General features: G+C 38.4%; 1 protein-coding gene and 1 pseudogene across 1 annotated transcript; both read left to right on the top strand.

Moving 5' to 3' along the window:
• The first annotated feature begins 51,644 nt into the window (after nucleotides 1-51,644).
• Nucleotides 51,645-500,035, top strand: PLXDC2 (plexin domain containing 2). Its single transcript, XM_019460620.2, is given in 16 exon segments — nucleotides 51,645-51,758; nucleotides 52,173-52,955; nucleotides 222,372-222,583; nucleotides 281,857-281,949; nucleotides 281,951-282,004; nucleotides 300,140-300,209; nucleotides 366,969-367,091; nucleotides 374,478-374,596; nucleotides 389,451-389,550; nucleotides 402,110-402,205; nucleotides 402,395-402,476; nucleotides 428,380-428,440; nucleotides 436,862-437,012; nucleotides 437,980-438,018; nucleotides 459,876-460,036; nucleotides 496,465-500,035. Coding segments are annotated over 15 exon segments (1,590 nt in total). The 5' UTR covers nucleotides 51,645-51,758; nucleotides 52,173-52,843; the 3' UTR covers nucleotides 496,582-500,035.
• On the top strand, nucleotides 344,347-349,055 carry LOC109273663 (phosphoglycerate kinase 1-like; annotated as a pseudogene).
• Nucleotides 500,036-538,994: the final 38,959 nt, after the last annotated feature.

Raw genomic sequence — 538,994 nt, 5'->3', positions numbered from 1 at the left:
CCCTCAGTTTGTTCTCAGTTTTTAACAGTCTCTTATGCTTTGGCTCTCTCCCACTCTAACCTTTTTTTTTTTTTCCTTCCCCTCCCCCATGGGTTTCTGTTAAGTTTCTCAGGATCCACATAAGAGTGAAACCATATGGTATCTGTCTTTCTCTGTATGGCTTATTTCACTTAGCATCACACTCTCCAGTTTATTTCTTTAAGGTTTATTTTGAGAGAGACCACACACAGGTGCACGCAAGTGGGGGAGGGGAAGAGAGAGAGAGAGAGAGAGAGAGAGAGAGAGAGAGAGAGAGAGAATCCCAAGCAGGCTCTACACTGTCAGCACAGGGCCTAATGCTGGGCTCAAACTCACAAAACATGAGATCATGACCTGAGCCCAAAGTCCCATGTTTAACCAACTAAGGCACCCAGGCCCCCTGAAAATTTCTTTTTGAATAGAAAACACCTGGGAAATATTTATTTTCTTTGTGAATTAACACATAGAAAGTCATACTGAATGATGTATGGACGCTCCTGGTTTGAACACTTTTCTTTTTGGCCAGGAGGGACTTCTTTTCCTCATTTCGAGTGGGTTTTTGAAACACGGTGCAGCTTTAGAGTGGAGGGTGCCACGAACGTGAGCCTGCCACGTGCACAGAAACAAGAGGAGCTTGTGGAACCTCCTGGCCCGATTGGTACCCTCAACTCCCTGTGGCCGCAGCCGCTGGAAGGGGCCAATCGGACCTCCAAACAAGCTCAGACCCACATCTGTCTTTCCTCTCACGTACAACCGTGTGCCCGAAAAAAATCTGAAATTACCATCACACATGATCACAGAGTAGGCTCCCCTCGGCGTCTTTTGACCTAAGAGCCGTTCTGGCTGTGTTTCCATCCATCCAGGCGCAGGGCCTCGCCAGGTGCGTCTGCGGCTGCTGGCCCGGCCTTCACTCGGGTATCCCCTCTGCCACCTTCTTCTGGAGTCCCGCGGTTAGTGGCAAGCACTGGGGTGTTCTCGGAGGAGCCCCGCGTCCCTGCTCTCCGGCATGCTCTCTGGGCGGCCCTTCTCCACTCAGAGCACAGCCAGCAAGGGCAGCGGGCCGAGATGGGCTTCGGCTTCCAGAGAAGGAAAATGGGGAAGAAGGCGAAAGGAACGACCGTGAGCCCTAGGCCTCCAGCCACGGAGGCGGAAGTGACCCAGGGCGGCGCAGGCACGGCCAGCCTAGATGGCGCCCGCGGCGTGAGGAACCGGAAGCACCACGTGCGCACGCAGCGCGGAGTCCCGCCCTCGGCCGAGGCGTCGCCTTCCTCAGCGCAGCTGGGAGCCGCAGGGTCAGCTTCGCACCTGCAAACGCCGTGTTGCACAGCTCCTCGGAGCTGGCGCCGGACGAGGACAGCCACCTCAGGGTGGCTTGCGCTGGGTGTCCAAAGCGGTGAGACGGCAAGCTCCTCCCGCTCCCTCGCGGCAGATCCGGGACAGGGGACCATGTCTTGGTGTGGCCTAGGCCCGGACGATGGTTGAGAGGGGCAGGCCAATCCCAAGTAGTCACCTGCATTATGTAGTGGGTGGCCTCCACGCCCTTGCAGAAGTCCTGCTGGAGCCGATCGTTCACCTGTTGCCGTAGACACCTGTCCACGTGTCCTCTCGTCCCAGGAGCCTGATCCGTGGTCTGCCTGGCTCGCCGGTGTCCCTACCTGGCTGGTGTCCTGAGCGCTGCTGTCTCCGCTCCTGCCGGCACCTGCGTCTGGACCCCAGTTAAGTATGCAATACAACCTATAACCTTGGTTCAAGCCTTGAGACATTGTGTTGGTGCTTTCCATGTAAATATAGTGATAGCTGTATGGTCTGAGGAAGTTGGTGTAGGGAAAGGTGGCTAATGTTACTAATGTGGCAAATAAGTGAATATTTAAAAACATGATAAGCAGAAATTTTAAAATGCGTCAGCTCAATATTCTGCGGGAAAAGCCTGCAGTTCAAGTATCTTGTCTAATTGATACACACATAACCAGCAACATTTGCTACATGTTGCAGCTCCTACAAAGTTCCACTCTAAAATTCTCATTGAAATTGAAGGATAATTTTGTTCTTTCCAGTTATGTTATTGTTACTGCTGCTGTTGTCTGATTAAGTGGCTACAATTATGTGCTTCAAACACCAAAAAGCATTGAAAGGTATATAGTGAGGGGACACCTGGGTGGTTCGGTCGTTGAGTCTCTGGCTGGGCTCAGGTCGTGATCTCATGGTTTGTGAGTTCCAGCCCCACATCGAGCTTTCTGCTGTCAGCCTGTGTCAGCGCAGAGCCGGCTTCAGATCCTCTCTGTCCCCCTCTCTCTGCCTCTGCTCTGCTTGTACTCTCTCAAAAAAAAAAACAAAAAAAAACCAAAAAAGACATATAAGTGAGAAGTTCTGTCCCATCTCTGTCCCCAAAACAGCCAAGTCACCCCTCTCTCCCATCTTCGCAGTCCCATTCACTCCCCCCAACACAAGTAACCACCATTATTGATGCCAGCTTTAAACACTTACATAAAATAATTAGAATTTGAACATTTAGTCACTTGTAGGATAGACATGATGAAGTTTTTTGTTAATTCAGAGAAGTTAATTACAGAAGAAAAGTCCCTAGAAAAGTGGGGGAAGGAAAGGGATGTAGGAGCAAGTCAAAGGACCAAATCTTGGTTAGAGCCATCACCTTTAACAAATTCTTCTCAGAGAAGAAATTATGGCACTTCACGTTGTGTGTGACTACTGCTGTCGTTTTTATTTTTACAAGGAAAATTCAAAACACTCTGAAAATTGATGGCATTGGGTTTATGCACTGTCAATTTCACATTGTAAAAATTTCTCACAGGAAGTAATGTCAGAATTCTGTCACCACCTTTTTTAGTTTGTAGACAAGGAAACAAGTAGCTCATTGGCATTTATGAATCTTCTAAAGTTTTTATTCCTTTGCTTCCAATAAATGAATATTATAAATTCTAAATAAATAGTTACATGATAAATTTGGTCACCTCTGTAAGCTAGGAATAATCAATATAATTTAAATATCCTGACTGACAATTATAAAAATGTATTTGTTTAATGAAAGTAATAATCATGTATCAAGAAAGATTCGATATTAATAAATCAATGTAAAAAAAATTTTCAGATTTTGGGAGGGGATAAAGTAAGTAAATATAAATTGCAATACTCTTCAGTTCCTAGAAAGACCTATTTATATTATTTTATTGACTGAGTCATTGTCAATACCCAAAACCAGTGTTTCTTATTCTGCTCAGAGACGATTTATTTATATCTACCCCCACATCGACCACAGAGCCTAGCACATAGTAGGTACCAAATGAATTTTTGCTAGGAGACCAATTATATATATCACAAAATTATTTTTATTTGATATTTAATATCATCCAGTGCTTTAAGGGGTTTTAGTACAGAGATACCATTTGTTTACTGTATGAAATTAATCCAAAATGGAAAACGTTATAGTGATTTTTTTCAGTTTCATATTCCATTAAGTACATAATGCAATTAGAAAACTACAAAAACAAGCAATTAATACCATTGCCAGAATGAGTTCATTCCATAGAGCACTCTGTGTTTCTTAGTTTGAGATTTTTTTCACAGGAGAGTGGGGAATGGATGGATCGTGGGCACACTGCAACGTACTTGCCCAAACTTTTCTTGTGCTTTCTAATTCTCCTTAAAACTTTTGTTTTTTTTTCATGTTGCTGCATCTGGCCTTCATCACTAAAAATCACTGCCATGATTACCAATTAAAACTCCGTGTCTTGTCTTCACTGCCATCCAGTTCGTACCCTGTCTTTACTATCCAGCCGAAGTCCTCCCTCCGGCAGTCCTTCCCTCCAGCACTCAGCTTGCAGCAAACTCTCCTCTGAACTCACTCACCGTACAGGTGCCGTTCTTTATATCTTGACATTGTTGGCTAAGTTTTCCGTGCACACACTGGACCATTCTGGTTAGACTGATTAGCAGAGTGAAAACAATCACAGAGGTGTTCAACCTTGTTTTGTATGAAACTGGAAACTGAGGCCCATCCAGAGAGATTAAGCGGATAGCCCAAATTCATAGCCCTACACAGCAGGAATGAAAACATCTCGTTTCCCATTGCTTCTGCTTTGTTTTGCATACCTAGTGAATATGGGTCTTTGCGTGTATCTTCATGCCCATGTGCTAAGCATGGTGCCTTGTATATATTACATTCTGGGGTTTTCATTGTTTTGTTGTAGTCTTGATATCAAACATGCATCCCACTATAGATTTTAAAAATACTTGCTCAATGATTTGATAGAGAGATGTTTGTGCTAATGCACTCCCCCGTGATGAACACATAGTTGTTTTTTTCAAGGCTCTTTGGCAACCGTCTATCTATATATTTTGACAGTTTCACCACGACTCATTCATTTGAGGAAACAAATTCTGTGTCAAAACAGATAGAAATGGGGCAAGAAGCTTAGAAAATTGATACAATTTACAATTTTTTAAAACAGAATGAGGTGCATTTTTATAACCCCATGCCATCCCTCTCTACCACACACAGCAGAAGAACTGGAGATATATACACTCACACTGTCTTAAAACTGTAGCACAAGTAAACGCATACAAAAGCACCTGGAGTATATGGGGAACAGGGGGAAAGGTAAGGGATACTGGCAAAAAAAAAGAGTTCACTGCTCTACAATAAAGTTATTTATTTGAATCTGTATCAAAAAAAAAAAAAGTGTTTCCTTTTAAATATTCACAAGATGTTCTGACATTTTGAGCCACAAAGGGAGATCTTTAACAGATGCTGGGCCAGAGACAGGACATCTACCCTCACACCTGCCCTTCACCCTCCACTAGTAGCACATTCTTTCAGTAATGCATAACTGAGGAGAGTATTGTGTCCCAAGTGCTAAAAAACAGATTGCCGAAATTCCCGTTTGCCACTACCTTTAATGAAAGTCAAACTTCATTAAGTCTAGACACTTTGCAGTTCCCTCCTAATGAGGCATTTTTTTTTCCTACCACAACTCTTAAACCTGAAGTCTTTGGCAAAGTTGCATGGGAGAGTCAGGAACTCAAGCAGATAGCTACCGAGGTTGGATCTTAACCCCATAGCTACCAATGAAAGGCTTGAGGCATCTGCCATCACCTAGGCAGGGGATGGGAGGGTGCACAGAAGAGATGGTCTAAGTGTGACAAAAACGTTAAAACTTATGCAAGTTGCTACAGCAATGTCAGACTCTGAATGTGTGCCCCAGTTTCCCTCCACTGGTCTCACCTGTGCCTCATTCTCACTCTTCGTCTGGGCGGCTTTCATACTGCCTGATCTCAAGGCATTACCATCAGCCTTACAATTTATTTGTCTCCTTTCACATGGTTTTTGGGTAGAATCTTATGACCGAGGTTTCCATTTCTTTTTCCACTCTCTGTGCACAAGACAGAGTTGAAATTGCTTCCATGCTAGTAGAATATCTGCCTTAAAGACCAGGAAATAATGGAGAAAGCCTTTTTGGATACTGAATCTTGCACATTCAAGCCCCACAGCAGCCCTAGTTTCCAGTGCAATGCTTGCTTGTGTCTTTGAGCTTGTCCTACTATCTTGCTTACACGGTAGTAGTAATAATAATAATGATGGTAATTAACATGTATTGAGGACTTTCTAAAAGCTAGATACTAAGCATATACTTTTTTACATATATTAACTGATTAACCCCTGTGTTAGTCAGCGTCCTCCAGGTATATACCTCCTATTGGTTCTGTTTCATAGTATGTGTATTATGAAAAAAACAGATCATGTGATTTTGAAGTCTGAGAAGTCCCATAATGTGCTGTCTGCAAGCTAGAGACCCAGGGAAATCAGTGATGTAATTCATTTTGAGTCCAAAGGCCTGAGATACAGGGGAGCTGGTAGTATGAATCCCAGTCTGAGGGCAGGAAAAGATGAGATCCCAAGAAAAGGGACAAATCCTTCCTTCTTCTGTCTTTCGTTCTGTTCAGGCCCTCAGTGGATTGGATGATGCCCACACACATTAAGAAGTGCAGTCTACTGAGCTCACCAATCCCAATGCTAATCTCATCCAGAAATATCCCCACAGGCATTCCCAACAATAGTGTTTAATCTTGGCACCCTGTTTCAAGATTCAAACTCAGTCTGTCTCTAGAGAATGTACTCTGAGCCGTGAGACTTAGCTGCCTCTTACAGTGTGCATTTTGTGATAGTAATGATAATAAATGACAATATATTTTTAAATGAGTTTAATTGATGCTCTAACATACATCATTTACACTCTCTCTCCTGGTTCCTCTGAATAGCAGCACGCTCATGGAGATGGCTGCCTGGAGCTGGAAGAATGGGCTGTAGCTATGGAGCGTTAGGTTTTCTTGTTAAATCTCAGGCATTTATCTATTAACAATCTCTATATATTTGAATATAAAGTAGTATTACAATCTGAGTCTACTCCAAAGTCTATCTGGAGTTCTTCCTTCTCCCTCAACATGATACTATACAAGGGAATCCACTTTTTACCTACAAGTAGAAAACCTGAAATTTGATTATAGGAAAAGAGCATAATAATGCAAACTTGTTTTTTTCCCCTTCCCTTTGAACTTCATCTTTCCTATGGAGACAAAAGATTATTAGAAAACTTTTTTTGTTTCATGTGTAAAACTTACTGGCTTTCATATTTCATAAATTTGAATCTTCTGAATTTTTATGGCTTGGTAGTTCTTAGGGAAGTGCTTACTTTTGTGTTTGTTTTTCTGAGAGAATTTAGAAGGAAATACTTTAATTTGTTATTTGTCACGCTTTCTAAGCGTTTTAATTTATTCTTTAGACCCCATTATTGTAAAGTTGGAAGCCTTATTATTTTAGGGACATATTTAAGTTTCTCTATTTTTCTTTCTTGGCACCTTCTAACCTTCCAGAGTTAACTTTAATACTCCATTCCTGAAATTCAGTGAAAAGTATTTAATTCTTGGTTATCCCCTCTAAAAACCAATTTAGTAACCAAATACACATATTTTCACTTCCACTACCTCATTTATCTGGAATTGTCAGGGAAAAAATAATCAGAATAAGAAAATTCCCAGAAACTTTAAGCTTTCTAATTTAAATATTTAGATTTTGAAAAATATATGTGATTGACAAATATTTTCTTGCTTTAAGAAAGATCTGTGAATCACAGTCTAACCATTTTGGGTTTCTTAGTTTCAGTAAAGAGAAATATTATGGAGTGCTGAAATAATATGACTAATAATACAACTGTGATCTCATTGATAAGACTCCTCCTTCTCACCTTAAATTCAACAAAATGTATTCAACAAACTTATTTAATGAACACCTGTAATATTGGATCCTATATAAGTTGCTACAATTGCAGAAATGAATAAGATAATTCATGTAAATATCACTCAGATCAAAACATCACCAGCACTCAGAAATATCCCTTATGGTTTTTTTCCAATCATTAGCCTTGCCTTCTTCCCAAAGGTAACTAATCTTTTGACTTCTTGTGTCTTTTTGTTCAACATTATTTGTGACATTTATTCATTTTGTCGAATTTTACAACAGTTTCCATTGTAAAGTATTGGATATAGGGACATATCAAAAATTATTTATCTGTTTTACCATTCATGGATATTTTTGGTTTGGAGTTACGTGAGTAATGCTTCTCTGATCATTCTTGGATATACCTCTTGGTAAACATATATATACATTTTTGCTAGGTATGTGCCTAAGAATAGAAACACCATATATGAGGATAAATGGATGCTTAACTTTAATACAAATTGCCAATGAGCATTCCAAAGTTTCTGTATTAATTTATTATCCCACCAACATAGCGATTTCTGTTGTTCCACATCTTCTCTAACATTTAGAATTGTCATCTGAAATTGTATATATTCTATTGTATAACTCATGAGGTTTTCATTTGTATTTGCCTGATGAGTAGAGGTTAAGACCTCTGGCTATAAATTTTGGCCATTCAGTTACTCTCTTATAGTTTATTTTATTTTATTTTATTTCATTTCATTTTATTTTATATTTTTTAGAGAGAGCAAGAGAGCAAAAGAGAGAAAGTAAGTTAGGCAGGAGCAGAGAGAGAGGGAGAGAATTTCAAGCAGGCTTCATGCCCAGCACAGACTCAATCTCACAACCGTGAGATCATGACCTGAACTGAAATCAAGAGTTGGATGCTTAACTTACTGACCCACCAGGTGCCCTTATTTTTCTTTTCTCTTTTCTCTTATAGTTCTTAATCAGATTTATTACTAAATGTTCTATTGGGTTGCCAGACTCTTATTGGTTTGTAAAAAATTCTTTAAGTATTTTTCATTAGAAACTCATTGTTGGATACATATGTTGCAAATGCTTTTCTCCACTGTCTCACTCTTAGTAGTCTTTGGATGAACAAAAATTTCTAATTTTAATGTGTTCCTTTTTATCAGTCTTTTTCTTTATAACCAATGATTTTTGTATCTGATTTAGGAAATATATTCATACCCAATGTTACGAAGATTTTCTCCTGTGTAGTCTTTTAGAATCTCATTGTTTTATATTTAGATCTTGAATCCACCATTTTTATTTTTTTGTGAGATGAGTGAAGTAGGGGTTACATTTTTATTTTCCATTTTGCCTATGCATTTATGGACAAAAACACCTTTTTCCACAGCTCTGCAGTGTTACTTTTGTCATTAGCTATTGAATTATGTCTTCATGTAACAACATCAATTAACACCAGGGAAATACTAGTAAGCCCAAGAAAGCAAGTTGCATTAGAAGATAAAGACTGTGAATTTGTTTAAATATAGATTAAAGCTTGTTGTGAATAAGTGATAAACAGTAACTTGTTTGGGGTTACGACTCTGATGAATCTATAAAGAAAGTGAAGGTAGTAATAAAATATTCAGGACTGGGTTAATTCAGAGCGGGGATAGAGAGGGGTAGTATTAATAGGGGGCAAAAAGGAGACTTTAAAAGATGTCCTAAGTATTCATTTTATCACGATTATTTCCATACATTACCAATGCTAATAAATAGTTTCATTATCTCTTTAATATTTGAGGGAAAAAATTAAACAGTGATTGGCTAATTACCCAAGGGCAACTATACAGTTACAGTTGCAGCTTCTCTCTCTGGCAGCTAGGTCCCTCTTCATCCTTCTTCATGCTCTGCCCTTTAGGATTCTCCTTAGTTTCTTATAGCTTAGCTGTACATTTAAGAAGGTGTTTGTTATGCTTTGTTTAGCATTTCCAAGTTTTTTGTTGAGAGGCTTTGTAAGATTTGGGTGTTTCCACATTGCAAGAAACTACAGCCCTCCCATCACTCCTTCTCCCTCTCTCCACTACCCCATCCCATTGCAGCTGTTCTTGTCAAAGATGAAATGTCTTCCACATTAGCCAGTCTTAAAGATATTTTCTTTCTTTCCATTCAGTACATTTGACAACTTCCTGTATCTTGGTGTATCTTCTTTGCTGATACGAAACCACAATTTCTAAATTCTTATACTACTTTGCTGAACTCCTTTTATTAGCCTCATTCCCTGCCTCCTCCTCTTGTGCTCCTACTTCAGTGTCAGGAGACCCAGTGCTCAATGCTGGACTCTTTTTTCTATCTACGCTTTTTTCCTACAAGATCTCATCAGTCCCATTGCTTTAACTTGCCCAGTGTTTTCTAAATTTACATCTTCCACCTTTGTTTCCATTTTAGGATAAGATTTCTATATCCAGTTGCTTTACTTGACATCCTATCTGAGTGTCTATAATAGACCTCTCAAATTAGCGTTTTATTTATTTATTAAAATGTTTGTTTATTTTTATTTATTTATTTAGACAGAAAAAAATGTGTTCACAGGGGAGAGACAGAGGGAGAGAGAGAGAATCCCAAGCAGCTTTCATACTGTCAGGGCAGAGCCCAGTACAGGCCTTGATCCCATGAAATAAGCATGCGATAATGACCTGAGCTGAAACCAAGAGTCAGACGCTTAGCTGACCCAGCTATCCAGGTGCCCCTCAAATTAGCATTTTAAAACATCGTTCTTGATTTTCTTCATCTCTCTTCCTTAAGCCATTTGGTATCAGTGGGTCTGAATTTAGCTGCAAGTAAAATATATATATATATATATATATATATATATATATATATATATATATGTATGTATGTATATATATATATGTATATATATCTATATATAACTATCTATATATTTATATATAGATAGCTATATATAGATATATATACATATATATATATAACTATATATGTTATATGTAACTATATGTAGCTATATGTGTGTGTGTGTGTGTGTATATATATATATATATATATATATATATATATAGTTTCTCTTATATGGTGAAGGTCTGCATTCAGAGATATTATGAAGTCTCCTTGGTCATCAGGTTTCTTTTTATGTTTCTGATTCACTGTCTTAGCGGGTGCTTCCATCTGTCAGATCACTTCAGTATCCATGGTTGTCTTGGCATGCTGCCCATCCTGCCAAAGTTTCAGGAGGGAAGTCGGGAAAGATAACAGGGTGAAAAGGGCACATCACTCAGATTGAAGCAACCTTTCCAAACTCTTACACGATATTTCCAAATATATCCCTTTGGCCAAAGGGCACACACCTAGCTACAGGGAAGGTAATGGAAAAATGTAGCTGGACCTGTTTCCATCATTAATAAAATTTGAATTGTGTTACCAAGAAAGAAGGGAAAATTGGTACTTTGTGGCAAGTAGAGGTTTCCTACTCACTATTTTTCTTTTAATCCTTGCCATCTCAGTAAATAGTACTATCATCCATCTGTCTATTCAAATAAAAACCCTAGGACCATTCATGATTCCTTCCCGAGTCCTATCTGTCAGATAGTCCTCTTAGTTCTATTATCAAAGTATCATCTTGAATCTATCATCTTTTCTCCTTCTTTTCTTCTGCTCGCTTAATATAAACCATTCTCATTGCTTGGGTAGATATATTATTGCAGGGGCCTCCTGTAGGCTTTTCTTCTGCCAGTTTGGATCCCCTGTCATCCTTATAGCAGCCAACCTGCCTGAGCATCCTATGTTCTTACCCTCTGTTCACCTTTTCTAGCCACAAAGTTTCATACACATCAAGTTCTTTCCACTTCCGACCTTTGTGCCACCTCCTTCTACCTGTTTCAGGTTTTGTTTGTTTGTTTTCTCTATGGTCTGTCTCCCACCACTGAAACATAGGCATCATGAAAACAGTGCCTTGTTGGAACTCCCCCCCACCCACCCCGTTTCACTCACACCTGGAATAGGATCTGCCTAAACCCTGGTAGTGCTCAATATTGTTGAATGAACAAGTGCACCTCTTATTTGTGAGGCTATGAGGGTTTTTTTTTATTATTTCTTATTATGGTTTATACTATATTTTGAATATTCTGTATCAAACATGGATTGCTTCTGAATGTTAAAAAATTTCTTTTAGTGACACCATTAAATAATTTGTAATATATAATTATGAAGTCCGAAGTTAAATAGTTAAAGTCTACTAATATTTTGCACCAGCACTTATAAAATGTAAGAAATGAGCTAGGAACGTCAGGTAGCAAACAAATTAGGCATTCATTGTAACCTCAAGGAGTTCACAATCCAAAATGGGAACTAGAGAAAACTACATTTTCTGTATTTTAGCCCAGACTTTGGTAAGCATTAACAAAGATACATAAATTAGATGTGAGTTACTACTATAAATGCTATATAATCTGCCCCCACACTTTATACAGCTAGTATATTATACTAGATATAATCATGACCTTCCATGTAGTTGCTGTATAGACCAATTCATGTGGTCACTTTTTCTCACAGTAAAAAGTTCCTTCCATCCCGATTCACCTTTTTTGTTAGTACTTACACCAAGAGCAAATCCAAAACCAAAAAATACCCAAATAACCCACAAAAAAGCAAACAAAGCAATTAATAAAGGAAACCACCCTCTCTGAAGCAAGTTTCCAAGCATTTCTGCCATTACTGTGCAGTTATTGAGGAAGTTCCTTTCCAACACTCCGTCTAATTTAGGGATTCTACTTAGCTTACTTCAGAGAAAGTGAGCAGTAAGTGATGTATGCTGATTAATCTGCCTGTTTACAAGGTAGCAGCCTCAGTAAAAGACACCTTTAGAAAATCAAAGCAAAAAAACTTTAAGGACTCCACAGTGCTCTAAAGATAAGGTATAGGTGAATTCAACAAGGAAACAGTTAATAGCTCTAGTTTATCTGAAAGAATAAATGCTTCATGATATTGAAAGATGTTTAGTAAGCTGTTTATTTATAAGAACCAAGACTAATATCATATTAAGCATTGCAAAATTTAGTAATGTTATGGTGCTATTTTAAATTAGCTTTGATGATTCTTTCATCTTTTATTTTCCTAGTTACTTCTTGACAGGTATTTGTAGCTACAGTTTTATTAATATGAAGCATTCTCAGAATTCTAGGTATAAACTACTTAATAATAATAGATTCCATTTATTGTGAAACACTGTACAATGCAGAGATTAGAATATAGTTAATATCTTATTCTTCCTATATCCTTTATAAAGCCTGATTCTGGTTGGGTGCTTCTTAAGTAGTTAATACATATTTGTTTATTCCACTGTAATGTTGAGAAAATGCTGTATTGAGAACTATAAATAAAATGTTATCTTAACTCTCACTTATTAGATGGAATAACCTGTTTGGTTTACGTAGACTATATAACTGCTAAGGTTTCCCCAGGTGTAGATCCTTTAGTTTTCTAAGGAAACGAAGGAAAGTTTCTAAGGAAACTTTCTTCTTTCCCTCCCTCTCTCCCTTCCTTCCCACTTCCTTCTTTCCTTCCTTTCTTTGTCTATGAGCACATTCTCCTATTTTTAGATATATTCATCCATTCAACAAGTATTTGTTGAGTGCCTACTGCTAGTATACCAGCCATTGTTCCTTACTGGGATTCAACAGTGAAGGAGATAAGAACAAGCAGTGAACAACCAAGTCTTTGCATTCTTGTGGACTTCAGAGTTTGTAGTCCCTTGAGGGGAGACTGCTTCCTCATTCGTATGTTCTTCCATGGTGCCTGGAGGAGGGCATTTACTCTGTTGATAACTTCATGGCAAAAACAACAACAACACCAAAAAAAAAAACCAAAAAAACAAAAACCACCTTAATGAATGTAGAAAAGAAAGGAAAGAAGGAAAGAGAGATGAAGTGAACTTTTGACCCCTTCAGATTTGAAAAAGCAGCCCTGTCCTTGATGAATTATAATTAAAGGAACACTGGATGGCCTCAGAGAGATTAAACCAAGAGGACAAAGGGTAGGTGATCAGAGGCAGTTTGTTTTTTCACTTGTTCATCGTTCTTCTATAGAAATTTCATCATCACAAATTACACATCAGCATCCCTAACAGCCTTTCTGTTATAGGCTGTTATAACAGCCTTATAGAATAGGCTGAATAACAGCCTATTCTGAATTTAGACCTTCATGATCAGCTGACAAACATTTCAAGCTGTCACAAAAAGGAACTCTTCTTAGGCCATAGTTTAATTTCAGTAACATCACCATTTATGTACAACAGTATTTGTAATTATTTTAATATCATTGCATTTTGTCCTTATCACTTTATGAAAAATATGAAAACCGGAAACAAATGTGCTGGCTCAGCTGACAAGAAGTACGACTCTTATAAACCTAATTAATAGGTTTTAGATAACAGTTTTAAAAAATCACATTATAACCAGATTCTCATGAGATTTAAGCAAGTCTACTATGAGTCTGATTGCCAAATTAAAGCAAAAAAAAAAAAAAAAAATTAAGAGTGTTTATGTAATGTTGGAATTTTACCATTTAAAATTAGATCTAACAAAAAAGAGGTAGTTTTTTCCCTGCTTAAACTCTCTGGGAAGGCAAACTCACTATGTTTAATTGTTATTTGAGTACTGCACATGAGACTTTTGATACCCTTTTTTCAGAAATGCATTAGGTATGAAAGTAACCTACAAATGGGGGTATCTGGTAGCTAGTTGGTTGTGATAGTCTCACTTCTCACCAAAAGTATCCCTCCCCTTTATCTCTTTCTTTTCTTTTTTTTTTCTCTCACCTTTATTGTTCCTCTCTGCTTTTTTTTTTTTTCCTCACTCATACGTTAGGCCTGCTAGTGACACCTAAAGGTGCCCTCAGGCAATGCACACCTGTGGGTAGAGCCAGAGGACCTAGAGTGGGTTGACATCTGCTGTGGACCGTAAATATTCAGAGATTCTGGAACCTGTATGCTTTTTCTCCCATTTGTAGTAAGCTCCAGCGACTTGAGATTTGTTAACCTTAGATATAGCCTGACTAGCATAACATGGCATCCTGGGAAATGTGTATGTGTGCTTAAAAATTTGTTCATCCACATAACCTTGTGCTAGTTTCTTCGCTACATAGAAAGTCAGTTTCCTCATTTATAAAATGTGCAGATGATCAATCAGTATCATTGTGAAAATTGTGAAGACTTATGTTACATGAAGCATCTGGCATATAGCAGACATTCAATAGGTATTGTTATACTAGTTATAATGTATTGGAGCAAATTACTGTTGTGCTTAAAACATGGATACAGTCTAATGAAAGTAAACGTTCTCCCTTCAAAACACCTTAAAAATTAAAAGCAAGAATAACTTCCTTTCCATATTTTTTCCTGGTCCTTAAGAAAGCATTAATCAGTTTCTAAGTGTACAACAATGGAGTCTTGGGAATCTGTGACAATTACTCAAATAATTAAAACAATGAGTAAGTTAATTATTAAAGCACAGCTCTTTCTTAAAAGTAAGGCACCTGCGTGGCTCAGTCGATTGAACATCCGACTCTCGATTTTGTCTCAGGTCATGATCCCAGGGTCGTGAGATTGAGCCCCAAGTCCAGCTCTGTGCTGAGCATGGAGACTGCTTGGGATTCTCGCTCTCCATCTCCCTCAGCCCCTCTTCCCCACTCGTGCTCTCTCTCTCTTCTCTGTCGCTCTCTCTCTCTCTCTCTCAAACAAAAAAAAAGTAAAACAATGTATATTATACTGTATGTTAGCTAATTAGAGTTTAAATAAGAACTTTAAAAGAATAAGACAATGAACAAGATATTTATAGATTTTCTTATAATCCAAAGATTAAAATTGGTACTGACTCGTGACTACTCTTATTATCTTTACTTGGTGAAACAAGAAAACTCCCCAGAAATAGTAAGATTCAAAGGACTTCTATCTGAAAATGAAACAACAATTAGTATTGAATGCCCACTTCTTTCATTTACCTAGCACTGTAAAAACCTTTAAATATTCCAGGGAACACAAAGGGTAACTGTTAAAATGAACAAAATCCAACAGTCAAGGGAAGAATGTAGATCTTTTCATTTCTTTGTTATACATACTTACCGCTTTCTTCAATATATTTTTTCTCTCCCCAAAATTGTCTTCTCCTGTGTCTCAGATAATGACTTATTTCCCCAGTGTATCAAAACTCTCTCTCAACTTTTGTTTTCATCCTCCCTCATGACTTTTCTTTTTTTCATTTGTAGTCAATCTGTTGGTTCTACACTGTAAGATATGTCCTAAGCCTAGTACCAATATTGTCAATCAGATAAAATATGGGTTCTGAAAAGCAAATCCTATGCATGCAAACCATTGATCATTTAAAAAGCAATGGACAGGTAGAGAAAAATCAGTCTGCCCCAGGATTTCTTTCACAAAGGTGATGGATTAGATCTTCAGTAATGAGTAGAGTAAGAAGCAAAGATGCAATAAGAGGTTGGATGTAAATTTTGGGAAAAGTTAATGACAAGAGCAAAGAAAAGCAGAAAAAATAACAGGTTTTGGCACAAAGAACAAGTAGTCAAGTTTCAGGGCTACTGGGAGAAGAGCCTAGGAAGATGGTCAATCCTAAGGATAGCATTGAATGCAGTCTAAGGAGGCTCAGCTGTAGTGAAGGTTTCTGAGATGGGAACGAGCATAAATTCTCCAAGAAATTACCATAGCAATAGAGTGGAGAAGAATTGTAGGAAGAACTATCATTATTAATACTTGCAAATAACCCAGGCCCAAGATTTTATGTGCCCCAAATATGAAATTCATAAAATGGGAAACAATGTTAGTGATAGAATGGAAGGAAGAGGAAAGCAAAAATGTGAGGTCAGAGACACAAAAACTTCTCAAACTAGGGGGCCATGGGGAATGGTGTTGACATTAATAGGGATAGTGAAATCAGAAAGAGGAGCTTAAGGGTGGGAAAGGGAGGTGATAAGGGCAGTCTGAGTCCTATTGATGCTGAGACATCAACAGAGTAACCAAGTGGAACTACAGACCTTGGGAGAGTTGTGGTACAAAAAGTATGTAAACTTACATTTTCTTTTAGTGAACATGAGCTTCTTAGAGTCGTATGGTTTCGCCATTGTGAAAATTACAGTAAAGGTGAGAGTGAAGCAAGAAACAGGTGGGGGACATGGATCTTTATTATCAAAAATCATTAAATACAGAGTCAGCATCAAAGTGAGAAATTCTTGCTTTAGCACTAGAGTTAGAATTTGTGAATACCTCTAACTTAAAGCATTTGTATTCCCCACATAGGAGAACAGTGGCTGCTTAGGGTATCTTTAAAGAAAGGCCAGCTAAAAATCAGCACTCAATATTTGTTGAGTGGATGCATGTTTGTGTTTATTTTAAGGTCGGATAATTGATCGAGGAGAAAAAAAGGAATTTCATGGCCCCCTATTTTCCTTTTCTTTTTTTAAGTTTATTTATTTTTGAGAGAGAGAGGGAGCATGAGCAGGGGACGAGCAGAGAGGGAGAGAGATAGAAAAAGCTAAAGCAGGCTCCACACTGTGAGAACAGAGCCCAGCATGGGGTTCTATCTCACGAAGTGTGAAATCATGACCTGAGCCATAATCAAGAGTCAGATGCTTAACCGACAGCCACCCAGGAGCCCCTCATGACCCCCTAATTTCTTTCCTTTTTTATTGTGGTAAAATATACATAATCTAAAATTTACCACTTTAATCATTTTTAAAAGTACCATTCCATGGCATTTATTACATTCACAGTATTGTACAATCATCACTATTTCCAGAACATTTTTATCACCCCAAACAGAAACTCTATACTGATTAGCCCCCCATTATTCCCTCTTCCCAGCCTCTGATAACCTCAAATCTGCTTTCTGTTTCTATGGATTTGTCTGTTCTGGATATTTCATATCAGTGGAATCATATAATCACACAATAGTGTATTTTCTTTTTTATTTTATCATGGTAAGAATACTTGACATGAGATCTGTCCTCTTAACAAATTTTGTGTGTATAATACAGTATTGTTGACTAAAGTTACAATGTTGTACAGCAGATCTCTAGAGCTTACTCATCTTCCTTAACTGAAACTTTGTGCCTGTTAGTTAATAACTTCCCATTTCTTCTTAGCCCCTGATAATCACCATCCCAGTCTTTGATTTTATGAATTCAGCTATTTTAGTTACCTCATATAAGTGGAATTATGCAATAGCTGTCTTTATGTATCTCATGACATCCCATTTTCTAAAAAAAGGTAATCTGAAAAAAAGGAGGGGGGAGAACATTTTAGTTATACTTAAGCTGAGAACACTTAACCAAGCATTTAATATCTCTGATAGAAAATAATATGGTATTTCTAGTTACTGTAGCGGTTATAACATGCCTCCATATTGTTACATTTTTACAACCCTCCTGTGAAGTAGGTCAGAAGTAATTATCTGCATATCATAGATGAAGTGATGCTCAGAGATACTGAGTGGCTTATTCTGGGACACATTACTAATAAATTACTCTCAGGTCTCAGATTTCTTTATTGAAACTAGAAAATAAGGAAAAAACAAAAACAAACATGAATAATCATGGTCAGTTATTTAGACGATATCAATGATTGAGTTTAAAAGTTGTGGACTTGAGCATTTGTGTTTTCAAGCAAGATATAATTTCTTTTTTTTTTAAATATAATTTATTGTCAAATTGGCTAACATACAGTGTGTAAAGTGTGCTCTTGGTTTTTGGGGTAGGTTTCCATGGTTCATCACTTACATACAACACGCAGTGCTCATTCCAACAGGTGCCCTCCTCAGTGCCCATCACCCATTTTCTCCTCTCCCCAAACCCGTCATCCACCCTCAGTTTATTCTCTGTATTTAAGAGTCTCTTATGGTTTGCCTCCCTCGCTCTCTGTTTGTAACTATTTTTTTCCCCTTCTCTTCCCCCATGGTCTTAAGTTTCTCAAGATCCACATACAAATGAAAACATACGATATCTGTCCTTCCCTGAATGACTTATTTCACTCAGCATAATACCTTCCAGTTCCATCCACATTGCTGCAAATGGCATGATTTCATTCTTTCTTGTTGCCAAGTAGTTTTCCATTGTATATATAAACCACATCTTCTTTATCTATTTTCAGTTGATGGACATTTAGGCTCTTTCCATAATTTGGCTACTGTTGAAAGCACTGCTATAAACATTGGGGTATATGTGCCCCTATGCATCAGCACTCCTGTGTGCTTTGGATAAATTCCTAGTAGTGCTATTGCTGGGTCATAGCGTAGTTCTGTTTTTAATTTTTTTGAGGAACCTCCGCACTTGTTTCCAGAGCGGCTACACCAGTTTGCATTCCCACCAATAATGCAAGAGGGTTCCCGTTTTTCCACAACCTTGTCAGCATCTGTAGTTTCCTGATTTGTTCATTTTAGCCACTCTGACCAGTGTGAGGTGGTATCTCAGTGTGGTTTTGATTTGTATTTCCCTGATGATGAGTGATGTTGAGCATCTTTTCATGTGTCTATTGGCCATCTGGATGTCTTCTTTGGAAAAGTGTCTAAATTCATCACTTCTGCTTATTTTTTCACTGGATTATTTGTTTTTTGGGTGTTGAGTTTGGTAAGTTCTTTATAGATTTTGGATACTAGCCCTTTATCTGATATGTCATTTGCAAATATCTTTTCCCATTCCGTCGGTTGCCTTTTAGTTTTGTTGGTTGTTTCCTTTGCAGTGCAGAAGCTTTTTATCTTGATGAAGTTGCAATAGTTCATTTTTGCTTTTAATTCCCTTGCTTTTGGAGATGTGTCGAGTAAGAAATTGCTGTGGCTGAGGTCAAAGAGGTTGTTGCCTGCCTTCTCCTCTAGGGTTTTGATGGTTTCTTGTCTCACAGTTAGGTCTTTCATCCATTTTGAGTTTATAAGCAAGATATAATTTCTGTATAAAACTGTAAAATATCACTACATAAAAAAGTTAAAATGAATTTATCTGATGAGTATTTAACTGTCCCTTATTTAATAACACTATTGTTATTGCCTTGGGAGTGTAATTAGAAAATACCTATATATGAAGATACTAAAATTATAGTTGATGATAGAATGAGTCAGAATTTACCAACATTTCAAAAATATAGGTGCCTTCTCAAATCTTATTTTTTAAAAGTCCTCAATAATATTTTTTTTAAAAAAGAGTAATTTTCATGGAAAAAAGTACATAAAATAATGGACACCCTTTAAGATTTCATAGTTTTCAAATGTCTGATGTGGTTTAGAGGAGATACTGATACTTGCTTATATTTTCTCACAAAATGTGAAGGGAATGTCTTGGTGAGTATTTTAAACCAAGAGGACATGACTGGCTGTAGTAACCATAGTGTTGAATTTCTTCAAATTTTGCTTTTTAGTGAATCTTTAAAACATAGTATTCTTTGATACCTACACTTGGCAACTTGAATAAGACATTGATTGCAATACAAAAAATTAAAACCAAGTAGAACAGCACATTAAATTCTTTGGTCTTTGTTAATCTCATCTGTGGGAAGCCTGATGGTTGAGATCAGAAAGTTGGAAAGTTGCATGACAATCATTCAGGGTATTCTGGCCCTGCACTCTCTGATTTAAAGAAATTTTGGGAGGTGCCTGGGGTGGTTCAGTGGGTTAAGTGTCCGACTCTTAAATTTGGCTCAGGTCATGATCTCATGGTCATGGGTTCGAGTCCCATGTTGAGCCCTGTGCTGACAGCGTGGAGCTTGCTTGGGATCCTCCCTCCCTCTCCACCCCTCCCCCACTCTCTCACTCTCTCTCAAAGTAAATTTTAAAAGATACTAACCTTTAAAGAAATTTTGGAATGATGCAGCGTCAGCCTTTTTCTTCTAAAATTTAACTGTATTTGATATATAGAAATGAATGGCAAAGTGTGAATCAGCTGGTTTAAACCTTTTGCTTACTAATGATTTATTTCCCTGCTTTGCTTGACTTCTAAAGACAGCTGCTATCTGTGTGGTGTGTGGAAAAACACATGAAAAAATCCCAACCTAAAGTCACCTGATAAGTGTCAGGACTTATGTAACTTACTAAAGGATGCACTTCAGACAGAGGTTTATACTTATGCAGTTTAAATATGATAGTCCATAAGAACATATTTTTTGAAAACGGCTAATTCACTTTGTAGTCAATTCTACCTCAATATGTGAATATATCTGATAAGTAAGATATATATATATATATCTGATAAGTAAGATATATATATATCTGATAAGTAAGATATATATATATCTGATAAGTAAGATATATATATACGTATATATAAAATATGTGTGTCTCTGTGTATGTGTGTGTGTGTGTGTGTGTGTAAAATAATGTAATGTTAAAGAGACTATTCTCCCACTGGTTTATTCTGTGACACTTAGACAGATTACCATGTTGTTTTTTGTTTGTTTTTGGTGGAACCATCAATTAGCAACTACATCCATTAAAATTAATCTCCAAAACATCAGTAAAACAATATCCAGTAATTGGGACAGAAGTATAGGAGTGGTAAGGGTGGTGATGGTTTGTAAAGAAAGCAAGGCTAATTAATAATTTCCAGTCTTACCACTTCCCATCAAGTGTTTTCTTCTCTCGGTCAACGTGGAGACTTGGGCAGAGTAGATTTTGATAGACAACTTGAAATCAATTCCAGTAAAGGAGAAATTCTCTGTCGAGTTTATTCATGTGGCCCCTCAGGACTTAAGACAGAACCTGGCATGTAGTAGGATCTTATCACTCATTCAGCAGTTATTTACTGAGTGCTTACTGTGTGCCACACAGTATTCAAGGAAATGAAAATACATCATTGAACAAAGCATGCAACATTCCTTGTCCCTTGGAATTTATATTTCAGTCGGGGATATGGAAATACAAGCTTTAAAAAAAATATATAGAGGGGCGCCTGGGTGGCTCAGTCAGTAAAGCAGCTGACTTCGGCTCAGGTCACGATCTCAAGGTCCATGAGTTCGAGCCCCGCGTCAGGCTCTGTGCTGACAGCTCAGAGCCTGGAGCCTGTTTCAGATTCTGTGTCTCCCTCTCTCTGACCCTCCCCCGTTCATGCTCTGTCTGTCTCTGTCTCAAAAATAAATAAACGTTAAAAAAAATAAAAATTAAAAAATTAAAAAAAATATATAGAATACCAAAAGGTGTTGTGCTATGGAAAAATAACAGAAGAGGATTAGGAGCATAGAAATGGGTGGCCAGGGTAGGCCTCAGTGAGCAGATATGAAGAAATGGGGGTATGAGCCAAATGAGTATCTAGGAGAAGTGTATTCTAGGCAGGGGAAACCACAGGTGAAAAAGTCCTGAGATGGGGATGAGGCTAGTGTTTTGGAGAAACAATAAGGGGACTGACCAAATAAAAGTGTAGTTTGTTTAAATAGGTCACATTAGAGGGAGCACATGGTGTAGGGCTATGGAGGTCACCCAAAGAGATGAATTAAATGGGGGAAAACAGACAGTGCAGGGTTTTAAGCAAAGGAGAAATGCAATCTGGTTTATGTTTTAAACAGATCACTGGCTGTTTTGCTGAGACTAGATGAAGGTGAGGGTAGAAGCAGGGAGGCATGTGAGGAGACTGCTGGAATTATTCAGGCAAGAGATGATGGTTTAGATCAGTCTGTGAAAGCAGTGAGTTCATGTATCCACCCATTCCTTTTACAAATCACAGTGGATGGTATTTTGTTCCAGGCACTGTTCTAAACACTTTAAATATTCACACGCTCGTATTTGCTTACAAAATGTGTTAGGCTGAATACCAACCAACCCCCCTCACCCCCCGCCGGCCATTGAAGGGTGCCCACATCCTAATCCCCAGAACCTGTGAATATGTTACTTTACATGGCAAAAGCGGCCTTGCAGATGTGGTTAATTTAATGCACCTGGAGATGGGGACGTTCTCCTGGGTATTTCTAGTGGGCACAGTGTAACCACAAGGATCTTTCTAAGAGGGAGACGTGAGGGTCAGAGTCCGTGGTAGGAGAAGTGAGGATGGAAACAAAAGGTTGGGGTGATGTGAGCAAAGGGCCAAGAGGCAGCACATGCAGTAGCCTCTAAAAGCTGAAAAAGGCAAGGAAAAGTATTCTCCCCAGAAAGAATTCAGCCCCACTGACATCTTCATTTTTCCCAGTGAGGTCTATTTCAGACTTGCAGTCTCCAGAATTGTTCGATAATAAATTTGTGTTATTTTAAGCCGCTAAGTCAGTGGTGATTTTTTATAGTGGCAATAGGGAACTAGTATAGAAAATAAGATTTCCAAATAAATACATAATAATCGTGTTAATCTACTCTAATTTACTTAGCCATTCCTGTATTCAAATTTTAGATTGTTTCCAATTTTCCCTATTACAGATATTGCAGGAGAGAGTATCATTAAGAATAAATCTTAATATGCACTTCTGATAATTTTCATAGGTTTGGAAATTGACTACTATGGTGATAGATTTTTATATTTAAAAGTACAGAGAAAGTAAAGAGAATCATACAACACTGTATTCATACACCAAGATGGTGTAGCACTGGTGTTTTATATGTTAAAATGAATGAAATATAAGTGGTAGAGATTAGTTACCCTTTAATCACCCTTGTCATCCTGCATCCCCACCCCCATCTCTTCTAGGACAAAGAGTGACAAATACAAAATGATTCACAAATGTGTGAATCATCCTTGCACACAGCTGTGTTAATCTTATGTGTACTGTTCCAATTTTAGTGTGTGTGTATGTATGTATGTATGTATGCATATATTGATAAACCAAGCACTGGGATTTTCTTCTTTCAAGAAAAACTTGAAGACGCATAGCCACAGTTATAATTATAGCTTGTTTATTACAATAACACTTTGGGACTTAGCAATATGTGAATCTTCTTGATTTTCTGTTTATTTTACCTTACATTCAAAGTATTAAAATATAAGTTAAACATATGAAATCCTCAGATGATGCACGTACAAGCCATTACTAATTTTGTCACAGTTCCCAAATTAGTCAAATTGGCTTGTGTTCTGAACTGGGAAGAAAAGGGTATTGTTTCCCTTACTGTAACTCTACTGTTTTGTTAGGGTGTCCCAGTGGCTACTTTACAATCCAGTTTGAGAATAGGTCTCTTTGTCAAGCCTGGTCATAATTTGGGCAAACCCTCTACTTAAACGGAACACAACTCAGTTGTGAGGATGAAGATTCATTCTTATTGTAAGATATCACAAAACTAGAAGTTTGACTTAATAGACCCACCAAATAAAAAAATGTCTCAAATAAAAGATACTTTTAAGGTCTGTAATTTTTAATAGCTTTTACATTCCAAATTGTATGTATGATGTTGTCAGCTTTTATTGAAACAATCATTTTGATTTATTTTGAAGAGCAATTCTTTCACCCTGGCCAATGTAAAAATATTCTCACACTTAAGTTTTTACATAATAGAAATTATATAATATAAGAACCACAAAGTAAGAAATACATCATTGGAATGGTACACATTTGGCATTAATCTCTATAAAATATCAAATAAGCAAAAAAAAAATTAGTAAGGCTAAAGTGGTTTTTGTGCAACACTAGAAACACAAAATACTTACTTTATTTCTTATAGTTCACAATAAAACCAGTAAGTACTATCTTTTCAGATAAAGATATGAACAATGTGGTTTCTTAACAACTTCACTAATAAAAATTTTTAAGAGTCAAAATGAATAATAGCTAAATAGATGTCTGTTTGTCTACATGCTATACATATACACGCAGTGAGAGATTTTATTTGTAATTAAGAGGGTAATCTTTTTGCTAGACAGAAATTATATTTCTCTTTAAAATAATTAAAACATATGAATAATGGCCTGCCCCATATAGATATTTTCTGTTTATGCTGATCAATGAAACAAGAGGGAGAAAAGTTCCCACAAATATCTCTAAAAAGCCCTGAAAGTGAAACTATTGTTTTAGAATTAAAAGGATTTAAGCTCTGACTGATAACCAACCAAGGAGGGGCAATTAAATGAGAAGGGCTTGTCCTCAACTTGGCTGTTACTTTCTAAATTCTGAATTACGACACCTCATTATATAAATGAAGTTAATCTTAGAGGAATGTGCTTTATAGTTAATTTTTAATTTATGCTTCTTTCTCATCTGACTAATAAAACTGACTTCAGAAATTTAGATGCTAGAGAAGATCTTTTAAAAAATATATCATGTATTATTATAATATAAAGGTACAATTTCTTTTTTTTCTTTTAAGCTTACTGTTTGCACGAACAATTGACAGGTAGTAAAAAAATGCATTTATATACACATGTACGATGAAAGGGATGTTTACTGTCATCCCTTGCTCTAGGCCAATGTTCTCCAAGTGCGGTGTCAGGGTAACTTGCTTCACTCAATCACCTGAAAGGCTTCTTAAAGAATGAATTTCCGCCATTCCACCCCAACTCACGTTCATTGAATCAACTCAGCAGGCAGAGGCATGGATCAGAAATTTGTGTACACACCCAGCATACTTGACGATACTGATAGAGTTCAAGGAGAGATCTCAAAGCAACACTGCTTTAGGAGCTAATGTCACATTTTTCTAACGTTTATTCTATAGATCTTTATTTTTTAATGTTTGTTTATTTATTTATTTATAATATTTATTTAGTTTTGAGACAGAGAGAGACAGAACGCAAGCAGGGGAGGGACACAGAGAGAGGGAGACACAGAATCCGAAGCAGGCTCCAGAATCTGAGCTGTCAGCGCAGAGCCCTGTGTGGGGCTCGAACTCTCTAACGCGAGATCCTGACCTGAGCCAAAATCAGAGGCTTAACTGACTGAGCCACCCAGGTGCCCCATACTCTATAGATCTTTAAAGTACACTTTCATATAATGTCAGTTGTGTGTCTATCGTATATTTTGTGGGTATCAATTTTAAACTGAGGATTGACAATTTGTGGAACTACCTATAATGATGATGATAATTACGGATTTTTAAGTACCACTAAATGAGCCCAATTCCTACTTTGATCATTAGGCCAATCCAAGCCACTCAATTGTTGACTGCTGTAATTTGAGTGACCACTGGGTTAGTCATTATGCAACACTGATATTATTTTCTTCTTTATTTCATGACTTCCTTTGATAAACAAGAACCTTATTCTTTTCCCATGAAAATTCTGATATGACCCTTTCCAGTGTGTGCCAGCTGTGCCCCAGTGAAGGATCATGACCTTTTTTTGTATTCCAGTTGGCAGAGAAGATGTTACTTCTGTAGTTTGTATTTTTAAAAGTAGATTTTCTTCGCTTCCCCAATACAGAATTACAACATTATTTTTTCTGCCATTACAGCCTTCTTTCTTCAAATATCCCTTAGTCTCGCAAGAAATAATAATAAGCTCATCCTATTGAGAATTACATTTATATAAAATACTATCAGCTTAGAATACAGATATTGATTCAAGTTGCAATTATTAATCTTGGGCCCAGTTTTACAGTTCACAAGATTGACTCCACAAGTCATGAGGCTAGTTGATGATGCTAGGACTTTGGGGTATCAATTGGAAGAGAGAAAGAGAAAAAAATACCATATTGTTGTAACTTCATGACTATCTTTAATGATGTTTTCTCTGTATATCTTTTTGTCCTTTACCTGGAATCATTCTTTGGTGCCATTTCCAGAAACTCGCTGTATACTGTTTCACATGTCAGTCACCCATGGGCACCATTTGCTAATGTGTATGTGTCTACCTAAACCACGATCCATCCTCATATCTTCTTAAGATCTTCTGAGTCTTTAAAATGCAACCTCTCGATTTTTACCTTTCACTTTACTTCTCTTCACTGAGGCATGAGTTCTTCTATTCCTCTACCTCCACACATTTTCTGGGTCCGTGTTTAGATATTGCCAACCTAATTATCATGTATCCTGTGTACTGCCAAACACACATTTCTGGTGTGGATTTTGATCTTGGTTGACCTTCATTGGGTAAGTTGAAGAGTTAATCCTCCATCCCCATAAAGTATATCTCTTTACTTGCCATGTTGCACAAAACACAAAATTTGTTTGGTCTTTTCAGGGTTAATATAAAACATTCCTTAGTCCATAAAAGAAGGAAAAATAAGCAGCTACTATAATCATCCAAATCCAATACATTAGAAAATTCTTACTCCTAAGTGTCACAGGATTTAAGGTTTATGGAATATTTACAAACTATGTAATGATAATATAGCATAACATTTATTATGGGGGGGGGCTGGTTATTTTAACGAAGGTCCCAAATAGAAATAGAAATCCAAAATTTAAACACCTGATGAAAAGATACAGGAAGCATGAAGGATAAGAAATAGAAAAATGAACTGACACTAAAATGAAACTAAAATGCTATTATAAAATTTAATATAAGAAAGTCACTGAAATATTTTCAAAGTGACATATCAGGAAGAGAAAGGAGCAAATAGCTAAAACCAGTGAGGCAGTACCAGAAAACCAATAAGAGAAAAATCTTCCTAAAAATGATGGATGATTTAATCAGGACAACTAGAATTAAATCAGAAGAAGAGAACACACACAGGTAGTAAAATATGTTGGACCAAATTCTGTAGAGCTGGGAAAAAAATGGTTTATTGGATTCTTTAATAATAAATGGAATCTTCTAAGTATTAAAAGGAATTAATAGACTTTTCCAGTTGTGTGCAAAAAGCATTCGTTAACAATAGCACATTAGCATTCATTAAAAAAATTTTTTTTTGATGCTCTAAGAGTTTCTAAAGCTTCCATTTGCTTTTCACTACACAAACTATACTGTGATTTCTCTGTCATTTTAAGTAGGTCATAAAATACCTGAATTTGAATGTTCCATCATTCTTTTTTTTGCAGAATTTCGATAAACACTGCATATTTCAGTGAATCGGCCACAATTAAATAATACTAATGTTCTATCACAAAAATACAGTGACAACAAAACCTATATATTTGAAAGTAACTTACTGTGACAAACTCAGCAGAAATCTGTTGGAAATCTCAAAGTGGACAATACTTAGAGATTACTTTGGTTGCTCTTGTTGTTTATAGTTAAAGTATTTATTAAATCACTGTACTATTATGCCATGAGGCTCTCTGAAACACCCTTCACCCTAAAGTTCTGGTTATTAATAGTCTGCTCTTGGATAGGCATTCAATATATAATACTAATGCTTGTTATGTTTTTCTTTTGACAATCTTTTTTTTCTTTTTTAATAAATACAATTTCAATTGTATAATGAAAAAAAAAAGGTATTTTATACCGTCCTGGCAATTTATTTATGATATTAACATACTTCACAATATATATGCTGTAGGAATATTTTTTTCTAGATTAAAATTTTAAAATGACATGCTTGGACCTTTCGAACACAATGCCTTCTCACCAGGATTTTGCATCTTCCTCTCTTGAAAGATGCTGGCTACATCTACCTGGTTGTAAAACATGGTGGAAGGAATCCTCTACCCAATTTGACCATACCGTCTTCATCAGTCCTATTTGAAACCTATTTGAAACTTCTTTTCCATTAAAATGGGGATTGCCCACTAGATTACTTGAACTAATTTCCTATATATTTGTCTCCTAATCCTCTTCCAGTATGATGGTATCTATCGAATATTTAACAGAGCAAGAAGGAATAAAAATATACTGTCTTTAACTTTTGAAATTTTAGTTCAGATCTGCTGAGGATCGCATGTGAAGTGAATATGATCTCTTAAAAAATAGTGGCTTTACTTTCATTCTGACCAAAAAAGGGCAGCTACTGGTTGACATTAGCTTATTTATGTGGGTGTGTAGAAACTCGCTGGAGCCATCAAGTTTCAGTTGACTGAGTGTACAGCTGAAAAGAGTTTTCACCACACCCTTTCTTGACTTCTCAAGCTTTTACATCACATTGCATGAGCAATCCTGCCTCTAACATATGTTGATTTTAATCAATCAAATCCCGGGAGGTTTGGCCTTCGTTCCTCAGTAAAGGTGGCAGTAGTTGTGATAACCCATTAACACTTCTTAAATTTAGCGCATACTTGTATTATGAATTTTTTTTCCTAATTGTAATAAAGTGTTTATAGTAAACCAACCTTATGATATTTTCTTGTTGAAGAATAAAAGAAAAGAGAGGCTAGAAATGGAAATAGAGTCTCTAGAAAGAAAAAAATAGTAATGTTTTAGGAAGCAAAACAGAGCTTCAGGGGGAAACCAGATAGCCAGGAAAATTCTGAAACATGTCATTGGAAACCTAGGTTAGAATAAAAGATACAACCGGACTAACAGGATACAGAACAAAACATGCTTATTGCAAAATAGGTGCCAAACAGGATATATTATCAAGTTGTCCTTAAGACTTCTGGTGTGCGTTTTGTGAATCTTAATGTTGAGAATAATTACAGATTTTTACATAGAGTATATTAACCTGAAACAAACAAAAAACAGGTAAAAGTTGCATTTCAGCCAGCAAATCAGTATTGCATCCATATCCAGCCGAATAGATGAAAATTCCATTTTTTCTACATAGTAGCCATACAGATCTGGTATCATAACACGTGAATGTCTCTTAAGAGGTTTATATTCAGTGTGATTTTTAACTTGCTGATGGTAATTTTCTTTTTTTTCCAACTGAGTTTTTGACTGTGTATATAGACTTATTATATGTCCTTGTTGAAATAATCTCCAATATCTGTGAGCAATGAATGGATTAAAAAAGTGGCGTGTGTGTGTATATATGTACACAAACACGTATATATTAGAATATATATATTCACAATAAAATTATTCCGCTTTAAGAAGAATGAAATTCTGACACATGCTACAATATGGATGAACTTTCAATACAGTATGCTAAGTGAAATAAGCCAGATGTAAAAGAACATATACTGTATGATTCCACTTCAGTGAGGTGCCTAGTACAGGCAGATTTGTAAGACAAAAAATAGAATAGTGGTCACTAGAAGTTGTAGGGAAGGAAGAGTGGGAATTATTGTTGAATAGATTCAGAGTTCCAGTTTGGGATGATGAAAAAGTTCTGGATATAAATAGCAGTATTGACTGTACAACAGTGTGAACGTACTTAATGCCACTGATTCATACGTTGAAAAAGGGTTAATATGGGAATTGTATGTTACATATGTATCTTACCACAGTTTTTAAAAAAAGGAGTTTGACACCTTGAAGAATCTTGAGCGCATTTGAGATTTTAAAGCCATTTCAAGGACCTGGTGAGATCCAACTGGGAAACGCGTGCAGAAACACAAAACAATGGGCCGAAGTCCACAACAGTTAGCGTTAAAATAGCTACGATCTAATAAATTTGATCATTTTAATGAAAATTTGCATGTAAAGAAACACCTATCTCAAATATTCAGAATCCTGTATTGTGCTCTTTATCTGTTCACTTGTTGAAACTGGAGTAGGAAAAGATTTTTATTTGCTAAAAAAGATACTTTCAGAAAAAGCCAAGTGGAAAAATAAAATTTATAAATTTAGTTCAATTATATGCTGGGATGTCTAATAACAAATAAGTTAAGTTCCGTGCATGTAGTTTATTTCTCTTTTAAGGATTGAAAGTGAACAACTAATTAAAAAATATGCAAGGGGGGCTAAGCAGTAGATGGCAAAGCTGCGTAGTACGGGAGCAGACTCCATGAGGCCGCTGAGTTTAAAGATAGGAACATTTAGCACTGTGATACACATAAGATTTTTTAAAGCAAAGTATAGTAAAGGTAAGAGAAAATCAGTGTATTTTGTAAATCTCTTAACAAGCTTTCTCAAATAAAAATACATAAGTGTAATCCCATTCTCCTTTCCCACATTTTAAAAGAATTCACTTACTTAAAATTTAAATCAGGTATTTTAGACTTTACATAATATTCTGTGATATTTAATTTCTTTCAGATTTATTTATTTATAACCCTTCATGATCTCAGACATCTTTAGACTATTGTAAAATGTGCAGAGGTGGATATCAGCAGACACAGTGGAGTAAAGACCTCCAAAAATTTGCTCTTCCATAATAGCAACTGCTACAATTACCAGAAGAATCTTTTTAGAATTCTGAAAATTAACTAAAGGTTTGCAGCAATTAGAGAGTGTCTATTCAAGAAAAAATGGTTGAATCTCAACAAGAACAGTACAGTTTTTTGGCGTTTTATCTTGCTTTAGTGTGATCCCCAGCTCTCTAGCTCAGTGGTAGCCATGAAAAATAACAGTCTGCATTCCCAGCACAGGAATGGATGAGTAAATATAGCCGGATCTCTTTCAAAGCCTCATTTCCCAAGAACTTGTATTATCTTATCTGTCTAAAGGGTCCCTGGGAGACTGACTTACAAGGCTGACTTGGGAGACACACTCTGTACTAAAAGCCTTCTCCCTTGTGGCACTGTAGAGGGTGGGTAAAGGAGCATTTATCAGAAACAATTACAGGCAAGGGTTTTACCATTACAGCTGTCTGGGAAGATTGATAACTGTTGGGACAAACCATAGACTAACCAAAAATCTTAAAAAGGAAAACTGGAAAATGATATATCTATAGTGGTTTCATAAAACTCCAACATATTCCTGGGAATCTAGAAGGCCAAATGCATATGTAGAACTGTGTGCCTGCTGAGGAGAGTCCTTACCAGGCTATAACTGCTCACCTTTGGCTGAACATAAGGGCATGAACAAGCAGGAAATGAAGACTTGAGATGGAATTGTAAACTGCCCTGGCTAGGTTTGAAGGCATACAACAGGCACATAGAGCCACTCAGCAAAAAATGAGAGCATTTTTGGTTCCATTTGTTTAAATGTATCTCTGTTCAATCATTAGCCATCCCTGGGCTGAGTAAAGACTTAAGTGGTCACACATGACAGAGAATACAGATTTATGGAATTAATTCAGGAAAATTACTAACCAAATAATAGCTATATAAAAATAGCAACAACAAACCCTGGGGAGGGTAGATATCTTAATTTACAGAGTTGTCACAATAGATTATTTAAAAATCAGGTTGTAGCAGCAAAAAAAAAATACGAGACATGCCAAGAAGCAAGAAAATAGTCCATGCGTAGATTAAAAAGCAATCAATAAAATCAATATATTAGGAAGCTCAAATGTTTATTTTACTAGATGAATACTTTAAATCAGGTATTTTAAATATGTTCAAAGAGCTAAAGGAAAAGTGGTAAAATGGTAAAAGTTAAAGAGATAATTTAAAAACACCAAGTGAGGGCACCTGGATGGCTGTCAGTTAAGCATTGAACTTCAGCTCAGGCCATGATCTCACAGTTCATGAGTTTGAGCCCCACATCTGGCTCTGTGCTGACAACTCAGAGCCTGGAGCCTGCTTTGGGTTCTGTGTCTCCCTCTTTCTCTCCCCTTTCCCCACTTGGGTTCTGTCTGTCTCTCAAAAATAAATAAACATTAAAGAAATAATAATAATAAATGAAAGCACTAAGGGCTAGAAGGGAAACCCCATAAAGTTGTCAATAGATTTATTAGCAGAAACTTTGCTGGTCAGAAGGGAATGGCATGACATACTTCAAATGCTAAACCGAACGAAAAAAAACTTCCAACCAAGAATTCACTACCAGGGTTCTTGGGTGGTGTCTGACTCTTGATTTCAGCTCAGGTTATGTCTCAAAGTTTGTGAGACTGAACCTCTCATCAGGCTCTGCACTGACAGCACAGAGCCTGCTTAGGATTCTTTCTCTCCCTCTGTCTGCCCTCCCCTGCTTGTGTGCACATTCACATGTTCTCTCTTTCTCTCTCTCTCAAAAAATAAAAAAACATTAAAAAAAAAAAAGAATTCACTATTTGGCAAGGTTATCACTTAGAACTCAAGGGGAGATTAAAAGTTTTCCAAATAAGCAAAAACTATAGTAGTTCATCACCCCTAAACCAGCGTTACAAGAAATGTTTAAGGTACTTTTTTTCAACCAGAAGTAAAAGTCATTAATTAATAACAAGAAAACATAGGAAAGTAAAAATCTCACTGGCGAAGATAAATATAGTAAGATCAGCCACTTATAGAGAAAATATGAAGGTTAAAAGACAATAGTAAGCAGTAAGATCAGCCACTTACAGAGAAAGTATGAAGGTTAAAAGACAATAGTAGTAAAGTTGACTAAGACTATAACAATTACTGAAGAGATACATAAAATAAAAACATGTAAAATGTGACATCAGAAATACAGTATGTGGGGTCTAAAAATGTACGTTTTAATGGGTTCAAATTAAATCCCTGTCAACTAAAGTTGACCTACACACACACACACACACACATATGCATGCATGTGTGTATAGGATGCTGTACACTAACCTCCTAGTTAACCACAAAGCAACAACTTTAATTAATATACAAAAGAAAATGAGAAAGAAAACGATAACACCAAAGGAAGCCATCAAAACACAAGGGAAGAGAGAAAAGAAGAAAGGAAAGAGAGCAACTAAAAAAACAGCTCCAAAACAACAAAATGGCAGTAAGTACAAAACTATCAAGAATTATTTGAAATGTAAAGGGAGTAAATTCTCCAATCAAAAGACAGAGTGGCTAAATGGATTAAAAAACATGACTCATCTATATGTTGCCTCCAAGAGACTCACTTTAGAAGTAAGGACACATACTTGCACACTGAAAGTGAAGGGATGGAGAAATTTATACCATGCAAGTGGAAGTGAAAAGAAAGACAGTATAGCTATACTCATATCAGAGAAAATAGACTTTAAAACAAACACCGTACTAAAATTTTCTCATTACATAATGAGAAAAGAGTCCAGCCAGAAGATACAACATTTACAAATATATGTGCACCACACATAGGAGAACCAAAATATATAAAGCAAATTCTAACAGACTTAAAGGGAGAAATTGGCAGCTATAAAATAATAGCAAGGTAATTTAACACAATATTTACATCACTGAATAGATCATCCAGACAGAAAATCAATGGGGAACATCAACTTTAAATGACACATTAAGCCAGATAGATTTAATAGATAATTTAATAGATACATAAAGAACATTCCATTCAAAAGGAACAAAATACATACTCTTCTTAAGTGTGCATGGAACATTCTAACCATAATGGTAAGAAAGTAGAAATTACAAGAAAACAGGAAAAAAAAAAACACAAAAATGTGGAAATTAAACAACATGCTACTGAACAATTCAGTCATCAAGGAAATGAAAGGAGAAATAAAAAAATTCCTAGAGACAAATAAAAACAAATAGAGTGTACCACATCCAAGGGATATAGCAAAAATGGTTCTAAGAGGGAAGTTCATAGCAATTCAGGCCTACCTCCAGAAACAAACAAACAAGATAAAAAGTAGGCCATTTAATGTTACACTGAAAGGAACTCCAAAAAGAAGAACAAACAGAGTCTAAAGTTAGAAGAAGAATGGAAATCAAGATCAGAGCAGAAATAAATGAAGGACAGACTAAAAAGAAAATTGAAAAAAATCAATGAAACTAAGAGCTAGTTCTTTGAAGATACAAAGTTGACAAATCTTTAGCTAGACTCATCAAGAAATAAAAAGGACTTAAATAAAATCAGAAATGAAAGAGAAGTCACAACTGCCACCAAACAAATACCAAGGATCATTATAAATTACTATGATGAATTATATGCCAACAAATTGGACAATCTAGAAGAAATGGATAAATTCCTAGATGCATACAATCTTTGAAGACTGAATCATGAAGAAATATAAAATCTAAATAGGCCAATTTCTACTAAGCAGAATGAATCAGTAATGAAAAATCTCTCGACAAACAGAAGTTCAGAACCGTATGGTTTCCGTGGTTAATTTGTCAAACATTCAAAGATTGAATACCTATCCCTCTCAAATTCTTCTAAAAAATTGAAGAGGAGGGAATGCTTCCAAACTCATTTTACAAGGCCAACATTACCCTGTTACACAGAGAAGAACACTACAAAAAAAATAAAAGATACAGAACAATATCATTTATTAGCATTGATGTAAAAATCCTCAAAGAGAATTCGCAAAGGCTATTCAATAATACAGTAAAATAATCATATACCCATATCAACTGGTATTCATTCCAGGGATGCAAACGTAGTTCAACATCTGAAAAACAACATAATGTGCCACGTTAACAAAATGAAGGCTAAAAATGAAGAGATCATCTCAATAGATACAGAAAAAAACATTTGACAAAATTCAACATCCATTTATGATAAAAACTCTCAACAAAGGGGGTATAAAGGCAATGTACCTCAACATAATAAAGGACATATTTGACAGACTCACAGCTGACACCACACTTTATGGTGAAAAACTGAAAGCTTTTCCTCTAAAATCAAGAATAAGATAAGGTTGCCCACTCTTGCCGTTTTTACCCAACATACTACTCTAGGTCCTAGCCACAGCAATAAGGAAAGAAAAAGAAATAAAAATCTTCCAAGTTGGAAAGGAAGAAGTAGAACTGTCACTAATTGTAAATGAAATGGTACTATATATATAGAAAACCCTAAAGTCCTGCCAAAAACCTGTTAAAATTAATAAATTCAGTTAAGTTGCATGACATAAAATCAATATGTGAAATCTGTGGTGTTTCTATACACTAATAATGAACTATCAAACAGAAGTGAAGAAAACAATCCCATTTACAGTTGCATCAAACAGAATATATAAGCATACATTTATTTTTTTTAATTTTTTTTAACGTTTATTTATTTTTGAGACAGAGAGAGACAGAGCATGAACTGGGGAGGAGCAAAGAGAGAGGGAGACACAGAATCTGAAACAGGCTCTAGGCTCTGAGCTGTCAGCACAGAGCCCGACATGGGGCTTGAACTCACGGACCGTGAGATCATGACCTGAGCCGAAGTCTGATGCCCAACCGACCAAGCCACCCAGGTGCCCCTATAAGCATACATTTAAACAAGGAAGTGAAAGACCTGTACCCTGAAAACTATAAGGTACTGATGAAAGAAACTAAAGAAGATGCAAATGAATAGAAGATATTCCATGTTCATGGATTAGAAGAATCAATATTGTTAAAATGTTCATACTACCCAAAACCTTCTGGAGATTCAGTGGCAGTTCCTATCAAAATTCCAACAGGATTTTTCACAAAAGTAGAACAACTAATTCTGAAATTTGTATAGAACCACAAAAGTTCCTGGATAGACAAAGCATTCTTTTTTTTTTAATTTTTTTAATGTTTATTTATTTTTGAGAGAGAGAGAGAGAGACAGAGCACGAACAGGGGAGGACCAGAGAGAGAGGGAGACACAGAATCCGAAATAGGCTTCAGGCTCCGAGCTGTTAGCACAGAGCCTGACACGGGGCTCGAACTCAAAACCGTGAGATCATGACCTGAGCCTGACACGGGGCTCGAACTCAGAACCGTTAGATCATGACCTGAGCCGAAGCCAGACGCTCAATTGACTGAGCCACCCAGATGCCCCTAGACAAAGCATTCTTGAGAAAGAAGAACAAAACTGGTAGTATGACCATCACCCTCCCTCATCAAAATATATTACAAAGCTACAGTAATCAAAACAATGTAGTATTGGCATGAAAACCAACATACAGATCAATGGACTAGAATGGAGAACCCAGAAAATATGCCTGTATATAAATCTGTATGTGTGTGTGTGTGTGTGTGTGTGTGTGTGTGTGTGTGTGTCTGTGTGTGTGTGTATATACATATGTATATACATACGTATGTATAGAACATGTAGATAGAACATGTAGAACATATGTATATACACACACACACAGACACACACACACACACACACACACACACATATGGACAAATAATTTACAACAGAGGAACCTAAGAACATACAATGGAGAAAAGACAGTGTCTTGAATAAATGGTGTTGGGAAAAACTGGACAGCCACATAAAAATTAATGAAAGTAGACCATTGTCTTACACTATAAACAAAAATTAACACAAAATTGAAGACTGTAAAACTGAAACCTTAAAATTACTAGAAGAAAAGATGTAGGTGGTAAACTCTTTTGAGGATGGTCTTAGTTATATTTTTGTGAATCTGACCTAAAGGCATGGAAACAAAACAGAAATAAACAATGGAACTGCATCAAACTAAAAGTCTTATGCACAATGTAGGAAACCATCATCAAATTGCGAAGGCAACCTACTGAATAGAAGAAGATATTTGCAAATGATATATCCAATAATATCCAAAATATATAAAGAACACATACAACTCAACAATAAAAACCCAAATAACTCAATTGAAAAATGTGCACAGGATCTAGACATTTTTCCAAAGAAGACATACAGATGACCAAAAGGCACATGAAAAGATGTTCAACATCACTAATTATTAGAGGAATCCAAATCAAAACCACAATGAGATACCATCTTACACCTGTTAGAATAACTATTATCAAAAAGACAAGGAATAACAAATGTTGGAGAGAATGTGAAGAAATGCAAACCCTCGTACATTCTTGTTGGAAATGTAAGTTGATGTAGCTTCTCTGAAAACTAGTGTGAAGGTTCCTCAAAAAATTGAGAATAGATCTACCATATGATCAAGCTATTCCACTTCTGGATTTTTATCCAAAGAATATGAAAACACTAATCTGAAAAGATATGGGCTCCCCTATGTTTACTGCAGCATTATTTATAAGCAAGATATGGAAACAACTGAAGTGCCCATCCACAGATGAATGGATAACGAGGAAGTGAGATACACAAACACACAATGGAACACTACTCAGCCATAAAGAAGAATGTAATTTTGCCATTTGTGACAACATGGATAGAACTTGAATGTATAATGCAAAGTGAAATAACTCAAAGGCAAATAGCATGTTGTTTCATTCATGTGGAATTTAAGAAAACAAATGAAAATCAAATGAACAAATAAACACTACTTAGTATGTGTCTACAGCCAGTCCCTGCCACTACACAGTGGCTCCCACAGCTGGCCCTCACAGCCCACCATGTGCATGTCACCAACTCCAGGCAACATTATTGCCTGCTAGTCCCCAGTTACTGGAACTAGAGGTGCTTCTGAGGACTCCAGTAGCCTTTGCTGCTAATGGGAACCTCCACAGCTCTCAACAGGGATCCTGCTTTATCAATGCTGTGGACCACAGTGGTCTGAGCCAACAAATCATCGCACACTCACCTCTGGATCCAAAGCTATCATGTGCACCTGCACTTGGTGCTCTACACCACTAAACCAAGGGTCACAGCATACTCCAGCATGCTCCCCATCCACGGGTGAAGATATTTCCTTACCAAAGTTATTCCCTGAAATCTGAAAGAGGTGAATGCTTCTTCATATGCACAGATACCTATGCAAGGCTAGAGGAACCACAAAGACGTGACACCACCAAATGAATGGAATAAACTTGTAGTAACTGACCCCAAAGAAATGGAGATATACAAATTGCCAACAAATAAGTCAAAGTAATCGTGTTAACGCTGCCCAAAGGGCTATAGGAAACCACAAATAAACAACTTAACAAAATCGGGAAATTGATAGAAGGACACAGTGAGAAGTTCAACAAAGAAATAGAAAATAAAGCAAGCAAAAAAATTTTATAATAAAGAATACAATGACTAAAGAATTCAGTAGGGAGCTACAACAGACTGAATCAAGCAGAAGAAAGAATCAGTGAACTCCAAAAGAGATCATTTGAAATTATTGTGTTTGAGGATCAAAAAGACAAAAGCATGAAAAAGAATGAAGAAAGCTTCTGGGACTTATAGGGCACTGATAAGAGAAACAATCTATGCATTATTGGAGATCCAAAAGAGGAAGAGAGGGAGAGAGAAAAAGGCAGAAAGCTTATTTAAAGAAATAATGGCTGGATGACTCAGTCAATTAGATAACTGACTTTGGTTCAGGTCATGATCTGATGGTTGTGAGTTAGAGCCCTGTGTTGGGCTCTGTGCTGACAGCTCAGAGCATGGAGCCTGCTTCGGATTCTTTGTCTCCCCCTCTCTCTGCCCCTCCCCTGTTCACACTCTGTCTCTCTCTCGCTCAAAAATTAATATTACAAAAATTAAATTTAAAAAAAAGAAATAATGGCTGAGAATTTATCAATCTGAGATTTGCACGTTCGAGTTCATGAAGCTCATAGATCCCCAAGTAAATTAAAGAGATCTTCTCAAAAACACATTATAATCAAACTGCCAAAAATCAAAGAAAGAGAATCTTAAATGGAGCAACAGAAGTTTGTCACTTACAAGAGAACCAACTCTGTGAAGCTATCAGAGAGTTTCTCAGCAGAAACCATACAGGTCAGGAGTGACTGGGATAATATATTCAAAGTGCTGAAAAGAAAAATGTGCCAACCAGTAATATCTGGAAAAGCTGTCCTTCAGAAATGAAGGTGAGATAAAAGCTTTCCAAGACAAATACAAGCTGAAGGAGTTCATCACCCCTAGACTGGTCTTAAAAGAAAGGCTGAAAGGAATTATTCAAGCTAAAATGAAAGAATACTAATTAGTAACATGAAAATGAGTGTAAGTAGAAAACATACTGGTAAAGCATATAGTCAAATTCAAAATGTGCACTCCAATGTTGTAATATGGGGGTGTGTTAATCACTTAACTCTAGCATAAAGATTATAAGAGGTATGTATTAAAAATAGCTACATCTACAATTATTAATGGATATACAATATAAAAATGTAAATTTTGTGACATGAAAACATAAAATATGGTGGATGGAGTAAAAGAGCAATTATTGAACATGATCTAAGTTGTTAGAAGCTTAAAACACAGTTATGTTTATAAAATGTTTTATGTAAGCTTCTGGGTAACCATAAAGCAAATACCTACAGTAGATATATGCAAGATAAAGAGGAAGCAATCATTATCTACCACTGCAGAAAATCATCAAATCACAAAGAAAGACAAGAAAAGAAGAAAGGAATTACAAATCAGCCAGAAAACAAGATGGTATAGTAAGTCCTTACATATTAGTATTTACTCTAAATGTAAATGGATTTGTTGAATTCTCCAATCAAAAAGTATAGAATGGATCAGTGTATAAAAACACAAAAGCCAACTGTATGCTGCCTACAAAAGAGTCACTTCAGATTAAGGATAAACATAGGCTCAAAGTAAAAGGATAGACAAAGATATTCCATGGAAATGGAAAGTTTAAAAGAGCAGAGATGCATATATCATATCAGACAAAAATTGTTTAATTAAAAATTACAATAGAATATAATCGTAGAGAGGCAAATTCATCAAGTGGATATAACAGTTGTATATACGGATATACACCATGTTAGAACACCTAAATATATTAAGCAAATACTAACAAATCTGAAGGGAGAAACAGATAACAATACAATAACAATAGGGGACTTCAGTATTCACTTTCAACAGTGGATAGATCAGACAGAATAAAGAAATAATGGACTTGAACTATACTGTAGATCAAATGAACCTAACAGGTAGAGGATAATTCTTACAATAGAAGCAAAATATACATTCCTCTCAAGCACACATGGAACATTCTCTAGATGAGATGATGTGTTAGGTCACAAAACAGGTCCCAGTATATTTTTAAAGACTGAGATTATGCTAAGTATCTTTTCCAATCACATGATAAGAAACTAGAAATCAATAATAGGCAGACAATGGGAAAGTTAGCAATTATGAGGAAATTAAACAATGCACTACTGAAAAACCAATAGTCAAAGAAGAAATAAAAAAGGAAATCAAAAAATATCTGAAGATGGAAACACAACAGATCAAAACTGATGGGATGCAGCAAAAACCATTTTAAGAGGGAAATTTTGTGATAAATCCCTATATGAAGAAAAAAATTTAAATAATCTAACTTTATACCTTGAGGAAATATAAAAAGAAGACCAAAGTTAGCCAAAAAAGGTAACAAAGATCAGAGCAAAAATAAGTGAACTAAAGAATAGAAAAAAAAATTGAAAAGGGCATTGAAACTAAGAGCTCTTTTAAAAAAAAAAATAATAACGAAACTGACAAACCTTTAACCAGACTCACCAAAAAATAAGAGAGGACTCAAAAAAAAATTAGAAAAAAAGAGGAGCCATTACAATTGATAGCACAAGAATACAAAAGATCATACTGGACTACTATGAGCAATTATATGTCAATAAATTTAACAGTCCAGAAGAAATGGATATATCCCAACAAACATATAACTTAGCAAGTCTAAATCATGAAGAAATAGAAAATCTAAATAGATCAATAAGTAAAGAGATTTAATCAGTAATCAAGAACTTTGCAACAACAACCACCAAAAAAAAAAAAACCAAAACAAAAAAAACAAAAAACCCAGGACCAGATGGCTTCATGGGTGAATTCCATGGGTGAACACCAATTATTTGCAAACTCTTCCAAAAATTGAAGAATAGGGAATACTCCCAAACTCATGTTAAGAGGCTTGACTTTCCCTGATAACAAAGGCAGGTAAACATACTGCAAGAAAAGAAACTACAGACAATATCCCAGATGAATATAGATGCAAAAATTCTCAACAAAATATTACCAAATTGAATTCAACAACATATTAAAAGGAACATGTACTATGATCAAGTGGGATTTATCCCTGGGATGCAAGGTTGTTTACAATATGCAAATCAATAAATACAGTATACCACATTAATAGAATGGAAGGTAACAATCAGATGATCATCTCAATAGATGCAGAAATAGCATTTGACAAAATTCAACATTTTTTTAAAGGCAAATTTCATGTTTTGATTTTTGTTTTTTGTTTTTTGTTTTTGTTTTTTGAAAGAGAGCCCAGCACAGAGCCTGACATGAGGCTGGATCTCAAGACTGTGAGATCATGATTTGAGCCAAAATCACAAGACCGATGCTTAACTGACTTAACCACGCAGGCACCCCAACATTCTTTCATAATAATAACTCAGTAAGTGTATATAGAAGAAACATAACTCAACATAATAAAGTTCATACACAATAAGCCCATAGCTAACATCATACTCAATGATGAAAAATTGACAGCTTTTCCTCTAAGATCGGGAACGAGACAATGGTGCCCACTTTCAGAACTTCTATTCAACCTAGTACTGGAAGTCCTAAGAGAAATTAGGCAAGGAAAAGAAGTAAAAGACATCCAAACCATAAAGGAAGAAGTAAAATTGTCTCTGGCATAATCTTGCATATAGAAAATTGCAAAGATTCCACCAAAAAAACTGTTAGAACTAATAAACAAATTCAGTAAAGTTTCAAGATACAAAATCAACATATGATTGATATCCTTTTCTATATATCCTTTTCTATATACTTATGATACTTCTATATACTTATGATAAACTATCTGTAAAAGATAAATTTGGAAAATAGGGACACCTGTTTGGCTCAGTTGGTTAAGCATACAACTTCAGGTCAGGTCATGATCTCAGTTCGTGGGTTTCAGCCCTTCATCAGGCTCTGTGCTGACAGCTCAGAGCCTGGAGCCTGCTTTGGATTCTGTGTCTCCCCCTCTGCCTCTCTCCGGCTTGCACTCTCTGTCTCTTTATGTCTCTCTCTCCCCAAAATAAATAAACATTAAAAAAAAAATTTAAGCCATTTACAGTAGAGTCAAAAACAATAAAATAGCAATAAATCAAATGTCTGAAAACTATGACATGAATGAAAGAAATTGAAGAAACTACAAATAAGTGGAAAGATACCCTGTGTTTATGGTTCAGAAGAGTTAACATTTAAAAAGTCCATACTAGGGACATCTGGCATCTGGGTGGCTCAGTAGGTTAAATATCTGACTTTGGCTCAGGTCATGATCTCATGGTTTGTGAGTTCGTGAGCAAAGAGCCCCATGCCAGGCTCTGTGCTGACAGGTCAGAGCCTGGAGCCTGCTTCGGATTCTGTGTCTCCCTCTCTCTCTGCACCTCCCCCCTACTCTTTCAAAAATCAAAAAACATTTTAAAAATGTTTAAATAAAAAATAAAATAAAGTTTAAAAAATAAATAAAAAGTCCATACTACCCAAAGCCATCTGTGGGTTCCACATAAAATTCCAATGGCATTTTTCACAGAAATAGAAAAAACAATCCTAAAATTCAGATGGAACCACAAAAGGCCCCATGTTTCCACAGCAATTGTAAGAAAGAACAAAGCTGGAGGCATCATACTTCCTGATTTTAGACTATATTACAAAGCTATAGTCATCAAAACAGTATTGCATTGGCATTAAAACAGACACATAAACCAGTGGAACACAACTGATACTCAGAAATAAACCTGCACATGTATGGTCAACTAGTATTTGACAAATGATCCAAGAAGACTCAACGAAAAAAAAGACAGTCTTTTTAATGAATGGTGCTAGAAAAATTGGATATTCGTAGCAAAGAATGAAACTAGTTACCTATCTTACAAACAATAACTCGATATGGATTGAAGAATTAAATGTAAGACCTGAAACTATAAAACTCCAAGAAAACATAGGGAAAAATCTTCTTGATACTGGTCTTGACAATGATGTTTTTGGAAATGATACCTAAAGCACAAGCAACAAAATAATAATAAAAAAAATTGACAAGCGGGACTCCATTAAAGGAAAAAGCTTCTGTGCAGTGAAAGATATGATCAACAAAATGAAAAGGCAACCTATATAATGGGAGAAAGTACTTGCAAGTCATATATCTGATAAGGAGTTAATATCCAAAATATTTAAGGGACGTATACAATTTATTAGCAAAAAAAAAAAAGGCAAAACAAAAATAAATAATGAGATTAAAATGGACAAAGGTTTTGAGTAGATATTTTCTCTAAGAAGACATAGATGGCCAACAGTTGCATGAATAGGTGCTGAGCATCACTAATGATCAGGGAAATGCAAATTAAAACCATAAGATGTCCCTTCATACTTGTATGAAAGGCATTTATCAAAATGGTAAATGATAAGTATTGGCTAGGATATGGAGAAAATGGAATGAAATCCTTGTGCAGTGTTGATGAGAATATATATTAGAATACCCATTAGGAAAACAGTATGGAGGCTTCTTAAAATATTAAATAGAAAACTACCATATGATCCTGCAATTCCACTTCTGGATATATATCCAAAGGAAATGAAATCAAGATCTTCAAGGGGTATCTATACCCCCATGTTAATTGCAGCATTATTCACAATGGCCAAGATATAGTAACAACCTAAATGTCTGTCAATAAATGGATGAATAAAGGAAATGTGTATGTACACACACACACACACACACACACACACACACACACACACACACTGGAATATCATACAGCCTTAAGAAGAAAATCTTATCATTTGCAACAACATAGATGAAACTTGAGGGCATTATGCTAAGTGATAAAAGTGATAGAAGTCAGAGAATAATACAAATAATGTATGATTCTGCTTATTTGTGGAATTTTAAAAGTCAAACTCGTGAAACAGAGTAGAGTGGTCATTGCCAAGAACTGAGGGTTAGGTGAAATGAGGAAGATACTAATCATTGGGTATGACATACCCAACATTTCTCAGTATATTCTTAGATCATCACACTGTACATCTTAAATTTACACAATGTTATATGTCAGTATATCTCAATAAGCTGAAAAAATACCAAAAATCAATTATCTAACTTTCTACCATAGGAAATTAGAGAAAGAAAGTACGTTAAACCCAAAGGAAACAGAATGAAGTAAATAATAAATATTAGAAGGAAATAAATGAAAAAATATTAAATGTAGAGAAAAATAGAGAAAATCAACAAAACCAAAAGTTTCTTTTTTGATGATCAAAATTGACAAACCTTTAGCTCCATTGACCAGTAATAAAAGATTTGTTACTAATATCAGTAATGAAAAAGTGGACATTACCACCCAACTTACAGAAGTAATTTTAATTTTATTTTTTTAATTTACATCCAAATTAGTTAGCATATAGTGCAACAATGATTTCAGGAGTAGATTCCTTAATGCCCCTTACCCATTTAGCCCATCCCCCCTCCCACAACCCCTCTAGTAACCCTTGTTTGTTCTCCATATTTAAGAGTCTCTTCTGTTTTGTCCCCCTCCCTGTTTTTATATTATGTTTGCTTCCCTTCCCTTATGAACATTGAATTATTAATCAAAATAACTTTACACAAAGAAAAACCCAGACTCAGGTAGCTTCATTGGTGCAATCAACCAAGTGTTTCAAAACTTAATAACACTTCTTCAAACTTTGTGAAAAATAGGAGAGGGAGAACTTCCTAACTCATTCTATGAGTTCATTTTTTTCCTGATACTAAATGAGAAAAAGACCACACAAAACAAAGAAAATACAGACCAATATCCCTTAGGAATATGGTTACAATAATCCTCAAAATACTAGAAAATTGATTACAGAGTCTTAGTAAAAGTAGTATATCTCATTACTAAGTGGAATTTATCTCATGAATGCAAGGTTTGTTCAACTTACAAAAAGTAAGCAATGTTATACCAATAGAACAAAGGGAACAAATGCATAGTCATATCAACAAATATAGAAAAAGGAATTTGACAAAATCTAGGACCTATTCATAATAAAAGAAAGACTGGAATAGAAGGTATCTTGCTCAACCTGATGAAGGGCATCAATGAACAACCTGCAATTAGCATAACATATACTGGTGAAAGAATTAAAGCTTTCTCTCTAAGATTAAAAACAAGACAAGGTGCCCACTCAACATTTCTACTCCATATTCTGGAGATTCTAGCCTGGGTAACTAGGCAAGAAAATAAAAGGCATTCATTTGGGAAAGGAAGATGTCAAACTATATTTGCTGATAGAATGATATTACATGTAGAAAACTATAAAAAAATATACACACATTAAAAAAAACTATTAGAGCTAATTAATGAGTTCAGCAAGGTTGGTTGCAGGATAAAGAAACAATAAGCAAGTATCATTTCTATTGCTATATACTAGCTGTTATTGGCTGAATTGTATCCCCTCCCTCAATGCATATGTTGAAATACTAATCCCCATATTTCAGAATGTGACTATATTTGGAGATAGGTCCTTTAAAAAGGATATTAATGTTAAAATGAGGCCTGGAGGGTAGGCCTTTATCCAGTTTTTTTTTTTTTTAAGATTTTATTTTTAAATAATCTCGACACCTTAAGAGGACTCTAACTTATACCTGGAGATAAGAGTCACACGCTCTACTGACTGAGCCAGCAGGGCACCCCTGGCCCTTATCCAATCCAACTAGTGTCTTCATAAGAAGAGGGTATTTGGACACACAGAGAGAAACTAGGGATGTACTTGCATGGACCAAAGACCACATGAGGGTACGGAACATGGCTAGCTGCAAGCCAAGGAGAGAGAGGCCTGAGAGAAAATGAAACCTGCTGACATGTTGATCTTGGACTTCTCATTTCCAGAACTGTGAGGAAATCAATTTATGTTGTTTGAGCCACCCAGTCTGTAGCAATTTTGTTTTGGCTGCCTGGGAAACTAATATACTAGCCATGAACACTTTAGAAGTGAAATTAAGAAAACAATGTCATTCATAATAGTAGCAAAAATAATGAAACACTTGGGAATAAGTATAGCAAATAAGTGCAAGGTCAAATACACTGAAACTTCAGAACAATTTTGAAAGAGGGGAAAAACATCCCATGTAAATGGATTACAAGATTTGATATTGTCAAAATGGCAGTTGTCTCCAAATTAATTTACAGATTAAATGTAATCCCTACTAGAATTCCAACTACCATTTTTGCACAGTAACCAAAACAGTTTGGTACTGGCACTAGGCTAGGCATATAGATTAATGGGATAGAATTGAGAGTCAAGATACAAACTCCACGTATTTATGGCCAGCCGATTTTCAACAATGATGCCAAGTTCATTCAATGAGAAAACAATACCCTTGTCAACAAATAGCTGAGGCAATTATTTACCCATATTCAAAAGAATAATTTTAGCCCCCTTCCTTACACTGTATACAAATATGTAATCAGGATGATCAAAGACCTTAATGTAAGAGCTGGAGCAAATTGTAATAATATTACAAATTGTACTATACAATAGTCCCTACAAATTGCAATAATAGTACCTGGATGTTCATAGCATCATTCATAACATCCATAAAGTGGGAACAGATCAAATATTCATCAACTGATGTATATAAAAAAGTCATAGATCCCTTCAGTGGAATATTATTTGGCATTAAAAAGGAAGAGAGTACTGATACAGGTTACAACATGGATGAACCTTGAAACCATGCTAAGTGAAGGAAGTGAGACACAAAAGGCCACATATTATAGATTCCATTTAAGTGAAATGTTTAGAATAGGAAGATCCATCGAGTCAGAGAGAAAGTTAGTGGTTGCCAAGCGTTGTGGAGGAAATGAGAACAGGGAGTGACTGCTAATGGGTATGATTTTTTTTTGGGCGGGGGGGGTGAGGAAAATGTTCTGGAATTAGATGGTTGCTTTGATTTCGTAATGTGATTATACGAAAAACCTCTGTAACTTTAAAAGGGTTAATCTTTTTTTTTTTTTTTTTTTGATAGAGAGAGAGAGAGTGCAAGCAGGGGAGAGGCAGAAGGAGAGAGAGAATCTCAAGCAGGCTCCATGCTTAGCGCTGAGCCCTACGCAAGTCTTGATCTCAGGACTGTGAGATCATGCACTCAACTGAAATCAAGAGTCAGATGTAACTGACTGGGCTACCCAGTCACCCCTAAAAGGGTTAATCTTAAATTATGTGAATTACATATCGATAAAAATTCATATAGTAAAAATGAAAATAAAAAGAGATAATTTATAGGACAGGAAGACAAGATGAATGCAAGATAAGTAAAGGAAATGCAGAACAAAGCATCAGGACTGAAGATCAGAGGTCGGTCCTGGCCACGTGTGGTGTTGAGCATTCCAGCAGCAGACACAACAGCCTTGTCAACTGTTCTGGAGCGATATAGCCTCCACCAGGGGCTCCACAGAAGCACAACTGCTGGTGGGGCTGACCCTTGGGAGACAGATTTCCTGTACTTCAGACACTTTTATCAGTTCAGAAAACTCTGGATAGTGTATACGGCTAACAACGAAGTCCACAACAGTCCACATTTTCAGAACTTTTCCACGTGCTCCATTATTACACATTGTGCAAAATATTCTTTAACATGTTCATTCCATTTGTTAATTCACTAAGTGCTTGCTGAACACTTGCCCATTTTTCCTTTTTTGAAAAATGCAGGATTTTAACTTATCCTTGAGTACAGTTGAGGAATGAAAAAGGTATATGTTTCTATTACACATTATTGCTATTTAAAAAGAAATGCTCCTTTCTTTTTAAGTAAGATGATGCTCCTACTTTTTAATACTTATTTTTAATAATCCCATTTTAGTAGTTCCTTTTCTACTATTACAAATTGCATATTTTTGTATTTTGCTATTTACTGATTAAGAACACTTTAGCTTATTTACTTTAGAAGGAAGACAGTATAAACATGAATGAAATTTTAATGCAGTATGTTGTTTCATTATGAATGAGCAAAATGTAATTGTGTTGTTAATTTCATCTAAATAGTAAATGTAGTATTGATATGAGGAGAAAGGGCATTAAGTATTCTTTCATGTTAAATGTTTCTATAAAAAAAGTGATACTAGCTGTTAGGTGATTTTTTTAATGCTCATTTGATCCAGAAACACTCTATTCACAAAATTTTTACTTAAAACTACAAAAGAGAAAAAAGCTGAAATATCCATCAACAGTATAATGTAATTCTGGTTGATTCTGAGAGCAGAAGTCAGCCAAGGTGAACAAATGAGTCTTGTAATTTTGTATCAGAGATCAAAAAAAATAGCCCTATCAAATGAGAAGGGAGAGGAAATGCCATAGACCTAGGGGAAAAGGTTATAATATTAGCTTAGGACTCAGTAAAAGCAATCCACTGATAGCAATTTCCCTTTATCTGACTGACTTGTAGAAAATTTTAACAGATCTTATTAAAATGGACAAAAACTATTTCCTGAAATAACAATAAAAAATATATTGTAATAAATGGTAGGTACTCTACAGCCTAAGCTGCATCTTGTTTTTTTTCCAAGGAAGCATGATATTTTCTTGAGTATCTCGTTAGCCAAGTTTCAATTTAGGACAGGTCCTTGGAAACATAGCAAGATTAGAGTTGGAGGTAGGATGAGATGGGTAATTGTAATCGCCTTTATACAGATAGTACGGCCCTTGGAATGTGAAAAAATCTTCCTGAAGGTTGGTATAAATGAAGGGTTGCAAACAGATTTGAAATCTATACAGACATTAGCTTGGGTCTGCTTAAAGTTCTATGTTGCTGACAATGATTCTGATATATGATCTTAAGATTTTAAAGAAGAGTGTTCTATGAATTCCAGATCTTTGTCATGGACAAAGAACTCAAGTATTACTCCTTTAAGATTCCTGATTCATTTGTTCCTTGAGAGGTTAGCTAACATTAAGCTAGTGAGTAAAAAAACAGCAATTCAGGTCTTGTATCTATAGTAAATAGAAATGAGCCTCACTCATTAGAACTCCTCTTTCAAGTCAGGTGGAAAAGGAACCTTTCTTCACAAAGACACCTTAATTTGTCTCCATGAAGTTGAAATAGACAATAATACTGTGGTGAAACGTATGCTGCAAACTGAAATCATTTAGGCCACAAAATACGCTGCTTTTAATTAGCCAGGATTGTATGAGGACAGTCAACTTTTTCCATTTAACTCTGAATGACTGTCCTACAGTTTATTTATTTTTGCTTGTTATAATGTAAAGGTTATATATATATATTTATATATATATATTTATATATATATACACACATATATATATATACACACACACATATATATGTGTATATATATATTATTATTAGTTGGTTATATATAGAGAGAGAGATATTATCAGTTGATATCTAAAGCAGAACATCTAATCCTACATTTGTTACAATAATATTTTTTCTTAATTCAGGGCATTAAAATATCATGCATCGTTGAGTTTTGCTTACCTATATCTTCTCCCATACCTAAGTATTTTCTGTATGGGTGGCTGTTTATAATAAAATCATATGAGTAAAATGAAACAATTAAACAGCACCAATGATAGACAAACACATAAAAAACCTTTGCACACTCACTCTGAATTACCACTTGGCTTCCTTTCAGTTTTTGGCATCAAACTTCCATTTAAGGTATACAGCTTTAATCAGGAGGAGAAAGCATTGATGACAACAAAGAACAAGAAAATAAACACTCCTAATTTGCATACATAATGAAGAATAAAAGGAACAAAATGATACTAGGGAGAGATAGGATTTTGTTCTCAAAAAAAAAAAAAAAAAAAAAAAAGGAGGCACCCCCCCCCCTTTTTTTTAATCAACTGTGGAAGTAAAGGGAAATATCCCAGACTAAAAAGAAGTCATGCTTTCCTGAGATGGCTCCTGGTAGGTTTCTTATAATTTTGCACGTAATGGGAATTGGAGTTGTGCAGAACATTTTAGGAAGCTTTCCACATGGATTTATGAAATAATGAGCTCACTAGGGATGCAGATAAAAAACTCAACATCAATTAAATAAGAACCAAATTTTGATTAGAAAATTGTTTTCCAACTTAATGTTAAACAGATAAGTATCTCAGGTACTCAAATTTTGTTGTAATGTTGCATAGAACTTACAAACTCTCAGTTAAGCAGAAATGAAAGAACCAGATTTCTTAAGTACGGTGAGGAAATCAAGTTGTGAGAAAACTCAGGAGAGAGCAAGGGTCTTGGCATAATAAAGTGTGTATGCACAACATGTTTATGTGTGTGTGTGTGTACATATATATTTCTGATATAAATAGCAAACTGAATATTGGATTATGAAAAACATGTTACACCTCCTGTTTCCCTTCTCACTAGCTAAGTAGCCATCAGAGAGCCATTCTTTTTGTATCAAATTAGCAGAGTAGTTTAATTATCCCGACCCACTTCCAGTGGGTTTTGTGACAAAATTAAGGCGTGTCAGTCTTAGAAATGAAATTGCCAGTTATTTAACCAGCAAAGACAAGTTTATTTAGAAATAGTAGAGGAACTGTGGTTTGGGACATGCTTGCTATGACAAACCATAGGCAAGTCTGAAGAACAAAGGAGAAGGGCTTGCCTTTGGAGAGGACAAGAGGGATTTGGTTGTTTTGAAGGAAGGGTTATTGGAGGAGAGGAAGAGTTCAGGGTTGCAGCTCCTCATTGGCTGAGTGGTGGTGGTTTTTCTTCTAGGTTATTTCTGGGCAAGGAGAAAATCTTCCTTATCCTCCTAGGGTAAGTAAAGTAAGCTTCTGACTGCTGGGGTATGTGAAGTAGGCTGCAAAAGTGATATGTGGTGAGAACCCTTGCCTTCATCGCCTCTGACTCCATTTTGAATTAGGTTGCTTTTGTTCATTTTCACAGGTGCTCATTAATAGCATCCATAAACTTTTCAGAGCATGGAATAGGGTGGGCAAGAATAGACTGAAAGACTTTTGAATTTAAGAACACTGATGCAAGCTCTCCACTGATTCAGGACTTCCTCCCTCTCCTGTCTCTCTTAAGAGACATAAAGTCATGTACTTTGCACAGGCACTGTTTTCAATTCTTTAAGTTTATAGTAATAACTCATTGAGTTCAATACGACCTTATAAGGGCATTACCACAATTCTCCCCATTTGATGGATGAGGAACTGAGGCACTATGAGAGTAATTGCGAAGAGGCTTGGCCATTTAGTGGGAGGAGGTGTTATTCCAATCCAGGCAATCTGGGTCAAGAATCTGTATTTTTAACCAAAATGCTTTTCCACTTTTCTTTGTATTTGTCCCTTTAAAATGAGGTTAAGCGAAGTAAGATGTAAATTAGCCAGAGGGCTGGGAAGGGTTAAGGCTGAAGCACATCCTGGAGCTGAAAAAACAAAAACCAAACTAGCGAGCGAATGCCTGTTAAAAGCCCCCGTAGGAAATTCAATGGGCCTCCTGTTTCTTTAAACTCTCGCTTTCCCTCCGGCGGACACTTTACAAAGCAGCAGCGGCAGCGGGACCACGCTGTCGCGCGCTACCTTCCTCCTCCGGTCTCGCGGGTCTGGGGTCCGAAGGGGTTTTTCGGGGTCAGTAGCAGAACTCACTCGGGTTTGCTTTCTTCACACCCCAACTGCTACAAACGTCCTCCCGGGAATGGCGAACTGTAATTAACCCTTTAGCGCCCAGGGAGATCCCGCCAGCGTCTGGTGTCTGCTGGGTACCGTGCGGGGGGCTAAGACCCTCCGCAGCCCCGCGCGAAGGAGGCCTGGAGGCCAGGTGGGCGAAGGCGCCGCTGGTGTGGCTGCAAAGGGCAAGAGCCGATTGCAGGATGGCGCCCCGGCGGCGCGGAGGTGCAGCGGGGCGCTGGGCTCCTAGCTCGCTCGCCTTTCTCGCCTTCTCTCCCGACTCTCCCGGCAGTAGGCTGCTGGGGGCGCGCAGGGCTGGAGTTGCCTTCTCACTCCCCCTTGCTTTTCTCCTCCGGCTTAATCTCTCGGCGACTTTACTGCCAGCCCCGAGGAAAGTGCAGCCATTGGACAGGTCGGTGCTAGCTGCTGGTTTCGGGGAGGAAGGTGGGAGAAGCCTGAAGGAGCGAGGGGGAGGGAGGAGGGAGGAGGGAGGAGGGTGCAGCGGCAGATCTGGCAAATTGCAAGCTGCCTTCCCTCCCCAAAGTGTGGAGCAGAAGCGCGGGGGAGCTCGGCGGCGGCGGCGGCGCCTCCTCCGCCACCAAACTCCCGGGGCTCGGCGGGGCTTGTGGCCACCTCCTCCTTAGCCAGGAGGAACCCTTTCCCGATAGGTTTTGGCCTGACTCCCCCGCCCCCCATTTCTTTCTTCTTCCTCTTCCTCCCCCTCCCCTTCTTTTTCTTTTCTTTTTTTTTTTTTTTTTTTTTTTTCTTCTTTTTCTTCTGTCTCTCTCTCTCTCTCTTTTTTTTTTTTTCTGGCTTCGGACCTTAGACTGCTGCAGCCTGAGCCTTCACTGGGCTCAGCTCTTTAGAGCTGCCCATCCCTCTGGCTGCGAGAAAGGACGCGCGCCCTGCGTAGGGCGAAGAAAAGAAGAAAAACTTGTCGGAGGGGTTTCGCCAGCCCACATTAACCCCCTTCCCGCAAACCCAAACCTCCCGCCAGGGCCATCCCAACACTGGGGAAAGTTCCTTGTGAGCCGACAGCCCTCTTGGATTTGGAGGAGGCAGCCGCGCTGGCTGTGGAATTAGATCTATTTTGAACCCAGTGGAGCATATCGCGGGGGCTCGGAAGTCACTGTCTGCGCGCACCCGGGTGGCGCTGCCTGTGCGGAACCGAGAGTTTGCGAGCCCCGGCTGCAAGTGGCCTTTCCTCCCCGCCGTTGGTGTCCTGTGTCTGGGGTGAGGGCTGCGAGTGTTGTGGCAAGTTGCGAAGAGAGACCCGGAGGTCCGGAGAGGACTGCACTCCCCCTCGCTCTCCCTTCCTCTTCCCAGCTCCCGAGTGTGAAATCCCATCGAAATTTACAAAGGCCTCCAGGTTCAGCCAGACCGGTCCGCAGCGCTTGGCCCCAGCGTCCCCATCGTCCCGATTCCCACTCCGAGCCTCCAAGCACCCGGCGCCTGGGAAGGACTGGCGGGGAGGGGGAGGGAGGTCTCGGCGGCGGCATGGCGAGGTTCCCGAGGGCAGACCTGGCCGCTGCAGGAGTTGTGTTACTTTGCCACTTTTTAATGGACCGTTTTCAGTTCACTGAAGGGGAGCCTGGAAACCAAATCAATGGTAAGATGCACTTTAGCTTGTTGATTTTTTTGCGCAACTGAAGATTTCGCTGGCACTCCCCCCTCCATTCTCAACCCACCCCCCACCTCATCTGTCTGCCCTTGGGAAAGTTATTGCAATTGCTTTTGGGTAAACTTGGGCTTTCCGAATGGGGAGGAGGGGGTTGGTTAGAGAAGGGGACTGGAGGTTTTCTTGAGGATTTCGGGCTTCCTTCACCTGAGCGACAGGGGGTGGTACTGTCTCCCCAAGTCGCCCAGAGAGGGCTCTGGTGTGTAAGAGCAAACCTTCTGTAGATACCTTTCCCAGAACTGGCATCTCTGGGAAGTCTCCTCTCTGGCTCCTCCTGCTTCTCTGCTGCCGCGATAAACTAAGCGAGTGCGTGATGGGGGCCGTGGGTGGGGGACGTAGTGGCAGCTGGGGATTGCAGGGTTCCCCCCAGCTGTAGAAAATTTCCTGTGGCCGCACCTTTCTACCCCACGCGATCCCCACCTTAGTTCCCTTTCGCAGTCTGGGCTCGAACGGGCTCTGGAAGCGGGGCGGGGTAGGTGCGGCGCGGCGCCGAGGACGGGAGGAGGTGGCAGAAATGGGGTGGGCGCGCCTCTGGAGACCAATGCCTGCCCCCATTGTCCTCCACCGGCCGCCTTCGCAGACAGGCCTGAACGCGTCCGGGGTTCGTCCAAGCGCCCTGACATTGCCCCCGCGCGGAGACCCGGCCTTCGCATCTACCCTGTGGTGGCTCCGGGTCGTTGCTAGCCAGGTTCGCGTCCAGCCGGGAGCCGCGCCCCCGGGGCCAGCGCGGAGCCGGCGTAGCAACACCCTGCCGGCGACCCGCTGGCTCTCGCAGGCTGGGAGCTAAGCCGGGGTTTCAGGTGCCTCCCGCGACCCTGCCCTCTGAGTACTGGGTGCCTGCTCACCCTTTCTGCCCCTCAGGAAGAAGGTGAAGAAGCAGGCAGAGAGAACCTTGGCAGAAATTTGTGAACTCGGGTTAGACTTGGGAGAGGAGGTGAAATGAACAAAATACACTTGGAGAAAAAAAGAAAACACAAACTTTCTGATGAGCGTAATCGACATTTTGTTTTGTTTTAATTCTGAAGTCTGGGGTGGTGGTGGTGGTGGTGGTAAGCGATTCCTCAGAAAGTATACATGTGTCCGCAAATGTCAAGCATGAAAGTCGCAGGTGGAAGCTTACCGAGGTCACCTGGGGATTCCAAGTGAGGTGAATCTTGGAGAAAGTCCTTGAATGAAATTCACCAATCTGAGACCTAGAAATCAGCTAAAAACACTGTCTCTGCCCCTGGTGTAAATTCTTATAGAGAACGCACAGAATCTGACTCTGCGCTCCAATTTATGATTGGAGGGGTGTGTGGGATGGGAGGAGGGGGCAACATGATGACAACGCTTTTAAAACTGTGAAACACTTTAAAACCCCAATTTTCTTCATGTTGATTTGTCTTGGTCACATACAGTTTTGTTCTGCATAGATGGACATAGCTTGTTCTTTACTAGGTACGTCAGTAGATTATCTTGTTTAATACATTTCATTGGTTGGAAAAAAAAAACACTAAGACTTTTACCCTATGATATTGATATGGTATGGCCACATTCATGAAATAAGTAAATGCTTAAAGAAAACAATTCATCCCAAAGGAGGTTAGAGAGACGTGTATGCCAAAATGGATTCCAAAGTTGTTTATTTGAAATTTCTGTAAATAATGCATTTACAGAAGAGGAAAAAAAAGATCAGCAGATGTTTATTTTTTCCGAACTTCTTTCATTAATGGTATGTTACTGAGAAAAGAATATGTATACATTTCTAAGTTATCAAATTGAGGATGAGTGAACATTCACTCTGCAATTGGCCAGATAATTAAAAGCTGTGGGGATTATAAAATACCTAAATTGCCCAACATAAATGTACAGGTATTGTAAACTAATTATAAACTAGTACCTGTGGTGGAAAATTACTCTAGAAACCCATATTTTTATAGGATTGAGTAAAAAATGAATAGTTTTAAATTTCTTGGTAAGTGTTTTGGAGATGTATTGCAAACTGAAGTGGCTTCTTTACTGGATATCAGTCTACATACAGTTTTTGAGTAATCTTGGAGTTAAATGGTTATATTTTCTTTCCTATAAATACAATATAGCAATGAAATAGAAGAAAAAATAATTTCCTTTGTAAACATGCTAAAATATCACTGTGGGAAAAATTTTAAAGAGCCCAACAGTCTTGAAATTTGCCATGTAGCAATCAGGATTTTTTATCACAGACATTTTGGCACAGGAGAAAAAAATCTGATTTCATAACAGGGACATTTAATTATGTATTACTTTAGAAAATGCTGCAGTTGATTTTATTGCCGCCAGAGGGCAGAGGAACTGCTAATTTCTCCTATTCCCATTCTTTCCCAAATCTCTCAGATTAATGATCTTCAATACTTTGTTTTTCCTATGCGCAGTATGTTTTGGACATTTCAGCTTACCACACGTAAATGAGTGGCAATTTATAATAATTAGTGTTTATTTCCCATGTTCATTGAAATTAACTTTTCATTCAACATTTATATAGCACCTTCTACATGTAAAGATCTATACTTAAAAAAAATTTTTTTTAATGTTTATTTACTTTTGAGAGACAGAGAGAGACAGACCATGAGTGGGAGAGGGGTAGAGAGAGAGGGAGACACAGAATCTGAAGCAGGCTCCACGCTCTGAGCTGTCAGCCCAGAGCCCAATGCTGAGCTCAAACCCACGAATGGCGAGATCATGACCTGAGCCGAGGTCAGACACAACCAACTGAGCCACCCAGGCGCCCCATAAAGATCTATACTTTGAATACATTCTTGTGGTGCATTTGTACAGTGGAAAAATTCAAATACCTTCTTTTGTATCAATGCTGGAGGTTTTTAGCAAATTATTGTGGAATTCTCAACAGCATAGCTTTCAAATCTCTCTCTTACAGTGAAAAGCTCATTATGTAATGAATTTATCTTTAGGATTGAATGTAATCTACACATAGATGAAAAGTATATGCCATACTAAATAGTTTTTATCAACACCAATATTTAGAGAAAAATAAACTTAGAATAATTCTAAACTCTAGAAATCGGAAATCTTCTTTGTATTGTTATACATTTGTTCCTATATCCTATAGTGAAAAACAGTTTATTAACCGTGTCAAAGGAGAAAGATGTGTTAATGTCTTGAAGATTTCTAAAATGTAAATAGGGAAAAAAGGCCTAAAATTATGGAGTTATTTTGGCCTGGTTATTACTCTTAAATGGGACTTAATGCAACAAGGAAGTTCAATACCACTATATACAGAGCAAAAATAGTTTAGGACTCCAGAGAACTTTTGCTATTTAAACTTTCTAATATTGCTATGTACTGGAGGGAAATAGTTTATTTTTAGCAAGTCATTTACATTTATTTTAGTTGTTTCTCTAGTGGGATATTTTTCTATTATTTTCTGCTTTCGTTGGAGTTAAAAGACTTAGTTTGAAATGTTACTAACTTGTGGAGTTTGGTATGAGAGTATCTCTGTTGAGACATACTGTCATTAGTATATCTGTTTGCATATATACTGGAAGAGAAAATTATAAGAGAAGGTTAATCAAGTGAATATCCTCTATAAAGTACACCTGGGTCAGATTAATGAACAAATGGTAGGTTGACTTTTATTTTATTTTATTTTACTTTATTTTATTTTATTTTATTTTATTTTATTTTATTTTATTTTGGGAGGGGGAGGGGTAGAGAGAATGGGAGAGAGAGAATCCCAAGCAGGCTCCTCACTATTAGGGCAGAGACTGATGCGGGGCTCAAACTCACAAACTGCAAGATCATGACTTGAGCCAAAATCAAGAGTTGACACTTAACCGACTGAGCCACCCAAGAGCTCTAGGTTGATTTTTAATAAATCAGTGACTCGTGTTTCCATACAAAATTTTTTAAAACACAAAATGTGAGAGTTTTTTTTTTCTTTTAGAGAACAGATACAAATTGAAGCCTAAGGATGGATAAGATTTTTAGTTCATGGATGTCTGCACAGAGATTTGAAATTATTATAAGTAGGACAGTTTATGCATTTGTTAAGTTTGATCTTCAGAAACAGATTTTTATCAAGTAGAAAGTACTTGAGTAAAACTTAGTAACAGAAGATACTAATTTGCTCCAAACAGGCTTCTTCTCTGCCTGCAGAGAAGTAGACAACGTCGATTCTTTTCAATTAGTTTTGTCCCTGTTTTTTTGCTTCCTAAAAGATATTTCCTGTTGTAGAAGCAGAATATTTATGAAGATTAGTGAGTTGATCAGCAGCTGTGATCATGAGATCTGAAGTCTTGAGCGGTTTCCTACCACATTAAATACTGTCTCTTCACCATGGCCTCCAAGATCATTATCATGTGGCCTGGACCTACTGTTTCAGCTCTCCCTTCCCACCCCGTTTCTGAACACTCTCCCCAGTTGAGGCTCCTTGATCTCCCCTGAGTAGGTGCTGTGTTACTACCTCTTTTCCTTTCCTCCTTCACCTTCTTCCCTCATGCGTCTCCATTGGTCCATCTGCTTTTTCTTACAGGCTTTTATCTCAAGTGACACAGTTCACAAAAGGATGTGCCATCTCAGAACCCTCGGGAACTTCTGTGCCTTTTTAAAGGCACTCGTTTGTTTGAATCTGCTTGATATTGGAAGAGTTGTTTCCCTCCATTCCATTTCTGTATCTCTTTCATATACTTTCTTACACCATAGATCGTGTTCTGTAGGGTCATGGTCCGTTCACTTCTGAATCCCCCAAGGCATCTCCCACACAGGCATGCAATAAATAGCTGTTGAACTGACCGGACTGAATGGAATGGTAGTTCAAGGTGGACTGTTGGTTTGAATGTCACCTTGGGAGACTTCGGAAAAGTACTTGTTTACCCTGTTTATGACTTTTTCCACCAATAAGTTGGAAATGAATATACAGACAGGTTTTGCAGAACTGATCGTTTAAAACAAGAGAGTAGGATCCAGGGGTCTGCTGAACTGTCATAATGCTTGTGGTGGATAATATTTACCTTAAACCTTCTATTAATAGAACTTTTAAGAAGTTCATTCTGTCATTCAATTATACTTCTGGTTTCTGAATGAATTTTTACTCATGTTCTTAACCTAACACCTTTAAATACAATACGTGCGTTTGTGTATATGTGTGCACATATGTGTGCATATATATATGAAAATGTATATGCCTATATGTACATATAGACATATAATGGTGATGTATTTTCGGCAGAGATGAACACTATTAAATAATTTAACAGGTTTAGTTCGTTGTGAAATTACTCTTGAATTGTGCTCAGGCCTCATGCCATTAACCTACACTGAAGGAGGCCTTTGAAGAAAACAAAGTAAAAATAAATAAATTAATTAAAAAACTAAAAATAAATAAATAAGAAAATAAATAAATAAAGTGATCTTATAAAACGTGTTGTGGTGGTGGTTTTGGGGGTGTTGGTGGCACCATGCAGTGCATTTTGCAGTGTCTGCTCCCCCAGTAGGTGAGGGCAGTGAGAGAGAGAGAGAGAGAGAGAGAGAGAGAGAGAGAGAGAGAGAGAAAGGAGAGAAATCTTGTATCTTAATAACAGACAGAGTTGTTCTTCCGAATTAGGTTGTTTCTATTTTCTGGACATGATGCATAGTGACCAGATGCATTACCTTTTAAAATCTGGTTACCTGAAAGCTCAGAGCACAATTTGTAGCTTCCCTCCAACAAGTATATATACTTTCTGGGCTTCACTTTTTTGTGGACTAGTTTACCATCTTGTCTTTCATACTCCTTTTTTAAAAATAATATTTATTTATTTATTTATTTTGAGAGAGGGAAAGAGAGAGAGAGAGCGTGAGAGCCCATGGGGGGGGGGTGGGAGGGCAGAGAGAGGGAAAGAGAGAGAGAGAGAGCGTGAGAGCCCATGGTGGGGGGGAGGGCAGAGAGAGGGACAGAGAGAGAGACAGAGAGAGAGAGAGAGAGAGAGAGAGAGGCTCAGCCCTGTCAGCACAGAGCCCAACATGGGGCTCAAACTGTGAGATCATGCCCTGAGCCAAAATCAAGAGTCAGATGCTTAACTGACTGCGCCACCCAGGCGACCCGTTCTCTTTCCTACCCTTCTTTATTTTTGTCCAACTTTACTCACTTAAAATCTCGTCTTGTCTTGGTTTCAGAGATGGGAAATAAGTAAATAAAAAGTAATCGCCGCACTATGTAAAGCTGTATATTACTAAGTTGCTTTTCAGCTTTCTTTTAATCTGACTAATTCCAGGCCTCTGCCTTTATCCCAAGCACATTTTCTCAAAGCTTTAATTATCTCTTTACAGTACTGCGCTCTGAGAAGTCTTTCTTCTTCACTAGGGTTCGCACGGGATGTCTTCCCTCACTATCCTTCAGACAATGATTCTGTTCAACTGAGGAAGTTCCTGAAGAACGACAGACTAAGTACTGATGGCTTTTATTAAGCCGGTTTCTCCCCCTCTTTCTTGTGTCACGTATTTGCCTGGTCAAATTAGCACAATAATATCTGAGCGAAGAACAGAATATAAAATATTCTACATTATGTGGTACCCGGACTTTGAACTCATTTTGTATTTGTTCTTTGGCAGGTTCTTATTTGCCCTCGTGAATTAAACAGGTGGTGAGATACAGCGTGATGGTACAGATTTGGGTATTTAAATAGAATCTGAGCTCTCCGCAGGGACCTGTTCGGAATTAGTATAGCCTGTTAAAGACTGCAGATCTGAATATGCAGTTGGATTATGTGGCCTTCTTTGAAATCTAGATTTGTAATCCCTTTCTCCTGAGGTCATCCAAACAGATGCGAGCACGGGTAGCTCTCCTCTTCTAAATTAAAATCGGGCGATAGTCACTGCTTCTGCTTCAGACGTTAGAGTAGAGAACGGCCTGTGGCTTTGCTGAGAGGGTCATAAAGGCAAGGATTGCAGGATGACTTCCGTTTTACTTTTCTGGAGTCTTTTTGCTGAGTTCCTCCCTCTCCTCACCTATTATTTTTCACTAATTAATTGGAAAGTTTTCCTAGAATTCATATTGCTCAAGGTCTCATCCTGTAGGTAAGGTGCTTAGCTCACCAAGGCTTTGAGAATACAGAAAGAATGTCAAGAATTTGCCCTGTGGATAAACTGCATAAAAATCAGAATATTTAAAAGTCAATTTTCTACATACTCCCTGGAGTGGTCAGTGATAGGAGAAGTGTAAATAAAGCTGGCATATTTTCTTTAAGCATGAGGCTTGGTAAGTACATCCTTATTTATTTCCATAAGGATGATGTTTTCTTTGGTCCACTTGGAATCTGGAATATTCAGCAGGCACTGACATTTTTTTAGGTAGTAGTTTTTGAGTTAACACAGTTGTTAATTTTGTACATGGATCTGTTGGTAATGGTAGCTCCCGACTTTTTCTCTCTGAAACCATAATCCGAACATCCAATAAAATGATGATTTCCCTAAACCCTAAAAAAGAAGCAAGATAGAGGCAGAACTTATCACTTTAGAATATGAAATTCACAAATAATCATGATTTTCAAGTTGTGAAATGGTCTTCTAGGGTGTATTTCTATTATGCATATTTGCTTAATTCTCTCCCGAAACTGACCATAGCTGGCACTGACACAACAAATCTGATTGCTTAACTGGTAAGTTGTTCATTTGTTTGGTCAAAAGAGCCCACTGACCTTACTGCAGGCGCAGGGGGAGCAAGTCCAGTATTGTACTTGACTTCTTTTGGCTGCACCGTCCCCCTCCTCCTTCTGCTGTCCGTTTCCTTCAGTACATCTCTGAAAGCTGCACTGTGAGATACTCATGGAAAAGTGTATGTGAAATGACTTTTGGTATACTGAATCATATTCTTACTGCATATGGATTCTTACTCTTTAAAGGAATCCTGTCCTGGGGCGCCTGGGTGCCTCAGCTGGTTGAGCACTGAGTTTGGCTCAGGTCATGATCTCACAGTCCATGAGTTCAAGTCCCATGTCAGGCTCTGTGCTGACAGCTCGGAGCCTGGAGCCTGCTTCAGATCCTGTGTCTCCCTCTCTGTCTGCTTCTCCCCAACTCGTGCTCTGTCTCCCTCTGTCTCAAAAATAAACATTAAAAAATAAAATAAAATAAACATTAAAAAATTAAAAACACATAAAGGAATTCTGCCCTGAGCTTTTGATTAAAAAGAAAAGCAACCTCTTAATTATTTTGCTATTCCATAGTTTTATGTTTAAAATTAAAGTATACTGTATATACGTACTTGAACTATGAAAAACTGAAAAGCAAAAACTGAATGATGAAACATAGCAGTATGTATTTGCATTTTTGTTCTTTGGTTCTTGTTTGTTTGGAGTGGGACTAGAAAGAGTCATTTGAAGTTATTTGTTCACACAATAAAAGTTTATTTTAATACCGATTTGAAAACTCTGGATGCCCTGTAAAAATAGAGTTGACTTTTTTGGGGCGCCTGGGTGGCTCAGTCGGTTGTGTCCGGCTTCAGCTCAGGTCATGATCTTGCCCTCCATGAGCTGGAGCCCTGTGCCAGCTCCGTGCTGACAGCTGAGTGCCTGGAGCCTGCGTCAGATTCTGTGTCTCCCTCTCTCTCTGCCCCTCCCCCGCTCAATTCTCCCCCGCTTGTTAGTGTTCCACTTATAGAGATGTTGGTGTCTCTCAAAAATAAATAAATAAATGTTAAAAAAATTAAAAAGAAATAAAGTTGACTTTTGTTTTAAAAAATATCATTTCATATTAGTTTGAAAGCATTCTCGCTGTACTTACAAAGATACTGCTTGATGTTTTATTTTCATAGCTTATTGAACATCATAGGATATCATATCTTGGGTGATGTATATTTGTATCTGTTTTGATTTATAACTTGTGTTTTAAATTTTTGCATAGTTTTAAAAATGTCTTTTATTCAGATTAAATTTCTTTAATTCAAATTAAATGAATTTTATGAAAGCATTTCATTTAACATGAAGTATGTGTTAAAATATTTCCTATATCAGAATATTGTGGTAACATCTGTTAATACTGCAAGACTTGCAAAATACTGATGAATGTGTTGTAAAAAAATTTGGGTTGAGGCTGAATTGTGTAATAAGTCATCACTTTGATATAATAATAATAACATCATCACTTGCTGTTTTGTACACATGCATTTGTGTTGGTCCTGATTTTTCCATAATTGATTTATCCAGTCTTCCAGCTATTTCCCCACCATTGATTTGTCCATCTTCCATCAATCAGTGCAGGCAATCAATCAGAGAAATTTTGAACAAGCCTGCTACCCATATCCTTACATACATCTGTCTTCATGTTCATATGCAGGGGTTACTCAGCTTATACTTAAAGATATAATTCTGGGTTATTTGGCTTACGGATGTTGTACTATGAAAGATAGTGCCTAGGACAAGCCCTACTAGACCGTCCAAGATTAAGTACTTCAAAGATGAAGGCTGGGATGGGGGGACCCCTGATAATTATCTCTGTGTGGATATCACAGGATGTTAATTACTTTAGCTTTATAATAAGTACATCTGGCTGGGCCAACCTGTCCTTCTTGTTTTTGATCTTCAGAAGTGTCATGGGTATTCTAGAAGACTCTTGGCATTTCCACTATCTATTTGGAATAAACTTTTCAGTTTTCATTAAATCCTCTGTTGGACTTTGTTTGAAATCACATTAAATCTCAGTCATTTAGTAAAGATTTCGATTTCTAAACAACTTGGAGACGATGTAATTTCTTTACTACAACATGTAAAAGCCAGAACAAGTACCCTGGCACCTCCTAACGAATTGTTAATAGTGACTATTTGGCAGTTATCTTTTTTAGTTGAAACAAAGTCCTTAGATGGAGGGCTAGTGCTGTTTTCCTGATCGCATCATGAAGCTAATGGTACATTCTAATTGTTTCTTAGGAAATCCAGGTAGAAACGATAGGTTAATTGAAATAAAGAGTTCAATTGAGGGAAAGAATGTTAATTCCTAACTTCTTGGAAACTACTACAAACGAAGGGTAAACACTAGGCAAATAATATGTGAAAATTGTGACATTTTCACAGTGTCCCTTTCCGTAACCCATCTCTAGACCAGCAGAGCAGTTACAGGCAAGACTGTAGGTTTGCTCCTTCCTAAGAAACAGCTCTGATGAGAATGGTAAAAGCCCCTGCATTTAGGATTCTCCTTAATGTTTGCTCTTTAGCTAATTAATATCAATTTCATGGGAGATTTACATCGAAAGAAAGTGCACTTTACAAATTACTACCATTTAAAGATAATAGATTTATGATTTTATTTAGACTACAGGCGTTTATAAATTAAGTGGTTGAAATTTGCTGGAGTTGAAAATCCTAACCGCATCTCTACCTCAGCACAGTTTAAAACTGGCTGTTGCTCTGCACTCATGCGTACTGGCCTGGATATTTGTTAATCAGGAGTCAACTGACAAGGCAGGCAGTCTGTTTTATTTCTTTGTTATTTAGCCTTCATTATCTTTTTAACATCTGTTGTTCATTTTAGATATTTTTAAAAACAAGCAATGATTCAAAGTCATCCTGCAGATTATAGTCTCATTGTCTGGACATTGCAAAACAGCTTGATGCAGGAAGTCAGACTTGTGCAATGTCAGTTTTCTCCAACTGTTTTTAGGAGAGTGGTTTGTAAAGTAGGCACAGCCAATAAGAAGCTAATTTTTCTAAAACTAAGCACTGATGTCTGACTCCAGACTGCCTTTCTCCATTCCCTAGTTCCATTATTCTGGCTCCGGCAGGCCACCATTTTTCCTAGCCTACTTTACTTCAACAGCTTCACTCCTTGCCTCCAAAATTGTCCTGCTGGAATCCATTCTTCATTCCACAGCCTGAAAGCTCTTTCTAAAATGCAAATCTGGCTATGCCACTCCTCTGTTGAAAATGCTTTCCTGCCTTCCTACTGCTCTCACACCAGAGGCAAGGTCTTCGATTATTTTGTCCTGGCTTCCCTCCCTGGGTTCAAATTTATCACTTCCTGCCTCCTGCTCACCAATTTCCCAACACTCTATCCCCTCGGAAAATTGCACATGCCTTTCCTTCTTGGAGCACACTTTCCTCCTTTCCTTGGCTATTTGCCCTTCAGGTCTCGTACTGGATTTGATTTTTGGCACATCGAATAATTTTCTTTTAGTGTTTGTTTGCCAGCTCCTAGTTTGAGACAAATGCCTCGCCAAAGTGCACTCTACACGTCCTCATGATATCACTTATCATCAATAGTGTGGTCCTGTCTGCATTTGACTGTAAGCTGCCCGAGGTGAAAGGCCATACGTGACTGATCACCACCGAATCACTAGCTCCAAGATTAGGAAGTCCTCCTTGAAAATTTGTTCAACAAAAGAATCTTGTTAGTGTTCCACTTATAGGATATACTGTATTTGTTTGGATTTATTACTCAGGCAAAGAATTTTGTTCCTACCTTGTTTCTCCATATTTCTTTGGGAAGAATTTCTAAATCATAATTTAACATGCCTCAGATTTACATATCAATGAGTAAAATATGTACAAGCCAGAGACTGAGTGACTTCAGCATAAAGGAACTTATGCATTTATGAAGAATTGAGAGTTTGTTTACAAATGATAGTGTAGGGATGATCTAGTCATTTATTAAGCTAGGGAGAACAGATACTTTAATGATGATACTTTTAGTTAATTATACTTATTAATTAATACTTTAATTATTTATAAACCAGCAACTTGATTTTTTTTTGAAAAAAATATTAAAACTGGTTCATTTGCCTTTCTGGAGGGAATCCCATAGTTTAAAAGAAACATATGGTTAAACAATGAATGAAATCAAAATTAGAGATTGAACCGTGAAATTTGCATAAACAGCTTTCCAGCTATCTCAGAGCTGAAGATGCAAAGTAGGAAATACTCTCTAAGATTAGATATTTGAAAGATTTCCAAATACAAATCACTGGGCAGCCTTTTAAATATTTTTTCAACAAAAGGGTCTAAGATATCTCTTAATTCTGGACTCAGTAATGTGAGTTAACTCCTTTCAAGTTTCCAAATGGGATCCACTTGGTGAAGTTTACGTCGGTTTTGGTCAGCATCCTTTGTGTTCTCTACAAGTTATATTTGCTATTCTCCAGGCACATTTTCATTACCTTTGTCTATTTTATTTTTTTTCTAGAAACATGTCCAAAGTTCTTTCTGTATTCCATACTAGTTTTATGGTGTGAACAACTGATATTTTCTACTCAATGTCTCTTTCCCCTTTCTACTGGAAAGCACCTTACCATCATTTAGGAATGTCCTCTCTGACTCTTCTGGGGTTCTCCTTGGAGCTTCTATCATAGGTGTCTTGCTCCCCCAAGACAGTTCATCACCTGTTCAGGTGAGTACTCGTTGTACCCATATGTCATGGACATCAAGTCAGTCAACCCTCCCTTTTAGTCAAGGGAAAAAGTCAAGGCCTTCAGTAATCTGGTCCTGGCTTACCTCTCCAGGTTCACACTGATCACTTCTGTTTTTGTTTCTGTTTTGTTTTTAAACACCCCTGGGGGTTGCTGCATTGGGAAGATAAAAGTCTAAAGCCATGTGTAGGCAGTCTTAGATTTCCCAATAGCATGAACCAGAAAATTCCAGTTTTTGAGTTGAAGTTGGTTACTTGCCCCTGAAAAGTGTTAGTAAATATGTATTTTTAAAAATTATGTTGCTATTTGAATAGTTATTTGATGGGTGACTATTTCTCCCACTAAACTGTAAACTCCGTGAGGGTTGGAACCATGCTTCCCTTTCCTTTTTTTTTTTCTTGGCAATCTCATATTGCTTGGTGTATCATAGAAGGCACTCAAGACATATGTGTTAAATGAATTTTCAGCATAAGCTCATTTGGTGGAGTGCCATCTCGGTAACTATTAAAAATAATTCAAGTCTCAGACATCAGGTGGAAGGTTGTGACTGTAATAGTTTCTTCAAGTTGGTTTTCTCAGGTATATTTTGTTCCTCTCTCATTTTGCACATTAAATTCTCTTACCTGGATCTTATTTTTGTAATCTTTCTGTGTGTTTTATTTTGTGTCTTTCATTTGCCCTGTACTTCTTATTATTTTATTTTGTTGTGGTTGTAGATAAACTTTCCAGGCAATAGAGAAGAGGAAGCCTTAACTATTTAATGGGTGACACATCATAGCTTTTGTTAGTCCATTAATCTGTACCTAGAATTAAGAGGCAAAAAAAGAAAAACAAAACAAAAACATTAAGTAGGCAATAGCTGATCTACAGCCAATACTTATTTAATTTTTACTTAATACTTTTTTATTGGGATTTTCCAGACCATTAAGAATTTTGAAATATGGGGCACCTGGGTGGCTCAGTTGGTTGGGCGTCCAACTTCGGCTCAGGTCATGATCTCACGGTCCGTGAGTTCAAGCCCCACATCAGGCTCTGGGCTGACAGCTCAGAGCCTGGAGCCTGTTTCGGATTCTGTGTCTCCCTCTCTCTGACCCTCCCCTGCTCATGCTCTGTCTCTCTCTGTCTCAAAAATGAATAAATGTTAAAAAAAAAAATAAAAAAAAAAGAATTTTGAAATAAAACAAAAATAGTAAAACTACCTTTCAGACATAGCACTCAGTGCATGGTAGGTTTTCAATTTAAATATTCTTGCCTAACTTATTGAGTAGAGCCCACTAATATCTGCTTTACTTCTAATGAAGGCATTGACTCATTCATCCGTTCATTCATCCAATAAGTAATCAATAATTTTTTTAATGTGTGGGAGGATTATATTGATGCCTCTGGTAAAAGTAAAATAGGCTCTTATATGTTAATTGGAAACCTAGCCCTTCTAAATCATATTCTTTATACCTAAGTTGGGGACCACCATATCCCCACTTAAGTGTGATGTGTGCTTAAAATATATGACATTTTCATAGGACGATTTGAAATCTCTTTATAAAGTTCACATCCCCTAATTTTCAGATTAGTTCAGCTGTTCTTCCAATGGGAAAATTTCAGTTGGAGGATGTTTTTCATTCAATCAATTTTATTTCATAGTTCACTGTTTTAGGTAAAAATAAAACATGGTTTCTATACTTCAGGAAGGTGATCTGCAGGGGAAGACGAGCACACACATAGCATGAGTCATGTGGGATGACTGTGATAGGCATGAGCATAACAAGGGGACAAACCAGTGCCTGATCTACCCTGGAGCAGCAAAGCCAGAGGAGGGCTCGGAGGATGGAGGTGGGGGACAGGCTCTGGGAAAGACATCATTCCCTTGCCTTTTAGTTCTTAGAGGATGCTTCTGATGCCAGGAAAGCTTGGGTCCAAACCATGGCTTTGCCATTTATCAGTTGGATGACTGTACAAGAATATTAACTGTTGAAACCTCCTTTCTTCATTTGTAATAAGGGAATAAAATTAGCCGTCTACTCCAGTCATAATGACTGGCAAAGAATTTCTGTTCTCTAATGATTTGGTAAGGTTACCATAGAAATATAAAGAAGTATGGAAGCAGTAAATTGAGAGACGAATGTAAACAAGAGTAAAAAAAAGGAAGGCAGAGCGAGGCAAGAATTCTCTGCAGCATAGTGAGCAGCCTGAGGAGGCTTTCACTAATAGTTTTAAAATATTAATTATTGGGGTACCCATGTTTCAAACTGCCAGAGATAATATCATATCATCTTTGGTTTAGTAACCATCACGGGCATTACTACTGATGCAGGTTTATGAAAAAATACAGCCAGTTAGCATTTTTGACGGCCGTGTGAACATTAAATGGCACACAGGCTGCACCTCCGACAGGCTTCGACTTGCATGACTAGGTTTTGGAATGCAAAGCATTGCTATTTTTCAGAAGCCTCCCCCTCACTCCATGATAGCCTAGGGCACGATTTGGATTTGAAGAACATTATTCCAATAAAACATGCATTAAAAGAACACTCAAAGAATTTATTTTTAACAAACTTATGTTGTGTAAAATGAGATGAAGCTCCCCAAAACAGTTTTCCCTTCTGGGCCTGGCCTGAGGACACAAAACAAAATTCTGCTGTGTCATCTACACCGACACAAGAAAACAATACTTTGACCTTATTCATATACTTGCTTCTAGGAATAAATAAGCTGCTATATGAGATTACACAATTCCCTTGGACGACAAGTTAACTTTTTTGCATGATGATGTTCTATTTATAGAGAGGCCCCAAATGCTACCTGTGTCTTAGTGAATTTATCTGAAAAAGTAAGCAATATATGTGTAAGAGCAAGACAGCTATTCTAAGATTTCATCAGTGAATGGGAGATAAGAAATGTCCAAAGAAGAAATGAATGGAAGTCTTTAAAAATCTAGAGTCCTCTGAGTATGTCATACTTAGTATTTTTTTTTCTTGCAGCTATACAGAGGTCACTGGTGGTTTAGTTGAGGCCAGGCCTGTGTATACGGGCTATAGAGGTGGATGCTTTCATGGTGTTACTGGAGAGCAATGGAACAACTCTTTGTTCATGTACTATGCCTCCTACGTTGATGTGTTAGTGGTTGTTAGCTTAGAGTCATGTTTTGTGTTTAGATAGTATATCTTGGGAAATGTCAGTATCCAAAGGAAGGACCATGGTCACCCACATCCTTTCTATTTGCAACCTACTTAGAATGGGTGTAGTAAATAGATAGTTACAGTGTTCCTGCTCAGACTAGGACAGACATGGTCCCTGGTTAGACCAAGAACAGCAAGAAGTCACTCAGTGTGTGTGTGTGTGTGTGTGTGTGTGTGTGTGTGTGTGTGCGCGTGCATGTGAGTGTGAAGGTGTGTGAAGGTATAGGGTTTATAGATGCAGAGCAACAGGAATACCAAATAGGGGCTGGGAGAGAATAAAGAGAAAGGTAAACCAATGTTCATTTTGTCTCCATATGTGTGTAGTGGATAGTGCTTAGGGTACCATTTTAATACCGTTTTGCCCATTTTTTGCTAATGCTATCAGAAATGAATATTATTTTTCAAGATATCCCCATTATCCAATTGTATTAATTCCTAAACTAGAAGAAACTGACTTACTCTATCGTTGTCTCAAGATGACAGGACTGAATCAAATTAAAATTAATATGCCAGATGTTGGAGTTGATGGTGAAGTTTAGTTCTCAGAAGAATTATTTGTTTGATGAACATTTACTAGATATATTCTATGTGCCAAACATTGTGCTGTAAAGATAAAAAATAAAGACCTTGCCAGGTAGGGGTTACTGTGCAGTATTGAAAATAGGAAATTAACTATTTGCTAAGAGAATGTGTGTGTGTGTGTGTGTGTGTGTGTGTGTGCACGCGTGTGCGCGCACACGCATTTAACAGAGAAAGTTGAGACTAGAGGGTCAGGGAAGACTTCCTGGAGAAGTTTGTTTCAGTCTTGCTTTGAAGTATATGTGAGCACTAGGAGGGTGGAGAAGGTGGGTACCCATTCCAAACAGAGAACAACTTGGAAGCAGAAAACCGTGCACTCTTTGGGTAAATGTGGTTGCCTGTGGGGAAAGGATAATAGCAAGACTAAGAAAGGGCTCATCTACCATAGAAAGATGTTGGTCTCAGTCATGAAAGTGTCAGCTGGCCAGTGACAGATTTTTGTCAGCTGAATAACAGACTCAGGTCTTTTAGAAAGGTCTCTATTGTTGGTATGAAGAGTGCCTAGGAAAGGGCAGACCTGGAGACTGCTGGATTTAGAAACTGCTGGATTAATAAAAATGGAAAGTGAGGAAGGCTTCCAATGAGGGGAGAAGTTTTCAGGTGCATTAGGGAATAGGAAAATGGGTTCAGCTTTAAACATGTTGAGCGTTGAAATGCTTTGGGGCATCACGGTAGAGAGATCAGCTCTACCACGTGTAGGTCTTGGATGAGACTAAGATGTTGAATCATCAGTATGTAAGTGGTGGTGGAAGCCAGACAAGAAACATGGAGAAATAGGAGTAGAAGGTGAAGATCACAGTCCTAGAGAGTGGTCTGGGAAGAATAAGTGGAGGAAGGAGCCCAGGGGGGAGAATGAGAAGGGGCAACATGGAGAGGGCGGGGAAGCCAAATCACTGGAATTGGCAAGGAGGGGTCATCTGGGAATTTAGTACGAGTGGTTTGGGTGGGTGAATGGGGGTCACTTGGTGCCAGATTTCAGTAGGATAAGTGGTAAAGGTGAGTGGAGGAAGTGGGGATACCGACAAAACTAAAATCTTAAAACAAAAACAAAAACATGGCTGGGAAAGAAGTGATGGGGAGGAAGTAGCCAGAGGGGAGCACGGGGACAAGGGAGAGTTATTCTAGAGTTGGGGATTTGAGCCTGCCCATAGGTATGAGGGAAGCAGCTGGTAGATAGACAGGCCCACTGAGAGTAGAAGTGTGCTATAAATATAATATACTATGTTAGAATTGTTGTCTTTGGTAAGATGATCATAGTTCTTCCAAAGTCCAACTTGACTCAAGGACCCTTTTATTTTATCAGATGTAAGAAGGTTGCTGCTATATCTAATAAAAATTTAATGAAGGCTTAGATGATATCACATCTATGTAACCTGAAGTTGTTAAATCTGTGAAATCTCTCAAATAAGATAAAGACAAAAAGAATTTCGTCTTAAGAAGCAGCAGCAGAAAAAAATGAATGTTTCCTTTATTTTATCAGTTAAATGTGGGCTATAAGACAGTTGAAGCAAGATAAATAATAGCTGTATTATAGAAAAGGGTATTTAAAGCAATTTGTTAAGTTTCAGGCATTTTAAAAATTTTAAGCCAACATCATACCCTGAAGGAAAAGGAGTAATGACTTCATTGTTCTTTTAACAACAGGGAGACCAGGAATCAAATGCATAAGGTGAGGAAAGAGGGATGTTCTTTTTCACTGTAGTTAATTTTTGTGGCTGTTTTCAAGGTGAATTTTTATAGTGATTGAAACCGTGCTTGGCATATAGCAGGCACTCAATAAATATTTGTGAGCAAATCTAACAGTTATTTGTATATAAGAAACCGAGGAAGGAAGGGTCAAAAAAATTTTTTTTCATAAAAACTTTGAAACTCCAGGAGCCTGGGTGACTCAGTTGGTTGAGCATTGACTCTTGATTTCGGCTCAGGTTATGATCTCACAGTTTGTGAGATCAAGCCCTGCATGGGGCTCTGCGCTGACAGTGTGGAGCCTGCTTGAGATCCTCTCCCTCCCTCCGTCCCTGTCCCTCCCCAGCCTGTGTGCACTCTTTCTCTCTCAAAACAAATAAATAAACTTAAAAAAAAAAAAAACTTGGGACCTCTCTTCTCAGTAAGAAATGCCAAACTCTTATAAAAGAGGTATTTATTTTCGTCCATAATTGCCTTCAAGGTGAGTAGGAGTTTTTATCAACAGTTGCTTTATAAAATTGTTAGAAGAGTTTAAAAGGAGTGATTATTATCATCTGTAATATGCTACCCAGCAAGACATTCCTGACCAGTTTGAAGTTAAAAAAAAAAAAAAAAAAATCAGGCTTATGCAAATTTGAAATTAAAAGAAAGAAATGAGAACAAAAGTTAAAACCAAAAAATCCTTCTTATCTGTAGGCTATCTTTCAGGATAGATTATAAGTTTGTTTTTCTTAGTCATTGGAACTTTGTTCCATGTCCTCAGCGTGTGTGTGTGTGTGTGTGTGTGTGTGTGTGTGTGTGTGTGTGTGTGTGTGTGTTTGGAGATGGAGGAAGGGAGATAGGAAATGAATGAATGGGGAAGAAAGTTAAAGATAAAAACGGCGTGGTTTAGGTCAAGTTCTGATAATTTAATGATATTTATAGACACACCATAAGGTAGTTAGTTTGTGTTTTCTTAAATTATCTGTCTTTAATTTTGTAATGTATTGCAAAGGCCAAAAACAACAAAATGCAGAATTAATGAAAATCGTTTTATAAGACATGCAGAAATGCTAATGTGGAGTATAAATATGCATCCATCTACAGTGATACTTCAGTTTATAACTGAGCTTGTTAGGTCATTTATCATTGTTTGTCTATGTAAACTGCTTTGTCATATGCTTTCCTATAAATTAGAAACATAGGTCTCTTTGTTTTTGTTTAGTTTATTTCTTGTTCAATTAAGACTCTTAATATTTAAACAGATAAGATATTAGTAAAAATATCACCATCATAAAAACATTCAGTTTTTGTATCACTTGCATTTTGGTGAAAAAGAAGAAAATAATAGTGATAATTCCATGAATTTATGTGACATTTACTTAGTAAAACTTTTAGGCTCTCAATACTCACTTGTTTGTCTACAATAGATTATGTTATGCTTTATTTATGTGGGAAAGAATTAAAATCGCACCAGTTTTGGATATTTTACGTGTTATTTTATAACTTCAACTCTGTAGTGTTTTCCAGCATGTAATAATAAATGCAGTATTTAACCTATGTGATCAAGTGTATTTATGTCCCAATAAAAAAGATCAGTTTGTTAGTCTCCTTAACTTAAGGGAAGTCTTGAAACAATTTTGAAAAGTGTAAGATAAATTTAAGTCAAATACTTAATCTTATAGGGCAAAGATTGAAATATTGTACTAATATAAAACAACTCATGGTGACTTCCAGCTTGTGGCCTCCATGACTACCAGAAAGTCCTCTGTGAGGTCTTGTCACATTTTTTTGCCTTTTTTTTTTTTAGTTTCTGCATGTATTGTGAGCACCTGTTAATCTGGTAATCACTTGTACGTTTCATTTTTTATTTGTTATCTTTGTAAGTCTTGTCTCTCAGGTGACTACGCACCATTTTGAAAGAAGGGACACAGGCATTGGGTCCAATTGACCCAATTGACCTACTTGACCCAATGCAAGTCAATACCTGTGTACTGATTTACATTTTTTTTTACCCTGGAAGATAAGCATCTCAGTGTTCTTTCGTTTTCAACATTGGCCATTTTGGGGCCAAGAGTTCATTGCGGGCTGGTGGTTTGCCCTTCGCGTTATGCCTGTCGGGTCCCATCCTACCACATGCTGGTCTGGGTTACAGATGGAAGTCACCAGTGGTGATTAGTGGTAGTGGAAACTTGTGAATCTGACAAACGTGGGTCTGAAATCAGCTCCCCCCCCCTTCTTTGGGCTGTCATTTGAGCACCTGCTTCATTGTTCTTAGTTTCTTTAAATGATAACACCAAAGAGTTATTGCAAGATATAAATGTATAGTGTATGCAGACTGCTAACTTTTGATAAAACCCACAACTACAATAATAACATCAATAATGATCACATCTAACCTCTAATAAGAGAAACCAACTTGGAACTAGCTTAATCAAAGCAAGGAATTGGGGAGAAGCCTCACAGAACCCATGGAGAACAATGTGACCAGGCCACAGGGATAGAGAGTCTCAGAGATTCTCTCCATCTGTCTTTTCTGCACCTGTCTGTGTCTCTCTAGGCAGCCTTGCTCGGCTTCGCTGGTCCACATAGCTGGACACACAGTGAATAGCCTCTTCAGGCCTCAGCCACTCCAAAATGGGTTGGCCTGATACATTCCTAATCTAGAATTCAAAAGTTCTGGGAAAGGACTGCATTGTACCCCTCAACCATGACACTGTGGCCAGGAGACCAGGTTCCATGAAACCTTATCTTTGCATGGTAAAAATTGAATCACGGTGCTCCCTCACTGAAAGACTCCCAGTGCCTTTCCATTAGTATAAATATAAAATCTCATCTCTTTTCCATGGCTTGTTAGCCCTGTATGTGCAGGCGCCTGCCTACCTCTTTGATCTTATCACAGAAGATGAGTATTTATTGTTTACTTCCTCTCAGCAGAATATGCTCCCCACTCAGGCCCTCCTTCTGTGTCCTTCTTGTTAGTCAGGTTTCTCAGTTCAAAAGTCATCTTTCCCTAACGGCTTTGCTGACTACTCGATAGACAGTAGCCACTTTTTGAAATTACCTACCCCTCCCCCCCCAAAAAAAAGACATTTGTTTCTTTATCTTTCCACATATTATCCCTCCATTACCACTGCTGGATCCTTTGCTCATGGCTTGGCACACAACAGGTTCTCAACTATTTGTTAGAGGAATGCTCTCTTCTTGCAAACATACAGATGGACATAGGCTGGGATTAGTGGCAGCTCCATTTACAGAAGGAAGAGCAGTGATGAGTAGGTAAAATGAAGGGGTCACTACATGCATGTATGTCTACAAAACATTTCACCATATAATACCTTAATCTCCGTACTGATCCATTGACTTGCCTCCCCCTTTTTATTGTAGTAAACAAACATAACATAAAATTTACCATCTTAATCATTTTTAGGTGAACAGTTCAATAGTATTAAATACATTTGTAATGCACACGCATCACCACCATCCATCTCTATAACCCTTTTCATCTTTTCCAACTGAAACTCTATAGCCGTTAAACACTAATTCCCTGTCCCCCTCCTCCCAGCCCCCGACAACCACCATTCTACTTTCTGCCTCTATGATTTTGACTAAGAACCCCATGTGGGTGGAATCATACAATGTTCGTTTTTGTCTTTTTGTAACTGGCTGATTTCACTTATGATGACGTCCTCAATCCCTTCAGGTTGTAGCACGTGTCAGAATTTCCTTCCTTTTTGTATATATAGTTGACATGTTGCTTTTCATTCATCCATCAATGGACACTCGGGTTGCCTTTCACATTTTAGCTGTTGTATATAATGCTGCTATGAACACTTTTATCAATAAGAGAAAAGAAGTTAGGAGATGAAGAGACTTGTCTAAGGTGACACAGATAGTGAGAGCAGGTTGTGAACCTGTGATTCCTACTATGCCACAGACAATTATGTAGTGAACTTTCTCTCTAACGTTTTCCAATTATTTATATAAGTGTGTATCTTGACTCAAGAATTCTAATTTTCTTGATTTTCTGTACTCTTAGGTAAACTTTCTATAATTATTATACTGTATTAGTGTTGTAAAACCAATAACTTGTACCATTTACTTGAAAATTTTCTATTCAGGAACATGGGTATTTTTGGTTCCAAAGGAGTCTTCCAATAAAGAGGTTTAGTCATGACACCAATTGAAATTATATTCATTAAGAATACGGGTTGTCTTGGGTTAGTATTGAGTAAAATTAATTGGTAAAAAACATTTTTCGCGTACAATTTTTACTTTGTAAATTTAGTAGTTGCAAATTTAGTAGTTGCTTGGCTGACCCTTCACAGCTAGGATGGATAGCAAAAAAACAAAAGGCTCTAGAACATATGAAAGTCTTCCATTAGTCTTGGAGGTATTTTAACTATTAACTACATAATTCAGCTTTATGCATGTTGGCGTTTAACACTGGTGATGCTTTTGTTTCATTGTTGTTCTGTTTTAGAATTAAAGAGTGTAGGTGCAGCCTCCTCAAAAAGCTCCATTAGAATTATATTTAAAGATCTGGCTTAGGTTTTCTTCCTAGTCCCATGAATTATTGCTTCTGTGATCTTGCTAATGTAGCTCCACCTGCAATTTCTTGGTTTTCTTCTCTGTAAAATCACAATAATAATGTTCACCAAGTTATTTTGTTATTTGTGAGGGTTAAAATATAAAATATGGAAAATCCTTAGAACTCTGGTGTATAGAAAGTGTTCATTAATGATAGATTTTACGGAAATTGGATGGATGTTCACATGTATTATGGTACTCTTCCAAATGTGGACTTTGACTCTCCTGTTACACGTCGAATATGCATTAGCATTTGATGATGACAAAAGTTGAACTGGTACTCACTGGTACTGAAACTCACCTGGTTTCATTTACTTAAAAATAGCCATTTAGATCTTCAAGAAGTCTAAAATGTCAGAGAGTTTGAGTAGGCTAGGCAGTAGAGGGTTTTTTGTTTGTTTGTTGGATTTCTTTTTTTTAACAATTTTTGATGTAACAAGAATAATTGAAAAAAAACCAGGAAGTTTCTATGACTTTCAGAGGTCAAAACACTGGGTGTAGTGGCAGGATCAGACCTAGAATGCTCTTTCCATTTTATGGTTATTAAGTTAAATTTAGCATTATAGCTTATCAAATTCACAGTTCCAAGACATAGTACCCTGAATAGTTAGCTTTGATAATAAAAATGTAAATAGAAACACAATTTATTAACAAATTGCACTTCATTATGCCTTGAGCAACAATCTATACATTTTATCCCCTGCAGTTTCATAAAGAACCTTCTCATTTATATAGAAACATAAAAAAAATATTGAAAATAAATTACTATGAGAAGAGGTTAAGAGCTTCTTAAGGTTAAGAAGTGGAATCCACATTACTGTACTATACACATATATAGATGTATATATGTAATAAATATTATATTACATGGCTAAAGATAATTTGGTGAGGAGGATATATAAGTATCATATAATTTCATTTTTATTTTGGTGAAGCATCGAACATTACTGATTAGATATATACTATTCATGTCATTGCTATTATCAAAGAACTGATTATGACAGGGAAACAGATGTCAGAAAGCAATTACACTAATAACAACATGATTACTGCTGCCAATTTAATTCTAGAAGCCTGTCTAGCATCCTTATGAAGCAAAGAATAAAATTCTCAGCTATATAGAATAGGCACTGATCTGTTTCCCTTACCCATCACAATTTAAAAGAAAATGTGCATTCAGACAGTTTTGATTAGATGTATCACATAACAACATCAGCTTTTGAATCCTTCTCTAAATCTTACATCTTTTTCAAAGTAATTTAATTACTTTTCAAAGCTTAGCTTCAGAGATGGAGACCTTTTGTAAAAAGATCTGTTCATATTTATTTGACCATGATCATGTTTGGAATGTGTGCATTAAAGTAAAGAATAAGTCCACGCTCATTCTTTATTATTCAGGTTACATAGTTTCTACCTTATTACTCAGTGTCTCTTTTTGTTTTCTACATTTTCTCACCAAATTACAGTGTGTTAATCTTTTAACATTTTGTGGTTTTCTTTATTTTTTCCAAGTTATAAAGGCAGTTCCTGTTAATTACTAGATATTTTAGAAAATATAAAGCAGTATACAGAAGAAGAATCTTGCCCATCACTCATTGGTCAGAAATAACCATTATTAGAATTTGGTGTGTTTCTTTGTTTTGTTTTTAAAAATCCCTACCTGTTGTCTTTGTTGCATCTATTCTGGCTCAACCACTTACTAACTGTAACAAGAAGTTAGACCTCTGTGCCTTCCTTTCCTCATTTATAAAATGAGGATAATAACAACCGCCATCTCATAGAGTGACTTTGAGGAATAAATGAGTCAATTCATGATTAGTGGAATGCTGGGCACATAGGAACATCTTAATAAATGCTAACGATTGGTGTTCCATATTGACTATTTATATCTTCTTTGCTTTTACTACTATAGCAGTGTGTACATTATAAAGGAGGAAGAAAATAGAAATGACAAGGAACACAGCACCCCAGCGGATGGTCTGCTCTGCCCCACACTGGAGACCCCTTTAGATAGGAAGTGAAAATGTAGGACAAGGATAAATGGTAATGTTTACAGGTATCTTTGACTGTATTTACTTGGAGGTTTCAGATTTGGAGTAGGACTCCAAAGTTATTTGTGAAACTTGGTACTCTGTGAGTACTTTCTATGTTTTTACTGAATGGAGATAAGATTTAAGGATGCCTTAATGTTTAATTTAAAGCCTCTAAAATAATCAGTGGTGTATGTATAGTGACAGATTTAAATGCTGGGATTATTTTCTCAGGGTTTAACCAAACGTACCGACTTGCCACTTCCACTTTTTTCTTCATAACAAGTTTCCTGACGACTACAGAACCCAATATCTTGTCCTCGCTTGATTTCTCCGCTACTCTACCTACTTGAACCTTGATCACTCAACCACCTTATTCTTCTACATGTCTATGTCACAGCATATTGAACGTCTTTAATAAATAGCACTCATGCTGGCTTTAGCTCAAATGATCTAAACCCCACAGCCTAGAGATGATCAGTGAAATCTAACTTACAAAAAGCTCTTCTCTTCATTAGGCAAGGTGAATTTGAAGGTAGTTAAATATGTTATGAATTTAAAAGAAGGTCATAGGTCCAAACTTGTGGCTAGTTTTTTTTTTTCCCCTCACTTATGGGTAAATGAGCGTCTTCCTCATAGTTGTTCATTCTTCATAATGTATACCATAAATGTGCCCTTTCTTTTTCTCTGGATAAGGTCTTTTTGCCATCTGATATCATGTTTATATTGTCTAATGTAATAGAAATAAGCCTGATGGAAGTATTTTTTTTAAGCAGAGCAGAACTGAGATGTGTCTATTGATTGTTAGCAGAGAGAGTTTCTCTAAATACCTTGACTTAAAAAAAAAAAGTTTTTATTCTGTATTATACATGCCCCCTTTAAGCAATGCTTTCTACTTATATTACTTTTTTTCTATAAAACTCACTGAACTTTTAATATCTACACAATGATGTATTATTTTTGCTATAAGGGTATTGATGTGCCACCAATGTTGTTTTAAATCCTATTTAAGCACAATTAACCTATTTATGAATACTGTTTGAAAATAAAATGTTCATGAGGCAAACATGATTTTCTTTGCTGTATTTAAATTTTTGTAATGTTTATTTATTTTTGAGAGAGAGAGAGAGAGATGGAGCACAAGCAGGGGAAGGACAGGGAGAGAGGGAGACACAGAGTCTGAAGCCGGCTCCAGACTCTGAGCTGTCAGCACAGAGCCCTTCATGGGGCTCAAAATCACAAACCATGAGATCATGACCTGAGCTGAAATCTGAGGCTTAATCTACTGAGCCACCCAGGCGCCCCGCTTTGCTGTATTTAAAAGGATAACAAATGCTTTTGAATAACTTGTTACATTTTATGTCTGTTTTTATGCTTCATAATGTAAAGCTAGCATAGTCATTTGATAATTATTCCATACTGTATTTGCACATTCTGTATTTGCAACATTTCTACTGGATTTTCAGAGCGTCAGCCCCTGTTATGTCCAGCAATGTCTCCATAAGAACTCCGTCCGTGGGTATCACTGGGAACTTCTTCCTAAGATATTTTCTAGTGAAGAGATGATCAAGGAGAGAAAGATAAAAATTAGGAAACAAAAGTGGGAAACTGGGGGGAAAAGATAATTGAAGAATGGATAAGGCAGAATGACAGTATATTTCTATGTGTAGAAGACAGTAGTCCCAAAATCAATTACCTCAGTTTCTCAATTCTGGTGTCATTTATGACATGACTGTGAAGAGTAAAAGCATAATTTATTTAGGAACAAATCTGATTCTTAGTGCTGAGACTGGATTTCACATCATAGCTTATTTCATAAATTTGCTCTTGACCCAATATTTTCTATCCTGTGGATAGAGAAATTCCAGTCCAAATTACTAACAGAAAAAGCCAAATTAACCTGTTTATTTTCATGAGTGCTAACGGAAGTCTATACGTAACTAATAGTAGCTATTGATACGGCTTTAACTCAAGTGACTAACCACGAAACGACCGACACTCACAAGTAGGGGAGTATCTTGCTTCCCAAAGGCCATAACTAGGTGGGATTTTCTAAAGCTGTTTGGCTATCACATTTGATTACATTTTATAGTATCATTTATTATATCCCAAATTCACAGAGTTCCAGATGGACATCAGAACTAGGCGTATAAGCCCACTTGTTTTCTTTCAGTTTCTAACTGTACCAGAAAGTGTCTTGCTTTGGTTGATTCTGGTTATTCATCTCGTATGTGTGATAGGTACTTGCTGGGACCCAATACAAGTCATTTCTTAGTGAGGTGACCAGTCTTAGATTGGTTTTTGTGCTGAGTCTTACACTCTCAACGTGGGGGGCAAGTCAGTTAACTTCTCTGTTCATCACCTCTCCTGGCTGTGTAAGTCCAGTTCTGGATTTCTCACCAGGTGTGCTGTAACACAAAGCTCTCACAGGTGTGCTGACAAATAGGAATAAGTGTGTAGGATTTTTTTTTTTTTTTGCCACACCTTTGGAGAGGCAATTACGGTGACTTTCTGTCAGATGAAATGTTAAACTGAGCTGTGTAGAGTAGCGACAATTTATTGTAAGCAGGAGGTAAAGTGTAATTTTAAGCCCATGCCAAGGGAAGAACAGGTGTTGGCTCCAACCCGTGGGGACTCCATTCCCGCATGCCAGTCACCCAGCAAAACACTGCAGTAAACAATTCTCTGCAGTCAGTAGTGCCACATCAAGGTGACCACATCAGTGGTGCTCCATCTATGTAATTCCCTCAAGTCCATTCTCTTCTTTCCAAACTCCTCCCCCCCCCCCCCACTACCCCCGACCACGCCAAAGATTTACAAAGCTGCACTAGATTTTATGAGCCAGCCTTCTCACTTCTTGCTTGGTACCTCCAATGTAGTCATGGCAACCACCCTAATGAGTAAATATAAACCTGATGTTTGTGCCAAAGGTGAGTAATTTGGCTCTGGGTAGTGGCAGGAAAGCTATTTGGGGGCCAGGGGAAGAGGAGGAGAAAATGAAAGGACAAGAATGTTAATTATCTTTCTAATTTCCTTATGATTTGATATTTTTACCGGAGAAGGAGGTAAGAGAGGAAAGAGGAAGAAGGGCTTGATGAAGTTAATGAATCTAGAAAAAAGCAAGAAGAAAGTTAAGTCTTACTGATGGGTTCTGAATCAGCTTCTCCTGGAGTCTTTCGGCTTTTGAAAGGACGGTGTCAGTGATTCATTCTGTCTCTTCATCTTGTTTTGCACATAAAATAGCTTCTGTCTCTTTATAGGGATAAGCCCCTTCTGTAAACAATATTTTGTCCAGAAATATAACAGAGTTTTTTGGTTGGGTTCATAATAAGCCCTGAATCACAGACTTCCTTTATCTCCCCATACTTTTCTTGGAGGGTTTGAAATCGGTTACCCCTCAGGGAGCCAATGCTGAGATACACAATGTGGGGAAAAGGGAAGTGCTGGGAAAACTCTCCGAGGCCAAGACCTCCAGGCACATAATTGACTCTGCTCAAGTGGCCATTTGAGAAGTGTGACAAGCCTCGCCACAAAAAGAATTTCTTGCTTATTTTGTTGCATTCTGGTTCAAGCCCTTACCAAAAATAATAAAGCGTTTTATAGTGTTTTGCACCAGGTATTTGAATGTGCACGCTTTCTATTTGGCCTGATGGTGGAAAAGTCCAGATTACTCCACATAGTTGATTTTCATGGGTGGCAGAAACTATTCTGAGTAACTACTGTAAATATATAGGCACAAACCCCAGGAATTCAGGAGGACCCATTTGGGTCTTCACGCAGGCCCGTACAACATATATTGAGAATCACTGATTCAAGTCATTTCCTCTGCTGGAAAGTGCCTACCTGACCTGCAAGTCTTACCTCAGTGGTGCTCAGAGTTGAGGGGCAGGAGCATCACCTGAGCACTTATCAGAGGGACAGAGTCTCAGTTCCACCCCAGATCTACTGAGTCACAAACTCTGGGGGTGGCGCCCGGCAGTCTGTGAATGACCCAGCCCTCCAGGGGATTTTCATACACACTGAAGTTTGAGAATCACTGCCTAAACTGATTTTTGCCTTTATGACCGCACTCGCATTTTCTAATAGTCCCAAACTCAACTTACTTCAGTCCAACACGGACTGTAGCTAACATCCATTGTGCTCCACATTTATCACAGATTGTGCCAAGCAGTGTTCTTGGAGCAACCCGATAGCCTAGATTCTCTAATTAGCTTCGCTTTAAAGGTGGAGGAATGGGTGCTTGTGGGAATGCACTTTCCCAAGGTTACGCAGTTAGTAAATAGCAGGGGCTAGCATCCAGACTGCGTAAGTCTTAACATCCGTGCACCTAACCACACGACTATGCCTCTAATATATGTATTGAATACAAGGCAGTTGAATACTTGGGTTAGAATAAAATAGCCCCAGACCCAGTGTTATCCCATTCTATGTTGGAAATTAATCTGTCTTCGCTAACTTCCTCTGTGCATGCTGTTTCATCTAGAAGACACTGCTTTCCTTCTCCCTCCATCCAATTCTGTGGCTGCAGGCAAAATCCAACTCAAGACACACTTACTTCTTGGAAGCGTTGCCTAATTTTCCTTGAAAAATGGATCATTTCTTCAGGAATTTGCCCTCAGTTCTTGTGGTCGTCTTCCGTCGTCCGGCAGAGTGGTGGTTTTGCACTGTTCGCATGCCTCCTACTTGGATTCACCCCAAATAAATGGTACATTCTTCCAAGAGAAGAACTGTATCTTTTACTGGTGACTTTTCTCAGTTTCCCAGCAGGGCTCTGTGCCCAGTAGCCAACCAGCAAGGCTTGCTGAATAACAAGGATATTTCTAAAATCTCTTCATCCTTGACTAAAATTCTCAGGTGGATGGGAGAGGGAGAGAAGCCCACCTGAAACATGCGAGGGAAATGGCTGAAATGGATTAAAAGTACTCAGTAAATGTACCAGAAGTGGGGACCTTTGCTTTTGTTTTTAACTTAAATTTCCAAACATCTTCAGTGCAGATTAAGAGGGATTTCAGATAAGGTGCCCACTAGGATTGCCTCCATCCTTCCTTTCACCATTGCCCCCGCGGGCTCTTCTTTTTAGCTGCGCTTGAATTTACTGAAGTGATTCTGTTTGCCTCCGAGGCTTCTGAATGAGAGGATGGCAGGCAGACTTTTTAATGAAATCATTCTTCATCCCATGAAAAGAACCTTTCAGAAAAGACAATTTCATTTCATTGCTATAATCTTAATCAGTGGTACAAAGGTTTTAGACTTTAAGTGGGAATTAAGATTTTATCATATGAAGAAGGAATCCCTACTAATACCCTATGAAATGCTCTTGACATTCCATTTGATCCTTCATAGCCATGCATTGATTTAAATAGAGTCATCTGTGGAATTTATAACAAATCGTTTTTCAACCCATGCAAACCTATGTATAGTATGTTAAATGAAAAATGGTGTTTTTATTACAAAAGAAGCATGTTTATCATAGATTAAAAAAACAATGAAATCATCAAAATGCATTTTTCTTTCCCAAGTGGCACACTTTTCAATATATATTGTAAATGAGCTTACATGTATGCAAGGAAATATCCTCTCCCCCATTTCTCTCTCCTTCTCCCTCTCTCTCTCACACACACAGAGTTGTCAAGTTTTTTAATGAAAACCTAGTTCTACAAAATGAAGTCTGATAGGATATGCTACCTGTTTATATGTGTTATCCTATTCCAATAGGCTGGATAGATTATTGTGAAGTTCAAGATACACAAAATGAAATATGTACTTGCTAGGAGGGGAAAGTACAGGAGAATATAATAAATATATAGTAACAAGTAATTAACAAATTCATTAATAAATAGAAATTTTCCAGCTTTCTGCCCTAAAAGGAGGTCTGTTTTCACTTGTGGTATGGGCACTGGGTACCACCCAGATGGGGCAGTTTTGGGGGTATCGGGTGTAGTTCTCTAAGTTGCACCCCCTACTCTCTGAATTATTTTAGAGTAATTTGATAGACCTGAGGTCATTGTCAGTAACTGCTACCCTACTTCAGCAGCCTCTAAACAAAGCAAGGGGGAGGAGGATTCTGCTTGGTGCTAACCTCATTGCTCAACTTCACTGACAATAATTGCTTTCCTTGTCAATTTTCTTGCACTGTATAGTTAAATTAGAAGCATCCCTTATCTTACCTAGAAGAAAACTGCACCTGCCTAGCTGACAGATATTTTTTTAGACACACACATGCTCTTTGAATAAGGAAAAATTGAATATGTATTTTCCCCCACAGTAATTTTGACTACATAATACTAATTCTTCCTTTAGTAAGTCTCTCTACTTTGACATTTCCAGTGAGAAGTCAGCTGAGTTGTTTCTGGGTGCTGTGTCCTAAAATTTTTGAAGCTCTACGCTTTTATGGGTCATTCTAATTAAGGGGCAAAATACAAAGCAAATTTGCTGAAGAGATTAATATCTTATGGATGTTTAATCATGAAAGACCAGTTTAATCGGTTCCTACACTACCACTACTTACACACCCATACTGAGAGATTCTAAAGCAAATAATCTGCATTCGAATTACTATCTGTTAAATTCTCTAGAAGAGCCACCAAAATATGCATTTTAAATAAAACAAACTGTATACTGCACTTTAGGGAAGACATGAATTTTAATGCGTTTTTGAGTAGCTGATAAGCAAGCAAATAATGGCTTACTCAGAATTCTCCAATGGCAAGCAGAGATCCTAGAGGTAAATGAAAAGTGGATTCTGTCCTAAAGCTCACAGTGCTTTACCATTGGATCTAGAGGAGGGTTATCTTGTTCCGGGACAGAATACCCTGCATATCGTTCAACTTGGTTTAACAAACTTTTGGTGAGTGCTTGTAACATACCAAGCATTAAAATATGTAACTCCAAAAGAGTTAAAGAATAGTAAGATCTAGTTCTTATTTTTGAAAGTACTTAAAAATAAAGGATTTCACAATAAATGGACACAGATAGACATATTAACAAGATATTTTAATGACATCAATAAGGATGTTAATGAATAACAGAATTTTCACAGTGCTGTGTTTTGGGACATCCTTGGGGAGCAATTATTCTTGCCAGGAATGGTCATATCCCAAACAAAGGACTGGTTTTCTCTTGCTTCTTTGTCGTCATCCATAAGGGTAATCTAACATCATAGTCTAGAGCCTTTCCTGTAATAATAGCTCCACACATGGTTGCTCCATTGACCTACATTAAAGTGTTGTTAAGTTCTTGGAAGTTATAGGGGCGCCTGGGTGGCTCAGTCGGTTGGGCGTCCAACTTCAGCTGAGGTCACGATCTCGAGGTCCATGAGTTCAAGCCCCGCATCGGGCTCTGGGCTGATGGCTCAGAGCCTGGAGCCTGTTTCTGATTCTGTGTCTCCCTCTCTCTCTCTGCCCCTCCCCCGTTCATGCTCTGTCTCTCTCTGTCCCCAAAATAAATAAACGTTAAAAAAAAAAAATTAAAAAAAAAAAGTTCTTGGAATTTATAGTTTGTTTGTTTGTTTGTTTGTTTCCAGGAGTGGTCACACTTACAATTGGTACTCATTGACAAAGGTTTTAATTACCATCACCCACCTCTCCTAACCTGTCTTAGCTCCCCAGTTGTCCCTTTTCCTCAGTGACTGCTCGCTTATGACTGAGAAACAGTCTGGCGCATATGACCAAGAGAAAGAGCTAGAATAGCCCATGTTTTCATTCAGCCCTTTTCCTGAAAGTCAAGTTAGACATGCGTGAAATGGCAGATGATGATGATAGCAGCAATGCACTGGGGTGATTTCAGTGAAAACATAGCCCAATATTTAAATTTAGGTAAAAGAGGAAGGATTGAATCAGGCTATCAAAAGGAAATCTAGAGCCTTGTTACTCAAAGTGTGGTTCCTGAACTAGGAGCATCAGATTCACTTGGAAGCGTTTTAGAAATGTGAAACCTCCCGAGACCTACTGAGCCAGAATCTGCCTTGTAAAAAGGTTCTCTTGTGTTTGCTCAGCACATTAACCTTTGAGAAGGACTGGTTTAGATACAGTGATAGAGAGGATAAATCATTTGAAAAATGAGAAATACAAATGGATTCTAGAAATGAAAGGGGGTATTTTTGGCTATCCTGATACTGTTACATTTCATAGTCCATCTAAAGTTCGTTGATTCTAGAAGATATAATGTGCAAGTGGTGGGTAATCAAGATATCAGAACACGCATTCAGTAAAATAGACAGTATTTGGCCTTTGTACCCTCCAGGTAATGAAACTCTGTGTGTTTTATGGGGAAATTGTTATTTTGTTTAGTCCACAGAATAGTGCATATCACAGGGCCCTTCTAAGGTTGGTAAAAGACCATGAGTCAGTTATTAAGCAAAAGAATCTGATTGTTAAAAATATTTTTTTGATCTCTTCACATTGTTGTGATGCTTCTAACTCTTAGGCTGGCACACTGAAATAAGCAGTGTAATCATCACTAGGCTGAGAGTGAAAATACTTCTTATTAATTTTATAGATACGAACTAATCAGAGTAATTAGAATCTTGGACACAATTCAAGAAAGCCATTTATTTAAACTACTCTGTACTGTATTCTTTCAAGTGTTCGATAAAGGCTACAGATACAGTAAATAAAAAACTAAATAAAGGCTATAGTTTTCAAGGCTAATGGAATGTACAAGATACCCAGTGCAGAAGTATTTGTTATATGAGCCCATAGAATGTAAGGTGGGTAATGCCCTACTTTTGTTCTTGGGTTATGTGTTGTGTTTCACAAGAAGCAATACTGGTTATATCTACATTGTTTAATTAATAAGAACTGCAGAGTATGGACATTGACAGTAATCAGATTTCATCCCTTTGCCATAAGTTCACCCTCTGTTTCTCCTCCTCCTCCTCCTTCTCTTTTCCCTTTTTCTTTTTAGTTTCTCTCTTAGTTCAGGGTCTGTAGAACATTCAGCTTGAGGTATTTTTTTTTTAATTATTACTTTTTGGGGACGTGAAATCCTTGGAAAGCAAGAGTGAAGGCAAAAGGAAAGTGAGGAATGAAGGCAAGAAGGGCAACAAAAAGTGCTATTGAACTGGCCACAGTTTCACAGGAAAACATTGCTGGATGCTTGGTCCCAGAAGTTGTCTCCCGAGAAGTTGTATGACACTACGACACCTTGAACAGATACTTATCTGGATCAGTTTATGCCCTGGTTTCTCTCATCTTTTGTCTTCCTGTCATTAAGACTTGCCCCAAAGGGCTTTGACTCCTCTGCACTTGGCCCCTCTGAATGGCCTCTGTAGAAGCCAGCATCTCCTTGGGTCTGGCTGGGTCAGATCTGTGCACCGGAGATGTTGTGACTGTCACCATGGTGGGCTCAGTGGATGGAAGCCTGACCCTATATCCCTGGGAAGCTGAGTCTCTATCTGTGACCACGAGCGACAAGCCACTGTAGCAAGAGCTGGGTGCTTTACACCATTGGACAGACAAGAATCGCTGGGGACTGCTCTGGCCTGAATCCAGATAAGTGACTGAAGCCTGGGAAATCAGTGGACATCATGTAAACTGTGTTCAGCACAGTCTCTACATAATTGACTAAAATGATAGCATCTTGAAAGAAAATACCCATTTGTCTTTCCACAACAATCAAACTAGCCTAAAGTACAGTGGCCAAAAGGCTTAGACATGTTGTTTTTAATATAAATCAATGGCTATCAACCCAGGGCAGTTGTGCCTCCCAGGGGACCTATGGAAATGTCTAGAGACATTTTGAGTTGTTGTAACTTGAGGGACGCTAGTGGCAACTAGTGTGGGTAGAGGCCAAGGATGCCGCTCAACATCCTAGAATATATATAACTTCATATAGCACAACAAAGAATTATCCAGCCCAAAATGTCTTGCTTGAGAAATGCCGATATAGGTGAAGGACCTAGTTCTTTGTGATAGGGTTGATTTAATTTTTTTAAGTAATTGAAGTAAAATTCTCAGTTCCTGTTCCTCGCACACTGGTTGGGACTAGCCTAGTCTGGCCTTCCAAAAGCTCTCGTATCTTTGGGTATAATCTGTACCCAGGGCAAAAGGGGCCCCCAGAAACTCCAGAGAATGCTGCTGGAGAGTGCCAGGGACAAATTTCACCCATTTAGAAACTCATCCTTAGCCAACTCTTGAGTGGTAAAGAGAGGTTAAACTGTGATCTTTACTTCCTCCTCTTTTGTTGTACATTTTTATGACCACTGTACTCCAGGCCAAGAATCTGGACTGTAATTTTTAAGTCTCTAGAGTTCTGATAGTTTGTAGTATAAGCATGCATCTGTGAGTCTAAACACCATTTACAACAGTTTTCCATTGGGAAGGAAAGTGTACTATGTTACAAACATATGTACCATTGGAATACTACTCATGATGCATAAATTGAGGCCTTGGGACATTAGTTTAAAATATTAATTTAGCATTCATTTAAAATGGTTTTATCAGTCTAGCATTCATTTAAATGTTTTTACATATTGCAGTTTGAAGAAATCTCTTTAAAAACCACTTGTTGTTATTGTGAATAGATTCAACTATAATGGAGCTAAAATGTAAACTATATAAGGGCAGGGATCTTTGTTTTATTTGTAGATATATACAACAAGCCTAGAATTGTGCCTGGTGCACATAGCAAATATTTGTTGAATATAATTTTCCATCCATGGTAGTAGAACTGACAATATTTAGGAGAGGAATATACAAGTACACAAGTAATTAAAACTCAAATACCATATATTTTCCCCTCTTTGTCTGAGTTAATATAACAGACTCAGGAGGCTCATTAAAGTCTGGTTTCATTTCAAATTATTGTTAACTATTGGCTTTTGAAGTTCAGTTCTCTACTTTTTTCTTCTTAGATATTTATATTTATGGAATCAAGCAGATCTGAATTTGAGTCCTGGTTTTGTGTCTTAAAACTGTGTAACTGTAAGAAGTTCATCTGAATTCTCAAAGACTTAGTTTCCTCTTTTGTAAAACCTACAGTATTAAATGAGATGATATAATGGGCTTCATTTAGTTCCTGTCCTAACCCAAGTACTCAGAATTGTTAGCTGTTATTAATATTGTATGCCATCTAAAAATTGGGTATATCAGATTTTATTATTTGATGATATTTTGTCAATTTACTATATTTAGCATTAGTAGCACCATCTTTTTTTGTGAACTGTTTATTTTTCACAAATGTTTCATGTACTTTTGTGGATTTTTCTTCTTTGGTAGAAATATGCCTTTGACTCTTAAACTAGAGTTTACTTTTGGCTCTTTAGAATGATAATGCTATATACTAAAACATATAAAATAGACTAATACACTAAAAGATAATAAAGATATTACACACACACACACACACACACACACACACACACACACACACAGTGTGTCCACATCTTACAGTTAAACAGGGTTTGATAGATACTATTATCTGCCTACTTGATGATCTGTGATGAACTTGCACCAGATTTGGGCGTTGGCAGCTTTGTCCACAAAGTTCACACAGAGTTCGAGAACCATTGGTCAGTCACTGTAGGCTCAGCGAGAACTAGAGCTTTGTGCCAAGATTTCATGCTCATTTCATCTCTTTATATCCTCATGTCTCCTGACTGTCTGACAGCTCAACTTTGGCAGTCACATGCTTTGCCTGCTTTCGTCCTACCAAAAATGAACTGTTTGTAGGCATGAATTTTCGAAAAGGAGAAATCAAAACATCTTGTATTTGCAATTCTGACAGTTTTTATTTATTTTCCCTTACTTCTTATCTCAGTATTATTCTTAAATACCTTATTTGATTGCATTATGCTGTGGTGATGAGGATAAAGAAAAAACTAATCGCTGAAATCATTTCCTTGTTAACAATCATCAAGAAAGGGAGACCTAGGTGGTTCAGTCAGTTAAGCTTCTGACTTTGGCTCAGGTCATGATCTCATGGTTTGTGAGTTCAAGCCCTGCATCAGGTTCTCTGCTGTTGGCACAGAGCCTGCTTGGGATCCTCTGTTCCCTGTCTTTACCCCTCCCCACTGGTCCTCTCTCTCTCTCAATAAACTTTTAAAAAAATCATCAGGAAAAAAAAATGTGTGCAAAATAGGACTGAATTTCTACTGTGGCTAACTTTTTTTTTTTAGGAGCAAAAATAATAGTTATGATTTATTAAGTATTTTGGTATATGAGAGACATTAGGGCATGCACTTTACATGGATTATTTCATTAAACTCTCACAACAAGCTGTAAGTACCTAATTTACAGTGGAGGGAACTAAAGCATCCAGAAATTAAGTTACTTGCCCAAACTCCTACAACTTGCAAGTTACAGAGCCAGGCAGACCCATACTAGAATAGGAAGTGATTTTGTTATTTCAGTTTTCTGCACTGTAATTAAAATTACACAGTTCTTGTATTGCAACAACAGGAGAAAACAAAATTGGCTAAAGTCTCAGTGTGTGTCTTTCACTCAACTTCTCTTCTTCAGACCTATGAACTATCCACTTCTTAAAGTCTGCATTAATATTAAAATTGCAAACTGCACCACAATTTAATGGATCAGATAATTCATTAATTAGAACTTAATAGGAGTTAATCACTTATGTTTTTGCACTTTACTAAGGATCATTCCTTTACTGAAATATTCTTCTCAACACTTCAGAAGATATCTCGGAACAGTACAGACAGATAAGTCTCCTTTTCTTTAGTAGAAGTAGAGAATTGTCTATTCTAGTGACAATTGTCTGAAGAGTTCATTTTCAGACCATTATTCTTCCAATCTGGAAAGAGGTTATTCATGGCTAGTGACTTTGAAGAAGCATGTCACATCACGACTCAGACTTCAAACCAACTAAGATATTAGAGATATTGTACTTTAATTATATGTTTGTTCTCCATTCCTTCAGTGGTCAGGCAGACTTATGTTCTGAAGTATTATTACATAGGCCAAATAATACCCACAGGAATAGAAGTATAGAGGTAGTGTGTACCAGGGCACCTGGGGGACTCAGTCGGTTAAACATCCAACTCTGATTTGGGCTCAGGTCATGATGTCGCAGGTTGTGGGATCGGGCCCCATGTCAGACTCTGTGCTGACATTCAGTATGGAGGTGGCTTGGGATTCTCTCCCTTTCCCCGCTCACATACTCTCTCTCAAGGTAAATAAGTAAACATTAAAAATATAGCTTAGGGGTGTCTAGGTGGCTCAGTCTGTTAAGCATCCGACTCTTGATTTTAGCTCAGATCATGATCTCATGGTTCAGTTCGTGGGATCAAGCCCCATATTGGGCTCCGTGCTGACAGCACAGAGCCTGCTTTGGATTCTCTCTCTCTCCCTCTCTCTCTGTTCCTCCCCCTCTCTCTGTTCCTCCCCCTGCTCATGCTCTCTCTCTCTCTCAAAATAAGTAAACATAAATAAATAAGTAACCTAAAGAAAGAAGTATTGTTTACTGAATTTTTAACGAATTAATGAATTCATGGCCAATGGATTTATTATTCGAATATTTAAAATCACTTTTTTCCCCCTCTCTCTACAGAATTCAGAATTTGGGTATTTTGAATATATTTGTTGGAGAGGAGTCAGCTAATGGGTACATTTCCTTTTTTTTTTTTTTTAGAATTTTTTCTCAACGTTTATTTATTTTTCAGACAGAAAGAGACAGAGCATGAACGGGGGAGGGTCAGAGAGAGAGGGAGACACAGAATCTGAAACAGGCTCCAGGCTCTGAGCACTCAGCACAGAGCCCGACACGGTGCTCAAACTCACGGACCGCGAGATCGTGACCTGAGCCGAAGTCGGACGCTTAACCAACCGAGCCACCCAGGCGCCCCATTTTTTTTTTTTTTAGAATTTTTTTTTAATGGGTAAATTTCTTTTTTTTTTAATTTTTTTTTTAACGTTTATTTATTTTTGAGACAGAGAGACAGAGCATGAACGGGGGAGGGTCACAGAGAGAAGGAGACACAGAATCTGAAACAGGCTCCGGGCTCTGAGCACTCAGCACAGAGCCCGACGCGGGGCTCGAACTCACGGACTGCGAGATCGTGACCTGAGCTGAAGTCGGACGCTTAACCAACCGAGCCACCCAGGCGCCCCATTTTTTTTTTTTTAGAATTTTTTTTTAATGGGTACATTTCTTATTGGGCTTACCTGTTCTTGGACTTTCAACATGATCTTGAAATTGCAAATTATTGTCCCTCCTTCTCTTTGCCTTTATTCCTGCTCCCTTGGGAGCTATACTGAGACAAGTCAGTCCACCAGCCAGCTGGCCCCTTGGAGGAATATATGCCAACATGGAGTGAGAATAGAAGGCATAAGTAGTGGAAACAGCTTAGAGCTGCTTATTTCTGGGGGAAATTTTTCAAGCAGAAGACTCCCCAGTGGTGGCCCTGGTCCCCAAATCATCTTTCTTTGTCACTCGCTCTTCCCATGCTACTTCATCAGACAGGAACCTGTACCATGTACGTCATCTGCTGTCACCCACTTCACCGTAGGCTCCTGGGATGGGCCAGGTATTTTTTCAGGTGACATCTGCAGTGCTTGATGGAGTGTCAAGACAAAATAGATTGTCAGTAAATGCTTGTTGAGTAAATGAAGCAATGAGTTCTCAAAAGTCACTCATTTTTACTTTAGGATCGTAATTGCTTACACCAAATTAGACATTTATTTAAATTAGCAGTCATTACCTTATAAAAATATAAATACCTTTGATAAGATCAGGTGCTCTCAGGTGGCAGCTGAGAATTGGGGATGAATTAATTTAGATTTCTCTCTTCTTGAAGTTGAAATTAGATGTGCTGAAGAAATACGAATTTTGATTGAGCATGGAGGTACCAGGGGAGATCTTGGGAAGAAGGAAAGTGAAGAGTTTTGGGGATAGAGTATATTTTGGATTGTAGAGTAGTCCATAGGGGGAGAGGAACCCCCCCCAAAAAAAAACGCATCACAATGGCAATACAAGCCATTAGGAAGGAAGAGAGAAGGGTAAAGAAAGTTCTGAAGGATACCAAAGAGAAATTGCAAGTGGGCCCAAGAATTAGCATAAAATGATTTTACATCTTTCTCTTCCTTTCATTGCTGACTTTTTTTTTTTAATTTTTTTTAGATGTTTATTTTTGAGAGAGAAAGAGACAGAGCATGAGTGAGGGAGGGGCAGAGAGAGAGGGAGACACAGAATACGAAGCAGGCTCCAGGCTCTGAGCTGTCAGCACAGAGCCTGATGTGGGGTTTGAACCCACGAACTGTGAGATCATGACCTGAGCCGAAGCCGGTTGTTTAACCAACTGAGCCACCTAGGTGCCCCGCTAATGTTTTTCTTATTCCTAAGACTTACATTTTAGGCCGTACCACCATTAGTATTGTATTTCAGACATATTATGGGTCAAACAAGTTGTAGTGGGTTGACCTAGGGACCTATTACCATTAAAATCTTTCCATAAGGAAAATGCCAAGGATTTGCCTCAGAACTTTAAGGAATCTTAGAAATCTTCCAACTCAATGGATTTTTCACTGAGTTTAGATTCAGAAACTTTCTAAAAAAGGAAATCTTACTCTGAGGTGAAATGAATCACACAGATAAAAGTTGGAGATGATTATGCTACCAGCTCAGCATGTCTCCCTTCCCTCTCTTTTTCCTTCAAGGTGGTCTGGCCTCTACCAAGAGCTTGGGCTTTGCAGCGAATTTGTAGTCATCGATCTAATCACTTACGCTTGTTGACTGCTGAAGGGAATCCAGTGACATTTAGAAAGTTGGCAAAATAAGTTAAGAGCAGACCACATCTAGCCACCCATGCACTGTGCTTGCTATGGCACCAAGATTCTCTAGCAGTCAGAACACCTGGCACAATGTCTAAGACAGTACCTGATGAAGAAAAGACAGTAAATACATGTGGAATGAGTGGGAAAAAGCAAATGAATGAGGGCAGAACTAGAGATTAGAAGGGTATCTAAGTATGTGGTATTCTGGCTTCATATTTTTAAGGTTATTTATTTATTTTGAGAGAGAGAGAGAGTGGGGGAGCAGCAGAGAGAAAGAGAGAGAGAGAGAATTCCAAGCAGGCTCTATGTGGGGTCCTATATGGGGCTTGATCTCATGAACTGGGAGATCATGGCCTGAGTGGAAATCAAGAGTCAGATGCTTAATCTACTGAGCCGCTCAGGCGCCCCCTGGCTTCTTCTGAAAATAGTTTGGGAATGGCCTGTGCTTGGGAAATAAGCCAATGGAGAACTGCTCAAAAGTGACATTTTATGATTTTCTGAGGACACCTTTCTGTCTAGTCAAGATCTCTCTCTCCATTGGGAGAAACAAATTTCCATAAGGGTAGAGATCATGCCTGTTTTGTCCACCATTAATAACTACTCTGCCCATGCTTAAGAGCGCGTGGCACAGACCAGATGATCAATCAGTGTTTGTTGAATACACTAGATCCTTCCATCTGTGTGATTTAGTGTGCTTGAAATGAAATGTATTCCCTTCAGTGTTTCTGGTATTGGTTAGAGGCATCAAATGTGTATGCACTCTTCAGTGCCAGAATAAATGAGTCAGTTTAATCGAATCTATTTCACTCCCCTTGTGCAACCACCTGCCTGGCAAAGTCTGATCATTTTACCTTCTTGTTATCTGTTAAATGTGTTCCATTCTTCCTGGCCCCCAAGATGCACCCTAAGTGGAGGACCTTTGAGTGTCTTTTCCGGACTATTTATGTTTCACAATAGCCTCTTCACAGCTCTGCTTCTTTCGGGCCCGTCATCTTGCTCTCTTTCTCTTCTTGCCTGATTGGTCTTTCCACAAGTGAAATCTCTATTTGCCACTTCCTTGCTTAAATCACTAAGGTCTCCCTGGTTGCTGTGAGATTGTTTGAAGCCTTAATTAAAGCATTCAGGTAGCCTTTTTTAGCCTCATTTCATGCCACACCATTCTCAACTTCCCTTAAATTACCTTGTATTTGCTCAATGCACTATCCTCTCGCATATACATTTCCTGTGTTTTTTATCTATGGTGCCCTTCTGCCCCTCTTTCCTGCTTTGCAGTTTCTTACTCATCTTTTAAGCCTCAGTCCAAATGTCCTTTTTTTTTTTTTTAACTTTCGTACGACCCCCCTACCCCCCAGTTCCAGCTCAGTTAGAACTGGAGCACATCTCTTATAAGTCTTCTGAATTCTAAGATAAATTGGCTTCATGCTAACATCTCCATTGGATGATGGACTTAACAGCAGACACTCGTCCTTACCTACCTGGAAGCTACATCAATAGTTCAGTCTTTCACCCTGAGAACATTTTATGTGTTGGTTACTCACATTGATTAGTAAGTGGTATTTATTTAAAACTCCTGCAGAAGTGTTAGGGCCATTTTCTTCAACTCTAAATATAGGAGATGGTATTAAATGATGATATTTATTTATTTTTTTTTAATTTTTTTTTTTTTTCAACGTTTATTTATTTTTGGGACAGAGAGAGACAGAGCATGAACGGGGGAGGGACAGAGAGAGAGGGAGACACAGAATCGGAAACAGGCTCCAGGCTCTGAGCCATCAGCCCAGAGCCTGACGCGGGGCTCGAACTCACGGACCGTGAGATCGTGACCTGGCTGAAGTCGGACGCTTAACCGACTGCGCCACCCAGGCGCCCCTAAATGATGATATTTAAAGATACTCAACCCTAAATATGGGAGATGATAACGATGTTCCAAATGTCTACCTACCCCTTTATAGAATTTATAGTGGCAAGGTGTTAATAATGACTGTGATAATACAGAACATAGCCTTCCTTAAGGAAATTTAAAGCTCAAGTATTATAATTCAACTAGTTTTAATTAAATGGCTTTAACTCTTTGTCTTCTTTACAAAGCTATGGGATTCCTTTTTGACTAGTATTTATGTAGTATTTATTTAGCATTAAATATATAGTAATTACATATATAAACATACGGTATATATACTGGATATTTAGACTTAGAATTTTAGGTGGCACTATATTGTGGCGGCTCAGACATAGTGCTTTTTGCATAAAATAGGAAATTACACAAGTAGTCTCGCTCAATCCGGAAGCAAAGATTTTATGCAGCTAGTATTTGTTAAGCCATATTATTTATTAAATGTTTACTATTTTCCAGGCACTGGAAATTCTGTAGTTAACTAAAGAGTTACAATAATGATAGCCAAGTGTCACAATAAGGATATCAAAAGATTCCTGGGAAGGAAGAACAAAAGGGTTCTTTTCATTTGCGTCTTCTTCAAGTTGAAGAATTTGAATTGGCTCATTAGTCATGAATGCGAAGGTTTAGTTGCTTTAATGTATTGTTATTAAAGGCACTTCTAATACCCACACTACACAACACCTACCCTTTGGTAACCCACTTTTCTTTTCAACACTGAACCTCCCAATTAAGGAAAATGGAAGCCAGTACTGTAGGATCTATTTACATCTTCCCAAGGGCTAGCCCAAGTTTCTCAGACTTACTGTAGGTTTGTATCCGTTTTCTCACTGCCACTAGTCCCTGGGGCCCTGATCTCTTATTCCTTCAGAATCTGAAAGTGAGAGACGTGAGCTGTATGAAGCTCTAACTCCATTTAAATCTGCTTTGAGGAACGGCAGAAGTAGGTTGAAGTAGGTAGTGAAGAGTTTCCTATCATCCACTGAAATGGCAACGGTTTTATAGTAACTCTCTTCTGGTTTTCTTTTTAAGTGACGTGAACAAAGTAACAAATCAGAGCCTTTCTTTTCCACTTCTGGCTTTCGAGAATAAGAAAAGGTGATTTTGATCTCTGAGATCTAAAAATGAACTCACCTTGCTCACGTTTGAGTCTTCATGTCGGATTTCAATTTTTAATGGCGGCTGAGAAGCTAAAGATGTGAAGAGTTATGCTATTATGTTTCGGACCCTTTTCCCCCAGGTTTTGTTTAGATGAATCTTGGATCTTGGGTAGCTGTTCATATAGAAGTTGTATTGACGAGGACATCCGCACAGACCCTGGTTCAAAACAATATTCAGTGGTGGGAATTGTTCAGAAGCAGCTGCCAGCTGACGTTACATTATAGAAGTTTTTGCAGGGCTGGTACCTGCATGCACACACGTTTTGCATTTGCTGCTTATCAGCTGACAGCGGGGCTGCTTAGAAATTCTATGTAATGTTATCGGGGCAGCCGGTCCGGGAGGACATCCTCGGTGGCAGATGAGCACCCCTGCCCCACCTGAAATAGCCCTGGAGAAGACCAGTGTATCTTGCAGCAGTTAATTGTTTCTAGGCTGTTTTCTAAGGATTAAGTCAATAATGGCATTTTTGGTTTTGTTTTCTCTTTCAAAGTATAACTGAGTTAACGATTCAGTATCTGAAAGGAACAAGAAATATATCCCGTGGTTTAATTAGGTTTTATATTAAAAATTGATAAGCATTTAGAAAAATTGCGTTCAAGGTGCTAGGCTATATGTTGGATGAGAAAGAAAGGGAAACAATTGATTTTTGTGGAAGATACAGACCAACCATACTTTCAAAATATGTTTTTGATCTCAGAGGGAAAGAATATCGGGCTTGTTAAATATGTGATTTCGGTGTGATAACTCATGAAACACGTGTTGGATTTCTGACCAATTCAAACTGATTATCCACATGTAATATACATTATATTGTGAAGAGAGGGACCAAAATAAACGAATTGGAACAAAATGCCATTTGTGATGAAACCGGATAGCTCTTTTTTATTTGAACATGAGAAAGAATTGTTTCATCTGATTTATCATGGTTTTTGTTTCTTATGCTAAAACAAGCACCTATCTGGCATGAAGTCTTGGGTGAAATCTAGAAATAGCACTTGCAAAGCCTTCTTGGTATCTTGATTTCGACTTGATTTTGCCTACTGATTTCACCGTATCTTCTTTAAGAACATTCGAAGTAAAAATCACTATATATTTTAGTTGCTGAAATTTATCATAAAGTTTTGTTATTTATGGATATATTATTTATTTGATTGATTTGATATGGTGTTGTTTTTACTTTCATTCATAATTGTAAACTCTGCCATAGGACCATGTGTTTAATGTCACCTTGACTCGTTATGAGGCTGCTGCTCACGATTATGTCTTGTCTTACACTCTAGCAGAAAATTCTATTCCAACTAGAGTCCAACTAGTTTCTATTCCAACTGATGCCAGACCAATAGCATTTTCCCCCAAAGACAAAGTTATATTTTTGCTTTAACATCCTTACAGTGCATGCCAATTGCCATTTTCTATTAAGCCTCCTCCCCTTTGTAGCAATGTCTACAGCGTAAATAATTTGAAAATCAAAAAAAACAGAACAATTTTAAAGAGTACTCTTTATCAAAATAATACTGCCTTTCTGTTAAGGCTGAACACTCCAACGAAAGTGCTAATGAAATGTTGATTTTTAGAAAAGTGGGAAAAGTGAACTCTCCATGAGAATTAGGTAATTCACTTAATTATACACACAGCCATCATTCATTGACCAGCTTTAATATGTTTTGTGCTAAGCAGTGGAGATGGGTGGATAAGTAAGATGTAGACACCTTAAAGAGAGGACAGATAAGTGAAATGAGCAAACAAGGCAAGAGGGTTTTTTTGTTTGTTTTCAGGAGAGTAGGACAAGAGCTCAGAAAGGAATTCACATAAGGCTGCCCTCACATATGAGAGACACCTAAAATTTACTTGAAGGGTGAGTCAAGAGGGGCTTCCTGAAGGAGGTGACACTACTCCCAAGTTCCAAAGGTAGATGAAAGTTGGAGAAGCCGGGAGAGGCATTCTTGGCAGCTGACTTAATAATGCCCAGGGGACACAGAGAGGATAATGGCCTAAGAAAAAGACTATATAGTTCAACACGGCCAGAGGAGATCGTAGAGAAGGAATCTAGGGTTGAGACCAGTTTTTAGATCATTTCTTTGCTGTACTCTCCTTGGACACAATGAAGATAAAGCAGGGGGCGGGGAGGAAAGTGGATGTAAATTATTTCAGGGATTCCCTGAAAGCTGGAACATCTCTGGAAATCTCAGAGCTCTTTACCCATGGTCAAAGTTAAACCCACACAACCAAAAGAGTCCTCTCCTGGGTTCTCTTTGCTGCAGGGCGCTTGGTTATATACTTCAGGTTAAGCTCTTGTGCTTTCTTTCTGAGCATAAGAATTCAGAAGACTGATGGAAAACCTTACCTCTTTTTTTCTTCTTGTGATATGTATTTTTCTATTTCACACAGGTAGAACTGAGTTGTGCTTTACTTTGCCAATTTAGAGAAAGCTTTTGCATGTCCAGGAGGTCCTGCCTTCTCATCATTTGGACTGAACAGACCAAAAGTTGTCCTCACTCTGGTTTTGTGTTTTTGACGCTTTCTTTTATCATTATCATTTATTTTGCTACTTCCTTGCCATTTATCATCCCAAAATACGTTGGGGAGGAAAAACATCCCTAACTTACCTCCAAATACCATAATATTTCTGCGGAAGTGCTAATTGAGGGTTGTTACTTCTGTTTCAGCCTTGGTAATCTCAGGAAGCTCTACAAAGAATTGCATCTTAGGAAAAATGGAATATGTAGAAAGAACAAACCATGATGGCATCGTAGGCATAAATCAGGCTTTCACAGTTGCTTACCACCTTTCTTTTAAGCCTTCTCTGACACAGTTTTAACTTACATTTAACAGACACATGATGAACACCTACACGTTGAAACCCTCAAGCCCTCCCTTGCTTTCCTAACTGGCATCGGGCATCTATTACCACCCTGCTGGTTATTGTGATTTGAGCCAGAGCAAAGATGCTTTCGCTCCCCTGCCAGCTGCATGCATTCACACCTTTATCCTTGTTTATACCTCATTGGCAGTGAGAAAAGGAATCATTGCAATGAACACATTGCAATGAAAACATTCCTAAGTTTTGTAGTCTTTTGGCTCTTTGGGTGTTTAAAATAAGAGGAAATTAGGTGAAATTTCCTGGATGAAAACTGGGTAGAAAGATAATCATCTACACAGGCTCAGGTTATTCTAAACTGTGGGAATAATGACCAGGATGAAGATAGGAAAATCCCAGAAAAAAAAAAAAATACAGTTAGTATCTGTAAATCTGTCCCTGAGAAACCAAAATGGGTGGTCATATGCAATTTGGTTGTTGCCAATATTAGTAAATAGAATTCTATTACAATCTGTAAACGTTATCATTAAAAACTAATAGAAGGTCTCAATTACTTTTAAACTTATCATCTGTAAATGTGCTCCATTTAGAAATTAAAACTGGTATTTGGGAACTTGAGAACCTTCTCAAGTATAATTGGTGGTTTTACATGCAGATTTGGAATCTTATTTAAATTATCTTCATGTGCATAAAATCAACAAAGAGGCATGGTACTGAGGATTTCCTCACAACTTTTCACCAACTGTTGACACATTCTCAAAAATAAAAGGCAACATCTTATAGAAACTGTGTTTGTTCTGCATTTAATGTATAGTCTACCCATTTTCTGACTATAACGTTTACTTCAAAAGGAAGTTTCAAATTGCACCATTAAAAGAAAATATACAACCATTATTATTATTTTATTCATATTGAGTTAAGTAATTGCTCAGTGAGTAGGTAAAGTGTACTTACTGCTAATAAAAATTCCGTTGACTTATGCAAAAGTCTCCCTTTTATTTAGTGAAACACCTTCATTATCATTGAAGTAATTTTTCTAGGGTTTTTATTTATCAGCCAACACTTTTTTTTTTTTTAACCTGGACACTGTAGTCTTCTTCAAATATTATTTTAAAACATAGTAATTGTGTAGAAACCACCAGGATAAAGCATACTTGTTATTAATTCACAAATTTGAATAAGAACCTCTAAGTCTTTATTAAAATATGTAAGATATTTTTTGTCTTTAAAAAATTGTTTCTTTTGACATTTGAGTACACTTTTTGATAATTTTAATTAAATATATGCTACCTTCTGCCCTATCATACAGATTATTACAAAAAGATTAGAATAATTTAATATAGGCATTTGAGTCTAAGAACTCAGTGTTCAAAAGTTGGCTGTGCCCCTTTCTACCTTTAGTAGCTATGAACAAGTTAGTTTAATTTCCTTAAACCTACACTCCTCTCATTTATATAAAACTTAATTATTATATTACAGGATTCTTGACAGGATGAAATGAGAATAAACACAATATGGCTAATTATTATTATATCACTTGTGAATGTTTAATGTTAAGTTTAAATGCTTAATGTTGCATTGATTTTATATTGACTAGCATTCATTTGTATTTAATCATAATATTTAATTTTTATTTTTTAATGTAATAGCAACATATTATATTTTTTATTATGCTAGAATCATATTTCTATTGTTAGGAAAACAAGTAAAAATATAGTTTAAAATTCATTTTGGGGGAATATGCAATAATGCAACCGTCACCAAAATATCTAATAAGCCGTCATGAGCATACCCCTTGGTGTTAAGTTTTATAAAAGCATTCTTGGTGATTTTAGTCATCTCTCAAAAGATGAAGTGATCAAAGGTAAGTGAAATACACATGATTTTTACGTACAGGTAATTTCTGCTGAGAGACTGCCATCAGAGGAACAGTGGGAGGAAAGGCTGCAGACTCAGAGATAGAGAGGAAGGATGGCTCAACAAAGTTTTGCACAAATAAGGCAAAGGAAACGAACCCGGGGTCTTATTTCGAAGGACTACTATAAAATTATTTAAGTTAATGAGATGCTGTGGAATAGGACAAAAATTCAGAAAAGATAGATAGGAAGGGATAGAAATACATTTCATAAGGGAAAGGTTGGACTATGAGAGGATGAACGTAAAAGCATGGCGTCTGTTATTTTATCTCTAAATATGGTGGAAGGTGGTAAAATTAACCAAAATGCTGTGCATAAACTGCTTAGGACATTTCCTGACACTAGAAAGTACTGAATGAAGATCTGCTGCAATCACTACTGCCCTCATTACTGTTATTACCACGACTGCTTCAGCTTCTACTTCTATGACCACTGCTAGGATGTTACTCTACCACACTGGTTAGGTGTCCAGGTCAGATGAGGAGGGAAAATCTGTCGCACATCATTTATTTGCTGCTTACCGTGCGCTGGATTCTATGTTAAATGCCCTTTATGCGTTTCTCATGTCATATATGCAGCATCCCAGCCAGGCAGGTTCTGTTGTCTCCTTTGTATAGGTAAACAAACCCAGATTTAATTTGAATTGCCCAAGATGAGAGCTGGGATTTGAACCCAGGCAGCCCGGCTGCCGAGCACCAGTAGGAAACTGATTTAATGCGTTTTTACGGTGAGGGATTGGAAATAGGATAGAAGGGCAGGTGGAAATCCCCTTGACAGGTGGAACATCATAGATTTTAATATCCTAAAGAAAGGGAGGACAGCAAGGCAAGGGAGAATGATAGCACCATTTTTTCTTGTTAAAGACCTAGGACCTGATGCAGAAAATAGCCCACGTATGTGGCAAAAAGATTCATGAAGACGTTGTCATGCTTTTAAGTACATTATGTTGGCATGCAGACATATCATACCTTCAAACCCTCCAGCAATCACAGGATAAATAAAGGTACGAGAGTGACAAATTTTATTTATTACAACTTAGTTCTTCTTGGAATCTTTGAACTAAAATTGTCTAACATTCAGATACAATCTTATCAGTGAGGACTGTCTTGCCGTTTCCCAGTTAACTGTGTATGCTGCCCTCTCAGTATTCTATTCTTGCTCTGTTTTCCCCTCCCATGACACTTGCCCTCTAGCATACATATAACTGACTTCTGCCATGTTAACTGTATGTCACCTTACGCATTGTTAACAATATGTCACCTTCCTTTCATGTAAGTGCTATGAAGGCAGGAATTTCTGCCCGTTTTATTCACTCCTCTATCTGCACGGCCTGGATTCCTGCCTAGTACCTATTAGTACCTATTAATAAATATTTGTTGAGTGAGTAGCAGTCACCTTTTCAGGGGCAGCAAGGCCCAAATGCTCATCTAGAACAATGAGTGACTTATTTCCCTTTAGAAGAAGCTGATGAGTTATTTTTCTTCAGAAAATCCAGTTGGCTTGAGAAGGAGTTTCTGGGACCATTAGCCATAAAATAGCCCTGAAACCGAATGAAGGCATCTGCGAAGGCAGCTCAGATCAGGTGGGGGAAAAAATCGCAGAATATAGCCAAGGCAACTTCATCCCCAAGGTGAAATTCAATCCCATAATGGTGAGCGCCCAGATGTAAAGAAAACGTGAAAAGGAGGTGTGGGAGGCCACAAAGAAGATACCACTAACCCCCAGAATGGTGACAGCCCCGTTAAAGAATGTAATAGGACAGAGGAACACCTAACCCTGGCGGGAACAGGAATCAGGACCAGGAATTTGTGGCCTTATAAAAAGAGTCAGGCCAGCAGAGTGGGTGTCAGTCTTTAGGTCTTTTGTCATAAGAACACCCTGTACTTATTTCTCTGTTTTTTTTGTGTGTGTGTTTTTTCCCTGAAATGGCTAGTAAAACTCCCTGAGAATTTTTGACATTGGTTTAGCTCAACTAATGGAGGCAAGCGTCTCAGCCGCACCTAGACAAATGTGGTTTGGAGTGCTGGAATGCTCCGAAGGGAGGGGGGTGGCAGCTGTTGGGCTTTGAGAAACAGGGTGGAGGGAGGTGGAGGGGGTGCTGGGAAGAGAGTTAGGAGTAAGGTGGGGGTAGTTGGGGGTGGGGAAATGTGTGTGATCCCTCAGCAATGAGGGTCTGTGGCCATAGGACACAGATTTTCTCTGGGCTACGTCAACCCAAATGTAAAGAACTTCATTTCGTTGCACCCTGAGAAATGCTTTTCAAGTCTCCCCGGGTCTACTTGAAGGTCACCAGTATTCGGCAAAGAGTCTAGGACTGTTTTGTTAACTCCCTTCTTCCACATGTCTAATCTTTCTGCTGATTCAAATGATTGCACAAACTCCTCACAGAACATTTTGGCTGTTTACATGACACCAAAGAATTGTTTTGACAGAAAACCTCCTCATACAGCAAAAGGGTGGGTACTGGTTCAACACAAGGGTGTTCATGCAGTGTTTTTCTCGTGTGTGCCAGAATGCCTGACAGTTCGGTGCTAATGTTTGTCCATGGAGTTCCCAGAGTTCTTTGCTCTAGTGATTTAAGATGGAGTGAGCCAGGAGAAGTGTCGGGAGCGATAAGGGACTGTTGCCGACTCTGTGCTCATTGCACGGCACGCCGAGCACAGAGCATATGATTGTTTGTTTTTTTGTTTTGTAGAAAATCTTTCTAACTTGGAAGTAATGTGGATCTAATGCTCCTTCCCAGCGTTGGAGAATCACTTTTTAATCCAGTGATTTCCAAAGCATGACTAGCAATTAATCGGAATGATTCTGGAATTGACCAAAGACGTTTATTTTTTTAAAAAAAAACTCTCATAATATAAACAACATATAATCTCCTCTTTTATTAAACAATGTAAGAAATTCCGTTTCATTTCCTCGTTGTCACCAAGTTCTGTTTCTACCGCAAAATGGGATTAAATGGGTTTGTGGGAGCCCAGCAGTGTTCAGTACCGCCTCAAACGGTGTGGCGTCGGGAAAAGTTTGAGAGACAGTAATTGGAACCTATTTTCAGTTCCTATGAGGACACGTCGTAAAACATCTATCAGTCCTTTTCTTAATTATGGTACCAGCGGTAGGGCACTCGTATAAAACTTTTCTTGCCTATGATAAGTTTATCCCAGTAAATAGCTGGCCAGCAGGGTTCAACACGTAAACATGAATCAAGTAAACAAATTTCTTTTCAACCATCAAATCTCCTCCTAACTCATTAGTATCGAGGGAGGCAGCTCACTTTTTCAGAAATGTAAGGAGTCTTACTCTGTTCAACACGAACACATCAATCACGGTCTCTTTCCTGCTCTCCTTGTCTCCTCAACCTCGGACAGCCATTGACTCTTGAACGTATTCAAAATGAACACTCGGTAACTTGTAGAAACTGCAGAGGTAGACCCCCTGCCCTCAGTGGATTGTACCTCTAGGAGAGGGATAAGTAAAGCACATAACATTCAGATCACGAGGTGCGATGTGCCAAGTCCTGGCAGGTGCAGAAAAGGGAGTTTCCTTTTCGGGGAGCAAGGCTCCTTGAAGGAAGTACTGTTTGAATTAGGCCATCACATTGGATGTGATGTTAGCAGGCTGAGATGGAAGCCTGAGGTTTTCCAGGTTAAAGGATTACAAGGCTAGAAAAGCAGAGTGCTTGTCAAGGGGAGAGGGGGAAGGCTGGCTCTTCGGTGACTGGAGTTAGGGGATTTGTCAGAGGTGAGGCGGGGAGTGTTCCTTAGAACCTGCTCTTGGAGCCAAGATACGGAATTTAAATTCTCTATGATCTGGGGAAGCAACTGTCAGAAACGCTGTGGAGGAAATTGCCTCGTGGGGTAGATGATTGGTCTAAATGACCTCTCGGACACCTTCTACCCGTATCTCCCTTTGAGCCAATCCTATTTTTCTAATGAAACTTTTCAGACTGAATGTCCAAAAATTAAATGAGAATGCCAGAGCTCTTTCCAGGTGTTCCATATTATAAGCTCAGCCTTGATGTTCTTTTCTGGGATTCGACATGAAAGGTGGTGCAAAAGGGAGAAAGCGTGTGCCACTTCAGTTAAGTTTAGAAAATGTGGCAGTGATAGAGAAAAAAATGTAGGAAAGAAATGCCGAATGTAGTCAATGGCTCGCTTTTTCTGAGGTTTATTCATTCATTGTGTCACGAAAAATAAATTAGTGAAAGTTGCATTTAAACATCATGGAGATAGGAGGATAAAATGTTCTCTTTTTTTATTATTCAAAAGGAATAACCAGAGAGACTATAAAAAGATGAAAAGGGATAATGTTGGTTTTTAGAAATATCTTTAAGCAGTAAATTTAAATAACCAAGTTAAGCATAAGCCAGCTAACAACATTGGTAAGTAATAGTCATAGGGAATTTGTCAAGGAAATGAAGAATAAGTGCAGTGAAAACAGAGGTGCTGGGGTGCCTGGCTGGCTCAGTCGTTTGAGCGTCCGACTTCAGCTCAGGTCGTGATCTCATGGTCTGTGAGTTCGAGCCCCGCGTCGGGCTCTGTGCTGACAGCTTAGAGCCTGGAGCCTGCTTCAGTTTCTGTGTGTGTCCCTCTCTCTCTCTCTCTGCCCATCCCCCACTTACGCTCTGCTCTCTCAAAATAGGAATAAACGTTAAATTTTTTTTTAATCTTCTAAAAAAAAAAACAAACAAACGAGAGGTCCCGTATAGGGGTGTGTGTGCGCGTGTGCACACGCACGGGCACAAACTGATCAATGTTCAGTCTTTTCCCAGAATGCTGAGCTGAGTGCAAATAGGATCTAGAGATCTTGCTGTGAATGTCTGGTTTACAGGGAAGATGGAAATACAAGTTAATGTAATTAGTTTAACTTTTGTAAGAAATCAACAGCAAAATTCCTGTTGAAATTCAACCTCAACTATGTAGTTTCCTTTCAAGATAAAATGAAATTTGAGTTTGTCTGAGAATCCGAGAGGTGAGAGATTTGTCAGCTCTCTCTAATTCAATGTCATATAAAATATGGGACATTTTGATTAGAGAGAAAAGCTCAGCATGTTGATTTTCTTGATATATGCAAAAACACTCAATGCAAATGCACTTCTGAAATTTTTGTAACCTTTTGCCTTAGGGGGGAAAAAACCAAACTCGTAGCAGCATTTTCCTGTAGCATTTTCTTCAGACGAACTCTACAAAATTAGAAGACAATCAGTGGTAGTGATTATGTGTCCAAACACTGGTCCCTGATTTATCCTTCCCCAGTTTTTATTTCAAGTCTTATTTGCATCACGGTTCTGGGAGAATGGTAAAGGAACCAGAGGGAAAAACATAGGTTAGGAGGGAGAGATTGGGGATTACAGAGTAAAAGTTTTTTTTTTCCATTTGTGGCCAAATGAGAGTTTTGCTAACTTCGAAAGATTATTTGGAAACCAGTAAGAAAAACGTGTGCATCAAGATTTGAAAATCTCTGTAGAAACTACATATCTTCCCCAGCTTGAATGTAGCAAACCGCATACAAAACTGTGATTTCTGATTTCTTAACCAACATTGTGTGATAGGTGTTATTTCCTCTATAAAAGGAGACAACTTAAAAAGCCAGTTCTTTAATAGGAAACAAAGCATCACTAAATCTGAATAGTTAATGACAGAATCCCTCTTGTTTCTAGTTAGAGGAACAACACATAATCAGGGTTGTTGTTTTTTTTTTCTCGCTTAATTCCATAATGTTTCTCAGATTCTCGATTATCATATTGTCTAATAGTAGATAGAAACATTTATGCTTCTAACAACTGTTAACCGTTGTCGAGTTAAATATTGTTATCTTTTGTCTAGGTTGAAGTTGTTAAACTCAGATTTTTCATCCGGGATATAACATAGCAGTTACTTAAAAAAAACCTCACACAAAAACACGTCTGGTCTTTTGATAATTTAATTAGTATTAACCGTAGATTGCCCAAATTGAAAGAAACCTACACAACAGGTGATCCTATGTAAAATGCAAATTCAGTTGAGGATATGAAGATGACCTCAAAAGTGGAGTCCCACTAAACATAAATTGATAAAATTACATTAGTGATATTCTGATTAAAACTCTTTATTTTATAGATGATTGAAATAAGGAAGAGACAGAGACAGAGACAGAGAGAGAGGAAGAAACGGAGAAAGGTTAAATGACTTCTCCAGTGTCTACATATAGTCAGTAGCAAACTGAGACTAGACCGAGTTTTCCTGGGTCACCATTATTTTTATTACATTGCACTCAAATCCAACTCTATAGGTTGCCTTTTTGCCTGCAAACCCCATTCGCCATTTCTTCCAGAGTTATACAATTTTTATTTGGGCACACAGCTACCTCGTGAGTGATGAGTTTTTTTCTCACCCACTTACATATCTTGGTGTGGCCATGTGACCAGGTTTTCATCAGTCATAGAGTAGAAATGGTATTTGCAAAACCTGCATCATCACCTAAAAAAACATCGCTTCCCCTCCTTGTGGGTGAAAATGGAGATACGGTAATCAGCTTCAACTACAAAGTTAAGGACCCTACCCTAGTGCAGCAATAAAGTGGAAGGTATCTGGTTCACTGGATGACCTCATGGAGCAAAACCACTCGCTCATCCTTGACTGCTACCCGGCTCTGGAAACATTTATAAACCCACAACTCCACTGAGTCACCGTACTTTGGCCTTTGTTACAACAATCGTAAAAATTTAGCTTATTCCCTATTACAACATATAGCCTTGATATGTTTTCCTTCCTCTTCCTGGGTCTTCAGCATGAGTTAGCGTCAATGGAAGAATGTGTTCTACTTAACATAATGCCAGCAAATACCTTGAGTGGCTGGGGAGTGGACCTAAAGCCACTCTGAGTAGTGTTCCTACCACAGACACCACTCAGATCAACCTCACCTTTTGGGAAGATGCGCTGGAGACTATGGGTGGCAAAGACCTTTAGAGTGGGGCAGAGCCAGAGAAAAATTTGTCAAATGGTTGAAATAACTTAGAATTACTGCCTTATAAGTTCTAAACTTTATACTTAAAGAAAGCTTGACTGCAAGAAATGTAAATCTAAATATTTGGAAAATATTATATGAGCATCACATGTACTTTTCACCAGACTCTTGACATTTTATTCTTTCTGGCCATATCTCACATCAGAACAGAAGACTGGAATTCTACTACTTGCCCACTTTAAAAATGTTTTTGAATTTTTATTTACATCTTAAGTTAAATGGTTTTTAAATTCGCCTAAATTATTTAACTTTATAAATGCTCTTTCCTCCCTCTTACGTTAAAAAAAAGTATATGTTCTTCAAAAAGGGTACAGACATTTAAAAAACTTCGAGGATTGCATATTGCATCAATAATTACTGTTGAATCAAGTTTAAGTAGAATAATTTTTCTGAGAATGATAGAATTCCCAAGGAAAATCTTTAGATAACTACAGTGCTCAGGTCTAGGCAAACTCCTTTAACATATAATGTGCTCATTGGCATTTGGATAATTTAATTCATCAGTAGCTGTCCTTATGCCCAATACTTAATTGAAACTAAATGACTTAAGTTCTTTCTGATTTATTAATTGCACTACATAGTTTCACAGCTCAATGTGTTTTTATTGCCAAAGCAAATTATTTTGTGTCTTTTTTTCTGCTAGTATTTCTCGCCTTTAAATTACCCAATCATCTCCTATATGTTATAGAGCATATGTAACATGAACTCTGGCCTTTTCTGGGTGTATACTCTTATGAAATGGCACTCATTAGACATTTTGGTTTTCTCTCAGAATTAACAGCAAACTTGAATCATAGCATGGGGAAGCTAGAGCAGAGGGTTTCTCTCCCACGAATATAGAGGATATTTCCTTTTTATCTTACTGTCTAATCTTAAACTTTTTAGCTTCCTATGCTACTGCCATAGGTGTGCTGACTGGTCTTTAAAGTGAGTGAGCTATTCTTATCTCTGCCCATAGTATTAGCCAATGCCTCACTGCAGAATCTGTTGATCCAAATTTCTTAGGCACTTGTAATGAAATAAAAAGTAAGATCCCTTTGTTTAGGGGATTAAAGCTAGGTGAGAACAGCTAATTGGAACTCAGAGAATTACAACTTTGCAGAATACCAATAAAAATAAAATGCAAAGTAAGCATGATTACACTTGAAATATTTAAAATAGCCTCACATTAGCATTGATGACCCATGAAATACTATGTGGGTATTGTAGCACTGGGCTTCTAGAATGTACTCAGGAAGGAATTGCTGAGTGATTGGCAATTTTTTATTCATCTAGGATATTTAGATGCCCTTCTGTATAAATTCAAGCAATCCATGAGTTTTAAAGCTGAGATATTGTGTATAATATATAGTATATATTGTAAATCATTCTGTTATTTATTTGGTGAATTTTAATTGCCCATAATATGCTAGACACTTTACCAGATGCTTGCATTTTAACAAATATAGATGTTTAATGATTTATATATGAAACGTGTTACTGTTTGGAACTTTCTTTTTTCATTAAGCTCTTTTAGTATTGTGCAGTGTCTGTTGGTATTCAGAAAGCCACTGCTGCAGTGAAAGTGTTTAGATACCATGTTATTTATAAGCTCTGAAAAACACTCCCTCGGTTGTGAGTAAAACATGGTCTTTTGCTTGAAAGAGAATAAAACTAAATTATGCACTTATTGGATGACTTATACCACGTCTGTGTTCCAAAAACTGTTTAGGGACAGAGCAGTCACACCTGATCTGGGGATGCAGGTAAAGAGGAGGGTAAAGGGTAGGACAAATAGAATAGAACACCGAGAAGTAAACACTTCAGAAGCTGGAGTGTGTTCTAGGAATGCAGAGGGAGCCCGAGACAGCACTCCTGGTTGGAGAAATTACAACATCTTCATGGTCGAAATGCCAAGTGAAGGGTCGCCCTGGAAGAGTATCTGTCTCCCGGGAAGAGGTGGCACATGGGATGAGTAGAAGTGGAAAGAAAGTTCTAATGCTGTTAAGTACAAGAAGTGCTCAGTGCCCATTTTGAGGGTAGGGAGAGCATTATCAGAAGTATAGTTCTGGGAAATTGTGAGGTGTATTTGACAGATGACAGTTCAGAGTTGCTGGGCTATGGTATAGATACAGGGGAAAGGGGGCTTCTGGGAAGATGAGTCACTCCACGGCCATGTTACAGGAGAGCTTGCATTTCAAGCTGAGGAGGTTATACTTACTTCAGTAGGCAATGGGAATCCATTGAAGGCGTAAGATCAGGACCATGCAGGAAGGATTAATTTAGCTGCCTTTTAGAGGAGACATTGAGATATGAAGAAAGTAAAGGTGGGACATCGATTTGGAGTTTATTATGGGTAATACAGGTGACAAGTAGATAATGCGAGACCTAGCTCTGATTTTTACTGCCAGTGAATTGACTTAGTAAACGACCATTTTGAATATTTAGAAACCCCTAATCTAGGGGTTTTTTCCTTTCATTCTGTTGTGCTGTTGAAAAATTAAAAAAAAAATCTTCTCATGGTGAGTTTTGAAACAAATTTTAATTGCTTTGATTTACGTGGACTGAAATTATTCTGGAATACTAAAACCATCCTGCATATGACAGCACAGCATGAGGTAACACTTTAGACCATAACTTAAGGTTACGATGTATAGGCATGGGTCAAAACATGCAGAATACAGTGTGATAATAAGTACTTGAAACTGGGGTGACCACTTTTTGAAGTACATTCATGAATAATTTTTTGGTATTCTGTGGTATCACATGGTCAACTTGAATAGTGACTTTTAAAACATCCTTTTCTATTTAGAGTAAGTGATAAAAGTATTCACTGGTATGTTTATTCTTAAAAATGTGTTACTGATATTTGTAATGTTGTTTACAAGCTGTTAGCCAGAGGAGGGGGTGTTTCGGAATTCTCTATGAATAAAGCTTCCAGTGCTTTTCATGAATGGTCTTTTTTCAGCCTCTCCGATCTTGACTCAAATTATTCTCTTTTTAGACCTTATGTCCCATCCAGTTCATACTAAATTAATACCTTAATGTTTCTGTATTATTACATGCTGTTGTTGCCCCTGGAATGTTGTCTGTTTTTTTTTTTTTTCTTTCCAATTTCTGCTTCTTCAACAACCTTTTAAAATACTGTGAAAATCAGGGAAAATGATTTTTTTTTTAAAAAATAACTTACAGGTTTATAGTTTTTTGGAGTGTTCAAAACTCGTTTCTATCAATGATCTGATTTTAATTTTCATAACAGTCTTATGAGATCCAGAACACTTATTAACACAGGAATAATTTAACATGAAGTTGTGCTCAATTGAGCCTTGAACTTGCCTAAGTTTTTGAATGAATTGGGTGTTTTTTCCAGTATCCTAGAAACTCCCGTTTCTTATGCTTCTGGGCCTGACATAGAAGATGATCATTTATTTTAAGATGTAGTTTTTCATGTTCTCACCCAGGTCTCCTTCACATTGTGAGTTTTTTGTTTTGTTTTTTTTTTTTTTACTCTTAGGCTGAGGCAAATTACAAAAATAGTTTTACTGAATGAGTAACTGTGAGGCAACTTTACAACTTAGTGAAATACCCACCAGATTTACTGATCAAACATCATCTATGTGACACGAGATAACACACTTTTAATAGAATTTTTCTACTATTTGACAAGTCGTTTTACCATCCCGTATATATTTGGGAAGCCTGCTCTGACTTGCTTGAAAAGGCAGATATGACAACAAAAAACTTGACAATCCATTGCATTATTGATACCAAGAAGAGGGTTAAAGAACTTTAGTATTTGATTACTGTGCTAAATAAAATGGTTTATATATTTCTCAATTATTGAAACTGCCAATAAGTTCAGATAAACTTTTCTGGTTTTGTGTTGTGGAAGGCATTGTAATTTATTAACAATTTTAAATTATTGTGTCATTACCTTCTATATATTTTTATAGCTTATTATTATATAGGTTTAAATATTTACATTTTACAAATTCTCAGTGTTATTCTGACTGGACAGAAAAAAATGCGTAGCTTCACTTAATGTTCAGTTGCTTCTTTATACAATCATCTTACGCTGTTAGACATCTATTTGGGCAAGGATTTGACTGCTGGTTCTAGTTCAAGTTGGTCTGTTAAAATTTTACATGTTTTAATTAAAGTTGATATTGAGTGCCCACTAAGTACATAGTTAAGTGACTAGTGGACTTCTTTCTGATGGCTTCTTAATTATGGAACTCTGGTTCACACTGAAGCAATTTGAATGCTTTATAATAAGGTTTGGGAGGGGCGCCTGGGTGGCTCAGTCGGTTAAGCGTTCAACTTTGGCTGAGGTCATGATCTCACAGTTTATGAGTTCGAGTCTCGCATCGGGCTCTGTGCTGTCAGCTCGGAGCCTGGAGCCTGCTTCAGATTCTGTGTCTCCCTCTCTCTCTGCCCCTCTCCTGCTCATGCTGTCTGCCTCTGTCTCTCAAAAGTAAATAAAACGGTAAAAAAAAAAAAAATTATAATAAGGTTTGGGATAACGCAAATTCAGAGTTACTTGCTTTTCCTCACAAGATCTTTTTAAAAAAAAATTTAAAAATGTTTTATTTATTTTTGAGAGAAAGGAAGGGAGAGAGAGGGGGGGAGATGGGGGAGGGGCAGAGAGAGAGGGAGACACAGAATCCAAGGCAGGTTCCAGGCTCTGAGCTGTCAGCACAGAGCCCGATGTGGAGCTCAAACCCATGGACCATGAGATCATGACCTGAGCCAAAGTCAGACTTAACTGACTGAGCCACCCAAGCGCCCCTCCTCACAAGATCTTAAAATTTTCATTTACATTTATTTCCAGTACAACTTCACACAGTAAACATCAGTTCATTATCCTACAGTAGGGATGTTAACCTGAAAATAGCAATAAAGACTAAGGGATCAGGGAATTTGCATCCTATAATTAAAGCAAACAAGCCCAGAAGGTCAATATCAGGATTTTAAAAATCCCCATTTAGGCTAATAATGGGAAGATGGACGAAGAGGTTAGTCAAGCTTTGGAGAAATCAGATGGTCAACTAGAGATCCAGGACCTAAATTTCAACACTGCCGTGTTTTCAGTACTGCTGTCCTGCTTCCATAAATAGATGTCATGAAGCAACGTGGGAGAGCTATCTCAATGAATCAAATCTAAAAGTGTGAAAGGTTTATAAGGACAAGTATGAAATTCTGCATGTGGATTCAAAGAAACAACTGTGAACGAATGGATGAGATGTAGATAAACAGTAGCATGTGTCAAAAAGATTTGTTTAAAGCAACCTCAAATATTAGTCAACACCCTGACAAAACCAGCCAAGATTATGCCTTGACCAGCCGTTAAAAGAAGCACATAATTAAGAACAAATAAAGTGAGAACCCCATTTGGTTGCTTGAGCTCCAGCCCTGATTTCTTTGTTCATCTTATACTTCAAAGGAACTACATTTTATTAAGGAAAAAAAAGCAATAAAAAGTTAAGAATGTAGGGCTTATAGGGAATGATGAGAAAAATGGAAGGTACTTAGTAGGCTGTGAGAAACCCTCACTGAGCATGATAGGTGGTGTCAGAACTTGACCTTCTTTTCAATGTATTTAGTCAGACATATTTTGTTCACATTTAAAATCCAAAGCAAGAAACTCAAAACTGAAAATTATATATATTTTTCCTATTTTACTTATGTGTAACTTCTTTATGTTCTATATGAGTATGTAATGGTTTCTCTCAAAGGGCTGGTCAGTTTCCATGAAGAGGAAGAAAGGAATGCTGAGAACACATGTCTCCTTTTCTTTTCTTCTGGAATATTGCAGTAGTTTAAACGGTGCTGCCTACGATCAGTATTGTGGCTTCTCTTTTCCTCCAATGCCCTCCCCTCCCTTTCCCTCCCCTTCCCTCCCCTCCCATTCCCTCCCCTTCCTTCCCCTCCCCTCCCCTCCCCTTCCCTCCCCTCCCCTCCCCTCCCCTCCCTTTCCCTCCCCTTTCCTCTCCTCCCTTCCCCTCCCCTCCCCTCCCCTCCCCTCCCCTCCCCTCCCATTCCCTCCCCTTCCATCCCCTCCCCTCCCCTCCCCTCCCCTCCCCTCCCCTCCCCTCCCCTCCCCTTCCTTTCCCTTACCCTTCCCTTCCCTTCTTCTCTCTCAATATCTCTCTGTCTCTGTCTCTTGCTTTTAAATTTCAGACTTGAAAACAATCTTAAAGACTAAGAGAATAAAGAAAATTAAAAAGCAGTTCAGTCATTTGGCCTCAACGTCTGTGCTTCTCAGTCATCCAGCTTCCCCACCTCAAACACGTTCATGATGCAGAAACTCATCTTTAATTTATTTAGACCAGTGATGCTCAAATATTTCTGTCTCAGGATCCTTTGAAGATTTTAAGAGTCATTGAGAACCCTAGTAGTATGTTTATTGTGAGTTATATCTCTTAATATTTACTGTATTAGAAATTAAAAATAAATTAAAAATAGTTACATGATACTTTATTCTTAAATAATATATAAACCCATTACATGTTTATATAAGTTGCATTTTTTTCTGAAAAAATAGCATATATCTGACAAAAAAAAAAAAACAATGAGAAGAGAAGCAATACGTTTCCCATTTTTGAAAATCTCTTCAGTATTCAGCTTAACAGGAGATGGCCAGATCTGCATATCTGCTTCTGTATTCAGTTTCTTACGCTATCACGCACAATGTATAACCTCTGGAAGATTCTTCTGTGGACTTAGGAGAACATGAGTGTGAAAAGACAAATAGGGTATCAATATTATTATAAAATAATTTTAACTTCATGCCCTCCCCCCCCCACCCCACCGAAGGGTCTCAGGAACACCTATAGGTCCCCAGAACACACTCCTAGGAAAAACACTACTTTAGATATTAGGCATATACTTTTTAATTTTTTTTTAATTTTGTCTCTTCGGTAGTTACAGATAATGTGTTCATTCTAGTCTGGATCATTGGCATTCAGTGAAACTCTTCTCATCAGAGAAGCCAGTGATTGAATCTTGAAAACTAATTATGTGAGTGAAAGTTTGGCTCAAGAGTGAGGAGGCTACCTAAAAAGTGTGTGTGTGAGTGCATGCGTGTGCACACACATGTGTGCTCACAGGTGTATGCGGTACGGATGACCTACAAATGCATTTCCTATTCATCAGTAGATAATGAAGTTGTGCAGACCACTCAAAAACAACAATGATATCAAGGACGGTCAAGGCCTTTGTCTTGGATGTAAAAGTGTTAAAACTTCTTCAGGTCATTTGACACAAAAGTAAAAATAAAATAGACTATTGCTTGAAATAGGGTAGACAGCTTTTTATAATTACACAGACAACATCAGCAGGATGTAAGTCATTTAAAGATGACATTAGCGCTGCGCCAGCCAAAGAAAGGAAGAAAACAAGGTTTTGAATTACTTCCGCGCGTCCCACGTTCTGCCTTGAGAAATTGTTCAGTAGCCCTTGAGGTGCAGTCTGTGGAGGGGCGTACGTATCCCCAGCTTCCGCCCGGGCGAGGTTCCTTGGCATCCCACCTGTGAGAAAGTATTCATGGGCTCGCTATAATCTAAGCATTCACCTTGGAGGACTTTCCTTCTACCTTTATTTTCCTCTACATTTTGTAACAAACTAGCAGACTGAGTAAGCAGCTTTGCCAAGAAAATGATTAAGAGAGGACTGCTTAATAAATATCTCTTGAACTGAATTGACCAAAGGGGTATGAATTTCACTCCCTGAGAATCCTGGGAGTATTACAATTATTGGGAAATCATTCCCTTGGATCTAGGATTTGGCATAAATTACAGATTTTATTTTTCAGGCCAAGTCCTTTTTTTCTTTTTCTTTCTGATTATTGATCTCCAGCAAACTGTAGGGCAGCTGTCAAAATAATGATTAAAAAAAAAAAAAAAAAAAGAGGAGTGGATTACCTGCAGCAGAGTGCAACGAATTGGGTTAAGACCTGTTATTATTAGGTTGGTATCTAGAGGTCCATTGAGAGAGAGTAGCCTGTGGAGATTAGGAGAAGAGCAGGCCGGGTGGCAATCGTGTAAGCAGAGCATGGTAGTGGGGCGCAGACAGTTCCCGTCGGGGAAGTTCAGTCCAGACTGAGGGACACATCCCATCAGGCAGATGGTACAGAGGCGCAGACAGGGCTGGAGACCACACTTGCACGGATCCGGGTGGCCAAGTGACAGGCATCTGAGAAGCGTGTCAGATGACAGAGTTTGCCCTAGGCCTGGCCGTACCTCGGGGAAATGGGGAGGGGGGAGTGAAATCAATGAAAAGCTCAATGCCGAAGGTGCCACGAAAGAGGGACACCTGCCGCAAATCGAGCAAGATGCTGTATCACCTGAACAAGGGCCGGGGTTTTGATGGTGCCAGGCAAAGGAATCGCAGACTCCGATGACAGTAATTAAACGCTCTGGAGTAATTTGACATAAATCTTTTTTCTAAGTTTAGCCCATGCTTTGAACTTAACATTCTGCAGACATTGGTAGGGGAAAAAAAAAAATAACCATCTAGCTCTGGGAAACATTTTTATGAAAATATCATAGAGCCCGAATTTGGACTCTGCTTTTCTGGAAAGGTGTTTCAGCACTAGTGTTCATCTTTCTCTTACTTCATGACTTTAAAGACATTTATAAGATGCCTAAGATAAGATCCATTTGAAATTTTGTGGAAGTGGTACCTCCCCTGCCTTTTGGGTATATTTAAATTTATATGGTGGCAAACTCTGTTGATTCTTTCCATTGCCAGTTATTTTTATTTCTCTTAATGCCCATAACACTCCTGCCACACATTAACTCATTCAAGCCTCTTGGGCGCCTCCAAATATACCAATGTGCCATTCATTAAATGATTCATTAATTGTTTTCAAACCACTGGGGTCTCATTTAATAACTTGCTGGAACCTGCAATTAAATGGTGTCCCAGTGCCCTCAAAATATCTCCTCGTTTAATGACTCGGGCACTCTTGAAAAGGGAGTTTATTAAGTGACCACAACTATGCCAGCCTTCGAAAGTAAACCGAATTGCTTTTCTTCGTTGCTTTCTTTTCCTATATGTCTTGCTAAGGCACCAACTAAAAATACCTTTTGATTCACTCAAAGCTTGTCATTTTGCAATTTCAAGACCTCACGCATTTCTCAGCCTTAATTTTAGACATCTATGGGCAGGAAGATCATAGACCAAGACAGATCCCATACCTGGTGCTCAGAGATGGGCTCTGTGCCACTGTCAGCCGGTAGTCAGTCTAATCCAGATTATGTATGGCGGGCGCTGGTCAAAGCCTAGATATCTATGTTCTCTCTGCATTCTCACAAAACTGCTGTGGGTTGCACATTGTATGTTAGCTTGGATTTTATAAATGAAGCAGTCGAGGCTTAGAGTAGTTCCAGGTAGAGCACGTGGTGGGGCTGGCTTCCTAACAGAGTCAGTCACCACTCCTTCACATTTCCGGGACCTGTGTCATTCGTGCAGTCGTCCGGTTCAATCCACTCCTCGTCGAATTTATTAATGCCCACTGTGTGACAAGTGTGAGAGTTTACTGAAAGTGAAGGGCAGGGTGTCTATTATTCCAAACTTGGGGACAAGCACTGGGCTTTCTCTAATTCCTTTAAACTTTATAATCATGATGGAGAGCTGTTTTGTTTTTTTTTTTAATGTAGGATTGCTAAGTGCCACTTTTTAAATTCAACTATGTACAAGCATATAACACAGATTTATTTAATAGAGGTCAGTGTCCTCATACAGTTAGATGTGGGTGAACGTATGTAAAACTATTGTTAAGTATTTCTCTCACTTACTCTGATAATCTCCAACATCTATCTACCCTGTTAGAGAAGTCTAAAATGTAGTTAGCCACTTGTCAACGTCCTCCTGCTGGTAACACACGTTTTCCTGCTTTTCTCTAGGCTTTCCTCCTTTCTGACTTTCTCACTATTTTTTTTTTTCATTTTTTGCATCTGTAGGGTCCAACCTCTGTTCTCGTTTCTTTCTCACCATTCTGCCATGCCTTCTTCCAGCTAAAGGGATTTAGAATATAGCACAACATGCCTTATCCTCCTTTAAAAACAATACTGGGTAGTTAGTATTTCTGTTATCTTTGTGGTAATAAAACTGCAATGTTATGAGAGGTCTGTGTGTCGCCGTGTACGTAAAAGCACACTGTTTCTCAGTTTCCAGTTTTTCTCGTCCTGACTTAACATGTACTCACACCTGGGTTTTCAGTTCCTCCCCTCGCACTTCTCTTTCCTTTTCTCCTTTCTCCTGTGTCTCTTCCACAGACTTCCATAATTACCATTCACACCTGTTAAATCGCCTTATAGTCTTTTGAATGGCGTAGCCAGAGCCTGACATGGGAAATATTATTTTCTGAACTGTGCTCTCTCCCCAAGTACCTACCTGCAGGCTTTGTAAGATGAACACCACAGGGTCCCGACCTCTGCCTCCTGCTTAAAAGCTCCCTGCATCTTCCCTCCCTAGAAATTAGACCTAATTTTAGACCTGCTGCCTTTGGGAGGTTGGTCACCTCTGGGGTGATTTTAAAGCTAGGCATGATTGAGGAAACCTTTTTTTTTTTTTCTCTTCTAGATTAATTCCATTTGGTTGTTATAACTTATTTTTGAAGTAAAACTCAAGTCTAATAACACAAAGAATTGGTTTTACCTTCAAGGTCTGAACAAAGTAAACGCCAAATGATATTACATGTGAAATTGCTTCTTTGATTTAAAAAATTGGATTTCCATTTTCACAGAATAAGTGAAGAGATCCTTACTGAAACAAAAAAAGTAGCATGACTTCGTTCTCTTGTTAGATTATTCTGTCTTAATGAATTTGCTTGTTTAGCGCGGGGCAAAAAGGGACCCCTACAAAGAGACGCTCCCTTTTGTTAAAGAAAAACCCTTCCTTTTGTTACAGTTTGTTAGAACTATAGAATGTTAATTCAGTGGAAAGAAAATTTCAGCTCACATTAATATTTACTGTATGAGTTATATGCCCCAGCACATAGTAGGTACTTGATAAGTATTTACTAAATAATAATAATAGCTAATACTTAAATATTTCTTTTACTTTGTTCCAGCCACACTGTAAATTAATCCTCAAAATGACCTGAACAGGTATGTGCTATTGTTTCAGAGTTACAGATGAGGATGTGTGTAGAGTGAGGTTAAGAGACTTGACTTGTCCATAGTCCCTCAGCAGTAAAAAGTTAGCTGAGATTCAAACCCAGGAAGTCTGGCTCCCAAGATTTGTTCCTCTTCCCATTATGTACATTGCCATCTCAGGACAGATAAAGGGCCTGCCTGTTCATGACGTCACATGCCAAGGGTGCTTGTTGAAATAATTCTACTTGTGGAAATTTCAGAGGTAAACTTACAACCACAACTCCAGTCAAAGTTGCTGGGTGCTATGTACATAATTAGTCCTTCACAGGATTATTGATTACTATGATTTTGTACTTCAAGCTATTCCTTCCTGGTACCTCATCTTTGGCCATAAAAGCTCAATCCTTTGGTAAGAACTCAATCTAAAGGAAAGATAGCTTCTATAAAAAAAGAGAGACTACTTGTACTTTGAAATTGCTTCCACTGTCTCCCCCAAAACTGCCTCCGCATTTGATGGTCAATTCATGCAGCGTTAAGTTTTGATGTTCTCTCGTATGACTACACAGCGGTGTCTCGATAAGGATTGTTTAATTCCAAATACGACTCCTGGTATAGAGAACAAGCTAAGACCCAACTAAGGCTGACAGCAGGAGGAGACTTTCTTCCTCATCAGTGACTTAGTTGAAATGCCTTTTGCCATTGTAATGATTCAGTATTGTCATCACAAGAAGAAGAGTCATCCAAGGCAGGTCAATTGTATAGATATTTAGAGATCTAGGTTTATTTTATCTTAAATACTCAGGGCTTGGCTCTGACCTTTATCAAGGAAGGGTAATAATCCTATTTCTAGGGGGCTGACCTGCATATTCCTATTTTACTAATCAGTTTATGCAGGCTATCAGGACTTCTAGGTGTGGGGAATTGATTTGATGTAGGACCCACAATGGTTACAGTTTTGACAAGTACACACTTTGCCAGGAGTCTGGTGTGCTTGTGATTGAAAACTGCATATGTATCCATAGAAAAGCCTATCGTTATGCTGAATCTTAAGTCCCACTGAATACTTCCAAGCCTGAATATATATCAGAAATGTCTAATATTCTTGAAGTTTGTTGTAGGAAGCCCTAAATAGCATTGGCGGTGGGGGGGGGAGGGGAAGTACCATATTCTGGTATTTCATCAGTAGAAATAGTTGATGACTTATAATAAAGTGATCTGTGGGCCACTTAATTTTTTATGTAGCAAATGCAAATACCTACATTTTTATAATGCTCATCCTCAAAGTCCTAAATGCTTCTAGAAAACCATCTAATATAAATAAATTGAAGGAAGTGTTCCTTTCTTCAAGAATGGCCATAAACTCCATCTGATGATTCTAAGTCTTGCTTTAAATCAGGTAGACGATCTGAGCAAAATGATCTATGACCCACATAATAATGGTTTCCTTTGAGAAGAAGCAATTCTTCTGAAATTAAGAGTAATGCTTTGGAAGTGTATAGAGTAAATAGCTGAAAATAATCTTAGAGACAAAACCCCTTCCCAGAAGTGTTTCCTTTCTTGACGCCTCATATGTGAACTGTAAAGAAGAAACTTGAATATTAATGAATAGGATTTAGTAAATGACTTGAATGGTCAAGGGTCAGCCGTGCTAGGAGGTCAACCCCTTTGAATCCACACTAGTGCCCAGGGGTCAGAAGTGGTGGGATTCCATTCCTTAAAGGGAGACAAGGTCAGAGGAGCACCGACGCCTCCAGATCCCACAGGGAGACAAAGCCCCTTCTGTAGGAGAAACTAGCCCGGGCACAGCACCACAGCCTACAGCCAGGACTTGAGAAATCTTCTGGGGGGAGGCGAAAGGTACCTTTTGATGAAAAATGTAATTTCTGAGGTGGCTCTGAAGTGCCCAAGATCTGAGAATCCCTGGGAAACCAAAGGACTGCTACTTTCCATTTTATAGCACAATCCTAAGAAGTTAATTTGCTCCCCAAACCTTTCCATGACATAATGAGAAATTCTCTGATGTGTCATAGTCCCATGAATCAGAGATTTCATTTGAATCAACCACTTTCCAGTTTCCACAATTCACATGTTCCTTAGAGGGCAAAGTGGCGGGGGGATGGTTCAGGGCCTTCATTTGTCCATATCTTCTTACAGAGCCTCTTAATTAGATTACTTTTCTTAACAACGAGGGGAAGTCATGAGTCTGGGGAATCATATTGTCTTTAGAAGGACAATGATATTTCTCCTTCTCAATAAGTACAAGACTTGTCTTATTTAGAAATCCTCTGTATCCCAGAATGGCACAGCTCTACTGTTTCTTTCTGTCACGTCTCTTTCATGACTCTCTTTTTTAGTATTATCAAGAGAAAATTTGGAAAGTACTTGAGCATAAATATATCCTTCTTACTGTATTAAAAACTTTTTAACCTGTTTATTTTTTTAGAATATTCTGTAGTGATTTTTTTAGAAGTCATCTAGCCCATTCCAATCACTTTCATGGATGAATAAACTGATCCCCTGAAAAATTAAATGATTTGTCTAAGGTTACACAGTTAGTAGCAGAGTTAGGAATAGATGTTGGGTCCTAATTGATGTCCCTAATTTGAATATTTATGGTTCTATGTCCCTAATTAGAATATGTGTGTTATATATGATCATTTTCATATGCAGTAATATATATGCAATATAATTCATCATGAAATAATCTGTAATATAATAATATGACATTAAAGTAGGAGGATGAGCTGGGAGCTTTGTTTTTGCAAAATTGAAACTTCTTCTATCATTTACCATGTGTTTCTTTTTCTGTAATCAGTGAAAATGAAGAAATACTTGCCTCTCCATAACATCAAACTCATTAAATAAATGATTTTATCTTGACTACTGCATAGTCTAAAGTTCTATTTATGATTTTTTTCAGAAATAAAAATAAATAGCATTATTCCCATATAGACCAGTGCCTTGAAACTTTGCCTGGAATCATTTACCCAATAAGTACAAAGAACAGGGTAGATAGCTCAAACTGGACATCAAGAAGTTTACATATAAAATAAAAATTATCAACTTTTGTTATGGTTATAGAAACATAACTTCTTTTCTTGCTCACTTAAAAATATTGCTACAATATCATATCTGGAAGTATTAAAATAGGTCTAAAATTACACCTATGTCTTACGAGCTCAACTGGTAGAACATTAACAGCTACAACAAAATTTAACAGCAACAGGAAAAACAGACTTTAACTTGGGGGTTAGTACTTAGGGCTTGCAAACCGATGTCCCTTTGCCTCTATGTTGCAGACTTGTCTGGGACAGAAAAGGATGAGGAAGTCTCCTTCTCAGGGTAGGCTGAGAGCTATTCCAAGTCAGATCACTGCACTTACCAAACCTCAGAGTATTTCCTCTTCGCATTTGACCCAGAACAGTTTTTTTGCATATAGCAGATGTTCACCAAACTCATGTTAAATTAAAGCATGAATGATTGAGCCAAACAAGTACCTGTGAGGTAGCCACTGTGCTAACTTCTGTATACAAAGTCCTTACCCTCAGGAATTTTACCCTCTTTTTTTTTTTTTTTGCACCTTGTCTGTGCTACAAAACAGAAACAGAAGGAAAACTTAAAAGATGCCCCATTTAACCACATGCAGAATTCACTCAGGCTTCACAAGGAGGAAGCGAACTTGGGTTTTTTCTTTTGTTTTGCTCTCCTTCCTCTACTCCTCTGCTTTTCCTTCTCACTCTGGAGAGCCTCCCCTAGTCTCCGTTGAAACCTCTCAGGCCAGTTGTTTCTCTGAAGTTTGCTCTTAAAGTTATTGCTTATAATTTTTGTGTTACGCTTATGGAAGATTTGCACGCTTCACTGATACATTAAGTACTTCAGGGATAAGAGTAAGTTAGCATAATGTCTAATTTCTTTCCAACCAGATAGTTTATATAGATCAAACAACCTGTTTGTCCTCAGTCTGCTGCTAGAACTGCTGATGTTCTGGTAGTTAAACATCCCGGCCTTTAAAGTACCAACTGCTGCCTAATTAAACCATCATTTCTACAGAATAAATGCAGGATTTTTGATTGTACATATTACACAGGAATAAATACTCAGGAACCATCACAAGTAGCCTCAAAAAAGAACCTTGTAAGGCCAGGCTACCACGATCAACGTATAGAAAGGAGCAATACTTTGCTAGTAGTTGTAGATAGATAAATATATTTAGTATGAAAGTATCACTGAACTCTTATTATTGGGGAAAAAGTTGCATTTTTTTTAAATCTGAAAAAATTAAACTTCACATAGCTGCCAAATAGCAGTAACACTAAAATAGTAGAATACTAAATTAGTGCTGTGTAAGAACACAGTGTTTATTAGGTATGTTAGATTTCTTTAAAACCTGCATTCATGATATAGAATATTTTAATAAAATCAATATTTTTATTGTAATCTGTGGCTCACCTATTCTGATTTTGATTTTATATCTTTATATTTATTGAGCCAAGAACTTCTAATTATTTGACCTTTTGTTATATTCTCTTAGATAGTTAGAGCATAATTTTATTCAAAGTCTTTTAGATGCATCTTGATGGGAAAAAAGATACAGATATAAAAATATGAACTATATCACACTTCCTAGGGATTTCAACTTGGCCACAATAAAATTGTTTTTCTATGTCACACTGACCTTGAATGATTGTTTCCAAGGCACATAGCAAATGGGATTTCATTTACCGACTTACTTACTTAAATATCTGTATCGTTTCACAAAGGGCTTGGAAAGTATGCAATTAGATTGAAGTACAAATAGATAAAAATGAGAATTAGAGGAAATATGGAGAACAAAATGACAGATTTTACACTGTACGATCTGTAGGAGGTACAGGGTGCAAAGTGGTACACTGGAATGACAATTTATGAACTACGTATTACTTAATAATCATTTAGTTGAGACTTTGGTTCTGACCTTTCTGATGACTAAAGCAAAAAAGGGAAATAAGCAGTTACATGATTCACAATATCCATTAGGAAAATGCAGGGCATTTCTTTAAAAGAAACAAACTCTTCTTAGATAAGTAAGAGGAGGAAAAAAAAAGATGAAATGGTTGGTGTGCCATTGTCTTCAGGTAAGGGTATAGAGGATGAAACTCTCTAAAATATCTGTATAGATTCAGGATTTCTATGGTAGGATCTGTCAATGTAAGCCAAGGATATATGCCATTAGGAAAATATTTTAAAATTTAAGGAAGTAAGAATCCTAGATTTGAGGTAACATCTTTGAAATCTATAGATCAGCTCTCAAGTCTCCATTCCAGCTGGTGTCCTGTAGAATAGGAATATCCTTCTGTGAGAAATATTAGCCAGTCGGAGTGCCTGGGTGGCTCAGTCATTTAAGGGTTCGACTTGAGCTCAGGTCATGATCTCACAGTTTGTGAGTTTGAGCCCCAGGTCAGGCTGTGTGCTGACAGCTCAGAGCCTGGAGCCTGCTTCAGATTCTATGTCTCCCTCTCTCTGTGCCCCACCCCCACTCACGCTCTGTCTCTCAAAAATAAATTAAAAAATGTTAAAAAAATTAAAAATAAGGAAATATTAGCCAGTCTGTTTTCTCTCCTCCTCAGTTTCATTCAGATATAAATGACATATAACATGTCAATGTTATAGGTGTTGATTTGATACACTTCAATGTTGCAAAACAATTACCACCATAGCATTAGCTAACACCTTATCAAATCACATACTTACCATTTTTGTGTGTGTTGAGAACACTTAAGATCTACTCGCTTAGCAACTTTCAAAAATGTAATATAGTATTATTAACTACAGCCACCATGCTATACATTAGATCCATAGAACTGAAGTTTATACCCTTTAACCAAAATCTCCCCATTGACCTACCCCCAGCTCCTGGTGACCACCCTTCTACTCTCCGTTTTCATGAGTTTGGCTTTTTTAGATTCCACATATAAGTAATATCATGTAATATTTGTCTTTCTCTATTTCACTTATTATGTTGCCCTCAAGCGCCATCCATGTTGTCGCATATGGCAGGATTTACTTTTTTTTTTCTCATGGCTGAATAGTATTCCACTGTGTATGTATGCACATATATGTCTGTATGTATATAGGAATATACACATCCTAGGATACGTATACATATATAGGAATATACATATCATATCCTTTTTATCTATTCATCTGTTGGTGGATATGGATACTTAGGTTGTTTCCATATCCTGACTATTCTGAGTAACGATTCAATAAACACGGGAGTGCAGATATAGCATCAAAATTCTGTCTCATTTTCTTTGAATATCCTACCCAGAAGTGGAATTGCTGGATCATATAGTAGTTCTGTTTTTAATTTTTTAAGGAACCTCCATACTGTATTCCATAGTGGCTGTACAAATTTACATCCTCATCGAAAATATGCAGCCGTTCCCTTTTCTCCAGATCCTTTCCAACACTTGTTATATTTTTGATAATAACCATTCCAATAGGTACAAAGCAAAGTAAAGCAGAGAAAGATACCAAAGTGTGTGTGTGTGTGTGTGTGTGTGTGTGTGTGTGTGCGCGCGCGCGTTGAAATGTAGGTTTTGTTATTACTCAAGTATAGTGAGGCCAACAGACTTGGAGACAAGTGCCATTAAAAAGATAGTTTGCTGTAGATTCCAAGAGCAGGGGCCATGCCGTGCCACACAAGGCTACGTGGGCAAGCACCAGGTTCAGTTGGGAAGCAGGTGGAGTGAAGGAAAAACATGAGCAAAAACCTTTATTGCAGTTTTCATGAGAACAGACAGGCAAGGCGGAGCAAATGGGTTTAGGATTGGATAGTTGGAATGATGTCAGAGAGCAATAAGGCATACTCTCCCTTATTGTCTGGTATGTGGCACTGGGGACAATTGAGGCAGGTGTATATTCTCTGAGCATCAGAGCCAGAAAGAGGACATTGTTAGGGGTATGAGCTCTGGATTGGTTGGCTGGCAGATGAAAGGTGTGCTCACAGACCAGTAGCTCACTATCTCTGGGAATGGGCCATCCCTGGGAGGGGCAGTCCCTCCAGTGTCAGCAAATGCTACCTCCAGATGTCAAAGCACCAAAAATACGGAAAATAAAAGACTTACTTAATACAGTGTGTATGTGCGTGTTGCTGCTCTTTGAAGTTGGATGGTTAGAGAAGATTTCACACGCAGAGTGACATTTAGGCCAAGGCTCTAAAGAGACTATAGAATGAGCCACATGGATGTCTGGGCTCCAAGCAGATAGAACAATAAATACAAATATCTTGAGCCAGAGGCATGCCTGGTGTTTCCGGGGAACAGTGCAGAGACCTGTGTGGCTGGAGCATAATCAGTGAGTGGAAAATGTGGACATGAGTTCAGGAATCTAGAGCAAATAGGAGAGATCACACTGGCGTGGTGTCCACTGTAAGGACTTGTACTCAGGGTGGGATGGGACCATCGGAGTGTTTTGAGCAGAGGGGTAACAGGATCTGGTTCATATTTGGGCACGATCATTCTGGCTGCTGTGATGAGAACGAACTACAATGGGGGGAAGTTCACAGCGGGGAGCTTAATTAAGAGGTGATTGCAATAATCCTGATGAGTTATGGTGACTGGGGCCCAGTAAAGATTGTGAAAGTTGGTCAGGTTCTGGGTCTGTTTCGAAGGTGGAGCCAACATGATTTTCTGAAGATTAGATAAAATGTGAGAAGTCAGAGAGCCAGGGTAAAACAGGCCCCCACTAGGCTATGTGCACCTTTGTACAAATAAGGAAATAGACTCTCTCATGGACATTACAATCCTGGATATCATAGTTTGATGGCAGGTACATGCATGAGTTGGATTTCAATCCAAGCTCACTTGATCTTCTTGACAAAGTATATTTGGCAGTGAACGGACTTCACAGTTATATATGGTAGCCTGTCTATCACCTATTAGACAATTCTTATATTTTTTCTTCCCTTCCATTCCCTTCCTTTCCCTGCCTTTCCCTTTCCTTCCTTCTCGTCCCTTCCTTTCCTTTCTCCCTTTCTCCTTCTCTCCTTTCCCGCTTTCTTTTCTTCTCTTTTCTTTTTTCTTCTCTTTTCTTTTTTCTTCTCTTTTTTCTTTTCCTTTCCTTTCTTTTCTTTTCTTTTTTCTTTTCTTTTTTTCTTTCTTTTCTTTCTTTCTTTCTTTCTTTCTTTCTTTCTTTCTTTCTTTCTTTCTTTCTTTCTTTCTTTCTTTCTTTCTTCTGTCTTCTTTTTCTCAGTAAGGAAGCACGCATCCAACTCAGTAATTGAAATTGGTCAATCAAAGAGACGGCAGCATGCCATTTTAGGAAAGGTTTACTGTAGCATGTTCACTTTTTTGCCCCATGGAAATGTGTTTATTAAATTTTCCTTTAATTTTCAAGAACAAGAATTTTATTTTCATGGGAGCTGAAAGATGAAGGTCTCATCTTAAATGGTAGTGATACTCTACACTCTCATTTCCTTTAAGGATATAGCTATTTCTACGTCCAATGAGTACTTTAAAAAATGAAACCTGTATCCACCCGTCTCTTATTTCTAGAAGTCATCATTGACCATTCTATTGTCTTCTCCAAGATATTTCAATCTCTTTATATGACGTCCTCACCATCTCCCCATCTTCACAGCACACTGACAATCAACAGGATAACATGGGAACATGGAGAGAGATGGTGTTCTGGCAATAAAATTATGAAAAGGCAATGTGAAAATGGATGAGGTCAGCGATCTGCAAAACAACTACAAAGTAACCTTACCCAGGCAGCAACATGTAAATATGATTAGGGAGGTCATGGAATGTTAATGCAACCTCTAGAATATAGATAACACGCTTAACTATATTAGCTTTCTGAAAGCTGTGGGTTAGGCAGAGACATTGACATTTTTAATGGCAAATGTTTCAGTAGAAAATGGGTGATCAGTTTACTCCAGTGCTCTTCAAATATTTTTCTTGTATATCCCTCAAAAAGAAAATTGGAAACCTATTTATTTTCTCTCTCATCTTAAAGTTGACATCGAAAACATCTTATCATAAACTTCAATTGCTGCTGTTGCAAAAGAAACAATTTCTGGCTATAAAAGTATTACATCACTCTAAAATGAACCCAGTATAAACAAAAATACCATAGCAATCTGTAATTTACCATTATTTATTTAAAAAAAAACAATATTTTATAAGTCATATGTTTTACATGGTTCTTTTTACCCTTAAAATCATATTTCCATTATAATGCCCCCCAAAAATTAGCCCAACATAATGTATTTTAAAATCTTTTACTGATCTATTTATCATAAATTTTGTAATACATATATCTACATAAATTGAAATAACATTTAAAAAATTTTTTCTGGGGGCTCTTGGGTAGCTCAGTCACGTGAGCATCCAACTCTTGATTTTGGCTCAGGTCATGATCCCAGGGTTGTGGGATTGAGTTCCACATTGGGTTCTGTGCTGAACCTACTGCTTTAGATTCTTTCTCTCTCTCCCTCTGCCCCTCCCCTACTCACGCTCTCTCTCTTGCTCTAAAAAAAAAAAAAAAAAAAAAATTCTGTGACTATAATTCTCAATATGTTGAATTATTTCTGTCTGGACTGAATTATCACTGCAATGGTTAGGATTACCTAATTGATCAAAATGTCATAAGTGCATTCTATATTATGATAAACAATTATTAAACATAAAAGGCAAAATACTTAAAATGCATCACTAAAAGAGGTGTTAGGAGCCGTGACCAAAGAAGCTCTCGGACACAGGGATTTGTAAATGTTCTTTGCTTGGTGCTTATGGGGTTTTAGCAGTATAAGAAATGCACCACAGGAAGATTTTGATGACTGAAAGATGTTTTCAAGTAGATCAATTGCAAAACATGATAAATATGGAAGTTTAGAATCAAGATGTCAAGCATTTGTGTTCCCTCAAGGGTACATATAACCCAATTTAAAGAATACGGATCTAGAGTAACTGCTAATTACCTGGCAATGTGTCTTATACATATTAGCTCATTTCTTCTTCACAGTAGTCATTAAGACTACATCAGATTTTTGACCGTAGCTCTTTCCGCATTTCCAGAGAAGGGGATGTTTTAAAGAGCCAACACTGAAAGTGCTACCTCAACAGTGGGGAAAATAGCTCTGTCTTTCTTTGCTGAATGTTATTATATTAAGAATATCTATTTTGTCTCTCTTGATCACTAAGCAACTTTTCACTTATAATTATGCCAACAAATAAAGTTCCCTTCAAGGAAAGAATCCACCATGACTATTTCCAATAATGCATGTAAGTAAAAACATTGGTATTCTGATTTGTACATCAACCTATCATAAATTTGCATAGTGTAAGTTACTGCTCCGTAACCTAGTTTTTATGGGTAAGAACTGAAGCTCTGAACCTACGAATAAGGTGGCCCAGCCTCATCAAAGCTGAAAACCCCTGAATCAAAACCTCCAGGGTGCTAGTAAGTATTGTATGGCAAAATTTTTACATACACACTCATGTGGATGAAATCATGAAGCTAATTTAATTTCCCCATTTAGATTCATTTTTATCTGGTCCACGCTAGTCTTTCCTTTTGATTCATAGAAAAGCTAGAGTTTATTCCAGATTCCTACCACCTCAGCATTATAGTATCCCCATACACGTTAGCAAGAAGAAAGAGATTAACAAAGCTTGTAGAAGCCAGCATATATTTTTACCAAAATGACAAATCAAACTTAAAAACAGCTTGGTAAGAGATTTACAGGCATGACCAGATGTCCATAGCAGAATAGAATAGAGTATGACCAACAGATCTATTGGCTCTGATTTACTCACTCTTAATTACTTGATTTTTCACTCATTAGTTTATTCACACCAGTTATTCATTCATTAATAAACTCTTCTGGGGTCAAGCAATATTCAGTATACTAAATTTATCAAGAGGAATTCCTGCTTTGGGAAACTTGCTCTCTCATGGTTAGAGGAATAAATAGCTGTAAGTCATTGCAAAATGGATGGTGATAATGATGACAAAAGATTCACTGTAAGCCAGACACTGTTCATGAGCCTGCAAAGCTGAAATTCTTTAAGTGCTATAAAATGTCTATGTTAAGCATAGCTCTAGAGAACTCAGTAGGAGTTCTCATATTATGCTGTCCTTTTTAGTTAGGATCGGGGAATCCTAATCCCACTCTTTTTAGGAATATTCAGTGAAGAAGGTAAAATAAGTGTGTGTGTTCATGTCAGTCAGCCACACACAAACATTCACAGGGCTTGAGTGGTACAGAGCAACATTACGATCTCTGTAGACCCAGTCGTGGAACAGCAGATCTTTGTAGACCCAATCGTGGAACAGCAGCATCTTTGACACAAGAAAACCCCAGGGATAAGAGCATGAGTGATTTAGTAAGCTGTCCATTTATGTGTAGAGTTGCCTGCAGGTTTGATGTATTTGTACTTTCAAACTTCTTTCACCTTTGGAAATTAATTATACATTGTCAAGGGTGTGATGATGATGATGATGATGATGATGATGATGATGATGTTAAAAACAATGGCATTTATATGACACGTGATATGTGTGCCCTGTATTTACTAAGCCTTTTATTTTTTTTAATATTTTTCTTTCTTTCTCTTTTTTTTTTTAATCTGAGAGAGAGAGAGAGAGAGAGAGAGAGAGAGCGAGCATATGTGTGTGAGCTGGGGAGAGGGGCAGAAAGAGGGAGAGAGAATCTCAAGTAGGCTTCATGCTTAGCAAGGAACCGACATGCGGCTCAATCTCACGACCTTGGGAATATGATCTGAGCTGAAATCAAGAGTCGGATGCTTAACTGACTGAACCTTTTAAATGGATTAGCTCGTTTGATCTTCCTAACAATGCAATGAAGTAGATACCATTATTTAATCCACTGTCCAGATAAGGAAAATGAGTCAGAGAATCTGTCTGAGTTTATGGATTAGGATGCCTTCTGCTAAATAATAAAGGACTAGGTCCTCCCAGCAAAGCCCTGACAACCACCTTTCCCCTTTACGTCATCTGAAACTTTGACAGTGATCACTTTACAAGTTGCCGTGGGTTTTTTCTTTGGAGGGTGTTGTTGGGTAGGGGTGCAGGAAAGCTGAGGAGCTGCAGCCAAAGGGAGAAGTCAGCACATGCCGGCCTCTGTCCTTACCTGCCATCGTCATCCCAGAACTGCCTGCAACCACCTGCACTCCTTATCATCCCTCAAAACGCTGGCCCTCCCTCCTGTCCAGGAAACAGGCTGCAGGGATGGCCCGGCGTTTAATCTTTATCAACCCCCAACCGTGACATTTGAAAATATGTGCAGATTATCTGGGGCGTTTGCTTGAAAATAAAACCAAAGATATGAGAGGAATCACTGAACTTTTAGATCATTTTGACAGAGTAAAAATTAAAGTTGTGTCTGTCGAGTGGAATAAAGATTGAAAGATTACTCTTCTACATATATTTCACCTATACACGTTTTAACATAGACATTCTCAAATCCATTCTCACTTAACTTTAATACATGATGCCTCCTTTAACTCTATAAACATTTTAACATTTGCTCTGGCATAATTTTAAATAGAACCTTTTTAACCGTGTCATTCAGATTCTCTAAGGTTATTGTTTTGCCCTGCAAAATGTTTCTTATATCTTACCCTATATTTGAGTCCATTTGTTTGTGACAGTAAAAACTATAATGTCAGCCTCAGTAAAGCCTTTTGTTAAACATCCAAAGCATTGGGAGTTGTTAGATTTATGGATTCACAGACAGTAAGAGCCTGGGGGATCTTTGAGGTCATCTCGTTTCACCTCGTAGTTAGAAAATCAGAGATTCAGAGAAGTGAAATAATGTCCCCGCTGAAGTCAGGGCAATTGGTGGCTAAGTCAGGTAGAACCCATACTTTTGTCTCCACTTGAGAGCTTTTCCTATCATGCCAAGAAACACATGATCTTCTCTACTTTTAGTTCATTAAGGAACAAAAGCATTTTATCAATGAGCTATGTTACAATGTATTTTGGGCTGCAGATCGGTATTTTAAATAATTTCATGCAAATATGGTGAATAAACAGATACATAATATTCCAGAATACTATGTTTCATGTATGCAAATTCTGTTTCTCTGGCTTTGAAATTTCTGTCTGCTGCATCTCAAAATATTTCCCTGCAGCTATTTCCTCTTTTTAGTCTCCACTCTATCTAGGTTTATTACTTGTGTCATTTTCCCCCGACTTAAGTTTATTTTTCTCAAACTGATTCCACATGTTACTTTCAATCACAGCATCTCAAGACTTTAGATGAACGGCCCTGAAGCATTTCCCTTGTTTGACATTCTACAAGAGTTTCAGTCTGAGCGTACAGAGGCAGTAAAGCTGAGATGTGAACGCTTTGTCTTAGCTTTGCCTATTTTTTCCATAAACTAACAGAGATTTAAAAATAAGCAAACAAAAACTTGTTTTATTCTTTGTCTGTAACTATAGACTTTTTACAAGCTCATCTTGAAATCAAGTTAATCAAATGGGCAGAAATCGATCTGGGTTCTCCCCCTTTAAACATTCTTGCAAATTGTCTAACCTTATCACAGCTGGAATTTGGCTATAACATGAAAAAAATGGAACTTTAGGTGTGAATATAAAATTATTTATCAAAAATCTCTGATGCATGTGAGCAAAGAGCTAATTACAGCCTTAGTCACCTTATGATACATATGGCTTTGATATCATAACATTTTTTCAGAGTCAAATTCAGTGGCTGTAGCCAACAGGAGTAATGATGTTAGTAACATCTGTTGATAACAGATATTAGTAACCTCTATTTCCTTTGCTCCTTTTAAAGGCCTATGTTCTACTTATTTTTAGAACAATCATATTTAACATCGTGATTAATTTTGAAAAATGCCACGAATTGTTTTAGAAGTTAGTGATGTATAAAGTCTTAGAACATAAAAGTAGACACACGACAGCCAAGATGAAAAAAATAAATAAATTTATGAACTAATTAGCTCTTTCTCAATCTAGACAATGGGTTTTCCTTCTGATAAACATCTTACGCTCTGATTACATTTTAAAAATTGCGAGTTCTTTTAACTATATAGTATAGAAAACCAGGAGCTAGAGCAATGTTCACATGGAATGCTTCCCTACCACAGCTTCAGTATCTAAAATGTATCTTTAATAACTGTGTTTTCTGAAGCTTTGACCTGAGAGAACTTTGATATCCAACTCTCACAAGTTTTCAGAGTATGTGAATGTTTTTGAATCCAGTGACACATAATGAATTGAATCTCCATGAAAACCATATGAACATCTGTTTTATTCATATTAATACATTTACAACTTCAAACTTCATATTAGGTTATTTGAAATGTTATGTTTTGATTCATTTATTGTCAATTATCATTTAGTAACTCATCTGTTGCTGAGTCATTTCCTAAAATTAAGTTAAAATTTAATTAGTATGAATTTGTAAATTTATTTGCTTCACTTTTTTTTGAGAGACAGAGAGAGAGAGGGCATGATCAGGGGAGGGGCAGATGGGGAGAGAGAGAGAGAAAAAAAAGAGAGAGAGAGAAAGAGAGAGAGAGAGGGAGAGAGAGAATCTTAAGCAGGCTCTACACTCAGTCTCATGACTGTGAGATCGTGATCTGAGCTGAAATGAAGAGTTGGTCGTTTAACCAACTGAGCTACACAGGCGCTCCTGCTTTATTCTATTCTTTTGATTGATTATGATGGATAAAAATAATAGTCCTGCTTTTTGGGATGCTGTGAAGTCACCTATCGGTTGCAAGTGGTAGTATACCTTTGGCAGAGTACATTTTCTTTTTTTTTTTTTTTTAATCTTTTCTAGTGTCTTTTGGAATGTTAAGTTCTGGCCTAGACCATTCAGTCCGCAAATAGAGAAGTTAATTTTAACTAAAGCTTTTTATTTTAATTCTATCCAAATCACCTGAGTTAGAGGTGAACACGCACGTGCGCACGCACACACACACACACACACACACACACACACACACACACACAGTGAGGAGCATTATGCTTAAAAGCAAAAGGTAAGACCTTCCATTCTCCACAAAAAAAGGAAGATACAGCATATACATAGAAACTTCAAAGAAAAATAGAAAGAGAGATGGGGGGAGAGAGAGAGAGAAAATACAACAAATGAGATTACTTGAGTAATCATTTTTTTGTTCTCTTTTTTATAATGTTTCTTATTTTGCATAATATTAAATAATAATTGTATGGTCTCATTTATCTCTCCCATTCCTTATCTTTCTTTACTATTTTAAGTCTGAGAAGAAAAAGCAGGTGAAAATATATAAGCATCCGGATTCCACTCCATTACTATTCACAATCATTGTATTTTCCAACAGATTTTCCATTAATTCACGAATCATTACCAAATGAGCTCTAAAGTTAACTGGAATCTATTTTTCTAAGATCTTTATTCATTTACCAGGATATTTTTTTCCTTGTAAAGAATCACAGCAAAAGGTCGTGGTCTGCAAATAATAGTAATGACCAATTATGAGGAAAACATAATTACGTAAAGAGTTGAAAAGTCAAGATTACTTTGAGGAGTTCTTGTTTCCATTTTCAGCTTTTAGGCCAAAACATTTATAGTGTAGTGGAGGGAAAAGAGCTTGGTACTTTTATGTAATGACCTCATTTATGTCCTTGACATAATCCTATGACGTAAGCATTATTAGCCCTCTACCTCCTCTTTTTTTTGAGACGGGAACATTGAAGCTTAGAGAAACTTACAGACTGATGATGCCCAAGGTCACCAGTATTAAGTGCTATAGTCAATGTCTGTCACCATATACTTATTACTTAAAACCAGATACTCTTTTATGACTTCTTAAAGTTTTGACACTTTTATTATTATATAATGTTGCTTTCTGTTCCTGGTAATTTTCTTTGGTCTGAAATCTAATTTATGTGATATTACACCTTTCTTTTGGTTGGCGTTTTCATTGTACATCTTGAATTTCGTCCTACCTATATCAGTATAGTAGAAATGAGTTTCTCATAGACATCATATAGTTGAGTCCCTCTGCCAATCCCTGTCCTTTAATTAGTATAATTAGAACACTTACATTTAATGCAATTGTTGATATTCTGTTAGATATTTTTTTTTCTGTCTGGTTTCTTTGATTATTGATTCTTTTCCTGTATTCCTATGGTTTACTTAAACATTTTCTAGTCGTTTTTTTTGTTTGTTTTATTAGTGTTTTTGAGTCTACCTTTTTGTATTTTTTACTGGTTGTTCTAGTAATTCTGCAACACTTCTGAAATTTATTCACAGTCTAATATCAATATTTTGCCACTTATAGTGAAATGTAGGATTTCTACCCTCATTTAGCCTCATTTACCCACCCCATTTTATAATTTGGTTTTTTTTTTACATGTCTTCTTGATGTATCCTGAGAACTACATTAAAAATATTATAATTTTGAGGTACCTGGGTGGATCACTCAGTTAAGTGTTCAACTCTTGATTTCAGCTCAGGTCATGATCTCACAGTTCATGGTTTCAACGCCCACATCAGGCTCTGCTCTGACAGCGTGGAGCCTGCTCGGGATTCTCTCTCTCCTTCTTCCTCTGCCCCTCCCCTGCTTGTGCTCTATCTCTCTCTCAAAAAAAAATTAACTTTAAAAACTATTATAATTTTGTTTTCAACCATTTAACATCATTTTTACAACACAGAATAAGAGTTGTAGTATATTGTATTTACCCATCTATTTACCTAGTTCTATAGTTCTTCCTTTACTCTGATGTTCCAAGTTTCTTTCTGTTGTCGTTTCCTCTGTTTGTCGAACTTCTTTCAACAGTTCTTTTAAGTCAGGTCAATGAGTCGTTCTTTATGTCTCAGGGTCCCCAGAAAGTCTTCCATCTGTTTTCTACCTTTCAGAATTTTCTGCTGCTCATTTCATTTATTTCATCCCGGGCTTTAGGTGTGATAAGGGGGGAGATGTGCTTCTCCATGTTTCCAGAATGGAACCCCCACCCCGCCCCCCCGCCCATACTCACTTAAGTACAACTGGTAAAATCAAAAAACAGCTGCCGGTAGCCTCAACAGCATGCATAGGAATAGAGAGCTCGTTTTCCTCTTTGCTCTCGCTCACAGTCTAGAGTTTAACAGCCAGCTGGTCCTTACGTGTTCACCTCTCACATCCTGAAACACAGTGCATCTGGCTTGCAAATGCTCCATGGGTGAAAATGTGAGCTGTGTCAAAGCAGATAAAATGTTGAGGGGGAAAATAGGTAGAGGAACTTTTTCCTTTGTTTTCTTTTCAAAATATTTATGGATGGATGACAGTTGGAAGTTGGGAAAATACTCCAGGAAATATTGCAGCAGAAGCAATAGCTAACAGTTATTTACAGGCACAAGGCCAAGTTATTTAGTATTTTAAATTGTATGGTGCTCTATGGACTGACTGCTCTTAGTATCTCCATTTAAGAGACGTGAAAGTTGAGGCTCAGAGATGAATCTCACAGAGCTCACACAGCGATACAGCTGCAGTGAATTCAGACTTCCCTTCAAAGAGCAGTGGACTCGAAATAAATCTGTGAAGTAGCTGGCATATATTCAGTGCTTAAAAATGAGAATTATAGTCATAATTATTATTTTGCAGTTTACATGATTAGTTGATCTAAGCAGATTCCTGATTTTCTAGCAGCGAAGCTGGAGCACAAAATCCCATGTGTATACAGAACACACGAGTATTTTCCAGCAACATCGGTTAAAGATAGCCTTTTGGCCATTCAAAAACAGGGATATTTAGCAATAATAAAAGTACCGCCCAAAGAATCTGAAGACCTTTCTTCTTTATGAAAGGCTCACCGGCAGGAGTGGCTGTTGACTGATTTTCGTCACCTAAGTTAGCATCCTGGTACTTCAAATGTGTCAACTCTTCTCAAAAATTGTGCAGTCTGTTCGGACGGGCTTGACTTAATTGGACTCCAGCTTTATATTACAGAGAGTGACACAGGCTTTGGGGTTAGCAGTGCCCGTGGGAAAGAGCCCTTGCACAGACTCGGCTGCCCTGAGCATTGCTCTGCCTCTGGCCAGAGAAACTGCGGAACCGGAACTCACACACTGCTGTGACAAAATTAAAGGATGTTTTATGTTCTTGGTGGTCTGCAGTTTGGTCTAAGTTCAGCCAGGCCTTCTTATCAACTTAACCAACTGAAGTGTAGCTCCATTATAATTTAGATCCATTCTGAGGTTGATCACCAAAAATATTATAGAAACTTAGATTATGCTTCATACTCATCACATTTTATGAATCTCCTTTGAATTTTGGATGGAGACACTCTCAAATGGTTTTTCGGTTCTTTAAAATGTCTGGTTCAGTTCAGCTTCAATCTTTTCAGCGGTGGAGAAGCACATGCAGTTTCTAGTTGCTAAATGCACATGTTCAATCTGAATTTCAATAACTGTCCTTTTAAGATGAGGCTGTTTGTGTTTCCTCACATCAATAAGAAAGGGATTCAGACAATTTGGGTCTCTTAGAGACCTTTAATTCTCCCAAGTCCCTGATCTGTGTCAACAGCTGAGTAAACTTTTTGACGGGTATTTAAAACCTACTCATCTGAATACATGGCAATAAAATAAATTAAATGCCTATATTCGGCTTCCACTTCTTCAGCTTCCCCTGAATAGCTCGTAAACTTGGAGAGACGGATAACAAAGAAAACACAATCCGGATCAGTTTTCCCTTAGATTAAAGCAGTGAACCTGATTTGCCAAATTCACAGCACATCTCCTCCTGGTGAACTGAGAAAAGTTGGGTATGCCATGTTTCTCTTTGGGCTTAAATGAACTAGTGAGACATTTTCCCCCTTTTGTTTGCAGGCTATCCATTACTAGAATCAGCCCTTTCGGATTTCCGTCTATGCTTTTGCACTCCATGTCAACCATTGGCTAATTTGTGTATGGTAGCTCTGCAGAGGCCATCTTCTTGCCAGAAATGTCAAGGTCAAACCCGGGGTTTAGATGAACTGCACTAGGCAGTGCCCCTTTCGTGTAGCCCTTCATTTTACCAAAGATGAGAATAGTCTACGAGAGATCAAGACAGCTGCTATGTCTGAAATAAGGCAGAGCCAGGAACTTCTGTCCTGGTTCCAGAATAGAATGTAACTAACCTGGGTCGTGGCGATCGAAAACAAGCTTTGCAGAGGAGGTGGGTTTTCTGATAAACCTAAGTGGCGAGAAGCACACGCATAGGTAGAGTTCAAGGGCTCCATAGTCTCCTCGTAAGGAAATCTGGGAAATGAAGGTGGCGGAAATTATGAGAAACCTAGATGGGCCTGGAGGACCACGAGCGTACTAATATTTTCTAATATCACATATATTCCACATAAGTTGTGCAAAGTGATGGCATCTTTTAATTAAAGTAAGTTTTGGGCTATCATGTGTTTAAGAACAACAAGATATAGAGGTTTGTCTTGGCCTGAGTAGGGGTTGGGATGGTTGAAAAAATGTGGGAAAGAGCATATTAAAGAAAAGTAATACATAAACACAGGCATTGATTTCCCATTCTCCAATATCAACCTTCCTGGAGGATAAGTACCAAGTAAATTGGTCATGATAGCTTTTCTTACCTCAGACAACAAATACAGCTTTCCTAAAGGGCATATGTAAGGGTGACTTCCCTTTCAGTGTAACATTTCTGCTCAGTGTAACATTTCTGCTAAGCATTTCTAGGTCAATAAGTTATTAGATCGTGTATGAGGTGCAAGTCGAGTTGCAGGACATATAAGCATCATTAACTCAAGTGTAAATGTGGATTACTGTATCTGAGGGTCCTTTGAGTATTTCTCACAGGAAACGGTCTCGACAGTTACTGAACACATTTGATGTGTTAATACAGACTATGAAGTGCAATGGGAATCGTGTAAACTTAAAAATAAACTTAGTACATTTGTACATGTAAGGTATTTACTATATGACATTGTGGCTATAAATTATGGAGAAATGCGCAGAGAGGGTCTCTCTCTGTAAATGGCTTCTGATCGTTCCTAATAGTGTGTGGTTTGAAAACAGCTTTCTAGCCAATGCAATATGCAGGATTCTTATCCAAAGAAGTGAAAATAAAAATCTATCTTATAGGCACTTCACTTTTAATTGCTAATGCATTTGCATTTACAGTGTCATGCTCATTTTCATTTGCACAAAAACCTTATTAAAAAAGGACATTATCTTGCATGTAGACGCTTGCTAAAAAGAGTGCGGCTTGCTGGCAGAGAATATTCTAAACTGCCAATCTCATTGGGAGCCTGCTGTAAAAACATCTGCAGCTTGGAAGAATTGGAGACTGCTAATAACAGTGACTATAATTAATAGTTAATTGTTTTAAGGAAAGCAATTAACAAATGGAGCTGATACTTAATCTCTCCAATTAAAAACAAGAAGCAAAAAGAATTCAGAAAAAAGAAGCAGTGTATATTGCATCCACTGTTGTTTCTTACGGAGATGGTTGTTCTTTACATTTTCTTTTTGAAATGTACTTGCAGCTGATAGTGGTGATTTGGGCTCGCAAGACCTGGTTTATTTTACCTTTCTCTTCAGCCTTTTATTGCTAAAGCCTGCACTTTGGTTAGTAGGTGTTCGAATTCGATCTTGTATTCCACTCTAGACACTACCTTTTAATATTGACATTAGCAAATTGGAGGTAAGCAGCTAGGGTAGTGAGGTCCATGGTGTAGGGGACTGTAAAAAACAGCAGCGTGTGGTCTGCAGAAGAGATTAGGCACAGACATGCTTACTACTAACTTCCAGTACTTGAAAGGCTATATGTTATTTATGTATTTTTGAAAGACTATTTTTTAAAAGTCAGAGGGGTATTGCATAGTTAGCAAAAGCTAATTTTAGGACCAACAGATTAAAGGGAGAAAATAACTTGCCATTTTTACCTACCCCCAGACGCTTAAATAATTTCATAACAGTTAACATCCCCACATAGCAGTAAGTGACTGGAGCTGAAAGTTGCTATCACTTCACCAATTTTACATGCTTTCTTCGTCCGTTCAGACTGCCGTAACAGAAATACCGTGAACTCGTGGTTGAAACAGCAAACTCATTTCCTATAGTTCTAGAGGTTGGGAACTCTGAGATCAAGGCACGGGCAAATTCAGTGTCTGATGAGGGCAGCTCCCTGTCGTATGGCCATCTTCTTGTCGTATCCCCACATGATGGAAACAGAGCTAACTAGCTCTCTGGGCTCTTTTTATAAGGGGACTGATCCCATTCATGAGAGTGCCATTGTCATCACTTAATTACCTCCCCCAAACCTCACTTCACAAATACCATCGCATTGGGATTAGAATTTCAATATATGAATTTTGGGTAGACAGAAACATTCAGTCCACGACAGACAGGACATGTATCTCTTGTTCTTTCTACTCCTTGCCGGTGCCTGTCACTGAGGCACAGTGCCAGTGACTGTTCATCATTGTGCATGCGTCCTGGTTTCATTACATGTGCCACACTATACTCTCTAATGGTGCTTGTTAAGTCCCTACAGGCACTCGAGTTTTGTCTTCTGACCTCTGAGGTCTCTTCTAGTACCTGGCATTATGATGCTTAATGCTTCAAAATGACTAGCCAGAGTCTATTTATTTGTATTTTGTTTAAGTGAGTATTTTGCTCAATTAACTTATATTTGTATGATTTTTTTAGAAACAGAACTTTTTGCGTTTAAAGTTTTTTTTTTTAATTTATTTTGAGAGAGACAGAGAGAGAGAGAGAGAGAGAGAGAGAGGCAAAGGAGCAGAGGGAGGAGAGAGAGAATTCCAAGCAGGCTCCGCACTATCATCGCAGAGCCCGACGTGGGACTCGAGGTCACAAACTGTGAGATCATGACCTGAGCCAAAACTCGAGAGTTGAATGCTTAACCGACCGAGCCACCAGGCACCACTAAAAACAGACCTTTTTGGTTTCATAATTTAAAAAGCATGATTTTGGGGTGCCTGTGTGGCTCAGTCGGTTAAGCATCCGACTTTGGCTCAGGTCATGATCTCGCAGTTCGTGGGTTCGAACCCCAAGTCCGGCTCTCGGCTGACAGCTCAGAGCCTGGAGCCTGTTTCGGATTCTGTGTCTCCCTCTCTCTCTGACCCTCCCCTGTTCATGTTCTGTCTCTCTCTGTCTCAAAAATAAATAAACGTTAAAAAAAATTTTAAGGCATGATTTGGGATATAGCCTTTTATAAAATCACCTTAATTTTTATGAGCTAGAATGGAGAAGACAGAGCCATACTACGTCACTAAAACAATGAATGAGTATAGAGTATATACAACTTTATAGATGTTTCAGAGGGGTAGTTTCATCTCTGTCGACTGTCTTCCTCATAACTCTGTCATGAGAGCCTCCCCCACAGAAAGCTGTGACACTGACTTGGGGACTTGGAGAGCACTCCAAGAGGACACGATTCTCGCTTTCATAGAGCATATATTCTGAGACAGTCGACTTGAGCCATGCATTATATGTAAGTGGAAAAAACAAAGGTTGATATGTTAATTTTAGCATTCTTTTCCCACTAAGGTCTCCATTATGTATTATTTGCCTCTCTTCTTTAAGCTGTGGCTCTAGCTTAATGGGGACGAGGGGCTAGTTGGGTGGTCTGTGCTAGACCCAGAGGCACTAGCCAAGGGAGGCAAGGGACTGAAACCCAGCCTGCATTCTGCATGCCAAGCCCATGCCAAGCCCAATACCCCAGGGCCGCTCGAGAAAACTGACTCTCAGTGCCCCACCCAGAGGACACCTGATTCCCATTTACAGGAAGGTGCTCTCCAGGCTAGTGGAAGCCCTGAAGCTGGATTTGCACCTCTGCCTACTGCAAATTGAGGGACAGTTTGCCAGTGTGGTTTACAGCCCATCCTAATTCATCCTTTTGTTGGGCTGTACCTTGAGGGTTATGTATGTGTTCTGGAATGGAGAGGAAATTAGACACACATCAGTGGTAACTGTTCACTTGGCATTTTTTGAAGCCCTGGTCCTAGGGATCCAGAGGGAAGAGCTGTTGCTGGCTGTGAGACTCCCCTCTACTAGTCATTATTCAGGTTGACTTAAGAGTACTCAGTTTGAATGCGTCCTGCTGTATCTACTTTATGGCTTAATGGTGTGGGACGGGTCTTAGCGAAGAAGAGGGATGAACGATTGACACATCAGAGAACACGAACGAGATTAGCTTAGAGATTTGAATGGCAAAATGCAGCTAGTGAGTCTAAAACTAAAACATGTTTTTAAACCTCATAAAGTTAGTCTGAAGTGCCAGAAATTCCCATTTTGGACTGGCTTCAAGGCAACGAAAGCTCAGACACTGACTCATCGAACTATTTCCTTACTAACATACATGGTACCAAACATTTTTGAGAGTTGAAAAAATAACTGAACTGTTGTTCAAATCCTTTGAGCCTCTTAAATACAAAGCTCTCTTAACCTCTTAATTTTGAGACTTTGGGGATGTCGAAGGAAGTCTGATCACTAATACACGTCTTTATTGTCGTTGTTTATTTGTAACTCATCCAAATGTTATTTGGCCAAGGGTGCTTATATTTAAAACTCTTTTGAATCATTTTATAAGCTGTTCAGTGCTTTACTTCTTTAGACCAGGAAGTTGCAAATTGCCAGCATTAAACAGAAAGTAATGTTATTGAGTGCTAGCTTTCTTTAGAAAGAATAAGCTTTCCTGAATTTTCTAACAGATATATTTCACTGATAATCCACCCCTAAATATCATGTTAACAGTTGAAATTTCTCTGAGGCGTACTGTCAGAAAAGTCTGGCCTAACTAGAACAGTGTCAATTCAAATTACCCTAACAAAATATGAATACATTTATATTCAACACAATAGAAGAGTTTCTAGAGGAATTCTATAAGAGAAAAAATAATTAAAAGTTTTATATAATCTTTTTTAGGTTGATATAATGGTACGCTCAAGGCTTGGCATCATTGTACATATTTATTAAATGGAACAATTCTCATTTGATAGAGGTGGAAAAAGTGTTTTACCGAAGTGATACACAAAGGCAAGTAAAGATAACTTGTAAAAAATTCATGGCAGTCAATGGAAGATGAGAGGGGAAAAAAGACTGAACAAGCCTTATCTTTGCTGTCCCTTGAAAAAACTGATTTTTTCCCCTAGCAAAAATTGAAATGTGAATACCGCTCTAGTTTCGTATAAAATAAAGCTGTTAATAGTCAGCTGATCCCGCTAGTTAGTTATCAATACATAATTTATCCATTTCCCTCAAATTTTCTGTACAAGCAGGCAACTATGTTGACATTCCAGATACATAGAGGCCTCTGATTCCTTCAGAGCGGCATGTAATATTGGCCAGTAATGTTCCTCATCTATTGGTAGGAGAAAGCATTGAAACAGTAATGGAGAACGATCTCTCAGAGTAGCAAGGTGATTGGCGTGCTTCTGAATAGAATTTTTTTTTTTTTTGAAAAATGGCTTTTAATCACCAGACCTGTTTTTAATCTTCAGGTAGTCTGTGTTATAAATCATTTAGAGGAGACGAAAAGATGACAGAAAACTTGTGCCCGTGTTTCATTTTCTGTATCAAGGAATGGATTTTGGTGAAAAGATTCAACTTCTTGGCGGCTTAATTTCTGCATTTATGGCATAGGCATTGGTGCCCATGAGTGCACTTGAAGCACGCGTTAGGAGCTGGCGCTGATAAACGGTACTGCACTTCCCAGGTGGCGGACGTAGTGTCCTAGTGCCCATTTCATTACTGTCTATAGAGATACCATAACGGCTTGTTCCCTATGACAGTGAAGGTGCATTTCTTATCTATTACCTCTCTATGCTTTTTTGGGGAGGTTGACAGAAAATGGATTCAAAATCAGGGCCAAGTTAAAGGTCTGCAAACTGCTACTGTATAGAATATAAATTTGTGGACCTGCTCTAGACAGCACAGTTAACTCACTTAACTTCCAGCAGTGACACCAGTGAGCTGTATTTAACATCAGAGCGCCCGAGAAGGTCACCCAGGTCCTGCAGGAAAGTCTGCCAAACTTACTCCAGCTCAGCTGGAACCACAAGGAAGCTGAAGGCATGGAGTACTCAAGTGGCCCCTGCCCACCAGTGAACTTACAACCTGGGGGTACATTGCAGGATTCAAACAATTGGCTTTTGAATGGGCCTCATGTGGACAGTCTGATAGACATACTAACAGACTTGCAAAATATTAAGGAAGTTGCCGTGAGTGATTTTTCACTTCAATGTATATGATGACGGAAGGGCATGCAGACCTTTGCCTGTTATGTTGTTTGAAATCTAATGGCATCTGCATCAAGCATGTTGGAAAATAAGGACAGTGTCTGAGTGTCTAATCATGGAGTTTTATGCAAAATTATATTTTACTGAGCCAGCCTGCATTTTGCACAACCTGTTCCCCACCTGCCGTGAGAAAATGCAGTGGCACGGGTGGGGGAGGAAGGTACTTGAAGTCACAGACCGACGAGTCAACTTTTCTGTTCGGGATCTGCCCGTTGCAAACCAGGCTTTCATCAGCCTCTGTAGGAAGGTGGTTAGGTGAGGAGTAACACTCACCCAGCTGGAGTTGCCCGCTGTTTTCCACACAACGCGGGCAGTGAGAAAGCATACAGCTATGAAGTTTTCCAGTGACTGTCTCATGCCAGACTTTGTCGCCTAAACAGTACCCTCATTATACCTATTGCTGGAATTAGAGAGGACATTTCATGCATTCACATGAGTGCCCTAAGCAAAACACGTGAGGGAGGTAGAGCTGGTGTTCTCCCTTATTTTTCAAGATCGGATGGATATGAGTAAATATAGAAACTTTGGAGGGTAAAAGAGATGACACAGAGCACAGCCCTGCCTGGCAGGTTTATACCGGAAGTGAATTTGGAGAAGCAAAATTGCCGGTTACATAACTCTCTCCATAAATTATGAGGCTGTGACTTTATACTAATCCCAAAGTAGCAAATAAAAACAAGAAAAAGAATGACTTTTGACTCCTGCTCAGCCAAGAATCCAGGTGAGGTTATGTCTCCATTTCAAGGGACCAGTGTCCCCACTCCAGCTTAGTCTTATGGGATTTATAGTTCTGCACTGAGACGGTGGCAGCAAATGAGAAAAATAGTTAATGGATACAATTGCCTTGTTAACTGTGTATTTGCTTCAAGAAGAGTAAACAGCCCACATGCAGGCTTCTATCACCTGTCATGTTATAATGTCAGAAAAGCACCCGGAGGAGTAGAGGGGAAAGGGTTGTTCACTAGAGAGGCATCTGCAGGCAGAAATCTGCATGACTGCTGCCCTGTGTTCTCGTGGCTGGGAAATAACATAGGCAATGACAGGAAAAGACTGATGGGACCACTTTCTCAACAATCTAAGATGGGGGGAAATGGGCAAAGGCAGAATTGCTTTTCATGTTTTCCCGTTGTTGTCATATTGTGGGGGAGAAGGTAATGAGAGTGGGGATCCAAATGTCAGTCTTGCTTAACGTACGTCCTTCCCCATCCCCAACGCTGCCTTTGAGAACTGTGGTCTGTGGAAGGCCTTCACGTGGAACGAGAGAGCGTGTAGTGCGTGGACTTGTTCAGAGTTACTGACATGAGACCTGTTATGTGGCATACCAATGAGACAGGACGATTACTTGAATGTCCATCAACACCAGTGAGAGCCCTTGACATCTTGATCACTGCCTCATTTATTAAGATAGACTTGGGAAGTTTATAGGTAGCTCCTGACCTAAGGAGTCTTCTGCAATTTGGATAATGATTGTTTTCCTGGCTCTTTTCTATCTCTTTCCTTGTCGCCATCTCTGCCGCTCGAGCCTCGGGCACATCAGCCTTTCCTCTCTGCCCTTCTCCAATTTGCCACAAAGCTGATGTTCCTGACGAAATTCACTCATGTTTATTCATTTATTCGGTAGTTATTCAATTTGTTTTGAGTGCCTACCACATTCCAGGTGCCCTGCTAGAATTCTGAGAATAAAAAGGACTAAAGAAAAGATAAACCTCACCTGGAGAAAGAACACACGAGGCACTAGACCATAGTAAAACAGGATAGGTTATGGACCACGTGCACTTTTATTAAAGCTTTTACAGAAATTGCTTTTTATTTAGCAGACAATCTCTGTATTACAAAATTTAGAAAAACAGGTAAGTAAGCAGAAGAAAATAAGGAGCACTCCCACTCATTAACAGTGTGGGGGGCCCTCAGGAGACCGTCTTAAGATGAAGTGTGTGGTGACCTTGCTGTGGGAGGGAGAGAGGAGAACAGTATGGGGTTTTGCAGGTTTTATTGTATAGATAACTCTGGCCCTACCTTCCATCCTGAAGTGATTCAGCTTTGGTGGTCAGAAGGGGACCACTCTCTAGGCGGTAATAGTTTTCTACCAGAGAACCTGAGGGACCAGAGCCCTGGATTTATACTCAACCCCGATTTCTATCTTGGAGAATTAGCCTACACTTTAAGTGGTTCTAAAAATGCCTTCTGTGCATGGAATAATTAAGTTCTGTTTCAGCAATGTGAAAGATTAAGCAGACTGGCTGAAGGAACCTGTATTTCTTTGTGGACATTTGTTTTCACCTTTTAACAACTGACAATTTTTTTTTAACAGGAGTCTCTTTAAAAATCATGTTCTAAAGTTCCCCTAAATCTGTGTCTTTCTGACTTTGAAGCTATTTGTACATAAATACAGACTTGTGATCAGCATTCCTTCTCTTGGGCAGAATCAGAGTATAAATAATGGCTAGCGCCTAGTTATGGGTCAGGAAGAATAAAATAAGACAAATCTGCTTTTCCATCCAGGCACTCTGAAATACTAATAGCAGAAACTGCCTGTTGGTTAAATGTTCTGAAAAAAAAAAGGATAGAACGGCTTTAGCTACTGCTCTTCTGAAATCACTGTGGCCTAAGTTTTTTGGGTAGTTGGTCCGCTTGGAGAATCCAGAAGGAAAATTTCTGCAGTATCCTGAAGGATGTGTTCTTTGGACATTGGTTAGTGCTCATAAAGGAACACATTTTCATTTCTTCCCACCCACCCCGAGGACTTCATTTCCCAACACATTTTTTCCTTGGTTTTTCAGTAAAATTTAAGTCCCCCAAATTCCCTTAATGTATTTACATTTCAGAAAGCTTACTCTTTTTAGGTCCAAATTCTGAAATATTATGTGGGAAGACTGTTTCATTAAGAAACTGGCTGAAATCAGTTTTTAAAATGGGGATGATATATCTCAGTTGGAATAGAACTTCAGGAACAAACATCTACTGATTTAGAGAAGGGCAGAACTTTTCTTTAAAAAAAAAAAAGAAAACAAAACAGCTGGGATTTTTTTTTTCTGCTTGAGCTCTCTGCAAACCCCTAATAAGGTCTTTAGCTCTGTGATCTTAGCATAATTCATGGTTGTCAAGAGGAATATTTGCCGACTTGGAGGATATGTTGACTCTTATCAATGAAATGCAGTGAAACTGATAGTTGTACTCAGATTTTTTTTTTTCCCCAATTTGGAGCACATTGGACCCGTGCCAAATACATAGTATGCCTGGGGAAAGGAGTGGCTTCCCAATAAGCAGAGATGTATACTGATTTTGTACAACGTGTCAGCTACATTTGGGAAGACTGCTAAACAAGCGAGAACAGACGCGTTGCAGAAAGCAAAAGGAGAGCTGGTCCCTGTGTTTAACGAAAGATGGGATGTGTGGCTGCCAGTGCTGTCTTCCCCAGGTGTCAGAAACCCCGCGGGAAGGAAGCTTGTCTGGTCTGTCCAGATGCCCCTGTTTGTGTCGATGAAGGGCAGAGAAGGAGAAAGGGTCTCAGGGATCCCGTTCCCCTCTCGAGCTCGACCTGGGCCTTCCTTCAGCACCCACCATTGCAAGCTTCCCTTCCGTACTTCTCTCTGAATGCTGGGAATCGCCCCTGATTTGCCTGAGGCCCGGGCTGTGAGCCAAGGTGGATTTGATGACTGTCCTTAAGCTTCAGCCAAACAGCTGTTTTACAGGTGCACATTGTTCAGCAATTCACAGTTAGTGTATTATTGAAGAGGTGTGAGTAAATCATTTAAAAATATTTTTTAAATGCTCTGGTGGGCCTGCTCGTTAAAGGAATCCCACAGCAAATCTTTTTTGAAGGGGAGGAATCTCTTTGTGACGTTGGTAACTATCAGCCCCCCCTAGGTTTGGCTTTGTAGGATAGATTTAACGTGGGCTAAGCTACATTTTCAGGCCGTTAGCCCCTGCAGAGGTCCAAGTTGAGCTTCACCAGCTTGCTGAGCAATTGTTGTGCTACCCACCCGTCAGGAGGGTCAGAGGGATTGGCAGGAGGAGAAGGCAGATTGTGGGTCTGACTTCTGACTCTTTTCCTGACGTTCAGGGCCCTTTCAGGCTTTCCTGCATGTTCCCTACTTCTGTGAATGAACCTTGATGAAGTGCCCCCTACACACAAAAGGACTAGGGCTTTGAGGGTGACGAATTCAGGAAATATACTTCATGCATTTAATTCAAACAGGAAATACCTTCTTTAATTTGGGAAGTTTGGGTCCATGAATGTGTATTTAAATTAGATAATGAAACCTAATAAAGAACTAAAAGCAAAAACAAAAACTTCCTGCCTGAAGAACTTCCATGGCTATACGAACAGAGTTTTGATGCTATGTATCACATGCTAGTCACATAACCTGGCGGTCCCGGCGGGTCCCCAGGCACCATCCCTCCCTGCTGCCCTGCATCGTGGCAACATGCTTTTTGCTATTTTTTTCATATTATTTTTTTAATTTTAATTTTAATTTTTTTTTCTTTTTTCTTTTTTAAATTTACCTCCAAGTTAATTAGCATATAGTCCAACAATGATTTCGGGAGTAGATTCCTTAATTCCCCTTACCCATTTAGCCCACCCCCCCCCCCACAACCCCTCCAGGAACCCTCCGTTTGTTCTCCATATTTAAGAGCCTCTTATGTTTTGTCCCCCTCCCAGTTTTTACATTAGTTTTGCTTCCTTTCCCTTGTGTTCATCTGCTCTATGTCTTAAAGTCCTCATATGAGTGAAGTCATATGATATTTGTCTTTCTCTGACTGACTAATTTCGCTTATCATAATACCCTCTAGTTCCTTGCCAGTTGCAACTACGTGGATGGAACTAGACGGTATTATGCTTTTTGCCATTTTAATAAAAATTTTGACAAAGTAATAGATACCAGCTCAATTGTTGGTATTATGCTTACTCCTCATGTATTATTTGTTTTCCCCAACGTTTTTACTAAGGGTCTATTTGTCCCCCCCACTCATTTTTTATTTCTCTTGTCTTCCCACTCGCTTGATTTTTTTTCTCGTAGTACATAGGCATTTTGAACACTTCTTACCTTCTAGTCTTTATTTCCCCCATCCAAGTACGAACCAGGCCCAACCCTGCTTAGCTCCTGAGATCAGTGGAGATCAAGCATGTTCAGGGTAGTAGGGCGCAGGCTTTCTCGCCCTCTTTCCATACCAAGACTGTGTGCAATCAGCCCACTTGAGTTGTTGGAGTGGCTCTTCTGGCAAGGTTCCAAAACCTTTTGACAAATACTAACATAAACATGCACTTTCAAAGACTTGTTTTCAACTCCATTTATTTTTATGTTTGCCTCGCTGTATGGCATTTTATGATTTCCTTTCATTTTTGGTACTCTGCTTTACAATTATGTTTCCTTCTGCACAATGAGACACCAACCACATGTGCTGTCAATTGAAGGAGACCAAAAGCTAGCTTTCCACATGAAATGACTTTTAAGTAAATTGTAATCTTTTGATAGATGACCCCCATATCTCATATTGGAGGTTTTAGTTGCGAAGCTTGAAGTCAGAATGTCATGGAAACAAAAAACACATTCTTTCGGAACATGTTTGAATACCAGCCTCTCCAAACCAAATATTCTTTTGAACTCATTGTGCTCTGCTTAGGTAATCCATCACATCTGAGATAGGCAGAATCAAGCCCATGACTCTGGGTCAAGTGGAAAATGATTCGGAGAGGCGCAAGAGGGGTTTTGGCCTATTCATTTCGTTGCCTTTTGCATCTGTCCTTTTATCTCGGACCCCCTCACTGCCACACATACAACTTCCTTTTGCCAAAGAGGGCCCACGTAATATTTTGACAGATTAAGGAAGAAAATCACTGTAAACCGAACCACAGCCGTAATGAGCATGCACTGTAATTTGCTAGATCTGGGTTGGATGTGGGCTAAGCCACTTGATGGTTGCGAGATCTTAGACGAATAAGTCGATCCATATCAAATCCAAGTTCCTCTGCAGCAAACGGGACCTGGTACCAGCCGCACGTGTGTGTGCTTATGACCGGTAGCATAGTTTCCGGCCCAAAGTGAGTGCTCACAGCGTGAGCATACCTGTTGTGATAATGGTGTTGGTCACCTTCAGGGAAAGCAAAGATATACCCCAGTCGGAGTCCTGACCTGACTGTGCTTCACTTCCCCACTCACATTCAGTTGCAGTTCGCTTGGGTGTTTCGGTGCCAAAAGGATCATCAGCACAAGTTCTACTACTCTTTCCATGCTGGGGTACAGTTGGCGCAAAAGAGAGGTACGGTGTGCTGGTTTAACAGTGTTTTCTGTCCAAAGCAGCGTATAACTAGTTTGCTTTCTGGACCGTTTCTTCGGGGGGCTCTAGGAGTTTATACAAGAGCTACGATTCAGGTCTTCATCCAGACCTAAAGGGTGCTCTACTCCTTTTGTGATTCACGTACTGAATCGAAGCAGGCCTTACAGTGACTTCTTCACTAAAAAACACCCCAGGGAAACACCTGTTGTGTATCTGAGGAGACCTGTTGACTGCTGGAGCCAGTAGTATTTCTGCATCAGTGAGTGTTGGCCTCACCAGTGCCCCAGGGCTGGCCCCTTTCCAGAAAAAGGAAATATACTCCCATCGAAGATTTAGTTGAAAAAGAAATCATGATTATGCTCGACAAATCATTGACTGTGCGCGAGCCTTTGAGCCTTTTCTCATCTTCTGTATGCACTGCATGGTCTGGGCCTGTCTCAGAGTTGGCGGGTGGTAGGTGCGGCCAGTGGGAACCCAATGCCCTTTGACAAGAGTGATGGCCTCCCCACATGCTTTACGAGCATCCCCGTGCTCCTGTGCGTTACCATTAGGAAACAGGCTGGCCAGCTGCTAAAGCCAGAACTGCACACTGTCCTGACAGCTGACAGGTGGTGTGGGCCCGGAGCTTAAAGGAGCATCCTCTCCCATCTGGAAGGTTGCCATGCCGGGACCTGGCACGTGGAAGAGCCCAAGGCGATGTGAGCTCCAGCTCCTCTCGTTTCATCTTAGAGAAAAACAGAGGCTCTGAGAGTTGGTTGGAGGAGATGCCTGTGGGCAGGAACCATACCTCGGAGTTCAGGTTCGGTGATGGCGGCTTCCTCATTGGCTCCAGTACCCACTTCTGGACTTCGGCCATGGATGGTTAGCAGCAGCCACACATCTCTTAGTCTCAGCCCAGTCACCTCACAGAACGTTAAAATTGATAGGCTTGGCCTGCCTCCCATTTTTTTTTTTGAGTCCTGTCCATGATATTCACAGAGGTGAAGAGTCACCCCCACAAAGATGTGCAGTATACCCATAAACACCCGGAATGTCATAAATGACATTCAAAGGAATTAATACTCTGAAAACACATTTAAGAACAGTGGAGTTATAACCACGGAAACTATGCCAACACAGCAAAGATGGAGAAAGATTAGTACAAGTCATCAGAAGGCAAGTTTTGGTGAGAACCACACCCAGTAGATAGATCCTGTCACTGCTGTTACTGATCTATATCTATAGAATTCATCAGCACTTGCTGTAAATCAAACAGATATGTCCTAGTGCTAGTCCGAGTAAACAAAGAAAAAGTTAAAAATCACTGGTAAACAGAATTTTAAGATTTGCTCTCAGAATATCTTGTTCTTCCTTGGACAAACTTTTTAATGTGTTGATATATAATTGCATATAGAAAAACGTGTAAATCCTAATCGTAAGCAAGAGATATTTTCGCTGGCTAACCAGCATCCTGATGAAGAAACAGAACATTCCTGGTACCCCAGAACTCTCCTGTCCTCTCTCTGGTCACTTTCCCTCACCTCACCTCTCTCGAGATCTTTGACTCTGACTTCTAATAGCATAGATCACTTCTGTCTCTTTTACACTTTTTATCAGGGGTTGGGCAAATATTTTCTATAAAGGATCAGATAGTAAATATTTAGGCTCGGGTGGTCAGAGAGTCTCTGTTTCAGCTATTCAGCTCTGCCACAGGAGTGCCGAAGTAGCCATAGACAATACATCAATATATGGACATGGCTGCGTTGCAATAAAGCTTTATTTACAAAAACAGATGCTGGCTAAATTTGGCCCATGGCTGGCTGGATTTGCTGACCTCTGCTTTATATAATGCCTGACATCATGTTTGGGAGATTATCTGGCAGTACACTGGGACAGGCTCACTGGCCCTCACGTGAGGATCAACTGTACACATCTCTTACCAACTCTGCATTCAGGGACTTCTTGTTGGTAGCTTGAAATGGTCCGTGGTGGAGTAGTTGCCCCGTGGAAATTGGCAAATGCTACAATCATGCGCCTCACCCCCACTCCCCAACCCATTTGCCTTGGAACGTGACAGAATTGGGTCCCAGTGGCAATTCACTTAATTCCTAGCCACTGTTTCTTCATCTGTAATGGGGACATTGAAACACCCAGAGATAATGTATATAGCATGTTTAGCAGGGTAGCTATTATGTAAATATTCCATTCCAACACAATGATCATATTCTAGAGTATTCCATGTATATTGCCAGATATTGAGAGCTCATCTTAACATTTTTTTTTTACTTTTTAATTTTGGATCTTTGTTATTCTTACTGACGTTGGAAATGTCTCTAGCATTTGCTCCCTGCTCTCCAATTACACTGAGACTTACACCTGATTCTCAATTTTTCATGCCTAGAATTGCTCAATTATCCTCTGGTCCTCCACATCTTCAGTCTATCCTCCCTGTCATCAGGATTATCTTTTCCCAAATGTGACATGTATCTGCTTGTGGGGCAAGTTAATAATCCCCAGCGCCCAGAAATCAAACCTTCATCCTTGAGCAAGCCATTCATGATCCTGATTCCACATCATTGTGTCTCCAGACCTTCTGCCTGTTCTGCCCTATGCTCGGAATATGCCAAGGCCTCTGGCCGTGCTGATGACCCCGCACAGCTTCTCCCCATGTTGACTGTGCTGAATCCATAAGGGCCAGTGTACGTGACCCCTCCTCACTCTCCATCCTTCCCTAATCCTTGCCTGCAGGCTTACCCACAGTGCGATGAATTATTTCCTCATGTATGCCGCCCATGGTTCTTTGAGCTGAACATTTATTATAATACATATCACTTTATAATCAGTTGTTTTTATATCCATCTCTCCTATTAAGTTGTAAGTTCCATGAGGATACAGGCTATATTTTTCATCCTACCATAATATATCAGTTAGGATACCAGTAGATTGCTGAAATGTAAGAAAAACAAGGAAACATGAAGAAGTTAATGAGGTGGCTTTACTTCAGTAATTCCATTGGACGATCTCTGGGCAGACGCATGTAAGTAGAATTTCTCTCTGGATGAGGAAGGGCTCCTGGTCGATTTGACATGTAAGAAAGAGGCAATGGCCACTCCTCAGTAACAGTTCCATCTGTAGAACACCTTTGGGAGAGCTTTTATTGTGGCGTCGTTGCGGTTTTGTGGGATGCCGGTGATAACTGTGGCTTTAGGCACAGTGTAACCAGTAGCTAACACATTTTCCTTCAGCCTTGGATGCCTTTTACATTTGACTGCTCAGTGGTTAGAAGAACTCAAACTCCCTATAGGCATGGCGGCATGGCTAGCCGTCCTGATTTGCAAATCCCATACCCGTACTTACAACACTGCGATCCATTATGTATAGCAAATGTTGCTTATCTTATGTTGCCATATGCCAGTAGCACAGTAGGGAAGCTTGAGGCTCAAATTCAGGCAAAGGCATTAAATGGTTCCTAGGGCAGAGACTCTCACAAGCAAGAGTTTCAGTTACCTGGTACTAAAGGAAGATACATTTGGAAAAAGAGTGAGACCGAGTTGTGGATGTCCTTGGAATAAAACTTCAGAGATGGGCCTCTTGGGTAGCCATCCAGAAGTAAATGCAAGTTGATTATCAGGGGAGTGTTGTAACTGAGTTGGGTCATGGAAAGATTAAACTGGCAGTTGTATCCATAATAAATTAGAATAGAAAAAAAACACACACAGAATTCAGACATTCTGTGAGAAGTCCTTTGCAATTGTCCTGATAATAGAAAAGTAATGATGACCCTAAGTGGGGCAGTGGCAGTGAGAACACAACAGTGTAGTAGGGTTCTCCAGAGAAACAGAGCAAATAAGAAACACACACACACACACACACACACACACACACACACACACACACATGGAGGGAGGGAGAGAGAGAGAGAGAATTTCCATGAAGGAAAAGGAATTGGCTTACATGAGTGTGGAGGCCCAAAAGTTCCATAGCCTGCCCTCTGCAAGCTGGAGCACAGGACAGCTGGTGATGTAATTCATCCAAGTCTGAAAGCCCTAGATCTGGGATCTCTGATAAACCTCCAGCTCAAGAAGAGAGATTAGAAATTTACCTTTCCTTTGCCTTTTTGTTCTGTTTGGACACTCAGTGGATTAAATAATGCCCCACCGAAGTTGGTGAGGACACATCTTGACTCATGCTACTGATTCAAATGCTAATCTCTTCCAGAAGCATACTCACAGACACACCCAGAAACAATGTTTTACCAGCTGTCTGGGCATCCCTTAGCCCAATCAAGTTGACACATAAAATTAAGCATCACAAGTAGGAAGTGAGGAGAGAATGGATATGAAAAATATAACTGAGATAGACTTCGCTGAATTTCAGAGCCGGTCGAGTATAACTGGCAAAGGAGAAATAACTTCAAAGAGCAGAATCAAAAAAGATGTCAAGTTTTCACGCTCTAATGGCTGAGAATGTTCAAATGAACTAAAGATAAAAAGGTGCAAATTTGTTGAATAATACAAATTAACCAATTAGTGCATCTGAGCATCCTGTCTGGGATTATGTGTGTTGGGAACTTTATAAATTAATGAGGTGAAACAGCCATTTTTCAGCTGAGATGGAATAGTGTAAAGCGATATCCCTAACCTGGGATCCAGGTTAGGATTGGGGCAATAGATTGCCCCCCATCCAGAAGTGAAGGACCATGTATAGAAGATATTTTAAAAGAAGGAATCCCAGAGAGTTAAGGGCAACCCTGAGTCAGAGAATTTTCTCAATGATAGTTAAATTCCATCAAATTAACATTTGGGGACATGGTTTTCCCAAGATGAAACATACGCATAACCGCAGCTTCAGGACTTACCTAGTGACCCTTTAAAACTCTCATTTCCTGCTTGAGTGTGAGATTGTATAACTTGGAAAGCTCACAAAAAAAGGTTTAAAGGGGTTAAAGATTTAAATTTTTGTCCTCACCATTATTGTCTTTGTAGAAAATGTCACATGATGATATGTGGGATGTAGAAAGCAATACAGTAGCTGAAAAAGACCCAATATTTATAGGGTTCTACTAGAACATTCTGTTGGGCAAAATGTGACAAATGTGGCACAAATGGCAGAAAATGTGAATGTTTTTCAGCCGTGAAGGAAATTCTGTTTTTCCAACTGTAACTTCTAAAATCTGGAAGATGTTCATTTGGGCTTGGAATGCTAAGACGGGGAGAGAACTGCATTGGTATAGTTGACATTTTATGTAACATGTACACTTCTAGATATCTGTTCAAGTTGGTTGCTTTAATAAAATTAAATTTTAATAATTTTCAGTAGTTAGAATTTAGATGATTCAATACAGTCATGTAAAAGATTCTCAGGAGCAGAGGGTTTTATCATTAAACTAATTCCTGTCGTGAAAATGGGAGGTTGAAAAATAACGTGGTTTGATATCATACTAATAACTACATTCTGGGCGGATCTACTTCATATAAAGGTGATTTGTGGGGCTCCTGGGTGGCTCAGTCCGTTAAGTGTCAGACTTCGGCTCAGGTCACGATCTCACAGCTCGTGGGTTCCAGCCCTGCGTTGGGCTCTGTGCTGACAGCACTGAGCCTGGAACCTGCTTCAGAATCTGTGTGTGTCTCTCCCTCTGCCCCTCTCCCACCCGTTCCCACTCTAAATAAATAAATAAATACGTAAACAAACAAATATTAAAAATTTATAAGGTGATTGGTACCAAGATGCCTCGACTCTGGAAATACATATTTTAGTAAAATTTTAAGCCATTTGCAACTACGTGGATGGAACTGGAGGATATTATGCTAAGTGAAATTAGTCAGAGAAAGACAAAAATCATATTATTTCACTCATATGAGGACTTTAAGAGACAACACAGCTGAACATAAGGGAAGGGAAATAAAAATAATATAAAAACAGGGAGGGGGACAAACAGAGGAGACTCATAAATATGGAGAACAAACTGAGGGTTGCTGGAGGGGTTGTGGGAGGGGGGCTGGGCTAAATGGGTAAGGGGCATTAAGGAATCTACTCCTGAAATCATTGCTTCACTATATACTAACTAATTTGGATGTAAATTTTAAAAACTGAAAAAATACAGTGAAATTACAAAAAAATAAAAAAATAAAAATGCTTGGAGGTTATGAACTTTAAATGTACATGAATATTCAAAATTACATAGATTTAAAGAAATTATTTGTATGATTTATCCCTCTAAAAAATGTGAATGTTGGCTTCAATTAATTAAATAGTAATGGAATAAGTATTTTTTTTCTTTTTTTCAAAGTTTATTTATTTTGAGAGAGAGAGACAAAGAGAGAGAGAGAGAGATAATCCCAGAGCCTGATATTGGGGCTCAAACTGATGAACTGTGAGATCATGACCCGAGATGAGATCAAGAGTCAGACACTTAACCGACTGAGCCACCCAGGTGCCCCAAGCACTTTTTTTTTCTTACTTGAATTTTCTAACCCAGGTAATTCCCTCATTGTGTACTTTACTTCGGTAGGTACGTACATTTCTTTCTTTTGGAAGTTTATTTAATCGTTGGGGAAAAGAGTCTTTTGAATTTTGCACCATTTCTAAAATAGCTTGTTGAAAATAATTGCATTTTCATTGTATAGTTGCCTTTTTTTTTTCCTTCTTAGGTCTTACTAGTATTTAAACATGTGTGGAAGAAGGAAAGAGTACCTCTGTTGGTTTGGTCTCCTCCTCCAGTCTCTTATTCTCCCTCATAATTGCCGTCTTAAGTTTGAGAAATTATATTGAGCCTCAAACTTACTGTTTTTTTTTTTTTTGATTCTGTGATTAACTTCACTGCATTTCATCATCTGTAGAGATAGGATAATAATATCTCTGAACAAGATTTATAAACCACAGTTTTGAGTTCTTGGTCTGAAATATGGAAAAGAATCATTTTGCTTCCTTGAATAATAAATAAAAAATATGTCTAGTATTCTTAAAATTTTATAAAAGAATTTATAAAAAAATGATAAGAGGACATGTTGGTACTTTTGAAATTTAACAAGAATTTATGAGACAGAGAGGCATTAGAATTCAGTACTTTATAGGAAGCAATTCTGTCAAACAATAGTTGTTAATACTTCTTTAAATTCTCACACTTCTAAATGTTGACTATTTTTTTAAGTTTTATTTTATTTTGAGAGAGAGACAGAAACAGTGCCAGTGGAGGAGGGGCAGAGAGAGGGGAAGAGAACAAAAATCCCAAGCAGTCTCCGTGCTGTCAGCACAGAGCCTGATGTGTGGCTCGAACCCACAAAGTCGCAAGATCAAGACCTGAGCCAAAACCAAGGGTCTGGTGCTTAACCGACTGAGCTACTAGGCGCCCCAATGTTGACTATTTCTAATCTGTGATATATATGGGGTGTTGTGTATACTTAATGCTTACAAAAATTATCATGTTGTGGATTCAGGAGCTGGTTTCACACTATGAAATAGAGTATTAATATAATTTTACTTGTAGACCTGAAGAATTTCAGATCAATGACAGTTCAGTTCTCTAATTTTATATGCAAATAAACTAATAAAAACAAAATCAAATAGGATTTGATCGAATTTACAAAGCTATGCAGTGAGAGAACAGGACTCTTGATCCCTAGTAGGATGTCCTTGCCCTTGCTTTATTTTATTTAAAAAATAAATGCTCTTGGGGCACCTCGGTGGCTCAGTTGGTTAAGTGTCTGACTCTTGGTTTCGGCTCAGGTCATAATCTTGCAGTTTGTGAGTTTGAGCCCTGCATCAAGCTCTGTGCTAACAGCTTGGAGCCTGCTTGGGATTCTTTCTCTCTCCCTCTCTCTCTGCCTCTCTGTCTCTCTGTCTCTCTCTCAAAATGAACAACAACAAAAAAGATTTTAAAAAATAAATGCTCCTGATTCCTAGATATGTGAACTTCCAAAGACGCTTCCCAGAGAAAGTAAGTTTCAAAGTAACTGGATTTATACAGGCTATATTGCATGTGTCTGCTATGCTTTCCCTGTGTAGAGATAATGTGTTCTTATCAAGGTGTTACCTCTGTTCTGGGATGGTCCACCAAAGTATCTGACTCTGAACTGTAGCTGTGGGCACCCATCCGACGGTTTGTACAGGGTGGGCCTGCCCTCACTGCTGCACGGACCACAGGTTGGCCCCTGGACAGAGGTGAGCCAATCGGAGCCATTCCCCCTGGAATTGTGAATTGTGACAGAAAGTGGATTTCATATTATTGGACTTTCCCGGTGAATGCACGTGCCATTGGTGGCATCGTGTAATTCTTGGAGCAGAAGCTGCTTGGAGGACAGAAAGGAAATAATGGGCAGAAACTTTCGTCAAAGCCTTACTCGCTTCTCAGTTCTGGGTTCTAGTCATTCCAGAGAACCAGCTGTATTAGATTATGTAACACAGTACTGAATCTTTACCAGAAATTCCTTTTTTAAAAATCTTCTCTTAAGCCAGCTCAAATGGGAGTCGTACTTGAAATTAAATGATCCCTAACCCATGTTTATCCTTTTAAACATCTTCACAGAAGAAAGAATGCCTTTCCTGACAATGAAAATTACAGAGCTTTATCTTTCATGAAATTTCATGAAAATACACATGGCAACTATGGGTTCATTATCTTAGATTCTCTTTTACCTTTCTTTCTCTCCCCCTGCTCTGACTCTTTAACTTTAGATTCCCCTAACATTTATTGCATACTCATTGTGTGCCACGCCTTGTGTTCTACGTAGGTCTTCTTATTTTATCTCAACCAAATATATATACTTTATCTTAAATAAGAAAAGGTACACCTATCCTTTCAACAGGCCTTTTCTGCATTGTGTTTTTTTTTTCCCAGCCTTTGACATTTAGAAAAATAAGAACTTTGGTTTTAGAGTAGAGTTTTCAAAGTGATTGAAGAGTTGGATACAAAAAACATAAAGCCCTGGTGTTATTTATCTGGAACCAAGAGGAAGATTTAATAACTATCCACAGTCACTGTTTCGTAAAGATGGTAGTAATTTTGCAACCATCCTCTATCTTTTCCAAAGGCCAGAGAAAGAAAAAATGGGCTCAAACTGAAATATTAGAAGTGCTGTTGAAAAGGAAAGATTGTCCAGATGGTAAAAGCTGTTGAATATCATTTGGTGTGCTAAGTAGCATTATACAACACCTTCTGCCCTGCCTTAAAAAAGCAGGATATTCTCTTGTTTGCTATTTTGTGGTTGTTTCTCCTAATAATTCTGAGTACTATCTTATGGAGTTTGCATTAAATGATTCCATAAATTTCCCTTATGATAGGCAAATTCTGTAGTTTCTGCATACTATTTACATGACTCAGAACATTTCTCATTAACCTAATTGGGTTCTCCAAAATTACTACAAAGAAAAGTCTAATCTATTTTTTTTTCAGATCCAGTTCAATGTATATCATAGAGTTTCATCCTCAGTTAACTAAACATTAATTTAAATATTTATAGGAGAAAAGCCAAGGCAACCAGTGCTTATTTGTAATAACAAGGAGAAGCATATTATGAATGATTACATCCCCAGTTAATTCAAAAACAGTATTTTACTGATTAATTATAGTCTTTCTACCTTAAAAAGCCTCGTTTTCATACTGTTACCTACAGATACTGTAACAATTTTGAGTTGGCTTCTTTTCCATACTTATGCCCTCACTTGAAGTAGAGTTGCTAAAAATCAGGGTATAGCTTGAAAACTTCCAGAAAAAGGAAGCTGCAGCTGACGAATGGAGTCACTCCACAATTACATATTTAACCACCGAATAACACAGAATTAGCCCTGCTTTGCTGCCTGTTTATTTAATAGGGTATTTTTCTTACTTGCAGGTGTTTTGTAATAATAGGATCTTTTTCAATATAAGCATGCATCTTTACACTAATGGCTGTTGAATTTAAGCATTTCCCTAATGTTCCATACAATCTACTTTACATGTTAGACAAATACTGTAAGCCTCTAATGCTCAGGAATTCTCTGTCTTTGCCACCTTTCTCCCAGAAACAAGACAACAGAGAGCTCACTTCTCCCTTTTGCCAGGGCAATAAATTCTTTAACAGAGCAGCCGTTGCACAAGATCTAGTCCATACAGTGGTTTACTGCATAAGTATTGCCATACGCTGTTGGCATAGCATTCGTTTACTGGTCAGGATCTATTAAAGCAAAAAATTGCTATGCTTTCTAGAATATTAGACCCAACAAAGCTCCCGGTGTCCCTGGGCTTTCTTCCTAGCCTTTGCTGAATGTTTCCCCTCTTCCTGGTACAGTACCGTGTAAAGTAATTCTTAAAGTAGCACAAGTATTATCTGGTCCTTTTAGAGCTATGAAATCCAATCGACCCATCCTGAGAAAATGAGTTATTTCAGTGACTTGTTTACTTGAAAGAGCAGGTAGTAATAAAGGTGATTTGTGTTTCTTTCTGGAGGAGATAGACTTTTGCTGTGCTTTGTTCACTGGAACAATCATTTACCATATTTGATAGAATGCAGCCTCTGTACCACTATAATGGCTGGATGTTAACTCTTAACAATTTTCCTCTGAAAACTTGTGGGCCCTTTTCAACTTTCTAGTAGCTGTTTTGCAGAAGTCGCTACATAGTAAATATGATAGTGACTTGAAGGATTTCAGGTTATAATTATAAAATAAATATTATTCTCATAAACCTGAAATCGGTATGATGTGCTTTCCAGCAAGTGTAGAGAAAAAATTTTTCCAGATAGAATTTCTTTTGAGGGATTTCCTTGTAAGCCGGTAGTAATAAATATCCTCTAGAGAAATAGAGAAATGATGGTATAATTCCACTGAAAAGCCATCACGTCTTTTTTATGTATTTTAAAGAGATGGAAATAAGGTCTAGATTAAGAATCTGTTTTTCCCCAACTTCTGACATGAAACCTTCAAAATATACATTAATCCACATGAACATGCCAGCTATTATGTATTTGAAATATGTATTTTTGGTAACTACTGTGGTTGTCAAATTTTCATTTAAAAAAAGATACTTCTATTTAGATTGTTGTGTGTCGTAGTGAACTTAATATTCATATTACTCATCAGATGCATGAATATATCTGCTCTTGTTTACTCTTTTAGGGCTTCCTCTGCTGACCTACTAACTGTACCATGAGGCTCAGTACTGGGGAGCCTGTGTTTCTGTCAATGTCCTGTGTGGCTAACAAGGGAATTGGATGCAACTATTTACAAAATCTTGCTGTGCTTGTAACAGATTGAAGTCATGCAGTTGCACTGGTGATTAGGCCTTATCCCCGTTCTGCAAACCTTCAATTTGTTTGGAAGTGGCTGCCATATTGGCAACACTCAGCGACCGTCAGCCTTGCCAAGGCCATGCTGGCCTGGATTCAGTTCCCTTAGCCTTGGTCTTTTCTTCTTTCTTACATAGCCCTGATGGAACTGGAGGATGGCTTTTGCCTTGCGGTTCTAGTGAAATCCTTGGCTATGCGCGGTTTGTTTTGCGATCTGTATTGTCTTCAGGTCCGTCTGACTTGCAAAGGACTCCACAGTTTCCCTGTCATGTGCTTCACGAGAACACTCATATGTTTAGAGTCAATTCAGTTGCACATTGATATCGATGAACTAACTGAGTCTTAGGGAGTGAGAAAAGCCTGTATCTAACCCCAACAAACCATCTTCAGTCAGAGTGACGAAGCTTCTAATTCATTCCAATCAGATATGAAAGATTTATATTATGCCGTTGAGTTGAAAAAGGTTTCCAGAGGACTGGAAATGTATTTTTACACCAGCTTTCAAACCCTGTGTTATAATTTTGGACAAGACCATGAAAGAGAACAATCATTCAAATTGGACCTAATACTGTCTGGCACTCAAATTCATTCCACCCATTGACGGAGGATAAGCATTGGATCGGGCAGAATGCTTTCAATTTTGAAAAGACTGTCAGCATCATCATGAATTGGTTGTGGCATATTAGGGAATTTTCTCAAGACAGTTCAGCTGAATCTGCTGGTTCGTAACTGAATCCCCTGCTTCCAATCACCCCACTCTTCAATTAATTCTATATATCACTGCCTGAGTGAGTTAACTTCTAAATGTAGTTCTAATAATGTGGGCTTGTGGGGAGGGAGCCTTCTCTTTGCTTACATTTAGAAACTCTAAATTCATTCATATTCAGTGCTTTCTATAACTTTCCTTTCCAGCTTGAGCTTCTACTCTATCCCTTTGCTGTTCTAGACAGATTTAATATCTTGTTTGGGATAAGCAGAATACTCCTCTCCTCCCAGATATCTACACCCTTTTCTCCACAAACTGTGACAAAGTTATGTCTTGTGGCTAGGGAGAAGTAAGTTTGCAGAAGGAATTAAATATTAAGTTTGCTAATCAGCAGCCTTAAGGTGGGAAGATTATCAGGGATTAGTCCGATGTGCTCAGCGTCATCTGAAGGGTGTTTATAAGTGAAAGAGGGAGGCAGGAGCGCAAGAGTCCGGAGAGATTTGAAGATGCTAGCCAGACTGCTGGCTTTGAAGATGGAGAAGGGTGTCCTGAGCCAAGGAATGCAAGTGACCTCTAGAAGCTGGAAAGGGCAAAGAAAGGAATTATCCCCTAGAGACTCCAGAAGGAATGCAGCCCCCCAGAAACTTCCATCTTAGCCCAGTGACACTCATTTTGAACTTCTGACCTCCAGAACTCGACGATAATAAATTTGTGTTGTTTCAGCCACTGTGTTTGTGGTACTCTGTTTCAGCGGCGATGGAAAACAAACACACTGTCATGTAGCGCAGTAGTTAATGAAAACAGACTCTGAACCCAGATTACAAGGCTCGAATCCTGACTCGGAAACTAGCTCTGTGTCCCTGGGCAAGTTCCTTGAAGTTTTCCATGACTTGGCTCTCTTCCTGTACTCACTGATGCTTCTGAAAACTAGGTATCGGCCTTCTCCAGAAACATTTTGTGCTTCACTGCTACCACGCTTTGCTAATGTTATGTACATAATTCTTCCAGGAAAATATTTACCTATCCTATTGAATCTCACACTAATGTTGTCTCTTTCCCCCAAACTTTCTGCACTCCCCTCGGGTGATTTGTGTCTCTCTCTCGTATCTGGTGCAACTCTAGTGTTTTGTTTTACATCGAGTTGTAACTTTTGCTGTAGTTAGTTGCATTTACTTTATTATCACCATTAATATTAAAAATTCCTGGGGTGCCTGGGTGGCTCAGTCGGTCGAGCGGCCGACTTCAGCTCAGGTCATGATCTTGCGGTCTGTGAGTTCGAGCCCCACATTGGGCTCTGTGCTGACAGCTCAGAGCCTGGAGCCTGTTTCGGGTTCTGTGTCTCCCTCTCTCTGACCCTCCCCCATTCATGCTCTGTCTCTCTCTGTCTCAAAAATAAATAAACGTTAAAAAAAAAATTAAAAATTCCTTCAAAGGATGGATGGGATTTACTCATATTTACTCATATATTTGCTCATATTTCTTGGGATCTAGAAAAGCACATTATTTGTCATAGATGTCCCTATATCTTTGTGGAGTCCTTTGAACTTAACTATTGACATGAGTCTTATGAAATTAAGAGTCTGGTATGGTATTTTATGTCAGAGGCTATATTACCCATTTTAATAATTAAATGATATCATGTTCTTTGTAGGCACTTAAAAATGCTAAAGGTTGAAATGGTTAAATAAGCTTACTCAAAAACTTCTTGTGAAATGAATTTTAAGTTCACAACTGATAATTTGTGATACATTTCTTCACCAAATTAGCACCCAAAGGTATCTTTTGCATGTGTTACATAGTGAAGGGTTCAAATATTCAGTATCTTATTTATCAGGGCCTAGAGTGAGGATACATATTAACAGAAATCCCTTCTCTTTCCTATTGTCCAGATGTCCTATGGCATCTGCTGAGGCCATTTCTCAAATTCCAGCGAAGGGAAAATGGGAAACAAAATCAACAAGCGTCTTAAAAGCAAGCAGGTAGAAGATGGAGTCGCAGAATGATTTTCTCTGTGTCAGGAGTAATAGAAAGAACGCAGCGTCCTCAAAGAAGACTGAATTCGATGTCCCATTCTACTTGAAACTCTGTGACCAACCATTGCTAGGTCCCCTTCCCCATTTATGACCAGTAGTTTTCTCTATGAATTATGCTTGATTGTTTCAATGGAAAACTGTGGTTGGAATCAGAAAAATGATGTCATTGTGTGGTAGTTAAATGAATTCCCTGAGCTCTAGAGAAAAACAGACCTGAAAGCACATTTCAGCTTTGTCAGTGAAGGACTTTCCAAGGCTTTAAGCCTTGCTTCACCTCTCCTAACTTCTCTTTTCTTACCTAAAGATGTTAATTATAAAAGAATTTACTTAAAAAGTAATAGATACTATTATTTCAGACATTCTGCTGCCTATCTCTTTTGTATTTTTCTTTTTTTAATGTTTATTTGTTTATTTTGAGAGACAGAGAGAGCGCGCTGAGCAGAAAGGGAGACAGAGGGGGAGGGGCAGAAAGAGGGAGAGAGAGAAAACCCCAAGCAGGTTTCTGCGCTGTCAGTGCAGAGCCTGATGGGGGGCTCAGAGTCATGAACCGTGAGATCATGACCTGAGCCAAAATCAGGAGTTAGATGCTTAACTGACTGAGCCATCCAGGCACCCCTCTTTTGTATTTTTAAAATAATAAAACGTTGCATTATTATTTAGTAAAGTATAATATGCATGTTATATATCTACCTTATAAAGCTGTTTGTCTCGTATCGAATATACACTGCTATATTCATTCTTAAACAGTGTGAATTTGTGCAGGAGCATTCTGTCAAAAAACTAGTTCTTTGGGTGTTTGAAGGATAGCTGAAAATTTGACTTTAATAGTCAAGTGGGCCTATTCTGATATGCAGAAATGAAAGAATTGACAGCTGTTCTGCATGATCATTTTTCCAGTGCTTGTCAGAGCAGAGGTGCCTGAATATCTTCATGAGTGCGTGAGGTTAGATGCAGAGGAAAACTAAAACAATTAATAGGAACAGTAGGGGGTAAATCAGAGATGCACCTTTAACCTCAGTTGAAATGTGGTAAATGAGATTAACGTTTCACAGTACTATTTACGAGGATAAAATAACGGGAATGGTACTTATATTAGGATGTGAAAAGAATCTTCATTTCTTAATATATGCTGATTTACTGTGTGACTAATAGAAAATGACAATTCAATTTGATACTAGAGGCTTTTTCTGTAAGTGGGTCCACATACACATTAGACTACTAAATAGAATCTTGGTAAATAGATAAATTTCACTTTCTGCAGTTATAGAACACATGAATGGAAGAATGAGTATATATATCAATATACGTGTCCCGTTGGCCATAGCCTAATGATATCATTTAAGGATCATTAACTGAGTCATAGAAGATGTATTGATAATGTTAACCATGTTCAGTAGGCAGAAACATTATTTATAACTCAACTTGTGGGGACCAAAGTGAGAAATTGAAGGAGAAATTCTTTAAAGTGGTATTTGCATCCTTCCTTCCCTCCCTCCTTCCTTCCTTCTTTCTTTCCTAACACGTATCTGTTGAAAGCCTCCTATATGTTAAGTACTGGGGAAATATAGTGATCAAAACAGGCAAAAAATTTTGCCCTCATGCAGTTTACCTCGTAAGATAATCTATTAGACAAATAAGAGACAGATAAATAAACGAGACAAAAAAGAAAGTAAGTAGTATCTTAAAGAGTAATCTGTCCTATGGGTGAGGCAAAGGACAAGTCAAGTAGGGAAGAGAAATTAAGCACTTGGACAGAGTATGGAAATTTTAGATCAGATGAGCAGCGAAAGTGACTTTGAAAGACCTGAAGAAAGCTCGGGTTATGTGGGGAAGCGCACTTCAGGAAGAGGAAATGGCAAGTACAGAAGCTTGAGGCAACAGAGTGCGTCTAGCCTATTCAAGAAATGCAAGACGCGGGGCGCCTGGGTGGTCCAGTCCTTTGAGAAACCGACTTCCGCTCAGGTCATGATCTCACGGTTTGTGAGTTCCAGCCCCACGTCGGGCTCTGTGCTGACAGCTCGGAGCCTGGAGCCTGCTTCAGATTCTGTGTCTTTCCATCTCTCAGCCCCTCCCCTGCTCATGCTCTGTCTCTCTCGGCCTCAGAAATAAATATTAAAAAAAATTAAAAAAAAATGCCAGATGCTAGTGTGGCTGGGGCAGAGTGAATGAGGGACACAGCAGCAGCCATAACAGCGGGGACACTGGCATTGCTCTGAAGGGGTCTTCCAGGAGAATTTTGTAATAAGGCATTTTTCTGAGTGAGCCCGGAGCCTCTGGAGGATTTATAGCAGACGAGTGACATAAATGACTGGAGTTTTGTGTGTTTGTTTGTTTCATCGATTATTTTGGTGATGTATTAACGGGAGATTAATGAGAGACAACGTTGAAAAGCAAGGAAACTGGCTAGGAGGCTGAGTGCTCTAATTTTAAATATAAGCTTAAAAGTAAAGGGGGAAAAAACCCAAGAGTTGAATTAAAAACTTGTCAGAAGGCAAAAGCCAAATTTCTAAAATTTTTTGTCTGAATATTAGGAATATCTTGAACTTAACCTCTTCTATATATCCAGATGGCTCTACGATCCTGTGCCTCCTTGCCAACAGCCTTGATCTGAACTTATGGAACATGCTTTCGTGTATCCCATCTTGACTTATTCAGATACCCCACAAACAGGGAAAATGGGGGTAGCACCCTTCTAATATTTTCACTGTGAATCTGGAAAAACAAGTGGACTCTTCCCTGAAGACTTACTAACTTCCCTGAAGTTAGTAAGTGGTAAAAATCATTGGAAACACTACTCAGACTGAAGTCTTGTTGCTGTGGCATGTACCTCGTACAGTCTCTATCAGAATCCCACACACCTGCAGTTTTTAAACGATTTTACTATAGACGAGAAAGAGACTGCCTCAAAACTGAATACAGATGAGTGTATGCTAAATATGTACTGCCTATGTAAGAACGGATCTCTCTTATAGACTAACTCAGTGACTCAGAACCAGGTTCACAATCGCGTGGCTTCATTAAGAACGAAACGTCTCTGTAACCAGTTCTTTTCAAAAATACCTTTTGAAGGCATAGTATTAGTACCTGGCATATATTAAATGCCCCATAAATTTTTGTTGAATGAGTGACTCTTTAACAAGACCTTCAGCCTTTATAGCAAAATAAGAATCTTTACCTGCGCATACTGCCCTGTTAGAACAAGCCTTATTATGATTTCTCAAAATGTATGCACCGTATAGTGATAACTTTTTTTAGTTAGGCTTTGGGGCATTAGTCTGCTGAATTTGCTGGTGTATGATATTACAAGGGGAGATTTAACTTTACCCTGGACACAAGTGCTTCAGAGGTCACAATCTAATACTTATTGAATATTTGCGCCAAATTTAGAAATTGCCAGTTTTAGCTAATTGTAGACAGTATGAGAGACAAATGATAATTTATGCTCCTTTTACTCTCTATTATAGTTAAACTGAAATTAAACACACACACACACACACTCACACACACACACACACACACAGCCAATTTCTTTGTGGTTTATCCAATTCAGAGAACTTGGGAGCCAGTAGTGAAAGCACCCCTAAACTTTTACTGCCTTGAGTTTTGTCTCCACTACAATATCCTTGATGAAGGAGGAGGCTGAACAGATCAATGAGTATAACACAAACTTTGACTAATGAGCTAGAGTTTTTGCTGAGGATTTATATCTTATTTTAAAATACACGTGATTTGGGGGCCCCTTGTGTGGCTCAGTGGGTTGAGCGTCCGACTTTGGCTCAGGTCATGATCTCACGGCTCATGGTTTCGAGACCCACGTTGGGCTCTGTGCTGACAGCTCAGAGCCCGGAGCCTGCTTCAGATTCTGTGTGTCTCTCTCTGCCCCATCCCGGCTCATGCTCTGTCTCTCTAAAAAATTAATAAAGATTAGAAAGCAAACAAATAAATAAACAAACACATGTGATTTTAAATTCTAGTCAATAATAGATGATATTTTAAAAATCTTGTTTCTAGTCCATCTTTGACAGAAAAAATATATCATACTCTAGGTTTCTCGTATGGCTTTAAGTAACTTCTGCTGCTAGGGATTGGAGCCTAGTTTGTTTGATATTCTCTTTAGTATCAGATTCTGATTCAAACAGAAGAATTTATGAGTCACAAGTGGACATATCTATAAACTCGAGTGTCCAGCAGACCTCAGCCTGCTTGGGTACTTCACAGCAGCTGTTGTTTGGACCATAAAGTGGGTTATTTATTAAGCCAGCCTTTCCACCAGCTGACTGACTGCTAATTTTCCAGGAAATGACACTGATTTCTTATGATCCTAATATAAGTAATGATAATCAACTACCTAAATTTACTCAACTTTTATTGAATAAATACAATATGGATTCTCCCACAGGAGCTCAAAACCAAACCAAAAACTGTTCAGCTCAAATTAAACAATCTTTGGCTGTATGAAACTAATGGGAGTTGAAATACAGGAAATTCTGTTTAGCAGGCAAAAACCCAGAGGATTCCAGACTGAAAGCATCGCCTCCATGTTTGACTCGGAGAACATAGAGGGAAATGTTCACTATATGACTTTCTGTTTCTATTGATGGGGTTGAAAGGACCTGTGTGGGTGTGCACCTATTAGAAAAGCAGCTATCTTGGAAAAATACTGAGTGGTAAGTAAATTCTGTAGAGGAATTGGCTAGTTGTCACTTGCTTCAGATTTTCCAGGAGGGGAACAGGACTGAGACATAGGGGCAAATTTTAAACAGATTAACCTGTTCTTGTCTGTCCTAATGAGGGTGGGCTAAAGGAAATGCATGATCAATATGAAAATCCAGGTAGAGCCAGATGAGGACCCTTGGCCTGAATCATCTGCATGGGTTTAAGGCAGAAAGATCCTTCTACACTGTGAACAGAAACATCACTGGAACTTACAGAAGGATGAGAGTGGTCTTAGGTCACGCCAGAGAGTCAGTGATCAGCTTATTCAAGACCTTGAAGGCCAATGGGAAACCACTGAAAAATGTCAAGGGTGAATGGAAGTGACAGAATAACAGCATCAGATTTACATTTTTAACAACTTTTATTTGAGAAAGAGAGCGGCAGAGGGAAAGCAAGAGATAATCTTAAGCAGGCTCCACGCTCAGGGTGGAGTTGGATGCGGGACACAATACCATGGCCTGGGATCACGACCTGAGCTGGAAACAAGAGTCAGAAGCTCCATGGACTGAGCCACCCAGGTGCCCCAGATTTACATTTTTAAACATTTAGACTACTGTGTAGGAAATGAATTTTAGGGAGATAGCTGTGAGAAAAGAGATGGAGATTGTTACGGGCAGCTCAGGCCAGGGTGTTGGTGATTTGGACAAAGGCTGTGGAATGGAGAAGGAGAGAAGTGAAAGCATTTGAGATCTATATCGGGGGCAGAACTTGCTGCAACATTAAGTGTGTGTGCTTGTGGGTGTGTGAGTGTGAGTGCATGTACCCCGGGCACTTAGGGGTGAAGGGTGTGCAGCGAAATGGAGGTTGAGGCAGCAGGAGAAATCAAGGATAAATTCTATTTTTTGATTTGAACAATAAAACAAGGAACAGGTCTGTCAAAAATACCAAGCTTGTTTACAGCTGGACCAAAGTTCAATCGTATAGCAATCTAAAAGTGTTAGCATGAAAATGGATTCCTCTGGATTTGGTTTAAAATGGCAAGATTGGAAGGGGAAAAGATATTTCAAATTTCAATTTCAGAACTGTCAATCTTGTATCTTTCTTGAACACCAAAGTTATTTTTCTTAAAGGACTTTATAATCATCATGCTCTAAATAATCGCTAAGAGTGACTTAAAATTTTTATTAGAAGTCATCCTTGATATAGAATGAAAAGAAAGCAGCCTATTTTTTTTCTTTTAAATATGAAAGCAAATGCACTTTGTGTTGTTGATGGAATGATGTTCTTACAAGCCTTGGTGATTGTCTTTTAATTTCAAGGAGTCCAGAAAAGAAAGCTAATAACTTTGAGAAGTGTAGGAGGGGTGATAGAAGCATGCATTTAAATCATATTAAAAGCTTGCTGTGAGTCTTTAGAAGCTTAGTAATTTATAGCAACTGATATAAATCCAGATGACTCCGATGAAAAATGGACAGAATAGGTAGGCATTGAAACAGGCAGAGATTATAATAATTTTAAGAAAGCACAATTGATTCAGTTAAGCAAAATATGTGGGTTTATCTTTGAAAGCAATTCTTTGAAGATAGTTAATAAAAAGTATACCGAGCCTTGCATATTGACCCGTTTTCTTCATTAGCCCCTTTACACTACTTCCTGAAGGCAAAACTTGGTCTGTTTTTATCCTTTATTACTCTTACTAACATTTTTCTTTAATGTTTAAATATTTTTGAGAGAGAAAGAGAGAGCACTAGTGGGGGAGGAGCAGAGAGGGAGGGAGACACAGAATCCGAAGCAGTCTCCAGGCTCTGAGCTGTCAGCACAGAGGCCAACGCGGGCCCGAACTCAAAAACTGTGAGATCATGACCTGAGCCAAAGTCGAATGCTTAACCGACTGAGCCACCCAGGTGCCCCCTTACTAACATTTTGAATGAAATTTTCCTTTAAGCCAATCTTTAACAACAGGCAGCTAAGGTAATTGTAAATGCTATTTGAGGGGAACACCTAGGAGCAAACATGTAGCACACTATATCCATTCAGACGTTTCATGATTTGTATCCTGTAGAATGGAATAATTTATTACTTACACTTGACATCTGATTTCTGATGGTCCATCTGTATTCTGTATTATCTAGATAGGACTTCGTTAGCAAGAACAAAAACATCATATGAGCTTTAATTCAGTTTTCACAATAAAACTTCCTTTACATGGATTTATTTAAAATTTAACTTAAAGAAATTAGCTTAGAATGACTGAAAAACTGTCACTTGGGAATTCTGTTTGGGTTATTTATTTCTGTAACTCAAGCATGTTATTCAATACAGATTGCTGTCATAGAGAACATGTAGGCATTATAAAGTTGTTTCAAACTATTTATATTAAGTTGGATATAAGATTGAAAAATATGTTTCTGTCACAATTTACGCAGTCAGAAAATTCTCAGGTCTGCTGATTTTGGCCTCCTTAAGGGGTAGGTCACTTAAAGGATGCCCTCAGTGATCACCCTGTTCTCCTATCCCTTCCTATCCCATAAACTATCCCATTAACTGCCTTCAGGACACTTTTCCTAAAGCAAATGCATGATTATGTTGTCTCTCAGAAATCTCTTATTCTCCACTACCAACTCGATCAAGCCCAGATGGGGGTCTAGGTGGGCGTTCTCTGCAGTGATATTCTGTAATTACTTCTCATTCTTCCCTTTCTTGATTTCATAGCAAGCTGAACTACACCCCCCACCAAGTAACGACCCCCAGCCCATCCCCAAGGAATCCATAGATCCTACTCATTTTCTACTATGTGCCTTGCTTCTCCCGCCACCAGGACCCAGGGTTAGAGAGAGAAAACCTAGGATTCCTATCACCCGGACGACTGCCTTCAGGTTGAGTGAAACATTAACTACTTTTTCGCTTTTGTTTCTTCATCTGTAGAAGGTAATACAAATATATGATTATTTGGGGGACTAAATGAAATAAAAATACAAAATGCACAATGCCTGGTATGCAGTGGGTGCTGATTAATAAAAATCATTTCCCCTCCTGTTTTAACTCCCAACCGTTTTCTCTTGTCACACTGGAAGTAATCCCACTTTGTTTGAGCTGCCCTAGTATTTTTTTTTTTTTAATTTTTATAATTTTCTATTAGAATAATTATTGAGCATGTCAACTCTATTAGTCTGTAAATTGCTTGAAACTATGAATGCCTTGTTTGTTTTCATCATCTCCACAGCACCAAAGAATAAAATCCTTTTTACATGAAAATAAATATTTATTGACTGGAAGGAGAAGTGAATGAATGCTGAGTGATACCCTCAGAGGGGCTCTAAGCACTTGAATATTCTTTTTTTTTTAATGTTTATTTATTTATTTTGAGAGAGAGAAAGCCTGCACAAGCATCAGAGGGGCAGAGAGAGAGAGAGGCAGAATCCCAAGCAGTCTCCGCACTGTCAGCACAGAACCCCCATGTGGGGCTCCATCTTACTAACCGTGAGATCATGACCTGAGCCTAATTCCAGAGTTGGATGCTTAGTCAACTGAGCCACCCAGGTGCCCCTTGAAACAAATATTCTTAAAAGCAATGCAAAATATCTCAATCATTTTTATACTGACTACATATTAAAATGATAACATTTTGGATATGTTGGATCTAATAAATTATATTATTAAAATTAATTTACCTTGTTTCTTTTTACCTTGAAAGGCACCTTTAAGAAAATTTGCAGTTTCAGGTATAGCTCCCATTTTATTTCTCTTGTGCAACACTGTCCTTGAATCTCTGTTCACGTTGCTCAGTGAACACGTCAGCTGTGAAACAAGCCCATTGACTTGGGGATTTACCAATTGCTGATTGATAATAGACATTAGCTACTTTATTACCTAGATTAATAGGTAAATGATGAACAGATGTGCAGGCAAAAGGACAAAAAGATGATGTCAGCCTCACACACTTATGTATTCCCCTCATCTAGCACATTCTCTGTCAATTAAGAATTCTTCTGTGCGTGTTCTGCATACTAGAATAACCTAGTTAAATTATAGTTTTGATCATAATTTATATATATAATTTATAATTTAATTATAAATAAACATTTTGATAAGTTTCACCCTAGTATATAGACCTACTTCAATTCTGTAACATCTGTGACTAGAGACATGCCTTACATCCATATCTTGTTTTCATTTTTTTCCCAGTGTAAGAGATTTTTAAAAATAAAGTGACCGCATGAAAGGATATCAGAGATATTCTTTCCATCCCCTTTTTGTTGGTACGCACTAAGCATGTGATTGAAAGTTTGCCAGTGGAACATTTATTTATATTTTAAGGTCTCTTTCAAACGGGGTTACCCTCACAAATCTTCAATTTATTTTTTTTATCCTTTCAAAAGTTATGCTCATATGGGTTTGCAATACCCACTAGTGGAAAAGCATAGAATAAACTCTTCTTTATTTTTTTTGTTTCATTTTCATGAAACGAGTTGGTGACTAGAGCTTTCCCTTAGATAACCACACTCCTCCTCGTTCTAACATGATAATCATAGCTGCTGGCATTTCTCTCTAGGCTGAGTTTTTGTTATTCATGTATATGTACAAACTCAGCCTTTTCCTCTTTTTTAGGATACATTTAGAAGGTAAAAAAAAAAAAAGGCTACAATTACTTTTCAATTGGAAATGTTTACTTATTACACTATATCATTCACATTTTGAATACCCCTAAATTATTATTTGAACTCTAGAAAGATCCACTTAACTTCTTAACAGAACTTATTCCTCCAAATTGGCAAGGTCTCAAATGACTATTGAAATAAAAACGGTTTTCCTGGGACTGAATTCTTTTATACCCTTTCCTTTTGTTTTAATTTCTCTTGCTTTCTAAGATGAAGTTTACATCATTGATTTCATCTTTTTTTTTTTTAAATCAGCATTTAAAGCTATAAATTTCCCTCTGTGTTAACTGCGTTTCATAAATTTTGGCATTCTGTTTTCATCACCATACAATTTAAAACATTTCAGATTCCCCTTGAGATTTCTTCTTAGACCCCTGAGATATTTGATTTCTGAATTAATTCAGTTGTGGTCAAAGAATATATACCACATGATTTAATTTCTGAAATTTTTAAGATTTTTTTATATCCAGCAGATAGTATGTCTTGAATAACCCATGTGTATTTGAAAAGTATATATATTCTGCAGTTGCTAATGTAGGGTTATTTAATTGTCAATTAAGTTGGCGTAATAAGTTTATTCAGATCTTTCATGATATTGATGTGTGTCCAGTTTTTCTAAACAATATTAAAAGAAGGATACTAAAAGTCTACCTATGATTCTAGATTTTTTTTCTCCCAGTTCTGTCATTTTTTTAACTTCATATATTTCCAAGCTTGTTTATTTGGGACATATACATTTAGGATTGTTGTATCTTCTGAATGAATTGGCCATATTATCATTAAGCAGTTGTTTCCATTTACTCCTGATTATACTCCCAAGGCCTGAAATCAGTTTTGTCTGACAGTGAAATAGCTACAACAAATTAGTGTTTGTATAGTGTATCCTTATGAGTCCTTTTACTTTTCAGTCATCTGTGTTTGTATATGTAAAGAGTGTCTCCTGTAGACATCATATCATTGACTCTTGCCTCTCTTATCTAATCTGACAATCTGCCTTTTAATTTTAAGATTTATATATTTAAAATTAATGCAGTTATTAATATGGTTGGCTAGAGTCTACCTTCTTGCTAGTGTTCTCTATGTCCCATCTGCTCTATAGTCCCATGAATCTTCTGCCTTCTTTCATATTAAGTATTATTTTTAGCATTCTATTTTGCATGCTGTGGCATGTGGTTTTCTTAGCTAGTCCTCTTTGTTTGCTCTTAGCTATTCTTCTTTATTCATTCTTTTATCGGTTCTATGAATTACAATATGCAGTCATAACTTGTCAAAGCCTACGTAGAATTATTTGAATGACTATTATATTACCTTAGATATAAATACCTTACAATAACATACATTTTATATTTCCCCTTCCCTCTTTGTGCTATTGTCGTCATATATTTTATTTCTTAATGTGTTATAAAACTCATAATACCTTATTATTTCTCTTTAACTATAAATTGTCTTTTAAAGAAATTAAGCAAGGAGAAAAAATTCTTAGTGTCTCAGGTATCCTTCTTCTTTCTTTCATGTAGATCTGAGTTTCTATCTAGGATCATTTTGTAGTTCTACATGTATCCATTTCTCTCAGCTTTCATTTATCTGAAAATGTCTTTATACGGCCTAATTTTTGCTTTAGCTAGAGTATTCTGATGGAGCATCTTGGCTGGGTTTTCCCCCTTTTCATTGAAGATGTTGCTGCATTATCTTCTGATTTTCAGTTTGTGATGGTGCCACTCATTCTTACCATTGTCCCCATGTGAGTGATTTGACTTTTGTTTTCTCTTCTCTGTTTTGAAGCTTTTCTTTGTAATATTTGGTATTCAACAATTGGGCTCTCATGTGTCTGGATGTGATTTTCTTTGGATTTGAGGAAACGCATTGGTACACTTTTCTCACTTTTCCTCTTTGCAGCCTTAGAATGAGTGACTCCAGAAACACATTCAAGACCTAGGAAGAAACTCTGCCACCAACAACATGTATTATTTACGCCTTCATTGATGAATGCAACTAATGCTTATTGAGCGCTCACCATCTGCTAGGCCCTGTTCTTGCTGCCTGGAATACAATGGACACGACAGGCAAAAATTCCTGCTTTTTTAGAGCTTACATTTCTAGTGTAGAGGCTGGAGGTTTGGGGAGACAGGCAACAAAGAACAAAGGGAACACATGAATGTTTTTATAAATTGCAAATCAATAAGGAAGCATGCACTTAGGAAAACAGGCAAAGGGGGACCCTGGGTGGCTCAGTCAGCTGAGCCTCGGACTTGGGACTTCGGCCCAGGTCAGATCTCACGGTTCATGAGTTCGAGCCCCATGTCGTGCTCTGTGCTGACAGCTCAGAGCCTGAAGACTGTTTTGGATTCTGTGTCTCCTTCTCTCTCTGTCCCTCCTCAGCTTGCGTGGGGGAAAAGAAAAGAAAAACAGGCCAGGGAGCACAGGGCATGAAGCCTGGGGAGAGCCGCAGCAGGGGTGAAGACTATTTATGGTATTACATTAATGTGTTCGGGCTTGGCATTGTTTGAAAGGTGAACATTTAAGCTTATTCTGAAGGACAATACAAAAGCTTGACCTGTGGCTGTTCAGAGAATGAGCATTCCAGGCAGAGAGAACGTAATTAGTTTTCAAATCTGCAGCATCCACTATGTTTTTGTGATCTATTTACCATTTCTTACTTTTGTTATTCATTTAAAAAATTTATTAGATTTCTGATTCGAGTCAGTTACTGTGCTAAGTGGCGGAAATCCAAATATGAGTTAAGAAAGAGTTCTTGCTTTCAAGTTTATCATGAGTTCAAAGACCTTCAGGTTCCTAAACGGTGGCGGATTGTGTGTGGTGTCCTAGCATAAGACAACGGAGGATGAAAACAAGCGGTGTGTTCCCCACACAAAGGCATCCCAGTTCATCTCATTGAGGCACCGTCCTGGACAAACAAAACGTATCTGTAATTCCGTTGCTTCCAGCTGGCTGCCAGTTTGTGACCTTTCCAGAAATGGGCACGTTCAGAAACCTGGTACCGTATAACATGAGTGTGTGATAGAGATCTGGGTACAGTGGGGACACAGCGGATACCGATGAGAGGAACTGGGAAAAGCTTACCGGGGTGCAGTGCCCCAAATGCAGAAAGGCGATTTGTTGGCTATTCCTAACAGGCTCCCCCGCTCCTGTGCGTGCTTAAAATTGTCAAACTGTGTTTTCGGGTGATGAAGTTAAATGAGCTAATCAGCAGTTCCTAGGTCCCTATTTCTTAAAGGGCTTGGTATACTTTTCATAAATTCTCAGAAACAGAACATAGCAACACAAAAAGGTATTGTGCATGGGGCACCTGGGTGGCTCAGTGGGTTAAGCATCTGACACGGCTCAGGTCTTGATCTCATAGTTCGTGGGTTCGAGCCCTGCATTGGGCTCTGAGCTGACAGCTCAGAGCCTGGAGCCTGCTTAGGATTCGGTGTCTTCTGTTCTCTCTGCCCCTCCTCCCGCCCCCCACTCTCTCAAAATTAAATAAAAACATTAAAAAAATGTATTGTAAACAGCTTCTCCTTGTTCCCTAAGTTATATGCCATTAAGCCTCTCTCATTGAAAATATTCTTTAATTTTAAGTACTTTTCAGCAGTTTTCCTCTTGGCTTTTCTGTCTTCCCTCATAGCAATGGACTTCTTTTCTGCTGTAGAAACATCTCCTCTTTGCTGAGGCCAAGTCCCATTGCTGGAGTGTGTAGCTCTCCTGGGTTGTCTTTCAAACCCCAGAATTTTATTCTGAAAACACTTTAATATTATAACTCAGAGTTAACACTAGGGGAAAGTGTGCATGTGTAAAATGCTCAAAGTCCGAGGACTCTAGAGTCATGAATATGGTAAAAAATTAGAATAGAATACTTAACAGCTCTTAAAGTGTATATGAGCTGTAAGTGGTGACGCTTCATATAAATTGCAGGATCCTGTCCCTCATGGCGCATTTTGAGGGTATCTAGAGTGACATGATTTCGTTAGTACTCATATTTTTATCATCAGGTTACTCCTATTTTGTAGTGCAGATAGTGAAACCTTACGAAATACTAGTAATTAAGAGGAACTACTGGGAACAATCCTCTCTAATTAAAGAGCAGTTTTAGATCTCTGTCTACTCTTTGGACACTTGTATTCTTTATAAAATATCAGCATGAATACCTCTTTATCTCATAGGGCAAGTCAATATATGAAATTCACCAATTTGGATATTTTACGAATCATGAAAAAGAGAACTATGCTTCATTGAAAATCGGAACTTAAGGAACTCACAAGCAAACTCGAACGAATTGAGTTCTATCTCTGGTTCTAGTCTTTCAAGTAGGACTATGTGGAAATGGATTTCAGAGCAGATAGGGTCCAGTACTGATACATGTCACTTTTTAAGAGGGATATCGAGCTCCTTATCATTTGTTGTTGACTGTAAACATGGTAAATGCTCATTGTAAGAACACGTAAAATATAGAAAGTATAACACATACAAGTGAAAAGACTTGTCTATTTGATACTTTGAGGTAGCCATTTTTAATATTTCCATACACAAATATCCAAACAGCTTTTCACATATACATTTAGATTACATTGTATTCCAAAATTTGCATTGATTGTGCATGGGTTGTTGTTTTTTTTGTTTTGTTTTGTTTTTTTTTTTTTTTTGGCTCAATACTATGCTGGAAATACCTTGTTTCCATCTCAACACATGGAATTATGAGTTTTATGGTAGCATCATATTACATGAAATTCTTGCATATGAAATATGTAACCACAACCCTAATAATGGAAATGTACATTGTTTCCCAGTTTTTGATACAAATGACATGGTGATAAAGTCACTTGTGCACTCCTCTTTGTGCATTGATCTGATTTGCTCTTGAGTAAAAATTCTACAGATGGCCTTGCTGGATCAAGGGTATGAGTAAATATTCATATATATTACCAAACTATCTTCAGGAAAGTCATACCAGTTTATATTATGTTTACATTGCCTACCAATATAAGCCTAGTCTTTGCTATGAAATGTAGTGGGACAATAAGATTTTTTTTAAGAGGTTGAGTGATATGTAATTTTGGTACTTGTTCTCTATATTACGTGGTACCAGAAAGACTAGCAACTATACATACGTTTTTCTGATCGTTATCTACTGGAGATCAAATATTTGGACTATTTTGTTTAGATTGTCTTACTTAGATTATAACATTCTTGTTAGCTCAGCTCTTAACTAGAAGTCCAACTTGTTTTTTATTAGACCTAGTATCTTGGATTAACACATATGCTTATTAAATGACAATTATTGTTTCTGTGTACATTGCTGGTTTGTCATGTAGAAAAGATCAGACAAGGTTAAGCATCCACTTCCTTATCATCTGAAGGTGTAATCAACCTTGATTTTACAGCAAAAGTCTCCTGTTATACAATTCCTGTCTGAGACAGACATGGACGACTAATTTCACGGCATCGTTCACGCTTACCCCATGTTATTGTGGAGAGTTGTTGTTGGACTTCTCCTGAACCAAGACAGAGTTCCTGATCATTCCCTATGTGCTTATTTCTATGAGCAATAAAACCTAAAGACTTAAAATAAATCATTACAACCTATGCACTATACTGTCCTTTGACATCTAAACACATAAATCAGAAGGCTGACGTATCTTCTTTGGCTATTCAGTAAAGTATCTGGTAAAGCCAAGTCTCTCTGTCACCAGACTCGTCTCTTTCTAAATTTAATTGGAATTGTATGTGTAATATTATTGGCCAGGGCATTTAGGATTTAGTACATCTTCTCCAAGGCAGTGATGTAGCCCAGTACTTGAAGTTAGTTCCACAGCTGCCTTTTGTGTTTTGCCCAGAATTTATTCTGGGGAGGGGAGATTTTTTGTTTGTTTGTTTTGTTTTCCAATTAGGTAGAGACAATAGATAATCCAAAAAACAAATTGTGTTTAACTCTAGACCAGACAAATATCACATAAAAATTTTGTTGTTGTTGTTTTTCAAGTTAAGCTCCCAAACTGGCCTGTAGACCTTGTACCTTGAAGTATTCCAAGTTGCCAAGGCATATAATCTTGTGGCCAACAGAGGAAATTTTGAATACTCTGCAGCTGCTATGCAGACCATTGAACCACTTCTTGTGGCCGGTTGCAGACAATTTTCTTATGAGAAGTGGAACTAAAAGCAGAGTAGTTGCTTTTCTTTCTGATCCCTGAACAAGGGGAAGAAATTAACCTAAATCTGGACCTTAGCCATCATCCCATTGAACCCTCATTTTATAAATGAAGAAATGAATCCAGAGATGTCAAGCAGGTTACCCAGGATTATCATCCATTCCATAAAAAGCACTCAGCTATCCATCCTATGGGCCCTTTTTTTTCTTACAAAATTATTGAATGATTTTTTAAGGCAGGGATAACAAAGATACCTGAAATGATAATCTCGGTGTTTCTGAGAAACACATTTCTAATAAAAAAAAGAAAATGAAGTCCAAGAACTTGTTATTAGAAATGATTGAATGGAAGTCTTATCCAACTTTGCCTTTTGATAAAAAGCTGCTAAAAACCAATTCATCGATGAAAGGAAAACAACGAGCATTAGAGTGATTTCCTCATAACTGTGAGTCTATTTGGTTCCTTTGTTAGCGAGGACCTTGTCTAGACTTTCATTAAATTTATGGTATCCGTGAGTTAGAGTTCACATCTTAATTTATGAACCTTGAAAAGGCTTGTACCCTTGGTGCTTACTGAAATTAAATTTAGTAATATTCATATCTGAAACGTACCACGGTGTAGAGTGAATCGCAAAAGTCTTAATTTAGATTAATCATTCTAAACCTAAGCCAGACACAAGCTGGGACCTATATATCTCTTATAAAACTCTCTCCTGAGGGGTACCAGGTTTCTTTAGAATACAAAGCATCCGATAAACCAAATAGAACGTGATAGACTAGACCTGCATATCTGGAAGATTTAGCAAGAGTTCGTTCAATACCTTCACCTCCAATTCTGTGACCTATAGAAATACAGAGCTGTTGCTAGGACTTCTGAAAATTTTTTGTGTCTCTAGCTTTTAGCGTTTGACTTCCTGCATCTTTTCCGTGTACTGTGCTATGTGGTGTAGATAAGAAAATCAGCACCGTCCTTGGGTCTCCACCACATGCCACTTAAACAAAACATACTGATTTTCCTCCTACTTTTTGTAGAAGAGGAGTTCTGGAGAAGGGATTTGTACAGCAGCAGCGAAAACTGGCCACTGGAAGAGAGGTCATGTCTGCTGTGTCTTTTGGGCACTCCCAGCTACGTAGTATTCGTAAGGGTGATGATCTAGCTAGCTTCTCTCTCCCTTCCTTCCCTATTCTGTCCACTAGTCTCTTGAATTCTTTTCTCCAAGAAGGTAGAACACTCCTTTCCTAATACTCTAAAGTTGAATGGTATCCAACTCCCAAGAACAGGCGCTCATACCTTTGAACACTTCAGATATTTTTCTAAGCGGACAATTCCCTTCTACTGTTTGACCAAGGAATTGTGATGCCAGAGCACACATTTTCCCCCACCACATTGCAATAAAAATTTTATATTAAACTATGAGAGCTACACAAGGTCTATTTGCATGGGGTATGACCAACTTAGTCCTCCTCATATGCCGTTTTGCATAATCAATTGAAGAACAAATCATCAATGTATGCAGCTCGCTGACCATAAAGACTAAAGAATATAAAATCGACGAAGGCTTGAGTGGGCCAGTTATTTTTGTGCCTTAGAAAGCTGAGCAGCGGTAAGCTACTTGCCCTGAGCTGTGATATCTCATCTTAAATTGTACAGCTATATTGCTAGGCAGTTCTGGAAGCTGCTGGTTATGACTGTACAGCATGGCATTGTGTTTGAACTCACTTAGCTGTTGTTAGCAGGATGTTCCCTGTTTGTTTTTACAACACAGTTCCGCAGCATTTGTGGATAGTACTTCTGAATTTCCTTGCACACTGGTGAAGAACCTTATAGCGAATGATTACTTTTGAGTTTTATGGATTGTTAAAACTCAATAGCAGCAATGTATACCATATAAGCTCATGATTTTCAAGAACAAAATACAAACCATTCATTCTCACCGAGTGGGTCAACAAGGGCGTTAGCAATCCCACCAAACGGGATAGTGATACACTGATGTCCAATGTTAGGTCACAACTGGACTGTTACGGAGCTCCAAGCACATTTGAATGTGTGCAACTTGAAAACCCCCTGTTCTTAGCATTCTGTTAGGTTTCCGATGCATGTACGGTCTTTAAAGAAACCTCAGGAGAGAAGAAATATTAGCAAAATCTCACATATTAAAAGTCAGATGACAGAAATCCTTGTCATCTGACGTGATTAGTTCTGGAATTTGTGAGATAAGTGAGGTTAACTTCCCCCAAGTTATGGAAGAAATCAAAGCCAACTCTGGCAATGTGGGTATTTATCTAAAGGAGTCAAATGGCATTGATGCCCAGGGCCAGCAGTTGATGTTCAGGTGGTACATTAAACACAGAGAGGTCTTGGAGGAATGTTTGCTCTGGGAAGCACTGCAGGGACTTATGAAAGGTGTCCTTTTGATTCCTCGATTTGTGAGTTGAAGCTCGATTGCTTTGCATCGGTGCCGTCTTTACTCTGCTAGGAAGCTCCTCGAAAGGATAATATATCGTCCCTTGTATCATGCACTTGCTAACAGGCAGCTGTCTACAAATTTAAAGGACCATTTCTATTGTGGCGATCGCCGCACACTGGAACAGAGAACCTGCTCTGATTATCACCTCCGCTACACCTTTTTTCAAGGCAATTGGTACTGAACACGTTGTGTGAAAATGAGATGACTTTTGTGCGACTAGTTATTTGTTTGTTTAAATGTAGAAAGAAAGAAATTGTTTTTTATTTCCTGCCATAAAGCTGAAAGTCGGTAGACATTTTTGTAGCGGAAATACTTGTTTCTGGAAATAAAGGGATGGACGCTGCAAGTGAGATCGTGTTGCATTTAAAGCACTTAGGTGTTTTCATGCCCAAACATTTTTCTCTGGAGAGCTTATGGAGAAAAGGAATAGATTCAGGATCATTTGATTGAAACAGGGATTCTATTATCTATAATAGTAATATGATAAAATAGTGGCCAAAATAAATTTGGGGGTAGGGCCCCAAACTGAATTTCATTCAAGGCAACAAAGAGCCTGCAGACTTTTGATGTGCCCAGTTAATGCTGTTTCTTTAACTGATAAGGACAGCAAAGGGAGGCTGTTCATTCAGGGAATGTTTACTGACCCTGACTATGGGCCAGACACTGTGGCAGCTACTGATGATATAGACCTGACCAAGCTAGATGCAGTCTGTGCCCTCATGTGTCCTATGTGTCAATCGGCCTTTGTGTAAATTAGAATTTACCCCAATATATCTTTTATATCTAGGCCAGTGTTTCTCAAGCTTTATCGAGATCAGAATGACCTGTAGGGCTTTTTAAGCCACAGATTGCTGGGCTCTATACCTAGATTTATTCATTTTTCCAGATTTATTGAGTTACAGTTGGCAAGTAAAATTGTAAGATCTTTAAAGTATATGACATGATGGTTTGATATACATGTTATTGTGAAAGGATCTCTCCCATCAAGTTAATTAACACATCCATCACCTCCCATATTTGCCTTTTTTTGAGAACATATAAATTCTACTTTCTTTGCAAGTTTCGATTATACAATAGTATTATCAACTATAGTTTGATTCAGTGGCTCTAAGGTGAGTCCCAAGAATTTGCATTTCTAACAGGTGCCCAGGTGATGCTGCTAGTCTGGGACCACATTTCAAGAACCACAGCTCTAAATGGTCAGGAACTGCTTAACTGTGAGTGACGATAGGTGTGAGTATTAAATGACAGGTCACATAAGTCACTGAATAAACGCTATCACAAAAGAGTCTCTGTTCCAGTAAACTTCAAAAAGTGTGTTATTTTGTGTGCCCAGCATCACTGTGGCATTAAGGAAAAAACATTGATAAATTTTTAATTTAGCTTTTATGATATACCTTAGCTAAATAATTAACCAAATTGGGCAGTTCTTGATTAGACATTTAAAAATGTTTTTTGGTGAACAAAAGGAGAGCAAGCTATAGACGACGAACTGCAGATTTAAATATTGAGAAGTATGGTGTCTAATTTATGCTCGATTGTGATGGACTGTTAATAAGCCATTTGCTTATATGATTTATTCATATTCTAGGGCGTTCATTTTTAACTTTTCTTGTCATTTTCACTGAAATATCTTCAGCTATCTTTAGTTGTGCATTGTTTTAACATTTTTCTCTCTCATGATTGTATAATAGATGATGGCTCAGAGCCCTCCCCTCCCCTTTCTCTGGGAGACCTCTTTATACCAATTCTTCTGTACTGTGTGTTGGTAACTCCCCTCATACAGCAGGTCTGCAATAATACAGAGATAAATATTACAGGGAAGGTATTTTATAGCACATTCTTCTCCGCTGAAATCAGAAGTAACACACCATACACCCTATGAGTGTGTGATCACTTTTCATTACTGTTATTTCCATCTGACATTTGATGCACTTGACCCAAGGACACAGGTTTCAAGGGATAATATGGGAAATATCTGAAGAGCCCTTTTGATTGTCACCGATTAGAGCCAAGCTTCTGTTTCTTTCGGTTTTAGGTTGTGTCTGGAGTCAGAAAACCAGTTTAATCTCTGGTTCTTCGGGAAGGTGGTGGTAGTTTTTCACTTTCCACAGACAGTGACTCTAAAACTAGGCGTGTGTTACATGCAGAAATGGTACGTTCATTATGGAGACTATGGCAAGTAGCAAATCTTTACTGCCAAAATAATACCAGTTATAAGCAACGGTGTGCCAGTAAATCTTTAACAGCCGGCTCTCTGAGGAATGAAAATAGCCCTGATTTCTAGCATTTGCTTTTATCTTTGGTGTAAAGACTCCCACCATGGCCAGTTTTAAGCTACCAACTGGACGTCACTGAAGACGGAAGTTGGCAAGAGATGTGTAAGGTTGTTTCCGAGGAGCTGGCTTCAGCACATGAGAGGCTTACAGCTTTATTGTTTGTTTTCAGATGAGTGAGCATAGTGATAAGAAGGAAGAGGATCCTCAGGTTTTCTTTTGAATTTTTTTTAGTGTTTATTTTTGAGAGAGACAGAGACAGAATGCGAGTGGGTTAGGGGCAGAGAGAGAGAGGGAGACACAGAATCCAAAGCGGGCTCCAGGCTCCGAGCTGTCAGCACAGAGCCCGACGTGGGGCTCGAACTCACAGACCGCGAGATCACGACCTGAGCCAGTCGGACGCTCAAGGGACTGAGCCGTCCAGGCACCCTCTCAGGTTTTCAATATCAGTCCTTTATGTGAGCAAAAAATGTTCCAGTGTGGGAACCGTTTCCAAATTACTTAGCTTCTCACTTCCATAGAATGTATTAAATGGCTTGCCATCTTTCATCCCCATAGAAGTAACTCAGAAAGTCTAAGGGGGCAATACACCAAAAGCAGTTAAAACTCATCACTGAAGGGAAAATAAAGAAACACACCGCATCCTGGTAATGTCTTTGTAACAAAGCCTCTGAGTTGTGGGTTTTGTGCTAGGTGCTTCCCCACCCCCCCACTCCCCATCCCCTGCCGACACAGTGCTGCACACCGTGATTGCCATCGTGATTGCCATCGTGATCACTCTGCATTGCGCCATCATTTGTTTGCATGTCTTTCTACCCCACTAGACTTGAGCTTCTTGAGGACAGGCACCACTTCTTTCTCATTATCTCCAAACCTTCGCGTAGTGCTTAGTCAACCATGAGCACTTGTAAGTGGGTTCTGTGCCTCCATGGAAGACAGCTCTCAAGGGTCCTCCTAGCTCCATAGCTCCTCCTGGGATCAGCCCAGGCCTCTGTTGTAAGTGCATTTCAATTGAATTTCTACCTCCACTTTATTCTTCTCTCCTCTCTCTTTTAGTGTCATTTCCAAGAGCATGCTACCATCAGCCCCCTGTGTGCAAATGTCTAGTTCAAACACTTACTATGTAAGTTTTTGAATATTGCAAATGAAAGATTTGGTCACTCTTCCACAATAGTGCGTTTCAGAGCAACAGTAAATAATTTGCATTTATTCAAAACGGCGTCATTTTGCTTGAGGGTGCTATTAAACTAGATGATCCATTAGATTATTTAACTCCTAAAAGTGTCTCTGCCACTCTCCTTAAAACATGACCTGATTTAGCTGTGATTAGTGCAACAGAGTTTCAAGATAGAGTACAAACTCTTTTGAAAAGGAATTCTACCGCAATCATAAAGTCCCCCAGACAATTCTGTAAAATTGGGAGACTGTTGTTCAACTTTTTTTGTAGTATCACTGAAACTGTAGATATGTGTGCCTCTCACGTAGTCAGGCATATTGTACTCACATTTTTATCACCGTAATTCTTTAGTACATCGACTGGGATTCCCTCAGTACAAGCAATCCCCACATGTCTTGGGTATCACATGGCCAGGACAACATGACGTCTTCGTCTTGAATAATAAAGTCATGTCTGTAGTACCAGCAAATCCCCTGGCCTAGGTGAAACAGAGGAGCGAGGAAGCCTAACGTTGCATATTCTTGTACTCCACAGGTCCCCAAGAGCACAATAGATTTCTCTGCAAAATATGTTGTTGCTGTTGCTGTTGTTGTTGTTGTTATTGTCTAACACAATTAAATGAAAGCGTCTAAATGTATGGGTCTCAGAAATCAGGATGATTAACTTCAGATTCTTCAGCATGCCCCAGAACAGCTGTTATTAACCCTGGGTTTGTGTGCCCTAGTTTCGGAATGAAGTTCCTATTTAATTATATCCCAGTAGTCTTCAAATGGATTTGCAATGCCCTTCTTACTAATAAGATTCCATTTTCAATTCTAGAAGATGCTTCTTTTAGGTACCAGTAAAATGAAACAAGTGACCTTCAACAGTTTTCTTGAAGTAAAGAAAACTAGGATAGGCTGTTAGGATCGCATTGGGACCACTGTGATTACAAGTCAGAGAACCACGTAACTGCAGGTACTAAAAAACAGCATAGACTTTAAACCAGAACTAAGTAATAGAGCTATCTATCTCTCTGTTTGTACATATATTGATAGCTAGGTCTATGTAGGTCTATGATATTGAAGTAAATACGTATTATAATCATTCAGAACATACTTTTTTTACCTTTTTGGGTGGAGAGACAGAAGAGAATATCAGACTTCTTCTGTTTTATGTTTACGTATTACATTTACACTCAGGAGAAACATGAGCTTAATTTATGACATCCTCTTGTCTCGTGAATTTAGCATATAGCTTTGCTCTTACTGGTCACCTTTCCCTTCCTTCCATTTCCCTTCCCTTGGTCTTTTTTGAAATCTATTGAATGAAAAGTAAGACATTAGCACTCAAGTCCGGTCACATTGGGCCTGAAACTTTCCCAACTCGGTGGAGCTGGACTCCCAGAGAAGAGAACAATTGGTATTCACGTTTTTCCCAGCATAGGCTAGCCTGGAATGTGGAGGCAATATTGGGGGAAATGGCTCTGAGGACCGAGCAATGCAATTGTGGCAGCTGGTGCTGGGGTAGCTGTACCCACAGCCACATTCCGGAGCTCTGAATGGCCTGTTCGGACATAAATCCCAGTCTGTCTTCCTCGGTGCTAACAGATGGCAACCTCATGGCAAAACTTATTTTATGGCACAGATTTTATATGCCTTTGGATCAGCCAACCTTGTGTGAAATGTGACTGTCACAACACCATCGCATCCCTTACCTCCAAAAAGCAAACGCTTACACACACACACACACACACACACACACACACACACACACACGCTTTAAAAAGAAATAAAAAATAAAAGGCAAAAACTTCTTTTTTACACATATGTTTTCGTATGATGTGTATAACATCACTTTTTTCTATTAACTGTTCCATTCTAGATTTTGTTGAGGTAGCAAACTCACAAATGAGCTTGTTGACCAAAAATTAGCAACTTAGGGAACCAATACATCAAGCCTCCCGTATTTTGAAAAGACATGTCCAGAATCCAGAAGATGAAAAGATGGCAGTGATATCAGAGATAAGCTAAAAGAAAAGATATTAGTTGAATTATGTCTGGATGAACTCAGAAAAATATGGGAATTTGAAAAGACAAATAAATAAATGAACAAAATATGCTCAGAATACTGTATTCAATTATTTTGGCTTTGACCCATGAAAACCACTTAATTTATTTCCTGCATTCCTTACTGATAAGAAATTCCATGCGCAAAAGGTAGAAAAAGCATATTAAGAGAAAATGATAATGGTAATAATAAACATTATTAGAAGAAATAAGATATGTGGAAATATGTGAAAAACGTATTTAACTGCTTAAAATTAATTCGACTCCAGGCACACAAGAGTGACATTTCAGTGCACTGAAAAAAATTGCAGATAACACCTCACTCGTGTGTACCTAGAATCTTGACCTAATTTTAGGTAGCTAGGCAGCAGAGCTTTGATAATACAACTTACAGAGAGGGAAGATCTTGCTTTCTTTCTTAAAGAGGGCAGGGAACCCACACAAGTAAAAACATGGAGCAAGATGTATCAAAAGTAAATATACTATTAGGCTATATTGACAGTTTGGTTTCCGGAAAAATCAAAACCGCATCCCAGTTAAAACTGTTGTTTGGTATTGTGTTCATTTTCAGAGAAAGATTTTACGCCGGCATTGATAGACCATCTTTGATTTCTAACAACTAAAATGACAAGGAAAAGGGAACAAATATCATGTGAATTAGCTAAAGAACTTGGAATATTTAGCCTAGGAAAACTTGATCTTTCTTGATGGCTGTTCCAAACATTTGAAAGACTGTCGTAGCCGAAAGTTCAGAGTCATCTCTGTCACTCCAGTGGCAGAACAAGCAGCCAGTTGAAGTCACACGTAAACGGGTCTCCGTTCAATATAAGGAAGGGTTTCATAAGATAGCCAGCTATTTAAAGTAGAAATGGACTGCTTTGCGAGATAGAAAGCGTGTTCAAATGGAAGGCGAAGTCAATCACTTGGATTTATAATGGAAAGAATTGCTGTCTTACATGAGACATTAGGTATGATGACCTCACATCTCCCTTGTTTCTAAAATTCTGTGTTTGGTTTGGAGGAGACTGTCGCCCAGGCCGTGTTCAGCAGCTATGTAGGGCTGTGATATTTGAACAATCCAGTTGATTTGGGGCATATTGTTTTTGTATATTACAGACGATGGCAGAATAAGGGAAAAGCTAAAATAATGCCTTTCAGTAATGTGGATGGTATTCTTTACAAACTATTGATTAAGAACCAGCATCACTGCAACAGATGGCAGAGCCCAGTGTTAGACCAGTAAGCTCTGTCAGGGTGAGGCTGCCAATCCAAAAATTGGAAACAGGTGGCAAAAGTTCCCTGGGGCACTTGGCATCTGTAAGTAATCAGTTACTGTAAAAGCCCTGGTCAGACACAAATTAGCTTCATTGCTGATGACATTTTTAATAGCCAGAGGACCTCACAGCTTTATTTAATTGGAATTGTAATATACTATATACATATAGCTGATCACCTTTGACAATTGTGTGGTTCTCTTTCACTTTGTTAGCCTAAGTTGCACTATTCCGTACATTTTATTTGGGTACTGCAAAAGGGTCATAAACACACGATGGAGGGCAAGATACACTTATTTGTCTACACTGCTTCAGTGTTTCTCTGTTGCATTTTCTCTGGTTCTTCCACTCATCCATAACCAACCCTTAAAGAGAAATCAAATACATCTGTACTTGGTTTCTATTCAGTGGAAATTAAATCCCACAAAAACCAAACCGTGGTTTGAACTGAAAATGCTCATTTCTAAAGTATGTTACTGGCCTTCCTGACATTTTATTCCACTGCCCTCCTGCCCCTTCCTGATGGATTGGAAGTGAGTTAAAATTTATTATTGGCGGAATTGATAGATAAGGGACAGACGAAGACTGAAATTGCTAATACTGTCCAAAATGTGTACTTTCCAAGTCTTGGGTATTATACTTCAAAGCTTCTTTGGAAAATGTGGTGGAGAGTGAGAATTTAGTGAAAAGCCCAGACTGTTCAGTTTGGAGAGAAATGAATAGTTTGGAGTCCGTTAAGCATGTCATGGGAGCATTTCTGTAGATTCCTGTAGGTCATTGGCCAGTGTTTCAGTTAATAAGGTGAGATAATTTCTCTTCTGATTATACTGTGCATAATTTGTCAGAAAAGCATTCACTTTGTTGAAACAGTGAGTTATTATACTAAAATAATTGAGGCTGGCCATAAGACAGGATACAGATAAATATGAGAAAACAGCAGAATGTTTCAAAACAGCTTGTTTTTGAAAAATAGATGTCTCGAAAAATAGGGACAATGTACTGCCTATGATCCAGCAGTCTATCTACCTGTACTTTTTTGTTTGTTTTATCCATAGTAGTATGGAAAAGTCTAAGGCCAAGGACTGCTGTAAAGAGTGATTAATTTTTAATCTCTGAAAATAGGAGATGGAGTTGGTAGAATCCAGATCTTACCCCGATAGTTGAACGTTATGCTGCTTCTATCCCCCATTCTCTTCCCACCCCAGAAACAACTCCACAGGTTGTATTGTTTCTTCCTAGGCATTGATCTGTTATCCAAAATGAAGAAAACATTTTGCATCGTTGGCTTTGGTCAAGCCCTTAGTTTGCATTTTATTAGTTTATTCAGGTAATGAATGGCTGATTTATTGTTTGGGAACAACTTTCTGCTCATGATGGTATTCATACCTTTTATGCATCAACTATCTACCTAATCAGAAGCCTGGTTCTTGTTAAAATTTAGCAACGGTAAACTGCTTGGCAGATTACAATGGCATTTCCAAGACAGTTCATATGAGGCAAATAGACTCAAGAAATAGCGAATGCCTTTGTGTTGCGTATAACTGTAATGGGAACGTAAGCCTTCTGTTTACAGCGAAAACTCTATGGAATAACCTCATGTAATGCTGTATGTTTCAGAGCGGTTTCTAACTGTAAAGCCCGTGTAATAACCTTCTCTATTTCTAGTGAAGACATTACTTGGGCTTATTCTTTTGATTTAGGCGACAGTCATGGCATTCTTCCATTGGTTACATTGCGTAAACATGAAGACATATTTTAGAGCCTCTTGACTAGGAAATTCTTAAACCCTCTGGTATGGCTTGGCAGCCCCCAGGGATACTACCACAGTTCGCGAAGAGATTTCTGGAGAATAACGTACAACCTGCAGGCACCTGCAAGTGAGCAAGCCTAGTATCCCACTGGTGCCCTTGAATAGTCCTGAAGGAGCCCCAAAGAATCTAGACCAGACAAGGTCCTACCATGGGAGTCTCACTCTGAGCTTCATTCCAACATCACAGAAGGATTTGTCAGAAGTTGGCTTGGACTTAAAAAGTATAAAATCCCTTGGATGTGTTGGGATTAAAACAAGCAGCTGTTCCCAGCATCTTGAAGTTATTCACTTCTCCTTTCTTTCTGCCTTATAAGATTTTTAGGTTTACGTGATTTTTTAAAAAATATGGTTAATTTATAGTAGAGCTGATTTTTTATTATTTTATAGATTGTAAACTTGTTAAATTATACAGATGAACTGATCCTTTTTGCATTCCGCTGCTTACCTGTTATTTCCCTTTTCAAGTAGTTATTAGAGAATAAGAGGACTGGATAGATAAACCGGTATTTTAAGATGCTGATCATTATGTGATGAATGCATTGTTTTGAGAGGTAAAAGTCACTGGCTAAAGCCACGTTTTAAATTACCTGTATATTTGGGTCCATCAACATTCTCAGTTCCGTTATCGTGCATAAGTGTGAAAGTACCAGAGGCTGCTTAGTGTTTCAACCTGACAATCAGGGCCACTGTGCCCTAAATCAGAGGTAAGGAGTAAATGGGGCTATACTCTTGGACACAAAAAAGGCAAATTGCATAGCCCAGTGAGATGGCAGCCTGCCAAGGGGCTGAATGTAAAGGCAGAGGTCGGTGTGCTCAGAATTCTGGAATGAAGGAAAATGAACACACCCTGGGCAGAAGAAATACATCTGGGCTTTTCTACATTCAGTGGCTTATTAGGTAACTGTGTGTTGTCCTAGATGTCTTCTTGACCTGTGTTTTTCTCATGCATTCATCTCTTAGCAAACATTTATTAAACTCCTTTTAGTGCAGGAATGTTTAATGTTTAATGCAGGAATGCTGGGATCATAGGGAGAAAAGATGGCATTAGCTGTGATGTAAGTCAGCATATGTTAGTTGCTGTAACCAAACAGAGAAAGGTCTTGTTGAATGTGAAATCAAGCGAAGCTTCATGAACTAGGGCTTAAAGAATAGTGCAGATACGGGAGACATTCCAACAGGAGTGAGCGGCATGAGCTAGGCACAGAGGTAGGCAGGTACAAGGATGACAGGGGGTGTGGGGGAACAGTTCAGAGCTAGCGGAAGTTTTTGATCAGGTCCTCTGACTCTGTCATGATCTATCTGGTAAGACTGCACAAGGGATACTGGATTGAGGAGGAATGGACACAGGGGCACAGTTAAGCTGGTAGGATGCAGAAAAGATACACCAAAAGCTTGAACTATAGCATTAAAAGTGAAATGAAAACGAGCAGCACTTCATTGATCAGCAGGAGGAAATTGAGCTAATTAATGTTCTCTAGATGCTATTTTTTGCGCTAGTGAAACAAATACATTTAAAATATCTCTACTCTTTATCTACCTGGAATGGATAATCAGAATCAAGAAAAAACGTTGGGAATGTTAGGGAAATTAGTATTTTTGCTAAAGGAAAACCCTGTAAGTATGATTTCTTTAACTTTTGTATGATGGGGGCAATGCAGGAACTCTGTCCATTCAAAGGTAAAAAAGTTATATTGGGCGCTTGCGTCCTTAATTGTCAATTTTAACTATTTGATTCCTAATAAGCTGTGCCTATGGTTAATTTCTACATTTTTGTGGACATATTGCCATTTGCTATTGATACAGATATTTCAATTGTCTAAATATACTTCAGGAGTTGAAAATACCGTAGTATCCCCTTGCCCTTGGTTTCACTTACCATGGTTTCGGTTACCCCCAGTCCACCAGGGTCCAGAAGCAGATGACCCTCCTTCTGACATATTGTCTGAAGGTCAGCAATTTCCTAATGCTGTGTCACAATGCCTACATCATTCATTCACTTCATTTCATTATGTAGGCATTCTGTCATCTCACATCATCATCATCAGAAGAGTGAGCAGAGCACAACATGGTATTTTGAGAAAGAGAGAGAAACCACACTCACGTAACTTTTAGTGTAGTATATTGTTATAATTCTATTTTATTATTACTTATTGCTGTTAGTCTTTTACTGTGCCTAATTTATAAATTCAACTTTATCTTAGGTATGTATGCGCAGGAAAAACGTAGTGTATATAGGGTTCAGTACTATCCGTGGTTTCAGGTATCCACTGAGGGTCTTGGAACACATTCCCTCCAGGTAAGCGGGGACTACTGTGTACACGATCCTTTCTCTTTAGAGGGAACTCAGCCCGTTATTATTATATTGCCAATGCAGTCGTTACCTCAATGTCCTCATTATTGTAAAGGAACATAGTAGGCATCTAAGGATATTGCTCAAAAGACATCATGCTTCTCAATTTCAAGTGAGAAATTTCTAATTTCTGCTTAGAACCTCGAATCAGTAAGTAGAAATTTACAACCAAATTGCTTTCATGGGTCCTATCAAGTCAAAGGGCATCGGCTTCAGATTTACCTTTAGAGAAACACCAGTTTTGCTGGTACAGAATTAAGCTGTAATGGAATTTTCCCTCTGATGATGAATTACCAGTCTGAGAGGAAGTGGTTTGGGAATGGTGGCCCATCAGCCAGAAAGCCCCAAGAACAACCATTAATAAGCACTCTTTGGTTGAACACCTATCATTATGGGGACTGAGCTCCCTGGGAGGGCGCCATTCTGCCTCCATCTGACATGCAGAACAGTCAGTAAGAGAATGAATGAAAATGTATTTAAGAAACTGCCAAAAATGGATTGAGGTAGTCTTCATTTGGAATAAAGAATAAATAACCAAAATTAGAACATTTTGTTTTCTCAAGGGAGTTTTATAGGTTCAACTAAAGAATCATTATAGTTTCTTTGATTAACTCGTAGAAGGTAAGACCTATGACTTTTATATATAATATTTTAAATATTAAAATATTTCCTATTTTCGTATAATGTCTTATGTATAACATCTTAAAGCATTTTAATTTTTGAGAGTCTAAAAAGGAGGAAAGCAAGATTGATAGAAGGCATCAGTGGGGCAGCAGGAGTTTGGCTTTTGAAGTTGTTTTTGGGAAGTCAGAGAATGGTTCAAAATATCTAGATTATGAGTCTGTTCCTTTCAGTAGAATTTCTTATGTCACATTTCCATCAGGAAGTAGGTAAGTGGCCAATTTCTCATGTAGTTCCACAGTTCTCAACAAAATCAACTTACTACTGGATCTTCATTGCACCACGAGATATAAATTGTTAGTTCCCCAACCAGCCAGTGGTTTCTGTGGCTCCGGGAGGGCTGTCAGCCAGTCTATGGGCTGCAAAGTTGGCGACCAAGCAACATTAACATGGAAACCTAACGTGGCTTAAAAGCCATACTTCACATGCTGATGGCAGTTGGACCCCTGACTTGAGAAAGAAAGGAAAAATAGATTTTATTGGCACTTCACTATGTCAGTAAGTGAAGTCAAGAGTCAGACTGTTTGTGGGGAGGAAAACTTCCACAAGGAATGTAGCAAAGAAACAGATGAGCACACGATGAGGGGGACTTCATTTCCAAGTCTTATGGTTTTCTAGTTAGCAATAAATGTCATATTAATGTCTCTTAGCAACTTGTAAACTTCATGAGGACAGGGCCTGGGTCTGGTTTTACTCATTATTATACCCTGGAGAACCTAGTCGGCACACAATAGATTTTTGTTAAATGAATGAGTGAACAATTATCTAAACTTTTGTGACGGTTATTGTGTTTAATACATAATTATGCCAGTTTAAATAATGAAACAATGAAATGCTCTAGTCCCGATGCCTAAAGGCAACTTGAGGGACCTGGAAAAAGGTCATAATTCTGAGTCTCTCAGGTTCTTCATGATTAAAATAAGTATGCTAGACTAATTGTTGTTATTCTTTCTGTTTTCATAAGAAAAGTAGTGGGGACACACAGTTTAAAGAGTTGGAAAACCATCATTTTTTTTTCCACAGCCTGTTATTTCCCACTTTCCAGAGATCAGTTTCACTTCTTTTTAACTGTTTCTCTTGATATTTATCTGCACATCTCTAAGTCATGTGCTGATAGTGATAGCTCTGCTTTTTCCATCTTAATAATTCTCTCTTAAAATACAGTGGATGTGTAAGTGATCTCAGCCCCCATACGTCTCATCCCACCAGCTTCCCAATATTAACATTATTAGAACTATGAGAGCACTTTCCAGAGCTGAGATGTGTCATATGGTTATAATTCCCTTCATCTCTCTTTCAAGTCAGATCTTTTGTTTCACGAATTCTTCATCTCACTTTTCCCTGATTTACTGTCTGAGGTTGGCACAGTATATAGGCCAGTAGTTCCTGGAAAAGAATGCTGGGGAGGTGCACCTGGGTGGCTCAATTGGTTAAGTGTCTAACTCTTGATCTCATCTCAGGTCATGGTCTCACGGTTGGTGAGATCGAGCTTTGCGTTGGGCTCTGCGCTGAAAGCATGGAGCTTGCTTGGGATTCTCTCTCTCTCTCTCTCTCTCTCTCTCTCTCTCTCCCTCTCTCTGTACCCTGCCATGGCTTGTACATGTGCGCCGCCCCCCCAAATAAATAAATAAACTTTAAAAAAGAATGCTAGGGAAGTAGATTTTTGAATCTTCGCATAGATTAAGTGTTCTACTGTCATGCAAAATTGACTGCATTTATTCATTTTCCTTCACAATTTTGAAGGTGTTGGTGTTTTGTCTTCTAGTTTCTCATAGAATGTTCAAAGATTTCAAGATGATGTGTCCAGATGTAGATATATTCCTTTCCATTGCATTCAGTGGGTTCTGTCGATCCGAAAACTCATCAATTCTGGCAAGCTTCCTTAACTGATTAATTTAATATTTCTCTCCTCTCCATTTTACCTGTTCTTTCTTTCTGGAGTTCTTGTTGTTGAGATATGGAGTCTTCTAGAATAGTATTGCTTTTCCTTATTTTTCCATTTGTTTTTTTTTTTAATTTTGCTCATTGTTTCCCTCAATGTTCTCTTGGAAAGCCTTCTTTTCTTCTTAATATCAAAATTTGCATTTCTGAGATCTCTTTCTTTTCTTCTGATTAAAAACAGAAAGAAAGAAAAAAAACCTATTCTTATTTCATGGGTGAAGGATAGTCTTTGATCTTCTGAGGGTATCAATGATAGTGTTCATCTTATTGCTCTCCTTCAAGTTCCCTTTATCTATTTGGTTTCACTCTTTTATATTAGAGTCATTCCTCAGATATCTCAAAGCCTTTCGCCCATATTATAGAGTAGGTGCTCTAAGATTGACATTTACTTTAGGTTGTTCTGGCTAGGAATTTGTTGTCGTTGTTGTTGTTGTTGTTGTTGTTGTTGTTGTTGTTGAAAAATCTCCAGTCTAAGTCTCTGTCAGTCTTTTGTGTCGGTCAGATTCTAGAACTTACTACTAAAAGTGTGAGCCATGAACAACAGCATCCACATCACTTGGAAGCTTGTTAGTTTTAGCACCTCTGGCTTCTACCCCAAAGCTGTTGATTAGAATCTAGTGTTTGTCAGGATGCCTCAGAGAATAATCTCCCATTCATCTACTTTGAAACTCTAACCTGGACATCAGCATTCTAGGAGGCTAGTGGATGATGGGACAGAGGGCAGGTATTACCACATTCAGAATATAACCTTTGAAAATAAATAATCTCTTGATTACAGGGCAGCACCCCTGCTTTCTTCCTTGCCTGATGTCCTACTCAATGTGGGCTGCCATAACAAAATATCATAGACTGAGTGATCTAAACAACAAATGTTTATCAGAGTTCTGGAGGCTGGGAAGTTCAAGTTCAAGGTACTGCCAGATTCAGCATCATCTGTCTTCCCGGTTTTCAGATGGCCATCTTCTTGCCATCATAGAAAGAGAGATCTCCTGCCTCTTTCTCTTTTTATAAAGGCATTAATCCCACTTATAAGGGCATTAACCCCATGTATAAAGGCCTTACCCTCATGACCTAATCTAATCCTAATTACCTACTGAAGGCCACATCTCCAAATACCATCACATTTGGGATTAAGTCTTCAACATATGAATTTTGTGGGGATGCAGATATCCAGTGTATAGCACCTGGTGTCTCCCCTGTTTTTTTACCCTTTCCAGACTGTTAGCCTCTAGCTTTTTGCTAAGGTGAGCAGATCATCTGACTGCCTAGGTACTTCTTAATCCTCCTCAGTTTTCTGCCCTACCCCTGCTCCTACTTCCTCATGTAGCTGGTAGGTCCCATTTCTGAGTAAATCAGCCTTCTATTTTTCTGACAGCTCACGTTGTGCTGTTCTTCCTTTCTCTTCCATATTGTCTGTTTTACGGGCTTATGGTATTAAAATATCCCAACACTTTGATTTTAGTGGGTTTTACAGTAAGAGCAGAAGCAGATGGCCAGATGCAACTTACCATCTCTAACCAGAAGTGGATTAATCTTTCAAGTTCTTCTGGTTCTCAAATTTTATGCCTCAATTTCTCTATTATGTTTATACACTAATTATTTGCTCATTTACTTGCTTCATTGTAATTTATCTGGACCCCACTGTTTAAAAAAATCTGAGCTTTTTCATTTACGGTTGCTTCATATGAGCAGCAAAATGTGGGATGTTAGAAAGGATTTATTTGGGTAGAAATCTTTATATATCCTTTTTTTTTTTGAAAAAAAACTAAACTTCTGTCTATAGAAAAGCTATAGTGCTTAAGTTTAACTACAACCTAATTCTGAGTATTAAAATTAAAAGCACCAGCAGAATTCAGTGTTACTTGAGGGTCTTAGAGTTTCAGAAGCAGAGCAACCTCATGTGCAATTTTTTGCTAGTTCCCCCGTCACTAGTTACTTGACATTGGAACAAGATTTTAAATAAAGTGCTATCAATCAATCCAAATTCCAGATAAAGCTTAGCACTTCAAAACTTTTGATTACAGTTGGACCCACTATTTGGTGAATAATAATGTAAATTGGAGGTGTAATAGGCAAGTGAATTATTGCAATGGTGGGTCCGTGACCACTCTGCAAGGTATCAATTACAATAGATAAGTTTCCATAATTATTGTTTCTTCTATCTATGGAAATGACTGAACAAGATCATAGTAATATTAACGAGCATTACTTCCGAGTTTTTTTTCATATGTGTGTGTGAGTGTGAATGCATGTTTGCAGGTAGAACAGGAACAACATGAACTGCTTCTTGGCAGAAGTTCTCCAGGTCGGCAGTCCTCTGGGCTGGAGATTCTTGGTACACTTTAACATATTAATCAGTGTGAGAGTTAACTTGGTTTAACCAAACCTTTCTAAACTTTATAAGCTCTGGGACTTTTTTTTTTTTTTTTTTTTTTTTCCCTTGTTCTCCTCCTTCTCCTCCTTCTCCTTTCTTCTTTCTTCTTTTTCTTCCTCTTTCCTCCCTCCCCCTTACTTTTCCTCCTCCCCCTCTTCCCCCTCCTCTCCTCCTCTTCCCCCTCCTCTCCTCCTCCTCCTCCTTCTCCTCCTCTTCCTTCTTCTTCTTCCTCCTCTTCCTCCTTCTGCATAACATTTTAACAAATATCCCCATAGAAGCAAAGAAGGTGGATTGTAAAACCAATTATGTATCTTCTGAGCCTAGTTCAGTATTTGGCACCATACTCGGTAAATCATTTCAGGGGCGCCTGGGTGGTTCAATCGGTTAGGCGTCCAACTTCGGCTCAGGTCATGATCTCACAGCTTGTGAGTTCGAGCCCCGCGTTGGGCTCTGCACTGACAGCTCAGAGCCTGAAACCTGCTTCTCATTCTGTGTCTCCCTCTCTCTCTGCCCCTCCCCCACTTGTGCTCTGTCTCTCTCTGTCTCTCAAAAATGAATAAATGTAAAAATAAATAAATAAATACTTTCAAAATAATCTGACTCAACTTGGATAAATTATGCTTCTTCCTTTTATCAGCACTTTTTAAGCCAAGTCTTCAAATTATTACCTGCGTTGCTAGAGATTTTATTTTCCTCCCTGGTTTAGATTCTGTGAAGGTACCACTTATCCAGGTTGCTTTGCAATTAGGATTAGTTAAGTTCCTAAAGATGTCACAGGGTCAGCTGCTTTTTTCCACCTCCTAAAATAAACTTGCCCCTGGCATATTCACAGTGGAGAAATGGCTAAGCCTAGACAATCCAGATTGATCTAGGAGCTTGGCAGTTGATTCAATTTCAAATCAAATCTTTATCACTGAAAATCTCTCTTAAAAAAGTTTCCTTTTCTTGGTAAGTCGTATATGCTGGGTGTATGTGAAGTAAAATCAAAGTATCGAAAGTGTTTTTCAAATTCTCTTTGATGATTTTTGTAGTGCCTCGGGCTTTTATTTCAATTAGATTTTGCTAAACAGTGGACACACAGCATAGACGAGGTGAGACTGAATGTCAATTTGATGGCCTATCTTTGCATTTTTTAATAACAAAATGATTGTGTTTTATTTTATGCTTAAATGAATGGATCTTTGTAGTGGATATATCTAGTTGAAGTTATAGATACTGACATGTTTTAGCAAGTTGTGGTTGAGATGAACCTTATATCCTCTGTATCCCTCACAGAAACTAACTACATGCTAAACACAAAAGTACAGGATGAGTGACACTCGTTGATAAGTCTAGTGTCTTAGTCTGCTCAAGCTACTATAACAAAATACCACAGACCGCATGGCTTCAACAACAGAAATTTATTTTCTTACAGTTCTGGAGGCTAGAAGACCATGATCAAATTGCTGGCAAATTCAGATTCTGGTGAGAGCTCTATTCCTGGCTTATAGACAGCCACCTTCTTACTGTGTCCTCAGATCTCTCTTCTTATAAGGACACTAATCCTATTAAATTGGTCCTTACCTTGATGACCTCATTTAAGCTTAATGACTTCCTCAGAGACTCTTTCTCCAAACACGGCCACACCAGAAGTTAGGGCTTCCACATAAGAAATTTGGAGGGACACAAACATTCAGTCCATAACATCTGGTTTTATGAAATTTGTTGTATTTATCATTTTGAGTTGGTCTTGATTAACTTACTAAGCGTAAATTCTAAAGCTTTTGAGGAAAATCATCAGTTTTATTTTGCTGATTTTAATAGGGAGGAAGGACACCTAAGGATTTTGATGGGAATGAACATTATATGAAGTATAAGAAAGACTACTGTGCCATTTCCTATTCTTAGCTGTTTCTCCTAAAATATAATGTGACTGACCTTCAATCAAAGATCCTCAGCAGTGCTGTATGTTTAGGGGTGTGTGTGTGTGTGTGTGTGTGTGTGTGTGTGTGTGTTTGTGAGTGTGTGTGTGTTTTAAATTGAATTTTAAACTTTTTTTTAGTTTATTGAAGAGTACTGTATTTTGAACAATTTAGTGTTTGCCTTTTCCAATCCATATTTCACATTGGAGGTCTTAAAGATGATGTAGTTGGCATAGACATTTACAGACGAAGAAACTGATGGTGTGAGAGAAGAGGTGTGAGTCCTGACACATTTGTCTGTGGGACACGCTTTTTCCTTTTGTCAATTTATGTAATTTGAGATGCACTTGAAACTTGAACTTCATTGGGTTGCAGTTAATTTCATAGGTGAAATTATTCTAAGCCTGATGTGTCAGAGACCTCTACCAAGAGAAATCTGGGACTCGTGCTGGCATTAAACCTTTTCTCTCAGTAAGTTTACCCAGAATCTGGAAGCACCTTTGCACCACCTAATGCGTTGAGGTGGGGTTTCACAGAATAACGGGTGGGTGTCAACTTTATTTCCCCGCAGCGGCTAATTCAGCAGGGCTCTTTTTGCAGGTTTGTAGCCAACTCATTGTACACGGTAGCTATCCATGTAAACACAAAGTTTGATATTATGCAACCCATCAAGTAAGGGATTGTTTCAAATTAGCATGACATTGATAGTGAGGACCCACAGCAAAATTAAAGAGCTCAAGGTTGCTCTTAGGACTTTCTGGAGGTGAAACCCTAGCCTTGATTCATTGTAAAGCCCTCCTCTAATAATTAACCATCCATAAACTCCTGAGCCTCCTTCCCTTTGAGCTGGGTCAGTTAGGTGAAAAAAAATGCATGTGAAAATACTGCAGCTCTTTGACAAAGAGTGACATAGAAACCTGGAGTGGTGTTATCATCACTCCAAAACACATGGTATTCTCCACTCCTGACTGTGCAGAAGACACTGCAATTTGACTTTGGTTTATACAACGGACTTTTCTCTGCACAGAGTAAATGCATTCATTTTCCTAGAACTAATTTTTGTAAAATCTTCTTAAAAATCAGAGAGTCATCTAAGGTAATACTTCAGAATCTTTTTTGATGAAACAACGACACTTCTCAGGACTAATTTTAATCCTGGAGTCCCTGATTGGTGGTTCATGGCTGATTTATGATAGACACATTCAGAATCATCCTTCCATTCTGTTAGCCGTGTACCGGTGCATGATTGCAGTATGCTGGTTCAGTCATGACCTTCACAATAGCTTTTCTTCATGGATACCACAGATTCCTTACCTTAGCTAAAGGATGCACTGCTTTTTGCAACACAATCCAGTAATACAAACGACAGCAATGCCTGTCTAATTTTATTTTATTTATTTGTTGATCTCATGTTGTTAGGAGGACAGAATTGATCTGTTTTTATATAGGATTGGGGACTGACTTCTTATATCACTTAGAAATGGAAATCTTGGTCATTAGCTACATTTTTTATGAATAACAGCAAGACTTTTTTTGGAAATAGATATATTTGGGGCCACAGCACAATGGAGCAGGAGGCACAGAGATTTCCTGTATATTCTTGCGCCCAAACATGCATACCCTGCCTTACTGTCAACATCCTCCACCAGTGTGATACATTTGTTAAAACTGATTAACCTACATTGATAAATCTTACCACCCAAAGTCCGTAGTTTATGTTAAGAGTCATTGTTGATGTTGCATGGCTCTGGACAAATACATAATGGCGTGTATCTATCATTATAGTATCAAACAGAGTAATTGCACTGCCCTAAAAATTCCCTGTGCTCTGCCTATATGTCCCTCCCTATTCTCTAATCCTTGGCAACCTCTGATCCTTTTGCTGTCTCCCTAGTTTTGCCTTTTCAAGAATGCTAAATAGTGGGAATCACAGTATGCAGCCTTTTCAGATCGGCTTCCTTTACTTAGTAATATGCATTTAAGTTTTCTCCATATCTTTTCAGGGCTTGATAACTCATGTTGTTTCAGGGCTGCACAATACTCCATTGTCTGGATATACCACCCCTTATCCATTAACTTCCTGAAGGACATCTTGGTTTTTTGGGTTTTTTTTAACTTTTATTTATTTTTTTTTTTTTGAGATGCTTCTTTAGCATCTAGTAGCAGGTTTTTACATTTAAAAAAAGCAATAAAAATTGGCTTCTTTATGGGACACCTGAGTGCCTCAGTGGGTTGAGCGTCTGGCTTCGGCTCAGGCCACGATCTTATGGTTCCTGAGTTTGAGCCTCACATCAGGCTTGCCGTTGTCAGCCTGTCAGTGCAGAGCCCGCTTTGAGTCCTGTGTCCTCCTCTCTCTGCCCCTCCCCTGCTTGCACTCGCCCAAAATAAATTAGTACTTTAAAAAATTTTATCTTCTCTGTTACTATTGGTAGAAGCAAGACAGAGGATTGTAAGGAAATAAACTAAGTAAACTTCATTCTACATGGACGTCATTTATATTGCAGAGGGGAGATTGAATCATTATACAGTATTCTTAATATCCATGCTATGGAACAAAGAACAGGAGACCTAGAAATCAATTTATCTCTCTGAATAATGAATCTGCTAAAATTTCAGGGTATTATTAGAAAAACTTCCTATCAGAGCATGCTTTTTTATTCCACTTGTATGTGCTTTAGCATATTTTTAAATCTAGAATTATTTATATTACATTTAATGATATCAATTCTCTTCTATGTAACCTATCTCTTCCACTTAATCTCCCACTTAATCAATAATAAGAAAATTTCAAATCTTCACTCTTCACTTAGTAAATCACTTGATATGAGTATCAGTGGTAGATTCTATAGCAATCAGGCCTGCAGTGGGTAATTGCTGAGTTCCATTCCTTTTTCTAAATGAATCTAGCCAAACCAGGAAAGAGGACACACTATTTATCTTGTAAACAACAAAAAGAGAGGGAAGAAGTTTTCTTCAACTGCATCAATACGCAGTTGCACTGGTATGTGTGGCTTTCTAATGTTCTTCATTCTTGTTTGTGTTGTTTTGGAGGACAGACGGCCGCTTGACTTTTTTGAAGGTCAAAACTGGGTGGAGAAATTGGCTCCTGGACTAGCACAGTGTACTGAAGGCAGGGCAGACATTAAGCCTTTTTAATGTAAAAGCGACCCTTTTAGGCAATGATTTTAGGCAGTTCCAAGGACAGCTAAAACCCAGTGGATTAAAATATTTATGCAGCTCTGTTTCTTTCTGCCTCCCATTTCTACACGGCTTCTCCTGTGATTCCTATTCTTTTCCAGAGTTCAAGGTTTAACCTAGTTCTCCAGAGCCTCGTTGTTCAAAATACGGTCCACAGACCAGCGACAGAATCCCAGGCTCCATCATGGACATAGAATCAGGATCTGCATTTTAACCTCCCCCTCTTGAATTTTGTGCCTGTTTGAGAAGCAATTATAGGTTTTCCTGAGTACCTTGTTTGCCCATCACTCCAATGAGTAATTCCAATATTCAAAATAGAAAAGACAATCGTCAATTATAGGGTAAAATATCAGTACAAATTTGTCACTGTTGTGTGTGTCTAGCAATTTGCCATAAAACTGTGTCTTCTTGTGCATTGACAAAGCAAGAAAGAGTAGAAGGTACTGCTTTGAGATTCGGGTGAGTATAATTCAAATTCCAAAAATAATTCAGGTTCCCATTATCCCTAATTCCCATTATGTACCCGTATCTCAAGGCTCACCATTGCTGGTTGTGAGGCATATGGACACCACAGTGAAAGGTCTGGTATTGAGGTGGGGATACTTATGAAAGGCATGAATATTGGCCTGACAGGTACTAGGATAATGACCCTGAATGGTCCAGTTAGCCTCAGTGCGGGAACAGAAAATTAACCTGACCTCTGAAGACCCAGGCCCAGGTGTCAGCCAACTAATGACTGGCAGTAGAATTTTAGACCATGCACTGTGCCCACTTGTGATTGGATTTCTTCACTCATAAAACTGGAACAGTAATAGTGCCTTCCGTAAGTCCAGGGCTATTGTGAAAAATAAAGTAGGTAGTAGAAAGCACTTGTCAAAGTTATGCAGGCAGATAAGGAATTAAAACAAGGTTCCAAATATTTGAACAAATATTTTCCATTTCAGAGTAGAATCAGAACCAATATCCACGGACTACTTTATGTTTTCCTTCATGTTTCACACATAACTTTGGAAGGTGGCCCAAAAGTATGAACATGTGACCTTTCAGTCCAGAGACACAGAAGAAATAGAATTCCGCAGGGTTTTACTGACAGCAGTGTTTCTCTGAGTATGGTTCTCTGATCTACCTGCCTCAGAATCCCCCAGGATCTTTGTGAAGGGATGCGATGTGAGGACTCTTCAGGAGCATTCCGTGATTCTGTTGCGTTCTGAAGTTTGAGAAGCTAGTCTGAGTGGATGTTTGCTGTTAATGTTAGGAAAAATACAGAAATTTATTAAAGTTCAACTTAAAGCCTTTTGCTTTTACAACAGCTATCTGTAAATGTCTCCCATTCATATTTATTCTTATAAAAAGAAATACATCTGCCTTTTTTTTCTTCTGAGATGGTGTTGTTCATTCATTCATTCCACAAAGATTTGGTGAGCATCTTCTAGAACGGTGAAGATCTATGATCTGTCCAGGAAACTAACTTCATAACTATTTGCATTCCTAGTTATTAGGCCAGTGAATACATTGAAAACAATCTTTGGTTAGACTTCTGGTAGAAATGTAAATTTCCTATGAAGTTTCTGTATATGGACAGTAAGACACTCTAAACTTCTTGTCTTTGATTTTAACTTAACCCAAAACTGTGTTTCTCTCTACCTACTGGAATACTAAATAAAAAGAGTTGAGGGCAGAATAAATCGAGTTACTTTCTTCTCCTTATGCCACACTTTCACGTATGGAATTTAAGTGTACAGTCGATCCTTGAACAATGCAGAAGTTAGGGGCATCGACACTGCTTTTATAGCCCAAAATCCCCGAATTGCTTTTTACTCCCCCAAAACTTAACTACCGATATCTTCTTGTTGACCAGAAGCCTTGTTGATAACAAACACTTGATTAACACATATATTGTATATAATGTGTATTATATACTGTATTCTTACGATAAAGTAAGCATAAAAAGTGAGAATAAAAAGTTAAAATCATAAGGAAAATACATGTATAGCACTATACTGCAAAAAGTCTACATCTAAGTGGACCCATTCGGTTTAAACCCAGTTCAAACTTTTTCTTCAAAAGCCAACTATTCTACTGTAGTGGAGATTATTGAAGTGAATTATAGTAGAGATTGTTTGTTTTCCTATTTTCATGTATATTGATGATGTTACATGTGGAAAATGCACAGTCAAATATTTCATGTGTCTCACTAAATACATGAAATGGGAAATTGATGACTCTGGACAGGTAAATTGTTAGTCACCTGTCAACCTAATTACTAATTTTTCTTCTCACAGTCCACTCTTTTTGCTAAGAGCTCATAGGAATTGGTCAACCCCTTACTGAATGAACATCATTAGTCTTTCTATATGATAACTGAACATCTTCAGAATAAAAACATCCACTTTTTTTTTACTGTTATCAGTTTAGCCAAAGGGTATGAAAATGTATCTTAGACTCCTAGAAACCATTATTAAGAGCATAGTGGAGGTGATCTTTTAAAAACATGTGTTAGATCATGCTCTCCCCTGGTTAAGCCTTTCCAATGCCTTTCCAACTCTCTCAGACTAAAATCCAACTTCCTTACACTCTGCAAGGCTTATACCTCAGCCTTCTCTCCGTCTACCCTGCCTAGGCTGCCTCTACTCCAGACACACTGGTCCCCCTTCCAATTTTCCAGTAGGGTGCTCATACTTGCCTGGGCCTTTATTCTGGCTGCTGTTTCTATGTACCACTGGAAAGCCTTTGGAAAGTTTGAAGCTAGAAGTTCACATGATCTGATTTTGAATAAATGAATGAATAAAAGCCTTTACAATGAATTGAAGAGAAAGCACTTTTATTTTTTCCTCAAACAAGAACCTAGATAGGCATTTTGTAGAATGCTTTGGAATGTTTTAAATGTCTGATACTGGTAAATGTATTGCAGACTGGTGCTAGATCTTTCTAATTGTACCCACAATGAGTTTAAATATGGTAGATTTAGGATTAGCATTCTCGGTGTGGACCTGAATTTAAGCTTAGAAACAGAAATTTACATATAAATAGAAAATTAAATCAGTTTTCTAAACAGGTATTTTTGAAAATCCAATAACAGGTTAACAAATTTAAGGTTTATACAAACACAGAGAATATTTTTGACTTAATTTTAATTAAGCTTCATGAAGTATTTGATTGATAAGTGAGAAAGGAAGAAAGCATTCTCTTGGCATTCTAAACAGCATGGAAGGATATTGATGGCTTTAAAAAAATAATCCCGGACTGCCTGTTTGTTACCTAGCCAAGTAATTCATAGCAAAAGGCAGGTGAAAACACTTCACTCTAGAACAGCATGTCATGAGATGTGAGACATTATGTAAAGTTAAAACGAGAACAAGCTGATCTGTTTTCTTCTCTTTATTCACATGTCATTCTTTAGAAGTAATAGACTCGAAAGTTCGCCTCAGAGCATTTTGCTCTTCCTCTGGGAAATGTGAAAGAAAATTTTGTGTGTAGAATAAAAACATGTTAATGTGTGTTAATTTATTCTTGTAAACATGCAGGAGTCTTCAGTTTGAGTGGGACTGGAGTTCAAGTCAAATTGTGATTTCTGTATGTAAATGTTAGAAGTGCTCATGGGTAGTTATCACCAATTTTTGAAGTGGGAAGTGGTTGAAGGTGAAAAAAATTATATATCTTATAGCTCATAGATATATAAAATTATATATTTATAACTCTCTCTCTCTCTCTCTCTATATATATATATATATATAGTTCATAGATATCTCTCAGTTTTCTCTTTTCAAGTACTACCATTCTTGGGTTTATAGTAATTGAATTATGAAAGGAGTAAAGCCATTATGATGGTTTCAATAATGAGTGGAAGGTTAAGACCTTTTTGCCCAGAGAGCATAGAAAACGGTCCTAGATGGAGACATGTGGTAAATCACAGCAGATCACACCTTCACAGAATAAATAACCACGTGTCACTTTATCTGCAAAGGGATTCTCCCCACTTTAACCAACTCCCCAACTAATTTTTATACAACGTTGCGGCCATTCTCCTAAATACCTCCGATTAAGACCTCTTTGCTTTCTTTTTACCTCTGCTAGTTTGTCAGAAGGCTTGTCTGGCTTTTCAGAGTGATGTGTTCACCAAAACATATTTTTATGCCAACTTCATACCCTTAGTACCATAGCCCCTTCCTTCCTTTTGGTGTCCAGGGTGCCATAAAGACATGTTTGGCTTCAATTTGATTGAAATGTTTAAATATTAAGGTACATGGGCCTCCTTCTTTATTCTATTGTAGGTTGATTCTCTGGGATTTGATGTTATATTATTTTTATTTGTCTTGATTTTTTTGTTAACAGAAAATAAGGGGAAGAACTAGAATTGTAACTTTCATCTTATATTTTATTCCTTTCCCCCAGCTCTATCTTGTTTAAAATTTAGATTCCCATCATCAAATGATCACACTTTCTCTCCTCATGGCCTTTATTAATGATGAATAAGTTTATTGCTTTTGTTCTTGGTTTGGAAGCTACCCCCCCCCCATTTATGGAGTATGTTTCCCAAAGACAAATGCTAAACATAAAGATACAGGAAACCATGTTTGTTGAGTTTTAAACTGTACAAAAGCAACTGAGCAACGTACTGCTCTCATATCTCAGGGAAAGTTGTATCAATTTCAACAAAGTTGTTTCTGACAGATTTATATGATAAATGAGTTCCTGAAAATTGCGTATAGATTTTTTTTCTAAACAATTCTTTAAGTTAAAAAAAGTTCCATATCCCACAGAAAAGATTCGAATAAGATAATCAAGACTAGAAACACAGGAAAGAATATTGACTCATTAGCAATCAAAATTAAAAGGAGATTCCATTTTTTTAAATCTACCAAGTAAAAAAAGAATTGGGGGGTAGGGGGGATATCGTTAAGTTATTGAGAAAACATGGGATACCCGTCTTCATGTCCTGCTGGTGCGTGTGTAAACTGGTAACAATCTGAGTGCCAGGGAGTCCAAATCCCTCTTTCAAAAATTGTTCCAGAGAAAAGAAATGAGGATGATGTAGCCTTTAGTATCAACGTGAAAGTTCAACAATTGAGGATTTGCTTATGGTAGGCATTAATTTTTAATTAAATTTAGTATACAGTCAAGAACGTGGGAAAATATTCTGTAGTGCTGAAGTAAATAAGCTATACACAGGTAGACACACACATACACACGCAAACACACTTTCTGGTACAAAGACACAAGGAGACCTGCAGAGAAATACCCAGGAGGGATATTCACTAAGGCGGTAACTCTGCCTCTTGCACCTAGAACAGAAGGGTAGATATTTAAATTTTTTTCCTATTTTCTGTTGAATGATTTAAATTTTCATATTAGATGAAAGGTAATATTTTACTTTAATAATATTTTAAAGTCGTTCAGGTTATTCACTCTTTTTTAGGAACAATGATTTTATTGTTATAAAATGGGGGACGCTTACTATAAGGAAATTGTATAACTTCTATCATTTATGGATTACTTTTTCTGAACCGGAACAAGTTTTCGTAAATCCATGTTTTCAGACATTGCATATGTGTAAATAAAGGAAAGAATGCTTATCTTAGTATTGTTGTGAGCACTAGTGAATACGCACAACGTAATTTTTCACAATACCCCAGTGAGTAGCATTTGCCCAATAGTGGAAGTTTTAGGTTTTTAATTATGTTATGCAATTCAGATTTTTTTTTGGTTGTGTACTAAAGCCGGCACACCCGTAGAAGGGAGGTTTTACATGAATGTATATTACAGTAAGTACTTAAAGCAGAGACTTTTGCAATTTGTCTGTATGGGTAAAAAAATCAGTTACTAAAAGATAAATTCAAGGAAACGAGAGAATGAACAATTGCATTCTAAAAGTCGCAGTTGCTACTAATTAATCTCTAAGCGACTGAAGGGTTGCTTCGGATTCTGTCTCACTTTGGTAGCTTAAATCCTCAACTGTGGTTTGTATATTTTAGGAATCTATCACAGAAATTTAAATCTAATTTTAGTACAGTTTTCACTGTCTTACTTTTCTTTTTAATGTAATTTTGTTGATTGTGGTTTATTTACAATGTTAGTTAAATTGCGTAATCAGCATAAATATATGCAATCATGCAATTTAATTAGGGAACGTTATTTAGGAAAGTAATGACAAAATCCAGACATTCATAACATTTTAGAAATTCTTGAGAACTTTCTTTTAAAATGGTTGCTTGAATGAATGGTAGTTTCGATTCAAATTTAAGTATTTCTCTTTTTCAAAACAAGTGAAAAAAAATCTTGTCAAAATCAGTGAGCAAAATATCATGTTGAAAGTATGATACAGTGTGTGAAAGACCAAAATATCTTAACTAAATTTATACTAATGGTCGAACTTTCAATTTCCCATCATGTTCTCAGCTTTTGATGTAGTTTCCCATTTTTGTGACAGAGGGTCTTTGGAATATGATTTTTTTTAAGTAAAAATCATAGGTTTATATGGAGAAATACATTTTTTTCTATCTCAAGACAGTTCACCTCCAATACTAGTTTGAGTTCATCGTAAGGGGGGCCTGGATAAGTGGAAGAATTATGCAAGTCATTGGCTAGTAAATACTCAAAAAGTACTTCATGAAGGATATACATCTTTGTGTATAAAACATTTCATATTTAAGTATAAATAAGTGTCAGTTTTGTTTAAAGAATTATATACTTTCTGTTGTAACTAATATTTATGAATCCTTACTTCACAAAGCCTTTGCTATTCAGAAGCATAAATCTTTTTCCTGTGACTTTTTTTGAGAGAACTTTTTTGTAAAGTTGTTTGGAGATTTCAAAGCTAAGTAGTTTTGCCCACTGCTTTATGGCCCTAAGGTAGTATAAAGGTATATTTCATTAAATATATGAATCCAATGTGAGAAACAGAATAATGGGAAGATTCTTTTCTCTTACTGTATTAATCTATCTGAAAATTTTAAAGGATTTTGGCGTTATAGTGTTGTAACACTGATGTTTTATTTGATGAAGTTCATATATAGAAAAAGAGGTTAGGAAAGTATAGGAAATTGCACAGAGTTTGGCAGGGATGCTTTAAGTTTTCTCAAGAAATACCCCAACATAGCTAAGTATTCAAGGATAAAAATTTACCCAGAGAAATGAAATTGTCTTAAGCAAGAGCCGCCATGATGGAAAATGCCGGGTCACCACTCCAACTATGCCATGACCCTGGGCCGTTTTAGTGAACAGTAACAGAAAGGAACACAAGGATGAAGAAAGGCATGACACCTTTCCTTGACAAGCTCATGGTTGTTTGTAGAGAAATGGCATTTAATCAATAATGACAACGAGAAGAACACGGCAATAGGTTTGGGTAAAGCTCTATGAGAGCACTTTAAAATAACTCTCCCTGAGAAACTTATATATTGGTAGTGATGAAAGACTTCACCAAGTCAGCATATTTGGATTTGACCTTCAGAAAGCAGAGATTTAGGTTTTGTCTCCCTCCCTATAGAAGTAAAAGGACAAATTTAAAAAAACTTGCTGCTTCTGTCCTGTATAGCACAGAAAAAAGTACTGGTAATATTATAATGTATTTCTTTCTCATTTTTTCCTTTTGTGTATTTGTATATATATATTTTTTCTTTTTTTACCTAGTTCAAATCATACTACATATAGTTTTTTATACTTGTTCATAAATCCCTTCTTGCATTTCAGAATATTTCCAGAGTATTAAATCCTAGAAAACTTTTGCTACAGATTATAAATTTGCCAATATGAAATTTTGATTAAAATTAGAATCTCCCAATAATAGAGTACAATACTTCAGAAAAATTCTCTATGGAATACTGACAAGTACAATTTACAATAAATCTTTGTGAATGTAGTATATTAAAGAATTGTGTTGAATTTCTCTTTTTATTATTTTTATTATTTATTTTTTCTTATTTATTTCTTTAGAGAGTGAGAGAGAGTGTGAATGAGGGAGAGAGAAGAGAGAGAGATTCTTAAGCAGGGTCTATGCTTAGCATGGAGCCATACACAGGGCCTAATTCTAGGACGCTGGGATCGTGACCTGAGCCAAAATCAAGAGTTAGATGAGCAACCCAGGCGCCCAGAATTTCTGTTTTTATGATGTTAAGTACTTGAGCATTTATTAGTGTTTACATTTCCTTTGCTGTGAGTTATCTATTTATGACATTTTTATTTTTTTGAGGACTAATCTTTTAAAAAATTATTAGGTTAGATTTATTTGTATATATTCAGATAAACCATACATGATTGCCATTTTATAGATCAAAACATTGAATAGATGTGCACATAGTATTAACCTCGATATGTGCTATTGATGTTTTGTTCTGCTGGCCTTTTAAATTTATATAAAACTGAAAGAAGACTTTTCTTTTTCTGTCTGACATTAAGTGGCTGTCTATCGTGTTTGTGTTTTGTGTAATAACTGAGTCTCAAAGTTGAATACATTAAATCTGTATTTTGTTTACCCCATATTTTCAACCCTCGCACAAAACAGGGAGCCCCAAAATATAGATTTTGTGGTTGTATGTTTCACTTTTTATCTAGGAATGGTATTCAACACTTAACAACTAATGTGTGGTTAGTCCTAATGGGAACAAACCACACCTTAGGGCTGAACCCAGATCTGGTGTTTATTCCTTACTTGTTGGATTAAATTGAAAGCATTTCTCATTATTTTGGGGGCAAGTTGTTAGTTTGTCCTGGTTAAACTTTATAATCATTCAAATTTCAGAAAAATACTGCTGGGTTTGAGTCTAAGAATATGGAATGCCTTACACTAACTAAAGTCATCTTTTTTTTTAATTTTTATTTATTTTTGAGTGAGACACACACACACACACACACACACACACACACACACACACACACACAGAGTGCAAGCAGGGGAGGAGCAGAGAGAGAGGGAGACACAGAATCTGAAGCAGTCTCCAGGCTCTGAGCTGTCAGTACAGAGCCCAACGCGGGCCCGAACTCAAAAACTGTGAGATCATGACCTGAGCCAAAGTCAGACACTTAACCGACTGAGCCACCCACGCGCCCTAAAGTCATCTTTTAATAAAAATGCAGGCCCGCAGTAACTTTATATTTATAACCTTTGGGCTACAACTTTAAAAAAAATAAACAATAAAGATAATTTTGTTATCTTTATAACAATTGCGTTATTGACCACTTACCCAAGTCCACACAAACGTCTAGAGAGCATTTAACCTATAGAAATTTGGGACCATGTTGAAAATGGTGTGATTTGATATAAATCAGATGAAACTTAAAAGACCGTATGATAGAAATGCATACATTGCCTGTCATCTGTCATCATTGGCTAAGTCAGCCTGTGTTCTGGGCTCAACATTGGGCCGTTATGGATTCTGACCCCACAAACTGAATATGGTCGGATGACTGTATGCAGTGAGATTAAGTGTATCAGACATCTGGCAGCCATAATTTAATCGAAGACCCTCAGTGATTTGGGCCCTAGGCATTTGGATGTAATGTTTGACACTGGGCACCATTATCCCAATCGATTCCATCTGGCCTGGTCTGGCTCAAAAGACTCAATTTTTTTTTTTTTTTTTTTTTTTAAGAGAAGCTATTGGCCATGACTAGTCCTTGTTTACAGAATTTCCCATCTCCCTTGGCTGATAGAGTTACACTTTTCATGCACTGAGGCTTAGCTTTTTAGTGCAGAGCCCTGATTTTAAAACCAGCCATTCTGAATATAGGCAGCAAGGGTAGTTTAGGACGGCTGATGATAAACGGAAGTGTTAAGGTATTTTTACCAAATAGTTTTACTTTTTTACTGTGCTATAGAGACTCTAAAGTCTCGTAATACATGAATTTTCACAACTTAAGTAGTAAATTGGAAAACAAATGCAGACTATTTAATATATGATGGCAAATAGACTAAAACATGTTAACAAGATACTTGGCCAGCCAGTAGATGATAGGGTTTTTTAAATTATTATTATTTATTTTATTTTATTAATTTTTTTTTCAGATGACCAGATCTTTATAGCTGGGAAGGACCAGAAAGGCTATAAAACTTCCCCCTTTCATTTCACAGATAGTAGGAGGTCACAGGTCACATACCTAAAATTTCCATGTGGTTTCTGGGTTCATGATGTTGTGTTTTCTACAGAAGATCTCAGGGACTTCATTAAAAGATAGATTCTCAGATTTAATTAAATGCTATTTACTCTGTTTATAGATTATTTATAAATGATTGTGGTTCTTGTGGAAATGAGTTTATTTTCTAAATCTGATAGATTTATCTGAAACATCAGTGGAAGACCCAAGTTCTTTGATAATCATCTTTTTTATTACAAAATAGGAGGTTAGCAACCCGGTAAAACACGTGTGAAGTCTACTTGAAGGAATTCAGTTTTTCTTTTCAATTTCTCCTAAGCAGTTAATAGGAAATCCTCAAATAACCAAAAAAAAAAAAAAAAAAAAAAAATCAATGATTCATTTTCAAGTAGGTCCCAACCTTTCAAGATATAATGAAAATATAATTAATATTAGTGTGCTATTACTTCCTGCTCCTTTTTTTTCTTTAACATTGGTTCATTTCCTCCCTTTTGCAGTCAACCTGATGGGATGCCATATTCCTTTTTTGCTTTCAGGTGCTAAATTTTTTATGGATTTTTGCTTTTTTAAACAGCACATTTTGTCTCATTCATTTTGTTCCCCCTTTTAGATTGTTTCTTTGTGTCATGTCATCAGGGTTCGTGACAGATTGCTAAATTGAGCCCCCAAAAGATTAATCAGGGGCAGATTAGATCATTGTTAAGACCAAGTCTCGGGATTCAGTTCTGTTTACTTTCCTAGTCTATCACTTACCACCTCATATGCGTCAATTTTCTCTTATGTAACACAGTTTACAATAACGGTATGTGCCAAATACATTAATGTATGCAGACGTGTAGAACAGTACATAGTACTCAACTAATCCTAAATGAAAGTTAGTTATTATTATCAATATTACTCCTATTACTATTAATTCATTATTAGAAGCCATGCATAAACACCTCTTTTGTAACTGCTAACAAAGTTTTATTCTTTGTACTTATTTTTAACCCTTTAGTAAATATGTAGCCTTACCTTAAACTTGTCCTAAATATTACTGGTGATTGTTCATAAAACTGAGAATGGTTTCCATAGGATACCCTTTTTATGTATAAAATTAAAATTTTTGATTATTTTACTTAATAATAAAATTAGAAAACTATTAATGCCTCAAACTTCTAGAGTCATTCTCAACCTGTTTTCCTCTTTTAACTTAAAATTGTCCTTGTTTCATCTAATTCATAATTTTTCAGTCTCACTGGAAATGCCCAAATGACTGCATTTTTCAAAGACAGGTGTTGTATTTCTCACTGAGTTCATTAACCGTAAAGGACCAAGATGATAAACTGCAACCCTAGTGTTGCCGAACATCACCTAACTGACCAGTGAGCTATTTCTGAGTCCAACTCATATCACATAAATGAAGTTTGTCTGTTTGGATTTGTTTTCCCAGGGTTTTCTCCTTCTTCCACCCTTCGCTCTGGCTACTCAGAAAGGTGGTTAAAATCTTAAGAAGTTAGCTAAGAGATTACACATAAAATCTTTTAAGTCATTGTCTCAGATGAGTAGCAACTTGGTCAATCCTTCATTTACTTATTCATTCATTTGTTATTCAGAAGATTTTGGATACTTGTTATATGTCAGTGCCAGTGCTTATGATGACAGGACAAAAAAAATGTAAATATGATAGAGTCTCTGATCTGAAACATCTCAGTGTTGGGAGTCTCTTAGGCCACCCCAGCTTTGGCCATATGCTAGGAGAACTCATAACTCCCAGCATATATTTGTATTTATGGCTGTGATTTATTACAGCAAAAAGATACAAACCAAAATCCACAAAGGGAAAAGGCACTTGGGGCAATGTCTGGGGAACCCGGGGCAACTTTCCAAGAGCCCTCCCCAGCAGGAACACATAGGACACAATTAATTTTTCAAGCAACAAGCCGTGATGACACCTGTAAAATATCATCAACCAAGAAGTTCATTAGAAACTCAGCGCCCAGTGTTTTTACTGGGAGCTGTTCAAATATCCACCTTCTGTCTAGCATGTACCAAGATTCCAGACTTCCAGAAGGAAGGCAGGTGTTCATCATAAACCATATTATTTGCCCAAACAGTTTAGCTATGGTGAGCCACTCTTATCTGTTAGAGAATAGCAGGAACCCTCCCTAAATCTAAGTTTCCGGACACCAGCCAACAGCCAGCCTTGCAAACAGCATTTTCTAAGGATAGCTGTCCCAGGCTTGCTGTGTTAACTCTTTTCTGAACAACTATACAATTATACATTCAAGTGGGATAGGCAAAAGTGTGTTTGAAGAGTCAGGTAAAAAGACTCTGCCTGGGGGAGTCAAGGGAAGCTTCATTTTTATCTATCTATCTATCTATCTATCTATCTCTCTATCTATCTCTCTATCTATTTAGAGTGTGCACATGCACACATAAGCTGGGTAAGGGGAGAGAGAGAGAAGGATAGAGAGAATCCCAAGCAGTCTCCACACTCAGCACAGAGCCCGATGTAGGGCTCAGTCTCACAACAGTGAGATCATGATCTGAGCCGAGATCAAGAGTCAGATGCTTAACCAACTGACCCACACAGGTGCCCCAAGGGAAGCTTCATTTAACAAGAGAATATTTGAGGTGGATCTTCAAGGAATTGTGAGATTGCCCAAAGTCTGGGATGAAAAGGGGTTTTCTTCCATGCAAAGGTAACTATACTTCTTGCAAGTAAAGAGATTGTTGAAAAATTCTACATGGTCCTAGCCTAGGGCATGATGGGGGCGGAGTGCAAATAGAGGGGAGGGTGATTGGAACAAAAGCATGGAGTGTTTATAGTTTTGTGGGTGGTAATGAGTCATTAGCGGTTTTAAGCCAAAGAGGGAAGTGAGTAACTTTGAAAGGTACCTCTGGTAGCAGATAGAGAAGATTGGAGAAGAAAGAGTTTGAAGACAGTAAGACCAGACTGGAGGCAAGAGGTGATGAGTACATACCCTAAGGCATGTATGTTGGGACTAGAGCATGGAGCAGTGGTTCTCATCCAAGGGGGCTCAAATAATCATGTGGGAGGCTTAAAAAGACTCTGATGTCTAGGGGCTACTCAAATGCTTTAATGTCTCTCAACATATCTTGCAACATTGTGAATGCTTTCACTTCTCACTTTCACTTCTGTAGCTGTCTTATTCTGTAATGCTGTCAGTCAAAACCTCAAATCCACTATGTCACGGGTTCATTAGTGGACATAACCATGGATATAACCATTTATATAGAATTTCCTCTTTACTTCCACAATAAATGAGATGCAAAGCCATATAAAGGGGTCTACCTCAGCCAGATAATTTTATCTATTTTCACATGAATCTAGTCATCAAATCTGTTTGCAGTGAACAGTCTTCATGTTTCTGCAGAGGATTCACAGGGGTTCACTTGTAAAGTGTAGATCAAAATGCTTATCAAAAGGCACAGGCAGACCTCGATTACATAAGATGCATGTCAATTTATGTAGTTACTTCTTGGTCGTTTGACATGTATTGTGTATATGATCTGTATGCAAGACATACAACATACGGTTAAGGATGTTTTCAAAGTATAACTATTGGCTAAATGTAAGCTATTTTAATAAAATCATTCAGATGAGACCTAACTATAAACATATCCAGCTCAGCACAGTTTTCTTACCTTTTGTTTTTATTTTATTTTAAATTATTTCACAGTATATGATGGCACAAAAGGGACTTACATGGTTTGCAAAGAATGATAGGAGGATACACATGAGTTTCTTGTTTTTACTCTCGGATTAACTAGACATTATTGGCTTTCATAGTAACGTTAATTTGGAATGTAATGAAGTTCCTTCTTCAGTGATAGTTTATCTGCTATTTTAATTGAATAAAATATCTCAAGAATGTGTTGATTAATTTATGTATTGTCTATATATATATATACATATATACACACACATACACATACACAGAAATATGTCTGTAAGCTTTCTCTCATATCCAAAAGAGAGTCTTTAGATATATTTAATATTTCCATGAGCCATGTGATTAACAATCATAGCAAGTTATGTTGGAGAAAATTATCTTTGAAAGTTTTCCATCAGTGGCTTAATTAACATACAGTGGGCAGAAAGCAAACAATCTGCTGAGCCAGACTACTCAAAGATCCCTCCTGTTGCTTTTGTTTTCACTACAGCTGGGAAGGGGAAAATTATATTACATATATCCCTGTATCTTGCTTCTGAATGATTCGTTTTGGTGATGATTTAAAGAATAATTTAAAATATTTTTATGAGTTTGAAAGCAAATGAAGTGCCCAGGAATAATTTACAATGTAGATGACCATGCTGTGGTTTTGCCAATTTTTCTCGGTCTTTATTTCTATAAAATATTCATTCTTGACTTGTTTTATCTTGTCTAAAAAATAATTCTGAAATGGGATCAAAATCTAAGCCAATTTCATACTCCAGTCTTGATGAACCATGTAGGACTGAATTAGGAGCATATAGGAATGTTTCCTCTTAGTATTCATAACATCACCAGAGAAAAAGAATTAGGTCTAAAATAACAACCGAAAGAAAATTCACAGTAGCCAAGCCCTAAAGCTCACAAATTTTCTTATTAAAAAAACCCCTCAGTGCCTTCCTTAGATCCTGTTTAGTCTTTGTAAATACGAGAGCTAGCAAGTAATTGAGTGATAGGTTTGCAAAGTTGAAGGTAGCAAATTCTAGGAGGAGCGAGCGTGTCCATAATGGAGGCAAACCACTCCGCAGCTGTAATAGCTGTTAACGTGACCATGAAGCAAGAGAATAAAAATGGTAAAACATCGCTAACATTTGGGGGGGGGGGGGCGGAAACCCCACCACAACCCCACAGCTGTCTAGGGACTTACTTTGTGAGTACTAGAGTCAGCATAATGTTTGTCTTATACAGGAGGCCTCCCTGTCTGTTCAATTTACCTTCCCCAGTAACCCTTCTAAAGCATTACTTATGAAACTATGAAAACACTATGAAAAGAATTTGACATATTAATCAAACATGCCAAACTTCAACTTATGTAGTGTTAAAAGATAAACTGAGGCATATTAAAAATTTCAAGAGTTTACCTGAGCAAAGATCAATTCTAGTCTGGCAGCACTGAGCCAGAAATGGGAGCACTCTGAGGACAGGAGAGGGGAAAGACTTTTATGGGAAAAAAGGCAGACACAAAGCAAGAAAACTATTTGATTGGCTTAAGCATTTACCTGATTCAGAAAAGCCTAGTTGGCTGTGTGAGACTGGTTGTCCTTAGGTTTCAATTTCTTTTCCTGCAGGCCTTTATAGGCTTAGGTATGGGCTTGCTTGGGAAGGCTGTTAAGTCACAGAACTAATGATCTTTTTCTTTTAGTCAATTTAACAGTGGAGAATATGGGTTTTATCACCCCTAAGCTTTGAAGTTCCTTTCCATTTGTTCTCTAGGGTAAGAAGGTAGGGAAAAATGAGAGAGGGGCTCAAGGAAGTTGAGAAATAGACTTTCTATGCAGACAGCCCTCCAATGTTAGTTATTTTGTCTCTCACTGCCCTGTGCCAGGATCACAGGGGCTAGTGTGATGTTCCTGGCCTCCAGGCATCATGGGAAGTACCATTTTTTTGTCTTGTGTTATCAATCTCTGGAAAGGTAGTGATAACATTAATATCAAGCAATTAATATCAAACAGTAGTACCCATTTGAAAGAAACCAAGAGTTGTTTTGAAATTCTGTCTTGAAGATTTTAATAAAGATTAATTCTTTGAAGTTTTAGGTAGACTTCCCGATTTACATTTTAGAGGACGGAAAAACCTCTGCTTGGAGCTCTTCCCTTTGTGTGATTGTTTTAAAAGCCATTTTTATATCCAGGAGCATGTAATCCATTAACTGCATTGAATTTACCACATTTCTTATCTGGATTGACATTCTAACAAGAATCTTGTATAGATTTTCAGTTGTTCTGATATGATTATTTGTATTCAGATAGCCACCACCTTTAGTGCAAGACAAACACACATCTCTAAAATTAACCTAAGTGTTGGGCCAGCAGGTCTTAGCTGGTTGTTATAAAACTGTATTGCTTAGTTTTGTTGTATGCTGACTCATATATTTTTGGTAATGAGGCAGAATATATAAAATACAGCAAATAAAATTGCTTTATGTAGCTTTGCCTAGAACCATAGGTCTTAGAGCCTGACACATCGTCAGGAAAAGCTGTCTGCCTTTACAGGTAAGGTAGTTTCATTCCCATTTAAAATATAGGGCAACCAAAGCACGGAGTTTTGTAAATTATGCTGGACCCCATATCCAGCAAACCTAACAAAGAATTCCACCCCAGGTCTTTTGAATCCTTGTTCAGTATTTCTTCCATTACTTAATTCTGCCTGGTCCAATCATTTTTGTTCCAAAGAGACTGTTAACAGCTCATTTATCCATCAGTCAGTCAGTCATCAACATTTTTATTGAGCACAGTTCAATGGCCAGCGGGACAACAATGTTAAAAAAGAAACATTTTATATGGTGATGATGACAATACTCATTAGCCATAGTGATTGAACATTTACTGTGAGTTGGCGGGCGGGGGCGGGGGGGACCCATGATCAGCCCTTTGTGTACCTGAGATTTTTCAGCCTTACAACAGTTCTGTGAATTGTGCATGGTGCTACATTTTTCTAGCTCTTGGGTTCCTATATGTGGAGCTCTTGGCCACTTCTGTCTTCACCGTTCTTTTAAGCTCATATTGCATGGGCCCATGAAAAAGTCTAAATTACCAACACTATGGTGGTAATATGGTGGTATTTCTCTCTGGGCTGTATCTGCCAAAGCATCAAGCAGTGGGAGATCTTTTAAGTTCACGGTGAAACCAAAGAATATCCTTTCTGTCTAGAAGAATTATTAGCACCTTTCTGAGTTGAAAGGGAAATGTGTTAGACCATTTGTGTGTGATCAGTAGTGGTAGCCTTAACTTAGTTATTAGAGTTCTAAGTAGCTGATACAGTAGCGTAATAAGTCACATTAAATACATTTTGGTTTCACACTCAGATATCACCTCACGCCATTCAGAGTGGCTAAAATGAACAAATCAGGAGACTATACATGCTGGAGAGGATGTGGAGAAACAGGAACCCTCTTGCACTGTTGGTGGGAATGCAAATTGGTGCAGCCACTCTGGAAAACAGTGTGGAGGTTCCTCAAAAAATTAAAAATAGACCTACCCTATGACCCAGCAATAGCACTGCTAGGAATTTACCCAAGGGATACAGGAGTACTGATGCATAGGGGCACTTGTACCCCAATGTTTATAGCAGCACTCTCAACAATAGCCAAATTATGGAAAGAGCCTAAATGTCCATCCACTGATGAATGGATAAAGAAATTGTGGTTTATATACACAATGGAGTACTACATGGCAATGAGAAAGAACGAAATATGGCCCTTTGTAGCAACGTGGATGGAACTGGAGAGTGTTACGCTAAGTGAAATAAGCCATACAGAGAAAGACAGATACCATATGTGTTCACTCTTATGTGGATCCTGAGAAACTTAACAGAAACCCATGGGGGAGGGGAAGGGAAAATAAAAAAAAGGAGGTTAGAGTGGGAGAGAGCCAAAGCATAAGAGACTCTTGAAAACTGAGAACAAACTGAGGGTTGATGGGGGGTGGGAGGGAGGGGAGGGTGGGGGATGGGTATTGAGGAGGGCACCTTTTGGGATGAGCGCTGGGTGTTGTATGGAAACCAATTTGACAATAAATTTCAGATATTGGAAAAAAAATACATTTTGGTTTCTTGGAATGTTCTCATATTGAGGGCAACATCACAACTATAATTAAATCACTGCTCTCTTAGCCCTTTTTGAACCTGTATCCTGCCAGTTATAAAGGCTGTCAATTCATATCTTTGGGTAATAGTTGTGTAGAAGAAGCCTGTTCTTCTTGGTCAGAAACCGAATTTCCCATACTTGCGATATACCTTCCCCTGCTGACCCACTGAAATGAAAGACTAGGAGTAATGATTAAATCTTATTTTCCCTCCTGTAGTAGCAGGATGAGCGGGGTCAGCAAGGCCAGTCCCTGCAGATGGCTTTAAAATACCTTTGTGATTTGGTCTCTTTGCCTTCCCATCCATTTCTCTAAGTGCCTATCACTGTCATCCTTCACCACCCTGACAAGAGTCCAAGGTGAGATCAGCACAAATGAACAAGAGCCTTTGTGATGCCTCCTGTGGGTGTTGCTTATTAAGTGAGGTGGGCAATGAACCAAATCTGACTTGTGAGCAACAAAGCAGGTTAGCACATTTACACAAAGATCATTCCATATATTATTTAACACATTCAAATACATTGTTGTCTCCTTGCTGCCCAGCAAAACTTGTGTGAAGGGAATATAAACTCACAAGTTAATAACGTCTGATTTTTATTTTCAAGTGTGCTAACAATCACTAGGTTTCATTCCTTTGTTTGGATTGTAGCTTATTTTCTCAGGACAACTAGAGATTGTTTATGAAGCGTGTGTGTGCAGAGGGCGGTGAGGGAAGAGAATAAAATGCATTGCTTTAGGGCTGCACATCTGTTTTAGGGACTCTGCTGGATCTGCACATTAACCATTGTCATGACTTATGGCGTGTTTTAAAATTGCATTCTACACAGAGATGTTCATACCAACTCAAAATATTACAATTAAACAGATTCCGCTGTTATGAGTTAGTTTCCTATTTTCATGACTAGCAGACTTATTCTTCTGCTCTGTTAGCGAGCATGTATATGAGGCATAGCAAGTGGCAACTCATCATTGTATTTCTTGTTCAAACAGATTGGCAATATCAAGTTGCTCAGGTCTTCCCACAAACAGAACAGGAAGTTGATGTGGACACGCATGCATTCAGCCACCGGTGGAAAAGGAGCTTGGATTCCCTCAAGGCAGTAGACTCGAACCGAGCGAGCATGGGCCAAGACTCCCCAGAGCCCAGAGGCTTCACAGACCTGCTACTGGATGATGGGCAGGACAACACCACCCAGATTGAGGTAGGTAACTAATCTGGGCAACTGAAATGGATTGGTGCGTGTATTTCCTGTAAGGCACCCAACTCCCACGTATGTATAGACTGGCCCTTCAGCTCAGTCCAGAGCCTCGGGACTTTTTGTAAGGATCAGTTTAACTCATCCATAAATAATCAGTTGATATTTACTAATTCAGGAATAAATAATTGTAACGACATTAAATAAGTAAATACATCATAGCTAAGCCATTTATTTAGTCACAGATGTATTCATTTACTCTAGAAACAGACAAATATTAGCTTGATGTGGTGATGACCGTGAGGAAACACAAAGGAACACGATACAGCCCCTGCCTGCAAGGAAGTCACTGTGTAACCAGATCATCTCTAGGCTATGTGATACGTACGAGAAAAATACAGGCTATAGCATGGCAAGGAGGAGGGAGAGATCACCTGGTTAGGATTGGGGAATGCACCACTGTCAAAGAGGCTTAGCCTGGGAGAGGGCATTTAAGCAGGGGCTTGGCAAGTTGAGAGGAGCTCACCAGGTTGATACCCTGCCTGGAGTAAGAAAGGAGATTCCTGGCAGAGTGAATTGCCTTTTCAATGGCTAAGTCTTAGAACAGTAGGACATGCTTGAAGAGTCTCATAGAGTGACCAGCTGTCCCATTCTACCCAGGACTAAGGGGTTTCCTGGAGTCTAGCACTTTCAGTGCTGAAAACAAGACAGTTCTGGGCGAACTGGAATGGTCGGTCACTCGATGACTGTAAGCAATTCTTTGTTATGGTTGGAGTTATGGAGTGGAATGAGGGTGGTTGGAGTTGGGTTGGATGAGTATGGAAGTTTGCTGAGGGTACATTTTAGGCAGTCTGTAGTGTTGCCCAGAGGCCGCAAGTGTAGTATTACGTTGTTTAAGTTTCTATTGTCCTTACATTGCAAATCACAAAATAGGATCCTGTTAGTCCACCAGATCGAACAAAAACAAAGAGGTCAATCTTATGGAAATAAGCAAAAACCACCCAAACAAGAATGGAGGCTGTTTATTCAGTTTGCCCTAGCAAGAGTCAGCTTCCATCACTTCCCTTTGGTAGAGACTCAAAAGCAGGCAGGGGATTGGGAAAGTTTCTCCTTTAAAAAAAAGAGGAGGCTTCAGGTATGCTCTGATTGGAAGTTGTTGGCATGGAGAAGCTGGAGGTGGGTTAATTAGAAGCAGAGCATCTCGGGCGATCGATTTGGGGACCGTATTTGGGTTTTACCGAGTTAGACCTAGAGACAAAAGATAGGAAAGCTGTCAGTTATTCACCAAGTCCTGATCATTCTGGGCTGAGTGCTGCTGAGGTTGTTTCCCTGGACTGGTTTCTGCAGAGGTTGGGGGTAAGAGTTCTGTTGTCATCCATGGTCTGGCCATCGTCTGTTTGTGTATGCTCTCTCAAACTGTAGTTGTAGTTCTATTTTCTCCTAGGTGACCAGTTCCTACTTTTTAGGAACCAAACAGCATTCTTTTTACGGCCCTGAAACACTCATTATTTAGGAAAAGAACTCCACTTCCTGAAACAGACACTACATAGTTCTCCAAATAGTTATCAAGGCATCATGTTGTTCCTGCATAGCGAGAGGAATCTTCAGAAGATCTGAAGCACAGGTCGTTGGGATTCTGTGTATGTGAGAAGGCCAGCAATTTTCAAAACCCCTCTCCATCTCCTTGGCTAGCATGTGACTCTGGTGGTCCCTGACTGCCCCAGCCAGGCCCCTCAATAGGCAACAGAGGATGTGCCAGGAGCAGGAGTCATATAATATCCGTAAGAGGCTATTCTGACTCCTGCAGAGTGCCTGCTATTTTGGCAACAGTGTTGTTATAGCAACTCGCAGAGGGCAACATAATTCTTCCCTGAGCACTCTTTAGCTGGGGTGCGACCTAAAGAAAGGAGAGTTGCACAGAAGCAGAGGTGTTTACTCTCTGTCCAGAACTGGTAGCCTACTGAGATTCAAAGAGGAGAACACGCATTCCTAGAACTCTGTGATCTCTAGGCAGGATGCTGAATCTTCTTAATCATTTGTAAAAGCGAAAATCCCTTTGCTCAGGGATGTATTAACACTCCTCAGAATATAGTCCCGATTGTTACTATACCCATGATTTTGTTATTCAGCCAGTTTTTCTCTTTTCTGCCTTAACAGGGAGATCACATAATGTCAATGGTTTTGAGTCAGTTAAAAAAAAAAAAAAAGGAGGCAGGATAGTGCAGGTGCAGAGAGGTATATGCTGGATAATCACTCGGTGCTAAGTTCTGCCAGGCACAAACAGTATGGATATCATCTTGCCTGGTCCTGACATCAGCCTAGTGTGATTTGTGTCTCCAGGTTCACTGGGTAATCTCAGTGACTTTTACATGTGGGCAATTTCAGATTTAGGTTTGGTATTTTTCCTAAGCTCTTCCATTAATGAATAAAGGTATTTAAACCTGGGCCTGCCCAACTCCCCAGATTTATCGTTTCTGCTTGACTTCGCTTCCTCTAATACGAGGAAAAGTAAATGGTACTTTGATTATGTAATGATTTTGGACAATGGCAGCACCCGAATATTGATGTGAAAGTAATTTGGGGGTTTCAGTCTGGCTGGAAAGGGACTTCTCTTGAAGCTAGATTTCATAACAAGATGACCGCTTTTATTTTTTAAGGGTTTATTTATTCTGATGCCGTTCTGAGGATGATGGAGATTATTGGGGACTCAAGTCCCATAAGTCACTCCTTGGCACACTACCTCTAGTTCTGGAAACAAAAGCCTACATCTGAAACTTCTCTGCAAAATTTATTTATTCTGGCCCTTGAAATGGCATTTTTGAACATTGTTGTGTCTCTTTTAGGGAAAATATTTTTGCCTGATTGAGTTAAACAGAAATAAGGAAGAAAGGAACCAAATGGTTGTGGAGTGGCTACTCTGTGCCGGGCATTATGACAAGGTCTTTCTTAGGAATAAACATTTTGATTTATGTCGCTTAATACAAGCAATGAGCATGAAAGACTACGTGTGCTTTTCCCTTTAGATGCTTCCAAAGTTGATGTCAAGAATCTGAATGGTTTTGTCCCAGAGCCCTGACTGTAGCAGTGGCTGTTAAAATGATCTGTATCCCTGTGAGACTTAAACCACCCAGAATGGCATTCGAGCACATGTCCCCCACTTCTGCCATCGTCTAGACTTGATATCCCACTTTCACCAAAGACAAAAACAAAAGACAATAGCATACTTACTATTCTGGCACAGATTCATTCAGAAATAAACAAAGGCTGTTATTTTTTAAACTTGGTGACAGTATATTTTCTGGCTCTGCACAAGAACAGATAATAGAGGGACTGTAAAACTTAGTATCTCAATTACAGAATTCTTCCAGTAGAAATTTCTTGTTGTTGTCATCATTTTCTTTCTTTTTTTTTTTTAATATCCCCCTCATGAAGATATAAAGATGTTTTGAAACTGATTATATTTCCTGATGAGTGAGTAGGAACTCAACAGTTGGCAAATGCCTCTGTTGGTCTGTTGATTTATGAAAGACCTTTCTTCTTGTACTTTCTCTGTTCATGTGGACATATGACCACGTGGCCAGGTAAGAACAATGCCTTCTTACGATTGGTACGTATTAAAAGCAGTCGCTCGTGTGCTACTTTTTGTAATTACTTTGGGAATATAAGGCTTCCAAGCCTTTCAGGTAAGGTTGAATTCCGTTCATGATTCAACTTTGTTCGAGCAGCATTCAGTGAATCCCATGACCCCAGGGACAGGTGCATGGACAAGCAGCACATAAGTCTTCACCTTGTTGCTGGCTGTTTTTCCTCTTGGCTGGCACAGAGCTCTTGAAGCATCAGTGGCATTATGGAATGGGGAGGCCCTGAGCAGTGAGAATTATTGATCTTCCTGAAGATCAGATTCGTCAGCTGACTCCTTGTAATGGTGCTGGTAATCTATAGTTCTTCGCCTTTAAAGAAATCCGACACAGATTCTTTTCTAATACCCTGTACCTGAACCACACATGTAGTTTTTATCACTAATTTACATGCGGTATTTTGAGCTTCACATTCCCTCTCTTGGGACAATGAAAATGTTTCTGGAAAGGGTTGTCAAGGGTGATTTTTTTTTTCCTTGCCTTGATTCACAAGCACTGGGATGACTTAAAGAAGGGGATAGTTACAAATAGGAATTATGGATCCTATAACTCCACAATCCAAACCGACTCAGAAATTGTGAGCCAGTCCGCTGCCTCTCGGGTGTTGCGTGTGTGGCTGGACCACAGGCCACCCTTTGAGTTGCAGACAGTTAGACCACAAAGCGGACTTAGCTGTTAGTTTTGAAGATGTAAATGTTCTGCAAAGCCTCAGATTAAATTGTGCCGCCTACCAGCAGCATGTCTTGCGGATTTCTCATTTTGGTACCAAGTTCAAAGTTGCAGGCATATCCAGCAGTTGTATCATCTGTTCACATTAAAGCTCCTATCTGAGGAAGGTACAGTTGAGAATGGTCAGCAAATGTGTGTGATGAATATGGCTAAAACTCAGAGGCCACCTGTTTTTCTCCAAAATGCATATGTGGAAAATCTTTCTGATCTTCATCGATAGCACATGTCAAATTGTGTCTGCACCTTCCGTTTACCGATTTTATAACAGGTTTCTCTAAAAAGTTAGCAATTGCTAACTGCTGCACACAAGGCTATTATATGTGTTCTAATATTTTATTGCAGTCCATAACTAAGCAATCTACTTGAAAGGAAAGAAGTTGCTGGCAGGTACTTAATCTTGCTTGGGGTTGCTTTGATGATTGTTTTACGTAGAAACAGGCAAATTCTGTAATGCCCCATGTGGGCAGAATCTTCCTGGTATCTGTGCAACATAGAGAATACATCAGAATATTCTGGGATAATGAAAATCTGACTGCTTGTGTGTCTCAAGTCTAAGTAAGCTGTCTCCGTTTCAGAGGCCTGGCAATCACAATAATGAATATAAATACAGGGTAATAATAAGACACATCATCCCATTTCACAGAAATAGAATAATGACAATTTGCAGAATACTGCCACGCTCATTCTTTCCTCGGGCCGCTTTCCACTCAGTGAACTCAGAGAAGATAATAAATACTTATACATGTGAAGAATGTGATAGTGCAGATTTGTGACATTTTCCAAAAGAAAGAAAAGTGCCACCTGCGATTGAATAGCTATGCTACTATATTTATTATGGATGTGAAAAGCTGTTGTAGATTTTTTTTTTAAGGAGGCATTTCCATTTTAGGGGGTCTGAACTTGCAGAGGCTTCAGTATGTGGTTGTAGAATCAAAAGCTGTGTGAAGGAAGTACTAAGATTAATCCTGGAGAAGCACACTTATTTGACTCAAGAGTGAATTGAAATTTTCCAAATGCCCTGTCGGTGTCAGATTTGGTTCCTCAGGAAATGAGAAAGAAAGCATTGTGAGCGTGTGTGATTGAAAAGGAGAAGTACTGAATAAGTTAATCAGCACCCAGAGGGAGACCCTTATTCCGTAGAGAGTCGGGACTAATGTAAAGACAAGGTGACATCCGAACCATGTGAGGAAGAGAGAGTTAGACAGTAGCCAAGTATCAAGATATTTCTAGACAGAGTTTTGCACGGATAGGCAGGGGCAAGGATCTAAACTCCCTTCTAGACTGTGTGTCTTAATCTGTGCAGGCCGCTAGAGCAAAACTACCACTGACTGGGCAGCTGAAACAACGAACATTCGTTTCTCACAGTTCTGCAGACTGGAAAGTCCAAAATCAAGTTGCTGGCAGGTCTGATGAGAGCCCACTTCCTCGTTCATAGAGAGCTCTCTTTCTGCCCTGTCCTCACATGCCTGATGGGGTTAGAAAGCTCTCTAGGGTCTTTTTTATAAGGGCCCTAATCTCCATTCATGAGAACTCCACCTTAAGGATCTAATCACGCCCCAAAGGCCACCCCTCCTCATGCCATCACATTGGCGATTGGCTATCAACATATGAATTTGGGGGGCGGGGAGGACACAAATGTTCAGTCCATAACACTATGCCAAGGAACTGCATCCAAAAGCCCAAATCTGGGGGGTGGAAAGATGAATTACATCTAGATGAGAATTGTTGCGAGGTAAGATGAGATAGCCATTAGAGGAGAGTTATGGGTGAAGGTAAGAATTTCAGAAATACTTAGATTTCTAATCATTAACCACTGTGACCAAAGCCTTGCCCCACCTTCTGGTACTCCCTTGACTCTGAGAGTCAGTTGTGGGTCCCTGTCATTCCCTTCCCTGAGGGTGACCTGTTACACCCTTGCCACCACCCCCCTCCTTTGGGCTGGAATTGGCCTCAGGTCTTCAACTCTGTGTTGCCAAAGGTTGTATGCTAACTGACAACAAAATCTATTTTAATTCCTTCTGTTTTGGTAATAGGCACAAACACCTAGCAGTAAACTTCTGATTTAATCCCATTCGGATTCTTCTGGAATATTGACAAGGATTTTTAGTCTTCCAAGAAGAACATGCACTGGAAATAGTAGATCAGGCAGAATTCACCTGCAATTATCGCTCATCCTCTTAAAAGATGATGAGGATTAAAATATAGCATCATAGATCTCGCTCAATTATAGATTATTCTTAGCTTGACATGCCAGCTCTTTATCGAAACAAGAATGAAAAAAGAGCCATAGCTGTCCTTCAAAGAGCTCCATAAGGAATAACTGAATTATCTCTATGATGCTTCACTGTTAGCTAATTGAGTTTATTTGCAGTCATGGCATGGAAATAGTCTTTGGAGTGATACACACAGATTGTAAAATTATTAAGTGTGATAGTCATATAATTTATTTTCAGAACAAGAATTATGTTTTAGAGTGAATAATATTCTTGTGATCTTCATTTACAAAGAACAATACCATACTTACCCTCCCCCCCGCCAAACCCCTTAGGTTAACTAAAAAAAATATTGCAGTTTTTCCTACCTCATTTTCTATTCATGAGGACCCTGCCATATCTTCTGCCTTTCTTTGTATTATCTAGGGCAGTAAGGGAGACTCCTAATAGAGGGAACACCAGGTAACTGTTTAGCAGTTGAAATTTTATTGTATCATCTTGCAATCATATTTTTCCTCTTTATCCAGAAGAACTTCCCATGGGACGTTTAAAATACACTTTTGTGAAAATCATTATTTCAACATCAAAAATCATAGTACTGCTTAATGTCATAGGTCTAGATCTTTATCCAGATTGATTTTTAAAAATCATGCTGAAAAAACAGATGAATTGTTTTTGGTAGTCCAGAATGTGTCCAGTCTTTACATGTTGAGCAAAGGGCTCAAGGTGAAGGAGCCAGTGACCACTAAGTATGGGCTGGCAGTCAGGATCAGCAAAGCCAACAGATGCGTGAGTCCCCTGTTCTCTGGGCAGCCCATGGAGAAGTATCCCACCGTGGGACAGTGCTCCAGGCAGGGCTGGGTCCCATTTGCTTTTCCTCTTTATTGGACAAGCATGAGAGGGCATTGCACAGAGGAAATAAATACTCAAAGATCAAGCACAAGCAGTCCTGGCTTACCTGCCAGCTATTTAGGAAGAGCCGGGACCCAGGCTGGGGTTGCCAGGTGCAGTGGAGGATTGAGTTCAGGTTGAGCCCATCTCCTTGCAGGGCGTATAGCCTATCTCCTCAGCTATGTAGCTTCTGGGCAACAAAGAGACAACTTCTGGGGTCATTCACTGGACAGTCCCATTTTATATTAATGGATTATGTCTTAAGGACTAGGTTTTTTTTTCTGTGATTTTTTTTCAGAATCAGAAACAATAATAAAGTAATTGTATCTCCAAGATTAAATAGGTCCAAGTTGGCACAGACATGTCAACAACATGATTTTTTATGACTACATCTGGGGAAGTACTGGGGCCACTGCTTCTTCCCAGGAAGACATGTAGCTTAATGAATCTGCCAGCCTCTGTGATGGAAACTTACTTAATTTTTAGAAATACTAATCCCAGTTATATACACTAAATCACACCAAGTCTTTGCCATTTATTTTACCTAACAAATTAATATGCACTTTACAATGTAGCACCAATGCATTGGAAAAATAAAGACTATAGGTCTTGGGTAAACAATGACGTTCTGTAACTTTATGTGATACCCGTAAGTTTCGGTGGACCTTTGTCAAAGATATCTCATGGGTCTTTGCCAAATATTGTGACTCAGATGGAAACAATGTCACATATAAACATTATACATAATCAACCATTGCAAATATAGGAGGCACTGGGGCACCTGGGTGGCTTAGTTGGTTGAGTGTCTGACTCTTGATTTCAGCTCAGGTCATGATCCCCGAGTCATGGAATCAAGCCCTGCATCGAGCTCTGCACTGAGCTTGGAGGTTGCTTAAGATTCTCTCTCTCCCTCAGCCCCTCTCCCCTGCTCATACTTTCTCTCTTTCTCTAAAATGTAAAAAAAGAACAAATATGGGAGACACTTAAAAATTTTCTGACTGTTACAACTTAGGGTATGAAAAATTCCTTTTTTTTTATTTTTTAGCAATAATGTATAATACACTTTGCTAAGTATTCAAGAGACTTTTACTTCACCTTGCATTTCTGAAGTAGTTTTAAGACAGAGAAGGGCCTCTTTTTAACAAAGCATGCCTGTGTATATTCATATTCATTGCTTTTTGCATTTGTCATAAAGAAATTTGCTAATGTGGCACTCTATACTCTATTAAGGAATGCATCAAATATATGAAGGTCCTTTTAAGAAAGGGTGGTTAGCATTCAGAATGAAAAGAGGCTGCTTTAATTTTCTTTTTGTGTATCCCTGAAAGAAAACCTTTCTGTTCATGCCCCAGCGATGCATAGATGTCTGGATCTGCCTAGAAACAAGAGAGGAAACAAAGCCCTTGGGAACAGTTGGTTTGAGCTATTTTCTATATGGTATTTCAAGCCTGAGCTCTTAAATTGAAATAATAGTTTGGAATCCATGGCACTAAATTGAATGAATGGATTAAACACTGCTGAAATTATTTCTCTTTTAGAAGTAATTTCTAGCTCTTTTGTAAACGTCATGTATTTACCCAATCCCCAGCTAAAAAAGCAAAGCTAGGGGAAACACTAACATTCACCTTTTAGACAATCTATCTATCTATCTATCTATCTATCTATTTCCATTATTTTGGATTCTCAGTACTGATCCCATTTGGGACCAACAGGATTTGAAAGAAAAACTTGCAAAGTAAGATTCTGTATGTTTAAGTTAAACATTCACTTAGTCACAGCATCTTTCATTAAGGGGGTCTTTTAGGTACTTCCAAAACTAAAAGTATCTCATCTGGTGATGGGATTTTCTGCCTAGAAAATGTAATGCTAGTAACGCTTCCTAAATTTTTAGGGTTTCATGAATTCTAGCCTGGAAAATTTTATAATTTTCAAAGATGAATTCAATGATTTGTGATTATCAGAGTTCTCTTCTCTAATAACATTTTAGTTTCTGATATTCTAGGTTAGACTCTGCACAGTGTTCGTATTTGAATGCAAATTTTTATTTGTTCTATCACTTAAAAATAGCATAGAGTAAAGTATTGTTTAAAATTTCACGTTCTGGGGCCACCTGGCTGGCTCAGTCAGTAGAGCATACAACTCTTGATCTCGGGGTTGTGGGTTTGAGCCCCATGTTAGGGGTAGAGATTACTTAAAAATAAATTTTTTTTTTATAGTTCACATTTTTATTTTTATTTTATTTTTATTTATTTATTTATTTTTATTTATTTTTTTCAATATATGAAGTTTATTGTCAAATTGGTTTCCATACAACACTAAAATATTTTTTTTTAATTTCATGTTCTGAAAATTTTTACAAAGAACATTAACAAATCTTCCCAAAGAACTTAAAAAACAGGGGACATCTGGATGGCTCAGTTGGTTGAGCATCCGACTTTGGCTCAGGTCATGATCTCATGGTTTGTGAGTTTGAGTCAGCACAGAGCCTGCTTTGGATCCTCTGTCCCCCTCTCTCTCTACCCATCCCCCACTCTCTCAAAAATGAATAAACACTTAAAAAAAAAGAACTTAAAAAAACAGTGAATCTGTCCATTATAAAAAGTATTATACAACAATCTCTTATCTTAACAATGAATTAGTAGCAATTATTTTCTCTTTCTTAAATACCAATGGAACAAAGAATGACTTGTGGTCTTTCTCTGTCCATTGAGTAGTAAGATATCTCTTTATTATTTTTACAAGTGAATGGGATTAATCTTTACCAGAATAGAAGAGTGTCCTATTCAAATAGGAAAAATGCAATCCAAAGAATAAGAAAACAACTTTATGAATTTGTTTAGAAATGTGCCAGATCCGGGGCGCCTGGGTGGCTCAGTCGTTTAAGCGTCCGACTTCAGCTCAGGTCATGATCTCACAGTCTGTGGGTTCAAGCCCTGTGTCGGGCTCTGTACTGACAGCTCAGAGCCTGGAGCCTGCTTCAGATTCTGTATCTCCTTCTCTCTCTGCCCCTCCCCTGCTCATGCTCTGTCTCTCTCTGTCTCAAAAATTAATAAAAACATTAAAAAAAAAAAGAAATGTGCCAGATCAAAATAATAATTCCCATTAGAAATTTTTCTCACAAAATATTTAGACAAAGCTTTGTATATACACTGGTCCTCAAAAACCTTGTGGAAAGTAGTGTTTTTGCTTGAAACCTAAGAAAATAATCAATACATTCAAGAGCCCTCCCTTCCCTCCTGCCAACAGCCCATCAAACAGGAGTCGGCTTATGGATGACTTAAGACAACTACAGTTCAGGTATTCGTTGGTCCACAAAGAACTGAACTGGAGGGGTGCCTGGGTGACTCAGTGGGTTAAGCATCCAACTTTGGCTCAGGTCACGTTCTTGCAGTTTGTGGGTTCCAGCCCCACATCGGGCTCAATGCTGACAGCTCAGAGCCGGGAGCGTGCTTTGGATTCTGTGCCTCTCTCTCTCTCTCTGCCCCTTCCCCACTCGTGCTCTGTCTCTCTCTGTCTCTCAAAAGTAAATAAAAACATTAAAAAAGTTAAAAGAACTGAACTGAACTGGAAATCAGTCTCACTTTTGCCATGATGGTCAAAACGTTATTTTGCCTCATTGAATAGGTTTGCTTGGTCTGAGCAGATGTAGAACGTATTTGACATGCATTGTTTAAGCGTTTTTTTTTGTCGCTGAACAATCATAACTGCCATTTGAAGGATTTTTTTTTAATTTTGCTTTGTTAAGGTGTATTTCTTACTTTGTTATTAAAAAAAAAAGAATGTGATATATTCTTCATACAACCAAAGTCATTTGCATAAAAGGACAAAAGAAAAAAAATTCTGCATTTTTATGTTCTTAGGAAAAATGTTTAACCAACTTCAAAGGTAATTATTTTTTTAAGTTAGTGAACACTTGTGAATACAAATTAGAGTAAATGGTAAATGACTGTGGGACTGTCCTTCCTGATTTCCTATTGACTTCTTAAATGTTGGTCATAAAGAGTCTAGGAAGAGGAAATGATTTCCTGCTTTGAAACAGTCCCTGAAACAAAGCAACGAGTAAGTTGACAGCATGGAAGCAAAATCTGGGACAAACATTAATTTTCTCACTTTGTTCCTTTTTATTCTAGCAGTGCTTTCTACTTCGTGATCTTCTGTCTGCTCAATAGCCACTACACCAATGTATCATTGTCTTTCTTTGATCTGTAGTTGCGAAATTAAAATTGAAGAATTTGACATCGTAGGTAGTAGTTTTAAAATTCCGTACGTGTAGGCAAGGTTGCTATACAGTGGAGATTTTTTAAAAGCTTATGAGTAGACATTTTGGTAATTTGTAAATGTATGTTATTTGTGTTATCTATGCATGTTTGTGCGTATGTGCATGTAGACATATGTGTATGCACATCATTCCTAATCATGGTAAGTAAAAGTCACCCTCTGTGGGGGAAAATGAAGGGTGGCTTGAATAGCTCCCTTCTACCTTACACTTATATACTTTAATTAAGTGTCTTATTTTCCGGAGCAATACAGCTAGCATGTTTTTTCGTGGTCACAATAAAAATTAAACAGCTACCTGGAGGACTGGCCAACATTACCTTTTGCTTCAGTGAATACTTTAAATATGCTCTTTATTTTTTAAATGTTTGTTTGTTTGTTTAGAGAATGAGCTGGGGAGGGGCAGATAGAGAGGGAGAGAGAATCCCAAGCAGGTTCCATGCTATCAGTGCAGAGCCTGATGAGGGGCTTGAACTCACAAACCATGCGTTCATGACCTGAACCCGATCAAGAGTTGGATGCTTATCTGACTGAGCCACTCAGGCATCCCTAAAAACACTCTTTAGATTATCCCTTGGAAGATTAGGGGAAACAGTAGAAGAAATCAAAGCATAATGAGTTTTTCTAAATAATAGGGATCAGAAATTATGAAAAATGGAAAGGAGATATGATGGTAGGCTTAAGATAATGGGGCAGCTCAAACGGGACTCTCCATTTCTCTCTTTCCTCACGGACCCCTCTCAGCACATGCACATAGACCTTTATGAGGCTTGTTCCTTGGTTTGTTTCAATCACTGGGTCCCTCTTCTTCCTTAGTGGCAAAGCTGCCATCTCAACCAAGTATTTCTCTTGACCAGAAACTCACATACTGCTAACAGCTTGTGTAGTCTAAATCCATCCTCCCATGTCTCCATTCCTGCAAGGCCATGGGAGAGGGATAAAGTAAATTTTCTTCTAGAATAAGTGCAAAGGCCTCTCTATTTAAAGCAAAGTTTGGCAAATGGAACTCTGTGGATATTTTTCCAAACCCTAAAGGCATGAAATGACCAGACTATTTCAAAAGACTCAGACTAGAGAAGCCTACCTCAGATGACAATCTCTGTAGCAGATGAGACAATGCTGAATCTTATTTTGATGTTCATAAAGCATTCATTGATCTGAAGCAGATTTTTTTTTTGGATGCAGGAAGAGTGGTATTTAAGTGAGGGTTAAACATAAAATCCAGAGAAGATGGAAAGATTGTACTTCCTTTTTGACCAAGAAAACCAAGACTCACTTGAGGCTGGGACCATAAGCAAGACAGAATGTGACAAGGGCTAGAACTAGATTACCAGCTAGTAGATTACCAGATATTTGTGTTGGCCATCTGCACAATAAAATGAGTAGTCAAGCGGGGTGTGCAATTATAGTTTGTCCACTGGGATTCTTTGCACAGCAGTAAATTTGTTTTTGCACCGAAATGGTCTGAGTGCCATTTTTCTTCTGCAGAAGAAGAGATGAAGAATGAAGGAAAGAAAGGTGGTTAAAGAGGTGCAGAGAAAGTATATATCCCATGGCCGTGGTGAGGAACCTCTTTTCCCCCAGGCACAGTCATAGGCACAGGGACACATCCTTCGTCACCTATCTGGAAAGGGTGCTTGTTTCCACTGGAGTCCCTGATGGGAGCTCATGCTACTACCTATGCAAATGTTCTCCCTCATCCCTGAACCCGTATTTTTGAGGAATTACAGATGTGAGTCTGTCCGCAGACAAAATCATAGTAAGAGACAGCAGTGCTCGTGTTAGCAGTGTCACTCCCTACAGAGTTCTGGAGTGGAGCAAACGACGCCACAGTGGTTTGCCAAGGCGCAAGGGTTTCCTTGCAGAAAAAGTATCCTCTGGGCTTTAACAAGCCTCTGCAGCTTCTGCTCCTTCTCCAGTCATTTTGCTTCTAATGTGGCTGTTTCTATCCACCTTACTGCCTTTCTCTCCGCTTCCTCTCTCAGACAACCACAAATTGAAATGCTGCAAAAGCACCCATTCCTGCATACAGAGACAGAGAGACAGAGACAGAGAACAGAAATGCACTTTACTGCTTTCTGTCCAGACCACTGACGATAGAAAACCTGAAGCCACGCTGTGAATCTACCCACCCTGGGTGCAAATAGGACTTTTTCAGTTGACAGCAGGCATTAATAGTGCTTCCAGGTAGGCAGAGGCCATGGGCATCTAAGGAGAAAAAAGGGGGATAAGGTTCATGAAAACACTGGACCCTCCCGGGTTGTGTACCCACTTACTCCTTGGTGAATCATCCAGGGCCCCATTTCCCCATAGAGCAATCATGTCTTAACTTCCTGAAGGGAATCAAGAGAGACAGATTTCCAAGTTCCCCTGTGATGTGATCAATCTGGAATTTCTCTTTCCATTTTCCTGATGGATTATATATCTGCCTACTTCTAACATGAAGTAATCGAATTACGTTGTTAAAAATGGCTGTATAAACCATTTGGTTTTGTTTGATTACTTCCTTTCATTCCCATAGATTTCCTCCAAACAGAATTCCATATAGTAAAGATTTCACTTCCTAATTTATTAGCACACTCCAAATTTGTTTTCCTGTGATTCTACTAAAATTGCCTTGCTTGGGTTCTGAGTGTTCTGACAATTCAGTCCCATATTTAAAGATAATCATGGGGGGCGCCTGGGTGGCTCAGTCAGTTAAGCAGCCGACTTCAGCTCAGGTCACGATCTCGCGGTCCGTGAGTTCGAGCCCCGCGTCGGGCTCTGGGCTGACGGCTCAGAGCCTGGAGCCTGCTTCCGATTCTGTGTCTCCCTCTCTCTCTGCTCCTCCCCCGTTCATGCTCTGTCTCTCTCTGTCTCAAAAATAAATAAAACGTTAAAAATAAAATAAAATAAAATGAAGATAATCATGGGATGTAGATTCAATTGGCAAGATCTGATCCTTGGGGTCATGCCAGCAATAGTCCAAGTGTTAAAAAAAAAAAATCAATGGCACATGTGGCATGATTTATTGCAAGGGAATTTCTTCTTGGATGTAGAAAATGGTGGGACATGGGGACTGTGGCAGACCAGAATGAGAACACCTGGCTGATGAGGTAGCTACTACCCAGCAGCAGCTGACTGGGGCCGTGCTGGAACATGGGCACAGGACGGCCGATCTTTTAGTTTCTCAAGACATATCAAAACACTTAAATGTTGACTATTCTTTAATTTTTTTTTATCTTAATCCCTTGTGGACTAATACAGTGATGACAAAATAAATATGTCTATGGGCCCATCTATCCAATGGACCACCAAATGCTGTTGCTGGCATACCCCCAACAAATGACTAATCAGATTCTTAATTGATACAAACTTACCACGTGGTCTCTCAGAAGGCCATTTTATTTCCAAGCCCTGAGAGGCTCCTCATTGGTGCCTTCATGTGTATCTCATAGGCAGCATACGATATGTTGAGTTGAATTCAGTCAGATGTAATATGATTCTAGGTTATGTATTCCAGATATCTTCTGTCCTCCTTTTCCTCTATACTCACTTTAGGTAAATAAGATCCAAGTGGACAACTTCTTCTCGCTTCCATTGGAAACAAGTTCCTGAAAACAATAAGTGGAAGATGGTTTTAGAGGTCTTGCCTTCACTGGCTGTTTTGAAGGAAGTTTCCAAGATTATTTTCTTGTTCCTCAAAAATATTACAGTGTGCAGAGTCGCTGTCATGAGAAATCTCTGGCTTATTTGTGATTGATCCAATATTCTATGTTTCAAAAGCATTCGGGCATAATGAGGAAAACTTCTACATATTCTGTTAATTTCATGTAAATATTGTTTTTTAAACTATCGACATTTCTTCAGATAATTATTTTGTGGTTGTTTCCCTTGGAAGACTGACACATTTTTTTTAATTACAATTTTTTTCTTCCAAATTTTTATTTAAATTTTAGTTAGTTAAGGACTGAAACACTTTAGACTTACCGGCAAAAGAAATTTAGAAAATCAAAGTGATTTAAGACACTGGCAAAAGATTCAACTTTTAATAAGACAGAAGTGTGGTCCGGTCTGTGTCTAACCAGCTTACTAAAAACAATAAATAACAAATGGGCTAAACTGTGTGATCCTATGATCACCATGTATTCAATAGTAATGAGTATGTGTTTGTGTATGTATATATTTGTGTATGTATATATATATATATGTGTGTGTGTGTGTGTGTGTGAAAATTAGGAATGTTTATGGCTACTGTGTATATATATACATACTGTGTAATGTTTATGTCTACTGTGTGTGTATATATATATATACACATATATACATATACATATATATACACATATATATACATACACAGTAGCCACAAACATTATATATTATATAATAAATAGATATAGATATAATAAATATATAATATATATAACATAATATATACATAATATATATACATACACAGTAGACATAAACATATATTATATATTTATTATATATTTATTATATATAATATATATTTATATACATACACAGTAACCATAAACATTCCTAATTTTCACATAGATTTGGAAGGAAAAAAAAAAAGAATGAAACTCAACCAAATAACTGTTTGAAGAGCAAACTTTTAGTCTGAGAACCTTGTATCTCTTTTTAATTTTATAGCAGTTCCTATATATATAAACAAAATATTTGCTTCAAAGGTATGATGAAGTAACTGGGTGCAGCCTCGATTGTTGGCAGAGCCAGGATAAGGACCCCTCTCTCCCGTTTCTGGCTCCTGAGGCCAGCTAGCCCTTTCCTCTGTACCACCATGCTGCAGCTCGCTCTCTCGATCCCTGATACCTGATACTTAGTGCTGTGGACTGAACTGTGCCTCCCTGTTGAAGCCCTAACTCCCAACGTGACTGTGTTTGGAGATGGGGCCTTGACGGAGATAATTAAGTTTAAATGAGGGTGAGGTCTTAATCTTATAGGATTGTCGACCTTATAAGAAAAGAGAGAGAGCGTGCACACTCTTTCTCCTTGTACACACACCAAGGAAAGCCTATATGAGGACTCAGTGAGAAGGTGGCTGTTGGCAAACCAGGGAGAGGGTTCTCATCAGAATGTGATTATGCTGGCGCCCTGACCTCAGATTTCCAGCCTCTAGAGCTATGATTCAAGCCATGCAGTCTATGCTATTTAGTTATGGCAGCCCAAATGGACAAAGACACCTAGTGTACATGGAGAGGTACCAGATTACATGACACTTTCTGTAAGACCTCCTCATGAAGTTTCCAATATTGAACACCTGACCTTCTGATCTGAGCTAGGCTACCCCGTTAAGAAGAATCCTAATCCTCGTTTATGTGACTGGCTGCATGGATCCTCATAGCACATCTCATGTTACATCCTCTTTCCACTCGTTTCCTCATAGACACATTTGTCAGTGAATTTGTGATCGTTTCTCCCTTGAAGAAGAGTAGCCGTTTCAACTTATGAAACTAACCTTTGTCTTCTTCATTCATATGGACTCCCTCTTTGTGGCACTTGAGTGATTCCTCAACCACTTTTTTGTATGCGTCTCTCTGCTTATGGTCTATGGTTTCTAAACAGTATTTTCTTAATGACCTGAAAGTTTTGGCTATACTATTTCAGAAATGGAATTGTATGGCTAAATTCTTTACCTCTCTCCCACATTTTCCATGCGTGGACAGAACCGCTCACAACTGCACACATCCTTCAGTAAACATTAATGCCTGTTAAGAAAATTAAACCTCAGTTAATGATGCTTTTTTCCTTGCACCCCAGATAACCTTAATTAGAATAAGATGTTACATAAGGTAAATAGTGGCCTAAGAGTCTTGACCTAAATAAATGAGTGCAAGCCAGAGATAGAATGTATACTGGAAAGACGGTGACTACAAAAGAAGAAAATCCAGAGTTTTTTTTATAAAGTTCAGATTGATTTCAGGTTATTTCCTATCTGAATAGCAAATTGTTTATTTAGTCACCAGTTACTTCGGAAGTTTTTTTGTTTTTTGTTTTTTTTTTAATATAGCTAAACCAATCATAGTTTAAGTATAGCTAAAGATAATTCAAATAATCTGAGATATTATAAAATGCATTTCTTATCCAAATACATGAATCTTATCTATGGTATTCTAACAGCCGTTGCTCAAAGTCTTTCAATGGGAATTTGACCCTGTCTTAAGAGCGAAAATTTTATCTTTAACATCTTAATTTCTTATAGTGTTTTTTTTTTTCATCCTTAGCCAACTGTTTTGTTCCCAGAATATTCATTCATGTATCTTCATTCTGACTTCTGCATGCAGTAAGGCCAGTTTTTTTGTTATCCAGGGTTCTCTTCCCCATTCATTTCTCACATGACTTGACCTGCAGACCTCAACCATTTAGATCTTTCTACTCTGGCCACATTTTATTTATTTGATGTATTGTTAAAATGCTGAAATCACAATTGTACTCAGTAAAAATTCATCACAGAACTATTGTGTATCGAGTAGTGGACTAGCAAAGATTCCTCAAATTAATATTGAGTAAGCAGTATAAATGTATTGATACTATATAAATTTATTAATTGATGTTTCAGAATACAAGATAAAAAATAAGGTTCCTAGATTTCATCCATCCATTTTTTAAAATATTTTTTAAAATATTTAATCAGTGATATGATTTTTTTAGTAAATAAAGCAGATATGGACCATGACCTTTTACAGCTTAAAACCTAGTGGGGTAGATAGAAATAAAGTAATACGTAACTCTAGAATCATAAATTTGAAGGCGTAAGTGTATGCAGAGATAAGGGTTATTAGATGGGAGTGAAGGCCTTCTAACATAAGATATTTGGGGAAAACTTCTCCAAAGAGGTGAAATTTATGTTGAGACATTAATGGTGGAGCCCGCAGGATGGAACATTCAGGGTAGGAAACAGAGTATTTCGAGAAGGCAGCGAACATGGAGAAGGTAGACAGATTCCAGGAACTGAGGAAAGGCCAAGATGCCAAGGTGGGTGGACAGAGAAAGTAGCACAAGAAGAAAGGAGCCTGTGGCTGAAGTCAGAGCCCAGAAGTCTTTAAAAACTATGTGAAATAGCTTGTATTTCTTTGGGGCCTAATGTACTCCGTGGGCATTATTTGTTCTACGGATAGCTTGATCCCCAAGGGACCAAGAAGCTGCTTTTTGGAATAAGGATTAGAAGATCAGAAACATGCCAACAAACATCAACACCCCTGCACCCCTGCTTAGAGTGCTGGCCACAGCTCTCTGTGCCTGCACAATAGCCCGTTAGCACTCATGGGCAACCATCATGACCTTAGGAGTTCCTCAGAGCCCTGTCCCAAGAAGAAGAAATGGGAAGCACGTGCACATACTCATTTGCTAGATGTAGTATTACCATTTTCAGGGTTGGGGGAGGGAGAGTTTTGACTTTGAACATGGAAACCTTGTAACTTCCCTAGAGACCTTGTGAATACAACATTTTGTCAGAGTATAAGAAATTCTCTAGGCTTTATTTAGCTCAGCAATTTTGCCACCAACACTTTTGATTGCAGATATTCTAAGACACCTTAAAAGGGGAAGACTTAAAAAAACACTGTGGCAGTGACCTCTAGAGTTTGGGTATCATCATAAAATCAAACTGGAAAAAAAGGGACACAGTGTTTTCATTTGATAAGTAATGGCACTTAAAAATCCATGTTATCTAAAATCCCTATCATTTCAGAAAAAGAAATCATTAAAAAGAAATAGAATATGATGTTAGAATACAGGCTAGGTGAATAACTGAATGTATCTTTTAAAGAATTCACCAAGTTAGCCTTATTTTTTTTTCGCATGTTACTCTTTGAAAACTACATATTATCAATTCTTTACTATGAATCTACAATATTTTTCTATATTAGAAATGCCTTGATAATTAGCCAAACAATGTTAATTTGTGGTAGGCACTTTTATAACTGTATTTAAAAGATCATCCTGCCAGAGACTTCCGGGGAGATGGCAGAATGGGAGGACCCAAGGCTCACCTCTGGATACAACTAGGTAACACTGACATGAATGTAAATAACCCAGAAAATGACCCAAAGACTGGAAGAATAAACTCCGCAACTAAATGCAGGGGAAGAGGCCCCATCAGAGAGGGTATGAAGGGCAGAGTAGCAGTCAGGAATTAAATGAACTCCCAGGACTATCTGCGGGCAGGAAGGACACCATGGCATTGAGAGGGGAGAGAAAAAAAAACCCATACCAGGGAGCCCTCATGGGGAAGATGAATCCCCATAGCATTCGACTTTGAAAAGCAGAGGGGCTCAATTTCATAAATTCTTACAACCAGCAGGACTTAAAAACCCGGAATTAAAAAAAAATCAGCAGGGTCAGCTTTGGGGGAGAGCCGGTGAATGGGTGAGAAGAAACTGAGTCCTGGCACTTAAGAAACAGCACAACAAATAGCTCCCCTGAGATACAGCATAGAAACAGCAGTTTGAAAGACACGTGGAGCATATGGGAAGGAGAGTTCTTTACTAATCTCAGAGTGTATCCAGGAGGCACAGATCTCACTGGGGAACTTCTCCAGGAACAAAGGACCTGGCAGGAGCCATATCTCACTCCCATCCTACCCCCCACCCACCCCCAGTACTCCCACCCCAGCATTAACATAGGGCCACCTGCAGGACTCCCTACCTAACTTGGTATTACGGCTACCCCACTCTCCTACACCGCGCTTCTGCCAATCCACCTTTCTGGACAGCCTGCCTCCGTCTGGGCACTGCAGGGACCCTCACACAGAGGAATGGCAGCACTCAAAGGTTGCTAGTGCCTCCACCCTGCCCCACTGCCTGCCTCCCACACTGTGCTTCCGTGGCTCTGCCCTCTCCAGTATGCCAGACCCATACAGGGTAGGGCCACAGGCCTGGCAGTGGGCAGGCAGCCCCTGCCCAGGGTGGCCACTACCGCTCCAAAGTGATTCCTGCCCCAGAGAGAGGGAAATATAAACACACACACCAGTCAGATGGAGGGCCCAGTACTGGGCTAGAAACAGACAGCTGGTCTCACAGCAGGCCCTCCCCACCCATGAAAGCCTCTGAGGGGACAACACAGAGAAAGCAGCCTACACTTCAGTGCTATTGCATCTCAGCAAGTGCCTCAAATGCCTCATCTGGCTCAACTCGAGCCAAGGGCGTCCCCAGACTGGCCCACTAACAGCACAGGGAGCAAACACTGCCCACAACAGGTAAAGAGAGCCACTGTGTGTGACCGGACTGAAGGAAAAAGCAGCTCAGCCGCAACAGCAGGGTGTGAACATCACACAGAGGAGACACCAAGGAAGTGCCAGGGTTTGGGGGAACAGGGGACACTGCCCTGCAGGGCACTACAGGGCCTCTTCTTCATAAGGCCATTACTTTCAAGTGCAGGAGAAGCAGATGACTTTCCTAACACAGAAAAAGACACATAAGGAGACAGAGGAATATGCCTCAAATGAAAGAACAAAACAAAACCACACCAAGAGACCTAAGTGAAACAGAGATAATTGCCTGATAGGGAATTTAAACTAATGGTCCTAAGGTATTCACTGGACTTGAGAAAACAGTGGAGGACCTCAGTGAGACTCCTAATAATGATATAAAAAAGAACTAATCAGAGATGAAGAACATAATACGTGAAACTTAAACTACATGAGGTGGAATTGATAGTACACTGGGTGAATCAGAAGAATCAATCAGTGACCTGGAGGACAGACTAATGGAAAGTAATTAAGCTGAGCAGGTGAGAGAAAAAAATTATGCAAATGAGAATAGACTTTGAGCCATCAAGGACACCATCAAGCATAATAACATTCACATTAGAGGGATCCCAGAAGGAAAAGAGAAAAAGTGGGGGGGGCAGTCAATTTATTCAAAGAAAAAATAGCTGCAAACTTCCCAAATCTGGGGAAGGAAACAGAAATCTACATCCAGGGAGCACAGAGAGCCCCAAGAAAATCTAGGGAGGTCCACACCAAGACACATAGTAATGAAGATTGCCAAAAAGTAGTGATAAAGAGAAAAATGTTCAAGTGGAAAGAGAAAAGAAAACAATTATGTACAAGGGAAACCCCATAAGGCTATCAGCTTATTTTTTAGCAGAAACTTTGTAGGCCAGCGTGAGTGCCATTATATATTCAAAGTTCTGAAAAGAAAAAGATCTGTACCCAAGAGTACTCTATCCATCAAGGCTACCATTCAGTATAGAAGGAGAGAGAAAGAGTTTCCCAGGCAAACTAAAGATAAAGGAAATCATGACCACTAAACCAATCCCTAAATAAGGACTCTTTAAGTGGAAAGGAAAGACCATAAGCAAGAGTAAGGAAAGTAGGAAGTACAAAAATAGGAAAAATAAGCCTGTCTGTAAAAATCAGTCAAGGAACTCACAGAATAAAAGGATGTACACTATGACACTGTATACCTAAAATGTGGGGAGGAGAAGAGTAAAGAATAGGTCCAAACATAAACAACCGTTAACTTAATATAGACTGCTATGTGCAGAAAAAGCCTGAATGGTAACCATAAATCAAAAACCAATTATAGATATGAAAAAAAGAAAGGAATCCAAATATATCACTAAAGTATATCAATTAATCATGAGAGAAGAGAGCAAGAGAAGGAAGAAATGGAGAAAAACTACAAAAAGAAGCTTTAAACAAGTAAAAAAATAGCAATAGATGCATACCTATCAATAATTACTTGAACGTAAAGGGACTGAATCCTCCAATCAAAAGACATTGGGGTGATGAAATGGATTTAAAGAAATAGAAAAAAAGCAAGATATTTCTATCTGTTGCCTATAAGAGACTCACATCAAAACTAAAGACACATGAACATTGAAAGTGAAAGGATGGAGAAATATTTATCATGCAAATGGATGTGAAAAGAAAACCAGGGTAGCAATACTTGTATCAGACAGAATAGACTTTAAAACAAAGACTGAAACAAGACACAAAGGACTCTCTATAATCATTAAGGGAACAGTCCAACAGACAACATTGCAATTATAAAAATTTATGTACCCAACATAGGAACACCCAAATACTTAAAGCAGCTAATTACAAATATAAAGGAACTAATCAATAATATTACAATGATAATAGGAGACTTTTGCACCCCACTTACATCAATGGACAGATCATCCAAACAGAAAATCAATGAGGAAACAGTAGCTTTGAATGACACATTGAGCCAGATGAATTTAACAGATGTATTCAGAACATTCCAAACTAAAACGGCAGAATACACATTTTTTTAAGTACACTTGGAACATTCTCCAGAAGGGATCACATATTGGGCTATAAAACAAGCCTCAACAAATTCAAAAGATCAAAGTCATTCTATGCATCTTTTCTGAACACAATGCTATGAAACTACAAATCAACACCAAGACAAATCTGAAAAGAGCACAAATGCATGGGTGTTAAATAACAAGCTACTACAAAATGAGTGGTCAACCAAGAAATCAAAAAGGAAATTTTTAAAAATGCATGGAGACAAATGAAAATGAAACTGGAATGGTCCAAAATATTTGGGATGCAGCAAAAGTGATTCTAAGAAGGAAGTTTCTAGCAAAACAGCCCTACTTCAAGAAGGAAGAAAAATCTCAATTGAACAACTAACCTTACAATCTAACAAACTAACCTTACAACAATCTCAATTAACCTTACACCTAAATGATCTAGAAAAAGAAAAACAAAATCCAAAAGGAATAGAAGGAAGGAACTAATAGACAGGAATAAACAAAATAGAAACTAAACCAAAAACAAAACAAAAACAACAACAACAACCAAAAAAAACCCAAACAACAATAAAATACATTAATGGAACCAGGAGGTGGTTCTTTGGAAAGACCATCAGAATCAATATATCCTTAGCCAGATTAATTTAAAAAAAAAAGGTGGGGGGACTCAAATAAAATCAGAAATGAAAGAGGAGAGACAACAGCTGACACCACAGAAAGACAAAGAGTTATAAGAGAACATCATGAAAAATTACATGCCAAAAAACTGTGCAATGTAGCAGAAATGGATACATTTCTAGAAACATATAACCTCCCAAAATTGAATCAGAAATAAATAGTATATTTAAACAAAGTAATTACCAGCAGTGAACTTGAATTAGTAATCAAAAAACTCTCAACAAACGAAAGTCCAAGAACAGACAGGTTCACAGATGAATTCTACCAAACATTTAAAGAAAAGTTAATACTGGGGTGCCTGAGTGGCTCAGTTGGTTGAGTGTCCGATTTTTGGTTTTGGCTCAATTCATGATCCCAGGGTCATAGGATCAAGCCCCACATCACGCACTGTGCTGAGTGTGGAGCCTGCTTAAGATTCTCTCCCTCTCTGCTCACTCTCTCTGTCTCTCTGAAAATTAAAAGAAGAAGAAGAAGAAGGAGGAGGAGGAGGAGGAGGAGGAGGAGGAGGAGGAGGAGAAGAAGGGGTAATACCTATTCTTCTCAAAATATTCCAAAAAAGAAGAGGTAGGAAAACTTCCAAATTCATTCTATGACACTACAAAAAAAAAAAATAGAACTACAACAGATATCTCTGATCAACGTAGATGATAAATCCTCAAAAAATAATAGCAAACCAAATCTAATAACACATTAAAAAAAACATTTACCAAGATCAAGTGGGATTTATTCCCAGAATGTAAGAATGGTTCAATATTTGCAACTCTACCAATGTGATATATCACATCAATAAGAGAAAGGATAAAAACAATATGATCATTTCAATAAATGTAGAAAGAGCATTTGACAAAGTGCAATATCCATTCATGATAAAAGCTCTCAACAAAATAGGTTTAGGGGGAATGTACCTCAACATTATAAAGACCATAATAAAGACCATAATAAAAAACACAACTAAAGTCATACTCAGTGGTGAAAAATTGACAGCTTTCCCTCTAAGATCAGGAAGAAGACAAGGATATCTATTCTCATCACTTATTCAACATAGTGCTGGAAGTCCTAGCTACAGCAGTCAGACAAGAAAAAGAAATAAAAGGCATCCTGATTGGTAAGGACGAAGTAAAACATTCACTATTTGCAGATGGTATACTATATGTAGAAAACCCTAAATACTTCATCAAAAAACTGTTAGAACTGATAACTGAATTCAGTAAGGTTGCAGGATATAAAATCATTGTACAGAAATCCATTGCATTTCAATACATTACTGATGACGCACAGAAAGAGAAATTAAGAAAACAATCCCATTTACAAATGCACCAAAAATAATAAAATGCCTAGGAATAAACTTAACCAACAAGGTAAAAGACCTATACTCTAAAAAGTATAAAATATTGATCAAAGAAATTGAACATGGCACAAACAAATGGAAAGACATTCCATGCTCATGGATTGGTAGAACAAATATCGTTTAAAACAATCTATAGATTGCTACATAGCAGTCTACAGGTTTAATGCAATTTCTATGAAAATACCAACAGCATTTTTCACAGAACTAGAACAAATAATCCTAAACTATAGCCGATACAATCTTGACAAAGAAAAACAGAGCTAGAGGTATCACCATTCCAGATTTCAAGCTGTACTATAAACCTGTAGTCATCAAAAAAGTATGGTACTGGCACAAAAATAAACACATAGATCAATAGAACAAGATAGAAAGCCCCAAAACAAAGCCACAGTTATAGCCACCAAAGAGGCAAGAAAGAATATGCAGTAGGAAAAAGGAGTCTGTTCAAATGGTGTTAGAAAAATTGGACAGCAACATGCAAGAAAATGAAACGGGGCTGCTTTCTTACAACATACCCAAGTATAAACTCGAAATGGATTAAAGACCTAAATGTGATATCTGAAACCATAAAAATCCTAAAAGAGAGCATAGGCAATAATTTCTCTGACATCAGCCATAGCAACATTTTTCTCGGTATGTGTCCTTAGGCAAGGAAAATAAAAGCAAAAATATGCAATTAAAACTACATCAAAATAAAAAGCGCTTGCCCAGTGAAGGAAGCAATCAGCAAAACTGAAAGGCAGCCTAGGGAATTGGGAGAAGATGTTTGCAAATGGCATATCCAATAAAGAGTTATTATCTAAATTATATAAAGAATTAATACAACTCAACACCCCAAAAACAAATAATCCAATCAAAATGGGCAGAAGACAAGAACAGACATTTCTCCAAGAAGATATACAGATGGCCAAAAGGCACACAAAAAGATGCTCAACATCACTCAGCATCAGGGAAATGCAAATCGAAACTATAATGAGATATCACCTCATACCTATCAGAATGGTTAAAATCACAAACATAAGAAACAACAAATTTTGGCAAAGGTGTGGAGAGAAAGGAACCTTTGTGCACTATTGGTGGAAATGCAAACTGGTGCAGGCGCAGTGGGAAATGATGTGGAGGTTCCTCAAAAATTAAAAATAGAACACCCTTATAATCCAGTAATTGCACTACTGAGTATTTACCCAAAGAATACAAAAACACTAATTTGAAAGGATATATGCACTGATATGTTTATTGCAGCATTATTCCCAACAGCCAAATTATGAAAACAGCCTACATTTTCATCTGTGAATGGTGTGTGTGAATGTGTGTGTATGAAGGGTGTGTGTGTGTGTGTGTGTGTGTGTGCGTGCGCGCGCATGATAGAATATTATTCAGCCATAAAAAAGAATGAAATCTTGCCATTTTCAATGATGTGGATGGAGCTAGACAGTATTATTCTAAGCGAAATAAATCAGCTAGAAAAAGACAAATACCAAATGATTTCATTCATATATATATGGAATTTCAGAAACAAAACAAACGAACAAAGGGAAAAAAGAGACAAGCCAAGAAGCAGACTCAACTGTATAGAGAAAAACTATGGAACCCAGAGGGAATGTGGGTGTGGGGGATGGGTGAGTTAGGTGAAAGGGATTAAGGAGCCTACTTATGATGAGCACTGAGTAATGTATAGAACTGTTGAATCACTATGTCATACACCAGAATCTAATATAACACTGTATGTTTACTAGAATTAAAATAACAAACTTAATAACATTTAAATAAAAATAAAAGATTAGCTTATGAACGATTTAATTGCTTAATAATATATTCGGGTGGAAATGACCACTTTTAGTTTTCAAGGCAATCTGTTTTGCATCCTCGGCTTTAAATTATGCCTCTGATTCCTCTACATGATTTGCAAAACGTTGGCATTGTTTTTGCAGTAACAGTCTCTAGGCCATCGTGACTTCTATAAAATCTATGCCACATCAGGGTACCAAATATATGTTGGATATGGGAACCTATGTCATACATATTGGACTGATTACCCATAAATCATCAAGTCAGAATAATCTAGTGCAAAGACAGGATGGAAGTTTGAATTTTACACTAAGTGTCACAGAACATTGATGCCTGTTCTCACTCGTCTGATTCTAAGGAATAGTATTACATTCCTTGCTCTCTCAGTGAGCATGCAAAATTTTTTTCTCATCTTTTCCTCCCTTTTCTTCATCCTTAATCTCTGGGATAATAGTGTTTCTTCCAGAGGAAAACCCAAGAATAACTTGACGTACACTATCTTTATTTTTTTACCTAGGTTGATTTTAATGTTTTCACCATTTAGCAGTCGTCTGAATTGTATCCATAAATTAGCTGAATTCATTTTATTAAGTGGTGACTGTTCTAAGCAACTTTTATTTACGTTACAGATCAGTGAAGAGCAGAGGAAATCCATGAGCAAATGGAAATTCTCTGTGTATGCAAGTATTTGAATATATATATATATATATATATATATATATATATAATTATAATGTAAGAACATTCAGTTAAGAGTTGCTGTCCTGGTTTCTTTTGAACTTTTCATTTGAGGTATACAAGTAAGCTAAGGGGCCCCTGGGTATGTTATTAATACAATCACTTAATGCCTATGTCTCCCACTAGACCATCAACTGCATAAATGCAGGAACTGTGTCTTTTTTGTTTACTGTGTACTTTTAAAAATGAAGTTCTCCTGAATAAATGTTTTCAGTGTCCTAATATCAAAGGGAAAGATACTTAATCTAAAAAGGCAGCTGGTTGATACTTGAACCGCTAACACCTGGAAACAGAAGAAGGCTTATTCTCTGTAAGTGTCCACCCCAGGCTATCAAAAAACAAGAAAAACAAGAGTGAACTGGTCAAGTCAGTCACATGACTCGTCTTTTGAAAGGAAAGAAAAAAATAAGTGAAATGATATTTCAGGAAAATGGTTCAATTTGTGGTTCTTTGTGGATCAAGCATAATGATTAAAAGTGCGCAAAGTTAAATTTCTCAAAGCTAAATCTAACCTCTCTACAGATCACTGTTTATAATTAGTATTGTATTTGAGTATCGTCACACTCAACTTACAATGTGTAATTGTTAAACAATTTGAATGTTTATACAGAGCCTTACAGACTGACTAATGATCTCTACAATTGTGTTGATATTTCAGAAAGATGCAACACATCCCTTGCACTTATTTATTTATTTATTTATTTATTTATTTATTTATTTATTTATTTATTTGTCTGTTTGTTTTTGAGAGAGAGCACAAGCAGGGGATAGGCAGAGAGAGAGGAAGAGAGAGAGAAGCCCAAGCAGGCTCCACATTGTTAGCACAGAGCCAGATGGAGGGCTCAAACTCACAAACCATGAGATCATGACCTGAGCCAAAATCAAGAGTCAGACGCTTAACTGACTGAGCCACCCAGGCACCCCTCCCTTGCACTTTTGATGTTGCTTTATCTTGACATTTGCTTTGAAGCTGGTATGCGTAGTGGGGATAAACATGTAACATTTTACATCAAATTAATGCAGCAGAAATATGGTGTGAGAATTCAAAATTTATGCTATTTGGGATAATAGGTACAAATACAATCTATGAAACATTCAGAAAACATCAAAGAAATTTTCCAGGCCTGATATCCATTGAGAAAGAGAAATCTGGGGCGCCTGGGTGGCTCAGTCGGTTGAGGGTCTGACTTCAGCTCAGGTCATGATCTCACGGTTCATGGGTTCTAGCTCCACATCGGGCTCTGGACAGCTTGGAGCCTGGAGTCTGCTTTGGATTCTGTGTCTCTCTCTCTGCCCTTCCCCTGCTTGTGCTCTCTCTCTCCCTCTCTCTCTCAAAAATAAATAAACACTAAAAAAAAAAAAAAAAAAAAAAAAAAAGAAAAGAAAAAAATTAAGAAAGAGAAATCTGGACCCAGCCTTCCTTACTGAGATTGAACTAGAACCGTAAGGGTCACCGTTTCAAAACCAGATGAAGGACTGTTTATTATTCCTACACTTGTCTGGAATATAATAAACCTTGCCGTTTGTGGTTTGGAAACATTTAAAGAAGTGAAATTCTTAAACTTTGATAATCCCTCTAAGGAGATGTGGAAATTTTATGTATTTCTAAGATCTTAGTTTGGGCATGATTGTGTCAATATAGAACGTGTTCAGTTGCAAATTGGAAATTTCAGCTAGTGTGGTGATATTTGCTCTTGCTCTGTGATTCGCAGATTTGTCTGCATAATGAGATCCCATTCTGCACCCCAGCCCAGATTCTAACTTAATTGGCCTGGAGTATGATCTGAGGAATTTTTAAAAGATGTCTTGGTGATTCTAATGTACAGGCAAGTTTGGGAACCATTGCTGCCGTTTAGAGGCATTAGTTACCTCGTGGCATCGTCCTACTCTGAGCATTTATTTAAGTATTCTGTGAGGGAAAGATAGAAACACATGTGTTATTTGAATATTGGAGGCCTTCTCACTCTGGCTGCCCCTAAGGCCTTGTTTCTGTGACCATTGGTATGCACTGTGTGGAAACAAATGATATTTATTTTCTTCTATTTGTTCTTTGCATTTTTTTAAGTTTTGATTTTAATTCCAGTCAGTTAACATACAGTGTTATATTAGTTTCAGCTGTACAATATAGTAAGTCAACAATTCCATACATCACCCTGTGTTCATCACAAGTATACTCATTAATCCCCACCACCTGTGTAACCCCATCCCCCCTCCCTCCCCCACCTCTGGTAACTATCAGTTTATTCTCTATAATTAAGAGTCTGTTTCTTGATTTGTCTTTCTCACTCCTTTTCCCCCCCTTTGCTTGTTTGTTTTCTTTCTTAAATTCCCCATACGAGTGAAACCATATGGTATTTGTCTTTCTCTGACTGCTTTATTTCATTTAGCATTATACTTTCTGGCTCCATCCATGTCATTGCAAAAGGCAAGATTTCATTTTTTATGCCTGAGTAATATTCCACTGTATATGTATACCACCTCTTTATCCATTTGTCTATCGACAGACACTTCGGCTGCTTCCCTAGCTTGGCTATGGTAGATAATGCTACAATAAACAGAGGAGTGGATATATCCTTTCGAATTAGTGTTTTGTATTCTTTGGGTAAATACCCAGTGGTGTGATTGCTGGATCGTAGGCTAGTTCTATTTTTGACTTTTTGGGGAACCTCCATACTGTTTTCCACGGTGGCTGCCCAAGTTTGTATTCCCACCAACAGTGCAAGAGTGTTCCTTTTTCACCACATTCTCAACAACACTTGGTTCTGTCTTTGTGATTTTAACCATTCTGACAGGTGTGAGATGATACCTCATAATAGTTTTGATTTGCATTTCCTTGATGGTAAGTGATGATGAACGTATGTCCATTGGCCATGTGGATGTCTTCTTGGAGAAATGTCTGTGCTTGTCTTCTGCCCATCTTTTAATTGGATTATCTGTTCTTTGGGTGTTGAGTTGTATAAGTTTTTTATGTATTTTGGATACTAACCCTTTATCAGATATGTCATTCGGAACTATTCTCTCCCGTTCCATAGGTTCCCTTTTAGTTTTGTCGATTGTTTCATTCCCTGTTATTTTGATGTAGTCTCAATTGTTTATTTTTGCTTTTGTTTCCCTTACCTCAGGAGATATATCTAGAAATAAGTTGCTATGGTTGATGTCAAAGAGATTACTGCCCATTTTCTCTTCTATGGTTTCAGGTCTTACATTTAGGTCTTTCATCCATTTTGAATTTATTTTTGTGCATGGTGCAATAAAATGGTCCAGTTTCATTCTTCTGTATGTTGCTGTCCACTTTTCCCAACACCATTTGTTGAAGAGACTTTTTCCCAGTGGATATTCTTTCCTGTTTGAAGATTAATTGACCGTATAGTTGTGGGTTTATTTCTGGGTTTTCTATTCTGTTCTATTGATCTATATGTCTATTTTTGTTCGTTTCAGTACCATACCTTTTTGATTACTACAGCTTTTTAAAAGACATTTTTTTAACATTTATTTATTATTGAGAGACAGAGTGTGAGCAGGGGAGGGGCAGAGAGAGAGGGAGAGACAGAATCCGAAGCAGCTTCAGGCTCCAAGCTGTCAGCACAGAGCCCAACGTGAGGCTCGAACTCACAAACAAACCACTATTATGACCTGAGCCGAAGTTGGATGCTTAACCGACTGAGCCACCCAGGAGCCCCTAATTACTACAGCTTTTTAATATAGCTTTAAATCTGGAACTGTGATGCCTCTAGCTTTGCTTTTCTTTTCCAAGATTGCTTTGGCTATCCAGGATCTTTTGTGGTTCCAAAAAAGAACCATAATTTGTTTGATACAAACCTTAGGATTGTTTGTTCTAGTTCTGTGAAAAATGCTGTTGGTATTTTCATAGAGACTGCATTAAATGTGTAGATTGCTTTAGGTGGTGTAGATATTTAAAAATATTTGTTCTTCTAATCTATGAGTCCATGAGCATGAAATGTCTTTCCATTTGTGTCATCTTCAATTTCTCTCATCAGTGTTTTCTACTTTTCAGAATATAGGTCTTTCACTTCTTTGGTTAGATTTATTGCTAAGTATCTTATTATTTTTGGTGTAGTTGTAAATGGGATTGTTTTCTTAATTTCTCTTTCTGTTGCTTCATAATTGGTGTATAGATATGCAATGGATTTCTGTTCATTGATTTTGTATCCTGTGACCTTATTCATTTATCAGTTCCGGTAGGTTTTTTGGTGGCATCTTTAGGGTTTTCTACATATAGTATCATGTCATCTGCCAACAGTGAAAGTTTTACTTCTTCTTTACCAATTTGGATGCCTTTTGTTTCTTTCATTGTCTGACTGCTTTTTCTTTACCATCTAAAATGACCTGTAGATATGCCAAGTTCTGCTTTTAAAATGTTAACTGGCAACCATTACCCTGAACTTACCAGGTGGTCCCAGTCATCCTGACTTCTGATGCTTCAGTCATGTTTGAGTGTTCTTTTCCTTCCTGAGATCTGGCAGCTTTCCCACAACAGCCTCTTTCACTTTTCTTCTTAGTAACCCAGTTAGGGCTGTATGCTTTCATTCTTGACTATTGCAATTGTTTTTAAACTGTTGTCTGATTTTTATCTCTCCCTTCTCCAATCCAGCCTATTTTCTAGATTCTTCCTTCTAAATCCACACTTCATCCATTACTTCCAAGGCTCATTTCGCACAGAATTAAGTTTAGACTTTCAAGGGTTTGTGCCATCTAAGTCCTACATATCTAACTGTACTCACTTCACATTACTCCCCAATATGTGTGTGTTGTTCTAGTTAGTTTCTATAATATCCCATATTTTTTTTTGTTTTTCTTGCTCATTCCCCTTTGCTTAGACCAGTCCCTCTGACTAAAATCACCCTTCCTAAGTTCCAAATTATTTTCCAAGGTCCAGATTAAATACTGTTTGTATGAACACCCCCTTTTTGTTTTAAATTTTTAATGTTTATTTATTTTTGAGACAGGGAGAGAGACAGAGCATGGGGGGTGGGGGCAGAGAGAGAGGGAGACACAGAATCCGAAGCAGGCTCCAGGCTCTGAGCTGTCAGCATAGAGCCCACTGAGGGGCTTGAACTCAAAGACCATGAGATCATGACCTGAGCCGGAGTTGGATGCTTAACCAACTGAGCCACCCAGGCTCCCTGCCCCCACTTTTTATTAATCACTAAAACTAAATGAGATTTTTCTACTTCTTATAAGATTTAAAGGACTGATTTTACCATTAGGACAGTAGTCACCTTATACTGATTTGGAATAGAGAAATTTGAGTACCTGCATTATCTCACTCTGTTGCAGGTTTCTGGAGAATGAGGACTATATCATAAACATCTTTTTGCCCTTCACAGCACTTGGCTCAAGGCCTCCTCTATACATAATCATTATATCATAAATACTTGTTAGCTTGAATGACTGACACCTAAAAGAAATAGTTGTAAATAAATAGGCCATTTTACAGCATCTTCCTACATTAGACTCTATGTTCTCTTGAATATTTGACCTGCATATATTTTTCTTGGTGTCTTACCAGCTAGTTCTCAGGAAAGTGAGAAGCTAAGAACACTGATTTCTTGTCCCCTGTGTGATGTTGTAAGACAGCAGCAAAAAAAAAGGAAAACATGCTGCTCAGTCTGCACTGAAATAAAATCTCTTCTAGCTGTCCTGTAATTTTATTGCAAGATATAAATGCCAGCTTTATAGGTCTGAAAGGGAATCTTTCTGCAAAGTCAGCAAAACCAAATTGTGAAAAGATTTGTTTGAATCTAGCATTGGTAATTTTAAAACAAAGCTATTCAACGGACTGTGCTTTTTCTCTTTTTTGTTTCTTTATTTTTAATGACTCATGAAACTGTGCAGCTTATCTCTCTTTGCTCTGCCCTTGTTTGACCTCTGTATCAGTTACATGGAGTTATGTGAGTTGGCAACAAGATTTTCCTTCTTTTAAGATGTGATCCTAGAGTTTATTATTCGAAATGGACTTTTAAATTCTTATTTTGAAACCAGTAGGAAGATTTTCATTGTTGAAAGCACTTCTCTGCCACAATCCCTATCAAAATAACACCAGCATTCTTCACAGAGCTAGAAAAAACAACCCTAAAATTTGTATAGAACCAGAAAAGACCTGAATGGCCAAAACAATCTTGAAAAAGAAAACCGAAGCTGGAGGCATCACACTTCCGGACTTTAAGCTGTATTTCAAAGCTGTAATTATCAAGACAGTATGGTACTGGCACAAAAACAGCCACTCAGATCAATGGGACAGAATAGAGAACCCAGAAGTGGACCCACAAACATATGGCCAACTGATTTTTGACAAAGCAGGGAAGAATATCCAATGGAATAAAGACAGTCTTTTAAGGAAATGGTTCTGGGAAAACTGGACGTGACATGCAAGAAAATGAACCTGGACCACTGTCTTACACCATACACAAAAATAAACGCAAAATGGATGAAAGACCTAAATGTAAAACAGGAAGCCATCAAAATCCTAGGGGAGAAAGCAGACAAAAACCTTTTTGACCTCGGCTGCAGCAACTTCTAACTTAACATGTCTCCAGAGGCAAGGGAAACAAAAGCAAAAATGAACCATTGGGACCTCATCAAAATAAAAAGCTTCTGCACAGCAAATGAAACAATCAGCAAAACTAAAAGGCAATGGACGGAATGGGAGAAGATATTTGCAAATGACCTATCAGATAAAGGGTTAGTATCCAAAATCTATAAAGAACTTATCAAACTCAACACCCAAAAAACAATCCAGTGAAGAAATGGGCAAAAGACATGAATAGACACTTCAAAGAAGACATCCAGATGGCGAACAGACACATGAAAAATTGCTCCACAGCACTCACCATCAGGGAAATACAAATCAAAACCACAATGAGATATCACCTCACACCTGTCAGAATGGCTAACATTAACAACTCAGGCAACAACAGATGTTGGCGAGGATGCGGAGAAAGAGGATCTCTTTTGCACTGCTGGTGGGAATGCAAACTTGTGCAGCCGCTCTGGAAAACAGTATGGAGGTTCCTCAAAAAATTAAAAATAGAACTACTCTACGACCTAGCAATTGCACTGCTAAGTACTTACCCAAGGGATACAGGTGTGCTATTTCAAAGGGGCACATGCACCCCCATGTTTATAGCAGCACTGTCAACAATAGCCCAAGTATGGAAAGAGCCCAAATGTCCATTGGTAAATAAATAAAGAAGATGTGGTATATATATATATATGTGTGTGTGTGTGTGTGTGTGTGTGTGTGTGTGTGTGTGTATGTGTGTGTGTGTATGCAATGGAGTATTACTCAGCAATCGAAAAGAATGAAATCTTGCCATTTGCAACTATGTGAATGGAACTGGAGGGTATTATGCTAAGTGAATTAGTCAGGAAAAGACAAATATCTTATGACTTCACTCATATGAGGACTTTAAGAAACAGAACAGATGAACACAAGGGAAGGGAATCAAAAAGAATATAAAAGCAGGGAGGGGGACAAAACATAAGAGACTCTTAAAAATAGAGAACAATACGAGGGATGCTGGAGGGGTTATGGGAGGGGGGATGGGCTAAATAGGTAAGGGGCATTAAGGAATCTACTCCTGAAATCATTGTTGCACTGTATGCTAACTAACTTGGATGTAAATTAAACAATAAATAAATTTTTTAAAAAAGTACTTCTCTGCCAAATGAAAGCCCCTTTAGATGAATAAAATGGAAGCTACTCAATGTTATTGTCAAAATACACAGTAGATATGGCGCAGTATCTCCTGGGGAGCAGAGTAGAACCATAGTTACACTTAGCCAAACAGCTCAACCATTCAGGAACAGAAAATTGTGATGGCCTAGTGGGTTAAAAAAGGCCAAAAATTCCCACAGTTCCTTCTATAGAAGACACAGGATCTTTTCACCCCTTGATTGCAGGCAATGCCTTGTGACTTGTTCTGACCAAAAGAACAAGATGGAAGTGATGTTGTTTCACTTTTAAGGAATGCCTCTAGAGGTCTTGCAGCTGCTGCCTTTCCCCTCTTAGATTCTGTTACTTTGAAGAAGCCCAATCTAGGCCCCTTGAGAATGAGTCAGCACATGGAGATAAAGGCCCTGAACATGTGACCAACAACATCTGGAACCAGCCAGCCCCCAGCCAACATGCCAGTTGGCACAAACCAGCAGTGAACCCAGCTGACACCGTGTAGAACAGAAGCAGTGCCCAGCTGAGCCCAATCTACCTCAACAGACTCCTGAACAAATGGATAGTTGTTTCAACCCATGAAGTTTGGGGTTGTTATCCACCGGTAGATTACTGATAGAAGTGGCTGGGTGTTTTTGTAACAGAGTTCAAAAATTTCAAGAAGAGTAAACTAAAAAGTAAACAAAATATACTTATGAATAAATTGGATGGGCGTGTGTATGATCTGCCACTTTTTTTTTTTTCTGTTAAGGAGGATCTACGACTGTGACATCTTTTCTAGGACTGATAAGGCCAAAGAAACTAGCCTTGCAAAATACAACGAAGCTCTAACACAAATAAACATGTATTGAATGTCTATCATGCACCAGCCAATGCCTAATTCTTAGAATATAGAGATTAACCCCGGAGAACATAGAGATTAACCCCCCGGGCAGGGGGGAGGGTTAAAAGGTGGGAGGGATGATAAATAAAAAGTCTGATTTAAAAAAGTGTTATAAAGGAAATTACAACAGACTAAGAAATAAAGCATGACAGAATAGGGGAGAACCATTCCAGCTGCATAAAACAGCAGGTGCATAGTATGATTTAGGAGCACATTGGCATATTCATGGGATACCAAGAAAGCCAGTGTGATTGGGGTGGAATGTGATGGCGAAAATGAAGTTGAAGAGATGGCTGTGTCAAAAGCAGTGTGTTGGTAAGGACTTTGAATTTTGTTCTGAGTGCAATGAGAAGTCTTAGAGCAGGAGAGTGATTTGATCAGATTTCTGCTTATTTAAAAGGATTACTTCAAAAAGGATTGCTCCCAGGGCACTTAGGTGGCTCAGTTAAGCAAAGCATCAGATCCTTGATTTCAGCTTACATCATGATCTCACAGTTGTGGGAGGGAGCCCATATCAATCGGGCTTTGTGCTGAGCACAGAGCCTGCTTGGGATTCTCTCTTTCCCTCTTTCTCTGTTCCTTCCCACTCATGCTCTTTCTCTCTCTCTCTCTCTCAAAAAAAAAAAAAAAAAAAAAGTAAATAAAAATAATAAAACAAAAAATAAAAAGGATTACTCCCCGCTGTAGAGAACCTGGGACCAGTGAGAGAGCTATTACAGAAGACCTGAGAAGGAGCTTCAGGAAAACATTTCAGCCAAATGTAATTTTTTTGAGGTTCTAAAATATTTGATATCTAAATCGTATTGTGGAAGTAGAAAAACATAGAATTTGGAGTCACATACAACTGTTTTTATATTCCTTGGATTTTTCTGATGCCTGGCAACCTACTTGGTATTTCTGAACTTTAGCTTCTTTATAATTCAGGGAGTTGTTGTAAGGATTCAATGTGTATGTAGATTACGTGCCAGTCTGAGAATTTGGAATATCATATGTGTTAACTACACTTATTAACCAGTTATCATAAATATGTGATTAACTATTTGCTTATTTTATTTTTTATTTTTTATTTATTTTGGGGGGGTAATCATCAATGGTTGTCCTGTTTTACATGGGTTCTTGTACATGGCAGTGACCAATCATTTAATTTGAGATTGAGAATATTTAACAAATTTTGAGGAGTTTTTTGTGATGAAATACACATTAACACAGAATCTACCATTAGGATCATTTTGAAGTGTACAGTTCTGTGACATTGAGTATGTTCACACTGTTGTGCAACCGTCATCACCATCCACCCCCAGAACTTTTTCTTTTTTTTTCAATATATGAAATTTATTGTCAGATTGGTTTCCATACAACACCCAGTGCTCATCCCAAAAGGTGCCCTCCTAAATACCCATCACCCACCCCCACCTCCCTCCCACCCCCCATCAACTCTCAGTTTGTTCTCAGTTTTTAAGAGTCTCTTATGCTTTGGCTCTCTTCCACTCTAACCTCTTTTTTTTTCCTTCCCCTCCCCCATGGGTTTCTATTAAGTTTCTCAGGATCCACATAAGAGTGAAACCATATGGTATCTGTCTTTCTCTGTATGGCTTATTTCACTTAGCATCACACTCTCCAGTTCCATCCACGTTGCTACAAAGGACCATAATTCATTCTTTCTCATTGCCACATAGTACTCCATTGTGTATATAAACCACAATCTCTTTATCCATTCATCAGTTGATGGACATTTAGGCTCTTTCCATAATTTGGCTGTTGTTGAGAGTGCTGCTATAAACGTTAGGGTACAGGAGCCCCTATGCATCAGTACTCCTGTATCCCTTGGGTAAATTCCTAGCAGTGCTATTGCTGGGTCATACAGTAGGTCTATTTTTAATTTTTTGAGGAACCTCCATACTGTTTTCCAGAGTGGCTGCACCAATTTGCATTCCCACCAACAGTGCAAGAGGGTTCCCGTTTCTCCACATCCTCTCCAGCATCTATAGTCTCCTGATCGGTTCATTTTGGCCACTCTGACTGGCGTGAGGTGATATCTGAGTGTGGTTTTGATTTGTATTTCCCTGATGAGCGACGTTGAGCATCTTTTCATGTGCCTGTTGGCCATCCGGATGTCTTCTTTAGAGAAGTGTCTATTCATGTTTTCTGCCCATTTCTTCACTGGGTTATTTGTTTTTCGGGTGTGGAGTTTGATGAGCTCTTTATAGATTTTGGATACTAGCCCTTTGTCCGATATGTCATTTGCAAATATCTTTTCCCCTTCCATTGGTTGCCTTTTAGTTTTGTTGATTGTTTCCTTTGCTGTACAGAAGCTTTTTATCCTCATGAGGTCCCAGTAGTTCATTTTTGCTTTTAATTCCCTTGCCTTTGGGGACGTGTCAAGTAAGAAATTTCTACGACTGAGGTCAGAGAGGTCTTTTCCTGCTTTGTCCTCTAGGGTTTTGATGGTTTCCTGTCTCACATTCAGGTCCTTTATCCATTTTGAGTTTATTTTTGTGAATGGTGTGAGAAAGTGGTCTAGTTTCAACCTTCTGCATGTTGCTGTCCAGTTCTCCCAGCACCATTTGTTAAAGAGACTGTCTTTTTTCCATTGGATGTTCTTTCCTGCTTTGTCAAAGATTAGTTGGCCACACGTTTGTGGGTCTAGTTCTGGGGTTTCTTTTCTATTCCATTGGTCTATGTGTCTGTTTTTGTGCCAATACCATGCTGTCTTGATGATTACAGCTTTGTAGTAGAGGCTAAAGTCTGGGATTGTGATGCCTCCTGCTTTGGTCTTCTTCAAAATTACTTTGGCTATTTGGGGCCTTTTGTGGTTCCATATGAATTTTAGGATTGCTTGTTCTAGCTTTGAGAAGAAAGCTGGTACAATTTTGATTGGGATTGCATTGAATGTGTAGATAGCTTTGGGTAGTATTGACATTTTGACAATATTTATTCTTCCAATCCATGAGCACGGAAATTTTTTCCATTTCTTTATATCTTCTTCAATTTCCTTCATAAGCTTTCTATAGTTTTCAGCATACAGATCTTTTACATCTTTGGTTAGATTTATCCCTAGGTATTTTATGCTTCTTGGTGCAATTGTGAATGGGATCAGTTTCTTTATTTTTCTTTCTGTTGCTTCATTATTAGTGTATAAGAATGCAACTGATTTCTGTACATTGATTTTGTATCCTGCAACTTTGCTAAATTCATGTATCAGTTCTAGCAGACTTTTGGTGGAGTCTATCGGATTTTCCATGTATAATATCATGTCATCTGCAAAAAGCAAAAGCTTGACTTCATCTTTGCCAATTTTGATGCCTTTGATTTCCTTTTGTTGTCTGATTGCTGATGCTAGAACTTCCAACGCTATGTTAAATAACAGCGGTGAGAGTGGACATCCCTGTCGTGTTCCTGATCTCAGGGAAAAAGCTCTCAGTTTTTTCCCCACTGAGGATGATGTTAGCTGTGGGCTTTTCATAAATGGCTTTTACGATGTGTAAGTATGTTCCTTCTATCCCGACTTTCTCAAGGGTTTTTATTAAGAAAGGATGCTGAATTTTGTCAAATGCTTTTTCTACATCGATTGACAGGATCATATGGTTCTTATCTTTTCTTTTATTAATTTGATGCATCACATTGATTGATTTGCGAATGTTGAACCAGCCCTGCATCCCAGGAATGAATCCCACTTGATCATGGTGAATAATTCTTTTTATATGCTGTTGAATTCGATTTGCTAGTATCTTATTGAGAATTTTTGCATCCATATTCATCAGGGATATTGGCCTGTAGTTCTCTTTTTTTACTGGGTCTCTGTCTGGTTTAGGAATCAAAGTAATACTGGCTTCATAGAATGAGTCTGGAAGTTTTCCTTCCCTTTCTATTTCTTGGAATAGCTTGAGAAGGATAGGTATTATCTCTGCTTTAAACGTCTGGTAGAACTCCCCTGGGAAGCCATCTGGTCCTGGACTCTTATTTGTTGGGAGATTTTTGATAACCGATTCAATTTCTTCGCTGGTGATGGGTCTGTTCAAGCTTTCTATTTCCTCCTGATTGAGTTTTGGAAGAGTGTGGGTGTTTAGGAATTTGTCCATTTCTTCCAAGTTGTCCAGTTTGTTGGCATATAATTTTTCATAGTATTCCCTGATAATTGTTTGTATCTCTGAGGGATTGGTTGTAATAATTCCATTTTCATTCATGATTTTATCTATTTGGGTCATCTCCCTTTTCTTTTTGAGAAGCCTGGCTAGAGGTTTGTCAATTTTGTTTATTTTTTCAAAAAACCAACTCTTGGTTTCATTGATCTGCTCTACCGTTTTTTTAGATTCTATATTGTTTATTTCTGCTCTGATCTTTATTATTTCTCTTCTTCTGCTGGGTTTAGGCTGCCTTTGCTGTTCTGCTTCTATTTCCTTTAGGTGTGCTGTTAGATTTTGTATTTGGGATTTTTCTTGTTTCTTGAGATAGGCCTGGATTGCAATGTATTTTCCTCTCAGGACTGCCTTCGCTGCATCCGGAAGCATTTGGATTGTTGTATTTTCATTTTCGTTTGTTTCCATATATTTTTTAATTTCTTCTCTAATTGCCTGGTTGACCCACTCATTCTTTAGTAGGGTGTTCTTTAACCTCCACGCTTGTGGAGGTTTTCCAGACTTTTTCCTGTGGTTGATTTCAAGCTTCATAGCATTGTGGTCCGAAAGTATGCATGGTATGATCTCAATTCTTGTATATTTATGAAGGGCTGTTTTGTGACCCAGTATGTGATCTATCTTGGAGAATGTTCCATGTGCACTCAAGAAGAAAGTATATTCTGTTGCTTTGGGATGCAGAGTTCTAAATATATCTGTCAAGTCCATCTGATCCAATGTATCATTCAGGGCCCTTGTTTCTTTATTGACCATGTGTCTAGATGATCTATCCATTTCTGTAAGTGGAGTGTTAAAGTTCCCTGCAATTACCACATTCTTATCAATAAGGTTGCTTATGTTTGTGAGTATTGTTTTATATATTTGGGGGCTTCTTTATTCGGCATATAGACATTTATAATTGTTAGCTCTTCCTGATGGATAGACCCTGTAATTATTATATAATGCCCTTCTTCATCTCTTGTTACAACCTTTAATTTAAGGTCTAGTTTGTCTGATATAAGTATGGCTACTCCAGCTTTCTTTTGACTTCCAGTAGCATGATAAATAGGTCTCCATCCCCTCACTTTCAATCTGAAGGTGTCCTCAGGTCTAAAGTGAGTCTCTTGTTGACAGCAAATAGATGGGTCTTGTTTTTTTTTTTTTTTCCATTCTGATACCCTATGTGTTTCGGTTGGCGCATTTAGTCCATTTATGTTCAGTGTTATTATAGAAATATATGGGTTTAGAGTCATTGTGATGTCCGTAGGTTTCATGCTTGTAGCGATGTCTCTGGTACTTTGTCTCACAGGATCCCCCTTAGGATCTCTTGTAGGGCTGGTTTAGTGGTGACGAATTCCTTCAGTTTTTGTTTGTTTGGGAAGACCTTTATCTCTCCTTCTCTTCCAAATGACAGACTTCCTGGATAGAGGATTCTCGGCTGCATATTTTTTCTGTTCATCACATTGAAGATTTCCTGCCATTCTTTTCCGGCCTGCCAAGTTTCAGTAGAGAGAGCTGTCACGAGTCTTATCGGTATCCCTTTATATGTTAGAGCACGTTTACCCCTAGCTGCTTTCAGAATTTTCTCTTTATCCTTGTATTTTGCCAGTTTCGCTATGATATGTCGTGCAGAAGATCGATTCAAGTTATGTCTGAAGGGAGTTCTCTGTGCCTCTTGGATCTCAATGCCTTTTTCCTTCCCCAGATCCGGGAAGTTCTCAGCTATTATTTCTTCAAGTACACCTTCAGCACCTTTCCCTCTCTCTTCCTCCTCTGGAATACCAATTATGCGTGGATTATTTGTCTTTAGTGCATCACTTAGTTCTCTAATTTTCCCCTCATACTCCTGGATTTTTTTATCTCTCGTTTTCTCAGCTTCTTCTTTTTCCATAATTTTATCTTCCAGTTCACCTATTCTCTCCTCTGCCTCTTCAATCCGAGCTGTGGTCGTCTCCATTTTATTTTGCAGCTCATTAATGGCATTTTTTAGCTTCTCCTGGCTGTTCCTTAGTCCCTTGATCTCTGTAGCAATAGATTCTCTGCTGTCCTCTATACTGTTTTCAAGCCCAGCGATTAATTTTATGACTATTATTCTAAATTCACTTTCTGTTATATTGTTTAAATCGTTTTTGATCAGTTCATTAGCTGTCATTATTTCTTGGACATTCTTTTGAGGGGAATTCTTCCGTTTGGCCATTTTGGATAGTCCCTGGAGTGGTGCAGAACTGCAGGGCACTTCCCCTGTGCTGTCTTGAATAAATTGTGTTGGTGGGTGGGGCCGCAGTCAGACCTGATGTCTGCCCCCAGCCCACCGCTGGGCCGCAGTCAGATTAGCGTGTACCTTCTCTTCCCCTTTCCTAGGGGCCGGATTCACTGTGGGGTGGCATGGCCCGTCTGGGCTACTTGCACACTGCCAGACTTGTGGTGCTGGGGATCTGGCGTATTAGCTGGGGCAATTCGGCAAGGTGCACAGGGGCAGGAGGGGCAGGCTCAGCTCCTTTTCCTTCGGAGATCAGCTTCGGGAGGGGCCCTGCTGCACCGGGAGGGAGTCAGACCCGCCGCCGGAAGGATGGATCCGCAGGAGCACAGCGTTGGGTGTTTGCGCGGAGCGAGCAAGTTCCCTGGCAGGAACTGGTTCCCTTTGGGATTTTGGCTGGGGGATGGGCGAGGGAGATGGCGCTAGCGAGCTCTTTGTTCCCCACCAAGCTGAGCTCTGTCGTCCAGGCTCAACAACTCTCCCTCCTGTTGTCCTCCAGCCCTCCCGTTCTCCCAGCAGAGCTGTTAGCTTATAACCTACCAGATGTCAAGTCCCGCTTGCTGTGGGAACACACTCTGTCCAGCCCCTCCGCTTTTGCCAGCCAGACTTAGGGGCTCTGCTTGGCCGGTGGGCCACCCCTCTGCCCCAGCTCCCTCCCTCCAGTCCGTGTAGCTGCACCACCTCGCCACCCTTCCTACCCTCTTCCGTGGGCCTCTTGTCTGCTCCTGGCTCCAGAGACTCCGTTCTGCTAGGCTTCTGGTGGTTTTCTGGGTTACTTAGGCAGGTGTAGGTGGAATCTAAGTGACCAGCAAGACGTGCGGTGAGCCCAGCGTCCTCCTACGCAGCCATCTTCCTGATATCCTATTTGCTTATTTTAAAGAAAAGGATTAAGGGGCACCTGGGTAACTCAGTTAAGCATCTGTCTCTTAATTTTGGCTCAGGTCACAATCTAATGGTTCATTGGATCAAGCCCCACATCCAGCTTTGCACTGTCCATGCGAACCTGCCACAAAATAAATCAATACACATTAAAAAAAAAAAAAAAGGACCAACTACAAAAAAAACAGTGATACGTGGCAAGGATAGAACAAATGAATTCATGGAAAGAATATGTGGGAATCTAATTCAATATTAGATGTTTGTTCAAGCTTACTGAAAATACCTCTTCATAAGGGCAGCTGAAAGAAAGGGACCTTTTTTCCCCTTCATTTTAGCACTTCAATTATATCCATTTATTCATAGTTTACTAAATAACATCGCCTCTTTCCATGCTTTATTGGATTTGTAGAGTATGTTCGCCACAGGTCAAACAAGCATAGATTTGTATTTTTTTTTAATCAGTTTGCTTTAAAGTGATATTTTCTCCTAATTTCCATTCTTTTTTCCGCATATTAATTTTCCCCTAAAACGCGTACCAGAAACTTTGGAAGTGAGAAGAACTAAACTAATATGAACCTTGTTATAAATTATTTAGAGAAAAGATTTTATTGTGGAAGATGCAAAAATTATGATGAGGACTTGTTTTGAAGCACATAAATAAGTAGAGACATTGTCACGACTTACCTGTAAATTATTTCACCATTTCTAGGTTTAAAAATCATTGCCAAAAATAATATGCCCTTTTTAACCTGTCCTCCCTTAGGTTTTTTATAATGCAATTCCAATATTCCAATGACATATATATATATATGAAATTATATATGATATATAATTATTGTAATTATATACATAATTTCATTTTAGATGTAGTTACCAATCCCTTTAGTTAGATAATTAATAAAATTGGGTACTAGATTTGCTATTACAAGTAGTAGCATTCTCATAAACTTGGGTTAGGTTAAATTCTCAGTGTTTCTCTTTACCAGCATAACATGATATAAGCTATTAATAGTGAAATTAATTTTCTCGATTGCTGTACTTTCTACGCTCATCCTGTTGGAGACATATTTTGATAATAGCAATGGTATGCTTAGAGGCAAGACAGTTCTACAAAATTCTGTTAAAAACAGAGGGCTTTTTTGTTCAGAACGTCACTTATTTGTGAAAATTGTTCTACAATATTGGAGGCTACAGAACATTGCCTTCTCTGCTAATTATGGACAAGATGATCTCTGATATTTGAGGAGAATTCATATTTCAATGAATGTTGAAGCATAAAAACACAGAATGTCTAATGTTTATTTCATTGTTGTTATCTGGGATATTTATAACAATCAAACAAAATACATAAGAAGTTAGGGGGAAAAAAAAGACTGGAGAAAGGTTTCATTCTTTGATATTAAAGTAGTATTAATATGAAAAAAAAACCCTGGTTGATTAAAAGTATATTAAAACCTGTCATTTGAAATACCAGACTGCATAATTTTGGGATAGTAACAGTTACCTTAGAAATGAGAATATTGGTGAACCAGTTACCAGTTGATAGGAAGCAACCATCCAGATTTTCCACAGATGTTGGTATATGAAAATTCTCAACTGAGTTATAATTTTTTAAAGTTGCTCCCGAGTAAATTTTTCTATAATTCTTTTGAAATGATACATAGTCTACTGTTTCTCAGGTTTTTTCCCCCTAAGAAACAGGCCAAAGCAGAGAACTGTGTGGATTTTCCAAAAGTCCTTCTATATTAGAAAGTTTGAATGGCAATTTTTGATGAGTACTAGAGAATGACATGAATTTTCAAAGGTAATAAATCTAGGGCTGTTTTAGAGATCCAGAATTAATAAAGGAACTACCTGTGTGTGCTATGGACTGAATTGTGTCCTGCTGAAATTCGTATGTTGAAGCCTTAACCCCCATGTGACTGTATTTGGAGACAGATAATTAAGATTAATGAGGCCATAAGGGTGGGGCCCTAATCCTTGAGATTATTGTCTTTATAAGAGGAGACACAGGGAAAATTTCTGTCTCTGCCATGTGAGGACATAGTGAGAAGGTGACTGTGCATAAGCCAAGAAGAGAACCCCCACCCAAAACCAAATCAGCCAGAACATTGATCTTGTTCTTCCAGCTGTGAAAAATATTTTTTGTTATGTAAGCCACCAAGTCTATGATATTTTGTTAGAGCAACCTAAGCTGACTAGGATAGTACGTGTATAGTTCCTGAGTTCTGGCCCAGTCACAGATGCTAAATCTAGAAAGGAAATTTTCACCCTTTTAAATTATGATGGTCTTTTTTGATTATTAGAACATTTTGAGGCCCTCCACACCATTGTTGTTGGTTCTTTCCAGCTGATTAAAAAAAACATACACCATACCAAGAATTACAGGGTATTTGGTAACACTGTAAAATGATCACACATTTTTACCCATCACAATCATCTTGTGTATTTGAAAAATATATGTGTGCAAGACCATACATAAAAAAATGTATGCAAGACCTGTGATTGATTCACTTTGCATGGATGACACACACACAGTGTCCCTAGGGATTCTTACATCACCTGCAACGGGTCTATGAATTTGCCTTCAATCTTAGAGCTAGTTACAACTTATCAACAAGGAGGATTAAGTACCTATTGAAATGGTACCAGTGCTAACTATATAACTAGCTACCTATACTGGCTCTTCAAACTGCACGCTTTTTTGTGAATATCATATAAGGCAAAGAGTCTTCTGACCCACACCTAGCAATTGCTTCCTATTTGCCTGTGGCTATAGGATTTCAGAACCTTAGTTGAAAGGCACTTTGAGAGACACCTTGTTTAACTTTCTTTAACAAAAAAAGCTTACTTATTATTTTGGAAGGGGGGGTAGGGACAAGGGAGAGGGACAGAGAGAGGGAGAGAACCCAGGCAGGCACTGTGCTGTCAGATACCACACGGGGCTCCGTCCCACCAACCACGAGATCATGACCTGAGTCGAAATCAAGAGTCAGGTCCTTAACCTACTGAGCCACCCAGGCATCCCTTGTTTAACTCCTTCTTACACAGAATAAAGCCCGGAACTTCGAGTGGCTGTTTAGGGGCAGAAACTGTACTTCAACCCAAATCTCCTTTGGGCTACATTGTTTTAATGCTAATTTGTGCATTTAAATAGACACTTATACATTCATACACATTTTAAATCTTTTTTTTTCAATCACACATATTTTGCTAGATTTTCAGAGCCCTTGGTGAGGTCTTGTAAGTTGGTGATGCATCTCTTTAGTGGCCACTGTTGGATTGGGGACCACGTGCTTGTATTTATAAAAGATGTTAATAATTCACACAAAACTGCCCCAAGCTCTCTTCTCTAGCCTCTTTGTTCTGACCACACTAAGCCTGGGAATAGTCTCCCAGGATCATTCTTGCAAAGGGTTTAAAATTTTCTATCAGAGGCAGATGAAAGTGTACTATATTCAGGAGGAAAATATGTTCTGCTTCATTTAATAAATACATCAACACGAACACACGCCACCACATCTCAAAACACCTGGAGATCTAGGTAATCGTTTAATTGAATTGTAGACTCCTGATGTTGTTATTATTTTGAAAGATCACAAATAAGGGTGTTGTGTATCCTTGGCTATACAGGTTACCTTTCTCTCCATAGCACGAGAAATGATCTTGTGCGTGTGAGAAATTGTTACTGGGAAAACAGAAACTGTTTAATTACAGACATATTGCCAGAATTCCGTATTATATGTCTTGCACAATAATCTGACCTCACACTCTACTAAGTAATCTTGCAGTTTTGGGGGTCACTTCACAAAAGTCTTGTGAAGAATTGATAAAATAAACCATGCCTATAAAGAGTCATAGACAAGAGATTGCTTAGGGGGATGGACCATGCTGCAAATAGACCAAGTAGGTAAAAATCCTTGCAGAAATGAAGGTAGGTGCAGAAGATGTGCATAATGAGAATCGGGGCAATAATCTGATATAATCAACAGGAGATACAGGAATTGATTTTTGTTCTTCTGACACTATGACAGTAAATTGAATTGTATTCCATGCAATTGTTCTTAGTATCTGAAGAGGGGATTGCTATAGTATATGCTGCTGTATATTGAAGGGTCTCTGAAGATAGTATGTAATTGTTCCTATCATGCTGAAATGATGTGGGGCTAATTTAATACCCCTTTATAAATTCAGTTCATAGGCTTTTCGATTGTATTTAAATATATTGGTCTGATTCGATTCTTTGGCAACCCAGTGAAAAAAAGTGATATACTTTCATTTGTTTTTTGTTAAGAGATACTCCTATAACTTAAGTACCTGCCCACACCTCACACCCTGTAGATCACCTTCTAATTAATGTAATTGGGAAAGGTGGGGGTTCAGGTAGGATTTTTATCTCACATCTCTTTCCATGTGGTCTATTCTATGTCTCATAACATCCTCAACGTTCCAGGACTAACTGGTAACCCCCTCTCATTTCACTGGATAGCTTCTTCAGGTCCAGAATGCTTGTCCTACTCCCTAATTTTACCTCTGGCAAAAGAGGACTTGTGTGTGCAGAGAAGTTCACAGTTTCAATCCGCTGTAATGAACAGAATACATGATAGCCTTCACTAAGTGACAGAACTCACTAGTAGCTGAGCTGGTGAGAACCAGAGATCAAATCACCTGCCTACAAGTTTAACGTCTTAGACCACACCACTTTTCCCTTTCCCACAGTTCTTCTTTGTCACAATGTAACTGTGTCTCCAGCCTGCTATGTCTTTCTGATATCCTTGAAAACATGTCCTAGAAATAAGCCCACAGATTACACTAGGATATAGCTAAAAGGAAAACATGAGCGACTCTTTAAATGTCTCTCATAGAATTCCAGACATTATTGGGGTACCTGGGTGGCTCAGTTGGGTAAGCGTCTGACTCTTGGTTTCAGCTCAGGTCATGATCTCACGGTTCATGAGTTCAAGCCCCACATGGAGCTCTGTGCTGACAGCGTGGAGCCTGCTTGGGAATCTATGTCTAGCTCTCTCTGCTCCTCCCCTGCTCGCTCACTCACTCACTCTCTCAAAGTAAATAAATAAACTTTAAATTTTTTTTAAAGAATTGTAGACATTACCAAGATCTAGCAGTGCTGTTGAATAATTCTTTAGCATTATCTCCCATACATTCTATCACAATGTTTCTCATGACGAATATGTTGTACATTATACATATGAAACAATTGACTTCTGCATAAATGAATGAACAAAGAGAGATGATTTAGCCATGCTTCTATAAAGTGCTTACAACATAAAATCATTTCCTAGATTCAAACTGTAAGTATCTCTCGCTCAAAATTTAGTAGAAATGAATATTTTCGTTTCTTTTAGTGCTAATTTCATTTACAGTAAGTAGAGAAAAAGATTGCACTCTACATCAATTAGGTTACTGAAGCCAGTATTTTAAAAGAAAAGGTTTAATGGAAATTTATATATCAACTATTTCACAAAGCAATTTTAAGTTATTGACCTTGGAGCTCTACGTTGAATGTGGGTGTCTGATTTACAGTATGTTAAAGGAGTCTTCCTTAAGCACTTTTCAGAGCACCTATCATACTAATTCTATACTAACTGTGGTCTTGTGTCTGTTGTATATATATTGGTGATTTAATTCTGGGAATCAATAATTGATACTTTCAAGCATCTTCACATATTTTTTTAGTGCTTTATGTGGAGACAAAGAAAATAAAGTGGTCATATATAATGTTTATCCTAAAAATTTCAAGTAATACAGTTAAGGGAAAAGAAACTTCCCCAAATCTCATCACCTAGAGGTAACCAATTGGTATATGGTAAATATCTTTTATACTTCTGTGTGTGTGTGTGTGTGTGTGTGTGTGTGTGTGTGTGTGTGTGTGTATGTGTGTGTAACCAGAGAGGATAGAGAGATAGGAGATTAGAGGTATATATTTATATTTAGATGGATGCAATTTTGTAAAATTGAGATTGCACTGCATTGTATTTCAGGAAAATAATGAATTTAACTTTGTATCTGCTGTCCTTTGGCAACATGCATGCCATGTGTAGGCCACTAGTTTCAGACTTTTGCATTAAAAGTTCTCTTAAAATTAAAAATTTGGATAAAAAATTTAAAATTTGGGCTTATTATTTTTAGAACTATATTTCTGTCCTCTAGATTTATGTATCTATTACCTGGCATGAAATATGATTATTGACTGTTTTTGTATTTTCATGATTCATATCATCTATATTCTGACTTATAACCATAATAATGAAATTGTCTTATTTCCCTTAATGCAATTTCCGTTGAGTAGGTGCTCACCATCAGTATGTTTACGAGAGCTTCTCCATTCCTGTGACCATGTTTGAGTCACCCCTTGATTGTATAATTAGGTACTACATTTTAAGAAAGTCTCATTTATGGTATTTCCTCTCTGTATTTTTACCTATGAAAAATATGTGGATGTCAGGGTGATCTGGCTGTGACATCTGTCACCTCATTAATTGCCAGGGTTGATTCGGCTCATCTGGCTGGCGAAGCAGGTGTCCCCTTCCTCCCTTAGCGCTCCATGTGAGTCCCTCCTGAAGCTGCATCGTAGGTGGAAGAGGATGACCTTCCCCGGTAGATGAGGAATGTATTGCAGTCAAGGGTATACAAGTAGCTGTGTGCTCTGCTAGAACCTTCAAACAAGCTCTCAAGGTCCGCTTGTAAGAGAACGTACAGCAGTCAAGTTTCCAAGATTCCAGACACATCTTTAAAAAAAAAGAAAGATAGAAAGCAAGAAAACATATGTTTGTTGCCTTTATATTTATATTATAGATTTGTTGGGCAAAAACTTCTTGAGTCGTAACTTTCTTCTACTTGGTGATTGTGTAGACCTTGTTTCCACTGGATCTCATGGAGAAGTATCAGACTATCAAAGCTTTTTTTCCTCCTTATGGAGGAAGAAATCCCTTATGGATAAGTTGGTTTGTCTTTCCAAATGTCTGTGAGACTTCTTCATTTTTTGATTTTTTTTAAAAAATGTATTGAGGTATAATTGACATACAATATTATATTAGTGTCAGATGTACAACATAGTGATCCACCATATGGGTATACATTGTGCAGTGATCACCACAATGAATCTAGTTATCATCTGTTGCCATACAAAGTTAACACAGTATTATTCATGGGACTGTATCCTAATGATGAACATCACATCACAGTGACTTACCTATTTTATAACTGGAAGTTTATATTTCTGGATTTCCTTCATCCATTTTGCACCTCAACCCTCTGGCAACCACCAATCTGTTCCCTGTATCTGTGGCTCTGACTTTTTATTTTGTTTTTTTAGATTTCTCTTATAGGTGGACTACTTGACTTAATTTCACTTAGCATTAGCCCTCAAGATGCACCCATGCTGTCACAAATGGCAAGATTGCATTGTGGGTTGTTGTTGTTTTGTTTTGTTTTGTTTTGTTTTGACTTTTTACTGCTCTATCTGGGTGAGTTCCATTGCTTTGCTTCCAGCTTGCTGATCCATCCCTCAGCTCGCTCCAGTCTGTTGTTGAACCTCTCCATTTTTCTAGTATATCTTTCAGTTCGCTTATTGTATTCTTCAGCTCTATGCTTTCTGTTTGATACTTTCTTACATTTTCTGTCTCTTTGTCGAAGTTCTCACTGTGTTCATCCATTCTTCTTTGGAGTTCAGCGGGCAACTTTATGATCATTACTTTGAATTCTTTATCTACTTGGTAAAGAAATCTTTGTATCATTAAGGTCTTTTCCCAAGGGTTTTGCCTTTTTCTTTCATTCACAACATATTTCTCTGCTCCCTCATTTTCCTTGACTCTCTGTGTTTGTTTCTCTGGATTAGAAACAGAAACTCCTAGTTTCTAGTAGTAGTGAAACAGCTACTTCTCTCAGTCTGAAGGAGTGGCCTTGTGTAGATGATGAATCTTCTTGTTCAAACTTGTCCTAGATCTTGGTGGTTTCTTGATTCTTTGTGATTTTCTAACCCCCCTGATTTATTCTTGGTATGTCCCTGATTTTCAGAGTGTGCCAAGATCCATCAGCATTCCAAGGTGGAGGGATCTCATTTAGCACTTAGTTTCAGGCTGGAAACAAGAAAGCAGACCCTCTGGTAGCAGTTTTTACAGTATAAATACTTATGGTCCTGTGGGGCCATTATCATAACCCCTGCTGGCCTCCAAGCCAGGGGATCTGGAGGTGTCCTCTGGGTGACAGTTGCAAAACTTGGGGCTCCAGATGAGTATGTAAACTCTGTTCTGTTGAGCTGAGCTGTAGTGAGGCCGGAAGGGGGGTGGGTGTGCAAGTATGCTGGCTCCCTGCTTACATCCTTTGGGGGCACCTCCTCAGCTTCCAAATGTGTGCGAAACCCAAAGCCTATTTCTCAGGCTGAAGCTCTGGACTAAGTTAAATAGGCCTTTTTCACAGGACGACTGGGTTACGGTGGCCTGAGAAGAACTCAGGAACTATCCTTCTGATTCTTACCTTCCCTGGGGAGCCAGGCAGTTAAAGGCGGGGGGGGGGGGGGGGGGGGGGGGGGGGCGGGGTCCTTGTGTGGATTGCATACACCCACTAGCTTTAGCTAGGCAGCTAGAGGGTGTAGGGTCTTCATAAAGATAGCAGAGAAAATGTCTTGACTGCACACACCTGTGGGCTTGAGGAATGCAACAGGAGAGTTCTCTGTCCGTGTGTGTGTGCGCGCGCGCGTGTGTGTGTGTGCGTGCGCGCGCACGTCTGCCAGCTTTAGGTCGGGAGTGGCAGAATGCCGTGACCACTCAGGCTCACCAACCCTAGCCAGGGAGCGGGGTGGGGGGTAAAGTACTGCAACTGCCCACGCTCTCAGACTTTGGTTAGGGAGCTGGAGAATGCTACGACCACTCGCCCTCCCCTGCCCCAACCGTGGAACAAGGGGGCCCTGCCACCAGCTGCCCTCTCCGGCCTCAGCAAGATAGTACCACCACCACTCACCCCCGCCTGCCTTGGCAAGCGGTCAGGAGGCTGCCAAGTTTGAGCTCACCTACCTGTGCTAGCCGGGTAAGTGGAGATGGCATCCCCCAGTGCCTCCATCTCCAGGGAGAGAGAGTTTCACCTGTCCGCCTACTACAGCAGCTGCCTTGGCTTAGTCAGTCATTCCGCCTATTACAGCAGGTGTTTGTATGTATGAAGTTGTATTTTTGCAGCAGATGCTTTTAGATTAGCAAATGAATTTCACATATAGTCCAGGTGCTTTCCAAATTGCTTTTATTTATTTATTTTTTCCTAGTCAGTCTGGAGGCAAGTGAGACTTAACTCAAACCTTTTAAAAAGGGAATCTCAGTTTCCTATAGCACTTTGGGCCCCTTGGACATCAGCACTCTTGGTTCTCAAGCCAGATATTTTAGGGGCTCATTTCTCTGGTGCCGATCCCAGGGGTGTCTGGGCGCCTAATGTGGGTCACCAACTCCTTGCTCCTCCAGGACAGGCGCCCAGCAGGTGAGACCTTTCCCTGTTGTGTGTCCTCACACCCGGGGTGGGATTTTGGTGAGACCACGTCTCTGTTCCTCCAGCCCATCCCAATGTGGTATTTTATCCTTTATTGCAGAAAAGCAGCTCACCTAGTTTGCAGATCTTTTTCAGAGGGAAATGATTCATATGTTGTAGATTGGTGTGTCCCTGAGGAGGTGAGTATGGGATCTCCCTACACCGCCATTTGTGCAAGTCCCTGCTGCCCCTCACCAGGAAATTTCTTAATATTCAAAATTCTATTGTATCTTTTCTTGGGACATGATATATAGATTCTAGTCTTCGTTACCTCAGAATAATTGTTCTCCTAATACATGAAAAAAAAAAAAAACTTTTCAGGCGCCTGGGTGGCTCAGTCAGTTTAGCCTCCGACTCTGCCTCAGGTCATGATCTCACGGTTGGTGAGTTCAAGCCCTGTGTCAGGCTCTCTGCTGTCAACACAGAGTCCACTTCAGATCCTCTGTACCAAAAATACATAAACATGAAAATAAATAAATAAAATACATTTCTGTGTCTTTACATGTATGTGTGTGTGTGTATATACATGTAATGTATGTATATATCATATATATGATCTTTTTCTATAGTTTATATGATGTATCCTAGATACTTATTTTCTTCGTCCTTTCCATTTCATTTGTGTGCACGTCTCAAGACTGTTTTCTATGCCCTAAATAGGAATTTTGTCATGCGTATTCCGTTCTTATTGCAGCTAATAAATTCATCTCCATAATTATTTCCCTGAGTGCTATCAGCTCACTGTTTTTCTTATTTTATTATTGTACCATATTCTTTTAGCTTCTTGTATGAACATTAATTTTTTAGATCCTAGAGAACTATATTTTAACTCTGGTTTTAAGGAATGTAATATACACAAATAATATTTTAAAATACTACTTTTAAACCTTTATAAGCATTATGTGGTCCTTGAGAACTCATGTTATGTGACAAGGTAATATATTTGCTATATATTAACACTTGGTAAGAACCATTCACATTATATTCCTTTATTCATTATGAAACAGTCTTTGGGAGGCAACCAATTGATTTGACGCTAAATACCTAAGAACTTTGATTATATATTTCAAGTGACTAGCACAGTGATGTTCATACAATCTATTCCTTTTTTTTTTTTTAAGTTCTCAGTGGAATAAATTTAGAATTCCAATGCTGTTACTGCATAAGACAGGGTGAGGCACCCATAAAAATTATCCATCATAAAACCAACGTAACATCAATAATAGAAGAGAAGACAACATTTGGGTTAGAATTGTGTAAGCTGATGGATGCAGAATGGTTAGGTACAGACATGATGATTTTTCCCTCTGTATTTTTGGTGTTTGTCCTTTGTTTACGGCTGCACATTTGCAGGCATATTTGAGAAACATGGATTTATAGGATTTATAGCTACCTACTGTGCCATCCACTTTCAGTAACAGTTGGTTTCCTAAATGAATTGGCAAGTAGGCATATCACAGTAGTGTTTTGTTTTATTTTCTATGGTGTTAGTATAGTTTGCTTTCGAGCAGAAAAGGGAAATCTTTGTGCCTGAAGTGGCTTTTGACAACTCTTTAAGTACCATTACTCCTATAAAGGACAAGATGTGGTTTGAATAATTTAGTAGTGCTAAAATGTCACATTTTTAGAACATCTATTTTATGGCTTTCCTTGAAAAATCGAGCCAAACACCTCTCCCTGGAATTTATAAACTCGTGCCTCTAAATTCCTAGGTAAACCATAAATTGTCTTCCTCTTTGAATGAAAGTTGCCATGACAACTTGGCAAGCATGGGCTATAGAAGTCTAACATCAAACTCTAGTCTTTAGTTTTTCAGTACTTTCAAAGATGTGATATTATCTTGAGAAGCTCTGGTTTAAGTAAAAATGAACATTATTTTCAGTTAGACATATCAGTGATTGTAATTAGACAAAAATCATGTATATTTTTGCAGATAATCCATTATTTAAGTATAATGATATCCTTTACCTTATAAGTCTATTTCTTGATTAACTATAGAGATTTAGGGGTTAAGGGAAATACCAAAATCATTTTAGATATGTTGATTGCAACAATTATATTGAGCTCAAAACCGAAAGTATGTAATTTTAAAGAGAATATCTATTTGGTATTTATATGGTAATATGGTAATTTGGCTGCATGATAGACTCTATTACATCATTCACCTAAAGATCACATCTCTGTGTTGCTAAACTCTTTATAATAATACAAAAAATAGGGAGAAAAATTGAAAGTTTTATTTGAACTTATTGTTTTTTTCAAAATGCCCCTTATATGTGATTCATGGAAAAATTAAATGAATCATTATCATTTGTAATTCAGACTTGATGATTTCCGGCAGTTTAGGTACAAGTTTCCATTCCTACTGTATAATTAGCTAGAATACCAGAATTGAAAACATGTTTGTTATCAAGATCTATAAATCTGTAGATGAGACTGCCTTATTCAATGTTGCGTAAGTCTCTTGAAAGTTACCAAAACATGTTTGTCAGGTAGGATTCTTTTGGTTGACAATAATCCAACTGAAGGTGGTTTTTTTTTGATGTTTGTTTATTTAATTGTTTGTTTATTTTAAATTCAAGTTAGTTAACATACAGTGTTGTTTTAGCTTCAGTAGAACCCAGTAATTCATCTCTTACATATGACACCCAGTGAGCAATCTAGCAAGTGCCCTCCTTGATGCCCTTTACCCATTTAACCCATCCCCCCACCAGTTCTCTTCCAGCAACCCTAAGTTTGTTCTCTGTATTTAAGAGTCTTTGGTTTCCCTCCCTCTCTGTTTTTATCTTATTTTTCCTTCCCTTCCCCTATGTTCATCTGTTGTGTTTCTCGTATTCCACATATGAGTGAAATCATATGATACCTGTCTTTCTCTGACTTATTTCACTTAGCATAATACCCTGCAGTTCCATCCATGTTGTTGTAAATGGCAAGATTTCATTCTTTTTCATCCCTGAGTGGTATTCTATTATGTCTATATACCACATCTTCTTTATCCATTCATCAGTTGATAGACATTTGGGCTCTATCCATAATTTGGCTGTTGTTGATAGCACTGCTATAAACATTGGGGTGCATGTGTCCCTTTGATTCAGCATTTCTGTGTCCTTTGGATAAATTCCTAGTAGTGCAGTTGCTGGGTCTTAGGGTGGTTTTATTTAATATTTTGAGGAGCCTCCATATTGTTACCCAGAGTGGCTACACCAGTTTGCATTCCCACCAACAGTGCAAAAGGGTTCCCCTTTCTCCACATCCTCGCCAATATCTGTTGTCTCCTGAGTTCTTCGTTTTCGCCACTCTGACAGGTGTAATGTATCTCATCGTGGTTTTGATTTGCATTTCCCTAATGATAAGTGATGTCGAGCATCTTTTCATGTGTCTGTTAGCCATCTGGATGTTAGCCTTAAACAGACACTTTTTCTTTAGAAAAAGTGTCTATTTAAGGGGATTTGACAATTAAAAAATTTAATGGTTCAGCTAAGTGTACAAGCCCAGAATGCGCTAGATGCACTTGATCTGGCTTCTTTTCTTTCCTTTCCTTCTCTCTTCTCTTCTCATCTCTTCTCTTTTCTTTTCTTTTTTCTTTTTTTTTATTTTTTTCAGAGATAATGGCTCTGTTTCTATCCATGTTTGCTTTGCCTTCAGGCAGGGTTTCTTCATGGTAGCAAATGGTGGCACAGTAGTCATAGGTCTCATACCTACATATCTCAGCAATCACAATAAGGGCAGTTATCTCCTCTTTACCTGAATTCCTACATGTCTCATGAATTGGTTCCTTTTAGGTTGTGTGCTTCCGGTGCCCCCCAGCTACTGTGGCCAGTAACAATGACATGGGCAGAATGGCTTGTGCCCAATGTCATGGAGGGTACCCGCCACAAAGCTTCTGGTAGTGAAGCACCAGACAGTAGGAAGGAGTTCTACATGTGACGAAGACACAACCAAATGCTCGTTACCTCCTAGAACCCAGGCAGTCGGTGTCATAATGTTCTGGAAAGGAGTGCTAGAAAACCACTAGGATATGAAATCTCTCTTGGGCTGCATGAAATCTTATTCATGCTTCTTTCTTTGTATCTCCTTTTTTTCCTCCTTTCTCTAAAGAACTTTTTTTTATCTTTCATCAGGGTTGTACCCATAATTTGTATCTGATACCCAGAGTTCAATTGGAGGTTGGACGTTTACCTAGTATTTTTTCTTTTATCTTACTGTTAACATTTCATCACTGTTATCAAGATTTATATCTAAGGTCATATTTTTTCTTTTGGTCATGGGACAAAATCTATTTAGAATGCTGCATAGGAAATTCCTTTCCTTTATGTAGTCAGTTTTATATATTTCTAGCCTGATGACTTGAAAGGTACATGGAATTGTTTTCACTAGATTTCAAGAATAATCGTATTTTATTCAATTAGCACTTCAGTAACAAATGCATTAGACAAAATTCACATTCTAAACTTTATGATTCAAATCACATACACTGTATTTGGCAAACATTATTCTTACATTCCTACATACATTCTTACAAACATTATCCTTACATTCGTACAAACATTCATCAGACATGAATGTTTTTAAATTTATTTTACCTAGCAGACTCCTCAAATCGATAAGCACAATTATATTTTATGTTTAGAAAAAATTAACTGCAGTCCAAGTTAGTCGAGAATCATATGATTTTTCTGGGTTTTCCTCAGTAAAATTGCCTTTTAAAACATGTAAATCTCTTCATTCAGTGAGAGCACAAAAATTAAAGGTTTTGTGACAGGCACCATTGTGATAATCAATAGTGAGAATTCAAATAAAAGTAGAATTTAATAACCCAAATTATAGGGGAAAAATGTATTATTTCCATTTCTGGGATCATTAACTGAAAGCAGGTCTTCATATAAAGACCTCGTTTTAAAGAAGAGAAGTTTGGGTTTGTTGTCACTCAATAGTAATTATAGTTCAGGTTTTCAGTAAATAGCTCCAAAAGTGACATTTTGTTTGGGCAGCAATTAGATCCCTACAATTACTGTGGTAAAAAGACTATTGTAAACAGAATGTATATTTTTCTCTGTGTTTTATTTATTTAACAATTTCCTCTAAAGAGGTTTATTTTATTTATTTTTAAATCTAATTCACTTCCTTTAGAGGTTATTTAACTCCTCTGGCTATTTTGAAGAATAGTAATATTTCTAGTTGCATAATATCATTTTTGTTTGATTTTTAAAGAATTTTAGGGACAGTATCTCTAGGGTTTTGTGGGGTTTTTTTCTCCTTTTGAGAGCTTTTTTTTTTTTTCTTTTTAATGGAACTCTGTGTATAATGCTGGCAATTATATACATTGGGTATTAGTGACTTAAATGCTTTTTTTTTCCCAGCCTGATTGAGATAGAATTTATATAGAACATTGTATACGTTTAAAGTGTACATCCTGTTGGGGCGCCTGGGTGGCTCAGTTGGTTAAGCAGCCGACTTTGGCTCAGGTCATGATCTCACGGTCCGTGAGTTCGAGCCCCGCGTCAGGCTCTGTGCTGACAGCTCAGAGCCTGGAGCCTGTTTCAGATTCTGTGTCTCCCTCTCTCTTTGCTCCTCCCCAGTTCATGCTCTGTCTCTCTCTGTCTCAAAAAAAAATATGCTCTGTCTCTCTCTGTCTCAAAAAAAAATAAAATAAACGTTTTAAAAAAATTTTTTTTTAAATAAATAAAGTGTACATCCTGTTGATTTGGTGTACTATATACTGCAAAATGATTACTCCATAGCATTAGCTAACACCTCCATCACATCACATAATTACCATTTTATTTTTCGTGGTGAGAGATCTATTCTCTTAGCTACCCTGAAAGTATATAATACAGTATTGTTAACTACAGTCACCATGCTGTGGATTACATCCCCAGAACGTATTTGTCTTATAACTGGAAATTTGTACTCTTTAGCCAACACCCCCCACCCCACAGCCCCTGGTACCACCATTGTCCTCTGTTTTTCTATGAGTTCAGCTACTTTACTGTATTGTATTGTATTGTATTGTATTTTTATTTTATATCTGTCTATTTATTTAGAGAGCACAAAAACCTGTGTGAGTCCAGGGGAAGGTTGGTGGGAAGGGCGAGGGGGGCAGAAGAAGAGGGAGAGAGAGAATCTTAAGCAGGCCCCGTGCCCAGTTTAGAGCCCCATGCGGGTCTGGATCTCACAACTGTGAGATCATGACCTAAGCTGAAATCAAGAGTCAGTCACTTAACTGACTAAGCCACTCAGGCACCCTGAGTTCACCTCTTTAAGATTCTGCATATATGTGAGAACAGACAGTATTTGTCTTTCTCTGTCGCGTTTCTTTCACTTGGCGTAATGCCTTCAAGTTTCTTCCATGCTATCTCTGTTCTTGATGTGCATTATTCTTTTATTACAGGAGGACACAGATCACAATTACTATATATCTCGGATATATGGTCCCTCCGATTCAGCCAGCCGGAATTTGTGGGTGAACATAGACCAGATGGAAAAAAGACAAAGTGAAGATCCATGGAATTTTGTCCAATACTCACCGGCAAGCTGCGGTAAGTGCTTTGACATTTTGAGTTTCCCTTTTCTCTGCTATGAAAAAATTTTTGCTTTAATTGGCATATAAATGTTGTTTGTTATGATCACTTTCTACTATTTAGTTCTGCAATTGCAATTTAGATTCATAATTGAATATAAGGTATTATAGAAAGTGAAGAAGAATTATTTTGAGAAGCCACTATCAATTTATTAATTAATTAAATTAACCATTAATTTCTGTAGTAAGATAATGAATTGAATATTCAAAGTTGAGATTGCTCTTGGATGATTTTGTTTTCTTTTAATCTATGCATTTAGAGAGCATTTACAAATTTTTAATGTTTATATTTTGAGAGTGAGACAGAGACAGAGCATGAGTGTGGGAGGGGTAGAGAAAGAGGGAGACACAGAATCCGGACCAGACTCCAGGCTCCAAGCTGTCAGCACAGAGCCTGACACGGGGCTGGAACCCACGAACCATGAGATTATGACCTGAGCCGAAGTCGGCCGCTAAACCGACTCAGTCACCCAGGCCTCCCGGAGAACATTTTTTAAAAAGTCACATGAATTTGGCATCTGCCATTTTGCATGGGTTTATTACTTTCTTGGTCTGAAAAGATATTTCACCAGAAACGTTTATGATTCAGATAACCAAATTAGGTATCTCAGTGAAAAAGTTTGATATAAAGGGCAAAAAAAAATAAATCTGGAAGTCTCCGAACATGTTTCAGCCTGAGTTTATCCTTTACCAGCGTTGGCTCCTTAAACAAGTAATGTAACTTGTAACGAGGTGTAGTTTCTGTATAGTGGGGATGACAGGATATCAATTCAGGCCTCACTTACCTTCCTTGGTCAGTGCTATCCTATTGTACCTGTCAGGCTGAATGCTTACATGGATTAGCTTTTCAATCTTCACAATAACCCTATGATTTAAATATGCTTGCCATCCAGGTGTTGTGGATGAGAGAACTGAGTAAGGGGAAAAATCAAATAAGCTGCCTAGAGGCCTCCAGCTACCACTAAGTGATGAAACTCAGCTGTTAGCCGAGGCAGCCAAGCCCACACTCACAATGTGTCTGTAAAGTATACCCCACTTGGTTCCAGCAGTTTTTGATAGTCATTTTTCTCATAAATACCTGATTTAACATTTAGTGAAAAGTTATTTAGTTTTGCTATCACAGATAATACCAGTGATCTTACCATCAGTGAACTCATGTATTTTTCAGTTTGATATGACAAAGGGAAAACACAACTTTAACCTTTCAAATGTTATGACCATTACTGACTTAACAATAGAACTAACAGACGGGGCACTTGGGTGGCTCAGTCGTTTAAGCGTCCGACTTCAGCTCAGGTCATGATCTCACCGTCCGTGAGTTCGAGCCCCACTTCGGGCTCTGTGCTGACAGCTCGGAGTCTGGAGCTTGCTTCAGATTTGGTGTCCCTCTCTCCTTCTGCTCCTCCTCTGCTCGTGCTCTGTCTCTCCTCTCAAAAATAAATAAACATTAAAGAAGACAATTTCAAAAAGAAAGAGAGAGAACTGACGGAGCCAATGACTTTAGAGATATAAAGTGGCACTGATTTGATGGTTATATCAAAATTTGGGGCCAAAATCCTTCATTGTATATGTGTAGACTTTCCTATTTTAAGAGAACAACTGCTAACAGCTAAAATGGAATTAATTATAACTCACCATGAGATTATTCACTGAATTGTCCACGTAGAACGCACGTGGTCTGAGGCTGAGAGGCAAGCAAAGTCCCCATCTCCGCTGATGATGAATTCCATCATCCCTTTTCTTTTCCATATTCAGGCAACCCCAGACAAAATGACAGATTCAGAAATGATTCCCTGTTGGGTTTAGAACAAGATTTTCAAAGAGAAAATGAGAAAGTTTTAGATTAGGACAATGTCTATCAGAAATGTCTTGCATTTGACAATCTGCTCACAATATTGCAGTACCTAATACGCTTTGTAAAAGTTCAAATGTAGGGTGCATCCAATTGAAGTTTCCATAAATTGGCCCAGTTCTGCTGTCAGCCACAACGGATGAAATCTCTAGGCAGACAAAGAAGGTCATCGGTTAAAGTGTTAGCGGATTTCTGCTTACTCACTTTCCTTTGCTGTGCTCTCCCGAAAGTGCGGCCGCTCATGTGTCTTGTCTTGCCTTGAAGAATATTTTTTCTCGTTGGAGTAGGGTTCTCTTGGTTACCGTGTGACCTCAATTCTCTGATTAGTCTCAAGATAAATCATGATGCTGTAATGGTCCATTTTTCTTCCTGTTAGTGTGGGGGTGACACTCGGCTTTCGACACCAAGCACAAAATCGTGAGCTTCAGCTTGGAAACTTATCTGGTATTCCATGCTCAGATTTTTAAATATGTATCACTGGTAGAAACACTTATTATTTCAGCTCTGTCATTGTCACAGTCTGTTTGTTTGTTTTGGTTTTTAACAGGAATTTTAGGGGCGCCTGGGTGGCTTCATTGGTTAAGCATCTGACTTCAGCTCAGGTCATGATCTCACGGCTTGTGTGCGTTCAAGCCCCATGTCAGGCTCTGTGTTGACAGCTCAGAGCCTGGAGCCTACTTCAGATTCTGTGCCTCCCTCCCTCTCTCCCTCTCCCTCTCTCTCTCGCAAAAATAAACATTAAAAAATTAAAAAGAAAACAACAAGAATTTTAGCTATCACCAAACATTTCTTAGAGTTAGAAATCGGTCCTGTACCCATTTTCCTGTCATTATCAACAGAACACACACACACACACACACACACACACACACCCCTAGGTCCACACTTCCCTTTACAACAATAGAATTAATAATATATCTTAGTCTCCTTTTTCTTTCCTGGAAAAATTTGCCACATAGAGTCCTTCATTTAAGTAAGTCTTATGTCTAGGAACTTATAAATTTAGTTAATAGGTTACTTTTAAAAATATTTTTCTACATACGTTCTTGCTTTCTTAAGTGTGATGGTTAAGTATTAGTCTGAGATTTCCAAATTTTAAAGAGTGACTCGTGTTTAAAACTTTCCTCAGTTGGCCTCCCCACCTTTCCAATCTTGCCTGATTTGCTCCATTTCTGTTATGCCTTCCTGGGGGTAGAATCAGGTTTGGGGGGATGGGGCTCAATACTGTCCATAAACATTCTCCCTCCTACCCCCACACCACCCAGGCACCAAAGTACAGCTACTCTCTCCCTTGATGTTACTGAGAGGCTTTAGCAGAAGGGGAAATGGCAAATGGGAAAGAACACATTCACTTTATTAATCAGGCTCGTTGATGTCATAATCTTCATGATCCTTGATGCAAAGCTCTCTGGTAATTTAGTTGGAAACAGGACTTAAATTTAAGCCCTAAGGGAAGAGGGAGATTCTCAAATCTTATCACCAAATAATGTAGTTTTCATGCCCAAGAGCATGCATTCTGTCAACAAATCAGACAAAAAAGAGAAAAGATATATGTGGCTAGGGGCATACTAAGGGCATTTGGCTAACTAACCCAGCTCTAGATAAGCAGGAGTTGAGTGAGAAAGCTAGAAGATTCGGTTTTCCTAGAGATGCACCTTCCCTCCTCCTTCCAGCTGCCTCAGAACTGTGCAGAGAAAGATAAAAAGCAGTGTCTGACTTGGAAGCATGATTTTTTAAAGAAATATTTTCCCTCCACCACCATCATTTATAAATGCAGTCTAAACAGCATGTTGGAATCTTACATTAATATTCTAGTAAGAGGAAGAGAGTAGAATTGGAGTAGGAGTTTTCCCTTTACTCCTATCCACAAAAATATCTTATAATTTCAGGGCAGAGGAAAACTTAGAAATCATTTACCTCACATGTCGAAACACACTGATTTCTTTTCCCTTCTCATATATGGGTCATGTGGAAGCCATACACATTAGTATTTATATTATGTATGTATACTACAATTTGATTATAGTCTCCCCGTTATCCTTTTAGGTTTAAATAACATTTCTTAAATCATTATTGCAAAAAAAGCAGATGTTAAAACCTAGTTTTAACTTTGACAGATTAAAGGAAAGAGCATGTTTTCTTAGACAAAGGAAAGTGAAAAATTTGTATAAGTCCCTACCATATGGCATGCAATGAGCCAGACGCTTTATATTCAAATACTGATACTTATTTGGATATTTTTGTCCTTTCTTCAAAGTCACACAGTTGTCAGACTGCAGATCTAGAAGCTTCTGACTATAAACCTAGGAACAAGTCTGGATTTATTTCTTCTCCTCTGTGTGGACCTTCAAACTCCACAGTTTTGATATTTTCTTCTATATTTCTATATCCATATTACTTAATATATTGCTTGGGCACAAAGTTTGATTCAATAGCCAGTCAAATTAAAACTATTTTGCTTTCTGAAACCACAGTTTATGAAATTCTGATTCACAGCTTCTAGAGAAGTACCACTGTCCTGGTGGAAGGAAACCAGGGTTAGAAGTCATGAAACCTTGGCTCCAAAACTCATTTTCTTGGTTTTTGGCCTCTCTGTGCCTCAATTTTATAACCTGGAAGAAAGGGGGAAAAATGCCTGCCTTGACTATCCTCTAGTGCTGTTTTGAGACTAAAAATGAAATGGATATGAAAGGACATTGAAAATATCAAATAAAAATGAGATTGTAAGGCAGTGCTATTTGAGAATCTTTATTCTTTATAACAAAAAATAACCCCCAAATAAGTTAATTCCCAAGTGATCTCTAAGAGTCTCCGATAGACAGATATGTATCTATATATTTATATCTATATTGTAACCCCTCCCCTCTTTTTTTTTTTTTTGGCCAAGAAGACACCAGTGTGCTTTTGGCCAGACATAAACACACTCTTAGCTTAAAAAAAAAAAAATCTATATGTTGGTAGGAAGATTGATACTTTATATAAGAAACCCCAGCAACATGAAATGAAATTCTGTTCCCTCTCTATCATAATGCAGGTAAGGTTTTTTGTGAGATTTGTATGTTTTTTGATGTGGTCTTTTTTTTTTTTTTTTTTAATTTTAAAAATCGGGCTGTTCTTGGTGGAGATCCTCAGACTATGTGAATATACACAGAAACCTTCATTTAAAAACTTAAGTCTTCTGGGGTTTGTTTGTTTGTTTTTTCCAAGAAAATAACATCATTTCAGCTAACACCTCCATAGGTCTCCTGTTGGCATAATGCTGATGTTGGCAGGCTGAATGTGAATGTCCGTGGTGACAGCTTGGTTTCTGGCCTCTCTGTGCCTCGTTTTCTCATTCTGCACAATTTCTTTTTTTTCCTGTGCATCAGAAAACCTGTTGATAAGTGATTTTTCTAAATGATTAACTCAAAAGTCTACTTAATTTGCTATCTAGGTCAGGCTACTCTCTAGACTACACATTTTTGCCTCAGGTCTGTTCACACCTTAACTAACAGTTAAGTTGTTTTTATTTATTTTTACTTTGGCTGCTTGAATACACTTGCCGCTCTAGCGTTTGAATTGCTCCGTTTCAGCCAAGACATTTACAGTTTATCAACTTGGCCTTATTTGCCTTTGTTCTTAGGATTTTCCTCTAGTTTAATAACAGACTAGGATGAGTTTTGTCTGCATGAGTCTTTCTAACTAAATTTTTAGGTTTAATTAGTTGATTTTACTATTATTATTATTTACTTAAGTCACTTATCTTTGAGACTAATTCTCTCTGTCCTGAAGAAAGTATTAGTCGAGGGCCCTTACGGAAAATAAGGGCATGGTGAGGTGCCCGGGTGGCCCAGACAGTTAAGTGTCAGACTCTTGATTTTGGCTCAGGTCATGATCTCATGGTTCATGGGATCGAGCCTGGTGTCTCCCTCTGTCCTGACAGCACAGATCCTGCTTGGGATTCTCTCTCCCCCTCTCTCTCTGCCTTTCCCCTGCTTGTGTGCACGCATGCACGTGCTCTTTCTCTCTCTCTCTCTCTCAAAATAAACATGTTTTTAAAAACAGAAAATGAAGACATCTCTCTGTTCCATTCCACAAAACTAACATGAGATTAGAGTAAATGAGTTCTGTTCCTCTGTATCCCAGGGAAATGAGCTGGTCCGCCTGCCTTAAAGCCAGTAAATAAATACATGTAAAGATCTATTCCTTCTCCAGCTGATGGTTGTAATGGTACAGATTAAGCATTCCTCACCTAATGTGCTGAGTTTAGTAAACTCCTTTTACTTATATCATCATCTAAACAGATGTATAGTAGTGATTATTTAAGATACCCTTGAGACCCTTCCTGAATCTAGGAACGACCTCAGACATAGAAGCGATGTTGGAGAGTTTTAAGATAGTTTTATGAAGCCCACAGTGATCAGTTTTCATGTGTATAACAAGACTTCGTTTTCCAAATCAAGAACATTTTTTTTAATCACACGTGATTTTATTCTATTTCAGTTCAATTTCATCTTATTTCTCCATGTTGTGTCTTTAGTGGACGGGCACCATTATTTCTATAAAATTAGAGTCATAGGGGGTAACCTTAATTTCATCATCTGTTACCAATGATGGCTGTAAAATATTCTAGATAAAGGAATCTCTGCCCAGCTTTCAAAGTCACAAGTGAGGTAAACACTTGAGGCTTCTGTGAAATCTTAGAAGATTTCATTCACATTAGCCTTTTACAATCATAAAGCTATAAAAATGGGATCCCACAGCCATATCTCAGATGGGATAAATAATTTCATTTACTCGTGTTTTCTAGATTCTCTTCTCCAACCTATTTTTGATCATCTTTTCTGAGATCTCTCCGTGAGTCCATGAAGACTTAATAACAGTTAACTTTAGAAAAATGACCACAAAACATATTCTCACCCTGAAGTTATAAAATGATAAAGCTTTCACATGACTCTTTTGCAGGGAAATATTTTGTAACACTGAAAACTTAGCAAAATGTAAATGGAATGGAATCCTCTTTAAGAGAGAACACAACTAAAAGCAAAGAGACTTAATTCTTGTGAAAAATCTTGAAGTACAGAAGATAAAAGATAAAAGACATTTGGGGATTGGGATTGCTTGGACAAGCTAGTATGTTAGTATCTTTTAAAAATATTGGTTATACCAATTTTTGTTACCTTTCTTTTTGTCTATTTCTTCTTACCAAAATATAGCCTATTGGTTACTAGGGAAAACAGTCAAATCTCACATGGTTTGTTCATAAATTATCATCCTGTTAGAACTGCTGCTGTGCCTGGGTTTCCAGCCTCAGAAAGCTGGTGTCTCTTTCTTTAGTGGAGGTTGTCGGTTAAAATGCCAGTGGGACTAGAAGCGAACCACCTGTAGCCACTCTCAATTGGTGATGAATCGCCAGGAATTTCTTATTATGAAGCAGCCGCCTGAGAAAAAATGTCAAGTAAGCTTCACTGCTGATAAATGGGGCAAGAGTTAGCCACCGGAATCCTGATACCCTGCAGAGTAGGCTGTAGAGATTGGTAGGTTTTCCTATGGGAGCAGCTCTTAGGAGCTGCGTTGGGAGGGCATACATTTTCACACAGCTTTTGAAAAATCCAGAAGTTGCCAAATGTGACCAATTATTAAAAATTGGTGAGTCTGCATAAACAGTATGGAGGGTTTTTTGCATTATTTTTGTAACCTCAATTTGAAGTTATTTCCAAATAAAAACTTAAAAAAGAGAAATTAACCAAGAAAGGTGAAACGTTAAAATTGAACTTGGCCTAAATTTCAATTTCACCCCGTCATCAAGTTTTGAATTACTCTCCTGATGAACTTGGCCTTCACTGAATTCCAGATCTGAACATATCAGTCAAAAGGCAGCTCGATAACGTGTTTAGATATGCAGACTTAGAAACAGGCTACCTGGATTTGGGTCCCCCACCTTTGCGAACTACAACCTGGGTGACTTTGAGTGTGTTATTTGCTCTGCCATCTCTTTTCTCATCTGTAAAACGGGAAGGATAATTGTACCTACCTTCTCAGGTTGTCGTTAGTATTACACGATTTAACATTTGTGCAATGCTTAACTCCGTGGCGTCCATTCCATTAATATTAACAGTCACCATGCAAACATTTAACTTTTTTAGTTATTTTCCACTGACGGGGAAGAAGGGAAGACAGTGTTTTTCCTTCCCTGCCCCGTTGGAAGATCACCAGTCAAGGACTTAACAGAAGAGTGTCCTTGCCCTCAGGCGTACTGTGGCCACAAATCATTGCTTGGGTCCTGGCTAGTAGGTACCTCTGGGCTTCAACTCCTGAAATGGAAATTTCCAGGCCAAGTAACTGTTACCAGGTGAAGTGAGACGATGTTATCCAGAATGAAGTCTGTATACCCTTTTAACACATTTCACACTTGCCAAACTTTCCTTACAGCAATGGTCTTAGTGTTTCAAAGACCATGATGTGACATCGAGACTTGCTGTTCAAAGTGGGGTCCCTGGGGCAGTATCAGCAGCCCTGGGAGCTTGTTAGAAATGCAGAATTTCCACCCCTTTACCCCCAGACCTACAGAATCAGAATCTCTATTTTCTTTTTTAATTTGAGAGAGAGAGCGAGAGAGAGAGAGCACGGGAGCGCACACACTTAAAAGCAGAGTGGGACGGGGCAGAGAGAGAGAGGGAGAGAGGGGATCTTATGCAGAGTCCAAGCTCAGCATGGACACGACATGGGGCTGCATCTCACAACCCTGAGACCATGACCTGAGCCGAAATCAAGAGCTGGACGCTCATCTGACTGAGCCACCCAGGCGCCCCCAGAATCTGTATTTTAACGAGAAGCCTCGGTGATTATCATGTACACTTCAGCGTGAGAAGCCTGGCAGAATCCACTGCCTTGCTTGTAGAATAGCGTGAAAAATCCAGAAGTGGCTTCTGGTTCTCACCCTCCACCCACCTACCCTCCAAAGGCTTCTTTATAAAACCCTGTTATTTTTTTTCTCTGTGCCCTTCAACAGTGTTCCTCCACACCCGGCCGGAATGGTAAATATTCCCACAAACTAATTTGAATAATTCTCAAAATGTGCAAATACAGGCAAGCAACTGTAAGCCACGTGTTTGCTGGAAACCATGAAATGTGAGAGGTCAAAAGGTATGGTGATAGTTCACTTAACCCCAGTTCATCTGAATGAGTATCAGGTAACTGCACAATGATTACATTTTGTTTCCTAGCATGTGAACGGTCCCGTGCAGCGCATCATTCAATGTGCAGGGTTAATTTTAAATTCTTGGTCCTGTTACCAAAAAAGTACTGAAGCAGTTAGAATTTCCAACTCAGAAAATCAATTCAATTGATGGGCTTTATTCCTAAAAGGAATAGCCCGGCTCTTGTCCGTGTATTTACGTATTGATTAGCCCCTTCTCGTGAACATTGTGATCTTTTAATTAGGCTTCCAGTGTTTTTAGTCACTGGATTAACGACCCGTGTCCCATCCACTCCTCCAAGGGTGTGAGAGTTGGTTAAAATTCCATTTTTATTAAAAAAAAAAATTCTCCGTGGGGGAAAAAAAACATTGTGAGTTATACTGCCCACGGCAGCTACTTTATTTCTGAAATACACTCAGCTCACTTACGGTTTTGAAGCCAGATTTTCCTTTAGGGGATATCAAAGAAGTTTGTATTGCTGTTGCGTCCATGTATATCCCTCTCCGTTGCCCGTTTCTTCCTTTCATGTTTGCTGTTTGTGGAAGCCTGTCCTTTTACATGTTTCTGTTTCTATAGCTACATACGTGCATACGTATGGGGTCCTGTTTATACCACTCTCCTGTCCTTTAGTTTATATTACTTCTTATATTATTGTGTAAGGAGATCGATTTCAGTTAAATAGGTGAATAAACCAGTTAACAGCCAATTACCATTGAGAACTGTAAAAAAGAAAGCAAAGGTTCTGTAAGTTAAGAAAACTGGCCCCTGGATCCCTCCTTGGAGGGTAAGAAATGGATGCACCTAAACCCCAAATGTGCAAAAAAAAACAAACAAACAAACAAACAAAAAACAGTGGAGTCCAGGCTGTGCCCATCTGGTGAGAGGGCACCTGCATGGCTCCATCAGGCTTCAGTGGCTTGTGGCTCAGCGTGGCTCTGCCCAGCACTGCTCCATCATCCGGGCCCAGCACTTTCATCTGAGAAGACTGTACCTTCTTCAGATTTTCTCTTTTTTTTTTTTTTTTTATGGCTTTGGCCTCATGCATCTGGGAGCCTTCTGACTACGTCTTATTATGACTACATTTTAAAGGAAATTATTGTCTACTAAGAACAAAAACATGAATGACTGACAGTATTAAGGGTCCCAGAGAGAAAACACAGTTATGGAAAGTCTGATAACAGGTAGGAAAAGAAGCACCTGCTATAAAAGAAGGGAGATAGTATGATATAGTGGTCAAAACTCAAGAGATGTGGAGTCAAACATTTGTGGATTGAAATTCTGGCTCTGTTATTTCTAGTAGTTTCAACTTATTACTTGTTTTTGTTTGTTTGTTTTTGTAAAGGTTCTTTTTAATTTCAGGCTTATTTAATGGGGGGTGCCTGGGTGGCTCAGTCAGTTAAGCTTCTGGCTTTGGCTCAGGTCATGATCTTGCGGTCTATGGGTTTGACCCCCACACTGGGCTCTGTGCTGACAGCTGGAGCTGAGCCAGCTCTGAGCCTGGAACCTGCTTTGGATTCTCTCTCTCCCTCTCTCTGTTCCTCACCCACTCATGCTCTCTCTCTCTCTCTCTCTCTCTCTCTCTCTCAAAAATAAATAAATATAAAAAAAAAACTTTCAAGAAATGTTGAAAGAGTTCCCATATAGCTTTCCTCAGTGTTAACACCTTATATGCTTGTGGTACAATTGTTGATAACAAGAAGTCAACACGGGTACTGTACTCTTAACCAGTGTAAGGCCTCGTTCATATTGGTTGATTGTCCCAAACCATCCATTTTTCTTATTCAGAATCCGGTCTATGACCTACATCGCATGCATTTGTCCAGTCTCCTAGCCTCCTTCAATCTATGACATTTCCTCAGTCTTTGTCGTTCATGAACTTGATACTTTTAAAGGGTATTGGATAGTTATTTCATACAATGTCTCTGATTTGGTGTTTGTCTGCTATTTCTTCCGTGTTTTAACACAGGTCTCTGTTTTCAGACCAAATTACTTTTTGTGGCATTACAGAAATGGCATTCTGTCCTTACTTGTGCATCATATCAGAAAGTACATGATGTCACTATGCCTGGCTTCTGGTGATGTTAACTATGATCACCTGCTTCAGGGGATGCCTTCTAGAATCTTCTCCTTCACTATAAAGATACTGTGTTTCCTTTTATAATTATCAAATATCTTCCTTCAAGACACTTCCTGACTATGCAAGTTTCCTGTTTCTTATCTTACTTTTGCCTTCTAATGTTACCATGCATACTTGCTAAATATAGGCAAAAATACTTAGCAGAACATCTAATATATTAAATGCTAACTGCATTTTCCTACCAACAGTAAATATAGTAGTTATGATTATTTCAATATAACAGAAATGAGGGCATCATAACATTGCTCAGAAACATATTATTGAATTGTGGTATAATTCTATTAGTAAAGCAATTTGCCTTCATTGATGTTAAACACAACACATATTACATCACTTCCAACTATTAGGAATCAAATAGGGAGCCATTTTTCTTTAGGAAACTAGTTTTAAGGAACTCTTGCTATGCTAGACACCTTCATGTGCATAAGGTAATATTCACTATCATTGACTAAATGCTTATGAAGATCCACATGTTATTTGGTCATTCAATCTGTGTAATACGGTTTAAAGAAATGTCTCTTTTTTAAAAAAAGAATTTTTTAATGTTTTTTTTTATTTTGAGAGAGAGGGAGAGAGAGAGTGCACGCACACATGCATGTGCAGGGGAGAGGCAGAGAAAGAGGGAGAGAGAGAATCCCAAGAAGGCTCTGTGCTATCAGTGCAGAGGTCCACGTGGGCCTCGATCTCATGAACCCTGAGATCATGACCTGATCCAAAATCAAGAGTCAGACGCTTAACTGACGGAGCCACCCAGGCACCCCGAAAGAAATGTCTTGACTACAGATGAGCAAACTATGGCTTACATTGGTGACATGATGAAATCACACAGCTACTAAGTTCCAAAGCTGGGACATCATTTCAAGTCTCTGACTCCAAAACCATGCTAGATCATTAAAACTTAGGAAAGAACCATTGAAAATTTAAAAATAAAGCTTCATCTGGTTCCATTAAAGGAAGATTCTAAAATGTGTATCAGGTGGTTAATAAAGAACTAAGACTGCAGTAATCTCTTCTAAATATTTATAAGTGAGTGAGTTTTATGTTTACCTTATCCAGGTTCAAGAAAGTTACTCAATTGTTTTGTGCGTTCTCGAAGAACATATCACATCTCAATTAAGATATTAAGTTTATTTATAATTACTATAAAAAAGTTATCCTAATAAGAATGATTATTCAATCATTTTATTTATGAGAGATATAAATCTTATTGGAAATGAAATCGTGTATTCAGGTATTCTAGAAGAAAGTCAGTATCACTAGAAATATCCATGTAAATTAAGCAAAATACTTTTTCTTCAATTTTTCAGTTACTCTCGAAGTTAACGCTTAGCATAAATAAACACACTGAAAATATGTCTTAAGATTTATTTCATGTACTTTTGGAAATATTTTTAGAAAAAGTAATGCAGATCTCATTTTTCCAATAATAATGATAATATCCCATGAATTTGAGAGACCCAAGGTAGAAATATGTGCCCCTCAAACATAATATTGTTTAAATGATTAAAAATAGAATGTTAAGGGGCACCTTGGTGGCCAACTCTTGATATCAGCTCAGGTCGTGATCTCACAGCCTTGAGATTGAGCCCCACAATGGGCTCCATTTTAGCATGGAGCCTGCTTGGGATTCACTCTCACTCCCTCTGCCTCTCCCCCACCCACATGCTCGTTTTCTCTCTCTCAAAATAAATAAATAAACATTTAAAAAATAGAATGTTGAAATATGTGGATAGAAATTAATGATCAATTAATGAATTCATTCTTGCATAAATGAATAGTCCCTAAATTCTTTGGACCATTTCCTATCATGAACTCATGAAATTAGCAATTACTTAAAGTTTAGTTACTACTGATTTTCTTGCCACAAGCTTTTCATCAGGATTATGTCTTAAACAAATGACATAAAGACTTGGGGGAACCGGAAAAATGTAGCTTTATTACCGTACATAAGAAGCTGTCTTCAAACAAAAAGTTTTTATTAACAACATTTTAAAAAGTAGCTTTTAGAATTATAAGTGTGCCCACTCCATATTCTTAATTTGTATTAGGTTTCTGTCTTCAAGGTCTTACCGGCATTGACAAATTAATTTATCATTGTAATACCACTGAGAAATAGGCAAGCAAGTTAAACTGGAATAGTGTTTACTTAGGATTACAATTCCTCTGTTATTTAAAAAGAGTTAGCAGAGATCACAATAATTAGTCTGAAAACAGATAGCAATAGGCATAAGAACAATATGTAAAAGAGGCAACAAGAAGTGCCTTGGAAATCTGAGAGGATAGCCCTAATGGAGCCTGATGGTCTGTTCCCAAGAGTATTTTCATAGGGCATGTTGTAGGAGGGCATGATGTGGTTTTAAAGGTCACAGTCATACATGGCTGTACCTGCCATAAATCTGCACCCAACTGTCTGGATTCTCTTCATATACTTCTACAGACTCTTCAAAGAATGTTCCGTTAATTTATCCTTCCCCAGATGAAGAAGTCGTATGCCATTTGTCTGTCTCGAAATTACCATTTCTCCTTTCAGATAATTCACTCCTTTCCACAGAGTGTAAGAAGGTAGCCAATTCAGTTGATTCCAGGTGTGTTGCCCATGCTCTTGAAATTTTCACTTCTAAGCTTTTATTTTGTATTTTGCCCAGACTGTTAATTTAGTTCTGTGACAAGTTTCCCAAACCCTTACCCCTTTTACATGGAATATCTCTTAAGGGTTGAGATCCAAGATAGGATAATGCTCAGGGTCTGGTAACTACACCAGGGTTTCAATGTTATGCTTGCTTTTGTTTACAGTGACTTTGTGACAAATTCCAGGGTTCTGGTTAGCCTTTCTGGTTGCAGAAGTGTCCCTTGTTGCATATTCAACTTGGGGTCATTCTTATTTATTTTTTATTATGTAAAGAATCCTTAAGTCATTAATCTTCTCACACCTAACCAAAATAGCTCTTTATCTCAATTGATGGCACAATAGTCCACTAGTCACCCCGCTAGAAACCTGTCCTCTTCCTAGACTATCCTCCCTCACTCCCGATTTAAATGTCCTTCCAATAATCATAAAGTCCTTTCAGTTTTGCTTTCTTTCTTTTTTTTTAATGTTTATTTTTGAGAGAGACAGAGACAGAGCGTGAGTAGGGGAGGGGCAGAGAGAGAGGGAGACACAAAATCAGAAACAGGCTCCAGGCTCTGAGCTGTGGGCACAGAGCCCCACACGAGGCTCGAACCCGGAAACCACGAGATCATGACCTGAGCCAAAGTCAGACGCCCAACCGACTGAGCCACCCAGGCTTCACTTTCTACCCCTATTTTGACCTATCGCTTCTGCTTCCATGCCTTAAGGTCTCATCTGGCTAACTTCCGTTTGTCATTTTAAAAGAGTTTCAGTGACATCTCCTCTGGGTTAGGTCGCCTGTCTTGGGCCTTACTCTGCCCCTGCCTAGCCCTATTGTTTATCCTTAGGTGATGTTCTCCTGCACCACTTTGTGAACTCCTCAAAGGAAGGAATGGGTAGGACCTATTGACTGTTGTATCCTCAGCCTCTGATTTAGGGACTGGTATATATAAGGTGCTAAATAAATGTTGTCAACTGGATGAACGAATAAATAAAACTTTTCTTCAGTGACCCGCATGCCTGTTTTATATACCACACTGAGGAAAAATAATGATCTAATTACCCAGGGGTAATGATATTGAATATATAATCATTTAGTGTCAAGGCACTCCCTGAAAACAAACAAACAAACAAATAAACAAAAACCACAAAGCACTCCCTGGGGGAAGAAAAAGCACTCTATAAAATTCCAGAGCTTTTGTTTTTCCTGTTTATGTTTTAATATTTTTCAGTTATGTGTTTTAAGGAGGGATAATCATAATTTTCAAAAACTTGCCTTTATGTATGACTTCTCATCGCTTTGTTTTAACATCTCAGTAATTAAGAGCATTGCCATCGCTGTCCACCACATGTGGGTTCAAATTCCAGTTTTCCTCTTAAGCTGTTCTTAACCACTCTGACACTAAGTTAGTTTCACTTTGATGCAGTTACTGTCTGAATCTTATGCAGTTGCTTTATGTGAGTCTGTATATGTAGAGAATGCTAGGTAGGATATCGTAAGAAGGCATACCTTGAGCTAAGAAGTCAAAGTAGGAGTTTCTGCGGATGTGACCTAGCTAGTCCCTGTTGATGCTTTGTCCCATATCCCTCTGCCTCCTTGAGTTCACCTGAAACCATGGAGGGCAGTTCTAATATACCAGCAACTTACCAGCTCAAGTGCTGTGTCTCTTCTTTCTGTCTGAAGGCACAAGCACAGGGAGTCTGGGGGAGGAGGGGAATTAACCTCCAGTCGGTAGGAGATGGGAGTTAATGGATAAATGTCCCAGCCTCCTGACATCCAATGAGAAGATTCTAAGGCATGTTTTCCTTCTTGTTTCTCAGAGGCTCTCCAAGAGGAGAACTAGCTATAACAGTAACATACCTAGAAGTGTATCTACTACTGATTGCTCTTTTCCTTGTCTGGCTTTTCCCACTTTCTGGAGCAAATACTTCCTGATTACTTTCCAAACAAACCATCTGCCCCTAAATCCTTATGTCAGAGTTGGTATTTGGGGTGCCAATCAAACTAAGCCAAGGCTTAAAGAATATGGAAGCCATGGCCAACCAAGTTTGAAAGACTGTGACAGTCATAAGCGACAGCTTGTAGCAGTACCAGAACCAACGCTTAAAGGTGGGAGGTTCAAGGGAACTAAAAGAAAGCTCTAGAAGACTTGCTGGAGCAGAAAATGTGAAGGGAAAATTGTGAGGTAGCAGGGGCCAGTTAGTGTTGGGCCTTAGAACATATTGTCACCATTTTGACATGATTTCAGAGAGGGTTGGATCTGGATTGAATGATTTCAAGTGGGGGAGTGATGTGCTAGATAATATGGAGAATGACTTCTAGGGGAATTGGAGCCAAGCCTAGGAGGAAATTTTTAGGAACCTACATTTGGAAAGTATTATCCACAGAGAAATGGTGGATTTCACCGTTATTGAGAAGGTGGCATCTTTCTAAATTTGCATTGCTATCCCTTCAGTGTCCGTGAAGCGGTCATGGTGGTAACTGGGGTAAACTGGTCCTTTACACAGGGAAGCATTTCAATCATTGATACTGTTCTTCAGAATAATATATTAACAAAATTTCCTTGAGAATGTCTTTATTTCTCAAGAAAAGTCAAACTTACATATGTGTGTGTCTCATTCTTCTTTTAAAAATATTGAAATGTGTGGTTGCAGAGACACTAATATCCTATTCCTCTGGTTCATCTTTGGGAGAGTAATTGATAGCATTTGTGAGTAATACATATTTAAACCAAACTCCTATTCTGGAAGTAAGGGTTCCGAAGGGTGATGAATTTTACCAGTTTGCTCATGAGCATGGAAATAAATTACAACGATGAAGAACAATATACCACAGCAAGCGCCTTTATAAAATTATTTTGGATGTCTTTTATGAGATACCCAATTTTGCCATTGGAAGCTTTTATTTTAGGGTTATTAGTAACCACTCATTTCAGTTAGTGCCGTGAAAATGGGTTTTGTTGTTCCCATCAGTCAGCATAAAATAAAAATGGTGATAAACCCTCTCGGAAGATGCAGCTTTCATTACAAAGGAGGGAATGAAAACCTAATTGAAAGTTACTGTAAATTTTGAATCATTAATTTCATGCCAAATAAGTCATTAGAAATCTCTGATGGATGTAAAAACGCGATCATTTGCAAAATTGGAATGAGCAAAATTCAATCTAGATATACTTCTCTATTTTTTTTTAATTTGTATATTGGGAGAGCTGTAATATAGACTGTTGAATTTCAACATGAAAACCTTTTGCTGTAGGTAATTGGTGCGTGCTTTTGGGCTCTAAACCAGGTAATTAATTTCTTTCTGGCACCTTTTATTTCAGTTGGTCATTTTTGTTATAACTCACTTTTTTCTTGCTTCTTGCCTAATAATAATATATCTGGTTTGTATCACTTCAAACATATGAAAAATCTAAGGTTTTTTGTTTTGCTTTGTTGTGTTTTGTTTTTATTTTACTGTATATATTATATATATTTATTATATAAATTATATGTGTATTTAATATATAAATATATGATATAAAATATAAATACATATTTTATAAATAATACAATAATAAGTAAAACTACATATATATGTATGTATATATGGTCCCTTTTTTCGAACAAAGAGGGGTGAAATTTATGAGCTTTCTTCTTAAGTCTCTCCAGTTTTCTTCTAAAGTAGTTAAGTAGGCAAAGTAGTTCTCCAATAAGCAGCATTTTTTATTCTTTGACTCTGTGCTTTGTAAAGTGGACATAATATACCAAATACAGAGAGTTTATCGCACCAAAAATAAAAATATCTGCAGGTCTAGATCAGAGTGCAAGCTATCTTGTTACATGAAACTGCCTTTCATTATGAAATGTACAGAAGACAAATTGAATACATAATTACATAAAATAAATTTTTTGCTGCCTTATTCAGTGAAACTTGATAGATGACATGTTCTACTGTGTTGGAAAAAACTAATCAAACTAAAAATAGAATCCTAAAATTAATTGCTCACCATGATGACTGAACTGATTCTCAGTGGACGACTAAGAGAATTGGAGAGAATAGCCTGAATCACAGTTGAAAGTTCCAGATTCTTTTTGTAAGCGAAGAACAGACCAATAGACCATCACAGTCAACTTTTTTCTTCTCACATACTTCGAACACTTAATTACCAGAGAAAAGAAATCCTTTATTACCACCAGGGATTCAAGGTCGAACAGTCAACTACAATAATAGTAGTTCAAAGTAGAAGCATCATTTTTTTTTTAACTGGAAGGCTTTCATTTTACATTTACGATTATGTACATTATTGATTTTCTTTTCTGGTTGTTGTTCCTTGCAGAGAGTGAATCTGTCCTTCGATTTCCCATTTTATGGCCATTTCCTACGTGAAATCACTGTGGCAACTGGGGGTAAGTGTTTTTCTACCCATCCACCCTAAATAATCTACAGTTTCACTATAGTTATTTTCAATTTACATTTCAAGAGGAACATTTATTGGGAAAACCATTGCCTTCTATCACAAAGTCATGGGTGTAAATCAAATCTAAGAAAGAGTATAGCTATTGGAAAAACTTCAGCAGAAAAAAAAGGTGGAGTTATAATTTTCAGCTTAGATTCATCTGTTTTCTTTATACTTTTTTTTTTCCTTCTTTTTCCTTCTATGTTTTAATTCATCTTTGGTAATATGGTAAGACTGCATAAATGGGAACAGACCTAGAAAAGAAAAAGGTGTTTAAGGAACCTGCTGCGGTATTTTTCTTTCTTTTAATGTATGTAATTGATTAATATAAGTATGTATACACACATCCTCATTATATTACCTTTAATTATTTGCCCCCCCCCCACTCTTTAATACCACCTATGTTGACTGGCAACTAATTTAAATTTTAAAAGTAAACACTGAGATTCAGTTGGGATTCTTTTAGTTTTATTTTTCTGCACAACCTTTGGATATTAGTATAGAGATTAGCAATACTCTTGAAAGGCAATTATCGTTTTTTTAGTATATCCCAGAAGTCAGAAAAATTTAATCCTTGAGTGCTACTAGCAGAGATAAGCAAAAGGCCAGAGAATATCCCTGTGTTCTGAGGGAAAAACATAAACATGGAAGCGTAAGTCAAGAAATAAGTTAAAAGAAAACCAGAGGTGGAATGGAGTCTACATACAGAGCACCCAAGTCTAATGCACCTTGTACAGGAGTCCCTTTCCTTCACCAGGTTTCATTATTGATCTTCTGAATGGTAAGGAAGTCATGTGGATCACTCGTGCCACATTTTAATATAAAATTTAGAAGATACATAGGATTCAGAATAAGACTTATAATCAGAAATATCAACAAACAAACAAAAGTTTTTGAGCACCTACTCTGAACAATGGGAAATAAAGCTATGTCTGCCTTGGGATTATATAGCCTAGGGGACTATTAGAGTGAAGCAGAATGTGGGGGTTCCTTAGAAAATACATATGATGAAATATGGGTTTCCAGGGATGACAAAGCTGAGCCATCTGTGAAAGTCCAGTAAGACTTTATAGAAAAATTGCTGTTTGTGATATTTCTTAAATGATGTCTCAGTTTCTGTGGTTGTGTAGGGAAGGAAGGGTAGGTCCCACGGAAGAACACCTTGAGTAAATACACAGAAGAAGAAATGGGTAAGGTGTATGTAGGATAGCAAATAATTGAGTTTGAGAGAAGCTGGGAGTAGATTTACAAAAAAAAATGTGGCATATTAAGAAGAGAAAGGTAGATTGGGACAATTTTATATATTGCCTCAAGAGTCTATGTGAGTCATTAGTCCTTAATTAGTAAGTAATAAGCTTTAAGAAGCTGAACCCAGACGTTTGTATAATGCCTTCAAGTGTAAAAAGACTGGGGTTGCTATGTATAATTGGAAGAATACTGCAATAGTTTGTGTGGCACATATTGAGAGCTTTGGCAAGCCTGTGGCTTTTTCAAATCAAGGGAGAGAAATGATGCTGTCAGCAGAAATCACAAACTCAAGCAGAAGAGCTGGTTTTAGGGAACGCCAATGGCTTCAGTTCTGACACTATTAAATTTTGTGTAAAGAAAGGACTAAATATAAGCAAAATTCCCACAAGGACCATGTCTTTTTGAGCTTGCCATGCATTTCTGTGCTAGTATGATGCATGGCACTTAATAGACATTTAATTAATGTGTTGAAGGATTGAGAGAAAAGGAAAAAGGTAAAAATGAAAGATGGCCCCTGACACTATGAATTACATCATGCTTCCTAGCATCTTTGAAGTATGATATGAACATGGCTATTTTATAAGCTGGACATTAAGCACATTTTCTAACATCTGAATTTTAAAAAGTGTTCCACTGAATTTTAAACAGTGAATTATTAATCACGTTTGTTCAAAATCTGTACACACGGTGGGAAAAATACGGACCCCTTTGATTTTCAGCTGCTCAAATTGTTTTATCTTTAAAAGTCATGTCGGTGATTCAGCCAATATGAACTAAGATTTCCCTTAGCTGAGTTGGTAGGAAAGAAACCCAAACAAATAGCTATGTCATCTTTACTGCTTCAAAGTACCAATTTCCTTTGAAAAGATCCTCAAGATAAGTGAAAAATCTGGTATCTTAAATGATCTCCATCTTCTTTGAAGAAAGCACTAATGTAAAGAAACATTTTTTTTCTCTCTACTTAAAACATGCTAGCCTCGAACTTCCACATATAAATCTACACCCTGTTTAGAGAGGCATAACTGAGATAATTTAGACACTCACCTGGGTTTCTTCAAAACAAAACAAGAATCTCCTGTAAAAGTTTTTGACTAAATAAAAAGCTTGTTTGTGCGTTTATTGTTTATTTATTCAGTCACTATTGATTGAACCCCTACTGTGTGAAAGGCACAGGATGTGATATTTCACTGTATCCAGAGAAGGGTAAAATATGGATCCTGCTCAGGATCTTAGAATCTAAGAAGAGGAAGGAGCGGGGGGCGCCTGGGTGGCTCAGTCGGTTGAGAACCGACTTGGCTCAGGTCATGATCTCATAGTTTGTGAGCTCGAGCCCCGCATCGGGCTCTGTGCTGACAGCTCAGAGCCTGGAGCCTGTTTCAGACTCTGTCTCTCTCTCTCTCTCTGCTCCTCCCCTGCTCGTGCTCTGTCTCTCCGTCTCTCTGTCCCTCTCTCTCAAAAATAAATAAACATTAAAAAAATTTATTTTAAGAAGAGGAAGGAGTATATAACTAAGCTTCAGAGGACGATGACTCTAAATACTGGAGGGGCAGAAGGTTGCTCCCAGGCCATTCCCATTGGGCCAGTCAAGAACGGGTTTGTCACACTGCCCTTGAGGGAAGGTAGAATTTTAGTAGGCAGAGAGGCAGGTTGAAAAAAACACGGGGAGGGAAGGGGCATTCCAGACAAAGGGATGCTGAACTAAGGGACAGTGCTGAACCTGTAGCCAATATATCTGGAGGACTGTCACGTACATCTGTTTATCCCGATTGGAGGGTTGGAGTTAAAGTCTAGTGAGGGGAGATGAGAAGAGTGATGTGAAATACCTTGAATAGTATCGATTTGATGATATCCAGCAAGTATCAGGGTTTTCTGAGTAGAGAACAGATCTGGCCTGTGCTGGCCGTGGAGAGCAGGGTAAGGCGAGGGCGGCCAAGGCGAAGAAAGCAATTAGCAGCAGGGCTTTTGGTATTTCTGCATGGATCGTGGCGCCTTAACCAAGGTGTGTGCAGTGAAGAAGGAGAGACAGAGTCAGTGCAGGACACATCGCTGAGCTCTTCAATCACCGTGGTTGCAAAGGTTTCCAGGCCACAGGATCCATTAGGATGCGGCGAGTAAAGCTACGAACCTCTTAACGGGGGACTTCTGAACCACAGACTTTTGATGGGTGCCGTCTGTGATTGACTAGGTGTGATAGGCAGGTGGACCCTCCTGACAAATGCTCGTCACATTAGAAATCTTGAAAAGTTATTACCCATGAATGGCTTGGGAGAAAAATTGAAACCACGGGTGAGGTTAAATCCAGTTGACCGCAGACCATTCTAAATAGACCCGGGACTGGGATTTTTTAAAGAGGGACGCATAGGTGTCTGTGAAACAGAAATGAATATTCTATCGACTGTCAGTTCTCCTCAACTGTATCTACAGATGTCTCTTGAACCTGTTTTTACATTGGATTTGGGAAAAAGAAAGCGAAATGTTAAAGTGGATATTTTAAGGTACAATCTCCTTCATTCCTACTACGCTGTTTTCCCGTTTCCCATGCCTCCTTAAAATGCAGCCCCCGCCCCTCTTCTCTCTCGCTGTTCACATAGACCCAAATTTCTTTACGACCGAAATGAGCTTAAAGATGTCTTGTGTCATTGCTAAGATCAACACCATTTCAAAACAGAAAATGGTTTAACAATACAGACATATATATAATTTATTGTGACCCGTCTTTGTATTTAAATATACATATTTCATCATGAATAAACTTAAGTTTCAAGCAAAAAATGTAAACAAAAACTTAAGCTTTGACCATTCATTTATAAATTATAAAAATGAATCTTTGTTTATTAGGCATTTTAATTTTCAAAAGCTTCAGTCATCCATACAAATAACGCACAAAGTGAATTAGAAACACCATCTTATTTTCTGGTTCACTGGTAACAGAATCTGAAAGCATCCATTTATCTTTCTATTTCAAAAATACTCCAGAATATAAATATTTCAGGCATTAAAAAACTAGTGTTTTGTGCATCTCATAAAAATATTTCCATTAATGGCGCCACTAAGCTGTGGTGTTGGCACATATCACACTGCCTTCATTTTCTCTCTAATACTCTAATTGGTTATTTTTTATTATTGGGCTACTAAGGTGATATTTTAAGTGTTTCAAAAAGCAGATTTAAGTATGGCGATTTGATTTTTAATTCCTGTGACCACCACTTATAATGACATTTTTTTCATGAGCCCATCATGGGAACCCAAAACTACGATGAGAGAAAAGGCAGGGGTGGGTAAGAGGTACTTTAAATAACAGGAAAGAGAAGGGTTGACAATATCCAGACATTTCGGGCCCCAGAATTTAAGTATGTAGACAGATGCCGGTTCATAATTAAAATTGTGTGTGGAATTGCCGACAGTTGCACATGAGATCAGGAACCAAAGATGATATAAATTTAAAAGACAATGATGAATATGTATTACTTACCTTGACTGAATGAAGGATTTGCCCTCCCTTTCCTTCTACATGAATTTCTAATTGGAGATTCAATTCAAAAAAAATGTTTAGAATTTTTTCTCAGGGTACGAAACAGTTGTATTCACACATCTTTCTTTTTCCAGTTTTTTTGGATATTAACTGACATGCAGCACTGTTTAAGTGGAAGGTGTTGAATTTTAGATCTATTTTATTTCATTTGCCGTATGGTAACTAATAAGATATAAAATTTTCATTATGTAATCAGTGTTTAATATACAAAAAATCAGTGCATGGCAGTAAAAAAGTCAAAAGGCAAAAGTAAAATATATATCTTCCTTCTTTCCCTGCCTCCTACTCCACCTGTTCCCTTCCCACAAAAAAACTGCTCAAATTTAGACTAATTTCTTAAATTTGGTCTATAATCATTTGGGTGGGTTTTTTTTTCACTTTTAAGTACCCAATAAAAGAGGTTTAACATGAAAATGTAGTGCAAATTGTTTTGATTAGGTTTTCCGGAAGTATATTAGCAAATCTTCCAGCTTCTTTTTTGTTCTCGCTTTCAAATAGTAATATTTTAATTGCAGTCCTAAGTAATATTTCATGCGTTTTAGAGGGACTTGATTAATAACAGTTATAAAAGCTTTTCTAAGACTGGAAGAGAGTTAGTTATTACTCATGATGATCGATTTATAAATACCAACCCCATCGTCTTTCAAATATATAACCTCAGAGGACAGAACAGAATGCATCTATTAACTTTCTGAATCTAGCAAAAAAGTCAATGTGGAGTTATTTGCCTTTTAGTATTATTATTACTATTGTTATTATTATTAAGAGAAAGCAGAAGTTATGGGTTTCTGGAGATGTGATGCATGGAGGGAAAGTACTGAAAGGATGGATGCTGGACAAAAGTAAATCCATCCCATATGATTCATTAATTTAAAGTAACAAACAAGGGCTCAAGGGATTCTGAACAGAAAGATAAGTTTCGTGGTGTCTGCTTTGCTGTATCTAAATGATTTTCTGTGAAATACCTCAGAAAACCTGAGCGAGTTCATCTCAGCAGCCCTCCTAGATGATTGACTCTTCCCCATGCTGTCTAGTGTCCAAACGTAGATGCAGCAGATGCACCAACATTACATTTCTTTTCCCTGTGGCTTGATGAATTGCATGCTCTGAAGCTGTTCTGTTTCTCCTATGCATCAACACGTCACACGTCATTAGCACTGGCTTCTTGGGACTGAGGGTAAGTGTGGTTGGAGATTAGAGCCTTAGGAGATCCGGAGAGAGACCACCCAGGAGATAGACTTGAGTCAATAGCAATGAGTAAGAGAAATACGAGAGGCAGAAATATGGGTAGAACAAAGGAAGAAAATTATAGAAAAACAAAAAGGAGAGGACCATCGATGCGTGATGCTGAAGTCATGATTGCAGACAGGAATCTGGAAGGTTGATCAGCCAGGATGAAAGTGTGGGTGAAAAGCACATTCTCCAGGTTTAGCGCCTTCTTTTGCCATAACGGTCACAGAGGAGTCCACACATCACTACTGCTTAGACATTCACTTAGGAACATTTGCCTCTGGAAAAAAGCATCATGTATCCTCTCGGGGATCCAGACTTTATTTGAAACATTGGCAACAAATATTTTGCTTGCATCCTGTCCTAGTCACTGCATCAATAATTCAGAAAAATAACAATATTGCACAGATGCTCAAATAGATCACCCAGTTGAAAACACACGGAGTCTAGGTAACTAATTAATAAAGTCGCAGTATACAGCAGCTGCTCCATTGTCCAATCCTGGTAAGGAAGGGGAAAAAATAATGAGCAATGTGGGACTAACTTTGGACTCCAGCCATTTCAGGAATAAATTCAAAAGAGCTCCCTTAATTCCTCCTGAAGCCAGCAATTGAAATTCAGGTTTTTTTGGAGAAACAATCTGGCATCTAGGTTAAGATAAATGTATTTGAACCAGAATGTATAGGTTCATAAGTCAAACTAGTGATAGCTATTGTGATCTTTAGCAAATTCCTTTTTCTCTCTTGCCTCAGTTTTCCAGTCTGTAAAATAGCATAATAAAAGTACCTAGTTCAGAAATAATTTTGTTCAAGATTAACTAATAATACGTTATCAATACCTATTTCATAGAAAATGGTACAGTAATAGCATATATCATTATTATTATTATTATTGTCATTATTATTATTGCTATGCCTTTTTATATGTAACTTTTCTCTTTTATCCTTTACAAAATACCTCCTCTGTAAAGCTGTGCTTGCTTGTTAAAGTAGTTTGTTGTTTTCCTTGATGACGTTATCCATAGCTCAGAGGGTGTTCAGGAACCTAACTTGTCATTATCTCTAACAGCTCCTTTTAAAGGTTGGCTCACCCATTCATGAGTGGGAGGTATAATAGGATCTTGATGACTTGGGATGTACTCTTTATCAGCGTAGGTATATCTGTCACCTCTAACTGCAGTACAGAATCTCCTCTAAAGACACTCTGTGACTCTGAGTGTCTGAAAGGCTCACAAAATGTAGCCATTTTGGAAGGCAAGGTAGAAGAATCTTGAAATGTTCCTCCAATTGTGGTATGATAGGCAGTAACTGGATAACAGGTATTATTATAATCAGCAGGCCACATGCTTTTTAATCTACCCTTTGTATAACAAGAATGTTAAGGACAGATCATCAAAGCATAAAGTTAGCTATGGGTAACTGATGGTTTTGCTAATTGCTAATATTGCAACTTGAAAATGTATTGAAGACCCACCCACAAATGCAAAATTAAATATTTGTTTAAATTTATGTGTGATGTGTTGCCTTTGAGTTAGGAAACAGATTCCTTTATGTGTGCCTGTTCTTTCAATGCCAATCTTTATTTTTTTAGGATCCTTCCTTATTTTTTAATACTTTACAGAAAAACAGTAGATATAATGTGAAAACGGCTCAGAACTTTGTTCTCACTTCAACTGATGCAGCTGTAAGGCTGAAACATAGTATTAAAAATAATAATTCTAAATGTTTTGTTGGCTATTTCTGATGGGGTTATGGTGAGTTAAGATTACATTGTTGGTCTGACTAGCTGGAGGGCTACAGAGATATTTTCATTTAATCTGCTTGGATTATTGTTCAAATGAGAGGTTTCTGCTGAAAGCAAAGAAGATTAAAAAAAACACCTTTTAATTGGTTTATTATCAATTTTAACAGCTACTTTAAAAAGCAAGCATCATTTTAGTTAATAACTTGCAGAGAAAAATCCATAGTACTTTTAGATTACTCTAGAAAAAATAGAAAATTAGGAGAATTTGGAACAACTAGATTTTGCAAAAAAAGATATATTACATAAATGTTAAAGAGTAAAAACCCTTTAATTTTTTTAATTGTGGTAAAATATACATAGCATAAGATTTACCATTTATGGGTTTACTCTTTATGAATTTTTGTCATTGGGCTCAGCTCTGACATTTTGTTTTTCTCCTGGTTCTTTTTTTTTTCTTTGTTTAAAATGGTAATTCTTTAAGTAACTTATCAATTTGCCTCCAAAATGCATTCAAGGGGGCACCTGGGTGGCTTAGTCGGTTAAGTGTCCAGATCTTGGTTTCAGCTCAGATCATGATCTCATGGTTTTCTGAGTTCAAGTCCTGTGTCAGGCTCTGTGCTACCAGCCTGCTTGGGATTCTCTGTCTCCCTCTCTGTGCCCCTTTCCACTCGTGCTGTCTCTGTTTCTCTCAAAATAAATAAATTTTTAAAAAATGCATTCAAAGCACAGCTACTCCCCAAAGCTTGACACCAGTGCACTCTTGTACACAGTATTTACTCTTCTCACTTTTGACCTTTCTGGTTCTCAATAATTAGAGATTCTCTTGGAGAAGTTTTTAAAGCTATTTCTTTAGCATTAGATAAAATTGAATAAAACCAATTATATAATAAAACTGATTATATAATCCTAACCACTATTCAGTTTAAAAAAATAAGACATTTATGTAACTAAAATTTAAAGTGACAAGACTGTGTGTTAACATGGAAAGAACACTTAGTGATAACCAAGATATAAAATTTTAATCACATACAATAGTATTTATTTTAAAACACCATGTAAATAAATCAGAAGGGAAGGTAATGCTGGTTGTTCTGTAATGGTGGCAGTAAGAGTGGCTATTTTTCTGTTTCCTAGTTTCCAAATGTTAAATTGAAAATTAAAGTATAAAATTAAATTATTTCAATTCTTATATTTATTTTTGTAAAAAGTACTTAGGAGGGAGCATCTGGGTGGCTCAGTCGGTTAAGTGGCCGACTCTTGATTTCAGCTCAGTACACGATCTCACATTTCATGAGTTCGAGCCCTGCTCGCAGCCTGGAGCCTGCATGGGATTCTCTCTTTCCCTGTCTCTACCCCTCCTACTCTCTCTCTCTTTCAAAATAACTACATAAACTTTACAAAAAAAGTACATAGGAGTCTGATTTCTTTTCAATGTAAATGGCTACCAATTTAACACTATTTATTTTTTTTTATTTCTCCCACTGATATACAATGCTACTTACACGCTAAACTCTATTATTTTCCATAGGATTTGAAATATATTATGCAGATTAAACTGATTTATTCTATCAGAAATATAAAATACACTAGAAGAAAACTGGAAAGAATTACTTTGTAATTCTGAAATTGGGAGCGCTTTACTAAGAATAGTACAAAACCCAGAAACCATAAACTAAAATAGTAATATAACTACATATGTTAAAATTTGCATATATTAAAAACTCATGGCATTTAAACATCAACAATTAAGAAAAAGGAAATAACAACCTAGGAAAATATTTGCAACACACCTGACATTCGATGGGTATTTTCCTTAATATATAAAGACGTAGTGTAAGGAAAAGATAAATATGGAAACTAAGCAGTGAGCAAGTGACAGAGGCAGGTTATTAAAAAGGAATTATAGGAACTTCTGATTTTAGCTCCCCATTATAAAGATCTTAGAAGTTGTTACTACTAATCTAACAACAAGAAAAAGCTACACAGGCTGAAAATCAATAACTTTCATTGGACCCAATAGAGAGCTGAGATTACAGGACAAATCACCATCCCCATCTGGAGAGATAAGTGTATCCAGGGATTATAGTGGGTATCTGATTACCTAGAGCAGAAGCCACTGGCACTACAAATTGGTAATAACACCTAAATGGTAATTTCCAGAGTTGAAGTGTGGATTAGCCTAAAAGTAAGGAATTCTTGGAGTCTGCAGTCTTAGGGGCGCTATTCAGCTTCTATGGGCTTGACCTCTAGGAGCCCTATCTGGTTCTGAGAGTGAAAATCTGAAAAGCGTCCCCTCATGGCTCTTTTGGGAGAGAGGAAGAGGAATCATAATAAAATACATGCAGAACTTTCTCCAAAACAAAGGCCTAATCTTCAGGGGAAGATTGTTTTGCTAGGGCCTTAGCCTAGCTAGAGGACACTTATTTTTCCCACTAGGGCTGCCTGGAACCTTCCTGCCTCACATAAGGGAAAATAAAAATACATGGTCAACATGAGTCAGGGTTTCCAGGAAATAGACTGGGAATGCTACAGCCTACAGCAGGAGGCAGGAGAAAATGATTCCACTAGAAACACGCTTTGAAGGTCACAGCCCAAAGACATAGGCCCATTAAAAACTGAGAAACTTCTAAAATGGAAACATGAAGGGGCATCTGGTGGCTCAGTAGGTTAAGCACCCAACTTAGGCTCAGGTCCTGATGGCTCAGTCCATGGGTTTAAACCCCACGTTGGGCTCTGTGCTGACAGCTCAGAACTATCTTCCTCTTTGGATTCTGTGTCTCCCTCTCTCTCTGCTCTACCCGCCCCCCCATGTGCTATCTCTCCAAAGTGAATAAACGTTAAAACAACTGTTATTAAAAAAAAAAAGGAAATATGAAGAAAAAAAAGAATGGGAAAAAAAATCAAACATCCAAGAACTGTGGGACAATAATGTAAAGCTGTAACATATACGTCATTGTAATCTCAAAGGAGAAGAAAGAGAGCATAAAAGAAATATTTAAAGTAAAAATGGCGAACAACTTCCCAAAATCAATGGCAGTCATCAAACCAGGAACTCTGCAAACACCGTCCAGGAAAACAAACAAATAAAATAACATACCTAGGCATATAATTTTAAACTGAAAAATAAATAAATAAGTAAGTAAATAAATAAATAAATAGGAAAATCTTGAAAGAAGCCAGAGAAAAACCACACCCTACTTCAGAAGACCCAATCAGTACCCCTCAAAACTGACGTGGTCATCAAGATCAAAGGAAAGTCTGAGAAACTCTCACAGTCAAAGGAGCCTAAGGAGACATGACAACAAAATGTAACATGATGTCCTAGATGGGAATCTGGAACAGAAAAAGGACACGATGTAAACACTAAGCAAATCTGAGTATGTTTACTTAATAATTTTGGTGGTTAAGCACGTATCATGGTTTCATTGATTTTGGACAAAGATACCATATGAATAGGTGATGATGATATGGGGAATAGTATGTTCAGTTTATTTATGGACTGTGCATTACCTTCGCAACTTTTCTCTAAATCTACACCTATCTTAAAGTAAAAAGTTTAGGGGCGCCTGGGTGGCTCAGTCGGTCAAGCGTCTGGCTTTTGATTTCAACTCAGGTCAGGATCTCCCAGTCATGGGATTCAGCCCTGTGTCAGGCTCCATGCTGAGCGTGAAGCCTGCTTGGGATTCTTTCTCTCCCTCTGCCCCTCTCCCCTTCTCATGCTCTTTTTCTCTCTCTCTAAAATAAAAACAAAATAAATTAAGTTAAATTCAATTAAAATTTCATTTTTAAAAAAGGAAATGCACGTGGCTGTTAAACATGGAACAGCATGTAATCTCACTCCCAATAAGAGAGATGCAAAGTAAAACTATGATAATATATTATAATTTCCACTCCTGTGGATTGAAGAGATTTTAAAAGAGCAAGTTAGATAAATCAGAAACACTTTTTAGGGTATGGAGAAAAAGATACCCTCAAGTGTTGCTGGTGTTATTATCTATTAAAATATAAAATGTATACCTGACATTGTCATTTTCTATTTCTAAAAATGTATCCTGTAGGTGCACTCCCACATGTGTGAACTAATGTATAAGGAAATCTATCGCTAAAGTTTGGAAACAACCTGAATATCCACCCGTAAAGATGTTCAGGTTAGGCACAGGTAATCTAAATGATTATGTGCCCACAGAATGGAATATCATGGAGTCTTTAAATAGAGTGAGTTATTCTCTGTGACTTAGTGAAAAAAGCAAGGTGAAGAACAGTGTCACACGATATATGTACGTGTATGCATGCATACGTTTACAGGTATGTATTTATGCACACATAAACTACCTCTGAAATGATTTGGAAGAACATATATATGCTTTCAAGTGCGTAGAAAAATCTGGAAGGACATACAAAAAACTGTTAATAGTATCGATTCTTAGAAGAATTGGTGAGGAATGTCTGGGTGGCTGTTGGTTGAGCATCCGACTCTTGATTTCAGCTGAGGTCATGATCCAGGGGTCATGGGTTTAAACCCTGTATCAGGTTCGCACTGAGCGTGGAGCCTGCTTGAGATTCTCTCTCTCTCTCTCTCTCTCTCTCTCTCTCTCTCTCTCTCCCTCTCCCTCTCCCTCTCCCTCTCCCTCTCCCTCTCCCCCCCTCCTGCCTCTCTCCCCCCCTCCTGCCTCTCTCCCCAGATGGCACACTCTTTCTCTCTCTCAAAATAAATAAGTAAACTTAAAAAAAGAATATTTGTTTAAATTGTTTATTGAAGGATTTAGTAATGCCATCCTAAAAACAGAAACCGCAACTCTAGATTAATATCTAACATTCCTGAGAATAAACCTGAGTTAATATCAAGTTGCTGAATGTGGCAGTGAAAGAGGGGCAGAAAAGGATATTAGTGATTTTTGGTTTAAATGCTACAGTAATATTAAGAATAGTAGATATCCCAGTCTAATTAATCAACACATTTGTATGTTATTGGCAGCTATCTAGTTAATAATGTAATAATTAGAAGCTGGAAACAAATTCTTGGGTATTTCCAAGGAGAACTAGGAAAATGTAAGTGGTTTGCACCTGTTGTCATAAGCCTTGCAGATTTGGCAGCAAGAAATTCTGGGGTTTTGAGAGCAGACCAGTGAGAGAGGGTAAGTGAATTAGAAATGAGTAAAGCCAGAACCAGTGGCATTCCTCGCTGTGTGGCCCGGGACACTTTTATATCGGGATGTTCTTATGGACCAAACATCTGTGTCTCCCAAAACTTATATGTTGAAGCTCTAACCCCTAGAGTGGTTATATGTGGAGGTGGGTCTCTAAGGAAGTAATTAAGATTAAATTGTGGTCATAAAGGAGGGCCCTGGTCCAATGGGATTAGTGCCCTTATAAGAAAAGGTACCAGAGAGCTCATTTTCTCCCTGGGCACATTCAGAGGAAAGACCATGTGAGGACTTACTGGGAAGGTGGCTGTCTGCAAGCCAGGAAAAAAAGCCCTCAATAGAGACCAAACCCTGCTGGAACCTTGATCTTGGACGTTCCAGCCTCCAGAACTATGAGAAAATTAATTTCTGTTGTATAAGCCACCCAGTCTATGGTATTTTTTTTATGTCAGCTTGAGCCAACTCATACAGATGTCCAAAGGGCTTAGTGACTTTGGGCTTCAAACTCGGCAGGAGTCAACTCCAGAAATACAAATTTTCTGGAACAATGTGATTCGTTCTTGGCAATGTCCTAATTCTGAGTAACCTGTCTGTTAGCCAAACTATAAGAAGCAGGAGCCAGCCTCTGGGAAGCAGAAGCTTGGCTGGGTTTCAGGATTGGCTACATCAGGGTGGTAGAATGAGAAGGGCCAGTAATATGTTCTTGAAGCCAAAGCAGAGAGGCATTCTCATTAACCGAGACATTGTGGAAGGTGGGTAGGTGGCTGCTTCTCAGTGAAGGCATAGTGTCAGGGACTAGTGCAGGCCAGAAGGGATGAATTCCAGACCACAAGATTTCTCAAAAAGGACAGGCATACGTGACAACAGACAGCTGTTGGCTACTTTCAGTAGATACACTATTGCAGAGAAGGAAGGACCAGCCTCGTGGAACAAATGGCAAATACCTCAATCTAGTATGCAGTCAAGAATGCGTAGAAGGAGGGATTTCAAGACCAGCTCTGGAAGGTGCTGAGGAAGGCAGTGGTGCAAGTGAGGAATTACATTAGTTCTGGGTCTGTGAAAGTATCTCTGTTGAGAAACAGGTGACATTTTAAATATTGTCCAAGTGGCTTCCTTATTTCAGGGTATTCCTTGGCCAAGAAAGAGCTTGTCTGTTCTATGTAGACACAGAATATTTAAACGATTTGCCTTTTCTATGCACGTCCAGATGGCACACCTTTCCGGTCAAAGGCAAAAGCGTGCCTTTCTTCTTCCTCAAGAGGTGATGGGCTGTCCGTACAATGGCTGATCCCGCAGCATTTCTCATGCAGTTTGCCACCATGAGTACCAGGCTCTCTCGCCTGTTGGAGGAGGGAGGGAAGCCGTTACTCAATTCTGTTTAAAAAAAAAAGTCTTATTTTCACGAACTAAACTGGAATCGTGTTTTTCAACATTTCATGCCTGGCCGGGGGGTGCCGCTGAACTGGTGAAATGTTGGAATGAGTAGCAGACTGCCTCGGAATTACCTGGAGTGTTTCTTATACACGTGGATATCTGGTCCCTGCGTCAGACCTGTGTACATGGGCCAATGGAGAATTTCCATGTAGGAGGGGCAAAGCGTCAACCACCTGCTTGGAAGATGAGGGCACGGGAGGGATGAGCCTAGTTAAGGGTCTTTAGGCTGAGATTGCAAGTATGCACACCGTTTTTGCATTTCAATGTTCACACTGCTTCATTCTAATAAAAATAGCAGCAGTTTCAAACATTTCACATTTCAAAATGCATGTAAGATTTTTATTTTAATTTTTTAAGGTTTATTTGTTTATTTTGAGAGACAGACAGTACAGCGGGGGGTCAGAGAGAGAGAGAGAGAGAGGAAGAGGGAGAGAATCCCAAGCAGGCTCCCCACTGTCAGCACAGAGCCCAAAGCAGGGCTCAAACCCATGAAATTGTGAGATAGTGACCTGAGCTGAAACTAACAGTCAAATGCTTAGCCAACTGAGCCACCCAGGCACCCCTAAGATTTGTATTTTAATTAATTATCATCTTACAGGTTAGACAAGGCAAAGCTGATGTGGATGCTGGGGACTAAAAGCCCCATCCCCAGCCACTGCTAGGCACCCACATTTCCTACTAGATTAGGCTTTGTGTCAGCAGGACCCAGAAATCCTCCCAAGTGATTCTCATATTTATTACGCCTGCTAAGGGGACGATACACATTTTAAGAAACACACTGCCTTTATGTAATATCTGGTCTGTGGAGACTCTAGAGTAAAAATGAACTTGCAAAGATCTTTCTATTTGCACCATGGAGAAAGCAATTAGAGGTTTTAGGCATAAATTCAACTACAGCTGCCTATAAACCATAAGAGGAAAAAAAAGTCACTACTCATCCCTAGGTAGCGGCTCTAATTATTTTCTTGTAATAGTTTGACAGGTCAGGATTTAGACTACTGAGCACAGTGTTGCCTTTACAAAGCCCAATGTCACCTCTGTTTTGTGTCTGTCTTCTAGAGTTTTTCACTGGGGACGTGTACTTTTTCTCCCTTTTCTTGTGGTCTGGCAGTATGTAGAGATAGCGCCTGATGTCTTTCATTAACTTTTCCCCAAATCTGTGCTCTAAACTATAATGTGATTTATCCCCCCTACGCATTCTTTTTTTTTTTTCTTTTTTAATGTTGTTTTCTTTTGGAAAGAAGGGATTTCTGCATAGTCTCATCAGGATTTTCCCAATGCAAAACAAAGCACAGGTTGCGGTCTCCCCTCAGCAGGGTGCAAATGCAAAATTTTGGATAGCCACTTCAAGTTAACATTATAGTCAGATGCTATGTGGATTAGATCTCAGAAAGGGCATAGCAGAGAAGACTTTATTTTTTCCCTTTCTCAAGATAGGATTCCATGAGACCCTATCTGTTACCACCACCTCATTCAAATAAGTCATTCTGAAAGTGAACAACATTTGTAGGAGTTCCTTGAAAAAGCGAGCCTACGGCACACCAGAGCTACAGGCAGAGAAGGCGTATAAATGCCAGTCTGAATAACCACCGCGCCACTTTCACTTGGCTTATATTAAAAGCAATGGCTTTTCTAAGATTGAAGTGTTCTGTACGAGAGCCTTTTGTACCCTAAATGCAAGGCAAAGGGGCATATTAAAAAAAAAACAGTTCTTCTAAATTTTAAAGGACAGGGAATAAATTCATAATGAAGAAGGAACTTTGTGAGTCCCCGTGGTGGAAAGGCAGAAATAAGAAAGAAAAGATATCAAAAAATATCATTATCGGGGTCTGGATTTTATGACATATCGATCTATTTTGGGTTGTTAGTTCATCTGTGCATGGCTTAGCCTTTCTGACGGGAGTCAAAGCTGCTTCCTTTTGACCCACCCTATAGGGGCCAGCATGGACCCCAGCATTTTATCTGGGAACCACCTATTAGATTTGTAGACCCCCCATCGCTTCTCGGCCTTTTGGCTAAGATCAAGTGTAGATTTGTAGACCCCACCCTCAAGCCGCATGCTTCGACTTGAGGAAGATGTCTTCCTATGTGCTGCTCGGCTTGAAGATATTGAGAATCTACCTATAACTCACATCGTTTAAGATAATTTATTCACAGTAAACACAACACGAAAATGTTCGGTTTGCTGAATCATTTTTAAAATTTTCGCCAAGGTGTCCATTTCCATGTAGTAAAGTACAATCCGTTATCTTCATTCCATTTGCCTTAGCCAGAGGGTGGCTTCAACCCATAAAAACTGATGTTGTCCAGTGAGATAGTCATTTGTTGAGCTACACGTGTAAAACCCTGAATGATCATGCAGTCACCGGGACTTTCTAACCTCAAGTGATTTTTCTTCCCCAGTGCATACCGTTTAAGTATCTTGACCTTGATACTTGGCAGTTGGACATCCTATGCCTGATAAAGAGCCACTCAGTAGCAATGAGAAAGTAGTATCTTAACCTAATGAAGTAGATAATTTAAAACTCAGAGAAGTATATTTACAGTTTGCTTTAAAACAAAAATAAGTAGTGGACATCTAGAAGCAGCATTTTTGTTATTGGACCATGTGTTTTATTTCATTAATATCCTTTTGTTAATGATTTTTTTACTACCTCTGACATAACTGTTGGTTATGGCATTTGGTTACACCACCCTTCCTGTGCCTTAACTCGAATGCTAATGAATTGCATTTTAGCCTGTATAAAATGAAAGAAATGGAATATATAAATCCCCATAGTATAGGCTCTGTAAATCATTATTCCTTTTTTTTTATTATTTTCAAAAAGTGATCTAAACAGCAATGGGTCAAAGAGTGAAAATTTGAATACTTCATAGCACCGAGGACCTAGGCGGTCTGGAAGTGTTTCAAATCTACTTTAACTCTGTTTCTGACAAGTGGTCCCTAAGTGTAGATTAAAGATTTCTCCTAATGCTGCACTTTCTGAGCCAATGCTTACTTTATATAGCTGCAATGAAGGAGCTAAATGTTTCCAATACGTATTAAATTCATTTTCAGTGAAAAATCCCAAGGCAAATGAGAATTTATAGCCTTGTGTTTAAGAAGAAAGTGAAATTATGAGTGAGGGAGATCTTTTTCTGGGTTGAAAAGAATTATTGAGGTTCAACCTTTCAGCGAACCTGTTGTCAGTACTAGCTATTTTTTCTACTTCTCCTGCCCGCAGTTCCCTTCTTATGGCAAGGAACCATGCTGGACATGATTGGTAAAGCAGACTAAAATGGGTGATCTCTGTCTCCAGGAGAGCTGGAGGTATACAATATACCTGTATAGGAATATTATGGTATGCCTATAGTGGACCATTCATATTTACCACATGGTAGACGTCAGAATATGTTCATTAATGGTGCAATGTCTATAGAGTAATATGGCCTCCGTTCCAGTCCTGCCTCTGCAAGGGATTCTCTGTCCCCCACTCCTCGGCCTCTCTCTCTCTTTCTTTTTTTCTCTCTCTCTCACAAAAATAAAACATTAAACAATTTTTTTAAAGAGTTTTGTACCTTCCTCTCTTCGTTTTCTTATCTGTAAACTGGCTATTTCAGTAGCACCTACCATACAAATTGTTGTGAGAATTAAATATTATGATACATATGAAATGCATAGACTAGTCCTTGGCAAATACTAAACACTCGGTAAAGGTTAGCTGCTTTTTATAGTTGCTAAGGAATATTCCACAATTCATCTGTTTCCCATAGAGATACAGTGAAGGCCCAGGTTTCAAAAACAAACAAACAATTTCTACCAAATGTATTGTGAGTGGATTTGTGGAAGAGGTAGGATTGGATTTGAAGCTTGAAGGGAGAAGAGGATTTGGGTGAGCTGAGAAGCTGGAAAAGTGAATTGCAGGCAGAGGAAGTAGAAAGTCAGGTACCATGTTTGTGACACGGATGGAGGGCGATGAGTGGTCCAGTGACTTGGGCAGAAGACACCTGGAGATAAGATCAAGAAGGTAGGTGAGAAATACTACATGTAAATGTCTTTGGTGTGAGGAAGGGGTGGAGTTTAACTTGTTAACCACTAAGGCGGGGTCACTGAAGATTTGGGGGAGGAAATGGTTATGATTATTTCTTTGTTTGCATTGTGAAAGGCACATAGAAAACTGTGCCCCGGTCATCATTTCCACTGTCTGGTTAATATACAACGGGAGTTAAATTGAGCCAACACAGAAAACTGGAAATGAGGAGATGGAGTGAGGGGGATAGTGCATTGTCAGAACTATCACACTTAATAGTTAATTAAGAGTGAAGAGAGAGCCCAGGAGAGAATAGCAGTTAACTGGTAGAAGAAAAACAGGATAAATAGCACTCTGATGCATTTTGTGAGCGTCCCACCTTTCAATGGTCTCCATCTTGACTTGGTAACGATACAAGGGCCCTGTATCCATTGTTTTCTTTTTTTTTTCCAAGACCCTTTGCATGTGGGTAAGGAAGAGGGAAGCCTGAAGTTCCTCCGACTTGCGCACCCTGTAAACCATGAGGTTTGTGTAGTAGTGTTGCTGTGGGCACAGCTGAGCCTTAGGGAAGTTGGCTCACCGCAGTTGCAGCCAACCCTTCACCACTGGGTAGACCAGCTGACCTAAGTGCTGGGTGCCCGGTGCCCACAGACGTAACTGGTGGTTCCGTTCCCATTCTTATATCACTTTTTTGGAATATGGCAAGAGAATTAAATAGCAAACAGGAAAAAAAAAAGTCCATATATATATTCTGGATATCGGGTTATTGTTTAAAGTTCTGGCATGATTTCTACCAAAATCAAGTCACAAGAGCTATTTAGCACAAGAAATAAAACAAAAGGCAAAACTGACATCATGGTTAGGTTCACCAACAAAATCTGAGATGACAACAGAGGGTGAGAAAGCCAAACTCCAAGCAAGAAGTGGTCCCGGGCAGTCATGAGCAGAATGAGTGTATCAAATGGAAGGGAAAATACAGAGGAAGATGTGTTGTGCAGTTCTCCTATTTCCATGCTGTAAAGACCATCAGGTGTATGCATTTACCCTTGCTTTGCCATCTGGATACCTTCTTCTCACTGGCTCACCCTCCCTTGTGCTACATCAATGTGATATTTAAACAATAATTAATGCCTTGATAGAGTTACTCATTAATAAGGTAAACACAAAGTCAGAAAAGGTCCTGAAATTCTGGAGTTGTGGATTTTCTTGAATATAATACCTGTGAACATTCCAGAAACATTATATACATGCTACATGTTGAAAACAGAGTGATTTCAATGTAAATTGTCACTACTTAGCTATTTTATTGGAAACCCTAGAAAATAATTCCCTCCAAAACAGATTCTAACAGGTAAAGTTTCACCACATGTTAACATTAGTTGAAAAAGCATACCTTTAAACAATATTGGGAGTATCATGAGTCTGGTATTCCAGCTGTACAGTTTCTTTTTTATATTTTTATTTTTTAACGTTTATTTATATTTGAGGGGGGGCAGGAGGGGCAGAGAGAGGGGAAGACACAGAATCCGAAGCAGGCTCCAGGCTCTGAGCTGTCAGCACAGAGCCCGATGTGGGGCTTGAACCCACCAACCGTGAGATCATGACCTGAGCTGAAGTCAGTCACTCAACCGACTGAGCCACCCAGGTGTCCCCAGTCGTACAATTTCTAATATGAGGAATTTTGGGACACCTGGGTGCTCAGTCGATTAAGCTTTTGACTTCGGCTCAGGTCATGATCTCATGGGTGGTGGGTTCGAGCCCTACATCGGGCTCTGTGCTGACAGCTCGGATCCTGGAGCCTGCTTCGGATTCTGTGTCTCCCCTTCTCTCTCTGCTTCTCCCCTGCCCATGCTCTGTCTCTCTCTGTCTCTCCAAAATAAATAAACGTTAAAAAAAAATCTAATACAGAAGAATTTTTTCTGAGAATACTCAATCAAATGTCTAATGAATAAAACTTCAGACATGGTATCCTGAGGCAATAGGTAATAAATCATTCTGCTCCCGGGGATGCAGTCAGGATGAATGTATCCTTGTGAACTTCATCTTTGTCGGTTCCTCTGTGATTTGAAACATCAGTGTACAGATATGTCCAACCCAGAAGCTTCCGGGGCTTCTATGGACACACATATCCATCAGCATTCTGAGCATCTCTGTGTTGAGTCTCCACAGGAACCTTAAGGCAGTGCTGAATTCAACACCCCACACCCCGTCCTCAACCCCAGAGCCCCCCTCCCCCTGTGTTCCCTGCCTCCGGGAACTGAACACCACCTACTACTTTGTCCAGATATGAAATCTTGCTGTCCTTCTTAACTTCTCTCTTCTCACTAACTCTCGTCACATCCAGTAATTACCAAGTCTTGGACAATTGTACTTTTTAAACTTTCTCTAGTGCAACAACTTTTCCACATATTCTCTGTCTTCACTTCTGCCCTCCCTTCCCACACTGAGGTTTCAGCCATTCTTAAATACTTCTGGGTGCCAATAACCTGGTCCCCTTATCTCAGACCATTAAATGCTTCTCCTTCTCAGGTCCTTTATCTGCCTTATCCCTGCTGGTCCTTCAGGTCTCAGCTTGATGCGCTTCTTCACAGAAGCCATCGCTGACCACCAAGACTGAGATCAGGGTTCCTCCACTGGTTCCTCCACTGGTTCCATACCTGCTCCTTGCCTCATACTATGGAGCATTTATTCCTCCGTCCTGCAATCGCCTGCCTTTCTCCTCCACTCCCCTCCAAGCCCCTGAGGGTATAGCTGTCAGCCCAGCACCTAGGCCAGTAACTGTCATAGTAAAGACCATTAATAAGTATTTGCTGAACAAATGCATGAACTAACGTTGTAGCTCCAACCGCAATCTTAGATAAATATTGACCAAGCAAAACTTAACATCTATTATATTCTAGGGAATTTAACACATGGATAATTTAATGAATGCTTTTCTATGAATAGATGTCTGTTCAGATTGTAGTTCTGTAATACACTATGGATGCAATATATGTGATTGAGGAGCAGTGCTTTTAGCTTTAAAATTAAGCCTCAAATTGATCTAATGATAGAAATCAAAACATGTTTAAGCTCTATCCAAAAGTCAACTGTTCATAATCGGTAACATCTCAGTTAATGGTTGAATTTTTGTCTGTTGACTTTGAAAATAAAGATTCCAATGTACTTAGATAAATATTTTTTTATAAAAATTCTATAGTATTAACAGTGCTTGATGCATAGTATAGTAAGTGCTCAATAAATATTGGTTGAATGGCAATGACTAGAAAGGTATTAGAAACTTAGAAAGATGTTTAAAATGCTTATGAGGTACTCAAATTTGGAAATCGGTTTTGTATACAGTCTCACAGAAGTTGATTGTTGACAAGGAGGTCGGGAAGTGAGTGTCTCAGGTTTTTTTAAAGAAACATTTAATATCTGTGGTAGGATGAAGTATGACCACCCAAATATCAGTTTCTAATTACTTAGAACCAGCAAATGTTACCTTATAAGGGAAAAAGATGTCTTTGCAGTTGTGATTAAGTTAAGGTTCTTAATAGGGAAATTATCCTGGATTTATCAGGATGGGCCCTAAATGCAATCACAAGTATCTTATAAGAAGAAGGTAGAAGGGGATTTCATAGACAGAAGAAGCTGACAATATGACTACAGAGGCAGAGGCTAGAGTGATGTGGCCACAAGTCAAGGAATGTTGGAGCCACCAGGAGCTGGCGGAGGCAAGGAGCAGATTCTCCCCTTGAGCCCCCAGAAGGAGCACAACCCTGCCGGCACCTTTATTTCAGCCCAACAAAATTGATTTAAGAGTTGGGCTTCCGGAGCTGTGTAAGAACAAATTTCTGTTGTTTTTAAGCCATTGAGTTTGTTACAGCAGCTTTAGGAAATTAATACAATGTCCATGTGATCATTCCTTATTATAATGTATAAACTTGAGATTATAGCTACGTGACTGAAACAAATAAATCTAGAAATAAAATAGATATTTCATTGGGTTAAGCTTCCGTGTATAGAACAATTTCATGCATAAAAAGAAATAATCATATTTATTCTGGTTTCCTCATCCTTCCTCATTCTTTTTTTTAAAAATGTTTATTTATTTATTTGGAGAGAGGAAGAGAGAGAATCCCAAGCAGGCTCTGCACCAACAGTGCAGACGGGCTCAATCTCATGAACCATGAGATCATGACCTGAGCTGAAATCCAGAGGCGGATGATTAACCGACAGAACCCACCAGGTGCCCCCCTCATTCTTTACATTAGACTATAATTAAGGAGAATGTAAGAGCATATTGGTAGATTATAGAATGTGAATCTAATCTGTTCCTTTGAGTGTATGTCTTGTTTCCAAAACATTTTTATAGGCAAATTAGATTTTCATAGAGGATTCATCACCCTTGTTAAATGTCATATGAGCTTTGGTTCCCTCAACACTGTTGCTCATAGGCATGATATTTATGTTTTATTTATGTATTTTTAAATGTTTTATTTATTTTTGAGAGTGAGAGAGAGAGTGAGAAAACGACCAGGGGAGGGGCAGAAAGAGAGGGGGATAGAATCCAAAGAAAGCTCCAGGCTCTGAGCTGTCAGCACAGAGCTCGACATGGGGCTCAAACTTGTGAACCATGAGATAATGACCTGAGCCAAAGTCAGAAGCTTAACCGACTGAGCCACCCAGGCGCCCCTTAACCTGTTTTATTTTTGGAAAACACATTTATCTCCTAATTATGAAATGAAATCTGTGAAATGCATAAGAGAACATAACTTAAACAATAAACTCTGCTTTTAAATTCAAGTGAAGCTATTATGTAAATACTGGCTTATTCTGCTCCCCCCCCCCCACATTAACTGGAAACAGCAAAAATGGCATGAACAGACATTTATATTCTGTTATACATGGAGAAGACATGTGTATACATGAATATACTTGGAGAAAACCTCAAAACAGTGCAAATAATTTACGGAATATTGATCTATCTATTAAATCTTCTTTAAAGGAAGTCTTCATCTGTTGCTTAATTAACCACTGGATTTTTAACGGAAGGAAAGGAACATAGTATCCTGTGCACTCATGAAAACTATTTTGATATGGTTTAAAAGATTGAGATCATCCTCAGCATCAGTTTGTGCGAATTACTACAGACAGAAGTTTTATGAATTATTTCTTTAATTCTGACATATCCCGAGACACAGACAGTAAGCAGTCTACCCAAGGCTGCACAGAGAGATTTAGCTAAGACTGAAACTCACATGGGTTTAATTTTCTGTCCAGTGTTAGACCAGGATTTCTACTACATTTCTGTCAAGGATTGTGCCTTCAAAGTGATTCAAGAAATCCTGTGACTGGAAATGATGAAGGACTTGGGCTGCCTTACAACTGGGATTCCTTTTCTGCCCTCATCAAAGTGCAGTAGCATTGTTTCCATAGGAAGTTGCCGAGGCTCTGATGTGGTTTTATGTGCATACTATCTTAGGGTGGTAGAGGGTTTATCTGTAAAAGCCAGTGAGATCTTGAGCTTTTTTTTTCCTTTTGTTTCCATTCCTTTTCTGTCTAAAAGAGGAATGTTATTACCTATTACCTCAGGATACCATCGCTGAAGGATAGATATTTGATTGAATATTCTAGGAAAAAACCCTTCATATTAGAAATTGTGCAATTGGGATACCATACTCCTAATACTCTTAATATTGCTTAAAGGTACGCTTTTTCAACTAATTTTGACATGTGGTGAACGTTAATGGTAAGGATATATTTTGTGAGGGAGTTATTTTCCAGGGCTTCCTATAAAATAGCTAAGTACGGAATGATTGCTTAGCTCAAAGCCATATTGTATTTGGCACGTAACGTGTATAATGCTTATGGAATATTCACATTTACTATCTGTAAGAAAATGTCACAACTTCAGAAGTTCAGGACCTTCTCTAATTTCATTTTTACCTTGTGAACGAATTGCATTTATTCAAGAAACATTTGCTAAGTGACAATTACAAGTACGGCTAGGAGGTGTGGTAAGAGGGGGTGCCAGCCTTGTAGAACAATGCCATCTAATGGAACAATGGCACTCACAAATGTGAGCATATATGTAATTAAAAATGTTCTAGTAGTTAGTTACATAAAAAGTGAAATAAATAGGCAAAATTAATTTCACCATATATATACAGTATATTAACATTTCAATACACAATCAATATTTCAATTATTAATAATTTGTTTCATTTTTTGGCCATCAGTCTTCACAGTCCAGTGTGTATTTTTTGCATGTAGCGTATCTCAATTCAGACCAGCCACATTTTATATGCTCAGATGTTACACTGTGTGGCTCATCCTACCTTATTGGACAGTGTAGGTATAGAGATTTGCAATTTACTGGATGCAATAGGTTCAGTAGAATTTGTGTATTTCTAGGGATATTTACAAAGTGAGATGGGAACACAAAGTGGGAAACAAGGGATTCACTTGGATAAAGAGGAAAGTGATCAAGCAAATCTTTTTTTAAAGTTGCAGATAGGAGCAATCTAAAAAACAAAAACAAAACAAAAAAAAAAAAGGTATGAGAGCTATGAGAGCACACCAGCAATAGAAAGGAGAGAGATCAGGCATGAGTAGGTATCTTCCAGATTTCAAATAATTTGGTGATTAGTAGAGTATTAGGTACACCAGGGGAGGGGAAGGTGAAGAGAAGGCAGTGGAAAAAAGAATGTGTAGAAAGTAGGTTTCAGATGGAATTGTTAAAAATCCCTCTGCGCTCTAACAAGGAGTTATGGACATTGTCACACAATCTAGTGCCACTGGATTGTTAGGAGTTATGAGATGTTCATTAAGATCAGTTGACTTATAAAAAAGGTTGCGTGGTCAAATAAGTTTGTGTAACATTGGATTAAATACAGATAAATTTATTTCCTCTAAGAATTTTCAGTCCTTATGATATTGTTTATTAAAATTCATAATGGAGGGGCGCCTGGGTGGCGCAGTCGGTTAAGCGTCCGACTTCAGCCAGGTCACGATCTCGCGGTCCATGAGTTCGAGCCCCGCGTCAGGCTCTGGGCTGATGGCTCGGAGCCTGGAGCCTGTTTCTGATTCTGTGTCTCCCTCTCTCTCTGCCCCTCCCCCGTTCATGCTCTGTCTCTCTCTGTCCCCAAAATAAATAAAAAACGTTGAAAAAAAAATTTAAAAATAAATAAATAAATAAAATAAAATAAAATAAAATTCATAATGGAGATATGTAGTTTTTCCCTAATTAATTTGACCATTGAAATCTTTTTTTTTTTTTTTTCCCCAAGGACCGTCTTGCCCAACCAATGTTCTCTGGAAAATTTGGCAAATGCTGATTTAAGTAGAGTCTCAGCTGGGATAAAAGGAGAACACTGTGTGACATTTCAAAAGTCTTTCCACTCACTTTCTTGTCTTAATTAGTATCTGACTTGTGGGTAACCAATCCCTCCATGCACATTTCAGTTTTGATTCAATGATTTTGCATACCCCCCTTTTTTGATCAGGACTAGAGAAATCAGTTGTGGAATTATTACCTCATATAACAACCTCACCATGGAAGGAAATGATATTATAGGGGGAAATTGGGATGAAAAAGAACCTTCCTCCCCCCCCCCCAAAAAAAAAGGAAAAGAAAGGAAAGGAGAAGAGAAGGAAGGGGAGGGGAAGAGATCCAGGAGAAGGAAGAGCTGGGAAGAAGGAAGGACAGGATGGCAGGAGTGAGGAATGGAGAAGAGGGATAGGAAGGGAGGAGAAGAGATTAGAAGCAAGGAATTTGATTTCAGTTTTGACAGAAGAAAGCAAATGAAGAAAACAGACTCCGTAGTCAGGGGAAGGAGAAGGAGGCACAGTGCCCAGATTTTAAGGGAGGAGATAGTTTTAAGACAAATGTGGTGCCCAACAGTGCCAGATGGGGTAGAGAATCAGGCAGGAGAAATCTTCATGCCATGAGGACTCCAAGCTTACGTTCTGTAAGCATTGATAGTCTCTGAGGCTAAGTAATTATTTTGTATGTTTGATTACAGAGATTTCTTTTGTAATTATAAAACTTGAAAGTTCATGCCAATTTATGGATATATGTGTTGGGGAAAGGGACTCAGGAAAAAAGTGTTAAGTGATGAATATAAAATCATTACAAGCATTGGACAAGCAGTGTGCGCTCTCTAAAGGTAGGGTCTAACTATTTGTTTCATGCGTGAAGAAAGAGGCATTTAACTTCCTTCTTAGATTTCTCTGAGCAAGATTTTGAGAAGCGCAGTTCTGCAGGTTTTTCACTTGGCTGTTTTTCCGACCTCCCTAGTCATTTCTGTCTGGTAATCTGCAGATTGCCTTCTTGTTGTGCCCTGGGAATAGAGTTCTCATGGGCCCACTGAGAGAGATCAGTGCTCTGAATTGATCCAGGAGCATTTGTCTCCCGTGAATAAGTAATTTAGAGTTGAGAGCATATTTCACACAGCCAAAGGTAAGAGACGTCTTATTTCACCAAGAAAGAGGTCATTTGAAGCAGGAGACACAGAGACTGTGCTTAAGGTAATTATGTGGACCAGGTGGTCTTCACAGCTAGGGCTGACTTTGATGAAAGAGAGATCATAGTCTGAAAATAGCCCGTGTCATGTTGAGTTCTGGAGGGAAAAAAGGAAAAATTTAATAACCGGCTTTGAAGTGAATACCAATATTCTGTCATCCCTCACTTATTTTCCATGGCAGATTAAAGATACTATTACTATTTTCACCTTGTTTCTGTAGGAAAATTAAGAGCCCTGCTCTTTTTCCATTTCCTTAATTTATTCCTGAAAAACTTGTCCCAGTTATGCCTTTTGGGTTGAGCATGAATCTATTTGTTTTCACCTACAAATTTCTTTTTCTAAACTTAAGGTTATAGTTGAAAAAAAATGCTGAATCTAGAGCTAGCAGAGTATCAGTAATTTATCTTGTGTGGCCAGATCCACTTTTGAAAATGCCCAGGCAGTGTCTGCAGAAGTCAGGGGCACTGGGTTATAGATGTCTATGGATCCTATAAAGATTTGCTCACATCTGGGGTAGCACCTTGCTGAAAATACATTCTTTCCTTGAAGTGGAAATATGGGAAGAGTTCATTCATTGTTTCACAAATTATTTTTTAAATAATGTTCTTCTAAAAGTAGAAGAATATTCTAGAATATTCTAAAAGAAGAATATATTCTAAAATATATTATTTTAAAAGTGTAATATATTACTTAGTATATATTATACACACACATAGTCATAGTATAGTCAAGGTGGCCTACATAAAACCTCACTTTCCTATCTGTATTAGTTTCCTTTGACTAAGGAAACTAACGGAGCACAAACAGGGTAGCTTAAAACAACAGAGATTTGTTCTCTCAGGATGCTGTTCTGGAAGTCAGGAGTTGGCGATTAGTATCACTAAGCCCAAAATCAGTGTTGGCAGGGCCTTGCTCCTTAGGCAGGCTCTAAAGGAGAATATGTTCCTTGTATCTTCCTGTCTGAATTGCTTGGCGAGTGAGCACAGCATTCTAATCTTCAAGGCCAGTATATTCTAATCTCTCTCTGCTCTATCCTTGTATCATTTTCTCCTATGTATATGTGTCTAATCTCCTAATCTCCTGGCACTTCCTTGTTTTATGGATTCATGTGATTGCATTTAGGGCCTACCCATACGGTGCAGGATAATCTCCCCACCTCAAGATCCTTAACAGCTAAGGATCTGCAGAGACCCCTATGTGCCACATAAGGTGACATTCAAATGTTCCGGAGATTAGAACATGGCTATATTTGGGAGGTGGGGCATTTTTCAGCCTCTGGCACTACTGAATACACATTCCCATTTCCTTCCCCACTAAGTGGTTTTGTTGAAGACATCATTGTTCCCATAAGATGTAGGCGATGATTTATGATGCATCTAAACCAAGATATGGCGGTCTGTCTCTACATGCTGTGTAGCTCTAGATGGCCCTGGAATCCAGTTCTGGCAAATGAGGTGGAAGGAAAAATCACTTTGGCAATCAGTTTTCAGAAAGGGGCTTCAGTGAAGACTCAGTGGACGAAACATGACTAAACTATTTCTGGCCCCATTTTCTAACTTGAAATCCCATATGATTCCTTTTTTCTAAGGTAGCAGTTTGTGATCGTGAGGCCGAGAGCCAATAAGGAGGGGAAAAAAGCAAATCTAAAGATGGGAAGTTTGAAAGATCATTATTAAGCAGCTGAAACAATGCCAACCACTTCCCATTCCAGTCTTCTTGATGGGTAAAAATGTAGAAATAAATACATAAATAAATAAACCAGTATTTGTTTAAGCCATGAGTAGTCAGATTTTCAGTTATTGCAGCCAAAAGCATCCCTGACTGTTACGTTCTGAAATGTTTGGAAAATAATGAGGAGCATGAAAAAAAAAATAAAAGCCACTGTTAATATCCACGCCCAGAAATCATCACTGTTCACATTTTGTAGTATATTCTCCCAGCCATATCAAAGGGATCCGGCAGTGTGTACTGTCTTAGAAATTGCTTTGCGTGATCTAATTATGTGACGACTACTTTGCCATGGCACTAAATGTTAGCTCACAAGACTGGTGGCCCATCATTTTGATAAACCGCAATTACATAACCTTCACCAAAAATGTATTTAAAAATTAAAAATGGAACATCTGAGTGTTGCATTTCTAGTCTATTTCTCACAGACCCCCAAAAGAATGTTTCAAGGTTTGTTTTTCATTATTGTTGTTGTTGTTTAGTGTTTCTTTGTTTAGTAATAAAATAGAAAATGAGCATGGACAGCAATATAAGAAAAACAGTGCTAAGTAGTTTGAGTGAAGAAGGCGTCTGAGCCAGAAGAAAATGTTGCCATTTTCACAGTATTTCATCTCCCACTTGAAGAGATCTGAGGGGAGATGAAATCTAGTTAGATTTGACTGAGGGAGTGACTGTGTTGCTAAGGGCATTCTCTTAATTATGTTTGATAGGAATCTTCTCCTTTGTTTTACTATTTTCTTTTAGTTATACATTCTCAAGTGTAGTGTTTCTTTTAACCAAAATAGCTTTTATAGAAAAGGTAACACAGCATAGCTGTGATATTATAAGCCTTGAAATATAAAACCAGTATGTAAGACTGATGCAAAAGAAAAATAAAACACTTCTTACGTTAGCTATTCAAAAAATGAATTAATTGAAAACACGAATCTAACCGCTAATTCTCTGTCACAAAACTTATACGAGGGATCTGAGCCAGTAGCTTCAAGAAGACAAACAAAAAGCTTATCTCTTTCTCGTCGCTAGGAAGAAGTACACAGTAAGGACACGCTAAGCAAGCGAATCTCATTCTAGCAAAGGCTGACTATCCATGGAAATATCACCACTTGTGAAGAACCATAAGTAGCGGTGGGAGAAAGTGTTGAAGGATTTCTGGTGAAACCAATGATTCACACAGGAAAAATCTAATCCTGTTCTTTCTCACTAAACCCTTAGTCTGCATGTAGGAGTTTCTAATGAAGTTTTTATAAATTTGTAATCCCGCTCGTATTTTCCATTTGTAAGATGTATAGAGGGGGAGGTGTGATCGCGAAAGGAAATAGTAGGTTTCCATAGCAACGTAACAGACAATCCATAACATGGAGATGATGGGATACAAACCTCTTCTTCCTCCAAAGTAAGGGGTGGAAGTAAACACTGTGTAGTTATCAGCCAACTGCAGACATTTTGTGGGACTCTGAAGATACTTAATTTAATTCAGAGCTGCCGCTCAGTTGCTCAGGACATGTCATTCCTGTTACTATTCTCTCCCTCTCCCTAGTGTCACAGTTGATAACTGCTAGCAAACACAGGTGACAGAGAGGAGGGAGTGGGGTCTTTTGACTGGTGAAATAATTCTGCCAATAATTTGTTGCACTTTAAATTTTGATTTTTGATTCGATCTGTTGGTCTCAAAACTGTTCATCACGAGAACCCAGTTTTTGCAGGGCACTCATCTGTATTGAGATAAGGGTTGCCTGCTATGTATTGGAGCCCAAATGATATCCCCGTGGGCTGGAAGGAAAAAGGACCTAAACAAGATATGAATTGTATTGGCAATTACACGGCAATCACTATATCATCTTGCATGTTGCCCTCACTTGCTGGTTTAGTAAATTCAATTTGAACTTGTTATCATTAAGGTCTCAAGGCATTGGCCAGCAGCTGCAATCCATCTACTTTAACTTTTTTTTCTGCAGTGATGGAAATAAGTCACAGGAAAAATGGCGATATCAAGTATTAATGGCATCTAGTGATTTCTAAAAATGGCATATGGGGATAATATAATATGTTCAACCGTCTGAGAGGACGGGGAGCAATATTGTGACTTACAAGAAATGACCAAATATATATTTCTCGTATGTATTTTTGGTCTTCATCCATGATTTCTGGCGCATAGCTCCTAAAACCCTTGGAATTTCCTGCCATAAGGGAGATAAAGAAAGCTTTTGTTGTGTTAATGAGGCAAGTTTCCAAAGCCTTTAGGTAAGAATGGCAGTTGGTTGCCAGGAAGGAGGACAGACCAAGTTATGAGAGGGTTGGCACTTTCAGTCCCAGCCCCAGACCTCCGGGGAAGGGAGAGGGGCTGGAGATTGAATCAGACAATGGCCACCGACTTAGTCAATCATGACCGTGTAATGAAGCCTTTTAAAAAAACCCAAAAGGACTGGATTCAGAGAGCTTCTGGGTTAGTGACCAGGTAGAGAAGCAGGGAGAGTGGTGCACCCGGAGAGGACATAGAAGCTCCACGCCCCTTCCTCATTCCTTGCTTTACGCATCTCTTGATCTAAGTGTTGATTCATACCCTTTATCATATCCTTTGACAAACTGGTAAATGTAAGTCACTTTTCCCTAAATCTGTAAGCAACTCTAGCAAATTGATTAAACCTAAGGAGGAGGTTGTTGGAGCCTCAAAACTGTAGCCCGTGGGTCAGAGCGAAGGTAGCAGCCTGGGGATTGCAATTGATCTAGTGGGTGGGGAGGGTCAGCCTTGTGGGACTGAACTCTTATAACCTGTGGAATCTGATGTTATTTCTGGGTAGATAGTGTCAGAATTGAGTTGCATCTTGGACATTCTGCTGGTGTCTAAGAATTGCTTGGTGTAGTGTGGGGGAGGATCCCCCCACATTGGAACTGGGTCTGAGAACCCCTAAAAGATGGGGTAACACTGATCTACTCATACACACTCTTCTAAGGCAAAGTGAAAATGCGTGGCTCGCATTTTGGTTCAGTGAAGGCTGTGTCACAAGTTTTGTGTTACTTCTAAGTCAACAGAGGAAAGATTGAATTATCAGCCTAAAAACAAACTCCTGCCAACCATCAATCAGTCATGTTATTTTTTAGATTTAGACTCCCGAAGAACCTACACTCAGAATCAGTCCTTTCTTGCCTAACCTCCTGAAGTTTCCCACTTATATATATAGAATTATATATACATAGAATTATAAAGAATTATATACAAAGAATATATATAAAGAATTATATATATATGTATACATATATAATTTTTTTTTAAGTTTACTTATTTTGAGAGAAAGAGAGTGCAGAGGAGGAGCAGAGAGAGAGAGGGGAAGAGATAATCCCAGGCAGGCTGCACACTGTCAGCACAGATCCCGTGCAGGGCTCAAACTCACAAACCGTGAGATTATGACCTGAGCCAAAACCAAGAGTCAGATGCTTAACCTCCTGAGCCACCCAGACACCCCTCCCACTTTCTTCTCAACCACCGTTACCTACTTCAGACCTCACAAATTGTGAAAATGTTGGTTTCACTCAGTTTCCTGCCTTAGTCACTATGCTATTTCCTTTTTTCTTCTCCTAAAAATGTTTTTGATTGATGCCTTATTGAAAAGCCCTTAATGTTCTTACTCTGCTTTCTAGGCTTATCATTACCAAAATGGAAGTGTTCAAGTAGTTGCCAACAGCTTACATAATTATTAACTGACCTTAATTCTCCTGGACCTTTTTGTGGCATAGGGCTCTACTGGTCATCACCTCCTCATGAAGCATTTTCTTCCCTTGTATTCTAGTAAATAACAATATCTTGATTTGTTACCAGTCTTTTAAGAGATCCTTATCTGATGCACTTTGGTCACCATTTCTTCTGCCATTCTGTGTACATAAGCATGCCCCACCATGTGACTCCGAACTGCTCATTTTTTAGATTTCACAAATTCTCCGTCGGTATCCAGATCTGCATTCTGTGTTCCATATCGTTACTAAACATCAAACCTAAACCTCATCCTATATCTATATTTTATTTTTATATGGATAACTCAGTGTTCCCTAAAATGCTGTACATTTGGTTTGGGTAATGATCACCACCTCTCTGGGAGTGATTGAATACTCTTCCCCAGCTTTCCTCTTTCTCTGTTGCACAGCCCTTACCTTAAGCTACAATTATTATTTATTTATACTGTCCTTCAAGCTCATAAATCTAATCACTCTTCTATTTATTAAAGAGTTATCCATCTGTCTTACTCTGTTGCCATAATGGAAGGTTTCTGGATATGTTTTGAAGGTACTGCTGATAACATTCAGGATAACATTTCCTGATGAATTGGGTAAAGGATATGAGGAAAAGAGAAACGTCAAAGGTGATTTTTAAGTATTTGGGCTTGAGCAATTGAGTGCATAGTAGTGTTATTTATTGCACGGTAGAACACTAGGGAAGAACAAGATTAAGGGGATTCTATTTTAGTCAAAGTATGTTGGAGATCCCTATGTAACATTCAACTGGAGATGTAATATAAGGAGTTAAGATTTCAGAGTCCAAATTTCAGAGGGAAAATGGAGGTTGGAGATAGAAGTTTAGGAGGGATCACCTTCTACAGCCACGGGACAGGTTGAGAGGCCCTAGGATTGTTCTCATAGACAGAGAAGGGGTCCCACACTCAGGTGTGGACTATGTCAATATTGGCAAGGCAGGAAGGAGGAGCATGCCTCAGAAGAGGCTGAGGAACAACAACCAGTGAGGTGGGAACAAAACCAACAAGAAGATTATCAACTGCATGGAGTGTTTTCCAGAGTTTGAGCAAGATGAGGACTAACAAGTTACCCTCAGGGCCATCTTACCCACTGGGGACAGGAGGCACAGTACCTAGGTCCCATGATATCGTAGGGCACATGGAATGTTTGAATTTCATTTTTTTTTCAATTAGAAGAAAAAAAATATGAATATAGTAACAATGAATATGTAATACTGGACCTGGACTAGGTTATGTTGGTTTTTGTAACAACACAGTCATAAAACAATTTTTAATGCTTTAATGAAAAAAGAGGGCCCTGGAAGTTCTTGACGTGGGTCAAGCATTAGCCAGGCAGTGTGGACCTCACTGCTTACACTGATAAGGACAGCTTTGAAGGAGTCCTGGGAACAGACACCTGATTGGTGGTTGGAGTTGGAGAGGAAGGGGAATGTGAAGATGGGAGATGGCATTTTTAACAAACCTTTGAAATAATTTTGTACAAGGGTGCAGAGAAGTAGGATCCCACCTGGAAGAGATGTGGAACCAAAGGAAGAGTGTGTTTTATTTTGTGGGTCGTGGAGTCAGAGGAGGCATGTGTCTGCATGTGTGTGTGTGTACACGCATGTGTGTGCATGAAAACTGGGAAGATATATCTTAGAATGTCTAACGGAAGGAGCAGAGTCCTTCAGGGCAGAAAGTGCCCAGTTGGAATGGTTGGCCTCTCAGACGGAAGCCAGTTCATCCTGATGGCTTCTGCTCCTTCAGTGAAATAAAAAGTAAAGTCACCAGCTGAGAGTGACAAGTTCCGAGCAGGGGGAGGGCAATTTGAGAAGAGGACAAAATATGCAATAGTCGCTTTTATGTTGAGACGATGGATTGTCTAGGGAAATGTAATAGGATTTCTGAGGGAGAAAGAATGGAACAAAGTTGAAAATGTTAACAACAGTAGTTATCTCAGGGTAGTAGAATCAAATTTGATTTTTATTTACTTTTTTTATAATTTTGTTTTCAAAGTCTTACACTGAAGTGCTTTTGTTGCTTTAAACAGCTATTAAAATACTAATAAAAAATACTCAACAGCCTTCCTATCCCTTATATCTTGCTTTAGTTCCTATTTGCTGTAGGAATTTTTTGGACCAGTTTCCTATAGGAATTTTTCCTGGACCAACTCCAGCTCCTTGTTAAAATTCCCTAAAGAGTTAGTCTCCAGTGTATGATGCTGTTCTGTCATGTATATTGTTATATGTCATTTTATCTGCTTTCTGTATGAACATTTAATTTTCCTAATGAAATTATCAACTTCTTACTGCCGGCAACTAGGTCCCATATGAGTATTTCTTAGTTTTAATGAATCAGTTTACACAAATGCCTTACATATGAATCTCTGGGTAGACTCTCCTTCTCCTGTACTATGGCAAAGCCTGCTTTCTTCTTGTAGGCCACATGATCTCCAACCTGTCCTGAGTCAGATGAATTTTTCATTCCCCTTCTTCCAAATGCACTGCAGCTTTTGTTGAGGGCATGAGCTCCATACTTGGAGAGTAAATGAGGAGCAGGTGAGAGAGAACACTTTGCCAGTTCATATGCTCACTCTCCTTCCTCACCTCCACCCCGTGGCACTCCTTCATGTGTTTCAGTGTACGTAGATAAGAGCAAAGACAAGCACCATATTCTTCTGGGTCAAAGTCAACTCTCAGTGTTGAAGACAGTGGGTAATAAGTTGTTCTACAGTCTAAAGAGAGACCAAAGTATGAGAGAGCTTGTATAAGGAAGATTCTGATTCATTAGAGAGAAGGGTCTTCAGAAAACTGAGGAGAGTATAAACCATGTAATGTTCCTCCTTCGCCATGGACTCGAACTGAAGAAGTCTAAGGGGGAGGCTGTAAAGTAGCTTGCAGGGGGAGTGAGGACAAAGGGCAAATGTGATATATGGCAACAGTCACATTGTTCCCATTGTTCAGTAGATGCCAAGAAGGCTAGCCCAGCTCGAGTTACTTATCAACACCCTCCCTCCTGGAACAAGGTGTGTGCAGCACAAAAAGTCTGTGGGCTTACCACTGAGAACCAGACGTGGGGAAGTGGGGAAGTGGCAGGGGAGTGTCGACCCAAGAGTGCTTCCCTCAAGTCAGAATGGCAGTGGGAGAGAGCCCAGGAGGAGGGGGTGGAACTTTCTGAAAAATCTGTAAATTCACCTCATGGATTTTGATACCTGCCATGACATCATGCCTGCCTAATACCCAAGAGAGAGATCCAAGGAAAACTAGCTAATTGTAAAGAAGCCTCAGTTCCTTGTTCTTCCGTGTCTTGCTTCTGTTGACCACAGGAGCCAAGCAGCCAGAGGGGTGGGGGTAAAAGGGCAGGCCACCTGCACTCTGGGTCCATGAGCCTCGGGTCCAATCTAAGCTTGGATGGGGAGGGATTACCTTTAAACTGGCTTTAAACCAGATGAGGTAGAGACCTTCGGTTCTTAAGTCTGCACCCTAATACCTAAAAAATGGTGCTACTCATTAATACCTGCAATGATACAGCATGTTCCCAAGATGTCAAGGAAAAAGAGAAGAGATTCAGTAGGGTGAGTTTGAAGGCTGGCTGCGGTGGGAAACAAATCAAGCTGTATCCTCTAGGGTCAGCCCCTTTAGTTGACCAGCAAGTAGCAAGTAATCGTGGTGGTGAGAGAAACAGTGGTCATCATGGTAGTTACTGCAGGAGTAACAGTGGTGATAGACTGTTCCCAGAATGCCTGCTAGGCACCAGTCTTTATGTTAGGGGCTTTAGGTGTATTATCTCTAATCTTTACTACAAACTAGCAGTGTGGCTGTTCTGCTGCCAACAAGCATAGGAGGAAACTGACCCTCATGGAGTGAATAAGTCGGGGTCACACAGGCAGCAATAAAAACATGAAGTTAAAGAAACATAATTAATCGGGAGGAGAACAGTGTGCATCTGCAGCAATCACTTCTCTTTGTGCAGTCCTCCTGCCTTCTCACTGTCCTAAGAGCTTCCAGGTCCTATTGATTCTGGGCACTCCCACTACCTGACCTTGGGAATAAGATGATCCTTATGTTCCACTTCAGCCTCCACCAACCTTTTATTGGTATATGGAGAAACGAGCATTCTTTCTGTACTAGTCCTACTTCATTCTGTTCTAGAAATGTTGCACACGCAGCAAATATTTGTGCCACATAAATCGATATCCTATTTTTAGGTTGGCCTGCACACATGAACTACAATGTTTAATGTCATTTCCAGAGGAAAACATGTCCTCAGCCTCAGCTGGAATGATTCACAATTAATCTTAACATTGTTGACTTCAAATGAATATTATGATAAGCATGATTATCCACATTGATGACAGGAATCAATGAAATGTGTATTAAAGAAGCAAATATTTGTGGTCATTATTTAGTTTCCAGATGCATTGTGCAGTTCAGTTCAATTTTCTCCAAGCAATTGGCAGGGATGCCTGAGGGATGCTGAGTGGCAGGGAAATCCAGGGCTGTGAGAATTCACAAGGTAGATCACCATGAGCAAAAGACATGACTGCAGTGTCTTCCACATCCCCCCTTCGACCCCCTACACACAACAACCCGTCTCTTTCTGGCATTCCTGAGCAAGTCAGGGAAATAGGGAATATAACTGTGTAGGCGCTGGTAAAGTCAAACAACCAGATCTCCCAATGCCCCATTCTTTATCTGTCTAGTTAGCTTTGCTATCACCATAGTTGGGCATCGCATTAATCATCATTAAGAACCTTCTGAGAAAGAGCCTGGTGCTCTGTGAAATCATGGCATTCGGAGGCAGATTCAGTTCAGATCCCTGACCTGCTCTTGAGTGATGTGACCTGGGACATCATTTACTTCATCTCCACAAATTGATTTGCTCATTTCAATTTTAGGATGTTAAATTATACAATAATTGATGAGTTAAACCCATGAAAAGTATGGTTATTTAAAATGCATTGTTGGCCTTGAATAGTTTAAAATATTCATTAATTCCACAAACATTTCTTGAGGGCTATTTTATATCAGACACTAAACTAAACATCAGACACAGATAAATAAAGCACAGTTCCTGCCTTTAAGGAATCATAATGTTATATTCAGAAACTGGATGACCAGTGGCTTTGTTGACTCAGTTTACTTCTATGGCACCAAGAATTTCCTTCAGTCTTATTTTTTGCAAAATTAATTTGTCAGTTGATGACCTCACACAAGTTTAACATGTGACCATGTTGATCATATGACTAGTAGGTTGAATTAGAAGAAAATAGAATGTCTGAGTGGACAGGGTAATTGCTGCCATGAAGCCTGGTAATTTTCTTCCAATGTAGAGGCAAAAGTCAGAGTGAGACCTTATTAAATGATAATGTGAACAAACTGAGTCACGAGCCAAACCACAGAGTTTGTAATAGTTTGAGAAGAAAGATAGAAGCAGAAATAAGTACCTGAGAGGTGACATCTAAACTTCTGTTTTGGGGCGCCTGGGTGGCTCAGTCGGTTAAGCATCTGACTTCGGCTCAGGTCACGATCTCGCGGTCCGTGAGTTCGAGCCCCGCGTCGGGCTCTGTGCTGACAGCTCAGAGCCTGGAGCCTGTTTTAGATTCTGTGTCTCCCTCTCTCTCTGACCCTCCCCCATTCATGCTGTCTCTCTCTGTCTCAAAAATAAATAAACATTAAAAAAAAAAAAACCTTCTGTTTTGTTTTTCATTTTAATCAGGATAAGATTAAATCTACCTTTGTGAAACACTGACCTAAGAATAGCCATGTGCCATGGTCTTCCTTCACTGTCATAGTTAAGGTCCTAAAACTGCTCTTGGAAGAGTTACTGTGTAAAGGTGACTTTCAAAAGTCTTTCTGATGGACAGAAGCCACTTTGGGAAAGAGGTCATTCTGTGTAGGGTATTTTGAGTGTTAGAGTTTGTTCTGTTTAGAGTGTTTTGGCTGTTGTTGTTTGGATTCCTATCCTCAGAATAGAAATTATTTCAAGATATTTACCTCTTAGGAGTAAGAATGTATATTTCTCAGAAAGAAAATAATTTCACCAGGGAATATGAACAAAAGGAGGAAAATTCAACAAATTAATCTAGGAGATTATTCCTAAAGAAATTATCTTTAGTAATTCTTTTAGATTAATCTTTTTACTAGATTTCATAAATGGTTTTAGGTACAAGTTAATACTTTGCAATTCTCCTTATCAGACTTCTTAGATCCCTATTCTCTATACTTATATATCTTCCTCAGACTTTGAAATGTAGGAAATAAATTTTTGATATTATCCTAGAAATTCACTGAAGTAAACCTTTATCTTATCTGTGTTTCATCTGTTTGCTTAAAGAATTTAATTTGGGGTCTTATTTCATAATCAAGAGGAGGGCATAATTCAGGGTCTAGAAAAATCTCTTTAGGACAAAAGCTGATTGTTACACAAGTTTCTCTGATTGATCTTTCTCAAAATGGACAGATTACTTCTTATTACCAATAACCATTGAATGAAAAATTGGTGAGTATAGCAGGTTAACATCAGCCGTGAGTATTCCTCGATCCTTTGGCCCTGCCCCTTCCCCTGGAATGTGATGTTTCCCACAGTGTATTCTGTAGGGCTCAGAGACAGTCAGCAATTTTTTTTAAGTTTATTTATTTTATTTTGAGAGAGAGCGTGGGGGAGAGGCAGACAGAGGGAGAGAGAGAGAGAGAGAGGATCCCAAGCAGGCTCTGCGCTGCCAGCACAGAGTCTGATGCGGGGCTCAATGTCACATACCGCTAGATCATGACCTGAACCGAAACCAAGAGTTGGATGCATAAATGACTGGGCGATTCAGGTACCCTGACACTCAGCAATTTTAAAAAATTGGATCCCTGCTCAAATAAATTTAGGCATTACCATTTACCAAATTTTCCTCTTGGGAATTTACATCAGATTAAAAACTCTAAGGCACCCTGCGGTTTTTAGGAAAAGTTGTTGTAGAATGAATTAATATAGAGCATTGGGGGGGGGGGGGGGGCGGGGAATCAAAGCAATGAGGACAGGTATAATAGTCCTATGTTTCTCTCATTCTCTCTTCAGTGTCCCGTGCACTGGACACAGTTCATACATAATATGTGAGGGAAAGAAGGAAGATGTTAGTGGCAATTAAGAAAATCTCTGTGTGATAGATCAAACAAAATCATATAATGGTAAGAAAGTATTCATACCAGTTCATCAGTGTTTGAGAAGTTTGAGTTTAGGCTAGTATCACTATTAAAATTGGAGGAAACCTCATTATCACCTTTTTTTTTTTTTTTACTACAAGTTATATCATTTGATAGGTTCCCGAATTATCATTCATCCTCAGTCTTCTAATCTTATTTCCTTTAGAGCTTCCCAAGTATATGACTCATCCTAAAGCAAGCTACAGATATTTAATGAATACAACATGAGGAGTTGGGAGATAGTCACCCATGAAACTGTCAATGCAATCAAAGCCATAAACATATCCATCACCTAAAGTTTCCTCTCACTCATTCATTCGTTTGTTCATTCTTTGTTTTTTTTCTTTTTTTCTTTAATGGCAAGAAGACTGAATGGAAGATCTACCCTATTGGCAAAATTTCAAGTATACAATATGGTATTTTTTACCCCAGTTTTTTTTAATGTTTATTTTTGAGAGAAAGAGAGAGAGTGAGAGAGAGCAAGCGCACAAGCAGGAGAGGGGTAGAGACAGAGGAGGACAGAGGATCTGAAGCGGGTTTTATGCTGACAGCAGAGAGCCCAATGCAGGGCTCGAACTCATGAACCATGAGCTCCTGACCTGAGCCAAAGTCGGACACTTAACCGACTGAGCCACTCAGGCGCCCCTACCCTGGTTTTGTTGACACATAATTGGCATAAGGCAATTATTGGCATATGGCATCGTGTATGTTTAAGATTTTACCTTACATATATTGTAAAATGATCACCGCAATAAGTTCAGAGATCAAAACAAAACAAAACAAAAGATGAAAAGAAAAACAAAAGGTTTTCCTTGTGATGAGAAGTCTTAGGATTTACTCTCTAAACACCTTTCAAATAGACAATAGACAAGCATATAACTACAGTCATATTTTATATTACATCCCTAGTACTTATTTATCTTTTTAAAAATATGTGTTATTGAAGTATGGTTGGCATACGGTATCCCATTTATTTCAGGTGCACAACACAGTGATTCAACAATTCTCTACATTGTTCGGTGCTCACCATGACAAATCTAGTCACCATCTGTCACCATACAATGTTATTACAATATTAATTATATTCCCTGGACCACGCTTTTCATCTCTGTGATTTATTTTCTAACTGAAAGTTTGTACCTTTTAATCCCCTTCACCTATTTCTCCCATTCCCCACACCCCCCTCCCCTCTGGCAACCCCAGTTTTTTCTCTGTAGACAATATAGTATTTTTAACCATAAGCCCTATGTTAAAATAGGCCCTGTGTTAAAATACAGTAGATCTCCAGAACCTGTTTTGTTTTATTGTTTTGTTTTGTTTTTAGAAAGATTCATTGGTTATCAAGTTTGTGATAGATGCAAAGTTCAGATCACAGGTGGATAAAAAAAAATGCTGAGGGGTAAAAAAAAAAAGTCTGAGGGGTTTTTAAGATTTTTGTAATGCAATCATGAGGAAGTTCTATGTATTGAGGATTTCTTGTGTTTGTTTATGTATATACAAAGGAGGAAAAGCTTGATCAGAACTGAAATCAGAAATCATCTTGATCGTTTTCTGGTGGACAAAAAGAAAAATTTGAACCTTTCCTAACCCTGGAACAATAAATTACCTAGTTTAAAAAAAAAAAAAAAAGAGGAATTCCCATCTATGATGACTAACCCCTACCCTCAGGGATGTTACAATATTTACATTTGTTTGTCTTTATGAAATAGAATATCATATTCTCCCAAATTTCTGCTTACACTAGATAATCTTACTATTATAATATGTTTCAGTCTTCTGTTTCCAGGATGTACTTAGCAATAGCTATTGAGTTTTGGGCATTGTGTCAATGACAATGTGTCATCATTTTTTATAATGCATTATTTTTATAAAGTACAATGTTGCTGCCTTCAGTGTGAGTCACTGCCATGTAGTGGTTTTAAATGTTCCATACAAATTGACAACTTGAGCATATTGGCTATTGTTATTCCTTGAGTGAAGAAGCAGCTTCTTGGGGAGCCTGGATGGTTCTGTCAGTTAAGCGTTCAACTCTTGATTTCGGCACAGGTCATGATTTCACAGTTAATGAGGTCGAGCCCCACATCAGGCTCTGTACCGACAGTGTGGACCCTGCTTGGGATTTCTCTATCTCCCTCATGCTCTAAATCAGTCTCTCAAAATAAATAAACATTAAAAAAAAAGAGCTGGATGCTTAACCAACTGAGCCACCCAGGCACCCCTCAATGGAGAATATTTAAATATATTTTTAAAATACTACTCTAATTAGGAAATGATCCTAGAGTAATAAATCTTTAGAACTCGGAAGATCCTTAACTAGTCAATGTAATGCCAATGCATGGAAAGTAAGCTCCCAGAGGGCAGGAGCCTCTCCATCTTTTCATTGCTGTATCTGGTCCCCCAAAACAGCATCTGACCTGAGTCAACCCTCAGATTGCCACGAGGGGCGGGGTGGGGGATGAACGAACTATGCAAAGCACAGTTTTCTTTTCCAAGCAGTCATAGAAGTGTAGCAAATGCTGAGTCTGAACCTTTCTCTCCTCAAAGGGAAATTCGTATGTCTAGGAAAGGAAACAAATATATATATGGTATATATACTTGGTATATATTTTTGGTACTATGTTTGATATATTTATACCAAATATATACCAATATATATGTAAATATATACCAAAAATATCCTCAGTCTGTGGGAAAATTGAAAACTTACATGAAAGTTCAAAGGAATACGAGACATCTGCCTAGCAGGGATGGAGATCGTTGAGGAAGAAGTGTTTACCATAAAGCTGGAGAACGTGCAGCTCTGACAGGTGTAGTTTATGCAGAAGAAGGGCTCTCCAGGAGGGGGTACAAAGATGAAAGAAACTGAAAAACGATGCAGGGAGACCTGACCTTGCCTACCCTGGAGTGAAAACTGGACGGATAAATTAGCGCTGGGTCAAGGAGGGCAGTAGAATGACAGACCATGCCACTTAGAAGTGTTTTACTATCACCTTGCAGCGTAAATCCGTTCTCTCTCCTGTGATCTTTATCATAAGCAATAAGAGAGAATGGCCTGATCAGAAATATCCGTTCTATTCCTTCACCTCAGTGGTGGCATTCATACCATAAACTCTTCCTCTTTTGAGATCATCACCCCTGTGGATTTCTGCAACAACATCTCACCTGGTGTATTTCCTTCCCTGGCCTCCTGTGCACCTTCCCATGCTCAGGCTCCTCCACCCTGAAGGCTGGCTCCAGCATGCCTGTCCCTGGCCTTCCTCTGCACACCGCCCACTGGAACACCCAGCCTGTCATCCTGCTTCCACACCGCTGGCTGCTGGAATTTCCATATTGAGTCCTCATTGTCTTTCCTCCTAAATCTTCCTCCCATGTTCATCAATCTGTACATGTTTCTTCCAGTTTTGCAGAATCTACGTTTTTTTTTAGGTACCTTTGTTTTGTTTTGTTTTTCCTGTTCTATCAGCTCTGTTCATCTTTCCCCCCACAGACCCGGTTTCTTTGCATTCTCACTGCCAACAGTCAGGTTCCATATCGCCTCACACCTGGTTGTTCCTGTCACCTCTGGCTCCTCACTGGGCTCCTTGTATGCTGTCATTCCCTCACCAGGGAGTCTGATTCTACCAGAACTAAAGTAAAATGTATTTTTATTCCTCTCCCTTGTTAGAAGGTGGAGGGTCCGTAATGTATCCTCCAGACTGAGAAGGCACTTTAAGACTGAGAACAGAGCAAGCCATTCCATTTCATTTTCACAGAGTTTTATTCAGGGTAACCTGCTGATAGGGGCATAAGGGGAATCAGGCAGGCAGATGATCCAGGCAGTATGTGGTTATTCTCCAAAGCTATTCTCCACTTCATCTGGACTCCAGTCCCCGGCTTTTGTAAAGCCAGGGGCATGGTGGTGTGGTCACCATCTGCACACCAGAGGGTCTCTACTAGTTATCTAAAGTGGAGTCTTTTGTGCACCACTTTAGGGAAGATCAGAACGAGCCTTCCTGCATTCTGGTCAGGATGTACATTAACCTCCACAGGGCCTGGAACACGTAGCCCCAAGGGGGAAGTCACTGTGTGGGCACGAACGGGGCGGAGGACCAAAGATGGAGTCAACGTTGTTCGCACTCCTACATCCCTCCTCTTAGTTACACAATAGAAATCAGTGAAAATTTGCAGAGAGCCAGTTATGTGCCACACAGAGCAGTAGGCAGAGGAAACAATGATCAATGCATTCCCTGCCGCAGGGGAACATTCAGTTTAGTGTGGGTGATAGACATAAACCTAAGTTACTCACAATGGAACAAGTAATAAAATGCCTTAAAATTCTTTCTGTCATTTTCTGTTACCCTCACATAAGTTTATTCATTTTAGACTTGATAGTAAATTCTTCATGACATTTTAAAAAGAAATTTATTATCAGATTGCTTTAAAAAATGGAATTAATTCTTTTACTTAAACCAGCAATTGATATTATGTTGTTTTGTAATTTGAAAGATAAATTTCTTTATTCAGTGTTAAATTTTTTAAAACAATTGCCTTGTGATTCAGAAAAAAAAATATATTTCACTTGGACTGTAGATATTCTCCAAATAAACTATACACACTTATAAACTAACATCTGGTTTAGTTTATTTTAAAAGCTAAACCAAAAATGTCAAAGTGAGATGTTTGTTTTGTCAATAAATGTTGTAAAGAATCAGACTGTAGTCATTGTAAGAAGGACAAATTTACTTCATTTTTAAAATTGGTTAAGAATGATTTAAACATTAGTGTTATTAGCTTAAAATAGACTATTAAAACTCTCAGACGTTTTATGATAGCCCCATGGTAAGCACAAAAATAAAACACATAGAAAATACACAACAGAAAAAGAGAAAGGAAACAAAATATACCATTACAAAATCAATGAAATACAAAGCGGATAGCGAGACAAGAAAAGATGGACAAAAGAGCTACAGGATAGACTGAAAATAATTAACAAAATAGAAATAGTAAGTCCTTCTCTGTCAATAATTACTATAAATGTAAATGGATTAAACTCCCCAATCAGAACGCTTAGAGTGACTGAATGGATTTAAAAAATCCAGCTACCTGCTATCTACAAGAAACTCATTTTAGATTTAAGGATACACGTAAAGGGATGGAAAAATATATTCCATATAATTGGTAACCAAAAGAGAACAGGGACAGCTATATTTATATCAGACAAACTACACCATAAGTCAAAACTGTCACAAGACACAAAGGACATTATATCATGATAAAAGAGCCAACACAGTAGGAAGATATAACCAGTATTAAAAAAAAAATCTGCACCCAACATCAGAGCTCCTAAATATGTAAAACAAACATTGACAAATTTAAGGAGAAATAGACAGCAGTTCAATAATAGTAGAGACTTTAATACTCCACATTCAATAATGGAAGTAGCATCCAGACAGAAAATCAATAAAGAAATAGTATACTTAAATAACACCGTACACCAAATGAACCTAACAGACATATACAGAATACCCTACCCAACAGCAGCAGAACACACAGTCTTCTTAAGAAAATTGCACATGGAACATTCTCCAGGATAGATCGTATATTGGGCCACAAAAGAAGTCTTAATGTATTTTAAAAGACTGAAATCATATTGAACATATTTACCAACCACTGTAGGATGAAACTAGAAATTAATAGTAAGAAGGAAAACTGGAAAATTCACCGATATGTGGACTTTAAAAAACACACTCTCAGACAACTAATGGGCCAAACAAAAAGATCCAAGGGAAATTGCACAATATCTTGAGGCAAATGAAAACAAAGACACAACATACCAAAACTATTGGATGTAGCAAAAGCAATAGTAAGAGGGAAGTTTATAATTCTAAGCACCTACATTAAAAAAGAAGATCTCAAATAAACTAACTTTACATCTCAAGGGACTAGGAAAATCACAAGCTAAACTCAAAGTTATCAGAAGGAAGGGTATAATAAAGATTAGGGCAGAAATAAAATTGAGACCAGAGAAACAATAGTGATATCAACATAGCTAAGAAGTGATTTTTGAAAGAGTAGAAAAAATGACAAACTTTAGACTAACTAGAAAAAATAGAGAAATGATTCAAATAAATAAAATCAGAAATGAAGGAAATATTAAAATTGATGTCACAGAAATAAACAGGATCATAAGAAATTACTGTGAACAATTCTATGCCAAGAAATTGGATAACATAGAAGAAATGGATAAATTCGTAGAAACATGAACCCTACCAAGGCTAAATCATGAAGGAATAGAAAATCTGAACATATCTATAATTAGTAAGAAAATTGAATCACTGGGGTGCCTGGGTGGCTCGGTTGGTTAAGTGTCCAACTTCGGCTCAGGTCATGATCTCACGGTTCATGAGTTTGAGTCCCGTGTTGGGCTCTGTGCTGACAGCTCAGAGCCTGGAGCCTGCTTCCGATTCTGTGTCTCCCTCTCTCTCTGTCCTTCCCCCACTCACACTGTCTCTCTCTGTCTCTCAAAAAATGAATAAATGTTTAAAACAATTAACAACCACAAAAAAAGAAAATTGATTCAGTAATCAAAAAAAAAAAAAACTCACAGCACAGAAAAAGATCGTATATCTTCATGGGTGAACGCTACTAAAGATTTTAGAATTAACACTAATCCTTCTCAATCTCTTCCAAAATATGGAAAAAGGAGGGAATACTTCCAAACTTATTCTGTAAGTCCAGCATTACCATGATATCAAAGCCAAAACAAAGACATTACTAGAAAAGAAAAATACAGAAAATTATTCCTGATTAGCACAATACTAGCAAACAAACACATGAAAAGAAGCACAAACCATTGCCAAATGGAATTTATCCCTCAGATGGAAGGATGCTTCAGTATATGAAAATCAGTTAATGTGATTCACCACATTTCCTATCCAGGGCTGTTTGGCAAGAAAAAGTAATAAAAAGCATCCAAATGGGAAAGACAGAAATAAAATTATCTCTGTTTGCAGATGACATAATTTTATATGTTGAAAACCTTAAGGATCACACGCACACACACACACACACACACACACACACACACACACACACACAAAAGTGTTAGAATAAATGAATTGAGTAAAGTTGCAGAAGATAAAGTTGACATACAAATATAAGTAAAGTTTCTAGACACTAATACCAAATTATCTGAAAAGATAACCAGAGGGAGGAAAACCTCTGCTATTTATATTTATATATTGTTATTATTATTATTTACATATATATCCATATTTATTTATCTACGTATAATAGCATTGGAAAGAAAAAAATAAGTTTAGCAATAAATTTACCCAAAGAGGTGAAAGACTTGTATACTAAAATCTATAAAACACTGGTGAGAGAAACTGAAGAAGACACAAATAAATGGAAAGACGCCATGTGTTCATGTATCGGAAGACTTCATGTTTTTTAAATGTCCATACTAGTGGCCCAGGACACTCTGCATTCCGCATGTATCTCGAGAGCACGTCAGACACCTTCTTCTCCACCCCTTAAGCTCTGTCAGCGTCATTGCCACTGTATTGCCAAGATGTTGCTTTCTAACAGGCTGACTCTGGACGAGCTGGATGTGAAGGGGAAGTAGATAGTCATGAGGGTGGACTTTAACGTCCCTATGAGGAACCAGATAAGAACTAACCAGCGAATCAAGGCTGCCATCCCAAGCATCCAATTCTGCTTGGACAATGGAGCTAAGTCAGTTGTTCTTATGAGCCATCTGGGCTGGCATGAAGGTGTCCCCCTGCCTGACAAGTACTCTTTGGAGCCAGGCGTTACAGCACTCCGATCTCTGCTGGGCAGAGATGTTTTGTTCTTGAGGGACTATGCAGGCCCAGAAGTGGAGGAAGCTTGGGCTGACCCAGCTGCTGGGTCTGTCATCCTGCTGGAGAACCTCCACCTCCATGTGGAGAAAGAAGGGAAGGGAAAAGATGCTTCTGGGAATAAGGTTAAAGCTGAGCCAGCCAAAATAGAAGCCTTCAAAGCTTCACTTTCCAAGCTAGGGCGTCTATGTCAACGATGCTTTGGCACGACTCACTGAGCCCACAGCACCATGGTGGGAGTCAGTATGCCACAGAAGGCCAGACATTTCTTGAGGAAGAAGGAGCCGAGCCATTTTGCAAGGCCTTGGAGAGCACAGACTGATCCTTCCTGGTCCTCCTGGGAAGAGCTAAAGTCGCAGACAATATCCACATGATCAGCAATATACTGGACAAAGTCAATGAGATGATTATTGGTGGTGGAATGGCTTTTACTTTCCTTAAGGTGCTCAACAACATGGAGATTGGCACTTCTCTGTTGATGAAGAGGGAGGCAAGATCAGCAAAGTCCTCATCTCTAAAGCTGAGAAGAACAGTGTGAAAATCACCTTGCCTGTTGACTTTGTCACTGCTGAGAAGTTTGATGAGAATGCCAAGACTGGCCAAGCCACTGTAGCCTCTGGCACACCTACTGGTGGGATGGGCTTGGACCTTGGTCCTGAGAGGATCAAGAAGTATGCTGAGGCAGTTCTTCAGGCTGAGCAGATTGTGTGGAGTGGACCTGTGGGCATATTTGAATGGGAAGCTTTTGGCCAAGGAACCAAAGCCTTCATAGATGAGGTGGTGAAAGCCGCTTTCAGGAGATGCATCCCCATCCTAGGAGGTGGAGACACTGCCCCTTACTGGGCCAAATGGAACACAGAGGATAAAGTCAGCCATGTGAGCACTGGGGGTGGTGCCAGTTTAGAGCTCCCGGAAGGCAAAGTCCTTCCTGGGGTGGATGCTGTCAGAAGTGTTTAATACTTTCCTGCCTTTTGGTTCCTGTGCACAGCCCCTAAGTCAACACATCTCTTGTGTAGCACCTGCCACATCTCCACTTGGCATTGACTAAATCTTCCCTTGTGTCAAGATTCAGCTAGTAGCCAAGAGATGCAGTGCCAGGAGCCCTTAAGCAGTTGCACAGCACCTCAGCTCCTCTTTACTGCACCCTGGATTTGCCTACATCCTTCAAGATGCCATTTGAATTCCTTAGTAACTTATAATCACTTGGTGATTATGCATCCTAGAGGGCATATACTTCTATTCTGCCTTTTAGAAGAAACTGCGCTATGTTAGCTTCTCTTTTTGAAGTAGCTTATTCTGATTAACTTTGTCCTTGTTTGACTACTCATCATGGAAAAAAGATGAAATTTTAATTGTAGAGGGATAGGGAGACAACATTGGTGATCTGTTAAATAAATAATAAAAACATCCATTGAAAAATAAATAAAATAAAACGTCCATACTACTAAAGCAATCTACAAACTTAATGCCATCTCTGCCAATGGTAGAGAAAAATGCCAATTGCATTTTTTTATGATTTTTTTTAATGTTTATTTATTTTTGAGAAAGAGACAGACAGACAGAGCATGAGTGAGGGAGGGGCAGAGAGAGAGGGAGACACAGAATCTGAAGTAGGATCCCGCCTCCAAGCTGTCAGCACAGAGCCCAACGCAGGGCTCAAACTCACAGACCATGAGATCCTGACCTGAGCTGAAGTCAGTCACTTCACCAACTGAGCCACCCAGTCGCCCCAGCCAATTGCATTTTTTACAGAAATAGAAAAAAATGTTAAAATTCATATGAAACTACAAAAGACTCTGAATAGTCAAACAATCTTGAGAAAGTAAAACAAAGATGAAGGTGTCACACTTCCTGGTTTCAAAACATATTACGGGGCACTTGGGTGGCTGAGTCGGCTAAGCGTCCAACTTTGGCTCAGGTCATAATCTCATGGTCTGTGAGTTCAAACCCCGTGTCGGGCTCTGTGCTGACAGGTCAGAGCCTGGAGCCTGCTTCGGATTCTGTGTCTCCCTCTCTCTCTGCCCCTCCCCTGCTCATGCTCTGTCTCTCTCTGTCTCAAAAATAAATAAAAACATTAAAAAAAAATTAAAAATATATATATTACAAAGTAATGGTACTCACATAAAGATAGACTGTAGCCAATGGAACAGAATAGAAAGCCAGAAATAAATGCACATATATACAGTCAATTGATGTTCAACAAGAGTACTGAGAATACACAATGAGGAAAGAATAGTCTTTTCAACAAGCAGCATTGGAAAAAGTGGATATCCACAAGCAAAAAAAATGAAATTGGACCTTTAGCTTACACCATACACAAAAGTCAGGAGATCAAAGACTTTAACATAAGGTCTGAAACTGTAAAACTCCTAGAAGAAAACATAGGGGAAAAGCTTCATGACATTGGGCTTGATAATGATCTTGCAGATTTGACACCAAAAGCAAAGGCACAGAGCAAAATAAACAATTGGGACTACAGTTGACTCTGAACAACATGAGTTTGAACTTGAACTGTGTGGGGCCGTTTATACACAGATTCTTTACAGTATGGTACTGTAAGTGTATTTTATCTTATGATATTATTAACATTTTCTTTGGCTAATTTTATTATAAGAATACAGTATATAATATATACATAACATACAAAATATGTATTAATTATTTATGTTATTGGTAAGGCTTCTAGTCAACGGTTGCCTATTAGAAGTTAATCTCTTGGGGAGTCAAAATTTATACATGGATTCTCAACTGGACAGGGGTTAGGTGCCCCTCAACCCCCACACTGCTGTTCAAGGGTCAACTGCACATCAGACTAAAAAGCTTCTGTGCAATTGAAACCACCAGTGATATGAAAAGACAACCTACAGAATGGGAGACAATATTTACAAGTTCTATACCTGATAAGCGGTTAATATCCAAAATATATAAGGAATTCCCACAACTCAGTAGCAGAGTAATAGCTCAATGTAAAATATGGGTGAAGGTCTTCATTGGCATTTCTTGAAAGAAGACATACAGATGGCCAACAGGTACACAAAAAGATGTTCAACAGCACTAATCATCAGAAAAATACAAACCAAAACCATAAAGACATATCACCTCATACCTGTTAGGATGCCTACTATTAAAAAAAAAAGATAACAAGTGTTAGAATGTAGTAACACTGGAACCCTTGCATACTGTTGGTGAGAATGTGAAATGGACAGCTGCTATAGAAAACAGGATGGAGTTCCTCAAAAAATTAAAAATAGAAGTACCATATGATCCAACAATCTCCCTTCTGAGTATCCAAAAGAAGTGAAATTAGAATCCCAAAGAGGCATTTGCATCCCCATGTTCATTGCAGAATTGTTCACAACAGCCAAGGTGTAGAAACAACTTAAATGTTCGTCAACAGATGAGCGGATAAAGAGAAAGTGATCCACACATAGGATGGACGAATAGCCTACAAAAGGAAACGCAACATATGCAACAACATTGATGAACCTCGAGGACTTTGTGCTAGGTCAAATAAGCTAGTCACAGAAGGACAAATATTGCATGATTCCTCCTATATTAGGTATCCAAAATAGTCAAACTCATGGAGGCAGGAAGTAGAATGGTGGTTGCCAGGAGCTAGATGAGGGGGTTAGAAGTGTCCACTGGTTAGAAAAGTTTCAGTTATGCAAAGTTGAATAAGCTCTAGAGATCCACTGCACAATGTTACGCTTCTAGTTAACACTACTGTATTGTGCACTTAAAACTTTAAGGGGGCAGATCTCATGTTAGGCATTCTCACCACAATTTTTTTAAAAACGGAATGAACAACCAACTGTCTTTGTAAATTTTCCGTGAGATCCCAGAGTGCCAATCCATGCTTACCCTTTCTCATAACAAAGTGAATTTTCCCAGGTGGCAAATAATCTGACAAGAATTTGATATCTAGAAAGTTCACAGATCCTAGCATACACCTTTACATGTTTTCTAATTCTCTATCACAACCTTCTGATTATCACTAGAATTTTATTTGACAGTCTCCACTGAGTCTTTCAGTGCCTGAACAGTATGGAGGTATGAACTTAAAAGGTTCACTTATGAAAATAAAGGAAGTTCAAATTCTGTTTTAGTTTTCACTAGTCCCCTATGCTGACTTTGGATTTTGAATAGCTCCGCTGCTCATTGAATAGTCTCTATTACTCTTTTCCTGAAAAAGAAATCTTCCCCTGCATTTGACTCCATGTTTTTCTCTCCATTACCTCCCAACTCAGTGGGAGAATCTCCCATGGGGATCTTTAGTGACCTTTTCAGCTTTTTTGGCTCTCGTGTTTGGTCATCTGTATTAGGTTGGAAACCCTCAGAACAAGACTTCTGTCAGAGTGTAACATTTATATAGTTCTGTTTCATAGATTTTTAAGTATACAGATTTCATTGCCTTGTATTTATCTAACATTATGTCAATACTTATGCTGCCTTAGATTATTCCAAAGAGAGGTCTGCGTGGAAGTTGGAAAGAAAATCCTTAACATGGAATGTATTTGCTGTGTCTCTTTATATACCACTTGTGAAATACTAATGCCGTGGACGAATACGTCGTCAGCAGGAAACTAATGCCTTTGTCATATACACTGGCCTCTACTTAAGGTTTTCTTTAGACCTCAGAAGATGACAAGACAGCGTGGAATAAGTGACCCTGGACGCGATTTTTCTAGTTCCCTGAAGAGTAGTTGATCTATGTGTGTCTGTGCATCCTCACCTTATCTGGGGCAGAGCTACAAATCCAGTTTCATGGTTAAATTGGCAGGTAATCCCTCCGTTTGCAAGCCTCGAAATGGTGTGTATCCTTCAGAGGAATCTGATTATGGCAGATCCCCAAGGTTCCCGCTTCGGTGCACAAGGGCTTAACTCAGAAACAACGGACTCAACAGGGGAATGAAGTCAGTGACGGGAAACAGCCATGTGATTCTTTTGTTGGGATGCTCCCCGCTGCACTTGAGCAACAGGAATGGGATTGGGTCGCTTGCACACTTGTATTCCAAAACTAGCTGTTAAGCCTGGATTTAGCTTTTCCTCTCCACCATTCTCCCCATCTTGGTACATGGCACCATCATCTTTCATTTGACTCCCTCCTCGGCACTCTCCTCATGCATGCAATAAAACATCTGCACAGTAACTGACTTCTGAAAAACCTTCGATGTATCTACTTCTGGCCACCTCATTCCTAGTGGACGCCCGTTTCATCTTTCCACAAATTATTGAAAGAGGCAGTGAACTCTCACCCTATTTTAAGTATGTCTTCTGTACTCCTTGTCTATACTCTGCCTGAATAAGCTTTACACTTTTTTTAAAATATTGCAGCTGTACCAAAAAAAAAATAATAATAATAATATAGAAAACTTTGTGTACCCAATAGCCAGTTTGAAGGGGGGGGGGTATAAAACAAACACAATTAAATTTTACCTTTCTCCACGTGTTCCCCACTTTTCTTCCCTGGACATAAGCACTCTCCTGAATGTGGTGTTTATCAGAATCTTTCAGTAGAGTAAATCTTGTCATGTTAAGCCTCTGCTTCAGCCCTTCACCGTGCTTCCATTACTTTTAGTCCCCAGACCTATCCCGTGGCTGGCGTGGCCTCCCGTGGGCTATTGCTGTCCCCTGGCTGCCTCTCTCCAGCCTCCCCACACACCATCCTCTATGAGGTCAGGGGAGGCCCTCTCCCTGCTCTCGCTGCCTGGTGTAATCACTCAAACATACTCAGCGCTCCATAATTGCTAGCAAGTTGGATGAATACGTGAGTGACCGCCAGACACTGTGTTGAGATACAAATACGAAAAAGCTCTTGCCCCTGTCCTCCAGGGTTTGCAACAGATGATAAGACAGGGGAACAGACCAGGGGGTGGATGTGAAAATCAACAATTGTAAACCAGTGAGGCTGAGACCTATAATAGAAGTGGGGATGCGCGCAGGGATGGAACACCAAAGGGTGTAATCAGATCTTCTGGGGTTGGAGAGGATAAAAGACAGCTTCTCACAAGAGGGGACGTTTAAACTGAAGCTTGAGGGGTGCCTGGGTGGCGCAGTCGGTTAAGCGTCCGACTTCAGCCAGGTCACGATCTCGCGGTCTGTGAGTTCGAGCCCCCCGTCAGGCTCTGGGCTGATGGCTCGGAGCCTGGAGCCTGCTTCCGATTCTGTGTCTCCCTCTCTCTCTGCCCCTCCCCCGTTCACGCTCTGTCTCTCTCTGTCCCAAAAATAAATAAAAAACGTTGAAAAAAAAATTTTAAAAAAATAAAATAAACTGAAGCTTGAAAAATGAATAGAATTTTTCAGGGCACAGAAGGAGGAGAGCGTATTTCGGGCAGAAGACTGCAGCTTGTGAAACGTGAGCACGACGCAGGGCACCCGCGGGGAGCTGGGAGTGGCTGAAGCATTGGGTCCGTGTGGAGAACAGGAGGAGAACCGGGCAGCGGCCAGACCGGGGAGGGCTCCGTATACTGAGCTGTGGCATTGGGACCATTGTCATTGTTGAAACCCAGTTTGTTACGTCTGAGGCAGATGCTCTGCCCGGCCAAGCTGAACAGCAGATACGAAGAAGAATAACTTGACCCACCTGTGCTTAAAAGCCTATCTCATAAGGAGACACAACAAATCCACAATGCAAACGGTTTTTGCCCCTCTTTTGCCTCCAGTAGAAGTGTCTCTGGAAGGGCTGTATTTAATGAAATTGGGATTTTTTTTTTAAAAACACTTTTTTGGTAAAGTCATCGGACAGGAGCTGAATGGCCACACACCAGAGGGGCCAGTGTCACACTCCAATGCCTGCGACTCACTCTTGCAGTGTGACCGCCTTGTAGTAACTAGTCTTTAAAAACCTCCACAGTTGCAGAGCCTACAGAGGATGGTGACAGCCACCTGAGGGGCTGTGGTGACCCACGTTCGCATGATTTTAGCCCCCACCTTTTGCAGGATGGCATGGGGTTGGTGGGGGGGCCTGTGCTCACCTTCTATTTAAGGTCAGCCGTGAGGGGACACTCGTTCACATAGTTCAGCCCCTGTGGGTGGCAATAGGAGATAACCATTTCTTTAGCTTAAGAATGGTCATCTTTCTTAATAACGTGTAAATACTCCTGAGAGTGGGTAACGTGGTAAAGATTATATCCCATTCTCACTGTAGCACATAATAACTCATCAGATTTCTCCTGAGTGAAGATTTAAATATGAGGGAGAGAGCTAATTGCCACTGTATAGCTACATCGGGTTTCTGACAGTGGCATTGTATGAAGAAGAAAATGTGGAAGCCTGAACGACGAATGCTCATAAATGTTGTATCTCCCCACGTCTCCTGTATCCCAAATTCGTGCAAAGGTTAAAATGTTCTTAATTTTTATTCTAAAAATCTTAGAGAGGCGTTCCGTTAGCACTGGTGTCTGATCGAATACAGGCTTGCCTCGGCTTCATTGAGCTTTGGGCACACGAACGAGATGAGCTTTTGTGGCCAGTTATGTCATTGAGGCCAAATGCTACCTGCGCCCCGCCCCCCTCGCTGCTCCATTCACACACTGAACAGGAACTTCAAATGAATGTCCAGGGAAAGAATTCCTCCCAGCACGGTGGACCTTTTGATTCTGTGCCTTAGCACATATAAACTGAAATAAAAAAAAAAAATTTATCCCTTCAGTTCTGATTAGTCTGAAGCAGTTACACAAAAGTGCATTCGAGATACGGGCTCGTGCTGCTCCAACACAAAGACAAAAATATGAGAAAACCAAGTTATCAATTACAGTATAGCTTCCATGCTTTCCCACAGTGTCCTTTGAGGAGTGCCTCTTTTTAACCTAGGATATGATAGTTTTGCCCCCCGAGCCTTTTTGTCAGGTATAAATATGGTGTTGGGGGGAGCATATCTAAGCATCTCTTTTATTTTCCCTGGGAGGCAATAAAATGTTGTACCTGCACTTGGAAGGTCGTTTTTCACTGGTCATACCAGTTAACCTAAGGGTGGGTTTGCATGATTCCTTCCCTTTCTGGGGTTGTCCCAGGACTGTGGTTCTATTTCCTGTCCTTTGTTTGCCATTTCTACCTCTTCCCAGTGCATGTTGTTCTGGTCGAAGGCACTGTATTGAGAAGTTAAATGAGGCTCTTTTGTGAATATCATTTCCTACTGCTTTACTTTGGTTGTATAATCAGATGTTAAGGTTTAGTTGAAGTGGACGTGTTGAGAAAGAAATGGAAAAAAATGGCATCTCTAAATGAGATATCAAGAGAAGTAAGGGGTTCAGGTATCTACAGGTCGATGGCTTGCGAGATGTTTATCTATCTTGTCTCTAAGGTGGAGAGAATTCTTTAGAAATAAGAAGAAAAAGAAAGGAAAAATAACCAGAATTGTGATTTCATCTAAATGTTTCACAAAATATTTTTTCAGGCTTGTAAAATATCTTTGTGATAGTTGTTTTAGTTAGATCCTGAATTATATTTCTTTCATGTTCTGTAGATTTCCACTTACCATTTAGATATCTATTTTCAATAAGCCTAATTTTTTTCTGCATTAAACCAATATACAAAATGTAGCTAGTGAAAAAGAAATAAAAGGCATAATGATTAGAAAGAAAAAATATTCTCATTATTTTCTAATGAAGTGATCATCAATAAATTAAAGCCCCCCAAAATGTACAGATTATTAGAATTAGTTCTGGAGCTGAGTAAGATTTCTGAATCTAAAATCAATATACAAAGGCAGTTTTCTGAATGCCACCACAAACTGTTAGAAAATATGATTGAAACTAAAGTTTTCAATAATAATAATATCTTCAAAAAAGACTAATAAGTAAATTGGAATAAACCTAGAAATGATGTACAAGACATTTTTGAGAAAATTAATTAAAAACAGCTTAAGATATCTAGAATGCTAAATAAATCTATATACTATGTTTATGGGTTGGAAGACCCAAAATCAAAAGGAGTGAATTCCTGCTAAACTTACTTAAAATTTCAGTGCAATTTCAGTCAAAAAACAACACAGTTATTTTATGTGTGTGTGTGTGTGTGTGTGTGTGTGTGTGTGTATCTTGATAAACTAATTCAGAAGTATGACAGAGTGAAAGACTAAGGATAGTCACACATTCTTTTATTTTTTAATGTTTATTTTTGAGAAAGAGAGAGACAGAGCCCAAGTAGAGGAGGAGAGAGAGAAGAGACACAGAATCCAAAGACACAGAATCCAAAGCAGCCTCAAGTTGGGCTCTGTGCTGGGCACGGAACCTGCTTAGGATTTTCTCTCTCCCTCTCCCACTACCCCTCTCCTTCTTCCTCTCTCTATCTCTCTCAAAAAAAATAAATAAATAATTTTTTTAAAGTAAAAAGTGTAAAAACATAAAGGAAGGAAGTGATAAATTAAAAAATGTATGAAAGTGGTAGCAGTAAATTTTAAAAGTCATATTTATGTTTTATTCTATATCTTTTAGTCTGGATGGTAGATAAACTGATACATGGGTGTTTATTACTTATTCATGTATGCATAAGCATATATTCTCTGCATATGTTATGAATTTTATCATTTAACATTTATTTTTAAAGCCATTAATATACATAGTCATATATATATATATATATATATATATATAAAAGCAAGTAGCAATTAGTCAAATGCCACAAAATATCCATATATGAATGTGTATGAATGTTTGAATATGTACTCAGAAATTTTTAAATCTAAATATTGCTTGCAAAGACTCAAGGTCAAGGAAAATGCTTTTTTAGTATTTGGTCAAATTTTTTTTCAAATAGGATTATAGGAAGTAGAATGTCCTACATTTGAATTAGGATCTAATTTGTGAGGTAAATGGTGGTACTAACCACATCCTACTCTTTTCGGCCTCAGGGACCATATAACGAATGCAACCATATAACGAATTCTGTAAGGTAGCCGTGCTGGAAGAATAGATATTCTTTTTTTTATGTTTTTATTTTATATTGGAGAGAGAGATAGAGAGAGAAAGGGAGAGAGACAGAGCACGAGCAGGGGAGGGGCAAAGAGACAGAGACAGATTCTGAAGCAGGCTCCAGACTCCCTCTGAGCTTTCAGCACAGAGCCCTACGAAGGGCTTGAACTTGCGAGCAGTGAGATCATGACCTGAGCCAAAGTCAGCCACTCAACTGACTGAGCCACCCAGGTGCCCCTGGAAGAATATATATCCTAACAAACTCTTCCCTGAGTCAACACTAGGAGGAGATGACTGAATAAACTTAATTTGTTTGTTTGTTTGTTTATTCATTTGGTGTGAAGGTAAGAGTCGTGAAAGAAACATAAGGCATGGATGGGAGAAACTCTTAGGGCTGTTTTCAATCTCTCAGTGCTCTCAGTGACTACAGTCTTTCCTAAATTGGAGCTGATAAATTTCATAGAAGAATACAACCTATTTTTGAAAATAAATGCCTCTTTGAAAAGCTCAATCTAGGTGGCATTAGCCAAGATATTGATGGGTTGGGTGCATCATGGTCAGATAAACGAGTAAAAATATGTCTAAAATGCTTTCAGAGGAAGCAAACTAACTGGATTGTTAACTGGGAGTAAGGATTTTATGATGCTTCAGATTTAAGATATTCAATATGCATTTTTTATTGATTTACAAATCCATATACTGTAAGATTTGCTCTTCCTCAAAAGAGAATAATATAAGAATAACCCAAGGATACAAAAACTCCACTGCTCTACAACATGAGTTTCATTTTTCTCATTCAGACAATACTTGCTTGTTTTCCTTAACCATGTTGAAAGCCACTTCTTATCAATATTTCACATGAGTTCTTAGCAACCAAGAAGTAAAATGCTTAACTGTAGTGATGAGTTCCACTTAGTTCTCATTAACATTATATGCATAACATAATGTGAATATGTTAACATATTATTAACATAATATGAATATATACCATAATTAAATAGAAGAAAATATATAATTATAAAATATATAAAAAGTAAATATATAACATGTTTGTGTATGTGTGTATTTGTATATGTGTATATACACACACCATACACACGCCTGTATACATTATAAACAAAGCCAAATACATATTTTCCTTTCTTTTCTCAAATACACTGAGGTTTTCTTTTGGCATCTAATGTTTTGAGTGTTCAAATTGTAGGGCATATTGAAACTACCAAGTGCAAATTGTCACATGAATGTACAATTGGGTCAGTGCTCTTTTATTAACAAGCTGTTTTGTCCCTCTCACTGATAATTCATCTTCTCAAGGGACAAGACTACTAAAACTTCAGAGAAAATGTAGTTGTGGTCACAATTCTGTGACTGTGAAAGGGCTCATGTCTCAAGGAGGTCAGAAGTATCACAGTTGGAATCTGACCATAGGGCTGCAGAGATCAAGAGCGGACAAGGAGAGGAATCAGTGTAGCTGCAGAGCGAGTCTCCCCAGAACCCTGATTGTAAAAGGATGTCACAGGGCAATACAGATGCTCCAAATGTATGTTGAATTTGGACTGCAGCTACATTTCTGTAGCATTTCTTCCTGACCAATGCACACAGTAGTGCTGTTTAGAAGGGGTTAATTTTAACCTAATTTTCCAGAGGAAATTGCAACTCAATGAGAGTGAAGACAGGACATCATACCTCTTGTACAAGATGAATTCAAACCTAGGCCTGTGCAGTCCACTTGAACTCCTCATGGTGAGAAATGCACACACACACACGCACACACACATTGTGTGTGTATTATATATGCATATATATATGTATATACATATGTATATACACACACACATATATGCACACATATATACCCAAACTATTTACATACTGTCTATCTAAACATTGCATATATGACACTATATATATGACATGATCTAGAAGTTAAATGCTAAGGCATAAAACCAAGACCATCTGAGGCAACAACTGGGATACTTTACTTACACTAGAAAAAAAGGAAAGAGCAAACCCTTGATTTGGAACTAGTTGTGCATGGCAGATGGCGGTTTTTGAGAAAGCAAAGCTCTTCTACTCCCTTTTATAGCTTCTATCTGGTCTAGATGAACGGTATTTCTCTTGCACTAAAAAAGGGAAGGACAATGAAAACACGGTCAGTACATTCAAGACCTTTCATGACCCGACTTGGAAGGATTGTGGTAAAACTTAGGGATGAAATCTCTGTATCTCCTATGAATGTCTAAACAATGAAGGGAAACAAAATCATTTGGGGAAGAATGGATGTGGGAAAGCATAGTTATAACTTCAAAAATATGGACTAAAACTTGTTTTGTAAACTATAGGCTTGCATAGACCACTATTCAGGGCAAGAATTCAAAGGATTTATTCTCCTGCTACCTAATATTTTCACTTCAAATTTACCTGATTTTGAAAGTAAGATATGCAGTACTACAGATGATTCAATAAATACAAGAAGGTCTGATGAGACAGGAAAAAAGTTCCCTATCTGAATATGGCCTCCCTTTACATTTGGCCATCTTGCTTCCAGGGCTCTTTCTGGTCATTTAAAAAATGGATGTTAAGTCCTTTGAAAAGGATGGGATAGTTTTTATTGTTCTTCAGGGTAAGGGGGAACCCTGGGGATAAAATAAAAGCCACAGCAGGTCATGTGCTCCCCTCTCTAGAGCAAGACAGCCTGGATGGAAGGCCAGCTGGTAACTTTGAGCTGTTCTAGGTAGTTTCCCAAAGGGGTTACTTAGTCCCAATAAATGGGCAGAAATTCTAGGGGCAACTGATATTCACAGGTCAAGAAGCCAAGTAGTTGTTTTCTAGAAAGACTACCCACAGGGAGCAGGGTCCAAGAGATTAGGTGGGAATCAAGATAGAGGCTTTGCAAACATAGAGCAGCATAACCAACCCCAAATTAAACAGACCTCAGGTACTGGGGTCTAACTCCCAGCTAAAACTCTGCTACATGTGTGTCCAGCATTTGACGCAGGATCTCTGAATCCCCAGTCAGGGTAGGGGCAGGGGGAGGCATAAATAATTCAATGCAACCCTCCCATTCCTCCCCATGTAGGAATAAGACTTTTGAAATGTTACCTGGATCAATCTGAATAGAGGAGACGAACTTGTTTCTGAAGCAAACAAGAGCAGTCAGTGCTTCCATGAGAAGCCATGCACCACACAACTCCAGGGGGGTGCCATTCATTATCTGCCGTGTGAATGGACCCATCTCTGCAAATCCTACATAATGAGAAACATTTGGAGCAGAGGGAAGAAGGGTGCTGTTGACAGGGGCCACTGGCAATTAACATGAGTTAAGAATAAGTCACATGGATTTATTTGAGAAACAAGCTGGAGAAGGCAAGAACTACAGGCTACAATTTTGTCACCGGTTCAAAATGAAAATGAAAGAGTTGCAGACTTCTGTCTCTCTTTCTCTCCACATCCACACAATTCTGGCTCCTGCTCTTTCCTTCTAGAGTTGGAGAGAAGCACTTTATGTAGTCAACATACATTTTTATATCGGTAATTTCATGAACGTAATTCGTAGCCAATAACCAAGTTGTCACTTGTTGCCTTTTTTCCCCCAAGGAATGGCTTTGCTATGATTTGTAATCCCCCATGGTGCCTCGGGCCAGTGGAATAAAGGAGTCTAGGAGATGTGATATATTTTAACATATATGTTTTTTTATTTATAGAAAATGCACTTGATATATTTTACCTTAACAGCTGGTTGGAAGTGTAAAGGGAAAATATTTGGTGAGTGACAATATTGTAGGTTTCTTCCAAGGAGCCACTAGTTGGCAAGCTCACATGAAACTCAGAAATATTTTTTTTTTCTTTTTCTTTTTGCTTAAACATCTAGGTTGCATGTACAAACCAGTATCCTCACAGTGAACTGTGAGGTCTACTCGCAACAATTTTGTCCAGAGGAAGCCCGTTACGTGAAACCTATCATTGTACGGTTGCAGCTGGCAGACAGTTCCATTACCAGATAACTTACCACAACTTAATTTTCGAATTAGCAGTTGCTGCCTCATATGGTTTTGTTTAAAAGACTGACTTAACTACAAACAAGTATTTGTCTGAAACGGGTGTAGTTTACAGCATAGTGAGAATGCATTGTGATTCATCAAATGGCATTTTTGAACAATGTACGTTGAATTATGCCCAGACTTCACTTGTTCCCTTCAAGCAAGCTTGTCGATGACAAATATCGAGTGACTGACAGAACAATTAACCACAAACACTACCCAGTGAAATAACTCAGGCTTTCGTGAATAGAAAGGGACCAGATCACATGTAAAGCTAGTGAGGAGTCCGAATGGGGAATCTGTTCTCTAAATCCTCATGGAACAAAGACCATGAATTTCGGATCTCTTTGATTAGCGTGTAGACAAGTTCGTACATCATAAAGGTGACAATGGTGCCTTTGTACTCTAAAGGCAGCATTTAACTATCAGTGCTCAATGCCCTGCAGGCACACACATTAGCTCCAGCCTTTCCTCTGGGGTCAAAAATACCAACTGAAAGATGATGAAATAAAATACTTTATGTAGACCTTTACACATTAAAGTTTCATAGAATGTTTCACATAGCCTTTATTACTATGACACTTCCAATTAAATGAAATAACCGTTTGCAACCAATAAGATGTTAAGGTTTTTACAAGGTGCTTGCTCCATCAGAATGTAAGACAAGATATCTCGACTGTAGAACTTTGGACATTCAGGCTTTTAATTATCTGTTGCCCTGTAGTTAGAGTCCACAGTATACCTTGACCCAAACTAGAAGAGTGCAGAGAAACACATATCATACCATTTGGGTCTGAAGCACAATTTCAAAATCATATAAACATCCCAGTGTAAGTCCAATCAACTAGTATATATTAGACACAAAAGACTTCAAGAGGTAAAAATTGGAAGGAATTTAATGGATTGCTTGTTGTCTGCACATTTTTATTTTAAACACTGACTGTGTTTTTTATGCATCAACTCATTCAACCACGACAACAGCCCAATGATTACTCCCCCGTTTAACCGATTAGTGAACTGAGCCACTAAGATGTCAAGTAACAGTCACACCACGAGGATGTAATTTGCTTGTACCATTAACTAAATTCTGTAATCATATCATCCACCTACCGACTTAAGGCTCATTTGGTGGATTGCAATAGAGGAATCCAATATAAATCTATCCATAAAATTTGTCAATTAAAAGAACAGAGGCTGAAACAGGATCCGAGGTGACTACAACTGTGCTCCAAAGTATAGGTGTTAGAATTTTCACCAAGAAAACAGGTTGTTTCTCCCTCAAACTCCTTTTAAATAAGAAGCATGTAGTGATCTAAGGAGATATTTTATGATTAGCCCTTCATATGGCTACCAACTGTTTTGAAAAAAAATAATACAAATATTTTGCTTAAACTACTCCATAATGTAAACAACCAGAAAAACGAAATACAGTAAAACCTTGGTTTGGGAACATAATTCATTCCGGAAACGTGCTGGTCATCCCACGCACTTGGTATATCAAAGCGAATTTCCCCATAAGAAATAATGGAAACACAGGTGATTTGTTCCACAACCCAAAAATATTCATAAGAAAATTATTACAATACTGTAATAAATACAAAATAATAAATAAAATACAAAATATAAAGAAAAATAAACAAATTGACCTGCACTTAAAACCTTAATGGCTTGTGTGAGGGACACGAGAGAAGACAGTCATTGTAGAGGACGACTTCCACTATCACTCATGGAATCACTGCTATCTATTGGCTCAATGGAATCTTTTTCTTCATGGCGGCCATTGTATATGCTCGCACGGATGTTGACTACAGTACAGTATTAATAAACTTGTCATATACTATATTTAATGTAACTGGAAATAAGGCAGCAGAGGAAAGGGTCTATATCTGCAGGCAGCCTGACCTAGAATGAAGCAAAGCATTCCTAAGCTTCCTCTTGTATGAAAAGCAAAGGACTGTCCATAGGAACTTTGAAGTGACAAAAAAAAAAACAGACAAGTGCCAGTTTTGGACACCTTCCAACATTCTGAAAAATCACTGATTTCTACCAGACACCAAGACCTGAGACTGAGCATCAGAGCATGGGGGATGATCACCCACAATCCTGCAGAGAGAGAGAGAGAGAGAGAGAGAAGAACCATTAGCTCAGTTGTGATCATTTGGCATCACGTTTGTGACGTTTGGCATCACGTACCTCGTATTGCAAGACATCACTCGTTTATCAAGTTAAAATTTATTAGAAATGTTTGTTCGTCTTGTGGAACACTCACAGAACAGGTTACTTGCAATCCAAGGTTTTACTGTATATATTTTCTCTACAATAGAGCATGCCTCAAAAAGCTAAAGAAAAGAGGTAAATGTTTAAATGGGATGTTGGCAGCTCTAAGTGCCTTTGAAGCTTTGGAGACGTTTTCTTCCATGAAAGCACTCTCTAATTTGCATAACTGGTTCTCATTCAACACCTAACCAGATTTCCCTACTATCCGTAGGCCAGTAAGGTTTTTCCCTCCCTCAGGTACTAGCCACTGCTGAAAGGACATTTTCAAAATTTAGAAATGTATTGAAAAGTCAGTAGAACCCATCACTACAGTTAACCATTTCACTCCATGGTCACCAAGAACTAGGAACCGCCTTGCAACATGGTTAAGGGAAACAAGCATGTATTCTCAGAATTCGCAAAATGAAACTTACGCTGCGGAGTAAGTGGGGTTTTTTGCACCCTTGACTTCTTTTACACATCACTCTTGGTGGTGGCAGTGGTAATGGTGGAAATAGATTAAGAGCAGTGGTGGATGTGTTCGCAGTTAGAGTAGCTGTTGCTTGTTAATTGTATTTGCAGCACTGTAGTATACTCAGAGCAAAAATAACTTATTTTAATGTTACAGAGATAGAAGAACAAGAATCATAATGATAGTTTTTATTCATTAACAGATTCTTCCATATTTTTACTTATTTCTGTGGGAACAAGATGAGACTTCGCCTCTGCAATTTGGGAAATTGTAGTTCCAGAAAACTTTTTCCTGGTGAAGGCAAGGAGCCGTTAAGGATTTGTATGATTTGAAAACTGGGTTATGGAGAATGGGGAATGATTTTTTTTTCTGCCAAATCTATGTGGAAACATCCAGAGATAAAAATATACATATATGTATCTTTTAAGCATTAACAGTAAGAATTAGGCATCTGAAATCATTTATGGTCCTGCATTTTGCAACTCTGTTTTCCTGGGAACTTGCTGCTGCTTTTCTTACACTTGTTTTTGAAAATTAATTTAGTATTGAGTCACAATTATCATATTGCCTTGATTACTGCCCTCTTTATTCTTTAAATCACGCAAAGTTTCTTCCATTAGCACATGGAGAATGTAGAATAGAGAAATAACTATTCAGAGCCACTGTCCCTTACAGAACATTCTCAGAGTATAATTTAATTCTTTCCTTGAAAGATCATACCTGCAGGGGTGCCTGGTTGGCTCAGTCAGTTAAGCATCCAACTCTTGATTTCAGCTCAGGACATGACCTCATGATCTGACGGTTTATACAGTTTGTGAGATCAAGCTCTGCGTTGGTCTCTGTGCTGACAGCATGGAGCCTGCTTGGGATTCTCTCTCTCCCTGTCACTCTGCCCCTTCCCAGCTTGTGGTTTGTCTCTTCTCAAAATAAGTAAATAAACATTAAAAAAAAAAGAAAGATCATACTCATATAGGATTTTTGTGTCTACCTAAATGGTGAAAATATAAACAAATACATCATAGATCCTGAAAAATAGTTACTCTTCATCTTTATAATTTTCATAATGTGATATTCACTTTGAACATTGATGATGACTCAAATTTTACAGGGAAATAAAATTAAAGTGATGACTGTGTCACTGTATCTTAATATCATTTAGTAAACTTGAGATATGTGAAATTGCAATTGTACAAAATTCTGCTCAAGACAAATGAAATTTATTTTGAAGCATATTACTTGGCATTTGAAAACAAGAAGTAATCAATGATTAAAATACATGGTAAAGATTTTAATAGTTAGAAATACATTTTTTAAAGTGAATAGCTAAAATTTAATTATACTCTTAATGAAAAATGAAAAGGAAGTCAAAGGAATAAGACATTGCTAAAAGAAATTAATTTCCAAGTAAATAACTGCAGGTTTAAATTTCCAATAACTTATCTAGAAACCATAACTGAGAATTTGAAACAATAATGACCACAATATGCCAATGAAAGCTTTATTTAGACCATGAAGTGAAGTAACAAAAACTTTAACACTTTTTTAGAGGTTTAAATCTACACAATTTTGTGTGTTTTTTAAACTCTTGCTTGTTTTATTTCATTAATTCTTATGAAAATAGAAAATGATCTATAGTAGTCTCAGGTCTAGTTGTGATCGCCTAAACATTACAATTGCGTTATCACAAATAATTTGCTTTGGGTTTTACTTTGTGTGTGTGTGTGCCTTTTTACATATATGTTCTTAATTGTGCATTTCTTAGCTTAATATTAAAATTAGTTATCATTCACTGAGCTGACCGTCTTTTCAGGAAGCAAAAGACCTTGGAGGCAAGAAGCCAGTATTGGATTAACAATGTGTCATGGATAATACACAAAGTAAATAAAGCCAATGTGAATAATTAGAAGTGGGCAGAGTTATAACATAAGACCTATTGAAAGTTAATTCAATATGAATTTCTTTGTAGTTAATTCTCTCTCATTATCCAACCACTAGAATAGGCTGCCATTGATAACTTTCTAAAGAGAGTCATTTGTGCATTATCAGTGTTTTACCCTTTTATCTGTAACATATACTGCTTTTCTTCTCGATAGAGTGCTAGTATTTTAATAACTGAGCAATGTACAAGTTTTTCTATGGGTGTTTAACATTCTTTCAATTTTGACAAAAAGGTTTAGAATGTTTTCTGCATTTTAGTGTTGAAGATATCCATGTGTGGCTTCTAAAAGGTCCTGAACTGAGATTATAGTTGAAGAAATGCAATTAAACTTTGTGAAAATGCAACTAAACATCATGAAAATGCATTCATTTGTAAAAAGGACTTGCATGTTCAGCTAGTGTTAAAATAACAAGGGATTAATAATGGCAGATTGAATATTTGAATTGCACACCATACTGTATTACCTTTTTAGCCTCATGATCTCTCCTACAGTCCACAGTCACTTTCCCACAATTAAAACTGTACATATTCTAGATTTCTGATTTACCAGTCTGCAAGGTACTACAAAATCATCTGAGACTTTGTTCCTTAATCCAGACTGTTGTTGATCAGACGTGAAGACATTCATTATATTCCTTTTTTTAGCCACTTTGATATTTTATTTTCAAAATATGACTGCAACGGAGTTGGAGGTACTTTAATTAAAATTTTATATGGGATTTTCCTTAACTTATTTCCTATTTTTTTTTTCAACCACAGGTTTCATATACACTGGAGAAGTCGTACATCGAATGCTAACAGCCACACAGTACATAGCACCTTTAATGGCAAATTTCGATCCCAGTGTATCCAGAAATTCAACAGTCAGATATTTTGATAATGGTATGTACTGGTTAGTCTGTTCTTTATTGAATGTGTACTTTCAGACATCGATCATCAGATTCATATTAATATTTTATGCCCTGGAGTTTTTCTGGTAAGCTGGATTGTAAATCGCTTGATGCAAATGCCTTGAGTCGACAAATATACTGTAACTGTTAATACATAGATTGAAGTGTTTGGTCACATGTCACTTATTTATTCATTCATTTGTTGGTTCAACAACTCTTTATTAACACCTCTCTTAGGCACTGTAATAAATGAGTTGCTGTCAATGACTTTCTGAACAGAGCAAATAGATTCATTTAATGCTATTTGCAATAAGTCCTTATTGTTGAAAAAACTACGGATAATTGGTTATCTTCAGATAGAGGCAAGTGGCATAATACTTGGATATTAAATTTCCAAAACTTATGAAGGATATGTACCATGAGATGAACACACCTTTTAAAAAATGCATAGCGGATAGTTAAAATACACTTATGAAAATCAAGTTCTCCTGACTTTAAAATAGGAAATAGAGCCTACCAGGGTTTGTCAGGTATACTGACAATCTATCCTTACTATTTATTATTTGGGGACATATAAAATAGCGAAAACCTTGACTATATCACTGAATGCTATTGAAAACTAAGTGAGGAATTTCGAGTTATGAAGACCTTCAGATAAATGGATTTTGTGTCTCTATCTTTTGGAAGGCTACATGACTTTAGTAGAGAAAATACGAAAGGAAAAGTTTGTTTTGAAAAATCGAAGATAGAAATTTCTGTACTGCCCAAATGATGATTTCATCTTTTAAAATTATGGAACTATTTGGTGTGAACAGTTATTTCTACTCTTAATGACCAAGGAAGAAATTTACTGGTGGGTAGTATAGACTTAATAGTGACAGTGGCCTTGGGGAAATGTGATCATTTTGCTAAAAGCAATCTTCTGACCAGTGTGATGAACCCATTTTACAGATCAAAATAGCAAACAAAGAAGGAAACTAAATGTAGTTAGCTATATGCTCTGAGAAACACATTTCAAACAATTTGAGTAGCACAAAGGTATGTTCCAAGATTAGGTAACTCTGAGTGTTAGCCATAATAATTACCTCCCCTATTATTTTAAGAGCTATCAAACGCTATCCTACCTTAAAAATATGAGGTGCTAAAGACAAGGGTGTCCAAATAGATTGTAAAGATACTTGGGGTAAAACTATAACCAGACACTTATCTGAAACTTATTCTATGACCTTCCAGCCAGAATCACCTTAGTAAACAGGAAATGATTTGATGAAAGTTGATGATTTTCTAAGCTCTGTCACTTACTAGATGATGTTAGAGACATTTGCTCATGGGGACAGAATTCTGATGACCGACTTTTCATAATATTAACATCAAAATCATAAAGCATAATGACATAAGTAAGTCTCTCCAATAACCACATAGGACAGTGTAGCAACTCATGTGGTCTGATATATGAACATAAGTAACACCTTCATCTTTAAGCTAAGGAAGAACGTCACTAGATCTTGCGCCCATCGTGAAAGAAATGGTGTAGGGTTGACAGTCATGGGCTAGGAAATGGACCACGCTAACTCAGCTCCTTAGAAATGTAAATTCCATTCTTCAACCCAAGGCTTTCTTTTGACAGTATATACTTTCACATCATAATTGTCCAAGAAAAGTGCCTCCCTGGTTTACTTACCCAGTTGCTCCCTCCATAACAATAGGTGAGTTGGGGGCTACTTGGAGAAATAGAAGATTTTATCTCCAAAAGCCACTCCCACCATCCTGTAGATCATAAAGTTTTAGATTTCAGTAACTTTTTTAAAAAAATGTTTAAGTTGATTTATTTATTTTGAGAGACAGTGTGAACAGGGGAAGGGCAGAGAGAGAGAGAAGGACAGAGAGAATCCCAAGCAGGCTCTGCAGTGTCAGCACAGAGTCCGATGTGGGGCTCGTACTCAGGAAACCCTGAGATCATGACCTGAGCTGAAACAGAGAGTCTGACGCTTAACCAACTGAGCCACCCAGGAACCCCTCAGTAACTTTTAATAAAAGAGGAAACTTAAAATATTGGTTATTTGACAAAACAGAATAGAGATAATTTAGCTTTATATTTAATAACATTTACACTTAAATAATCTTTCAGTTGTGTATGAACCACTCGGTATGTATGTAGAACCATTCAAATTAATAAATGTTGGGAGAGCTATAATGGTTCTACTTAAAATAAAAAACTTACTTTAAAATAACTTATTGTTATTTTAAAAAGCCTGCTGACAATATATTAAGAATATCTTCGGCACACCTGGGTTGCTCAGACAGTTAATTGAGCATCTGATCACGTCATGATCTCGGGGTTCGTGGGCTTGAGCCCTACATCGGGCTCACTACTGTCAGCCTATCAGCTCAGAGCCTGCTTTGGATCCTCTGTCCCCCTCTCTCTGCCCCTCCCTCACTTGTGCTCTCCCAAAAATAAATAAATACTTTAAAAAAAAAAAAAAGAAAGAAAGAATATCTTGGAGTGCCTGGGTGGCTCAGTTGGTTGAGCGTCTGACTCTTGATTTCAGCCTCAGGTCATGAAACCAGGGTCATGGGATCAAGCTCTGCATCGGGTTCCACATTGAGCATGGAGCCTGCTTATGATTCTCTCACTCTCCCTGTGCCCCTCCCCAACTCACACACATGCTCTCTGAATGAATGAATGAGTGAATGAATGAATGAATGAATGAATAAATAAAAATATCTTCATCAGAATTTGCATTAAAGACATTTAATTACTCCATTTATATGGATCTTTCTTTGGCACAAAATTTGAGGTAACTGTATTTCCTTGTATTTAATGCAGAAATCCCTAGAAAGCAAGAACTATTCTGCCCTCCCCCACCATGTTGTAGGAGAACAAACAGGTTCACGCAGGTGTGTCCAAGGCCTTGCAAAAAGTTGTAGAGGCAAGACAGAGGATAGGTCTTCTGCCCTCTATTTTGGTGTTTTCTCTGTACCATTTAAGTGCCTAATAGAAATTAATAAATAAAAAGGAGACTAGAGTTTGAGAGTTGCCAACATGCATGAAGGAAAAATGGTACTGTTAGCAGGCATTTCCTGATCAGAAACCCCTTTACTTCTATGCATATGGAAGTTTCCTGCCTATTATTATCCTCATACCTTCTAATATTTAAAAAAGTGTAGTATAGATACATAGATGCCGATAAAAGAAGAGACTTGAGTTTTCACTTGGAACACGGATTCATGGTGGTGTTCCCTATGTTTAAAAGCACCCAGATAAAATCCAAAAAAATTTTTTTGGGATTCTAAATGTTTACCTCAAAGAAACAAAATACATTGCTATATTGAATATACATATTTGATATATGTATACATGGCAACAGGAATCCCACTGGGAAGTTAATTAACACATCCATCAACTCACATATTTACCTTTTTTTTTTTTTTTTTTTGGTAAGAACAGTTAAGTTTGACTCTCAGAAAATTTCAGTTATGCAATACAGTATTAGAAACTACAATCACCTTGTTATGTATCAGATCCTTAGACCTTATTTGCAGTGTATATGAAAGTTTGTACATTTTTACCAACCTCTTGCTATTTTCTTCATCCCCTAACTCCTGGCAACCAATATTCTAAACGAGTAACAACTGTCAACCAGTATTCTAAAATGTATTTCTGTGAGTTCAACTATGTTTTGTTTTTAAATTCCACATGTAAGTGATACTATGTAGGTTTTCTTTTTCTCTCTTTGGCTTAATTTCACTTAGCATAATGATCCATTTATGTTGTTACAAAGGCACAATTTCACTCCTTTTTAAGGCTGAATAATATTCCTCACTGTGTGTGTGTGTGTGTGTGTGTGTGTGTGTGTGTGTGCGCGTGTGTGTGTGTGTGCGTGTTCTTTATCCATTCATCTGTAGATGAACACTTAAGTTGTTTCCTTACTTGGCTATTATGAATAATGCTGCAGTGAAAAACAGAGTACAGATATCTCTTTGAAAAGGGATTTTGTTTCCTCTGGTAGGTACCCCTATAGTGGGAATACGAGATCATACTACAGTTCTAATTTTAGTTTCTTGAAGAAACTTTATACTGTTTTCCATAGTGGCTGTGCCAGTTTACATTTCAAACAGACTACATGGTTTTCCTGTTCTCCACACCATCTCCAGCATTTGTTATCTCTTGTCTTTTTGATCGCAACAGGTGTGAGGTGATATCTCATTGTGCTTTTCACTAGTGTTTCCCTCATGCCTGGTGTCAAGCACCCTTTTATATCCTGTTGGACGTTTGTATATCATCTTTAGAAAAATGGCTATTTAGGAGTCTCCTTTGATTCATCTTATTTTGGTTTTGGGTCTTCCTGGATCTGAATGTCTGTTTATTTCTCCAGATTAGAGAGGTTTTCAGCCATTATTTTTTTGAACAAGCTTTCTTTCCCTTTCTTTCTCTCTTGTTCTTCTAGGATTCTTATAATATGAACATGGGTCTGTTTGATTGTGTCCCATACATTTCTTAAGCCATATTTACTCTTTCCTTCTTTTTTCTTCTTGCTTCTCTAACTGGATGAGTTCCAATTCCCTGTCTTCGAGTGCATTAATCCTTTCTTCCACTTGACCTACTCTGTTGTTGAACCACTCTTTTAAAATTTTCATTTTGGTTATTGTATTCTTTATCTCTTTGATTTCTGTTGAGTACTTTTTAATGTTTTCTATAACTTTGTTGAAATTCTCACTTTGTTCATGTATTGCTTTTGTAACCTCAGTGAGCATCTTTATGACTGCTACTTTGAATTCATTTGGGTAAATTAACTTACTGCTGTTTCATTAAGATTGGTTTTGGGAAATTTATCTTGCTCTTTTGTTTGGAACATATTTCCCTACTTTTTTTTTTCATTTTTCTTGGCCGTGTTAGTTTCTGCACATTAGATAAAATAGCAGACTCCTTGAATCTTGTCAAAGTGGCTTATGCAGGACACAAAGCACATCAGTCAGTCCCGCCCAAGCTCCTGGTTGTCTCTCAAACCTCTATGATTGTCCCTGATACTGTTTTTGTTCTTGATGGTTCCCAGTAGTCGAGAATGTGCCCAGAAGCCATCAGTGTTTCAGAGGGCAGGATCACAGTCAACACCTACATGCAGGGTTTATCTGTGGCCAGACCCTCAGGCAGGAGCTAAGAACGTATGCAAACTACTTCTGGGGAGAAACTGAGATAGGCATTTTTTCCTGGTCTTTCTGCACCAAGCTGAGATATATATATAGTCATAAGGGAGTGCTCCTTCACCCATTTAGAAACTGTTTATTTGCCATCATCTTCTACGTCTTGTAAATATAAGCCTCATTGGCTATCAGAGCAAGGTGATTTGGGTGCCTAAAACCTGGATGACAGCTGTAAAAGTGGGGACACTAGATATATGGAACATTTCTCTCAAGATAGATACTGGCAACTTTGTTTTATTGTTGTAGCTATCCGGAGGGAGATGGTGGGGGGAGTGCTAATTGGCTCTCTTTGGCCATGGGAGGATAACAGTCAGCACCTAGATGAACTAAGTAGAAGGTGGACAGTCATGCTACAGCTTATAAAGTAGGTAGTCACACCCCTTCCAGGGAAAGACTAGGAGATGGGCACTTTTGCCTGCTCTCTCTGCTAAGCCCTGGGTTAGGTGGGGGAGGGGGAGGATAGCCATGGCAAGTACCCAAGGGCACACCTGTTGCTTCTTTGTTTGCTACCATCCTTGGGACTTGCAGTGCAAATCCAGTTGTCTGTAAGAACTAGGTGATCTGGGAGCCTGGCTCTCAGGCTGCAGCCACAAAAGCTGGGTGCCTGACATGTGTGCAAGCTCTTTTCCAGAAGGATGTCGGTGACCTGGTTTTGTTGTCAGAGTGAGCAAAAGGGAGAAGGTGGAGAAGGTGCCCACTGGCTCTTTTGGGCTCCGGAGAGGATCACAGAACCCAGATGCATGCAGTTTCAATGTGGGCATTTTCTCAGTTGCCCAAATCAAAGCAGTTATTCAGCTTTCGATTTCTCCCACAGGAAACTGTTCTGTGTGTAGCTACACATTAGGTGTGTTCCAAGGGAGGAGGGAAATTCAGAAGCCTACTATGTCCCCATCATAGTTAAAAGCTTTCAGCAGTAAGTTGAACTCAAAAACACAGTGAAGACAGTATTCTGTTTTACATCAATCATCAGGTACAGGAATTAACTCACGAGCAGTCAGATGGATGAAGTGCACAGGGCAAGGTATGTGGGAAGAGGTTCGGAGGTTTACACACCAGGACACTCCCGGGCACACCACCCTCCTAGCACTTCTGCGTCTTCACTAACCCACAAGCTCTCTGTCGTACGATCTTGGTTTTTCTTTTTTCCTTTTTAATCACATGTTTACTGACCTGGGAGATAAGCTTATCTCTTTTGGTTCTGTGAATTTCATTTTCTGTAAAACATTTTTCATTTCTGTAAAACATTTTTTCACAGAATGGAAACAGGACTATTTTTTAACCAAACAAAAAATCCAATACTTAGAACTAAGCAAAAGCCTTAGCTCCTCATTTGTTTTCTTTTAGAAAAAAAGAAAGAAAGAAAGAAAGAAAGAAAGAAAGAAAGAAAGAAAGAAAGAAAGAAAGAAAAGAAAAGAAAAGACACAATGTCCATTAAAACAAAACTATGAATTCTCATTGGTGGCTATTAATGTTTCAGTTTATATTTCGTGTTAATAGTTTTATGGCAAATACTGGCAGATTGACTCATCAGAATATGATACATACCACTGAAGACTCATATATCCCAGTGTACTTGAACTTGAAGGGGGCTTCAGAAATCTTTGCCTAGGGCCCTTTAAGCTACCTTGCAGCCTCTTTGAAGCAGTACAACAAAGAAAGAAATACAGGCATTGTGAACCAGAGAAGAAAATTCCCATTAGTGTTGGAATTTTTTTCAGCATGGAAGAGTATAATTCTAAGTATGGAAGAGACATTTTCAGGTCTTTTACAAGTGATTCTAGCTTTCCTGAATGTGTTCGGTTTTTTTCCTAGCATTTGTCAAATATATTTGAAGTGCATTCAATCCACTTGGGCTGCATTTTGAAAGTGGCTCATAGAAATTTAAGCAGACAGTACCCATTAACATTAATGGACTTCCTAAGGCAAAATTCCCTCATACTGGGCTCAATATTAACCTCAGTATGAGATTAGATTTTACTAAATATTTAGAGAATACTCAATTGTTTAAAAATATCTCAAATACAATTTCAATAAAGAATTCCAATTAACCGTATAAAATTCAAGTAACACAACTACTAGATTTGAAGACTATATGCATGGTTTTGTGAAGTCTCTCACCCAAATTCATTGGTATATTTTTATCAATGTGTTTCTTCTGTTTCGATGGGGTTGATAGGCACAGCACTTGTTGTCCAGTGGGACCACGTACATCTCCAGGATAACTACAACCTGGGAAGCTTCACATTCCAGGCAACCCTCCTCATGGATGGACGCATCATCTTTGGATATAAAGAAGTAAGTAATATATTGATGATTTCCTTTCCCCTTGATCTTGACCTCTATCTTTTTCTCCAAGTGTTAAGAAAGGGACATTTTACAGTCATGAACCTCAAATCATTTTCTCATGTGTTGGTTTGTTTTGCTTCATACAAAAAAATTTTTAATATACTAAGTTGCACTGATTGTTAATTCTTTGGGTTTTATTTTATATCCTGACATTATGATCAATGAATTGCATAAAATTATGAAACAATTATATCCTAGTGGTATTATAATGAAATATCTCTAAGAAAAAAAATTTCCAACTTGGAAGGATTTCTCATCTAAATCTGATTATTTATATTTATTTTTTTGTTTGTTTTTCCTTTGTCTATTTCTGTGACATATTTTGGTTCTAATTCCAAAAGTATTAGTATACATGAAAGCTTGTGTGGCTCAATGCCCCAGTACTGAAAGCAATCAGGACCCATAATTCCTTTGGCCAGTATTTATTTCACCCTGAGAGGAAAAATTAATTAGAGGTCTAAGTGACAGAAAGAATAATGGAACTCAAACTTACGGTTTGCTTCATTTTACCAAATTAACAAAGTAAAGAATGGAAATGTATTAAATTATAGCCTTAAATTTACAGAATGTCTAAATTAGAATTATAGTATGTTAAGTTTTAAGAACTCTGTTGACAGTATAATTAAGGACTAATAGACATCCTAAACTTTTAGGGAAGAAAACAAAGAATACAAGAATAAAATTCCAGGAACAGTTGTGCGATATTTTAGGTAGTCACTAGGCGTGAGAGGGATTTTGACAATGTGAATTGATGATGGACAATTATTAGCCCGTGGGTTAATGGATATTCATAATAACACAGACTCAGTATCTTATGTGAAATGCATCTTTTCTATAAAGTGAGGGACAGTTATATTTTAATGACATAAGTCAACCTTTGAAAATCTTATAATCATTTTAAATATTTCCACTCCTTTGAAGAATTCTTCCATGTGGAATATAATATAGGATCTGGTCTGCTTGGTGCTTCTTTATCCAGAGCTATGTTTTGATATCATAGTATATCATTCATATATAATATGAATATATATATTATATATATATATATATAATATATATATATATTATATATATATTATATATATATATGGTGTATCTATAGTGTAATCTAGTGTAATCCTGTAACTGCATAGTGACATTATGGAATGTTAGTTTTCAACTATTCTAACCAATGGTGGGAAGTTTTCTGGAAAGATGCAGAGTCCGTAAGTCTAGGGTCTTAAATCTCACTAACTGTAGGCATTTTTGAAGCAGAGGTTTGTGTTTGTACTGTGGTCTCTGTCTCTGGTCTTTGTTATCAAAATTGTCATCTTTATTTACATTTTCTCCATGGGTGTCTCACCTAGCAGAGTAGCAGTTCATTTTCCCTATTCCTTCTTTGTAGGGGGTTTGGTATTTTTAAAATATTTTTTAATTTTCTTTATTTTAACCAAAGAAGAATTTTCCACTATGGTTTTCCTGTTTTGTCATGGGTAACATTATACCAGTAGGTAATTTTAACACTTTCTTTATATTCCCAGACTATTATCCTACTGAACATTAGTCCTTCTGAACTCAGAGTTCTAAAGAAGTCATTACTTTATTATTTGCCTTGCCCTTTCTCTGTCCTGGTTAGAAAGCAGTTTTCTATTTCATATTCTACCTTTTTTTTTTTTCTGATAATTGCCATGAATTTCATTTTGTTGATGCAAATTTCTGTTTGTAAAATTTGCCACAGTAAGGGTTCCCTTGCATTTGAGGGAAAGCTAGATGCTCCTGACACTTCTAGAAAAACATTTACAATCACAATAGCATAAGATAGTTGTTTGCATAATGTATTACCCTTGACAAAATGTTTTCACATATAGTATAGTTTTCAATTCTTCAACAATGTCCTATATTCTTAATATTCATAAAGGCACTGGCACATGAAAGTAATAATAAATATGTGTGACTTAATTGTGCAATTAGATCATACACAATTATCTTTATTTTATAGCTAAGCAGACTGAGTCGGAAAAGTTAAATGGCATTCTTGTGGGCACAGAACTAGTTAAGGACAAATTCAGGACTAAAGGCTCTAATTTGGTAATCTCAAAATACCTCCACAATTTTTTTCTTTCTCAAGGACATTATGCGTAGCAATTCACATGTCTATTTCTCATTTGTTTTTTAAAAATATTGGTTAATGTTTGGTGTTTAAGAATCTTTTTTTCTGACTCCAACAGATGACACAATCACAATCTCACAAAGTTAGAAGTATTCTGAGTTAAGGTATAGAGCTAACAAAATCGTAAAGACATAATAAGAGTATAATTTTGTGTTCCTGTCCAGCTTAAACTTGCAGAATCAACATTATAGATAGGGAAGTAAAACACAATTCTTTCTGTAATAGTTGCTACTAACTGGCTAAGGCCAACTTTGTTTTATTTTATTTTATGTTACTCATTTCATTTCATTTTGTGTGAATGAGAAGAAAAAAATCTGATTTATGCAGAAACTACCAATAGAGGACTTGTTTAAATCATAGAGTAAAATCAGTAATGCATCAAGTAAACTTACTGATGCAAATTTCATCTTTATTTCCATCAAGTGATTTATGTCAGTAGCTAATGATGTTTCCTGTGTTAATTGTTAATGTATCAACTGCCCATCCTAACCACTCAGATGACTTTCAACTCTCATGTCCCATGTGTGGTCATTTTTCCAACAGCATAATTTTTCATGTGCAAACCAGATCAATAATGGTCAATAAATGAGAACATATATTTGCACTTATACTAATCTTGCTTGTAATATGATTGAGATAGGGAAGTACTACTGATGTTTAAAATCAGAGTGAACACAGATTTGCTCGTGGCATTTGATGGTCCTTCACCACAGTCCCAATGTTCTCTTAGCCATACTAGTGAGAGAAGTCATGGCAGCATGGATTCATTTAAAGAAGTAAGTTATCTCTCCTGATTGTCACTCTGTATTCTGGAACCAAAGATTTAAAATTCTGTTTTAAGTTATTGTTACGCAGCTGTTTATTGTAGTTAACTTCAAAGAAATAGTTTACTTAGGATGAAGCCAAATCACAAAAAACATACTTTTTCTTAATTTCCTGTCAGATTACCAACTGTTCCCTTTATGAATGCATTTTCCAATTTCACAGTATCCATTTGTTTCTTGTGCATAGATTTAATTACCTGATAAAATTAACCATCTTCTCATCTACTGACTTAATATATTAATAACAGTTCCTTTAAAGTTCATGGCTGATAACTAATATCTAGATTGCCTCTGGGTCTCTTTCTATCAGCTGTATTTTTTTTTCTTTTCCTCTAGATTTTCATTCATTGGTCATGGCTTTTTTTGTGTTAATTAATTTATTTATTTTTAATTTACGTCCAAGTTAATTAGCATATAGTGCAACCACGATTCCCCCCTCCCACAACCCCCCCAGCAACCCTTTGTTTGTTCTCTATATTTAAGAGTCTTTTATGTTTTGTCCTCCTCCCTGTTTTTATATTATTTTTGTTTCCCTTTCCTTATGTTCATCTGTTTTGTATCTTAAATTCCTCATACACCTGAGTGACATCATATGATATTTGTCTTTCTCTAATTTCACTTAGCATTTTATACCCTCTAGTTCCGTCCACGTAGTTGCAAATAGCAAGATTTCATTCTTTTTGATTGCTGAGCAATACTCCATTGTATGTGTGTACCTTTTCATCTTTATCCATTCATCCTTCAGTGGATATTTGGGCTCTTTCCATACTTTGGCCATTGTCGATAGTGTTGCTATAAACATTGGGGTACGTGTTCCCCAATGTTTGAAATCACACACCTGTATCCCTTGGATAAATACCTAGTAGTGCAATTGCTGGGTCATAGGGTAGCTGTATTTTTAACTTTCTGAAGAACCTCCATACTGTTTTCCAGAGTGGCTGCACCAGTTTGCATTCCCACCAGCAGTGCAAAAGAGATCTTCTTTCCCTGTATCCTTGCCAACATCTGTTGTTGCCTGAGTTGTTAATGTTAACCATTCTGACAGGTGTGAGTTGGTATCTCATCGTGGTTTTGATTTGTAGTTCCATCATGATGAGTGATGTTGAGCATTTTTTCATGTGTCTGTCAGCCATCTGGATGTCTTCTTTTGTGTCTATTCGGCTGTGTCTCCTTTTACGCTAGATAATTTTTGATTGAATGTTGGGCATTGTTTACAAACTACTAAAGGAATAGATGGAGGTTGTGGACGTTGTTTTCTTCCTCCAGAGAGGGTTTACATTTTTTGTTTGACAGGTAGGATGGAACAGATTATTTTTTTTTAATTGGCAAACATTTTTAATTTTTCCAAATTTTTATTTAATTCTAGTTAATTAACATATAGTGTAATATTTATTTCAAGAATAGAATTGAGTGATTCATCACATACATATAATATGCAGTGTTCAACACAAGTGCCCTCCTTAATACCAAACATATTACTTTAATACTGTCAGGGCTAAGCTCTTTCAAAGTTGAGCATTAGTTCTTGTAAAGACTGTTAAATTTTGGGTTAGCACTTACTTTTAGAAAGTAGTCCTTCGGGGGCGCCTGGGTGGCTCAGTCAGTTGAGCCTCCGACTTCGGCTCAGGTCATGATCTCACGGTTCGTCTGAAGTTGTGTTCAGTTTCTCAGTATCTGAATCTTGCTTGTAAATTACCAAATGCCTTGACAGGAAAGTGGTATTGCATTCACTTCTGTGATTTCCTCTCTCTGGAATCTTGGCTTTTCAAGTCTTGCTCTTTGATGGCCACCTGATGCCTTCAACGGGTGCTTTCCATATGTTATTTATCTTTCCTGCTTGATCTCAGTAAGAGAAATGGTCTCGTACCAGTTTGTCTGCCATAACCAGAAATCCCATTCACTTTTAACAACAATCCCCTAATTTGATAAAATCTAACATTTATTGAGCTCTTCATATATGCCAAGCAGAGACCTAAGTGTTTACCATTTATCTCATACAATTCTCACAAAAAACAAGAGGTAGTTGCTTTTATCATTTATAGAAAGGGAACCTAAAACACCCAGAGACATTCAATAACTGTCCCAAAATTGTGAAACAAAGATTTACCCAAAGTCATCTGGATATGACTCCAGAACCTGTATTCCTAATCACTGACCCCTACTGCCTCCCTCCAAACTTCCTTTTCAAGAAATGCCTGAACTGCTTCACTCACTTTGATATTCTCTATGATCTTTCCTGGCTGGTCAGTATTATACTGTAGCTCTGCCCCCTTGAGAGCACAGGTAAGAATGGGTCGCGTTTCCATAGCATTATCCTATTTATTTTGTTAATTTTTTTTAACAAAAAGAGGTTGTACCTAGGTAAAAAATAATAAAAATAAAACATGCACCCTTTCTTAGACAAACAGAATTTGGAAAATCACATTCCTATTTCCTATTCTGTCAATAACCAGCTGTGACCTAGAACCCATATTCTTTATGTTATTTTTATATTTTTAAATGTTTATTTATTCATAAAATAAACAAGAGACAGAGCGTGTGCACCTGAGTGGAGGAGGGGCAGAGAAAGGGAGAGAGAGAATCCCAAGCAGGCTCTGTCATGTCAGCATACAGCCTGACACACGGCTGCATCTCATGAACCATGAGATCACGACCTGAGCCGGAATCTAGAGTCGGACGCTTAACCGACTGAGCCACCCAGGCTCCCCTTTATGTTATTTTAGTTACTATTGAATAGTGATCGTTGTTTGTTTCATTATAGTAGATGTAGACCTAAAATCTGGGATCATGGATAATGTACCAAGGAACTTACCTATTCATAAAGAAGATTTTGTTCCAAAAACATTAGGGATTTGAAATCAGATATCTTACAGTCCTGATGCTCTCTTTCCTAGTATATCATCAAAATTTAGAAGTTGCATTTCCTTTGACTTGTGTTTCTCTTTTGTATTTTGAATTTATTACATTATTTCTCCTATTGTATTTTGAATGTGCTGTTATTTTAGATACAAACTAGGGAAGGACATGGTTCTTCCTGTGTCTTTTGCAAATTCAGTTATTTAGCTCATGAGAGGAAGAGGGTAGTCATCAATTTCAGACAACACAATTAAAAAGAAAGTCATATAATCCTTCTATAAGGTGGTGGGGAAATCACAGAGAATGCATACCCTACTTACACGTCCACCTATTCTATCCATTTTCTTGGTTCAATACCTTACTACCTCCTCAGCAAATTTTAGAGGAGGTCAGTATAGAAGAACTCTATTGTTTATTAAGTAAAATCACTTTCTAATCTGTTTCACCATTTAAGTATTTAAACTTAATGTACCTTAGTGTAACATCCACTGTTTCCATGGAAGAAGGCATAGCTAATAAATCAGCATTGCCTATTTGGTATAGGTTTAAATGGCACCCTTAATGCATTCTTAAAATTTCCTTCAAGACTCTTTCTCTTATTTGAACTGTAATGATTCTTCATTCATGATAATCATCCCGAAAGTATTAAAAGATGAACAATTGCTGAGCTTGTGGAATTTATGGAAAAAAATAATTCAAGAGAGTAAGAGAAAGCCATAAGAACTGAGCAGTGAAACATTTACCTTTGATATGAAGTAATTTGCCTTTATGACTATTGCTCTGTGTGTGAGAATGTTGGACATGTGTTTATATAATATATTGCATCCAAAAAACTTTATAGTTCTCCCTGTAGAAAAATATATATGTGTGTGTATATATATATATACACATACATATATGTATGACATCTATACATGCACATTATATATTCATATACTTATGTTTTTTATTTAAATAAAATCTATTTAATAAATTTATGATACGAGATTAAGAAAACCCAGGTGACATAAAATGCTGATTATAACTCTCAAGAAATGATACGAAAAAATGGAGACACAGATGATTTTACATTATAGCATTATCCTGTATTTTAAATACATGAAATGTAAAATTGTATCAGCATGCCTTTATTTAGGATCTACCTCATTTGCATTTGTGGATGTATTGGATGGTTTAGTTATATCACACATAAAACTTCCTGATGTTTTAGTTTCTTTTTACTTTTCACAGTGTGAGAAGATGACAGACTGACCCGCTTTCCCTTTATAATGTTTCTATAACAAATGCTGTGGGTAAGAATCAATCAATCAATCAATCAAGTAGCAAGGTAGAAGGATCTATCTAGAGGAAGTAATTTTAGAAACAGAAACTTGTTCTAATGCCGGCCCTGCCCCTAGCTGTTGTATTGTCCTTGGGCAACGTATTTGATCTTTCTGGGTGTGCTTTCTCCTCAAAGTCCTTCTTCCTTTCCACCCCTGAGATGTCACTGAGATGTTGATCTTGCCCATATCAGCCCGACTCCCTGCTCGGTGCTTCAAGACCAGAGAGCTCTCTTGTCCCTCCCTGAGGTAAAAGGTCTGTGCAACCTACATGTCTTTCCAAACCCAAGGAGTTTCCCAATCCCCACCCTTTTCCCCTAGTGTTTGATTGCCAGGCCATGTGTATGCAAGCTCCCTTGTCTAGCTGTAGTCCCAGATAAAGGCCTCACTATAGTCTTATTGTCTTGAGCCCAGTCTCACAGCCTTCTACAGGCAGGCATCTGCCTCATTGTCTTATTTTATAGGAAGCTCCAATTCTACTTGTCAGTTCAGTAAGGGGCAGTCTTTAAATCACAGGTCACAGCGGTGTGTGTGTGTGTGTGTGTGTGTGTGTGTGTGTGTGTATAAAACGGATATGTTGTCAACATTTAGATATCAGAGGATTTTAAATAAAAATATAGATTTGTATCACCCCTTGAGAAATTGGAAGCCCTAGCTCATTTGCCCTACATTTCCACACAGCAACAATTGGCTGGGAAATGTACTCAGGGTATGTTCCCTCCAGTTCCCTCCCACAGCAATTTCTTCTTTCTTACCCTAGGCTGGTGCCAGTTTATGTAGAGATTAAGTCTGAAACCCCTATTTTAATATAAGAACTATCTTATGCTCTCTCCTTCCAGATTTTCTATAGGGTGTGATAGTGGAGATGGGGAATGGAGGGATGTTAAGAATGTATCTTTAGCGTGTGACTTTCCTTTGTTTTCATGCCATCAACTTTATCTCTCAATACCTGGCATATGGAAAGAGTTCAGTAACTGTAAGCTAAAACAGGATTAAAATAATTGTGCAAAATGCTAACAATATTCAGGAAAGCAAATGGATTTTTATATTGTCAACTTTAATGGAAAGCCTTTCTATTCAAATGCAGTTTTCAGACAACTAAACACTAATACCCAGGACTTCGTGTTGTTTTGATAGTAATAAAAGAAAGTATGGCTTTTTATAATTGGATACCCTACTGCGAGTAACACAGAAGCCAGATCTGATATTTAAGGATGATGAGGTAGGAAGCTGAAGGTTGAATGCAGGTGAGAACGGGTAAACTAGTAAGCTTTGGATTTTTTTTTTTTTAATGTATATATATTAAGCTACTAGACACCATGTGGCTGATTAGCAAGTGAACAAAAATGAGTTTAGGGTAATTCTTCTCCAGTGATAGGCATGTGATTCATACTTTGGAACACCACACTTAACAATCAAGCCCTTGCTGAGATGCTATGCTGCCTATTAGATAGATAGCTGGGTCCATAATGGAAACAAATGAATGTTTTGGCAAGGTTTGCAGTGCAGAAGAGAGAGGAAAATAAAGTTCCATTACCTCTGACTCAAACAGCATGCTGTTATCTCCCTAACTGCTTTAGAGGCAGACAGAAAAGCTCACATTGTATGTGTCGCATTTATGCCTCTGTGTCCTGCAGAATGATAGCACAGCATGGAACAGAGCCGCTTTTGCCTCTGAACCTTCCTTGAAGGACCAGGGTGCTCTGCTCTACCTTTACCCGCCCCTGATATTTTTTCCTGCCTTAATTTTGTCTGCCGACTGCGAATCTTTTCTGTGTCTGTACTTCATATTGCTTCCCTATTTCACTTGTAGAAAAATTTATACTTACTTAAATAATAAATTCATTGGTGTCCTGTAAAAATGGAACAAAAATCAAACACCTAAAGAATGTAGAAATGCTTGTGTAAGCTGAAATGGAAGCATATTTTAGCGGGTGCTAATGTTCCTTTCCTATAACTATCCTGTGGAATGAATGTAATTGTGAAACTCATTCTCAAAAATTTATGATTCACTACAAATCATACAGAGGCCAAGTGAAAATTTAGCTTTGCTTCAGTCATAAAAAGGCAACTATTATAGGCACTTGAAAATAATGAAGCTACATTTCTTCTTCTTTTTTTTTTTCTTAAAGCATCTATAGTTTACAATTGGTACTGTTTCAGGATGGCTTCCTGAAAACCCCAGAAACTAACTTTGGAAATATTTTGAGAATGACTGTAAATTTGTAGAATGAATAAAAAATATAGCTGCCCATACAGCAAAGTTTTTAGAGTTCTCATACTTGGACATCCTCATTGGCCATGGCTTCTCCGACTTCGTATCTTTGTACATTAAGAGTCGTCTGTGGAATAGATGATTGTGACAATATGACACACCCTTTCTTGAACTAATTCTGTGTAATATCAGCTATAATTCTAGATGGTTTATTTATACATAGACACACACACACACACACACACCACATACAATTGCTTTGTTGCAAAGTAGTTCCAGTTAAATGTGGCTTTTAACAGTACTCCCGATTCATCTTAATGGTCTCTAATTAAATACTAATATGGAAACCTGCAGACTGGTCTGACTTGCTCACAGAGAGCTGACGCAGCCCAATTCCTTTGGCTGCAGTAAGTGAGAGGATGAACAATCCTTTCGGAGAACAGCCCCATGCCTTTGATGTCTTGAAATAAAAAGATTACAGTCCAAGAAAGTGAGGTAAAAAGGATATGACAATATCAGGTGGAAAGAGCCAGACTATTTCTGAAAGGAATCTGTGAGAAAGCCTAGAATTGTTCATCTTTTCCTCATTAATCTTTTACACTATTAAGCATTTAATTCAATTGCCAAAAGTAGTTTTTTAAAAACCTGATATGTAATTGTTTCATAAAAGACTTGGGTGCCTTCTAAGAAAATGTAGGGAATTAAAAGCTTCTCGTACATTTTCACTTTAATATTTAATTAGGATAAAAGACCATAGTTTCAGAAAATCTGTGCTTTTATTCATGAACTCTATAAAATTTTAAAGGAAAGCACTTGAGGCCAGTGGAATGGCCATAAAATTGTCCTTTTCCAAACTTTCCGCTTCTCATTTTGTCCATCTCGGGACATTCCAGTACTTTTCTTCAGTGCTGCACAGGCGGCCACCTGCACAGGCAGACAACTCCTTATGGCCTGCGGTGTGAAAACCTCCCTGCGGGTGGACAAAATGGCGGCCCTAAGGAACTATTCAACTCCCTTCTTCCTGCTATTCAGACCAAAGGCCGTGGCGATGTCATTGACTCTCCTATTTCTCCCACTCTCCTCACACCCATGGCATGTCTTGATGGCAGTGCCTTCACAATTCACCTGGAATCCATCTTTCCATCCCTTCTACCTCCTACACATATCACTCCAGTGTAGTCCATGCCACCCATCTCTTATCCTGACAATCGTGATACCTTCCTAACTAGTTTTTCTGTCTCCCCTTGCCTCTTTCAGTCTTGACCACACAACAGATCACAGTATGATCTTTTGCAGATGTAAAAGAACAGCTTTCCTCTGTTCAAAACTCTCTAAACCATCACTGTATAACATGAAATAAAATTCCGAGTCATTGCCATGGCTTGCAGGGAATGTGTGCTCCCTTTGACATGCCCCCACCTCCTCTCATCTCCTTTAACTATCTTATCTACTTCTCATGCTCCAGTGATAACCTTTGAATTCTGAAAGTCACCAAAAACATTTAGTCAAAGCCTTTGCCTGTACTGGTTCCTGTACTCAGAATTTTCTTCAAATATCCACATGGCAGGCTCATTACTACAGAAAAATCATCTCATCACAGAACCTCTCTGTGACTCCTTCTCCTCAGGAAGCCCCCATGCCCTTCTAGTCTCTTTGCCACACTTTAGTTTCCTCCTTAGCACTCACCACCGCTCAGCATAGTTTAATTCTTACGTTCACTTTTTAATATCAGCCCCTGCCCTCTAGAATGTAAGCTCTATGAGAGCAGCGTCTTTGTTCTGTTCCTTTCTATGATTCTAGTGCCTACAGTAATACACAGAATATATTCAATTAATATCTAGTAACTGAGCAAATTTATTCTATCTTATCAAATAGCATGGAGAGTATATATGCCTTTTGGAGAAAAGAATTTTTATATAGTATGTAATATTCTCAGAAATTTATTTTCTGCTTTATATTTCCACATTATATTAAGACTTATAGTAGAGTTATTTATGGTAATGGTGGTTTGTCTGACCTAGTCCTCAGAAGTCACTGTCCCATGAATAAGTATAACTAGAAAACCGGCAGCAAGTTAAAATGTTACCCTTAGAAGCAGACAAAGATTTCTGCCTACCTCAGTTCTCTTACAAACAGGTACAATTTTTCACCCTTGTTAACAGTTTACTTGTTGAAGTGTGGAAAGGTCAAGATCATTCAATAGAGTGAAACCATTGAATTGAGGTTTGAAAGGGTCTTTACAGGTGATCTACAATTATCTTCCTAAAGGGTTTGGCCAATTTATGATAGGATTGTTTTCAGTGACAGAACACTGTCTACATTGTTAGGTTACCCATTTTAGTTCCAGATGGATTTTCCTTTGGTTAAATGAGTCTGAATCTAGGTAACTTAGACACATTGGTCTTCATTTTTTGGAATCGAGAGGAAAAAGAATAAACTAGGAAATAAAGAAATCTAGAAGAGTGAAAGCAAGATGTAGAAAATGGAACTTTCTACTGGAACGTTCCAATCTTTCAAGTTTAATTGTACCTAGAAGTGCAGAGATATTTATCTGATTCCCTGAAATCTAGGAGGAAGAATGCTACTTCATTTTGTGTAGAAACACCAGAGAAGTTTGTATCTGCTATTAGATCTCTAATAGAAAATGTATTGGTTAGTATTGCTGTGTAACAAATCACCCGAAAATGTAGTTACCTAACTCCATATCTTATGTCTCACAAGATACCTATGGATCAGCTTGGCAGTGCTACTGATCTGGTTTGTACTCTCTTGATCTCAACTGGGCTTATTCATGTGTCAGCTGTTAGCTGGTGGATTGGCTAGGAGCTAGCTGGTCAAAGTGGACCTCTGTTGCAAAGGGAACTTTCCTCCATATGCCTCTCCTATATTTTCAGCAGAGCAACAGCATACATTCTCATGGCAGTGGCAGGAGGCCAAGAAAGAAGGTGGAAATGTACAAATATATTTTCAATCCTCTCTTTTGCTTCACATTTGCTGTCATCTCCCTTTGTCATATTACTGAGCCAGAGTCCAAGTGGGAGGGGATCAAAAGTGACAAGGCAAAGGGTTTGGAAAGAAGGAGGCCATTGATGTAGGCCTTTAGTACAATCAGTCCACCACAGGTATAAAGCACGGGAGGAGAGGGTTTGACTTAGAGACCAAATATAAAGGAAGGGAGAGAAAGGAAGAGAGGGAGACAATAAAATCAAAATGAAAGATGCCTAGGTGAAGAAGGTGATAAGGAAGAAAGATTGAAGAGGTGGAATAGAAAATCTAAAAAGAAGGGAAAGCTATGATAAGGAGGTCTGCAGAAACAAAACATGTGACCTAAAAAATAAACCTTATATAAAAATACAATATTCATGGCAATATAATAGGATTTTCCAGTTGAGAGCTTTATGAACTCAAGTTTTGCTTTGAGTATGGGATAAGAGGAATACAATCACTTACACAGAATTATCTGGTAAAATAGTTCTCACCTTGCAGAGGAAAATTATAGTCACAGATGTTGGAGAATGAAAGCAAGTGATGAATACAAGTTAGCAAAGTTCTCATACTTAATCCTGATCAGGCGTGTACTAATGCTATTTGGCAATTGTGACTTTGTTTTGTTAGGACATACAAAATATAACTTGAATTGGAAATATTTTCTATGTTTTCACTAATTTTTTGTCTTTTTGTCTTTAATTGTGTCCATCTTAAATATAAATGACACTTATATTAACATTTCTGCCTCAACATGGCATATAAAGCTGGGTAATAGTATAGAGTCCACTAAAAAAGGAATTACAGGGGTGCCTGGGTGGCTCAGTCGGTTTAGCATCAGTCAGTTTAGCATCCGACTTCAGCTCATTTCATGAAATCGTGGTTTGTGGGTTTGAGCCCCGTGTTGGATTCTGCACTTACATCTCAGAACCTGGATCCTGCTGTGGATTCTGTGTCTCCCTCTCTCTCTGCCCCTCTCCCACTCTCTGTCTCACTCTCGCTCTCCTCTCTCTCTCTTAAAAATAGGTAAACGTTAAAAAAATTTTAAAAGAAAAGCAGTTACATATATGATACTGAGTATGGCTTACTAATCACTAAATAAAGTATGTCGGAGTTTCATTTCGTGAGTAAACCTTTAGGGACAGAAATGTTGGCTTTGCTTTGTTTGTTTCTGTTGTCCAGATATCAGAATACTTCATAAGGCTGGTTAAGAACTGGACATACTGAGATAAAATTGGCAATACCTTAACATTGTTTAAGAAAGGGATGAGTTAGTACATAAAGAGAAAACGTCATCTTCCATTTACTTGAAATAATTCCATAAATTTCAGATACTTAAAATTTCCTCTTTTAATTGGTTAATTGTGACCAAATAGCCCTTTTAAAATTCCCTGATGTCATGGGCAAAAATAAGCAGTACATCCCTTATTGTATCTTCTCTCCAAGTTTTTTTCCTTCCTTCTCATTGCTACCCTGGTTATTATGGTTTATAAGACAAGGTCAGATCTAATAGGTTCTTGAATGAATTACCTGCAGATGGCCCACAGTCTGCTTATGCCACCTTAAGATTTGTCGGTACATCCATCCTCCCCTTGTTGTTTCTTGTCCCTTTATTTATTGCAGACAGTTTCATGCCCATTTTTATTTCTATAAAACTGGTAATAAACATAGTAATCATCTCTCCAGTGACTGTTTTCTAAATCTAGAAAAATTGGCTCCAAGGATTTGTCTCATTTGTAACTCTTTAATATATTCTCAATGTGTTTTAATTTTTTTAACTGTGAATATTAAAAATGGCTGTCATATTCAGATTTGGGTTCCACTGAGATTTAAATTTAGGAAATGTGACCTTGAGATGACCCATCATAATTCATAAAGTTTTCCATGTAAGTTTCAATCAGAATAGTTCAACATCCATTAACATTTGCCGAGTTTCACTATCTATTAATCAACAGTGATATTGTTAAATATATATTTAGCAGTGCACTTACTTGTCCTTCTCTAGGTTTTAGATCTATAAGGCCACTTGTAAACAAGGATTTTTTTAAAAACCCATGAAAAGTAATATACAGTATTTTAGGAAAACAAATGGTACAGGAAGAGTCTATTCCCGAAATGAAAGCCAGCACTAAATGTGTTTACAGTGTGCCTATACGTGTGATGTTTTCAGCATTCGGCACCAGTTAGATCCTCAGAAAATCTATTTACTTTCATCATCAAGTAGCTGTCTGTTGGACCAGGAGCTCTTTTGTCACGTTAGCCCATCAAAAGCGCTAAACAGATGTTATTTTTTGGTATTGTATGTCTTCCTTCTCTAATATTTCCTGCTCACTCTCCCTGGTCCTTCATCTCCAGCACCTGATTTTCTTCAGTAAACAAGATGATCATGCTCCCCACCGCCACTCCGAAATGAAATTCAAATCTAACACGTAGCAATCTGCTTTTTCTTTTCCAGATTCCCGTCTTGGTCACACAGATAAGTTCGACCAATCACCCAGTGAAAGTGGGACTGTCTGACGCATTTGTCGTTGTCCACAGGATCCAACAAATTCCCAGTATGTAGAAGAAGGGTAATCGCAAAGTCTGAGCCTGCTGTGGGGGTAAATTTAAAGGAGATTGAGTTTAGGCAGATGTGACTATTTGAACAACAGAACCACTTAGCTGATTGCTGCTTGTAGATTATTGTTTGGTTTATAACTCTTATTGGTATTCGCTGTCTCTCTGTTACTCTTCAACTAATAATTTAGGTAAAGTGAAATCAAATAGCTAAGCCAAGAGTGTGTAATTTTGGATTCTTTGGTATAGTTAGCTTGGTTGCACAGATCTATTTTTTTTTTTAATGTTTATTTATGTTTGAGAGAAAGCACAAGGCAGGGAGGGGCAGAGAGCATCTGACACGGGCTCCATGCTGACAGCAGAGAGCCAGATGCGGGGCTCGAACTCAAGAACCTTGAGATCATGACCTGAGCCAAAGATCACGACCTGAGCTTAAGTGACTGAGCCACCCAGGCACCCCACACAGCTCTATTTTTATCATTAATAACAAGAAGATAAAGGAATGATAGATGATTTGACTGATAGGTATATGACTCTTATTTATTTGTGTAGCTTAAATTTACTAACAAAAGAGCAGTTTGCGCCGTTTTATGTCTATCATGTTTATACAAAAGTGTTTGATAGTCTAAAAGAAGATGACAGAAAAAAGTACAAAGTGAAGTAAATAAAAATTTTTGTGGGACTATACCTACCAGAGAAGAAACATAGTTTGTTTAAATCATTTTTACTTATCTAGTCTAGTTTACATTTGTAGAATAAATACATATATGTTACTTAGTCAGCTGTTCATCATATTAGAAATTCAGAATATTAGAAATTAATCATATTAGAAATTCAGAAAACCACCACTGGTAGTAATTCTGATCACGTATATAGCCATCATTTGTAAGTTTCTGTGTTTTAAACCTTCACTATTCTAGAAGAGTCCTGAGGGATGCTTGGGTGTGTTAGTACTGATGTTTGTTTGTGTCCTAAACATGCATATGTAAAGCAAGGGGTGATCATGAAATACCAAGATTAGATCATGTGTTTCCCTGTTTGGTTCAAAGTCCTTATATTCCACTATAGGGGTAGACTTAATTTATCACATGCGTATGCTATTTGGTCTTCCCTTAAACTAATTCTGTTTAATTATATCATCTCTCAAATACAGAGGAGGTAAATGGAGTGGAAATTATTTAGATTTTTCAGAGCAGCGGATTGGCTGGAAACGTTATAGGGATTATCTTACAACTACAATTTAGAATGACATTCAGATGTGGGAGTTCTGCTTGCTGAAGAACGTGAGTCTTTCATGGCGGTTTCTCCTTGTTAGTGGAGAATTAGTGGGAAGTAACATTCGAAGGAACTGTTAAATCAAGGCAGATTTTCCAGAAAGGAAATTGTACAATGAACAAAGCAAGGATATGTTAGCATGTGTAGACAAAAAACGACATCCTCTTTAATAAGAGGCCATGTCGTGGGAGAGCCAAAGTTGATTCCCGTTTGAGGAGTGTTTTCACATTCCTTCTTTCAGGGATGTTAAATCAAGCATGACTTGAGCCAGTTATTACACAAGGAAGAGAAAACACCAGTTTTAGTTTATTTGTGGGTTCTTTTCTTCTGAAGAAGGATTTTGTTTGCAGCTTCCTCAGAAGACTCCTTGGTCCATATTGATGTTCTGATATGTTACTGTTTTAACAAAAAGACTCACCCAAGTACAAAAGAAAAAAAGAATCACAAATGCATTTTAATATGCAAGTGTTGTCTCAGAACTGAGGCACGGTAGAATTTTGGGCTCACAAATTACGATTTTGCATCCCTTCCTATAATGTAATAGGGTAACCAGTATGTCTTGAGGAAAAATATTCCTCCCAAATATAAATTTTATTGAATAAATTGGCAAAATTCATATGAATTTTGAGAACAGATTATGTCTAAAGTTGAGACTCAGCATTCATCCGAAACAATTTCACAAGCTTCGAGTTCAGGGAAAAGTGTCTCTCAGGCAAGCTGCATGCTGGACTAACATTCACATTTCCTGTTGACCTCACCGGTCCATCCTGAGAATATTAGCTGAGAAAGAATGGAGGTTCTGAGTTTCTAATTCACTCGTCCCTGCCTGTAGATGGGACCATATTTCGATAAGAAAATTGGAATTGATGTGTTCTATTTAAAAATCTTTTGGGGAAGGGAGCACCTGGGCGGCTCAGTCAGTTAAGCGTCTGACCTCGGCTCAGGTCATGATCTCAAGGTTGGTTTCTAGAGTAAGAGTCCCGCATTGGGCTGTCTTCTTTCAACACAGAACCTGCTTCAGATCTTCTGTCTACCTCTCTCCCTGTTCCTCCCCAACCCTCTCTCTCTCAAAAATAAAAATAAAAATAATAATAATAAAAATGAATTTAAAAATCTTTTCAGGAACAGAAAAATTTAAGTCTCCTTAAAAATCTGTTCCCACATTTATGTGTAATAATGTCTGTTACATGAACTTCTGTATAAAGGGAAAGATATGTTCACATAGCATTCTCAGCCTAAAAGAAAAAAAAGCACACATATATGCCAGAGATTAGGCTGACCCAAGATTAGCATAATACAAGCTATAAAACGAGTACTTTTTCCTGAGAATTATAAGACGATTCCTAGAGATCTGTATGTTACCTGTTTGTGCAATCAGAATTTAGAAAAACATTTAAGTCCATTTCAAAATTCTGCTCTCTTATTTAACAACCCTCACTATTAGGAGTCATCCTCACAGGGAATTTAAATCATTCATCTCTGTTCCCCCTTTTTCTTCTCCTGAGTGAATTTCAGGGAAAAAACTGATCATTATCATAAGTAATGAGCGGTTTCATTTCTTCTCTATTGCAAGGTACGTTATATAGGACCCTGTTCTCATAAGATCAATTTTCTGTTCTTTTAAGCATTTTGGTTACACGGTTTATGTAGCACTTAGATCCTCAGCTTAATCTCATGGCAACATCGGAGTGCAAGCTGTAACCTTGAGAATAACTTTTCCCGGTGGGACCACCATTCTTGGAGGTCGTTTCACCATTCTTATCAGTTGGTCAAGTTTTGGTAAAGCATTTGTAAAGCTGTTAGGTAAGGTTAAGTTATTTATCATGAAGATTTCTCCGCACCCTTTCATGGTAATATCAACAACAGAAAACTTGTTTCTCAGTTTTTGAAGGCTTCCAAATAATAAATGATTTCAATGTAACTTTCAAGCATAGTTTATTACCTTAGTCTTTATCTTTCAAAAGGGATCAGGTGATCTGACAGTTGAAAGTAGCAAAGGGAATTCAGGCATTGTTAGGAAATAGTTCTGAGGTTACAAAGGAAATTCCTTTGCTCCTTCCAAAACAAAACAAACAAACAAACAAAAGTCTATGGTGAAATTAACCCTTATCTCTAAAAAATAAAATAAAAGATAAAATTAGTTAGCAGTCCAGAAAGTATAAAGGTTACCTTAATGGGAATACTAATAATGAGGCCTTGAGCATTTTATTTAATTCCTATAGCCTTACAGACAAAATGGTCACCTTACTACCTAAGATACAATGGGTATGTTGCATGCAGTATTTGGCACAAGGTAGTCAGCACTGTATTTGTACATGTATTTATTGTTTATTCATCATAATCAACATTATCACTTTAAGACACTGATGCTAAGATGTCCACACCCAGAACAATTGCTTGTGAGACTCTGGCCACAGGAGACTCCCATCAGGAAACACCTGACACTGGGAAACTCACTCTTCCTAGCTACGCAGCGTTTGCTTTTTGATGTCTTGCTGTGTCTGTCTGTGTGTACCTGTGTGTCTGCATCACCTTCTATTTTTCATAAAATATTTTGTAGAATTTTAGAAACAAAAAGAACACAGAGATCAGCTGGCTTCAGTCTCCACAGGTACAGATGTGAAACACAGGTCTGCACACAATGACTTGGATTGTTCGTTACAGAAACCCAAATGGAAGAACATACTTGTGATTATAAGCATAGCGCATGTTAATTCAGAGAAATCTGTACATTACAGAGAATGCACAGAAAAAATTTTAAATGGTCCGTAATTCTACCACAGGGAGATAACAATGTTTCCGCGTGTCTGCATCCAAACTTCTGTTTTTAGTATATACACTCGCAGACACATGCACATTAAGAAAATTGGCATTGTGTTAAAATATTTTTGTTACCTATTTTTCTCTTCATATATATAACACATTTTTTTTCTGCACTGCTGAATACCTGTCTAAAATGTGGTCATTAATAGCTGCAACAAATTCCTTTATTTCATAATTTATGTAACCTGTCTGAGCATTAGTTTGTCATGTTTGTTGCTTTTCATATTAATTATCAGTAAAACAGTGCTGAACATCTTCGTTTTCAAATTTTGACACAACTGATTGTTTATAAGCGAATATGTAGCCATTGACTGTTAATGGGTTTTTATGCACTTTGACAGATTGCTTTCTATAAGGGTTGTAGCAATTTACTCCCCCCGCCCCAGCATTTTATTAGATATCCCATTTCCCCAGATGCTCCCAGACACTGTCCTCATTTTTTAAACTGAAAATTTGATAAGCAGAACGTGATATTTCATTGTTGCTTTAATATTCTGTTGATTACCAGAAGGTTTTCACATTGTCATGTACTCGTAGGTCATGTGTAATTTCCATAATTTCTTGTCAAATAGCTTTATTAAGTAATCCTTTCTCAGCCTCAGCTTATGTGCCTCCAAATCCTTTACACAGTGTGCAAAGGTCTTCCTGGATAAATGTATAATTCTCACTAGTACCGTTCCTCCTTGTTTGTTTCCCTCTCCTCCAATTTAACAGTCTGAATTTCCATCTGAATCTCTAGGGTGCTGACCTTCTCCCTCACGCCTCACCTTTTCTCCGCCTTCTGAGCTTAAAGAGCATAACATTTCCAGCAAGAAAACCCAGAAAATCCACTCTCGCCTTTGCGGTTCTTTTATTGGGAAACGTAAAGCTATGCCATTTTCGTCATGTGAAAGTTAGTTTTACACACGCGCAGAATTCTTGTCCAAGAAAGCAACCTGGAAAGCTGCTGACCTTCCTTCAAATGGTTCTTCTACAAGTTATGATAACAGCTATTTCTGAATCCTTCAGAACATACCACTCTGTTCTTCTCACCCACCGGCAGTACATGATCTGCTTCTTTCTTAACATCAATCTATTTCTCATCCGCATCTGCTGTTTTAAATCTATTAACGTCATTGGTGCTACAATGTGCCGTGGCTTTGTTGATTAATTATTACTCACAGCTCAATAAGAAACATTAGCATTTGCAAAGATAAAATTCAACTCATTTGGAGAACAAATATATTTTAAAGATACTTAGAGGGTCAAAGAACTCTTTGAGGAACATTGTATATAGTTCATCATATATGGTCTCTTTATAAGCTTCACAGACCAGGCAGCAATTTTTCAAGAAACTTGACCAAAATTATGTTTACAGACTGAAAAAAAACAACCCCTAACAAAAAGAGAGATTTTTTTTTTACTCTTCAAAATGTCTTAAGCTTTAATTCTCAAAAACATAATACCATAGACCAGTACTGTCTAGTAGAACTTTCTACACTGATAAGACATCCTAAATCAGAACGGTTGAGTATTAGTCTCACTAGCTGCATGTGGCTACTAAGCACCTGAAATATGGCTAGTGACACTGGGGATTTGAATTTTTAATTGATTTCATTAATTAACTCTAAGTTAAAGAGATACATGCGACTAGTGGTTACCATCTTGGACAGAGTAACAGTAGATTATATCATCTATTTAAATGGAATACTAAATTTCAGGTATAATATTTACAGAACATCCTTTCTTTATTTCCTCTTTGCCTTTCAGAAAAGCCTTGGCATTTTAGATATGATTAAATAATACATTTTCAAATATAAGCATTCCATTATAACTGGTTTTCCCTAAATAAAACTATTGGTAATTTTGGTTTGCTTGTAGGACAGCTCCATTATAATTACTTAGCAACTCTAATTAAAAAAAAAAAAAAAACATGTTGACAGACTATTGAGGAAATGAATAATCTTGAAAACACTTAAGATATTTTTCTTTCATACTCTATTAAAGCTCTTTTAGAAGAACTGAGCCTCACTTGTTTTTTTGTTTTGTTTTGTTTTGTTTTGTTTTGTTTTGTTTTCAGAGAGAGAGAGGGCTGCCAGCAGGGAAGAGGGGCAGAGGGAGAGAAAGAGAATCTCAAGCAGTGTCCACACTGATCAGCACAGAGCCTGACACTGGGCTCGATCCCACGTCCCTGGGATCATAACCTGAGCTGAAATCAAGAGTCAGGTGCTCAACCAACTGAGCCACCCAGGGGCCACCAGCCTTACTTGTTATTTTCAAAGTTATCGGGATCTTTGCATTCATTTAAGGACAGATTGATCACAAATCCTTTAGTGAATCCTACCTTCCTTCTTCTCAAAATGGAAAGCCCTTCAAATTATTCATTTTTCAGAAGATAAAAAATTGCTTCTCCTTACAGCATAGCTTCATAAGGTGCTTTGGTTCCCAAGTATGCATTTGCCCACTCATGGCTCAACAAAAGGAAAAAGTAACAGAAATCATGACATTTCCCCATAAATATTCTCTCATTAAACTCTTCCACAATAGAAAGCATCATGCAAAGTGATACTCTATGCTTTTACATACATTTCAAACACCCCTTGTTTGATTCTAATCCTAGATATTTAAAATCCTAAATATTTGCTTCTTTTTTAAAAAGATTGATTTTTAGATAGGATTTTTAAAAAGAAGCAAATATTTAGGAGTTTTCTGGATATTAGAAATCACTGATTGGTTAATTATAACATATTTCAGAGGTATTTGTAGCTAAATTCTTGTTTTTTAGATCTATTCATCCATTTATTCATTGACTTTTTATCCTGTACCAATATCAGGCAAGGTAAAATTTTACCATTATAGAGATAGTCTCTCAATTTATTTAATAATTTATTTCTAATATAAAATACTAAAAGTCACAGAAAGGACTTCAATACATTATTAAAAATTCAACATACTTAAAAATTTATTTATTCAATAAATATCTATTGAGTACCTATGAAGCCAGGATTTATTGGTCTAAGGAAGAGAAACCCATCTTAATGTACTTTTATTTATTCAATATAGTGAATCAAAAGCTCATCTTTGCAATGGTCACCTTACTATGGAAGGCCTAGGAAAGGAGCCAAAATAGTTCTCAAAAATAACCTAAATTGAGTTTTTCTATCAAGTTCTGTCTGCCTTATTTATTTTAAATTATGACCTCAGAGATTCAATTTTCCACTTTTCTCTCACGTTTGCCTTCAAATTTAGACTTTGCCTTATTTTTTATTTTTCCCTATTACTTCATGAATATTTCTATTTTAACCTACACTTCCCTATTACACAGAGAATATTCCTATTTTTAACAAATACTGGTTGGATACCTTTATAAACATGCCCACATGTTAATTTTTCCAGGTGAATTTTTTTATAGGAAGTTTAGTGTCTTGGAAACGGAGGGGTTTTTCTTCCATAAGTACCAAACATCTGCATAATTTAGCACTAAAAGCTTTTCAAACACTTGATTTTAAAACGTATCTTACTACATTTCACCCAACTTTATTTAATGAAGTCACAATCTTCTTTTCTCTCAGAAAAACAGTAGAGATTTAATGACATTGCCAATGTACATCGCAAAGTCTCCCCTAAGTCTCAGGAATAAAGAAATGTGTTTTCCTGGGAGAAACACCACATCCAGAAGAACAGTCCTTAGGCCAATGGGAGCCATAGTGTTAGGACTGTTGTCTACATGTCGCACAAGCTCACTAAGATACTCTGCCTTGACCATTTACTATCCCAGTGCTGGTTCTGGTGCTCTTGTTGGGCAAAGGGATTACTAAAGGAAGTCAGGACATCTTGTTTCAGCCATTAGTAAATATACGTGGAATGAGGAGAAAAGTAAAGTTTGGTTTTAGATGAAGTTTCTGATCTTTTTTATGCATGCTCAGGTAACTTATGAAATCTGACCATGTAAGTTGTAGCAGTGTCCAGAAACTTCACGAACCGCAAGGGAATGATGAGAAGAAAATCTAAGAGGTTTAGGTTAGTACTCCATGATCCTCTAAATTTTATGTTGCCTTATCCAACCTATTACATTATTATTTAATAGAATAGAATTACAGAGGGCATAAAACATGTTTGAAGCAAAAACATCTTCTCTTTGTAGAAGCTGTATTTAACAACGCCAACCAGCTCTTTCTGTTAGTGACTTACATATTGTGTGGGAGGCTTATCGCGGCTCTAATGGTGCCCTTTTTTTCTCAAGAGTCTCTTTTTTTCCCCCCCAAGTCTTCATGCTGGGAATGAACTTGTAGTTGTGCAATACATGCTGTTTACATTAAAGAGTATTCAGTGAATGGTGCTGGGTGGCAGACTCAACTTGAAGTGGAAAAGAAATAACCATTTGGGACCAGTCATTAGGCATCAGTAATCTGTAAGTAAGGCAACGTTAGCAAGTTATTTATTTGACAGTTCAGACAATATTAAGATATTCATATAAATGGAAGAATCAGCCAATTTACAAAATTACTTCCACATTCTCTATGTGAATGCTACCTTTAAAGACAAACTAGATCACGGCTAATCATGCCACAAAGAACTCATTAAACTGTTTTTATTTCAGCCAGAGTGAATATTGATTGGAGAGGATTCCTCGTGTTCCCATATGATCCCTCCTGTTAATTTGCTCAGACTTTCTAAAAAAATGCAATTCACTAGTCACACTTCGAATCATATCACCTCAAGATTTGGGTTACTAAACTTTATCCTCTGTGTGTTAGTCTGCACAGAGATTTAGGTGTTTTGTTTTTGTTTTTAATTTTTAAAAGCCCTTAATGAGTATTCTAGTCAAACTTAGTTTTGTAAAGTGGCAAGAAAACAGCTAAAGCTGTATCAACACTACTAAGACTGAATTTTTGGGACAGCATTGTTTTGGCTGACTTTCTAAAGAAGACACATGAGCTAAATACATTTCTGGAATCAAATGAAAGCTTCTAGTATTGGCAGGCGCTACCAGTAAATACATTCCTAATTACTTGTTTTTGACAGGGGTATCTCTGAAATTCAACAAAAATGACCATTTGGAAGCTGTCATTAATTGGCAGGTCATCAAACAAAACTCATTCTCATTAATTTCATTTTGTTAAACTCATTTCCTCCCCGTAGTAGGAAGGGTCCGAGTGGGTGATAGAATTAGCATAGCAAAAAAGGTCACTTTCCCTTAACCCCATATGCGTAATCAATAATTAAGTTCCAGAGGATTCACGGTCATTATGTCAGTAGTTTGAGGTTTTCAAAGGATAATATGAAATGAACAGAAAACTAGTATTTTAATAAGCAGCTACTAATATGATAGATACTGAGTGAACTTTAGTATGAAGGAGACTCTAAAACCCCAACCAGTAATCTCATGGCAAAGTCATGTTATGTCTTTATTTCCAAGAACTAAATTATTTAGCAAAAAACAAGGGAAACCAGTATATAGGAAGATGTATTATTTAGATAAAGCAGAAGCTGGGGAGTCTTCTTCTGTGCCTTACAACTTAAGAAAAGAGTGCCCTGCCCTTGAGAAACCTTACTAAATACCATTAAATTAGCATTTTTCTCTGATGTTTGATAAAGTTTACACTTTGAAAATCATATATGCATTTTCGTTTATACCAAAAAGAAATTAATTGGATTATGGTTCTTAAGCAGTGTTTTCCAGTCTGATAAACCTGAACATATATTCAGCAAATGGCTCTAGAACCTCTGTGAGCCCCAAAACATTTCTTTTGGGGCTACCTCCCTTACTCTTCTGGAGTAGTATTTCACGGGGAATAATCAGAAATGAGTGGAAAGACAGGAGTGGATAAAAGTAGAGGCACGTGTAGGTTTTCAGTAGATGTTTGACTTTGCCCCTGGATGTGTAGGTATATCTACAGTTGCTAAACACTTGAACTAAATCTCCCGTACACCATCTTCCTGCTCCGCATCCTGTCGGATCCATTGATGTTAATCAAAATTTAACTTTCTCTAAGCTAAGGTGGGAGATAAATTCCTAGAAGCCTGATTTCAGAACCTTAGTGTGATTTCAGTGAGTTTAGATCTGTAGAAATAGACCATGATATGCAGCATGTAACCAGTATGACGCTGGTTGCCGTATTAAACATTTATTGAGCACTTGCGGTGTGAAAGAGAGTGTTCTAACCAATTTTCATTTACTGTCTCATTTTAGTTCTCACAACAACTCAGTGATCTAGGTACTATTATCTCTATTTTAGAGATGAGGAAACTGAGGCGGGAGAGGCTAACAAAGGAGCCCAAGGTCACACAGATACAAGCAGCAACACTGGGATTTGACCCACGCGAAATTGTTCAAGAGCGTGTTCTATCAACCACTATGACATATGACTTCCCAAGATTAGATACTCTGATATTTTTTAAATAAACTGATAGCTTCCCAAATAATTCCTGATCGATAAGATAGCATTCAGGAAATGCGTTCCTTTCATCACAAGCATTTCAAGAGCTAAATAAAATGCTGATAACATTGCTTCACCCATTACAATTTACCAAACTCAGGCAAGCTCATGAGCATAAGACTCAGGTCTTTTTTTAATATACTTTAAAATATATTTCGTCAACAGTCTTAATTGTAATAAAATATGTTTGCCGTATTTATCTGATATTTAATTATTAAAGTTCATGTCAAAGTCTCCCATCTAGCCTACTCCTCAGGGAGACTGTTGGATTTGCTGATGAATAATTATAAGCTCCTTCATACAATCTAAGTACCAGTTGTTAACCTTTCTCAGATACAATGCTGCATATTTAATAAATATCAGTACTAATTTTTTTAAAGTGACCTAAGTTCTGTTTTACTTTTATTAAAAGAAACCCATCTAAACCTTTAAAGCAATCAGACTCCTATTCTGGCTGTGAATTTTTTTTTTTTAGGCTGTGAAAAAATTGTAATTGTTACCCATTCCTAAAAGACTTATTTTAGCTTGAGTTTTAAAGAAGTGGTATCATCTTACCTTTTTTAAATTTTTTTTATTTTTTTAAGTTTTACTTAAATTCCATTTAGTTAATATACAGCAAAATATTAGTTGTGGGTGTATAATATAGTAGTTCATTACTTATATACAACATCTGGTGCTCATCACATTGCACTTCTTAATCCCCATCATCGATTTAAACCATCCTCCTGCCCACTCCACTGTGCTAGCCATCAATTTTTTCTCTAATTTAGTTAAGAATCTGTTGCTTTTCCTCTTTTCTCTCCCTATGATGAGTCATTTGTTTCTTAAATACAACACATGAGTGAAATCATATGGTATTACGGACTACCTCTGACTGACTTATTTCACTTAGCATAATAATTTCTTTTTTTTAATGTTTATTTATTTATTATTTTTTTTTAATTTTTTTTTAATTTTTTTTTTTTAATTTACATCCAAGTTAGTTAGCATATAGTGCAACAATGATTTCAGGAGTAGATTCCTTAGTGCCCCTTACCCACTTAGCCCCTCCCCCCTCCCCCCCTCCCGCAACCCCTCCAGCAACCCTCAGTTTGTTCTCCATATTTATGAGTCTCTTCTGTTTTGTCCTCCTCCCTGTTTTTATATTATTTTTGTTTCCCTTCCCTTATGTTCATCTGTTTTGTTTCTTAAAGTCCTCATATGAGTGAAGTCATATGATTTTATGTCAAAGTCTTTCAAAATATATAAATCCATCAAGAAAACTTCTTCAGTATATTCTGGGTAACAATGGGTTGGAGCCCACTAGCAAAGTGAGATATCTGAGACCAGAATCAACATTTCAACTCCACAGGTTAAAAAAAAAGACTTCTGGAGGGCTGAGGGCCACCTGGGTGGCTCAGTTGGTTGAGCATCCAAATCTGATTTCAGTTCAGGTCATGATCCCTGGGTCATGGCATAGAGCCCTGCATCAGTCTCCACCCTGAGCGTGGAGCCTGAGTTAAGATTCTCTCTCTATCTGGGGCGCCTGGGTGACTCAGTCGGTTGAGACTCTGACTTCGCCTCAGGTTGTAATCTCATGGTTTATGGGTTCAAGCCCCACGTTGGGCTCTGTGCTGACAGCTCAGAGCCTGGAGCTGTTTTGGATTCTGCATCTTCCCCTCTCTCTCTCCCCTTCCCCCACTCATCTCTCTCTCTCTCTCTCTCTCTCTCTCTCTCTCTCTCTCTCTCTCAAAAATAAATAAAACATTTTAAAAATTTAAAAAAAGGGATTCTCTCTTTCTGTCCCTCTCCCTGCTTACATTCTCTCTCTCTCTAAGATAAAATTAAATTAAATTAAAATTAAAAAAAAAGACTTCTGGGTATATCAGCACATGATTTTCAGGTTGTTTTTAATAACCACTCTCTTCACAGGGATTATTTTAAATCTTCATTTTAAAACCACATTGGGTGAAAAGCATATCATTTTATATTCATTATTAAATGTTGCTTTATAGGCAAAGAAATCTTGAAAGGCTTTTTTTTTCTATTTGTGTTTTTACAGATGTCCGGAGAAGAACAATTTATGAATACCACCGAGTAGAGCTACAAATGTCAAAAATTACCAATATTTCAGCTGTGGAGATGACCCCATTACCTAGTAAGTTACCATGTGAACAGAACTAGGTGGAAAGTTTCATGATCTGATCTGTTTATGCATAGGTATCTTGATCCTGTGTGTATATAGGGATGGGTGGGGGATTTTAATTTTGGTTGAGCATTCTTTTTTTTTTAATTTCTCTCCATGCTGCCAATTAGTCTTAATAAACCTATTCTTCCTGTTTCCTAGCATGTCTCCAGTTTAATGGTTGTGGCCCCTGTGTATCCTCTCAGATTGGCTTCAACTGCAGTTGGTGTAGTAAACTTCAAAGGTAAAGAAAAGAGTAATGCAGAAAATGTAAAAATTTCACAGACTTGTTGCTTCCAACTCTTCCATTGAATTTTAGATGTGTCAGGTATATTGATTAGGTATATATGAACACATGTATACGTGTAAAAAAAAAAATGCAGAAGTGACCAAAATGCAAAAACTGCTCAGAATTTTAGTGAGTTTTAAAATTTTCCTTTGATCACTCAAAATTACCAAGAACCTTTATAGTCAATAACATCATTACCTGATATATATTTGTAGTTTCTATGGGGTTTAAACTAGAGGGTGATTATGACTGAGGAGTCTATAAATCGATGCCATTGGTCCATATTCTTCAGAAAGCGTGGTATGACATATCATTACTATAACAAGGGCAGTTTATGCGTGACCACACGCACATTCTTAGTAAATTCCAGGAAATATCTCAAAGGTTACTAGCCAAGATTAGAGATGTGGTCTAAAGTTAGGGAATAAAGTGACACTAACTGACCTCCACATGAACAGAGTGCGTGGTTTGATTTTCATGAATGGCAGAGGAGTTTTTAGTCCCTCGAGTTTTTCAGAGAATGAATGATCATTTGTCGGAAATGCAGGGTGAAGACTTTTGAGTGTGTTTTGTTATTTACTCAACCATCTGGTGCACCAATTATGTCGCAAGTGCTGGGAAAGCAGCAGCGAATGATATAGGTGTGATCACTGCCCCCCCCCGTGCAGTTTACAGTCTTTTCAGAAGGAAGTTCCCTTCCACCTTCAGAGTCTGTGAAAAGTCTGCTTCTTCCTGCAGGTGAAGAACCGAGTCTTCAAGCTACCCGTCTGTGCTTGTTTGCATCTGAGCTTTCTGTTGTAAAAGCCTCCTATGTCTTATCATCTTCCTGCAGCACTTGCTGCAATGATGGCAGCATGTTCAGGAATACTTTAAAAGTTATTGAAGTATAAAGAATAGAACGTCAATTCCCTGATAACAAGCTTTAGGAAGCATGTTCAACTTGCTAACTTTGGGGCAACCAGTACAGTATTGTGGATAGAACAATATCATTTATTATAACCGCTGCATTGTTTTCAGCATAGCCTGTTCCAATAATTTCCTTTGTGCAATGAATTTCACATAATGATAAAGCAAGCAGGAGATTACTACTCTTAAAAGTCTATTTTAACTTACCTGTGTCTCCACGTTGCGAACAACTGCTTTAAATTTTTTTTTTTTTAACATTTATTTATGATTGAGAGACAGAGACAGACAGAGCATGAGCATGGGAGGGGCAGAGAGAGGGGGAGACACAGAATCCGAAGCAGGCTCCAGGCTCTGAGCCGTCAGCACAGAGTCCAACGCGGGACTCGAACTCACAAACCGCAAGATCACGACCTGAGCCAAAGTCAGACGCGTTACCGACTGAGCCACCCAGACACCCTGGGAAGAACTACTTGCAAACTGACAGTTTGTGGTCATTTATATTCCTATATTGTTGACATTCCAGAAACATTGCCTGCATATCAGAAGCTATTCAAAATCTGCTTAGATAACAGCCAAAATGAATCTAAGAAGATGGCACTTTAATATGTATAGTTAAGTGATACTGAAAACTCCCACAAGAATTGAGTAGAAGACCCTGGCAGGGTGTGAACCTAATTCAAGTTCCAGTTCAGTGCTCACGTCCTTTGAGAAGTCTTCAGAAACCATGAGTTTGCGTGAGGTGCCCCTCACCTGCATTTCTCAGACGTCCTGGGCAAACCTCCATCAGCAGCAGCTACCATAGGTCTTATGGACACTTGCTGGTTTGTTTCCTTTTCTAGGCTGTGGCTTTATTAAGGCCGATTGGCCTTCGTATCTCCAGAATAAGAATGTACCTTGTACTACAGAAAAACGGATGGATGCATGAATGAATGATTACCTTCCAAACGAAGGACTCGTGACTAGATTTGTCTGAGAAGGAAGGGTTTCCGAGGATGAAGGAATCTGAGTGCTGAAGCCAGGAGAGTCAGAGGAAAGCCAGGAGAGTTAGCCGCCCCAGACAGATTCTGAATCGAATTCTCAACTGTAATAATGTACTTATAAATGAAGATTCGGGACACTAGCTGAGAAACCTATTTCCCACCAATCATTTCATTATTTTTTAAAAAAACATTTTTGGTAAAAATATACAAATATTTATGTGCTTATATTTATATTATAAATTTGTATTTATAGTACATATATATAAATACATACATATATATATAAACAAGCAATTTTGGCAATCAAAACACACACACAAGTTGCAAATTGCTTTATATTAATACTTCCATTTTATTGAAGTATTCCTCTGGCAGACGTTGTGCCAAGGAATTAGCAAATGTATTTAGCTCATACTACATTTTTTACAATGGAGGAAACTGAGGCTTACAGGAGCTAGGTTATTTGTACAGGGTCTCATAGCTCTTACGAGTTATGAGTGAGGTTAATTCATACTTAAGGTTAAGCATGAATTGACACTAGATCTGTGTGACTCCCAGCCTGCGGTCGTGACACCTCCAAGTTAATCTTCATTGCTTCCTGAAAAGTAGTGGACATACTCCCGAAAAGTACATATTTTTATAATTGAGCCTGCAAGAAAATTGCCTGGTTTTGAAATTGGCATAAAAAGAATGCGGAAGAGAATCAAGCAAAAGCAAAAGGCTTTTGTATATTATTGAAATCATAGGTTTTTTTAAAAGATTAATGGAAAAAGGAAAGGTGGCGATGCATATAAATAAGGAAGGAAGTCCTCAAAGAACACTGCTTTAAAAACTACAAGTTTTCTACATGTGACCATTTGGTGTTCTGCTGAATACCAAACACTGGTTTAAAATCTCGGATTTATTTTTACTTCTTCAGCAACCCACTTATATACATATCAAAACCTGCTTAATTAATTGCTTTACCTATGGCTCATTGCACTTTTGTTCAATTTAATTTCCCCACTGCATTTTATTAATTTCTCCTTAGACCTGTGAGCCTCAAAACTTTGCTTTTGCTGCCCGGAAGTCTTTTCCCCAGACTTTGGAGCTTTTATTAACAAGTTCAATAAAACAAGAGAAGCCTTATCCTAAGCAGCACAAAAAGTGCCTCTCAGATTTTTTTTCTTCCATCCTTTTTACTTTCTCATTTGTGCTCATTTACCCCTGAATGATAATCAGTTGGTGGTGATTATTGAACTCTCCAGTTGGGCTTTCTCTAAAAAGATAAGATAATTTTAATTGGTTTGTTTATTTCCTCTAATTCCTATTTTTCAGGAAGCAAAAACTAAGGCAAAATATTTGTAATGGCTTACCCCATGTCTGAAGGAATTTGAGTTATAAGAACATTTAATGAGATCCATAATCGAAACTATTTACACAGAATCGGTGGCCCATTACTTCTAGATAAGAATGCTTTTGTTTCTTCACTGAAAAATTGAGAGGACACGAATCAACCACTTTCAACTAATACCTTTTATTTTCACTCATTCAACAAAAATTTTTGAATGTGTCTTTGTTCAGGTTGCTGTCCTAAATTGTGAATTCAGTGATAAACAAGAGAAAATCACTTTGCTCACGGCGCTTACATTTTTAGTGTGATGAGAAAGAATGTAAACAAATGGGTGTGCAGAAAATAGAGTTGCTAGTGATGAGTTCTATGGCCAAAGAAATAAAACAGAACATTATAAGGGAAAATACAGCAAAACTCTTAATAACAGGAGTTTATTTGCTGGTATCATGCTAAGAAACCTCGCCTTTTTGAAGAGACCTTAGTTTCATTAGCCTTCATCATCCAAAAGTCTATTTTTTAGTTGAAAATATATTTTTGCTCTTAAAATATTCATTCACTCATTCATGCACTCATTCATGCACCTGGGTGGCTCAGTCGGTTGAGCGTCTGGCTTCGGCTCAAGTCACGATCTCAGTTGCTGAGTTCGAGCCCCACGTCGGGCTCTGTGCTGACAGCTCAGAGCCTGGAGCCTGCTTCAGATTCTGTGTCTTCCTCTGTCTCTGCTCCTCCCCTGCTCACGCTTTGTCTCTCTCTCAAAAATAAATAAACATTAAATTTTTTTTTTTTAATTTACTGAATACCTTCTACACTAATCTAAACAACACGCACTAGTCTAAACACTGAGGTAGTTTGAACAGAAATCATGTATTAAAGCCAAAGCCCTCATAAAGGGTAGAGGTCAGCTTACTACGCGGGAAAACAAACAAATGAATAAGCAAAAAAATCAGTTGATGATGAGTAATCTGTTGAGCTTGAAAAAGCCAGTGGTTGCTGTGGACTGCATGACCAAGAAAGGCTTCTTGGAAGAAGTGACATTTAGATCTGATTGGGACCAACTACATATAGCAAGGTGAAAGCAAAGAGCATTTCAAGGGGACTGGCAAGCACAGTGGCCCTACCATGGGTTCAAGCTTAATCTGGTGAGGAAAGGAAGAAGCGCAGTGAGTTGGGAGCGTTGAGAGTTGAGCATGAAGGGAGAATGGGATCAAATGAGGTCAGGCAGGTTGCACAATACCAAGACATGGAAGGCTTTGTAAGCCAGGAAGGGTTTTATTCATTCTCAGGGTGATGGGAAGCCTTTAGATTTTAGAAGAACTTAAGCAGAGGAGTGATGTGGTTTCATTATATGTTAAAAATGAAACTCTGGGTTTTCCTGGCTGGCTCAGTGGGTAGAGCATGCGACTCTTGATCTCAGGGCCATGAGTTTGAGTCCCATGTGTGGCATCCAGTTTACTTTAAAAAATTAAAAATGAAACTCTGGCTGTTCCAAGGAGAATAGTTATGTTTTTATGTGCTTTTGTGTGTGTGTGTGTGTGTGTGTGTGTGTGTGTGTGTGTGTGTGTGTATGTGTGGAGAAAGATTGAAAGGGGAGAGAATAGTAGAGAGTGTGTGCAATAGTCTACAGAAGGGATGACAGCTGCTTAGACAAGGATGATAATTATGGGGATTGGGAGAGATGAATGGATTAGAAGTGAAGGAAGAAGGAACGATAAGAATCAAGGCTGCTTTGTAGACTTTTCTTTGAGTAATTTGGTGGATGCTGACATTCATTTTTTTTTTCCTGAGAGAAGTAAGATGACACAAGAAATAGAGAGGTGGAGAGAAGTAAAGAGCTTATCTGGGGACAAGTTCAATTTGAGTTGTCTATCGGACTTCAAGTAGAAATGTTGAGTAGATGGAAATATAGAAAACAGAAATTTCAGTAAGAAGTTGTGGCTTGAGGTTCAGATTGGAGAATCTTTATCATAAAGATAGTATTTAAATTCATGGGGCTGAATGAGATCAACTGTGGAGAAAGTGTTTTTAGAAAAAAGAAGAGAGGGGCACCTGGGTGGCTCAGTCGGTTGAGTGTCCGATTTCGGCTCAGGTCATGATCTCGCGGTCCGTGAGTTCGAGCCCCGCGTCAGGCTCTGTGCTGACAGCTCAGAGCCTGGAGCCTGCTTTGGATTCTGTGTCTCCCTCTCTCTCTGACCCTCCCCCATTCATGCTCTGTCTCTCTCTGTCTCAAAAATAAATAAATGTTAAAAAAAAAAGAAAAAAGAAGAGATTCCAGGAGCTAGCCTCTGGCATAGTGTAATGAGGTCTGAGGTATGAAATATGCTAATTTTATCATATAAAATTATTTTACATGTTTGTTTGCATAGACAAAGAATACCTTGGAAAAAATACATAAGAGACTGATGATAATATTTGTTTCTAGTGAGCAGACACAGACATGAGAATAAGTATGAGTTTTCATTATGTATGCTTGTGCATAATTAGAATTTTTGCCACACAGAGTTGAAGACAAAAAGGAGGAATCAACAAAGGAGAAATAAGAGAACGTAAATTGTTTCAAGGGTAGAAATGTAGTCTTACTCATGTTAATGTCTTCTACAGCACACCATGCCTGGACTAATACAACAATCCAACACATACAGTTGAACTGATCGTGAAGATGATCAAGGCCAGGAATTTCCACTTTCATGAAAATTCTAATTGGTCACTTTGGCTGTTTCATCCATTGGCTTTTTTCAGTATCAACCAAATAGTTCTAGAAAGAACTAAGCTGATGCCTGGCCTAAAGTGTCAACATTTATAATCAAGCATGTTGCATACTGGGGAGTTAGTCTCTTGGTGTCTCACTTTTCCAGAATTTTCCACATTTTATTAGCTCCAATCGAAGTCATAAGACTACTGGTAAAAATTGGAGAATGAATACTTTCCGTGACTCCATCCATCAAAAGAATGAATAGAATAGGTAAATCCCCACTAATGGTAAAGGCATGTGTCTCCTGAATAGTAGTATCACATATTTACTTAAGAAGATGTATAAGATGAGGAAAAATAGTTTTGCATAACTGCTCTATATTTATTTTGACCTGTTATTTCTACTGCATTTCCTTAAACACGATGGCACTGGCTGTTATTTTCTACTGAATGAACTGGATGTCTTTTCAGTAACAAAAAGAGAAGTAGAAAAATGTATCACATGTACTAGGCTTCAAAAATTTTGAAGTGTATCCAGTCAGAAATAGTCGCGAATAATTCACTAATGATATAAAATGTATTATCAATCTAAATTAATTAAGGATGAAAAATCCTTTTTACATAGGCACAGCTAATGTTTTGAAGGTAGAATGTACTCATTATCATCTGTTCATTTAGCTTACAGAAATTAAACTACCTAAGTTTGAGAGGAGAGAGAAATGGAGAGAACAAATTTAAATAATGCAGTCAATCCAAATTTCCACAACCAGCAATTGTATGCTTCTGAATACAAGCACCAAAGGAAACTTGAATATACCTATCCCCTTCGGTTTCCTTTCTACACACCCCTAAACATACATGCACATCTGCAGGATTGAGTGTGACTTTAGGGTTTAAGGAAACAGAGAGTAGTTTTCATACCACATGGTCCTAAAAGGAAGCCAACAGCTTCACCTAGAGTCAGCCAAAATCCAACAGTCCATACTGACTTTGGAAGAAGTAGTTTTATTAAAGAATGACAGTCTTCTGTGGGCACCTGGGTGGCTCAGTTTGTTAAGCACCTGGCTCTTGATTTCACTTCAGGCCATGATCTCACAGTTTGTGGGATCAAACCCTGAATCAGGCTCTGCACTGACAGCTCAGAGCCTGCTTCGGATTCTCTCTCCCTCTCTCTCTCCCCTTTGCCTGCTCACGCACTCTTTCTTTTTCTCTCTTTATCAAAATAAATAAATAAACATTTAAGGAAGAAGAAAGGCTTCTGAAAGAACTGTACTAAGGGAATTCCAAACATATTTTGATTCAGTCGGATTTTTACCTACTTTCTCACCTCAATGTCTAGCCCTCAAGTAAGGTACAATTCCACTGTAATCCCTAGAGGGCCATATAAAGCATTCTGTTAGTCTAATTTAGTTGTAAGTCTTAATTTAGTCCAAGATGTTAAGATTGAAAAGAGAGGATCAGAAAACGCACAACTGTCAAATGACATATCATGTATTCTTGGAATATGTGACACGCTCTGAAATTTGTAAAATTAAGATTAATCAGTAGAGTATAATTGTGCTTATTTAAATGTACCTTTCATATCCTGGGCAAAACCATAGCCATAACCCTTCTGACATTATGACCTAAGTTTATATTTGAGGCTACTTATAGACTACACATTTATATGATTCTTTCACATAAGAAAACCCATTGGCTTTGATGATAAGGTGTGAAGTCCAGATCTAATAAATAGAAGCTATTTGGGAAATCCAGCAGCCCTGATTCAAAATTAATTATACTCGTGGGCTTATTTCAGTGGATTGGGCTCAAATAAAGTTCTACTTGGAAATGCACCAATTCTCAGGTGGCCATTTAGAATTCACTGAGCTTCGGGGCACCTGGGTGGGTCAGCCAGTTAAGCGTCCCACTTTCTCTTTTGGCTCAGGTCATGATCTCACAGTTTATGAAATCGAGCCCTGTGTCAGTCTCCACACTGCCAGCAGAAGCCTGTTTGGGATTCTCACTACCTCTTTCTCTTCTTCCCCAACTAGTGCTTTAACTAGATAGATAGATAGATAGATAGATAGATAGATAGATAGATAGATGTGGATGTGGATATGGATATGGATATGGAGATAGAGACAGAGACAGAGATAGAGACAGAGATAGAGATAGAGATATACATACATGAAAAAATTTAGAACTCACCAAGCTTCAAGAATTTTACATAAAGTTTTATTGATCTATGTTTCAATATGCTGACTTTCTTTCAAGTTGCAATCACTTCTGTCTGCTTATCAGAATTACTGATTAGTAATATTTTGATATTTTGATATTAGTAATATTTTGAATGTAAGGTTTAAATGCAAAATATGAAGCCATTTATAACTAACATAATTCTATTTTTGTCTTTGATAGAAGGTTGCGTCTTTTATTAAATATCAGATCCAAAAAAGTTATTTAATTAAAGAAAAATTCATTGGAATGCTTTCTTGTATGCTGCCTGGTCATGATAGACAGGAAGAAGAGAATGCTGTCATTTCTGACTGAAGGTGTCAGAGAAACATTAAGCTTTAATTATACACTCAGCAGGAATGGATAAATTTCCCATAGGTCTAAAACTGGTGACCACAGTAGCCCAAATCTAGACCAAATGAGATTCTCTTTAGTGGGTTCTTGTTAGTACTAGCCAGCTAAGGTTCAGGAGGAGCCCAGAACTGAGGAAGCAATCCTGAGTGATTGAAAAGGAATCACAATTCCCACATTCACAGTAGAGAGGCAGTCATGTTTTGTTGTCCTAGATAGATTAGACCAGATTTCTGAATACCTGGTGGTCCAGCCAACAATTAGCTGACTGATCTTGGACAAATCAATAAGGTTCTTTGACCTTGTATCCTGAAATGTGAAATACATATCTCATCTAGGTATATTTGATTCTTATATTCATTAATTCTGAGTGGTTGTAGGTTCAGTAGTTCTCAAATATTAATACAGTTAAGAATTGCCACAGGAGCTTGTTAAAATGCAGATTTCCCTGAATCTCACCAAGGGATTCATATTCAGTAGGTCCAGAGTGGAGTCAAGGGATTGAACTTTTTAATAAACCTCTTCAGAGGATTCTGTGGTAATCTGAGAGGAGCACAGTGGAAATGCTGATCTTGCACAAATGGGCTGAGAGTCTTGTAAACCTGTAATGGTTATGCCAAAGTTGCATGGAAACACTTACTTTTACTTGGGAATAGACAAATATAGAAAAAGTGCTTTGAAGATAAAAAATATTTCTTGTTAAAATCTATTCAGGGCGTGCCTGGTCATTTGAGCATCTGACTTCAGCTCAGGTCATGATCTCGCAGTTGTGAGTTTGAACCCCACATCGAGCTCTATGCTGACAGCTCAGACCCTGCTTTAGATTTTGTGTCTCCCTCTCTCTCTCTCAAAAATAAATAAACATTATTAAATTTTTAAAAAAATATATTCCGAGTTAATGAAAGAGATGTTGATAAAAGAAAAGAAGTTTTTAGAGAAGTACAGAATATAAAATAAATCAGATTTTGGAACATTGTTAGCTTGTTAAAATCATCGGATCATCTTTGCTGAATTTTTTTAAAATTACGCTATCAAAGTAGAGATTCACTGTTCTAAAAGAACTTATGGTGTTTCTAGAAATTCCATACAGCCAAGATAATTATTTTAGGTGTGCAGCGCTTATAAGAGATTAATTGAATTTTGAATTTATTTTAGTGCAATTTATAATCCTTTCAAATCTAAATAATCTTCGTGTTTCAATTAATGAGCTTGTTCTGAAATGCGACATAAACAAAGTTGTGTTTTAAGAATACAAGATTAAAGCCTGTTTTTTTTTCTTTTTGAGCATTCCAAGTCTAGATTTAACAAAAGTGTGCTAATTCTTTTTGTGTGAATTAATTATAACAGTATAACGAGCTATGGTGTTATTTTATCCATTACATGAAAGCAAAAATTCTGATATAGAGAATAATTTTGAAAAAATCCATAAGAAACTAGTTACAGTTGACCTTTGGGGAAACTGCCATAAATTGGAAATTGGTAGAAAGAGAAAATATTGCCATTTCATCATATTTTCTCTTGTAGCATTTGAATTTTTATCACGCATACATAGTATCTACACTGAATCAATCAGTAAACAAGCAAATATATATTTTTAAAACAAAGAAAGGAAATGTATATATTAAAGTAGATTAGGAAATTTTGGATACTCTCTCAGAAAACTCTGAAGTTAAAGAACCTTTCACAAGCAGAAAATTAACAATTCTGAATACATAGACTGCATTTCTTTCCTCTGGAGAAATGGTGTTGATTCGTCAGCCTTTTGGATATAAACTGCATGTAATTCTATTTTTTTTTTTTAAAGTCTTGAACTGTAGTTTTATCTATCTTTTCATCTATCTGTCAATCATCTAGTTTGCATTTTGGCCTCTGTCTCCTTTTTGCCACTGGCCATCTGCCAGTCTTTGAAGCTGGTTGTGAATACAGAGTAGGAACCAGCTTTCTTTTTTCCAGACTCGAAAGCAACAGGTGCTGTAGCCAAGTCTCCTGATTCCCAAGTCCCACCTGAAATCTCAAGGCATTCTTTTTAGCTGTCTTTGATTTTCCAGGCAGTGAATGCTGTGTTTGCTTTCCATCTGAGCACCACTTGGCAAGCTAGAAATAAAATCTGTAGAATTATTTAGTATCACATCTGTTTATAGCTGCTTTTTCAAGAGTATCCAAGTGATTTTCAAGTTTTGCTTATGTGCTAACTGACTGTGGCAACTGCATTTTATACGGTCATAATTTGGAAAACTATTAACGTCAACACATGCGAGCTAAAAACATGTATGGAGTATCCAAAAATGGAGCATGTTAGTGCTAAATTATATATTCCATTCCCTTAGCTTGCTTGCACTAATATAATAACAAGTTCCCCTGGAAATAATTAGAAATTAATTGTCCAAGAATGAGATTGATTTTGTTCAATTTTGTTTTTTAAAAACAGTAGGTGTTGAATTATTATGACAAAAATATGATGCATAAAGGATGAGGAAATAAAAATTTTAAAGCAAAACACAAAGTTCACAGTTAGCTTCTGTTAAAAAGAATTGACATGACTGCTGAGTATCAAGGAGCCTTAGATTAACATTCATGTTGAAAAGACTGATATGGTGAAAGAGAAAACTTTTAATTAGTAGTTTATGGTTTAATTGTTTTGTTTTGCTAGGAATCTAATGTGAAAATATACAAGGACATTCAAAATACAATGTTCATACTCAAGCTAGCTCTTTAAAGACTTATGTAAGAAAATGATTAAAATGTCATGGCGATAGTTTCTGATTTTTTGCTTTCTGCTAAAATCGAATCCCGAGAAAAGCTGAAATATAACTATGTCATATTTCTAGATACAAGCATACTCCTTTACTTAAGATTTTTATGAAATTGTCTAAATGTTAAAAGAGTTGATTTACTATCGAGTCCTGAGTCAGAGATCCAAGTTTACCCTGCCCAGAGTTTTGAAGGAAATTTTATGATAAGAATGCTATCATTGGTGGAAAAGTGCACGAAATCCAGTAAATCAGTCATGTGTGTAATAATCTTGTTCTTTAGTTCTAAGAACATCTAGGTAATGCTATTCTAGAGATGTATCTTTTCATATGATTTTAGGGCAGTCTGACTGAGCTGCTATCCATTATTAGGGAAAACAAAGAAGAAAGTATTTCAGGATAAAATAAGGTTTATTGGTTAAACAAGATTAGCATTCAAAATTTCCTTCTCTGGGATACCATAGAGAGATTTGCAAATTCTGGATTAGCGAGACCCATTTTTTCCCTCTTTCCTAGAGTCACTTTCTCTTTCCTCTCAGCTCTAGAATATTTCCTTCAATGACAATTCATAGTCAAGGAGGAATGATTCTCTCCATGAATCGTGACCTTGGCTGCAACGATTTCTAATGATAGGTTGTCCTAAAGTACAGATTTTACTTTCCTAAAATAGCGTCTCCGACCACCAGAGAAGACCTCTGTTTTGACCTGTGCCCTGATCAGAATTCACCTCTCCGTCCCCTGCACTTCATCAGCACATGGGTTTATTTTATCCTTACCCAGATTTGCTGCCGCTGCTGCTGCTGAATCCCATGAGCTTTGAAAGAAAGGACACAGGGTTTGTTTTAAGGGTGAGAATGCCTTACATCTGGAGGTGCTTAACGTAATTACGATAGCTACCTTTTATTTGGTATTTACCCTGTGTCAGGCATCACAGGAAAGCCTTCATTTCCCCTAAAGTCTTTTAATTCTTTTATCTCATCCAGCCCCTGCAATCACATCCGGAGGTAAGTGTTCAGTTCCCTGTTTCATAGATTAAGTAAATGAGAAATTAGGAACATTGAGGAGCTGAGCCAAGGTCACAAAACTAATAACTTGGTGGTCACGAAACTAATAACTTGGTGGAGCCAGGATTTAAAATGAAAAACTTGTGAAGGACGGAAGGTTGTAGGGATGAAGAAAAAATAAATAAATGCTAGGGCTGGAATTTCTTCTGTAGGGTTCTATGCCTAGTGTTAGCACATGCAGCTTTGTCAAGTAATCCAAAGCAGATGGCCACCAGGACAGGGGAAGAAGCCCTTCCCTTGCCTACCAAAAGGGTCTTAATAGCTTATTTACACTAAAGTCTTTCAACACTTACTTGAATAGTTTGTTGCAACAGATACATACAAACTTTCCTTTAACAAGTATTGAGGTTATATTTGCGCAAAGTGCACGATTGGCAAGATAAAGTCCTCAGAAAAAATAAGTAAATAAAAACCATGAATTAGGAGAAGGTAATAAAATTAGCACACAGAGTTCCAATGTGGAAAAAAAAAACCAAAAGATTTGTGAGTAATCCTTTAAAACTGCATACAGCAAAAATGGTGTATAAAGTGTTCATTTCTTATAGGAAAATCGGTCCTGTATCGCTTTTTTTCCGTGTCAAGTTTTATACTCCTATATCAAAGATGGAGTATAAATATAAAGTGTTAATATAAAGGGGTGTGCTCAGACTCATGCACTCAGTCTACGAAAAGAGGCAGTAATCCTCGATGCCATATTTCAAAAGCATGGGCATAAAATATTTCAGAGACTTAAATTTCAGTATACAAGCATAAACTTAGATTGTCTAAAACAACAAAATGAGCAAAGATACCCACACGACAGAGAGAAATTGCAAGAAGTCTTGACTGAAAAGGCTGATCGTAGTCGAACACAAAATTTGTAAATAAGAGAGGTCCGTGAAGTGTGACCATCAGGTACATTTCCAAATAATGACATACCCACTTTTCTCAGGACAGACGGGCTACGCCTGTTGACCCCATGCACCATTTCTTTCTCCCTCCCTCTCTCAAAAGCGTAGCTGTTGTCCCATAAATCGTATGGTCAGCCTACCTAACACCAAGCTCTAGGAGTCCTTGTGGCTGCATTTGTATAGTCAGGACATGAGGCAGAGATGGAATTCCTACATTAGTTCAATTATTCTCCATAAATAATTAATTATTCTCCATAAAGGAATTCCTGTGACAGAGACCAAATGGCCTGCAAGCCTGAGGTATTTATTATCTGGCCTTTAACAGGAGAGGTTTGCCAGATAAATGGAGGACATACTACAAATACGTTTAATGAAAAAAAAAGTAAAATATGTATTCCTAATACATTGCTTTGGAAGAAAGTATTGACTATCTGGTCATATAACTGAAGTAACAGCGACACTGAGATAAATGAGATAATTCTAATGATTATCACCTAAGGAAACACGGGCAGGAAATAAAGGACCAGGTCAAACTAACATCCTAGTGTTTTAAAATGAATACTAAAAAAGATTTTTAAGACATTGAATTGGGGCGCCTGGGTGGCTCAGTCGGTTAAGCGTCCGACCTCAGCTCAGGTCATGGTCTCACAGTTCGTGGGTTCAAGCCCCACATCAGGCTCTGTGCTGACAGCTCAGAGCCTGGAACCTGTTTTGGATTCTGTCTCCCTCTCTCTCTGCCCCTCCCCCACTTGTGCTGTGTCTCCCTCTGTCTCAAAAATAAATAAACATTTAAAAAAATTTTTTAAAGACATTGAATTGATGGGTCTGTGATCTGGAAGAAGAAGATGAAGATTCAGGTCTAGATATCCATTCTGTGTATGTTTGCATAGCTTTTGCCATAAATATTTTTTATCGGGCTTAAAGGGGTGTGCTCTGAAATACTGTCAGTTTCATTAAAAGCAAATCTGAAGGAGAAAAAACTACGTATCCAAGAATATTTCTGTTAACATAAGGTGACACTAACTGTATTTTATGAAGCAGAAAATTGCTTCACACCCAAATTCTTAAAATCCTTCTTTTTTTTGCTGCTTTTAATAAGACATAGAACATTTGTACACATGAGCTGCATAAAACTCTAATAGAATTAGCATTTAGTAATTTGATATTTTATATGCCTGGCAAATCTGATGTAGAATAAGGCAAGGAAATAAGGAAGCAGCACACTGTTTTATGACTGGAATCATTCCCTAAAGTGAAATGAATTTACTAGTACATTGTTGGTAATCTAGAAGGACCAAGTGCAATCTTAGAAACAGACCTTTCCAGGTGAGCTCACAGATTTATAATGAGGAGAGAATAAAAAATTTTAAAAGAAAACAAAGTTCTATATTCTAAAAGCCTCTGCTTAACATATACATAGTATTTTATATAACATATATATACATACATCTTTCAAAATTCTCTCACATGTACTTTTTTTCACATGTATTTTTAAAATAATAAGAAAACCCATCTTGTATAATATTGCGGCAAACCCTAGAAGTATTCAAGTGTTTCCACCAAAATCAATTTACTTTTACTTGGAATAATCACACTTAAGACTTTAGAGGATGATACTGAATTTACCATGAGCTGAATATACGAATGCAGAAATATAATGTTCTTTAACCAAAATAAATAGATGAAATGGAACAATGACACTTTTCAAGGTTGACTGATTAATATAAATTAATGAATTTGGACCACTACAGGTGTATAAAAGCTATTCTAATTTAGCTCAGATCCTGGAAAAGTTATCTCACAAATATAATATTTTTTGAAGAGTAAAAGTGCATTATCCAAAAATCATTAAACAAATCCTTTTAAGAAACAGTGTTCTGCTGGTCATTATAAGACTCACTCAGGCACTATCATCTGATATCATAATGCCTTAAATTACATCTTCTAGAGGCATACAGAGAGAAAAAGAAAAAAATTGCTTCTCTGGAGTTCCTGTCAATGTTATGTTATCATATTTTACATGAGCTCACAGTACTTGTCTGAAAGATTTAATTACATTGTAAAATACAGTGATAACGAGCCTAGATTAATTAATGGGGTGAGGTATACAAATGATTAAATAAAATTATTTTCAACCTTTTTCTTCTCAAGCAGGAGAAACAGTTTTGAAAAATGAAACTCCAAATACAAAACAGATAAAATTATATCTGGTAGAGGTTTCACAGCCATGCCTTCCCAACTCCTTCTCACCCATGACATCAGACAGTGCAGCCCTCTCCAACACTGAACCCTGGCCTCTGAGCAGAACTTGAAAATCTGTGATTAATGCAGGTTTTCCTACTTAGAAATGCTAACCTTCCTAATGCAACCGTTCTTTCTACAGGTCGTTTGCAAGGACCCAAATCCACTGTGATTAGAAACACTTTATCTCTTATGCAATGAAAGAGAGAGAGAGAATATGAGAGAGAGAAGGGCATTTATTTGGATCAGTTTATTGGTTACTCTTTCTGAAGAAGTGGTGACAAACAGAATGGTCTCTTGTATCCGTTATAGTCCTTTCCTAAGCGTTTATGGTTCAGAACGAGGGTAAAGTTCATGCTATGGTTCTGAGAAAGTAGAAATACCACCTTTATCCCACCTCTCTGCAAATGTTAGCATCCTAAGTAAAATTCTGAAGCTATTTATATATCAAAAGTTAAATTAGGATAAAGACCTTTTTTTTCTTTCATTCTTTTTTTTTTAATGAGTCAATTGGCTCATCAATGGGATTTCTAGTTCCTTGCCAGAGTCTAACTTTGCTATCTTGCCAGAACATGGGTGACTTGATCCATGCATCGTTGATGTTCCTAAGGAAGACAGACAACTCTGAAAGACCAGGAGGCCATTAATCTGAGCACCATGGAATAAAAATTTGTTGGCGAAAGGATAGCATTTTACAGAAGCACAGCACGCCTAAGCCCCCAAGACTTTATGTTCCTTTTCCCGAGCCAACAACAAAGTAAAAGTCACTGCTCTTTCTGTCCACCTTTATGCATTTGAAAGTGCCATTTAAGTATAACATTTGGTATGAAGTCAAGAAGATTTTTAAAAGGGCGTGAAAAATTGGAATCCTTGAAACATCCAGGAGTTTTATTTGTGACTATTGGCTTCAGTGGCTCGCAGCCAGGAGGAGCAAGCTTTTTTTCTTTCCCTCAAGATTCAGCTCTCACTTCTGTTGCACCAAGATAGCAAAGTTGAATGTTTGGCAAGGAATTTTAAATTCTGAAAAAATTCATGCATCCTGAAGGGATTTCTCCTCTTTTTTTTTTTAAGAAGCTAAAAAAGAAGTGGCTAAAGAAGCTGGGTCAGGACTTGGAGAATATCCTATAGATTTTCAATTATATGTTAGATTACAGGGTCTTTTTTTCTTTCCCAATAAGCACTTTTGACCAGGGCTAGGTTCCATGGAGGGTAAAAAAAAGCATAAAATAGCTTACGTTTTTTAGGCACCTGCTGTGTCACACACCAGAAGAGCTTCATCCATATTATCCCATTTAATTCTCGCTGAAACACAAGGAAGGTTGACTTTACAGAAACCAAATCTCTGGTAACTACTTGCCATGGCTCACAGTCAAGGTCAGAGTCAAGCCCTGAACCCAGTTTTGTGTATGCGGTTCTAAAACTCGTGCTCTTCCCACGAAATAATATAACCATAACTTTTTGCAGTATTCAAATGCAACTCATTGTGAGGAGGATTGCCAGGTTAGGGTGAGTACCTGACAGTGTGTGAAACCACGTCAACTATTAACTTGCTCCGACACTGTCGGTGACCTCGACTTTCCTCCCCTGTTTTTCCCCATTATAGCCATTTTAAATGAAACAATGTTGCTGCGGTTTTTTTCGGGCAGTGTCTCAGCCCGTTGAAAATGATTAATCAAGTTATCAATTATTAATATGCAGGTCGAGAGGCTCCATTGCTCTTAGCGCCAGGATTCAGAAAGAGAGTTTAGTAAGGCAAAGGAAGTTCTCGTTTCTAATGTCATACAATGTGCTGTGCTCCCAGTTTTTTGGGGAAGTGCTAGTATGATGTCCAGATACAAGATCCCAAAGCTGCACATTTAGTTGGGTGGAATATACCATTGTTTTTTTAAATGGAATGCGTACATTCTAAAAGCTGTAAAATTATTGATTTCACGGTTGGAAATAACTACCAAGAAATACAATCTCTCTTTTCTAAAATAAAAATCACATGACATCTTATTCGTGCATATGTCATTTGAGGAAACAAATTGAAACTATTTGTCTTAATAGCCTTCCTTCAATTACCATTTCCCAGCCTCAGATTATCATTTATCTTCTTTAAAGAGTGATGGTATTTCCAAAGGAGTTGAAAATCTTTCATAAATAAGGAGCCAAACTGTCAAAACGTGTTTTTGGCCAGACTCAGATTAATTGCCAGAGCCGTATTTAAGATCAATCAATGAAGAAATATCGCCTTCATGGTGCTGGGATAACAAGTTTGATCTTAAACGTCAATAACCCCTGGTAAACTGAAGACTTCATCTTTAACTGTGTAACCTTTACTGGATAACAAATGTGTCATCAGGCAAGGTGCTCCAACCTTGATTGCGCTTGGGAAAAGGAACCAGGCACTTCCCTCAGGAGGCAGCATGGGTTAGATCTCATAGAAGGGAAAACACCAAGGAAACCCCACTGGCTACTCTCGTCTTCAAATCCTAGAGCAGGCTTCTGAAACTGACCATGTGGACAGATGCTCTAGGACTATCGATGTCTGCTTTCATTTAGTAATATGTACTAATCCCAGGGTTTTAAAAAGAGGAATACCTCCAGTAGCCTGCAATTTCCACCCCACTTAGAAAGTTGACCCATTTAACTCTACACATTTAACCCTAAGATACCCTTTGGGTTTTAGCGGATTTTGTCATTCTTCAGTAAAAGCATTACTTTTAAACTTTCCAAAGTTATGATGTATATTGCTTTGTATCTCTAATGAGGGTTGTTATGAGTCTCGGCCGTTTACTAATTCTTCTGTAATCTGGTGGCTGCCTTGTTTTTGCCTCTTAATCAAGCTACAAGTTGACTTCTCATTTTACTTTGCAGTTCTATAGGAAACACACACAGCAGGAAGCAATTTACGATTTGAGAGTCTCCCAAAGCTTCACTTTCTAGCGTACTAACTTCTCCTTGCCTCTTCAACGGCACAGTGCATTGTTGATTAGAAGTGGTGAGAGTAACCGTTTTGTGTTGTTTCTGATCTTGAGAAGAAAGCATTCAGGCTTTCATCATTATGTGTGATGTTAGCTATAGATTATTCATAGATACTCTGTACTATTTAGGAGTACAGAATTTTAGAACCCAAGAATCAAAACCCCCAGAATTAAAATAATGAAAACATAGCCAAATAATAAATTTATTCCATAGTTCAAAGATATATATTAATGCTGTTAAGAGCGCTAGTAGCAAAAATCACTTGCTCATCTTGGAAAATGATGGGAAAAATATTTGATAAAATCCAACATTTCTTTCCTAAGTAAAAAAACAGACTGACATAGAAGGATGAGTATTAATACAATAATAAATATTATTTCACAACCATGAAAAAAATATACTGAACATTGAAGCCCAGAGACATTCCAGTTCAGATAAAGAAGAAAGCAAAGATGTGACTGTTACTATTTTGTAATAGAACTGTATATTTCTGGTTAATGCACAGAGAAAAGAAACATAAATATAAGACATGGCTATTGGAAAGGGGAAGCAGCATCATTATCTGTAAATAAAGGTACCAGTTACACAATAAGTACACAGAAATCAATAACTTTCCATGTCAGAAATAACCATTTAGAAAATGCAATGATTAAAGCCCTTTAACAGTAGCAAAATTAGATAAAATAATTACTAACAAATTTAATATGTAGTCCCTATATAAGGAAAAAAAAAATAAGTTTGATGAGGCACTTAAAAGAACACCTGAAAAAACATTTTAATGGATGGAAAGCTAGAATGTAGTAAGATGTCACTTATTTCCATATTCTTCCAAATTCACAATAGGACTGTTATTTGGAATATGAGACTGTGATTGTAAAAATCACAGAGAAGAATAAATGAGTGAAACTACTCAAGAAATAATATAAATAAGATCAATGATGGAACAGTTACACTATTAGGTGTTAATCATGATATAAAACCATAATGATGAAATCATTATAGGAATTGTACAAGAAAGAACAAAGCAATCGATGGAAAGGTATACCATTTCAGAAGTAGACATTAGCATATGAGTTTATTATGTGAGAAAATGTACAGTTCCAAACAATGGATAAAGATCTAGTCAACAAATGATCCTGGGACTCAGCCACCTGTATTAATAAAATTTGTATATTTGGATGTGGTTCTTTATACCATGTATCAAAATAAATTTAGAATAGATTAGAGAATTAAAACTAAGGAATGAAATAAATAATGGACTAACTAAAAGAGAGTATGGCAAACTTTACTTAATGCCAAGTCAAGTAGTAAGGCCTTTCTGACCCTAAAAGCAAAGAAAGAAACCTCGCAAGGAAAGGTTGAAAAGCAAACATTGCAATGTAAAAATACAAACTGTTTCCTGTAAAAAAAAATCATATTTAGAATAGGAAGGTGAATAACAGACAGGCAATATATTTAACAGAGTTTACTGCTCTCAGTTCATAGAAATCCTGTAAAAAAAAAAAAAAACAAATGAATAACATAATCAAATAAAATAGGGAAAATAAATGAATATACTGTTCAAAAATTTAGAAATACATAGAGCCAGTAAACATGTTTTAAAAGTTTATCCTCACCTGTAATGGAAGAAATGCTCACTAAAGTAAGATATATCATTTTTAATTTATCAAATTGCAGAAAGGATGATGATGAATATTTTTATAAGGTTTAAAATGACATGGGTATTCTCATATGTAGGTTGAATAAATTTTTCATAAAGCCATATGATGGAGTATATGCTGTCATTAAAAATAAACTCTCAAGGGATATTTACAGACATGGAAAAATGCCCAAACTCTGTTATTACTGTGGAAAAGCAAGCTATCACATGTTATGATTCCAATTTGATTAATACATAGGTGTAAGTTAATATATATTCAATAAAGACTGGGTGAGAAATAAAATTAATGATAATTTAGCATTGGATAACACCTACTCTGCCACATGTATGAAAGACAAAATTATGGATATTAGATATCAGACAGGACTTGAACCCAGTTTTCCATCTGAAACTCCTCTACAAAACAAAATGTCTGCATTTTGTGGATCGCTATTCTTATTGGCATTGGATTATGGTTCTGAGCTGCCCCTAATATCAAGAGCTTTCATTAAAGGACAACAAACTCCACATCCTTGCATATTAGAATGATGTAAAATTTCATAATTTGCCTTACAATACTGTCTCTGTAATAGATTACTGTGTAGTTAGATTCATCTGTCATTCCCAGAGCTCTATGCAATGAGTGGTTCAGGCATGAGAATTCTGGAAAATTTTAAGATCAGGTTTCTCAATTTTAGGAGAAGTGGTTTTAGAAGTGAAATCATCCCTCTCATGCTTGAGGCAATTGGGAACGACAAGAATGACCCATATGGGATATAAAATATGATTTTTTTACTATTTTTTAATTGAGAATAATTATTATAATCAACATTTTCAATTTTATGACCTAGTTTTCCAATTAAAGTTTTTATATTTCAAAATAAAATAATTTCCTCATCTCTTACAGCTCCATACTACCTATCACCTATTTTATCTAATGATAAAGTGTCTTATTAGTTATAACCATATAATTATAAGCTGAAATTATAAGCTGAAATGTTTCTGCTTTTTTTAAAGCAACTTTCCATGTTTTGAGGCTGGAGGATCATTTTTTACACTTTTGAAGACTGTGGCAAGAAAATTTATTAAATGTACAATTGAATTTTCCATTAAGATAGCACACTCTGTTAAATACACATAAAGCTGCAAGGACCCTTTAAATCATGAGACAGCTTGATGAGGCATTTGCTCTAGTTTTCAGATCTTTATTTTACAGATCCTTATTCTTATATAATAATCTAGAACAGAGGCCAGCAAACTACAGAAAGTGGGCCAAATTTGACCCACTTCCTGTTTTTATAAATAAAGTTTTGTTGGAACACAGCCACACCCATTCTTTAGGAATTTGTGGCTGCTTTTGAGCTACAAGGCAGAGGTAAGCTGGTAGAACAGAAACCGTATATAGCCTGCAAAGCCTAACATATTTACTCTCTGGTGCTTTTTCAAGAGAACATTCGCTGACTCCTGATCTAGAAACTGACTCCTAACCAAGTCTTAAGATTCTGTGAAGTTTCTTCCCTAAATTCTCTTTTGCAGATGTTTCATCTCCGTGGTGGAAAGGCACACGTTTAACTGTGCAGCAAGAGATGCGCTTCATTCTCAGCCTTTCTGTATACATTCTCACACTTACTCTATTTCCTTTGCCTGAATGTATTACCCTTGCAAAATGAGTCATATTTCTGAAACCCTTTCTATAGAACTGAGATGAATTAAAGATGAGATTTACTCTTTAATCTCTTGATTGGTTACCAAGCCAGGAGAGTATTGTGTGTTTTCTAGGCTGCCTTATTTAATGGGGTTCACTTAACACGGTTCCTGGGTCCTTTGAAATCAGCACCCCATTGAAACTGTGTGGAGAATAGTACAATCAATTTGAAGTGCAGGTCTCTATCAATTTGTTTTAGAATTAACTAACGCTGAGAAGAGAGGAATAACTTGAAAATAAAAACATTGGAAACCCATCATAGTTAGGAGCTCAGACTTTATTGAAATCAATTTTTGAGGAATATTTGCAAAACCACGTCATCTCTATTTATAAATATTGGATAAAGATTTGACCCATGTTTGAGAGCAACTTAGATGTTCTCTCATAAGATTCTGTAATACTAATTCCCAAAGGTGATGATGAAGGACTTTAAGTATACAACACATTTCACATTGATGTGGGACACAGAATTAACTCCTACACATTTTCCAAAATGCTGACTCTAAAATGAGAATCTCACTTACTCATTTTCAACAGTTGTCGACCTTGCTGCATGTTTACTTCAAAAACATATAGGGGGATTAAAAACAGCTGATATTTGCTAAATGTTGACTATGTACCAAACACTACTTTTAGCCCATACATAACCTCCCTTACCTCATTTTACAGATGAGGAAACAAGCTTAGATAGGAAAAATAACTTGCCTAAGGTCTCACTCCTATTTTGTGCCCAAGCCACCACTCTAACTCAAGCAGTTTGACTCCAACCCCTCTTTGACCCATGTACCCCTGAAGTCTAAAATGAACTAAAAGCAGCCAACTGGAGTGTAAGAATAGACACTAGTGTTTGATTTTGGGGGAGGGCCCTGAGAAAGGGTTGCTAACTCTTCTGAGTGGGAAAAAGAGATGCTTCTTAGAAGAGATAAGCTTAAGTTGAATTGGATTTACTAATTAGAGACAAAGAAGGTATTCCAGACATAAGTAATAACATGTTCAAAGGCAGAGCGATGAAAGAACACAGCACATTCAGGCAGGGGCACCAAGGGGCATGAGAACAGGTTGTAGAGGATGGGCGGGAGGGTAAGAAGGTGCCTGCCATATCAACATTTCATACAGGAAGTCCACGGTTGTGAAATTTCAGTGTAGTAAGCATCACCTGGGGTGCTCATTTGCAATGAAAATTGCTGGACCCAAACTGCCAGAGAATCTTATTCTGCTACATTGAGGAATTTGCTTTCAACAGGAATTCCAGGTGATTCCAGGGTAGGAGAGAGCCTCTTTGCGAACACTGTTAAGAATGTCAGGAAATCAATACGCTGGAGCATGACATGGTTAATATCATTGGATTTTAGAAAAAACAACGCAGCGGCTCAGTGGAGAGAGGAAGGTGTTCTTAAAAGGGATATTTAGGTTTTGGGTTTTTTTTTTTAAGAATTCAGAGATAACGTAAGGGTGGTTTTCTTAGTGATTGTAACAAACACACACATGCCCACATACACATATAATATACCCTTTTGTTTATATAATTGCTTGTGGATGCAAACTAAGAAGTCAGCGTCCATTTGTGCTCATTTTTAAGGCACTGCAAGCTACAAAACTGCATGGGCTTTTCAAGTCAAATGTTTTTGTGTTTTGCCATTCTCAATCCTTCGTACCCTAGCAATTAGTAAACTGCAGATCAATTAATAGGGAATCAATTGTGAATCAATGAATGAATTTCTTAACTGAATCGTATATTTTCAGTGGGACCTAATTTCACACAATATAACTGGGGGCTTAGTTAATAAATCAAGCAAAATGCAGTGTTCCTGTACTTTTCCTGGGATTAATTTAACAAGTTAAAGGGCTACTTACTTAAGATGAAATTTCAGTTGACCTGTAACTTAAGATCTGGTAGTGCCTAGTTAATATATAAGGTAAAAGTTATTAATTCCCACTGGCTTTGAGTACATCTAGAAGAGGTAAGTGAATACATTTTAAAAATTATCTATTCCATTTGCTTACTTATAGCTCTCAAAATGGCTTGTGATCAGGTGACTCCCAAAATATGTTTTTTTAGAAAATCAATAATCCCCATTGCAAAAGAGAATGTCAATACGCGTTTCAATATTTAAACAAACGTGAAAGAAAAAAGGAGAAGAAGAACAGTCATCTAATTCATCTGGAATTAAACAGACTCCAAATGTCAAATCTCTTTGGGTAACCGGAGATGGCCTTGACCAACAAGGGATTCTCAAACTTGGGATGGCAGATCACACACTGATGTTTATTCCACACTTAAGCTTATTCAACACAGATGGTAGGCATAAAATAGCTGAGCTCTAATGGATCGTGTCTGGGCAAAATGATAGATACGGTCTTCTTTGTTGACAGAGATGTTTTCACATTCCACTTGAATTAAATTATGCTCATCCATGCCATGGTACATAATCTCTGGCAAGGATTCTTAGAAAAAGTCATCATGTGAACTCATCGCAAAGCAAGTGAAAAAAAGTTGCAGAATAGTACTATAAGAAAATATGACAAAAGTTGAATGCTGTCCATTTATTTTGAAAAATGTGTAAGTGTGTATGTTAATATTTATCAATAGGGATTCATATATATTATATATAAATATATACATAGATATTGAAATTCAGGGGTTATGCAAATCCTTAATTTTAACAGACTAGCAAAAATACTTTGAATTTCTAATATGAAAAGAAATTATGTTTTAGATATACTAGGTATGATTTTATATGATACCAATCCTAGCTTTCAAATGTTCACAATCAAGTTTGGCAAATAATACATAAGCACATGAAATTTTATATAAAGGGGAAAAGTTAAATAATAAAAGTAAAATGTGATCACAGCAATTTTGAAGCTTTATCAGAATGGGCACCATATAGTAATTTCTGGGTCTTAAAAAAAACAAATGGACAAAGAGGGAAGAAAATCATCGCAGTCAAGGAAGACAGTAGGAGTGAACAAAATCTTATTAACCCGGTGCTTGCTGAAATCGACCTTTTAGAGAAGACCTAATTGGAGTGTTTTTAGGAGTTCCCAAGAACATATTCAGGTCCACTGATTCAATGGAAGGACTCACAAAACTCTGAAGAGCTGTTATATTCAAGGTTCCCATTTGTTATAACAAAAGGATACAGATTAAAATCAATACAGGTGAAAGACACATAGGGCAGAGTCCACAAGAGACCAGGGACAAGCTTCTGGTTGTCTTCTCCCAGTGGAGTTGCACAGAAGGCACTTAATTCCCCCAGCAGCAATTTGTGAAAACACACACCCAAGTGTTGCCAACCAAGAAAGCCTACCCATGCTTTGGTGTCGAGGGTTTTTACAGAGGTCGGTCACGCAGGTATGAATTTCTTTGTGACTATTCTTATCTCTAGTCTCTAGCCCCTCCACGAGGTCATGTTGATACAGCATGGCCCCAGTCTCCAGGTGAATCAAAACAGACACAAATCATATTGTTAGAATGAACTATCTTGCATAATCCAAGACCCACGATATACAAAGACACTCTTATCAGGTGGGATATTCCAAGGGCTTAGAGGTTTTCTCCCAGGAGCCAGACAAGGGCCAGTTCTTTCTTTGGAATGTGAGAGTTTCAACACCCCAAACCTGCTGAGTTAATCCTTTACTGCACAGTAGAGAGTTTGCATGACTGTGGGTTTTAAATTTTAAAAAAAAAATTTTTTTTTAGAGAAAACAGATAAAAAGACCTGAAATCCTAAAAAATGATGCCTGCAAAAAACTCGTGTATAACCACTGGTTTTGATGGTGAGAAAAAGAAAATATGAGTGAAAAGAAAACTAACCTCATAGAATAGCAATTGGTTTTACCTTTGCTTGGGACCCAGGTGTCCTGCAGAGAGTAGTGGGCGTCAGTGGAGTAATTTGCTGCCATGAGTGATCCTAATTGCACAACTACCTGAGGAACGAGTCCTTACTCACCACCCCGTACATACCTCCCTGCTACTCCAGTTAACAGTTCTATAGAAGAAAGTTCATGTTAATGCTAAACTGAAAATTGGAGAATTAACTAACTTGCCAATCTTTTTCTTTTAATTTCTGCCCCGCACTCCGCACCCCGTATTTTCTTTTCTGAACACTGCATCCTCTCCAAAGATGTTCCAGTGGATTTGACCGCCATCGGCAGGACTGGGTGGACAGTGGATGCCCTGAAGAGGTACATGTGCTTTATAACCACAGGATTCCTGAGACCAAGCTGTCCTATAGGGTTGCTACATCTTAATGAAAATGGCATCTAATTTAACAAAGATATCCAGCAATTGTTGGGTCCTTAATATATGCCACACAGGGGGCTTATCTCTTTACATGTATTATCTCGATTGATTCTCCTACCCTTCCTGTGACAAGGGAGCTCCCTTCCTGGGAGCTGTTATTGCCCCCATATTTCCAAGGGGAGAAGAGGGAGGGGTGAGGGAAGGGGGTGGAGAGGGAAGCCCTGAGGGAACAGAGTTAGGTGTGTGGCTAGGAAATAGAACCAGAATTTGAATCTCACAAGCAAAAGGCAGTTCTCTTAAACACTTGCAGCTTTTCTAAGATCTCGGAAGCCATTGTTCATCTTTTTTGCTCAAATAACAAAACCGATGGTCTGGAGGAAAAGACTGATTGCAGCAAATTGATGTAATATAAGTTAGAAATGGTATAACATGGAAACAGTAACTCCAAGGCAAGCCTGATAGAGACAGTGATGCAATGAAACGATTCAAGCAAGTGCATGCAATTGCAGAAACAGTTTTATCCTGTTCATAATTTTCTAGTGAATTGCATTTACATTGTCATTTCAGGTTATAAAGATATCCTATCAGGTTCACAAAGAAAAGTACTTGTTTTTTCTCCCTGTGTTAAGTGTTAGAGTGTGAATTTTGAATGAAGATTATTAGCAATTATACACGTTTTCTCATTCAGGAAAGCAAATCATGTCAAAGTGCTCTCTTTAAACTGTTAGGGGACCAATGGTTACTAAAGCCTTTTTTAAAAATTAAGGTTTTATAATGATGTCTTATAAATATCTTGAAACAAACATCTTTGAGAATATGCTTGAATTTTAAGTGCCGTATTGCCAACACAGCTTTCATCAACTCTTTGACATTCATTTGGGGGATTAGAGTGATATACACTAATCTATCTATTTCACTTCACTTACGGAACAACATCATTCAAAATGAAAGTAGATTCCTGGAGCCATAGTTGTATTTTCCAATTGATGTTTCTTTCATGTAGTCACATTTGCCTCCATGAAAACATGGCAGTTGAATAGCTGTAGTTGTGCAAAGATCAAAAGTGTAATTCAGGCATCTTACTTTTCTTGCCCACCATGAACCAAGGAAATAGGAAGAATCCATCTTATTTTAAACACCCCTGAACATATCCTAAGTATGTTCTGTGGAATGTGCTGAGCGCTGAAATTACAAAAATTTAAAAAATGACCCCCTATTCCCAAGTATCTCAGAGTCAAGTACATTTTTTAATATCCAGTGTTTCCTTTCAATTATGTAATTAAACTGTCACTTACATTATATTAATTACATACATTTAATTATGGTGAGCAATTCTAACCTTCTTTTACAGGTGAGTAAACAAAGCCACCAACTGCAGTCCATCTTCTGTGCCTAAAACTAGAGTTAAATCTTTCTGATCCTATGAGATAAATTTACTCCATAAGTACACATCCTAATATGAGCACTTACTATGTACTGTTCTAAGCACCAATAATGTAAAAATGGAAGAAGTGTGTCCAACAGGTAGTTAGACCACTGAACCAAGGACTGCTTTTAGAGAATGACCTGGGTAGAGAGTTACTGTAAGGACATGGTCTTGTTAAGTAACATAAGAGAAGCCTTGCTTGAGGAGGAGATATTCAAGATGATGCCTGAAGGTTAATAGAGCTAAGAAGAGGAGTGGTGAGAGATGAGATTGGCGAGGTCAACAGACCCCCAAGTGTGACAAGTTGAAGGAGTTTAGGCTTTATGCTAAAGGCAAGGGAAGTATGGACGGTCCTCAAAAAATTAAGAATAGAACTACCATGTGATCCAGCAATTTCACTTCTGGGTATTTATCCAAAGAAAATGGAAACACTAACTCAAAAAGATAATAGCACCCCATGCTCATTGCAGCATTATTTACAATAGCCAAGATATGGAAACAACCTAAGTGTCCATCAGTGGATGAATGGATAAAGAAAATGTGGCATATACGTATGAATACACACACACACACACACACACACACACACACACACACACACACTGGAATATGATTTAACCATAAAGAAAGAAGGAAATCTTGCCATCTGTGACAATATGGATGGACCTTGAGGGCATTATGCTAAGTGAAATAAGTCAAAAAAGGCAAATACTATATGATCTCACTTATATGTGGAATCAAACAAAACAAAAACCAAAGGAAAAAAAAAAAACCATCGTGGATAGAAAACAGATTGATGGTTGAGTGGATGAAATTGGAGAAGGGACCCAAAAGGTACAAACTTCCAGTTATAAAATAAATACACCCTGAGGAAGTCATGTACAGTATGGTGACTTCAGTTAATAATACTCTATTGAGCGTTTGAAAATGCCAAGAGAATAAATCTTAAAAATTCTCATCACAGCAACAACAAAAGTTTGTAATTATATGTGGCAACAGATGTTAACTAGACTTATTGTGGTGATCATTTCACAACATATAGAAATATTAAATCATTATGGTGTACACCTGAAACTAATATAATGCTATATGTATATATTATACCTCCATTAAAAAATAATGGCAAGGGAAAGGATTTTAATCAGGCCTTTTTGGAAGAATCACCCTAGCTATGGGGCGAATGATAACTTGAAGCAGGAGGCCGATAAATTGACTATAGCTATAACCCAGCCAAAGATGCTGATGATCTCGCCTAAATCAGTGGGAAGGGTCATGGTGACCACAGCTGGGGTGGTGGAAGGATCCGAAGGTGGTTGGGTGAATGGAAATGAGGACCGTGAACGTGTTTTAAAATTCTTGTTATCCTTTGCTTTTAGAATATCTTTTTAACATTTTATAACATTAATGTACCTTTGAAAAACAGTAAGAAAATGAATACCCAGGATCATGCTACCCAATTTATGAACTAGATTATCCGTGACTAGGAAGCTGGTTGTCTGTGCTGCTCCATTGCATCTGTGCCCTTCCCTATTAAAAATAAATAAAACTATTTGGAATCTTTAACTTATCACTCAGAATTTTGTTTTATAACACTTATCCCTGTTGGTGCCCGTGATGGTGATCTATTCACTTTTATAGTTATATATTCCATGGTATTAATATGTCATTCATTCACTTACCAAATATTTATTGGGTGCCCATGATGTCACGGGCACTTTTTTAGGTACTGGAATAGGATGGTAAAAAAATAGTCTGACACAACAAAACACCAAATTCTGCCTTCCTGAAGCTTATATTCTCACAATCATGTTTTCTTCACTCAGTCTTATGGACATTTGTTTCAAGATTTTTCCTCTGACAAAAGCGCCTTGTGCGTGTCTCCTAAGTCAAATGTACACAAGTTTCTCTAATATTCCCAAAAGTGGAATTGCTGAATGTGAGTCAGACAAATGTTCAAATTTGAAAGATAATGCCAATTTTTTTCCAGTGTGTCCATGTACACAACCAGCACAACGCTGGAACTCTTACAGGTTCCCATTATTTCATGGTCGCTACGATCCTGATTTTGTCGGACTTCTTCATTTCTGCAGACCTACTCGCTATCTAATTTGGTATCTTATTGGGAACTCCATTTGTCTTTCACCAGTTATCAGCGAAGTTGAATCTATTTTCATATTCTTTTTGGCTTCTGTGTTTCTTCTTCTGTGAAATTCCTGTTCATGTCTTTTTGTCATTTTTCTATTGAGTAATTCTCTTTTTCTTTTTATTCTAGACCATAGGTCTCCATTGATTATATGTAACAGACATAATACATGTGATATATAACCCCCTTATAAAATTATCTTACTACTTTAAAAAATACATATCAAGATTCTTAGTGGCTTTCTACTTAAACAATCTTACCACCTATAAATAAAAAGAGTTTTGCTTATTACTTTTTATACCTTTTTACTTTATTCCTTTTTACTTATTCTTTATACCTTTTTACTTATTTCTGCTGTGTTATTGCTCTAGCTAGTTTCTCTAGGTATATATATCTTCCCCAGATTTTGGATTCTCTTCGTTTACTTCATTATTTTATTTAGTTAACATCTATTCTCAATCTAAGGTGTCAAACTAATCAGTCTTTTATTGTTAGTTTCTGGGTATATTATCTTGTTTAAGAAGCCCTTTCCTACCAAATTTTGTAGTCATTTTTCATGCATTTTTCTCTTAAATATCTTAAAGCTTTATCTTTTTTTACATCAAAGTCTTTATTCTATTTGGAATTGGTATCTGTGTATGATGTACAATGGGAATCCAATTTTGTGAGGAGCTTTCCCCTTTATAGATAATTTCAAGCACTGTGTGTTGAATAGTCCTTCCTTTTGGCAATTTCTTGCAAAGCCACCTCTTTCCTAGTTTCTACATAACCAGGGAGTTGTTTTCTGGGCTCTCTTCTTCTAATCCTCAATTTGTCAAAACCCTCACTAATGTCACGGTGTCTTAATTATCATCATCTCTTATAGAAATCTTGCTATCTATAGGACAAGTCTTACTTTTTCTTCTTCACAAGTATTTTGACTATTAGGGGACTTTTGTTCTTTAAGTAAATTTAGACTCAGTATGTCTAGATCTGTAATCCATCAACACGTTAATATGTTTATTGGATTTACATTGAATTATGAATTATAGCACATTTCCAATTTGTGAAAAGTTTTAAAATTTATTTTATTATTGACCTCAAATAATTGATTCAATTATTGTCAGAAAGCATATTCTGTATGATAATGATTCTTTAAAATTGGTTGGAACTTGTTCATGGAATAGTACATGGACAATTTGTACAAATTATCTGCGTGTTCTCTAGAAAAATGTGTGTTTTCTAACCGATCAGGCATCAAGTTTACTAAGTACTATTCAATCAGACTTTTCTCCATCCTCTTTATTTTTACCTTCTGAACTCTTTGGAGATAGAGTTACCTTCTTATCACTTCCTTATATCTTTTAACCTCTTCTTTTATATCATCTACCTTTTTATTTCTCTGTGTTGCATCCTGGGGAGTATCTTCAGATCAGTTTGCCAGTTTATTAAACCTGTCTTCATCTTTTTTGGTCCACTATTTAACATATCCATTGAAGTAGTCATTGCAAAAAAATGTATTTTTCATTTCTAAAATTTAAATTTTACATTTTATTAAATCTGCCAAGACATTTTTATTGTCTGTATTACTAATTTTTAAACTTTATCTTTCATTCCTTAAAATATTTCATATATGATTTTTTGTCTGTCTTCTATTGGATGATCACAATATCTAAAGATTTTCATAGTTTAAATACATGGCTCATTGTTTTTGCTAACTTTGTCAGAGTGTGCTTCTTCTTTTTGTGTTTCTGTTTGTGTCCTTTAATTAGAATTGCATTTTTATTCGATTTTATTCCATGGGAATCCCTAGGACCTAAATAGATGGTACTTTCTACCAAAGAATGTTTGATGATGAGAACCTGAGAGTTTTAGGGGATATCATATGTCCCTATTTAATATGTGAGGAGAGGTTTAGATTTATCTCCCCCATCTACTGCTGGCACAAGACTTAATCTCCTTGGAGAAATATTTATTTTTGACATGTTTTGCCCTATAGGCAAATTCTACTCTTTTACTTTGTCTAATGTATATTACTCCTACTCCATTGCACACAGCTTTTGCTTTATTTTGTTTTGGGGGAGAGACAATAGAAAGGTACTCTTGGAGATTTTCTTTGTGTCCTGCAAATCCTAGTAATGCTTTAAAATTCGTATTTTATCCAGAATCTCCTTGTTTTATAGAAGGAAGACCATTTAGAGTCCATAGTCTGCCTTTAGTGGTCTGAGCAAAACAATTCCAGGATGTTACCTTAAATATCAGGGTGTTTACTAATAGTATTCTTTTACAATAGAAACATAGGAGGAGAATAATATGTGGCAAGTTCCATTTCAGTCTTATTGAGTTGGAGATGTCTGTGATATCCACATGCATATGTTAAGTCAGTAGATGGATATTTGGGTCAGAAATCCAAGAGAGACATATGTAATGTTGGTATGGATTTATGTAAATTAATATAAAGATGTGAATTGAAATCATGGGTGTGGTGGAAATTGCTAGTGAGAATGCATATAGCTAAGAGATTAGTCAAGAAAGATCCATAAGAACTACCAACACACCACAGGGAGACAGAAGTAAAAGGAAATAAGGGAGTTGTTAGAAACCTATCAGAAGACTGGTGAGGAAAAATGTCACAGAACCCTGGGAAGTGGACAGGTGTGCCCCTTGCTATGAGATATCAAGAATATAGACAATTTCATGCATAAGAAGATATTAGGACCACCAGCATGAGAAGTTTCCAGTAAGTTGTATTGAGTAAAAACAAGATTTTTACAAGTGGGGAAAGTGGGAGTCTGCGAAGACCAGGACAGACCAATCTCTCTGGAAAGATGACTGAATGGAAGGGAAAGTGGGGAAATGTCAGGGTGTGTTGTAGAGAAGGAGGACTGAGTTTTTAAAGTAAGATTGGACATGCTTGAGTGTGTTTAAGCTCTAATGGGAACAAGGCAGTGGAAAACTCAAGATTGTAAACATTGAAGAGAAAGGATTGTATTAAATGAGCAAGTTTACAATGCCTGAGAAAAGTGGGCTGAGTTGGGCCGCAGTAAAGGTTGAGAGAATAGCTATAAATACTGAGCCTCTTCCATTGTAACAGAAAGGAAGAAGGGTAGGTCAGTACAGATTCAAGCAAGAATGCTGATTTGTAAAGAAATGTAGAGAATTCTCACTTATGATTCTTATCAAAGAAATAAAAGGTGAGCCCATGGAGTAAGATTGGGACAGGCATTATAGTTTTTGGTAGAGTGGAGTGGGTTTGAAATTGATACAGAGGACAATGGGAGAAGAGACCAGCAGAGTAGGACAGAGTTGCCAGGCAGCACGGAAGGCCTACTGAGGTGGTGGGAGAAGAGACCAGCAGAGTAGGACAGAGTTGCCAGGCAGCACGGAAGGCCTACTGAGGTGGTGGGAGGTAAATTTATGGAGCTCCCAGTCAGAGGCTGTGTGATCATTCTCCAGCTGCTCATGGCTTTGTTGCAGGCAAGGAAAAGGCAGGTTTTTTATTCCATTTAGTATTGGGGGTTTTCTGAAAGGATGCTGTGGGAAAACAGATAAAACGGGGCAAGAGAAGTGAAGAAATTGAAAAGAGAGGTTGAAGTGATGGAAAAATAGGAGACTGGACTTTGTGCATAGTCAAAGGAGAAGCAGAATCTGAGTGAGCACATACATGGAGAGATTGGAAAGAGGACAACTGGATCTATGATCTCAAAACACAAACATCTCCAACTGCAGATGAGGGCCAGACTGTGGGGGCAAGAACTGATGTGGAGCTAGCAAGGAGATCATTAGGTCACTGGGGCTGAGAAGATGTGGGAACCAACAGTTGAAGATTGAATGACCCCTAGGATATTGGGAATTGCAGTGGAGAAGAAATCTGTATCTCACCCTTTGTAAAAGAGGAAGCCATCTCAGGAACTCTTGCTGAACTAGTAATAAGTGCCTTGTATTTCATTAATGCCAAGAGAAGTTTAAGAAAGGAATTTATTTAATAACAATTTTCTAAAGTGGGGTGAGTACCACCCATGTGCAGACTGATTATCTTCTACCTGAGACCCTACCAGAGGGATGATGTCCTTTGGAGAACAAAGAGGTTGAGAGAGAAACACCAGCTTCTAAACCATAAAAGTTTGGGTGGTGGAAATTGTTGCTGGTGAATGTTGTAGGATTTATTTTTGTGGGCTATAAATAAAAATAAAATATATATCTTTTCCTGGTGTCTTCAGTCTAGCTCTGCTAGGGAGACATAGGCTAAGTGATTACATGAGGGCCATCCAATCTTTCGTTTGGGTGATTTTGAATATTTTGTAATAGAAAACAAAAAAATTAAATACTCATTCAATGTGTGGTGGATTAGTTTTGAAACAATAAGGGAATATGGAGCACTTTACCAAATTTTTAGAACTTGGCATTATTGGTTTGAAGCGCCTTCTTCACATACCCAAGCATGTTTTAATTCTTATCTGTATGAACATGTTTTTCTTCTTGTATGAACTTCTTCCTCATGACATCATGTCTTTTATATAGAGATTGATATAAGATTTAGGGCAAGATAAATAGTAGTATGAAAGATTAAGAACAGAAATGATGAAATCCAAATATCTGAAGATGGAAATGCTTTGTTACATCCAATTTTTTCTCATCTTTTATATACTTTGTAAATTATTAAAATCTATAAATTTTGTTCTCTTTAAAAAATAACGTATTCCTCATCTTGATATGAAAGCCCTTAATGCTTCACAGCCCAACTTCTTTGATGTAATTTTTTAAATACATGTGTGATCACTCTTAAATTGTTTTCCTATTTGTTTCTCTTATTAGTCAAAAGAGAAGATGTGTGAGAACACAGAGCCAATGGAAAGTTCTTCTCAAACCACCACAACTATACAAGCAACAACCACAAAATTCAGGGTCTTAACAACCACCAGAAGAGCAGCGACATCCCAGCTGCCCACCAGTCTGCCCACAGAAGGTGCTCTAGATATTTTTGCTTTTTTCTGAAGGAGGGGAAAGTCACTGTATTGACATGTACTGGAGTAGCTCTCTAGAGAGAAAGTTATCTTTTGGCAAACTGGATTTCTAAAGGACTTCTAAAGGGGAAAAGACAAAATTATTACCGAAGAAAAAGATGTGCTGGGATTCTTGTAACGTATGGCACCTTTTCTTAAGACTTAGATTTCATTAGTGATCTTGGCTACTTTCCTCAATAGAAAAGAAATACAGACTTCCTTTTATATCGGTAAATTTTGTCGTAACTGAATTCAACATTTCAGTCACAGGAGAGAAAGGCAAAATGCATATAAAATGTCCAGTGATTTCAGCTTCTGAAAATAGATAATTCTATTTAAATGCCATTCTAATATTTACCTGAATACAGTCAGTAAAATATGTTGGTCTATAATCTGTAGAGGGACACTGTGTATGTCACAGAAATTGTCTTTGAAAAACATTTCCTCTGTCAGGGAAGACAAAACTACAAGAGAATATTGATGCAGGGGACAACTCATTGAGGGAAGAAGGTATATTAGCCAAAATATAACCACTTATTCTAAATGACGCCACTAGGGAGAAATGTGAGACCAGTTGGCCAAGAGTAGGCTCTGATGGAGAAAAAATAGTCTTACTTATTTATGGTCATAAACCTGGCTTTCGTTTGAATAATAAATTAAACTTGAAACTTTTACTTTTAATTGAAATTTAATTGGATATTAAAAGTTAACTAAAGTTATAAAATGAGATGAGGAAGCTGCTAAATCATTTTATTGCTTTTGAAACCAGTGCTGCATTTTAATACATATTATTTTGGATTGTTATATAGCCTGTGAAGTATTTTTGAGGTTTGAATCCTCTGAGAAAGCATTAGGAGACAATGACTGGTCATCATATTTATGCCCCACTAAAATTTTTTTTGTTACAATAACTTTGAATTTCTCTTCCAGATGATACGAAGATAGCACTACATCTAAAAGATAATGGAGGTAGGAGTTGATACTTTTCTTTTATAAATATTTTCAGATGCTAATTCATTTCATTCATTTATATATGAGAAAGGATTTGTGGGCTTCTAATACACAGTGAGATTATATTTCACTCCCTGTTGGTATTTAACATGGGGAGAATTCAGTGGGTGGTTTGAAAATTGAAATGGTTTCAATGGTAGAATGAAATTCTAACCCTCATATTTGCCGATAAAACTATAGGATACCAATGACCAGTTATAACGTGAAAACTTATCCACACACCTTGCTCTCCTTTTTTGTGTACTGTTCCTTGGTTTAATTGTGTATTGAGTATCTACACAGAGCAGGTATTGGGTTCAAATGTTTTCTTTTTTTTTTTTTTCCTCTAAGTTGACTACTCAACATTCTTTATAAATAAAATTAAGAATTAGACCAATATGGAAATATATTTTATAGGCCCTTCTGTCTCTTATGTCAAGCAGGGGACAAAAATTAAACATGCAAAAAAGAACTTTTAAGTAGTTGCATACTTCAGGTTTTTCTAAGACAATTTTTAGAGAAACCTATATTGATACTTAAAAATTTGAGGAAGAAAAGTTTTACCAAAATAAGATTGTGAAAGATATTGCCTAAAATTTTTGAAGACAGTTCTTTTTCTATTAAACTATATTAGCTCAGATGTGCTTCTCTATCATAGCTTGCTGGATCTTGATAAAAGAGATTTTTTTATCAGCAACTGTTTATTCAACTCAGGAAGTGGCGGGGGGGGGGGGGGGGGGGGGGGAAGGTGGGGCCTCTTCTTAGCAGCCTCTTTCATGTAAATGTGGCCCTACTGTGACATTGATCTAGACACAGTTTTACTTTTGCAGCCCCAGCTGATTTTGTAAGTCAAAATCCAATGTATACATTCTTAGGGATTTTTTTTTTAAGTAATTGTAGAGATTAGTTTCTAAATTAGTCCAGGTTAAGTAACAAAAATACATCTATGTTTTCTTAGGTCACTGTATGATAAGATACATACTGTATGCATCTTTAATTTCATATCAATCCATTTGAAAGATAAGCTGCTTAGCCTCTTCATATATATCATTATTACATCAATTCTCCATTGTCTTGTGTCTGTATAATAGTGTTTTATTTCGTTCATTTCTTACTTATCATAGTATTAATGCTATAAGTGGATAGCTTTACAGATGACCATTTGCCTGTATATACTTGCTAGAAATCAATTAAAATCTCAGCACTTGAAGGGCCTTTAGCAATCCCCCAGTTGAGAATTTCTCAGAACAGGACGCTGTTTAGTTTCATGTGAACATAAGTCCTAAATTTGGTGTTATGTTATTTTGAGGGAGGGAAGTGGGAGATAAATGAGTTGGAGGAGGAGTCGCCAAGAGGCTTCTGTTGTATTTGTTACATTTCATTATTAATTTGGGTAGTAGTTTCATGTGTGTTTATTATATTATTTCTATGCTGTCTCTTTTCTTTTTAATATTCTAATTATTTAGAATAAATATTCTGTAGTGCTAACAGAAAAAATCCTGTGGTCAAATAGGTATGAGATACTCTGGGTGAAAGAAAATGAAAGAGGTTTCTTTGCTAGAGAGCTGTTCAAAGCTTTTAATGTTCATTCATTTATTCATTCATTAATTCCTGCTGGATGCCTGCTAATTGGAGGGCATTGTCACAGGCTTGGATCCATGATAAGTGAATGAGATTTAGCTAAATTCCCTGCTTTCGGGGAGCATGCATTCTAAAGAAATTTCAAGATGGCAATAAAGATTTAGTATCTGGCATTTCTCCATTATTTGGTCATAAAACCTTTTTATAAGTTGCATCTCATGGACTTAATGCTTTGCAAAATACACTTTGGGAAGTAGTTCCCTAGAATCTTACCAATTATCCTAAGGAAAATCTTTAGTTTTATTCAATGCATCAAGGGATCATAAAACTTTGAAGATTTTCTTAAAGCAGTGCATTAGAATACCTTATGATATTGAGAAACCAAGTGGAGTAAATTCCTGATGTAAATGTAAGGTTTTTTTTTTTCTTTTCTGTCATACTGGAGAAGTTGACTGATGGATTTTCAGATGATATTTAGATCATTAATATGCAGCCATGAATCCATCAGGACTCCAAAATATCACAATAAGACTTTAATTGTGTCTATATACTGGAATTCTTTCCATGTCTAGGATTGTTTATAGGGCACTTTTTCTTAAAGTACAGTTGGAGCAGACCAACCTGGCCAGTATTCAGATAAATGTTCCTTCAAAGCAGTGCTTAAGGGAAATTACACATTACTTTTTATAGCACCTTCATCAAGAAAGCATACTTGTCATTGTTTTTATCTTACCGAATTTGAAGATGCAGGAAAGATTGCCATTTTAAATCTAACTTGATCAGTTGATTAAACATATTGAGAATAGAATTCAGAATTGTCCAGCCCCTCCACATCCAGGTTAACATTTTTGCAAAATGGAGGTAATAATGAAAAAGGATGCCTAATTTAAGTGTTTTCTCACATTCGTTAATTTTTTTAATGCAAGCTAATAAATGTTTGTAAATTGCTATATATTGTTGCAAAGAAATTTAGCTCATTTTATTTCTGGATTTGATTTAATTGGCTGGTTTTAAAAAGCATTTGAATTTAGAGATCTGTAGTTTTTGATGAAAAAGGGTGACATTTTTCAAAATAGTCAATATGTAGCTAGAAGCCAGTGATGCTGGCTTTAGATATTGGATTACTTGGGCTGAGTCTTTCTGGGACATTTCTGTGGGTTAAAATAGTTGATTTTCTAGCGGAATCCACAGCTGACATGATTATACATTCACTTTCCAGGAGATTTTCCTTCATCTTTGATATGAAAGTATAAAATACTTCTGAGCAGTTGGACACCAAAGGCACACAACAGGGTTTCTCATTCACAGGACCCAAACTGAGTTACAGTCTGCTAAATCACTCTTGATGAATCTTCAATTGTGAATTGAGTTTCCTGCTACATTTAGAGTAAGACTAGGTAGAGCTTCTGGAAGTTTCAAGATAGTTTTGGGTTTAGGAAAGTTTTATTAGCCTTATGGGCTGAGTGGAAATTCTAAGACCTAAGAATAATTTGGCGAAAAGAACATGTAAACAAACCTAAACAAAGAAAATGGTATCTAATGAGCATAGGCCTCCTCAGTAAGGTGTATAACATTGAGTGACCGTTGTAAGTGATAGAATACAAAAACTCAGAAGAGCGAGTATAAACATGACCTTTTATCTCCAACTATACAACGATCTCCAAATAGTTGGGAGGAGGAGGAGAAGAAAAAGAAGAGGAAAAAGAAATATTTGTTGAGTGTTTACTATGTTCCTGGCCCCATTCTACATGCTGTCATTTATTACTTCGTATAATTCACACAACACCCCTGTGAGTTGTTCCTATTATTATCTTCATTTTTTAGCTGAGAAAACAAAAGTACAGAAAGGTTATATGGCCAGTACGTGGCAGACCGGGGGTATGAGTCTTTTGGGCCTTAATACAGCCTCTCAGTATGGCTGTTCTCTTACAGTCAAACTTCGAACAGGAAATGCCAGTCTAAAGTATTCCGCTTACTTCTACCGTATTGTTTTCCCTTTTCTCTAACAACTGATGATACTTGTAAGTATTTGGAAATGGAATTTATTTTCTTTTCCCATGTAATTATGCAGTAGTTTCCATCTTATCCTTTCTATGAAAATCACAGCACATCGATTGTCCTGTGTCATTGAGGAGTGTCTGAATCACTGGCATGCATTCTCCAAACTACAGGGCTACGCTGTGTTTATGTTCAAAATCTAATTTAAAATCCTTTCAGCCTTCTTGGTTTCTCCAGAAATTCAGGTTTAATTCACCATCAAGGGGTTTCTAGGATGTATTTTTTAAATGTATGTATTTCTGTGGATGGTGGTTATAAGCATTTAAAATCACATCTTTGGCTTTTCAAATCCTGGCAAAAGCTTATTAGAGGAGTGCATTTCAAAGGAATGACCTAGCTATATATTAGAGTAGGTACAACTATTAAATGCCTTCTTTGGCATTTGACTAGGTTGCTTCCAAATGACACTCACCACCTAAATAGAAATGTAAATGTCTTCAAGATGCGAACTGGATAAAATTATATCCGGCGCTGAAAAGAGGTTTGCGAGTTGAATCAATGGCAGGGTCTCTTCATTAAGAAGGAAAGCCTTCAACCAGATTCAGCTCAGTTTGGCAGATTGAATCGTGCCATTCTGCTACACTGCAGATGTTAAAATTATTGTAAGCTCTAAAATCCTGTGATTTGATTTTATTGTTTAAAATGTGCTGACTGAGGGGCGCCTGGGTGACTCAGCCAGTTAAGCATCCCACTCTTGGTTTTGGCTCAGGCCATGATACGGTAGCTTCCTGGGTTTGAGCCCTGCATCAGTCTCTGCACTGGCAAGGTGGAGCCGGTTTGGGATTCTCTCTCTCTCTCTCTCTCTCTCTCTTTCTCTCTCTCGCCCTCTCGCCCTCTCTCTCTGCCCCTCCCCCGCTCTCACTATCTCTTTCAAAATATCCAAACAATAGCGGCACTCTCAACAATAGCCAAATTATGGAAAGAGCCTAAATGTCCATCAACTGATGAATGGATAAAGAAATTGTGGTTTATATACACAATGGAATACTATGTGGCAATGAGAAAAAATGAAATATGGCCTTTTGTAGCAACATGGATGGAACTGGAGAGTGTGATGCTAAGTGAAATAAGCCATACAGAGAAAGACAGATACCATATGGTTTCACTCTTATGTGGATCCTGAGAAACATAACAGAAACCCATGGGGGAGGGGAAGGAAAAAAAAAAAAAAAAAAAAGAGGTTAGAGTGGGAGAGAGCCAAAGCATAAGAGACTGTTAAAAACTGAGAACAAACTGAGGGTTGATGGGGGGTGGGAGGGAGGGCAGGGTGGGTGATGGGTATTGAGGAGGGCACCTTTTGGGATGAGCACTGGGTGTTGTATGGAAACCAATTTGACAGTAAATTTCATATATTAAAAAATAAAAAAATAATAAAAAAAAAATAAAAAATAAATAAAAAAAAAAACAAACAAAATATCCAAACAAACTTTAGAAAATAAATAAATAAAAATAAAATTTGTTGACTGAGATTTCTCCAAGTACCAAAACTGCACTTGTTCTTGGCTCCTCTAAATGTTCTTCTTTTTGATAGAGTGTCTTTTTAAGAATATATTTGAATATAAGTGCTTAGCTGCTAATAGCTTTTAAAGTAACAGCACTCCAGAGAGCACTGATGTGTTACGCAGGTGGTACCGTGCTTCTCATTTCTTCTTATTGCCGGGCATTTTACTAAACCTGGATCCTGAAAGGCTGCATCCTTGAGTCAGAAAGGTGGTGTCACCCATCAGAGATGCTGAAATAGCCACATTAAGCGGTTTGCAGAACATGATCAACATGATCAAGTTCATTCTGAGGTACAAATCTGCCAAGCGGTTGATTTCACAAAGCTAAGACAGGTACACTTTGAATGAACTACTGTGGAATGGCTGGTCTAAATTCTGATTTGGTCGTGTTAGTTTCTTATTTCTGAACATACCCCAAGACTTTTCAGCCAAAGATAAAGTGTTACAACATTATTCTGACTTTTCCACTAGAATACTTCTAAGGTTGTATTTTTATTACCTAGTCTCTGGTGACAGATCAAGTGTCTAGTGTTTCATTTATCATTCAGTCGAATTGTTTTTTGACTTTAATACATAAATCATCAAAGTAACATATCTTTCATTTCTCTCCCCACCTTCCCTTGCTATTTTTTTCACCTACTTCTTTCACATAGATCACAGTCTCATAAGCAAAGGGAAACTGTTATTTCCTCTTGACGGGCTATTGAATATCTATCACTTTCTGTCTCTACAACTGTAAAGTATCTTGACATTTGGTTTTATCTTTTGCTTCGTTTGGCTACTTTCCATGGTAGCACTAACTCTATTCTAAGTATATGTATGCCATAATAGTGAACATTTCTTATACTTCAAAATGTTATTTTGCATATCCCCTAGAATTAAGAATTGCTTTCGTAAAATTTTATCCAGAGTAGTGGTTCTCAACTTCTTCTGTACCTTGGAATTATCTGATTATTCTCATCTGATTTTATTATTCCAGCTTATAAAAACCCCAGTGGTCACACTGTTCTTCACACCAATTAAATCTGAACCTCTGGAGCTGATTCAGGCATCAATATTTTTTTAAAGAGACTCTTAAATACTGAGAACAAACTGAGGGTTGATGGGGGGTGGGGGAGAGGGGGAAAGTGGGTGATGGGCATTGAGGAGGACACTTGTTGGGATGAGCACTGGGTGTTGTATGGAAACCAATTTGACAGTAAATTATGGGGTTGTGGGGAACAATGGGAAAGGAGTGAACCTGAGGCCAGGAAAACTACTTAGGAGATTGTACTAGTAATCCATAAAAGAAATGCTGAGAAGCCAAAGTAGTGGCCGACGGTAGGAATAAAGAAGAGAAAATGGGCATGAGAAACACTTTGAATGAAGTAAAGCTACATAACTAATACCCGATTGGATGTGTGACTTATGTGATACAAAGTGACTAAGATGTCTCCCAGGACTTGAGCTTAGTTATCTGGGTGGGTGACGGTGCTGTTTAATGGGGGATACCAGAAGAGGACGGGTTGTGGGGGAGGCAATGAATTGAATTTGAACTTATTGATTTTGACATATCTGTGGGACATCCAAATGAAGATATATAATGGGCATTCTTCCCTGCAAATCTGAAATTCACTTGAGTAGTACAAGCAAAAGATATAAATTTAGGCATCATCATCATCATAGAAATGACAGTTGAAGTTATGAAAGTGAATGAGATCACAGAAGGATGCTATAAAAATGAAAAGGGCACAGTACAGAAAGGAGAACACAAGGTTTTGTGAAGAAAACTGCAAAGACAGATAAAGAGATAGCAAGAAAACCAATAGAATTTGCTATCATAAAACCAAAGAGAAGGAAATTTCAAGGAGGAAGTAGTGAATTATGGTGATGCTCTAGACAGGCCAAATTAAAAAAAAAGAAGAAGAAGAAGAAGAAGACGAAAAAAGAAAAAGAAAAAAGAACAGAAAGGTGACCATTAGTTTAAGTAATATGTTAACATTGGTTGAGCAGTTCTACAGTCCACAGTTACACACTCCCCAGATAGATTTTGAGAAGACTATGAATTAAGAAATTGAAGTCAACAAGGACAAGCTACTTATCAAGAAGTTTTAATGAAAAAGAAAGTAGAGACTTCTTTTGTTAATTATGTTGTTTTATTTTAGGAGCCTATTTACATGGTATAGGTGTTGAGTAGAAAGAAGACATAAAGAAAGGAATTAAAAGATGATCGAGAGTATTTGATGTATCCTCAAGTAGGGATGGATCAGTCAGCATGGATGAGAAGAGGCAGAAGTTGAGGGAATTTCATCTGTGCTTCCTGCTGTCTCAGTGTAGTAGGAGACAAAGTAACATGGGGAGAGTAAGTGTGAGAGGTCAGAGTATGGTGTCTACGAGTGGAGAGAATCCATAAAACATTCCCAAGGGGGATGGAAAAAAGAGGCCTCCTATTAATGTGTAAAGGTCACGCCAAAGTGTGTTTGGAGCCCACTGACCTTGGTTATCATTTTAAAGGTTTTGTGACTTAAGTACTATTTTTCTTACATTTGTTTCAATTGCCAATGCTTATTTCTCCTATAATATGCTGATCTAGTTTAAGAAGCAAGGAAGGTAGGAAGGAGGGAGGGAAGGAAGGAAAGAGGATGGGAGGGAAAGAAGAGGGAAAGAGAAAGAGAGGGAGAGAAGGAAAGGAAAGGGAAGGAAGGAAGGAAGGAAAGAAGGGAGAAGAAGAAAGAAAGAAAGAAAGAAAGAAAGAAAGAAAGAAAGAAAGAAAGAAAGAAAGAAAGAGAAAAAAAGAAAAGAAAGAGAAAAGATATGCTATTTTTAAAAAGACATAATGATTGAGAGCCACAGGGTGGCTCAGTTGGTTAAGTGTCCAACTCTTGATTTTGGCTCAGGTTATGATCTCAAGGTTCATGTTGGGCTCTGCACTGACTGCACAGAGCCTGCTACGGCTTCTCTTTCTCTCTCTCTCTCTCTCTCTCTCTCTCTCTGCTCCTCCCCCACTCGCACACTTGTGCGTGTATGTGTGTGTGTGTGTGTGTGTGTACTCTCTCTCTCCTCTCCTCAAAATAAATAAACAAACATTAAAATTAATTAATTAATTAAAAAGACATAATGATTAAAGAAAGGAGTTTAATCCATTAGATACTAAATTTAGCTCAGTCTTTTTCAATAGATAGGTTTTCAATGACTTGCTGTTCCATTAAGACTAATTTTCACCTTAGTTTTATACTGCATGCTTGATACAAGATTTTAAATGTATCTTGGGTAGTAAGGATAGGAGTCCTTATTTAACATTGATCCATAACAGTGCAGTAAGTTGCCGTGACCAGATGTTATTATTTCAGTTACAGTAATGAGTTAACAACTTGTTTGATAAAATTTCAACCCTAAGTGACTTCAGCACCTGTGAACATTATGTTCAACAACCAAAAACAAAAAAAAAAGTACAAAATATGTAGAACTAAATGTAAATGGAATTCTAAGATATATTCGTTTAGGCTGCAGAAGGCAAGAGAGGAGGAAAAATGGATCACATAATGGATGAACACGAAGAAGAGAAATAGAAAAATAACAAATCAAATCTAGCCAGACCAATAATTATATTAACTATAAAAAAGAATAAAAACTCCATTTGAAAGCACAGATTATCAGGCTGACTTTAAAAAAGCAAGAGCCTCAATGAGATACCATTTCACACCCACGAGAATGTTTAAAACTAAGAAGACAAAACATTAATACTGATGAGGTTATGGTGCATCAGAAGTCTTTTACATTGTTCATCAGAGTGTGATATAGTACAATCACTTTGGGAAACTGACCATTTTATTTATTTATTTTAATTGTTTAATGATTATTTATTTTTGAGAGAGAGAGAGAGAGAGAGAGAGACTGAGGATGAGTAGGGTAGGGGCAGAGAGAGAGGGAGACACAGAATCCGAAGCAGGCTCCAGGCTCTGAGGCGTCAGCACAGAGCCTGACGCAGGGCTCGAACTCATGGACCATGAGATCATGACCTGAGCCGAAGTCAGATGCTTAACTGACTGAGCCACCCAAGTGCCCCAAAACTGACAATTTTATAAAATTAAACATATCTTCCTTTTGATCCAGAAATCCACTTCTATGTATCCAAGAGAAAACATATCCACAAAAATATTTACAAGAATATTCATAGCAACTGTATAAGTAATTGCCAATGACTGAAAATAATCCAGATGTTTGGCAACAGAAAAATAAATAAATTGAGTATATTCATACAATGGACTAATATTCAGCAGAAATAAAGAACAAACTAGTGATATATGCAATGACACAGATACATCTTAGACACATCATGTTAGGCAAAAAGATCCAGGCACTACAGGGTACATATAGTATGATTTGGTTTATATGAAATTTAATACGGGTGAAACTGATCTACAATAATAGAAATCAGCATAGTGGTTGCCCGTCATGGGGTGGGATGGGGTGTGGTCAGAACTGACTGGAAAAGGCAAAAGAGAACATTCTGGGAGCATGGAAATTTCTAAAATTTGTTGAATTGTACACTTAAGATCTGTGCATGTCAAGGCCACGAGTTTTACCTCCTTTAAGAGAAAAGAGAAATTTTAATATGCTGCTCATAAACTAGATACAGTTCTCCGAAAATTCTCATGAATAAATTCTTCCCAGCTTCTTGAAACTCTCAACTAAAGAAAGGAAAAAGGCTTGCCCTTAGCAAACCAGCCTCTCTAATTAGTAGACATTAAATTTAACACTTCTGATTATTTGATTCATGTTTTGCTTTAAATTATTCTTAGAAACTTCCCAGGTAGTTGCTAATAATGGTAAAATTGTCTAGCAATGATTGGGCTGTTTCTGTATACCCAGCACTTTTCTGATGGTTTTGCATGTTGTCTCATTTAATCTTTTCCGCACCCAATGAAGAAAGTACTATTGTAATCCCGTGTTACTCAAGAAGCATTGGGAGCATAGGGATTTACACAATCTGTTTAGGTCATGTGGTTTGTAAGGAACACAGCTGGGCTTCACCACTAAGTGATCTGGTGTCAGAGCAGGGGCTGTGCTCCCCAATGCCCCCCCTGTCCTGCAGGGAAGAGTGGTCTAAATGTTGTACAGTCAGCTGTGTACCCATTTGTCTGCCATTCTCCCCCTATTGAAGCTACCCAGCATCTCAGCAAACAGAAACAGCACCAACTGCCCCATCACAGTCACGAGTGTTATGGCTCCTCTGTCCCCAACATTTTGAGACCAAGGTCCTTACAACTGTAAAACTCATGGGAGTATCACATACCAATATGGGGAGAGGGGGGCATTTTACAAAGCTGATTTCATGGAAAACGTTAGGATGAGACTAGAGCTCACCTCCCGGACTGACCGTGTTCTACCCCACATTGAGCAGGTGGAACTTTATATTTCAAGAAACTTGATATCCCCGGACCTCAGGAACAGGCATTTATGGTAAACACAATTTCATAGTGTCTTTCTTCCCAAGCAGTCTACCTGATTCTGTCCCTCTTAGGGGCATTATGTGCGCAAAGTTTTGTCCACATGGATGCTAAGCACTGATGCAAAACTGGCTCTCAGAGGTTTTAATTTTTTCTTTCTACCTGATATATGGGCACTGTTTGTTAGATCTGCTACCACAAATTAAAATGAAATTCCAGGCTTAACCTAACTTTTTTTCCAGTTTCTGATTCTGGCTCTTTAAGATACATAGCACATACCTGTAGTCCCACCCATTTACCCTCCTGGAGGACTGTATATATCAAACCACCACAAATAACAAAAGGGTTGTATGGTTGTTAAGAACATGAAGGACTAAGGGGTGCCTGGGTGGCTCAGTCGGTTGAGCGTCCGGCTTTAGCTCAGGTCATGATCTCCATGAGTTCGAGCCCTGCGTCGGGCTCTGTGCCTACAGCTCAGAGCCTGGAACCTGCTTCAGATTCTGTCTCCCTCTCTCTCTCTGCCCCTCTCCTGCTCATGTTCTGTCTCTCTCTGTCTCAAAAATAAATAAAAACATTTTTAAAAAATTTAAAAAGATAAAAAAGAACATGAAGGACTAAGGTTTTAATTAATTCTGGGGCAGACACACAGGCCAAAATGACATCTTTAGCAACTAAATTAAGACATAGTTTCTTAGGAAACCCAAAGATTTTCATTAATGTTGAGCATAAGCTCAGATGTCAAAGAACTTGGGATTTATTTAATAATATTGAATTAAAAGTCAGCACTTTTGAAAAGAAGTTGCTTATGGGGCATCTGGTTGGCTCAGTTGGTTGAGCATCCGACTCTCTCGGCTATGGTCATGATCTTGTGGTTCGGGAGTTGCAGGCCTGCGTCAGACTCTGCGTTGACAGTGTGGAGCCTGCTTGGGATTCTCTCTCTCCATCTCTCTCTGCCCTTCCCATGTGTGCTCTCTCTCTTTCTCAAAATAAATAAATAAACGTTTGTTACAAATAGAAGTTGCTTATGAATAATCACTGAAAGGTTGATTTTATTTAGATAGTGTGCATTTAGATAGTATACTGTACCTCAGCAGCCGGGCTTTTTGTTTTTCAAATAATGGCTTCAGGTTCTATCTTACATGCCCCATGTACCAGCTACTGCTGTGGTCTGGGGATGGACAGTTAAAGGACCTTGGTGGCCTGTTTTCCTAGTGGTGGGTATACAGTGCAGGTGCATGGGAGGTAGAGCTTGATCTCTCCGCTGGAAAAGCTATTGATGAGATGCCCTTGGATTCATACACTTGAACTTCAGTGGGAGAATGGATCCAATTTCCGTAAATAATTTCAAGAAGGCCTGGCATTGGCCTGCCAGTGCAGCCATGATTAAGAGGAGTGGAGATCCTAGGGTCTATATTAGCTAAGTGGCATATATACACACACTTGTCTTCCCACACTGATAGGAGCCAGGTGAGGAGAGTTTTTCCTCCACGCTGAGAAACTCTGATGGATTCGGTAGGGAAGTAAACATTCATTATGGTACTCATAGGTTTGTATGTAAATGACCTTTCTTAACATAAGTGACCTCATTCTGGAATGGATGGGGTTAATGGCTTGAGGAGTCACTCTGTCCTGTACCCCCCCACCCCGATCTTAAAAGTACTTTTGTCAGCCGTATTTTCGGCATTTTGTATCCACTGTGAATACATTCATTAGGAAAACTCTAAATTTTTTTCTGTAATTTAAAACCCTGATTTCTTAACCGTTGCAACGGCTTGGCATGGAATTAAAAGAGAAACTATTTCTGTGAAACTCTTTAGTTTAACATTTGGATGGGCAACTTAGGTGCTAAGATCTCTTTTCTTTGGATTACTTTGTAGAAGTAGAGACACGTTGTATTTTTCAAAAATGATTTTTAAATATATTTTTAGATGGAGAAGACAACTTTATACAAAGACAGCTTTGTATAGAAAGCTGATGGTAAGAAAAGCTTAAAAGTTAGGTTTTATAAAGATCTCGGTTGCTGAAAGCATTAGATGCATATGCAGACTGTTTTCAAAAAGTAGTACATACACATAAGAAGTGAAAAGTGATAATGGATCATTCCAGAGACTGACTTTTTGGGTCTCATGGCAATTGTAATCACTATAAATCCCCTCTTTTTAGCTGCTCTCACATATACATACACTAAAGCACCAATCACATAATGAAGCTACAAGCAGACTGGGTGGTGACTGCTTTCCCAAATCCCTCATTTTGATGGAATCAAGCATTTTTTTTTTAATATGATTTCACGGGAATCTTATTTAGCTTCCTTTTCCTAAGATAAAAGGTAGCGGATTATTGTTTAAAAAGGATTGTCATCCCCTAAGCTCTTTTAGGCCAGAATATTTTATATGTTTGCCTGAATGAAATTTCACAGCTGCCCTGTAGTAGCACAGGCTGCAAAAGAGAAGCCGGGCCAGCTGGCCCTGCCAGATATTGTCCTCACCGTACATAATGCACTTAGCTGTGTTCTGTGCACCCATTTTAATATCTTTTCACAGTTCTTACCCAAATCCTTCCTATGGAGATGTCATAATGTGAATTCTGAATGTATTGTCCCAGTGACACATATTGTGGATGATGTATAATAATTGTATAATAGTTCTGATGGATTCTTAATACCTGACTAGTATCGACAGATTCACAAGCATCAAGAAAATAGTAACACCAGAAGAAACTCTGAATGAAGTCGGGGTCATGATCATGGATGTAGAAATATCAAAGAGTTAAGAGGAAAAATATATGAGCTACAAAATAAGATCAGTTACAAGGGAAATTTCCAAAGGAAAGTCAATTTAGCTAAAAATGTTATCACTTGATTTTCTTCCATTACATGCTTTAGGTTATAAATGGGTTAGATAATATTCCACAGGGAAAATTGTGTGTCTCTGTGTGTGTTTTTAATCCAAAAATGGAACACTAACATTGTAAGCACTCGTAGTTTAACTTTATTACGAAGTTTTAAAAAAGAACATTTTGACTTCACATGTATAAGATTTATGCATTTTGCACAAACTTGGGCAAGACTTTGTCTAACCCATGAGCCTCTTGGTCCCCAAAGGATATTAATACATTGAGGAATTTATGGCCTGTAGTGTTTGATGTTAAAGCCAAGAGAATAGTTAGTTCTAAAGTGAATAAAATTTCAGACCAGGAGTATTTCTATTTTAGTTTTACTTTATTCTTGGATTTTAATTACTGGCAAGATTTAATAGTGGGTACAACTCATTTTAGCAATGTATTAATATCTTTTTAACATATTGAAGAGTTATACTTCTAAATACCAAATATCAGTGTCACCTGCATGTAAATCCTGAAAAAAAAAAAATAATAATCAGTCATAGAACAAGGAAAGGTAGAGGTTTAAAATCTGATGCTACACTTTGAAGAGACAACCTATCCATTTTTTTCTCTTTTTTCCTCTTCTTTCTTCTATCTTCGTCTTTCTTTCATCTTTCCTCTTATTAATAGGTTATAAACTTTTCTTGGAGAGTAGCAAATGAAACACATTTGCATGAGGTCTTGAATGTTTTTAATATGTATTTAATGCTTCTTAAAAATCTGTTGTCTTTGCTATCATGGTAGCTAAAACACACCCCAAAATAGCAGATTGCTTAGATAAACTGGACAATTCTCACAGTCTTTTCTGTGTGCCAATATTGATCTGCATTTTATAAAGTATTAAAAAGCTAGGAGCTCATAGGTCATTCAGTGGATCAGATGAGAGTATATTTTCTTTGATACTATTGATTTCTGTGCTTCATTTATGTTTTAAGTTATGTCTTCAGTAGAGTAGCAAAAAGTGGCCTTGATTGGATAGGCTTTTCACATGTATCTATATACTTCCTCTTTTTGGCTCTGAGGCTCCGTTTTATTGTATCTTATTATCCTTTATCATTAATTCGTCTTATTTAAATACACAATTGAAGATAAAAAAGCTAAAGATTTGAACTGTCCTATGCATAATACTGTATGTGTGTGAGGATAATTCTTTGGCTTTTTGTTCACTTTCGGACATGAACAAAAGAGCATAAGATATTCCTAAGAATGGGGACACCTGGGTGGCTCAGTCAGTTAAGCGTCCTACTCTTCTTCATCTGGGCTCAGGTCATGATCTCACAGTCATGAAATGGAGCCACGCATCAGGCTCCATGCCCAGCACGTGTGAGATTCTCTCTCTCCCTCTCCCTCTGTCTCCCTCTCTTTCTCTCTCTCCCAAAATAAAGGGGGAGGGGAGGGTAAGATATTTCTAAGAATAGAGTAAGAGTTTGAGTCTTCAGACTAGGTTTCTCGTGACCTTTTGGAATATCCCTCCCAACTCCTCATGGGCTCTCATGAGTTTAAGTTTGTACCTGAAATAGATTCAAGATTTTCTTTGACCCAATTCTATATGCCAGTGTCTAATAACAATCAGTCAAACCACAGGAATGAATGACTATTTCTAAAATTGACATCTTTGCCTATTGTCTCTTCTAAAGGATTGAAACTCATTTCAGCCGTCTGCCCTCTACGTGAATGAACTAAATTTCAATTATGGAAGTTGCTAGCACTTGCTTACACTTTGTACATTTCAATTTTGTATTTGAGGTGATCATCATTTTTAACATAAATGATCTCCCGAAACCTGTTTGCAGGTACCCATGAGTGTGCAAACCCAGTGCCATTTAATGGAGCAGTGATATTAAACTGGAAACCAAATAGTGAAAGAATTTAAAATCAAAACACATCAAGGGAGTGATCACTTCATCTCCAAATTCAACCTTTTAATATGCCATCATAATACTTGTTAGTAGAGAACGCAGCTAGAGAAGTAGAAAACTTGCTTAAATAATATGAAAATGAGAAAATAGGTTCTCCAGAAATATTTGTGCAATTTTGGCCACTCCATTAAGATGACCACTCTGAAGCATTTGGAAATAGCACTTGCTTGGGACACAAAGATGCCTCTGTAATATTTTGGAATTTAATTTGTTGTATTTCTCCTTAAATGGTTTGCCCTAATTATACCACAGTGTATAGTCATATGCACAGTCATAGATCCCTAAATATTTACTTTGTCTCTTGGCTAGCAATATTTTGAGAGTCTGTGAAGATGGTTTATTTTGTTGCAATCATCATCCAAAACTGTTCTAAAATATTTACTTGGCTAGTAACAGACTAGACTCTGTACAGATTTCATTAGACATGAAATGGTGTCTTCACATCTATACCAGCACAGCAAAGGAATGTTTTAGAAAGGAGATTCTATAACTAAACCATTATTGAAAATATAAATAAGTAATAAGTGAGAAAGTAAGCATTTATGCCTACGTAAAGGCAGTGAGAGAGGTTTCAACATATCAACCTGGTTATGATTTTATATTCTAAAGATTGACAATTTATGTCCTACAAGTCAAAGCTAATTTTACTGACCGGAGCTCTTACTGAATAAAACATGTTGCTGGCTTTCTTTTTTCTTCCTGGGAAGGACTGTCTTTTGCCTGCTGCTTCCTCCACAGGTTCTGGTTCACGTGGGAAGTGGCAGCCTGAGGCTAATTCACAAGTGTCTGCTTCTTCCCTTCCCTCTTCTGCACACACACAAAGAAAGTGAGGCTGAATCTTGACATGCTGCTTTTAAAAGCCTACTGATATCAGAGAGAGAACCGGATGCTGTCTGGATGGATGGATTTGGGGGTGCAGGGGATGGATAGATGGAGGGAGGGATGAAAGAATAGATGAATGGAGAACAAACTGAGGGTTATGGGAGGGGTTGTGGGAGGGGGGATGGGCTAAATGGGTAAGAGGCACTAAGGAATCTACTCCTGAAATCATTGTTGCACTACATGCTAACTAATTCGGACGTAAATTTAAAAATAAAAAATAAAAAATAAAACAAGTTTTGAAAAAAAGCCACACACACACACCCAAAAAAGAATAGATGAACGGAATTACACATGGGATTGGAAGAAACATTCAAAGCTTCCCTGCTTGACTCACGTAGGTATTTTTTGCCACACTTTCTCCAAAGCAGCATTTTAAATTAATCCTATTTTCCCATGACAGTAATGTATCATACTCTTACAAATAAGAAAAAAGGCCAAGTGCGCCAAGTACAACAATACAATATACTTAAGAATAAAGCCAAACTTGGGGCACCCGGGTGGCTCAGTTGGTTAAGCGTCCGACTTCAGCTCAGGTCATGATCTCACGGTTTGTGGGTTCGAGCCCCACATCGGGCTCTGTGCTAACAGTTCAAAGCCTAGAGCCTGCTTCGGATTCTGTGTCTCCCTCTCCATCTGCCCCTTCCCCACTCACACTCTGTTTCTCTCTCTCTCAAAAATAAACAAACATTTAGAAAATAATAGTAATGCCAAACTTCAAAAAGCAACAAATGTTAAGGGCAAACACGTAGTTTATATGGTCTAGTGAATCTGACACCATAATTTCCCTCCACCTCCCTCATATTAAAATGAAGAATAATATAATAGCCACATTAATTAAGTGCTTATTATATACCAGGTACTCTCCTAAGTACTTTATATGTTTTAGGTGTTTAATTCTCACAGCACCCCTGTGGGGTAGTTACTGTTACTGATTGCATTGTAGAGGTAACTGAAGACCCAGTGAAGTAATTTATTATAACTTCATTTGATTTTTGTTGGAGAAGTGGTCATTCCAATACCTGTAACCCATTTTCAGTAGCCTTTATTTTTCTTTCATTTTTCTTCCTCCTCTCTCCCACCTTCCCTTCCGACAAACGTGGATTTTACGTGCATATGATGGCAGACACTGACCGAAGCCCTAGTCCCAGAGAAGTGACAAGTCAGACACAGCCCCTGCCTTCTTGAGGGCACAGTGTTAATCCTTTAACCATACTGGGGGCTGATTTTTCTTTATTTGAAATTACCAAGGCTACTGAGAATTCTTTGCCAGAATTGATAACATGAAATCAGAAGAAATGGCAGTACCTACAGTCCAGCGTCAGTTGAGGGCTTAGTGACCAGAGGCTTAGGGTGTGGACTCTGGGGACAGACTACTTGTGCGTGAGTCCCCATTCCAGTTTTATTGATCTTTTCGAAGAACCAACTCTCATTAACTTTCTCTATTATTTTTGTATTCTCTATTTTGCTTATCTCTGCTCTTGTCTTGATTATTTTCTTCCTTCTGCTAACTTTGGGTTTAGTTTGTTCTTTTCTTTCCAGTTCCCTAACTTGTAAAGTTAGGTTGTTGATTCAAGATCTTTCCTGTTTTTAATGTAAGCGCGAACAGCTGTAAACTCCCTCCTTAGCCCTGCTTTTGCTGTGTCCCCAAAGTTTCGGTAAGTTGCGGTTTTGTTTTCATTCATACCTAACTTTCTAATTTCCCTTGTGATTTGATGGTGACACATTGGTTGTTCAAGGGTATGTTGTTTAATTTCTACAGATTTGTGAATTTCCCATCTCACTTCTGTTGCTGATTTCTAACTCCATCCCACTGTGAATGGAGAAGATACTTTGCATGATATCTATTTTTTAAATGTGTTGAGATTTAATGTGTGGCCTAACATATGATCTCTCCTCAAGGGTGTTCCATGTGCCCTTGAGAAGAATGTGTATGTTGTTGTTGGGTAGAGTGTTCTGTATATGTCTGTTAGATCTAGTTGGTTTATTGTGTTAAGTCTTTTTCTCTACTTACCTCTTGCCTAGTTGTTCTTTCCAAGATTGAAAGTGGAATATCGAAATTTCCAACTCTTATTATAGCACTTTCTGTTTCTGCCTTCAGTTCTGTCAGTTTTTGCTTCATATTTTTTGATGGTTTGTCATTAACTGCATACATGTGTATAATTATTATATCTTCTTTCTGTATTGAAACCTTTTATTTATACATGATGTCCTTCTTTGTCTCACAACCTTTTGGATTGAAAGTCTATTGAGTCTGATATTAGTATAGTTACCTCTGCTGTCTTCTAGTTATTATGTGTATGGAATATCCTTTTACATACTTCCACTTTCTATCTATTTGTGTCTTTGGATCTGAGGTTAGTATCTTGTAGACAGCATATAGTTGAATCATGTGTTTTTATTCTTTCTGACAATCTGTGTCCTTTCATTGGAGACTTTAATCCCTTTAAACATAAAACAGTTACTGATAAGGAAGGGCATATTTTCATCATTTTGCTATTTGTTTTCTTTGTGCCTTACAGCTTTTTTTTTTTTTTTTTTTTTTTTTTGCTATTTCCAACATTACTGTCTTCTTTTGTGTTTGGCTGATTTTTTGTAATGGAATATTTAAACTCCTTGCCTTTTGTTTATAGTATACCTATTTTCTTTGTTGTTATCTTCAGGATTCTCTCTTTGACTTTGTCTTTCAGAGGTTTGATTAGAAAGCATCTCAGTGTGGATCTCTTTGAGTTCATCTTAGTGAAATACCTTGAGCTTCTTGGATGCTTCTATTCATGTCTTTCATCAAATCTAGGATGCTTTCAGCCATTATTTCTTAAAATATTCTCTCCGCCTCTCTCTCTGTCCCTCTGTCCGGGACATCTGCAATGCTTGATGGCCCCTTGGCTCCTTTTTCTTTCTGTCCCTCGGTCAATGACTTCCATTGTCCTCTTTTCCAAGTCTGCTGGTTCTTTCTTCTGCCTGCTCAAATCTGCCTTTGAATCCCTAGTGAATTTTTCATTTCAGTCATTGAATTTTGCAGCTCCAGAATTCTTGTTGTTGTTGTTTTCTTCTTGGGTTTTCTATCTCTGTACTGATATTTCCATTTTATTCACACGTTGTTGTCTTGACGCTTTCCGCATCTTCTTTTGGTTCTTTGAGCATCTTTAAGACAATTGTTTTAAATTCTTTGTCTATTATACTGCCATAAGATCTTTTTTCAGGGACAGTTTCTGTTGATTTTTTTTCCCTTGAATGAGCCATACTTTCATGTTTCTTTTTATGTTTTGTGAATTTTTATTAAAAACTGGACATTTGAATCTAATAAAGGGGTAACTCTGGAAATCAGATTCTTACCCCCCCCTTCCCCAGGGTGTGCTGCTTTTTGATATTATTTTTGTTTATTGTTTTGGTTTTGTGTTGCTTCAGACTGTCTATGCTGAGGATCAGCCTGAGGTATAATCTTAATGTCTTTTCAGGTCTTTTCTGAGCTATTCCCTGGGCATATACACTCACTTTCTGATCTTACCCATACATGCAGTTGTTTCTGAATGTCCTAGTCTTTACTATCTAGCTCCCAAAAATGAAAGAAAAGGGGGAAATGAAGTGGGGGGAGGGCGAAAAGGGCACTGGCTCTTTAAATCCCTTAGAAGTCACTTAAGCCAGAGAGGGGCAGAGGCTTGCAACAACGGAGGAAGAGACAAAGAACCAATGGCTGCGTCTTTGTGCCTCTGTGATGAGAAGCACCAATCAGTGGCCAGTGCACAGATCCCTGCTAACTGGAGGACGGGTACTTTTCACCTGGCCCGGTTCCTGGAGGCTACTTCAGGAACCCATGTACAGCTGCCTGCCACATGACTGAGGGGTGGAGGGTGGATAGCCACTACTGGGCTAAGAGCTGAAATTGACTGAAATTCACCACAATTTATAGTCCAAGCCTTTCTCCTGAAAGTTGCAAGCCTTCAGTAGAGTCCAGAGTTCCAAGATAGTTGTCAGACACCTTCTACCAGTACAATTGTTGTCTGTGTAGAGAGACAGGTTCTGATACTTCATACTCTTCCATCTTCCCAGAATCCTTTCTATAAGTGAATTTTCATATAATGAATTACTGTTTATATTGTGTATTCTTTCCTTAATGAATGTTAGTTATGTAAACGAAAGCTGTAGGATTTTGAGCTTTATTAGATTTGGAGAAGAATTACCAAACACCAACTATGGGTCTCAAGCAGAGAATGAACAAACAATGGCAACAAACTACTTATTTGTTTATTTATAGTGGTTTTTTTTAAGTTTATTTGTTTTTGAGAGAGCACAAAAGAGGGAGGGCAGAGAGAGAGAGAGAGGTAGATACAGAATCTGAGCTGTCAGCACAGAGCCCAACATAGGACTTGAACCCACAAACCTGATCATGACCTGAGCCAAAGTCAGACACTTAACCGACTGAGTGAGCCAGGCTCTCCAGCAACAAACATTTAAGAGATGGGTAGGAAAAACTGGAAGGTCGTGTTTCTTTGGTTTATCTGGAATTCTGTTACTTCGTATTGACCACACATTCTGATAGGCAGTTGTGTTTGCTTTTTATTAACAAAAATCTAAAATAAGAGAGATAAATCAGTGCTTAATAAATGGGATTTAATAGAGAAAAATAATTGTTTAAAACAAAGACACAAATTAGTAATGAAAAGATTAGGAATCACTGCTGTAGAACTTTTATGAATATTAAGTTATTTTCTAATGTTTCAAAATATCAATCATAGTATGCACAAAAAACATAGTTACCTGCTGCACATTATTTAAATACCTGAGTAGTCATCAAAGATTGCAGAATTTTAGAAGGGAAGACTTTAGAGATTTGTCTTATTTGCTTGACTGACTTTGGGTTGGATAATTATTACTTTAGAAATTTAATTTTTTTTCCTAATTCTCTGAAGATGGGTATTACAGTGGAAAACATCTTAGTAGAAGTCTGATAAAATGACATTGGTTTGTGGCATAGTGGATGGAATATTTCGATATGCTGTGTGTTCCCTTCAGATGGAGATAAAACTATTTGAGGGTCATTTAGCATCCATCTGGTACACTTTTAAAGAGCATTTCAGTTTAAAACAGATTTTGAAAATTAGCCTTTGAACTCATGTATAGACTTTCTGAAAATGCCTGTCTAGCCCACCAAAAGAAGCGTGATACTCTTCAATTTAAAATTTCCAGAAGAAAATGACAGAGGCTTTCAAAAAGTAATCCATTTTTCCATGGGTAACAGTGCCAGTGGTTTAATGAGAAAAAGCAAAGTTAAATTTATTATATAGTTAATTAGAGTTTTAGATTTTCCACAGTACTTTCAGAATAAAGGCTATTAATTTTGTTTATTGAACTATAAATTAAAACACAGTTACAAATGTATTTTTAATCATTAATACTACGGCTTTTCATGGCCCCAAATAAAGAGCACCAACTTTCTATAATCGGTGTTCTGGAGAGGAAAAGTTGTACAGAAAGTGAAAGAAAAATTCTAATGGTACTTTATTAAAAATACAAACATCCCCCCCAATGGAAATGCAAACCTTTGAGAACACATGAATGTTCTGACAGCTGTGCTGCTCTTTCAGCTTCTACAGATGACAGTGCAGCCGAGAAGAAAGGGGGAACCCTTCACGCTGGCCTCATTGTTGGAATTCTCATCCTGGTCCTCATTATAGTAGCCGCCATTCTTGTGACAGTCTACATGTATCACCATCCAACGTCAGCAGCCAGCATTTTCTTTATTGAGGTAAGTGTCGAGAATGACACATGAAAACCACGCTGGTTGGTGAACTCTGTGCATTTGTTCACACCACCTGTATTCCATATTCAGCTCCTGATTTCCGCGTTTTGCAGTCGCAAGCTGGCAGATTTCACACATGCATGCCCGCACGCACACACACACACACGTATTCATAGATTGCTTTCATATGATCAGTTCACTTATCTCAGGAGCTTTTAAAGAAATAAGCCCTCTTGCTTTTCACAGATCTAAAGAAAAATCGAAACCATAACTTTTTTGTCCTGTGATACCAAGTATGTTAACCAGCTGTTCTCCTGATCCTAGAAGGAAAGTCAGCATGTGCTTACTTCGCTTAAATATGTGGATGATTAAATACTAATTGACTATTAGTACTCCATACTAATTGAGTATTCGTACAATACAATAGGGTAGGCCTGCTCTCAAGATGCTCCCAAGCCATTTAGGGAAAATATAGCTTTCGCTACGGAAGAACAGTTATAACAATAAGATAATGGATGTGCCATCACCATTTTGTGTAATGTGTGTATATGGAGATATTTACATATAAATGTGCACGTGCATACACACACGCTCATACAGACACAAAGAGAACACTATGCTGAATTGGTGTTCTGTTTTCATGTTCAGAATGTAGATTTAGTTCCAGTTCCCAAGAACAATCAGGTAGGAGGACCAAGCCAAGCTCTGATGACCAGAAGGCCTGAAATTGGGATGCCAGGAGGCCACTGGGTAAAGTTCATGTCACATTCCGTGCCCCAGACAGTTGGAATTCCTGGGACGCCACCTGTGCAGCCTTCATTCCAGCCTCTTAATGGGGCGACTCCTATTCCAACCCCAAATAAATACTAGAGCAATGAAGGAAATATTCCCACTTAGAGTTTCAAACCTATAAATTTGAAATCTTTTCCAATTCATTGGGTGACGTACAAAAAGGTTGCTTAGAATTTTGTTCACTTGTTGGGTGAGAAATTATAATAAATTTTAAACTAAAGAATTACCTTTGTCCTGTATAATAGGGAGAGATGTGTGCTAATGAATTAAATAATTGCTCAAAAGGCCTACATGATCTTCAGCGTCTGTAGAATAAAGTGCAGTCTCCTGAGGTCAGCATTCAAGGCCTTGGCAGTCTGTATCTTGTTTACCATTTCGATCTTTATCTCATGGTTCTTCAACCTGGAGGTGACGATACCATCATATTTCATGTTGTGCTCTTCTCCATACACACTTCAAATTTTTAAGGCCACATAAGCAAGACATTGCTCATTCTGTTTCCTCCACCAACAAAGCCCTCTCCACCCCAATTCTTAAATTCAGGATCCAAACAGGCTTCAATGCCCATAACCATCTCTCTGTCTGGACAGCTGAGCATAATCTCTCGTCCTCCTCTGAAATTCCATCCACAGTAATCCATCCATGTCTTTCTATAGCATTTACCTCTCTGTTTCACATTAGAAATAAATACGCGCATGATTTGTTCCCCCCCCCCCCCCCCACAGACTTAGAAGTTCCTTAAGATTTGGATTAAATCACAAAGTTTCTTTCAAATAGGTATTCTATCAATATTTTCTGGAAAAAATATCCTTCGACATCTCGAACTTCCGTTCAAGTTTCACAATTATGAATTCCAGAAATGGTGTCCTCATTTAAAACCAGAATAATTGAGAAACAGCCACATGTTTCATTTCGTTGGAAAGTTGTTTTTAAGTTTTGCCAACATGCTTTTCATGGAAGAAAGCCAAAAACTTTCCCGGGTCGTGGATGTATTCCTCAAACCCCTGACATGTGATGAGCTGCCAGCCTTCAGTGACTAATCAGATATCAGGCTGCTGCTATAACCCCTTATATGTTTAAGCCTTTTAATGCACTGGGAAGTTTATTTTCTGACATTGTAATAAAGAAGATTCTGTGAAATACCTAATGGTGATGGCATTGGTGGCAAATTGCACAGGGCTGAGGGCCTAGTTCACGTCAGTTCACAGCAATCCCCGTGTGGATGCAAGGTGAGACTGTAGAATAGCAAAAGCATGGTGTTTTGTTTTTTCATCTGGCATTCATCTTATAGATAAGTTAGTTCTATACCCTCATAAACAAAGGAGGAGACTGAAGCTCAGAGTGGGGCAGTGATTTCTCCAAGGTCAAAACGCCACAGTTTCATAAAGAACCCTCTTATCTCTCCACACTCCGATAAGCAGACTCATTCTGCAGGTTCCTCGGTTTTTCTCCCCTCTGCCTGTTTCCTTCCCACTGGGGTCAATGGCCAATTCCTACTCAAATCCCTTCCTCTTCAACACCCCTGCTTGCTGTCCCCATGTAGCTCACAGTGACTGGTCAGCAGGTGGTTTTTGAAGATGATAATCATAACTTTACTATTATTAAAACACAAATGTTGGGGCGCCTGGGTGGCTCAGTCGGTTAGGCGTCCGACTTCGGCTCAGGTCATGATCTTACGGTTCGTGGGTTCAAGCCCCTCGTCAGGCTCTGTGCTGACCGCTCAGAGCCTGGAGCCTGTTTCGGATTCTGTGTCTCCCTCTCTCTCTGACCCTCCCCCATTCATGCTCTGTCTCTCTCTGTCTCAAAAATAAATAAACGTTAAAAAAAAAAAAACCACAAATGTTGACAAACTTAAAACACAGATCCCTGGTGACTGCACAGTTACTGACATGCCAGATCCAGGAATTTGAAAATTCTGAATTACTGATTAAATTAGAGGCTTTGGCACATAAAGAAATTGAGTTTACCAGTATCATGTAAATTGCTTTTCATATTCTTCATTATTCTGCTATCTACTTTTTAAATGAAGTTGATGTACTGTCTTCCATTGTGAAAACAATACTGTTCATTATAGAAAATTTGCAGAAATGGAAAGAAGTAGTATCATTTATAGTCTCAACATGCAGAAATAATCACTATTACTATTATATTTTCTGCTGAAATTTTTGTATGCATAGTTTGACGTTTGCCCACATAGTATAACTGTGATTTCACTGAAGTGCAAACTGGTATTTTTTTCAAATAACACTTTCCTGTTTGTAAGCATCATTGTGATGGCTGTATACTATTCCATTCAACGTTCATTCAGAAGCTTTAGATTGATTTGCCTCTTCTGCTGTAGAGTGGTATTTAGAAAGTACTGAGGGCCTGACATTGCCAAAAGTAAAAAAGAACCTTATTTCACCCAATTTGACTGTATTCGTTTCCTACTGCTGCTGCAACAAATTACCACAAACCTAGTAGCTTAAAAAAACACAGACTTATTATCTTACAACTTTGGAGGTCAGAAGTCCAGAATTAGTGTCAGGGGGCTAAAGTCAAGGTGTCGGCAAAGCTGGTTCCTTCTAGAGGTTTCAGGGGAAGTCGTTTTAATGTCGTTTTCAGCTACTGGAGGCTGCACGCATTTCTTGACTCCTGGTCCCTTCTAATCATTCCAACCTCTGCTTCTGTCATCACGTCTTCTACCAACTCTAAACCCCTTGTCTCCTCCTTGTAAGGCCCCTTGTGATTGCATTGGGCCCACTTGGATAATCCAGGATAATCTCCCCATCTTAAACTCCCCAATTTAATCCCATCTACAAAGTTCGTTTTGCCATAGAAGGTGACATTCGCAGGCTTTGGCTGTTAGGACGGGGACATCGGAAGGCTATCATTCTACCAACCACAACCTGCATCAAATGTAAGATGCATCACACACTACCCATTAAACTGGTCCTTGACCATAAGACACCTTCCAATTATTGCAAGATGTGATCCAGTGTATTTCTTGTATGTTTCACGATGAAATCCAGACTGCATACGGCACTTGTAGGAATTAGTTCCTGTGCTAGACATTGTGTGTAGTGTGGTGAAACTTAATGACTTTGTCCTTGAATAGATAGACCAGAGTTCATGCAACCAGTCTCATATTGTGGAGCATTGGGGCTCTTCCTTTTTCTTTTCTAATTAGCCCCATCATGGCAATAATAATGGTAATAGTGAACATTTATTACATTCACTAGTAGAAGTGATTTATACTTATTACCTCATTTAATTCTCACCAAGATTGTAGGATGTACTAAGTTTATCTCCATATCATAGATGAAGAAACTGAGGTACAATATTTAGGTAACTTGCTCAACATCATGAATTTAGTTACTGATGGAGTCAGAATTTGAGCGCTGGTTCTCCAGAGACCATAGCCTTAACCACTGGGCCATGCTACCTCTCTGTATGTAAAGGGGCTTTCTTTATGCAGTGTATGTAAAAATATGGGAGGATATATATCTAAGGATTCTCAAAAGTAGAGTCAATGGAAGGAAATAAAGTATTTAATGGCACTTAAATATTGCCAAAATCATTGCCCAAAGTTGTGTACCAATTTATGTAGCTATTGTTGCTATTATCAATTTTTAGTGAAGATAATGACAGTGACTGTTGTCTCTGTGTTTTGTTCTTGCAGAAAATATACACCAGTTACTGTACATTTCATGGATACCAACCCTCTTCCTCATAAAAAATATGTAAATGGGCCTTAGATTTTAAATGTAATGTTTGTAGCGAAAAACTGTATAAAATGGGAATTAAAACTCTACAACTACATCCTTATATGGAATGCTAAGTGAATGGGACAAAAGGGAATAAAATGAAAAAATAAAGAGAAATGTAGACAAGAGTCAAGAAACCTTGTGATAAAGCATAGCAGCACCTTATATATTGTGCAATTAAACGACAATTAAATTGCCGGTTCATCCCCTGTGTCTTCATATACAGGATCAAGTACAGATTTTCATTCTCCTAAGACATTCAGTCTTTACTCAGTCTGGCAGAATAGTCTATTTTTCATGAATTTATCTGTCATCCTCTTCAGATTTTATCCTGAGCATTTTCTTTTATTTGTTTATTTGTTTGTTTTTTCGGGGGGGGGGGGGCAGAGGGGGAGAGAGAGAGAGAGAGAGAGAGAGAGAGAGAATCCCAAGCAGGCTCTGCACCATCAGCACAGAGCCAAATGTGAGGCTTGAGCCCACAAACAATGAGATCGTGACCTGATCCTAAATCGAGAATTGGACACCCAACTGACTGAGCCACCCAGGTGCCCCTTCTTTAACGTTTTACCAGATGGCTTTAATTTTGTGTTTACCCAACTGACTCTTCTCATGAATTTTCAAAAAGATACCTGATTTTGACCCAAATAATATCATACAAGAATAACTAACATATTTTAAAATCTTTCTAAAAATTAGATTTATTATCTTGAAATAAAATAGCAGAGAACAAATATTCAAATACTCACATGCTCCTTAAAATTTTGATAGATTTTAACAAAACCACTGTCTCTTTGGAATAATCAAATACACCTTAGGTTCTACATTACATTTAATGTTTGCTGAACATTTCTAGGCATAGATTCTGTGTAAATTTCATTGTTTCATGAATATGGGTTACAGGGATAAATATTTATACTGCTGAATACTATTACATATCATAATTTAAGATTTCTAAATAAAATGCATAAAATGTAATCTAATTGAAGGTCAAGAAAATAATATTAGAAAGTGGTAATGAAATGGAAAAGAATTCTTATGAGAGGATTCTTTGTGGACTATAAATAAAATAATTTAGACTAGCAATGTTAATGAAAGACTTTTTTTTTTTTTAATATGAAATTTGTTGTCAAATTGGTTTCCATACCCGTGATTTCCATACCAGTGTTTCCACTGGTATGAAAAAAATTTCATACCAGGCTGCACCGGAAAAAAAATTTTGAAAAAAAAAATTTTTTTTTTAAGTTTATTTATTTTTGAAAGAGAGACAGAGTGTGAGTGGGGAATGGGCAGAGAGAGAGGGAGACACAGAATCTGAAGCAGGCTCCAGGCTCTGAGCTGTCAGCACAGAGCACGACATAGGGCTCGAAGTCACCAACTGTGAGATCATGACCTGAGCTGAAGTGTGACGCTTAACCGACTGAGCCACCCAGGAGTATCCCCCGCCCCCCGGAAAAAAACATTTTTTAAAGGATATAATTCTTACCCTAATGACTGGAGAAAAGACTGGATGGACGGCTGAGCCGTCAGTGTGAAAGCCACTAGCCCTATGTGACTGCTGAGCACTTGAAATGTGGCCAGTCTAGAATGAGATGCATATAAAATACCCACCAGTTTTTGAAATTTGAGTACATGAAAAGAGCATATACTAGCTCATTAATTATTTCCCTATTAATTACATGTGTAACTGAAAATATCTTGGGTATATTGGGTCAAGTAAGATATATTATTAAAATTAATTTGGGGAGCAGTCCGAGATAGCAGCTCAGGAAGATCCTTAACTCACCCCCTCCCACGCACACACCAAATCTGCAACTACATACTGAACAATTCCCTATGAAAAAGAGCTGAAAAACAGCGGAACAGCTCCTTCATAACAAATGATTAAAAGGCCACATGGAGACAGGTGGGAGACGCAGAGAGGCAGTCTCGCCAAAAGCCCCACCCGCACATGGCAATTCAGAGTCACGCGGGATCTCACAAATCTGGAGCTTCTTCCTGAGGAGTGAGGGGTTTCTGCCCCACATCAGCCCCCCCACTCCCCAGTTCTTGTGAGCTGCACCACAGAGACCAACTCCCAAAATGTCTATCTTTGGAAAACAATGGGGCTGCCATCCAGGAGACCTAAAAGGTTGTAGGTACTAAGGTACTAATTTTAAAGGGCTCAAGGGCAGAACGACCCTTCCCAGGGCCCAGCGCAGAAGCAGCAGTTTGAAAAGCACCTAAACTATATGCGAAGGAGATTCATTTGCTAATCTTATTAATGCATCTGCTGGAGGGGAAGGAGCCTCTGAGACTCTCTCCAGAACTGGCAAGCACCATTTGTGCACTCTCCCACTACCTCCTTGGTGCCAGTGGGGGTCCACAATCCCTGCGCTCTCCCGCTCCCCTGCAAAAGTGCGCAGGTATGCCCCAGTCCCGGTCCCGTGCTCCACTCCTCCGGGAAGCCAGCAGGCATGCACTTTGTTGCCACCCCCACTAAAGCCGGTAGGCATGCCCCACCCCTGCACTCTCGGGTGCAGCCTTAACAAAGAACTGGAAAAATCATTGGTGTGTGAAGATTAAACAACATGCCACTCTACAACCAATGGGGGCAATGAAGAAAGCAAAGGAGAAATGAAAAAAATACTTTGAGACAAATGAAAACGGAAGTACAACATACCAAAATCTCTGGGCTGCAGCAAAACAGGTATAAGAGGGAAATTCTAGGTTCATAGCGAAACAGGCCTAACACAAGACACAAGAAAATGTTCAAGTAAACCATCTAATATTACATCTAAAGAAACTAGAAAAAGCAAAGCAAACAGAGCCTCAAGTTAGGAGGGAGGAAATAACAAAGATCAGAGCACAAATATGAAGGAGAGACTAAAAAGACAGTAGAAAAGATCAATAAGCTCGTTCTTTGACAAGATAAATAAAGCTGATAAACCTTTATCATTTGAGAAAAAGAGAGAGAGGGCTCAAATAAATCAGAAAGAAAAGAAGAGAATTCACAACTGACACACAGAAATAAAAAGGATCCTAAGATAGTACTGTGAACAATTATACGTGAGCTTAGAGGCATAAATAAATTCCTAGAAACATACAGTCTTCAAAGACTGAATCATGAAGTAATAGAAACTCTGAATAGACCAATTACTAGTAAGGACATTGAATCAGTAATCAAAACTCTCACAACAAACAAAAGTCCAGGATAAGACAGCTTCACTGGTGAATTCTACTAAATATTTAAAGAAGATTTAATACCTGTCCTTCTTAAATTCTTCCAAAAAACTGAAGGGGAGGGAATGCTTCCAAACTCATTTACAAGGCCAGCATTACTGTGATACCAGAAGCAGACAAAGACACCACAAGAAAAAAAAAAAAAAAAGAAAGAAAAGAAAACTGCAGGCCAATACTCCAGTGATCACTGATGCGAAAATCCTCAACAAAATATTAGCAAACCGAATTCAACAATATGTTAAAATAATCGTGCACCATGAAGTGGGATTTGTTCCAGAGATATAGGATAGTCCAACATTTGCAAATCAATCAACATTATACACCACATTAACAAAACAAAGGATAAAAATCCTATCATCTCAAGAGATGCAGAAAAAGTATTTGACAAAATTCAACATCTGTTTATGATAAAAACCCTCAAAAAAAGTGGCTATCGAAGGAACATCTTTCAATATAATAAAGGACACATACGACAGGCCCATAACTAACATCATATTCTACGTGAAAAGCCAAAGCTTCACAGCTACAATTAGGACCAAGAGAAGGATGCCCATTCTTGCCATGTTTATTCAACATAGTATTAAAAATCCTAGCCAGACCAATTAGGCAATAAAAAGAAATAAGAGGCATACAAATTGGAAAGGAAGAAGTAAAATGGTCAGTAGTTGTAGATGACATGATCTTATATATAGAAAACCCTAACGACTCCACCAAAAAAAGTTAGAACTAATAAACAAATTCAGGCAAGTTGCAGGATACAAAATCAATACACAAATATATGTCATGTTCTTATATATTAACAACAAACTCTCAAAAAGAGAAATTAAGAAGACAGTGAGATTTACAATTGCATCAAAAAGAATAAAAGCCCTAAGAATAAATTTAACCAATGAGGTGAAAGACCTATATGCTAATAATTATAAGATATTGATGAATAAATTGAAGAAGCCACAAATAAATGGATCGGCACTCTGTGCTCATGGATTAAGAGAATTCATGCTGTTTAAAAGTCCTTTTTACCCAAAACAATCTAGAGATTCAGTGCAATCCTTATATGATGTCAATTTTAAGGCATTTTTCACAGAAATAAAGCAAATTTGTATGGAATTGCAAAAGACCCTGAACAGCCAAATCAACTTAAGAAAGAAGAATAAAGCTGGAATCGTCACACTCCCTGATTTGAAACTATATAACATAGCTATCATATCAAACACTGTGTTATTGGCAAAAAAAAAAGAAAGAAAGAAAGAAAAAGAAAAGAAAAAAAAAAGGACACAAAGATCAATAGAATAGACTAGAGAGCCAGAAAAGTTAAACTCATACATATATAGTCCATTTAGAACAACAGAGGCAAGAATATGCAATGGAGAAAGGACAGTCTCTTCAATAAATGATATTATTGAAGACATCCACATGCAAAAGAATGAAACTAGACGACTATCTTACAATACACAAAAATTAACTCGTTTATCAAAGACTTGAAATGTAAAACCTGAAACCATAAAACTTCTAGAGGAAAACATAGGTGGTAAGCTCCTTGACATCATTCTTGGTAATGGTTTTTTGGATCTGACCCCAAAAGCAAAGGCAACAAAAGCAAACATAGAGAAGTGGTGCTACATCAAACTAAAAAGCTTCTGCACACCAAAGGAAACCGTCAACAAAGTGCAAAGACAACCTATTGTGAATGGGAGGAAAATATTTGCAAATCATATATCCACCAGAGGGGTAATATCCAAAATAAATAAAGAGAAAAGTCGGATTAGTGAGTAGAGGACCCGAATAGACATTTTTCCCAAGAAACCATGCAGAGGGCCAACAGGAAAAGATACTCATCATCACTAATCAGGGAAATGTAAATCAAAACCGCAATGAGATATCCTTTCACACCTGTTAGAATGGCTATTATCAAAAAGACAAGAAATAGAGGCATGTGGGTGGCCCAGTGGGTTAAGCGCATCTGACTGTTGATTTCCGCTCAGGTCATGATCTCACGTCTCGTGAGTTTGAGCCCCCGTCGGGTTCTGCACTGGCAACACGAAGCCTGCTTGGGAGTCTCTCTCTCTCCCTCTCTCTGCCCCTCCCCTGCTCACACGTGTGCACCCTCTCTCTCTCTTTCAAACTGAAAAACTAGACTTAAAAAAAGAGACAAGAAATAACAGACGTTGGCCAGGATGTGGAGAAAAGGGAACCCTCACATGCTATTGGTGGGAATAAAAGTTGGTGCAGCCGCTATGGAAAACAATGTGGAGGTTCCTCAAAAAATTAAAAATAGAACTACCATATCATCCAGCAATTCCACTTCTGTGTTATTTATCCAAAGAAAATGAAAATACCCTACATTTATTGCAGCATCATTTCTAATAGCCAAGATATGAAAATAACCTAAGTATCCATTGATGGATGAATGGATAAGGAACAATATTACACACACACACACACACACACACACACACACACACACACACACACACACGAATACTACTCAGCCCTGAAAAAAAGATGAAAATCTTGCCATTTGCGATAACATGGATGGGAGGTATTAGGCTAAGTGAAACAGGTCAGACAGAGAAAGACAGATTGCCATATGATTTTACTTATAAGTGGAATTTAAAAAACAAAACAAATGAGCAAACAAAACAAAATTCATATTGAAAACAAAATTCATACAGAAAACAAAAAGTGGTTGCCAGGAGGGAGGGAAGTTGAGAGGTGGATGAAATGAGTAAAGGGGGTCAAAAGATATAAACTCTCAGCTATAAAATAAATCAAGTCATGGGGATATAGTGTACAGCAAAGTGAGGATAGTCAGTAATATTGTCCTGTATATTTGAAAGTTATCAAAAGAGTAAATCTTAAAAGTTCTCATCACAAGAAAAAAAATTTTTTTGTAACTTTGTATGGTTTCAAACCATAACTAGACTTACTTGTGGTCATCTAACAATATAGACAAATATCCAACCATTATGTTGTCTGCCTGAAACTAATACGTTATATGTCACTTATACCTCAATAAAAAGTAATTTCACTTATTTTTACTCTTTATGTGGCTACTAGATAGTTCTAACATTATGTATATGACTCACACTGTGTTTCTATTGGACAATGCTGAATTTGGAGGAAATCTTGCAGAGAAGAGGGGATTAGAAAGAAAATCTGGATCTCTCCATATTTTTTTTTGAACATAAAAAGACAAGTAATTTTTAACACAGGGGAGAGGAGAAGGTTGGAAACTTGAAGAGGGAGGTGGCTGATAAAGCTATCTAATACGTTGTCCACTCATTCATTTAGTCAAATTTGTTGACCTCCTATTAGGTGCCAGGTACTCAAGACACAGAGATAAGCAAAAAAGACAAGAGAAAATCATTGCCTTCATGAAGCTTACATTCTACTGGGTAGAGACAGATAAGCATATTTTAAGCTAGGTGTGGATGTCAAGTTGAATGTTTAGTTTTACAAAAGATGCAACCTTTATGTAATGCTTGAAGAAAACGTTACATTTTTTGAGCAGTAAGATATTTAACCAAATGACCAAGGATATAAGAGTGTGATGACCTTTATTCCTGAGTTTTCAATTTGCCAATCATTGTCCTCATCGTTTTATCATCTAAGACTTTTTATAGAGTTCTAGATATATATTTGGAAGGAAGGGAGGGAGGGAAGGAGGAAGGAAAGGGCAGGCAGGCATACTGTTCTCTCAAACAGTTAATGTTCCTGAAGGACAAAACATTTTCATCATTCTTAAATGGTGCATACTGACTTGCATTAGAAGTCACATGATAGCTTTCACAATAAAACCAGGACAAAATGTCTAAATACCAGTCAATGTTCACATCATACTTTGAAATTCATATTATTACTAGAGGACCAAAATGTCTGCCTTCAGCGGAAGTACCCAGTATTTTTATCATCAAAATCATAGGATGTGAAAACAAAGACACCTCAGCATGTGTGCAAACCCAGGATTCTATAACTTTTCCTGAATAAAGTGTATGAATTCCCTAAGTATCTACTTCAAATACATTTCCTTGGGGTTTTATGTTTTATCTTAAAAATGTGTATGAATTTTGCATTATCCTCTATAATGTAGACATGTTTGTTTGATATTAAAAAAATGACTTTGCCCAACCTTCAACCAAAGTCAACATCCCAAAAGATGATTCTTTTTCCTCTTTAACTTTGTGTGCCCCTGACACCCCAGTTGCATAGCTCTTGATACTATAAAATTCAGATAGGGGCGCCTGGGTGGCGCAGTCGGTTAAGCGTCCGACTTCAGCCAGGTCACGATCTCGCGGTCTGTGAGTTCGAGCCCCGCATCAGGCTCTGGGCTGACGGCTCAGAGCCTGGAGCCTGTTTCCGATTCTGTGTCTCCCTCTCTCTCTGCCCCTCCCCCGTTCATGCTCTGTCTCTCTCTGTCCCAAAAATAAATAAAAAACGTTGAAAAAAAAAAAAATTCAGATAAATCCGGGGCGCCTGGGTGGCTCTGTCGGTTAAGCATCTGACTTCAGCTCAGGTCATGATCTCACAGTTGATGGGTTCGAACCCCCTGTCGGGTTCTGTTCTGACTGCTTAGAGCCTGGAGCCTGCTTCAGATTCTGTGTCTCCTTCTCTCTGCCCCTCCCCTGCTCGTGCTCTGTCTCTTTCTCTCTCTCTCAAAATAAATAAACATTAAAAAAAACAAAAACAAAAACCCTCCAGATAAATCCAAACCACTAAAACCTTCTGTCCCTGGAACCTAAGTGGGCAGTGTCCTTTCTACACCTTTATTAGAGTTAGACCCAATATAGAAATAGAATCCCAAGAGGGGGAAATAATGTGCTGGGGTCACAGAAAGCCTAGTTTCAGAGCTAAGACTGGAACCCAGGATTCCTCCTTCTGGGCTGCAGGCTGTGCTGCCTACAGCAACAAGGTAACAAGTCTCTTAAGCAGTTTGCCACTCAAGGGATTCCCCATCCCAACAAATATTTGTGAGTAACAAGGACCAGTGGAGAATATGATTAAAGAAAGACAGGCAGCTGTAGCCCTCAACTTTTCCTGGCAATGGATCGCACATCCAGGAAAGAAGCCAGAGGACAGGAGCCAGGCAAGGATTCAAAGGCTGCTGCTGGGGAGTGTTTACTGAAAGTTTGGCATCTTGCTTTGCAGCTGCTAGCTGGATAGCACTTGGGGATCAGGAAGACACGATCCCTTGAATAATCTATGTAGTAAAAAGACAAATTATTTCATAGACCCATGAGTCTTTTTTTTTAATCTGGAAGTCACATGTTTTTTAAAACTAAATTTTACCCACAGGTATTCCTTGGTCTTATTTCAGTCTTAAAGAAAACTCAAGGAGAAAAAGAATTCATTGAAACAAACTACTTCTTATTTTCGTTTCGTAAAGGGGGCAGAAAATGGCATTCACTTTTAATGAACTGCTATGAGGAAGGAAAGATTAGGCAAAACTTGAGATGGTTTGACACTCTTGTTGAAAAAGCTGCCTTATTAAATGGCGGCTTTCCAGAAATATAGCAAAATATAGGGGAAAATCAGTGAAATTGGTTTGCTTTTAAAAAATTAGGGCACTGTTAGTATGTCTTTGGTTTTCTTCTCTTTCTGTTCTAAAATGCTGGGGTTTTCTTCATGTACATCGCTGAATGTTTCTGAGACATCAGTTCAAGTTCATGGTGATTCCCTTATATGTGTAATCACCAAAATATAGATTTTTTAAACAGATGTCAATCTTTAATTTACTCTTCTGGGTAACATTTTAATTTAAATTCCTAAAACTAAAATAATGTTTCTAATTTAATGAAATATTTTCTTCCCTTCATTGGGAAGAGTTATTAAAAATACTGAATAAAATGTTTTAGATTGCACTGAACTCTCTGCTCAAATTCCTTCTTAATTACCATTCCCTAAGTTATTTTTAATGGTGCAAAAGGCCATGAAATAAATCATATATATGTGTATGTGTGTGTTTGTTATGTGTGTGTGTGTGTGTGTGTGTGTGTGTGTGTGTATATATATGTATATATATATATACATACATACATAAAATCTCCACAGGGAAGCTCTTAGCAGATGGACATATCCAATGAATAAATAAATAAAAACCTGCAGAGCTATAATTCACACGGGCAGTTGTAAACCTGAATTATGTCATTTTGAGTACAAGATATATGTATTAGGTATTCTAATCCTCTCCTTCTGTTACCACTGTTTTAAATGTTTTTATTTATTTATTTTTGAGAGAGAGCAAGCACAAGTGGGAGAAGGGCAGAGAGAGAGAGAGAGAGAGAGAGAGAGAGAGAGAGAGAGAGAGAGAGAATCCCAAGCAGGCTCTGCACTGTTAGCACAGGGCCCAATGCTGGGCTCAGACTCACCAGAAATCAAGAGTTAGACACTTAACTGACTGAGCCACCCAGACATGCCCCCCCCTTACCTCTTTAAAAAAAGATTATTCCACTTACAGTGACAACTATTGAGTAATTTCTTCCTTGTGACTTTGGTAACTGTTCTTTGTTAAAAATAAATACGTCTTTTCAATTTCTGGAAGCAGAAAATAGGAACTTTAATTTTAGCTATAATTATTGCTTCACAATAATAATGAATTTATTGTATTATAAGATCTTTCCCACCAATTTCACATAGTATAAATTTTTTTTCTGACGAAAATACAAAATTAAGCTACGTAAGTTGATTATTATGACATGCTTTGGTTTGTAAATAATACTAGAAAGACTTGCAATTGTAAGAAAATTAAACTCTTTGAATTAGGACGTTAAAAAATATTCAGAATCTAGGGAATACAAATGTAAAGAAATGTGTTTATTATAAATAATAGGCATAATCATGCTCTTTGTTATTCTATTAGAAGTTATTAGCCAGGGGCGCCTGCATGGCTCAGTCAGTCGAGCGGCTAACTTCCACACAGGTCATGGTCTCACTGTTTAGTTCACGAGTTCGAGCCCCGCATCCGGCTCTGTGCTGACAGCTCAGAGCCTGGAGCCCACTTTGGATGCTGTGTCTCCCTCTCTCTCTCTCTCTGCCCCTCCTGGCTCGTGCTCTGCTCTGCCCCTCTCTCTCTCTCTCTCTCTCTCTCTCTCTCTCTCTCCCTCTCTCTCAAAAATAAATAAAAACATTAAAAAAAAATTTTAAGTAATTAGCCAAAGGTAGTTTTAATTTGCAAAGGCGTTAGATTATTTTGCTCTGTTTTCTTGAGGTGGTAAGTCTATAAAAACTTTCTCAATATAAACAAAATAATTTTTAATTCAAAATTAAAACAGCTTTTTTTAAAACCACATAATAAGGGAATATAGGGTCAGAATTATTGGTTCTTGTTGTACCTTCTCACTTTCAGTTAATTACAATATTTATATTTTAATGAAAAAGCCATTCATCTGTTAAAAAAAAAACATTTTTTAATGAACCCTGACTCTGTGCCAAGTATCATCCTTGGCACAAACTTTGAAGGAGAAATGATGTTTGTTGTATTAAAAGGAGAAAACTTTTTCTTCTCTAAAGAAAATAAATTTGTGATAATTATTCAAATCTCACTGCACTATAAAGTACTAGGGTTTTAGTAAGGGCGAATCTCCTAATTGTATGTCAGATTTTTTGTTTTATGAATTTAAGTCACATCATTTTTTTCTTGTTTTTCAAATTTTCCTTGCTGTTGATCTTGAAATACCTCTGATTCATTAGCTTGTAATTGGACTTGAATCTTGAGCATGTATAGTTTAATATGGAGAACATTTAATGTAGCATGAGGTTAAGTAAAGAACGCTGAATTTTAGTGAAAAGTAATCTCAAAATGTATCATTTATAGTATGTAGCTGTCAATTTAAAAAGGTATGTTTCATGAAAAGCAGGATGGCATCTCACCAAATAGGGTAGGCTTCATTCTTCACCTTATACTTGTAGAGGTACACGGTCAACCTAAAATGGGTTCGGAGGAGAGCCATGAAGAATATTATGGACTTGAAATTCATGGCAGGAATGGTCGAAGGACAGAGAAGTTCTAGCAGAGAAAGTGTAGAAGGAGAAGCATTCTAGCTCCCCACCAATATTAATGGGCTGTCCTGTGAACGACAGATCTGACTTGTTCTAAATGGATCTGAGAGATGGATATGAGGATTGTCAGGGAGAAGCTATGAAGATACAAATATGGACTCAATATAATCACCTTCTGTTAATCACAGGTACTCTGGTACTGAGGTAGTGCTTTTCTAATAATTAGAAAAGGTACTTTTCTCAGAGGCTCCTGAGTGATGAGTTCTTCATCACCACATATATTTAAGCATTCAAGGGGCCCTTTGTTGAAGACTTAGTAGAGGGTATCTAAGCATTATAGAAGTGCTTAAACTAGAATGAATTTAAAGTTAATTCTGTCCCCATAAGTCTAGGATGTTCTGGCTTCCTCCCGCCCCCAAAGTTGTATACGTTTCAGTACAAAAATAGCAAAGTAAAGTAAAAAGTATGATTGTACATGCTTACAGTTTCTGAAGACATGTTATTTTTTGAGTAACTCAAAGTGAAAAAGTGACATACCCATACAGCAAGGAAGCCTATAGCTCCTCTACTCAGAGAATGTAATTCTTTATGAAGTCATAATTGCAGGGGGAACTCAACTTGTTGTCTTTTTAGGGAGTTCATAGCATTGAGTGATGCCTTAGATTTCATGTTCATGTCACTGAAGGAGGAGCCAGGCATGGGTTTGTTTTGATTTAAAAGTCTGCATAAAAACAAAGGAATCTGTCAGAAAAGTATCAACTGATATAAAGTGCCTCAAACAAATCTTTCCCGATAAAGGGTTAACTTGAAACAGAAGAAACTAACAAAGAGCCACAGAAATCCAAAGTGCTATCCTTTGCTTTCTCCGATAGTCCTCTTTGCAAACGCATTTCCTAAATTTTACCAAGAGAAGTTGACAGTTAAATATATACGTATGCTCTCTTTAAATAGGTAGGAGAGGCAAAGCATCCTTGACATTCTCCACGTACAAATAAATGCTTTTGTGGTTTTTCTTTCTATCCCCATCTTTTTCTTCCTTTCTCGGAAGACTAAGATTCTTCTGAGAACTTCTGGTGTAACGTGTAAGCCCTGGCCACTCAAGATCACTTCTGCTATTCGTTTCCTTCTCTCTCACGTTCTGCCAAGCAGCCTGAGGGAGTTTTTCAGTATTTGCATTAAAGAAAACTTTCTGAAAGTTAACTTGGCATCGTTCCCATTCCTATTTTATTTAAATCTGTGATCATTTTTATCTCTATATTATAATCACTGCTGAAGGGCAAAGTGCTTTTTTTTCCCCCTTCTCACCCATTCTCTTAGCTATAGCAAACACAGACTTCAAGTTGAAACTCCCATGTTTCCATAAATAATGAAGCTGAGTCACATTCCAGACAGGTGCAAATTTGTTTCCCTGACGTAGAACAGAATGTAAATCCATACTCTGGATCAGGAGGAGCCAGGAGGAGACCAGGCAGCTCTTTGGTTAGCTCTCCTCCATGCATCTCCACTTAAGGAAGTATATCATTATCTCTTATTGATCTCCAAGTTATAGAGAGACAGATAAATCTCTGCCTTGCCTTGCTGCCCTTATGGAACTACAGTATTTGTATATTCATTCATCTCAGCACAGAGAACAATTGCTTATGTATTTTTTTTCTTTTCCGATGAAAAGTAGACACAGCACTAAATTATTCTCAGTAATATTTTCCTTCAAATCAATATGGTGATAGATGTATAGCAATAAATGATGCAATTTAACAGTAAGTGCGAAAAGAGTCCTTTAGATATCAAAAGATAGTACTAATGGAAGTTTCTAGGAAGTTGTAGTGGTGGTAGCTGTTATGCCCAGAATTCGTGATCCCCAAAGACCGCCAGGGAGCCGAGTCCGATGTAAAAGCAAAAGAGCCTTTATTCGAGCTAGCTCGAGCTCAATCCCCTACCTGCACCAACGCAGTGGTGAGATACTGGGGAGAGAGAGCGAGTTTCAAAAGGAAAAAGGTTTTATTGGGGCCTAGGGGCAGTTGGTGAGGTAATGGCTGTGGCCTTAGCCGATTGGCTGGGGAAGGGTCCGAGTCCTGTTAGGCAGGTGAGCGGGAGGTTACTCAAGGGGAGGAGGCGTGGTCAAGGTGAAGGACACAGAACAAGATGGAGTCGGCTGGCGTAGGCCCGCCCTTTCAGTAGCAGCATAAATTCTTTATCTTTCAGAACATCCAGATACAAACAGGACAAACGGGATGTCAAAACCAAAACCTTACGGACAACACTGACAACAGGACTAGCTGATAACTTATATCCAAAACATAAATAAGAACCACCCAATACAACCTATAATAACAAACCGTCAATATCCGCAGAACCGAATGTTGTCAGTATCTATGTGAGAGGAAACAAAAGGTGAGAAAAGAACCTGGCAAGCAGACCTGAAAACAGGAGGCCCACAGTACAGCCAATAGGCATTGACTGGAAAATACAACAGGTTAATGGAAGAACAGTAGCAGAAAATGGGAAGGGCATGGGCCAACTCCAGTTGTGAGTGAGTGCAAGGGACCGGTGTACAAGTTTCTAAAGGGGCTAGAGAGGTCTAGACTAGGGAACTCTCAAAACTGACTTTCCAGGGGCCATCTGCCACGATAGCACCCACACTAGGAGAAAAGTCTGGGAGTGGAATTGAAATGGAGTAGGATAAGGGGGCGCCTGGGTGGCTCAGCCAGTTAAGTGTCTGACTCTTGATTTTGGCTCAGGTCACGATCTCACAGTTTGTAGGTTCAAGCCCCCACATAGGTCTCTGCACTGACAGCTGGGAGCCTGCTTGGGATTCTCTGACTCCTTTGCTGTCTGCCCCTCCCCCACTCTCCCTCTCTCTCTCTCTCTCAAAATAAATAAATAAACATTTAAAAATGGAGTAGCAAGTTAGAGAGGGAGGGAGCCAAACCATAAGAGACTCTTAAAAACTGAGAATAAACTGAGGGTTGATGGGGGGTGAGAGGGAGGGGAAAGTGGGTGATGGGCATTGGGGAGGGCACCTGTTGGATGTGCACTGGATGTTGTATGGAAACCAATTTGACAATAAATTTCATATTAAAAAAAAATGGAGTAGGGGTGCCTGGGTGGCTCAGTAGGTTAAGCGTCCAACTTCGGCTCAGGTCATGATCTCACAGTTCGTGGGTTTGAGCCCTGCTATGGATTCTGTGCTGGCAGCTCAGAGCCTGGAGCTTGCTTCGGATTCTGTGTCTCCCTCTCTCTCTGCCCCTCCCCCGTTCACACTCTGTCTCACTCTTTCTCTCAAAAATAAATAAATGTAATTAAAAAAAATTTTTTTAAGTAAAAAAATTTTAAAAAATGGAGTAGCATAGGGACAACAGAGATTTCTTAAAAATCATAAAGTTGGAGAAGGAAAGTTGGAGAAGGAAACAGAGTCAGGAAATTTCAGAAAGCATATGTTTTTAACACCACTGAAGAGAAACAGAAGAGGGAACTCTGAAGCTGTCAATGTTACTTGAACCAACCCTCTTTCTAAAAGTCTAGAGAAACTAAATTCACATAAAAATGAACAAAAGAAAATTTTGGAGGTGGAAGTCCAATGCAAAGATACTATAATTTAAAGAAAATAAAGGGCAGAATACTATTCCTAAGACAAAGACAGCACATCAGAAAGACATGCTTTAGGAATCTAATAAAAATTCTAAAGTACTATTTCAAAACTAGCTACAAAGCATTAAGAAAATGATGCAAAGCATTAAAGAACAACTCAAATTGGCATTATGTAGACTAAAAATAAAAATCGTGGCAGACATCAAAAAATCATTTTGGAAATGAGGGGAAAAAAACATGAATAACAAGAAGAGCAAGTAAACATAATTCTTAATTACTTAGCAGAAATAAAGGGTTAAAAGGAAGAAATCTCCTTTAGTTGAAAAGAACAAAAGGAGATAAAAAGAATTTGAGAGAGTCCATAGAGACCGAGTCTACAAAGCATCAAAAAGAGTTTATTGGGGGTCTTAGGGATTGCAGTCCCGGAGATAGAGATGACCTAAATGAAAAGTGTGCTCTAAATTGAATTGCAGACAGTGCAGGCTTATAAAAGCAAAAACTACAAAGTTACATAACTTGTTTTGAAAGCATTATGATTGGTGCTGGCAGAGTTTAAACTGATTATCTAATACACGATTGGCTATTTAGCTAACAAGTGTTACATCATCTCTGTTTCAGTCCAAAGTAGAAGGATGTGTTCCAGGAGGTGGTCAATTTGCAAATGACGAATGTCAAAAGTTCATGGTGTACCAAGGAGTGAAGCAGGAGATGTGCGTAGGCGGCTCTCTTATCAATGCTGACTTCATTTTGAAACTTCTTTCATGATAGATGACAAATCTTAAAGATTTGCAAAGAAGATCCAACATGTGGATAATAGGAATCCCTAAGGAAGAAAAACCAAAGCAATCAATCAAGCAATACCCCGAACTATGATTTTTTTTTCAAAGTTCTTGAATCTTAAAAACAAATCTAAATGTTGAAAATACTCACTGGGTACCTGAGATTACTGACCCAAAACAACCAATGTTAAGATTTATTCTACTGAAATCAGTGAGTGATTTTTTTCCCAAAGAAAGAAAATCCTTTGTACCCTCAGACAAAAGGAACACCTGATTTATAAAAGAACATCAATTAGCTCATCATCCACTTTTTGTGCCAGAGGAAAATGGGATAAAAATATTAAAGGAAAGAATATGTAGACCAAGGCTTTATGTTCAACGATACCAACCTAAAGTGCCATAATCAACATACAAGAATTCTGGTAATATTGTTTTTATGACACCTTCCTGAGAAAATTAGAGAGATTTAGACAAACAAAATGACAACAGAGATATCAAACAAGCACTGGCGAACTCAGTTCAGCCTTCTGGCACCACTCAGGATGCATCTGTATACTTTCCCAATATGACTGCGCTTTGTACATTTGAAGGTGGCCATTGCTGTAACTCACATTTCATGTTTCAGCTGGCTTCACCTGTCAACAAACATTTTGGAAATTTTTAGAAAATGTTTACAATATTTTTCTAGGTTTCTCCATTTATATATTTTAAGTGCAGTTGCTAGTATACCTCTAAAATAATGTTCTATCAATTATACCTCAATTAAAAGGCAAATGGAATTGCTAATTTGTATATGCTCATTGTAATTTATATAATTTATATAATACATTCATAATTATTATTATAATTGTTATAATTATAATTTATATAATGGGCATATATTATATAATAATATGCATAATTTATATATGGTAGATATCATTTATTTAGTATAGTTTTTGATCTGGCATATCCTGCACTAAGTGTCTTCCAATTGTAAATCTCTCAGCCTCATATAAATCCTTACAAAGGGATGGGTATGTGTGGTGCAGACAGGTAACTAGTTTTTTTTTATGTACTGGTAATTCATGTTTCCAATTCCATAGTAGATAGTGGTAAATGGTAAGTAATTGCATAATTTAAGTTTCCTGTTCTGTCTTGTATCTGAGCATGGCCATGACTACTAATCACCACCAGGAAATGGTTTGTGCTACTTTTAAGTTAAGGCTTTTAAGAATTGGATGTGCCTTTTACATACCTTTCCTCCTGTTTCACCACTGGATACGTGTGATTCCTAGGGAATGGAGAAGCAAAATGGAAGAAGCCTGATCCATGCATGGAAGGAAGGTGCCTGTCTATAAGAAAAACTGTCTTGTATTATTATGTGAGCAAGAAAGCCACTTCAATTTAGTAAGCCATTGACAAAATTTAAAAAGAAGGGTTATTAATAGAGAAAATGGTTACCATCTAATGCATGTAAAACCATGTAAGAAATTCATTAGAATAATGAAAAATCCAAGAAAATCATTGAGCTGGATGTGTTTTGACAACCAACAAAATTGCATTAGAATTTGTTTAGAAAACATAGGAGCTAGAGGGATTAAAAACCATTGAGGATATTGGACAAATCCAAATGCAAAAGAAATGAAATTGTTGGAGAAAAAACTATAATGACAGAAAATTTTATGAGGAAGATATTTATGAAAAATGACAGGAGCACATAGAAGAAAATATATTTTAAAAACCTAAACAATTATCATGTTTTTGGATTTAAATTCTTATTTACCAACTGTAAAATCTATTTAACAGAATAAATTGGGGTAATTGGAAAATTTACTATACATCTATTTTTCAAATGAAATGATTTATGTATGGCATTTCAGTGGAACAGATAAGTAACCAGATATTAAGACCTAAGTTCTTTTCTATTAACTCTGGTTAATAGGTAGAACTGACCGATCAGTTCCTTCAAGGGAACTTTAAAACAAAGTCAGACTTTTCTCATTGTGAGTATTGTTTTATTTTACTTCTTGGTGAACTGTAATAACAATGTGGGAGCTCCAGGGGACAGTGTATCTGTCTTCTTTATTGTTTTTGTCCCCAAGGAGAAGCACAATGCTTAGCAAATACTTGCTGAATAAATAGTCTCATCTAAAATAATCCAAGTGGAACTTCAATAAACACAATCATGAAATGATAGGAAGTTGAAGGTGGCGGGAAACGTAAAGAAAAATCAAATGCACAAAAGTCAAGTTCACAACTTTTTGCCTCATCTGTCTCACCTAAAGAAAAATTAAACCCCATTTCCCTGGAAAACACATTTGTATACTTTGAAAATATAAACAGCCCTTTAAATGGCAACTTTGATGTTACAAGATTTGACAAATTCGCACATTTTTAATGCAAATCTTATTGGAATATTTTCGTTGAGTCATTCGCAGTGTTTTAAATGCAGAAGATAATGTTGATAAAAAATATTGCCCTTTTTGACAGTTACTGGCCCATAGTTATCAGGTGTTAAAGCAGACTGGAAGTCGTAAGCTCTTACTAAGTAGAGAACCCGCGTTCTTATTTTATACACGAGAACGTGGGTAACGAGAGACGGGAAGAGACTTGCTTGAAACCTTGGTTTCTTGGTAACGGAACCAGGAACCAACGAAATGAGGTAGAAAGAGTGTAGTTCTAGCTTTTAATTTACTAGCTTTGTGAATTTGGGTCAATTCCTCAACCCCTCTGTGTAACCCAGCCATGAATTGAAACCAAATTTTCTTTCGTCTTCCATCAGCATAGTGTTGTGAGCACTATTTTTTAAAAAATTGTCACTAGTCACTGTACGTTAATTATGCTGGAATTTTTTTTTTTTAAAGAAAAACAAAGTTAATAGTCATTAGGTTCAGCCAAAAGTTGCATAAATGCCATTTATTAACCACCCCTACCTTCTTGGATTTATCAGAAAGGTTCCTTGATTTCCCATACCCGCCCTCTTTTCTTAAGCAAGTGTGGGTGAGTTACCAAATAAGAGGAAGGGGAAAAGAACAAGCGTCATAAACAATTCACAAACCATGTTCTCGACCCCTGGCTATAATATCATCAATTGTGCAATAAAAAGTCATTTCTATAGGTTCTGATGGGTATATCTCAGACATCTTATTTTGTTTCTCTTTTTCATTTTTAAAATACTGAAAAAAATGGGAGTTACTTCCAGGACTATAACCTGGCTCACGTAATATCATATTGGTGATCAGTACTTATCACAGTATCAGTGTCTTGCTCCCTCAAACCAAGTTGTTGTGGAAATTACTTAAATCTTTGTAAAGGACAGTAGTGAACATTGCTGGAGGCCCTAAATAAAGGATAAAACACTGATATTACTCAGTTGTAACACTGTATGTAAACGTCATTATAAATGCATCTGTAACACGTTTATAGTTCATCTTCTACAGCACATACTCCTTAGCTTTTATTTTTCTGCCTTGCTAATGCTATGTTGTTCCCCTTCTCAGGATCATAAGCATTTTTAAATTCAGTTTCTGCATTGGTTTGACAAGAGATAGTATGTATCCAAAATTCCAAAATAAATAGACCAAGCTTCTCAAATTTAAAAGATACCTCATGACGGATATTCGTTTTCAATGTAGTACCTAAAATACGGAAAAGGTATGCTATCTACCTTCCAAATTTTTTCTAAAACTTTTCCTTTCATTTCAACACACACACATTAAGCACATGTCATAAAACGCCAGTCAAATATTATAGTTCTATTTTTGCCCTGGTTTGATGGATAAGCATTACTCTAAATTGTCAAATGAATAGCATCCCCTCTTGGCTTTGGCGGTATAAATTCTTCCGCTGGGCTATTTCCTAATCTTGTGATTAAATGTGGATTAAAGCACACACCCCTCTAGGGCAGAAAATAGCTCACTGTTTACCATTCCTAAGGTCACGGTTAATTACAGCTCAATTTGCCAGCTTTTCCTTGACCTCCCTCGGAAACCCAGTGATGCTCCCGATACAAGTAACTTTATGAGAACAGCCTCTTGAGGAACCCAGCCAGGCTTATTGTTGTAAACCACTTTTCTGAGTACATTTATGACCAGAGCAGCAGCATCTCGCCTTTTAACCAAGTCACTGCGTACCAGTGAACTGGCCTGTTTTCACACTCACTGCAAATTACCTTCTTCAGGGCGATGTGCCTATCTCATAGCAAATTATTACTCTACTTTAGTAGAAAACAACTGCTTGTAGCAAAAAAAAAAAAAAAAAAAGATACTGCCAAATGCAGTATCAACACGGTATCATAAATTAAGACTAATGCAAAAGAAGACTGGAATCTTCTCTGCTTGTGTCACGGAAAATCGATCAAAACTAGAGCCCCTGTTTGCACAGTGCAATCTGGTAGATGGTATTAATATCGCAGAGGGGTTATAATTGGTGTAGACATCCGTCCCAGTCTGCATGGGACTGCCCCAGTTTATGTCTGTTGTGTGATAGAGCTGTTAACGCAACTCCCATTCACTCTCAAAAGTGTCCTAATTTGAACAATAAACCCATCATATGGTCGCCCTATGTATACTCATATTCCCTGCTTGTTACATATGGAGAGATACAGAACATAAAAACTTTAAAGGCCGAATAGCCACATGTGAATTTAATAATAATAAAAGGAACATCAAAGGTATGTTCCATGCTGAATAAAGAATGTAACCAATTACTATAAAATTCACAGGAAAGAGAGGGAGATTAATCAGGGGCAATTTTATCAAAGAGGTAGAATTTAAGGGGCATGCTGAAAAAAAACCAATGTTATGCCGGGCCTAAGCAAAGAGGAAGGGAAGACGGCATTCCACATAGAAGAGATGTAGGTGTGGTATGATTTTTTAAAAACATTAAATCAAGAAAGGGCAAGAAGCAGCAAATTACTCAACTGTACCTTGATATCTATGCATTGGTATGGGGGTGACTTTAATGTAGATGCAGGTTAGATGTGACAAGCTTTAAAGAACTATGTAATCTGGGGCGCCTGGGTGGCTCAGTTGGTTGAATGTCTGACTCTTGATTTTTGGCTGAGGTCATGATCCCAGGGTTGTGGGATAGAGCCCCCCCACCCCCCCCCCCCCCCGCCGTGTCGGGCTCTTGCTGAACGTGGAATCTGCTTAAAATTCATATTCTCTCAATCTCTCTCTTTCTCCCCCTCCCCGCCCCACTTTCCCCTCCCCTTCCATGTGCTCACTCTAAATAAATAAATAAATTAATTAATTAATTAAATAAATAAATAAAATAAATAACAAAGAGCTATGTAATCCGTACTTGATTCTACAAACAACGCGAATCAATTTTGTAATAAAGAAGCAGTTGAAAATGGTGGTACGGAGGGGACTGGAGAAGAAGCTAGGAGAGTAAAAAAGCCCTTATAGGAGAGTTCAAGGCTGTGTCAGCAGTCCACGTGCAGGTGACAGCTGCAGGTGGAATTAGGGTACTGGTGCAGGAACAGAATGGGGCCAACTCGAGGGCCACATGGAGGAAGAAGATAGGGTTTGGCAATTTTCACCTGCTTTGTGTCAGAAAGTGCTTTCAATCAATGATCTTTGATTCTCCCTACTTCCCGATGAGGTCCCGATGAGGTTTGCAAATGCAGGCATTCTTCCAAACCTATTTTATAGATAAGGTAACGGAGATTCTAAGAAACGAAGCAATTGCCAAAACCCCTATAGCTGAGTAGTGGGAAAGGTGGGGAGGGTATCCTGATTCTTCGCACTGAATATATGGGATGAAGAAGAAAGGATTACAGGTAACTCCAAAGCACAAAATCTGAGCAACTGAGAAATTACATTTTTTAGCAACAGATTTAGAAATATCAGAAGATGAAATTAGTTTAGGAAGGAAAATGAGGGGATGAACTTTAAGCATGTTTGTCTTGCGTTGATGGTCCAATCACAGATGACCCTCTCAGAGAAATCAACTGAAGAGAAAGAATGGATTGACATAAAGCGGTCAGGTGAAAAAGCAAAAATGGAAGTCACAGTAGTAGAAATTGAAACCCAAGAGAATAAAGAAGAATGCTATGGGAAATAGATTAGAGCGTTTGTGGATAAATGTGTGGGTAACACGTGGATAGGGCACGTTAACAGCTAGTGTTTATAAAGCAGGAAAGGAGGAGCGCCTGGGTAGCTCAGTCAGTTAAGTGTCCGACTTTGGGTCAGGTCATGATCTCTCGGCTCCTGAGTTCGAGCCCTGTGTTGGGCTCTGTGCTGACAGCTCTGAGCCTGGAGCCCATTTGGGACTCTGTGTCTCCCTCTCTCTGCCCCTCCCCTGCTCATGCTCTGTCTTTCTCTCTCTCAAAAATAAATAAACATTAAAAAAATATTTTGGGGGGACACCTGGGTGGCTCAGTAGGTTAAGCATCTGACTTCCGCTCAGGTCATGATCTCATGATTCGTGAGTTCAAGCCCCACATCGGGCCCTGGGCTGATAGCTCGGAGCCTGGAGCCTGCTGCGGATTCTGCCTCCCTCTCCCTCTGCTCCTCCCCTACCTGCCCCCCAGGCTCCGTCTCTCCCTCCTTCAAAAGTAAATAAACATTAAAAAGATAAATAAAGCAGAAAGTTTAAGAAGGGAAGTAAAATAGACAAGACACAAAAGAATTGTTTAAAGTGCTCTAGAGAAGCCACAGAATGAGGGGGAAAAAAAGGTACTAACTTGGCAATGAGATCATTTGTAACAGGAGAGAATGCAGATCCAGGGAAGGGCGCAGGCGCCAGACTGAATGAAGCCTGTAAAAAATGGTTTTGAAACGTGAAGGCAGTGGATTCAGTCAGACGCTCAAGAGGTATAGTACTGCAGATACAAAGAAACATCAAATACAGGGCTTTTTGATGTGAAGCGTAGGCACGAGGTAAAGAAACAATGAAAGGAGTGTTTCAAGGCGCCAACGGAGGAGGGAGGGATAAGTAACTTCATAGCACAGACAACATGGAGTAGGAGAGGCAATTAACTGCAGCAGAGGAAGAACGTCTTTTCATTTCGGATGACGAAAGATGAGTAGATGTAAAGGCATTAATGAAGAGAAAGGGAAAAGGATTAGCGTCTTCCTAAAGGCTTAGTCTTCTCAGGGAAGAAATGGGTGATGATCTACCAGATTCAGGGAGGGCAGCATGGGGTTGGATGGAGTTTGGATGTATCACAAGGATTTAACAAGAGAAAAGTAATCACTGACTTCCCAGTTAACAGCGTGTGATTCTTTGTGGCTGGGTTAATCTGAACATGTGACCTTTTTCTGTAGTCGTTGGGACTGCTTAGGGTCTGGAATGGGAAAACATAGAGGATGAGGATTTATGATTGGGTTTGATTGTCATACCAATGAGGATTGATCGTCAGAGGAGGGAACAGGCAGTAAGGTGACTGGCGGGCCACCATGGAATTCAGGCCGGCAGAAATTGGGTAGAGCCTGGATGAGACCAATGGAAGGCGGTGACCCACAATCTGAAGGATTTAGAGACCAGGCTGTGGAGGGAACTGTTTAGAGATGAGATAGAGAATGAGCAGTATAGAAGACGTAGAAGTGGATATTTTCAAAAGATGGGGACTTTTATTCTGCTCTCTGTCTTTATAGTCAGTCTGCCCACAAGCGTCTACGATGACCCAGATTCAGTTGAAGACCGCTTTCCTCAAAATGCATGGAATTCATTGTCAGATACTTTCAGCAAGCAGATACTTGATTTCAAACCTCTTCTCCGTGCATTTATAGCTTGTACTGTTGGTTAGCTCCTATTCAAGCTTTTGTAGGCAAATATCTTATTTTCCTTGAATATGCTATAAATGCCTTGAGTTCAGGGCTGTGTCTTACATATCGGTGCTTGTATAGTAATTTTATTGGCTGACTGAATGCATTTACAGCCACACGCATTAACTAATAGTCACTCTCTCCCGTCATCCTCGCTTGGGGCAACAAGATGGCCAATAATGAGTTGAAGTCAAGAGGAGGAAAGGAAGTCAAGCAGAAAGCTTGTCACTCAAGAATCTGGAAGCTTGTGTCCCTCATGGGGCATAAACAATAGAGCAAGATCTATGCAAGTCAGCACAAACACTTATTTTCAGTCTCCTTGTGCACCACAAGGTGAACCAAGGGAAGGGCATTGAGACCAATCTGTCCCTGCTGCAGGTAATAAGGGGGTGCATGGTCTATAGAGAATGGAATAATTATAATAAACCTGGCTAAAACCAGGTTAGTGTTTCATCATCACCGTGTGCCTGAAATTCTAAATTGTGTCAAAATCTTTTGCTCCTCTCATCGCTAGCAAGTTGATTCAGTTACTGTCGAGTTTTACCAACATAGTTTATATGTAAACTTCCAGTTAGTACAGTTTTATGACATATCCTTTAGTAAATACTGTCTTCTATATGGAAGTTAATTCAAAGAACTCCGGGTTACACACACCTAACCCCTGATCGCAGACTCAGCCACATGCATTCATTTAGGGAATAAACTCATGGGAATCTGGAGTCTTTTGCGCGTGTTCAGGCTTAGCGGGTCTCCAACCCATATAGCGCCACATATGTCTGGGTTAAAACGGTAGATTCTCATTCAAATAAGAACTTGAGAAAAAGAAAATAAAAACGCATGCAAAAAAATAAATAAAACAGCAGATTCTAAGTGAAGCAGGATGACACTGTGGTTGAGAAGGTGAAGTCAGGGAACTTTAGTTGCTTCCTTTCTGTTACCGCAAAGCACAGATCATTCTCTTGAACATTGCAGAGTTGACTCATTTGGCAGTATTCCTTCATGTGTCTTTTTTTCAAAAATACATTAAGTCATTTGTGTTTTCTCTTTTTTTATGGTAACATTTATTTCATTTTTCATCTGTAATGTTTGTCACTGGCATGAGTATATCTAAGAAATTTAAAACAGGAAGATTTTCAACTGTCTGCGTTTCCCTTTTGGCCATTACTATTATTCATTTCATTTTATGGTTATTACCAAAAATAATGTTGTCTTCAAGAGGAGGGAGATGTCGCGTAACATTTATTCTAAGAATACTTTAGCTTTAGGGGCACCTGTGTGGCTCAGTCGGTTAAGCATCCTACTCTTGATCTCAGCTCTGGTCTTGATCTCATACTCACAAGTTCAAGCCCCGTGTTGGGCTCTATGCTGGGCATGACACCTACTTAAAAAATAAATACTTTAGCTTTGGGAAAATGACGTGAGTAATATGATGATTTTGTTAATCCCAGTGGACAGCTGTTCTCTACCTGCATTGAGATAATTTTCATCTTGGACATGTACTCACTATGAGGATACTAACCGATTTTTCAGGATCATCCATAGGACAGTTCTAGAATGAAGACAACATACCCATGGAAAGTGGTGATTATAGGTTGGAGAAGAGGCAGCTATAGGACAATAAGACAACTTCCATGTGAAGAAAAGCAATGAAAATGAGCTGAAAATATGTAAAAGAACACCCAGGCTCTGCTTCATACAAGAGTTATTACTTGTAATTCTTGGCCACAGCAGAAGACAGACAAATCAATTTGAGTTACTCTTTTTAAGGAAAAAGTGACTTACAATTCATGGAACAAGGAGGCACAGCCCCAAATAGGAATAGTTTATTTTAATTAGATTACAAGTTTTACTGGCCGGGGCCCGAAGCCATTGTGTTTCCCTATAGATAGGCTTGCCAAATAAAATATAGGACACAGATAAATTTTAATTTCAAATAATAAACGAGTATTTTTTAGTAGAAGTATGCCTGATGCAGTATAGTTTTGGGAAATTATTCACCGTTTATCTGAAATTCAAATTTAACTGGTGTTTTGTAATATTCATTTGCCCAATCTGGCAGCCCAGATTTATAACTTAATAGAACTTGTGTTGAAAGAACGTTCAACACAAATTAAAGGGCATAGAGAATAATTTGCATTTAGAAGTAATGAAAAAGAAAAAGAAATTCCCTCCCCTTGGACAGTTCGGTGTTATCACAGCTAAATACGTATGGAGAGGTTGACCCAGATGTGTGCACGCATGTTCAGTTCCCACAAAGGTCCACTGGAGACACACAGGAGATCAAACATCAATATTTCTTCAACCACCCACTTTTAAAGAATGCTCCTGTTTGAAGAGCCTGTAGACCGTCATCCCCGCTTGCTATTCACTGTGTGTGGTGTGGACCGACAAGCAGTGTCAGCATCGCCTAGGACCTTGTTGGAAATGCAGGGTCCCAGGGCTCCCCCCAAACCTGAATCCGAATCTGCGCTTTAATGAGATCCCTTGTGACTTGTATGCAGAGCTAAGTTCGAGAAACGTGCATTTAGTTCGATAGTTGCCAGAACATGCCCTGAGATAGTATGGGATGCAGAGGCTCCCTCGGGACTCAGGGAGGGTTGTGCAAGCAGGGCGCTGTCGTCACAAGGAAGAGAAACCTATTCTCCAGGCTGCTGGTGGGGCTTCCAGGTAACATTTCATGGGAGCAAAGGCTCAGTGGCTTAAGGGTTTTTTTCTTTTTAATTAAAAAAGAAAAAAAAAAGTTTGAGAAACAGCAATCTAGTTCATTTTTACCTCCCAAGCGGGGAAACCGAGAAGCAGCGAAAACAGACGGCTTTGCCTCAGTGCTGTGCTGGGACGTGCCAGGTCTGTGATGCTGTGCCAGTGTCACCATCCCAGCCTCTGTCCCCTTCCCTGCAGTTCACCGAAGGAAACGGCCCGAAACACTAACAGTTTCGGAACGACTGCTTGTCAAGCGCCATCACACATCACTGGTGTTTTCTATCTGGGCCTCGAATGGCCACGTTTGCCCCTTTCCTTTAACGCTCCCACCTAGTAACCTCCTTGCCAGAGCTCATCTAACCCACAAAACATCTCTCTGCTTTGCGTGCAGTTCTGTACACGCTGCTGACTGAGGGCGCCCTGCAGGTTTGTTTGTGGATATTTCAGCTAATTATCTTGCCACAGACCATTGAGACCGATCTGGATGACGGTTCAATTAATAGTTCTGAGGGAGTCATTAGGGAAAATACCTGTTCGCACAGCCCACGCCAGTGCCGACGTCTCTACATGAACATGTACTCCTGAATGTGATTAATCACATAAATAATTCTCAGAAATGGAAGTAGAGATCACCCACGCATTACACCCAGCAATGTTTTAAGGCACGACATCCTGAATCCCTGTAATGAATTAACATTACGGTCTGGTTTGAATTTTTCAATTTTCAGCGTACATCCAGCTCTGTTAGCAAGTGACCCCGTGGCCCCTATCAGTTTCTATAACAATGTGAATTAGCCATTCTAAAAAGAACACAGATTTGGACATATCTAAAGCCTCGAGTAAGAAGTATAAACGCCAGGTTGTGACCCATCATGCTTCATGGCAAAGCCAGACATCATACCCAGGTTTCTAGACTTCTTGTCTTCTGGATAGGTGCCTCATACTATACCAGCAACATTCAAGATTTTTCTGTGAGAACTAAGTCATCAGTCATTCCATTACGGTCCTAGAACTACCCTGTTTTTCTCACTCATAAGGAAATCTCTGAACTGCAGATTGACCTAAAAAAGCAGTTTCAGCTAGGACTAATTTGTATAGATTTCCATTAAATCTAGGAATCCTGGAAAGTTAGTGGAGGGAGGCACGAGGGAAAACGGTAGAAGAACCATGACACGGAAAAGTTTTTCAAGTCCTTTTTGTCTCCCCAGTGTTAAAGTGAGTTATCTCAGGCAAGCGGGTATGAGGATCCTGTGATTTTAAAGATTTTTTTTTAATTTTTTTAATGTTTATTTATTTTTGGAGAGAGAGAGAGAAAGCAAGAGAGACAGAGTGTGAGCAGGGGAGGGGCAGAGAGAGAGGGAGACACAGAATCCGAAGCAGGCTCCAGGCTCAGAGCTGTCAGCACAGAGCCCAACGCGGGGCTTGAACTCACGAACCGTGAGATCATGACCTGAGCCAAAGTTGGACGCTCAACTGAGGCCACCCAGGCTCCCCCCAAGGGTCCTGTGATTTTAGAGGAAAAACCTTCAGGTATTAATTTACAGACGAGGAAACAAAGTGATTTATTTAAGACCATTAATTGGGGGCACCTGGGAGGCTCAGTCGGCTGAGCGTCCGACTTCGGCTCAGGTCATGATCTCATGGTTCATGAGTTCAAGCCCCGAGTCAGGCTCTGTGCTGACAGCTCAGAACCTGGAGCCTGCTTCAGATTCTGTGTGTCTCTCTCTCTCTGCGCCTCACCTGCTCACACTCTGTCTCTCTCTCTTAAAAATAAATAAGGATTAAAAAAAAATTTTTTTTAAAGACCATTACTTGATTTGTGATATGTGAAAGCATTTTAGAAAGGAAGCAGAATTGTGGTGACGTTACGGCTCTTTGTTCAACGTTTTTAAGGCTAAGATTGAGATATCAAGGAACTGTCAAGGAATGTAAAATCAGATCAAATTTTTAAGACTCTGGTGTGTGACATTCGTTGGATTTTGTTATAAATTTTAAGGTATTATTATGGGGGAGAAATGCCCTTCCTTTTAATCTAATCGAAGTCTGTAGAAGCAATTATAATTTTTTCACTTTTGCACAAATAAAATACTAGTGTTGAGTAATTTTGTGGCTAGATTATACCTATTCTATTTTGTTCATCATTAGGATGTTTATTTGACACCTGTGTTCAATCTTACCTTTTCAACCTCCATTGAAAGTCCCTTTCTTCTGAAATGGTTGTGTCTTCCATATGGAAAGCGTGTTCTATACTTTCTTTGGTCACATGTCCTTCAACACAGCAACCGGCACCATACTAGACATTTCAAGTGTTTAGTAAATAATTTGTGTGTTCTCTTTTGGCCCAATAATTCCACTTTTGAGCATTTATAAAAGGAACTGACCAGAGATATTCGCATCAGGTTATCAGCAAAAATACTCATTATAAGATTATTTCTGTTGCCAAAAATTGGGGCGGGGGGAAGCCTCAGAATCAAATTGACTATATAAATGATTCAGTTAGAGGTAATATGCTCTACAGATATTTAACATAATACTGTACAGGGATAGTTTGTAAATACTTTTCAGTGTGTGCTTAAGTGCAAAAAAAAAAGATTTTATAAATCTTTGTGATTTATGTGCAGTGATCTCATGTTCCTAGAAATGGATATAAGTGACATACACCGATAGTTGAACCAAAGTACTTGTAAATGGTGAGCTCTCTAGTCATTTTAAATCTTGTTGGGGTATTTCTTTTTTTTTTCCTACAATGAGTAGTAACAAGTTAAGAGAATTTTTTCTTACGATATGCATTTAATTCAGAAAATAAGTTTGTACTGCGTTACGAGTGGAAACTTCACTGTCCGACATTTTTGCACTTTCTATTTTGAGTACCTCTGTGATGAGCTCACAAAGCACACGACAGACTTGACCAGTAATCCTCCAGTCTTTCACCTAAGACAGAAAATTATCAACTTAATGATTCTGACTTATTAACGGGATACTGAAGTTGCTGGTAATGTTATATGTTTAAGACTGAAACAAACATAGAACCATGGTCACAGGTTTCACATGAGTTGTACTCAGAAACCATTGGATTTGAAGACCCACATGTTATAGTAAGGAGAATTAACATTGGAAGTGGGTAGAATCTCATTTTAAATCTTGGCCCTGCCATTTGCTATCTTTACAGCAATGTTTGTGCAAAATGTAAATGATTCCATTGCATTTTAATGCGATTATGTCTGTGAAGCACCTAGGGTAAAGTATGGAGTACAGCCAAGAGCTTAATAAAATCTAACGTCCACAAGCACCATCATTATCATTTCAACAACTGTGCTCCTTTTATTTAAAAAAAAAAAGTTTTAGTTAGACAAATTTGACATGTCACACTGTATAAATTTAAGTTGTATACCACGCTGCTATGATCCATTAATAAAAGGTTGTCACAATATTAGCACATTTTATACTTACAGTAAGTATTATCTATATTCAATATACTATACATTAGATCTCTGTAGCTTAACAGTTGTTACAAGCTTAACACCGTCAGTCTTATCCCTCCAGCTCCATCTCCTATTAACCACTGTTTCATTTTTTAACAGGTTTGCCCGTTTTAGACTCCACATGGAAGGGATACCATACAGTACTTGTCTTTCTCTGACGTATCTCACTTAGCATAACGTGCTTAAGATCCATCCGTGTTGTTGCACATGGCAAGATACCCTCCTTTTTCGAGGCCGAGTAACATTCCCTTGTGTATACGTACGTCTTTTTTACTCACCGATCCATTGATGGGCATTTCCGTCATTTCCGCCTCTCAGCTATTGTGAATCATGCTGCAGTGAACACGGGAGTGCAGATACCTCGTCAAACTCCTGTTTTCATTTCCTTTGGGTGTCTGCCTAGAACTGGAATGGCTGGATCATATGGTAGATCTATTTCTAACTTCTCGAAGAACCTCCATATGTTTTCCAAGGTGGCTGCGCAAAACTACAATCCCACCATCATTGCACAAGGCACTGTTTCAGTGCGTCTTCATTAGCACCTGTTGTCTCTTATTTTTTTGATGATCATCTGTGCACCTTTGTTTTTTAAGTTTATTTGTTTTGAGAGAGAGAGAGAGAGAGAAAGTGCGAGAGGGGGAGGGGCATAGAGAGAGAGGGAGTCCGAGCATCCCAAGCAGGATCTGTGCTGTCAGCACACAGCCCGATGCGGGGCTCGAACCCGCGAACCACGAGATCATGACCTGAGCCGAAGTCAGAGGCTTAACCGACTGAGCCACCCAGGTGCCCCTGTGCACCTTTTTAAGTCACCTACAGCACAGTGTCTTTATGTGTGCTGGGTTGTACATTAGGCCTCGTTCACAGGGCTGTACTTGCCAGCTGGACAGGTAGAGATTAAGGGCAAAGACATAGTGGTGCTATTGACTAAGAGAAGGACGAGGGCGGCCATACTCCAGAAGCCCAATTATGAAGGAACTGAAACCAAAGTGGGGGTTCTAACCACTGAGCACAGCAGCAGATTGACATTTTTCCACATGCCGGAGTGATCAGGAGTTACAGTGTGCATCTCCCTAAAAATGTTCAGTGTTTTTCCATCGATGATGAGTTTTAGCTCCAACAAAGACACCCTCTCTTTGTCTTCACTTCTTTTTCTGGAGAATAAGGATCATTCCGTTTCACTTACACTGTTGGACTTCATCGGCTAACAAATATAAAACATTCTGACCACATAATGTTACATAGGCAGTAAATAATATTAGTAATAGGCGGAATGTAATTGCCTTGATTGGTATTTTTCCAGAAAGGAGAGCTAATACTCATTCCTACCTGATGTGAAAATTCTTCTACACCCATTAATCATTGCCCGTGGAATGGAACTGGCAAATCTAGAAAGCTGCCAAGTGCCAGTATATCTACACTGATATTTAACATTTTTCACATTAAAATTCTTTAGGTAGAAATAAATTGTAGACAGAAATAAACCTCCTTCAGTACTCATTGTCTCATATACTCCAACATGGCAGGCACTCTGATAAATGGAATAATCGTTTCTAGTGTCACTGGGGCCGTGACATGCGTTTTAGTGTCTTTTGCTGCTATAACTTAATAATTCATTTCAGCACTTCTATTTGTAAATCAGAGAAGGTTTGTTTGATGGACAGAGCGCTGGGGAGAAGTGCACTTCCTTTGTCAGAATAAATAAACCGTATTTTAGGATTACTGTCTACCTGTGCAATTATTCGGTTCATAGGCTTGAGATTGTCTACGCCCTCTGATGTTGGATTCTGTTTTCAGGGCACGACATCTGTTCATTTTCAAGCACAAAAAGTCACGTATGGGAAGCCAGCTTTATAAATAATTTCGTAAGGTATCATGTGATTTTCCTTTTAGTTTGTTTGCCAGAAAGTCTAGCACCTAAGTTGAAGCCCACTTCTAAGAACGGTGCAGAACTGTATGGCCTTGTGTTTTCGAGCAAATTAATAAATAAAATGAAGTGATTTTTTTTTCTAGAGAAGAGGACATGTCAGTGGCTATATATTTCAGGAGATTTGTTTTTTGTTGTTTTTTTTTTTCAGGAGATTTGTTTTTTAATACAGTTCAGTGTTTTCTCGTTGTACTTAGACACTTATAGAATCTTTTAGACATAAATATGCATGAGGCGTAAACTGTGACTTTGAGAAACTGTCATTCCTATGGGGGAGGTGCCAACAGTATCATAATCAAGATGCAAGCCTGTGTAATTCCAGCTTTGGTACTAATATGACATAATTCGGTGCAATGCAAAATTTAATTCAGAGGTTCATCTAAAATATTTGGCGACTATTTTTCTTATGCCCATCACCCTGGTATTCATTATTTTTGCATTTTCTGTTTCAGAGACGCCCAAGCAGATGGCCTGCGATGAAGTTTCGAAGAGGTTCTGGTCATCCTGCCTATGCTGAAGTTGAACCAGTTGGAGAGAAAGAAGGTTTCATTGTATCAGAGCAGTGCTAAAATTTCTAGGACAGAACAGCACCAGTGCTGGCTTACAGGTGTTAAGACTAAAAATTTGCCTATACCTTTAAGACACATACAACACACACACACACACACACACACACACACACACACACACACAGGAGCCCTAAGCTGCTGTAGCCTGAAGGAGAGGAGATTTCTGGACAAGCCCAGCCCAGCCCAGGAAGGGGAGAAAAAAAAAAAACAAACTAAAGTTTATGCAAGGTACCACTGACCGCTGAACATAGAATTCCCTAATGGGATGAATCTATAGTTCACTCAGAACATCTCCTGTGGATTTATCAGAAGTATGACAAGATTACAGTGCTATTGGCTTAGGTGCAGGGTTGCAAAGGGATCGAGAAAAACAATAATAATAAAGCTTTAGTTCATGAGGGATCTACACCTTTGCTTCAAATATTCTTCTCTAATGTCTCAAAGATAACGGTGTTCCAAAGCCTGAACCCTTTCTCTCAAAAGAGCAATGATGAATGTTTCAAGATTGCTAAGAAAAATAACTGACTCCTGCAGGAGCAAAAACAAACAACAAACAAACAAACATAAAACGAGAGATTTTCTATCTTTCCACCAGACGTGTGGCAAAAGGATTTTGTTTTTCTGGTCTAGATCCAATGGTCCCAACAAGTTCATTACTTTACAGAATGAATCTTTTATCCGTGCAGGACGTTCACACTATGCCTCCCTCTTCCTCGTTAATGAATGTCCTTTCTATGGGCTGTGACAGAATTGCCAAACTCAGCTAAGGATTAGGAGAGAGGGAGTGGCACGTGAGGTTTTCAGCTCTCCTGCCTCGGAATAAAACACTTCATTATTTTTAAAGAAACGTTGCCTCCATTTTCCCAACTATGAAATCCTATGAAGCCACAGTTGCTCTTGGCTGAAGGAAACAAGAGGAAACAATACAAAGACCTCCTTAATTGTTTTTCAAGCAAAAATGTTAAGGAATTCTAAACATATGGGGGATTTTTGGCTTTTTTTTTTTCCTTTTTACTCTGTGCCGGTTCAGTACTAAAGGCCCATTTCATTGTCGATTCCTGCCTGAGAAAGCCATTCAAGTCAGCATATCCCTGGCGATAAAAAGAATGAAAGAACCCTGCTGAATCATACAGTAATTTTCTTTAAAGCACATAGTAGTTACATAAATATATATATAAATATATTTTTGTTTATAACTAACACAAGGCAGGCTCTTGTGACTCAAAGAGTGCATTTTGTCATCAAGACAAAACAAATGCAAAGTGCGTTACTGCATACTTCCATAGAGTTGTAAAATAATCCTTAATATTAGAATATTTTTATGTCGCTCAGCAAAAGTGGTTGGTTCAATTAGTCGCAGTGCCGATCATTTTCCTGCCTATTTGAGCCACTCTTTCATTCATATCAACCCCTTCCCTCCCTGGCTAAATAAAGCAGAATGCTCCTTAGATGGATCTGTCATCTGCCCCGTCATCACAATCCAGATTTTGAAACTTCTCCATGAATGAGAAACAGTAAGGCATCGCTTGAGGAGGAAAGTGGTTAATATGTATACTGAGCTCCCAAAGTTGAAATTCAGGTACTGTGTGTACAATTTCATCCACATCTCGACCCATGAAGCTGACATCCTGTGCCAAGAAGTTGCAGGCGCGTATAGGGTCCAGTGTCCCACATTTGCAGATTCAGGTATCCGGAAGCAGAGATGTATTGTAAGTAGCACTTTACTAACGCTTAGCATCTGTACCCAGTGTCTACCTTGAACGACATCAGTCTACTAACAGAGTATCGTAGTTTATCTTCACAGCTGTCTGATGTAAACTCGTGCCATCTCCCATCACATATATTTTGCTTTACATTTTTAAATACTTGATGAGGATGATACTTTTTTTCCTAACCTGCTTAGTTAATCATTGAAGAAAAAAAAAAAAAAAAACCTAGCAAGCAAGATGATTGAAGGATGTGATGACAATCTCTGCTGTAGCTGCATTCAGTCTCTATGAAATATCCCAGCTTATTTCCGTGGAGTAGGTTTGGTCGGCTAGCAATAACCAAATGACATGCCATTGTGACTGGTGCAACTGGTATTCTACAAAGACATAAGGAACAGGTAGACGATTCCTTTTAGGATAAGATGACGCTTCTTCCACTAGCTTCTGTGATAGGCGTGGCTTCCAACAGCAGTTGATTGACAGTTCTATAAATCTTGTGTACATATCCAACTCCTTACACAGTTCTTTGAACTAGCAGTGTTCTCTTTATTCCCTTCAGAGCTTATCTTCCATTTTCTATTAAAAGAATTGACAATTCTGTAAACAAACAAACCAAAACCAAAATGAAACAAAAACATAAAACTCTGTATTGTTCAGTGAACTAAAGCACCAAATAACAGGGAAAACTTTGGAAGTGTTGAGAAAACTTCCTCCCGAAACTAGAAGTTGAAGGTGGTAAGAAGTTTCTGCTGTATATGAATCTTTTAGTGGCAAAGGGAAAAGGCTTGCTAATCCCTTTTTTTTTTCCTGAAATTTTTATTCTGTTTTGTATTTCTGGTTTGATCCTGGTGCCCATTTACTGCAAAGGAAGAGCAAACGTACATGATGTTTCTGGAAATTCAGAATGGACATTGATGCTTTGGACTTTACATACATTATGTATTAGAAAGGATGCATCTGTAAATCGCTTAAATACTATGAACATAGCAGCGAGAGAATAACAATTTTAAAAAGTAAGAATAGCAAAAGATACATACAAACTTCTGAAGAAATCAGGTAGATGGTGCTACAGAGGAAATAACATTTGGTGATTAGTTAAAGGTATTAAAAGTCAAGGAAAAATATCTTAAGGCAACCAGATGGCACTGACCACAATGTTGGTTTGTTTGTGAAGCATTTGGACTTTTAAGATATACTAACAAACAGAAAACTAAAGTTCAATGATAAAGTACAATTTACCCCCAATTATTATTTTAGTTTGAGATACCTAGGGCATTTGCTTCTCTCTCACAGGTAGCTTCTAGACTTGTGCTGTCCAGTATCATCTCCACAAGCAAAATGTGGATACTTAAGTTTAATTAACATTAAACTTTAAAAAAGTTCAGTTCTCCAGTCACTAGTCATATTTCAAATGCTCGATAACCACATGTGGCTTCTTGGCTTCTATATTGGACAACACGTAGCATTCCCATCATTACAAAAAAAACTCTACCACTCAGTGCTGTAGAGGTCTTTCCTTTTCATTCCCTCTCCTTGAACAAAAAGGAGAAGGAAGAAAAAGAGAAGATTTGGAAGTTCTTGGGGATATCTAAGTGTTTTTGATCTCGGAAAGGCAGCATGGTATGAAGAAAAGAATGCCAGCTGACACAGCTTTGAGTCTCCACTGTGTTCTCTTGGGAAAAATCACTTTAACTTCCATGAGGTCTCAATTTACAATTTTGGAAAATAAAAATATTTTTGTTCTGTCTCCCTTGCAAGGTTATTATTATGCAGATTGGCTTAAGGTACCGATGTACAGACTTTTAAGACCTTATGTCAATGTTAACCCACATAAAGCACATCCTTGGTCCAGCATCAGCACAAATTTGCATTCAGAAGAAAACAAGTCCATCAATCCTAAAAGCATTCAAAGACAATCAAATCGATACATGTCTGGAGAAAATGCCAAAGGAGAAATTGCTCAAATTTTTTCCCCATCTTAATACTTTCTCTTCGTATTTCCTCTACGTCACGTCTGTCCCAACTTTTACTTCTCTGCCATGACAAAGTCCCTGTGGGTATCCTTCGGCTAGCTCGATTCTTTATTACATTAGTCACTTAGTGTCTCTAGTTTCTTGGGATGCCCCAGTTTACTCTTTACGGCAGAGGGAGGCCCAGGAGCCAACCAGTAGGCTTCTCTTTAGAAGGAAATACCTCAAACACGAATATTTATTTTACCCCTGTAACACAAATCTAAAGGGCTGCCACATTAAAATCTAAAAACACATGGGACTTCATCTGAAATGTAAAAATTTGCAAAAGCAAAAAAAAAAAAAAAGGATTACCATTATTTTAAATTCTACTAATCTGCAGATAATATATATTCTGATTAGTATAATGTATTAGCTTCTGGGGCAAAAAATTCTTGTCATTACCTTTCCTTGACAGAGTGTAAGTTGGGCTATGTCTCCTAGTCTAGTGCCCATTTGAGAAAAAATTTTGCTAAAATCCATGCCTTGATTCAAGACACTGTCATTCCATGACAAGAAATTCATATTTAAATAAGACTCACTGAGAAACAGATCCTACGGGTTAGGGTTTCTTCCTCCTCGAAATGTTATTTTTCTCTATATTTCCTCAGACATTTTTCAGATATTCTATTACAATGAGCTTTACTAATTCCCAAAGATTGCTCTTGCTTGTACTTTCCCATCCCTCCCCTCTTTTGGCATCGGCATCCATATGCCAGAATGATGGCAGCTCAGCTCACCCAAGCTCTTCATCGTACAGATCAGAAAACTGGTGCCCAGAAAGATAAGGTAATTTTCCCAGTGTCGGAACTGGGTGTTGAACTTAAAACTCCTGACTGGGAATTTATGTTACACTTATCTTGCCTACACCTCTACCCCTTTATCAGCAATGAAGGCCGACCAAGCAAGTTAGGAGGACAGTCTGTTTGAAGGCTAACTTTATCTGTGATATTGGAAATCTGCTGTCATATAACATGGAACATTGGACTGATCTTCCTCTATCATGTTCTTAAGAATAATGCCATCGTTGGGGCTCCTGGGTGGCTCAGTCGGTTAAACATCCGGCTTCAGCCCAGGTCATGATCTTGTCATTCTGAGTTCGAGCCCACATCAGGCTCTGTGCTGACAGCTCAGAGCCTGGAGCTGGCTTCGGATTCTGTGTCTCCCTCGCTCTCTGCACCTCCCCCACTTGCACTCTGTCTCTCTCGCTCTCTCCCTCTCAAAAAAAAAAAAAACTTGAAAAAAACTTTTTTTAATAAAAAAAAAAAAGAATAATGCCATCGTTACAACAACCAGTGATTTCAAGTTCTCACTACTGCAGTGTCTTTATGTAGTTTTGCGTGGCCCTAGCAACCCTACCTGGGGCCATCTATCAGCAATACTACTTATTTTTTTGTCATTTAAAATTGTTCTACTTTTGTTTCATTTCTTCCTAAATGTACCTAAAAACAAAGAATCTTCATAGCGTATTTTCTTACAACATATATTATCACAATCTTTATTTGCTTTTTGACACTATTTGAACATTTTTGCCCTAGGAAGGTTTCTTGAACACATATTATGAGGTCTGTGGCGTTACCTATGACCTACTCATATTACCTTGTGTTTGCAAAGCACTTTACATTTTGTGGAGCAGTTTGATGCATCCCTTTATTTGTCCATCCATTCGACCACTCAGTTCACTTAAATATTTATTGAGCACCTACTAGAACCAAGTTCCTATGCTGGATCTTATGATATATAGTGATAAATACAAATAGTGAGAGATTGGGCATGTCAACCGATAACTGCAATACGATGGAATTCTCAAACACAACCTTGCAAGTAGACCAGATCCATATTACTCTGTCCAATTTCCAATTCCAATTCTCTCGTATACTTAGATAGGGAACTATGTATCTGCCTGAAGAATGTTTCGGAAATACGATGCATCATTTGCACATCTGTACTGTTTGCTCTGTGTCAAATGGTGTGTCAGCTTCATTCACGAGATGAAAAGTTCCTCATCCACAGTTGTCCCACGCACGCCCAGGAGGACTTGCCAGGTCCCTGCAACTTTTTCCGACTAGATGTAGTGGTTCACTTTCTTGTTCCAGTATTCCCGGTGTGGCTTTCTGAATTAACAGCATTTATAGTTGTAAGGTATTCCCGAAGCACCAGTGTATTAAAGAAGCATTTGCGCTTTCGTTAGATGTGTGTGGTGTTTAGGTCATTTATTAGACTGTCTCAGGTCTTCTCAACCTCAGCACTGTTGACATTTGGGTCCCAGAATTCTTTGTGGGAGGGTGGGGTAGAAACAGTCCCATGCGTTGCAGGGCACATCTGACAGCATGCTGGAAGCTTCTGATGACTTCATGCTAGTAGATCACACACACACACACACACACACACACACACACACACACACACAGACTGTGACAACTAAAGATGTCTCCCAACATTGCCAAATGTCCCTAGATTGGGGTCGAGAAAACTACCGGATTACCTAGTGAGCAAAATTCATCAGGAGCAAAAAAGAAATGTTTCTCTTTCTCTTGTCACTTAAACTTTATTATAGATAAGGTGTTTTTTTTTCTTCTTCTTCTTCTTACAATAAGACTTGGGATCATAAACTCTTAGAATTGGAAGGGACTGTAAAAGTCACCAGTTCTGTTATAACCCAACATCATCTGTGCCTATATCCCCATCTCTCAGTTTTACCAGTTTATTGAAAGAAGATCAGAAGATTGGTTATCTCTGGAAACTTGGAAATTGGCATAATTGGTAATTATGCTTCGCTGCTCTAATAGCTGCCCGCTGGTGAGACTTAAGCTTCGACTTCAGTATCACACTCTACCTTGGGCATTTCACACATCTACAGATCTTGTTCCTTCACCTTCGCCTTTAAACTATGCACAGAAGTTGAAGTTTGGCCCATCTAATTTTAAGTATATCTGGATGAGCTTTCTATTTCTGTGTTCTGATATTTCTATTTCTATATCTGATTTTTTATCGTGCTTCTGAGAAAAAATTGACTGCCTCAAGTCATTGAAAATTGGAAATTTCAGAGTCGGAATGTTTAAATGTGTCAAGCCAAAGTTCCTACTGATGTGATGTGCCTTACGTCAGTTTTCCTGTAGGGGCAGTGAGTGATTTCCCGTGGGTAACTGCTGATCAAGTCAGTCACACAGGTCTATTGTGCACCAGTTGGAAAACTTGGTGAAGTTGTGCAAAGACAGCCCCTTTAAAGTATTCCTAGAAATCACAACAAGCCCCCAACTGGAATATCAGGCCTCCCTTCATTCCCTTTCTAACAGACCAACCCAGACTTTGCAAGCATTCATAATTATTTAATACAAGTTGTTACTATGGCAACACAATTGAAAGCCTTGATTACAAAGTCTAAGGCTATAGAATATTGACAAGCACACAGAGAGCAAGCTCTCTTAAGACAATCCTGAAAACCAGAAAGCCTCAACCTAGGAGACCCTCAAGTGCGTCTGTAATTTTCTTCTCTATCACAGCCCTATCAGGCAGTTTGATGTTACTTAACGTTTTGATTAAGCCGATCTTCTACTTTCAGCTGAAATCAGAGTGCATCTGCCTGATTATTACCTGACATAACTTTTAAGCCATCCACTGACCACCTCTCTCACAGTGATTATTGCAAAGAAGATGGTAATTATTCCAGTAAAATGGGATAATTTCTTGAATCAGTTCTCTAAAACACGTTTATCAAGTACATCATCATTGACTTCTCAGTAACACACTTAATACGACTGACCAAATTATGTCTAGAGAAATAAATGCTCAAAACTTGTTATTATAAGTGAATTTCCAGATCACTGTGGACACTGAAAGATTCTGTTGCTGTAAATCCAGAATAAAAAGGTTGGGGGAGGGGGGGAAGTAATGTAAGTCATATGCTGGTCCTCATCTTTTTCTAATTTCTAAAATTTACTAACATGTGAGAATTACTTTAAAAAAATATCCTAATGGAATAAAGCAAAAAAATTTCAGTTGGCAGAGAGTGATATATTTATTCGGACTCCAGTTGAAAATCTCAGTGGTTTCTCTCATTCCCACTGGAGTGTTGATTTTTTAAAAGAGTCTCTGTTTTTGCTAGCATTACAAAAACTGTATATTCACGACCCATATATCACGTGCTGATCATGCAGCTATAAACCTTTGTGCCTATTGAATAGATATATAGCATGAAACTAATTTTAGAAGTTTGCTAGGTGGGGAAAGGTATAAATATATGAGTGGGTAGATGGATAGGATTCATGGAAAAACTAAACATGCTTTCAAAGCATATCAAAACATGCTATCAGTCAAAATGCTCACCTTCTTCACAGCAATGTACAAATAAATATTCGATGAAGATCAGCTCACAATTAAGTCGTTCAGACATTCAGACGCTGGGGCATAGATCCTGCAAGTTATCCTAGGAAACATGTGACACAGAAAGCAGAGGATGTCCCCAGTTAATGTAAAACTCAACCATCATCCACCTGTGCTTCTGCGCCGGCACAATCGTAAAATCACGAAGGCCTCTGCTCTAGGAAATTGGGTTCCTTGCAGTCAAGTAAGGACCAAAAGAGGCTTTTCCATTCCTCACCCCCGCGAGGCATGTTCTTTGGTTCCCTGGTACCAGAGACCATGAGACAGCCAACCACACACGGGCAATAAAAGTACAATAAAAATAAAAATAATTTTCCTGAAGTAAGGGTAAGAAACGGTACTTTCAACTGCAGACATGTAGCTGCTTCTGTGTGACATCTGACCATCTCGGGACCAGATTCATGTGCTATTATCTAGACATGTGGTCCAGCCTCAGCAACCGTTTGTTTGTAAGGTGGTTTGAACAGAAGCGTGCCCGGACTGTCCAATTTATAGCAGAGAAAGAAAAACCCAAATTAAGTGTCCTCCACCAGGCTCCTCTGAAAATACCATCAAAGTGAAGTCAGTGCTGTCCCGTGGTAAGAACTGTTAAAATCATTTTCGGGAAATGGATTAAGGTTCTTTAGACACAGACATTTTGTGTACATTACAGCGAAATCTCAGAGCCCTAACTGAGCAAGGGAAAGCCTTTTCAGAGATTGGTCAAAACAAACCTCTCATGTGTCTCACTCGAGGCGTTTGGACGGTGCCTGGGAAGTACATTATTTTCAGGGGAAAAAAAGAGACAGCCTTTTTCGCATGCCAGCTGGGATCATGGGAACTTCCAATGCCAGGAATTTACTACTGTTTCTGGTAATTCTGCTTGTAGTCATCTGCAACGTTGAAGTGTGAAAGGAGGAGAAGTTGGGCACCCGGGGGACTGTCTGTGTTTTATGCCAGTTGCACCAGCACACAGAATATCCGTAAACGCATTTCGAAGTGGGTATAATTGTACCCTTTGTCAGAATCGCAAAGCCCACTGTGGTGCTCCTGAAAGAGAACACTGGGAGAAAATCTGACCCTGTAAACCCAGTCCACGCCATACAAAAGGGAAGACTGTGTGAGGGAGCACAGCACATTGCAAGCCTGTTTCTCACTGTTTTCCAAAGCCCTGTACTCACATCGAGGACGCGTCTTTCAGGTGAAGGTTAATTTTGGAAGAGGTTTTCCAAAACTTCATGTAATACAGGGTTTGGAAAACTGAGCACTTTAAACTTCCTCCAGCCCTCTGGGCATCATTCCTGTTTCCTGGGCCGTGTCGGGGAGGCATTCCGAGCGAGGCTGCATTCCTGCATGATAAAATCGCACACGCCTTCTTCATGATGACCTCATGCTTGACGTACCTGAACCTGCAAAGGTAAAAATGATTGTAGATGAATTTGCACTAATGGCGTGTGATGGCAGAAGAGGTGTGACCTTTATAGAAACGTACTGTTTAAATTCAATAATTCAGATGCTCTGTACTTCTGCAAGCTTCTCGATTATTTTCACCGTAAGATTAATCATCCAAGTTTGAATGTATTTCCGTACAGCCCATCAATTTGCCATCTCTTTTACCTGGGAATCATTATGATTGCAATAACTCATTAAAGTTTTCCTCACGCGGCTTCTTAAACCCAGTTTTTCTGCCATTCTGCTTCTGTTTACAGTATGTGGGAACCCCTAACTTTCTTTTCCTAGTAATAATTTTGTAAGAAAGCCAGTCTATCGACTGCCATGGTGACACAGCTCATCATCGAAGGTCTGGAAGCTGGTGGTGACCAAATGTTACCTGTGTTCTCTCTGTTGATCGCTGTTTTCAGAATTAAATCACGGTTGTTTTTGTTTTTGTTTCTGTTTCTGTTTCACTTACCGTTGGAGTCAACAAATTTGGGGTTTTAGGAGGGGGAGAAGGGGACAATTTGTGTAATACTGCTGTCATATTTGACCACATATTAAAAACAATAAAAGATCATTTTGTTTTAATTTCTTAAACACTTTTATCCTCGTCTTTCGCCGTATTTCCGTTTCCTTCCTGCTGCTAGTTTTACCTATTGTGGAGGAAAATGATAGGAGATCGTTTTGCTTCTAACTCTGCACTGATACCAACTAGAGTGAGCTGTAGAAAAGGAAGGACCTAGAATGCCATGGTGTGCGGCTGGGTAGAGGCTTAGTTCCCGCCCCCACCCCTCCACACGCAGAACCTCTGGCTGAGTTCTAGATCAGACAGCCGGGATTTAGCTGCCCGTTGAAGTCCTAGGACTGGAGTAAGTCAAGGTGCTTCCATTCACCTTGTGCCTCTGTCACTAGCCTTGGTTTATGAGCTCCAGCGGTGTTTCAAATGAGTTACCGAAGGTTCTCTAGTATTCCACCCGCCTTGTCCCAACCTGGAAGTGATTGTACCCACGGGCTTTGGGATGTGTGCCTCAGCTAACTTGTGCAGAACGTCTGAAGTGGAATGTTTTTGAATCCCAAATCTTCTTTTCCTGTTTTCTCATCCACCACCCTTGGACCATCCTATGCCCAGCTCCAGGTACGCAGAGGGCTTGAACCCAAGACCACCAGGAAGCAAGTGCTGGAAGCTGCGGGAGATTCCAGTCAGTGGCATTTCTTGAGCAATTGCTCTGTGCAGCTCAACAGTGATTTTTAAAATCTTACCTCCACGTGGATCTTTTGGACTGTATCAGTGAAGCTTTGATAACATGGAGTAAATGCAGAGCTGCAATTTTATTATTTTTTTAAGTGCATGTTTTAACTTCTGAGAGAGAAAGAGAGAGAGAGCAGGGGAGGGGCAGAGAGAGAAGGAGAGAGAGAATCCCAAGCAGGCTCCACACTCAGTGCAGAGCCTGACACGGGGCTCGATCCCACGACCCTGGGATCATGACCCGAGCCAAAATCAAGAGATGGACGCCCAACCAATGAGCCACCCAGGTGCCCCAGAACTGCACTTTTAAATCGTGGGAATTGTCTTTAATGCCAAAAAGCAAAAATTATTCATGCAAATCGTGCAACTTTCCCCAACAACAGAAAAACATTAAAGGCCAGTGTTTATGTGTGCCATTTCTTTAAATAAAGGGTGAACATGTCAAAGAAAAAATGCTAATGACAATCATGTGGCTTTTAAATTAGCTGTAGGTAGATCCCTTATAAATTTGGAGACCAGGTGTTCTTTTCACAAGCCCCTATTCCAAACCACTCTTTTCAGAATCAGTTTTCTGACATACACTTGGGAAATGTCCCTCCTCAGTTTATCTTAACAAATATTTGTTAATGGCCAATCTGTGCTATGCAGTGTGCTTGATTCCAGAGCTACAAAAACAAATAAACAAAAAAAGACAAGGTCCCTGCTATTAATTAGCCCACATCATAGTGGGGGAGACAAATATTTAAACAAATATGGCAAATCAAGTATTATAGTGCCCAGGACAGAAGAAATATTTACATGGTACTGTGAAGTCACAGAGGAAGGAAGAGTTATGTGCATATGAAAGGGGTCAGAGAGCTTTCATAGAGCAAATGATACCTGAACTTGGTCTTGAAAAGGGAGTAGGCCTTCACTAGGGAAAGGCACAGGCATATCAGGGGTAGAGCGGCCGTGAGCAAACAACAGGCAGGGGCAGAGAGGCTGGCTGGAGAGGACGCTGAGGCCAGAGAGTTAAAGCCCTCGATGACATCCACAGGACCTCACAGTGCGTCTTCAAAGCAGTAGATGCCCTTGAGAGTTTTGAGGCAGAGGGGCCATATAATCCGAACTATTTTAGAAAGATCACCCAGGAGGTAAAATCATGGCTGAATTGGCAGGGGAGAAAACTGGGAGCCCTTTCTGGAGGCGACCGCTCAAGTCTGGTTACTGTTCCATGACTACTATCCTGCCTTAGTTTTCAGATCTACACTCTGTATAACTGGTCTTCTACTAGTAAAACCCAAGGCCATGAGCAGGTGTGAAATGCTCCCTTCCCCCACAGCCACCCCTTTCAGCCAACTATACATTTCCTTTCTCCCCAAGAAATGGTGCAACACAATGTGACACCCTTTCATGTGAAATCAGCAGGAAATGATCAGGCATTCCCAACTCTTCAGACAGGAACTCCCTTCTGCATCTTGTGTAAGTCCCGGGCCTCCCAGACCACCAAGACTGCCTGATGTAGAGGGTAACCTTCCTCTGCGATGAGGAAACACAGGAAAATGATGGATATGATCAATTTCCTTATGGTCAAGATCATTCAAACCTCCATATTTCAAGTATTTGAGGTCTGAATTTAAGGTGCTGTCCCTGAAATAAATGAGCACATGATTTTCTTAAATGTTTATTTTATTTTTGAGAGAGAGAGTGCAAGCAGGGGAGAGGCAGAGAGAGAGAGAGAGAGAGAGGGACAGAGGATCAGAAGAGGGCTCCGAGCTGACGGCAGAGAGCCCTATGCCCATGCGGGGCTCAAACTCTAGAACTGCGAGATCACGACCTGAGCTGAAGTCGGATGCTTAACTGACTGAGCCACCCAGGTGCCCCAATGATTTTTTTGTCATGTTATTAGCTGACCCATTGAGTTGTCCTTAGGATTAATGAATTTAGTAAATGCTCAGTGAGGACTATCTATCACTATTACAAAACTCAGCAATCTGAATTACTGAAAAAAAGGGAGGGAAAGATCAAATGGTTTCAGATTCCAGTGGGCATCAGAGGCCTGGAGAAGCATCCACCACGGGTAGAGTCAAAGGTCAGGAAAGGGCAGAACGAGATCTCAGATCCAGGGGGAAGCAATAAAATCAAAATTGGCAGACACCGAAGACAAAGCCTCAGAAATGTGAAGCAGTCCAGCGCGAGAGGACTTCAATGCAGACGCCTCTGGATAATCTGAGAGCCAATGGAAGCATTTCGGAGCTCTCCGAGGAAGCAGATAAACACCTGATTTAGTCATCAGGGAACCTAGGAAGACGTCCGTCATAAAGGAGGCTCTGCATTTAGAGAGCTTTGCTTTACAGTTTAAGTGCATTCTCATTATGGGAGAGCGAAGCTGGGGCTTTGGAGAGGTAGGGAGCCGGCAGAACAGAAGCCTACAGTTTGGTTACACTCCCGTAACGCCTCCTGTTTATCTGGCATGTAGCCAGATTTCATACATGCACCCTGCTACCCTAGTGTGAATACAAGGAGGGCAGGTGAGAGTGCAGGTCGGCGAAGAGATAGAATTTCTGACCGGAAACCGTGGTCTTGGCTGGTGCTGACTTCCCTGATCCAAGTGGTGGGCATGTTAAGAAATGTCATCTAGGGGCGCCTGGGTGGCTCAGTCGGTTAAGTGTCCGACTTCAGCTCAGGTCATGATCTCAAGATTTGTGGGTTCAAGCCCCACATTGGGCTCTGTGCTGACAGCTCAGAGTCTGGAGCCTGCTTTGGATTGTGTCTTTCTCTCTCTCTCTCTCTTTCAAAATTAATAAACATTCAAAAAAGAGAGAGAGAAGGAAAGAAATGTCAACAGGGGGCACCTGGGTGGCTGTTGGTTGATCCTCAGACTTCAGCTCAGGTCACGATCTCACAGTTCCAGAGTCTGAGCTCCCCGCTGTCAGCACAGAGCCAGCTTCAGATCTTCTCCGCAGCCCCCACCCCTCCCCCGCTCACACTCTGTCTCTCAAAAATGAATAAACATTTATTTTAAAAAAACGAAAGAAAGAAACGTTCTCTACACTTCCGCTTCTTCAAGTCTCCGTGACGGGCAATTACAGTTTTTGGAAACTTCAAAAATGTCTCAAGGAGAGAAAACCAGTGGCAATCCCTTAGAGTTTGCAAATCAAGGCCTGGTGGGAACCCCAACCCCCACCTCCTAATGGGCTTCTTCTTTTCTGCGAATTGTTACCACTTTAAAGACACAGAAATATGCTTGGCCGCCCAGAGTAAATACACTTCACAAAGGCCAGCATCTCCTGATAAATGTTAATTGACCCCTTTGTAATGCGCATTACTCTTAAGAGCTGCAACAAACTTTACTGACACCCTTTGAACGTCTACCAGATACCGTCCTGACATTTTTCTTGGTGAACTTTACAACCACTTTGGGGTTGCAGAATAACACTGGGCTATCTTCCTCCCCACATTTCTTTTTACAATTGCAATTTAGATTTCCTTCCAAAAGGATTCAACGTGGCGCGAACCTTGATAGAACGTGAAGCAAATTTCTCCTGCCGCAGCCTGACTGCAAGCCTAGGGGAGGGGGGTGCATAAATTATTGTAAATGCCGGAGAACTTGGCATCTTATTTCCTTCTCCGATGCTTTAAGTCTGCATCGAGATGCCTTGGCGTGAGATCCTGAAGAAGCAGGGGCACACTCCCGGCAAGAAATGGTGATTTTCAAAAAGTCAAAACATCCCTTTCGTCAAATGGTAGCATTGGGAGTTTAATTAGACGTCATTTTCTTGAGGAAACGTATGTTATTTGAACAGAACCAGATCTCAGCGGGTTAAACAGTAGTAAGGCAAAGAAGGGAGTGAAACAGCTGTTAGAACGGTGGGAAGGAGAGCGTGGCTATCGCAAGAGACTCCCCAGCAGACGATGCACGGTAAACTGGCAGAGAGAGTGTGCGTGCAGAGGGAGGGGAGCGTGTAGATTTTCTATTGTTTTACTTTGTGCCTCGATATGAAGCTTTATTGAGGCGCTGGGGTGGGAATTCACTTACTTCAGACGGATTGCTGCAGTCAGTTTGATTTCCTTGACATAAAACAACGACGGATAACTGACCGGGCAGTCACGGCCCAGAGACATGAAAACATTCAGTCCCTGCTGACATGGGAAGGAAGGTCCAGTGGTGACTGCTTTCTGCCCTTCTGATAAATGTCAAACCAGGATCCACATATCATCCCCGAGGAGCATCGGCTCCCAGGTTTACATATGTCAGTTTCCTGAGACAGGTCTTCTCTCTGTGCCAATACTAGGAAATAGCAGGCCCGCTGATACCTGTCCACGTAGCATTTAAGGGGACAAGCTCCGGGCGCCTGGGTGGCTCAGTCGGTTGAGCTTCTGACTTCAGCTCAGGTCATGATCTCACGGTTCATGGGGTCAAGCCCCGCATCGGGCTCTGTGCTGACAGATCAGAGCCTGGAGTCTGCTTTGGATGCTGTGTCTCCCTCTCTCTCCGCCCCTCCCCCGCTCATGCTCTGCCTCTCTCTGTCTTTCAAAAATAAATAAATGTTAAATTTTTTTTTTTTTTAAAGGGAGACAAGCCCTGTGACATCATGTGACTGATCTCTTCGGGCCCGGATTTCTTCATTTCTAAATGGAGAACTAAAATAGTACTGACTTCCTAAAATTATTGTGACAAATAAATGACCTAAAATAGTTTTGCTTTGTGTTCTGCTGTAACCCTCAACAAAACTTAGCTATCATTGTCGCCTGTGAAAGATGCATTGATTTTGGTTGCCAAAAAAAAATGCTGTCTTAGTCCTTAAGAAGATAAATGTAAGATAAAAAAAAAAAAAAAAAGTAGGGAGGAACAATTACCTGGAAAAAGAGACTGGGAAGTAAGCCATTCAAACTAGAAATTGCTTGGGAGGAAAGTTATTTGCCTTCACTCCTCTTCCTCCTCTGGAATGTCTCTCTTCCCCCACACAGTCCAGAGCAGTTTTGTCTTTCCCCTGTTCCAAGAGACTGATCGGAGTGAAAAGGAAGGAGCTTTCAATCTGAGTGATGAGAAATAAAATATTAAATACCAAAATACAACGATGAGCCTGGTGGGAGAACATCTGGTCATAGAATTTTAAAAGTTACCTGCCTTTTAAAAAACGGATTCATTTGCTTATTTAACGATTGTACAGAAAAAAATCAAGTAAGACTTCTGGGTGTTGTTCAAAAAACTATTTTTCTGTGTCTGTTTCTAATTTCTCTGTTTGCAAAGGAAGGCAAATACTCCCAACATATCTTAAAATAGTTTTAAATATAATTCATAATTATATTGAAAAATGTCTTAAGCTTGTGCAAACCTGCTTTATGCTGATAGACGAAGTCACAGCTTCCAGCCCCTGAACTGTTTCTATCCACAGAGCACTTCTGACGTCAAATGTGTGGTGTTTGCTTTTTTTTTCCTTTTAATTCGTAATAACCAATTCTCCGACTTTCTGGATACCAACCGGGTGTTCTACAATTCGATCCATCCTGACATTAATTACCCGGAGTTAATGCAGACCCCACAGGTTAAGGGTTCAATCCCAGTTGACTGCTCCCACATCAGACACCAATAGAAAATCCTGGACCACCCAAACTTCTGACAGACCAACTATAAATCAGGGGTTCGTACGACACCCTCCTTGGATTTGACAGTTTGCTAGAGTGGTCACAGAAGTCAGGGAAAACAACACTACTTACTAGTACTAGCTTATCATGAAGGATACATCTCAGGACTAGCCAATAGAAGAGATGCGTAGGGGAAGGTCTGGGGGCACAGAGCCCCCACCCTCCCAAGCATTTTGAAGAGTTCGCCAACCTGAAACCTCCGGGAGCCCCATTGTTTCTGAGTTTTCATGGAGATTCCATTACAATAGGCATGAAAGATTAAATCATTGGCCATTGGTGATTAACTCAATTTCCAGCCCCTCTTCCCTCCCTGGAGATCTGGGAATGAGGTTGAAAGTTCCAACCCTCTTATCCTGCCTTGGTCTTTCTGGTGACCAGCCCCCATCCTGAAGCTATCAAAGGGCCCACCCAGAGCCTCCTTCTTAGAACAAAAGACACCCCTATCATTCCTATCGCTCAGGAAATTCCAAAGGATTTAGAGGCTCTGTGCCAGGAAACAGGAACGAAGACCAAATATATGTTTCCTGTAGTTCTCCTCAGACCTTGTGAGTCAGAGACCTTTGCCAATCCTCTCTTCCCCCTTCTGGGACACGCATCTCCTGCCTGGGATAATAAGAATGCCTCCGCACAAAGAGGCCCATTGCTCAGGAAGCAACTCAAAGCAGATGTCTCTTTGTAATGTGACCGTGGGCTCACCTGGGTATACCAAACAAAACACATCCATGAGCAGACCTCTGGTCTGCTGGAACTGGAACGGGATTTGCATTTGCTGTGTATTTTATTTTGAGGATTTGCTCAATGAACATTTACTGATGACCTTCCAAGAGCCATGTAATGTTTTGCGGGCTGAAAACGTAGCGATTTATTTGGCTCACAAATACTTACATACAGTTTTTCCTGTGCCAGGCACCCATCTAAGCACCTTACAAATATTAAATTATCGAATTATCTTATTTATCCCTCTTAGGCAGGTGCTCTTACTACCCTCATGTGCTACAGACTCAATGTTTATGTCTCCCCCAAATCAGGCTAGAACCTAAATCCCAAATGTGACGTGAAGGTGGGGATTTGGGGAGATGAAGCCCTCATGAATGGGATCAGCGCCCTTATAAAAGAGACCCCAAAGAGCTCCCCTGCTCCTTCCACCTTCCACCACGTGAGGACAGAGCCAGAAAACAGTTGTCTACGAACCAGGAAGCAGGTTCTCACCAGACACCAAATCCGTGAGCCCCTTGATCATGACTTCCCAGCCTCCAGAACTGTGAGAAATAAATGTTTGTTCCTAAGTCACCCATCTATAGTATTGTGTTATAGCCATTGGAACTACCGTTTGTTATAGCACTGGGAAAGGATTACGATATCACGTTATAGAAAAGGAAATGGAGGAACTTAGTGGTTGAGCAATTGGTCGACAGCCACCCAGCAAGTGAGAGGCAGAGACCAGACCTGGGGGCTGTGCTCTTGGCCACTACCCTGGGCTGCCTTTCAGATAAAACAGTGAAGAGAATGACAGATATCCCCTGCCCTTATGTATTTATATTCTAGCGGGGCAAGACAGACAATAAAACAATATCTAGATAATACCTAATGTAATGAGTTAGAAAATATAGGCAAGTGGAAGAGTACAACAGGGAGAGGAGATCACGAATGTCAGAGAAGTGGATTTCTCACTCTAAGGGGGTAATCCGGGAAGGTAACATCTGAGTCATGACCAGGGAGTATTTCAAAGGGAGCACCAAGTACAAAGGCCACATGGAGGAAACATTTCTGGAATGTTCAAGAAACAGCAAGCATGTCAGCATGGCTTATGAAGAGTTACATTAGGCAGGCAGTCACAGGAAGAGGTCAGAGAGGAAATGAGGCCAGTGTTATCCTGGGGGAGAGGTGAAACCACTGAAGCGTACTGAGTGGTTGTGTAACGAGATCTAATCTCCAGCTGATAAAGATTACCTGGCTTCTGGGCGAGGCCAGACAAGAGGTGGATGCCGTCATCCAGGGGAGAGGTAACGTGGCTTGGACTGGGATGGAGGTTCTCTATGATTAAAGGTTTGGGGATGGGAGACATAATACCGTGAGGTTATGATAAAGGGCAGAACTCTATCACTCACATCTTCAAAGGGGAGAAGGCTGCAGGCAGGTCACACAGGGGGCTGCAACCAGGGACAAGGGAACAGCTAGCTGGAGCTGTACGAAGAAGCTTATATGGGCCACACAGGGTGGGGTTAGCTAGGTGTCCATGGGGGCCTTTGTGGCTTGGCTAGTTTGAATAATTTTTCTGGTTCTGGGGGAGAGGGGCTGTTGCTAGTTGTCGGATACCTGGCCCTGAAACAATTAGGGTCGATGTACAGTGGTCCCGAATGTGAAAGCCTTATAACGGAAGCAGACGTAATTGACTGCTTGAGAAAGGAAATGGACCAGCCTCTAGCCAGGGCTTCAAAAATGGGTCAGGGGCATTAAGAACGGGGTGGGAGGAACAATATTACAGCGAAGCAATGACGATGTGGAAAATTGGCTGGATGGTGGCCACATTTGAAGGGAGAGCCAAGAGGGCCTGCTAATGTGTTAGATATGGGATGTCAGAGACAGAGTCCCCTACAAGTCCAGGCTCTGAGGCTAAATCTGGAAGAGTGGACCGGCCATTAGCGAAGATGAGCAGACTGAAAAATGAACAAGTTTGTAAGGGAGCATTAGAAGCGCAGCATAGAACAGCTTGTGTTTGAAATGTCTTTTTTATTTTTATAACATGTCTAAGTGAAGATGTTGAACAGAAAATGGATTTATGGGTCTGAAGTTCAAAAGAGATGTCTGGAATAGAGACATAAATTTGGGAGCGTCTGACATAAATATTGTATTTAAGGCCATGGCACCAGTGAGATCATCCAAGAAGTGAATGTAGATAGAGAAAAAAAAAATGTGGCTTAATGACTGGCTCATGGGACATTCCAACATGAAGAAGTTCAGGAGCTGAGGAAGAGCAAATAATGGACCAAAAGAAAGTGGAGTGGAGTGGAGCGGAGTGTCTCGGAAGGCCAGTGAACAAAGGATTTCAAGGAGATATAAATGTTCAAAATCATTGACCATCAACTATGCATATCGAAATGACAATCAGATGCTATTTTGACTAGTAGACCAGGAAGAAGTTTAAAAATAGACACATCATGTTGTCAAAAATGCAGTGAAATCGTTATGACAATTTAGATGATCATTGGGAAAGTAACTGGGTCGAACTTCCTGGAAAGCAATGTAACATTACACGAAAGGAATTTCTACACAAAGTCTATATATTTAAATTCATCAATTCTTCTTCTAGGAATGCACCCTAAAGAAAAAAGCAGAAACTTAGGCAAAGTTTTATAGGCACAGATGTTCTCTGCAGGGTTATTTATATTAGCCAAAAAAAAAAAAAAAAAAAAAAAAAAAAAAAACAAACCTGGGGAAATATCACATTTGGGGCAAGGTAAATTATCCAAAAAATTATGAGTCAGTGGTCAATAGAGTGGATATGGTGGCCCAGGAAAATGATGATTCAAAAGAATATTTAATGACATATCAAAGTCCTCATGATACTGCATTAATTGAGGAAATAAGATACTGTCCTTTTTTGTATTAATAGTGAAACTTGTAGTTATCATTTATTTGGTACCTACTTTGTGCAGGGCACTGTGCTAATTTATAGACATTGTTTCTAATCCAATAAAGTAGACATCATGAGAAAGCGAAGGCTCAAAAAGTTAATTTACTTGACGATATTATGTACATGTTCAAATATGCATGTATGCACACACACACCCTCTCACACACATTGACACAAACAAAAGGAAATCTGATGACTTATCTTACAATTTCTTACCCTCCTCTAAGAAGCTTCAACTACCTAGTATGGAATATAGTGCAAATTTTTCAGTTATGAGTTTCTCTCACAGGAGGATACTAGGAATGACAACAAAACTCTAAGCACTGGGTTTCTCATTTATAAAGAAGAATTTTCTTGTAATTTCATAATTCTATCTACTCATCTATAAAGGGAAGGATGACTTTAGGAACGTCTCATACTTACTCCCCTGGCAGTTAAGTTGATCAATCGTAAACTAAAAGGATGAAGCAGTTAAACATTTTTGGAAAATGTATTTTGATGAAGACCAGGGTTAATCAACTAACACAACCTTCTTTTCCTTCACTCTGTAACTCATATTTTTCAAACAGATTCTTTAGGAGCTTTATTCCTTTACTTATCTCCCCACGTGAAGAAAATTGGTTCATTTACATTCTAATGTCTTCATTAATGTTGTTGGTGGTGCATCTTCTATGTGCCAGGACTTACTAGCTCCTGGGATGGTTGGAAAAGACACTTGGGAAGACCAGATTAAAACCTAAGTCATACCCAGCAATTGCACTACTAGGTATTTATCCAAACGATACAAAAATGCTGATTCACAGGGGCACATGCACCCCAACGTTTACAGCAGCACTATCAACAATAGCCAAATTATGGAAAGAGCCTGAATATTCATCAACTAATGAATGGATAAAGAAGATGTGACACACACACACACACACACACACACACACACACACACACAGGAATATTACTTGGCAATCAAAAAGAAAGAAATCTCGCCATTTGCAACAACATGGATGCAACTAGAGTATATTATGCTAAGAGAAATAAGTCAGAGTAAGATTAATATCATATGATTTCACTCATATTTGGAATTTAAGACACAAAACAGATGAACATAGAGGAAGGGAAGAAAAAGTAAGCTAAAGAGAGAGAGGGAGGCAGACCTTAAGAGACTCTTAAATCCAGAGAACAAACTGAGGGTTGCTGCAGGAGTGTTGGGTGGGGGCGTAGGCTAAATGGGTGACGGGCATTAAGGAGGGCATTTGTTGGGTGTTATATGTAAGTGATGAATCACTGAATTCTACTTCTGAAAATAAAAGAAAGAAAGAAAGAAATCATAAAGCAAAATAAATAAAATAAAAAAATAAAATAAAAATGTTTTAAAACAAGCGAAAAGGAAACAAACAAACAAACAAACCAACCAACCTAAGTCATAGCCCTAGTTCCAGATAAGCTAACTATCCCAGGCAAAAGGCAAACGTACCACGTGTGTATGAAATGCAATTATGACAAGGGCCATAAACAAAGGAGCACGTAACAACAACAATCAGAGCAGTGTTTGAAGAGGAGGTAAGGAGGGATAACTTCACAGAGGAGATGGCATTGACTGTGTTCTGATGGTTATCAGCAAAGAACAAGAGAAAGTATTCCAGGCAGAGAACAACAGAATACACAACAAAGCAGAATCATGAAGGCCACAGAGTGGGCAGGACATAGTAAGGAGTTAGTTCAGTGACTTGAAATACAGCCAGACAAAACAGAGCCGAAATAACTGGTCGAAGTAAGGCGATTAGCGATGCTAAAAATCATCTGATACCTGACAATCAGGAAGTTACTACAAGTTTGACATGGGAGATATCATCCAAGTGCCATCTTACTTGAGTGCCTGTGACCCTAGTATATAGCAGGGAGCATCATACAGCAGTTTACTTAGTTATGTGGTCAGGAGCACGAGATGCTTGGATCTCTCTCTTGCGAGCTCTGTGACTTTGGCCAAGATGCTTAAAATCTTTGTGCCCCAATTTCCTCACTTAGAAAATGAGGGCTAATAACAGTAGTACACAATCTTATAATATTGATGTAAGGATCAGATCGAAAATAGATATAAAGTGCTTAGAACAGTGCACTAAATGTTTGTGCCCTCCCCAAATTCATAGGTTGAAATCCTAACTAACCCCTTCACCCTGTGTGATATTATTAGGAGGTGAGGCCCTTGGGACATGGTAGGTCATGAGGGTAGAGTCTTCATGAATGGGATTAGTGCCCTTATGAAAAGGAGCCCAGAGAGTTCCCTCACTCCTTCCATTATGAGAGGTTACCCTTCTGAACCCATCCCCAGGCTGACCTAAATATGGACGTTTTCTAGTCATAAGCTCACAGCACCATTTCATCCCACTTGATAACTCTATTGCTAATTTCTTTAGATTGTTTGACAAGACAAATGCTCTGCCTCATAGTATGGTAACCTGAGAGCCGCTGTGACCGTTCACCTTCACACCTGTCACCTCCTCCCCATAATACACAAGTACATCCAGTCACTAATAACAATCTTGTCACTTTACTGAGGGCATACTACGTGTCTATTCCTGAGTACACGCCGATCATAAAATGATCCCCAAACAGAACCTGCTCCTGCCCTACTCATGCTTACAGTCTAGAAGCAGGGAGCAGCTCTTAAATTATTAAACAAATTATCTCATACACAAATATATGAGCAAAACAGTGGTAAGAGCTATGAAGGAAAAGTATAAGGTTCTAACCAGCATTTAGTGGGATTACACCCTAATCTAGAAGTCATGAAAGAAGAGAGCCCCTAATGCTCCAAGAATTCTATCGGTGACTCTCAAACATTAAGCATTAACATACAGATATCACCTTTTCTATATCAGAAATGAATCAGTGCTCAATGACCTTGAAAAAGAATGAGATTATTGATTTCAGTATGCGGTTCAAGCTACAGAGGAAGTCAACAAAGGAAGGAGTAAGTATGCCTTTAATCTCTTCCACGGGCCTGGAAAATTTGCCATATGGTGAAAAATCAGACTGGGAGTCCTTACTTCCAAATTTGAGGGTCTCCCAATTTAGGGAGTTTTAAGGTATCAGTAGCAGAAAGGTTTTTTGACACACTTTCCCAATAATTTGGACCATATAGTTGACCTTTCAAATATCTCAGTTTGAGGGGCGCCTGGGGGCTCAGTCAGTTAAGCATCAGACTCTTGATTTCGGCTCAGGTCACAATCTCACGGTTCATGGGTTCGAGCCCCACGTCAGGCTCTGAGCTGTCAGCTCAGAGCCTAGAGTCCGCTGCGGATTCTGTGTCTCGCCTTCTCTCTGCCCCTCCCCTGCTCATGCTCTGTCTCTCTCTCTCTCCAAAAATATTTAAAAAAATTAAAAAAATATATATATATTATCTGAAACACACAGGGGGCAGAGTATACCATGAGTGCTCCAGTCAGTGTGCCCAGGCCGGCGGCTTCAACCTGTTTTCCTTCACTGAGACTGGAGATCAGTTTTGTGCCTCTTACCTCGTCACTTAAGCATATGGTAAACACTGCCTATGGCACTCCTGTCCTGGAGACTCACAGACCCCTCCAATCGCTGCTCTTCACAATCCAGCCTGTGCCAACCCTCTTCCCACGTGCTGGCCTCCTGATTGCCCCTCCCAGGGGCCCCAAGCTCAGCCTCGGGTTCTCTGCGTTGAGCTTGCTCGCCCCTCTGCCTGAGGTTCTTCCTCCTCCTCCAGGCCCCTCTCCAGACCGGCCCTTATTCAGAACCGCCTCCTTTCTCTCTCCAATCCCTCAACCTCTGTTTTTCTTCATGGCACTTTGCCTTCCCAATGGAATGGAAGAGCCACAGGGGAGAGACTCATTTTTCTCTCTGCCCGGTGCAGAGTGGGTGTCCAGCAATCGTAGGTGTGTAATAATTGTTTGATGAAGTCAATGAGGTGGATGAATGAATGAATGAGTGAAGAATGAATACATGAATGAATGAATAGACTGCTTAGTTTGGCTTAGCTTTCACTCAGCAAGCTGTTGTCTGCCATTTAGAAATCAGCACTGGCTCTGACAGAAGGATATATGGCATGCCCCCTGGTCAGAGGCCATAAGTAGAGGCTGTTCAAGGGAACGCTAGGGTCAAGGGAGGGACAGTTCTGTGGACCATGACTTCATAGCCCTCAGGGTCCCTCATGGTGGTCTTTTCCCTGGCCATGGGTCAAGGGAGATTTGGCCAGGCTGTTAATGGCCCCCAGATGGGTGTACTTGGGGATGGTCAGTTTTTTTTCCTGGATGTACCATGCAGTCACTTACACTGGACTTCCTGAGTCTGATAAGCTCCAAATGTCCCACTCTCTTACCCGCTTTCCTGGTGAGGGAAATCTCGTTCTAGATTGGTGAAAAGCTTTCCTAGTGTTTCTGGCCTAGATTCTTTGGTTATCTACAATCAGGAATTTTGTCATTTTATATCACTGTGAGAATCATCTAAATGCCCTTGAGCGCTTAGGCTTCTGGAAGACAAGAGTGAAAAGGGAAGTATTTTACTTCTTCATTTGATTTTTCTCCTCTGCCTCATCCATGACGAGAGGCCGTGAACGTAGACCAACATGCCACTGAGCAGGAAGCAAAGAGTCAGTACAGCAAGGACAAAAAATAGGAGACACATTAATAAAAGATACACACAGTCCTAGTTTGGTTAGATGATCACCTTTATCCTAATAAGGTATCACCAGAAAGAAATTACTTTGGGCATGGCCCTGAGTTTCCAGAGAAAGGAAGGAATGAACCTCTTTTAACCAAGTAACTGTGTGAACACTAAGTTTGTTATCACATATCACAGACTTGTGGTTCTGTACAACTAATTCTTTTTTTTTTTTTCCTAATAAAAACATATTCCTGGAGTTCTACACCTCTGTGGAAAATTTGCCTCGACTCATTCTTGACCTATTAGCTTTGCAAAGTATTTCTTAAAGGGAAAAATTTTCCAAGAAAGTGAACATCCTAGGACACTTTAGGCTTTCTGGTTTGTTTTTGTTTTTTAAATCTTCAGGGCTTGCTGATGCTCGTGTTGGCTTGTTTGTTTGCGTGTGTGTGTGTGTGTGTGTGTGTGTGTGTGTGTTTACCATCTCTTATCTTAGGACGCTTTAAAAGCTGATATGACAGCACCAAGCTATTGTTGTATAAAAATTACAGCTCAATCTAATCACATTTATCCATCCTTCATTTTACATAAAAACAGAACATGCAAATGTCTGTCCGAATTATTTTTAGTTTTAAAGAGATAAATAAATGATACATAGAAATTGAGGACTATTTGGAGATATATTTACTCGTCATCATTAGCAACCATGTTTGAACGAAACACAAGGCGCAAAACACACAGATTAGTTATAAAAATAATTTAGTTGCTGAGAGAAGGATGGCTTTGTTGTCATGTAGGTTCGGAGGAATAACAAAGAGTAGAGGCATGGATCATTTTTCCATTTTCCTGCCTCTGTGTTCAGCCTTGGTTATCTTTAATCAACTGAACACTGTAATTCAGAGATGCCTTCATATTTTACAGCTTCTAAGGTGACAATGAAAAAACACTTTATTAAATTTAAACAGGATGTGCCTTTTTTTTTTTTTAACTTTCCAAAGAATTTCGTAACCGCTGTATGTTTATTTCTTTTGACTTTACTCTGTCTTACGCTTTGGATTAAAATTCCCGACTAACAGATAACAAAGTCTGCTTATAAGTTCAGAGATGGCTTCTAGAAGAGTCAGCATCGCTTTTGTGGAGCAGTGGGAGGAGTTTGGGGAGAAAAGGGCCTGAGGTGATTGAGCTGGGCTAGAGCAGGCAGTTGGATGATCTCTGGAGAAGGTGGGAACCCGGGGTGTTTATTAATGCAAACACCTTCAGCTGGGTGGGGGGCTTGGCTCTTTCGGAAATGATTTGTCATCTAATTTGAGATTGTTGTTTAGGATCCCAACACCTAGTTTATTTCTTTTTGGCTGATAGCATGAGTAGTTGTGTCTAGTAGCCAGGAAAATCCAGTAGCGAGGACAAGCTACATAGCAATAGCCTATCATATGGGCTTCATTAATCAAATCCAAAGACACTTCAGCATTTTCAGGTGAAACCTTTGCCTGTGTACCGACTACCCATCACGGTGGGGAGGAAGACCCCAGCACCATACCTGACATATAGCAGCTGGTCGATAAATGTAAATTTCTTTTTCCTATTGAGGTCAATGAATTCGTGAATTACGGAGAAAACTAGGCACATAGATGTTCCACAAGAGAGTGGGTTCTGTAGAAATACATGTAGGGGATTACAGAGTCACAGAGCCAGGCTTCCTCTTGGAGCCTCTAACTGCCCAATAGCATGTGCAAGGGGTTCAAAGCAGAGGCCAGGGACCAGAATAGCAGCTCTCCCTTCCTTAGCTATGAAACCTCGGGCTGTGTACTCAACCTCTCTGTTTTCTTATTGGTAAAATGAGGATCTGCTATCTCCTATCTGCTACCTGACAGGATTAGTATGTTACTGTTTACAACAATGCCTGGCACTTATTTAGAAGTGCTAAATAAGTCTTTATTATATAGCTAAGATCTCTGGAAGATTCTTCAGAAAAAAAAATCTAGAGTGTCCGCAAACTTTCTTCGGCCTTGGAAACCCCTTCCCACCCAACTCCACCCCACTCCTTTCTTTGCTCCACAGTAACTTTCACTGAGACAGCTCCGTTTCAAAATGGTCCTTAAAAAGTCTGCCATAGAGAGAAGTTCATTGAATCCACTCTCTTAACAAAGGATTTCAAAAGAAAAGGTTGAAAAGAGGGGTCAGCAGTGGGCATTTCGATTACAATTCTAAAAGCCTCACAAATCAAAAGAGAAAATTCCAGAATATGCCAAGCAAAAAGTTTTGAGTGAATGAAGTATGTGTGATGCTGCTGATTTTCATCTTGTGTCTCAGTGAGAGGAATCATAATAATAACATTCAGCATGTGCTGAGTGCTAATGTGTACCAGGTACTCTGCTAGCCTGTTTAGATGCTATTTCTAAATCTTAACAACAATCTTAAGAAGTAAATATGATTCACCGCCATTTTAGAGAGTTTTAGAGAATCAGAGTCTAAGTTGCTTGCCTAAGGTCGCACAGCTAGAAGCCACTGAAGCCAAGAACACAAACCCAGGAATTCAGACCCCGAGACCCATCTTTAACACATAAATTATTTCTTCCCTCACTCCACCCCCTTCCAATGGGGGACTCGGGGACCCCTAACCCAAAGTTTTGTGCTAGGATAGGCTGCTTTTGTAAATGGTTCCCCGGGGAGTTGAACTTGTCCCCGTGGGACAATGATATACAAGGCGTATGGTCATTCTTAATTATGGACAAAATTCCGGAACATTAGGCAATCGCACAGAATATATAATTTGACTCTTCATCTTTTCCCCTCAAAGATTTGACATTTTTGTACACCCAGGGAAGTAAATGGAGAGAGGCCCGAAACCTTAAGTTTCTCCCTTCCAGTAAAAGGCTTTTTCTGGGGCATCTTCCTGCTGCTTCCAGAACGTTACGAATTTCACTGAAATCTGTCTTTGTTGTTCTTTTCAAATGCTGACATTTAGCAAATACCACTGGTCGGTTTGCTTTATTTTTTCGACTGAGGCAGAAATATGTTGCAGAGTTCTCAAACACTGGCCATGTGTGCCTGTTTGGTTTCGGTGTGGCCGGCCACGCTGACTGCACATGCATGAGCACGTGGAGAGCTTGAGTGGCACTCAGCTCCAGGGACTGTACGTCTTGCTTCCCTTTTGCACCATCTGGGCGCCACAAGAAATATGCCACACGGGTCTTTTTTAAAGGAACGATGTCGATTTTTGCAGCTGTTATTGCTGAAAACCAGTTCGGTACAATGGCTTCAGTGAAATCCAGCCCAACTTGGAACGTTTTCTTTTGTGCATGGCAAACACAGCAGATGGGTTGATTTTTTTTTTTTTTTAAAGCGGGAAGTTCTCAGATGCTCAGAGGGGAAAAAATGTACCCTCTAAAAGAAAATCTATAATATATATTTACGTATTTAAATACACACTCAAGTTTTTTATTTCCAAACCGCTGAGATGAAACATACCCATGTTGCCCATATTTACCTCAATGGAGATGTCAGTATTGTTGAAGACCAACCAGAGCTGGACATCAGGTAAAGCAGCAAAAACAGGTTTTATCGGGACTGTTGCAATAGGGGAAGAGAGACCTCAGCACAGAACCAGATGTGACTCCGAAAGCAGCAAGGGCAAGTGGGAATTTATAGTCTGGGAGCAGGTGTCCGTCAGTAGAGGGGACGTTTCTAAAAGGAAACGTGAGGAGTAAGGGGCATTCTGGCTGAACCAGCCTTACGGGATCTTTGCTGAAGACGGGCCTGGGTGATGGCGGAGAATGAGGGACTGTATCTTGTGTCAACTGTGATCAGTGTGGAGGGTGGAAGAGTGTCACAGAACTGATTCTCACGAAACTTGATTTTACAAAGAATTGCACCAATGAGCCGAGGAGAAGGTTCAGGAAGCTGACTAGGGTTTGGTTTGCATCTTTCCTCTCCCTCAGGTACCTAGATCCTTCCTCACACCTGAAATTCTACCACCACACCTAGCCATTGGCAATGTGCTGTGCACCTGTGCAGACACAAGCTTTTCTCCAAGTGTGTTCTATAGACCACTTGGGTCAGGATCCTGGAGGAAACTTGTGGAAAATGCAGATTCCTGGGTCCCACCTCAGGCCTATTGAATCTCAGCATCTGTGAGTGAGTCCTGGAATCTGAATGTTTAACGGGCCATGTAGAAATGAAAATCACAGAACGGCAAACATCTACAAAAAATATAAAGGGAAAAGGAGATTAAAAATAAAAAATGAACGAGGTTTCTAAAAAAGGTGTCCGCACAATTCCTACTTTCAAGAATGAGAGGACTTGTTGTTTCCCACAGATATTTTGCACCCACCGAACCTATAGTTTTCCCTCATTTTCCTCGGGCTCCCCCAAATGCAGCTGAAACTTTGTACGTGTTGAAGCAAATGGCAGTGTCTATGGCACATTTGGCTGGCAGACCAAGTGGCCATCATGGGGGGCAAGTTGGGGTGCTTCTCCCATAGCCACTGCAGGCTGAGAGTCAGGGGACCAGGGCTTGTCTGAGCGCACAGTTAATGTCAACAAATCCAACCCACATGCACGTTACCCTCGGAAGAGAGGTAGTAGTTACTGTGGGCCCGGAAGGAGCCAGGAACACGCAGACAGGTCATCAAGGATTGAGATTTAATCAAATTATCCCAGACAAAGGCTAAACCAGACAGGATGCCAGGTCAGCAGGGGCAGACAGGACTGTCCCAAGCAAACTGGGACACACGGTCACCTTATCTGTACAGCATCTATCTTACGCAATATTAACCAGACACTCTCCAACTTGATTTGGCTGCCGTGGCCATCTTTTTTGTCTTCGTAGATGACTTATTTTAGTGCTTGAGCAATGCCCTCTTCACCTCTGTTTTAGACCTTTCTTTTCCTAAAGGAGAAACCCAGATAAGGGGTTCATCCATTCGTCTCTTGGTTCATTTATGCAATGGCCTACCACAGCCAAAATCAGCTGGTGACTCAGCAGTTGATGAAACATCACATTTTCCTGCCCTGGTGGAAATGGAGGAGATAAAGGTTAGAGAGACACACACACAGGAAAATAGATATAAGTAAGCGTTGTCATAAGTGCCATGAAGAAGATGGATGTGATACAAAAGGAAAGGGGAGTGTGAACGGGGCTGGCCGTGGTAGGGAGGGGAAAGGGGGGGAGAGGAGGCTGTGATGTGCCCTCGACCCTGGGAGAGGATGTAATTGTTTAGCCATGTACTCCTGTTGAAAGAGGAAACGATCACTTGAAATTCTATGTTTTTCTCCCGAATGCTGGGGAAGAGCCCCAGGAAGACAGAGGTCCTTTCCTACCTACTGACTCCTATGTCACACTGGGCAGAGGTGATCTGCCTGAGTTCGGCCCTGACACAAAGGAAGCCTCATATACAGATTGGTCACAAAGAGAGCCAACAGCCTACGATGTGGTGTGGCCAAGTAAGCCTGGGTCATTATAAAGGAAAAATTAATGACGCAGGAGTCTAGAGATCGGAATACTGTTCATCTGCTTGCTAGCTCTATAATCTCAGGCAGATCATTTAAATTTTATAGTTTCCTCACCATAGAATGAAGATAATAACAGTTCTTCCCTGGTGGGTTTTTATGAGAACAAAGTACATGAATATGGGGTAATGTGTATAGAAAAATGCCTAGCACATAATAGGTGCACAAGAAATAATTTTAAAAGTATAGATTCTACTGGTATATTATAATGAGATTACTGAAGGACTTTAGAACATGCTATCCCCCCAAACCTCCACTTTTGTGTGTTGTGTTTTAAGCGGGAGGAACTTGAGAAATCGTAGATGGAAAAAGGGCTCTCTGTCCTCCTTTTTTCTACCTAAAAGCACGTCATGGTATTTCCCATGAGAAATGTGCCTTCCCTGCACCCAGAAGAGAACATTCTTATCACCAGAGACTCAGAGTTGACACCAAGATGGGTCTGGACAAACCACCCACTAAAACAACTCTTATCTTCCATTGGTTTCCCCATGTATTTCCTAGTCCCCGTCCTACAATTTACTGCCCCAGCCCCAGCCTCCTTGTCTTGTCACATCCACACTATTTGTTGTTCTTTGTTTAAAAAGATATATAAGTTTTGGACCCAACAATTTCCTGGGTTTTTCACTTTCCTTTTGAAGACTCCCACGTACATGTAAAAATATTAAATAAAAACTGTGCTTTTCTCCTGCTAATTTGTCTTATGTTAGTTTAATTCTCAAGCCCAGCCACAGAACCTCAGAGGATAGAAGTTTTTCCTCCCCTACTGTGTGTGTGAGTGTGTGTGTGTGTGTGTGTGAGAATAGGAAAGTAGTTTATATTTTTCTAACAGGAACACTCGATATGGGTGAGTGAATAACTAACCCAACTAGACCTTCTTACTTGACTATGTTGAAGAAGAAAAACACACAATAGGAACCCAAGTAATAGAGAACCACAGAAGCCAATATACGTATAAAGAGAAAGTAGTTATTAAAAGCCATGAGTGAGCAGAAGCCATAAGACATGGAAAAGGGAACAAACTCTCAGAAGTGCAGCAGGAGCAGAGAAAATGAGAAGCCAAGAACCAGACTGTCAGACCTGCGTTAGCACACCAGATTACTACTTTATTCTGAAAATTGTTTCAGTTCCTCATAAGCATGCATTATGCCACTAGAGTCCCATGTGTTGATGCCATGCTCAGTCAGTCACCCCTCGTGATGACAAAGTGGCTGCCAACAGCTCTAGGCTTGCATTCCCAGAACTTCAAGGCAAGTGGAAAAAGATAACAGATCTTTCAACAGGCCCTGCAAGTGTCCAAAGATTCCATCACATTGGTTCTGATTGGGACCCTGGCCCATGTCTGAACTTCACCACTCTGGCTGGGAGAATGGAGTAGTCCAATCAGTCAGGCTTGAGTTACATGCACATCTCCGTAGCTCGGGCTGATATCAGTAATTCCACATGGACTGAGATGCATAGTAGGATGGTTCCCCAGAGGAAAATTGGGGGTGGGGGGTAGAAATGGAAACTGGAAACAAAAACAATGATCTCTGCCTCAATCGGTAGATGTCAAGAATACCTGGGCAGAGCTGCTTTTCTTGAAATGGAGGGAAGGGGTGCAACCTTCAGTCCTGGAGGGCACAGGGATAGCTCAGCTCCCTCCTTATAGCCTCTCGGAGACGTGTACTTGAAGGTAGAAGCTGAGCACAGTGAGTCTGCAGGTCGCCCCCTCACACTCCCCCCACCAACAGCAAATCCACTCTTCATCTAGGATTCTACCTTAGTGTAAGGGTTTGCTTCAGAGGTTTCTCTCAAAGTGCTTGTGGTAAAGGATTATGTGGAAAGAAAAGGACATTACACATCAATGTGTATACTTTACGGCAGACAAATCTGACCGAGTATGAATTTCTATCATTTCTGGGAGTCCTGATGAATTTATTTAATCAGGGGGCTTTATATCATCATTTGAATTAACCCTCCTTAAACAGTTGTGTTGTAAACTTCCCAGCAGCAAGGAGCATACCTTTTACTGTTTAAGGAGAGACGATGTCTGTGAGTTTCGGGCTCTGAGAAGAAACACAGCGCAAGATTCTGCAGAAAAATCTTTCCTGTCAGGTGTTAGGTCTCTTCTCTGTTGAGCAGCGAATGCACACAAAGTTCAAATATTCAGAATCAGAAAATGCAAGTGCATAATGTCAGGTGGAAACGCTTTTAAAAAGTAAAGAAGAAATCAGATAAAGGTGCGACAGAAAATACTTCTTCACAATAGACCGGTTCATGCTCTCATTCTCTCCCCCCCCACACCCCCCTCCACACCCCTGCTCCAACCTCGCTAGGGAGCAAAAATCCAGCTTCCTGTTTTGCAAATTCTAAGAACTCACCTCTTCAGGCTTTCCCACCCCTTGTAAGGTTTTGAGGGATAGAAAGTGGCCACAACCACTTATATACCTACACCCAAATATCCAAGTACTATACTTTAAAATTTATGTCTCGGTGCTCGAAAATGTAATACGATGTCTACTAAGATTTAGGAACCTGCTCTACTCTGTTAACCATACAAGACGTGCCCTTCATTTCGTCTCTATCACTGAATCGGGGACTATGATAATAGAATCTCTGTGGTTTGTGTCCTCCGGATCGCAGAAGCTGAAGTGCAATACAGATCGTTATCTCCACAGCAAGAATACAGATGATTCTGCACTTCTAACTAAGAAGGGAATCTTTAAAGGCAAAGACGAGAAAAGGGGAAAAATCCACACACCCACCCACACCTCCAGATCTTTTCTTCTTCTGTGTCCTTTCTTTCCACACACATTTGCAAGATGCCAAGATCTTCCATTTCAGCAGGGATTATTACCTCCCAGCTTCTTCTTCTTCTTCTTTTTTTAATTTTAGAATCCCATTTTCTTCCCTTTTCCAAACTAAAATAACACTCGCGCCACGTTTTCCGCCTGTGGGGCTGTGTCTGTCACATGCGTCTAGTCACGGAATTTATTTTATCCTGTGTCTCATCAACTTGCTCTTGCCTTTCTGTTTTCTGAGGAAGCACCACATCAGCATCCGTGGCCACCTTTTCTAGCGTTTCCTGCAGGGAGTTAAGACACGATTACTGAGTCCTGCAAAGCAACCTCGGGAGCTTTGGACTCCCAAGCTACAACAGCTTATAGCTATCCTAATGAAAATCCTGGTGATCTTGACTTGGCAAAAAAAGCCTTCTTAGGAAGAAGGCTTCTTGTTTTGCATCAAGGAAATAGGACTGTTTCTCTTCCCATTAGTAACGCTTCCTTTGGTGGGTATTTTCGAGTTTCAAATAGGAAAACCTAATTCCCAGAGCTGCAACTTGAGTGGACCCTCAAATACCGACTTGCCTTCAGGGGCTTTGCGAAAATCCCCTCCCTGGAAAAGGTGGCCGGAAACTGCCAAGGGGTGTGAGAATTTCTGCACGGAGTAGACAGGTCATTGCACGAAGGAGATCAAAAGACGGAAACCCTGAAGCCTTCTGCCGAATGATGAAGACAACGTAGCGAAGCAAAGTCTAATGACGCAGGAGTGAAGTAGGAAACGAGTGAAATGTCACACAAACATGCGCTCTGGAATGCGTCGCTGCCAATGATCCTCTCGCGACGTGGCCACCAAAGGACAGTGGGGACCAATACGCTAAGACGAATGGCAAATCAAAAAGCACTGAGATTGAAAATGATTCCTCCTGGATGCTCTGCGAAAGAAATTCCAAGAAATCTCCGTGGGCTTTCTGTTTCCTAGCCTTTTTAAAAAGGTAACTTCTGCTCGCATTGCCATCCCCTCAGCCTTCCTAAGTAACCCCTTCCTGCCATTTTACCCCAATCCTTTCTCGCCCCTGCCCCCCAAGTCTGACTGCTACCTCCAAGACACCCAGTGGGTTCATCGTATTAACCTTGCAGACCTCTTCTTTCCCTCTGCCGGATCCTGATGCTTTCGTCCATGACCTCCTGTTTCTGGGGACTCTCCACCCATTTTTCCGAGGCACTCAGGGATGGTGCCCCCCCCCCACTTGCCTCTCTTCCTTTCACTGGTTCTGCTTTGTTGGCTCCTCTCCCGCAGCCCTTGCTCTCACACAGCTCACACGAAACCACTTCCTTCTGAAATCTCAGCCAGTCTATTGGCTTCAACCCCTAAGAGAAAAAGATGTGCCTATTTGTATCCCAGTTCACTCTCCCCCAGGTTTCTGTTCACCCCTGCACCTTAATTCCTCTTCCCCCTAAGCCATTTTCTCTCTGCACCCCCTAACTTCTTGGTGGTGGGCACCCCTTCTTATCGTCTCCACCGTCTTTATTTTTATTCACTAACATCTTTTTCCCCCTATGTTCAGCCTACTGCAATAACCTACCAATTGGCTGTGATGCTTACAGTTCTCTCTCCGTTAACTGATCTGAGCCAACAGACTCTTTTTTAAGTGCCTGTGGGTCAGAGAAGATCAACACGCGGCCTCAGCTTTGAAGATTTCAGTCCAATGCAAGGGTTGGGAGTGGGGAGAGGAGAAAAGTTCATTCAAGGTATTCTGGGCAATTGAAAACGGTAAGAACAAGGCGAAAAAAATGCATACGCTCCGGTACATCTAAGCCACACACAGGGTGGCCAGGCAAGGGTCTCCAGGGAAGGTCAAGCTGGGGGGGACTTTTAAATGACAATCGTAAGACGGATATCAAGATAAATGAGAAGACATGGTTTACTTAAAGCTTAGAGGCTTTGAGGTATCTTTACAAGTGGCTAAAGGGTATGTTCCAGACCTGACTGAGGGGAGGCTAGCAGGTGGGCTATACCAGTGAGGGTGCCGGGAGGAAGAGTTAGCATCCCCAAAAGGCTTTGCGCGAATAGAATTTAACAAGAGGCCTTTTAAAGTGTGAATGGAGTGAAGCAACACTGAGGTCTGACAAGGGCAAGAAGCCATTAAGTTTCCCTGTCCAGAGGGAGCAAGAGATAGGAATCCTGTTACTGGAAGCCAGGGCGAGTTGCAGCCCTGTGAGAGGAGCCAGGGGCCCCCACTGCAGAGGAATGCCACCACCTTCAGGTGGGGAGTGAGTGACAGTGACACCACCACGGTGTGGGTGAGGAATAGTCAACTCCCCTCTCCCCTTCTGCTGTCTCAACTCCTGCCAGGGCATCTCCTCAGACATAACCAACCAGAACCCGGAGAGCCTGGAAGCCAGAGTCCAAACGGGCCAGTGTTCTTGAACATGCAGTGCAGGGTGAGAAGGGAGGAGCATGGGCGTGAGGTGTGTGTGGGGGGAGACAAGTGTAGGAACTTCGGGGTATGTGACTCTGTCATTTGCTTGTTGGGGCGTTGTGATTTGTAATTATCTCTGCCTAAAAATGGTTAGCAGATTCATTTCTTCACCCGATGACACCTTTATCCTATTTATAGTTTTAAAAATCTTTAATGCTTATTCATTTTTGAGAGAGAGAGAGTGCAATCAGGGGAAGGGCATAGAGAGACAGAGACAGAATCTGAAGCAGGCTCCAGGTTCTGAGCTGTCAGCATAGAGCCCGACGCAGGGCTTGAACCCACAAACCATGAGATCATGACCTCAGCCGAAGTCAGTCGCTTAACCGACTGAGCCACCCAGGTGCCCCATCCTATTTAAAATTAATTTCTAGGGGCACATGGGTGGCTCAGTCCATTAAGCATCTGACTCTTGGTTTCAGCTCAGGTTATGATCTCACAGTTTGTTCATTCAATCCCTGCTTCAGGCTCTGTGCTAATGGTATGGAGCCTGCTTGGGATTCTCTCTCTCTCTCCCTCTCTCTCAGCCTGTGGTCTCTCTCTCTCTCTCTTTCTTCAAATAAATAAACTTAAAAATAAACAAATAGATAAAATTAATTGCTAGAACAAATTATGTACACTAGGATCAATTTCACTTCAACATAATTTTAAATTTTACTTTAAGAACATGTTTGTAATTTACAACTCAAAACTAAAATATATTCTTTTAAGGTCATATCAGTTTTGACTGCAACAGTTTCTAATTTTCCATCTTATTTTTTTTGGCTTAAATATAAATTCTCTATTTTAGGAATCTGTGCCGAGCACTTGCTTTTCCTGGCATTCACCCCAAATCATCTACTTTTCTCTAAGGCATGAAGTAAATGAAAGTGGGGAACAAAATCACACCTAAGTGAGAAGAGTTGTCTTATTTGATAAATGGAGTAAATGTGAACAGAATTCAATCTATTTGACAAATGGGTCTAATTTAACTAGTGTCCTACGTCTGGTGGATTTCTCCACTTGGGGAGAACGTTAGTGTTCACAGATTCTCTTGCTTCCCCACGTCAAGAAGAATCCAGAAGGCGGCTCCTGGCCTTTCAGTGGAAATTTCGCCAGGATTTTGATGAATAATGAGGTATTACGTTATGTATAACAAATTGACAGATACATTAAAACGATCACGGTGACATTTGAGGGATTTGTAGGGATGAGGAGGAGAGAGAGGGTGGGGAGTAGGTCACATTCCAAAGGGACCAGAGTGGCATCAAGTTTCTCAACAACTACCCTAGAAGGTAGAAGAGAATGGAAAGTTACCTGCAAAATGAATAAGACATGATTTAGAACTCAGAATTCTATTTCCAGTCAAATCATAAATCAGGTGTAAGCATAGATTGGAATATTTCAGACATTCCAGTTCTCAAAACAATGTATTCCCTGTGGATCCTTTCTCAGGTTTTGGAAGGTATATTCCACCAAAATGCGGAAGAAGGGAGAGAGAGAGTGGGAGGAGAGGGAGAGGGAGAAGGGAAGATTGCTGAGAAAGGGAGAGAGAGAGAAAAGGAGAGAGAGAGAGAGGTATACAGAAAAGAAAAAGAATTCCCACGACAAAGTTGAAGAAAAACAGTGCACAAGACTAAGGTACCTCCAATCCAGACTGGAAAAAGGAATTAGCACTTTTAGAGAGGTATCTTCAGGGCTAAAAAAGTAATAATAATGATAAAAGGAACTGACTTACAACCTGACATATTTGATTATGTGAGAGGTAACTATACAATCCATTTCAGAAAATTAACATGAAGAAGAATCAACCAATTCTTATCACCTGGCAAGAATGGCATTGACACAACGAGTGCACAAGGACATGTGAGAAAATATAATCACAGATTGACATCATCTATAAATATACTTGCTGGGTTCCTGGGTGGTTCAGTCGGTTTGAGCATCCAACTCCAGCTCAGGTCATGATCTCACAGTTCAGGATTTGAAGCCCTATGTCAGGCTCTGTGCTGACAGCTCAGAGCCTGGAGCCTGCTTCGGATTCTGTGTCTCCCTCTCTGTCTCTGCTCCTCCCCGCCCTCTCAAAAATAAATAAACATAAAAAAAAATTTTTAAATACACTTGCAAAAACTTGAGAAAACATATTAGTGAATACATTTAACAGAATATTTTAAAAAGTATGACCAACTCATGTCTATCCTAGGATAAATTTATTAAGGACAGTTCAAAAATTTGGAAATTTTTTAAGATAATCAGCCGCAGTAGTAGATTAAAGGAGAAAAACATATGGCATAAGAACATAATTTCAAAGAATTAAAGAAAAATGTTTATTAGCATCAGCCTTCATTAATAATTGGAAAACAGTGAGGTATTTGCAAAACACATTTTTATCGACGACTAGTATCCAGAATATATCGAGGATGCTTTATCATTTAATAAGACAACGCCATGAAAAAATAGACAAATTTGAAAAGACATTTCAGGAAAAAACATATACGAGTGGAAAATAAATCCATGAAAAGATGCTTAGCGTCATCAGTTAGTACAGAAATACATATTAAAACCACAGTGATCTATACTTCTGTAACTGCACTTCTTAAAGTGGCTAAAACTTAAACAAAAAAGGCGATGATGCCAAGTGTTGACATGATGAAGAACAGATGGTAACCCCATGCCTCGCCGGTGGGAATGCAAAGTGGTACAGCCGCTCTGAAAAGAATTTGACAGCTTCTGATAAGTTAGACATACACTTATCATACAACCCACCTGTTGTATTCCTGGGAATTTACTCAAGAGAAATGAGAACATGCATCCACGAAAGACCAGTGTGCTAATGTTGACAACGGCTTATTTCATAATGCCTGTATTTAATCCTGTTTTCGTTTTATTTGAATAAATCAAATTTGCAAATACTGCATGGGTAAATCTAATATATACAAGGTTGGGGGCGGGGAGCAAGTTGCAGAGTAGGCACATTTATCAAATGTACATAAAGTTTAAAATGCTAGACCAGAGTCCTATACAATGATTAGTATATAAAAATATGCATCATAATTACAAAACTGTGGGTGTGAATGATAAACACAGAACTCCTATTAATGGTTAACTCTGAGGATTCAGGGAAGAACATGGATTTAAAAAGACGATACTGAAGGCCTCAACCGGATTTGTTTTCGGTTTCTTAAATTTTTTTAATGTTTATTTATTTTTGAGAGACAGAGACAGAGTGCAAGCAGGGGAGGGACAGAGAGAGATGGAAACGCAGAATCCAAAGCAGGCTCCAGGCTCTGAGCTGTGAGCACAGAGCCTGACCCGGGGCTCGAACCCACGAACCGTGAGATCATGACCTGAGCCGAAGTCAGATGCTCAACCGACTGAGCCACCCAGGTGCACCTTCAATGGTATTTGAAATCTTGTTTTTGTGTTTGGAAAATCGTACAAAAATAGAGCATGACGTTTAGATTTGATCATATTGTTCAATATATTTTATATGTTGTTTTCTGTATATTTGATATATTTCAGAATAAAAATTGAGATAATTGTGTTTCTTGCTATTCCATTTAATAACACAAGTTTTTTTTTTTTTCCTATAGCACTAAGTAATCTTAACACATCTCAAGTTTTTCTGAGTATTTCAAGGGACTATTAAATCTTTCTTCTATGTTTGGACTTTTAAGTCATTTTCAATTTTTCAATATGGTAATTAATACTACAATCAAATCATTTCACAAAAGACATTTAATAGTTTTTTTAAAAAGCATTAATGAAGTGGAGTACTGGAAGAGAAAAGACCGCAGTGAAGAGCAGAAATAGAATAGAAAACTGTTCTTAGGTGATTGTTTAAAATGGTAATCAACTGTGGCGCCTGGGTGGCTCAGTCAGTTGAGCATTCGACCTCAGCTCACATCATGATCTTGCAGTTGTGAGTTCGAGCCCCGCATCGGGTTCTGTGCTGACAGCTCAGAGCCTGGAGCCTGCTTCAGATTCTGTGTCTCCCTCTCTCTCTGCCCCTCTTCTGCTCTGCTCTCTCAAAAATGAATAAATGTTTAAAAAAATTAAAAACAAATAAAATTACAATCAATGATTGCAAAGAGTTTTATATATTTTTAATCAAACTGTAAACAGGGGCACCTGGGTGGCTTGGTTGGTTGGGCATCTGACTTAGGCTCAGGTCATGATCTCACCCTTTGTGGATTGGAGCCCTGCATCGGGCTCTGTGCTGACAGCTCAGAGCCTGGAGCCTGCTTCAGATTCTGTATCTCCGTCTCTCTCTGTCCCTCCCCTGCTTGCACTCTGTCTCTCTGTCAGAGATAAACATTAAAAAAATTTTAATTAAAAAATGTAAACATAATCAAGGAAAAACAAGTAAAGGAAACTCAATTATCCTGCAAGGAAGCTTCCAATTCTACACAGAAACACTAGAGAAACCACAGTAATATACAAGTCAATCATTCTACAACCCAAGACTGCGTGTTGTTCACATGCAAAAGCCATTTTTTGTCAATTGTTTACCAACCATAGTATGTAGCTTTTCCATCATAAATGTGCCAACAGTCTCTTCCTAAGTAAAACTGGACACAAGGAACATGTCAGCTCCTCAAATTGGCCCTTTCAGTGACTCAAATAAAAAAAAAGCCAAAACACTGTGATTACAATGGAAAAAAACTATTTTTCATTCATGCATTGCTCTCAATAATATTTTCCAGAAAAAAAAAATCACCTTTAGGCCGAGAGAAAGCATGAAAAATAACAACCTAAAATCTAAATATTTCTGAAAGTGAAAAGCAAGGAAATGTGGTGAAGGCTGGTGCTTACCCATAATCTCTTCTGTTTATTTCATAGTCCTATTACCTGAAGCATTCTACTGGAAGAACATATGTGCATAAAATATTTTCCCCTAACAAAACCAGTTTCAGTCCTCCATAAAACCGCAGAGGCGTATAGATTATAGAGCCAGACTTTAGCAAGAGTTCAATTTTTGCCACTTTATTTGGTATGAAGTAAATACTTCTGGATTTCTTTTTCTCCCATCTTTGCAAGGAGGGTATCAGAGAGAATTCACATTTGTCTATTTTATCTATTTTAAATCTGTTCACATTTATCTTGCTGTAAAGACTATTTGAAAGAAAGTGGGGTCTCAAAAATTGAAGAGTAATTGATAATCATTTTACCTCGTTTCTCTAAGGATTCAGGAAGCAATATGAAGGCTATCTAGTCTGTAAAAGGCATCCCCCAAATTTTTCCTTTTCATCCTCTTGAAAAACAAAAGATATAAAATTTTGTGTCTACAAAAGTTGCGGAAAGGTGCATTTCTTAAAATTCATAATATGAAATTTGAAGTTTTTATGGGATTTCACAATATCCAATTTTCCTTTCACATCATCAACCTTGGAAATAATCGATTTTTTTTTTAATTTTAGAGAGAGACATGGGGCCCGATCCCATAACCCTGGGATCATAACCTGAAACAAATTCAGGAGTCAGACGCTTAACTGACTGAGCCACCCAGGTGCCCCTAATCTAATTCCTTATATTAGAAACACCCAGTAAAGAGCAAAAGCCTATTTATTTATAAACATACCATTGAGGGGTTCCTGGGTGACTGACTCAGTCACTAAGCGTCCAACTCTTGGGTTCAGCTCAGGGCATGTTCTCTCACGGCAGTGAGTTCGAGCCCCTCACTGGGGCTGTGCTGACAACAGAGTCTGATTGGGATTGGGATTCCCTCTGTCCCTCTCTCTCTGCCCCTCCCCTGCTCGCTCTCTCTTTCTCAAAATAAATAAATAAACTTAAAAAATTTTAAAGAAAATACTATTCATTTGTATACTTCTTTATAAGGTGCAGCATATATTCACATGATAATATTACTACCTGATGTTAAAAGGGTCTAGATAAATAGTATTTCTCCCCTTACCACCTGACTTTGCCTTAATTGTGCTGTTATTGTACATTTCATTACTTTATGGAGCAATTGATTATTTTCATTAAAAGATGACAATTGATATCACTGCTTCCCATAGCTTTAGAGGTATTTGCTCTAAGAGAAGTCTGAATAGCACCGTGTCCGAACAACCTGGGATATTAATGAATCGGATCCCGCAGATCAGCAACATTAAGCTGGGCACACAGCCTAGGAGTATGTATTTTAAAACGGTCCCACGGATTATTCTGACAAACGCGGATGTTTGCAAAATGCTTCTTTAGTATTTAGATCAATGTCAAAAGCGACGACACGGTTACCGTAGATGTTTCCCTCTGCTGCTGGTGGAAATATTACTGTTCTTCTACTGTCGACATCGAAGACTGAAGGTTCCTATGGTAATTCTTTGATCAAATATTGCCCGGTATTCTTTGGGGGTGAAAAGTACGTGGAATAGGGGGACACTCAGCCCCTTAAGTAATAAATCACCAAAACATGCAGAGACCTTCCAACACCAGGCTAACGCCTATGCTTAGAAGGCCTGCACACAGCATGTTTCTTCATGGAGATTCACTGCTAATTACAACTCCTGGGGGTGGGTTCTATTTTTAGAGCCGGGCTGGCATTCCATTTAGAACATTCCAGTCGAATTGCCAGGCCACATGTCACACCACCGAAGGGAAATACCTTCAGAAAGGTTTGTTCCAACCAGCAGAACTCATACTGTTTGCAGCTAGCTAAACCCGGCTGGACCTCGGCACTTAGGGGCAACGTTCAGGCTTGGGAACTCTCGACTGAGGCTTTGGTGCGCCTTGTATTAAGGCACGACAGCTACTTTAAATGGTAAAGAGAGAAAAGAAACGGAGGCCATTAACAACAGAATTTGGTGGTGTCTACCTGTTTGTTTTCAACAGCTGAGCTGGGGCCTGTGTGTTATTCGTGCAGAGTCCCCACCCCACCTGCCCACCCCAGGCCATTTATCTGTTGCCTTTCATTTGTCTGTCTAGGTGCTTTTGTTAGGAACTGGGACAAGAAAGGAAAGAGGTGGTGTGAAATGAGAAGGATGGAGTGGCTGTCGTGGTAGAATTTTTGCCCCTTCCAATTCTCTGCACTAGATTT

Source organism: Panthera pardus, unplaced genomic scaffold, assembly GCF_024362965.1.
Source record: "Panthera pardus isolate Hobbes unplaced genomic scaffold, ASM2436296v1 HiC_scaffold_6, whole genome shotgun sequence".
Classification (NCBI taxonomy): domain Eukaryota; kingdom Metazoa; phylum Chordata; class Mammalia; order Carnivora; family Felidae; genus Panthera; species Panthera pardus.
Note: the sequence above shows the minus strand (reverse complement) of the source record. Positions and strands in the feature narration are given on the sequence as shown.